We start from the raw sequence: 576,716 nt of genomic DNA on the forward strand, positions 1-576,716 counted from the left end.
TCGTCATGGACACGGTTTCCCAAAACTTCAATAAAAAAGTTTCTGATTCATGGATTTTAGTGTTTTTTGTTATTGGCAGGTTTAGATAATTACAAAGAAACTGCATACAGCAAAAATGAACCAAATCTGAGTCCTAGAAGTAGAGTTATGACGGTAGTTATCTGAAATTATCGCTTCTCTTATACGGAGTTATATGGTTTCAAAAACTTAAATTTAAAAAAATTCTGATGAATGGATTTTAGTGTTTTCTTTATTAAAAGGTTTAAAATATTCCAAAGAAACTTTTACAGAAAAAATGAAGCAAATCTGAGACCTACAAGTGGAGTTATTACAAAAATTATCTGAAATTGTCACTGATCTTGGACAAGGTTATATGGTTTTCAAAAACTTGGTCTAAAAAAGTTCTATTGAATGGATTTTTGTATTTTTTTTATTGGAAGGTTAAGAACATCCCAAAGAAAATTCTATAGCAAAAATGAACCAAATCTGAGCCTTAGAAGTGGAGTTATGACGGTAGTTATCTGAAATTTTCGCTTTTCTTGGACGGAGTTGTATGGTTTCAAAAAACTTAAATAAAAAAGATTCTAATGAATGGATTTTAGTGTTTCTTTATTAAAAGGTTAAAAACATTCCAAAGAAACTTTTATAGCAAAAATGAAGCAAATCTGAGACCTACAAGTGGAGTTATGACAAAAATTATCTGAAATTGTCGCTCGTCATGGACACGGTTTCCCAAAACTTCAATAAAAAAGTTTCTGATTCATGGATTTTAGTGTTTTTTGTTATTGGGGGGTTTAGATAATTACAAAGAAACTGCTACAGCAAAAATGAACCAAATCTGAGTCCTAGAAGTAGAGTTATGACGGTAGTTATCTGAAATTATCGCTTCTCTTATACGGAGTTATATGGTTTCAAAACACTTAAATTTAAAAAAATTCTGATGAATGGATCTTAGTGTTTCTTTATTAAAAAGTTAAAAACATTCCAAAGAAACTTTTACAGCAAAAATGACGCAAATCTGAGACCTACAAGTGGAGTTATGACAATAATTATCTGAAATTGTCGCTTCTGTTGGACAGGGTTATATTGTTTTCAAAAACTTGGTTTAAAAAAAGTTTTAATGCATGGATTTTAGTATTTTTTCTTATTGGAAGGTGAAGAACATCCCAAAGAAAATTCTGTAGTAAAAATTAACCAAATCTGAGCCTTAGAAGTGGAGTTATGACGGTAGTTATCTGAAATTATCGCTTCTCTTGGACAGAGTTGTATGGTTTCAAAAAACTTAAATAAAAAAGATTTTAATGAATGGATTTTAGTGTTTTCTTTATTAAAAGGTTTAAAATATTCCAAAGAAACTTTTACAGTAAAAATGAAGCAAATCTGAGACCTACAAGTGGAGTTATGACAAAAATTATCTGAAAATGTCGCTTCTGTAGGACTGGGTTATATGGTTTTCAAAAACCTGGTTTAACAAAATTCTAAGCCACGGATTTTAGTATTTTTTCTTATTGAAAAATGGAGAACATCTCAAAGAAACTTTTACAACAGAAATAAAGCAAATATCAGCCCTAGAAGTGGATTTATGACGGTAGTTTTCTGAAAGTATCGCTTCTCTTGGACTGGGTTACATGGTTTCCAAGAACTTAAATAAAAAAGATTCTGATGCATGGATTTTAATGATTTTTTTAATGGTACCTTAAGAACATTTTAAAGAAAAACCTGAGTGTTCATTCATGTATATCCAGGATATCTTAATGTATGGTAATAAAATGATGTTGTCTCGCTCACTTTGGGTAAACTATACGAGCAAAGTACAATTTCCAAAAGTGTCAGATTGTGATTTAAAAATGAGAATTGGATCAAAAGTACAAAATTACTTAAACCATTATAACATACTGGGCAATAAAATGGAAAATTAAGATAAACAGAGATAAGATTAAAGAACCTTTAACGTCCAAAAAAATACAAAGCCCCCAACTAAAATAGGAATATGCCCTTGGTTAAATAGCCCAAATTATCAAGTGAATTCCTTGATTGGACAAAATAGGAAATTCAAAGACATAAATAGACAAACATCTTTGACAAAAAAGAGTAAGTTACGAACAGTTAAGATAATGACTCAGGAAATCGCCGAAGCCATAGATATCACCAAGTTGAAGTCATCTACCTTGACTTTACAAAAGCTTTTGATCAGGTACATCATAATTTACTAGTAATTAAAGTAAACGGTTTCAAACTTTCTCATATTTTCAACCATATCATATCACAATCTCGTGTTAGCCTAGTGAGTATATTGATTTGTATGATGCTCCACAATTTAGCCCTTATGACGTTGTTTCCCAAGTATATAATTGCCACAAAGTCAATAAATAAAAATATTAGTTTTCTTACAATTTTTTTTTCAATATAAAACGATAAGCCTATGAAATCATTGTTATAATAAAAACAATAGATACACTGACTGTATAAATCATATCTGTGAAAAAATATTTATTCCGATTTAAAAGTTGCGCCAATATTCACACTTGAACTGGCCCTCTAGCGACGAGATTTCTTTCTAAATTAGTTCAGAACATTCGCCAGCTTCTTATGTGTGTCCAGAGATGTCACGAGGTGTGTGGCTCTAACGAAGATTATTTCCGAACAACTGATATATTTCTGGTTGTTTTCTGATTTAAAGAGGCCTTACACCTTAAAATTCTCCTGGAAAATATTAAAATTTTTTCTACAATAAATAGTATTCCCGTAAGGTTGGTAACATCTACATAAAGATTTAATGCTAGTTCTCTAAAAACTCGTAAAAGTTCAGTAAAGCAAGGCTAAAAATTTGAAAATCCCGCCTAAATTAGCGAGCTCTTGCGTGGCGCGCCATCTATCTATTTATAAAAGATGTAAGCCATTACTATATTCCAGAGAGGTAGATGTCTCTACGTGCGACAAAGTAATGCTGCCATGCATTAACCAGAAATAATGCTCTCTATTCAAGTCTTTATCTATGATTCCGACTATGACAACAAACATGAACTTTACTTGAGGCTAATTATCAGCTACGATTTTCCAGGCAGTTGATGCCTTTTTTCTGTCAATTTTAATTGTTCAACCGACGACTGTATGGTGAATGATTGACATAAGCTCAAAAAATTGTCAAAATAATAAATCAACATATTTCTCTTAATGCAACACGAGTTTGGAAGTTACCAATGTTGAATTCACCTTGATATGAGGAAACCCCATTATATAACTCTGTCCTATTTTGCAGATATGCAAGTAAACATTATAATTTAGTACAATTATACATAGATGCTATGAATTGCTTTACTCAAGCTACAGAATAAGAAAAAAATCTTGAAAATGTTGGGTTGAAAGGCGTTGTTTGACACTTCCACTTCTATTGAAAATGATCGCATTTGATGGATGAATTCCACAAAAAAATCCCGTTTGACACAGATCAACCCCGCAATAAATTCTTTCCCACAGACACAAAAGCCCGCGAAAAAGAACAAGAAAAAGAACGAACGACGAGAGTTTGCTAAAACGAAATTAAAAGTTGGAAGATGGGCGCAATATATAGGCAGACCTGTATTTAAAAATTAACCATGCCTTTAACAGGCGGCACAAAGAGACCGGGTCAAAGGCAAAGGGACTATGAAACCTACGGGTTTTTTTTTTCGTTCTCTCTCTCTTTCCATATCTAATTCTGACTCAGTCAAGTCGAGTTTACTGACCTCCTTAAAATGATCAGTTTCTTAGTAGGAGTTCTCTTAGTTTTACATGTGACCCAAAAATAGTCCTAAAAATAGCTGACTTTCTCAATGAAAAGATAAAAGGAAAGAATCAATAATATCATGCAACATTCATAAAGGGCAAAGGGTTTTTGGCAAAGGATCTCGTTTCGTGGGGGCTTTTACGGGTCATTCCGGAGATTTATCAAATGCGGGGGTAGTTTGTATTTATGTAGTACAAGGTTGTATATATTTTGTATTAAGGGAAGATTGATGTAGGTTGAAATATGGAATTTTTATATCAATGGAACAGATAGATGGGTCTAAGTTTTTCGTTCTGTGGATGAAAAACATCATTTTATGATGGTCGTCCTAAGTTAAATCTTCAAAAAAATTCATATTTTGAGCTTCTATCAATCAGTCATTATCCAGTCATAGATTGAACAAACAAAATGACCTGAAGAAGGCATCAAGTGCCTGGAAAATTAAAATTCTTTCAGAACTTGATTTAAAGGAAAAATATGAACTCGACCAGCGAAGTACAGGTAAAATATAGCCTCAAAGTAAAGTTACACTCATGTTTTTTGTAATAGTGGGAACCATAGATGAGGACCTAAATAGAATGGACTCTTTCTTGATAATGCCGTCCATGCAGAGCCATCTACCATTCGAGATCAAAGTAATGGCTCACATCTTTTACTACTAGATGGCGCGCCACGCAAGAGTTCGCTAATTTAGGCGGGATTTTCAAATATTTAGCCCCGCTTTACTACTGTTGATTATTTTGACAATTTTTTGAGGTTACATCAATCATTCATCATCCAGTCGTCGTTTGAACAATTAAAAATACCATGCAAAAGGCATCAACTGCCTGGAAAATTGTAATTCTTTTAGGACTTAATTCAGGAGTAAAATATGAAGTCGATCAACCAGATACAGGTAAAATTTAGCCTCAAAGAAAAGTTCATGTTTGTTGTCATAGTCGGAATCATAGATAAAGACTTAAATAGAGTGGATTCTTTTTTCGATGGGTTATTTTGTCGCACGTAGAGACATCTACCTCCCTGGAATAAAGTAAACGCTTACATCTTTTGTAAATAGATAGATGGCGCGCTATGCAAGAGCTCGCTAATTTAGGCGGGATTTTCAAATATTTAGCCTCGCTTTACTATCATCGATTTAATGTTTCAAAGACTTACAAAAAGAGATTTTTAATTTTAAACGAATTTGAGCAGAGCCAGTTTGCTTATATAAAGCCAATGATAGTACTTGATCTTCTTGTGTGTACTGTCTACCCTTAGGTTTTCGGTCAGAATTCACAACTTAACATTGAATAAAATCTTAATATGGTCGATACTTGAAACATATTTTTCAGGAATTTCAGAAGATGTAAACTTCTCTAAAGCAGAGAACCTCTGCTTGAATGATAGCCTACTTTTGTTAGACAAAATAATTCGGTTTTTAAATTGTACTGCTTTTCTATAAAGATCCTTGCTTTCACAGTTAAATCTTTTAATTATAAACTATGCATTTTAGAAAGAAATTTAGATATTTTTTAAAAATTTTCAACAAGAGTAATAATATTTTAAAAAAAAGGTCTTAACATGGAAGGACAACTGACAAAGAGAAAATGGGCTTTAGGGCTTAGCAAATTAGTCAGATAGTAAGTAATAAACATCATTTTAGGATTGTCCTGAGGTCAATTTTCATTAGCTAAAAAATTAGCAAGAAAATTCATATTTTGGCCATTTTTTGAGCTTCTATCAATCATTCATTATCGAGTCATAGTTTGAAGATTTAAAATGACCTGAAAAAGGCATCAACTCCCTGGAAAATTAAAATTCTTTCATGTTTGTTATTAACCATAGATAAAGACGTAAATAGAATGGACTCTTTCTTGAAAAAGCACGTCAGCATTATTTTGTCGCCATCTATCAATATGGAAGTATGGAAGTAATAGCTTACATTTTTTATTACAAGATGGCGCGCCTCGCAAGAGCTCGCTAATTTAGGCGGGATTTTTAAATATTTAGCCCTGCATTAATACCAATGATTTAATATTTAAAAACTGAAAAAAAAACACTTCATAGTGTCATTTACAAGCCTGTGAATAGCTGACCAATTATTTGATCCTTGATTGCAAACAATACCTACAAAGTTGAGTCTAATACTGTGGCATTTTCTAACGATTTTCTTTATGATCTTTACCAAATTACTTTTTTTTAGCATTCCTTACTAAATTCTAGTAAACAGCATGGATTCTTGCAGCGTAAAGAAAATTCATATTTTGAGTTTCTATCAATCATTCATTATTCATCTTTAAACTATTAAAATGACCCGAAGAAGGCATCAACTGCCTGGAAAATTAAAATTCTTTCATGTTTGTTATTAACCATAAATAGAAACGTAAATAGAATGGACTCTTCTTTGCTAACACACGACAGCATTATTTTGTCGCACCTAGAGCCATCTATCAGGTATGGGAGGAAGTAATAGCTTACACCTTTTATTACTAGATGGCGCGCCTCACGATTTAGGCGGGACTTTTAAATATTTAGCCCCTCTTTACTACCAATGATTTAGTTTTTAAAAACTAAAAAAATTCCTGAAAAAAACACTTCATAGTGTCATTTACAAGTCTGTGAATAGATGACCGATTATTTAATCCTTAATTGCAATTAATACCTTTAAAGTTGAGTTTAATACTGTGACATTTTAGATCTTTACCAAATTACTTCTTTTAGCATTACTTACTTAATACTAGTGCACAGGTTGTTTAAATTTACGTTTGGATCCTTGCAGCATAAATACATAAAAGCAATTTTTTATTAATCAAATGAAACAATAAAATATAAGTTGAAATATAGAATTTTATATCAATGGATCTTATTGATTATGATTCTTGGGTCTAAGTGAAGTTATTTCTTCTGTAGACGAAAACCCTCCTGAGTTAAATTTTCATGGTACAAAATTAGCACGAAAATTCATATTTTGAGTTTCTATCAATCATACAACGTATTTTAGATAGGTATTTTAGATATAACGATATTTTAGGTATTTTAGTCGTACTTTAAACAATTAAAATGACCTGAAGAAGGCATCAACTGCCTGTAAAATTGAAATTCTTCCAAGACTTGATTCAAAGGTATAATGTGAACCCGAACATCCAGATACAGGTGAAATATAGCCACAAAATAAGTTTCATGTTTATTGTCATAGTCGGAACCATAGAGAATAGAATGGGCTCTACATGGTTAATGTATGACAGCATTATTTTGTCGCACCTAGAGCCATCTCTCGGTCAGAAATAAAGTAATGGTTTATATCTTTTATTACTAGATGGAGCGCTACGCAAGAGCTCGGTAATTTAGGCGGGACTTTCAAATATATAGTCCTGCTTTACTACCATCGATTTAATATTTAAAAACTCACAAAATTGCTGAAAAAACACTTCATATATTAAACAAAAAAGGATTTAAACATCAAATTTAAATCCGACCGATTAAATTTGATCTTTGATCACAAACAGTAGCTACAATGTTAAGTTCATTGAGTTCATAGTAATCATTAAACTTAAGCAATTTTTTTTAAACTTCTATTGATGTAGAATTAGACTGGTGAATTTTGGCAATTAGGGATCGTAGGGTAGGGAACCTTTAAAATTTCGAAACTTAATTCAGCACAAAGTTAAGTTTCCTCAAAATAAAACGTCGCCGTTTTTCCATTAAAACATCCACAATGGAAAGTCTCCGTGCATGACGGAACGCGGAAGTACGGTCGCCATATAGCCGGAAATTCGACTGCGAATTGTTACAACTTTTTATGTCTCGTTTACGTCTGAGGGGCAATATAATGCCCTATAAAAATAATTATTAACAAGTATGTATGGCCCTTAAACTTTTAATTTTCAACAATCGCATTATCGGGTATCTGCCATATTCCGTAATAAAATTTAAAAGTTCATATCAGAATGGTAAATTGAGTTTTCGGAATGATCGAGCAGGAAAGTTCTTGAAAGTTTTTACGGGAGTTATGGGCGACTTTTAAAAGTTTAACTGCGTTATTTTAACATGTATGGGATGTTTTAAATTTGGTTTTTTGTTTAAATATACAGACAGACTGGCGCACGCAGTGGTTGAAAATACTGGTAAAAGTTTGGACAAAATTTGAAAGTTTTTGTTTGTTTTTGGGACTTTGTTGCTCACTTTTAGGGCTTTTCATAATTTTAACCATTATATTGGAAAACTCTTAAAAAATCTATATTTTGACATTTTTTTATTATAAAAGTCTTCTCAGTATAAGAAATCGTAAACCAATAATATCTGGTGCCTTTGAACTGAGGTAGAAACACAAAAATATTTGTATTAATAAATAAGCAAAAATAATTGTATTTTGATTATTTTCGGCCTGAAAGAAACATACCGAGTTTTTGCAAAAGATTAATCATTATTCCAAATTCCTGGGAAGATCTGATTCTAACAAAGGTTCTACGGATATAACATGGTATAAATAGAATATGATTCCAAACACCTAACAGAAATAATTGAAGATTCCAACTGTCTGGAAGAGATCAATCCTGATTCTAGTGCAGATTCTTCAGATATATTATGTCACCTTGATTATTTCTTCCAAGAATTTATAATCATAAATAACATTTTCCAGGCAGTTTGTTATCCTTTTTTTGTTGAATTTCGACTATATTTTTTTAAATTAGACCTTATACATACATATATTAAACCTATTTTTTCGCTGGTTAATAAAAGTAATAGCATAGAAGTTCTTTCCTTGACAAACGACATATAGTTGATAACCTCGTTTCAATTATCATGAATTTGAAATCATGAGTCTCTTTTTCAGAGACTTAAAGCGTATTCAATTATTTATTCGAGAAATTTAGAATCATAATTAATTTCTGCCAAGTAGTATGAGTTATCCTTACTTTTTTCCAGGAATTAACAGTAAGACTGCATTTTAAAGGCATTTGCTTTGGTCTGTTTCCATAAATTTGGCCCTGTGCAATCTCCCTTATAGGCAGTTGAAGTTTATTCACTAATTTCATAAACAGCTATAAACAAGTAAAAGATTGAAATTGTTTCTTTCAATCAAGACACTTTATGACACTCTATAGTAAAGAGTATCATATTTGGGAAACACATAGAAATTCCTAATAAAAGTTGAGACATGATAAAGAACGATATCCTTGCTTTAACTGTCAAGGAATTCTCCCAGGAATTTAGAGCCCTAAATAATTTCTTCCAGGCAGTGGAATTTTTTCCTATAAGAGATCAATAAATTATCAATAATGCACACGATAATCTCTGGATGAAGAATGCCATAATTCGATTTTCATAGATGCAAATTTTTACCTAGGAAGAAATATACCATAACTTCAACTACCTTGGAAGAAATAATGGAAGAGGTCAATCATGACTAGACTATGTTGTAGTCACTTTGGGTAAAATATGACACGTTTTTCGACAATAAGTCGACTATTTTCATTAAAGTCTGAAATCACTAGACACTACAAAATGCTAGAGCAAACCAGTAAACTAAGGTAAATAACAACAGGATAAAAAAAAACAGAAGGAAAAGAAGAAAAAGGAAGAAAAAAAGGAAATGAAAAAAGGCCGTAAGGATGTACCAAAATCAAAGCCCCATCTTCCAGAAAATTAAAGTTTTTTTATTTCTTCCAGAAATTTAGAGTAATGAATAATTTCTTCCAGGCAGTTGAAGTTTTGCCTGCAAAGGATTAATGCATGTCGTTCGATAAAAAATGTCAACTGTTTATTACGACTCATTAAACGTACTTCCAAAAACCAATTCACGTTATCATATCATCCGAGATCTCAGTAATCTTAATTATCAATAATCCCTATGATAACCTCGACTATCTGGAAGAAATAAGTGATGACTGCAAGTTCCTGGAAGAAATAAATGAAGACACCTACTGCCTGGAAGAGATCAATCATGACTTCAATGCAGAGTTTGAATTATCCATTGAAATGGCGAGACAGTAAAATTGCTATAGGAAGTTGAACACATAAAGGAAGGAATAGAATCTAAAAAATCAGTACAGAACACGTGAAACTGATCTTCAATAAAATTTTAGTATATTTCATATGAGATGCTTTTACGAGGAAAGCGTTGTTAGAAAAAGTGACAAAAAAGATATGACGAAAACAAGTAAAAATATTGTAGAAGAAGAAAGTCAAAGGAGGAAGAAAAAAAACAAAGGGAACAGAGGTTGTAAGGATGTACTTAAATATTCCTTTACCAAGACGTAATTGGATATACCTCATAATATTCTTATTAATACGAGGAATGGCCGTAAGAGAAACTGAAGAAGAAAAAGAAAAACACCTACAAAATACCTTAAAAAAGGAAGGAAATATACCAGATTATGAAGAGAAATTCCCGAAATTAACACTAGTCTGGAAATAGCCTTTAGAGTTGTTATTTCAGTAAGATATTTTTAGCTGGTTTTAAAAACATTCATAATACAACAAAAAAAATAAGAAGAGTTTAGAGAGGAAGAAAAATAATGTTTGGAAAAACATAAATGACATAAGAATATGAAGAATAGAGAAATTGATTTGGCTATAGATATAGAACCCCTAGCCATGCATAATTTATTATTATAGTACAATTTGATAATTCCCTGAATATCTGATATTCTGCAGTTTTAGTATAACTCTAGAATATTGTTATAAATTTCTTGCATTAAGATACGTTTACAAGAAGAGTGATATTAGTGATGTCTTGCCATTCTCTCGTAGATGTTAGAAAGGGAAACAAGGCCATAAACTAAAAGATAAAATTACAAATAGGATTAAAAAACATCAGAAAAAACATGAAAAAGTAAAGGAAGGATATGAAGAAGGAGAATAGGAAAAATAAGAGAGGCGCCTTAGAAGAATATAGAGGACGTAAATATAAAAATATTTAGACAGATACCAAGACCCTTTCCAGGAATTTACAGTTAAACTGCGTTTCTTTTACATAGTTGCAGCCCTGGTCTATTACTTCCGGAAATTGGAAGCTGTGATATCTCCCATCCAGACAGATGAAATGCTGGAAAAAGGTTAAAAGGTTCCCCAACCTCTTAAAAGAACTAAGACTATCGAATTGCTTGGAGAGTTGAAATCATATTGGCTTCTTCCAAAGAAACTATAGATAGTCATTAGACACTCTAGGGTGAAAGAGTATAGCAAGTCAAAAATCAATTATTTCTCTAGAAATGTACAAATACAAATAATTTGTTCCAGGCAGTTGAAGTTCTTCTTGTAAGAGATTAATTAGGTTTCCTAATTCCTGGAAAGATTTTTTTATGTTCCTAGAAGAATTAACCGAAAACTTCTGACGATATTTGATTTCAACACAGATATTTCATATGTATTATGCTCCGTTTTTCGAAAGAAAATATTATTATTGAATTATTAATGGTTAATTTTAATTGTCAATAATATCCGAGACAATGCAAACCTTATAAATGTGGATTACAACTGATCCACAGTTTAAGCCCTTGTCTACGTTTTCTCATAATTTGGAGTAATAATTATTTAGTTCTAGGAACTATTGGAATTGGAAGAATTACCTGGACTTTCTTACTGAAAGTTTATATATGGTTGAAGTACTTACTTCAACTCTCTTATTTATTCAGGGAAGTCGTAATGTATATCTCCTAAACAGTTGAATTTTTATTTAAGTCTTTCAGGAATAGCCTGGCTTCAACTGCCTTGATAATTCCACATTTACTACTTCCAGGCAGTTCAGTTCGTAGTATCAAGCAAAGGGAGTCACTGGCTTTTTCTTTGACTACCTCTGGGAATTTATATTAACTTTCCAGGCTATTAAAAATTCACATATTCCAGGCAGTTGATATTATAATTTAATTTTTCTTTGTTCTTAAACTTCGATTTATTCTAGTTATGGTTTACCTGGCTGAAAGTCGCAGTAGTAGGATTTTTTTTTCAGGCTTTTGATGCCTTCGTAAAGACTTTTCACCTGTTGAAACTACGAATTCAACTGTCTTGGAAAAAACTAACATGATTTCAACTTTTTGAGCGTTCTTAGATTTCTTAGGATGAGCTGGATATTTATAGTTATTTCAGTTAGTTGGGGCCTTATTTCACCTTTCTTGTAAAAATCCTCCAAATTCATGGCAGAACTAGACCACTACCAAAAAAAGAAACTCCCAGAAGGAAGACGGGAAAAATCAAACTGCTTGAAGGAAAAAAGAGTTTTTCCAGAATATGTCAGTAATCACTTTCAGTAATAACGTCTGTGCAACAATGTTTTTCGGCTATTACACTCTTTTGCCCTAAAGAGTCTAGTGTTTCCAAACTGAGGTTAATTGATTTTTTTTTCTAAGCTAATGGAAATCATGGTAATTTTTTTCGATCCAGAAGAAACCACTTCGTACTTCTAGGTAGTTAAAATCAGAATTATTCTTTTGTTTGCTGTTGGATTAAGGCTTTAAAATTTATTGGATTTTACTCCAAGTTCCTAGAAGAACTAAATGAGTGCCTCAATTGCCTGGAAGTACTAATTTTTATGATTCAAACTTTACGAAAGATGGTAAGATAGAAGGAGATCAATTGCCTCAAAGAAATGGATAAGGACTCTTAAGTTACTCGAAAATATAACGAGTGGCTTCAATTGCCTTGAAGGGGTAAGTGAGGACTTCAACTGAATGAAAGAAATAAAATATGACGTCCAAGTGTTACAAGAAAGGGAAGAGGGTTTCAAATATTTGCAAGAAATACCTCAATCGTCTAAATTCATGGAGGAAATACTAGTGGGGAACTCAAACAGTCTGAAAGTAATAAGTCATGATTTGAAGTTCCTAGATGAAATAGCTAATTGAATAACAACCAAGATTAAAATTGGTTCAAATGAACACCAGAAGTTGTCCATTTTATGCATTTAACTACGTCATATAAACTCTATGAGTTTAATGCGATTTTTTAGAAAAACGACAAAATGCATGTCAACAACAATCTCTCTTTCTGTTAGTGACACTTTTAATCACCGCCGTTCCGAAGGACAATAAACCCGGACTCCGATATTGAAGATCGATATCGGGCGACTTGTCAACTAAAATGCTCACCTATTTATTTCCTAACCCAGATCAGAGGCCGAGATAAAGGCACGAATCGAAGCTGACGACTCGACTTTTAATAGTCCCACATTTGTACCTTTTAAAACCACCACGAACGGAATGCGAAAGGATTTCTTTCGATATATATTACTATATCGTTCAGTGAAAGTTCGCTAGGCTGAAAGGGGGACCCCGAATTTAAGAAGTGTCTTTTATATAGAAACAAAAGTGCATCAACGACAATAAAGATAACCGATATCTTTTTAGAAGATAACCGGTGTCGTTTCCCTTAAAATCCGTTTAATTAGGGCTACCCAGGCAGCGTTTGGTCTTATCTACCTCGTTTAGGCAGTCTTTCTTTCGGTGTGAACCAATTACTGAGATCTCGGATGATATGATAAGGTGAATTCATTTTTGAAGGTACGTTTAATGAGTGGGAATAAGCAGTTGATATTTTTTTATTATTCAACGTTCATAAGTAATAATAATAATAATAATACGATTAAAATTAGAAAATTTAAATACAAAATACTTATTCTACTTTACGTACACGTAGAAGGAAGAAATAAACGATTAGTACCGAAGCTGCTCTATTTAGAAGCTTGTTGGTACTTGTTCTTTAGGGATATATAGCCCAATTCGGGTTTAAAGGTCAATATCGGAGAAAATATTCCATCATCACTCATAATTTATTTGTCTCTGTCCATATTCAACTATTCTTATTGCCGGTTTTATAACAACATTAAAAATAAGAACAACCACATCTTGCACAACACATAGAATAAGAAAAGACTACACTATTTAAATTCAAATACTCACAATAGCACATAGGAATCAACAAAAGAACATGGGAATTATCAAACGTTTAATAAAAGTTATCGCTCTGTTATTACAAAAATATTAAGAACAAGCAACTAGTTATTCACCAAATGATGAAATATAGCTGCATCTGTCTGTTCCAATCCATTGCCTTACATAAACTTTAAACGTTGCTGTGGACATTTTTTCCTGTATGGGTCTTGGTATAATATTATAAAGTGTCGGTGCTAAATATTTGCAATGAAGCCTATTTCTTGTGGGGTATGTGTGCGATAAAGTTTCACGAATAATTTTTTCCCTATATATATTCATACTTAAATTGAAACAGTTAAGTTTCCTCATGTCCATTATTTTTGTTTTTTTTTTATAAAGTAAATTGGTTGGAAATAGTCGATTTTTTTCAAATATAATTTTTAGCATCCATTTTTGAATGATGGGTAATTGATGTAAGTGGCAATCTCGGACACCACCCCACTCGATCATTTCATATGTCAAATAAGATTGAACCAACGAATGGTATATTATGGTAAGGTTCTTGGTAAGGTATTGTTTTAAATATTTAAAAGTTAAAACTAAACCTCTAATTTTATTGGTCAACTGCTTTAATCGTAAATCCTATTTAAGATGTTGATCTACAATAATACCCAAATAATTTGTGGACGGTGATGCAGGAATTGACAACAATTCACTAATTTCTAAAGCACCTATTTGGGGAAGATTTCTGGTGTAAGAAGTAAAACTAATATATCTTGTTTTTTGTCCATTTAATGTTAGTTTGCTTTTCTTAAACCAATCTGCTGATATCTGCTCTAATTGAAAATCATTTTCGTTCTGTTTCTTCCCACAGTTCTTATAGAAAAAAGACTATTTATATATATATATATATATAATAAATAAACATGGTCTCATTACAGTGCCTTGGGGTACTCCACATTTAGTATCTCTCATTTCGCTATAAGTGTTGTTAACTTTTGCCACTTGTTTCCTACCTGTCAAATACCTTTCGATAATTTTATTGGCTACGCCCCGAATGCCGCAACGTCTTAATTTTTTTAAAAGTATTGAGTGGTTAACCGTGTCAAATGCTTTTGTTAGGTCTACAAATATACCTAAGATTGATTTATTATTATCCAAAGACCCCGATTTATGAAGTGGTATAACAGTGCCCATTTTTACAGTCATCTGAGGAATCAAATATTTCCAGGTGTTTACAATGATTAATCTCTTCCAGGCAGTTCAACTCCTGGAAGAAATTATTTATGGCTTAAACATTCTTTGAAGAAATATTTAAACTTCAATTTTCTGAAAGAGATAGCCATGATTGCCATACATCCTTACGACTTCTTTCCTTTTTCTCTTTTGTTCCTCCTTCAGACTTTTTCTGTCTGACGTTTCTTCTTGTGCATTCTGGATTCTCCTGATTGATATACTTTGCAGGAACGCATTTCTAGGATGGTGTTAAGTCCTTTGCATTTAATTATCCTGCGTCTTTTTTGTCTTATTGGACAGTTTTTCTTAAATGTTTTGAAAAGCGGTTAGTCAAAGTTAGGTGAAAATTGTAATACCAACATTGTCGGGAATAGTTTTGAATATATTTTTTTATAGAGTGTCTACTTGTTATGTTAGTGTAAATGTATGATTTGGCTTTTTCTATTTATTTTCTTGGAAACATTTATGTTTAGGAGAAGAGTTGTCGGAAGAATTTTTATTTAGAATTGAACTTTTATTTTTCACAGTTTTTTTGTTTAGAATTTGCTCTGTTGTTGTTATTTTTTATATTTTGGGTTTAGTCATTTGGTGTACTAGTATATTTGTAGATAATTTTACAGATCTAACAGTTTAATGAAAATAGTAAATTTATTGTAACCATATCTAAACAGTGTGCGTTGAAGTAATGATTCATCTCTTCCAGGTAGTTGTAGTCTTCATTTATTTCTTCAAGGAGTTTGTAATAATGAATCTCTTTCAGGCATTCGGAGTCTTCGTTCAATTCTTTTAGGATATTAAATTATTTCCAGAAATTTGGGATTAGGATAACGACCTTGTAGGAAGAACTTCAATTTCATGAAAGAAGTTATTTATGTCTGTAAATTTCTGGTAAAAAAAATCATTGAGCACATAAAACGATGGTTTCAATCTATGTTATATGTCAACTTTCAAGCAACAGATAAGAGCTTCAACTGCCTGTAAGGGAAATATAAGAGCTCCAGATACTTGGAAGAAATAGACCAAAGCTGCAACTACCTAAAAAAAGCAGCCATCCTGGATAGACAGAAGAATAAGTCAAACTGCGTGAAAGAAAATACTTATGACTCTAAATTACTAAGAGAAATAATCGAACTTCAATTTACTGGACTAAACATACCTAATTTTAAATTTCAGATACTTGAAACCCTTGTTTCAACAAGTATTTCAACGAGTAGGTCATGTGTCAATTTCCAGTAAAAACATCTATGGTACTAAGTATTTTGATGTAAAGTCTAGTATTTCCAGGTAGTTCTAAAGAATAAACAATTTTCTTTAACTATATAGTTTATTTATCGTTGAAAAATGTCTCATATTTTATCTAAAGAATCTACGTTGGAATCATCTTCCAGATAGTTGTCTACAGGCATATAACGTATTTAAAGAAGATCTAAGTACAACTTTTGATCTTCGTTTTAAACCAATCTTGGACTTAATTATTTTACTTGAAGAAGCTATTTGCTCTTTATCATAGAAATTTAAAATTAACAGAGAAAGCTCAAGTGTAATTTATTCAGTAATTTGGAGTATTGATGTGCTCCTTCCAGGCAGTCAAAAACCCTCTTCTCTTTCTTTTATAACTCTAAAGTCATGCTTTATTTCTTTATAAATTACCACTTCGAGCCAATTGAATTGGTAATTTCTTCCAGTAATTTGGAGTCATGATTTATTTAGTCTATTGGCTTCAGAAAAGCATCAAAAGCCTGTAAAAATTGACAGTATTTAACTGTCTGGAAAGTTGAATTTACGTTAGTGTTTTTTAGAGAGTAAAACCATAACTAGAATTTATGAAACATTGAATAAGAAAAGCTGAATTATAACTGACTAGAATATGAGAATTTTTTCTAGGCAATTGAAAGCATGACTTGTCCGACCAGGAATAGGTGAAAATATAGCCTAGAAGAAAGAAAAATATTCAAAAGCCTGGAAACTTGAACTAAGTTCTCTCAGATATAGTGAAAGTTAGCCTAGAAGAGGTAGTCAACAACCTGATATGTCTGGAAATAATGCTTCGAGTACCTGGAAGAAACAATTGCTAAAATTTTTACTCCAGGCAATAATTGCAACGCTTATAAGAAGTAATGAAATTCTTTGCCTGCTGTATTTTCTTTCAAAAGCCTTCACTACCTGACCAAAGTAACTAATGACTCATATTTATTGATTTTAAGAAATTAATAGAAACAACCCTCAATGCTGAGATTTTCCAGGCATTTTGCGGGTATACCCGTATCAAATTTTCGGTAAAAGTAATTTTTTGACATCGTTTTTGAACCCAAAAATTGGCTCTTAAAATCCGACTTCTCGGCTAATACGAGAGCTACGATCTTGCAGAGAGTCTCGTTGGATTCGGAAGAACAAAACTAAGAGAACACCGTTGGAATTTTCTCAAAAGTGCCCATAGAAGCCAAGATATCGACCTCCCAAGTTTGGGATTTTTCATTTTACACCCGTATCGAATTTTTTCACCAAAAATTGTTTTTTTTTCAAAATTGAACAAACTATACCAGCGGCTTGCTCTTATCACCTACATCACGAAAACACTGGATTATAATGAGATTCGAGCAGAATTAAGGAAATGAAAACACTTTAAAAATTTGGAAAAGGTCGTTTTATGACGTCGTTTTTGAGCTCAAAAATTGGCTCTAAAAATACCATATCTCGGCTAATATGATAGCTACGACCTTGCGGATTGTCTCGTTAGATTCAGAAGGATGAAACTAAGAAAAAACCGTTAGAACTTTCCCGATAGCACCTATAGAAGCCGAGATATCGAACTTCAAAGTTTGGAATTTTTCATTTTTCCGGTATACTCCCCGTATTGATTTTTTTCACAAAAAATTTATTTGCTTCGAAATCGAACAAACTATACCAGCAGCTTGCTCTTATCACCTACATCACAAAAACGCCGGGTTATAACGGGATTCGAGCAGAACTAAGGAAATTTGAGTACTTTGAAAATTCGGAAAAATTAATTTTTTGAACTCGTTTTTGTGCCCAAAAATGGGCTCTAAAAATGCGATATCTCGGCTAATATGAGAGCTACGACCTTGCGGATGGTCTCGTTCGATTCAGAAGAATAAAACTGACACAAAACAGTTCAAATTTTCCTGATGATACCCATAGAAGCCGAGATATCGACCTCCAAAGTTTGGGATTTTTAATTTTGCGGGTAAGACGTAGACTAGGACAAGAGAAAAAAATAAATTATTCACTCAAAACGCCTTCAAACGCTCAATTTTTAAATCCGAAAAAGACAAACGATCACATAAATCCACCGCGAAAAACCCCTTTTTCGGTTTAAAAGAAGAAACAAGACGTCGCGACGGCCGTCGCACGATCCGCCACCGCCGCGACGCTCTCGCACGGCCAGTCCGCATTCCAACTTCCTGGAAGCCGGAACTGCCACGTGACGTCAGCAGTAGAGCGCGTCGCGACGTCCATGTTACGTCACGATAGAACGACGTCGACTTTAAGGCGATTCGCGCTTTAAGTTTTTTTTTTTTTAATTTTATTAAATTTGTGGTTAAATTAAAAAAAAAAATAAAGTTTTAGGTTTTAAAATAATAACGAATTTCGCAGCCGTCTTTCGGACCGTTAATTTCAAATGCGACCTCCGTAGATAAACACGTATGTACGACAAACTTGGGTAAGTCTGTAGATAAAGTTTTTGAAGCAAATTTTGATTTTTTTTTAACACCAGGTTCACCACTGTTTCCTTTATTCCAATTACGGCATAAATTATTAAGGCTCTAAAACCATCTTATTAGAATAAAAAGAGCGTCATTATCACGTTCTAATTAAAAACGTGCATTACCTAATTTACTTGGTATGTATGTATGTGTGTAGCACCTTATTTACACGGATTAAGTCAGCTCTAAGACAATTTAAAAATATAAAATATTATGCGCCTAAAAATGTTATCTTCTGTTTAACATTCCACGGTCTTAGACGTTTAAATATAATTAGAAGTTTTGTAGATGGGTACAGTTAACAGGCGTATAAAATCTGATTTTATTGTGATACCCCTGCTGGAGGATGTATACAGTTTTTAATTTTTTTTTATATTATTATGTGTTTATTAAGTTGGTTTGAATTTATTAGTCAAAAGTATGTATTAATTTTTTTTTATTGCCAAAAACACGATTATACAAGGATAAGGAGGGCCAGTACAGGGATCTCCGTAACCATGAGAGTTAGAAAGTTGGTTAAATAGGAAGAGTTTAGCGGCTTTGGATGGTCAATAATATGCCGCTTTAAAATCTAAAAAATACCGAGTAGTTCCGGAGTTTTTTCGTGAAAAAAAAAATTTTGTGTTTTAAAAAAAAAAGTTCATGATGGTGGCCCAAAGACGAAACGTCGCATCTAAAATTTAATAACGGCATAAAATCTTAAAGAGGGAAAAAAGTGGATTTAAAAAAGATGACCACTAGACTCTCGGAAATTTACAATTTATTACTCTCAACATTTTTGAAATATAGTATAGTAATATTATTAAATCAGCCCCGTATACATAACTCCATTTTAACGAATACAAATGATTTTGGTAATATAACTAAGACATTTTTCTATAATAACTTATACGGCCATTTCCTTTTATAAATGAACACATTTTTGCTATGATTCAGACCTTTAAATTGTGTGATTTTTCCCAATTTAACAGTAGACTATTGGTATATTCTTCAAATGTGTAATCCATGGATGACCACTAGACTCTCGGAAATTTACAATTTATTACTCTCAACATTTTTGAAATATAGTATAGTAATATTTTTAATTCAGCCCCGTATACATAACTCCATTTTAACGAATACAAATGATTTTAGTAATATAACTGAGACATTTTTCTATAATGACTTATACGGCCATTTCCTTTTATAAATGAACACATTTTTGCTATGATTCAGACCTTAATTGTGTGATTTTATTCAATTTAACAGTAGACTATTGGTATATTCTTCAGATGTGTAATCCATGGATGACCACTAGACTCTCGGAAATTTACAATTTATTACTCTCAACATTTTTGAAATATAGTATAGTAATATTTTTAATTCAGCCCCGTATACATAACTCCATTTTAACGAATACAAATGATTTTAGTAATATAACTAAGACATTTTTATATTATGACTTATACTGCCATTTCCTCTTATAAATGAACACATTTTTGCTATGATTCAGACCTTTAAATTGTGTGATTTTTCCCAATTTAACAGTAGACTATTGGTATATTCTTCAAATGTGTAATCCATGGATGACCACTAGACTCTCGGAAATTTATAATTTATCACTCTCAACATTTTTGAAATATAGTATAATAATATTATTAAATCAGCCCCGTATACATGACACCATTTTACCGAATACAAATGATTTCAGTAATATAACTAAGTCATTTTTTTTTATAATTCACACGGCCATTTCCTCTCATAAATAAACGTATTTTTGCTATGATTCAGACGTTAATTGTGTGATTTTTTCAATTTAACAGTAAACTATTGGTATATTATTCAAATGTGAGTGATTCACTTCAAATATTAATAAAAATAAATTGGATTTTTTTTGAAAATGCGATTTTTTTACCATTAGTTTTACCTTCCAAATAAATATATTGACACTTCCTATAGAGTTCAAACCCTACCTTTTCTTCTTCTCGCTGTATTCATTATCTAGGTGCTACACTAACCTACATCCATGGATGACCACTAAACTCTCGGCAATTTACAATCTATTACTCTCAACATATTTAAAATATAATATATTAATATTTTTAAATCAGCCCTGTATACATGACGCCATTTTAATGAATACAAATGATTTTAGTAATATAACTAAGACATTTTTATATAATGACTTACACGGCCATTTTCTCTTATAAATGAACACATTTTTGCTATGATTCAGACTTTTAAATTCTATTACTCTCAACATATTTAAAATAAAATATATTAATATTTTTAAATCAGCCCTGTATACATGACGCCATTTTAATAAATACAAATGATTTTAGTAATATAACTAAGACATTTTTATATAATGACTTACACGGCCATTTTCTCTTATAAATGAACACATTTTTGCTATGATTCAGACTTTTAAATTGTGTGATTTTTCCCAATTTAACAGTAAACTATTGGTATATTATTCATATGTGAGTGATTCACTTTATATATTAATAAAAATTAATAGGATTATTTTGAAAATGCGATTTTCTTCCGTTAGTTTACATTACCTTCCAAATTAGTATATCGAATATTACTTACCCTTTTTATAGTGTTCGAACCCTACCTTTTCTTCTCACTGTATTCATTACCTAGGTGCTAAGCTTACCTACACCCATGGATGACCCTAAACTCTCGGAAATTTACAATTTATTACTCTCAACATTTTTGAAATATAGTATATTAATATTTTCAAATCAGCCTCGTATGCCCGTGACGCCATTGTAACAAAAAAAAATTATTTTAGTAATATAACTAAGACATTTTTCTATAATGACTTACACGGCCATTTCCTCTTATAAATGAACACATTTTTGCTATGAATCAGACCTTAATTGTGTGATTTTTTCCAATTTAACAGTAAACTATTGGTATAATATTCAAATAAGAGTGATTCACTTCATATATTAATAAAAATAAACAGGATTTTTCTGATCGGGATATCTTACGAACCCAAACCGTTTAATGGCTGATAAAACTGAAAATTGAATAAAAGCTTTAAAAATGCGCTGTCATGATACATCGTAAAAAAATCCTTAACTTTATTTCATTGAGCAATTAGTTGTTTTAAAGCCGCGCATACGGTTCTCGGAAAAAAACATTTTTATTTGCTTTTGGTTAAATCTAATATAACGATTGTTTTTATCACAATATGGACGTGTATGTTTTTACTTAATTAGGTTTAATAGCGTATAATGTTTGTTTTGAAAATATTATTAAATTAAATAGGAAGATTTTGAGAAGGCAGGACAATATTATTTTATTTCCTACTTATATTATTAATAGGCAGCAAGGTATTTCGCTTAGGAGCATACGTCTGAATTGTCCTGCACGTATCCAAAATAGTTTGACAGCATCTTTTTACTTTATATTTTAAAATTCTTCCAGAAGATGTTTTGTTTTTTTTTAGGTTATTGTCTTCCTTAGGAGTTTTATATTAGCACCTCAAGTCAAACTTTTGTCTTAGATTCAGATGTTTTTTAAGGGCGCCTCATAATTTACATTGGATTTGCTTGTTTGTCAAGTAAATTGAACCTCCTTCTGTTCATTCGTTTAATGCAAGATATTACCTGGATTATTTCCAGATTTAAATTTATACGAATTACCTGGGATCTTTGTAGTTATAGTTTTATAGGACGACTTTGCCTCCATCTTATCCTACATTCCATGAGGAGAATTCCAATCGATCAATTGTTCACTTGATGGAATGTAAAATAAGATATGATTTTTTAAGTTATAGTAGACTTTTCTTTTGATAAACAGTTTGCTAGTGAAGTGGACTTTATAGAAGTTTTAGTCTTTATTCGATTAATAATAATAGAAAAAGCTCTTAAACCGACCCAAAGCAGACAAATCCGGATGGTACCACCTGCATTCTGTAATAGGAATTAATTTTGCAAATCAAACTATGGAAGTGGCATACGTAATTGCATATTAGCCTGTACCATTTTTGCATACTTAATAAGGTTTCATTACTCTCTACCTTTTTGAAATAGACTATAGCTTAATGATTAAAGCTAATATAAGTCGACGTTAGTCTGTTGTCAATCTTATGACACTTGAACATGTCCACGCACATTTATTTCTATTTTTTCATTGGAAAAATACAGTTAAGCTAATTTAAACCAAAAAAAGCAAATTTCCATTCAAAAATTATTATTCAAAGTAATATTCTATTAATATAATAAAAATAAAAAAAATCATCAAACAAAAATACTTGCAAACGAAATTTGGCTTGTGGAAAGTACTGATAATATTAATTTACTAATTACTGCTATAATCTTTTAATGATTTATGATCCCCAATCACTTGATTTAGAAAGTAAATCTAAGAAGGAATTTATAATATAAAAAATTAATAGGGTCCATACAGGATTTTGCTTGATATAGGCCACTGCTTTTACTTACAATAAAAAATGGTATGTTAAGTCTCCAGTAAATCAATTTTGTCTGTAAATGAGTGAAGTCAAATCAGTCAATCAAATCAAATCAGATTAAGAAAAATACAATTTTTTATGATTAAAACCTTAATACGTGACATTTATATTTTTTTATAAACTTTCAATGAAGCTCACTTTAATCAATAACAATAGTAAAATCTGATAAACCGACCCAAAACCAGACATACCGGGGTGGTACTACTTGCAGTCACTTGGCTTGCATAATCACCCTGTACCACTTAAGAATACTTAATAAGGTTTTACTACTCTCTACATTTTTGAAATAGACTATAGCTTATTGATTAAAGCTGATATAAGTCGATGTTGCTCTGTCAATCTTTTGACACGCTTTCCACTTATAGCTTGAACATATCCAGAAGGTCCGGGCACATTAATTTCTACTTTTCCATTAAAAAAGTCATTTAAGCCGATTTAAACCGAAAAAAAGTGAATTTTCGTTCCTCTATACTAAAAAAAGGAAAAAAGCGAGAAAGGAAAATGATGTTTAATTTCTTTTTATGGGAAAATTCTACTACTAACAGTTAATTCATATGCGATCAGCAATCTTGACGTTTGTTATGAAAGTCAGTTTCCAATTGTTGATTGATCCAGCTAATTAGTCCTATTTTCCAGAAGAAAACTCTTTTTGAGTAATAGAACTAGAAGTCTATTCCAGGCATTTGATTAACTGCACTTTACTCAATGGTTCATTGGATCAAAGGCTATTTAACCAGCTTGCCCATATTCTAGTAATAGAATGACACTTATTTCACTAATAATTTTTATATTTTATTTGGAGACTCTATTACCAGAAATTTGTATATGCCATGGGAAAATTATTGTTTTAGACATTTTTTAATTATCAAAAAATATTATTCAAAGTAGTTTTCTACTAATATAATTACTAGAAAAAAAACCAAACAAAACAAAAACAAAATTAGGTTATATTACTCTCTACTTTTTTTAAACAGAGTATAGCTTATTGATTAAAGATAATATAAATCTGTTTTTACAATAAAAGGAAACATTAACAGTTAAAAAATCAGATTTGTCAAAAAATGAGTGGGGATTTAAAAAACATAAGGAAAAATCCTGACGTACATATACTTTCCAAAATATATATTCTGCTGTTTTACTAATGTTTAATTAAATCAAATAACGAAAATACAATTTCTTATGATGATCGATATTGATCAATCTATTTACAAACGAAATTTGTCTTGTGGAAATTACTAATAATATTAATTTACTGATTACTTCTATAGTAATATTTTAATGATGTATAGTTTTAATCCTTGGACTAAGAGAGTGAATCTAAGAAGGAATTTATGATTCAAAAAGTTCTAATTAATGGCGTCCATACAGAACTTTTGCTTTATATACGCCACTGCTTTTTCATAAAATAAAAATTAAATCCCTATTTATTCTTTCTTTCAGGAGTAATAGAACTAGAGGTCTTTGTTGAGAAAGAGATAGAAACTATTCAAGGCATTTGATCCACTACACTTTACTCAATGGTTCTTTGCACCAAATGCTATTTAGCCAGCTTGTCCATATTCTAGTAATAGAATGAGACTTATTTTACTAATGAGTTTTATATTTTAATTGGAGACTCTGTCAAACCACAAATCTGTAAATGCCTTAAAAAAAATATTTTTTTATACTTTTTTTTTATCAAAAATTATTATTCAAAGTAGTTTTCTATTAATATAATTACTAGAAAAAAAAGCCAAACAAAACAAAAACAAAATTAGTTATATTACTCTCTACTTTTTTTAAACAGAGTATAGCTTATTGATTAAAGATAATATAAGTCTTTTCTTACAATAAAAGGAAGTACAGTTAAAAAATCAAATTTGTCAAAAAATTAATGAGGACTTAAGTATATATACATTTTTAAAGAAAAAAACTTGACGTCATATATTTTCCAAGAAATATATTCTGCTATTGTACTAATGTTTTTTTAAATCAGATATTGAAAAAAACAATTTTTTAGGTACCACTTTTGCATAATTAATAAAGTTTTGTTACTTTCTACATTTTTTAAATAGACTATAGCTTATTGATTAAAGCTAATATAAGTCGCCATTGCTCTGTCGCCAATCTTTCGACCTCATATCTTAAAAAATTCAAGAAGGTCTACGCACAATTATTTGCACTTGAATCAGTAAATCTAAGAAGGAATTTATAATACAAAAAATTGCAATTTAATCAATGGCTTCTATACAGGACACTGCTTTTTCTTACAAAGAATGATCTTGGATCTAAATCTAATTTGTCAAAAATTTAAAGGGGATTTAATAAAATATATGTTTTTGAAGAAAAAAACCTTGACGTCATATATTTCCCAAGAAATATATTCTGCTATTAAACTAATGTTTTTTTAAATTAGATATCGAAAAATACAACTTTTAATGATTAATATGTAATATTATGTAAAATTTTTAAATAAAGTTTGTTTTAATTTATATTAGAGTGCTCTGACTGTACGCTGCACTTTGTCGTACCAATTTCAGTGTTTATCCGATGGATAACAATAATCAGGGACCCATTGCATAATTCCAACAATTACTTTTGCATACTAAATAAGATTTCATTACTCTCTACATTTTTGAAATAGACTATATCTTATTGATTCAAACCAATATAAGTCGATGTTGTGCTGTTGTCAATCTTTTGACACGCTTATAGCTTGAACATATCCAGAAGGTCCAGGCACATTTATTTTTACTTTTCCATTAAAAAATCACTCCCTATACTGAAAAAGGAAAAAAGCGAGTAATTCAATTGGCATCGATGGCGGTGCCCGATAATAATTACCTTATCTAAGGTTTCAATTAGAACCATGATTAACAGCCTAAACCCTAATTTCTTTTCATGTGAAAATTCTACTAGTAACTGTTAATTCATATGTCTGAAAGTGAGTACCCAATTGTTGGTTGGTCTAGCTAATTAGTCCTATTTTCCAGAAGAAAACTCTTTTGGAGTAATAGAACTAGAGGTCTTTGTCGAAAATGAGATAGAAGCTATTCAAGGCATTTGATTCACGGTACTTTACTCAATGGTTCTTTGAATTAAATGTTATTTAACCAGTTTATCCATGTTCTAGTAATGGAATGAGACTTATTTTATTAATGAGTTTTATATTTTATTTGGAGATCTATTACCAGAAATCTGTATATGCCATAAGAAAATTATTTTTTTATCCATTTTTTTTTATCAAAAATTATTATTGAAAGTAGTTTTCTACTAATATAATTACTAGAAAAAAACCAAACAAAACAAAAACAAAATTAGGTTATATTACTCTCTACTTTTTTTAAATAGAGTATAGCTTATTGATTAAAGATAATATAAGTCTTTTCTTACAATAAAAGGAAGTACAGTTAAAAAATCAAATTTGTCAAAAAATTTATGAGGACTTAAGTATATATACATTCTTAAAGAAAAAAAACTTGACGTCATATATTTTCCAAGAAATATATTCTGCTATTGTACTAATGTTTTTTTTAAATCACATATGAAAAAAACAATTTTTTAGGTACCACTTTTGCATACTTAATAAGGTTTTGTTACTTTCTACATTTTTTAAATAGACTATAGCTTATTGATTAAATCCAATATAAGTCGCCATTGCTCTGTTGCCAATCTTTCGACCTCATACCATAAAAATTTCAAGAAGGTCTATGCACAATTATTTGCATTTGAATCAGTGAATCTAAGAAGGAATTTATAATACAAAAAATTGCATTTTAATCAATGGCGTCCATACAGGACACTGCTTTTTCTTACAAAAAATGATTTTGGATCCCTAGTAAAAAAATCTTATTTGTCAAAAAATGAATGGGGATTTAATAAAATACACGTTTTTGAAGAGAAAAACCTTGACGTCATATATTTCCCAAGAAATATATTCTGCTATTGTACCTACTTATGTTTTTTTAAATCAGATATCGAAAAATACACATTTTTAGATAGATATGGAAGTGGCATATATCATTGCATAATTCCAACAACCACTTTTGCATACTAAATAAAATTTCATTACTCTCAACATTTTTGAAATAGACTATAGCTTATTGATTAAATCCAATATAAGTCGATGTTGCGCTGTTGTCAGTCTTTTGACACGCTTATGGCTTGAACATATCCAGAAGGTCCAGGCACATTTATTTCTACTTTTCCATTAAAAAATCGCTCCCCTATACAAGGAAAAAAGCGAGTAATTCAATTGGCATCGATGGCGGTGCCCGATAATAATTACCTCATCTAAGGTTTCAATTAGAGCCGTGATTAACGGCCTAAACCCACGTGAGTGCGTATATACAAATCTATTTTATTCGAAAGATCTTTATCAGTGGCTTAATAGGCCTGCCAGCGAACACACACCTCTTAGGCGAGACACTTTATATAGGTATACATATTTTTCGATCTGTTATGGAAATTATTACTATTGCAAGCCTATGGACTGTCACGTATTTATTATACCACAATGGTAATAAATAAAGCATATTGGATTTTTTTTTAAATGGAAAAATGTTCATTAAACGGCAATTTTCAATGGAAAGAAGTGTTGGTGAATTCTTTAAATATTTACGGCGGTGACAGGTTGGAATTGATCGGCGCTTGAATAGTTCGGGTCGTTTTCCAGCCGAAGAATTTATATTGTATGACCTCTTATTTGGGCCTACTATAGTGTCAAAATAACTGTTACGAGGATCTAGAGGGGATATTTACAAAATTTTAATATTCAAATGATCGTTTCTCACTTTGGATCTATTGATTTTCTTTGCTTACAAATTATTTTCCTCTAATAATTATTTATAGTTTTTATTAATTATTTTCTGTTTCTCTAGGCAAATTAAGGCAATTTTGATTAGTCCACTTACTCTTCCTCTATTTTAATTTTTTTAGATATTTCTAGAACTATATCTTGTTCACATTTAGGTATTCAATGACTCTATTATATTATTATATTTCAAATACCTGACTAATGAAATTTTACATTTTTTCCAGGTAGTTGTTGATTGTTCAACTTCCTCCAGGATAATTAAATTAATTTTTAAATACTTACAGGCAATTAAAGCTAACCTCTGTTTTCTCTCAGATTTCTCCTGTAAAGGTTTATCTTCTTTTTTTGTTCTTTCATACTCCTTCATCGTCTTCTTTTACACCTTTTTCTTCACTTCTACGTATTTTTTTATCAATTTTTCATTCATTTTTCTGTTTGTTCATTTCTACTATTTTCGTTTATTGTATCCAGTCCACATTTTCTATTATTTTTTTTAAATTTAGTTAAACAAATATTTGAAGCCCCAATAACATTTAGTGTGTCATATTTTTGATTTTTATTTTTCTTTTTTAATTTATTGATACTTCGTATTTATACTGTAATATAATATTTCTTTTAGTCCCTATCTTGCCCTCTGAATTCTTATTTTAGAAATTTGAGTATAAATAAGCAGGGAAATAGAAAGGGACGGGGGGATTAAAGCACGAAATCAAAAGTAAAAGTAATTTTTTCTTACAAGAACCTAAATCACTGCAATTTTATTGTTTTGCATTCTCATATCTTTATTAGCCAGATATTTTTTTATTTATTTCAATTTTTTTTCATTAATTTTATTTTGTATTATTTTTCATATTATTTAATTTTTTTGCAACAAATTCAAATTACTTAATATTCCTTAATCTTAAACAAATTTGTAAGGAAACTTCACCATAATTACCGATAATATTCCTCATAGGAAATCTCATATTTACTTAGATGAGTATTCAAAATTTGAATGATTGCTCTGAAGTAAATTCCAATAAATGGCCTCCTAGACCACCTGATCTAACACTATTAACCAATTTTCATTATTCCTCAATTTCCTATAGTGTACATAAAAAAAACAATAAAATTACTAAAACTGGTAACTATCCAGAGTCTTATAAATAGCCATCTGGATCACCAGATCTACAATAACACGATAATTGAATTGATACCATCAGCAAATAAGTTTTATTTCATTACCAAATCATGCACAAATTGATTAAGGAGCATTTGATCTAAAGAATCATTTTGTAAGTAAATTCTAATAAATGGCGACCTAGATCACCAGATCTAACACCATTAACCAACATATACATCGCAAAAAACTCATTGCTAAATAATTTTAAGATTGTCAAGAATGGCCATCTGGACCACCAGATCTTTTGTCACAAGATAATTTTCACCAACTCCTAAAACACTTTGAATTGTGGCGATAATTCAAAATAAAATAATGAAACGTTTAACAAGACTAAACTCTTTAGTTGGACTGCAGATTGTAATAAATAGCCATCCAGATGACCAGATCTAGCACCCTCAGTCCATCAATCATCAGCAGATCAAATACAATAATCTTTATGCGTTTTAACGCTTTTGCTCTTAGTTTTGAGCGTTATGAGTAAACTTCTTTATTTATAAGTTCTGCTGTTTAGTCAACATCGATGATATCATCTAAAATGAAATGCCATTACCAATTTATGGATAAATTAGTTAAAAAGCATTTGATTTGAAGAATCACTGCATAAATAAATGCCAATAAATGGATGGCCACCTAGATCACCAGATCTAACACCATAAACCAACTTTTATCAGTAGCAGACCAAATACAATAATCTTTCTAAGTTTTTACAGATTTTCTTAATTTTTAACATTAAGAGTTAATTTCTTTATTTATAAGTTCTACTGCGTAGTTGTCATCTAAGTATAATCAATCATAAGTGAAATTTAATTACTAGAATATAGACTAACTGGTTAAAAAGCATTTGATTCAAATACCACTGAGTGAAGCTAAGTGAACTAAATGCTTTGATACTTGAATACAAAAATCTTTCATTTATGTGATCATCGGCAAATAAGTCTCATTTTATTACTTATGAAGAGCGTTTAATGTAAAGAATTACTGCGTATGCAAATTCTAATGAATGGCCACCTAGGTTACCAGATCTGACTTTATCAGAAATTTCTATTAATTTTCAATTTCTGGTAAAATATCCATCAAGACAACGGTAAAATTGTTAGCTAAGTAGCCTTTGGATGGTCATAAATGACTACTTGGATAACTACTAGATCTGCTATCTCAAGAAAATCTTCACACATTTTTAAGATTTTAAGAGTTAACAAGGCCAAATTCTGACTTGAGCAGCAGATTCTACTGCAATATAAAAATCTTCCTACGCTAGTTCTACTGGTTAGTCATCATCTATAATTATCAACAAATAAGTCTCATTTCATTACCATTTGTTGATAGACAATAGTGTAGCTAATTTAGTGAATCAGATGCTTTAAACAGCTTCTCCCTCAGTTCGAAGAAGTTGGATCAGAGAAAAATACGGAAGAAAATGTATATAAAGATTCATCAGTATCCTTATTTTATGAGACATTGAGGCTCTAAGAGGAACTGAGGAAAATCATATTTTCGACCCAACCACTCACAAGAAGAGTTTCCTCCTGAATCATATGCAGCGTTATTACACCTAAAGTAATTCGTTGGACTAATTATTATTTGGTTAATTAGTTTTAGAAGGAAACTCAAGTTTACCAATCAGATCCATCTAAATGACTCAGTATTTACTGAAAGAAGTTGTGACAAAAAAAATTTAATGGAGAACAAGCATAATAGGAAATGATTCAGAAAATAAGAATATCTGTTGCTATATGGATCAATTTAATGATTATCAAAAGGAGAGTTTGCTATGATATGCTGCATCATAGGTTACATTCCATTAACTGCTTATTAAGCCATGCCTTTCAATGAAATTATCACTAATACTTTCAGTCCAGTCATGGTCAATTTGAACCATTTCTTCAAGTTTTGAGTCAGAAGATTCATTTGTACCCTGGTTGTCTCTTATCGTACACTTTTCCTTGTAGAGTTAATTGAAGGAGGCCATAACGTTGTTCGTTCTTCATACTATGGCCTAAGTATTCCAATTTACTTAATTGTGGTAATAAATTCGCATTCCTTTGACATTCTGCGTATTACTTAATTATTTATGATTCAGGGGATTCTTAGGACCCGTCTGTAGTATCACATCTTGAATGAAATAACTGGAAGAGTTATAAGGAAACTGGAAAGAGAGTGCCGAGAGCGTCCAAGCCTCCGCTCCATATAGCAGAATTGAAAAATTATAAAACTATAGGACGAGGATCTTGGTTTTCAGAGATAGGTCAAGGCTATTGAAGACTATCAATTGACTCTGTTGGTTAATGACGAGCGTTTGCTAATGTCTAAAGATTTTGTATTTTTAATGTTTAGATCCAATCCATACTGTTTGCTACTACTACTACTACTGTATGCGAGTTATTTGGTTATAGTAAATATTTTGGATAATTCTCAGATCTTTATCATCTATGCCAATCTCTTTAGGCAGTGGTATAACTTTATGCCTAACTGTATCGAACGCCTTCTGGTAGTCCACAAAGCTTACATATATATGACAGTTGCCTGAAATGTGTCTTTCGTGTACCCAGAGCATTACGAAGCCCAAATTGTGTACGTGTTATTTGTTCTTCATATTTTTTTATACACTCTCTTGTAAATAATTTTTAGGAACGTCTTAAGCAGATGGCTCGTTTTTATTCCGTTGTCATTCATTAATTTTAAACCTTTTGATTAAATGTTATCAGATCATGTTGTTTGATTCCTCTTATAGCACCTCCTCCCTCGTCGCGTCGGTATTAATCAAACCTCTAGTTATGCAGTCTGTGCTACTTGTGTCATTGTGTCGCTCATCCCTAAATGTTTCATTCAAGCGTCGTTTCTTTTTTTTACTTCTATTATTAGGTTTCCTCGAGTATCAATTAGGCATTCAACCTGTTTAGGTTTATTGAGGCCTACCGCCTCTTTGACCTTTTGGTGGAGGTTGAATCAGTCATGTTTTTGTTATAATAGCTGTATTTCTATGCATTTGTCCGTTCCCTGGTAATTTTTTGCAGTTCTAACAGCATTTTTAACTTCTTTGACTATCTTTTTGTATATTGTTGCCATTTTTTAACCTTACGTCTTCCTTTCGTCATGCCTAATATCTCTTAACATATCCGTTTCTCTCTTTCAACTCTTGTTGGATTTTGATGCTTATTCTGAGTTAGCGTGCGTAATTTCTTGACTTCTTCTTCTGTATTACTAGTATACTTTTCAATATTTAGATGTTCTCTCACGTACTATTGTGCATTCTGATGTATGCGTTCGTGTTTTACTTGTCCTACATCACTACAGTGATAGACAATATATTGGATTTATTGATAAACTGATGGTATGAAAGATCCGGCCTAAAAGATCCCATCGAAGGTCCGATTTGGCGAAACAATTTGCAAAGCGACGTTATTACGAGAGGCCCGACACTCATTCGCTCTGGGAGTTTGTCGATGCGATGCGGATCGTATCGAAAATAAAACCTGTTGGAGTTTCCGATGCCCAATCCGTTGCTGCTCCCGCTGCAGTAGTAGTAGTAGCAGCAGCAGCAGTAGTGGCGAACGTAATAGATTGGCAGCTATTTTTCGCGATGAAATAACGACCGTTCTTTGCCGTAGGTCTGACTTTTCCGATTTCTTTCATGTTCTTTATGACGATGACAGTCGCTTTGCCTATTGAGAAATCTTAATTTATTTCGTTTAAAACATTCAACGGTCTTTGAGAAACATGAAAAATATTTCATTTCAGGCCCAAAAAAAAATCTGGTGATCTAGGTGGCCATTTGCTACCACCACGATGTGCGTTACATTTGGAATTATTTCACCGATCTCCTATAGCGATAATATCATTAAATTCTACGACAGCACCATCTCACAATTGCAAGTAATAAAAATAAATCTTTATTAATAAAATATTGCCAAGTGGAACGAGCGTGGCGCGCTTTGAAATACAGTCGGGCAATTTATCGTGGCTCATTACCGGCCTTTATGCAATTACATAGAAGGGTACCTACGGTACGTGATAAAATGCGCTGAAAGAGTCAGTCTATCGCTTTGTTGTGGTGCTGCTGGCCAAGCTCGGGGAAAAATTCGCACCTCACCTGTGTATGTGTGTGCATACGCGCATTTTGTGTGTAGGAAGTCGCCGACGAACAGTACTTTATGGCACTGGGTACTTTATGATTTTTGTATGCCTAAGAACGTACCGGGGATCAGACTGCTTGCTTCGGTCAGCGAGAATTAGATGACTAGTTTATAATGCAGATTCACGAAAACACTCTTCATAAATCATTTACCAACGGTGTTACGTTGTACTGAAGTCTTTAAGTAAATAAAACACTAGTAATTAACCAAGACACTTTAATAACTGAACAATTCTCGTTTTTAACATAATTCGTAATAACATGTGAATTCCGCCTAACGTCCCATAATAATTGACACTTGTCATTACATATAAGCGTGTATTGAGCGTACGATACTAAAGGTGAATTTACATGACTTGGTAACGGAATAATTTACTCATGACTGTAGGCCCAATATATAACAATCTGATAAAAATAAAAGTAAACTTCAATTTACTGTTCAAGACAATTTAAGCAACAGCAATAGATATATAGATATTAATAAAGGTTAATAGAGACTGTATATCTAGAATCTAAATGATACTTACAAAAGTAGTCTACTTGAGAAAAGACGGTTAATCAGTTTGCTGACATTAGTGACAAAAGAACTGCATCCATAATATGGTTTGTGAGAGGGTACATGAAAAGATGCTGATTTTCTGATCAAGCTACCATGATCTTGAAGTCTAATTTTGTGCAGTACATCCATTGGTTAAATCGTGATTTTCGACGAGTCTAAAGACCAATAAGAGGAAGTTCACTCTCAAATTCTTCATAAACTATAGGTAAAGGGGTCATCAATATACCTTAAAAACTTGTGCTGGACTTGTTTAATGATTTGTGTGAGGTTGTGAGAATGTAGTGACCTGGTGTTATACTGTAAAAGAGGTTTATGGAATTTATATTCTGAAAATTTTTGATTCATTGCTAGATAAAGACCAACATTTTTAGAGACTTGGACACAGCTGACATAACATGAGATCTTTCATACTAGTGACAATCTTCAAAGGGAGAACTTCAATGCATATAAGTAAAGAGAAGCAAATAAAACTCAGCAAATAATCCAACGAAGAATTCGGTTCGCAGTTGTTTAATTAAATTTCAATCAAAAACAAACCCAGTAACTAACTCGCTAATTAAAAAAATCCACTTTCGGTGTGATCAAATTAAAAAAATAAAATAAAAGATTATAGCTCCCAAATGGATGTCGATGATTTATTTCAAGACTGCGTTCGTATCTGATAATATAAATCAATTTTTTGCTTTCTTTTGTGCGAAAGATTCGTTGCAGTGTTTGATCAAACGCTTTTATCTTAAATTAAATCCAATTCGGAGGGTGGACCCTGTTGGCTATTTGTTTTTGGACATGTCTGATCCTTTTGGTTTTTTACATTTTGTTGCAGTGGACGTAGAAATGTATATGGAAGCAGTCCTGAATTCAAAGTGAAGTAATCAAGAGGAAAATTGAAAAAGTGATGGAAACTGTATAAGAGTTTCATCTACGGTTGAAAGGACAAAAAGGCTGAAAAGAGAAGAACAAGGTTAAGTTTGTTTTTGATGTTTTTTTTGGAAAGGGCGTAAAAAATTTCAAAGGAAAAGGAAGACTTCAAGGTTTCAGTTTTCTTCAAGAGATCGTAAATGAAAACCGAGACAAAAGAACTTCAAAAAGAAAAGGAAGAAAACTATTAAAGAAACGTCCAGAGGAACCAAAATGATTACAAGCTTATTATGAGAAGGTCAAAATAAGTTAAAATCAAGAATCATATCTCTTACCTTTAAATTTGAATATCAGTTACTGTCATAGAAAAAACCTGATCATATTGGACAGGGCCTGCAAAGAAAGAGGTTTAATTTTCTTAAATCTGGGAGTAAAAAAAAGTGGATACTGGATAAAAAAAAAACATTACATTGAATCTCAATATTCAGAAGGTCTAAAAATATTGGGATAAGTTAAGAAGCATGAATTGATGAAGATCACTCTAAAAAGTAAGACAGACTAAAACAGTCAACATGACAAATCTTTAAAAATGAAAGATGTACAAAACAGAACTGCACTAAAGAAGATTCACTATTAGACAACAAAAAGCTAGAGGCAGAATCCTAATTAAGACCTTAGAGAAAATAAAATAAAAAGAAGGGTTCATCACATGTATGCAGCGCACCCTTCGCAGCCATTGGAACTATTTGAGAAATAAATATGAATAATCGATATTGCAGGTAGTGACAATACCGACTGGGTCTTATCAAGAAAGACGCGGGATATTCGAATTTGATATAGGTGGGATATTTAAATTTAAGGCATGCAGGTATACATTCTAGCCATACATTCATAACCAATATATCTCGTAAATTATTAGAGATAAGCAAAAGGTTTTATTTAGAGAAATTATTTGGACATTAGATCAAAACGAGTTTTCAAATCTTTCCGAGTTCAATAAAAGGAAATACATAAAGTAAAACAAAATATAAAATTTAATAAATCGTCTAAAAAAGAGAAGAAAAACCTGTAAAACTGTCAGCTGATCAAGCAATTTCCAAAGTAATTTCTCGCGTAATATATGTCAATTATTTTTAATGATCCGTATACTATTTGAACCTTGAGTTTTTATTTTTTGACCAGAAATCCTGTGACTTATGCTAAAGTGTTCTCATTATTATAGGTTCGATCCAGATCAATAATTGGTCAATTTAAGTCACTATTTTTAATACCAATTAATAAGACAAAATTAGTTTCAAAATCTTTGTATTCCAAAGTCTTGTAAGCTGTCTAACTTACAATTTCTATCGAATACTGGTGTCAGTAAATTATTTACTAAAGTACACTTAGACGGATTTGTATTTTGGGTTCACGATTGGTGCATTCTACCTTCTTCGCACTTAAAAATTTAAATTATCGCTCTACAGGTCTTCCATAGCTGTGATAATAGTAAACCATCCAGATTTAAAAGGCATTTTTTTATCTTTCTCATCTTTACCAGAACAGATATGCATCTCCTATAAAGTTATCTATATTCATGCTTACAAGTTCATCTATTGGGACTATTAAAAATAGTTGGTCAATATCATCAATAAATTCTGCTCTAAGTATGGCATTTACTGGCATACTTTTAAAACTACCTTTGACCATTGCCTTAACACTTAAAGCAACGCTGTGACTTACAGTTTCGGCAACTACAGACACCTTAATTTTCTAAACGACTGCTGTTCTTATAATTTCAATAATATTTTGGAATATGTACTAACGACCGAAATCTTCTTGATTGATTTATGTGGAGGAATTTATTCATGGAAGCTAATTTAGTTCCATATTATTCCGTTTTGGTCCCATACACTACATTATACTGTGATTCCAGTTTCTTCAGTTTGGATAATGGCTTTTTTAATGAGCATTTATTCCTGCTTCCTTGTTTTATGAAGACCATTTAATATAGAGACTAAAACATGATTGCCAAGATCATTTTTTCTACCTAGTGGTGCTATGTCAACATATCCGTCTATTTTGTTATTGAATTTGTTATACACTAGTTCTTCAGAAAAAGATATTTCATTAAAAATTAACGAGCAATCGCTATCAATAGGTTTCATCTGTACTTATAAAGTCAGTTATTTGTTCATTCAGCAGTAAAAATTTGTATGATTTCGGTCCTCTTTTATAGAGGGCCAAAGCATATACTTTATCTCTTGTTGTCCATGTTGGTCGTTTTGCTTTTGGAGAAATGACGATACAGTTGGATCCATGCAATTTAACATACCTTTTCCAGCTAGTTGATAAACAGTTTTTAACGTTATTTAAAATTTCGTTTTTTGGTTTCCAGATTTTATTCTTTTGGGAATTTGAGAAAGTCTTGTTGTTCTTTGACTGAGATTGACAATGCGAGTTCCATTTATTTTTATATAGCCTCATTAATTGTATTAAAAGAGGACTCTGTTAGAGCGGGCATGTTTATGCAACTTATTATATTAATCTTCTTGCTAGGAACTTTCTTTAGACATCCAAATTTTACTAGTCTCCTTTTAAATAAACATGTGAATAATTCTAAGTCAAAATGGTTTTTACGAAGAACATGTCTTTTGACAGAAAAGGGCAAATTCAAATTTTCAACCCATTTCTTTCGTATTACCGAATCTGAAGGAACTTCATTTTTTGGAATTGAAATATAATGGACATTAGGACAATTAGGACAAAAGGCCAATTGACCAACAATAGGAAATTGTTTAATGTATTTGTATTGAGCAATTATTTTACATGTCTATACAAAGCATTGAGTTATCATTGTAAAATACAATTAATAAAAACAATAATTGTTTTTCACAATTACAGGTGATAAACCTAAAAATCTAAAATTTACATAAAAGTATATACAAACCTTTACCAAGATCTACTTTTCTGTAGATTTTTATTGAAGATTTTCTCCAATTTTTCACGGTAAACACACGACTACATTTTATAAGTTACTTATTAAATACTACGTAATTACTAAGTAAATGTAACAGACCAATTATATTATACAGAGTGACAAGTTACAACATTGGGTATGTACCGTTTTCAACTGTCAGTACAGGATTGTACTGTGCTGATTTTACTGTAATTTGTCGTTCCGATTTTATACAGCGTGCTGTTTTGCTCCAAAAAAGGAACAGTTTTCACAACCACAACATAACCTATAAAACCTAACCTATAAAACTTTCGAACAAACATATTTCCTGTGAGAAAGTAAAATACACGTGTACTTTTGTGCCTTTTACTTTCTGCAGTGCAGTATGTGCACAATTACGAGTTTTCTTAAAAATTTAAAAGGCTAAAGAGCACAAATTTGGGGTCTTAGGAAAAATTGTGTATACCTACATTACTCATGAAAAAAGTAAATTTCATACACTCGTGTGAATTTCAAAAACATCACCACTTGAGTGAAAAATATCACTTTCTTCACTAGTAATGTAATATACTATATTATCTTTTGAATTTGTACCTAGGTACCTGAAATGCATCCTAAATTGCTCTTCGGAATATAGGTTTATCACGTTTTCCAAATAATTTGGAACGCGAATACGGGCCTGTCCTTGAGCCTGTAATTGGGCAATATAAAAGTCTTCTTGGTCCAGTTCATCTTCCTCATCATCAGTTAATATTAAAAGGGAAACGGTGTTTGCCACTATCATGACTGCTAAATTATTGGGGTTCATAGCCATAGCTTTTATTTTGAACAATTTATGTTTTGAACTGACAATTTTGACATTCCCGCACTATTTTACTGTACCTACAGTAGCTTTTATCCCCAGTCAATCCAGTAAAGATTAATGACGTCATTCAGTACTGAATCAGTAAACTGAAACAAATATCGGAACGACGTCCAGTAAATTCAGTACTGACAGTTGATAACGGTACATACCCATTGACTGTGAATTACGACGATGTCAATATCAGCTGTTAGTATCAAGTCCCGGTGTCGGTGGCGCCACCCTTTTTAGCCATTTGAACTATTTACTCTGTCAAGTGCCAGTGCAAATCATTTGACTTCTCTCTTATTTTACTTTCTCTAAGATTTACCTCTATAGAATGTTGTATACATAGATATTATATATAATAAGTAAAATAGATAGGCAACTGCTTAATAGGCGGTTGGACTTTTACGCTGGTGGCGACGTACTGCGACCTGAGTGTCAACTATTCACCTGATGCGCCGAATGGCGGGCTTTTTAAAATTATTGGTATGTTTTTGCCATTTAAATATTTTTTGTTAGACTCCACATTTTTGTTGGTATAAAATATGAACAAATATCATATTTAAAACTACAAAAAACAAAAATATGAAATTTAACAAGAAAATTGGTAATAAACAAAAGCTAATGTGAAAAATGGCACTAATAAAAAATAAAATCTAAATTATCATAGAGAACTTAGATTTAATTTAATAAAATTTGAATAGACGTTTCACCGCAAAATCTTGTCAACAAATTGATTATTCTATTCCAATATATTTATTAAACAAGTACTCACACACACATAAATAGGAATATTGATAATTGGAATCTAAATAAGCTAGAAAAATTAAAAAAGTGTGTATCCAAATAGAATTTACCAATAAACTTAATCTAGATTATACATAAATAATTTAAATTTTAGGAAAAACTTACTAAACTTTTTTGAAAAACCCTGTATGAAATTAAGATAAAATGTTATATTTTTTGTAAAATTGTGTTTTGTTTATTCATATAATAATCATTCATATAATGATCATTCAATAATCATATGACATCACTTTAAAAAATTATTTCACTGTATAAAATCTTAATACCACAGATAAACCTTATGACACTTTTGTTTCATATAAAAAAAATAAATATAAAAATAATAAAAAAATAAAGATAAATCTTAAATTTATTTTTAAAGGGTTTTAGTTTTATATAATCCAATATATTTTAATTTTATTTCCTTCTCACATACAAAAGAAATAAAATTGTCATTTTTCCATTGTGAGACAATAAAATTTCAATCAATAAATAGAGTGTAATGAGGATTTAATAACTGAAATCTTAGCAGGTGTAGATACAGGGCATTTACCCTCAGAATTTTTTTGTGGTATTTGTGGTTTAACTGCAGTAATGGAGGAGGATTTAACAAAAAAATTAGCTTCTTGTTGGCGAATCCCAGAAGTTACAGTTAATGTTTCTTGATTTGTGACTTGACTTAAACAATGGCTGAATCAGGAGGCAGTTATTCTACCGTGTCCCAAGTACTTGATTCTGCAAAAGAATAAAAGAAAAAGTAGAATATTATTTCTAAATTCGAAATCAATCAATATTTAAGTCTTAGTATAGATTATATTTAACTTAATGATTTGGAAATATAAGACTTATTATTTATTATCATTTGGTAGGAATAAAGTAGGAATAGCATCACTTTTTTATAAGTGACTTTTGTCGAGTTCCAATAAAAAAGCGTTCTGGTCTGACACGATATGAACTTCTGACAGTTTTTGTTGATTTTCTTTGCAACTCAGCTCTTCCAATGCGTATTAGCCAGAGATTCAGTAGCTGGAATTGAAATAAGTTTCCCGTGCCTGGTTGTATATTATATTAAGAATGTTGTTAACTGATGTCAGTACATTAACAGAAGGTTCTAGAAGTATATATATTTGGGTAGGCTTAAATTTGTGATTTATTTGTTTTGTATTTTATTCATTAAATCACTTAGAGAACATGGACTATTTTATTGAAGGTCCAGAAGTGCGCATTTCTGATATTAAAGTTCTTTCTTCAGAGTTCATAATATGATCATTACTTCGCATTGGGATAAATTACCACCTCCCTCTACCTTAGATATTCTATAAATAGTATTGTCTGATGAAGAACTGAACTTGTTCACTTTATTAAAAAAAAATATTTCTATGCAATTACTTCTGGTTGTCTTTGAAGTGAATAAATTTATCTCTCTCTCTCCTTATACCTGTTTAGGAACAACTAAAGAGCGTGTGCGTGTATATCTAATAAGAAATTCACCGCTTTGGAGTTACCGACTTTACTTCGGAACCCGATAAGCCCCTGACAGTTCAGATACAAATTGTGGAGTAATTAAAATATTTTGATAATTTTTCGTTTTTATGGCGGACTAATTATTTTTCTAACGACGTAAGTGTCCCGATATACTTAGACGCCCGCCGGGCGCACCTTTGAATATCATATATCAGAAATTCTTTTAACTGGTTATCGTCAGGTGAAAATCGACGGACTTCGGTGGTTTATAGTTTCGAGATTTAATTTTCTCCATATCTAATGCGAGTCTTAAACTGCGGAAGAAATAACTTCTTAAAATAATTAATAACATAATGAATTTACTTAGTATAATTTCATTAGTGTACACAAAGGATTATATACGGCTGGATGGCATTGAGTTATTACTTGTTAAATCAAATATTGAAAGGTTGATGAGAGGTGTTTAGACAGCGAATATTTTTTTTTTGAATGGATCGTATAAATTGGCGCCATAATTTTTATTACTTCACGGTTATAAGAAGGATCACCGATCGATTATTATTTGTTTGGTATACATACCGACTGTACTATTTCAATATTTGTATGGCGTGCGTATTAGAGAAAATGGTCTATACAGATGAAACGTCGTATATTATAAAAATGATTTTAGGAAGGGCTACTAAAGTGTTTTAAACTGTACATACTAAACACTTATATTTCACTGCAAATACACTTATTTTACATTGTTAAAATTTGGAAATACGCGGAAAATTATAAACTAAAGACCAATTTCTCTATTATCAAATACAGCTAAAATTTTTGAAAAATACCACTTAATATCGGATGATCGATGCTTACATGACAAATATCTAAGAATCTTAATTAAAGCAACCCGATATTGTGTATCTTTATTGATCTGACCAAGGCGTTCAATACAGTTTCACATTCCTTACTTCTGGAAAAAAAAATTAAAAATTCAACCAGAAAGGGAATTATATATATATTATATAATTATATCATATTATTCTCTTCTGGTGATAAAATAATAAATTGTCAATGCATAATAGTGGATCACCATTATTTGATCGACGTATGCTCATACAACTACCTGGAAAACCTGTAAATATTATTTTAATTCAAGTATACCCCTCGCATTATTGATTTCCACTACATGAGCTTGAGGAGTGTTAAAGTGATCTTAACGAATTAACAAATTATACAAGGAAAGACGTATGTTGCCTTATAACTTGCCTGACCTTATTGCAAAGTTGGAAAGGGAAACTTGTCATGGTTGGGAGATTTGGACTGGTCCAACGAAATGACAGAAGTGACAGGCCAATAGTTCTTGAAAAAATTCATCTGAATCGATGACAAATTTACAGACAGTGTCTTTGTGTATCTGTGTACCTTTTTCCTCTTGATTTTTTTCCTGGACTATTGTGATAATTGCTGATTTGGATCGTACTCGTACATATTCGATATAATGTCAAAATGTTTGCGATCTTTACATATTCACAGCAGTCATGGAGGAATGCATTGATAATTTAAGGATATTTGATCAACATAAAAATAACTAAGTTATACCAAAATAACTAAAGTTAACTTGCAGAAATATAATAATAATAATAATAATAATAATAATTCGTTTATTAGGACCAACAATATTAACCAAAAATACAGAAATGTCAATGCAATATGTCCTAAAAGGCTCCTCAGACACCTTACAATAGAAGTGTTGTAAGGCACTGCTTAAGCCCAAACACAAATAAATTAAAACTCTTACATTTTTAAATATTTAGAATCTAAGGTAATCATTACAAAATAAGGTAGAGTAACAATATTGAAATAAACATAATTAAAAATACATGCAAAATACAAAAAAACATAATGGCCAAAGCAAACACATAATTTAAAATCATAGAACCATAAAATACTTAGAATAAGTTTAAAATGTAAAATAGAAATACAGAGATAAAAATAGAAACACAAAGCAAAAACAGCAAACAAAAACACAAGAAATCAAAAAAAAATACAATAACTCAACACGTAATTTAAAAACCGTTTTTCAAGAAATCACAGCTATTCAAGAGATCCAGTTAGACAAGCTTACCCCTATAATTCAGTTAGAGCCTATTTGTTCAACAATCAGAATTTGTTTAAGTCGTTTTTTAAAGTTCAACAGCGAAGTGTTTGAAAATGACGGTGAAAATAGGTTTATAGTTTTAGCCGCACAATATGAAAATGATGTTTTAAATATTTCTTTTCGATGTCTAGGTATGGACACTTTATCATTAAAACGCAATGGTCGATTACAAGCATCAACTCTAAATTCAAGTTTCTCAAAAAGATATCCTGGTTTTTTTGTTTTAAGAATTTTAAAGCAAAATGTATTCATGTGTAGTTTTCTACGATTGTACATGTTAAGCCATTTTGATTTACGTAAAAACGGTGAAATGTGTTCGTGTCTACGGACGCCATAAATTAAACGTAAACATGAATTTTGTACTTTTTGAATACTTCTAGATTCAAAACTATCAAGACAAGGCCCATAAATAACATCACAGTGATTGAAATGGCTTAGCACTAACGAATCACATAGCAATAATTTAATATATTTTTGTAAAAAATGACGACTAGAATAAATAAGACGGAGAGTTGAATAAGCTTTTTTCAATTTTGAAGTTATATGTTCCCGAAACCGCAAATCACTATCTATTTCCAATCCCAAACTCTTGGCATGTTTTACACAAGGTATATTCACATTGTCAATTTTAAGACTTAGGCGCTCCTGGGCAACTTTTTTTGACACTTCATTACCAAAAATAATAAAATTTCATTTGGCAGGATTAATTTTTAAATTATGATCAGCGGAGGTTTGACAAACTCTCTGAAGGTCAAGGTTTATATTCTCGTTAGCAATGTCGACTTCACGTATATTAAAAGAATAGTAGAGCTGAGTATCATCAGCGTAAAGATGGTAATTGCAAAACTGAAGACTGTCAATAAAATTACAAGTATAAATTGTATAAAGGAGAGGACCCAATATGCTTCCTTGTGGTACCCCAGCAATAACTTGAAGACAGTCAGAAAGCCTGTCCCGATACATAACCTGCTGTGATCTATTTGCAAGGTATGATCTAATAAGCCGTGCAGATGACATACTAAAACCAATGTAATGCAAAATTGCTATGAGAATATGATGATTTACCATATCAAAAGCCTTACATTGGACTATAGTAGGATTACATAGGATTAAAGCACTTGTTTTCCCGTCATCAACCGACTTAATCAGATCATCTGTAACAGCTGCCATTGCGGAGGAGCAGCCAAATCCTGGGCGAAAACCAGATTGCTTTGAAGGAATGATATCAAACTCACCAATAAATGCTCTCACTTGACCTTCAAGTACCTTTTCGAAGATCTTCGACAGGGCCGGAAGAATGCTTATAGAATGCAAATGATTAAATTCAGTTGGTTCATTAACTTTAGGTAAGGGAATTACATATGCATGCTTCCAACGCTGTGGAAAATAGCCAATTTCAAAGCAGACATTAATAATAGGCGTGATGTAAGGAATAATACGAGGGCAACAAAGCTGAATTAGGTGGGCATTTATTTGATCAGACCCAAAAGCTTTGCTTTTAATGTCATATATAATTTTAGTGACTTCTGCCTCTACTACCGGTTCAAAAGTTAATATATTTGTTATACCTTCCTTAATGTGAGTATTATAAAAGTGAACTAGATCATTATTTAACGGATGAGTAACCTATGTTGGATTAGCAAAAAACGAATTTATATTGTTTAGGTTTTCAGTTAAATGTTTAGGAATTCCATTATTATTCTTTGATCCTGTTAAATTAAGTTTCTGCAGCTCTGCACATTTTTCCTTCACAGTTGAAATCAAAAAATTATCCCTCAAATAAGCCCTCCTCTCAGCTCTTATAGCCCATGTTGTATAATTTCTCAATTCTTTGTAATAAGAAAAATGTGCTGGTAATTTTGATTTTTTATAACGTCTTAAGGCAGTGTTACGTAGGTTCTGTAGGAGTTTAATATTTTCAGTTATCCATGGCGCATAATTTTGTTTATTGCTAGTTTTAAAGGTTTTTATGGGAGCATGAATATCAAAAAGGTTTAAAATAAGAGAATTCAGATATTCTAACTTATCATCCACGTTTGGCATATATAAAATTTCATTCCAAGGACATATAGACAAATCACGACTAAAATCATTTAAATTAATATTCTTTAAAGGTCTATACTTAATAGTTCTCGACTCACATGCTTCTTTTGGAGTATTTATTTCTAAATAGGTGGCAAAATGATCAGCAATCTGAACTGTACTAACGCCAGAAGATTTAACAATTTTTGAATTACAAAATATAAGATCAATTAGAGATGCAGAGCGGTTAGTAATTCTAGTAGGTTCGTTTATAACTTGCGTTAATTCAAACACTTCTGCAATATTTTCCAGCTTTTTTGTATTATTAGAAGCCTGAAGAAAATTAATATTAAAGTCTTTTAATATAAAATTATTAATATAAATTAATATAAAATTCCGTGTTTTGAATAAAATCTTTAAAATCAGTAAAATTTGCCACTAGGGATCGAATATTTAAATGACAAATATTAAATGCCATTGATTAAAATAAGTCATTAATAGTAAAATAAATAAAAATGAATTGACATATAACAAACAGTGTTTAAAATAAAACTACTTACACAAAAACACTAATAAAATAATTTAGGACTACCTATCTAAGCCTTTCCTTGACAAGACGTAGAGTTTGTTCTTCCGGACTGCCTAGTATTTCTTGAAACTACCGTCACGGGAGATGATAATGTTTTACTCTTAATTTCAGGTCCCCTGTTCCTTTCTTTGTGCCTCTCGTTTACTACCTCTTTTGAATTTACCTCCTTTCTAGAGGTTTGTTGAGGTATTATCTTCGGTGATGCTACGTCACTTACATTCCTCCAGAAATTATAGAAGAGGTTTTCGTCTGCCTTTCAGGTGTTGCAGGAGCACTGTTGTTAGGAAATAACTGTTTTTTATTTATAAAGAAGTCAGTGAACGTTTCCCCGGTAGCTTCTTTCAGTTCAGTTATACTAAAAGTGTTTTCGTTCACTAGTAATTTATTTTTCAATATTTTTGCCTCGAAGTTCTTACTTTTGGCTATTTTGAAATATTTATAGAGGATTTTTTGATCTTGCTGCTGCTCAACTGTAAGATCGTTAGATATAGTAACACCGGTACCCTTTAGTTTGCTATGGTTTTAAAAAATTTGTTTCTTTACAGAAAATCTAAGGAATCTTATATAAAGAATAATATTCTAAGATATCTAGGTAAGAATTTTCAAATACATCTAGTAACTGAAAATTCTTACGTGCTTTTACAGATAAGTAGGATCTTTCAGACTTCAGAAGCTTTTAGCAGGAGAGTTTTCTGTAAACTGAGTAGATGATGTTTTTCTGGGATCTCTTTAACGATTGAATATGTATAACAGAAAATGGGTTCTGTTGCTCCTATTACCACCAGGATAATTCTTGTCTTAATGTTCCATATTCTCCCAATTTCTAGCAGTTCTATTTTCGCCTTTCTCATTGTTATTATAATCTGAAGGGACGAAAAGATCAGTTATGGTCTTGAGGAGTTTAATGGCCTTGAGGGATCGATCAGTTTGTATTTTTTTTTAAGTTACATCTTATAAAAAATATTTGTACTGAACATGTTAATATTATAAATAAGCAATCAAAACATACCCACAAGAAAACAGTCTAAAAATTCAAGCAAAAGCTACTTTCCGATATCCACTGACCTATTTTGTATTTGACAACCTTAAATGGTTTATTCCTAATGAAGTCATGCAACACATTGTAAACCGCAGAACCAGTATAACTAATATGCCTCTGAGTTGCAGAATTTCTGGAGAATGTCAATTTTAGATTTCGCTAGTATGCTAAGTATGCTTCTTTTGGGTAATATTACATAGGGGCAAATTAAAATCAGATTTGCTAATTCTGCCTCTGAACTCAAAATAGAGTCAGGAAAATAAGTTTCTAATTCTAAATGCTCTAATCCTCCAATACCCGCAAAGGCTCTACACGTGGACATCTCCTCAGTACAATAATGACAATATAAAGCGAAATCAAATTATCTATAATATGGTAAACTAAAGATTTCGTAGCTCAGTCAAGTCTGATCAAGAAGACATATGGGATCTGATTATAATCCTATGATAATTGATTATTGATCTCTATGACAATTAAACGCACGAGAAAAAGAATTCCAACATCACAAATGAACGTGGAGCAATTTAAATAAGATGCAAGGAAAAGGTTCTTGTAGATTCAGCTTAATGTCAACCTGCAGCAAGTAAATTGAAGCCAACTAAAAGGAGATGACACAGTGGCAACCTGGACTGGAATATCCAATATATTCAAGGAGACCTTAAATCAGAGATTAAGAAACAGAAGCAATTGGTGATTAAAACTTCTGGAGCTAATGGACAAGTGTCGGGAATGCAAACATCAAATCTCAAAGGGATATAGATGCATTAATAAAAATCAGAGAAGCAAAAGGGGACTGGATGAGGGATAGGTGTAAACTGAAAAACTTACAGCGAATACCTGATGGTTTCAACTTGCCTAAAAAAATAAATAAAATATCGGGAGCGACTGACTGATAATAACCACCAACAAGCAAAAGTGATGTCCTAGCAAAAAGTCATATAGAAAAATTACATCCGAGATTTATTTGTCGATTTATGAAAAGTGCTATCTACTAGCAATAATAAGGAACAGACAATATTTATCCAGAAGTGATCTTGGTCGGTATTCTTAAAAGCATCTGGAAGTTTTTTTAATGAGTTGGCGTTTAACTTACAGTCAGTTGGAGCATTAGGCTTGTTGTTTGTCATGCAGTTAATCAACCCTTTTTCATGAAAATGAAAATTCAGATTTTGTTCGGTACAGGTAATCCAGATACTGGAAAAAAAACAAGACTTAATTCGGTTAAGATGAAAACGAATCGTGACTTAGTTACATTTCGTTGAGGAGGTCTAAACTTTCAATTACTTCCTCAATGTCTACATACGTCAATGCACGGTTTATCAAATCACCAGTCTCCACTTTAAACATGTCGTAACATAGGTACAGTCTTTCTTGATATATGCAAGGCATTTGACAAGATGTAGCTTTATGGATTTACAGAAACTACAACTTTTCCATGTACCAATTAAAACTAGTACACTCCTTTTAACAGAACAAGAGTTTGTCAACGACCATTGATCACCCATACTTAAAAGTATCCATATACGATTCAAAAAACTCAGATCAGATCTGAGTAAATCTTAAAAAACTGGAAAGTTTAAAGTAGTAGGCAATGGTAAAGTCCAGTTATCGAAATAAAGGCAATGAGCAAGAATCAGGATTCATTTTATTAAAGAGCATTCTGCAACAGGTTCCAGCACCACCTAAACATTCCGCTATACGTACTGGCACCTTAAATATTTCACAGTTTGGCAACCTCGAGATGTTTAGTATCAACTACTTTCACAGTTAATAATTTCTTGGGATAAGGTGATAACTATTATCATTTCCGGAGGAATATAGACTAACTAGCCAATCTCTGATTCAAGAAGTTATTGTTCTTTGGCAAAAATCCTATCAGCAAGAAAATCTTTGGGGTGAGAACATTTTTTGCCAAAGGGTAGTGAAGAAAAACATTTGCAACATTAGCTAGAAAAGCACTGATTCCAGGATTCCACTCACTGACGACTGACTCCATCAAAGGCCTCATAAAGATCGCTAAAAAACCATAGCTGACTTTTTACCCATTTTCTTCTGGAAACGAGGTAATTTAACATCAAACGTGTCTTTGCCATAGTTGCTTTCTAGAGAAAGGGATTGAAGTAAAGTTTCTCCTGAGCTCTTTTTGTTCTTTATTATATTAGTTAGTTTAATAGGGGAACAAGGGCTCAGCATGTTAATATATGTGCTCAAGTGGATCAGCTCCTGAACTCTTTGATGATTATTATTAAGTTTAGAGCAGTTTTGCAAGGTCAATCCTTTTTTCTACGATTTTATAAGATTTCCATGTCCGACTTATCTAGAACAGAGGATACTCAGATGAATAGATCAGTGGAGATCAGACTACGGGCCGGCACCTTAAATATTTCTTTCTTTGGCAACCTCGACATTTATTTAAGTCAACAGGTGCCGAATCCTATAGTGGAATGTCTGAAAGGGTAAATTAGACTTTCGTAGTGAACTAAAATTTAATTTATTTATTTATTCAGGTATGAGTTAAAATATTATAATGCACGTAAAATTAACAATTTTTATATAAGCTTGAACTTCTCCCTCAATGTTTCTCTGAAGCTTCCCCTTAAGCAAACTGTACATTCAATAATTATTTAATATTTACTATCATCTACTTTCACAGTTAACAATCCTTTGCCTTGGATTCGATGATAAAGTCCGATAAATTAGGAAGTTCTTGAATGGAAATCGTAAAAGTAAGAAAATGCCTAGGGAGAGAACATTAAATGACTCAGATTTTGCCAAAGAAGATCATTTGCAAGACTAACTGGAATAGAACTGGATCCAGAACTCTACTGATTGGTTTCTATAAGAACAAACAGGCTTAGCCACGACTGACTCTATCAAAGGCCTTGTAGATATCACAAAAAACGATAGATGACTTTTCACACATTTTTTTCGTAGCAATTGAAGTAGTTTGACATCAAAGGTGTCGTTGCCATAGTTTGAGCAATTTCTATTCTTTAATATCTTAATTGGTTTAACAGGGAAGCAAAGGTTCAGAAGGTTAATGTATATGATCAAATAAATTAACTGCCTGAATACTTTGATGACTATTAAAAGGAGTAACTGATTGAAGGTGTTTGTGATTAAGGAAGGAATTCAAACTTCCAAGTCCAATTAACTAGTAATAAAAGAAATATTAGTTTCCTTGTATGTAGGAAGGTCATATTTTTAAACAATAAATTATTTATTAAAATTCTTCCAGGTTAAAGAGATTTAGCCTAGACATGTTTGAAATCTATTATTTTCAGGCATTATTGCTGAGAAAAGCTGACGTCAATTGTAATATTGCAAACATGTGCGTACAAGTAATTATTAATTTATTGTTTCTATCACAAGAAGAAAATAGGTTTTATCAGAGCATGATTTTTATGCAATAAATACTATAATCGTTAACCGATTTTACTTGAAAATAAGAAAAAAAAAGTGCCTCAAGATCCTGGAAGATTAACAAAAATTACATACACCCCTGGAACGAAAATGAATTTTCTACACCCGCAAATATGTGAAGTATACATAACATAAACGCCCGGACTATTTCGCCCAGATCAAAGATAACCAATTTACTGGAGGTGGGTACCACTTTATAAAACACTTGTAAATCACTGTAATAATACATTTTTTTTCAATTTTAGACAAATAAGAAAATTTGACGTATTATTAGACTACCTTGTAAAAATTAAAAAAAAAAAACATCTGAACAATATCACACAATCATAAAATCAAATTGCTGGTACTTACTGAAGCCGGTTTCGAATTTCATTGTTTGCCCAATCATCGATCTTGCGAAAAAAAAACGCGCATAAATTTCAGTTTTTCTATCCTGTTTAGTATTCAGAGTTGCAATATTGTTATTTGCGAAAAAAAATCTGTTTGTTCTTCGGTCGGTCGAGTGTTTGATTTTGTGTCTAAAGAGTCTCATTATATAATTTAACTTTTACTATTGGATGTTTTTGCAACTGTAGCCTCGTCAAGTGTATATCACACTATTAGGTTCGATTATTGCAACAATTTCTATAAATTTTAAAAGTAAGTTTAAAAGTAATCAAAGTTTTCAATGTCTTGTGCGCATCATTGCATAACTTTGAAAGGTTTTCCTAGTTCTTTGGTTTGTTTAAGGTGTGAACGGCAATGACTCTCTGGCAAATTTTTACGTTTTTAACTCATCTGAATTTATTACATGGTTGGATTTAAGTCCAAAGATGTTTTTCCTCCATAATTTTTAACCGAAAACATATTCAATTTAAAACGAGCGTATTTTTGTTTTTATACTCGTATGAACTGACCTCACTGACCCGACATGAAAGGCGGCCCGAACCCATTTTGACACCTCTAAATGGCACGTTTTGGTGGAATACCATAATTAAACCGCGTCAGATTTTTTTTGTTTCTTTTTTGCTTTTATTTTACGGCAGATACCTCGTTATGGACATGAAAAGAGGCCGATTTATGTTGGCACGATTCCTTTAAGGATGAAATATTAAACGTGCGTTTTATATTAAGTAGGAAACCTTGAATAGACATTTTTCTTTAATCTAATTCTTGAAGAAACTTGAATATAAAAAGATGAAGAAGCTTATCTGACGAGTTCGGTATTGGTATAAATAGTGATAAAAATAAAAATATATGGCAAATTTTTGTGATAAATATTTCATAAAAGTTGGACCAAATAGAGAGTCACAAATACATTTTTCATTAAACTGTTATTTTACCTATTCCATAATTAGTAAACACAAGAAACCCAACTGTGAATTCAACTAAATTGTTTATACAAGTTGTATTTCTTACAAATTTCAATTTCCTTGGGTATCATCAAGTAAATACGACCCTGGTAAAAGACAACCATTGGCACATATTTTTAACCATAAAATTCCAGATCAATTTAAAGAATTAACATCTATTTATAAATCTGGAACTGAAGCAGAAATTTCAAGTGTTTGCTAAATTATTTAAAACATTTAACACTAGTAGCAAATAATATTGTATTAGAGGTGATACATTACTTAAACTTACAGATTCTATTGACAATACTTAATAGCGAAATAGAAAATTTTATTGGAAGGTTTCTAGATCTTGCAAAGGCTTTTGACACGGTGTCCTATGAAAAAGTACTTGAATGAACTGTGTTGAGAGTTTCTTGCAGCTATCCTTGCACTTAGACCTCTTCTTTTAGTAATAATATAATATGTGAGCATCATAATATAATACGCTGGTGATAGAGTTTTAATTTTTGCGTCTAACTCTTACCTCCTAAAAGAAAAAGCTAAAATATAATTATCTACCATAAGAGATTGGCTTGATTCCAATGAATTATTGTTTTTACTTTGATTTTTACCCTAAATTATGTTAATCATCCTAATTTTAGTTTTCTGCAAGGAACAAACTTCTAATTCGTAAAGTTGGTGATAAGAAATTGAGAATTGAGAATTATTATTAAAACTAAAGATACAAGAATGTAGTATCCAAAATAGGTGATTACCAGGGCAATCCCGAATCCAGAGTCAGACCAAGGAAAGTTACAACTTCATCCAGAGTCTGTTGACCATGAAGAAATAATAATTTCCTTAAATACAAGAACTTCGTATTTTTAGACAATAAATTATTTACTAAAACTCTTCCAGGCAGCTTAAGGTACTTGATATTTTCAACTACCTGGCCAACAAGACAGTTTTTATCAGCGCTTGATTTTTATGCAATATTCTTTTAATTTTTACACTGGAAAATCAACAAAAAAAGTGCCTCAAAATTCTGGAAGATGAACATTATTTACCTATGTACACCCCTGGAATAAAATGAATTTTCTACACTCGCAAATATGTGAAGATTACATTACATAAACGCGCGGACTATTTCGCCCAGATCAAAGATTACCGCCGACCAGCATCCAAGAAGACTCCACTGTTGAGTTTATAGATTATAGATGGCACCTGAATAGTAAAATAAGTGACAACCAATGGTAGCCGGAATTTTTTCCAAAAGGTAAAATATTTTTACTGAATTGATACAATGTCAAAGACAATTAGTAAGTACATTTAGGGATTTAATCTGATTTTGCTGATGTTTTTAGGTAATTGGTTTATTTTTTAACTTCTTCTAGGCAGTTGAATCTATCCAGTTTCCTTACAACTATCTGGAAAAATTAATTTTATTTAATTTTTGGGAAATTAGAGACCTTTAATAGAACTTGTATCTGATTAAAAGGAATCATGTTTGTAGATAATAAATTATTTTTCTGAATTTTTCCAGGCATTTAAAGGAATTATTCGCGAGAAAACATAAAATCAATAGTCATGTCATATTGCAGATATGTCTGTATAATTATATACAGTTTGTAATATTATTATACAATATATATATTATTATACTGCAATCCACTATAATTTAATTATTACAATGAAAAATGAACAAAAAAAGTGCGCTCAAGATCCTGAAAGTTGAACAAAATTTACATACACCCCTGGACTAAAAATTAATTTTCTACACTCGCAAATATGAGAAGAATGCATTACATAAACGCCCGGACTATTTCGCCCAGATCAAAGATTACCGCCGACCAATAGCATCCAAGAAGAATCCACTGTTGAGTGGATAGATCATAGATGGCACTCGAATAGTAAAATAAGTGACAACCAACGGTAGCTAGAATTTTTTCCAAGAGCTGAAATATTCTGACTTTTTTGATACAATGCCAAAGACCTTGTTGAAGTTGAAGCTATCCAGTTTCCTTATAACTATCTGGAACAATCAATTTTATTGAATCTTTGGGAAATTAGAGACCTTTAATAGAACTTGTATCTGATTGAAAGGAACATCATAGTTTTAGATATTAAATTATTTTTGTGAATTTTTTACAGGCATTTAAAGGAATTATTCGCGAGAAAACTTAACATCAATAGTTATATTGCAGACATGTTTGTACAATTATATACAGTCTCTATTATTATTATACAGTATATATTTCTATATATTATTGTACGGTTTTCATTACAAGACTAAGATAGTTTTTATCAGAGCTTCATTCTTAAGCAATCCAGTATAATTAAATTATTACACTGGAAAATTAACAAAAAAAGTGCGCTCAAGATCCTGGAAGATAAACATTATTTACATACACCCCTGGACTAAAAATTAATTTTTTACACTCGCAAATATGTGAAGAATGCATTACATAAACGCGCGGACTATTCCGCCCAGATCAAAGATTACCGCCGACCAGCATCCAAGAAGACTCCACTGTTGAGTTTATAGATGGCACCTAAATAGGAAAATAAGTGACAACCAATAATAGCTGGAATTTTTTCCAAGAGGTGAAATATTTTGACTGAATTGATACAATGTCAAAGACAATCAGTATGTACATTTAGGGATTAAATCTGATTTTGCCGATGTTTTTAGGTAATGAGTTTAGTTTTCAACTTCTTCTAGGCAGTTGAATCTATCCAGTTTCCTTACAACTATCTGGAAAAATTAATTTTAGGGAAATTAGAGACCTTTAATAGAACTTGTAAATGATAAAAGGAACGTCATGTTTTTAGATAATAAATTATTTTTGTGAATTTTTTACAGGCATTTAAAGGAATTATTCGCGAGAAAACATTACATCAATAGTTATATTGTGGACATGTCTGTACAATTATATACTGTCTATACTATTATAATACAGTATAAATTATTATACAGTTTCCATTACAAGACTAAGATAGTTTTTATCAGAGCTTCATTATTAAGGAATCCAGTATAATTTAATTATTACACTGGAAAATGAACAAAAAAATTTCGCTCAAGATCCTGGAAGATGAACAAAATTTACATACACCCCTGGAGTAAAAATTAATTTTCTATGCTCGCAAATATGTGAAGATTACATTACATAAACGCGCGGACTATTCCGCCCAGATCAAAGATTTTCCGCCGACCAATAGCATCCAAGAAGAATCCACTGTTGAGTTGATAAATCACAGATGGCACCTGAATAGTAAAACAGTACCAAGAATTTTTTCTTTACAACCTGGAATAATCAATAATATTCATTTTTTGACAAATTAGGAAAGAAATATCAATAATTTACTTGAAGATAACCAACTTTATGTTTTTAGATAGTTAATTATTTTTGTAAAGTTCATCCATGCTTTTAAAGGAATTTGGTCCTTCCAAGTGACTGGCATTTTCAGATATTCGTTTTTAACCATGTACTGATTTTTCCAAACAGTTGGTATGAAAAGGTGGCTTCAACTACCTGAAAGCATCAATAAATGACAAAAAAATGCCTGAAAATTCTAATTTTTGACAATTTTCTGAAATATAAGGGACATTCTGTTAAGGTACTTGATATTTTTAGGTAATAAGTTTATTTTTTTACATCTTCCAGGCAATCGAAATGATTTGTTTCCAACTGCCTTGAAAAAACAATAAAATTACAGGTATTGGCCAGTTAAATTTCAAGTTCATTAGTCATCTTTCCCTGAAATGATTTTTAAGAAGCTTAATGAAATATTCCAGGCAATTAATTATTCCAGACAATTGAAGCCTTCAACTTGACCTGAAGGATCATTAAATGACTGATCAGCTGTAATATCTAGGCTATCAGAAATCAAGGATGTTGTGACGTACACCAGGAAGAGAATATGTGTCATCAGTAAACTTTAGGAGCCAATAATTGTCAAATTTATAATAGTTGAGGTTTTGAATGATGTATACGTTAAGTGTTGATATTTAAAGACATGTTGCCTATGCCTAACATAAAACAATGAATTGTGCTCAAATTCATTTTCTCAGGACGGTGTCAAAGGTTGTACCAATAATTGGGACTAAAAAAATTAGGAGATAATTCTTGAAGCCCATCCTAGATCCATTCTTATCTACGGGTATGACTTTTACAACAAGGCAATCAAGGAAAATTCCCTTTATGATACGTCAGTGAATCAATGTTATTAAGGAAACAGTTATTATTTTAAATGTGATATTTGTGTGCATTTTCGTGTTTTAATTTTGCCTCCGTGGGTTAAAGGTGCAAGTCACACCCGAACTATTTTACAACCTCCGATTCTTCGAATGGTGATTAGCAGGTGGCAAAAGTTCTTTGAACAGGTAAACTTGAGAAGTAACAATTATTGTTTCATCTATTGCACCTCGGCGATATCTCGGAATAACAGCGGTTTTAGGAGCTCGGGTCACGTAATTAGATGGAAGTGGTGTTCTTTGAAGGCCGCTATCTAATAACTTGTGTGAAAAAATGGAAATTGGACTTGCAGGTGTTAAAATGCACATTTGTGCCTTAATTTTGACTAATAACCTTTTTATGAATGTTTGTAGTAATTGTAAAAAACTAATATAGGAATATGACTCCTAGGTTGATGCCTTAAGTAGACATGAATTTATTTAACGAAATTTATGCATAAAATTATTCCTTAGCAATCGATCTCTAAAAGATTGAGTCCAAATTATAGTTATACATTGCTCATTATCAAGTTCCAGAAAGTGCAGAGGTATTTCAGAAATGAATCCTTCAGTAAAGGTTTATTTCAGATTTAAATAATTTTCTGGATATCCTGAACTAGAGATCATAATATAATAAATTAAATATTCCAAAGATTTTTCATCTAGCATGGATTATTTTTTCAGTGTTCGGACCACTGCTATAACATCCATTCGAAGTCGTGGAAAAATTGTTTTTAGTTTTACATTTCTGATTATTGAACTCCAAAATTCAGTCTCAACTTTCGGACTTAGTCAGGGCTCATTTTATTTAGGTTTTAACATTGTTAGTTTAAAATTTAATTCTGTGATGAATAAAATATCCGGCTCGAAGAATATAGAGAGAAGAGGAGATAGTAGAAGAGGCTAGTAGTAGAAGAGGCTATATTTTCCAAAAAAAAAATTAAAAATTCTTCTAGGAATTTAAATGACACTTATTCTTTAATTTACTTCTTATTAATAAAAACGTAATTGAGTGAAAGATCGGACTCGAAAGACCATCTTTTTTAGAAAATTATTAAAGCGTACTAAGTATCCGGTATTCCAAATAACTGAAAACCTATAACATCAAAAAGTAGTTCTTTTAATCCTGCCTTAGTTTGGGCTAATTTGATGCGGCTCGTAGGACCATTCCTTGAAGAATTCAGGTATATTATGATCCCAAACTTATGATTTTTTCAGTGGCTATTTGAAAGCATCTGTCATCTGTAGATTAATTCCTAAACAAGACCATCACCTATCATCATATCATATATCATAGACATCGTGTCTATATTTTTAGATATAATTTTGTCATGAATGTCTTAGACTGAAAATTAAAAAAAATTAGAATAGACTTAAACCTTCGGACTTTGAAGACTCCTTTAAAAAACAATCTAAAACGTACCTGAGTGAGAGATCCGGCTCGATGGACCAGATTTTCCAGAAAAGTGTTAAAAATTCTTCCAGGCAATTAAGTTCGTTTTTAGTATCCGTTGCTACAAAGAACTGGAAATCTCTAACGCCTTAGTGCATGCTTGGTTTAATCAACGTTTACACTTTTTTATTTATGATTCAATAATGTAATTTACAAATTTAGGTCCGTTCTGACAAAAACTCCGATTCGAAGGGCCCCATTTTTCAAAAAATTATTAAACATTCTTCTTGTAGTATTCTTAATTTAGCTCTACTTTAGTCTTATTTGATACGGCTCGTAGGACCAATCATTGAAGAATTTGTTATATTTTCTCTCTCAGTCTGACCAAATCTATTCAATGTTTTCTAACAAGAAGAGAAGAAGAGTAGTTGAGTGTATCTAGATCTTTATTTAATTTCAAACAAGATCTTTAATAGATTGCACCTCAAGTCACTTTAGGTCTATTTTTGTCATAAACTTCTTAGGCCAAAAGTTAAAAAAGACTAAAATAAATGTTTTTTGACCCTAAAATCTTAATCTCTCCGTTATAAAACCTCTGAAAAGATTTTCCATTTATCTTTTACTCGTTAGTAAAAAGTCCTCGTAGACATCACGTAAAGGGAGCGATGCAATCAAATAGGTGTAAGAGTTAAGTAATGATTGAAAAATTTAAATTTTTTTGTTTAATTTTCAGCCTCAACTTCTACACTACTTTATAGACGGCGCAATAATGTAACTTAACAATTTAGGTCTGTTTGAAGTGAAAAATCCGACTCGAAGGACCATAATTTCCAAAAGAATTATTAATAATTTGTCCAGCGTGTTCTTCTTAGTATCCGTTGCTTCACTTGTTGGAGAAAAGTTAAAATGCTTGAGCTTGTCTTCATGCAGTTCCTAAATTAAGACTTGAAATTATGCTTGGAATTAATTTTTGGATAGATACGAATATTGTGACGGATATGTGCCATGGAGAGTGATTCTTCTTCTCTTAAATTAACAGTCATCCGCAAATTAATTATATCTTAATAATATAGCGTCTAATTATTTTGAGAAAATTGGATACAACAATTGAGCAATTGTTTTTTTTCTTAGAAATAAAAAATTATAAATGAAGGGTTAATAAAATGCTTGGTTTCCAAAGCAACGGCTAAATAAATATTTTGTTGACTAGAACGTTAAAATTCAAATACCGTATATTTGAACGCGATGCTTATGCTTTACCATATATCTCTAGAATTTTGGATAAATTTAGTGGTGCGCGATACCATAATTATTCCATAATCCCAAAATGTCCTTATTTGTATCCTAAATTATGTTGGCTTAACTATTTCGAAAGTACTTGATGTTCTATCCTAGAGAGAACAAAAAATCATGAACCAGCCATAATAAACCGAAATATTTCAATTATCTCTTTCAGTGAATTATGCGGCATCGTATAACAAAACAACAAAACTCGTTAAATTGTAACCCGTAAGTGAGATTTCCTTTTACGTAAGACACGGTACTCGGCGTGGTGCGGAGTGGTGCCTCGATGGTACCACCTAATTAACCTATCACACTTGTTATTGCGTTTAATTTGTTCCTTCGATCTTACGGTTGACTGAGCAGTCAGCGCCATTGCAACAACAAAATGGCCGCGGTCTATTTACGATGGCGCCAATAAATAAAATCACCTTTTTTTAGTTTATTTGTTAGTTACCAATGGTGGGCGAGAGTTTGTGCAATGGAAATTTCATCTATCTTATTGGGTTCTTGTGTTTTATTTATTACGAGGGTGGGTATGATCATACTCGAGCAAAAACAGTATCCAAGCTTGAATTTAAATGGTGAAAATGTGATGTTAAGCATCAGTTTTTTAATATTTTCGGTATCAATTTAAAATTGGATTTTTCTATTAAGGTTTATGCAACTACGTATGAAAAGACTCACTTTTCTAGGTCTTAGGAGAAGCCAAATCTCGACTATTTTGCCAGTTTTGAAAACATATCCCTCAGCTCCTCGGTATCATCTTAAAGAAAATTGAATTTTTTAGGCATAAATTGTTCATATCTCTGACAAAAAGAAAACTACAAAATTAAACGTTGCCTCTTCTAATTAATTCATTAAATACATATATTACCACTTTTTTTCAAACCTATTTTCTTTGCATTTTGCATAGAAAAGCCGGGAAAAATATTTAAAAGTATCATTTCTATAAGAATCTATGGAAACTCTAGAATTTATATTAAATATTAAAATGAATCAGATACTATAAATTAATGTGAAAAAAAGCCCAGGAGTGAAAATGTATAGTGAAAATCACATTTTATTTTCAATTTTTATTTAAATCTTTCAGATTTCATTTAATAAATTCATAAGATACGTGTTTAAGTCCTTTTTTCAATTTTTTTTTTAAATAAAGACATTATCCCTAAAAATTGAATGCAAATATATTAAAATGTTTAAGGATCGTTTGATCTCTAAAAATAAGAAACAAATTTAAAAATTCTAACGTTATTTTATACGCATTTTAGCAGTTTTTTCAAATATATTTTTTTTAATTATAAAGTTGGGCTTGAAATTAAAAAAAAAATTGGTCATAAAAATTCAAATTTTTTGTGCAGCTTCTCCTGATAAATTTATTCGACATTTTTTACTTATTGCACAGGGCATTTATCTTATATACAGGGTGTCCCAAAAGTGATGGATCAAACTCAAACAGAGGATAGAGGGAGTTATGTTCAATCAAAATCACCCCCTATGTTGTTATGCAATTGTGAATAGTTTAAAAGTTATAGCCATCTTTATGTATTTTTTAAATTCAAGCACACTGTCAAATAAAAGCTTATAAAAAAATTATACAGTGGATTAAACAATGCGTTTTTTTGTTTGTTTTTACCTAGAAGTGATGTACCTTTCTAATAAAAAAGTTTTTTTAAATATTACTTTTCGAAAGAGCTAAAAAAAAATTCTTTTTGGACTTTTTACAACTTTAAAAATAAGTACCCTTAACTTTGACGCCATTTTTTTCTCAATAATGTAAGACATAAGAGTGACCCTGTAGCTTAAAAACTTCTACGTTTCATACAGATTCCAGCAAGGCATGACTTAAATACATTATTTTTTATTGGCTAATTAAATTTTGAGTTTTTTAAAAAAGAGGCAAAAGAGAATTTTAAGGCTAAATCAATATTTACCAATTTTTTAAAATAAATAATTGTGTTTTGTTGGGTTGGTGGATTGCAATAAGGTACAAAAAACATTAGAAAATAGTTTATTGTTTTGCATGATAGTTTTGCTTTATTTCATTTACAATAAGTGTTCAAAATGTCTGCCGCGAAATCTAATGCATAACCTACATCGGCGTATAAAATGTCTCTTAATCATTCTGAATGAACGTTCATTTTGGGTAATTAATCTAGATGCTGTAATTATTTGGTGGCGTAGCTCTTCCTCATTACGATTTTCCCTGGCGTATACCAACTCCTTAAAGTACCCCCATAGAAAAAATCAATTGGATTGAGGTCGGGGGAGCGCGGTGGCCAACGAATTGTCAACCTCCCCGTCCAATCCAACCACCAAGGTAGGCCTCATTTGAGGCTATGAGTGCAAAAACGGACTAGCCCCATTATTATTAAGTGCTAGAAAATAGGTTTAAAAAAAATACGAAAATGTAAGTGCGCAAAACCCTTTTAAAAAGACATTTTTGTGGTTCGGAATAATTGAATATTCTTGAGTCTTACTTAAATTTGCGGAATTTGTTTTAAATTTTTGGATATGGCTAATATTTGATTTTTCTATGTTGGTTAGTCCACTCTGCATTTAAAATAGAATGGGTTTTTTAATGGGTTCCTATAAGGTAAGCTATAATAAATATTACGTCAAAAACTTTATTACTCGTATTGTCACGGAAAAAAATAAAAAAAATAGAAACTTTCTTTTTTTATTAAGTAGATAGTTATTAAATAGGTAAAGTTTCTTCTTCCTCAATTGGGCCAATTACTTCACCTCCAGTTGCTTGAGCGGATGACCTCAGATTTTTATAAAAATCTTGGTATATAGGAGGGATGAATTCCATTAACTCAAGGAGATCTTTCTTTTTAGCTTCATTAATGGCATTACCATTTGGCTATAAAAGGGGCAGATCCTTAATTTCCTTGAAACAGATTTCCTTTTATTATGATCTACTGTGTTAAAATAAACCTCTACATTATTCGAATACTTATACTGAATAGTATTGGGAAAAACTTTTCAAAACCTTAACCATTGGATATTGAGCTACTCCACCTTTGTTTTTATTTTTTGTATGCCAGTCTTGAGGTATGGAATGAGGTATGGATGGAATTTCTTATCTTTTTCTATGATTCCGAAATCTTGATCGCATGGTAAATAGGAATGACCACTTACAAGGAATTTATGATCTATTTCTTCCACACTAAATAATGGAGATGCAGTAATATAGTTACCTATCAATGACATTTTTATATTACGATTCTGACTACCACATTGGTCAGAATACATAATAAGTCTTTTCGATGTAACAAAGTTTCTTATGCAATATAAAATACAAGATTCTACTTCTTGCGGCCCCCTGGAAGCAATACTTTCATGCCATACAAACATGAACAAGTTATTGGTTCCCATTTCGTGTATATTAAAGCAGTAAGTCCATAACTGCCTTTTATAGTAACAAATGCCTCTGGTAAGTACAGGTGTAGTGTTTCCACTTTTTGCCAGTTCAGTGTCTTTTCTTAGGGTGTCTCTAGCACATTGAGCCTTCCTTTGGTGAAGTTCCTTCTCAACTTCTAGTTGTTGCTTCACTTCATCGTCGGCTGCTTTGATTTTAATCTTAAATAAATCGCATTTTTTGCGAGAGTCAGTTATCGGCGGATGAAAGTGTAGGTTGAATTATTTATTAAAAGTCTCTCGAAAAACAAAATAGGACAGAGGATTCTCAACTTCATCTTTGTATAACTGGTACATTTTACAAAGGCCCAAATCTGGAGAAAAAATTTTTCTGTGGCAGCTTTTTTCCCTGCTATAATGAGATTCATAACAAGGAAATTGTTCAATAAATTTCTTAAACTCATCTTTTTTTTGCCTCGGCTGCTTTGTTATGTGGTTGATGTTTGCCCCGCTTGTCACCTGGTGGTGGTGTTCCTACAGATTTAGATTTTAAAAGTTTTACCAATTTCTCAGCAGAAACTTGAAAGACTGCTTGAAAAAAAAAACGGTTTGCAGACTTTGTGCTCTACACCCTTAGTGGGTAAATAATAAAGCCTGGTTTTTTCCTTCTTAGATTCTGGATTCTGGGTATAGGTACGTAACTTACCTACAACTTTAATCAAGGCAAACAAGTAGGCAGTTTGCAAGTCAAAGGGTTCTAAGGCATAGAAATTCTTATGCAGTTCCATTTGTCGTTCTACTGGAATTAAAACTGAACATCTAGCTTTACACGTGCATTCAAAAGGTTTTGATGGAACATTTTTTCCAGATTTGGTTATGTACTCTCGTCCAGCCCATCTTTTTTTTTTTTGTTTAAGTTTCTTTTCCATTTTCCAGGACTACGTACACGCTTTTTTGGTTTAGAAGTATGGGGTAATACCCCTGCTGGCGCTGGTTTGGCTTCATTAAAATTCGTTTCTGTACCACCTTCGTCTTCTTTCCCATGCCTATCAGATGCCTCTAAATCTTCATCCAAGGGCAAGTACTCCCACCCAGAATCTGCAAAAGGGTCCGGTTCAAAGGTTGAGACGTCTGCAAAAAAAAGAAAATAAACAAATTCTTCTTTGACAACTTAAATTTGAAATTTTTGAGCAAAGGTGGACTAAGGCACTACAACAAAATAATGTGGATTACTTATATTATTTTCTTTTAATCCCTAATACTATATTGCAAGGCATAACAGTAAAGCCAATAAGCAATAATAAACTATCTAATAAGTATCTCACGAAAACAGTTTAAATATTAATTTAAAATAAAAACATAACCTAACCTAAAAAAAAACGGGTGTTCTACTTTTATGGGTTTTTAATGCAAATGTAAAAATAAACCAAGTTACCTTCAGTTGTAATGTCGTCCTGGATATTCATACTATATAAATAGCTTGCTTACAATAACCGAAACTGAAGATAATTCACAAAAAAAGTTCACAATCGATCACAAACAACACATAAACTTATTACTTTTAGCAGCACAGTGGACTAACTGAGAATAGTCCACTTTGCTTCTTTAAACTTTTATCAATAATAAAGTTCAATAACTAGTTTAGTGCTGCCATCTCGTAACGAAAAGGAATAGGTCGTTTGGTCCACTGTGCAGTAAATAGATTTGAACTTGACGGATAATATTCTACAATAAAGTCGATTTTGAATTTTCGTGGGTTAATCCGATATTGCACTCATAGCCTCATTTAAAAACTGTCTCACCTGAAGGCTGTAATGGGCGGGCGCTCCATCGTGCTGCAGCCACATTGATTGACGAATATTTAATGGAATATCCTGAAGTAAAACAGGTAAGTTTTCTTCCAAAAATCTCCTATAGATTTCACCATTTAATCTGGCTGGTAGTTCAAACGGCCCAATTAATGAACCGTTAAGAATGCCACTCCACATGTTCACAATAAATTGATGTTGAAAGCGGTCATTTCTAACAATTCTGGGGTTATAATATTCCCAGTGGTGTAAATTGTGAATATTAAATATTACCGCCCTCTGAAAACTAGATTCGTCTGACCATAAAATTTTGTCAAAAAATTGTGGATCCTGCTTATTACGATGAAGCATTTCTCTACAAAATTCCACGCTCTTGTCATAATCACCCGGTAATAGATCTTGAACCCGTTGTACATGATAGGGATGCAACTGGTTTCTTCGTAAAATGCGGTGTACTGTTGTTCTCGGAATACCAGACCGTCTTGATATGCGGCGAACACTAGATGAAGGTTCCTCTAATGCCATTTCAATGATGTATTCTTCTGCCTCAGCATTTTCATCAGGTCTTTCTATTCTGCGAGGATTTCCAGGAATCTGCCCCTCCACGTATGCGTTATGCACTCGTTGTTCACGATCAGGAAATCGTTCACGATATTTACTTTCAGCCGCTCGAGCGTTTCCATTACAAAATCCATAAACATAATGCATTTCTGCATTCTCACGGACGGTATAAGGCATTATGTGTTCAGTTGTATAAATAATACAAAATTGTATGTACTTAGCCAGTACCTGGACAATACAACGCTACCTATTTAAAATTATTTTTAAATTTTGTTTACGACAAAAAACACGACAAATCAACATTCTTCAAAATAACTGCAGATAAATTGGTCAGTATTAGAAGACATACTTATGTATTTTTAAACATTTTTGAGACACTTTACTATCTTAATTTTATTATTTTTTCGTTAAATAATAAAGCAAAATATTGATTTAGCCATGGAATATTTTTTTTGCTTATTTCTTAAAAAAATAAAAATTTAATTAGACAATAAGAAATTTTAATAATCTATTCAAGTTGTACTTTGCTAGAATCAGTATAATTTAAAGAAGTAGTTAAGGTTCAGGGTCACTCGCATGTCTTATATTTTCTTCGCAAAAAAATGGCATCAAAGTTAAGTACTTATTTTTAAAGTTGTAAAAAGTCCAAAAAAAATGTTTTTCTAGTGCTCTTAAAAAGTAATATTTAAGAAACATATTTTTGTTGGAGAGGCACATCATTTCTAGGTACAATAAAATAAAAAAGATTGTTTAATCAACTGTATAATTTTTTTAAAAGCTTTTATTTGACAAAGGTGCTGGAATTAAAAAAATACACATATATGGCTATAACTTTTAACCTATTCACAATTGCATAACAACATAGGGGGTGATTTTGATTGTAAATTACTCCCTCTATCTCCTGTTTGAGTTTGATCCATCACTTTTGGGACACCTTGTATATAGATTCTTTGTAACTACCTGAAAAGAGTCAATTTTGTATATGTAATTTTGTAAATAAAATACTACATACAACAAAAATCTAATAAATTGTACATTTTTAAGGCATTACAAGGTGTTTTTGAAATAGTGCTTAAACCACCTCGATTTCGAACTAAAAGTTGATAAACTTGTAAAAAAAGAATATTTTTTTAATAAATTTAATGTTTAACGACGTTTCGACTTATTTTTATATCATCTTCAAAATAAGGAAATATATTTTAAAGAGTAATATGAGTTTAAAGAGTAATTAGAATTATCTAATTTTGGTATTCTATATGAAAAAGCTCATACTGATATTCTGTATGAAAATACCATCTTTATTTAGCAATATCTTATTTGCATCTTAATTAAATAAAAATAACGAACCGCAAGAAAATCTATACAATTTCTAAATTGTATAATAATTTGTATGCTTAATTTAACATGCTTTAATTTCCCTCTAAGTCAACTTTTAATTTATTTTAATAAAACAATTTGTCATAAAAAAATAGATCACCAGAGGTTACTTACCTATACGTGCTGATTTATTGCAAAATGTCAATTATCTGGCGCCTATCGATTATTTACTTTGTTTAACTTATCTATTACTTATATAGGTTAAAATAATAAGGGAATTTCATAAAAAAAAACCATACACCGCTATTTTAGGATTTCCCAGTATTATATTTAAAATTATTTTTATATTATATTAAAAAAAGAAAAAAAAAAAGAAAAACAAAACGCCTTCAAAAAGCAAAAGAACAAGAGCGTCCCGCCGCACTCTTTGATTTAATTTACGGTCTATAATTTGCCGTTGATTGGTCGATGTAAAAGGCCGTCATTAAATCCAAATTACCCGTTTTTTAAAGCCCACAAGGGTTAGAATCTTTTTTCGTAAACGTACTATTTAGCCCTGATTGATATTTTATATTATCAGTTTGATTATCAATTTTTGGACCGCCTAGGAGGTCAGACCCTGAGAACTATATATATATATACAGGGAATAGTAGTAACTGAAAAATGGATGGATAATTTAATTGATTAAAGAATCTTGGTTAAAAAACCCTATAAAATCTTCATTTGAAATGGTGAGACCTATTTTCGCGCACGACATCTCTGGAGATGCATGGAAGGTCAGCGATCTTTCGGAATCATGGTCAGTCGAGTATATAAGGAGCCATGGAATATAATTGACAGTTCTGCGCAGCGAAGTTCAAAATATTGGCGCGATTGGACATAAATAGTGGAAAATAAATATTTCTAGTAGTCATGGGTGATCGCGTTTTGTAGTTTCTAAATAAAGCAGGGAGTATTTTTGTGCAAACAATTTTTTAATTAATACTTGAACGAATGATAAAACACTACAATATATAATACGCATGCCCCTTTTACTTTTGATACGTCTAACATTTATAATGTGCCTTGGATCTAAGGATCATAATATTGAATACAAAAAGTTAAAGACTTTGTGTACAGTCTGGAACTTTATAAGTAAAGACATAATCAGTGACATTCCTTAAGGAAAAAAAATGGCGTTTTTGAACCCGAAGGCTTTTGAAAAACTTTTGAATTAAATAGGAAAAATTTAATTTAATCTATTCTAAGTTTGTATCTAATACTACAGAGCCAAATGGTTTTACCCTTCAACCCCCTCTCTCTCAGCAAAAAACGTTGCCTATCATTTAAAGCCTATTAATCTTTCTCCATTTCTTTCAGAAATATTTGAAGAAAGTATACCTAAGCGAGTCATATCTTATATTAGAACGTTACGACCGCTCTTGCTAAACTGGTCTTCTGACCAACTATATGGTAATAAAACTGCTTGATTACAGTAAGGCATTTGATACTGTCAATGGTGGAATTGACTTCTCTGTACGTCAGAGACTTTTCCTGTGATAAAAAAAGTCCAGTACCTGTAGGAGAGATTAAAAGTCGAACGTTATATACACAAAAGATAGCTAGTTTAGCAAAAAAGAGCTTCAAGATTTAGTACCTGAAGGATCTATAAATATTAAAAATTTGCTTTCAGAAATATTGCTGATACCCCACCTGATTCTTATTGGAGAACTGAAAACTTGAATAAAAATTTAAATTATAAAGACTAATACAATACAAAAAAGCATTACATAAAAGAAAATGGTTGAGTAGACTTTTTATTGAATATACCATAATAATCAAGAACTTTGAATATTATTAGGAGTTACATATATATTTAATATAAATGAACTGAGTGGAGCTGAGTAGATCTCTCTAATACGAAACACATAATGATTCGGTGAAGTACTGTAACGAATGCAGATGACTTCAGCTTTATTACAGTTTTTCGTATCAAAAGACCACATTAATCCGGATATCACTGCTTAGTGATAAATCCCAACTTCTGATTTTTGGAAAATTTGCTGCTGAGCTCTCATGTTCGCTTATCACGTTGGTAAAATCAGAATTAGGGCTGCTGAGAGAGCGTGTTATTTTAATAAATAAATAAATAAGGCCTTTATTCATACCACGCAAAGTTACAATATTAAAGAAATGAAAAATACTAGGCAAGCGAAGTCTAGTAAATGAATGCTATTCTACTCTAAGGAATAATATTTTTCATTCATTTTTAACAGAAGAAACAGAACCTTACTGACCTGTTCTTATTGAGTACTGGATTCTGCTATCAATGAAATTTAGTCTTGTACTAGAGTTATATTCAATCCAGGTACTGAAACTCGATTTTTTTTTTAAAGGAAAACTATTGTGATGACAATAATTTGCTTTAGAAACTTCAATTTTGACTTTGTCGTGTGTATTGTTTCAGTACAGCTTTGGCTATTTTTGCTTAGATACCTACGATGAAGGTGAAAAAATTTGTATTGATGTTCCTGGACTACAGCAAGGCTTTTGATCTTCTAGTGTAAGTTATTCTTCACAAAACTGAGCCATTGAAGTTAGACAGAAAAGATTTGAATAAATTTTTCCAGTTTATGACCGTGGCTCAATATTGTGACAATGAAAAATAGTAATGCTGATACATCCATGAAATCCTGAATTTATGTAGATGCTATATACCATTACTTCAAACAAAATGGACTAAAACTTAACCACAAAAAATCCGGTATAAGTTTGGATTCCTTACATCTTGGTCTTGAGATAATCTAAATGCTCTTATTAATTAGGAAAAAGTTACTAAAGTATGAAAATTTGTGCAGGTGTCTTAAGATTTAACAAAAATTATACATGTCATGGAGAAATTTATATGACAATACACCGTTGTATATAATTATGTGATATAATGAAAAATTGTCTAGACCTGACCTAGACATCATAGATCCAGGAAAGAAAACGATCTAAAACCCCCAAAGCATTAAGTTGACCCTGTCAGACCCTTTAGCAAAATCCACATAGACTGAATTAACCTGAAAGCCTGAAATTAACAAATAAAAGCAAGTTTGAATCAGTAGATCTACCCTTAATAAAGCCGAATTGTTCTGGACCAAGAAAGTCTTTTACTGACTAAGAAGTCGAGCAATTTAGGTATCTCTGAGTGATTAGAAGCTGCTTGGCAGTTAGTAGCTTCCTCCCTGGAACCAGACTTAAATATTGGTTTTAAAAAGGTCTTGTTCCAAAAAGCTGGAAAACAAGCTGTGTTTAGAGATCTGTTGAATATTGAGAGATGGGTGGGGTTAGTAAACAGATACACTGCTTAGGAAAAAATGCACGGATCCCATCAAGTTTAGCACCTCCAATGTTAAGTGAATTTTGCTTAAACCCACCGAAGTTTCAAAATTGAAAGTTGGTAACTCATGCATAAGATATTAACTGTGGAAAATCACCACCCTTCCTCTTAAGATTATTATATAACCAGAAATAACTGTTGTGTAAATGAAATAAATATGTTGTTGATGACAGGTCTTACGTAACTTCTCACATTGTTTTCTTTGATTTGAGAAATGAATATATTCAGCTTGATTTTTTTTTTTTAATTTTTTATAAGCTAGCTTTTTAATAATTAATTTACGGAGTTCGGAACTAAACCACAATGGAAACATAGACGTGCGAAACCTCTTTAATGGAATAAATGTATCAATCAACACATAAGGTATCTCATAAAACTGATCAGCCATATCCTCAACAGATCTTTCCAGAAATACGCCATACCAGTTGATAGAGGCTAAATAATTATTATTTAAAATTTAATCCCCCATTTCTGAAATCGTACAAGTATTCCTCAGATTCCAGAGACTTATTTTAATATCGATACGCTTTGCTTTCGAGAAATAAAATGGAGTTTTTGTTCACATATAATTTTCTTAAAACGCATTTTTTCTCAGACAATTACTTTCTGCAAAAAAACCCTTTTTCATTAACCTTATCCTTACCCCCCCCACCCACCCCGCACAATTTACCAGTAAGAAATTGTTTTCAAAAATCATTGTTTTCCCAAATAATACGAATGAGCAACAGCCGATTTCGTCGTTAATATCCGCTCTAATAACACAGTTTGTTTATTCAAATTTGATATAATTATATATGTGTATATTAATACATATTTAATATAAAAACAGTGCTATTAGATATGGACGAAAAATAGTGATTTTTTAAAATAATTTCTTATTGGGTGTAAATGCTTGGGGTGGGTGGGTGTTCTGTTTATTGTTTTTTAAATATATTAAATTTTTTTTTATATTTTCTAAGCAGTATCTTCTGAATAATACTATTATCAGTATGAATAATTACGCATTTAAAAAAAAATAACAATTTTCATGAACCTACCCAAAATACATTAAATCACCTTGGATAATTATAACTTTTGCTTATACGCGATGCTTTTTTTATACCACCTTAACGTTTGATCCTTTAAAAAATATGTAAAGCGTTTCACAACTATGTTGATATTCTATATCTACATAACTTAATAAGAAACACATAAACCAAGATAAGGTGTTCTTTTCGGAAAAATATTAACCAACTTTAATCTCTTAATCCCCTTTTACAATATAATCAAATAACTTAGATAGTGAATTCAGGTTTTCCAAGTTTCTTAAATACGCAGCAATTTCAATTATTTTATTGCTAGAGCCGTAAATATTTTTCGAAATTTTAATGCATAAGTTGAGCACCAGTAACAAATATTAAATTTTCAGATTAAAATCTCTTATGAATATTGTGCATTTAATCATGTATTTACGATGGTGCATCAAAGACCTTAATTGGAAAAACGATACTGATTATTCCTTTATTTTTTTTTTTTGATATTTAATACGGTCGTTTTGTGGCGAGTTTATGATTTTTTTATATTTAGACGCATTCCTGTTTTCTTATTTATTTAGGGCTTGAAACTGTTATTTACTCGTCGCTTTAATTAATCTAAACGGAAAATGCCAAACAAACGGAGATCAAGAGTGGAAAAAATTTCAAAATACTCTTTACGATACATTTTCCACGATATAAACAACATTTTAACGAGTTATTTTTCACTTGGGAGTTGCCGCATACCGGCTTTAATGAAACCAGGTATTTCGATCCGGCATGTTATTAAAACAAATCGATATGTAAACTGGAAGTTCAGTTAAATCAGTTAAACATGCTATAAAATTGCCCAAGGTATTGTATATATTATGTTAGAGGTACGTTTTGAGTTAATCGTAAATAAAACAATCGCCTCCTTATGTTAAAGGAGTAACAGATTCAAGTAGCAAAAGAAATATGAAATGAGGATATATCCAAAAAATCGAGTATAAAATATGTGTTTACTAGCAAAATAGGTGTGGTCTTCATAAGAAGTTAAGTGGCTTTTCAGAAGCAGTTATTGCTAGTGACTATATGATGTACTTTTATTGACAAAGACTTCCTTTTATAGTGATATATATTAAAATGAGTTACCACCAATCTTGAATTTGTGTTAATGTACACATGTAATGGTCTTATTTTTAAACCAAAAAATTCGTAAATATCTATAAAGACGTTATAGCAGAAACTGAGGATATTTTAGATGATAATGGCTTTACCGTGATCTTTATTACTGGAGACATTAATTTTTCAAATGATGATTTTGAGTCCAGACCAACTGGTCCAATTACTGAAGTTATTGAGTGTATTTTAAACTTTGTGGCCTTTATGAATTTTACCTTAATTTAATTTAAAGTGATAATGTTGTGAATGTAGACGATGTCGGTATACCTCTGCTTGAATATGACAAATATTACTCCGATTAAGCTAATGCGAACTATATTTTAATAAATCAATATCTGGGATACATTGATTGTGATTCCTTGGGATCTCAGATGCAAATCAAGCATTTTTATGAGGTTTTATATCAACATATTTTGTTTAGATATTTCTTAGTTGAATTGAAAAATGCTATTTTGCAAAAAAAACGGCTTACAAGAATTTTATATAGTCAAAGGGTACCTTCATTATCAGAAATCAGAAATAACTCTAAAATCTTAGCAGAAACATGTAAAGAAGATCAAATTAACCATTTAGAAAATTCCATGACTGTCTCTGAATAATTCCGAAGTTATGATTGATATCAATAACTATGACATTACTATCAAGGACATTTTTGATAAAATAGAAAAATTAAATGTAATAAATAATAAAATAATAAATAGTATTAGCGAGTGTTGCCTTTCCAGAAGAATGGAAAAAGAGTTACCCGTCTCAAAAAATGACAAATTGACAATTAACGTGCAATGTCTAAAGTATGAATTTTCTTAAAGATCTTTGAGTCATTTAGAGTCAATTATATAGAGTATGGTTATTCCAGAGCAACATGATTTGGTGTCGGGTAGATCCACAGTTACGAACTAAGTGATCCTGGAAGAATGTATATTGAATACTTTTGAGAAGCTTTACAGGTGGATGTAATTTATACTGACTTTTCCGAGGCATTCGATCGTGTTAATATAATACTTTTAACTCATAAACTAAAAAATGTTTGAATGAGTACAGATTAGTATCATGGATTGTCCAAAGATTCAAAATAATCTTAATAAATTCTTACAGTGGTGCACGCATAATGGACTTGTACTGCGTTTTTATTTAATCAACAATGATTTACTAGAACCAATATCAACTTGATCCAATCAGAAATTTGGAAACCCTACAAAAATTTTTCAATCATTTCTGGTGTTCGGATTTCTGCTTATTGACTTCTTCAGAGCAGAAAACCAACAAAAATTATTTCTGGTTGTTCCAAAAAAGGAAAGTGAGGTTGCTACTTACTGGCACATGTTTCTTCTTTTTGGCTTCTTCAAGGTAAAACAACCAGAAATGGAGACAAAAACTATGAGTTCTGCATCAAGTAGGTATTTTTTTAACGGCCCTAAACAGGTACTAGGTTTCTTCTTTAGGGCTTCTTTAAGGCAAAACAACTAGGAATCGAAAAAAAGCGATCGTTTCATTTTTTAAGAGTCCTGAAGATGATCTTTGATTACACCAAAACGTTGATCATTTTTTACACTGGACACCATCAGCATTAAAGTACAATAGCTTTTCGCCCTTGAAGAAACAAAGAAGAGTTTCAGCCTATTTCTTCATTTTGACTTCTTCAAGGCTCATTCACCCAAGAACCTGGAAAAGTCACCATAATTTTTTCATCTATTCTGGTTTCTGATTATTGACTTCTTCAAGGTGAAACAATAGATTTAAATGTAATAAATAATAAAATAAATAATAGAATAAGAGTTACACGTTTCAACAAATAGGAGGTCACAGATTGACAATTGATGTGCAATGTCTAAAGTATCAATTTTCTCAAAGATCTTTGAGTCATTTAGAGTCAATTATATAGAGTATTGTTATTCCAGAGCAACATGGTTTTGTGTCAGGTATGTCCACAGTTACGAATTAAGTGATCCTGGAAGAATGTATATTAAATACTTTTGAGAAGCTTTACAGGTGGATGTAATCTATACCGACTTTTCCAAGGCATTCGATCATGTTAATATAAAACTTTTAACTCATAAACTAAAAAATGTTTGAATGAGTACAGATTAGTATCATGGATTGTCCAAAGATTCAAAATAATCTTAATAAATTCTTACAGTGGTGCACGCATAATGGACTTGTACTGCGTTTTTATTTAATCAACAATAATTTACTAGAACCAATATCAACTTGATCCAATCAGAAATTGGGAAACCCTACAAAAATTTTTCAATCATTTCTGGTGTTCAGGTTTCTGCTTATTGACTTCTTCAGAGCAGATAACCAACAAAAATTATTTCTGGTTCTTCTAAAAAAGTAGAAAGTGAGGTTGCTACTTACTGGCACATGTTTCTTCTTTTTGGCTTCTTCAAGGTAAAACAACCAGAAATGGAGACAAAAACTATGAGTTCTGCATCAAGTAGGTATTTTTTTAACGGCCCTAAAGATGGTCTTCTGATAGACTGAAACGTTGGTAGTTTTTACATTGAATATTTTTTTGAGCGTTAAAGTACAATAAATAGCACCTTTTTTTATCCAAATATTAATAAAATTTGTCCCCTGAAGAAGCAGAAAAGAATGGTTTCTGCATCATTTCTGATTTTCGTGTTCTAAGTTCGTCGTTAATATCCAATCTAATAACATATTTTGTTCATTTAATTTTGATATCATTAGTAAGTAAATACATATGCAATATTTAATTTAGTAACACTTTTTATTTAAATTTAATATAATTTTATAATATTGACTTCTTCAAATCAAACAAGAAGAATAACAAAACATATTATCTCTGGTTGTCCCATAAAGGCAAAAAAGTAAGGTTACTACTTACTAGCACCTGTTTCTTCATTAGGGTTGCTTCAAGGCAAAACAACCAGGAATCGAAAAAAAGCGATCGTTTAATTTTTTTTAGGGCCTGAAGATGATCTTTGATTACACCAAAACGTTGATCATTTTTTACACTGGTCACCATCAACATTAAAGTACAATAGCTTCATTTGTTTCGCTCCTTGAAGAAACAGAAAAGAATTTCAGCCTGTTCTTCATTTTGACTTCTTCAAGGCACATTCACCCAAAAACCTGGAAAAGTCACCATCATTTTTTCATCGATTTTTATTGTCTTCTTCAGGTGAAACAATAGATTTAGGGAATTTATTTGTAATAAGGCATTCAAATTATTGGGGTTGATTAATGGAATTTTATCTAATTTTAATAACATCCATTGCTCAGTTGTCAGGTTAGTTTTGGAATACTCAAGCTGTGTGTGGTCACCTTTCTATAAGTGTCACCCTGATAATATAGGAAAAGTGCAAAACAGAGCATATATAACATTTAAACTTAAAATTCCATGAGTGTTTATCATGACTTTTTTAAATTATTAAACATTCTATCTATGGAGAACTGTAGACAAATTTTGGATTTGATATTTATATTTAAAATTGTAAATTTTAAGATGCATAACATTACATTATCATAACAGACAAACCTATGCAAAGAACGTGTAATTCTGGAAATAGCACCTACTTTTTTTATACCCTCAAATTTATATAGAAATAAATTTAAATAGAAATTTTGTGATGCCATTACTTGTTCCTATACTTAGTAGGTGAAGAACTGTTAATATCAATATTATTATTGATATAATGTAAAATGATAAATTCGTCAATAAGAAATTAAATGTATTCGTAATTTCCTGCTGCCGATCTTATCCGTTTGATTAAATTTTATCCTATATACAGGGTGTTTTTTTAATTTCGTGAAAAAATTAAAGAGCGCGTTGTTGCACGGTTTTCGCATAAAAAAATAAAAACTATAGATGCATCACTTAAATTTGAATAGGTTTATTAAGGACTACTTTCTTTATTCTACTAATTACTAATTTTATTTTAATTTGGGAATGAAAAACTTTTGCTTCTACATCTTTTTATTTAAAAAAAAAGCACCTCGTATATTATGACCACCATCGAACAACGATAAATCAAATAATTTTTTTCTCAAGGGTCAAACAACAGTAATCAAGGGTGTGTACGCCGATCGATAATACAAAAACCAACGTAATATCGAGATCTTAATCCAGCCGCCAATCCCCTTGATTAATCCGTTAAATCCAGATTATAAGTCCAATACGTGTGTTTTTTTTAAATACCTTAATAATTCCACGTATTGTTGCTAAATAATTATTACTTTAAAAAAATAAAACAATTCCCATATCCTTTTCATCCTACTGGCTTGAAAGGGCTTAACATCGAGATTGAAAGTCCAATATGTGCGTTTTTTTCAAAGTATTATTGCTAAATAATTATTTCTATTTAAAAAAGAAACAATTCCCATGATATAAACAAAGTCCTTTTCACACTACTGGCTCGAGAAGGCTTAACCGACTTAAGCCTTGTCAAAACAGCCAATAAACAGTATTTATAAGCGCTTAAACAAGCATTACGACCCGGTCGTTAATGATTTTTTTTTCTCTTTAACCGGCCCGAAATATGAATGAAGGGATTAACACTACCGGGCATAATTTTCGGATTTGGGTTTTGAATATTTCTAAGATTTTTCACGTTAAGAAAATTATTATCGATTTTGTACCGTTACACCGTCATGTCGCCTTTTATATATTATGAGAAGGAATATGTTCGATGTTATTGATCGTCGGGTCGTTACTGTCGAATTTTTTTTAAATTAATTATTGACTCTCTTGTGACCAATAAAATATTAAGGGATTTAAATAATTTATTATAGCATTTAGGTTTTTTTTTTGGCAAAACCAACTAGAGGCAACGTGATATTTAAGACACACTTAATTTAGTTACAAGTAAAGTGTTGGACAACTTTGAATGAAACTTGGTCACTTTTTCAAATCAACCTCACTGATCCAGAAACTTCTTTCCCTAAAGGACTTAAGGCTCTGGATAATCTATTTACAATATTAGAATCCAAAGTTAATTTTATTTTTCAGGTATGCAAGTTGAACAAGGGTCGTTCAATAAATCATTAAAAAAGTATTTACTGTTTTTGTCAATTTAATCTTCTCTCAATTCTATTAATTTTTTAAAATTTTATATGCCTTTCAAAAAGGAAAGTCAGGATCTTGTAGTGCATTTATTTACTCTAACCTTTCCATCTAAAGCAAACCATCGTCCCTCAAGCGATTTTTTAATTCGTGAACACATGAAGTCTCTGAGGGCCAAATCTGGTAAATACTGTAATCACTGGTGAATATTGTAATCACTAAAAATTCAAATCTGTAATTTAACGAACTTGAATGTAGACGTTTTTCTTTTTGATTTCCTCCCTCAAGTAATGCAATAACCAGAGATTCGAACTGGATTCAGATCTGGTGATTGAGAAGGCCACTCCTTAGAGGGATAGAATATTTAGCAAGAAAATTTTATTCGAGGCAAGATTTATGCTGCTGGTTCTTCCTGAAATATCCAAAACTCATTATCACAGTTGAAGAAAGGGGATAGATGTAATTGATTGCTCAACTGCCTGGAATAACAAAATTATGCTTCTCTTCAAGGAACCTTAAGAAAACGTGCATGTTCATCAAGTCTTTGGTAATCAGGGATTTGATTACATATTCTTGCGCAATTGCCTGGAATAACAAAATTATGTTATTCTTCAAGGCACTTGAAGACAGTATTATGTCCTTGGATATAACGCATTTGAACAAAATTATTTGATCAACATCCAAGGATGACAAAATTGTTGTTTTTCTTCAAGATAGTTGAAGAAAACATATTTTGTGGATAAAGGTCACATAAACATAATTTCTTGTCCAACTGCCTAGAATAATGAAATTACGTTTTCCAGGCGATTGAAGAAAAGACATTCCATTTAGTTCTTTAGTTTTCAGATACTAACATAATTTATTGATCAACTATCTAGGATGACTTAAAAGTGACTGAGTATATTATTACAGTATTTTCTTTTTCCAAGTTATCAACTGGATAACACCGCGTCTATTCCAAAAGAAGAAATCTCTGAAGAAACTTATGAAGAATATTCTGGAAGAGAAGGTCCTGGACTGTACCTTTTGATATGCCAGGGATCTTCCTTTTAATTCACATCACAGTGGAAGTAGTCACTTCCACTAGGCGTTTCAAACAACGTTCATCTTTTCTAAATCGACATTTATCTAATTGTAAACAACTGCAAACACAGAAGTAGATGTACCATGAAATGATATAGATTACAATAATATTAATTACAATAATAGATTAGGCACTTTGTTGTCTTTCTATTTGTCTTTAATTTCTTGCTCAACTTCCTGGAATAACGAAATTATGCTTTTCTTCAAGACAGTTGCAGAAAACATATGTTTTAATTATGTCCTCTGTTATCAGGCATTTCATAAAACTCAACATACTTATAACGAAGAATAGATGATGACTAAAGATGAAATCCAAAAATGTAGTAAACAAAAAAGTTATCAAAGATATTTAGTATAATCGTAATAAATATAATAAAGTACTTCATTTCCCTAAGAGATCTTTTAAATTTAGAACATTTATTTATAGTTCCTCCATTAAGACATCAGTATTTGGTTCAAAATAATCAAACTTATCATAGTGGATATCTGTGTTTGTTCGAATATTTTTTATGTCAATATAAACATTTAGCAGTACATTATCAACCTGCTCAATTGACTCTTTTGAAGAAACTTCGAGTTTTTGCTTTTTTCTGGAAGTTTGGTTACTTTGGTTTCTCGATTCTCCCTATATTACATACTAGAATTGATGATCTGAGTATCTGTCCTTACACCTGGTACATATTCCAATGCGTCATCTAAATTATGAAAGTATTATCAAGCTGTAGTATTAGTTGTAATATGCAAAGACCATGCAACAGAAGCTCCACAGTTTTTCTTTTAGTATCAGGGAGCTGCCTTATCATCAAGAGACCTATAATTTAAAACATATTGGAGCAAAAACTCAACATTAAATTCTCCCTGCTGATTACGTAATCAAATTTTTGCGAAAAAAAAGGAAGTACACACAACCCGAAAAATATAGTAAGAAAATAATAATAAAAATCAAAATTGGTGAATAACCGAAAAAAAAACTACACATGACATTTAAAAAAAAATAAATAAAATGGAAAATTTGCATTTTTTTGTGAAAAATACGCGAAAAAACTTGTACCAATAATTAGTAATAGATATCAAATATTATTAGTGATTAATGACAGATTTGATGAGGATAGGATTTTCTTCAATTATAATGTTTAAAATTAAATTTTGTTTCTCAATTTCTTGTACATATTCTAAGAAATGCAAAGATAAGTATCCATCCACTTAAATTATTCAGAGAATAATTGTAGACAATTTCAAAGTTGTACCTAGTCAAGAGTTATGAAAATGTTGTACAATTGCTTTTTTTTAATTTAATATTTTTTCAAAAGATTTTTTTCCAACTTCTTGTAAGTATTTTGAGAAACCCTGAAATAAGTGTCCAGTCAAGTTTTTCAAAAAATGTTTTTACAAAATTTTTAACGTGTAATAAGTCCAATTTGGGAGTTATAGACATCTTGTACAATTCTTTTTTTTTTTAATTATAATTTTTCAAATATAATCTTCTTTTCGATTTCTTGTACGTATTTTAAAAAACAACTATCCAGTTACATTGTCCAGAAAATGTTTTTAAAAATATTTTTTTTTCAGATTTTTGTACAAATTTTAAAAAAAGTTTAATAGGTATCTAGTTAAATTGTACAGAGAATATTTGTACAAAATTTAAAAATTAGACTTAACCAAGTTTGTGACTTATGAACATTTTGTTAATTTTTTTTTTAATTATAATTTTTCAAAAATATTTTTATTTATAGCTTTTTGTACATATTTTTGAAAAAGACTGAAATAATTTTTCGCATTTTCGCGCGTGTGCTATATGTTCAGACCTTAAATTTATATAACTATTGTGAACGGCTGTTAGTATGCCGAATTTACACTTGACGTCGAACTTGGCTCGCGGATTCATTATGAACGTACCTTAAGATAGATAAACGCGATGAGAAGCGTTATCGGAGCAATTGCTTTAATAAAATTTTGACTTGAATTGTATTAAAAAAACTTTTCACTTTTAAAATTTCTACTGGTCCGAACTGATTAAAGTACTTGTTTAATTAATTGGAGTTATTCATATATTAATACTCACCATCAAGTTCCCAGTAAACGGCTTAGAGAAAGACTTTATTGACATATTTGAAACATGTCTCCACGAGAGCATACGTTAAAAGACGAATATGTCCAGCCAATGAGAATCGAAGACGGGACCGAAAACCTTGAATTATTACGAGAATTATTACAAAAAATTTGATGTGATTGCTTTCTTAATTATCATCGTTAATTATTATTATATCAATTTTGCGACTATTTGAGTGCTCACAACAATCATAGTGTTTAGTGTTGACTCCGTTGCCTATAATATTCGGCTTTACGCTAATTTTGAGTGCAAAAATAAACATTTTAGTGTTTGACTTTCAACTACTATTAAATTTTCCAGTGATTTTTTTACTGTATAATTTTTTTTTAGCTGCTGCAGTATCTGTTTACGATAATAATTATGGCAACACTAAGGTAAGATATAATTTTTCTAGTACTAATCTGAATTATTATGTATTTTCTAGTTAACAAAATACAATCTGCGAAGTCTGTGAGAGGGAATTTTCAAGCAAATCGATGAGAAACAGAAATTTTAAGAAATTTCACCCAGAATTTGTTGGCCAGGAATACAAGAAACACATTACATGTCCAATGTGTACCAACAGTACCCAGGCATTTTCTTATTTTAATAGTTTAACCAATCATTTGCTTGATATTCACAATAGAAAGATTAAACAATCTTTTTTAGATTTTATAAATTTTAAATAATATCTTTCTTGGAAAGCGCAATGTAATGGGGAGATCGATTATGATTGTCAGACCCAAAATAAATTTAAGAATGGAGAAGAACATATATTATCAATTGTAACAGGAGGGGAAACTATGCATTCAAGGAACATGCCCCTCAAGGATTTTAGTTAAGCTTTTAAAGAACGGTAATAATATTGCATTAATTTTTATATTCCTAGACTAATTCATAATTTTAATCTTTTGGCGGATCAGTTGATGGGAGATTTTTAGATAAATATTTAGGACAAGTTCGCAGGTGTGACTAATAACCAAATAATTCAAGATGCTAGAAAAATTCAGAATGACACAATGGACAGGCTAAACATGCTAGCAAGAGGGGATCTGGCATATTTGGTAAGGAAATATAAAGTTCACAAGAAAAGAAATGGTTATGATATGGTAGTCACTGCTTTCAATAATTATGAATGGAATAACCAAGGGAAAAATTATGCATTTGTTTTCAAGCGAATTGGTATGTGTTTATGAATAAAAATTACAATTAATACTTATAACAAATTAGAGAGTTTTGGGTGTTTTAATAATGATGTAAATAATGAGTAAGTGCTAATGTACTGCTGACCAATTTCATAATTTTATTTCAGTTTTTCAGAATTGAAAAAATACTGCATAAAAATAATTGCATGAACAATTATTTTCATTGTCTTTCGATTGAACTACTTGTTCATTAAGCTTTATTTTTTAGGGGATTCTTAACTGGGACTGAATGATAACAATTTTGCTGTGGGCTACATGAATGGAATAGTTATTATGACTATATTTTGTCTTTGTAGGGATGTATGGAACTAAAATATGATCGTGTATTATTCAGTATTTTGTGTTCTATTTAACTATAGTCTTTAATGTTGTTGATGCAGGGTCAGTAAATACAAATTTTTAAGCAATATTGTGAATATCAATTTTAAGAAGTTTCAGATTAGGTTTTTGGCTTCTACCTATCTTTTATCTTGAGACTATTTTAGCTTATTGGGATTTTACTTATTTTATATTTAAATTTTCAAACGTACTTAAATTTGGATTGCTATATAAGTATAATATTTTTAGAGCGCCGAAAACCTAATTGAATTGCTTTAAAACGGAAATGGAATAATGAGGGACAGACACTCTGTGAAAATATTTATTTATGAAAATGCATACAGAACAGTAATTTTTTTTCTTTCATGGTACTACAAAAAAATCTCTTGAATGGAAAGTTGGGCTGTATGGGACCAGCAGAGATGGCAATGCTAGTCTAGAGATAAGCATGATGGATTAAGTTTCTTCTCTATTTCTTCGATTTTAGTTTTAAGTTTTTGATATTATACAATATAATACATTTTGACCGATCTTAATATAATATAGAGTCTATAGTATAGTTTATTATAAAATTTATTTTTAAAGTATATTTGCTAAAATTTAAAGCATTTCAGTAAGCTAGTCGGCACTAAGATATTTGATAAATATGATGGGAAATAAGAAAACTACTCAGCAAGTAAGCTGCCTCAAAATATTTATGAAATATTCACTTCTTATAGCGACTATGATGATGGCATCACCCATGGGATTTTATCAAAACAATGCCTAAACAGTTATACAAAAATTAAAATAAAAACAGATATTTTTTAGGATTATTTGTAATATATATTTTGATTTTAATTGTTAAATAAAAGTTTATATGTTATTTGTATGGTTTTTTTTTGGCAATTCATATATTTTTAGTTATTCATCGCCCAGCAGTCTTTATCATCTACCTACTTGATATTTTCTGATCCACATATTTTAATTTCCTAAGTAATGTATAGTTGGCTATTTAAATAAACTTCAAACGTTCATTGACAATTATTATATTATGAAAATTATAAATTGTAAGTACCTATCATAGGAACATGACATGTAAGAAGTTTTTTTTGACACTAAATTTTATATATATAATACCATATAAAACATCTTTAAAATAAGCTAAAATACCAAACAAACAATACAAACTTGAACAATTGAAGTGTTATCATTATAATTAATGCTATAATTTTTGGATTGTTTAATGTGTTTTTTTATATCGTACTCACTCATGCACTTGTATTTATTTACTAATTAATATAGCAGCCCCACCGTACTTGGTTCCCTATTACCCACGTTTTATCTTCAACTAAAGAACCCTAGAAATACTTAGTGTCCTGGGGATGACGGGCGTCTGTTTTTTTTTTTTTATTTCTGACTCCATTCAACAACTGTCTCTAGGATATTGCTTTCATACTTTTATCGCTATCATAATAAAATGATTTCAAAAGGTACTGCATAGATATCTATAAAAATCAAATTTGGCAACTATTTATAAATTACCTATTTCCATATTCTCAAAAATCTTGATCACGCTCTAAATATGTACAAAAAAATCATTAATTTACTAATTTATAACAGCTATAAATATTTCTTTATTGAGCGTATTTCATGCATATTGCATTTCTTTTTCCATCAAAATACGAATTTTTTTAATACATGTAAAAAAATCGTATTTTGAATTATAAAAAATTATAAAAAAATCGTATTTTGAATTTTGTAAGTACGCAAGCCAGGCCTTTGTGGTGCCGGAATGCTCTCATTGGCTGGGAATATTCGTCTTTTAACGTATGTTCACCGCGAGACCCATTAAAACTCAATCGGTTGTCCTCCGACATATAATTAGAGTTTTTCTATGATGTATACAAACAAATAGAAAAAAGAGCGGCAAAACTCTTTTACACGGTTGTATTTCTATTTCTAAGAAGTCGTTCCACTCGGCCATCTTCAGTTTTGTACCGTCGACTGTTCGGTAAACACTTTTAGAAGACCTGTGAATGTGTTTGACCAGCCACCATGAGTGTTTGCCTTCGGCATTCCTTCCTCTTTTTTTTCCTCTTTCTCTCTCATATATTTATTTATAATTTTTCTCTCAGTTTATGGTGAAAACCTCAATAATTTATCGACAATAATTAGGCGCCAATAAACTACGTGCGTAAGATCGAAATTCTCATATAATTATCGATATTAGCACGATATCCGATTTCGAGGCACGGGGTTTTCCCACACTGAAAAAGAGACGATTATTGTCAGAATTCATTAACGAAAAGGCGCTACCTTCACAAGTTAGAACGATTGACAGACGTTCTGAGAATTTTTCTTTAATTTTTTGGTTGTTGATCGTTTTAATTTGGACTCAAATTGTTACCACCCCGTACGCGTTGTGCGATATAGGGGTTTTTATTGCCCTCCTAAATGACCATTAAACGGATTATGTTCAAGAGACATAATATAAATTTTATTATGCAGGTCATTATCTGTGACATTTACGGCTTAATAATGAAGCACTAACAAGGAGCTTCGATAAGTATGAACTTATATTATTAAATTGACTGTTTTAAGACCTTATACCTGCTTCAAAAGGGTGTTAAGGGAGGTGGGTTTTTTTTTTGGCAAATTGTTACGTCATGGGGCGGATATAAAAGTCAAGGTGACCTAACTCGTTTTAGGGTACAAAGGTATACAATAAATTTACTGTTCTGTCTTAATTCAGGTTTGAGAAGTTGGCAGTTCTAGAAATTGAGAGTAGAAAAGTGACGTTTTCTTCTATTTAAAACCGCTTTATATCTTAAAAACTAATCTAAAAGCTCTACACTTGAGCGCATACTTCTGTTCAGTTTTTATAAATAAGGTGTCATTTACTAAAATTGGCTCTGTAAAAAAAATAATGAATTTAAGACAATTTATACATTTTCAGAAAGGGGATTTAACAGACTTTCGTGAAATGTGAAATTAAATAGTACAGGGTGTTACGTTTAAAATTTTTGAGAAATCGACCTTTGAAAATCATCATTTTTTTTCCTCCTATTTCAGGTAAATTTTGAAACTTGGCAACACTGTAAAAAAAAACTTTAAAAATATTGATGAAGTTCTGTGAAAACCGCACATTGTTGTCATTTTCCGTTATCGACTTATAAGCAGTTAAAATGTGTCAGGTTATAGATGGACACCCTGTTTAACACAGTACAGGCTAGAAATGGCGTTTCCGGTTTAGTTTAGTTTTCCAGTTTAGTGCAAAATAATTATTATAAACTTTAGCAACATCTTATATTAAAGTGTTTTTAAACTAAATATCAATCTTCTTCAATTGCCTGGAAGAACATAATTTTGTTATTTTGACATAATGAAAATATATGTTTACTTCAACTGCCTGTGTTACATCTTTCTCACCTATGTTACATTCAGGTTCGACAAATTACAAAGATTACAATATTTACCGTATTCATCAGATTTGGCCTCCAGTGACTTCAGGTGTTTAAGAATTTAAGGAAGATGGTTTGCTTCAAAATTTATAGAGTACAGAGAAGATTATATTGACAAAAACATTTTTTAACGATTTATTGATCAATCCCTGTACAACTTGCAAACCTGACGTTTCAGTCACCGGATCTGAATCCAATTCGAATCTTTGGTTATTGACACTATCAAAAAACACATCCACATTTGAACAGAAAAACTAACATCATGATAATGACACATGTGTACACCAAATTCACCGTAGTGACCAGATTTGACCCTCAGGGATTTTTGTGGTTTTCGGACAAAGGGGGTTTCCTTATCTGTTATCATCTTGTACCGATCATGAATAGCATGCATATTTTGTTAGAAAATAATCTGACAAACTACGCAAGGGCGGTTAATATTGATCATATAATTGAATAATTCAACTTTCCAAGATAAACTTATGCTATTTGAAAACAAAGGACCAAAATAATTTATAAATTTCACTCTGCCTTTCTTGTATATTAGTCGTCAATTAAGCGAAATACATAAAAATAAAAATTGGTATAAATCCAACTCAAATTGCTGCCACATAGATATAAACTTAAATTGAAAAAAAATTACGCACCAAATACTTCATGATACAACGCTTTAATAGGAAATATTAGGAAGACTTATAAACCTATAAAAAATGTAAAAGAAAAGGTATACCTCGTAAAAAATGCCTTCTAGAGAATACATGCTCTTAGGCTGAGATGGCGATATGGATCAAAAAGAGGCAAAAATTATAATTTTTAATTTTTTTTGATACATCCTCCTGTCATAAAATCGCAAATAATTTTTTCAGAACTATTTGCATGCATCCTCATGATGAACTTTGATTTATACCACAAAAAGAACGAGAAAACTATAAACCTTAACAATCAATCAATTAATCAGTCAATCGCCTTATTGTCAAAAAATTTTACAATTTGTAGACAAAGCTGATAACTAAGGTAAACATAAAAACAAATAAAACACACAAAAATAAAATAAAACTAGTAAAACAAATAAACAAACTTATACAAATCAATAATTGTATATGGTCAAAAGTATGAATAAATAAATAAAACACAATTAAAAATTAGAAATTAAAAAATATACGATTGCATGTGTACAATGTCGAAAATAGGAAAACCTAAGAAAGCAAAAAAGTATATATATAAAAACATACAAAAGTGTTCATTAAAAAAGTATAAAAGAAAAGTAAGATATAGATATAGCTACATAAACCAGTACATATAAAAACAATAAATCAGTCTTTGTGTGTGTGAAGTTAAAACTAAGTATTAAAAAAATCGTTTACCGAGTAAAAGGCTCTCTCTCCAGTAGGAATAATTTTAATGCCTTACGGAAAGTAAGAAAAGATGTGATAGACTTGATGTTCAATGGCAAATGATTGTGCATTTTTTTTGCTTTGTACAATATGGAGTTTTTTACCAATTCTGAATGTGGAGTAGGCAGATACAAATCATACTCCGCGTTTCTGAGAGGATAATTATGGGATGGCTTATCTGAATTTGATGAAACGTGGTTGCCGGCAAAGTTAGGATATTAAATTTTTTAAAGGAATCCTGACAACATTCTTCAATTTCTTTACTAAGCCCTAATCTGCCTTTAACTATAAAATAACTAGAAAAATTAAAGTTTTACTCCCCACGGTTTCACCTCTGCTACCACCTTTAGCTATTACCGGACCTACAAATAACCGTCGCATTGTGACCAAAAATTTATCGCTTCCCAATCATCCGCCGTATTAGCAGAAGGTAATAAAGGTCCACGCGTCCATGGTGACTTTTATCCCAAACGATAACAATGGAATTCCGGACTATTTTTCACCCAAAAGGCGATTTTTCTTTTAAATAAGGGGGGCAATATGTCATCATCAATTCCCGATTAATCCCTAACGGGTGTCAAAAGGTCGCCATGTGGTTTTTTTTTTGTTAAATAAGGACGGCTGATGGTATTTACCGGAACCCATTGGTGAATATAAAGTAGCTTAATGGTCGTACCGATGGTTTTTAACCATATAAATGCGACGGAGTAATTTACCATAGCCGGCAAATGGCGTTACTAATTATACCATTGTTCCAAGCGGTAGTTTTTCGATTGGTTTATTGACGGTGGAATCTAGTAGACAGAGTCGTTCCATTGGCCTGACAAATTAAAAAGAAAAAATGGTTGTTTTATTATCGTATAAATTGTGGTTTAATTATTGTTTATTCCTTTAGCGTGAATGGCTTGTTGCATAATAAATTACTTTAAGTATACGCCTTTAATTAATAAATATTATGTTACAGGTATGTTTCATGCTTAGGTTGGTTAATTTATTGTATTTTTATAGTTATGTATTTGAAAGATCTGATGCTACGAGGCTAAAAATGACCATTTTTAAATAGTCTTGTATTGGTAGCATCTTCGCTAAAAAAAATTGTAAAATTTTGACTTTTTTTGATCTTTTATATAATCAGACGCAATTTTTTGAAATATGTTTTCTAATAGAGAAAAAAGTAAATAGAGAAATCTGGAAAAGGTTTCTGGATGAAACCAGGATTTCTCTTCATAACCCTAGATGCAATTTTCCTGATAACATACCTATCTATCAAAACACCAATATAATTCAGGTAGAAGCTGTAGATCGATAGTTTTAACAAAGACCTCCTGCCTCTCTCTCTGTCTCTCTCACTCTTTGCTTCGACAGCATTATTGCTTTAGAGAAACATAAGATCCGGAATCAGTTTCTTAATATCCTAATTCTTTCTTAGTATTTTTAGCATAGAATCTCTTTTTCTACTACTTCGTTTCCTAGTACTATCTTTACTCCCAATAGTGGTATATTTACCTAACAACGCTCCAATTGAGTTGGTGAACTGTTGTCAAAAACTGGAGGTTCTTGAACCACTAGTTAATTCATCATTCTTGTATAATGAGTTCATGTATACAATAAACATGATCAGTAATCAACACTCTACTTTCCATAGATCCTCATTGAAAAAAAAATCAATAAAGCTTGATTTCTGGGTTACATCATTTGATAAGAAAGAGAAAGACATAGGTTTATAATAGGAACAAATCCTTTTAATTTTATTATTTGAGTTTTGCTGGTCAGTATTTTGTCCTGTGTCCATAATGGCATACATATCCATAATTATATATGCTTCATCCTAAATTATCCTAAAATTATGCATTCAACCATCATCAATTCATTACAATTCAAGGTTTTATGTTTGAAAATTGAACAAATAATAAACCCTTCAATTTCTATGACATCTATAGTATTTTTTCTCTAGCATTGTCTCAATGATCCTAAAATTAAGTTCTTACTGCGTAATTAGGGTTATTTTATGTAATAATTATTACTTTAATGCATTGCTTCATGTAACGTGAGTCTGAGTGAGTATTTTATGTTACAAAATAGGAGAAATAACGAATTTTTCATGGTGTCTAGTGCATTTCATATCTTCGTTATTACCTGAATTATTGGAAAAATTGTTTCGAATACCCTTTTTTAAATTCATTAATTATAGCCCTGAAATTTGAAAAGTTAACCAAGAAGTAATAATTCCAAGGAGAAAATGCTCCTCGCTAAATCCAAAAGGTAGAGATTTAAAAAGTTGAAAAACCTGGCTAGAGGTTGTTGTTCCAGAAAGTTTAAGGATAGAAGTAACCCTAGAAAAACAACTTCAAATACCAAGCAGAAGCTTCAATTGCCTGGAATAAAATTTTAATTAAGTCGAAACGTCTGGAATATATAAGAAATGATTTGAAATGAAGGGGATTTAGAATGAAGAAAAATTTTATCAAATAAAAAAAGGCTTAAAAATAGCTTTATGTACCTACAAAATCTCTGGATAAAATTAACGAAGTCTGGAAAATATGGAAAATTATCTCAAAAGTTCGTTGAAAGTGAAAATTATTAAAAGATTTGTCAAAAAGGGAGTGCAACTCTAAGGGTATAAAAAACACATTAGGTTTAACCATAAAAATTCGCAATTTTCCTGACATTTAAATTCTAAAAAAAATCACTTTTGCGCCCAACAGTGTGAGGTTGTTGAATAAATTGTTTCACCCTCATGCATTTTTATTTAATTCTATGGAGTCATGATCTTTATGAGTCCATAGACTATGTGTGGCGTCATCTACAAAAATTGTGAGAGAAATTTAGATTATCTGTCAGTTTCTCTATTGTCGACCAGTAAAACTAATTAAACACACAATTAAATAATATTGTTTAGTTTTCATTAAGTTACCTTTCAGTTCATTAATTATACTCCAATTTTCCTTGGGTTTATTGTGTGCTCTTACTGGCAAAGTGTCTCAAATTCCTGAAAAAGACTTATAGAGACCTGAAAATGCTTGGAAGAAGTTCAGTACTACTTAGGATATTTTTCCAGGCAATCAAACTGTCTTAAATTGCTAAAACAGAATCTCAGATTCCATTAAGTGTCTGAAAGAAATCTAGAAACACTTAGAAAACCCTTCCAGGCAGTCAAAGTGTCTTAGATTCCTGGAATAGACTCCCAAAAACCCTAAAATGCCTAAAAGAGCCTTAAGAATATTTAGAAAGTTCTTCCAGGCAGTCAAAGTGTCTCAAATTTCTCGAATAGAATCACAGATTACCTCAAGTGCCTCGAAGAGGTTAATCAGTACTTAGTACTTCCTTGGGGAAGATAAAACGACCGATTAATGTGTGGATTTTTTAAAGTAGCACTTGCATGTATGCCTTACGGTCACCGCAAGAATAAAAAATCAAAGCTCACGCGCACTGTACTCAGCTCTATCTCTATAAAGTGAGTATTAAGGGCGTTGTATATGAACAAATGGAATCTTACTAGAAGAATAGAATTTAACAAGGTAAAATTAAAAATAGTATCTCTTTTGAAAAAGTGCCGACGTTTCGACGTTTATTGACGTCTTTTTCTAGACTGAAAGAAATAGAACATTTTTTTTTAAGCACGTAACTCAATATTAATTTCAGTTAAATCTAAAACTTCCTTAAAAAATATTGCTCTGTTTCTTACTTATAGTCTTTAAAAAAGAAAGTTTTTTGGTCCTAAACCTGCGAACTCCATCTACTTACTCAGGATGCTACTTTTAGTCTATTGGAAACAGTATATTACAAATATTATAAAACACAATTTACCCCAGAAAAATAACTTGAAATGCCAAGCTAGAAACTTCAATTGCCTGAAATAAAATTTTAATTAAGTTCAAACGTCTGAAATATATTAAATAGGGGATTTAGAATGAAAAAAAATTCTGTCAAATAATAAAAAGGCTTAAAAATAGCTTTATGTACCTACAAAATCTCTTTATAAAATTAAGGAAGTCTGGAAAATATGCGACGTTACATGAAAAATTCGTTTAAGTGACCTCTAATCAATTAAAGATTAAAACATTCGTCAAAATATCTGAAAAATTTAAAAGAGGGTGCAAGTCCAAGGGTATAAAAAACACATTAGGTTCAATCATAAAAATTCATAATATTCCTGGCATTTGAATTCTAAAAAAAAAACTTTGGCGCCCAACAGTGTGAGGTTCTTGAATAAGTTGTTTGACGCTAATAAAAATAATAATGCATTTTTATTTAATTCTATGAAGCGATCTTTATAAGTCCATAGACTAATGATTTCATCTACAAAACTTGTGAAAGAAATTAAATATTGTTTAGTTTCCATCGAGTAACTTTTAAGTTCATTAATAATGCTCCAATTTTCCTTGGGCTTATTGTGTGCTCTTACCAGTAGTCAAAGGGCTTCAAATTCCTCAAAAAGGCTTATAGAGACCTGCAAATGCTTGGAAGAAGTTTAGTAAGTAACTTTAGAAGAGTAAGTTAGTACTTAGTACTTTAGAAGAAGTTTAAGAATACTTAGAACATTCTTCCCGGTAGTCAAATTGCTTCAAATTTTTCAAATACCCTCTCAGATTACCCTCCAGTGTCTGGAAGAGTTTAATGAGTACTTAGTACTTCCTTTGGGGAGACAAATTGACCGATTGAAGTATAAACTTTTAAAGTAGTACTCGACAGTGTGGCACCTAGAAGCCATAATTGAATTCGCGCTTCTTCCGTCTATTAGAAATTAATGGTAAAAGAAATTATTAATGAAAAAACAGTGCAACGAACTACATTCGAAGTATAAAAAATCAAATTTCTTGCACCCTATTTTCGTTTTAAAAAGGGACAAATTTATGACGATGTACAAGCATGAATCACAAGTTGAATTAATCTGAAGCTAAAAGTAAAGTCTTCGACTTTTCATAGTCTCTAAGACATTTTTTTCTCTATTATTGTCTCGATTATGTTAAAAGTAAGTTTTTATTGCGTAATTAGTTCTATTTCATATAATAATTATTATTTACTTATAATATATGACAAAATAGTTTTTATTATATATAAAAAATTTAATAAAGACCCAACCTAAAAATACTTCATCATATAAAAACAAAAACGTAGGAATTTAGAAACAGCCGCTTCATTATGGACTTAACGAATTAACAAGTATCTTCTAACGTATATAATAACTATGTACCTATTGACAATGAACGGCTTAATAAATGATGCGTGGAAATTTCTTCTCGTATCGTCTTTTTTTTCATTATTTTTTCGCTCAATAAGTTCGCAAATATTTATATTAAGAGGGTGTTAATTTGTCACCATTCAAAGTCCACGGATATTTTTAATTATCATTACTGATAAAAAAAACAGATTTTCTTAAGAGTGACAGCTGACACCGACCGGTGTCGTATAACTTTTTATGTAAAAACGAAAAATCCCCGAGTTGACATTAATATACAAATAATGTAAAGCAATTATCCGACAATTAAGATAAGGCATTTTGGTAATTTAAGTCAATTGCCGGATAAAGTTTGAGTTTGTTACATGGAAATGTATTTTCAATAAAAAGAAGACGGGGAAAAACACTTTAAAGAACAGATGGGCTTGAATTGTATGGTGATGAAATAGATAAGGTAATTTGCTTGAAATAGATTCATGATAATGTGCAAAATGTTACAACATTTTGCGCCACATCGTTTTCTAATTCAATATTAGTTTCCTAAGCAAATAGTTGGGTCTGTGACCATCTTCCAATTTCTTGAAATTCATCTTTTAGTCTCACTAAGGGTCTCAAGTTATCCTTTCATTACCACTGAGTATAACCTCTATACATACGCTCATTGGCCAATCTCATCAATTCATCTTATGAAATTCATTATTTCATAAAAATTATTGAAGTTTTTCTTCACGTACAGTCTTTTATATATAAATGACACAATTTCTAATCTTGGAACGAAGTCTCTTGTGCCCTATAGAACCACTTTGCAAAACTCTTTTTCCCAGAAAGGTTCTATAAAACGCTCATTTCCTATGCATTGCCAAAGGGGGGGCGGGCGAATCTTTCACGAAACCGAGGAGCCTTTTAAAAAATAATTATTTCTCCGTCTCCGGATTCTTTCTTAATTAGATTTTGAATCTATTAAAGACCGTAATGCGTCCAAAAATAGACTTTTTAGTACAATATAAGTGTGGTGACAAAGTTCATCGTTTTCACAATCGAATTCCTGAATATTGTGAAGGTGTCGTATGATAAGATTTGACGTTTTTAATTAAAATACTTTTTAGATATCGTAGACGGGAAATAACAATAAAGGTGAAAAGCGGTCTTAAATTAGAGGCGCCAAGATAGAATAATCAGAATTATGTGTGTCATCTATATGTCGGGTGAGTTTTGAAATATTCGACTTGGAAAAATTAATAAATGCTGCACTTTTTTCCCGTGGTTTATTAAACAACGTCTCATTTAAGACTGTTCGGAATTTTGCTCTTAAATATATAGTTCAGTTGACCAAAGGTTGCCCATCCAAGTTTGTTCTAAGATGTTTTCGATTCTTTGTTGATTGACTGTAATTTATTCTTTGTTTCTGCTTAAAATTTTAATTTTGGAAACATTTATTAATTCTTATTTACATTTATTCAAGGGCCCATTTTTACAGATGAATGATGTACACTATCGGACAAAAGTAGAGAAACTTTTTAAATTTGCGTTTTATTTGAATACTTCAAAACTAATGCAGTTCTACACATAATGAAAATCAACAATAATTGTTAAGACTTAATTTGTATAAAGTAAAATAAATTGTAGAAGAAAATCCTAAGATTTAATTTAATTAAACAAAATATTTATGAGACAAAAGTAGAGAAACTAAATTTTATTCCAAAAGTACAAGTTATTTCTTATTTCTATCTTAGAAAAATTAATAGTAAGTAGAGTATCCCTTATTGGCAATCACCTCGCGGCATCGATTTGGCATGGATTCCAACAGTTTCATAATGGTTTCCTCTCCAATAGAATTCCAGGAATCTTGTAAAACTTTTATAAGATCATTTTTATTACTGATCTGATGTTGCCTTACACGCCGGTCTAGTTCCTCCCAGAGGTTTTCAATCGGGTTAAGATCGGGACTTTGCGCAGGAAAGTCCATAACCCTAATATTTTCCGATAAAAACCAATCTTTGACAACCTTTGATTTATGTTTGGGGTCGTTATCTTGTAGGAATATCCAAGTCAAAGGTAAATTATCCTCAGCAAAGGGTAGCATTACATTTTGTAGGATGTCTAAATACACAAATCGATCCATGATACCCTCAATGATGTGTAATGGTCCTGTACCGAACCCAGAGAAGCAACCCCATACCATGCAGGAGCCACCACCATGCTTTACCGTAGGCTGTGTATATCTTGGATCGAATCTTTTGTCTTGTGGTCGATGTACCCATGAGATTCCATCGGACCCAAACAAATTGAACTTACTTTCATCAGTAAAAAGAACTTTTTTCCAGTCGTTGGTTGTCCAATGCAAATATTTTTGTGCAAAGTTGAGTCGGGCCTTCTGATTCTTCTTGCTAATAAACGGCTTTTTAGCGGCTCTTCTACTAAATAATCCTCCTTCCCTCAGTCGTCTTTGTATGGTCTTAGAACTAACATTAACACCAGGTAATTCACTTAAAATTTTATTTGCTGATTTGTGAGGATCAGACTGGGCAATTCTTTTTATCATCATTTCCATGTGTTTGGTTGTTTTTCTTGGGCGGCCACTTTTTTTAATGCTTTTTGTTGAATTTCGTGTTTTAAAATTAGAAATTGTCTTGCTAACAACGGACTTATGCAAATTAAGCGTTTTACTAATGTCCACTTGTCGTATACCACTCTTGTGTGCATCAACTATTTTTCTACGAAGGTCTTCAGACAAATATCTTCCGCGAGGCATGTTGATTAAAAAAACTATGCAAAACTATCAACAGAACTCACGTAAAGCGAACTAAATACTAAATTTGGACGATTGATATTTAGGTTTCTCTACTTATGTCCATCCGAAAATATTTGAATTCTTTTATTGTAAATAAACAACTGATAAGAGGCATGTAAAATGCGGTAAAAAAACGCAGTTGTTGAGAACTACAATATTTGTAGTAAATATTTAATTTAAATACATGGTTTCCGTAAATCAAAGAATTTTTAGAAGTTTCTCTACTTTTGTCCGATAGTGTAGTTCTTCGAGCATTCTCTAAAGTTCCTGTGACGATGTTGTGATTTGGTCTAATATTACGGTCATTGTAGATAACTGATAATATTTCTGAGTATCTATAAGGTAGTATCATAACTTTTAAAATGGCATATAATTCTATTGAGTCGATAACGTTTCTAATTATCTACAAAAACTCCGTTTATAAAGAGATTGTAGCTGCCTACTAGTAAATAGATATTGAACCTCTGATGAGATGACAATTTTATTAGAATTTCCGAATGCACTATATTTTATTTACCAATGCATTATTAGACAATAAATCAATACGCAGAAAAAAGCAAGTGCTCAAGCAATGTACGAAATGCCAATCTCCAATGCTGTGATTTTATATGATAATACCATAATTTACGAACCTTTATTATTAAGATAATTATTTCTAAATATATCATACATGATACCAAAAGAGATGTCTATATCACTTACTACTTGCCAAACTTGGACAAATTTAAATGATTTTATCAATATTGACTATCGGGGGTTGATTCACAATTACTTACAGTCAATTGGCAATTTTCCTATTATAGGTTCCGAATTTACGGTCATTTGGGTTGTACGTTCATTATATGGGAAATGTATCAAAATTTAACTGCTGTTTTTGTTTAAATTTAGACCAATACTACGTAATTTTACATTTGTGCGGCACTTCTTATTTTATGCTCGTTGAAAATTTTCTTTTATTCTTTTCATTAAAGGTTGGTTCTTCGTCATACTCAAGCATTTCTGTTGTCAGTATGTTCTTTCTAGGTATCATTGAGGCATATTGACAGAGCATTGGAAAAATGGATTTTTAGTGCCCGAAAATCACGAAAAATTGGTTTAAATTGCCTTTGAAAATCAATAATTTTTTAGGTCTAAAGTCATAAATTAAACTCATTATGTTTTTTTGGCCAAAATCACTTTTAGAACCTAAAAACCTGAAAAAATTAAATTAATTTGCCTGAAAAAATTCCAAACTTATTTAGATCAAAAAAATTGATTTAAACTTATTAACGGAGCATTGGAAAAATAGATTTTTAGTGCCTGAAAATTACGAAAAATTGGGGTCAATTGCCTTTGAAAATTAATAATTTTTTAGGTCTAAAGTCATAAATTAAACTCATTATGCTTTTTTAGCCAAAATCACTTTTAGAACCCAAAAACCTGAAAAAATTAAATTAATTTGCCTGAAAAAATTCCAAACTTATTTAGACCAAAAAAATTGATTTTAACCTATTGACATAATATTGAAAAAATGGATTTTTAGTGCTTGAAAATCACGAATAATTGGGGTCAATTGCCTTTAAAAATCAATAATTTTTTAGGTCTAAAGTCATAAATTAAACTCATTATGTTTTTTTGGCCAAAATCACTTTTAAAATCCAAAAACCTGAAAAAATTAATTCAATTGTCTGGACAAATTCCAAACTTATTTAGACCAAAAAAATTGATTTAAACCTATTGACATAATATTAAAAAAATGGATTCTTAGTGCTTGAAAATCACGAATAATTGGGGTCAATTGCCTTTAAAAATCAATGATTTTTTAGGTCCAAAGTCATAAATTAAACTCATTATGTTTTTTTGGCCAAAATCACTTTTAGAACCCAAAAACCTGAAAAAATTTTTTCAATTGCCTGAAAAAATTTCAAACTTATTTAGAACAAAGAAATTGATTTAAACCTATTGACAGAATATTGGAAAAATGGATTCTTAGTGCTTGAAAATCACGAATAATTGGGGTCAATTGCCTTTAAAAATCAATAATTTTTTAGGTCCAAAGTCATAAATTAAACTCATTATGTTTTTTAGGCCAAAATCACTTTTAGAACCCAAAAACCTGAAAAAATTAATTCAATTGCCTGAAAAAATTCCAAGCTAATTTAGAACAAAAAAATTGATTTAAACCTATTGACATAATATTGAAAAAATGGATTTTTAGTGCTTGAAAATCACGAATAATTGGGGTCAATTGCCTTTAAAAATCAATAATTTTTTAGGTCCAAAGTCATAAATTAAACTCATTATGTTTTTTTGGCCAAAATCACTTTTAGAACCCAAAAACCTGAAAAAATTAATTCAATTGCCTGGAAAAATTCCAAACTTATTTAGACCAAAAAAATGTATTTAAACTTATTAACGGAGCATTGGAAAAATAGATTTTTCGTGCCTGAAAATTACGAAAAATTGGGGTCAATTGCCTTTGAAAATCAATAAATTTTTAGGCCAAAAGTCATTAATTAAACTCATTATGGTTTTTTGGCCAAAATCACTTTTAGAACCCAAAAACCTGAAAAAATTTTTTCAATTGCCTGAAAAAATTTCAAACTTATTTAGAACAAAGAAATTGATTTAAACCTATTGACAGAACATTGAAAAAATTGATTTTTAGTACCTGAAAATCACGAAAAATTGGATTCAATTGCCTTTAAAAATCAATGGCTTTTTAGGTCTAAAGTCATAAATTAAACTCTGTTTTTTTGGCCAAAATCACTTTTAGAACCCACAAACCTGAAAAAATGTATTCATTTGCCTGGAAAAATTCCAAACTGATTTAGACCAAAAAAATTGATTTAAATCTATTAACAGAATATTGGAAAAATGGATTTTTAGTGCCTGAAAATCACAAAAAATTGGGGTCAATTGCCTTAAAAAATCAATAATTTTTTAGGTCTAAAGTCAAAAATTAAACTCATTATGTTTTTTTGGCCAAAATCACTTTTAGAACCCAAAAACCTGAAAAAATTAAATTCATTTGCCTGAAAAAATTCCAAACTTACTTAGACCAAAAAAATTGATTTAAACCTATTGACAGAACATTGATAAAATGGACTTTTAGTGCCTGAAAATCACGAAAAATTGAGATCAATTGCTTTTAAAAATCAATAATTTTTTAGGTCTAAAGTCATAAATTAAACTCATTATGTTTTTTTTGGCCAAAATCACTTTTAGAACCTAAAAACCTGAAAAAATTTATTCAATTGCCTGAAAAAAATCCAACATTATTAAGACCAAAAAATTGATTTAAACCTATTGACATAATATTGGAAAAACGGATTTTAGTGCCAGAAAATCACGAAAACTTGGGGTCAATTGCCTTTGAAAATCAATAATTTTTTAGGTCCAAAGTCATAAATTAAACTCATTGTGGTTTTTTAGCCAAAATCACTTTTAGAACCCAAAAACCTAAAAAAATTAATTTAATTGCCTAAAAAAATTCCAAACTTATTTAGACCAAAAAAATTGATTTAAACCTATTGACAGAACATTGGAAAAATGGATTTTTAGTGCCTAAAAATCACAAAAAATTAGGGTCAATTGCCTTTAAAAATCAACAATTTTTTAGGTCAAAAGTCATCAATTAAACTTATTATGGTTTTTTTAACCAAAATCACTTTTAAAACCCAAAAACCTGAAAAAATTAATTCAATTGCCTGGAAAATTCCAAACTTATTTAGACCAAAAAAAATTGATTTAAACATATTGACAGAACATTGGAAAAATAGATTTTTAATGTCTGAAAATCACGAACAATTAGGGTTAATTGCCTTAAAAAATCAATAATTTTTTAGGTCTAAAGTCATAAATTAAACTCATTATGTTTTTTTGGCCAAAATCACTTTTAGAACCCAAAAACCTAAAAAAATTAATTCAATTGCCTGGAAAAAAACCAAAGTTATTCATACCAAAAAAATTGACTTATTGACAAAACATTGGAAAAATGGGTTTTTAGTGTCTGAAAATCACGAAAACTTGGGGTCAATTGCCTTTGAAAGTCAATAATTTTTTAGGTCCAAAGTCATAAATTAAACTCATTATGGTTTTTTGGCCCAAAACACTTTTATAACCCAAAAACCTGAAAAAATTACAAACCTATTTAGACCAAAGAAATTGTTTAAACCTATTAACAGAACATTGAAAAAATGGATTTTTAGTGCTTGAAAATCAAGAAAAATTAGGGTCAATTGCCTATAAAAATCAATAATTTTCTATATCTAAAGTCTAGGTCAAATAATAAAAAAATTAATATTTTGACAAATTTTCAGAATAATTATCCATATCTACAAATCGTAAACGTTCTACATAAAATTATATTCGTCATCTATATAAGAATAGTTATGTAAGGAAAACTTTAGAAAAATTTAGACTGCTATGAAAAAATTGATTTTAGAAGCCAAAAAATTAAGTATTTCATTTATTTAGATTATTCATAGAATATCGTAATAAATCCACTACTAATACCTGTCATGACCATTACATACATTGTATTTTAAGGCGATTAATAAGATGTTTTAAGTCAGAAATAAAACGCCTAAATATCCCTAGTAGTCATACTCTTACGTCATTTAATTGGGCTCCAAACATTGTAGATAACTACGATATTTATCAGTTTCATTCTACAGTTAAAACACCTCTAAAAACTATCAATTTAAGATACCTAACCCCAAAAAACAACTCACTTTTCAAATTCCACAAACTTGCAAATAGGAATACTTAGAAAAACAACGCCGCTAACTTCTCAACATTTCTACCACCTGACACACATAAAAATAAAATAATTATTACTCTTTGTTTCGTTTAATTACGTCTCATCTTCTCTTCAATGAATTGTTTTAAAATACGCACCGCCATACGTTCTTGTATAACAATCGCTATAACGTGCACTTGAACGAAAAAAAAAATGTGCACATTTTGCAAAATATTCAGTTTTTTTTTCTGCGAAAACTCTAACGTTTTATGAATGATGACCAAGTCGGTTTCGTAAACCAGGTGTGGAAATGAAATAATGCGTCGTTAGATCCGGTTTTTCTTTTTTTTTTTAATTCCTTATGGTCTAGTTGTATTATTACACTCGTGATGTATGAGTAACTATTAACTCAAATCAGATCAGGTCAATATCACTTTAATCAAAGAAACTTACATATATAAAGTCTGATGTTAATTTTTAAAATTAATTAATATATTAAGTAAATGATTCTGCAAGAGGGCCTTCGATGTAGTCTTTTGTGACTTATCAAAGGCATTTGATTGTGTTTTTAGTTGAAGCCAACGTTTTCTCAATGAATTTTTGAAAAAAACCAAATTAAGATTGTTGGTTTCAGAAATGTTATTATAGAGATTAATTGAATTTTCCTTAGGCAAATTTCTTTTCCATAATTTTTTTTCAAATGTTCTGGACTTTTGTATTTCTCTCAGTTTAAAATCCTCATTTATATGGTAATTTTGTAATAATGTATTAATTTTATAATTTCTTTTCTTATGCTATAATGAACGGTCCATTACCATGTACTCAAAAGGTCTTAAAGGCAGACTGCTATTTCTTACAGTAATCAAGCTACACTATTTTTCCTTTGACATAATTTTTATATTAATTTAATTAGGCGCCTCTCCAAATCCAATTATCTAAGCGTCAAATAAATTACAGAAATCATTTAAAACGCCGAAAATCGCTTTTTCGAAAAGTATCGAATTCCACCTAAAATTAGACACAAGAAAAATTATTTCTATAGAACAAAAGTGATTAAAACCATCATAGATTTGACACGATATTGATCGATTATAAAGAAAACAAGCAATTAAATAAAGTATTTAAGGATATATTTCCCAATAAAGTGATACAGCGGAAACACTCGACTATAAGCAGAACAACCCAATTTTCGAAATTTCCAGAGTAGACTTTATTATCTAAATTACCCACGGAATGGCCCCGCGACTTTTATTCAGATTTTATGGTTGGCAAACAATACCCGGGTTATCAACGATGTAGTTATATTGTTCCAATATAAGCCTAGACGTGACATTCCTTCGTTATAGATTTACGGCAAGGTATTGCTTGTATATATGGATTTTTTTTCTGGTAATCTTATCGCGATACGGGGATAATCTGCGGGCTTTTGGTTTCGTTTACTAAACAACCAGGGTTTATGATTAAACTTAAATAATTATAAATGTCCATGAGTTAGAAAATTATTTAAAAGTAAGTAAATGGCTAAAAAAGTTGCATTGAGAATTTACCATAATGAGGTGCCATTTCGGCAGTGTTTAATGTTAATATCCTGGGTACGTAATTTTTATGTCCATACGTCCATTTTTATAAAAAATAACGTATTTAGTACGTACTTTTGAATACGTTGTTCGTACGTACATTAGTTACGTCTCGTGGACGTATGTACATGGTGGCTATTTTATTAAGGGCCTATTCCTTTACTCAGAATCTACGGGATGTGCAAAAAAAATTCTTAAAGAACTGTTTTGGTTTTAAGCAAATTTTTAAATTTTCAATTCGTAAAATTTCATTATTTTAAAATGGAATCTGTAATATATATAGTATTTTTAAAAAAATTAAAAAAAATCTATTCATTGATATATATTTTATTGGAGTGATATAATTTCAACTGTGAGAAAGACTTACGTGCATTTAATCATCTGAGAGAAAGAGTAACAACTCAGTTGCCTGGAAGAATCTATTATTTAATTCCAAGCACTTGAGGAGTACATAAGATTACATGTTCATTGCTTTGGCAAAATCAGCTCAAATTTACTCAAAGATTCACCAAACCGTTAAAAAAACTTCACTTTTTATTAGAAAATATATTTTAAGTTGATGGTACAACTGGAGAACTTTTTACAGGCTGTCAAAGATGATGGCCATAATTTTTCAGGTTTTCTGGACCTTCAGTACAAGAACGTTCATAACTTGGTCAAAAATGGTTAAAATTTCGGCAGTTTCATCAAAATTTTAAGAAAACCTCACTTTTCATTAAAAAATTTATTTTAAGCTGATGGTTTAATTGACATTATTTAATTCTCTAACAGAAAGAGTAAGAAACTCCAACTCAACTGCCTGGAAGAATTTTTAATTTTTTTAAGTGCATTTGACAATCTCATACAGAGAGAGTTCAACTTAATTTATTTGCCTGAAAGAATCTGTTTTTTTAATCTAGATAATTAGTGCATTTGGTCACATAACAAACAGAGAAAATGAGACAAAATTAAATTAAATTTCCTGGAACAATCTTTTTGTTTATTCCAGGCAGTTGAGTGCATTTAATCGTCTGAGAAAGAGATAGGTAGAGAATAAGAGAGTACTACTTAATTGCCTGAAAGAATCTATTATTTAATTCCAGGCACTTGAGTGCATTAGACTAATGTATCTCGACTTACCATAGCTATCACACAGAAGAGTATAAAACTAAAATACAATAATTAACTTAAAATGTGTGTAATAATTTTTCTACATACTTTAACTAACTTCAATAAAATATATATCGATAAATAGCTTCATTTGCTTTTTTTAAAAGTACTTGGATAGGTAGTTCTTATGAAAGTTACCTTTATTTCTCCCAAGGAAACTAAAAATGTAATAATATGTGGGGTGTTCCATTTAAAATTCCGGTGCTAAAGTCGGTGTAGCACTTTTTGAACATCCTGTATTGATGAAACTCAAATAATTTAAAAATTCGTTTAAAACGAAAACACTTCTGTTAGAAATGTTTTTTGCACATCCTGTAGATTCTGAGAAAAGGTATAAGCCCCTAATAAAATGGCCACACTCTACATACAAATGAACAAATAAATACTTACAAAATGTCTTAGCTCCTATGAATTAAAAAAAACATATAAATTTTTGTTAACACACAAATCTAAATGCCAGGAAAGAATTAATAAAAAAAAAAGTATTTTTGAAAAAAAAATATTTTCAATATTTCCATGTTTTTTTTTACTTTGATAGAAAAAGTTATCGAATTCGGTTTAATTTAGACAACTGGTGTCAAATCAAGATTCCCTCTTTCCAAAGGATTAAGCACACCCTATAAATTTAGTTAATTTACGTGTTGATTTTTGTTATAATAATATATTAAAATTATCAAGATCAGTAGCAAAAGCAACCCAGTGTTTTTGTTGGCCCCACTGACTGACAAATAAGTAATTGACAACATGAGGGAGTTGACACTGTTGACAGTGTTTAAGACAAATGACAGATGCAAGAACGAATGCCCTGCTTTCAGTCGGCTTGGCAACATTGGCGTGATGGTGTGTGTCTCTTTGTGATAAAAGGTTACACATCTGTGAATTTAGGATTTATCAAAATTCGGCTTATCATAACATTTCCTTGCAACATTTGAATTTAGTTTTACTATTCACTCAGTGATAAGAAGGATCTACTACGATCCACCCCAATTCATGGTAAGTAAGGGCATATTTATTAATTTTGGTAGTAATGAATTACTTATCTGATAATTTGCTTATTTTAAAATATAATTTTAAGGTGCACCACTACAAGCAGGGATTGGAAGCACAAAAAAAAAATTGAAGACTGTATTTTACATTAGTTACGACGAACAAATGTTTTTTTTTGCATTTTCTTAACTATAGACCCATCTCGTTACTTTCGAATATCGCAAAAATATATGAAAAATTCTTAAAGAGACGGTTAATATCTTTCTTAGCAAAATACTCTGGTCTTTCAGATAAACAGTTCGTTTAACAAACTCCAATTAACGAATTACCTGTATAACAACTTGGATAAATCAAAGCCACTACTGTGCATATTTGCTGATCTCTCAAAGGCATTCGATCCTGTTGACGACGACTTTATTCTTATGACATTAGGGGTATGGGTTATAAACCAATTAAAAGCTGTTTAAGCAATAACAAGCAACTTGTCAAAATAAATAATGTAAAAAGTACCTTAAAAAAATAACTTGCGGAGTACCTCAAGGCACTGTACCTTTATTGTGTATTCTATATGTCAACGACTTACTTGAAATGAGTACCTTGGGACAAATAATAAGCTACGCAGATGATACTGCTATTTTTTACTTTGGTGATTCATGGCAATCTGTAAAAGTTAAAGCTGAGAAAGATTTTACAAACATTGTGAATTGGCTTCAAATAAACAAACTGTATTTAAATATATCTAAAATAAAATACTTAACATTTACATCTTATGCAAGCAATTTGCCAAAAATGGAACCACTTAAAATAGACACATACATTTTAGTACCAGAAGCAGAAGTAATGAAATATTTGGGCGTAACAATAGACAGACACTTAAAATGGGGTGTACACGCATCTGAAGTAACAAATAAAATAAGAACTCTATTATTTAAATTTAAACGACTTAAAGAATTTTTGGATTTAGAACACTTGAAAACATTATATTTTACTTTAGTGCAATCACACCTAACTTAGCGGATGGGGTGGAATAAGAAACTGTCATATGCGTTCTCTTGAAGTTGGCCAAAAATTAATGATAAAAATAAACTGTTTCCTTTCAATCAGCTTTTTGCTAATACTGGCATATTTGATTTGCGGCAATTATTGCTAATGAACCTAAAGGAGGCATTGCTGATGAAAATATAATTCATTCCTATGCAATTGGAGCTCAGAATCAGAATGCATTAGTACCCCGAAGTAGAAAAAATTACAGATCTCGGAAATTGAATTATTACAAAAAAAAACACTGAACAAGACATATACAGGATATGACCCAAATCCTAAAAAAAAGAAGACTTTTAATAATAAACTCGTCAAAATATAAATTACCTGTAGCGAACTTAGTCCGGGAACAAATTGTTATTATTATTCTTTATTTTTATCTACGTTTTATTATTGCTATTATTATGTATAGGTGTAATAAGTTATCACGTACAAGTAGTATGCTACTACTTCTGTGATTATTGCCAATTAATCATTTTGTAATTTTTTTTTATTATTGTAAATAAACTGATTTTTTTATTATTATTATTATTATTATTATTATTTCCTCCCTAATACATTTAAGCACACAACAAAAGGAGTCATGTAAACATCCTAGATACGTCATATTATGTCCAGTACATGACGTAAAATGTCTTAAAAGTACGTAAATATGACCTAGAATCCTGCGGAAAGTGGACGTCCTATATACGTAGATGGGGTATCTACTGTGTACGTACATTACGTACAAAATACGTCTTTTGTAGTACGTACCTGTGCTGTTTGGGATACTTTGAAAACGCAGTTTTGTATGTTAGGAAATTTTAAAAAAAGATGAAGCAATGCTCTAAACCACGTTATTAAAAAAAATGCAAATAATAATAATAATAATAATAATAATAAAAGGCCTTTATTTTTAACTCGGCGAATCTCAGCAGAGCTGTTTGGTTAACCGAGCATACATATTACAATCGAGAATTACATAATATTAATAAACATAATTTAATAACAAAGAGAAAATAAATTTAAATAATAAATACACCAATACTTAAAAAAAAATAAAGTATTAAAAAACGAAGGTCTACACATTAATAAATTAAAGTGTAAAAGAAAAAATTACCATGTCATCGAGTACTTTCAGCAAGGCTGAAGATATACTGTATCCCTTTCTAAACCTAGATTAGCACGAAGCAACTAAATTATTTTCGTGTAAGTATTCAACAATCTGGTTATAAAGTACTCTCTCGAAAATCTTTGACAATACGGATAGTAAGCTAATGGGGCGTAATTCAGTGAATTTAATTGGATTACTGATTTTTGGTAATGGGAATACAGTAGCATTCTTCCATTGATGTGGATACGTGCAGGCTTGAATGCGTTTGTTATAAAGTTCTACTAACATGGGAATGATTACTGGATAACATAGTTTTATCATAACGAGGGAGAGCTGATCAGATCCCGAAGTATTAGAAGTAATCTGGCATAAGGCCTTATAGATATCACTATTTGAACACATACTAAATTGAAATTTACTCTCAGTACATTTTGCGGTACGATACATTTTAAGTGTTTCTTTGTTGACTTTTGACTATATTTTTTGCACTGAATCTAAAAAGAAATCGTTAATTTTTTGGGGATCCCTTAGAGAAGGAGGTAAATTAATAATTTTTTTTTGTTTTTCTATAAATGTTCGTTTCGTTTAGGTTACTAAACTGTAGTAATGTACTCAATATATTCCTTTATGAACCAATGGCGTAAAATAATTTCTCACCTCTTTATAGTTTTCCCAGTCTTGGGTACCTCTACTTTTTTTATACTTTGAAAAGAGTTTATTGCAATATTGCTTTAAAATTTTTTAAGTTTCTGTAAAGCATGGAGCGTTGTCTTTTGTGATGCGAACTGTTCTTAAAGGTGCATGGAAATTAAAAATATCTATAACTTTACTTGAGAGAATTTCAACTTTTTCATTGATATCGTTACAGTGAAATACCTCGTGCCAAGTTTGATTTAGAAGATCAGACTCAAAATTCTGTTGACCAAAGTTCTTATAATTACGATACGTTACCATTTAAGGTAAAGTTTCAGGCACCTGAATGTTAAGACTGCAGTATATAAGTTCATGATCTGATTCCTTATATGCATTTGATAGTGTATAACATGTCCGCCTACAAACTTCTTATTGGATGTTATAAAAACGTCAATTAGGCTTGCTTTATCGCCAAAATAACGCATTGGGTTTGATACAAGTTGATATAATTCAAAATTATTGAGAAAAGTATCTACCGAGTTACTAATGCTATTATGACACAACAGATCTATGTTTAAATCTCTCATAAATACTAATTCATCACAATCATGGAAGAGGAATCATGTTGGCCACTGATCCCTCTAATATATTAAGTGCTTGCAAAGCATTAAAACGCGGAGGACGATAGAAAATTTCTACCCCCAAAGTGATATTATTAATTTTAGTTGTTAGCCAACGTTGTACTCAAGTTTCTTCTTGTGAAATGTTATCCAAAACATTTACAATTAAATTGCTACGTACGTACACACCAACACCACCTCGACGGCCCTGTCTGATATAGAACCTTTATAATCTTGTTATAGAAATTATAGAACGCTTTTTTGGGTTATTTTTGCGCTAAAATAAGTCACAGTGTGTGATAATTCCGAGGATAATTCAAAGTAACATTAGGATTGTCTAAGGTCTGTCCATAATCAACAGACAGCATTTGGTCCTGTTTAGTCGTAGGCCTAACTCCTAACTAGCAACTATCGTATCATCCGCATGTTGTAAATTTTGCATCTTTTTTCCGTCAATAGAGACTCTGTCTTCTCAGTTTTCCATAGTTTTTCTAATAAACCATTCTCCATCTATGTTGAAGAGAATTGGGAAGAGTTCATAGACGATGAAATCTGTTGAGGATTTTCTTTCTATTTGTTAGTACTCTATTTTTATCGTACAGGGCTTTTAGGATATATATGAGATGTTCCGATACCCATCTTATCAGGATGCTCCATTGTACGCTGTCAGATGCTTTTCAAAGTTAAGAGAACAAAACATAGCTGGTACATTATACTCGTATGTTTTTCCTATTATTTTTCCTAGGCTCATAAGTTGATGTCACTCCGGCATTAACCCTGTTGATTCTGAAGGGACCTGAGGTAGAAGATCAGAAGTTTTTTAATAATTTCTGTATAACTCTCAAAAAACTTGTTACATTCATCTTTTGCCCCGTTTATAAGTAGAGGGATGTAGACTGATTCCGTCCATCTGTTACGTCGTTTTCCATGTTTTCAGCAGATTTGTTGCAGTCTTTAGCGACGCTGTTTTAAGATTTAGGCAATTTTTGAAGTTTCTCTTTCTGTGAGACCATCAGATTGATACAGTAGATTCTTCCCTCATAAAATATGTTAGGATAAATCAAAGTGAAAATAGGTCATAAGAAACTAAAACTTATCTCACTCCTTAGCCAACCTCGAACACAGTCGGTGTATATATATTAAACACGATATTCGCAAAACAAATAAAGACGTTGACCACCAATGAGACAAAAGAGCTTCAAAAAACTGAACTCTTGATAAGGTACGACCTGCCGGGAGACCAACTGACGGCAACCACTATTGCCGCCGACATCTCATTATTTTTTGACGGCCACCCTGCCGATTTTATAGGCCACTATGTGTATACCATCTGTCATTTCGGTTATTGCCATTAAAACGCGAGATTATTAAGATGTTTGTTTTGACTGTCATAAGTGAATTGGAGATCATTCAGTTGGGTCTTCGGGTCCAACTGCAAAGTGATAAAAAATAATTAAAAAATTTAGAAAAATATTGTTTCTACAGTATTGTCTTTCCAAGGATGTACTTGCCTCTTTCCCTAAATTTTGATGAAAATTTTCAATGCATCAACATGCATGAGGTAAAGGCTGAAACGCACTATCTAAAGAAAAATATTAATGAGATGCAACGTATCCACGATCCTGAGAGAGAAACTCATTGAAAGTGTGCACCAAATCAGATCTTAGAATTTTGGATATCTCAACTATATTTAAAGTAAAGATTAAGTATTCTTAGGATCATATTATGAAGCATCTTACATAGGACTCATCTTGGATCACTGGAATATCACTGAGAGTTCCAAGATGTCCATAACTTAGAAATAGTAATCTGTTTAAAGTGTTAAACTAGGTCTACTTTTATTTAAAAAAAAATAAGATATTACAAAGTAATAATTAAACAGGTAAATGAAAGTTGAGAAAGTTGAATTGATTGCAAACTGACCCAGACCTTCAATTTGCACTATTTGATTGCTTAATCTCGGCTGATGTCTCTTTTTATTCATGATAGAACCAGTTTCTTCAAATTTGGCTACTTTTGACCTGGACGCCTTTCGTCAAAACGTTAAGCTGTCCTTAAAAATCCTGGGGATCATAAATGAAAATAATGTCTACACGTTCAACTATGCTGTACATAGTGGTTAAAAAATGGTATAAATTGAACGGAAAGTCACTTGTTCTTAAAATAATACCAGTTACTTTTCAAGTAAATTCTATGATAATAAAATTCGAATATTTAATATCAACAATTTTGTTCGACAAAAAATTATAAGACATGTTTAGAATTCTTAAGAAACAATGCAATTAATTTAACGTAGCCATCATTTTGAACATTTAATTAAAATTAAATAAAAGAATGTTCAAAAATGTGTTTTCATTTATTGCATTCCTTGACAAATTAAGAGAAATGTTCTGAAACCTGTATCATTTCTATCGTATCATTGGAAAGCATTTTGCAAGAGCTTCAAGATGTGTATCACTCGATCCTCCTTTCTGCTTTTAGGGGTGTATCTTACCCTGTAGAAAGGGTTGTTAATAAGGGTGGGATAGTAGGCTTGTTTTTTCCCCCTTCGTTTTATAGAAACTGTTTTCAGCGTTTTTTTATTCAGTTTCTCGTGCCTATGGTTATTTTAGGTTTTAAAAATGTTTTTAGTTTCCCACTAGCTTTGTCCCTTTCTTCTCTTTACTATCCTTGTCTTGATAAAATAACCCAGCAGAAACTGCAACGTGTACAAAAGTTTCATTTTCTTACATTTGTGTATCTATAAAAACCAAGAGCCAAAATAGCTGTTAGAGAAATTAATTCCAAGAAATGCGATTCACGATAGAGATATAAGACATTAGACTCTGACATTGCCACACCATAACACAGCTCTTTTCTCATGTAGTTATACTTACATTGCCGTAACAATTTTTAATCGATTTAGACCTAATTTTTCAATTCCAATATCTCGCTTTAAAAATGATTATAACACTTTGTTCTTAGAGGAACAATTGCACAATTAGTTCTTTGTTCTTTGTGGATTTATAAATGTGTTTAATTAATTTTTGTTCTCTCAATTTGTTCTTTGGTTAATTTTTATATTACTATTACTGCTTGTTTTAAAAAATATTTGTAATTATTACTATTAGGGTTAAGAGATAAAATTAGCTTTGGCTAATCTTCGCCTTTTTGGGCAAATGTAATGTAATGTACATTTGATACCAAATAAAGACATATTTATTTATTTATTTATTTATTTATACACGGAATCAACCCCATTACAAAAAATATATATATTTCTGAAAAAGAAATAAAAGCTATACTACCTAACCACTAATTACTAATTAACAATAATTATCAGACTTAATCTTAATACCAAGGATAATTAAACCGTTTTACAAGTAGTAACAATATTCTCTCAAAATCAGAACAATTAACAATGCAAAATTAGCTAAGAAAAAACAAAATATATTATTATCAATGACAATGATCAAATGTATTTCAAATTATTAATCATATGGCAAAATTAATTCAAAAAACAAAATCCTACAAACTCTTAATAAGACTCCTAAAATGTAATAAGGAAATTCCCAAAACTTCAATTCCAGTAGAGTTTACCAGCCTCAAAATCCTTTCGACAGGCGAGTGCATAGCATAGTTGGTACGATGATAAGGCAAAGAAAACAATCGATTTGCCCTCAGATTACGGTATGGAATATTAAATGAAATCCTATTAAGTAGTTCGGGACAAATCACAAGGCCATTCAAAAGTTTATAAATAAACACCAAATCATTCTCAGTGCGTCTCTTAAGTAAACTCCGCATATTCAGCATGTTCATTGCTTCATCATAACAATAGTCATTAGGAACTGGAATGCGAAGTTTATAAAGGCAGAATCGTAGAAATTTATTTTGAACCCTCTCCAGTGCCATACAATTATTCATGTACAGAGGAGACCAAATTATTGATCCATACTTCAACAAAGAGACAACAAGTGATATGTACAACCTTTTGCAAGTTTCAACTGACAGATCCTTACAATTGCGCAAGACAAAACCAAGGACCTTAGATGCTTTAGTTATAATAGTATTTACATGGGTATTAAAATTCAATTGTTCATCAAAAAAGATACCAAGGTCCTTTACTACTTCAGTGTACCTAAGATTCACATTATCAATAGTATAGGAGGAAGTTACCCGTTTGTTTCTTTTGTAGAAACTAATGTAACTGCATTTACCCACATTCAGAGCCAAACTATTACCAACACACCATTCACACAATCTATTTAGATCATCTTGCAAGAGAACCATGTCTTGTTCTGAACTGATCACCCTATAAAACTTGAAATCATCGGCAAATAACAAAAAATTACTATTTTTAAAGCAAACCAAAATATCATTAATGAAAATATTGAACAACAGGGGAGAACAATGACCACCCTGTGGAACCCCAGAGGTCACACTGATAAGATGCGACCTAGCATCCCCAATTTGTACCTGCTGAAATCTGTCAGAAAGAAAACTTGCAAACCAGGCCACCAAACAATCTGAAAAACCAAAAAGTCTCAATTTTTCTAATAATAAGCTATGCTTGACACTGTCAAATGCCTTGGAAAAGTCTGTATATATTACATCCACTTTTTCACCCCTCTCCAAAGCACTTAACAGAGCACCCTGATACAGCAATAAGTTTGTAATAGCAGACTTGCCACGACTGAAGCCATGCTGTTCACTTAACAGAAGTTCTTTGCAATAAAAATTAATTTGGTCATAAATAAGACTGTCTAGAAAATTTGGGATGGCAGACTGTACACACACGCTCCTGTAATTGATCATTTCATTAGCAGTACCACATTTAAATATAGGCGTAATAAAACTGAGTTTCCACTCGGATGGAAGAACTGTCAAGTCTAAAGACCTACTGAATAAAATAAAGAGGGGATAAGAGAGGGCACATACACATTTTCTCAAAAAATAATTGGGTATACCATCAGGGCCAGCACTAAGTTTACCCCTTAAATCGAAAGATCTTATCAAAAATTAATCCAATAGATAATTTAGGATTTGGAATAGTCATGTTTACACCAGCCTGCCGAGAAGGTAAGACATTATTATCTCTATTATAGACAGTAGAAAAAAACCTGCAATTTGTTCACAACCTGCAAACTCCCCATCATTATAGGTCATCAAATCAGGAAGCCTATTCGTTGCTCTCCTGTTATTAAACTTATACCAAAAACTTTTGGGGTTTGTATAAAGTAACTGGTCCAAATTTGAAATAAAGTTCTGGTAACAAGTCTCCGTTAGAGTTTTCCACCTAGCTCTAAGATCTGAAAAGACTTCGTAGTCTGCAACAGTATGACTAGACTGATATTTTTTATGTGAAATTTTATTTTGCTGGATCAAGTACTTTAACTCCCCTGAAAACCAACTGGGAAAAGACGAGGTTTTGAATCTCTTAAGAGGCACAAACAAAGCTATAGCCATATTCAATATATGATAGAACTCTGAAACCGCATCATCAATATTAATTACATTCAAAACACTCATTCATCAACTCCACACAAATAACTATTAACACCCAAATAATTTGCATTTCTAAAGTCATAGAAGAACTGTACAAAATTTAAAGTTTTTTCTTTACCATTGTTAAAAGTTAACTCAAAATGATAAGGCTTATGATATACAGATTTATCAAAAACATAGTCAACAGCTTCACTCACCACTAGATCATTCCTATTTGTAAAAGTGAGATCAAGAAAGGCATTTCTATCATTTGGCACAAAATTCCTATGAAAAAAGTTAAGGTAAGAATAAAACTCCCCAAGTATTAATTCACATGAGTTAGGTGGGCATCTAACAATAGTTTCAAACTTATTATTTTCCCAAAGAGCATCCGGAACATTAAAATCACCAAAAATAATAAATCTCTATTAGATATACTGATAGTCCTAAGATATATCCTATGCACATCTTTGAGATATAAATGGATATCTACTCTATATTAGATGTAATATCTATATATTCCCTATATCCTGGATATAGAAGGACATTTGGATAACCAGACGATATTTGTTGGCTATCCTGAATATCCTATACAGATACTGGATATCCATAGCAGATATCCTGTGGACTCCTAGTCTATATACTGTGTTATCTGGGTAAAGACAGTTTAGCTTATGCAACTAACGAAGGGTTAAAATCTAATAGGAAAAAATCAATTCAAACCTTATTAAAATCAATTTTTTTATCGAAATATGTCCACGTTGCATCAAAATATTGTGGGAACTCTCAAAATAGAAATTAACCAATCCAAAAATTCCGAAATTCTCAAGAAAACCCGTCACAGATCGACATCTACACATTTTTTTATTATTATCGTGTGCCTATCAGCGGCGCCAATCACCAAAAAAAACCGATTCGCACGACAAAAAGTCGACGTTTATGATGATGATGTTGATGTCCCACACTTCGCACCGAAAAACCTAAAGCTCGACGCACACTTATCCGTTCATGTTGATCGGGTCCGTCCGAACTCGCAACATCGAAACGGCAACAAAAACCGAAAATTCGAAATTTTCATTCCACCTCTGCCGTGCGTACAATAATAGCGTAGAGTGTACGAGCGAGCGAGCGAGCGTAAGTAGTTGGAAGCAGCGTTTCGCCTCATTTCGTCGCGAGATCCCGCTTCGAAAGCGACGACGCATCAGCGGATACTTTTCGAAATAATATCGTTTGTTGAGCGAAAAATCGCGCGCGACTCAGAAAAAAAAAACGTTTTCGAAAATTCACGGCTCCGATTCTGAGGCATGTTCTACAGACGACGGTTCCGGAGACTTTTTTCTCGGTCAGAAGTGTTTTTCAGCGACGCGTACTGAGAGTTGGTTTTTATTTTTAATAATCTGAGTGGTGGTCGAGCACCCTGGAGGGTAGTTTTTGCTTTTTTTTTTCTGGAGGTGTTTTTTCTATTTAGTGTTCGTCCCGTTTAAGGAATGTGTTTAGGTGTGAGTGATGCTGTCCACGGCATTGCTCAGTGATAACGCTCTGTATGCAACCGACCTATGTGTAAGTAAGTAATTTTTTTTTTGTGCGTGACGCGTGATTTTTTTATTTCGACGGTTTTGTGTTTTTTTTTTAGTCGTAATATTTGACAAAATTTTCAAGGTTTTTATAAACAAAAATTTTTTTTTTTATTCGTGGTTTTTGAACAGAAATTTTTTAATATTTCGACCAATTTTTCAGCTATAGTTGAGCTTCAAATAATAATTTTTTCCCATATTTTCAATTTTTTTTTCTGAAAATCTACTTTTAAAAAAAATTAAACAGATATTCAAGGTTTTTTTCTGGTAATTTTTTTTTCAAGAATGTCCTGACTTTTAGCCAAAAATGACAAAAAGATCAATTTTTACCTGCAGATATAAATTTTTTCATAGTCCAAGATTTATTAAGAATAAATAAATATTATTTTAGACGAATTAAAAAAAATAATTAAGAAACAGCCAAAATAAAATTTAGGAAAAAGCGTGTTTTTTTTAAAAAAAATCCACGTGATACCACGTGTTACAGAGAATAAATAACATAGCATTTTAGATTATATTTATTAATATAATTTAAAATGTTATTTATAAGAAATACATACATATATGAAACCGACATAAAATTAAACTCACAATTTCCACCATTTTCCTCTGCTATAGTTTTCAGTTTTTTAAGAATAAGTTCAAGGTATTTTTTTTGTTCTGGTAATTTGGAGTTTTACCTTTATTTTTCTGGTACTTAATATTTATTTCAAGAATGTCCTGACTTAGCAAAAAATTAAAAAAAAGAGTTAATATTTATCGGCAGATAAGACTTTTCTTATAGTCCAAAAATTACTTATTATTATAAAATATTCAAGGTTTTTTTCTGGTAATTTTTTTTTCAAGAATGTCCTGACTTTTAGCCAAAAATGACAAAAAGATCAATTTTTACCTGCAGATATAAATTTTTTCATAGTCCAAGATTTATTAAGAATAAATAAATATTATTTTAGACGAATTAAAAAAAATAATTAAGAAACAGCCAAAATAAAATTTAGGAAAAAGCGTGTTTTTTTTAAAAAAAATCCACGTGATACCACGTGTTACAGAGAATAAATAACATAGCATTTTAGATTATATTTATTAATATAATTTAAAATGTTATTTATAAGAAATACATACATATATGAAACCGACATAAAATTAAACTCACAATTTCCACCATTTTCCTCTGCTATAGTTTTCAGTTTTTTAAGAATAAGTTCAAGGTATTTTTTTTGTTCTGGTAATTTGGAGTTTTACCTTTATTTTTCTGGTACTTAATATTTATTTCAAGAATGTCCTGACTTAGCAAAAAATTAAAAAAAAGAGTTAATATTTATCGGCAGATAAGACTTTTCTTATAGTCCAAAAATTACTTATAATATATAATTTCAGACAAATTAAAAAAAAATATTAAGAAACAACCAAAATAAAATTTGGGAAAAAGCTTGTTTCTTTTTTTAAATTCATAGTTTTCTTTAAATTTACAGGGCATTTTATTAACATATTCTAAAACGTCATTTATAAGAAATACATTATTTGAAACCGAAATAAAATTAAACTCACAATTTCCATAATTTTTCTCTGCTATAGTTTTCAATCTTTTAAGCATAAGTTCAAAGTGTTTTTTTAGTTCTGCGTAAATTAGAGTTTTTACAAAAATTATGATAAAAATAACCGATGAGTTTTTTAATTAAATTGGACTAAGAATTATTACTTATTTAAAAAACCAAAATTCAATTTGACAAAATTTTCATCGTTTTTTTCAGCTGTAGTTTAGACTCAAACATGAACGTAATTATTTAATAATTAAAAAACCAATACATTTTTTTTTATCTTTTTCATTCATATTTTTTTTAAATCAAAAATACCAAATTAATTTACGCACGAGTGCGTAAAAAACGCAAAAAAAAATTTAACAAATTAAAAATTAAATATCAAATAAACTTTTTAAATTGCGCACTTTTTACGCACTAGTGCGTGACAAGACTTTTTTAGACACTATTGCGTAAAAAGTGATTATAAACCCTGAGAAGTGTTTACTTTATGCACCGTAGTAAAAAAAAAAATATTAGCTTCCCATATGAATTTTTTGCTAGTTTAAAATATACTCAAAATAGTTTACTATTTTAGGAAATTTTTTCTTCAATTAAATAGGAAAAAAATCCAAATTATATTTAGAAAAAGTCGTACTTCTTTACTGCCATAATTTAACAGCAAATACATTTTTTCCCTAGTTGAAGACATAGTTTAATTTTACAAATATAATCATTATAATGTTATTTTAAAAAAAATATGACAAATATTTATATTGGAAAATTCATAGATTTAAACAAAAAAAGAGATTTTTGACAAATTTTAAATTAAAAATCATCTTCTTAGCTATAGTTCGTTTGCAAATATAATTTTTTTCCTTGTTTTCAATTTTTATTTATTTATTTAGCAGTTTATTTCCAACAGGCAAAGCCCAGTTACAGGAAAATCTACAATTAATGTTTTGAAAGTGTAAACAAGTATTAAATTACTATAAATTAAATAACAAAAAAAAGAAAAATAAGGAAAACTTAAATTACTATAGTAACATCATGTATATATCAAAATTAAAGGAGATGTAAATTAAAAAGGAATTACGGTAACTGTTGGTTTGTCAGAGACAAAACTAGATCCTTTATGGAGCATACAAATATGTCACAGGTTGATGATACTGAATTAAAAATTCTGCACATTTGATATACGGGATCCTGAAACCTAATGTTAGTTCTGGCGCGAACTAAAGCAAAAGTGATATTTGCTCTAGAAGCAAATCAGAAATAGAATATCGAAATAATGAAGTTGAATGAATATGAATATAATGAATATGAAGTTGTTTTTTTTTGCCTGAAAATAAGCTATTGGCTGAAAAAGTGTCTTAAAGTAGCTGATTTTGTAGTCAGTAAAGGCTTGTATAGTTTCACCGCAAATATTAATTTTTCTCTTATTTCTTACATATCAAAAACTCATTATTTAATAAAAATGATCATAAAGTCAAGGTATTCTTTTACTTCTAGTATTTTTTATTAAAAATATTTTAACACTATTTTGAATAAAGGTTTATTAAAGTTTAATCGGCTACAAAAAATATTGAAAAAAGTAAAAATTTTAATGCATTTAAAAGATTAATTAAAAATTATAAAATATATGAACTTTTATTATTCTAATTGCTTTATAATGATTATTTGTTTGTTATACGTATTTTGCCGTTGGTTTAATAAATTATTATTATTATTTTCTTTTGACAAAAATGTCCACCATTTTCTCATCAATAAATTATATACCTGCAAATATGACATTTCCCTGGTTGAATATATATTTTAAATAATAATAATAATAAATATTTATTTAGCCAATTTTGCTACAAGTAAATTACGTAATTTAAATATTTTAATAGCGTAAATTATAAATATAGGAGTAAGATGTAAAAAAATTATTTATAAACATTAGTTTTTTATAAAAAGTAAATAAACATAAAAAACCCGCAATTATTGTTAATATAAAATGATAATACGAAGACATTTATTAATAAAACAAGAGGACAAAAATTATTACATTGATTGTTTAAAATGATTTATGTTCTAAACACTAGCAAACCTGTATAAAGCATGGAATTAAACATTTGAATGTATTTACAAATAATTTTATAAATTTTATCATACTAACAAATTAAAAAAAAATTATAAAAAATTTTATAAATGTGTATTTAGAAAAAATATTTACGTAATTTATTACACAAATTACTACATTAAAATGTCCGTATTTTAATTAAATATTCATACGAAAAAGTTGCGTTTTTGGCTATTGATATTTTCTGCAGCTATATTTAGCCTAAAAATTTTAATTAAATTTTTCTTAATTGTATATCTTATCATAAACACAAGATGTTCCTTATCTCATATTATGTATTGTTGACCCTTGAAAATCGTGATTTTTGATAAAAATTACCCATAATTTCACCACTATTCCTAGTTCAAGCTATGTTCTAATTATGTAACAAATTTAATGAAAATCAGTTTATATTTTGAAACAAAAAATTGATGGAATTCAACTTTGATGTAATTCGTTTAAGATTTTTGATATTTTCGAGAATTTAAATAAAAATGACACAATTTTTCAGAAAAAGGTTTTCACGTACATTTAATACGTTTTGGCAAGAATTACCCGGAATTTCCATCATTTTTTCAGCACTAATTTTATTGCAAATATAAAATTTATCCTAGTTGAACAACGTTTACAACAAATTCCTAATTTTGAATACAAACTTCCCTAAAATCCATCGTTTTCCCAGCTACTGTTTACCTGCAAAAAATTTCCTAACTTGAACACTTAATTAAATCATTTCAGAAATTTAGGCATACATTTTAGGTTTTTTAATAAAAAGTACTATTGATTATAAGTAGTATTTTTATTTTAAGTTACAATTTTGATACGATCAAGTTTCCGGAAGTTTGATATCAGGCTCTCATTGTATTGGTTGTCCTCAATATTCTTTCCTAAAAATAAAAGAAAAATGTCAAAATTTTATATTTCCTTAATACAGTAAAAATCAGATAAATACAGAAAATAATACGCAAGAGAGTTGAAAACTTACAAATATTAATGAATTAATCAAATAATAAATTTTAATACAGAAAATGAATTCGAAGTGGTATTTTGTGATTATATTAGTCAATTGTTTAAACATGTATGTATGTAAAAATTTATAGTTGGCTAGAAACAAATAGTTTTCTTTAACAATTGATTGACCAATTTACCCATAGCATACCACTTCTAATTTAAATTTTTTAAAAATCAAAATAAAGTGACAATAAAAATACTAAAAAAATTACAGAAATATCTTCAATATAATAAACAAAATTTATGACAAATAATATGTCACCTTTTGTATAATTTCTGAAACAACTGCTACCAGAATTAGGCTTACAGTTAAACAGTAGCCGAGCAACGTTGTAGGGCAACAAATTATTAACGTTTAAAACATAAAGAGAGAAAAAAAGCACTCTATTGGCCATACAAAGTATCGGGCAGTTAGCGGGTCGGTATAGACAAAAATATTTAATTTTATTACGACGGTAAACTGTCCGGTAAAGCTGTCAAATAATTTTCGAAATATACGGCAAGATAAGTGGCTTTCTGCCTGTGAAACATGCTTAATCGTTTTTTACTAAATTCGGCATACGATGTGCCCGCTCGTATAACGTTGTTAGTTTTCGTAGGATGTATTTACAAGAATATTAAATATTCAAACGTATATATTTATTTGTTTCTGTATATGTACGTAATTTAGGTGAGAAGTTGCCTATTGATTATTGTTTTTTTAAGAATGGTATAGGAACTTACTTTTCTCCTCAATAAAACGAAATAATCTTTAAAAACTGCATCGCGTATTGACTTAGTGACTGTAGAAAATAACATGGAAATGACTGGAATACATAAAAAATGCCCCTAAAATTTATATCTTAAAAAACTGTAAATTCACTAAGACTAAAAAGAAACTCTTTTTTATTGTATGAAAAATGATGACACAATATAACAATAATTTGTTTTTAATGCCTTTGGGTAAATTAAACAAGGAGGTAAAAATATATAAATTTTTTTTAAATTAAATTATGTAAATGCAAATTAATTAACATAATTTACCCACCGAGGTACAATAACAGCATTTTATTAACACTCTCTTTTTTCTCTCCACTATACCCTAAGCAAAAAAATATACAACAAATGCAAAAAATTATAAAAATTGATACAAATTGTCAGATTTTCTGGTTGTATGCAAATAATTTTTTTAAATATTGGCAAATATATATGTACAAATACTAATACTTCTAATGTTTTTACAAATACAATGAAGAATCTTAATGATGACTTTAGATGCCTAAAAGGCGTAAGCAAATCGTGTCCAGAAGTCTGGAAAATGAAGTTAAAAAGCCCTGGAACGCATAGAAGTTACATCAAATGCCTAGAATAAAAGAAATAAATGCTCTAAAGCTTCAGATAAAAAATCAAGTATACAATTGGGTAAACTTGTAAGTAGCCAATGATTGCTATAATAAGAAGAGCTCAAGAAATAGCAAGAATGAAGAAAAATAAGATGAACTATTAAATTATAAAAAAAGAATTATTATGTTATTGCCCTTAGTTAATTTTTTGGAAATTAAAATTTATTTATTAAACAAAAAAGATTTTTTTTTAAAGTGTTTAAAATTTAATTTAATTTAACTACAAGAAAATGCTAGAAGATAAAAATTAGGAATTTTAGTAAAAAATATAAAGACACTCAAATAATTAAAATCGCTTGAATATTCGTAAAGAAGAAAAACCCAAAATTTGAAAAAAATATTTTTATCGAAGTTTTTTATAATTTCATTCTAAAATCATAAAAACAAATTACTGGAAAAATGTCAGTTATTTGAGATGAAGTTCTTTTTATTTAATCCTATTTTCTTACATTATTTTATTAGTTTTTCTCCATAAACGTAGTGTTTTTAATTAATTTATATAATTATTCAATTTTTAAAATAATAATTTTTACCTTAGTTTTGCTAAATATTATTACAAGAAAAAATTGTTAAATGTATAAAATGGGTTTGAAATTTTCTTAGAACGTTTCATTAAGCTCTAATTTTCCTAAAATTTTGTACTAGATATTTTAAATTTAATTATCATTGCTTCTTTGTTTAATTTCCCTTTTTTGCAATTTATTGTTCTAAATATTTTGTTTTCAATTTATTTCTGTTTAACTGTTTTTTTTTAAATTTTATTATATAAATAAATATTTAGGAATTTGTGGTGTTGATTCTATCTATCAATTTTTAAGAATTTTTTTTTAGAATAAAAACCCACAATCAAGCGAAATAAATATTTTTATATTAACAAAATTTAATTTAGAAATTATTTTGAGAGAAGAGGAAAACAAAAAATTCTACGAAAAGAATAAATAAAATATAGAGAAAGCAATAAATCACTTAAAAGAAAACTTTTAAATTAAATTTGGAAATCATGATTTTTGTATTAGTTTTTTTATATTTTAGTAGAAAAATTAAGGGAAATTATTCAATTATTTTTTAGCTATCATTGCCCCTTCTTTAATGTAATATATTTTTTTCAATTTGTTGATATAAATAAATTTATTTCTTAACTGAAATCATCAAGTGTATAAAATGGTATAGAAGCATTTCTAAGATTTTTTAAGAAGCCCTAATTTGCTTAAATAATTTCAGTAAATTTTTTAAATTCAATTATTTTTTAATTACCATCGCTTCTTTTTTTAATTTTCTTTTTTCCAATTTATTGCTGTAAATAATTTTTTAACCTTTATTTTTCGTGTTATATTTTTTAATTTTATTTTATTCATAAATATTTGGGAATTCTTGGTATTGATCCTAGACATCAATATTTTCAATTTTTTTTAATAATAAAAATTGACAATAAAGGAAAATAAATATTTTTAAAAAAATAACAAAATTTAATTTAAGAAACCTGTGATGACACGAGGAAAATAAAAAATTTTAAGATTGCATAATTGTCAGTTTATATTTTGAATAATATAAATTGACAAAATAAATATTTTTAAAAATCAACAAAATTCTTTACATACATACATACACTGGATTTTTTAAATTTGCCTATTTCTTAATTACCATCGCTTTTTAATTTAATTATACTTTTTTTTGTAACTTACTGTTGTAAAGAATTTATTTCTTATCCTATTTTTTAATTTTATTTTATAAATAAATACTTCGGCGTTCTTGGTACTGCTCCTGTCTCTTAACAAATTGAATTATTAAAAACTGATAATTAAGCGTAATAAATATTTTTAAAAAATATTTTTAAACGATTTGTGAGAAGATGAAAATAAGGAAGTTTGTGAAAAAAATAAGAAAAAATAAATAGAACATGCAGAGCGCAATAAATCACTTAAAAGAAAACTTTTGAATTAAATTTGCAAATTATGATTTTTGCATTAGTTTTTCTATATTTTAGTAGAAAAATTAAGGGAAATTATTTAATTATTTTTTTAGCTATCATTGCCCCTTTTTTTAATGTAATATATTTTTGTAAATAAATTTATTTCTTAACTGAAATCATCAAATGTATAAAATGTTATTGAAGCATTTCTAGGATTTTTTATCAATCCCTAATTTGCTTAAATTATTTCACCACTTTTTTTTAATTACCATCGCTTCTTTATTTAATTTTAATTGTTCCAATTTTTTGATGTAAATAATTTTGTTTTCAAATTATTTTTAACTTTTATTTTTCGTGTTATATTTTTTAATTTTATTTTATTCATGAATATTTGGGAATTCTTGGTATTGATCCTAGACATCAATATTTTCAATTTTTTTTAATAATAAAAATTGAAAATAAAGGAAAATAAATATTTTTAAAAAAATAACAAAATTTAATTTAAGAAACCTGTGATGAGACGAGGAAAATAAAGAAGTTCAGGATTGCATAATTGTCAGTTTATATTTTGAATAATATAAATACACTGGATTTTTTTAATTTAGTTATTTTTTAATTACTATCGCTTTTTTAATTCATTATAATTCTTTTTTATTTATTGTTGTAAATAATTTATTTCTTAACGTATTTTTTTAATTTTATTTTATAAATAAGTACTTCGGCGTTCTTGGTACTGCTCCTGTCTCTTAACAAATTGAATTATTAAAAACTGATAATTAAGCGTAATAAATATTTTTAAAAAATATTTTTAAACGATTTGTGAGAAGATGAAAATAAGGAAGTTTGTGAAAAAAATTAGAAAAAATAAATAGAACATGCAGAGCGCAATAAATCACCTAAAACTGAATAAGAAAAAATCGAAAATTTTGAAAATTTAAATTAAATTTGAAAAATATAATTTTCACATGGTTTTTTAAATATTTTATTAGAAAAATTAATGGAAACTGTTAAATGGGATTAAATTTTCTTTAGGATATTGCATTAGGTCCTAATTTAATACATTAAGTTATTCTAAATTTAGTCATTGTTTAATTAGCATCGCTTCTTTATTTAATGTTACTTTTTGTTCAATTTATTGTTATAAATAATTTTGTTTTCAACATAGTTCTTAACTGTTTTATATTTTGTATTTTTAAAAAATCAACAAAATCTAATGAAACATTTGGCAAAAGGAGGAAAAAGAATTTTGCGAGCAAATAAGAAAAAAAAATAAAACAAAAATTAATAAATCAAATATGTGAAATGGATTTGAAATTTACTATATTAATTACAGTGTTTTATTATAGTGGATACAAAATACCTAAAATTATCTAATAAAGCAAGAGAAAACTACAAACTGAAAATGAATAATATAAAACTTGAAACTAGGATGTTAAAAAGTGTAAAAAGCACAAAGCAAGTTAATTAAAATATAAAACACTTACATATATACAAATATAATTAAAATTTTTTAAGTTTTTCCAGTTCTTTAAGTTTATTATAAATAAAAGAAAAATTTTTGAAAATTTTAATTAAATTTGGAAAGCATGAATTCCACAATATCTTTTTTATTATATTTCAATACAAAAATTAGTATTAAAAATTGTGCCATTAAATCCCTATTTTCTTAAATTATTTCACTGGATTTAGTTATTTTTCAATTAGCTTTATTTAGTTTTTAAGCAATACAATGATAATTACTGTTTTTTTCTAATATTTTTTCATTTTGTTCTATAAATAAAAATTTAGAAATTCTTGATATTGGTTCGATCTATTAATTTTTCGACATTCTTTTAATAATAGAAATTAAACAAATTAATTATTTTAACAAAAAAAACAATAAAAATTAACTCAGTAATTTCCAGTTTTTTTGTGTTTAGGCCATTTAGTAAATTTTGATAAAAATAAATCATTTTCCTCAAAAAACATTTTTTTTCGGACATTTTTTACTTTTTTAAAAAACGCTAAAATAGGTATTTAATCAATTTAGTTAAGAAATATGTGTACACATTTTCAAAAGTATATTTTAAGTGGTTTTTAAGTTATGGCCATTTTCTGAATTTTCATTGAAACAATCAATCATCCGCATAAATTATGGTTCTTTTCTAAGATTTGTTATAGTTTTTTGCAAAACCCTAAAACAGGCGTTTAATCAATTTAAAGCAAAAAAAGAAAACAACATTCTTACACCTAAAGTGCATCAAACAATAGGTCTAATAATTAAAAAAAAAACATCCACCTTTCAGTCAGTTATCCGAGTGTGCAAACATTTCCGCTAAGCGATACGGTACAATATTGACATTCTTATGCGTTATTTGACTAGTTAACTCATCTCAACCCGGCACGAGTTCACTCACCTCAAACCTAAAAAAGAAAATAACAATTTTCCCTCGTTGTGTAAATATTTGCCCAAATTGACCCGAATCGCGAGCAACAAAAATTGCAATAGATTGATAACACAATACCATACATGCCATACGTCGTTGCCTTAACGAGATAAAACTCAGACGCGGTAGATACTAATAAGTGTAAAATATCACTGGGGTTTAGGTCGGGTCAGTGGGAAGGCCACTGTTTGGAAAATTTTAACGTCTAGGAATATTTCGCCGTAATAAACAAGGGAAAATCAAATTAATGGGTAAAAATAGCTGTCTCAGTTCTATAATTTATTCTATTAGGGCTTCAATTTAATAATCAGAAGCCCATATACTTACGAACGAAAATCCCGGATATGCAGTCTGAATTACTCGCTATATAGATTTCATTTCGGTCTGCGGTTAAAAGCTAATTCGACTTTATGCGTTTTCGGTGTTAAATTCCGAATTTGTATCACGTTGTGTTTGATTTTTTTTCTTTCAAGTGGTCATGTAACAACGTTCTACTAATCCACGAAGATTAATTGTTTTAAATATAAATTATATTATTAACATCTGCTAATAGAAATAAAAACGATAAGCGGCCGAGTCGTTTTTGTTTTATCAGCGCGACATTAATTTATATCTTTTTAATTATCCAGCCCAGTTAATTAGTGAAATTGATAGTACGTTTTATATAAAATAAATTTATCTTTATTGTGTATAATGTTCATTAAACAAAATTTGTACTTACAAGGTTTCTATCTTCATAAACATAATTTAATAGAAAAATTATTATCTGATTGACACCTTGTGATAGTTCTAGACTAACAATAAAAACGTTATTTATATCATTTTTCTGATAAAAAGTAATTGGGTCACTTTAGGAAAAAATGTCAATCACTTTCTCTGACTTTTTTTTAAAAGTTATTTTTAAATTGCGCAGTTATTATTGGTCTCAAGTGGTTTCGGGTACAAAAGCCAAAAATGGAATTACTCGTATAAAAAAGTGGGTATTTCCAAACGCTTGTACTTTATAATGAATGCAATTTATAGTGAGTTTTATACAAGTGTTTCTTTTTTATGTAATAAAATAGGATTTTGAATGTAGGTGTGTCATTTACGTAAGTATGCAAGAATAATTCGTTAAAAAAGAATTAATCTACCAGAAGGATATATGCAATATCCTAAAAATATCCCTGCAATTTAGTGTTTTTGAAGAAACAAGAAATATAATAAACGCAGTAAATAGAAATCACAGAGTATTATTTCGATTCTAGCTCATATAGATGCAGAAATATTAAGTCTGGAGTTCCAGGTCCACGCCCCAAGCCTGTACTCACCTGAAGAAATATTTAAATGGCTGTAAATCATAAATGGTTTATCCGATTTTAACAATTTTTAAAGCGTTTGCTAGACAATTTTATGCTATACTACTTTAATTTATAAATAATTATTCTAGCCTAAGTACTAAAAAAGATATGAGAGTTTTTTGGCTCAGGCCGAGTGTGGTATAAGCCTTCTAGGTAATATGACGGATATCCTTGTAGCAAATGGTCCTTAGACTTTACTATTATAATAAGTATGATAGAAACAATAATTTCCTTGTGAACAAAATTTATTTCATGACTCTAGCATATACAGATCCAGAGATATCGAGTCTGGAGTTTGAGATCGACGTCCCAAGCCTCCACCGACCTTATGAAAAATTCAAATGGCTATAACTCATCAATCTCTTATTAGATTTTAAAGATTTTTGAAGCGTTCGCTAGATAATTATACGATATATAACTTTTATTTACAAATAATTATTCTAATATAAATATTAAAAAAGATATAAGAGTTTTTTGGCTCAGGCTAAATGTCCTATAAGCCTTCTAGGTACTATGATCGATATCCTTGTAGCAAATGGTTCTAGCGCCTTCAAGGCTATTATAAGGATGATAGAGCAAATCATTTCCTTGTAAATAAACTTTATTTCATCACTCTAGCTCATATAGATCCAGAGATATCGAATCTGGAATGCCAGGTCGACGTTCCAAGCCTCCACTGACCTCAAGAAAAATTCAAATGGCTGTAACTCATCAACGGTTTACCCAATTTTGGATATTTTTAAAGCTTTCGCTAGATAATCCTGTCCAATTTATAATATGCTGTCCAATTTTTATGCAATTATTATTATTCTCGCATAAATTCTAAAAGATATGAAAGTTTCTTCGCTCAGGCCTAGTGCCTCATGAACCATCTAGGTAATATGATGGATATCCTTGCAATAAGTGTTCCTAGAGATTTCAAGGTTATGAGAAGTATGGTAGAACAAACCATTTACTTGTAAACAAATTTTAGTTCATGACTCTAGCATAAACAAATCCAGAGATATCGAGTCTGGAGTGCCAGGTCGACGTTCCAAGCCTCCCCTGACCTCAAGAAAAATTCAAATGGCTGTAACTCATCAACGGTTTACCCAATTTTGGATATTTTTAAAGCTTTTGCTTGATAATCATATGGTGTCCAATTTTTGTGCAATTACTATTATTCTAGCATAAATTCTAAAAAAGATATGAAAGTTTCTTCGCTCAGGCCGAGTACCTCTTGAACCATCTAGGTAATATGATGGATATCCTTGCAATAAGTGGTCCTAGAGATTTAAAGCTTATTAGGTGTATGGTAGAACAAATCATTTCCTTGTAAATAAACTTAATTTCATGACTCTAGCTTATATAGATCCAGAGATATCGAATCTGGAGTGCCAGGTCGAAGTTCCAAGCCTCCATTGACCTCAAGAAAAATTCAAATGGCTGTAACTCAGCAACGGTTTACCCAATTTTGGACATTTTTAAAACTTTCATTAGATAATTAAATGGTGTACAACTTTTATTTAATAATTATTATTCTAGCATCAATACTAAAGTAGATATAAGAGTTTGTTAGCTCAGGCTGAGTATCTCATGAGCTTTCTAGATAATATGATAGATAGCCTTGTAGCAAACAGTTCTAGAGCCTGGAAACTTAAGATTACTTTTTCAGGCAGTAGAAACAAGTTTTTAATTACATTTTAAGAATTTGAAAATTAATTTTTGCTTTAACTTCCTGGAAGTAGTAAGAAATTTAGTTAAATAATGTAGATCTATTTCTAGATAGTTGAACTATTCTTTAATTTCTTTCAAGAAGATGAACTCTTTTTCGATTCTTTCCAGACAATTGAAGGAATATGAATTTTTTATTGCTTTTTTCCAGACAGTTGAATAATTGAATATTTCTTAGATTTCTCGCAGGAAATTGAACTTATCTTAGATTTCTTTGACTACCTACAAGAAATCAGAGAACAATTAAATTTTATCGTACAGTTAACGTATCTAGTCTGTAAAAGTTAAATTTTTTAGACATTCATCTCGCTTTTTGAACCATTTTAGGGAATAATTTGCGGATTTTTGTTATCATCTGGCAACACTGTTTACTTTCTTTCAAAAATGCCTACGAACCACCCGGTTTTACGCGTGCAGATAGCATATCGAACCGCGATGTTGCCAAATGATTAGGTTCAACAAAAAATGGAACATTTCAGACCTTCTTCTAGACCTCACCTGTTATTGCTATTCTATGACTGCTATGGTGAGTGGAGTCTTCAATACTGTTGACAGATCAAGAGGGTCTTAGGTTAGTGAGAGTGTTGTCACGTATTTCTGTTAAATAGGAGTAAAGTTTCAATGTTTGGCAACTGTTGGGTTAATGAATATTGCTGAAGTGAAGTCACTCTATCATGGGCTATATTTTAGCAAAATTGGTGTAAAAATAAAGAAATTATGATAACATTTAACGCAGAAATTATTGAGTTGTAATAAATTTTTTTATACAATTAAAAACACTATTCTATGAGCTATAATACATACAAAGCGGGGGAAAAGCAGGAAAACTATGACAAATTTTCATTTTTATTTTGTCCAATTAATAAAAATATTACGCAAAAACTATTAGATTAACAAAAAAATTTATAAATATATTTTTTATTTAGAATTAAGTTTACTATAATATTACCTACATTTTATAGAAATCGGTAGAAAAATAAGGAAATTATTGCAAATTTTCAAATTAATATGGACTAATTTAAAAATTGCGCAAAAACTAATGGGTTAATAAAAATTTTTGTAGATACATTTTTTGTTGAGAAATAAAAGCACTTTCTTCTGAGTAATTTTTTATAAAAATTAATGAAAAAATATGAAAATTATGACGGATTTTGTTTTTGGTATTTATTGACTTTTGCGAAGATTCCCTTTACTTAAAAACCTTTTTATATCTAAATTTTTTTTGCATTTCAAGCATATTAAACCACATGATTACCAAATGGTTAAATTTTAATCATCTCGAATTTTTGTCGATAGATAGGCTTTTTGTTATTGTCTGGCAACCCTGGTTAATGTTACTCGTGCATATAGCCTATAGAACCGCGATGTTGCCAAATTATTATATTTTAAGCAAGCATTTAAGTAAAAAAAATCGAGTCAGCAATGTCCACATTTTTTACTCTAAAGGAGTAAGCACTTGTCTCTATATAAGCTTTAAAACCAGTGTAACTAATCTTAAACAATTTTTCTTCATTTTAAGCTGATAAGTAAGATTTTTGCTATTACTTGGCAACACTGAATGATTTATAGAATTTAATTTCACCTAATTTTGACCGTTTAAATAAAACCATTCAACTCGAGAATTCTTTAAAAATAAAACTTTATTAAATCAAGCAGAATAAAAACTGTTCATAATTAAAAGAACACCAATGCTTGTGCCTTCGTATGGCAACAATGGAGCAGAAATAGCATTTTATACCCATAAAGGAGTGAAATATTGATACCACAACTATTTAAGTTTATTAAATATTAAACCAGTGCTGCCAGCCCTAAGGAATTCTTTACACTTTAGGAAACGTTTCGTTGATAGATAGGATTCTTGTTTACGCCTGACAACTCTGTTAGGCGTCTTTAAAAATTGACTTATGGTGAACCAAGTCTTATTCAGACTGATTATATTGACCTAATGTGTGACTTTAGAGGTTATGTTTTGAGGAAAATTTGAAGTACAGTTCAGAAAATTCTAATGTTATGTCTAAGAAAATATTGTAAAAAATTTATAACCTAGAAGGCATAACTGCAATATGAATAATTCAAAAGTAAACGGTGTACTTACTTGAAAAATAATAAAATAGCAGTTAAAATGCTTCAAATGTGATCTTTTGCAAAATGGATTAAAAAAAAATTAATTACAAACGGTTTTTTTTTTACTATGGGAAATCGATTTTAAATCCATTGAACGGTAAAAGTAATAAATTCCTAACTGGCGCGCAAATTGATGTTTTTTTTTCTAAATCAGTTAATTCTTCTTGATTTACAGCTTTAAAAACAAATCCTATCGATTAAAAAAAAAAAAACTCTTATTGATTCTAGATTACCAAAGAACGCCCCGACATTCTATTTAATTTTAAAACTAAAAAGCAATCAAAAATTAGGTAAATTTCCAAGGAAATGATAGTCTGTTCAAACCTCGACAACATAAATTAAATGTTATCTATGAAAAAAAGGTGTTACACACAAGAAGGTTTTTATCATCTTGTCTGTACGTTTATTGTAGTCTAGATTATGTTGCGATAAACTAGATAAACATTAGCACACTTATAATATTCAACTTTTACCAGGAAAGTTCGATGGATGTTTTGCATTTAAATTAGACCCGAAGTGAAGGTAGCCGTATCGATTAGAAACCCACAACGGGGGTTGGGGGTTAAATCATTAAAAAATTCCAAACACAAACGAAATTCACGGGGCGGTTTTTTTTTTTTTTGAATTGCACCATAGGAACAACGAATTTTTATGGTAATTTTATGACTCGACGGGGTGCTCTACTATAAGGGACACGACTTAACCTTTGCTTAATTAAATGTTATCTTTTATTTTGATCTTTAGGTGAGATTTATGCCGGTTTTCTTATGCCAGTTTTAATTATGAGGCGCGGTAAAAATCTAAAATTTATTTTAATATTTTTTTTTTAATAAAAATAATAATACCCACGTGGTCCGTTTAATCCCTGATGTTGTTAGGTGAAACAATAAATGCGATAAGGCTTATCAGTATTTTGTGGCAGATTAAGTTGTAGTAAACATTCCGAATTGTTTCGGGATAAAAGTTTTAATCTGCAGGTGACAAGAGAGGTCAAGTAAATTATGAAATGAATTGCCTGAAAAGGGGTCATCGGATACGTAAGTTGTTTACAATTTTATACGTCAGTTTATTTTATACCTTTTATGTTGCCACTTAAAGGGATTTTAATTTTATTTAAGTGCATTGTGTATTTTAAATAGATTAATGATGGACAAAGTTTTATCATGTTCCTTACTAAACAAGTTGCGATTCTTGGGTTTGATGGATCATGTCAAAAAGAGAGTAAAAAAGGACTTTAATATTTAATACTTAATTTTATACTTAATGGGTATTAAATCAGGTTAATTAGCTGGATTAAAACATTCTTTTAAATACAAAGTTTACACGTTTCTTCATACAATTCTCTAAAGAAAAGTGAAGAAGATAACCAAGGTAAATTGTCGTCCTCGTTTGCTTACAACATACAATATTGGAACATATTTATAGTGGTTATATTTCACGGTATTTATGTTTACATATACACTTGTCCCCCCGTAATATATTTTGTATAATGGTATGTGCTAGGCGCCAGTCAAAGGAATTCGATTTCAAATTTTTTCCTTTTTCTTCTTCTTCTTCTTCGTCCTTCTTATCGTCGGATATCTACCGTATTGGTTTACGATGGACTTCGTAGATTACCTTTTATAGTTATATCTGTCATTGGATATTAAATTTTTACTGGTACTTGTCTTTTCGATAAGAAGCTTTGGTGTAGACTTATGTATATTCCGAAGCTTTAGTGTACTTGTCTTTTATGACGAACTATTTCTTTTATGAACATCGTGGGAATATTTGCATTTAAATTACGTTTTTTCAGTTTTTTCGATGTGGGTTTTTTTGTAAGGATCATTTTAAAATATTGATTCTTTAATATGAGTAGGATCACTGTAGACAACAAGCATATTTTAATTGTGATTTTTGAGCCTCAGATTGATAATTACAAGAAAAACTTAATTCTTTAATATAGTTATATTATCTAGACGACAAGTTTGATTTTTTTATGGTTTTTGGGATTAGATTTCTCGATAGGGTTCAAATCTCTCTAAGACGCTGATTAAAATTTCGGCATTTAAAAATTAGCATATCTAGTTTTTAAATTCGATATGATACTACACCCCAAATATTTGATAAAATTCTTCTAAAAAATCACTATTTTTCGTCCATATTATTTAATCTAATAGCGCTCTTTTTATACTAAATATTCATATATAAAATTATATCAAATTTAAATAAACAGTATAACTAAATTGATTATTGATTATATATTTTCTGCAACACCATTGTTTTTCATTAACACATCACTTACCCCCCCACCCACCCCAAACATTTGCCCAGTAAGAAATGCTTTTGAAAAATCTGGTTTTGGTCTATAATAACTAATCTAATAGCACGGTTTTTGTATTAAATATTTATCAATATACATATATATAATTATATCAAATTTAAATAAAGAAACTGTGTTATTAGATTAGATATTCAAGAAAGCAGCTGTTATTCATGCATATTATTTTGAAAAACAATGATTTTTGAAAACAATTTCTTACTGGTAAGTTGTGTGGGGTGGGTGGGGGGCTAAGAGTAAGTATAATGAAAAACGGCTTTTTTGCAGATGATAATTGCGTAATAAAAAGTAATTTTTTTATTATTATTATATTCATATATAGACAACTTTGATTTTTTTAATAATTTTTTGGGCTTAGATTGATAATCTTCAAAAAAAATCAATTCTTTGATCCTATTTCATTTAGGTATAGACGTCAAGTCTCAATTTGCATTATTCAACTACTTCTATTTTAATAGACGTTTGCGTTGAAACTCCTTAAATTATGAAAACGCAAAACCTTTAAATACGCGAAACATATAAGGTTAAATTATAGGAACCTCAAGAACATAGAAATGGCAGGGTTCTCTTCTCTTACTTCTGTTGGAAGTAATAATTAATAACAACTTTTTGATATATATTGAATTTCTTTTTTTTCTGCTTTCGACTTCTTGGTTCCACTGGAAATTCACTAAAAAATTTCCATATTAGAAACTGGTCCTGACATCTTATGAAATGTTAAAATTATTCAATTCTTTAGTCCAGGCAGTGCTGCAAATTATTTTCAATAACCAGATTGTTGTTATCGTTCTTTAACTTTAGGTTATGATACTGAATCATCTGAATCTTCTCCTTTTTCTTCCTATTTATATTCGTGATTTTCTTTTTCTTCTTCTTCATTATCTTTTTCTTATTCACAGTAATTATTTTAAATATCACTTTTATTCCAGGTAATTGATCAGAAGTTTTCTTCTTCTATTTCTGTCAAAAATATATTTCAATACCAACGTTTTGAGAACGTTAAAAACCCAAATTGCAGGTCGCACTTTTAATGCCTTTAGAATTTCCTCTTGTGTTTCTTTCTGTTTTTCCTCTTCTACTTCTTCTTCTTCTACCTCTGCTTCTTCTTTTTTTTTTCTTTTCCAGTAATCATTTTAAAATCGTCTTGATTCTGAGATACAGGGTGTAAAAATTTTTCATTTTGCTAGGAGACTAAGCAATTTAGGTCATCTGTTTATAGGAACTTTTGTTCTTATTTTGACCTACAAAATGTCGTTTTTAAAGCACAAATTATAAAATTTTTTTTTTAACAATCGATTTCTCGGTTATGAATGAAAAAACTTGTTAAATAAAAATGGCCTAAAAAATTACAAATTTTTGTTCTGCCAAATAATAAAAATATTCATTGCATTTTAATAAAAAATAAAGTTTTTTATAATCACATTTTTTATCATCGCAATTGCTTTCCTCCAAAATACAGTGTGTTTAAGTTAGCAAAATGTAAAACGTGAAGACCCTGTATCTCAGAAACAAGACAATTTAAGACAAAATTTTATTCTTATAAAAGTTCTTATTTTCTTGCGTTCTATATACTTAGTGTTAAAAGAAAAACCTCAACTTAAAAAACACCCTGTATATTCACAAAAGACCCGAACATAAGTTTTTAAATCTTATCATATTGCCAAGGAACAGACCCTTGAGGAGAAATAAAGTAATTTGCAATATAATCTCTAACTGTATACCCTTCATTGTTGCTCCTTAGTCCAAGAGCAGGAATATCTTCCAATGGACATTCATAAAAGGTGTCTTCAAAATTTAGTCCATCAAGTTTTCTCACATAATTGTGTAAAATACAGCATGATTTGTAATGGAGTCGCTAAATTCAACTTGGGTATCTAGAGGCCTGTGGAGTATACGCCACTTGTTGGCTAAAATTCCAAATGTACATTTTATCATTCTACGTGCCCTCGAAAGTCTATAATTAAAGATTCGTTGTTTTACGGTTAAATTTCTGCTTGGATATGGCCTCAAAACGAATTTTGAGAGAGCAAAAGCTTCATCTCCCACGAGCACAAACGGCATAGCTTTTCCATTTTCATCATTAGGAAGATTTTTTTCATTCGGAATATTTAATTCCTTCTTGTCAAGCAAATGCGAAAATGCCGATTGTTTAAATATGTTGGAATCACTTGTCGATCCATAAGATCCTACTTCAACATATATAAAATTATAATTGGAATCTGCAATGCCTAGAAGAACAGTAGAAAAGAAAGATTTATAGTTAAAAAATTCGGACCCAGATTTATCAGGTCTTTTTATTCTAATATGTTTCCCGTCTACTGCTCCGATGCAATTGGGAAATTGTGTTTTCTCATTAAACTCATTGGAAACTCTTATCCAGTCATCATGATCCGGTTTTGGCATATAGAGTGGCGCCAAACATTCCCAAAGTTTCTCACATGTGTCTTTTACAATTTTTCGTATCGTTGTAATTCCAAGTAAATATTCATAATGTAGTGCTGCAAATCTATTTCCCGTTGCTAAATACCTAAAAAAAAATAGTCTAATATACATCATGTTTTATACATCATATCATATACATAATGTTTTTTTAGGTAACGAGTTACAAAAAAGATGGAAAAATCTTAGGACATGTTTTAAAAGAGAGTACGATGCTCAAAAGAATATTGCCTCTGGTTCTGGGGCTAAAAAGAGAAGGAAATATCTTTACTTTGAGCAGCTTTTATTTCTGCGGGATTCTATAGAAAGCAGAATTAGTTACAACAGTCTCGAACAAGGTACTGATGATGTGGAAGATAACACAGAAACCAGAGAGAAAGAATCAGAAGCTAGTGAAGCTACGCAACTTCGTACTGGTGCCAAGACTGACCATTCTAGAAAGAAAATTTACCAAAAGAAAACTCATCAGAAAACATATGAGGAATCTCTGCTTTAGATTTTGAGGGAAAAAAAGGATACAGAGAATGAAATTGACGAAGATAAATATTTTCTTTTGTCTCTACTCCCTTCATTAAAAAAATTTAATGAAGACCAAAAATTTATTGCACGAACGGAAATCCTGAATGTGATAAGACGCGTTCGTATGTCGGGAAGCGGCCAAAATCAAGTTCCCCATGAAGCAAATGCTTTGCACCACCAAAATACTGCCAAAAGTCTTGCTGTAAATATTCCTTCAACTAGTGCAGAAGGATCACATTATGGAGATGATAGAAATAGTTCTTTGCACTCGCCAACATATTCCTACCACCAAGAAGGTTATAACAATGTTATACAAAGCAGCAATCGCAATCCAAGCTATACTGCAGCACAATATATTTCAGACTTTTCCGCAGGATAGGTACAGGTTTATGCAAATACGTCCCAACAGCAAATTGATGATGAGTCAGAAATGTCGTCTCTGCTTGAATTACATTAAATGCTTATAATACTAATATATTTCTTCGTAATAAATATTTTTCGATAAAATGAGTTTTTTTCTTGCCTTAGAGTTACGGCCAATCTTTCCTGTGGCGGCACAGCCATTCGTAATTGTGTATTCTGGTATGAAATATGAGGACCTATCAACACCAGAAGCTCATCAAAGCTTCGTATACTCATACGGAAATAATTAAAACATTTATTTGGATGTTCCCTCAAAGTGCACAACAATTTATAAAATTGCCCATCTAGAAGTCTTTTACTTATCAGAGGATGGACCCAAAATTTTCGCTTTCCTTTTTGACGACGTTTTTTTAAAATCAAAGCACAAACGCACGCTGTTTCTAGGAAATCCATTTCGACTGAGGTTGCGGAGCAACTATTCAGTCATCATTGGGCGTTATAAATAGATTTGCAATAATTTTTAGTGACTAAACTATTTAATCGCCGAGATTAAAAAGTTGCCAGTGTGCGGTAGGCCTTAGTGTACTTGTCTTTTATGACGAACTATTTCTTTTATGAACATCCTGGGAATATTTGCATTTAAATGACGTTTTTTCGATGTGGGTTTTTTCGTAAGGATCATTTTAAAATTTTTGATTCTTTAATATGAGTAGGATCACTATAGAAAACAAGCATATTTTAATTGTGATTTTTGAGCCTGAGATGGATAATTACGCAAAAAACTTAATTCTTTAATATAGTTATAGTATCTAGAGGACAAGTTTGATTTTGTTATGGTTTTTGGGATTAGATTTCTCTATAGGGTACAAATCTCTCCAAGATGTTAACTAAAATTTCGGCATTTAAAAATTAACATATCTAGTTTTTAAACTTGGTTACTACACCCCAAATATTTGATAAAATTCTTCTGAAAAATCAATGTTTTTCGTCCATATTTTCCTATCTAATAACACTATTTTTATACTAAATATTTATATATAAAATTATATCAAATTTAAATAAACAGTATAACTAAATTTATTATTGAATATATATTTTCTGCAACACCATTGTTTTCCATCAACACCCCTTACCCCCCCACCCACCCCAAACATTTGCCCAGTAAGAAATTCTTTTGAAAAATCTGGTTTTGGTCTATAATAACCAATCTAATAGCACGGTTTTTGTATTAAATATTTATCAATATACATATATGTAATTATATCAAATTTAAATAAGGAAACTGTGTTATTAGATTAGTTATTCAAGAAAGCAGCTGTTATTCATGCATATTATTTTGCAAAACAGTGATTTTATAAAACAATTTCTTACTGGTAAGTTGTGTGGGGTGGGTGGGGGGCTAAGAGTAAGTATAATGAAAAACGGCTTTTTTGCAGATGATAATTGCGTAAGAAAAAATTATTTTTTTATTATTGTTATATTCATATATAGACAACTTTGATTTTTTTTTTGTGATTTTTTGGGCTCAGATTGATAATCTTCAAAAAAAATCAATTCTTTGATCCTATTTCACTTGGGTATAGACATCAAGTCTCAATTTGCATTATTCTACCCCTTCTATTTTAATAGACGTTTGCGTTAAAACTTCTTAGATTGAACTCCTTAAATTACGACAACGCAAAACCTTTAAATACGCGAAACATATAAGGTTAAATTATAGGAACCTCAAGAACATAGAAATGGAAATATTTCAATTAAATTATTTCCATTCATAATCAAGGCACATTACAAAGGATGTTTTAAAACAGAAATCAGGCCGATCTGAGACCTAGAAGTGAAATAATGGCCTAAATAACCTCAAACTATCTTTCTTCCTAGAATTGATTCTCAAAAGATTAAATATCAAAAATTCTTGCATTGCATGGATTCTCACTATCTTATCAATGGAACCTAAGGAACATTTAAGTAACTTTTTGAAACAAAAATCAAGTCTATCTAAGCACCAGAAATGGAGTAATGGCCAAGTTACCTCAGACTATCCTTCCTCTTAGACATGATATTCAAAAACTTAGATAAAAGTGGTTCCGAAACGTGAATTTTTTCCACAGGAGCTAAGGCACATTCCAGAGTATCTTCCTAAATAAAAATCAGGTCGATCTGATTTATAGAAGTGAAATTATTGTCCTCAAACCCAAAGGTAACTCAAACTATCTTCTGACTTCTTGGAATTGATTTTCAAAAAATGAGATGAAAATGGTTCTAATGCATGGATTTTCATAAATTTTTCAATAGAGGCTAAAGAAGAGTCCAAAGAATCCTTTAAAATAAATATTTGGCTGACATGATCACTAAAAATAAAGTAATGACCTACGTTTTTGAGACTGTCTTTCCTTCTAGACTTGAGCTCAAAAAACTCAAATAAAAATGGTTTCTATGCACACACTTCCGTGATTTTTCAGTAGTAGCTACAAAATATTTTCAGTAATCTTTTAAAGCAAAAATTAGGGTGATCGCATTATTAGAAGTGAAATTATGGCCCAAGTTACCTCTGATTGTCTTTCCTTCTTGGCATGGTTTCCAACAACTTAGATAAAAATTGGTCCAATGCACGGATTTTCATCAATTTTTACCGTGAGTATAAGACAAATCAATTCTTTGTTTTTGCCTTTGAATCTAGAAAATAAGCATGGTTTTTGAGCCTTGATTGTTCACATATAGATGAAAAGCATCACTTTATTAAGACTTCTGGATTAAAGTATTATGTAAAAAATCATTTTATTCTACAACATCCGATTTCTCAATAGGGTCTGATTTTCTATTCATGACTTGATAATGTTCATTATAGATGACAATATGATTTGATTATGGTTTTGAGAGTTGATAATGATAATCCTAAAAAAAATCAATTCTTTGGTTTTATTTTTATATATACATATACGATAAGCATCATTTTATTATGATGTTCCATTCTTTTTTTTAAATATTTTAAGCATCTAATTTTTCAATTAAAAGGTCTGAATGTTAATTCTTTTATCTAATTATAATCACTATAAACGACATGCATAATTTTATTAAGATTTTTTAAGTCGAAGGTTGCTATTATCTGAAAAAATCAATTATTTGATATATGGAAAGCATGATTTTATATTCTGAGATTGATAATTGTATAAACAAATTTTTATAGCGTCTGATAATCCAATATTGTCTAACTCATTTTACGACCTTTATTTATAAATATAATCAATATAAGCAACAAGTATGCTTCAATAATAACTTTGAGTCTAAGATTGAAAATCAATTCTTCAATATAGTTGCATACATATATATATAGACGACAAGTACAAGTTGATTGTGATTTTTGATCCTAAGATTAACAATCTCAATAAAAAAATCAATTCTTTGTTTTTGTTTTAATCACATATCGACAAAATCAAGATTAATATGTGAACAAAATCAGTCATAATTCGATTATGATTTTTCAATTTAAGATTAATTTTCAATTTGATTTGCTCAATATAAACACAACATTCGATTTTTCAATGATTATCAAAATCATTTTAAAAGATTGATTATGATCACTATAGAAAAGCATAATTTCATCGACTATGTTACGGTAGACAACAAGCATGCTTTTGTAATTCATAAGGTTAAGAAAAAATCAATTCTTTTAATTTTCTTTCGTATTTTACGAGATCTGCTTTTTCAATAGGGCTAAAGAGATGATACTATAAAAAGACACACTTCAAAAAATTCTTATCTGTTTATCAAGGAAATCAATAAATACAAACCCTACTTTGAAATTTTAATTATTTTGAAGACAATAATAAAGCCTAAGTTCTTCATTAGTACATTAACCAATATTTCTCTGGATATAATATGGCATTTGTGCAATTATATAATGCTGGAGTTGCTCTGGTGACTCAGATTACGTTTTAAAAACCACACAAAAAAAGTCAAGAGGTGTTAGGTCCGGAGATCTAGGCGGCTATTTAATAGATTCTTTTTTTTCTAATCGACTGGTTAGGATAATGATGATCCAACAGTTTTTTTGGAATTATAGTAGGCGTTCTTTCGAAGATAAATTTCACTCTGATATTCATCCGATTTTCTAATAACTAAAGACTACTGCTCAGTACATATCTGACTTAGAGATATGACTTATTTATTTAGAACGTAGAGAAAAAGCTAGAAATCTAATTGTAGTTTGAAGTTCTAAAATAAAGCAACAAGAATTGATAATGTTGAAATCATGTGTCAAAGAAATCAATAAATACAAACCCTATTTTGAAATTTTTATTATTATTTAATCAAATATTGAAACCGATTTCCGTTATTTTGAAGACAATAATAAAGCCAACTTTCATATTCTTCATTAGTACATTAATAAATATTTCTCTGGATATAACACGGCATTCGTGCAATTATATAATGCTGGAGTTACTCTGGTAACCCAGATTACGTTTTAAAAACCACAGAAAAAAAAGTCAAGAGGTGTTAAGTCCGGAGATCTAGGCGGCTATTTAATAGATCCTCTTTTTCAAATCGACTGGTTAGGATAATAATGATCCAACCATCCTGTTGGAATTGTAGTAAGAGTTCTTTTATGATTATTTTTTTATATGAATTTCTCTCTGATGTCCCTCTGATTTTCTAAGAACTAAAGACTACTGCTCAGTACATATCTGACTTAGAGAAATGATTTATGTATTTAGAACGTAGAGGCAAAGCTAGAAATCTAGTTGTCGTTGAAGTTCCAAAATAAAGCAACAATAATTGATAATGTTGGAATCATGTATCAAAGAAATCAATAAATACCATATTACGTGCAATTCGTGCAACTAAATAATGCTGGAGTTACTCTGGTGACCCAGATTACGTTTTAAAAACCACACAAAAAAAGTCAAAAGGTGTTAGGTCCGGAGATCTAGATGGCCATTCAATGAGACCTCTTCTTCTAATCGACTGGTTAGGATAACGATCATCCAACCATCCTGTTGGAATTGTAATAAGAGTTCTTTTGAAGATAAATTTCTCTTTGATTTTCTAAGAACTAAAGACTACTGCTCAGTACATATCTGACTTAAGAAATGACTTATGTATTTAGAACGTAGACAAAAAGCTAGAAATCTAGTTATAATTGAAGTTATTAAGCAACAATAATCGATAATGTGGGACTTGTATGTCAAGCGATGAATTTGTCACTGTTGAAACTAATGTGAATAAAAATATTAGATTGTATGAAGGTGGGACTGGTTCAATAGTCGTAAATTAAAAACTTGGAAAGAATTAGTAGAAAAGCAAGCAAAGAGTAGGAGGATTGAAGGAAATTATAACTGAAAAGTGTAGAAGATCTGAATTATTTTGAAATGTTGACTTTTTATTGATTACGATGATTGTTTACGCCAACCATAACTTGGTTGCAATTTTTGAAAAAAAAACTCTTTATAAAAAAATTAATTCTTTGATATAATTCAACTCATATACGAGCATAATTTTATTCAGATTCTTACTTCCTAGATTGACATTCAAGTGGAAAAGTCCATTTTTATAGTGTTTGCAATTTTTACTGCTGATTTTTGATAGTAATTATATCTAAACCTAAAATACTCACACCGATTTTTCATAGGTTTTCTCTGAATAACCATTCTTAAAATTGGCTCATTTTCAGCATCTATTCAGATACAGTAGCTACACTGTGGTCCTAGAAATAAGAAAAAACCAGTTAGTTTTTTTATTTTACGTGCCTAGAATTGTATTTAAGATGTGATCATTCTATGGCGTAAAAATTTATCCCTTTACTTGATTAGCTGATACACCTTCGGTAAAATAAAACCGACCATCCAGACGTAACGCACAAATCGAAATGATCCGTAAAATAATTAAGTATGGCCACACTTTGTGTCGAACAATACACCAGAGACCAGTTAATGAAAATGCAAACGCACTTATACGCCTTTGTGCTACTTTGATTTATGCCCCTCTATGCTAAGAAATATGCCAGTTTTACTGTTTATGCTTTTCCGTATCAAATATTGGTTTTTGTTCGGTTAAGAGCCGTGCAAACTTTACGTTTATTCCATCTCCATCAGTGGCGTTTCACTATTAAAAAAAAAAGCCCATATGTAAATGAACCGAAGACATGTGCTACGAATCTATTGTTGCTACCTCCACCCCCCTTTAAATCCCAACCCTTTCGAAGATTTAAAAGGGGTGCCGACAATAATTGGCTTGTATCATCTACTATGGCTCTAGCAAACTGAGTCTCAATTCTATTTTTTTTTTTAACACAAACTAATTTTTAATACAAACACAAGCGATTCGTTAAGAGAAAAAGAGAGAAGTGGAATTAGACACGGATTTCCACACCGCGTAAGAGATATATGGTTATGTTGGGGTGCGCAGCGTGGCGCCTGTTCAAAATTCGGTTCAAATTGATCTCCGAAACATAATATCGAAATGGTAGTCCATTTATCCGCGGTGTAAATGAAAAATTTCCGTGTTAAAAGCCTACAAATCTCGGCCCACAATTTGTCCGTTTGATGGGCCTTATTTATCGGTTAATAAAAAGTTTAGTTAAGGCCGTGCGAACGGGGAGTAAAAGCCAAGTTTTACGCTATAACAATCATGAATTTTAGCATTTTTACTGATAATTCCTTGATTTTTTAGAAATTATTTAACGCCGCAAGGATAGAAGTTTGTAAGAAAAAATAATTAATCTACTAACAATTATGTAGTTATCTTACAATTATTTCTAAATAATTGCAATTTTATTCAGTTTTTTAGAGACAAGTGGGAACCCTCTCAAGAGATTTGAAATTATTTCAAGAGAAATTATAAGACTAGCCAAGTTAAAATTACGTAAAGGCATAACTTAAATGCATAAGGTGCACCTTTTCTTATTTTATAAACACACTTAAGTTTATGAAGCGAGTTTTTATTAAGTTTGGAAGGGGTCTATCCAAGAAATGCTTTTATGCAAAAAACACCTATGTAGTGAAATTTAATTTGTTTTTTAGAAACCCTTTGAAGTTATTAGGACTTTATGAACATATTGTCAACTTGTGCTTATTTCAAAGGAATTTTATAGGCATCACACTTCACCATTGCAAGAAATTCTGTAAAATAGACCCAATATGATCCATCACAACAATCTATCAAATCAATTTACAATACTGTAATTTTCAATTATTTTAGGTGAAATCAAGTACAAATCAAAAAATTCTAATTAAAATTCATTCTTGTTGTAAATATTATTTTTTTTAGTTTAATAGCTCGTTAAATATGTGTTGCGTAGATCCTATATGTTGCGTAGATCCAGTGCTGCGTAGATCCTATACGAAATATTAATCGTTTTAAGGTCCTATGATAGTAGGTTTAGAAGAAATGAATAGTTTGTATTAATTTGAAATGGGAATTAGGTGGAAATACTGATTTTATTCACTTCCTTAGTTATAAGTTGGAACCCTGTCAAAAAAATTTAAAAAAAAATTATAAGATTAGCTAAGTTAAAAGTACGTAAAGGCATAACTTAAATGGATATGGTGTGCCTTTTCTTATTTTATGCCCACATTTAAATGTATAATGTGAGCTTTTGTTAAATTTAGAAGAATTACTTGCAATGATTTTGTGCTTTAGAATTATCTTAAAAAATCTTTGTTACAATATTGAATTTGTAAATTTAATGTTTTTTATAAAAAATTGAACAATTGAAAATTGAGCATTTTTATGGAAGAAAAAATATAAAAAATAAAACATGCTAAGAATAATGTTAAGCGAAACATTTAATAGTAAAAAGCTCTTTGAATTTTGTGAAGATTTATGCTTATACAGCCATGTAAAAAAAAATATGAACGAATCAAGAAGAATTGCCAATTCTACTATTTTAAGAAATAAATAAATAATTAGTCAAGCTATGCACAAATTGCATACTAAAAAAGATGGTTAATAAAGTCCTGAAAGATGGCTGAAACAAACATTTTTACAAATTTGTGAAAAAATTGAAAAAAAGAATGGTGATATAAATTATAAAGAGTAAACATTATTACTCTTAATGGCTAATAATTATCCTAATTTTTCTTAAACTAGTTTTCAACTGCAAAGAATATTCTTCTAATTATTTTCCTTTTTATTTGACAAGAAGATTCTGATCCGTTGTCAAGGTATTGAACTTATAGTTGAGAGGTCACTTTAAGGGGCAAACATTAATTTTGTCAGAACTATTATTATAAAATTATTTATAATTAATTAAAATTTAAAAAGACATTTTAAATAAAAACAAGCAAGTAAATTCGATAGAGCAAATAATTTAATTTATAATTATTAATTGTATATTTTTCAAGTCCAGGCGATGCGATAATTATTAATTTTACAGAAAATTAAAATATTAAGTGATTTAAATAAAAAAAAAAATTGTTTAGAAGATAATGCGTTAAAAACAACATTTTGACAAGTTAATTTAGTTAAATATTCAACAATCAACTTTTTTAAGTCAAACATTTTACAAGGCAAAGTAATTAAATGGTTAATATTACATGAAGATTAAAATTGAAAGAAAAAATAATTAAGGATATAACAATTAATTTTACAGAAAAAAAGTTATTGGTTAAAATTTGAAAAAAAAAAATTATATTTGAAAAAAAATTGTCAAAGAACTTATGTATTTAAGATTTAGGAAAAAAACTGAATTAAATTTAAAAAAAATAACATTTTAAAAAGTTATTTTAAAAAATGTGATTAAAACTCTTTTGAGCAATTAAATAATTGAAATTTTTGAAAATTCAAGAGAGTACAGAAAATTAAAATGAATAAGTAGATTATTAATTTTGTAATAATATTTAATACTTATTAACACAATCTGAAAAGTTCTGTGTTCTTATTGAGTTCAATATGATATTGAAAAATGTGATAAGTTTATACAATTAAAAGCTGATAATTAATTAACAAGTTTGATGACAAAATTTAATACTTAATTCAATTGCTTAAAATAAATAAGAAGATTTTTTTTCAAATAATTGAATGACTAAAAACTTTTCAAGCAATTATTTAATTAAAATTTGAATAGACTTGGAAAAATTGAAAAGCGCATCCATAAAATTTAAATTAATTATTTATTAAAATTAGTATTTTTGATAGCACAATATAAGAACAAATATTTTAAAAAAAAATTGAAAAAGGTCTTTAAGTATGCACCGTCTGTTCTTTATTTAAAATTAATTAATTATTTATAATTTTACTCACTCTAATAATTTTGGAAAAATTAATTAGTGGGTTTATTCCCCTGAAATTGAAAAAAATAATTAAATGGTTTCTAAGTATTTAAGTTTAAATAACGAAATGACAAATTTAAAATAAAATAAAAAAAAATTAATAAGTTAAGATTCAATAATAAATTTTCAAAAAAATTCCTCTGAAGTTAGAAAAAATTATTTGATAAACTTAAAAAAAAATCTTTGTAGAAAACCAAGTGCAAAATTTTGCTGAAAAATTTAAAAAAATAATTGAATATTTAAAAAAAGTTCATTCCTTTGAATTAAAACTGAAATTGACAAAAATTACTTCAATTCCTTCAGTTATGCCTTACTTAAGAAGAAATTTTTAGAAAAGACCTTTAAGCTTGACAAAATTAATTAGAGAAATAATTACTAATTTTATAGGAAAAATAAATTAACTATATTTGAAAAAACAGCATCTAGAGTTAAGTTCTAAGTTATTTAATTACATAAAACCTTTCTAAATAATTGGAATTTTAAATAATCTTGGGGAATTTAAAAGTAGATATATAAAATTAATTAGTCAGTAATTGTAACAAGTTTGGTAAAAAAATATTAATTAAATTTTTTAGCAAATTATCTTAGTAAGCATAATCAGGCAAGCTATTTTAATATACCAATATACTTATATAAGTCAGATTAATTTTGTCAATTAAATTAAAATATCACTTAAACTAAAATTAATTAATTAAGGTTTACTAAAATTGATAAATTCGTAGGCAAGTTAATTAAATGGAATATTTTGCGAATTTTGAATATTTTAAGTCCAAGCAAGCAAATAATGAATTTTAGTGAAAGATTTATTAAAATTTTTTAAAAAAGTTTTTCTTCAAAAACTAAAATTAAATAACAAAATGTTCTTTATCTATTAAAGTCTTCATTATATGGGTTTAAGTACGTGTGATTAATGGAATTTATTAAAAATAAAAAATAAGGAAGTCGATTACACGAAAATTAAAAGAAAAAGTAATTAAAACCTTTTAGTGTAAGTAATTAAGTGACTGTTTTAGAGACAATAGAAATTATATTTAAAAATATTAAAATACTATTGTTACTGTACAGGTATTTATAATTAATTCAAATTAAAAAATAAATTTTAAGAACAACTTTTTAAGCAAGAATGTTCAAGCAAACAAATAATTTGTTTGATAAATAAATGAATAAAATAAAGAAACAAGAAACTTGTCAATTTAAATAAAAAAAATATATATAAATATAATCTTTTTTAGTCTAGAAAAATATTTTTAGTATAGAAGTTCAGATAATTAAATCAATAATTTTAAAGTAATTACTTAATTAAAATTAAAAAAAAAATTAAAATTTTCTTTAGCATTGAGAAAATAAAAAAAAGGTTAAAAATTGAATTAAATTAATTTATTAAATTCCAAAACGTTAATTTCTTTTAAATAAAAAAATATTTAGGAGCCTTTTTTCAAATGACTAATTTCATTTAGCAGCAAGTCCAAGTAAGAAAATGAGTAATTTATGACAAAAAAAAGATCCATAAAATTAATTGATATACAAATATAAAATTTAAAAAAAAAAATAAAAATTTCAAATTAAAATCCTTTAAAAACAGCGATACTCCAACTGAGAGAATAAGAGTCACACAAAAATTCCACAACCGCCGTAAAACATTCCAATAAACCGCAATTATTTATTTTTATGGTTGTTTAAATAATTCTCAACATAAATGCACATATCCACCTACACAATGTATTCACTAAAAACCCATTAAAAAAAAAAAAGCACATTTTGATTATGACTATAAATATTACCGGCGAGGAATGCGAAATTATGCAATAACTTTTTTCTCAATAGACCACCACACAATACCGCTAAATTTACACCCAAAACACCAAAAAAAATAAAGTGGTTTGTCACACGGTTAAAATTCCGACAATTCAAGGCGCCAAGTTGTTAAGATTTTTATTACCTTTATCAGTGGCATTTTACCTGTATCTCGCTCCTAAGAGCTCTTTTACCTTAAAACGTTGTATACTAAGCAGAACAAGATTATCTTTATAAAAAAACAAAATTAAAAAAAAAGGGTTTTTTCGTGAGACCCATTTCTTTTGAACGTGTTTATGTGTGTGTGGTACTTCAATATCCAATCGCTCCTTGATTACGCCCATACCGTTAATTGTGAAACAATAGGAATAACAACTATTAAACTCCTTGGGATGAATATGCATCAGTAAATAAATAAGATGATAATTTTACGCAGAAAAATTCGATGTGGAAATATGATGATCAGTGGGTGTCCGTTTAATTATTTTTTTTGTCTCTGGGGGTATTGTTTCTTTAATAATTTTGTAGGTGGTCTAGACGTGTTAAGTAGTCTCAATTGGAATTCAATAGGTTTATTTGTCAACCTTGCAGGAATTACTGTTGGGTTATTTATGTCAACCTGAAATAATTAATTCACAGAACATAATAGGTTTGTTCTTCTTAAGCTTATATTAGTTTCACCTAACAATTTCTTAACAATTGACATAGAACTCAATGCTTAGATTTTATATTGCCAGATTGACCTAAAGAGGTTATTCTTTATTTCAATTCTTTATTTTCTAACTTATACTGGATAAAGAAAATTGCAGATGACTTCAGTTAAATGATTATCCTTCGTTAAGAAGCTCTTTTACGTCCTTCATCATCATTGTTCATCAATGTACGCAATAGTTTATAGAGATGCAATGCTTTGCCCTTTTAGTCGTTAGTATCAAGAATCAAGAATATCCTGATTCCCAAGAATCTAACTTCAAATTCTAGTTGTTATATTTAGATGACGATTATAATACGTTATCATCAATTTGTTTAACAAAAAGCTTCTGTTTTAGCACAAATAGAAGAAGAGTAGTTAGACGATTAAGCAAAAGAAGCCTCTTCTATAAAACTACTTCTCATAATTCTAAAAATATACTCGACTACTTATAATTAAATATAACTAAAAACGGTCGAGGGAACAACGTGCTGAAAACCCAAGATAACTCGTCGAGTGCAAGCCGACTGTCAAAATTGTAAAGAAAGAATCGGAGAATCGGCGCTTTTGGCCAAATGGCCCTTTATTCAATAAACTATTTTGAAACTAATCCTTTGAATGCAAGTCGCTTTGGATGGACGTGATCCTTTTAAAGTTCCTTTTGATCCCATTCAGTTATTAACACTGAATCGTTGACGGTAAAGCGATTAAGGGGGACAATATTTTGAATGAAAGACACAAAAGGTTCAGCTGGAAATACGTATATTATACGAATTTGACCACTAGTGGGTCAGTTTTGGCTTTGAATTAGGGATTGTTTGAAAGTGAGGAAATTTAAAATTTTTCTTTGCTTTAGACCATTTCTATTCTTAAGCAGATTTAGCTGGTGTTGTCTGCCACCAAAAAAAAAACGTCAATAAGCAACTGAGGAAGACATAAAAGCCTTTTGAGAAATAAATTACTTATTTTACAGCCAAGTTTTTGCAAGAAGTCAATTACGGAATGTTTTAATAATGTCCTTGGTGCAACGGCGGTAAAAAGTCCTTTGATGTTTGGTCCTTCACGTGAGAGAACATGTAATACAAATTTGAGCACCAATAGATGAGTCTTGGCTCTAAATTAAACGATCATGATACCTAAAAACAAACTAAATTTAATTTTTTCTTTACTTGAGACATTCTCGATTCTTAAGCAGATATTATGAAATTGTCTTAGGAGCAACTAGGGAGGACATAAAAGACCTCTGAGAAATAAGTAACTTATTTAACAATTAATTTTTCTTCAAGGAAGTCATTTATGAAATGTCTTGTACATATCCTTGCTGTAGTGGCGGTAAAAGTTTCTTTGATGTTTGGTCATTAAAGCGAGAGTATGTAATAAATAATTTGAGCACCAATGAGTCAGTTGTGGTTTTGAATTAAAGAATCATAACGTCTAAAAATGAGAGGAACTTTATGTTTTCTTTACTTCAGATAATTTTGATATTCCTATCCTCTTCTCATTCTCAGACTGAGATAGGGATAAATAAATGAGAATTCGACTTTTTTACTTTTTCGTTTGTATCGCCTGGAAATAGTGTTTTTATCTTTTAATTTGTCAAATTTTACCAGAAAAACATCACTTTATTCCCATCCTTTTTTAATTCTCAGACTGAGATAGGGATATATAAATGAGAACTCGACTTTTCCACCTTTTCCTATATCATCGATTTATTTTCTTAATAGTGTTTGGATCGCCTGGAAAAAGTGTTTTTGTCTTTTAATTTGTCAAACTATACCCGAAAAACATTACTTTATTCTCATCCTCTTCTAATTCTCATACTGAGATAGGGATAAATAAATGAGAATTCGACTTTTTCACCATTTCCTATATCATTGATTTATTTTCTTAATAGTATTTGCATTGCATGGAAATAGTGTTTATATCTTTTAACTGGTCAAATTATACCCGAAAAACATCACTTTATTTCCATCCTCTTCTAATCCTCAGATTGAGATAGGGATATATAAATGAAAACTCGACTTTTCCAGCTTTTCTTATATCATCGATTTATTTCTTAATAGTGTTTGGATCGCCTGAAAATAGTATTTTAATCTTGTAATTTGTCAAATTATACTCGAAATAGAATTACAGAAAATTATAGCAAAACGTCAATAATCAACTAATAAAAGCCCTGTGAAAAATAAATTATCTATTTTAGAGTCAAATTTTCGCAAGAAGTCAATTACTAAATGTCTTAATAATATCTTTGGTGCAACGGCGGTAAAAGTTCCTTTGATGTTTGGTCGTTGACGCGTCGAGTCGTTTTTCATTTCCTACACTCCGCGTCATAAAGTTGATATTGTTTTCGCAACTTCGACTTTCTTCACCGTCTCCTCTCTCTCTCTCTCTCTCTCTCCATTCTACTAAAATCCATGGAGAAAAAGAAACTAATTAAATTTTGGTAAAACACCCGAAGGCCGAAGCGCCTCTATCCACCATAAACTAAAAGAAATATGGTCCAATTTAACCATCAAGTTTTTACCGAATGCCACCGTGATTTATAGAAATGGAAAGGCGGCCACCCAGCGCTGCCGGTTGTAACTCAATTCCAGGTAAATTGTTTCAAACTTTTGGTGTGCCTTAATTCTTTTGGACGCCGACACCGGGTAATCCTTCGGATTTTAGCACTTTACCTTCACGTCTTCGCCGACAGACGAAGAATGGGATCACCCCAACAAAAAAAAAAACAACCAGATGATGACGGTGGGTTCAAACTTTGACGCTTTAATTGGATAATGGGTTAATTTAGGTTATTGAATTTATGATCCTCCTTATACTTAAGAAATAGAAGAAGCTTCCTTTGGTAATGTTTGTATTAAAATATATGCTCACTGATAGAAGTGTAAGTAGATATTCATTGTTTCCTCATCAATATTCATCTCGTAATTTCATAAAGAGACGCCAGATGTACTGACTAAAAAAAAAAACAGTTGGCGTTCTCGTTCGGTATATCTGGTTTCTTCTGTTTTATTAATTCGTTTGTTTAGAACAAATGAATCCGTTTACGCCTTTTTAATTCAATTGTTCAGCGGTTCGTCAAGTCGGCACCGAGGTGGTTACTTGTTCGCTGAAACGTCTATTTGCATAATTGGTTGGTTACTTTGCCTATAAATAGTTGCCTGCTTAATACTAATTTAGCATGAGGATTAATAGAGTTTAATTATGTTTTTCATTAGAGGTACAGTAAAAGTTGCTACGATTTAAATATAGAATGAATTTCATAAAAAGAAGGTTCAGGTACTCAAGTACAGGTAAGTTATGTAGGAAAAATTAATGAAAGTTATTATTTTTTGAAAAGGACCTAGTAGTCTATTTCGCTTTCAAGTTTAATAGAGGATTGTAAGAAAATGATGATTATCTTATATAGTAATTGAGGAGTGTTGGAGCAACACCGAATAAATCCACCAAACATGATTTTGAGAAAAACCCGAATTTTTAAAAACGCAAAAAGTGTTATCTTTTCCTTTTTTTTTGGTAGAACATATTATTGGAGACGTCGTTAATAATACATTCTACTTAAATACAATTTTTAATAATTATTATTTTTTGAAATATAACAAAACCAAAAATGGATTTATTCGGTTTTGCTCAAAAGTATTGGATTTATTTGATTTTGTCCAAAATTTTATTACCAAGCAGCAATAAAAACATTGTTTTAAACAAGAGAGCTTTATTTCTTAAAATATTCAATCCAATATATTAATAAAAAATAAAAGAAAAAATAAAAACAACAAAAAAAATTCTTTAAACAACACAGTCATTAACTAAAACCTAAATATGGAGTGCGTATTCTTCCTCCAAGCAGTTGCAATCATTGCTAATATTATCCTCTTCCTGAGAAATTTTCTCATTATTTTCACCTTCGTCTTTACACAGCAGTTTTTTGTATCATTCAATTTTTTCTTCACTTGCCCACTCTTTTCCAAATTGTTTTTCCATCAGTTATTTTACACTTTGATTTTTTTTTAAGGAATGGTATTGCACAGCGGGACCTCTGACAACGAAAAGTTCTTTAAATTCTTTCCTCTTTTATAGAGATATCTTTTAACTTCTGATTGGGCTTCGAATCGGTAGTGTTGGAAGCATGTGAAAACTATGTCCTCTTACAGGGTAGGTAATGATAATTTCAATAATATTATCAGGAGGGTCCTTTAAGAGCCAAAACATTAACATATGAATGATGTGGGAATTTTTGTTTTGGCCCCCACATCCATCGCAGAACAATCTTATCTGAGTTATGCCAGTCAGGTCCAAAGCTGTTAGGTAGTCCAACAACGCAGATCCAATTTCGGTAGCACCTCTCCCAGATTGATCTTCCGTCCATATATAAAAAGTAGAATTTTTTGAGTTCATGGAAACACAGCAGAATGAATACATACTTATTTGGTGTGAATAAAATGCATCAGAAATAGGAATGCGCGCTAGCGGCTGCACCTGTTGTAAATCAAAGCAAAATGTCAAAGAATTTTCTGGCTCTTCTTTACAATGGGTATAAAAAGCTTGGCTTCTTTTCTTATGAACTCTATATTCAGTCATATACTCTACTTTACACTGATTTTTAGCCTGTTCATTATAAATTTGGCGTAATTTTTTTACACTGAGATTGTCCGGTAAATAAATCCTTCTAGATTTGCTTCGATTATAATGACTTTCAGTAGCTCTTAATTTTCCGATAAACTCTTGAACTTTATCCCGTTTATCCCGAAAATTACGCGAAACTGCGGCAAACGGCGCGCCGGGACAAGACTAATCAGATGAGCACTACTGACTACTACTAAAACTATACTGTTTTATCCCGTTAACACAAAAAATACAGCCGTAAAAGGTCATTACCTTTTTTTATTCTAAGTTATACAACCTTGGTGCCATCTCTTATTACGTTAATTAAATTTTCTGGATTTATTCGGTTTTGCTCGCATCAGATAGTTTATAAAGTGTAATTTAACAAAGTCAATTGAAATCCGTCGCTAACTCATTTTTCATAAAAAGTGGATTTATTCGGTTTTGCTCCAACACTCCTCAATTGAAGCTACAAAATCTAAGTTGCAACTGCAAGGAAGAAAATATAATTTTAAAATAAATTAAGGTAAAAAAGTGCAAAAGTAACGGCGAGTTCTACTAAAAAAACCAAAACAAAAACATCCAAAAATTTAATTTAATTTTTTTTAATTTTAATTTTATTATTCGTAATACTACACATAGTGTTTTTACAAGTCGGTAATATATAAAATGCAATTTCATGATTTAAAACTTAATTATTAACTAAAATTAATAAATAAAAATTATATACGCACAAATACAGTAAGATTCTAAAATTTATATATAATTAAAGTCTACGGACACTCAATTTAAAAATACTTATAATAGACACACAATATTTATAAAACTTATTAAAATTGTTATTTAGGTACTTTCAAATGAATAAAAAGACTTTTTTAATAAATAGTTTTTAATTTTTTTAATAAAAGCTTGTTCATTAAGTTCCCTAACCTGCAATGGTAACACATTATATAAACAAATCCCATGATAAACAGTTCCTCTGCGGGTTCTCCTAAGCCTGCGATGGTAGATAATTTTTTATAAAAGTCAAACATTGTAAGATGAATACACATGGAAAAGTGACGATGCCAAGTCCAGAATAACAGTGTCGACAACAGTCACGGCGCCCCAAACCAGTCATAGCCCTTATGCACCTGCGCTGTAAACCAGATATCTTCTCCCCATGAGTAGAGTGGCCTCAGTTCAGCACAGCATATGACATAACGGAGCTAAAGTAACCATGATAAGCCAACAACAAAACTTCCCTTGATACAGAGCTGATGGATAGATTTCTTATTAGAAATGCTATTTGTGATAACTTAGATGCCAGCTGAATAATGTGGTTTTCCCAAGTGAGACCAGAGTCAAGAAGTACACCCAAGAACTTTACAGATTCATCCTGTGGCAGATCTATTTGAGATTAAGATGCTGTGTTTTTAAAGCATTAGGGTTTAGTTTGTTTGCTTGAAACCATTCCCTCATTTTACTCTCTATTTCCTCTGTACTGGCGATTTTCTGTTTTGCCGGGTGATGATGCTGGAGTAGAGTAGTGTCATCAGCAAACAGGATCAACTTATGCTCATGTGCCCGGTCTGTAAAATAAGGCAAGTCATTTACATAAATAAGAAATAAGAGTGGGCCTAGAACGGATCTTTGTGGTACTCCATGATGTAATGGCTGACAAAGGCAATGCTCTCTGAATGAAAGTTGTAGTAACAGAGCTTGCTTAATAAAATTTCATAAGATACACAGTCAAAGGCCTTTGTCAGGTCAAAGAATGAAGCATAGGTGTCGAAACCCATTTCCAGACTCCTTGGTGAAAAATCCACCAAACTCTCAATAGCCAATGCAGTTGACCTGTTACTCCTGAAACCAAACTGACCCTGCATAAGGAGATTTTTATTTTCAAAATGTTGGTACATTTGATCCTTCATGAGTGATTCCAGAATCTTCGAGAAAATTGGCAACAGTGATATTGGGCGATAGTTGGACACATCATCAACTGAACCTTTGTTTTTATACATTGGTATCACTTAAGCCACACACTTATAGGATGTAGGAAAAATGTTTTCTTTTATTTGTCAATGGATAAATGATAATATTTTTAATTGTTTTAATGAGCTTAACGTTAAAATCAAAATAGTCTTTGCTCTTTTTATTTTTAAGAAAGTTTATTTTATCTCTAACCACATTGAAAGTCACCTCATAAAATTTAAAAGAGTCAGTGGTGAATCTACCAGGAGTTAAAAATGTGGAAAAATTGTTTGTGGGTGTAGGTAATTCTGAGACTATACTTTCTGCAATGTTAACAAAAAAGGTATTAAAAGTTTGAGCAGTTCGATTTTTTTAACTAATTAAACTCCACATTGCTGCCTGCTTATTTTCCGAGCTCTTAATAAAATTGTCATTTGCAGTTTTTTTGGCTTTGCACAGCTCTCCCCGATAGGACTTTTTATACTGAGTTAACTCTTGCTTAGAAACCATAGTAGGGTGCTGTAAATGAGTACTATGTAGTGCAGCTCGTAACCTTTCCCTCTTGTTCCTGAGATGTTCACTAAACCATGAAGGTTTGTTTTCTTTAGGGCCCGATTTAAAGATTTTAGATTTAATAGGGAAACTTTCCTCCATAGCATTACCTATTAAACCCATGAAGGTTTCACATCTGCTGTTTATATCTTGGTTGGTATTGAGAATGGAGTTAAAGTTAATTGATTCGACAGCATTGTAGTCTTAGAAAGTCTTAATTTGTTCTTAGACATTCGATAGTAAAAAAATGAAATTTTGGAAACATGAAATTTTGTCATTTATTCGATACGTGTAACACAGATTCTTTGAACACAAAGATTTGTGTGTCATCTGCAAAAGATTGAATCTGGCATTTTACAATATCAAACAAATCAGAGAATGTTCCTTTCCTAGAACACTAATTGAAATTTAATACAGACCGAACTAGAAAACAAAAATGCAATTTGTAGCAAAACGTTACCAAAGAAATAACAGCGTATTTCAGATTTCTTATTTATGTACTAATTAAGTGTTTTCTAGTATGTAGATCTCTAATGAACTGGTTTTGTTTATGTTGTCCACTTCAGTCTCTTCTAATACTTCTATCCCTTCACTCTCTTCCTCTGGCACCCTTGATTCACAGTCTTTATTCTTATTGTTATAATTCTTTGACTGTCCTTTAACTCTTTTTGATGGTCTCGTAATATCTTTTAGTTGCTTGATAAATATATAATAAGATTGGAAAACAAATTCAAGTGATGATGCTTGAAATCTCTAATTCTCTGAAGAGACTTTTTTGCCATTGAACGATCAAGAAATTTTAGTGCCTCAATTTTCTGACTTATCAAAAGCATTTAACCGTGTAAATATGTATTTGCTCAAATATTCTTTAATTTTATCTGGATAATACGAGTACCCTGGATTTTATACAGAGATTTAGTGTTTTAGTTACACGCTTTAAATTGCGAGGTATTTTAGGGGTCGTAAGTATTTTGAGAGTTTCACATTATTACATTTCCAATTATTGATGTACAAGGTAATTGAGGTAATTTTAAAATAAGTGCAATTAATATATAAATTGCGGTAAAGACAAAGAAAGTAAAGGCATATTTTGTCCATATGCATCTATGCAGAACTGATCTTGTACTTAAGTAACAAGGAGAATCATAGTGAAATATTGCTTTTTAAATGTGATGAAGTAAAAAAATACAATTTTAAAATTCTTCAGTGCGTAATGAAAAAGTAAATTGCGGTACAGGCTAAAAAAGTAGAAAAATTCGATTTTAAGAATGAAGAGTAAAATTAGTAGGAACTTTAGACCAGTTTTATTATATATTTGCTAATTTCAGTGTAAAATGAATTTTCTTCAAGTAAGAGCTGAAATTTTAAGCTCAAGAACTAAGGATAATCATTGAAACCTATTAGGTGATTTTTGAAAGAAGAAAATGCGAAGAAATAATATACTTTTATTTAATTAAATATTATTTAAAATTTTAAAATTGGTCATAGGACCTAAAAATGTAATAGCAAATGTCCTATTTAAAAAACGCAACATTTATGGCAAAATTTTTGGTTTTGATGCAGTTGCTTTTTTATAAAATCGTCGAATTTTCCAAGTTAAAATACATGATAATATACAGAGTGGTCCAGTTTAAACGTCACTGATTTTGAAACGTGATAGAAAATTTAAAAGGAAATAGACTTTCATTATAAAAATTTTCTCAGAAATGTTTAATAATAAAGATACAGGGTGTTAAAGTGAAGAATAATTATTTGTTTATTTATCATAACTTTTAAACTACCAGCTTAATTTTAATTAAATTTCGCATGCAGGTTATTCTAGTGAATTGTCAATATCTGATAAAATAATTTTTTTTTAAAAATTGTCAGTGGCGTAACATATGGAGAGACTTGGTCCTTTTTTCAAGTTCTCTTACCTGGTCAAATAAAATCTACTTATGGAGCAAAGAATTGGCAATTAATTCAAGTAGGGTGATATATAAAATGTAATAAGGCGTATAATAATATAATACAAGAAATAGTAACATGTAACATAAGATATACATGTATATATAATATGCTAATTTTCAGTGGAATGTTCGGAGATTATATTTTAAAATTCCGTTTTTAGTTTTATTCTTTCTTTTTCCGCAACATACATATGTATATTTTTTGATAGCCTAGACCGATGCACGCATCTTAGGGTTATCTTTTGGAGTATTTTTTTGCCTCGTCTGTCCTCTCTTCTTGCGCTCGTCGGTTGTCACACTGCCATGCCGCTGCCTGTCTTAAAACCTTAGGTTAATTAATTGTATCTTAATAATCTAATCTTACTTTGCATTCCTATATAAAAATGTTATTTTTATTTTTGTAAAATTATTTTTGTAAATTGTAAAGGGCTTTTTCATCCCTTCTTTGCTTGTGCTTACTAGGGAAAACGGTTTTATAATCGAGAGAATAGTCCTATTTGTCAATGTTATTTTTTTTTTGTAATTTTTATTGACCTATAAACCTGTAAATTTTGACAAATAAACCATTTTGATTTGATTGATTTGATTTTGATTTGATTTTTTGCCTCAAATCTGCGAGGCAATAAAATATTTTTTTATTAGAAGTCAACTGTTACATTCTTCATTTAATTTGGAAAAAAAAGTTACTCCTGCAAAATTATGATTTAAGGCACTGTTTTTAAACTATCTTAATTTAATGGTTCAGAAATACCTGCTAAAATGTTGCGAAAATTTATAGAAAAAAAGGAAATCGAGCCTGGATTCGTAAAATAGTTAAATATAAAATCGTAAGTTACCTTAAGTCATTATTTCATTTTTTATTCTAATCAGTTCCTAATTTCTAAAATTCAGAATTCTCTCAATTTAGACAGTAGAGCACGAATTCATGAGATTTGGAGCATTTAGAAAAAATTATCTTAAATTCACGAATTTATTCCGAGCAGTTAATAATAAATTCATAATTTTCATAGTAGTCAAACGTTCATGATTTTAATACATTTAGAGAAAATAACCATAAATCTATGATTTTCTTATTCCAGATAGTTAAGCAAAAACTCATGGTTTTTGAAAAAATGACCATGAATTTTAAAATTTATTCCAGATAATTAATTAAAAATTTCATTATCTTATTTCTGTTTGGACACCGGTATTCCATTCATAATTTTATTAATCCAGGCATATAAGCACGAATTCATGATGTTTAATGAATTTAACAGATCATTTTTCAAGTTACCTTAAGTCATTATTTCATTTGACAGGTTTAATTTAAGATTCAAGCCTAATTTTCTTTTTTTTTTTGCAGCAAACTGGCGTTTCTATACAATTAAACTAAGATATTTTAAAAACAGTGCCTTAAATCAAAATTTTGCAAGAGTAACTTTTTTTCCAAATTAAATGGAGAATCTAACAGTTGACTTCTTATAAAAAAATATTTTATCGCCTCGCAGATTTGAAGCAAAAAAGCACGAAGTCCCTCCGTATGTTACGCCACTAACAATTTTTAAAAAAATTAGGTTCATCAGTAATTGACTTGCGAAATTGAATTAAAATTGACCTGGTAGTTTAAGAGTTATGATAACTAAACAAATAATTATTCTTATATAAATATATGTTGTTTTTTCCCTTAATTTCGAACACACGGAACCTAGATTTTTTTTTTAACTTTCATGGCTAATTTCTTATGAAAATTTTCGACTGAATAATTTTTTTATCGGAAGAACATCTATTTCGCTTTTCTCAAATCTCTAGATCTCTTCATTGCAGCATTTTGTACTTTAAAAAAAATATTTTTTTTATAGGTACTGGAAATGGTATGAAATAAAAGAGTATAGAAATTAAACCCAAATTTAATAATTAAATTCCCTTTTTTATTCCTATCACTTGATCTTTTAATAAATTTAAGGAAAATATTACGGATTTCCATAGTGCCTAAGCAAGCAATGAAAATATAAAATTTTCGACTTTTTTTCACCTCTAAATAATAAACGATCAACAAATATATTAATTTTGCATTTTTCATATCAACACACTTTATTTAAGAACCGTAAACAATCTTTAGAATTTAAGGCACAAAGTGTCCATATCTCTAGAATCAAGAAGGCTTGATAACTAAAAGTTTTTCAAATAAATATATTTTTATGCGCCTATTTTAACATTTAAATAGTGCAGAAATTTGGCTATATTTATTCCATATATTTAGTCCAGCATTTTTCAAAAATATCCTGATCCAGAAACATCCAGACCTTTAAATCCACCAAAAAAAAACACCAATGTGACACAATCCATTACAACAGAGTTATAAAAAAAAAAATAAACAAGAAATAAATTCAAATCAGCCGCTCAATATGTTGTTATTCAAATTAAGTTTTTTTATTGTCTTTAATTAACAATTTGTAAACGAGCGGCACGAGATAAATTATAAAACATTATGCAAAATGCCCGAATAGCTTTCTAGTTAGGTGTCTATCGGATAAAAATGAGACACCTTAAAAGTTACATGGAAATTATTAAAAAAAAAATAATAACCTGAGGGTATAATATGAATATTAAGGCAGTTTGAACATATAAGTAATCATAAACCTGCAAAATAAAAAAAACAGCTTGCTCTCATTTCGCACTGATGATAACCAAAAGAAATCATCAATAGGGCACGTTGTGTTGCTACATTGTTGCTACATTATGATTGCGTAGCAAAAATACGCGTATGACCGACTGGCAGTTCTCAATATGCGTTTGTTGAACCTTTAGGTCTGAAGTATATGCATATACAGAATGGTGAAAAAAATTTAATTAAAACCTCACTTTTATGATACTCGTAAAGAGTCAACGTCCACACTACGAGCGAAAATTAATAAACAAATAGCCGATATCCAAAGAAAAATGGCACTTTTATCTCACTGAAAATAACGTCCGACTGGGGGGTTAAGGACACGTTAAATGTGTTAATCGAAGCCAAGTGATACGTTAAAATTGACGATACTCCACGCTAAACGGTTTTTAGGTTTAATAAAGATAAAAAATATATATTGTTAAATTTGTTATTTAAAGTTTTTTTTTTGCGCTCATTTGTTGTCCTCCGGTCTTTTCAACTTAGTTCTTGGTAATTTTATTTGAGAACTAAGAGATAAATTTTTTTTTAATATTTATTCAAATTCCAAGGCTATTTTCTTCATTTTTACCATAAATTGGAATAGTTGCTGAAATAGGTATCTAAAGATTTTGCTGGAAGGATTTGTATTCCTAATGTGAAATCTGTACCTTTTTTGTTTTTAGAAACTCAAGCTATTCTATCTCTAGAATGTCAAAATTTATTCCAATTTTTTTTGTAATAATCTTTTTCAAACTCCAAGGCTTATCTGTTGTTAAATTCATCGGAAAAAATAACGATAGACTATTTATTTTGTTGCTTTGTTGGAAAACTTTGTAATCACTTTTTTTAATAATTTTTGTCATATTCCGTTACAAATTTCTTCACTTTTTATTTATTTTTTTTATGCTGAAATAAATTGTTTAAGGAATTTATCCAAGAATTTATTCCAAAAAGTTAATCATAAATTCATGATTTTCTTATTCCAGGCAGTTGAGCATAAATTCATGAAAAATGACCATCAATTCCAAACAATTTATCATAAATTCATAAATTTCTTATTCCAGGCAATGAAGCATTAATTAATTATGTATTTTGAGAAATTAATCAGGAATTCATAAATTTATTCCAAACAAATGTTTTTACTTTTTTTATTTCTGCTCAGATAGTTGGACATAAATTCATGACTTAAGTGTTTAGAACAGATGACTATAAATTGATAATCATAAATTCATAATTTTCGTAATCAAGACAGTAGAGCATGAATTAATGATTTTTGATGCATATAAAGAAAATGATCATAAATTCGCGAATTTATTCCACTTATGCTCAGATAGTTGAAAATAAATTAATGATTTAAGCATTTAGAGCAGATGAGTGATAATTAATATTATCTTGATAAATGAATGAAAGCATAAATTGATCATTTTTTATTCTAATCAGTTCATAATTTCTAAAATTCAGAATTCCCTCTGTCCAGGCAGTAGAGCCCGAATTCATGAATTTTGGTTCATTTAGAGAAAATGATCATAAATTCACGAATTTATTCCGAGCAGTTAATAATAAATTCATAATTTTCATAGTAGTCAAGCGTTCATAATTTTGATACATTTAGAGAAAATAACCATAAATCTATGATTTTCCTATTCCAGATAGTTAAGCAAAAAATCATGGTTTTTGGAAAAATGACCATGAGTTTAAAAATTTATTCCAAATAATTGATTAAAAATTTCGTTTTCTTATTTCTGCTTGGACACCTGTATTCTATTAATAATATTCTTAATCCAGGCATTGAAGCACGAATTCATGATGTTTAATGAATTTAAGGAAAATGATCATGAATTCACCAATTTATTTCAAGGAGTTAATAATAAAGTCCTAACTAATATTCTTAGTTTAGGCATTTAAAAATTAATTTTTTTTTTTGATTAATTGCATTTACGGAGAACGACCATAAATTTATATTTTCGGATACATTTTGAAAAAATGACCATAAATTAATAAATTTAATCCAAACAGGTGATCATGAATCTAGTTTCCTATTTGTGACAGAGATATGGATTCATAATTTTCTTATTCCAGGCAGTTGCACATAAATTTATAAGTTCAACTGCCTGGAATAAATATGATATAAATAATATAAATGTATATAAATAAATAAATATATTATAAATTTATAAAATGACCATACATTTATTTTTGTTTCAATGAATTGATCATAAATAGTTCTCTTATTTTTGCTCAGACAGTTGATCATAAATTCATAATTTTCTTATTTCAAGCAGCTAAGCATAAATTCACAAATTGACTACAAACGATTGGTAATAAATTTATATTTCTTGTATTTTAGATGTTCGAGCAAAAATTCATGATTTTTTTAGTTCAGGCAGTCAAGCATAAATTCGTGGTTTTCAATATATTTAGCAAAAATGACCACAAATTCATAAATTTATGACTTCTGGCAAGTGTTTAAAGCAGAGGAGATAAAAAATTCATAATTTTCTTATTCCAGGCAGTTGAGCATAAAGTTATGAAAAATGTCCATGATTTTACAAATTTAATCTAAAAAATTGATCATAAATTCATAATTTTTTTATTCCAGGCAGTCAAGCATAAATTCACGGAAAATTACCATAAATTCGCAAATTTATTAGAAAAATTTGATTAGAAACTCACAATTTTCTTATTCCCGGCATTTGAGCATAAATTCGTTAAAAATTAACACGATTTCACAAATTTATTCCAAACAATTGATCATAAATTCATGATTTTTGATACATTTAAAAAAATTACTATGGATTCATAAATTCATTCCAAACATACATATAAATAATTCGTATTTTAGATATTCGAGCAAAAATGCATGATTTTTTTAGTCCAGGCAGTCAAGCATAAATTCGTGGTTTTGAATATATTTAGCAAAAATTACCACAAATTCATAAATTTATGACTTCAGAATATAAATTTATGGCAAGCGTTTAAAGCACATGAGATAAAAATTTATAATTTTCTTATTTGAGGCAGTTGAGCATAAAGTTATGAAAAATGTCCATGATTTTACAAATTTATTCTAAAAAATTGATAATAAAATCATAATTTTTTATTCCAGACAGTCAAGCATAAATTCACGGAAGACCATAAATTCGCAAAATTATTAGAAAAACTTAATTAAAAAGTCACAATTTTCGTATTCCCGGAATTTGAGCATAAATTCATTAAAAATTAACACGATTTCACAAATTTATTCCAAACAATTGATCATAAACTCAGGATTTTTGATACATTTAGGAAAAATTACTATGGAATCATAAGTTTATTCCAAACACACAGATAAATAATTCGTATTTTAGATATTCGAGTAAAAATTCATGATTTTTGTAGTCCAGGCAGTCAAGCATAAATTGGTGGTTTTGAATATATTTAGCAAAAATTACCACAAATTCATAAATTTATGACTTCAGAATATAAATTTATGGCAAGCGTTTAAAGCACATGAGATAAAAAATTCATAATTTTCTTATTCCAGGCAGTTGAGCATAAAGTTATAAAAAATGTCCATGATTTTACAAATTTAATCTAAAAAATTGATCATAAATTCATAATTTTTTTATTCCAGGCAGTCAAGCATAAATTCACGGATATGACCATAAATTCGCAAATTTATTAGAAAAACTTGATTAAAAACTCACAATTCTCTTATTCCCGGCATTTGAGCATAAATTCATTAAAAAATAAAACGATTTCACAAATTTATTCCAAACCATTAATCATAAATTTAGTTTTGTAGTTCTGCGACCATAAATTTATAATTTATATTGTATTTAGAAAATGTGACTATGAATTAACAATTTTATTTTAAGCAGTTATTCATAAATTCATAATTTCAGACAATTGAGCATAAATTTATGATTTTTTCATAAATCCAAAAATTTGTTCAACAGCTGATCCTACATTTAGTTTTCTTATTTCTGCACACAGTCAAATATAAATTCATGAATTAAGCATTTAGACCATCTGACTATAAATTCATCATATTTTTAGTCCAATCAATTAGTCATAAATTCATAATTTTCTCAGTCCAAACAGCGATTCATGAATTCATGATTTCTAATGCATTTAAAAAAAATGATCATGAATTCACGACATTATTCTAAGTAATTGATAATAAATGCATAATTTTCTTATTTCAAGCAGTTGAGTATGAGTATTTTCCCTCGGGAAAATAATTGATTTCTTCAGTAATTGTTTTGTAAATCTCACCAGTAATAAAAGCCTTAAAATAAATGTAAAAAATAGCCTGAAATACCAGTCAAATCCTTTAAATGTCACTTACATAAAACTACATACATAAACATCATCCTCTCTCTCTGTGGCGCCACTTTAACATACATCTTTCAAACATTCGAGAAGCGTTTTATTAGTTAGCATATTAGACAAAAATAATGAGAGACACTTAAACGTATCGCGGAAAAGTAAAAGTGAAAATGGTGGGTGCAGTATTAAGAAGAAGAAGAAAAATGTCAACCAAAGTGCTAAATATGCACGAAAACTGGTAGATGTGTAGATGCGATCTCCGTAGATATCCGCACTTTGTAGTAATAAGTTCTACAGGCAGATGACGACGAGAGCCACACAAGAAGGACACTTAACGATCGCCGTTAAATAGACAAGTGCTTTTTAAATTCCTTTTAATGAAGTCTTCGTGTATCGATGCCAATTAACAAGGTTTTTTTTTCGATCGTGGAGGGATACCAAAGAAGCTAAAATACTTCGCTTTTTAAGAGGATTCTGTGATTATGAAGAAAATATTCTTCGAGTAGATAGTGTGGACGTTTAAAGAACATGCTTGGGAATGTCAATGTTTATGATATTTGTGTTGGTATAGAGAAAATTGTTCTGAATATGATGCTTTTTGTTCCATGAACACTCTTTGGAATGTTCTTCTTTTTATTTCATAATAGTATGCCTACTAGTTTTGGATATTTCGAGCTTTGAAGTCAGTGGTCACCTTGAAAATCAAAAATTTCCTATAGACCTTACTACACAAAAATGCTGATGATTTTATAATTTTTATCGAAAATAGTTTGAAATTCAAGAAAATTAAAAATGAATACTCTTTGGAATATTCTACTTTTTATTTTACGATAATATTCCCAGTAGTTTCGGATATTTCGAACTTTGAAGTCAGTGGTCACCTTAAAAATTAAAAATTTTCTATAGACCTTACTACACAAAAATGCTGATGATTTTATAATTTTTATCGAAAATGGTTTGAAATTTAAGAAAATTAGGAATGAATATTCTCTGAAATATTCCACTTTTTATTTTACGATAATGTACCCAGTAGTTTCGGATATTTCGAACTTTGAAGTCAGTTTGAAAATTAAAAATTTCCTATAGAGCTTACTACACAAAAATGCTGATGATTTTATAATTTTTATCGAGAATGGTCTGAAATTCAAGAAAATTAAGAATGAATACTCTTTGGAATATTCCACTTTTTATTTTACGATAATATTCCCAGTAGTTTCGGATATTTCGAACTTTGAAGTCAGTGGTCACCTTAAAAATTAAAAATTTTCTATAGACCTTACTACACAAAAATGCTGATGATTTTATAATTTTTATCGAAAATGGTTTGAAATTTAAGAAAATTAGGAATGAATATTCTCTGAAATATTCCACTTTTTATTTTACGATAATGTACCCAGTAGTTTCGGATATTTCGAACTTTGAAGTCAGTTTGAAAATTAAAAATTTCCTATAGAGCTTACTACACAAAAATGCTGATGATTTTATAATTTTTATCGAGAATGGTCTGAAATTCAAGAAAATTAAGAATGAATACTCTTTGGAATATTCCACTTTTTATTTTACGATAATATTCCCAGTAGTTTCGGATATTTCGAACTTTGAAGTCAGTGGTCACCTTAAAAATTAAAAATTTTCTATAGACCTTACTACACAAAAATGCTGATGATTTTATAATTTTTATCGAAAATGGTTTGAAATTTAAGAAAATTAGGAATGAATATTCTCTGAAATATTCCACTTTTTATTTTACGATAATGTACCCAGTAGTTTCGGATATTTCGAACTTTGAAGTCAGTTTGAAAATTAAAAATTTCCTATAGAGCTTACTACACAAAAATGCTGATGATTTTATAATTTTTATCGAGAATGGTCTGAAATTCAAGAAAATTAAGAATGAATACTCTTTGGAATATTCCACTTTTTATTTTACGATAATATTCCCAGTAGTTTCGGATATTTCGAACTTTGAAGTCAGTGGTCACCTTGAAAATCAAAAACTTTCTATAGACCTTACTACACAAAAATGCTGATGATTTTATAATTTTTATCGAAAATGGCTTAAAATTCAAGAAAATTAGGAACGAATACTCTTTGGAATATTCCAATTTTTATTTTACGATAATATTCCCAGTAGTTTCGGATACTTCAAACTTTGAAGTCAGTAGTCACCTTGAAAATCAAAAATTTCTTAGAGACATTTTTATAGTCACTGTTGAGGTAAATCTGTTGACAATCCTTAAAAAAAAGTAGAATTTATGAAACCAAATTTACGGAATTCATTGCTGTGATAAGTATTGTATTATATTCGAGCTAAAATAGAGCCAAAGAAGTGTTTTTCATTATAGGCTCAGTTAAATATAAATCAATATTTTCCTTAAAATTTTAAACAAAAAATTACAAGTCGAACGATAAAATTAATAAACAAACATAAACAAATCAATCTTTTTCCTAAAAATCACAAAAACAGTGATTCAGCTTCCCAGCTGTTTTAATTAAAAAAAAAGCACTCTCACACCTCATGACTCATCCGCAAACAATTTCAATGAAAACCCATTTAGCTTTTCAGGTAATTAGTTTTAAGTACCATCGAACCGTGAATAATATCAGAGATTTCTGGAATCCGTGACTCTATAAAGTCCCTTAATAACTGTTTATATGATTGCACTTAAAAGGCGCATCGTGTGTGTGCGCGTTTTATCACATAAAATTCACATTCACTGAGTCAATACTACAACACACTTCCTCCTTTACCTTCGTGATGGTGATTTATTTAGGCGAAATTATTTATGGTCACCTGACTATGGTCCCGACTTAGGTCCGTTAGATTTCACGGAACCGGGGTGAAAAAGAACCGGCGGGTGGTACTTTACCTTTTTGTCGTCGTCCATTGTCCAGGCGTGATTCCTTCTAGTCAGCCTTGTCGGTGTAAATTGTGTAAAAATACTTTTTTCTGTATTTTTTTTTGTAATTGTCCAGGTAGATTATTAGGGGTTAAGAGAAAGTGTGAAATAAAAAGTTTCACTCTGGTACGTCTCGCTTAATCCCAGGCCGGACCCAGGATTACTATTTACCATAAATCGGCAATATTTAACTCCAGTTAAAGTCAATTAACTAGTTATCTAAGCGGCGATCTTTAATTGGCGAAGACTAAACACCGCTTATCGGGAAACATAAACCTAATGAAAATATGAAGTGGAATAACTACCGTTCGACACGAGATGGACATTTTGCAGAACGATTTGCAGATTGGACGAGGAGAGGTACCATAAAATATGTTCGTTTATTCTCAGTTCAGAATCTAGAAAAACTACTGGAAGTATTAATAGAAGAATATTCCAACTCTATAGACAACGTATTTTCTTTAAGGTGATCACTGAGTTAAAAAATGGAAATATTTAAAACTATACCAGAGACCGGAGTCTATTAAATATATAAGAAATATATCCGAATTCTATAAATATTCGATCCTTTTAATTTTTTAAAAATTTCTTTTTAATTTTTGCTCTTTCATAATTGTATTTGTTTTGATTCTTTATAAGATAATATAAAGTTTAACAAACACACAGTACACTCGCTTTGGAATATTAAATCATTTAGCAGCAGTGAATTTAATAGAAAAAATGCGCATTTTTTTTGAATATCTCTTAGTAGTGATTTTCAAGGCCTATAATAAATATAAAAACAATTTTTTTCTTAGTAGTGATTTTAAAAATACATCAAAGTGAAAAAGAAAAATTGGTTTGCCTTTAATTTTTAATTTATTTTATAATAGTAATATGTGTCGTATTAATATATATTTTTTTTAAATATTTATATTAAGTATTTGACGAAAAAAAAAAAAGAAAATTAAACGGTAAATAGTTAATTATTTTATCACAGAACAATAGTTGTATATGGAATTAGTCATAAATATTCAAATATTGCATTAAATATTTTTTTATTTAAATTTTGAAAAATAAACCTGCAGAAACCCTAGAGAAACCTAAGAAAATTAATTAAGAAACTGATGCAAAAATTTCTACTATTTTCATGAATATTCTCTATTAATTTAAGGTCTCAAAAACATCAAAAAACTCATTTTTATTTTTTTTTAATTATCTCTAATTCTCTTCCATTCAAACAACAAAAAAAACCGCCAAATAAAAACCCATTTTCGATTATGCGAACTTGCGTCAATCGGTGTCGCTTTATTAACATTTTGATTACTTCTATTATTTTATTATTATTCTTTTTTCAACCGTATATAAATGACCCAAAAACGACTTTTTCATCAATAACATTTTAGCGGCATCTGACAAGGCCAGAACCACTCAAAAACGAAACCATTAGCACATGGTTATCTAATTAAAAAGACTCCGCAAGTGTATTAATTAAATCGGGAACAATACGCGCCTAATTGGGTGCTAATGAAAATAATTTATGAAAAAAAATTTTGTTTATTTATTGGAGTTTTAAAATTGATTCCAAAATATTTGTTTTTCTGATTACGTTAGCGATTTTGGTAAAACGTGTTGTAGAATAGAGTATAAAAAAATCGCATGAAATAATAACTATAAAAACACTTGAACATTATTTATCTGTTAAAAATAGGAAGATATTTTAGTTATTTCTGGGATATCACAACAATGTCGCATGAATTCGAATTAAAAAAAATATATTTTGCAAATCGATGAAATAAAAAGATAGTCTTATAAAAACTTGTAAGTTTTATAGATATTGTAATTTTATAGTTGTATTCTATTTTATTTATTTATTATTTTTGTCAATTTTTATTGGCTATAAATTAAGTAAAAAAGAAATTTTTATTTTTTATAATATAAAAAAAAACATTTTGATGTTTTAAAATTAATATTCAGTTACATGCTTTAAAAGAAAATTGTTCTGTTTCTTAACCACAGCCTTGAAAAAGACGTAAATAAACGTTGGCACCTTATCCAATAAAAAAAACAAAAAAAAGGAAGTTTTTGACTTCTTAGTCCGAAACCTGCTAACTCCATCTACGCTACTTTTAGTCAATATGTTAAACTCTTCCTGGCAGTTCTCAAAAATGTGGTTTTTTTATTAATTTCTTAAATAATCTTAGATCAACAGAATAGCTCTGATTTCTTGAAAGAGATTGTTTCATTCTTGTTTAGTAATTATTCTATTTTACCTCCGTTTACCATTTATATGAAAAAAAAAATTCTGGTGGAGTTACTGCTTGCTGTATACATACTTTCTAAGATAATATATTAAACGTATTTTGTATTATTTGAATGGAACAGCTAAAAAAGCCTTATACATCACAATAGTAACAAGAGGACCAAAGACTCACATACATTTTTTCTATAATTTAAAATATGTCGATTATTTTTAGGAAAAAATTGAGTTTTCTTGACAAAGTCTTACGAAATCTTGGGTCTCTGTCCAATATAACTTCAAGATTTTTGGCACTCTGTTGATGTTGTCCTTTATTAAATTATATTAAATATTATATTAATTGATTTTAAATTATATTACTTAATTAATTTTATTTATTTTATTAAATTATATTACTTAACAAAATTATATTACTTAATTATTATACCCGTATATTAAATTGATTTTAATTTCTAAATTAGATTAAATAGGACTTTGATGAGTTCAACTTTGATGCATGACTTGCCGATAATTTGCTTAGTACATCTAGAAACTGATCAATCAAATAATTGTATCAGAGAATTTATTAACATAAAAAATTATTTTAAGCTTGTTAAAAAGAAATGATTTGATCAGTTGACACACTTTAAAGAACAACCCTAAAATGTAAGATTTAGAACAGGAAGAATATTCCAAGATCTCAAAGTGCCAGATGCTTGGAATAGCCAAGAAGATTTAGACTTTTAAGATTACCCAGATTTACAATATTCTAGAAAAATCTTAAGAATACTTGCTCGACTATTCTAGGCTCTCAAGACGACTCAGATTCCTGGAACAGATTTTAAAGGTATCATAAGAACTTGGAAGAATATTACAAGCTCTCAAAGTCAGATTCAGATTCAAAGGCCAAAATTTCATAATTTGTCAAATGACCAATTAACTGGCTAAGGTATAGGACAACTTGGAACTTGATTCCAGGCTCTCAAAGCGAAATTGAAAAATGTATCTGGAATATTTCAGTCAGTGAGTACACAGTGACACAATTATTAGCAGTAATCTTAAGCACAGTATCCGATAAAACCATAAAAAAACTTGGAAGTGGTTTAAGGGTCCTTAGAGGTTTATTCTAGTCTATCCAAACGACTCAGATTGCTGGCATAGTATTTACCTTTCTGGAAGGAATCCCCGCTTGCATTAGATAGCATTCCAGGCAACCAAGTCAACGTTTTTCTGGAAACTAGTTTTCTCTTCTTTTATTTATTTGGAGGTTCTTTAGGGCTCAGATTCCTAGTATACCATTATTTGTATACATACAAAAAGAGCTTGAGGCCTTTGGTGAAATAGCACGGGTATTCGTAAAGATATGGCAAAATTATACTGGGAAGACATTGGACTATAAAATCCAAAGTTTCACAATTTATTAGATAGGAGAGTATGGAAAGCCTGGCAGTTAATTCCAGATTATTAAACAAATAAAGAGACCAGGAAATCCTTTGTATTGGCCTAAAAGAATAAATTCCTGGATGATTATCAAATATTTGAAATAGAGGTGTGTCATCTATAAAAGTTACTTATTCTAGAATTATTTTTTTCTCCAAGTATGAATTGGGGAGATCTAATATGGTCCAGTTTATATACAAGTTGTTTCATAATTAAAGGGAAAAACTTGAAGGGGTTGTAGAGGTCCTCAAAATAAACAAGTCTACGCCATAAATCCCTCTCTGAAAATGATTAGATTTTGAGATAGAGGGTGATCAAATTTTAGGAAAAAATGTTATTCTTAACATTGGAAAAAATTCACTTTCTGCTATCGAATTCCACATTAAAAGCAATTATTTTTTTTTTAATTATAATAAATACCGTAAATATTATCAAACGGGTGGTGACTGAAAATTTAAATTATAGCGAGAAATAAATTTCGATTTTTTTATGCGAAAACGATACGTCGGAGAAAACAACGCCAAGAGACAAAATTTACTTTAAATTAAATGAGGATTTGAAAAATAATTTTTTGTTTGTCGAAAAAACAGTGGCGTACCATTTTTTTTTAAGAATTCACTAGGTTCTAGCCCGCACGAACGCCATTGCTAAAATAAAAAAATTAAGTATTAAAAAATAGCACTAATTTTTAAGAAATTATCTACAGAAATGTCAAATCTAATGGGTTTTGGATAGGAGCTTATCGCACAAACTTGCTTGTTTTGAGGCCCTCTACAACCCCTTTAAGTTTGTCCACTGATTACGAAAAACCCTGTATAAAGTGACTGATGAGTATCTTATCAAAGACATGTTTGAAATCAAGAAGGATTACGTAAGTGGAATAATGTGTGTATTCAGGAAAACTTGCCTAGTAATTCTAAGCAAATACTATTTCCATAAATTGATACGCGTGGAATCTGATCTGATATATAAAAATAATTTTCTATTGCCAACCATATTTATCAAAAGAAGTCAGAGTTGCTAATAATGTAACAGATATTATGACACGTTTCCATCATATCCCGAAGTAGTTATGACATTCTGACGTTAACGAAGTTAGCATCTTTGTTTAAAGATTATTCCTATTTAAAACCTGGCTATAGTAACAAGCATGTTAACATTCCTGGTATTGATGAAAGTCAAAATACACTTTATTGTCCAAAAAACACAGGTTCTATATTGACAAAACTATTAAATTAAATTCTTAAAACTTATTATAATAAAATAATACAAAAAATCTGTAATTAAAATAAAAAACTAGTAAATAATAAAATAATAATTAGTGGTAAAATAGAAAACAAGTCATACAAAAATTAATTAAGTATACTTAAGACAACAAAAAAGTACAGCAAATGATACTAAAATAACAATAAAAATACAAATTATGGGAAACAATTTAATAATCTGGCTTAAAAAAATTGTAGAAATGTTAAAATTATTTGTATTGAGAGTTTTCTTACATCAAACATACAGTATCCTGACAAATAGGGAATAAGGTGAGGAACTGGTTATCATAGTCACTTTTACTGATCTTAAGCCATAAATAATTATAAATGCTCAGTATGAAACTGAAGCCTAAATAACATATTTGCCATAATAAGATCAATGCTCAATCATATATTTTCAATACTATCAAGTATAAACCATTAGTTTTAGATACATTAAATCATAAATGATTATAATCACCATTTTTTAGTGATAAAAAGATGTTGGTCAATTAAATTCCTAAGAGTGTTTTAGTCTGAATTATACTGGAGAAATATAGTGTCACAGCAAGAAAAAAAAACATTGACTGCTCTTAATGATCAACTCATTAAAATAGATTAAGGAAAGGAAAAAGCCAAGATTTTACACAAAGAACGCAGTATATGAGCCTGTACTCAGAAACAATTCTGTTCTAATCCTGTCTTAAAGATTGGCCTGATTTTATTTTATTGATTGTTTTATATTTGATAGGTAACACTAGTTGTTCTTTTTTTGAAATAAAATATAAAGATTTCTGACAAATATTTTTTTCTTTTCGTTTTAAGACATGCAAGGTATACCAATTTTTCTTTGTAAACTGATGAGGGTAGAAAATCCTTTAGGTAGCGTGCATAAGTGCGGCCAAAAATTTTCTATAGGGTGCAAATCAGGTGATCGGGATGGCCATTCCAATACTTCAATTTTTTCAAATGGCAACAAGTTTCTGGCCAATATGTATATTGTAACTGTTAGCTTTTCTTAACTTTAAACACCTTTTGTTTTTATATTGGACACCCAAAAAATTCAAAATTTTGTTTACTTACAGATAGTCTCATTCAAGCTCTTTATCACGTTGTCTTGTTAAATAATAAGGAATTCTTAATTTTCAGTAAAATGTGGCTTATGTATGTACCTTGTTGCCCCCAAGCTCCTCAATTAATAATTTATTTCAAAAGTGCATAATTGAATTTTAAATGAATATGATATTCGTGTTTCTTCCGATGTATCTTCTTTTTTCCAAGCATTCTTATACCAGAAATTCTAAAATATCTGAAAGATTTTCTGAAAAGTAAAGATTCCGTTTCCACGAGAAATAATTAAAAGATTCCACGAGAAATAATTAAATTGACAAAACTTTGTTGATTGTTGACTTTTGAACTCAATGCAGAAAAAAGACATTTCAATACTACTCACGGATTTTACACAAAAATTAAACCCTTACAAAGTATACTTATAGTTAGCTGTATTGCCAATACTTCATAAATTCCCGAAATTCTTCAAATATTACACTATGCAAATGAAAACAACTTAATTTAGGGATTTTCTCGCACGGGATCGCGTGACCACGTCCCAAGATCGTTTTTCATAAGGCTTTAAGGGGCCAATAAAATAATAATATGAACAGTAAACCCCGTGGCGAGCTCAGCGCCTATACTTTGCACGTTATTTACACAAACTCTCGCACGCAATCTGAAGCTGTTTAAATTTAATCAACCACTTTTTCATTATTTTTTTTTCGTATTTTGACAGCCACGTTTTTGGATGCCGCTTTTTGCCGGTGAATTATCGATTTTGTTAGTTCGGCCTTTTAATTGGAAATTCGTCAGGCACAGTCGAGTTTTAGGCAAATAAACCTATTTATATGGAAATATAAGTCCACGGGGATGCGATCGGCTTTAGTGTGTGAATATAGTCAAAAATTAATATAGTAGTAAATGTAGGGGTGTACCGAAGGTGTCAAATGTAAAATCCTACCGTCAATTTTATTTGAGGAATCAATATGTCACATTATGTGTATGTTTAAATGTTTACTGTCACTGAAATAGAATGCCAGGAAAAAGTAACCTTTGATAACATTTTAGATGTCATTAAAGGCCAACACATAAGAAAATTATGTTGGAGATGTGGGGTCAAGTAAAAAACAAGCCGTTTAAAGCAACTATTTTAACTTGTGTTAGTGTATACTTAAAAGTGTCTTAAAAACCTTTATTATAGCAAAACTCCTGAACTCCGATTTGCATAAAAATAGGAGGGCACCAAGTAATACAAAATCTAGAAAAAATCAGGATTCCATTTAAATTTTATTTTTATTTATGATATAGATTTTAAATTTATATATATTTAAAAGTATTAAAAGAAAAAATTACATTATATAATAATATAAGAACTCATTCACCATAAAACATCAGAAATAATTAAAATGAAATAACTAATATTAAACTTTAAAAAATATTATTAGTTCTCAGGTACGCTTGTTTTTTAAGATTAAATTTATTTTTTATTACATGAAAAAGATAAAAATTAGTAGTATTACATAATTTCTTACAGATTATGCTCATTTCCTTAGATTTTAAAAATATCCGGCCTGACGCAAATAGAAGGCCGGTCACGCGGAGCGGTAACTTTATGGATATTTTCACACAAACTTTAGCATATATTAGGCACGGACTCATTACAGTCCAAGGAAAAGGTCAAACCAGCCAGTAGTTCTACAGTCCAAAATATTGGTCCAAGTCTTAATTGAGCGAATTAGATTTCCCATTCTTTCAATTTTCGAGTTATCTTGAAAAAAATTGATGCAGAATTGCTTGTGTTGTCTTGAGTATCAATTGAAGGTTCTGCAAGTATTGATCAGCTCAATGTCTTTTATTGAAACAATAGTGAGATGAAATATCAAAAAAACCCATTTCACGTGATGTATGTGAGCTCGGTTACCCATTGATCTCTTAGGACCTAAAACTCAAGAAGCTTTTATAGATCAAGGGATCTGGTAAATGCTTGAAACCAATGTTGGACCAGTATCTGTAATAATGGATGCTGTTCTGTTAAAAAAAACGAATGAAGAATTGACTGTTCTGTCAGCGGATCTCCATTAAAAAGATAATTTTTTTGCCAAAATTATGTCAGGAAGATACATAGAAGATATCAAGTAAATCCCTTACATTCCTTGTCAAGCTCATCGAACAAATACTATTAGTAATAAATATTATATTAAAAGAATAGATGTTATTGTAGAGTCATTACTCTTGAATTTGAGAAGAGCATTTGACACGGTTAATAGGGACATACTATTAGATAAATTAAAACTAATGGGTCCTAATAATTAAGGTAAAAGTTCCAAGGTAAAAATCCCTTTAACAATACCGGAGATTTAAACAATTTTTATTTTTTCTGGAGCAATTTAACAATTAAAAAAAATTAAACAATCGCTGCAAGAAAAACATCCTTATAATCCCTCGTTTTTTGAGTAACTGCTACTTTAATTGAAAACTCGAATTTTAGTGAAAAAATTTGAGAAAAATTAGAATTATCTTTTTTTTTCAAGTTTTCCAGGCTTAAGGCAATTAGGATAAAAATATGTTTAACTCCCTATATCTGAGCATTCCCTACCCTAATTTCCTGGATTTTTTAAAAATTGGCAATAAGAACATTTTGGAAAGTCTAAGTTGAAGTAGTTCATGGCTTCTTCCAGGTAGTTGAGGCCCTTTTTTTGTACAATTCAAGTTATTCAAGGCTTTTCCAATTAATTGAGACAAAAATTGATTCATACAGGTAATAATAATATATTCATACCTATAATTTGGTATTTTAGTAGCCCAGTTTAATTATTTCGAGTTTTGTAAGGCTTAAATAAAATCCATGCTGCTTAGGTCTTGTTAGTCATTGCTAACGTTTGGGCCTATATTAGGCCTTCTTCAGGGCGAACAGAAAAAATCACGTCTTCTCATTAGACATAAAGTCAAAATATTATTCATCTAATCTTGATGGTTGCACACCAGTATATTCTCAAAAACTAGACACTAAATGCAATCTTCAAGAGATATTCTATTATACTAGTTTATACTGTGTAAAGAAAAGCCTCGATTTTTCTGTTTGTCCTAAAGAAGGCCTAATATAGGCCGAAACGTTAGCAATAAATAAAAAGATTTAAACAGAATGGATTTTATTTAAGCCTTAAAAAACTCAAAATAATTAAACTGGGTTACTAAAATACCATATTAAATCTAGCAAATTACAGGTTACTGTACGATTATATTATTATTACCTGCATGAATCAATTTTTGTATAAATTAATTGCAAAAGCCTTGAATAACTTGAATTTTACAGAAAAATGCCTCAACTGCCTGGAAGAAAACATGAACTGCTACTTCAACTTAGACTTTCCAAAATGTTTTCATTGAATTTTTTTAAAAAATGCAGGAAATTAAGGTAAGGAATGCTCAGGTATAGGGAGTTAAAATTTTTTTCAATCCTAATTGCATTAAGCCTGGAAAACTTGAAAAAAAAGTTAAACTAAATTTTTTTATAATTTTTTTACTAAAAATCGAGTTTATTTTTATATTTAATTTTAATTATATTTATAATTAAAGTAAAAACAGGGGATTATACGGGTTTTTTTTGCGATGATTGTTTAATTTTTTCTTTAATTGTTAAATTGCTATAGAAAAAATAAAAGAATTGTCTGGAAAACCCATAGAGCTGCCTAAAAAAAAGAGGAGTTACTACAATTAAAATAAAAATCCAGTTTCCAGGCAGTTAAAATAAAATTGTTTAAATCTCCAGTATTAATAAAAGGATTTTTAACCTGGGAACTTTTAAAAATTAAAAAACTCCAAGTCAGGGTCTCATTAGACATATGTATATAAAATTTCTTAAAAAGCTACACGTAAGTAGTAAAAAAACCTAGACATACCCCTACACAGATCACATTACAACTAACAACAAATCTAAAGCTAGGTTAGGTTAATAGTATTCACCTTAAATAGAAATAAACAAATAAAAAATAAAAAAGATACAGGAACCTTAGGATTCACAGGAGCGCGTTTAACCCATAGGCCTACCAAGTCACACGACAAACCATGAAAATAATTCTAATTACATTAATATTTTATTTTACCAATAAAAATTTAAAAGAAAAACACTTAAATTTTAACAGAAAGGTTGTTATAGACGAGATGAGGTTCAAACGTAAAAATGTCATTAATACACACAACGACGGGCCTTTTCTTAGCTTTAGTAATTTCCGTTTTTTCTAACATGTCCATTTTTTGCCTTTTGAGCATTCGTGTAAAACATCTGCTCCCTGTGTTAAAGAAAAACCATGTGAGGAGGCCAATAAATGATTTGCAAACGCCGATTTAGTTTCGATAATGTCAGTATGCCTGTAGTTGTCCACCAACACCGTGTCTTCTTTAATTCTGGTGGAAATTTTACGCCCCGATTGCCCTATGTAAATGGCATTACAGTCATTACATTTTAAAGAATATACCCCTGATTTTGAAAAGAAATCAGCCTTATCTATCAGCCTAATTTATTTGGTAACCTAACCTAGCTTTAGATTTGTTGTTAGTTGTAATGTGATCTGTGTAGGTGTATGTCTAGGTAAAAAGTTCCATAGCATATTTTTTAAGCGTTCTTTTTATACTATTTTTATTTACTTTTAGGCCTGATGAGGCTCCGATAGGAGCGAAACACGTGTAGCTTTTTAAGATATTTAAATTTTTTTTTGGTTTTTGAGGAAAAAATGGATGATATGTTACAACTTGGAACTTTTGCCTTAATTATTCATTTTTTTTAAATAGTTCAATTTCTTGGAAAAATTATAATACATTATCTCTTGGACCCATTAGTTTTAATTTATCTAATAGTATATCCCTATTAACCGCGTCAAATGCTCTTCTCAAATCGAAGAATAGCGACTCTACAGTAACATCTATTCTTTTAATAAAATATTTACTGCTTAGTTATTTGCTAATGTCATTAATTTGTGCTCTTTTGACAAAAGTATTCGTTCATTGATAAGAAATGTAAGGGATTTACCGGGTAGTTTCTATGTATTTTCCTGACATGATTTTGGCAATAAAATTATCGAAAAATTATCTCTTTAATTGAGATCCGCAGACTAAACAGTCAATTTTTCTTTCGTTTTTTCCATTGTTACAGATACAGATGCATCATTAGTTTCAAGCATTTACCAGATCACTTGATCTATAAAAACTTCTTGAGTTTTAAGCTCCTAAGAGATCAATGGGTAAACGAGCTCACATACATCACGTGAAATGGGTTTTTTTGATGTTTTATCTCACCATTGTTTTAATAAAAGACATTGAGCTGAAACAAGATGAACCATTTGTTTAAAATGCTCATCGCTCAATACTTGCAGAACCTTCAATACTCGAAAATTGAAAGAATGTGAAATCTAATTCCCTTAATCAGGACTTGCAACTTAGACCAATATTTTGGACTATCCGAAGTATTCAAGCTTCCTTTTCTTAGTCAATCCAGAATATCCCAAAATCAGAAGATTCCAATTTTATCAAGGTGGCTTCTGTTGTGGTCTACTCCATCTAAGAAAACAAAGAATTTAAGCTCCATTTGGTTTTTGCTTCTGAACCACTTTTTCATTTTATTAATTAGTATTTTTTTATTTCAATTGACTGATATCGTATTTTGTGTTGACTATGGCTTTAAGGTGTGTATATTCCTCTACTTGTTCTATATTTTAGATGCTTAATGTCAATTGCAATTGTGTTCTACTGATGATAAGCATGCATTAAGTTCTAGACCATATTCTTGACTTGCCTCATGCTTTGCATGAGTCTTTGAAGCTCGTTAAGATAATAACTGTATCATCAGCATATCTAATGTTACCGATTTTTGACTTCGGTCAATTTGATACCCTCTGAAACTGCTTTCAGTGCTCTTTGAAGATTTGTTTAAAGCATATATTAAACTGCCGTAATTTTTTTTAATATTTATATTTTCACTGTGTAAATTATCTTTGTTTTAGCATTAGAGACTAATTATTATGAATATGCATCTTCGTGAGCATTTCTATGAGTTTATTAAGTTTGACGCTATCAAAGGCCTTAAAGAAGTCAATAAATCACAAATTCAAATATTACAAGATGAACTGTTTTTGGAATACATTAAAATATCATCAAAGTTCAACGACAAAAACGAGACCAAATTAAGACACTTTATAGAAAGTTCAGTCATGCTATCTTGGATCTTTTATCCTTGAGGTAGTTTTACCATGCACAACATCTGCATCCTTTTTAAACACTCTAAACCAACTATCACCCTCCTTGTCACCATTCGAATCCAATGTATAAATTGCACCCATATCACCTAAACCATTGGGCACGCTATCAAATTCCCTTCAGTTTTTTTTTGTCACGTAAGTATCCCAAAGTCTTCTCATTGCCTTACAGTTGCGTGCCGCTAATCATACAAGTAAATCTAACTAAATGCGGCAACAAGGCAATAAAATAAAATCTCGATTACAATGCGAGACATGTGTTGAGCGCAAAATGATCGCGATCGTTCTTAATAGGCGCCTATCCTGTCACCTAATAACATTATATCCGATGCGTGTTATGGGTCCCGACACTTTTATCTTTTTGACGGGTGAGAACGTCTACCGGGACCGATCAAGAAAAAAAGTGAAAATTCTGTAAGTCGAAAATTCGATAGTATAGGTTCTGTTCACTGATCCTTGTAGCAGTGTTTATGTTGAAGAAAATGATGATAAGGCAGAAGAAGAGGAATGAGAACAAGAATTGGAAATATGGAAGTTGCCTTCTGTAGGAATGAGTGTGCTTCAGGCAGTTATGCATCATCAAGTGCAACAGTTTTAAAGTCTTGATTGATATTTGACCAAAAACTAAGTAGCAACAATTTACGGAATCAACCAGAACTGATCAAGAAGAAATATGAAAAGTCTGTAGGTTCCGTTGATTTCTTAATGTGTATTTTGAAAAAGATGATGAAGCGGAAGGAGAAGAACGATTGGAATTATAGAAGTTTCGTCAACTAGAGATGAATAGGTTCTTCGAAAATAAGCATTCCTGAAAATAAATATTCTATTATTCAAAAATTAATTAATTTATAAAATAAATATAGTATATAAAATATTTAATAAAATAAAACTTTATATCGCAATAAACCACTTGAAGTATTAGTACTATCATTAAATATCTAGCATAAAAAACAGATAACAGGTAACATCAATAAAATCAAACAAAACAAGGACAACAATGGTTTAAAACAGAGTAACTACAATAGAAAAGAAGATACACTTTAAGGAAAGTCAGGATGTAAAATTATATTGAACCTAAGCAGATTTTAAAATTCGTTGAAGTCTGTCTGAGCACTATAGTAGACGGAACATTCAAATTAAGCTGACACAACAACTCACGAGACATTGTATTACATTGTTAAGAATCTTGTATGCTGTGACAATATCCAACTTTTCAATGTTCAGCAATCTATACATTTCATTGTAATTATTATCAATACAAGGAATATTAAGCTTGTAAGCAATGTCTAGACCAACTTTTTCTAGATACATTATATGTTTAGCATAATAAGGTGACCCTATAGATGAATTCGACTCAAGTTGACTTCCAATGAAAAATACAGAAGTTTGATGGAATAATTACTGCTGAAATCATGTATTAATAAAACTCTTAATAAGACCCAACATTTTGTAAGCCTTATTACACAGGTTTTCAATATTTTTTGAAAAAGTTAGTCTGCAATCAAAATACCTTCTTAATAAGTGAACTCATTAGATGGTACTGATGGAATGGTGGACTAAAACTCCTGGTAAATTGAATCTATTTGCATATTAAGTGCATCAGTTTTAAAGTCTATTGATATTTGGCCAAAAGCCAAGTAACAACTGACAAAATTCTTTAAGTTGATTCTAAATAAGGCGAAAAAACCGAAAGTCTCGGTCTTAAAACAAATACAATAAAGTGAATCTTTAGAGCGGTTACATGTTTCGTCTAAAGAATGAAGTATCATCAGACCTGAACGATGGAAGACCACTAGTACACAACACTCTACCAAAGAACTAAAGAACACATCAATGTTGTCCTATTGGTCTTTTATGGTTCAGGCCCGATGATGCATAATTCTTAAAGCAAAACGCGTTACTGGTTTTGATCATTGACTTTATTATATGAATTTGGAGACGAAGACTTCGTGTTTTTAGCCTTGTTTAATCAGTAATAATAATCCTTTTCGTTTTTTTTCAAGAAGAAGGCTTTTTATGAAGTACTTTTAAGTTTTATTTAAGTATTGCTAAACTTCTTCCAAGCATCTGAACGCACCGAGCAACTTATTCCTGGCACTTGAACGTAAAAAAAGGAAAATAGAGTTGATTCCAGGAATCTGAGCCACAAGTGTCATTAAAGTATTCTTAGGTTCCTTCCAAGCACCTGCAGGTAAACTGAGAATCTAAGACACTTTGACTACATGTAAGATACTCTGAAATACTCATAAATTTATACCAGATGTTTGAAAGTACTCTGAGACTCTACTGTGGGAATCTGAGCCACTTAGTTTGTCTGCAAGTATTATTTAAATATTCTAAGTAAACACTTAAGGGTAAACCGAGAATCTGCGGAACTTTGACTGCCTGTAAGAGGCTCCAAAATACTCATAAATTTATACCAGGCGTTTGAAAGTATTCTAAGACTCTACTGTAGGAATCTGAGCTACTTAATTTGTCTGCAAGTATTATTCAAATATTCTAAGTAAACACTTAAAGGTAAACCGAGAATCTGCGGAACTTTAACTGCCTGTAAGAGGCTCCAAAATACTCGTAAATTTATTCCAGGCACTTGAAAGTAATCTGAGAGTGTATTCTAGGAGCCTGAGCCACTAAGACTGTCTACAAGTCTCATTTACGCATTCTTAAGTTCCTTTTAAGTACCTGAGGGGAAACTGAGAATCTGAGGCACTTTGACTACCTGTAAGATACTCTGAAATACTCATAAATTTATACCAGACGTTTGAAAGTACTCTGAGACTCTACTGTAGGAATCTGAGCTACTTAGTTTGTCTGCAAGTGTCATTAAAATATTTCTAAGTTTAATTCAAACACTTAAAGGTAAACCGAGAATCTGCGGAACTTTGCCTATAAGAGGCTCCAAAATACTCAAAAATTTATTCCAGGCACTTAAAAGTAATCTGAGAGTGTATTCTAGAAGCCTGAGCCACTAAAACTGCCTACAAGTCTCATTTAGGCATTCTTAAGTTCCTTTTAAGTACCTGAAGGAAAACTGAGAATCTAAGGCACTTTGACTACCTGTAAGATACTCTGAAATACTTATAAGTTTATTCCAGGCACTTGAAAGTACTCTGAGACTTTACTGTGGAATCTGAGCTACTTAGTCAAGTCTGCAAGTATTATTTAAGTATTCTTAGGAAACACTGCAAAACTGCGGAACTTTGACTGTCTATAAGAGGCTCTTAAATGCTCATAAATTTATTCCGGGCAGTTGAAAGTAATCTGAGAGTGTATTCTAGGAGTCTGAGCTACTAAGACTGCCTAAAGTAAAACTGAAAGTAAACTAAGAGTACCAGGCACTTGTAAAAGACCACTTAATACTCAAAATTTTATTCCAGATATTTGAGAGTAATTTGAGAGCCTGTTTGAGGAATCGGAGCTAATTAGACTGCTTGCAAGTGTTATTTTACTATTCATAACTTTCTCTTAAGGACCTGAAGGTAAACTGAGAATCTGAGACATTTTGACTGCCTGCAAGAGGCTTTTAAATACTCAGAAATTTATTCCAGGCACTTGAAAGTAATCTGAGACTAAATTTTCGCAATCTGGACTCCTACTTAGACTGTCTGCAAGTGTCATTTTAGTATTTCTTCAAAGTTTCTTTTAAGCCCTAGAAGGTAAACTAATAATCTCAGACACTTTGAATGCCTCTAAGAGGCTCTTAAATACTCATAAGTTTATTCCAGGCACTTGAAAGTAATCTGAGAGTGTATTTTAGGAATCTGAACCCTTCACACTATCTACAAGTGTCATGTACGTATTACTAAACTTCTTCCAAGCATCTGAGAGTAAACTTACTATATAAGGCTCTTAAAAAAGGCTTCCTAATGCTATAAAATTTATTCTACACACTTGAAAGTAAATAGAGAGTCTATTGTAGGAATTCGAGATACTTAGACTACCTGCATGTATCATTTAAGTATTTTTTTAAGTCTATTCAAAACATCTGAAGGTAAACTGAGAATCTGAAGAATTTCGAGTGCCTCTAACTTTTAATTATTCATAAACTTATTAAAGACACTTTAAAGTAATCTGATAGTCTCCTCTAGTAAACTGAGCTACTTAGACTGCCTATAAGTGTCATTTAAGTATTCTTAAAATTCATCCAAACAATTGAACGTTGGCTGAGAATCTATTTTAAGAATCTGAGACCCTTTGACTACCTGTACAAGACCTCTAAGTATCAATAAGGTTATTCCAGGTACTTAAATAGTGAGTCTATTCCCGATATCCTAATTAGATTGTAATAGTCTAGAAGAAAGAAGAGCAAAAAGTCAAGAATAAGTAAATATAGAGGTTGTTTAATCTAAATATAAATTTGATCTTTTAAATATGTTAAAGTCTCATCAAGGCTCCAGTCATTGAAGTTCCTTTGAAGGTCTGACTTTTGACAACAATTTAGGCATCTATCAAGACCAGAACGCACAGATCATTTTATCCTGTTTTTTTTTTTTGAATAAGAAGACTTTAAGTACCTGCAAGTGTTTTTTGAGTATTCTAAAGCTTGTTCCAAGCACTTGATGGTAAACTGATAATCTGAGGCATTTTATCTGCCTATAAGAGTCTCTTACATCTTCATGAATTTATTCCAGGCACTTGAAAATAGTTTCAAATAGAAAAAACAGTCTATTAAATAGGACATCTTTTACTTCCTTGTCTGAATTTCAGATGACTCCACTTTCTATGCTACGTATAGAGCTTATTAAAAAAAAATGTTGGAAAAAGTTCATTGTTAATATTATCGAATGCCTTAGAACAATCAAAGCAGCCAATTTTGTTCCTTGTTCAAAATGTCCTCTAATTTTCTTATCTATTATCTTCTTCACAAGTATTAAGAGACATGACTGGTGCATTTTTTGCTGACTGATGTTGTAGCTTTGCTATTTTTGAATCTGTTAAGTAAAAAAGTACTCTTAGATAACTTGGTACATAACTCCACTTTTAGTATCCATATCCGCTTAATTTTTATCTTAAAAATTTCCTTGGAATCTTTTCCGGTTTATTTCAACAGAATCCAGAAAATCTATCTACTAAAATTTTTTTATCTAGCTTTTTGGATGCCATGTCTAGTTTTTACGTAAGCAGACCATTACTTCTGGGTATCAGATATCTTCCAGGCAGTTGAATAAGGGTCTTTTACCTTTTTTTTTTGTCTGATAGTTAAATGTGAGAGTATTTAACTTAATGTCTTAATTAAATTAAGAAATTCTTCCAGGTAGTTGACTGAAAGCCTGGTCAAGGTTCTTTTGCCTATTAGATGGTTAAATACATTGCTTTTGACTATTTATGAATTTATTCCAGGCGCTTGACAGTAAAACAATCTGATCTCTTAAGACTACCTGCAAGTGCAATTTAAGCATTCTTAACCTTCTTTCTGAAGACAACTGAGAATCTGTTCCAAGAAACCGAGTTATATTGACTTCCTGTAAGAATCTTTTAAGTATTCAATTGATTTAATTGCAATAGCTTCAAAGTTCCCACTTAAGTTCACTGTTATGATTTGACCAAGAACCAATATCCAATAAAGTGTGACATTCTAAATTATATGACATACGTAATGCCTTAATTTAACCCTACTATACTTTGACGTTTTCAACTTAAATCCCCTTAAAAACTAATAAAATTGATTTTATTGATCGCTCCTGGTACATGACACAAAGGAAGCAAGGAATTAACAAAACCATCACAAAGTGCTGAGCCGTTTAACTAATTTATAGTGACAGATCGCGGCATTATTTATTTTTATTTTTCTTTTATTTAACGTGGGAGCCGATTTGTTTTGAAAATGGTCCGTGGGTTTTGTTTTTTTTTTTTTGGCATTTGTCTCGTGCTGCATTGATTGATTTATTCGATTCGGATGATTGAATAAAGGATATTGTTCGAGCTGTTATTTTATAATGTTTTAATTTATATATAGTTTTTGAGTTATAGTTTAAAATGTGTCTTTTCATAAAAAAAAAAATGGATTCGAGGTCGATTTTCTGAAAAACTGGGCAATAAATGAACAAAAACTAAAGAACGTTTTTGACAGAGAATCTTCCATTATACAGTTTTTGGTAATTACACTTTTCTCCATTAATCCATTATTTTTTGAGTTATTCTTCAAAATGTCTGGTTGGAAAATAAAAATAAAATTCGAGGTCGATTTTTTCAAAAACTGGGCAATAAATGAAAAAAAAACTATAGAACATTTTTGATAGAAAATTTTCCATTCTACCATTTTACTAATTACACTTTTCTCCATTAATCCAGTAGTTTTTGAGTTATACTTCAAAATGTGTTTTTTCAGAAAAAAAAATGGATTCGAGGTCGATTTTCTGAAAAACTGGGCAATAAATGAACAAAAACTATAGAACATTTTTGATAGAAAATTTTCCATTCTACCATTTTACTAATTACACTTTTCTCCATTAATCCAGTAGTTTTTGAGTTATACTTCAAAATGTGTCTTTTCAGAAAAAAAAAATGGATTCGAGGTCGATTTTCTGAAAAACTGGGCAATAAATGAACAAAAACTAAAGAACATTTTTGACAAAGAATCCTGCATTATACAATTTTGATAATTACACTTTCATCCATAAATCCATTATTTTTTTAATTATTCTTCAAAATGTCTGGTTAGAAAATAAAAATAGGATTCGAGGTCGATTTTTCCAACAACTAGGTAAGAAGTCAGAAAAAATTAAAATACCTTTTGATAGAAAATTTTTTAGTCTACAGTTTTGGTAATTACACTTTTCGCCATTTATCCAGTAGTTTTTGAGTTATACTTCAAAATGTGTCTTTTCATTAAAAAGAAAAATAGATTCGAGGTCGATTTTTTAAAAACTGGGCAATAAATGAAAAAAAACTATAGAACATTTTTGAAAGAAAATTTTCCATTCTACAATTTTACTAATGACACTTTTCTCTATTAATCCAGTAGTTTTTGAGTTATACCTCAAAATGTGTCTTTTTAGTAAAAAAAATTGATTCGAGGTCAATTATTTATTTATTTTGTTAAAAGGTAGTTTCATTATTATTAAAGTTGGTATTTCTCTTGTGTCTAGCATTTTTTGTAAGGAGTCGTTATTGGTGAGACTTCTACTGGATGGGTGGGTAGCAATATTTGTTGTAACTTTTTTGCTGTTAAAGTTATCAAAATGAACTAAACATGATTCGAATAGAAACTAGTCAGAGTTTATTTGATGTTTCTATAGATTTTTTGAGAAATTATTACTTTTGCAGATAATCCGTAAATTTGGACCAGACAGTTTCCTTTTTCATTGTTTCCGAGCAGCTTTGACTATAACTCTTTTACTATTAAAGCTAGAAACATGATTTAAACGGCATTGGTTGACCACAGATTAAGGGTTTATTTTATGTTTAAATAAATTTTTTAAGAAATTATTAGTTCCGTAGATATTCTTGGAAATTAGGCCCGACGATTGCGTTTTTGATTGTTACTCAACAAAATTTACTATAACTTGTTTTTTGTTATAGCTAGAATGACAATTTAAACAGCAAACGCTAACGACGGATTAAGGGTTTGTTTTTGATATCGTTAATTTTTTTGAGAAATTATTAGTTTTTCAGATATTTGAGGAAATTAGATCCGACACTTGCATTTTTCCTTGTTACTTAACAAAATCTACTATAACTTATTTCCCTTAATAACTACAAAGATAATTTAAACGTAAATGGCTAACAAAGATCAAGGCTTTATTTCATGTTTTGGTAATTTTTTGAAAAATCACCTTATATTACTAGGTGTACTAGATTTCACTTTTTTTTTTAATAAAAAATCTGCAAACACTAATATGGAGGATTCTTAAGAATTTACTACAAGCCAAATGTCTGGGGGATATTAACAAAATAATCCAAGAGAATGAAACTATGAGATGAAAAATTACTTAAGTTGAAAATGATTTTTGGTTTTTTCCACAGTCCGTTTTTTAGGTGGTTTTTCATATTAAGGCAATTGTTCGGATTTTTCAAGTATTTTAAACTCATTTTTCATTTTATTTAGACAATTGAAGCTAGTTTAAAGGTTATTTTAGGCCTGTGAAATCGTTTTATATATATTTCATGCTCATATAATAAACCTTTAAAACACATATTCATTTTAAGCATTAGGAATGTTTTTTTAAATATTTTTTTTAGACATTATAGAATCGGTTATAACAATAAAACTTACAATAAAAGGTCCAATCAAATTTCCATAAAAACCCACACACGAAGCGAAAGAGAATAATTTAGGTACTAAAAACCCGAAAAGACAAAATTCCTAAACAAATCTACAAGAGATTTTATGCGGTACACGATTCTTTTACAACGGACTCGAGCGTAGTATGTTAAACGCCAAAATCCGATACCGCTCATGTAAATTTTGTATCCTTTTATCGCGGGCTTTTTTGTTTAATTTATCACCTGTTTCGATTCGGGGTTTCTTCATTTCAGATTTATGTGAATAATTTTGCCGAAAATTTTTTTTTTGGACTTTTGATGCAAAAAATCCCTTAAAAGTTTTGAATTTTTATACGAACTTTTTAAAGGATTAAAGAAGAATTTTCAAAAGTTGTTTCCACTACTCTTCGTTTATTTTTGGTCGATGCATGTCTAAAGGTTTCTTAAAAAATCATTAAAAAGCGAAACTGCCTTTTATATCACGTTTCTAACTATAATAGCAAAAAAGTTATAGCGCATCTAAGTTGTAGAGATTATGTGATATAAAAGATATAACGAATATCTATGCAACAAATAGTTTTCTAATAAATTTATAGGAACTTTAGAAAAAGTGTTATTTCTCTATATAACAATCTTCGAATCACCCACCTAGCTATAATAGCAAGGAAAATATATTAAATTTTGCCAGGCACTCACTCATTCGTCAAAATGGGGTAAAAGTGCACTTTTTTAGTTTCTACCGCATTTCACTCCTCACTCATGTCTTAAATCATTATAAAAAATTACATTTCTTACTTCGTTAATCCGTTTACAAACGACAAGTGTAATTTCATAGCAATCATGAATGATCCCAGGTCAAAAAAGAGGGTTAAAGTCCACTTTTTGATTTTCTACGGCATTTCACTCTTCATTGATGTATTGAATCATTTAAAAAAAATACTTTTCTTACTTTATTAATCCATTTACAAATGACAAGCATATTTTCCTAGGGGTCGTCAATGGATCTTGGGACTGAGATAAAGATTCATGTCAAAAAGATTGGTAAAAGTCCACTTTTTGACTTTCTACCGCTATTCACTCTTTACTGATGTATTGAATCATTTAAAAAAATTATTTTTTTTACTTCGTTGATCCGTTTAAAAAAGACAAGTGTAATTTCATAGCAATCATCAATGATTCCTGAATCAAGGATAAAGATTTAGGTCAAAAAAAGGGTAAAAGTCTACTTTTTGAGTTTCTACCGCATTTCACTCTTTACTAATATCTTGAACCATTTTTAAAAGTTTCTTTCCATACTTAAATAACTCGTTTACAAACGACAAGTATACGTTTATAGTGGTCGTCAATGATTCTGAGGTCTGAGATAATGATTCATGTCAAAAAAGAGGGTAAAAGTCAATTTTTTGAATTTCTACCGCATTTCACTCTTCATTTATGTATTGAATCATTTAAAAAAATTACTTTTTATACTTGAATAACTCGTTTACAAACGACCATTATAGGTTTATAGCGAACGTATTGATTCTAGGATCTAAGACAAAGATTCATGACAAAAAAGAGGGTAAAGGTCTACTTTTTGAATTTCTACCGCATTTCACTCTTCATTGATGTATTGAATCATTTAAACAAATTACTTCTCTTACTTTATTAATCCGTTTACAAATGACAAGCATAATTTCATAGAGGTCGTCAATGGATTCTAGGACTGAGATGAAAATTCATGTCAAAAAAAGAGGGTAAAAGTACATTTTTGAGTTTCTACCGAATTTCACTCTTCACTAATGCCTTAAATCATTTAAATAAAATAGTTTTCTAACTTCAATAATCTCTTTACAAGCACCAAGTATAATTGCATGGTGATCGTTAATGATTCCTGGATATGAGATAAAGATTCATGTTAAAAAAGAGGATAAAACTCAACTTTTTGACATTCTACCCTATCACTTCTCACTGGAGGTCTGGTGGGAAAAATGGAAAGAAAGATAGAAAGAAAATGTGCTATATTACGTAAGAATAATCTTGGGTACAAGCATCCTACAAGCTAAAAAAAAAAACAAAACAAAAATACAATTTAAAAAATTGACAAAACAATGAACAAAATTAAACACAAGAAGACCAAACTTTTTGAAAATACTTGAATTAAAGATAACTAAATAAAACAATCAATTACTAAATAAAAGTAAACTTGTTGACAAAACTAGAGAAGAAAAAAGGAAAAAAAAACTTTTCAACATGTCCAAGGTTAAAACCTATCATTAAAAAAGTCATCTAACTTATAATATGCCTTAGCCAATAAAAGCGTCTTTAATTCTCTTTTAAATTTCTTAACATCCGATATACATATGTCTAACACATAGAGGAACATGATTGTAAATTTTTTTACTTGTGTAAATTGATGAGTTTTTGGTAAGGGAAGACGTAGGAATAGGTAGGGGAACATCATTTACACGACGAGTCAAATGGCCAGTGTCAAAGGGTAGTTTGGGAATTTTGTGAATAAGAGCAGCTGTTTCTAAGATAAAGAGTGAAAAAAAAAATAGGATTTTTTCAGAAATGAAGAGGGGTTTGCAAGAATCTTTTAACTTAGCAGAACACAGGTATCTAACTGCTTTTTTTTGAATAACAAAGACAATGTTAAGTAGCCCCATTGGTTAAACCCCAAAAAGGCAAGCCATACCGAATATGAGATTCAATAAGTACACTGAACGTGCAACCACCCCTCCCAGCTCTTGTTTTGCCATTTTTACTGCAAAACATCCAGAAGATAATTTCCCAGTTAAAATTTAAATATGATCTTTAAACCGAAGGCGACCATCAATGGTAATTCCTAGGAACTTGCAGCACTCTTTATTCTGCAAGAGGGAATTTTCGTCAAACATCGGACCCTGAATATCGCACTTAAACCCCATAATAGACGTCTTTTTTACATTAAACACGAGCCTGTTGGAAGCACACCACCCTGATAAAATCTGAAGGTCTTCAAGCATACAAGTCTTAATATAATCAGAATTTTTATGGCTCCATAGTATGGTGGTATCATCAGCAAACTAAACCACCTTGCCCTGCAGTTTCAATGAACTCAAGTCATCCACATACAGTAAAAATAACAGTGGTCCCAACACTGAACTCTGGGGAACGCCGCATTTTAGGGATCTAGAAGCAGACAAACGCCCAGACACTGTAACCTTCTGAGTACGATTTGATAGATAGGACTCAAGCCATCGCAACGCTACGCCCCTAAAACCATATTTATCGAGCTTAGACAACAGTATTCCATGATCCACACAGTCAAATGCTTTGGATAGATCACAAAACACTGCCGCCGATGACTCTCCAGAATTCAAGGACACATAGACGCTTTCCAAAAAGCTAAAAACAGCATCATGAGTCTCTTTACCGGCTTGAAATCCAAACTGATTTGCAGACAAAATGCCATTATGATGTAAAAGGGACAAAATTATGCTTTTTGCAAATTTTTCAACTATCTTAGAGAGGGTAGACAAAATAGAAATGGGACGAAAATTACAAGGTTGATCCCAATCTCCTCCCTTATGAAGAGGGATAACCACTGCCTCTTTTAAACATGAAGGAAAAATGCCAATATGTAAAGAATTGTTTATGGCAGAAACTGAAGCATTTAAGGCTGAATCAGGCAAAAAGAGTAACAACCTCGAAGATATCCCATCAGCTCCAGATGATTTATGGTTTTTTAGGCGTTTGATTTCATTTTTTACTTCGGTAAGATCGACAGGATGAAAGAAAAATGAATGCTCAACCGACACTTGTTGAAGATAGTGTAAGGGATCAATGTTACTACGAATGCCCTTGAGCAAGATATTAGGTATATCACAATAATAGTCGTTTAAAATGTCAGGTCTTAACTCCGGTTCAGATACTTTTCTATGGCAATGTCTAAAATCATTAATAATCGACCAACACTCTTTTTGCCTATTTGATGGCATATTTAAGCGATCCCTATAATAATTAGATTTTGCTGCTTTAATTGTCTTTCTGTACAGACTACGGTATTTCTGATGATATACAAAGATATTTTCATTTGTGGTATATTTGCATAATTTAGTCAAAAAACGGAGGTTTTTAGGTGAAATTCTAAGGCCTCTTGTAACCCATGGTTTTCGTTTTTTAGTTTTAAGCCTCATTTTAGGGAAGCACTGATTGATCTTATCAAACAGAACTTGAAAAAATAAAGTAAGTGGGTCAGAAGCCGTTTCAAGTGCATTCCAAATTACCGAAGCTGTAGCAGCAGAAAAAGCATTGAAATTTCTCCTGCTGAAAATTCTTCACATATAATTGGATGAAGATAATACAGTATTATATGGCATTTTAGCAAGAATAGCTTCATGGTCGGATACCAGATGGGAGTACTGTGCATAAAACGTCATCAAAATTTGTACAGAAATAGTCAATTGTAGTTGCAGATGAAGAAGTTATTCGTGTGGGAGAAAGAACGTGCATTTTCAAGTCGTAAGAATTTAAAATACTTAAAAGAGAAGTACGTGGCAAGGTTTCCTCAATGTAGTTGATATTAAAGTCACCAGCCAATCTAACCTTAGAGTGTAGGGACAACTAGGATAAAAGAGAATCAAGTTTGTCCAAAAACATAGCAATATCTCCTGTAGGTGACCTATAAACACAAAGAATATATAAATTAAAACGCTTACAAAAAGAAAGAGAGAATTCAAAAACATTCTCTAACAGAAGATTATCATACTTATCAATATAATATAATGGAAACTCTAAGAAGTCGTAATACTGGAACTACCTGGAAAAAAAATTCTTTTCCTGAATTTTTTTGGTAAGTTAGGAGGATATTCTGGAACTAGAATAGTTCTTCTAGGCAGTTGACATAATTTCCTAAATTTCCAGATTTTTGGAGTCAGTTAACATCTGGTATGAAAAATTATTGTAAAAAGTGAGAAAAATCTTCCACTGCATATAAGTAATAAATTATACCTTATTTTCAAATTGTTTAGTGAGTCATGAGCATCATTCTTCCATGCAGTTGACATAGTTTATTTTTCACTTTTCATTACCTCCCTAAAACATGCTTCAAGAGTAATGTGGTTCTTTTACAAACGTTATTTTTTTGACGTATTTAGGCCAAAGACGTAAGAACCAAGAGAGCATCATTTCATAAAATTTTAAAATGCGTATAGATGCTCAAAACAAATAAAAAAATATTTCAGGACCTAATACAACTACTTGAAAAAAATTCAAACTAGCATCGATTACTTAGAAAAAAAGATAAGTTTTTCGAGAGTCTTAAGCGTATCCAAAAAACACTTTAATTTATTCAAAAAATGCTTTCAATTGCAAACTGTTTGAAAATATTGTCATGTAGGTTCTGATTGGAGAGCGCCTTTATATAAGTTTCTAATACCCACATATCTTTTTGTACAGTGTGAGAATCACCCTGGAGAATGTCTGAAGAATATTAAAATATCGGTGTGGCAACAGGGCTTCGCACCAACTTTCATCCAAGACATTATTAATTCGCACCGAAAGTCGCGGTACTCTCGTATCGATCAGCGTAGAGTCTGGAAGTCGCGACGGTTCTTTTTTTCTCCGGATCTGTTTTCCACGATGGCGGCGTCTACTACTTGTGATCCTACTTGCGAATTTCGCGTGGAATTCAGTGGAAGAGTCAACATTATCAATAAGCGTTCGACTTTTGTGCCGCGAGTGTCAAAAATATCATGAAAATTTCCATAAAGTTGCCAGTTAAATTTCGTCTTAAATCCAGGTAAATTCGTGCAGGTTTTTTTTTATCTTATTAAAATGCCAGCCTTATTAGGTACTAATTTTAGAAATTTAAATAAAGATAAGAATGGAATTTCACTTAACACTATTTCAAGTGGAATATTTGGAGTGTATTCAACCAGTTTTAAGCTTATAAGTATATTTGAAATCTGGTTTCTCTTATGTTTATTATATAAGCAAGAAAATTATGCCACTCATAGAAAACCCGAATATTTCTGTAGAATAAGTTAAACTCTCTCTTATTAGTGTTTTAGGTCTAATGATTTTTAATCAAATATAAGTTTATTTCAAGTTATTAAGCAAAAACCCTTAGTGTCATGCAGCAAGAGTCTGCTGACGTGAACTAGAATTTAAATGATGAGAACTCATGAATGGTTGATTGCATAAAAATAATTTGAATAGAATTTTATAGATCTCATTAATTCTATAATTTTGGTCAATATGATCATGATAGTAGGTCAATTGTGAAAGAAGATATAAGCAATTTTCCTATCTTAACCTTCTTCAATAAGATATTTAGCCTAAAATCTAACATATCTCCAATAGTATTGAATTTAGAGAAAAACAGTAACTAGTAACATTCAAGAGAAAATGATTATCAATGAAAAGATGTTTGTTTGATGTTTCTAGCATTTGCAGATTAGAAGTTATCAATCAAAAACCTCCAGTGTAACGCAGCAAGAACTTGCTGACGTAAAGCAAAATTTAAATGATGATATCTCATTAAAAATTCATTCCATTAAAATAATTTTAATATAATCTCGTAGATAATTACTCATCCTTTAACTTTGTTTATAATACTTATGGCAGTATTTCGATTATCCAAGAAGATAGATGCAATCTTCATATCCTAGCCTCTTTGGATATGACATTCCTTCTAATATCTGCTATATCTTTAAAAATACGGGATTTAGAAGTCAGGTAGTCATTATTAATATTAAAGAGCAAATCATTATTAATCAAACGTTGTTTATTTCATAACTCTAGCATGAGTAGATAAGAAGTTATCAACCAGAAACCTCCAGTGTAACGCAGCAAGAGCTTGCTGACGTGGCGCAAAATTTAAATGATAAAATCTCATTAATGGTTCATTTTATAAAAATAATTTTAATATAATGTGGTAGATAATCACCTATTCTTTAACTTTATTTATAATACTTATAGTAGTTAATAGACTATCTAAGAAGATAGAAGCAATCTTCATATCCTAGCCTCCTTGGATATGACATTCCTTCTAATATCTACTATATCTTTAAAAATACGGGATTTAGAAGTCAAGTAGTCATGATCAATATTTAAGAATAAATCATTATTAATCAAACGGAGTTTATTCCATAACTCTAGCAAGATTAGATGAAAAGTTATCAGCCAAAAACCAGCAGTGTCATGCAGCAAGAGCTTGCTGACGTGGCGCAAAATTCAAATGATGATATCTCATGAACGGTGGATTTTATAAAAATAATTTTGATAGAATGTGGTAGATAATCATTTATTCTTCAATTTTGTTTATAACACATATAACAGTATATCGACTATCAAAGAAGATAGAAGCAGTTTTTATATCCTAGCCTCCTTGAACAGAACATTCCCTCTAATATGTGACATATCTTCAAAAGTATGAGATGTAGAAGTCCAGTAGTCATTAGCATTATTTAAGAATAAATCATTGTTAATCAAACAGAGTTTATTTTATAACTTTAGCATGAGCAGATGAAAAGTTATCAACCAGGAACCCCCAGTGTAACGCAACAAGAGCTTGCTGACGTGGCGCAAAATTCAAATGATGATATCTCCTGAGCGGTGGGCTGTATAAAAATAATTTTGATAGAATGTGGTAGATAATCATTTATTCTTCAATTTTGTTTATAATACATATGACAGTATATCGACTATCAAAGAAGATAGAAGCAGTTTTTATATCCTAGCCTCCTTGAACAGGACATTCCCTCTAATATCTGACATATCTTCAAAAGTATGAGATAAAGAAGTCCAGTAGTTATTATTATTATTTAAGAATAAGCCATTGTTAATCAAACAGAGTTTATTCCATAACTCTAGCATGAGCAGATGAAAAGTTATCAACCAGTAACCCCCAGTGTAACGCAACAAGAGCTTGCTGACGTGGCGCAAAATTCAAATGATGATATCTCATGAACGGTGGATTGTATAAAAATAATTTTGATAGAATGTGGTAAATAATCATTTATTCTTCAATTTTGTTTATAACACATATGACAGTATATTGACTATCAATGAAGATAGAAGCAGTTTTTATATCCTAGCCTCCTTGAACAGGACATTCCCTCTAATATCTGACATATCTTCAAAAGTATGAGATAAAGAAGTCCAGTAGTTATTATTATTATTTAAGAATAAGCCATTGTTAATCAAACAGAGTTTATTCCATAACTCTAGCATGAGCAGATGAAAAGTTATCAACCAGTAACCCCCAGTGTAACGCAACAAGAGCTTGCTGACGTGGCGCAAAATTCAAATGATGATATCTCATGAACGGTGGATTGTATAAAAATAATTTTGATAGAATGTGGTAAATAATCATTTATTCTTCAATTTTGTTTATAACACATATGACAGTATATTGACTATCAATGAAGATAGAAGCAGTTTTTATATCCTAGCCTCCTTGAATAGGACATTCCCTCTAATATCTGACATATCTTCAGAAGTATGGGATGTAGAAGTCTAGTAATCATAATCAATATTTAAGAATAACTCATTGTTAATCAAACAGACTTTATTCCATAACTCTAGCATAAGCAGATCTAAAGTTATCAACCAAAAACCAGCACTGTAATGCAGCAAGAGCTTGCTGACGTAAAGCAAAATTTAAATGATGATATCTCATAAACTGTTAATTCTATAAAAATAATTTTAATAGAATGTGGTAGATAATCATTTATTCTTCAATATTGTTTATAATACATATGACAGTGTATCGACTATCAAAGAAGATAGAAGCAGTTTTTATATCCTAGCCTCCTTGAACAGGACATTCCCTCTAATATCTGACATATCTTCAAAAGTATGAGATGTAGAAGTCCAGTAGTCATTATCATTATTTAAGAATAAGCCATTGTTAATCAAACAGAGTTTATTCCATAACTCTAGCATGAGCAGATGAAAAGTTATCAACCAGTAACCCCCAGTGTAACGCAACAAGAGCTTGCTGACGTGGCGCAAAATTCAAATGATGATATCTCATGAACGGTGGATTGTATAAAAATAATTTTGATAGAATGTGGTAAATAATCATTTATTCTTCAATTTTGTTTATAACACATATGACAGTATATTGACTATCAATGAAGATAGAAGCAGTTTTTATATCCTAGCCTCCTTGAATAGGACATTCCCTCTAATATCTGACATATCTTCAGAAGTATGGGATGTAGAAGTCTAGTAATCATAATCAATATTTAAGAATAACTCATTGTTAATCAAACAGACTTTATTCCATAACTCTAGCATAAGCAGATCTAAAGTTATCAACCAAAAACCAGCACTGTAATGCAGCAAGAGCTTGCTGACGTAAAGCAAAATTTAAATGATGATATCTCATAAACTGTTAATTCTATAAAAATAATTTTAATAGAATGTGGTAGATAATCATTTATTCTTCAATATTGTTTATAATACATATGACAGTGTATCGACTATCAAAGAAGATAGAAGCAGTTTTTATATCCTAGCCTCCTTGAACAGGACATTCCCTCTAATATCTGACATATCTTCAAAAGTATGAGATGTAGAAGTCCAGTAGTCATTATCATTATTTAAGAATAAGCCATTGTTAATCAAACAGAGTTTATTCCATAACTCTAGCATGAGCAGATGAAAAGTTATCAACCAGGAACCCCCAGTGTAACGCAACAAGAGCTTGCTGACGTGGCGCAAAATTCAAATGATGATATCTCATGAACGGTGGATTGTATAAAAATAATTTTGATAGAATGTGGTAAATAATCATTTATTCTTCAATTTTGTTTATAACACATATGACAGTATATCGACTATCAATGAAGATAGAAGCAGTTTTTATATCCTAGCCTCCTTGAACAGGACATTCCCTCTAATATCTGACATATCTTCAAAAGTATGAGATAAAGAAGTCCAGTAGTTATTATTATTATTTAAGAATAAGCCATTGTTAATCAAACAGAGTTTATTCCATAACTCTAGCATGAGCAGATGAAAAGTTATCAACCAGTAACCCCCAGTGTAACGCAACAAGAGCTTGCTGACGTGGCGCAAAATTCAAATGATGATATCTCATGAACGGTGGATTGTATAAAAATAATTTTGATAGAATGTGGTAAATAATCATTTATTCTTCAATTTTGTTTATAACACATATGACAGTATATTGACTATCAATGAAGATAGAAGCAGTTTTTATATCCTAGCCTCCTTGAACAGGACATTCCCTCTAATATCTGACATATCTTCAAAAGTATGAGATGTAGAAGTCCAGTAGTCATTATCATTATTTAAGAATAAATCATTGGTAATCAAACAGAGTTTATTCCATAACTCTAGCATGAGTAGATAAGAAGTTATGAACCAGAAACCCCCCAGTGTAACGCAGTAAGAGCTTGCTGACTTGGCGCAAAATTTAAATGATGATATCTCATGAACGGTTTATTCTATAAAAATAATTTTGATAGAGTGTGGTAGCTAACGACCTATTTTTCAACTTTGTTCATAATACTTATGACAGTATATCGACTATCAAAGAAGATAGAAGCAATTTTCCTATCCTAACCTCTTTGAATGAGACATTTAGCTTATAATCGAACATATCTTTAATAGTATTGAACTTAGGGTACAATAGTAATTACTAGCATTTAAAGGTAAATTATTTTCAACCAAACTAATTTTATTTAATGATTCTAGTTTTAGTAGAGTAGATGCAATCAACGAAAAACCCCAAGTGCCATGTCTGAAGAACGGTAGATTCTATAAAAATTAAATTTATGAATCGTAGGTAATTATGTGATCTTCAACTTTGATTATATTGGTCATGATACCGATATTACCTTAACTATCAAAGAGCTTATGGGCAATTTTTGTGTCTTACTCCATTTGTAGGTATTTATATAATCTTGAGACGATGATAAGAAAACGATTAAAAGAAACAAAATAAAATACTCACTATATCTTAGTAGAAGTGATTTTGGATGAATCGAGATAGCAAGGAGTCTGTACTTTAAGAGTTTGGTTTTAATAGTAAAAACTAAACCAAATTTCATCAAATAGAAATCGAAAAAGGCATCTAGACCATAGATTGGACCTCGAATATTACGAAAACAAAATTCTTTATTAAAGTAATTAATGGAAAGTTTAAAGATTTAAGATTACAAACCTAGAAGCTGAGCTATTATGAAATAGACGATTTGCACAAACTACCAGAACCTACAGGGAAAAAGATATATGCGAGTTTTGATTTTATTTGTAGAAATAAGTGTTTTTAAGCTGCTACATCTAGAAACAGCTTTGCCATGGAATAAACAATATAGATTCAGACTTAGTTCTTTGAATTGATGAAAAACCTAGAAGAAGATCTGCATAGTCTGCCTTGAATAAAAAAAGTTACTTTTTGCTTGTATACCTAGAATAAGATATATCGAACGTATATGCAAATTTTATTACAACCTACTTACATTTACATGGATTTCAGGAAAAAAGAATCATCGTCATGACTTACATTGGAATTTTCAAAGTGTCGAAACTCACTATATATAATGTACAAGAATATGTGCTTTAACCTTATAAGGAGTGGTGGTGGTGGTAATCCGATAAAATGTTTATATATTAATAATTTTCATATAAAATCAGCCGGATTTCTTAATTTTCTATTTAAAGTGTCACAGTGATAATGCCTAATAAGTACAACCGGTGAGTGACAAAAAAATTCATCTATGTACATACCGTTTTTATTTGAATGTCGAGATATCCGGTATTGCACTCGTGGTTGTTATTGTTGTTAATGTCTGAAACCTAAACAAACAAATTTATTATAAATTGATTGAGTTGATGTTATTGATTATTAAATAAATAAATAAATAATAAATTTTTTTTTGTTTCAGAAAATTAAAGCTACCAGTAAAGGCCTTTCAAGCATTCCTACTTATTATGGTAAGTACCCGGGTTTACTACCCAAATTAAAAAAAAAATAATTAAATATTCTACGAACGAGTATTATTATATGCTGAAACCCGCCTCTTGACATGGTGAAATTAAAACGATAATCGGCAATTAGTTTTTAATAAAGCGATTATATTTTGTATTAAAATTTTTTTAATTGGTATCGGTGCATTCAGGTAGGAAGAGAAAAAAGTCAAGGAAAACCAAGAATTTTGCGGGTGGCATTTTTTTTGGTTAATATACAAAGTGGTATAGTTAAGTCCTCCTTATAGATAAATGATTTCTATAATTCGCATATTCTGAATAAAAAGTCGAGGTTTAGCCTATTCTGAGACATGTATCCTGGACGCAGTTTAAAATTAGGCAAATAATTATTATGAAATGAGTGTTTTCGTACGTAATCATATAAACCACAATAGAAAAACACAATTTTAGAATGAGACCAAGGATACTACAGAACTGAGACAAGGATATGTCCGAAAGACTGCTTAAAAAGTCGAGATTTTGCCTCGTCTGAGACCTATATCTTGAATGCAGTTTAAAAATAAGCAAAGAATTATTATAAAATGAGTGTTTTCGTACGTAATTATATAAACCACAATAGAAAAACACAATTTTAAAACGAGATCGAGGATACTACAGAACTGAGACAAGGATATGTCCGAAAATCCGCTTAAAAATTCGAGATTTTGCCTCTTCTGAGACGTATATCCTAGACGCATATTGAAAATATCCAAAGAATTATTATAAACTGAGTGTTTTCATCTTTAATTGGTTAAACCACAATAGAAAAACGCAAATTTAGAATGATACCGAGGATATTACAGAACTGAGACAAGGATTTGTCCAAAAAACTGGTAATTAAGACCACTTGTGAATTCTGATAAAGCAAATTTGTTTTTTTTTTTAATGAGGAAAACTTAGTTTTCAACTCATCACTTAGTCTTCGCCTTTAATTTTTTAATTTGAAGCCATTTGCTATTGATACCAGGCAGTTGACAATTTCCAATTTTTTCCAAAAGAGTTAAAATAATTTTTTAACTTTTCCAGGCAGTTGAATCTAGTTTTAATTTGTTTAACTTAATTTACTGTTCAATCAACTTTATGTCATTCTTTTTATTACCACTTCTCGCCTTCTTTCTCATTTTTTTCTTCATCTTCTTCTTTTTCCGATAGTCTTTACTGTTCTTCTTTCTTCTCACTACTTATCGTTTTTCTCCTTCTGTCCATGCCTTCCTGTATCCTCTTTATTCCAATTAACTATTTCCGACATTTTCAAGAAAACTTATTTAATTCTATTAGATTACCAGATTATAAAGATATAAGTGCATTGAAGTTGGATAATCTTAACGAAGCTGCAAGAAACCAAGTGAACCTTAAAATATAACATTGACCACACGTTATAGTCGAACTATTGATGATGAACCAATTTATGTTAAATCATAAAGATTTCCTCATATTGACAAAAACAAAGACAAAGAAAAGATCAGAATTATATCAAATGATGAAATAATCCAGGACAGTGTTAGTCTATGATTCACTACAATCTAATTATTTCCAAAGAAACCTAATTAGGTGGAGAGTAGTTCTGTATGATCGAAAATTAATTAATAAAACAGTTTGAAGTCGATTTTTATTACCAAACATTTATATGATCTTTTGTATCAATTGCGCAAATAACAATATTGTTCAAATTTGAGGGTTTGCACAAAATTAAAATGACAACATGAAACACTTTTCTTTTTCTTTACTTATGTATGCCTTCCATTTTCTTTCCTTATTTATTTTTATTCCCCTGTTGATAAACGGATTAACTGCACTTAGATTAACCTAATATATTTTGGGAATCCAATATTTATAATTTTTCCTTAATCGGATCATCAAATATTGCACGGCTACATACCAAGTGTAATGTAAGCAAACTCGAGTGCCTCACCTCCTCTTACTATTATTCAGCCATCACAAAAATCATTTTATTTATAGGTGTTTATGATTGATTGATAAACAATTAATGTGATTTTTTACGTCTAGTATTTGAATTGTTTTTCAATAAAATATTTTGCAATTATCAACAATGACTCCTTAATTTATCCAGGTCGATGTTCATTTTTGAGTGTTGTTCGTGTAATTTCAGGTGATTTGTCAACAGTGCAGCCTCATCAACGGCCAACTAAGATGTTTCGGGCCCGTATGGAAAACCAACGTATTTAATATCGACAATGGCTTAGTCTACGTCAACAAAGTCAGCAAGCAAATATTCATCAATAAAAGTAAGTGGAAAAATTATCACTAAAAGTAAATGATAAATTTTAATTTAGGATATAATTTGATTGTTCCAGGTGATTCGAGCGACTCGTTTCTGTACAAAATCTCCACCCCATTGAACGCGAAAAAACGCGGATTTCATCCGAAATTCCATCGGAATCCCCTTAGGGCCGAGGAAAGTCATGCTTTTTACCTATTTGATCCGCACACGAGGACCTTTATTTGTTGGAAGAACGTGAACGGTACCATGAGTGCTATGGTGAGTACATTTCTTACCTATATATTTACAATGTCTAGTAATGCCCTTCTAGTAACGTTTCGATAAGTTAAATAAAAAGTGCGATGATAAAGTATTTTAGCAGGATTAAACGTGACAGGATCGACCAGAAACGGTAATAAAACAGCTATAATTGAAAAGTCGCAGGAAAAAAAAATAATTAGAAGCAAAATTCCAATAAACCCTTGACAAACTACGGTAGAAATATGAATGTCACAAAGAGAATCAATATAATTTCTGAGGAAATTTGCTATTTGAAATCATACTTAGGTTTGAATAAATGCCTTATTATAACTTGTCCACAGACCACTTAATTATAAGACACTTATAATAAGAGAAATACCTAGAGCCTATTTACGTGATCTTTAAGGTGAAATTGTTGAATTTGTGAAAACGAACTTGGATATTACTGTATCTTAAATCGATATTACGGTATCGATAAATTCATGTCCATTTATGTACGCTATAGGGTAAACTGTGATTGGCCACTGAAGAACCATTTAAATATTTAGGTTTATAGAAATATTTTTTTATTCTAAATTATTGATACTTTTCAACTAATTAAATAAGATTAATATTAGGGACAAAATTGTATCTAAAGGTTAAATTTATAGTGATTGTTCAGTCCATTTCAGGACGATACCACTGGTTCGTATAAGTAAATAAACGAAAAGAGAATAACCTCCTAGATTTTAAACAAACAGGAGGCTTAACATTAATCAACTAATTTATTTTTAAAAAAATAACAGGTTTAAAGGTAGCTCTATTTATTTTTCCCGCATTTCCATTATCTTTATATTTCTGCATCGGCAAATTTGGCGTGAATTCACATTTTTTTGATTGATTCTCTTTATACAATAAATATGATATGTTCTATTACAAATTTTACTATATATAGTTAGAGTTATATTGTTTATACAAATAAAACATAATTTTCCAACTGCAGATTTCTTGTAACAAAATTCATTAAATTAAAAAAGTTGATGGTCACTTTTACTGTCGCCAAATACCTTTCTGACAACCTGTTCCTTATGCGTGTCTTCCTTTAAGTATATATGGTCCTGGATCAGTAAAATTGCACTGGAAGAATCTAAATTCATTTGAAAATTTTCTTTATTTTTATCTCAATTTTAACAACATTTTTTATCTATGAAATTTTGATTCATTTCTATCAAAATTTTTATGTTTTGTTTATTTTTTCTTTTGTATTTCCCATTTTCTTTTTTCAGATGCTTTTCAAGGCTTTTGACCTTATCCAAGCTTACAATTTTCCCTTGTCTTTTAATTTGTTGACCCTTTCGAATAATTGCTTAATACATTAAATCTTTTTTTTTGCAAATTCCATTATGTTCTTGATCATATGAATAAACCATAAACAATTTAAATAAATACTACTAGGTATTTGAAATAATATTTAAGGACTATCAGGCTTGTCTTGCAATTTCTAATTCTGTTTAATTTTCATTGCATTTTACGCTTACGGATTCGTTCAGTTTGTAATTCAGGCGATTGAAATAATTAGTTATTTTATTCTAGGCATTTGGGGTTATTTTTACTGTCCTGTCCAGGAATTTAAAGCATTTTTCATATTTTCCACGTATAAATTTGCTTATATTCCAGGATATAAAAGTCAATCCCATAAATTTTAAAGAAATGCCAAATGGTTGAACCGCTGTTTTACTACCGCTGATTTCTTGTAACTTTAAATTTATTGAAGAGATGTTGGCATATTTTTTATTTCAGGCTTTGGGAACTGTTTTTCATATGCCTTCCACGTTATAAAAAATGATTAGTTATTTTATCTTTTAGCATTAAAGCTTCTTTTTGATTATATTCCTTTGGTTTGATTATAGGTATTTTGACAGCATTTTTTTATGTCTTTGTCCAGAAAAATCAAGCATTTTTCATATTTTTCACGTATAAATTTGCTTATATTCCAGGATATAAAAGTCAGCCATAAAAATTTTAAGGACATTTCAAGTATTTGAAATATTGTTTTAATACTGTTGGTTTCTTGTAATTTTTAATTTTATTTTAGGCATTTCAGCTTATTTTTAATTTTATTCCTTTGTTTTGATTAGAGATATTTTGGCATCATTCTTGATGTTTTTGTCAAAGAATTTTAAATTGTTTTTATATTTTTTCTACATATATAAAAAATGTACATATATTCTAAAATTTAAAGTCATATACAGAAATTGTAAAGAAAATTCCACTTATTAAAGATGCTATTTATTTTATTGTTATTTTGGTCCAGGAATTTGACGCATTGTTCTATTTTTCATGCACAAAAATTACTTTTACTTATACTTTACATTTTACAAATAATTAAACAAATTCCCGATAATTGAAATAATGTGTTAGGACTTCCAGACATTTTGACGTCATTTTTAAATTCTTTATTGAGGATCTTAAACGGTTTCTTACTGTTTTCTACATATACATATAAAATGCTATAATAGAATTTTGCAGAAATTTCAGCTATTTGAAGAAAATTCTGAATTTCATTCCAGGTTTATGAAGATATTTCCAAAAATGTTCAACTAAATTCTAGATATTTGAAATGATTTTACGCATTTGCGGTTATTTTCAGTTTTATTCCAGGCATCATCTTTCACGTGTTTGTCCAGGAATTTTAAGTTTATTTTACAATTTCTGTATAAATAAACTTAAATATACATAAAATTTTAGTTTTTTAAGGAAATTATCAATTATTTTAGGTTTTTAATTTTATTTTAATGTTATTTTCAAAAATTTTAAGAAAATTCGTAAAGATCCAGAGGTAAAAAGGCTTTTTGTAATTTAAAATTTTATTCCAAGGCATTTTAATTTAATTCATTTGCATTCCTACAACGTCCTATGGAACACATTCTAAATTTAACTTTTGACCTAATATTAGGATTCAGAATACACTCATGACATTCTGAGCAAGAATGAGCAGTTCATACCCAATTCAGCACACTTCTTTTTCAACTGTTAAAAACCCAAGTTTTTAGGTGCTGAATGAAATTTTGATTTTTTCCTGTCAGCATTTTTTTTTAAATTTTCTTTCGAAATTGTTTTGCCTTTTGTTTTGCCAACTTTCTTTTTTCAGTTGCTTTTCAAACGCTTTTGAGCTTATCCAAGCTTATAATTTTCCCTCTTTTTTTCTTTTGTTGACCCACTATTTAATAAATTAAATCCTTTTTGTTTGCGAATTCCAGATGTTCTTGATCATAATTATGAATAAACCATAGACAATTTAAATAAATACCAGGTATTTGAAATAATATTTGAGGACTATCAGGCTTCTCTTGCAATTTCTAATTCTGTTTAATTTTCATTGCATTTTACGCTTACGGAATCGTTTAGTTTGTAATTCAGGCGATTAAAATAATTAGTTATTTTATTCCAGGAATTTGGCGTCTTTGTCCTAGAATTTTAAATTTTTTCTACGTTTAATTTTGCTTACATTCCAGGATATAAAAGTCAATTCCATATATTTTAAATAAATTTCAGATGTTTAACACCCTATTTTAATACTCCTGGTTTCTTGTAATTTTTAATTTTATTCCAGGCATGTTGACGTAATTTTTATTCCAGGCTTTTCAAAGCGTTTTTTATAAGCTTGCTTTCAACGTTATAAAAATAATTAATTATTTTATTTTAGGCATTTGAGCTTTTTTCTAATTTTTTTTCTTTTAATTTATAGGTATTTTGGCAAAATTTTTGATGTGTTTGTCCAAGAATTTCAAATTGTTTTTAAATTTTTTCCACGTAAAATTTGAAGTCATATGCAAAAATTGTAAAGAAAATTCCACCTATTAAAGATGTTATTTATTTTGTTGTTATTTTTATTATTTGGAACCAGGAATTTGACGTATTGTTCTATTTTTCATGCACAAAAATTACTTTTACTTATACCTTACATTTTACAAATAATTCAACAAATTCCAAGTAGTTGAAATAATGTGTTAAGACTTCCAGATATTTGAACTTTTTTGTTATTTTATTCCAAGAATTTCAGTTCATTTTCAATTTTATGCCAGACATTTTGACGTAATTTTTAAATTCTTCGTTCAGAATTTTAAACGGTTTCTTACTGTTTTCTACATATATATAAAATTCTATTAAAGGATTTTGCAGAATCATTCCAAGATATTTCCAAAAATGTTAAATATATTCCAGATATTTGAAATAGTTCCACGCATTTACGGTTATTTTTAGTTTTATTCCAGGCAACATCTTTCATGTGTTTGTCCAGGAATTTTAAGTTTTTTTTACATTTTCTGTATAAATAAACTTAAATATAAATAAAATTTTGTTTTTTAAGGAAATTATAAATTTTATTTCATTATGAGGTCATTTTCATTTCATTCTAAGCTTTTGAAACCCTTTCGTATATCTTCTACGCAGTCGGAATAATTAGTTATTTTATTCCAAGCATTTTGGCCTCTTTTTAGATATTTTATTCAGGAATTTCAAGCGCTTTTTATGGTTTTGAGATATATAAATAAAAAATAATTATTTTTTCCAGAAATTCTAGGAATTTGAAAATTTAGTATAAACGCTTTTTGTAATTTGAAATTTTATTCCAGACATTTAGACGTCGTTTTAAATTAATTCATTTGCATTCCTACAACGTCCTATTGAACACATTCCAGATTTAAACTCTGACTTAACAGTAGGATTCAGAATACACTCATGACATTCTGAGCTAGAATGAGTTCAGCACACTTCTTTTTTAACGGTTAAAAACCCATTTTTTTTAGGTGCTGAATCTAATGGCAGAATGTCAGGCTTTAGGTTAGTTTCAAGTATATTTACTTCAAAAGTGTTGGAGTTTCATTTATGTCTTTAACTATCACATCTTCTGTGAATTCTGTACATTCAAATAATGTATTTTGATAAAATAGTTTGTCTATCGGTCAAGTGTATCCATGTTTGCTGAATTTTCGTCTGGTGTTTTGGAGTTGCTGCTATGCCAATCACTTGCATATAGTAGAATATGTAGTTTATTCTATATAAATTAAACATTCATAAGGTAATAAAAACATGTAAAGTTTACTAGTATGCGGCTGATACGCAACTATATTACTGGTTTATTTTTTTTTTAAATGATGCTAGTAGGTCGCTACATTTATAAATACAGATATATAACTTTTAGAAAATTTAAGAATTATTTCCTTACGGCATTTCTCTCAATCAAATTATAAAAAATCAAAGTGTTGTTGGGGTAGGTGACGTGTCCTTAGACATAAAGGAAAATGTACGAAATGAAAGGAAAATGTCGGTTTTATCTATTTTTGACAGTAAATTGCAATTTGACTAGCACGTATCTGATTGTATCCAGAGAGCTTATCTTAGATTTCAATACAGAAAACGATCCATCATATTGCAAACCCATTACCAATAGTTATTGAGAAAATGAGGAAAAACTTCTAAGAGGCTTTTTTCAATTTACTGGAAAACTGTTGGACTTAAAAATTATTTTTCTATTGCATTTAATGCGCATTAGAATTCCAAACCAATTTTGTATTAATAATTTTTTTCCAACCAATAGTTTTGCAGAAAAAAAATAAAAGAACAAAATTATGAAAATGTTCCCAGGCGGTTTTTTTTGGTAAAATTAGGCGTAACTTTTTTTTGCTAAATTTTCAAAAAATGTTTTATAAAACTTTTTTAAAGCTTTTTAAATAATCTTTATTAAATTATAGAAAAAAAGTAATTTTCTTAAAAAAAATTTTTAAAATTTTCCACCGAAAAATTTGTAAAGAATTTTCAAAGAATCCTCCATAACTTCGTTATTTTGAGGTTTACGACTAAGTATGATTTTATAAGATTTGTTCTATATTTGACTAGGATTGCAATACTTAAAGAAAATTTTCTATATTACCAATAGTTTTTAAGAAAATAGGAAAATAAATTTAAGAGATTTCATCCAATTTTCTGGAAAGCTATTGGACTTAAAGATTGCTTTTCTATTTCATCAGATGCGCATTTTCAATTCAAAACTTTTGTTTTAGCAATTTTTTTTCATAACCAATAGTTTTCCAGAAACAAAATAAAAACCAAAATTATGAACATTTTTGCCATGGATTTTTTGAGAAAGACTTTTTTTGGCAAAATTAAGAATAATTTTTTTCTGGTAAATTTTTTAAAGAGTTTTTTAGGGTTTCTTTAAAACTTTTTACACAATTTTTATCAAATTAAAAAAAAATTAACAATATTTAACAAAAATATTTTTTTCAAATTTTTCCCTCGAAAAATTTTCTAATTTTTCAAAAATCCTCCATAACCTATTTATTATATTTATGGTTTACGACCAAATATTATTCTATATGATTTGTTCTATTTTTGATAATGATTCTAGTACTAAAATAAAATGTCCCTTATTCCTATTAGTTTTAGAGAAAATCAGGAAAAACTGTTTAGAGGTTTTCCTCAAATTGGAATTTTTGGCCTCTTTGCCTGGGAATTCTGGCAATTTTCTGGCATTTAGATCCAAGGAATTGAGCTAGACACCATGGAATTTCTATGAAAATTTTCTCCCAAAAATCGAGTCTACACACTCACCTTGACGATCACCTCTCAACATTAAAACCCTCAAACCACTTGGAACTTTGAGCACTAACAGCTTAAGTGCTCTATATACTTTTTAAAGAAGATCCGTATACAGAACAAGAAAGACAATCGATGCTTCGTATTAAATATACTACCATCTTCTTTCCTATTAAACATTGGCCCTGTCACTAACCGGATCTAGCTACTCTTGAACTTTCTTTACAAACGGCTATAAAATAGACCGAACTTAATATTATATTATCGAGTTTGGAAACAAAAAGATTTTGTACATTTTTTGAAAAAAAATCTTTAGTTAACGTAAATTTGACGGCTAAAATATGTCAAGTGTAAACTCAGTAAAAACATAGCAATTTACAATTTTAGTCTGCGCGTTTCAACGACTACTTGGATATGGTTGACTTGAAATGTGAAAAAAGTATTCATTATATCTATTAAGGTACACTATGGATATCTAAGGTTAAGTAGTAAAAGTTCCCTCTTTGCACAATAGTAGAATTAGACTTAGGTTACACAATAATTAACTCCATCTCGACTTCTTAATCTCTTTATTATAATTTTATTGCAGACATACGAGGAAATCAACCGGAATAACCGTTGGCACCTCTGCAAATTCTCCGATCACATCCCAGAAGACGAACGTTACAAGAACACGTACGTGAACCTCCAATTGGCCGGACATCCGGGTACCACAATGCGTTTCGACCGTAAAGGTCGAATAATACCCCACAAGCGGATACAAAAATGCCTGAAGAAGAACCGACACTTGGGCAGACATTCGAAACGTTGCTTCGGCAGTAACATTTTCTTACTGTACCACGAGAACAGCCACGAGGATTGCTGTAGTGAGGCTTATAAAGCGCTTTGTAAGGGTAAGACGCAACACATGCCCGAGCTAAGGGATAAGTGTCAGTTGGCGAGGAGTTGCGAGAGGAACCCGTGAGGGTGAGGGGGAGGGGATTTTCTTTTTTATAGCGCTTATTAGAAAATCAGGTTGCGCTTGCGTGGGTAGCGTTTGGCGAGGAGGTTTTTGGTTTGTTTGTTCTTGAGGGATGATGAGGTTTTGTAATGTTGAGCAAGATCAAGATAGCACAAAGCATTGGAGTGCGCTACTACAATCAAGTTTACGTGCAAAAATCTGGAGATTTTTTATAGCTCCTTAAATAATATTTGACTAAAATACCAGAAATTATGCATTTTATCTTATTTTAATTGTCACACCATATATATTGTTTAATACATTTTCAGTTTGTACCTACGTAAAGATTCAAGAAAATTAAGGGGTCACATGGTGGTATTCTTTGTATAAGTAGTGCGTTTTCCAAAAATTACGTAAAAACTTTTAATTTCATTAACAAACTCTATAATATAGTACATACATCAAAAGTATACATTATGATTGATACAGTTAGAACACAATAGACACTAAGTGTCTGTGTGTCCCTAAGATTTAGGAATAAGGTTATACCCATATTCAGATAATGCCAGAAAATAAATAGTTCACTGTTTTTTACCCAACTCAAAATGGCTTTTTTTATTCTGTGATAAGGTTTTACTTTGAGGCATTACAAATGGTTCAAAATATTTTGCCGCTCATTATTTCTGGCATCAAATATGTAACGAGTAATCGCTGATATAACGGTATACACCCGACATCTAGATTATAAAAGAATTTTTTTATGAATTAGGTATTACAAAATGATATACTTAATGCTTTTTTAATCATTTTATTTATTAAATGATGTAAACTGAGCACTTTTTAAAATTAAATAACAAAAAATTAAATAATAAAACAAATAGTGGGGATCTAGCTCTAATTTAGTTAACAAAACTAGACGGCAATAAAAAACAAAACCAAACAAATTAATCAGAGACTAATTGAATAAATTAATCTAAACTATAAAAGCTATAAACACCTCAGATTTTTTAAAAATCCACTTAGACCCATTACAACAAGTATTTCCAAAAATGCCTGTACTTCTTATATGGTCAGATGTAAATTTATTCAAATAATTGTTCCAAAAAATTTTGAGTCACCATGACTTGACAACGGATTTTCAGACTAAACCTAAAATAAAATTATAACCCTTATAACTAGTAAAATAAATAGGATATATTAATATACCGGGATTATGGGGCCGTTTTCCTCTAAAAAAATAAAACTTGTATATCTTGTAGGTGGTGTAGAGAAAATTCCTCAATATCTTCTTCTACTCCTAGATCATCGTCGTCACTATCTAAGGATCACAATGTCTTTTGTAAAGAATGTGGGTAATTAGAGTCAGAGTCATTGTCAGAAAAATCAACAGGATGATTCAGTTTCGCTCTTTTCCTCGTTAACTTTGGTATGTGATTTATCCAAATCAATCAATGTCACCAATATCTGAATTTTTGGTTTGCTCTCCTCGGTTATTTTGGCCAATTACTCTTCTTCAATTAAATGCTTTTGCTACTATATTTTTATGTTCTCAAAACATTTAAGTATGTTACTTACTAATTTATTTTAATTTACTCTGTAACATACAAATACTCTAATAAATACTGAACACTTTGTATAACATACATAGGACACCCTATTTACTACATTTAGTATACCAGCCTGTATAACAGTCAATTACTAAATAAATTCAGCATTATATATTAGGCATTTTCAGCAAAATGCTTTTTTATAATTAACTCATTTATTTAAGTCAATAATTACGTTCTAAAACTGTCATCTAATTTAGACTGATTATCAATTATTTCACAATAAACTTACGAATGAAACATTCAATACTAAAATTAAGTTAATCAGCAGACACTTCTAAATAATAATTACCACTAAAAGTAACCAAAAACACAAATTTTACTCACTTTATAAGTCACTGATATGATATATATACAGTGTGTCCCAGAATGAGCGAATTTATGCGTAAAAATTTGCCTTGATACGAGCACTTTTTAAATTGTATGAGTAGGTAAAGTAGTATTTCTAGGCAAGATATAAAAAAAGTTTATAAGAAAAAGTTGTTTAGAATGTAAAATTAGGCCCGATTACTGAATTTCATAACCAGAGGCCTACTTTAACTTTTACGTTTAAATTATTTATTATTTTTTATTAAATATTTATTCTCACTTTTTTAAAAGTTTAAAAATTATTGCCCAAATTGTTTATTCCGAGCCATTACCAAATGACAGGGAATTACCAAAATAAAGCATTAGAGATGCTTGTAATTTAATTTCTAAAATTAGAAATTCTTTTAAAATGTTTAGGAAAGATATTGAAAAATTTGTCGATAATGGAGGTAGCTACATTGAATAAATTTAGAATAAGTATAAAATAAATTTTCTTGTTAAATTAGACGTACTAATTACAAACATATTTTTTGAGGATAACTTGTAACTTTTAGATCAGTGATTTAACTATTAGATAAATAAATTAGTAGCTTTCCTCCAATATTTAAATATGAATAAAAAAATTAATTGGTACACAAAACGTAAAAATCAAAGAATGCCTATTGTTATGAAATTCGGTATTCGGGCATAATTTTGCATTCCAAACAACTTTTTCTTATAAACTTTTATTATATCTTGCTTAGAAATATACTACTTTAAAAAAGTTCGATTTTTAAAAAATAAAAATATGCTAAAGTTTATTTTTTAATCAAGCAGGGCTGGATGCCAAACGGTCAAATTTCAACTACAAAATCTTTTGTCATTTTTACGTATGAATTCGCTCATCCTGGGACACACTGTATATCATACCACAATATGACGTACGTCTGCTCTCTTTGACTGATAGAGGTTTGATGAAACACTGAACGAGTGTTGCCAACTTGGGCAAAATAGTACAAGTTTTCACAAAACAATTGTACATTTTTCATTGGATATAAATACTGTTAATTAATTTTTACGCAAAGACGTCGAAAATAAAACAAGTTTTATTTTGCAATCGGTGTCTTCCCTCTTGTTTTCAGCTAAACTTAAACGTCATCGAGTGAGTCGACTAAGTCGCAGTTTCGCTAAGCATATATCTGTCTCTGTTTATCGCATAAGAATAGAACGAGATAATTATGACCAGTATTGATATATATATACACTGGTGGCCAAAAGTAGATTGACAACTACTTATTTTTCAAATATGTTTATATCACGGTTTAGGAAATGATAAATTAGGTGGGACAGTACCTGACTAAAAAACAACGGAGCCTTTTTGTAATGTTTCATTATATTTAAACTATTTATTCGTAATACCCAATTTTATTTAAAAAAAAATTAAAAAACTAAACAATTTTCAAGTGGCCAAAATTAAATTGACAAATTCAAAGCTTACTAAAATAAAAATAAGTATAGAAAATTCAAAGGGTTTTATTCAATAATGCGTTGCATAGCCTCTATTTCTTCTCACTTCCACCAACCTTTTGGGCATTGACCTAATTAAATTGTCAATATAGGACGTGTCAGTGGATATCCAGCATGCCTTCAAAGCTTCAAAAAATTCTTGTTTATTTTTGAAATTTTTACATCGGATGTGACGACCAATGTAATCCCAAATGTTCTCGATCGCATTTAGGTCCGGTGACTGTGACGGCCATTTCATAATATTAATTTTTTCTTGGGTCAACCGTGTTTTTGCTCGTTATCATGTTGTGTGTTTCGGATCGTTATCATGTTGAAGCGTAAGGTACCATAACATCCTGCAGTATATCTTTATACATGACACGATCCATCGTGCCTTCTATCAAGTGTAGTGGACCCATCCCATAGCCCGAAAAACACCCCCACACTATCACGGAACCACCTCCATGCTTGACTGTGGGCACCGTATATTTGGGATCATACCTTTGGTTCACAGGACGCCTAACATATCTTTTGCCATCCGAATTAATCAAATTGAACTTTGATTCATCACTAAAAATAACCTTTTTCCATTGGGAGACTGTCCAGTGACTATGTTCTCGAGCAAAGCTCAATCGCGCCCGTACGTTTTTTAAACTTAGCAGTGGTTTCTTTGCAGGGCGTCTTGTTTTTAAATCACTATATTGAAGTCTCCTTCTAATGATACGACAACTAACTAAACGCACATCTTCTTCTTCCAAATGCAGCTTGATTTCTTTTGGAGTTGCGAATGGGTTAAGTTTTGCTTTTTTCAAAATTAATTTGTCAACACGACTAGTGATCTTGTTTGGTCGGCTAGTTTTTTTTAGAGGAACAACACTTCCACAAAGATTAAAATTTTTTATTATTTGACTTACTGTTGCCCTCAAAACAGAAAATTTTCGAGCAATATCTGCCTGTTTAACCCCTTTCCAGTAATCGTCGATTATTCGCATCTTAATATTGATCGATAAAGTTATACCACGTGGCATTGTGGATATTTTGCGAAACTAATAGTAAGGAAAGTCAAATCAACAGAAACCAGAGACTGAATAAATATGTTGTTTGTCAATCCAATTGTGGCCACCTAGGAGTCAAACAAAATTATTGGAATTTGATAAAAAAAGTATTGAGAAAAAGTGCAAGCAATAAAAATCTATGGAATTTGTTTCTTCAAACTATGTTGTTTACATTCCTGAACACTAATAAGCTCAACCGGTTTTTCCTTTGCTTCAGATAAAATATATCCATAAAAATGGAATTTGTTAATCTACTTTTGGCCACCAGTGTATATAAAATAAATGGTTTGCATCAATATTCTTTCGCTTTTAGGGTTGTTATTAATTTTTGGATGTACCGAAGCTTTGATGCTGATATCATACATTTTTAAATATTTTTGCGCTTGTACTAAAATAGTATTTTTGGCGTACCGCTGGCAACACTGCATTCAACGGTGTAACTGACTTATCACGTGATTCTATTTTTGTTTCGAAATAACGACTAAAAGTTTGAAATGACACGTATATACCAACGACCGTTAAAAGTTTACTGCCTGGACGAATATTTTGATTACTTCCAGGAAGTTGAGTGAATTCAATTAATTCACGGTGAATATATAAAATTGTCGCCTATTTTTTCAAATAAACGTCATTGTCTCCGAATTATTTTCCCAAGTTACTGACAAGGGACCATTTTCATTTATATTCTTCGACCACAGAAAGTTTTGACCATGTTATCTGCATCTGGCAACCTTTTTTGGCTCCATTATTTTAAATGTATACATTTCCTTGTGTCTGCTAAAAGATGTTGAGAAGGATAATTTAACTACAAAATGGTTGTTGAGATGGATAATTAACTAACAAAAGACGTCGAAAATAAAACAAGTTTTATTTTGCAATCGGTGTCTTCCCTCTTGTTTTCAGCGTTGCTAAACTAAAACGTCATCGAGTGAGTCGCGACTTCGCTAAGCATATATCTGTCTTTGTTTATCGCATAAGAATAGAACGAGAACGAGATAGTTATGATCAGTATTAATGTATGTCTAATATGGTTTGCATGATTATTCTTTCGCTTTCGGGGTTGTTATTAATTTTTGGATGTATCTACCCAAGCTTTGATGCTGATATTTTTGCGCATGTACTAAAATAGTATTTTTGACGTTCTATTATAATAATACGATTGGCAACACTGTACTCAACGGTGTATTTGACTAATCGCGTTATTCTATATTTATTTCGAAATAACGACTAAAAGTTTGAAATGACACGTATATATCAGCGACCGTTAAAAGTTTACTGCCTGGACGAATATTTTTATTCGTCCAGGAAGTTGAATGAATTCAATCAATTCACGGTGACTATGTATATAAATTGCCGGATATTTTTCCAAATAAACGTCATTGTATCCTTATCATTTTCCCAAGTTACCGACAAGGGACCATTTTCATTAATATTCTTGGACCACAGAAAGTTTTGACCATGTTATCTGCATCTGACAACCTTTTTTGGCTCCATTATTTTAAATTTATACATTTTCCTGTGTCTATTGAGAACTAGTTTTATTAGAGCTATTTATCTCATATTTCTGACTTCATAATTAAATCATATTTTTTTTATTTATGATTTTTTGTGTTTTTATTGGAAAGACCTGATTACATTTTCAAAAGAAAAAAAAAACAAACAAATTTCCACTGCATGTTAAAACCTTTAATTTGCTCGACGCGTTTCGGCTATTGCCATTGTCAAGAGCAGCCTTGCCAATATCTAAAAAAATAATAAAATAAGATATAAAAATAAAATATAACAAAGGACAAAACTTACGTCACTCGCATCACATTACAGGAGACAATAGAGGCACTGATTAAATTTATTTTAGAAAGAAAACAAATAAAAATACTGTTAACATTATTTATCTTAGAAATCAGGAGACCCTAATCTTGTTATTCTAATGCCTTTTATGGTCTGTTTAGTCTCATATAGTCTAGTGAGAGGTTGGTAGGTTTTAAAAGAAGGTTTAAATTTGCAAATGAAGCTAAACCTTTAAAATGAAATTCTTTAGTACCTTCAAAATTACTGCCTAGCATATCCTATCTGGTTTGGATAATACAGCAACCACAACTCATAGTTAAACTGATGTAGTGAGATATACAGTTCTAAGATGCTGTGTCAATCTTAGTCAAGTATTTGAGTCAATATATAAAAAAAACTTTCTTAAAGATCAAGCATCTGATAACAAGTAAATTTTAACATGTTTCTAAAGCTTGCCTAAAGCTCAAATATAGGGTACCTATTACCTAAAAATTTTGATTCAGACGAATCATTATTCTCGGTGACAAAACGAACCAATAGACTTAACCTCGTTGAACTATTTATCTAAATAATAAATTTTATAGTCCTCGCTCTAGAGACTCTAAAAAATATACAAGTTTTAAATTGACTCCTTAAATTTCTTGAAATTTTAGGTAAAATTCATTATAGAACGTCCCAGTTAAAATAACAAAATTACATCCATTTACTATATAATAAAAAAATCGGAACATAGTAAAACCTCTCATCCTATACATATATAGTGTCCAAATTATACTCGCTTATTGGTGTTACGCTTATTATATAAAACATATACATAATATAGTCCAATAAAAATCAAAAACCTTTTCGCCAGAATAACAAATATAATTAAAGTAGCGTCAGTATTCTAATGTTTAAGTAATAAAGCATGTCCGGTTTTTAAGCTTTTTCCAGCCGTCTCTTTAATGCCATATTATAGTAAAATATTACCCACTAAGTATTCCATTGGAAGTAGCTTAAAAAACGGCCTTCGAATGTATATGATTGTACAAAACTACTTATACTAAAAAACACATTGCATTTTATACCATAAAACTTAATTTATTTTTTATTATGATTTTTTTTTGTAATTTTTACCTTTTAAGTTTTCGCTTTTATACCTTTAGGTTTGTATGTTCTAGTATTCGCGGTTCTTCTTCGGGCCTATCGGTATAATTCGAATGTTTCTATTCCTTTTGACCTCCGTGAGGTGGCTTTTATACATAATATCCGGAACATTTTTCTTGTATATTTATTATTTATTTTTGTAAATATTTCCTCGGACTGTCGTTTAAAACGACTTTTTACGCGCAGTGTTTTTTTTTGCCATAAACCGGAATTTACACTTACAAGGAAAAACTTTAAAACTTTATTCTAAATGACAGTGTTTATATACCGGGTGTACACGAAACACCTGCGCATCGAGAACAGGGTTTTTGTGTACATTGGGCAGCTCCATGTTTTAATGGAAGAATAATAAACGGGGTATTTAAATATTGCCATATACAGAAAGGGACGTAACTGTGTTATCTTAATTGGCACACCCTATATATCATATTCGATAACTCGTAAATCCTTTTACTGAAGTAGTGCCCTACTTCCCATCCAATATGTTATAATATAAAGGGACTGTTATATAAAATAACAAATTTAGGCCCCCCTGTATGTGGCTAAAGCTCTGTATTCGAAATAATTGTGTACCAAATAGATTTCTTAGGTTAGAATGTTAAGGACACAATGCACTAATAAAACGACTTCGTTTAATATGTCGCGCATATTAAAGTGAATGTTAGTACGTCTCGTGCCTAATTCCTTAACGTTTCTTATTTTTTAAAAAATGTCAAAAAAATTTAAAAAGAAAACGGGGCTCCGCCATTTTGTTTGTTTGTCTAATTTTCGATCCCAAAAAACCGTGTAACAATAATTTAAGTAATATATTATACGATATGTAATTTTTTCTGTAAGTAAATGTCACGGCCTCGCTCATATTGTATGTAATAGTTATTGTAATTCGATGTAAGATCTGCTATAGAGATGTGTCCTTATATTATTTACATTCCAACTTGTCGCATATTATATTATATATTATATATATATATATATAAATACAAAATAAATTTACTGAACAATGATGGTGATGATGATAATGTCTGTTTGCAATAAAAAGAGTCAGTAACTGAGCTTGTGTTTTATTTTACTCAACACTTTTTCTCATGGATAGTGACTTTCTAATCAATGTCATAAGTGCAAAAAATAATTTTATATGTGCATAAATAAAATAATTATTAGAAAAATGTATTTATTCGCCTATACATTTAGGCTAAAATAAATAATCTACACAGTATAGGGCTAACAGAAGACTAGATTTGCCTTAAAAGTAGATCATATAAATCATATAATTGTGGCTACATCACAAAATGGCCAATAATGGCGAAAATTTAAATTTTCCAAGCTTTTGGTCTTTAAAAGGTGAGTACAGACAAGAAACTATTTGAAATCTGCATAAATAAATTTATTACAGGAAAAATATATTCAATTGTTTACCTACTAATAGTGGAAAGTCGAAAATTCACACGAATTGTACGAACACTTTAAATTATTTAATTTTAAATTTTAAATCTTTTCAAAAATTTCAAAATTTTCAAGGCTTTTGAGTTTCTAAGAAAATTTGGAAAATTAAGTATTTCAGGTGAAAAATATTTACTTGGGAATTACTTGAAATTTTCACAATATTTAATGTTGTGGAAACACAACCCATTTCTCCCAAATTATTAAGCTTATCTCTTAATCCTCTTTCTCGTTGATTTCTTTGTATTGTTATTGAAATAATTGTCACGCTCGCTACCGGCCCCTCCCCGAAAAATCTAAAAATAGATCATAAGCACGGAAAAGATGCAGTTGCCCGCCACTCGCTCTTCGGGTGTAATAAAAAGATCTCGGTCCCTTGTCCCAGTGACACTTTTTTCTTATTCTCTCGTTTCGCGGCTAAAAGCCAAAACTCTCGGCAATAGAGTAAATACTCCTAATAAAAGCAACAAAATACTCGTAAATTTCTCGTTCTCGCTTAATCTCGAAGCTAAGTCTGTTAAATAAGTTAGTTAGTAATTACTGTATTGTGTGCACTGTGCAGTAATATAAACTATTAGATTATAAGCAATTCAACGCTCTTTTTATTCTTCCATTGAACCAGCGCAATCCCAGTAATGTTTACTCTCAAACATTTGGTCCTTCGAGCCGGATAATATGGAAGAAAATTGTTGCAATTGCTTATAATTTCTGAATCTGTCTTGTGTTGTTCCCGAGAAGCAACGTTTTGACTCGCCGCTGTGCTAGGCAAATGAGTATGAAGTACAATAATTACTGTTGGATGTATGAAGCCCTGGTTATGTTATGGTTGCTGCCCTTCGACATTCCATTTAACTTATGGGTATGGCTCTAGCTCCTGTTGTTTGTAGAAGACAGATAAGTATATACAAACTTTCTGAACTGGTGAGTGTTTTTCACTAATATCTATTTAAACAAAAACAATAAATAAAATACTTTTGGTAGTGACTAAAGTGTTTGTGCTCGTTTTATTTTATTCTCGTTGACTGTTAAGTAAATTAAAGTTATCTCAATTTTGGTCTGGCTCTCTACCAGGACCGTATTAACAAATTTGTTAAAAAAGTAATATTTTTATTTTTTGACGTAACTCATACATAAATGCATGTACATATTTAGCTTTAGTGGATATTATATAGTATACATTTAGCATATAGAAATTTAGACTAAAATTGTGTAGTTTCCTGGGGGTATTCCCTCTCTTATAATTATAGGTCTAGCTCTCGGTTATAGGTCTATGTAAATAATTTTAGTAAGTTTGTTATATTTTAACACAAAATGTCTCTTGAAAAGTTAAAAACTGAGCGCAAAAACAGCAAATCTGGTCTAACGAGAGCCATAAATTGGTTAAGTAATAATCAAGATACAATCACTGATATTAGTCAAGTTCAAATTCGTCAAGAAGGTTTAAAAAAACATTTTGATAGATATAATGTGGCTCAAGACCAAATTGAGGGTTTTCCTCAGGCTTCTTCTACCGAGGAAGATGCTGATAAGGAAAATAGGCTAGAAACTGAAAATAAATTCTATGATACTCTTGCTCAATATGAAAATTGTATTAAAAAATTGTCTGTTTCAACTCTACAAAATGTAAACTTACCCCAGGATACCTCACATAGAATTGCAGGTGTAAAATTACCCGATATTACCATAGCGCCCTTTAATGGTAACGCTGCCCAGTGGCACTCTTTCTATGAACTGTTTGACTCTTTAATTATTCGAAATGTTAATTTATCTAATGTACAGCGCTTTTTCTATTTAAAATCTTTCTTAAGAGGGGAAGCTTTAAAGTTAGTAGACTCATTGCAAGTAACTAATGAAAATTTTACTACCGCTATTGACATTTTAAAAAGTAGGTATGAGAATTTAAATTGTATTGTTAATGCTCACTTTAGTTCTCTCTTAGATGCTCCTAGCCTTTTTAAATGTAACTCAAAAAATCTTAGAGAATTTTTAATGAACTGTAAAACAAATTTAGAGTCATTAAAAAATTTAAAGCTAACAGAATCCCAGGCATATGAATGTTTGTTAATTTATATACTTCAAAAGAAAATAGATTATGGTACACGTAGACTGTTCGAGCAAGAGCGAGACATTGCAATGTTGCCGAACCTTGATGAATTTTTTGAATTTTTGGATAAAAGGTGTGTCATTTTGGAAAATTTATCAAGCTCTGAAAGTCATAGCAATAGAAGGCAGGATAAGGTTTCTCTTTTTGTGAATAAGCAACAACATTCTCAAATAAATACTTTCTTATGTCCCTTTTGCAATAACAATGGTCATCGAATTTATTCTTGCCAAAAGTTTATACACTTACCCCATTCTGAAAAAATAAAATTTGTTGACTTGAAAAAACTTTGTCCAAACTGCCTCGGAACAAAACATTCAATAAATGATTGCAGTTCTACCCACAAATGTGCTGAGTGTAATAAAAAACATCACACAATTTTACACAATCAATACTCACCTCGACAGAATAGTCAAACCAATAATAATTATCCACCCCGACTCCAACATCATAATAATTCTCGAAACAATGTATCTCGTATGCAAAATGAAAGACCTCTCAATGAACAAACAGTTCAACCCTCTTTTGATAATCAGGTACCCTGTAGCTCAAGTTTCTCTGCCCTTTCCACAAAGAATACACAAATTCTCCTAGCCACCGCGCAAGTGACTTTGTACAATAAATATAATGTGCCTATCCAGGCCAAAATATTACTGGACAATGGATCTCAGAATTCATTTATCACCTCTCGTTTAGTAAACCAACTTGGATTCAAACCCTATAATCAAACATTACACATATCTGGAATTTCGCAAAACAGTACTATATCAAGCAAAATGATAGATATTGTTCTTTACTCTAATGTAAGTCAAGATAAATATTTTAAGGTATCTTGTGCAGTATTAGATAAAATAACCCATCAACTTCCCCAAGTTTCGATCCAGGTTGATAAGTTAAAAATACCTAGTGATATTTTTGAAAAACTCGCAGACCCTGGATTTTTCACTCCATCTGATATAGACATACTGGTTGGTGCTGACGTTTATTATTCTCTCTTGTCCAGGGGTATTTTTGAGTTAGGTACTAATTATCCTACTCTACTGAACACGCACTTAGGTTGGATAGTAGCCGGTAATGTACCACTACACTGTTCAGCGCTTCATTTACGTTCAGAGTTACAACTCTCACGTTGTAACTTTTCTCAAGAAATCCATTCTCCTTCAAACTTAGATTTAGACAACAGTCTGTGTAAATTTTGGAATACTGAAAAAATTTTTGAAGATATTCCCCTTGCACCTGAAGATGAACAAGCAGAAGAAATATTTGTTTTAAAGACCCAAGTACTAAAAAGTGGCTCCTATCAAGTTGATATTCCCCTCAAGTCGCCAGTTGAGCATCTTAAGTTGGGTGACTCATACACTATTGCCGAAAAACGATTTTTCCTTCTTGAAAAGCGGTTTCAAAAGGACCCTTCTTTGTTTTCTCGTTATAAGCAATTTATAGATGAATATGTCTCTCTTGGACATGCGCAATACATCCCTCTCACTCTCATTACTCCAAAATCTGAAAACAAATATTTTATTCCTCATTTATGTGTCATTCGTGAGTCTAGCGCGACCACGAAGCTTCGAGTCGTCTTTGACGCTTCCTCTAAGAGTTCAACAGGATATTCTTTGAATGACGTAACACTCAAAGGTTTTACAGTTCAGCCTGAACTGTATGACATCTTATGCCGTTTCAGAACCTTTAGATATGTCTTAACCACTGACATTGAAAAAATGTACCGTCAGGTGTCAATAAACCCTGAACACAGATTTCTACAAAATATTTTATGGAGAGATAACCCCAAAAATCCATTAAGTTGCATAGAGCTCTCAACGGTAACTTATGGAACCAATTTTGCACCTTTTGTTTGCACTCGCGTGTTAAATGAAATTGCTCAAATCAATTCACAAAAGTTTCCCTTAGCCTCTGAAGCAATTATGACGCAATGTTTCATGGACGACGTTTTGGCCGGTTGTGACAAGTACTGTGAATTGCAGACCCTTTATGACGAACTCACTGAAATGCTTAAAATATCTGGTTTTAATTTGCACAAATGGTGCTCAAATTCACAGAAATTTTTGAGTCAGGTCTCTGAAAAAGTTACTCACGAGTACAACATGAACTTTGATGATACTCCTAATAAAGTATTAGGTTTGAAATGGTATCCAGTTGAGGATGTACTTTGTATCTCTACGCCCCAAGTCCCTCAGACAGATCTCTTAACAAAAAGAATGGTTTTATCGACTATTGCCCAATGTTTTGATCCATTGGGTCTAGTAAATCCTGTTATTGTCCAAGGAAAAATTTTGATGCAAATTCTTTGGTGTAAAAAGTTGCATTGGGACACAATTATCACAGATGAAACTATCATATCAAAATGGAATGATTTTATTAAACACATATCTCTTCTTCAAGGTTTAAAAATTTCTCGGAATTTATTTCTCAATAAAACTATCAAAAATGTTGAATACCACGGTTTTGCAGATGCCAGCTTAGCTGCTTATGGAGCATGCATATACCTTCGCGTTATTTACTCAGACAACACGGTCACATGTAATTTGATTTCATCCAAATCAAAGGTTGCTCCGATTAAGAGTATTTCACTTCCTAAACTTGAATTGTGTGGCATCGTTCTATTAGCTAAGCTTACTCAGAGAATAGTAAAGAGTTTTGAGAAGAATCTTAAATCAAAAATTACCTCTATAAATCTATGGTCTGACTCGCAAATAGCTCTCGCTTGGTGTAAAAGTCACCCTAGTAGGTGGACTGTGTTTGTAGCTCATCGAGTATCCCTAGTTCAGGATCTTACTTCTGATTGTGTGTGGCGATACATTAAATCGTCCGAGAATCCAGCAGATATGTTATCTAGAGGACTATTTTCTCAAGACATTTTAAAATCTGGATTTTGGTTTCACGGGCCAAAGTTCTTAAATTCGATGGATTTAAATTTGAAAGCCTTTGATACTCCCTCCAAAGAAACTAATCTTCCAGAAGAACGAAAGGTTAATTTACACGTAGTAGAAACCTTTTCGTCTCGACAAAGTGAATTCTGGCATGATTTGTTTTTAAAGTTTTCTAGTTTTTCTAGGCTTCAACGAGTAATCGCATACATTTTGCGTTTTATTCATAACTCCAAAAATAAATTAAGTAGATCTGATGGCGCTCTGACAGTCACAGAACTTAGTTCAGTTCTTCAACTAATAGTTCAGATACTTCAAAAAAAATATTTTTCTAAAGAAATCTGTGAGCTTAAAAGTAATAAGCCTCTCTCTAACAAGAACTTAATTTCCCTAAAACCCTTTGTGGACACTTTTGGCATTCTAAGAGTTGGTGGTAGGTTGGATTATGCTGAAGTCTCTTACGATCAAAAACATCCAATCCTTCTTCCAGCAAACGATTATGTCGTCTCTCTCATGCTCTCACGTGAACATAAACGTTTAGGTCACGCTGGGCCGCAAAACGTACTCTCAAATTTCAGACTTAGATTCTGGCCCTTAAATGGCTTGCGCCAAATTAAACGCTTAATTAGGAATTGCACAGTCTGTTTTCGATTCAATGCCCAGACAAATCAGCAAATTATGGCTAGTCTCCCAAAAGAAAGAATAACAATTTCACGACCATTTCAAAAAGTTGGTGTAGATTTTGGTGGTCCTTTTTTTCTCAAATCCTCAAGGCTTCGAAAAGCCAATGTTATTAAAGGTTACATTGCTCTATTCGTGTGTATGTCCACAAAAGCCGTTCATCTTGAGATAGTCTCGAGTTTATCTACTGAAGCCTTTCTAATGACATTTAAACGATTTATTTCTCGAAGAGGCAATCCCACAGTTGTGTTCAGTGATAATGCAACAAATTTTGCAGGCGCAAGAAATCAATTAAGAGAACTGTACGAGTTTTTCCGAATTGACAAACAGTATGATGCTTTGAAAACGTTTCTAACTCAAAACGAAACCGAATGGAGGTTTATTCCCCCTCGATCTCCTCACTGGGGAGGTATCTGGGAGTCCGCAATTAAAAGCACAAAGTATCATCTATACCGAATTATGAAGAATTCTCAGTTTACGTTTGAAGAGTTTAGTACTATTCTTTGCCAGATAGAGGCTATTTTAAATTCTCGGCCGCTTTGCTCTATGTCTAACGATCCCTCTGACTTCTCCTCATTGACCCCTGGTCATTTTTTAATAGGTACGTCCCTAACGGCCTATCCTGAAAAGGACTTAAAGAAAATTCCCGAAAATAGACTCTCTTTTTGGCAGAGATGTTCACAGATCCAACAAATTTTTTGGAAACGATGGACTGTAGAGTACCTAAATCGTCTCCAAAATCGACCAAAATGGTTTCGGTCATCCAAAAATCTCGAAGTTAATGATTTGGTCCTCCTCAAAGAGGATGGAACTCCCCCTCTTAAATGGCCTCTAGCTAGAGTGACTGAGGTTATGAAGGGTGCAGATGGAAGAGTCAGGGTGGTTAAACTCAAAACTACTGACGGATATTATACCAGACCTATCACAAAGGTCTGTCCGCTACCCCAAGAAAACGTTCAAGTTTCTCTTACTGAATCTGATAAATAATAAATCTCTAAATTTTTATTCTTGCTCTCATTATTCTATTGGTCCTTCGAGTTAATGTTACTTTTTATAGTAAATCTCTTAATTCTCTTTTTGCTTTGTTTGAAGCTAACAGCTTCAACTCGGGGGCAGAATGTTGTGGAAACACAACCCATTTCTCCCAAATTATTAAGCTTATCTCTTAATCCTCTTTCTCGTTGATTTCTTTGTATTGTTATTGAAATAATTGTCACGCTCGCTACCGGCCCCTCCCCGAAAAATCTAAAAATAGATCATAAGCACGGAAAAGATGCAGTTGCCCGCCACTCGCTCTTCGGGTGTAATAAAAAGATCTCGGTCCCTTGTCCCAGTGACACTTTTTTCTTATTCTCTCGTTTCGCGGCTAAAAGCCAAAACTCTCGGCAATAGAGTAAATACTCCTAATAAAAGCAACAAAATACTCGTAAATTTCTCGTTCTCGCTTAATCTCGAAGCTAAGTCTGTTAAATAAGTTAGTTAGTAATTACTGTATTGTGTGCACTGTGCAGTAATATAAACTATTAGATTATAAGCAATTCAACGCTCTTTTTATTCTTCCATTGAACCAGCGCAATCCCAGTAATGTTTACTCTCAAACATTTAATTTGGCCAATTAGGCTTTTACATATTAAAATTTAAGGTAAACTGTAGAATAGCAGCATTGCTAGACGCTTTCAAGGCTTCTTAAACCTTTAAAAACATTGGAAAATAATTTTTTTTAAATTAAAATTCTTGGAGTTTATTTAAATTTCATGAAATTTCCAAATTGTTTTATTTTAAAATAAATAAATAAATTAAACATTTACTGCTTAAATTTCAAAGCTTCGAAATGTTTGTTTTTCAAAATATGAAATTCTTTCTTGAGTAAATATTTTGAAAATTAAGAATTTTTGCTAAGCTAAAACTAGGCTCTAAGTCAACCTAATTTTAATGATTTTTTTCTTTTTTTCAACCAAAAACATATTTTCAAGTTAATTTCATTATTCCAGGCAGTTGAGCTAGAAGCTTTCGTTAACTGCCTGGAATTTATTTCGGTTTATTTAAAAATTAAAACGCCTATAATTTTAAAGGTAAATTGCAAGAAAACTAGGCTTTAAAGTAACCAAATTTTAAGGATTTTTCCTTTTTTTCAAGCAAAAACATATTTTCAAGTTAATTTCATTATTCCAGGCAGTTGAGCTAGAAACTTTCGTTAACTGACTGGAATTTATTTCGCTTTATTTAAAAATTAAAGCGCCTATAATTTTAAAGACAAATTGCAAGAAAACTAGGCTTTAAAGTAACCAAATTTTAAGGATTTCTCCTTTTTTTCAAGCAAAACAATATCTTCAAGTTAATTTCATTATTCCAGGCAGTTGAGCTAGAAACTTTCGTTAACTGCCTGGAATTTATTTCGCTTTATTTAAAAATTAAAATGCCTATAATTTTAAAGGCAAATTGCAAGAAAACTAGGCTTTAAAGTAACCTAATTTTAAGGATTTTTTTTTTTTTTTAAGCCAAAAATATATTTTCTAGTTATTTTCATTATTCCAGGCAGTTGAGCTGGAAACTTTCGTCAACTGCCTGGAATTTATTTCGGTTTATTTAAAAATTAAAAAACCTTCAACTATGAAAGACGATTGCGAGAAAACTAGGCTCTAAGTCAACCTACTTGTAATGATTTTTTCCTTTTTTTCAACCAAAAACATTTTTTCAAGTTAATTTCATTATTTCAGGCAGTTGAGCTAGAAACTTTCGTTAAATGCCTGAAATTTATTTCGGTTTATTTAAAAATTAAAACGTCTATAATTTTGAGGGCAAATTGCAAGAAAACTAGGCTTTAAAGTAACCTGATTTTAAGGATTTTTCCTTTTTTCAACCAAAAATAAATTTTTAAGTTAATTTCATTATTCTAGGGAGTTGTTTATTTAATTTTGTAAAAAGGATAATTAGATTTAGGGATAAGGATAATTAGATTATATAATTAGATTTAAGGCTCTTATATTTCGAAACATCAAAATTTTACCTCTTATAAAATTTCAAAGTTAAACGATTTTTAATTTTTTTAAATAAACAAGAATTTGTTTTAGGCATTTGAGGCCAGACCCTGGCTCAACTGCCTAGAGTAATGAAATTAAGTTAAAAATATGTTTTTGGTTGAAAGAAAGATAAATCTTTAAAATTAGGTCGATTTAGAGCTTAGTTTTCTCGTAGTCGTCTCTTAACGTTGACGATATCTTAATTTTTTTAAACAAACAGGAATTTATTTTAGGCAACTAAGGCAAGACCCTGGTTTATTTCATTAACAAATATATATTCAACCTAGTTTCGTTATTTCAAGCAATTGGCCCGGGGACTTGCCTTAACTGCCTGCAATTTATTTCGCTTTATTTAAAAATTAAAACGCCTTTAATTTTAAAGGCAAATTGCAAGAAAACTAGGCTCTAAAATAACCTAATTTTAAAGATTTTTCTTTTTTTTTCAACCAAAAACATATTTTTAACTTAATTTCATTATTCCAGGCAGTTGAGCCAGGGTCTGGCCTCAACTGCCTAGAATGGATTCTTGTTTATTTAAAAAATTAAAAAATCGTCAACTTTAAAATTTTATAAAAGGTAAGATTTTGATATTTTGAAAAAAGCCTAAAATCTAAATCCTTCTAACAAAATTAAATGCTGCAAAAATTTCATCAAATTCCAATGTACTTTCCAAATTTTTTGCCCAAAAATTCTTAATTTTCAAAATATGAAATTCTCTCTTGAGTAAATATTTTGAAAATTAAAAATTTTTGGGCGAAAAATTTAGAAAGTACATTGGAATTTGATAAGGCAGTTGAGGCCAGACCCTGACTCAACTGCCTGGAATAATGCAATTAAGTTAAAAATATGTTTTTGGTTGAAAAAAAGGAAAAATCTCTAAGATTAGGTCGATTTAGAGCCTTATTTTCTTAAATTCCAGGTAGTTGACGAAAGTCCCTAGCTCAACTGCCTGGAATCATAAAATTAACTTAAAAATATGTTTTTAGTTAAAAAAAAGGAAAAATCCCTAAAATTAGATTACTTTAAAGCCTGATTTTCGTGCAATTTGCCTTTAAAATTAAAGGCGTTTTAACTTTTAAATAAAGCGAAATAAATTTTAGGCAGTTAACAAAAGTTCCTAGCTCAATTGCCTGGAATAATGAAGTTAACTTGAAAATATGTTTTTGATTGAAAAAAAGGAAAAAATCATTAAAATTAGGTTGACTTAGAGCCTAGTTTTCTCGCAATCGTCTTCCATAGTTAAAGGATTTTTAATTTTTAAATAAACCGAAATAAATTCCAAGCAGTTAAGGGAAGTTTCCAGTTCAACTGCCTGGAATAATAAAATTGACTTAAAAATATGTTTTTAGTTAAAAAAAAGGAAATAGGCTTTAAAGTAACCTTAAAATTAGGTTACTTTAAACCGTAGTTTTCTTGCAATTTGCCTTCAAAATTAAAGGCGTTTTAATTTTTAAATAAATCGAAATAAATTCCAGGCAGTTAACGAAAGTTCCTAGCTCAACTGCCTGGAATAATGAAATTAACTTGAAAATATGTTTTTGGTTGAAAAAAAAAATCCTTAAAATTAGGTTGATTTAGAGCCTATTTTTCTGCAATCGACTTTTAAAGGTGAAGATTTTTTAAATTTTTAAATAAACCGAAATACATTCTAGGCAGTTAATGGAAATTCCTGGTTCAACTGCCTGGAATAATAAAGTCAACTTGAAAATATATTTTTGTTTAAAAAAATTAAAAATCCTTAAAATTTGGTTAACTTAGAGCCTAGTTTTCTCGCAATCGTCTTCTAAAGTTGAAGATTTTTGAATTTTTAAATAAACCGAAATACATGAGTGATGAATTTCCGTCAACTGCCTGGAATAATGAAATTAAGTTGAAAATATGGTTTTGGTTGAAAAAAAGAAAAAATCCCTGAAATTAGGTTGATTTAGAATAAGCTGATTTTAAATCTAGAATTTCATGAAATGTTTGCAATATTTAATTTTGAAAAATCGTTTACATTTTAGACTCTTATATTTTGAAATATCAAAATCTTACTTCTTTCTTTTTTTTGAGATTATTTGGAGAATACCAATTTTTTTAAAAACATTTAACGTCGTTTGATTTTCTGAAAATCTTTAAAATTTCTGTAATTACTTTAGGTAAAAGCCTAAAAATTCGCTCGATTTTCTTTGATTCGCAATTTCAAAATACTCACATAAAAATAAATATTTAAATTTTAGGCTCTAAAATTAAAAATTCCAAAATATTCATATTTTTCTTCTGAGATTTTAGAAGTGCGTTTGAATTTATTGAAAATTTCTATTTAATTTTGATAAAAGGCTTTAAATTTAAGGTTTTCAAAATTTTAATTTTTAAAATTTGGTTTTATTTTAAGTGCTTCAGCTGTTTTGGTAACAACATTTATCTTGAGAACTTTTGAAAATTCTTTAAAAGATTTCAAATCAGAAGTTCATCAACTTTTATATTTGAAAACTTTAAAATAATATCAAAATTGTTTATGTGGACACAAAACTAACCATATCTCATGGTGGAAAATGATTCAAGAGTTTAAAGGCACAAACACATATTAATTTTAATTTAGGTATTTGGCCTAACTGCCTAAAATTTATTTAGAACATAACAAACTTTCAACTTCGGAAGCTGTTTGTTAGAAAACTACGCTCTAAATTATCATAATTCCAAAAATTTTTTTATTTTCTCAACTTAAAATCTTATTTTGCGACCAAATTAAATGTTGATCCAGGAATTTCTTTCAACTGCCTGGAATATATTTCGATTTATTGAAAAATTAAAAAGCCTTCAACTTTGGAGGAACATTGTGAGAAAACTGGGCTCTATATCAACCTAATTTCAAGGATTTTCCCTTTTTTTCATCCAAAAACATATTTTCCACTTAATTTCATCTTTCTAGGCAGCTAAGCCAGGGTTTTACCTCAACTGCCTGGAATTTATTTCGGCTTAATTATAAATAAAAAAAGCCTTTAATCTTGGAGGAAAATTGCCAGAAAATTAGGCTTTAGATCAACCCAATTTCAAGGACATTTGCTTTCCTTCAACCAAAAACATATTTTCAACTGAATTTCATTATTCTAGGCAGTTGAGCCGGGGTCTTGCCTTAACTACCTAAAAAAAAATTCTTGTTTATTTAAAAAATTTAAATATATTCAACTTTGACAGACCACTGCAAGAAAACGAGGCTCTAAATCGACCTAATTTTAAGGATTTTTCCTTTTTATTTAACCAAAAACGTATTTTTTTATTCTAGGCAGTTGATGCATAATTTTATTTAAAATATATAAAATATAAAACATTTACAAGCAACTTCCCCGAACTGTAAAATAAATTTTAACTTAAAAGTTAATTAAAAATTGAATAAATATTCCAGGCAGTTGAGTTTTTCTTCAATCTTAATTATAATACCTCAACTGCCGTTAATAAATTCATTAATATATTCTAGACAGTTAAAGCATAATTTTAATGAAAATGCTTAAAATTATAAAACTCTTCGAGCAACTACCTGAAATTCTAAACTAAATTTTTAACTTGAGCTTTAAATAAGTTAGTTAATGTAATTAAAATGCCGGAACTGTCAGAAATTGTAAACTAACTTTTAATATAAACGTTAATTAAAAATTGATTAATTATTCTAGGTATTCTAAAAAATTGACTTTTAAATAAGAGAGACATTTGTTATTTCAAGGGAGCTATGACGAATTATAAAAAAACATAAACTTGCGTTAATTTTTAATACTAATTTTGCGATACTAAAATGCTTAAAATTATAAAACTCTTCGAGCAACTACCTGAAATTCTAAGCTAAATTTTTAACTTGAGCTTTAAATAAGTTAGTTAATTTAATTAAAATGCCTGAACTGTCTGAAATTGTAAACTAACTTTTAACATAAACGTTAATTAAACATTTATTAATTATTCTAGGCAGTTGATGCATAATTTTATTTAAAATATCTAAAACATTTACAAGCAACTGCCCCGAACTGTAAAATAAATTTGAACTTAAAAGTTAATTAAAAATTAAATAAATATTCCAGGCACTTGAGTTTTTCTTTAATATTAATTATAATGCCTCAACTGCCGTTAATAAATTCATTAATATATTCGAGACAGTTAAAACATAATTTTAATTAAAATGCTTAAATGCAAAAACTTAATTTCATGAGTCCAGGCAATTGAGCCAGGAATTTCCCTCAACTGCCTGGAATGTATTTCAGTTTATTTAAAAATTTAAAAAAACCTTTAACTATGAAAGACGGTTGCGAGAAAACTAGGCTCTAAATCAACCTAATTTTAAGGATTTTTTCTTTTTTTTCAACCATTCAACCAAGACATATTTTTAACATAAATTTAATTATTCCAAGCAGTTGAGCCAAGGTTTTCCCTTAAATGCCTGGAAATTATTTCGATTTATTTAAAAACTAAAAAACCTTCAACTTAAGAAGACGATTGCGAGAAAACTAGGCTTTAAATCGACCTAATTTCAAGGTTTTCCTATCTATCAACTAAAAACATATTTTCAACTTAATGTCAATATTCCAGGCAGTTGAGCCAGGATCTTACCTCAATTGCCTGGAATAAATTTAAGTTTAATTAAAAAATGCAAAATTCTTCAACTTTGGGAGACTATTATTATTCCAGGCAGTTAAGCTAGTCTTGCCTTAAATGCCTGGAATAAATAGCTGTTTATTTAAAAAAAATAAAAAACTTAAAAATGTAAAAAAATGGTGGGCATCATTTGCAGCATGGCGCCAAATTTTCAAATTAAAATTTAAATAGCCAAAAGTGGGGATAGCCGACCAGTACTTTAAAAAATATTTCTTCATAGCATACATAGCTTGTTCTATGTCTGCCAAGGGTTAGTTAGTAACAAACAGAACTTTCTTAGAGTAATTTTAATCCCTAAAAAGACTCTTTAATTCTTTATTCCTTCTTTTAGGTTCTGAAACAAAATACATATCTTAATTGCAATTACAGCTTCGTTTTTCTACCCCGAAAAAAGGAAAAAAATCTCTCGATTTACCCCAAACTAGTCATCCCCCCATTCATTCGTCATATTTCCCCGAGTGATTTCGAAGTTTTTATCCGGTTCCTGTCTGCGCAATTCAACCACCCACTTGAACCGAAAAATTTATAGCGACTTTTCGGGCAATTTCATCCCCCAGCTTTATTATCTTCAAAACGATATAGACCACCGTGCTTTTGACTGACCCCTAATCGTCTTAATTATTTTTAATTGAGACGAAAGTTACTCGTTAGGGTGGTAAATAACTGTACTTTCTCAGGACAGTTTTCGCCCTTATTTCTATTTCTCTCTAAAGCTAATAATAAACTTCTTAAGAGACAGAAAGAGAGAGAGAGAGAGAGAGAATCGTAATTGCGGTCCTCATCGTTGGAACTTATCAAAACTAGTTGTCAAAGGTTGTTAATAAGTTTTGAAAACATCCCGTATATTAGGCACACAAGAGAACAGGTTCCTGGGTAGTTTGAGTCCACTACAGAGCCACAATCTATTACTTGAAGTGTCCTTTAGGCCTGGGCTTTATCTTAGTACAGGGGGGCGGTACCACGTATAAAAAGTTTCTTTTTTTTTGGGAATAAGACGTTGGAATTAAATGAGTTTTGAAAATGTATTAATTTTTTACGCAATTGTTTATGATTCTTTATGGTGAGATGGATGAGGTTTTGAATAAAAAAATATTTATTTTTCTTTTTATCTTTATCGGGGTTTTATTGCGTCTATAGGAACTTGAAGTGATTTTAAATTAATTTGATTGAATTGCTGCAGACCGAAGAAGGAGGCTAAGGCATTTGGTCCATGGATATAAAAATGTGGACACTGATTTTTAATAAATTACGTAAGTTATTTGCTATTTATCGAGATTGCCAGGTAACTTTGAATTCCAATTTCTCTGGAAATGCTCTGTAAAGTTTCCTGATTAGCTCCAGTCAGACTAGGAATTTGAGGTATATGACAACCTTTTACCCCTCTATGGAAATTCTAATCAAATTATTGGTTTTTATTAAGCTATAACAGAAGACCCAGGAGTACTCAGATTTATTTAAAAAAAACGACTTTTTAAGTAATTTTTATTAGACTACATAAGGCACTTGTTATTTATGGCCATTTCCAGCTAGCTTTGTATTCAAATTTCTATGGAAATGCTTTTTAGAGTTCTCTGATTGGCTTGTTATAACTGAGCTTAATCGATGATCGCTAGGTCCTTTAAAAAATACTGTTCTAACGATCTTTAATAAATAACATAAGACACTTTTTATCGTCATTTCCATATAATTTTGTATTCCAATTTCTCTGGAAAGGCTGTTTAGAGTTCTCTGATTAGCTTTAGTCAGACTAGAAATTTCAGGTATATAACAAACCTCTCTTACTCCATGGAAATTCTCATTAAAAAACTGGTTTTCACTGAACTATAACAGAAAACTCTGGTGTATAAATTATAATTCTCAGATCCATCAAAAAACAACTTTTCAAGTGATTTTTATTAGACTATATAAGGCGCTTGTTATCTATGGCCATTTCCATGTAACTTTGTATTCAAATTTCTATGGAGATGCTATGGAGAGTTCTCTGATTGGCCCCAGTTAGACTAGGAATTTGAGATACGGGACAGTTCTTTTTAACTCCTTAGAAGTTCTGGGTTAATTAGTTTTCACTTATTATTTATCGTTATTTCCATATAAGTTTGTTATCCAATTTCTCTGGAAATGCTTTTTAGAGTATCCTAATTAGTTCTATGAAGACTAGGAATTTAAGGTTCATGACAATCTTTTCGTATTCCCTAAGAATTCCAGTTTAATTACTAGTTTTCACGGAGTTATAACTGAAGACCTTGAAGCCTAATCTATGATCGTCAGGTTGATTAAAAAGTCACTTTTCAAGCGACCTTTAGTGAATTCACGAAGACACTTATTATTTATCGTGATTTCCATATAATTTTGTATTCCAATTTCTCTGGAAAGGCTCTGGAAATTAGCTTTAGTCAGACTAAAAATTTGAGGTACAGAATAAACTTCTCCTTCTCCTTTTAAATTCTCATTGAATCACTAGTTTTCATTGAGCTATGACACAAGATCCTAAGACCTTGAGACGTTATGATGACTGGCTTTATCGAAGATCTTTTGATCTTTTAAACATGTAGATCATAAACTTGGAAACTTACTGGTGGAGGCCATTTTAACAAGACTCTCCTGGAAGATTTGCGTGGTTTACCATGATGACTTTATTGTAATAAGAGATTCGTTTAGAGTATCACATGAAAAATCTAAAATAAGTGTTACTGAGGGGCTAGTAGGTTCTGGATTTTCTGGATTATTAAGGTGAGATCGAAGAGTCATGTGTTTCAAACGGCTGAGCGGTATCTAGAACACGTCTTTTCCAGTCAAGGAGTTGCGGTTAACAAGACTCAAGAAGAATATTAATGAATGAATGGCCAGTTCTTCTTCTTCTTTTTTTCTTCTTCTTCTTCTTCTTGTTCTTCTTCTTCTTCTTCTTGGGATTATGCTCTTACCATTGAAGCTATGTGTAGAAACTTGTCAACATCGTAAGACCATTGAACAGGCATTGACAGACAGAAAGAGAATAAAAATTTCAATGATCTCAAATTATCAGGAAAATTTGAAAAAAATAATATTTCACTTTGCTTTAATTATAATCGTTTTATTTCGAGTGTGTTTTTGCGAGAAAGAATTGTTTAAAGAGAGAAAAAGATTAATAAATTGAAGTTGAATTCGAACAACACTACTACTGCTATTACTTCTTTTACTACTACTACTGTAGTGTCCCAATGATAATTTTCTAAAGGTCGAAATAAACGTCGATATATTGTTAGAGAAGCTATCAAACAATTTTCTCCCCTTACTGATCCTTTTATTATTAAATATTAACTATGAAGATTTGTTGAAAAAATTATTTAAGTTTGTATAGGCATTTAAAGCCATTTTATCTATATTTCACTTAACTAATTTGGCGTTTTATATTTTTTAAACGCTAAAGTAGAACCTAAACTGCCGAGAAGTTAGGAAACATTTTTCTTGTAATTCAGTTTCTATGGTTCATCAGGCCTACTATAAAATAGGCCGAAAAATATAGGCCTATCGTTGCAGCAATTTATCTAATTAGTTAAAATACATAATGTATTTAAACCATCAAATTTCAATTTTCTGAAAATGTGAAAATAATTCTTACAATAAACGTGATATTATCACATTTTTTTAATGATTTATTACTTTGTTGAACACTTAAATATAGGGCCTTATCTATATATATCTATATAGAGCCTTATAGTTGAAAAAATTAAAAAATATATAGGGGTTCCTAGAAAAGCTCCTGGTCTTAAAAAGCTCATTTTCATGAAAACCAATAAACGTAGATGACTAAAACAAATTGTAAATAATTAGGAAAATATTGGGCTACAAATTTTATTAAAGATGAAATTTGATTCCAATGACAGTTTTCCAGTTATAAGAGATTTTCTGCTGACTTGCCTAGTTAAAAAGTGAATAAAATATGTAGGGGTTTCTAGAGAAGCTGCTGGTCCTAGAAACCTTATTTTGATAAAATACATTAAAACCCATACAGACAATGCAAAATTACTTTCTTAAAATCATTTTTAGAAAAGATAAAGTGTTTCCAAAATACCTACTTTACAGTGAAAGAAATGTTCTTTTATATACGAAAACCCTGAAATAGGTGTACATGTTAGTCATTCTTAATCTACCAGGTTTAATGTTACGAATTAAGGAAAGTTACGAATATTTAAGTCTTGTTATGAGTTTGAGCAAATAGTGCACACTAATAATATCTAATTTTAATATTTATCCAGTTACTTTTTATTGTTAAACTCTTAGTATTATGGTTATTATGCCCCATACATAAATTTGGTTTTCCAGGTACCTAATATAATTACAATAGTAAACATAAAAATTTTTATCTAATATCAACATGTATATAACAATTTAATTTTAGTAATATATGACTATGAGTATATATAGAGGAATGAAATAAATTGTAGATAATTATGAAAATATTTAGCTGCCAATTTTATTAAAGATTAAATTCTTTTCTAAGGAGAGTTTTTCAATAATAGAAGATTTTTGCTGCCTAGTCTAGTTGAAAAGTAAATAAAATATGTAGGGGTTCCTAGAGAAGCTTTTGGCCGTAATGAGTTCATTTTCATAAAAACCAATAAACGTAGATCAGTGAAACAAATTGTAAATGATTGGAAAAATATTAGGCTGCAAATTTTATAATAGATGAAATTTTTTCCAAAGAGAGTTTTTCAGTTATATACGATTTGCTGCTACCTGGTCTAGTTGAAAATAAATAAAATTTGTTTAAAGTTATTGTTAAATTAAAAAAGTTTAAAAGGGTTTCCTAAAGAAGCTCCTGATCCTAAAAAACTCGTTTTCATAAAAGCCAATTAATTAAGATGAGTAAAACAAACTGTAAATGATTAGGAAAATAAATTTTAAAAGGTGTATTAAATATATAGGGGTTTGTAGAAAATCTTCTGGTCATAAAAAGCATATTTTCATAAAAACTAGTAATCCTAGATAATTAAAACAAAGTGTAGATCATTAGGAAAATGTTGAGGTTCCAATTTTATTAAGAATTGTTTTATTTCCAAAAAGAGTTTTCCAGTAAGAGTTTCTACTGCCTTATGTTGTTAAACTTAAATAAAATAGGTAGGGGTTCATAGAGAAGTTATTGGTTCTAGAAAGTTAAATTTCATAAAAACTGATAAATATAGAGGAATGAAAGCAATTTTAGATAATTAAAAAATGATTTAGCTACACATTTTATTAAAGATTAAAATTTTTTCCAAGGAGAGTTTTCCAATTATAGGAGATTGTCTGCTGACGGCTATCTAGTTTGAATCAAATATGTAGGGGTTCCTAGAGAAGCTTTTGGCCGTAATAGGTTCATTTTCATAAAAACCAATAAACTTAGATCAGTAAAACAAATTGTAAATGATTGAAAAAATATTGGGATGCAAATTTTATAATAGATGACATTTTTTTCCAATAAGAATTTTTCAGTTATATACGATTTGCTGCTACCTTGTCTAGTTGAAACTAAATAAAATTTGTAGGGTTTTCTAGAGAAGCTCGTGATCCTAAAAAACTCGTTTTCATAAAAGCCCAATAATTAAGATGAGTAAAACAAACTGCAAATGATTAGGAAAATAACTTTAAAAAAGTGTATTAAATATATAGGGGTTCGTAGAAAATCTCGTGGTCCTAAAAAGCACATTTGCATAAAAACTAGTTATCCTAGATAATTAAAACAAAGTGTAAATGTTTAAGAGAACGTTGAGCTTTCAATCTTATTAAAATTTTTTTTTTCCAAGAAGAGTTTTCCAGTAATAGTTTCTACTGCCTTATGTAGTTAAACTTAAATGAAATAGGTAGCGGTTCATAAAGAAGTTATTGGTTCTAGAAAGTTTAAGTTCATAAAAACTGATAAATATAGAGGAATGAAAGCAATTGTAGATCATTAAGAAATGATTTAGCTACACATTTTATTAAAGATTAAATCTTTTTCCAAGGAGAGTTTTCCAATTATAGGAGATTGTCTGCTGACGGCTATCTAGTTTGAATCAAATATGTAGGGGTTCCTAGAGAAGCTTTTGGCCGTAATAGGTTCATATTCATAAAAACCAATAAACGTAGATCAGCGAAACAAATTTTAAATGATTGGAAAAATATTGGGCTGCAAATTTTATAATAGATGACATTTTTTCCAATAAGAGTTTTTTAGTTATATACGATTTGCTGCTACCTGGTCTAGTTAAAAATAAATAAACTTTGTAGGGTTTTCTAGAGAGGCTCGTGATCCTAAAAAACTCGTTTTCATAAAAGCCAAATAATTAAGATGAGTAAAACAAACTGCAAATGATTAGAAAAATAAATTTTAAAAAGTGTATTAAATATATAGGGGTTCGTAGAAAATCTCGTGGTCCTAAAAAGCACGTTTGCATAAAAACTAGTTATCCTAGATAATTAAAACAAAGTGTAAATGTTTAAGAGAATGTTGAGCTTTCAATATAATTAAGATTTTTTTTTCCAAGAAGAGTTTTCCACTTATAAAATAGTTTCTGCTGCCTTATCTAGTTAAAATTAAAAAAATAGGTAGGGGTTCATAGAGAAGCTGCTGGTCCTGCAAAACTCAATTAATTAATCTTATTAAAGATGATTTTTTTTAAAGAGAGTATTTTTCCGCTGCTTTGTTTAGTTGAAAATGTTAAAATATTCCTACCTGGAGGTTCCTAGAGAAACTCCAGGTCTTAAAAAGCTAAGTTTTATGAAAATTAATTAACTTACATAAGTAAAACAAGCTGTAGATTAAGAAAATATTCAATTACAAATTTTATTGAAGATCATTTTTTATTCCATAAAGAGTTTTCGAACCATTAAAGATTTTCTGCTGCCTTGCTTAGTAGAAAAGTAAATAAAATATGTAGGGGTTTCTAGTCTTAAATATATCGTTTTCTTGAATAAAATTATTGGGTATTAAGCTTGTATTTTTATTATTATATCTAAATTAAATTCTTTCTTTCGACCTGTAACGGCTTGCATCATTTTGAAACTAAATTTTTCTATATCAAGGAACGCACTACACCATTCGTGCATAATATATAGTATAGAAATGCAGTTATACTTCAAATTGGGTTGTTTTTTAAAATCGTGCTGACCAATCATCAAGAGCAATTTATTATCTTACTTATTAAAAAAATACACTAATAATGCTTCTTAAATTATGGAATTTTCAAAAAAAAAAATATTTTTTTATATTAAAGACAAAATGGTTAAGTGTTACCGCCCATGGCGCTCAAAGACACTTAACCGCTTAAGAAACAACACGAGAAAAATAATAAAAGAGCGCCAAGGTGCTGGCTGCTGCTGCGTCGAGGCGAATGGTAGGAGCAGCAGGAGCGGGAGAAGAGAGAAAAAACTCGAAATGGGTTGAAAATATTCAAATTAATTTGTTGTAAATCGACATGCGGAGTGGTTGGTCGGTGGGGACCACCCATAGTACCCATCGGCACAAGCGCCTACTTGTTGTCGAAAACGGCTCGAAATTATATAGTAATAACTGCTGGCGGTTTTCAGCGCCTCCGTAACAATTGCTTACGAGATTTATGTTTACCGTATTAAGTTAGTTATTATAGAAAAAAGAAATCCTTGTTTGGATTTTTAATCAAACAACCCAAGCAACACACGAGATAAACGTTCATTTTTGGTTTAAACTAGATGTACATTTTCGGTTAAACCTCAACTATAAATATCGGACAAAATGTCCGCGTGATATACGTTGAGGAATTTAGTATTATTCACATTTAACAAGAAGATTTATTACATGTTAATAAATAATATGTAAATTTTTTTTTAAACTTGTTGATTTATTTTACAGGAACTTAATTTCCACTTACAACTGCTGCAATGTTCATAGCGATATGCCTTGCTTTGGAGAAATAAAATAGGGTTTTTTTTTCACGGTCTATTTGAAGACCTTAAGGTTATTTGAGATAGAAAAACTATAGATTTTTTTATCGCCTATAATTTTCTGCAAAAAAATAAAATTTCATTAACTCTACCCTTATCCCCCCACCCACCCCACAGAACTTACCAGTATGAAATTATCTGCAAAAATCTGTGTTTTTCCAAAATAATATGCATGAATAACAGCTGGTTTCGTCGTTAATATCTAATCCAATAACACAGTTTGTTTATTTAAATTTGTTTTAATTATATATATGTATATTAATAAAAATAACATATTTTAAATGTAACTAAGAATATTCGAAAGCTATTACGAACATTTTATATCTTAAGGCAAATTTTATGCAAAAAATTATTAATATCCGTATATAAATCTTTGATGGAGTCAGTTATCAGATATAGTATTGTTGTATGGGAAGGTCTGCATGAAAACTCTTCAAATTTTTTAAAGGTAGTGCAGAACTATATTTTAAAAGTTGTGTTTGAAAAAAATAAGCTCTACTCAACAAATCTGTTATACTCCAGCGACATTTTTGATGTTCGATTAATCTATGGTATTAGAGGTATGCTGCTTTATTAAAAAAAATTACGAAAAAAATAACTATGTAATGCATTGTTATAATACCAGAAATTGCGTAAACAAATACTTTACTCAAAAAATTAACGCAAATTTGAACAAGAGATCGTTAAACTATCTTATAGTTTAGTTAATTTAATTCCAAATAACATCAAGAGTGTTTATAGGTTCAAAACATTTAAAAAATTATATAACAACTTTATTTTCGAAAATAGAACAAAACTTAAAGAACTCCTTATCTAGGTTAGATTTTTGTGACAGTGAATTAATATTTTTGTTTATTGTGGATCTTTATTTTTCTAATGGTTAGGGTATACTTTAATTTTTTTTTCCGTAAAAACAGTTAGGAGCACATGCAGATCTTCGGTTATCTAGGTGCATAATTTTGTATGTCTATGTTATGCATTAAATTTATGTATGTGGATATATGAAGTAAAATAAAATAAAATAAATAAATTATTTAATACAAAAACAGTGCTATTAGATTGGATATTATGGACGGAAAACGGTGATTTTTCAAAAGAATTTCTTACTGAGAAAATGTTTGGGGTGGGTGGGGGGGTAAGGGTTTTGTTGATAAAAAACAATGTTTTTGCAAAAAATATTTATTTAATATCTAATTTAATAACATGGTTTATTTAAATTTAATATATGTTTATGTATAATTATCTACTGTAAAAGCAGCATTATTAGATTGGATAATTTGGACGAAAAACAGTGATTTTTCAAAAATATTTAATCAAATATTTGAGGTGTAATAATTGAGTTTACATAGCGATGCACCTTGCTTTCGAAAAATAAAATAAGGTTTTTTTATGTTTTACTCGAAAACCTTAAGGTTATGTGAGAAAAGTATAGATATAAAAAATATAGATTTTTTTTATTATCTATAATTATTTTTAAAAGAATTTTTTTCTCCGGCAATTATTTTCTGCAAAAAAGCCGTTTTTCATTATCCATAACCTTAGCCCCCCACCCACCCCCCACAACTTACCAGTATGAAATTGGCTGCAAAAATCAGTGTTTTCCAAAATAATAGGCATGATTAACAGTTGGTTTCGTCGATAATATTTAATCCAATAACATAGTTTGTTTATTTAAATTTGTTTTAATTATATGTATATATATTAATAAATATTTAATACAAAAACAGTGCTATTAAATTAAATATTATGAACGGAAAACGGTGATTTTTCAAAAGAATTTCTTACTGAAAAAATGTTTGGGGTGGGTGGGGGGGTAAGGTTTCTGTTGTCGGAAAACAATGTTTCTGTAGAAAATATTTATTCAATATCTAATTTAATAACACTGTTTACTTAAATTTAATATATTTGTATATATAATTATTTATTATAAAAGCAGCATGATTAAATTGAATAATTTAGACGAAAAACAGTGATTTATTAGAAAAATTTCAACAAATATTTAAGGTTTAATCATCGAGTTATTATTCGAAAACCTTAAGGTTATATAAGAAAAGTATAGATACAAAAACTATTGATATTTTTATTACCTATATATATTATAAAAACCATTTCTTTCTCCGGCAATTATTTTCTGCAAAAAAGCCGTTTTTCATTACACTTACCCTTAGCCCCCCACCCACCCCACAGAACATACCAGTAAGAAATTGTCTGCAAAAATCTGAGTTTCCAAAATAATACGCATGAATAACAGCTGATTCGTTGTTATTATCCAATCTAATAACATAATTTGCTTATTTAAATTTGATATAATTATATATATGTATATTAATAAATATTTAATACAAAAAGAGTACTATTAGATTGGATATTATGGACGAAAAACGATGATTTTCCTAAAAAAATTCGTACTGGGTAAATGTTTGGGGTGGGTGGGGGGGTTAAGGGTTGCATTGATGAAAAAATATAATATAATATCGTTTATCTAGCATAATAGCTACATACAAAAAACTGGTATCAAAAAAGTATATAAAATATACAAACTACAAAATACAAACTACAAAGTACAAAAACCTTGAAAAGCACGAAAAACTAAACATTAAAAGTGATAAAATCTAACCTAGATTAAAATGATAAAGATAGGAAAGCTTAAAATTGTAAATACAATTCCAAGATTAAAATTAATTGCTAATATAAAATATGAAAAAAGATAAAATTGTGAGCTTAAAATGAAAGTTAAAATTTTACATATATAATGTCTACAAAATATTATAACACTGACAAAGACAAGAACAAAATAAATTTCACAATATTTATTCAAAATAAATCCTCTCAGATGCCGCTTGAACTGGTTCAAATTAGCACAACTTTTGACGTCATTAGGTATCTTATTAAACTCAATTAAGCCCTTGAATAAAACATCGACATCTATCTACCAGAATAGAATCTGTACGATTTTTTGTATTTTATTCATGTACATTTGCGAATACTCTTAATTTTTGACAAATATATTCGGGTAGTAGACGTGTCTTTATTTTAAAAATAAACAAGTACACATTAAACATAATTCTTTGTTTTACAGATAACATATTTAGGACATTTAGCATAGACTCAACAGGAGCATAACGTTCACATTTCAATACTAATCTCATAGTTCTGTTTTGTGTAATTTCTAGTTGGTCCACTTTATACTGAGCAGTACTGTACAATGTTTTTGCAGAAAATATTTATTCAATATCTAATTTAATAACACTGTTTATTTAAATTTCATATATTTGTATATATAATTATTTAGCGTTATTAAGTTGTATATATTAGACCAAAAACACTAATTTTTTAAAAGAATTTCATCAATTATTTGAGGTGTATTAATCGAGTTTAAAAACTAGGTATGTAAGTCCCCTGTAAATTTTTTTAAATGCCGAAATTTGTTTCCTTATGTAAATAGAGTCGTATATAATATAGGTATAATCTGCAATTTAACAAATATACCTTGACCATATACGGTTGATGAATAAAGCAATCGTTTTAATTTAAAAATCGTATTTTTGAACCGAGATAATGAAATGTTGTCTGGAACCAAAAAAAACAACTGACTTAATTATCTTAAAAAAAATGAATTTTCACTTATATTAACGATGAAAAATGGTATAAATACTGCAATTTTCAAAGCCATAACCCTTGCTTTCGAGAAATAAAATAGGGTTTTTTCACGTTTTACTCGAAAACCTTAAGGTTATGTGAGAAAAGTATAGATACAAAAACTATAGATTTTTTTATTATCTATAATTATTATAAAAAGCATTTTTTTCTCCGGAAATTATTTTCTACAAAAAAAGCCGTTTTTCATTGCCCTTACCCTTAGCCCCCCACCCATCCCACACAACTTACCAGTGAGAAATTGTCTCCAAAAATCTGTGTTTTTCAAAATAATAGGCATGAATAACAGCTGGTTTCGTCGGTAATATTTAATCTAATAACACAGTTTGTATATTTGAATTTGATATAATTAGATATATGTATATTAATAAATATTTAATACAAAAACAGTGCTATTAGATTGGATAATATGGGCGAAAAACGGTGATTTTTCAAAAGAATTTCTTACTAGGAAAATGTTTGGGGTGGGTGGGGGGGGGGTAAGGGTTGATGAAAAACAATGTTTTTGCAAAACATATTTATTCAATATCTAAAATAAAAACACTGTTTACTTAAATTTAATATATTTGTATATATAATTACTTATTATAAAAGCAGCGTTATTAAATTGAATAATTTCGACGAAAAACAGTGATTTTTTAGAAGAATTTCATCAAATATTTAAGGTGTAATAATCGAGTTTACGTAGCGATGCGCCTTGCTTTCGATAAATAAAATAGGGTTTTTTTCACGTTTTATTCGAAAACCTTAAGGTTATTTGAGCAAAGTATAGATACAAAAACTATAGATAATTTTATTAACTATATATATTATAAAAGGTATTTTTTTCTCCGGTAATTATTTTCTGCAAAAAAGCCGTTTTTCATTACACTTACCCTTAGCCCCCCACCCACCCCACAGAACTTATCAGTAAGAAATTGTCTCCAAAAATCATTGATTTCCAATATAATACGCATGAATAACAGCTGGTTTCGTCGTTAATATTTAATCTAATAACACAGCTTGTATATTTAAATTTGATATAATTATATATATGTATATTTAAAAATATTTAACACAAAAACAGCCCTATTAGATTCGATAATATGGACGAAAAACAGTGATTTTTCAGATGAATTTCAGCAAATACTTGAGGTATGCGTATCGAATCGAAAAAATTCCTTTGACGCTATACCAAAGTAGCTAGTAACAATTAAATACAGAAAAATATATCTAATACATTTACAATTCATACATTTACATTCAATTACAATTTGTAAATAAGAAAAATGAAAAATAAATCTTCTAGCTCAATATGCATGTTACTAATTATCTAATAAATGGAATTCGAAATATAAGTTATATCGGGTGATAGCGCATTAATGATATCGGAAATATTATGAGAGAATGATTTTTTTAAATAATAAGAGAAATATAAAAAAGTTAATTTTACTTACGCTAAAACAACCTTATAATTTAATTTAAAAACACAGCAAAGCAAAAATCTATAACTCTTTGGCTATAGAGTGCCAAACAGCTACTACTGCTTCAAACAACTCGTCTCCATTTTAAAATTTTTCGGGATGCTTACTACGAAGGTTTTTATCAAATAAATCTTCTATCAGGAATTAAGGTCAGGACTCTATGCTGGCCATTTAAGAACAGTAAAGTTGATTTTATACGTATGCTTTGTATCATTGTCGTGTTGAAAATGGCGTGGAATATTTCTAGATTATTATACGGGTCCATAATTTCGTCAATATTGACATCATCAGAGAAGCGATCCCAAACTTGTACATTTCCACCTCCACGAATAACGGAGCCCAAAGTATAATTTGGGTCAAACCTTTTATTAGTGAATAAATAGTCATATTTGCAGTGGACTCATAGGCTAAGGTAAACTAAAAAATTCAAAGTCTTCCTCCACTTTTTACGCAGCAGTGTCCATTATCGGGGCCTGAATATACCAAGGCTTGAACTTATGTTAATAAAACGCTCTTATATATTTATTTTTTATATTTTATTGTTGCCAAAGATGAAAATTGTCTTTTTAAAAGTAATAACTCGAAGCGTATTTACAGGCTATGATTCATTTTAAATTAACCAAATATTATTTATTGCACCTAATAAGCCAATATATACTAAGGACTTCTTTCTAAGAGATTCTCTACTTTTACTCCTTATAAAATAAAGATAATTTTTTTGTGGCAGGAATTTTAACATACCAAAGATGTTTTTGCATTCCTTTGAACTTACATAAAAAATGTGAGGATTCATTTAGGGGCAATAGTCAATCAGTCTGACTTTTTATTTAATAAATAAGATATATGTTTCTCCACTTTGCTTTGCTACTGTACATAACCAGTAAAAAAAATATTTTGCTTATTAACTTATATTTATATATACAGTGATCATTAAGCTATAGAATGGATTAAAATTCTTCAAGTGTATACATTATGAAAGCAGTAAATTATAACGTAAATTCTGATGATACTGAATGGCAAAAATCTCTATGCGGTTCAAATACCGTTTTTTGGCGCTTATTAAAATTAAAACTTCACTGCATCCACTCTGTTTAATTGACAATAAACTGAAACTAATATGTCGCTTTCTATTAACGTGGTCAGCTTTTAAGAAAAGGGATTCGGTTACGTTTGTTTTGTTTTCCACCAACATGTCGATATCGATACTTTAACGCGTGGGACTTGTGAACAAAAAAAAAACTCTTTGTTTGTCTATACGTTCTTGACCATTTATTTACATAATTTTTTATGCGGCTGCGATCATCATATAACAATTTATTATACCATAATGACGCGCGCGATTTAAATACGGAGGCGTAATAATAATAATAATGTTAATACTATTATTATTTTCATGAATTTCTTGAATCGTAATAAAAGTTTTATTGCACCAGGGGCAAACAGTGACGAAGAAAAATTCCATCGAACGTATTTGTCAGGAAGTTGATTTTTAAGTGTCTTCGTCCTACTTTTGTTCGATGGTCTTCCTTAAACGTCAGTTGATGAATGAAAATTCTCTCTTGATTTCATGACCGACCGGATGCGAGTTTTTCTTAAGTGGACTTACGTGCGATTGATGATTTTATTTACTTATTACTTAAATTCATTGTTCAAGTGCTTGTACTGAATAATTATGGAATAATTTACATTCATACGTTGTTTTTACAATTAATTTAATAAGTCATGAAATCTGTCTTCTTCCAACCAAACCTTGTTGAATAAATAATAATTCAAAAAACATTCTAATCACACCAATAAATCAAATGTGAGCATTGAAAAACAATCATTGAAGTCATTGCTATAATAAATGTTATGTGGCATATTATAGGAAAAAAACATTTTTTTCACTGGTTATACTGGCTAATGGAGGTTTAAGATCACTGCATAGATGAATATTATATAGCAAATTATTATAACAGCTAATAAAAGTGAAAAAATGGTTATCTAAGTCAAGGAAGTCGATAAGGGACGATTTCTCTGGTTATATATCGATGAATCTATAAGAGGACTACTTAGGTTTGTCATTAATTAATTTAATAATATTTTGTTTCTTTTGGATATTTATTTTTTTTTTACCTTAATTTATATTTCTTTTCACTGACAGCAATTTGACATTAGGACGAAGTTTGACAGCTTTGACAATCAGATTTTGTGTTTACACGTAAAAAGCTATTGTTTACACTGTTAAATATTAATTTAGTTGATTGTTAAAAGAATAATATAAAAAAAAATTATTGATTATATCGATTTATAAGAGATTTTATTTTGGTTATAAAGCGATACACTTCTAAAGGTAAGGTGCCAAAATAAATAACTTACTTTTAATGGTTATACCGATCGATAGAAGCTTTTCTCAATGTTTTTAAAAAAAGTTAAAAAAAATTAAATACTAAAGTAAGAAGAACAATATGAAAATTAGACAAGAAAATTCAGAAAGTATAACAGGTAAGAGAGAGACTCATAATAAAAGGTTAAAAAAATTATCGTAAAACGACGCTTCTGGTATGGTTGTATCTGCTGTTTATGTAAGAATTATTTCCTAAAATTTTTTATATTAGTTTATAGTTATTTTAGTTCAATTAAAGAAAAATTATTTTTTTTATTTTGCAATTTCTAAAAAAAGTATGAACTTTATTTTTGGGGTTTAAGTCCAATGCACTAATATGCCATTTTAAAAATTAATAATTATTGATGGTAATTGATGGTATTTATTGGTGGGTTAATTTGTAGTCAATCATGGGTTAATTTCAAAAAGCCAAAATATAAAATACTAGTTAAAGAGATGAATCCTCTAATTAAGGTACTTATGTTTCATATACAGTGGGCATTTGGGTACCCACGTTGGCAATTTCTCTTTCTCCAAGGCAGCAGCGCTATTCTGTGATCTGCACAATGCTTTTGATTGTGTGGATCATAAACTACTGCTTGACTATTAGGACGTTAAAGGCGTGGCTTAAATATTAACAAATTTTCCTGTGTGTCTTTCCTGTTTTACCAAAATGATAACCTCTGCATTCTCGGTACAGGGTGTCCCAAATTCGAGGGTGACCATTGGGATCTCGGAAACCGTAAGAGTTACGAGGTCGATTAAATGGAGAGAAAGTTGCGCAATTTGGAGCTTAATAAAATGACGTTTAAAAAATTTTAAAATTCTGGATACTTCCGGAGATATCCAAAAAAACCCGAAATTTGTCAAAATCATTTTTACCTTCTACCGACTTTATTTAGTTTATTTAAAGAGGCATCGGAAAACTAAAAAGCGTTTTTTATTGCCACTTTTTATGTGCTACAACATGACGCAAAAAAAAAATTAATCCGACGTTTCGTTTTTTTTTTTCAATCATCATCAACTTAATTTTTTCTTATGGGCACCATATTGGATTTTCTCATTTTTAAAAAGTATTTTTAATTGCCTGTAAAATGAGGTATCGCACTTGCATGTCCGATTACTTCTTCTAGTACTTCCCATAAGAACTCCATGAGCGCAAGGGAGATATATAACTACTAACCTAATATTTTGATTTTTTTAAATTTATATAATAGACCATGACAAAATGACATTAGCCGGTTAAACGTAATAATAAACTTAAAAGAGTTTTATGAGTCAAAATGTGCATAATTTAATGTGATATGAGGTACAATCTTATATCTATTATTATGTATTATTATTATTATTATAATTATTATTTATATCTATTATTATTACAGTTAAACATTTATGTTTAATTAATTAAATTCTTTTAAATATCTGAGATCGAGTTGGTATAATCGATATTACTACTTACTCATTAAATAGGGTTTTATAAGGAAAAATGTGCATAATTTAATGTGATATGAGGCACGTCTTTCTCTCTTGCACTCAGGGAGTTCTTATGGGAAGTACTCGAAGGAGTAATCGGACATGCAAGTGCGATACCTCATTTTAAAGGCAAATAAAAATACTCTTTAAAAATGAGAAAATCCAATATGGCGTCCATAAGAAAAAATAAAGTTGATGATGATCGAAAAAAAACGAAACGTCAGATTAATATTTTTTTTACGTTATGTTGTAGGACATAAAAAGTAGCAATAAAAACCTCATTTTAGTTGTCCGATATCTCTTTAAATAAAGTCGGTAGAAGGTACGAACGATTTTAACAAATTTCGTTTTTTTTTTGGATATCTCCGGAAGAATTTTAAATTTTTTAAACGTCTTTTAATTAAGCTCCAAGTTGCGCAACTTTGCCTCCATTTAACCGACCCCGTAACTCTTACGGTTTCCGAGATCCCAGTGGTCACCCTCGAATTTGGGACACCCTGTACATGCAGTTGATGAAGAAATTCTTCTGAAATATTTAGGATCTTCCTGGACTTAGATTTCCTGTTTTATCTGCAGTGTAGAAGTGACGGAAATATTGTACTAATTCCGGGCAATTGATAGGGTCGAGACATTTCTCTTAAGCCTAGAAAGTCTTAAATAAAACATATCAATAAAAGAATGAGAAAGAACTACTCCTTTTAGTGCACCTATTGGAAATAGGAAAATGAACCCAGTATAAAGTTGATAGATTTTAATAAATTTGTGCCCCATACAAAGTCCTGGAGGAATACCTGTTACAAGTTGCTGATGTCAGGTATGTTTGTGTATCAAGATCTATACAATAATAAATATATGGTGGACTCTATGGATGGACGATAAATACAAGAAGCCCAATAGCAGATTCTGCATAATTTATTTCTGTACAACAAATGCTTCTTTTTTGCCTTTTTTCTTGATTTAGAAGAAGAAGAGCCTTTTTACTGCAATATTTGCAAACTTTTTTAAAAATATTTTAAATCCTATTTCTTACATGACTAGCTTGGACACACATACTAAAAGCGTCCTTTTACGACCATTTTTTTATCGTTTTAATTATTGCCTCTCTATAATTTGTTAATCTTTCTGATTTTTTTTCTTTAATTTTTATATTGTTTCCTTACGTCACCATTTTATTTTTTTTATTTCTTTTAGGAAGCTTAGAAAATTAACTGCATTTTAATCTAATACAGCTTTACGTTCGAGAGTGTTGCTAACTGAAACCGAGCATTTAGTGGAGGACGTCAAAACGCTCGTCAGATTTTACGTGGCATGAAAGAAAATAGTGTTTATTTCTTGGTCAACATCTTCTTTTCACCTCAGGATTAAAAAATATTCTAAAAACTAATTCTGGCATGACTGGCACACGCAAAAGTGCCAAAAGCGTCGCTGTACGATCATTTTTTTAACATTTTATTATGGATTTCTTCCCTAACTATAATACTATCTAAATTTTCTTGTTTAATTTTTGTATTGTTTCCTTACTTTATCATTTAATTTTTCTTAATTCTTTACGTTGCATAAGAAAATATAGTAATAAGAAGTATAATGCCTTGAAAGAATGAAACTTTATTGGGACGTAATACCAACGTTGGCTTGAAAAGACTGATTACCATGCAGCTAAGGTGGTTTCTTCTAAAGCCTATCATAACTTTTTTTTACTATAAGCCAATAATTGCATCTACATTTTACCAATGGCTGTATGATAATTGATTGTGAAAAATATCCTCGGAATAACATTGCTTCCCAACAATTTTTTGACCGGAATTTTTTTAACAAATTCTACATGTTGTACAAGAAGTAGAAATCATAAAACACCCCGCGACCATTCAATCCCGAGAAGCGTAATAATTACGACCGACAATTAACCGACGCACTCGCCAATATTGTTGTTTTAATACCTTTTACGAAGGACCGGAGCCGGCTTAAGAGCCTCCTCAGTGATTTTGCAATTAAGGAAGCTTTTATGATTTTCGTAAATTCACAATAGGACTCAATAAAATAAACAATGCGTAATAAATTACGCGGCTCTGTTGCACTTCGGCGATGGTTTTTTTTGCCGTACAGGGTGTCCCAAAGAACGGAGAATTAAATTTAAATGAAGAAGAAGAAAGAAATTTTAAGACCTTGTAGATTGAGATTTAAAAAAGGCCTTTTTTAATAGCTGGATTAAGTCAGTAGAAGATGCCTTTAATTAATCACATTTGTTCGATACAACCGGTAAAAAAATTGAGCTTTGACTTATCGATTTAATTTATTCACGAGTGCAAACATTCAGCGTTCTATAACTACAAAAAATCATTTATCGTATTCATAGACTGGTATACTAGACATATTTCGCATATTTTCTTTTATATTAAAGACTTGTTAATCTACACAATAATTTTAGACCTCTATCGACAGGGCTTTTTAAAAAAAATAGAAAAATAAAATGATAAAGTAACGAAACAATGTAAAAATTAAACAAGAAAATTTAGGAAGATTAACGGGTTACAAAGAAACGATTAATAAAACGCTGAGAACATAGTCGTAAGGGGACGCTTTTGGTACATTTGTCCAAACTGTTCACGTAAGAACTAGAGTTGTGGTGATATAAATAATACTTGATCTTTTTAACTTAAAACAAGTTGTCTCTGATTCCACATGAATTAATAGAATTATGTTTAATTGATATTATATGTGTTAATATGTAAGTAAATTAGGTGCTTCTGATATGCTCAATTTGTGTACTCAGTAACTAATATTCATTTTTCTAAAAAAGATAATAAAGCCCTAATCGATACTAATCTATGACAATTTAAAAAAAAACTTGATAAGAGGCTTTTTCAGCTAGATGTATATTATAAGTTACGACTCTTACGATGATAAAATGACTTTCTTAAATAATATTCTTAACAAATAGGCTCCCTAAAACATTCAATTATTAATCTAATTAAGAAAAAGTGCAAGCCTTATATTACCGATACAATAAAGCAATTAAAATAAGAAAATGTAATTTTAATACTACGTCAATAAATTATTTGCCTTGATTCAATTTTTGGTGATTAAATTACTATATGTCTTATGCAACGTTATATTAGGTCAAAATGCAGCTAATTTCATCAAATTTTTAAAAGAAATAAGAATAATAAAATAAAAAAACAATATAAAAATTAAAGAAGAAAAATTAGAAAGGTTCACAAATTACGGAGAAACACTTGATAAAACGTTAAAAAAATGGCCATAAAGTGTCGCTTTTGGTACGTAAGTCCAAGATGCTCATGTGAGAATGAGTGTTTCAAATATTTTCAGGAAAATTTTTAAATTTTGAGGTGAAAAGAAATCGTAGTCCAGGTGTATGTATTTTAATGAAAGCTGTGCCTGTAAAACAAAAATTGTATGATGCTTACTTTTTTTATTGTTCACTTTCAATTTTATGTTGTCAAGGAGTCTGACGCTCGCCTTGACATGCTTCACTTAACGTTTGGTTAATTAGTCACTCTACTATGCAATGTTATACCGAATAGAAAGGCAGCTTATTTGTCAAGTGTTTTTAAAAAAATAAGAAAAATAAAATAATGAAGACAGAAAATAATAGAAAAATTAAAGAAGAAAAATTATAAAGGTCAACAAAATAAAGAAAAGTAATTAACAAAACAATGAAAAAATGGTCGTAAAGGGACGCTTTTGGTACGTGTGTTTAAGTTGCTTATGTAAGAATTAGTGCTTAAAATATTTTTGAGCAAGTATCCAAATCTGAAGGTGAAAAGAAGACGTAGACCAATAGAGAAGATTCGTGATGAAATAGAAGTACTAGGAATAATTTATGCTATATCTACTATTAGGCTTCTTGGATTTATTCTGTGAGACCACCATACGATACTATAGAAATTGGTATTCTAACAGGTACTCAAATTTTAAGTTGATTATCACTTTATATGGGGCACAAATTTTCTTTCATGCATCAACTCTATGAGCCCTAGGATTCATTTGCCAACAGGTAGACTAACAGGGGTAGTTATTGTTAATTCTTCAATTGCTATTGTTCTTCACGATACCTACTATCTCTAAGCTCATATTTACTATCTTCGTTCTATGGGTGTTGTTTTTGCTATTCTAATAAGAATTACCCATCGATTTATCCTATTTACAGGGTTACTTTTATTACACCATAAGTTCTTAAACCCTTTACAATATTCATTGAAGTAAATTACATATTTTTCCCCTAGCACTTTCTAACTTAAACATGCCCTGATGCTCAGATTAAATAAAATTTAACCTTTCAAGTGAAAGCCTTTTCCTTAATAAAACAACTAATAAACCTCCACGATCATACACTAATAATTTTTATTTAATTTTTAAGGAATACATCATAAGTATATAATATAAGTCGAAGTATATAACAGCTGTTACTGGAAAATATTTTTTTTTGTTTTGCCTTAACATCTTCATTCAAGGCTTAGGAATTAAAAAAGCCTTACTATGCAACGTAGTATTAGACCGAAAGAGAGCCAGTTTATTAACATTTCTTAAAAAAAAAAAGAAAAATAAAACGATAAAGTAGGAAAACAATACAAAAATTAAAGAAGAAAAATTAGAAAGATGTACAAACTGCAGGGAGATACTAAATAAAACGTTAAAAACATTATCGTAAAACGACACTTTAGGTACGTTTGTCTATGGTATTTATGTAAGGATAAGTATTTAGAATATTTTTACAAAAGTTCCCAAATCTTAAAGTAAAAAGAAGAATTAGACCAAGAAATGGACGTTATAACAAAAGCTGTGAATAAAATAATTTGCGTTTAAACGGGGCTAATTCACTTTTTATAGTCATAGAACAACCTTCTTATACAGAAACAATAAATAAAGCCTTAAGGAAATGATCCTAAAGCAACGCTTTTAGTACATTTGTCCAAGCTTGTCATGTAATAATTAGCATTTAAAATAGTTTTAAGAAAGTTTCCAAATATTGAGGTAAAAGGAAGATGTGGATCAGAACCACATACTGTCGCAAAAGCTATAGCTGCAAAAAATGATACGTGATTAGACGCGATTTGCTCGACGTTTACTTTTGATTTTACAACATTCAAGTGAGTGACGTGTATCTTGCAGTAATAAAAAATGATAAAGTAAGAAAACAGCAAAATAAAATGATAAAGTAAGAAAACAATATAAAAATTAAACAAGAAAATTCAGGAAGATTAACAAGTAACAAAAAAATAATTAATAAAACATTGAAAAAATTATCGTTAAACGACGCCTTTGGTATGTTTGTTTCTAGAGTTCTTGTATGAACCAGATTTAAATTTTTTTTTAAGAAAGTTTCCAAATTTTCAAGTTAAAAATAAAAAAAACTTTTCAAAGGAGACTTAAAATCTATGTTAAGATTTGGAACAAAAATCCATCAAATGGGAAGAAAATCAAGATCAAAAAAATCGCAATAAAAATAAATAATATAGCGGAATTGGATTAAACTAAACTAAGAAAAATTAAACGTTTACGTTCATTTTTACAACGTTCAGGTGACTGACGTGTATCTTGCAGCAAATTTTCTAAAAGGAATTTAGAAAAATTAAATAATAAAGTAATAAAACAATATGAAAATTAAACAAGAAAATTCAGAAAGATTAACAAGTTACAGAAAAATAATTAATAAAACATTTACAAAATTATCGTAAAGCGACGCTTTTGGTACGTTTGTTTCTAGAGTTCTTGTATGAACCAGTTTTAAATTTTTTTTTAAGAAAGTTTCCAAATTCTCAAGGTGAAAATAAGACATGCTAATCAAACAAGACTTAAAATGTATGTTAAGACTAAGAACAAAAATCCATCAATTGGGATTTTCGAGCTTGATTTTAGATTAAAGTTTACTGACGCATACAGAAGAAGAAAATAGATAAAAAAAAAACAATAAAAATAAATAATATAGCGCAACCGGATTTAATTAAATTAAGAAAAATTAAAGGCTTACTTTAAATTTTACAACGTTCAGGTGACTGACGTGTATCTTGCAGTAAATTTTCTAAAAGGAAATAAGAAAAATTAAATAATAAAGTAAGAAAACAATATAAAAATTAAACTAGAAAATTTAGAAAGATTAACAAGTAACAGAAAAATTATTAATAAAACATTGAAAAAATGATCGTAAAACAACGCTTTTGGTATGTTTATTTCTATGATTCTTGTAAGAACTAGTTTTTAATTTTTTTAAATGAAATTTTTAGATTTTTATGGTAAAAACAAAACGTAAAATCTATGGTAAGACCAAAAATAATAATCTATCAAGCAGAACTTTTAAGATTGATTTTAAGGGAAGTTCACTGAAGAATACAGAAGGAGAAAACCAACATCAAAAAAATCGCGATAAAAATAAATAATATAGCGCAACCGGATTAAATTAAATTAAGAAAAATTAAACGTTTACTTTCATTTTAACAACGTTCAGGTCACTGACATGTAGCTTGCAGCAAATTTTCTAAAAGGAATTAAGAAAAATTAAATGATAAAGTAAGAAACCAATATAAAAATGAAACAAGTAAATTTAGAAAGATTAACAAGTAACAGAAAAATAATTAATAAAACATTGAAAAATTATCGTAAAACGACGCTTTTGGTATGTTTATTTCTATGATTCTTGTCAGAACTAGTTTTTAATTTTTTTAAAGAAATTTTTTAGATTTTTAATGGTAAAAACAAAACGTAAAATTTATGGTAAGACCAAAAATAACAATCCATCAAGTGGGTTTTTAAGATTGATTTTAAGGAAAATTTACTGACGAATACAGAAGGAGAAAACCAACATCAAAAAAATCGCAATAAAAATAAATAATATGGCGCAACCGGATTGAGGTTATCGTACAAAGAACATTTCTCGATGATCATTTATAACCATTATGGGAACCCTTGAAAAATTGGTCGTAAAGTGGCGCCAGCGTGTGCCTATTATTTCGTCATATATTAAAGTTCGCGGTCTCGCGGTTCCGCCCACTACGTTTACTTATTTTATAATAATTGTTATTTCTTCAGATGCGGCTTATGTACGTACAGACCGAAGATCCCTTCGCGTGTGAACCACAGTTTTAGCAGCTTTTAATTTATTTTTTCTTTTTTATGTTTTTTTTACGACCTCTTGCCGTTTTTACGCCCGTTCTTCAATTTTTAATGGCGTACTAATCGGTTTGGATAATTTTTTTCTTACAGGGCGAGTAAAAAGTTTTTCAGTAAAAATCATATTAGAGTTTAAAGTACTTGATCCAATGTTCGTGTCATCTGCAAAAGAGATTTAATTTTCCAGGAGCCAATCACCATTATTTTAAACTTTGTGCAGCTAAGTTACTTTTGATTTATTTTAGTTGTTTAAAGGTTACTTTATTATTATTCAGCTGTCTCACTTTGCATTTCTTTTTAGAATTCCTTTCACTATTCCTTTGCTTAAGCTCAATTTTGGTTATTTTATTTAGGTGGGACACTATTTTTGAGTATAAATTCCAGGCATTTGTAAATTTTTCCGTCTTTTTCCAGGCAGTTCAAGTAATTTTTAACTAGCTAAATTTACTTTCTTCCACCTATTAGAACCAAATTATTGGTATTGTCTGAAAAAATGGTGATTTCAGTTAGATCCGATGTTCTTTGGACTTGGATCTTACAGGTATGAAGGGGAACGATAGAAAAACTCCGTTTATTCATGTATTTTATATTAAAACGTTAGCTTTTGCTATAGTACATCAAAAGCGTCACTTTACGATGTATTTTTTTAACGTTTTAATATTTTTTTTTTGTAATTTGTTATTCTTTCTAATTTTTCTTCCTTAATTTTGATATTGTTTTTATACTTTATCATTTTAGTTTTCCTTTAAAAAAAAAACAGCAAATAAGCTGCATTTATCTTTTATTATAACATTGGATAGAACAGTCATTCTAATAACCAAGCATTGAGTGACAAACTTTAAGGCAAATGTCAGATGTTAATAGAAATAAATGTGAACAACTGAAAAAGTGAACAAACCCCGTCAATATACGTATGTTGTTTTACAGCCACAGCTTTTAGTTTAATACATCCACCTTTACGGTCTTCACCTTAAGATTTTAAAGGTTGATTAAAAATAATTTAATTACTAATTATTACTGGAAAAAAATTGGACAACAAACATAACTTAAAGCGTTGCTTTACGACAATTTTTTAACGTTTTAATAATTGTTTCTTTCTAACTTGTGAATCTTTCTAATTTTTCTACTTTAATTTTGATATTGTTTCCATATTTTATTATTTTATTTTTCTTATTTCTTACAAAAAAATGCAAATAGGCTGCATTTATATTTTATTACAACATTGGATATGATAGTAATATACGTATCTTGTTTTACAGCCACAGGTTTTAGTTTAATACATCCACCTTTACGGTTTTCTTCAACTTAAGGATTTAAAGGTTGATTAAAAATAATTTAATTACTAGTTATTACTAGAAAAAATTGGACAACAAACATTACTAAAAGCGTCGCTTTACGACAATTTTTTAACGTTTTAATAATTGTTTCTTTCTAACTTGTGAATCTTTCTAATTTTTCTTCTTTAATTTTGATATTGTTTCCATATTTTATTATTTTATTTTTCTTATTTCTTGCAACAAAAAATGCAAATAGGCTGCATTTATATTTTATTACAACATTGGATATGATAGTAATATACGGGTCTTGTTTTACAGCCACAGGTTTTAGTTTAATACATCCACCTTTACGGTTTTCTTCACCTTAAGATTTCAAAGGTTGATTAAAAATAATTTAATTACTAATTATTACTAGAAAAAAATTAGACAACAAACAGTACTAAAAGCGTCGCTTTACGATAATTTTTTAATGTTTTAATAATTGTTTCTTTGTAACTTGTGAATCTTTCTAATTTTTCTTCTTTAATTTTGATATTGTTTTCATATATTATTATTTTATTTTTCTTATTTCTTACAAAAAAAAATGCAAATAAGCTGCATTTAAATTTTATTACAACATTGGATAGAACAGTAATTTAATAACCAAACATTGAGTGACGAACTCAAGGCCAACGTCAGATGTTAATGGGGTTAAATGTGAACAATAGAAAAAGTGAACAAACCCGGTTTATCTACGTATCTTGTCTTATAGCCACAGATTTTATTATAATACATCCATTTGGTTTAGGCCTTTTTTCACCTTAAAATTTAAAAGGTTTACTAACGAGAATTTAAGTACTAATTCTTACTAGAAAAAATTTTACAAACATATTAAAAGCGTCACTTTACGACAATTTTTAAACGTTTTATTAGTTGGTACTTCGTAACTTGTGAATCTTTCTAATTTTCTTACTTAGTTTTCAAATTGTTTGTTATTTTTTGTATTTTTTAAAAAAATAGCAAATAAGCTACTTTTCTATTTTATTACAACGTCATAACTTTAATAATTAAACAGTTAGTGACAAACATCAAGGCGAACATAAGACGCTAAAGGGATAAATGTGAACAATAGAAAATATGAAAAAACTTCGTTTATTTACCTATTTTGTCATACAGCCATAGCTTTTATTATAATAAATTCATTTGGTTAAAAGCGTCGCTTTACGACAATTTTTTAATGTTTTATTAGTTATTCCTTCGTAACTTGTAAGCCTTTCTCATTTTTTTGGTTAATTTTCATATTGTATCCATACTTTATCATGTTTTTTTTTATTTCTTTACAAAAAAATAAATAGCAAATAAGCTGCATTTCTTCTATAGTACAACATTGCATAGGAAAATCAGTTATTTACAGAAGGGTAAATGCAGAACACTAAAGCAAACCTTAATCGCTAATAAGGATGAAGGTTGATAATAGAAAGCCTTTCATCACATATCTTGTCTTACAACCACAGCTTTTGCTGTTTTAGCACTACATTTTTTTTTTAGTCTAAAACTTGGAAACTTAAATATATTTTATTCCAACATTTTCTTACACGAACGTACTTTACCTTAGACAAACGTACCAAAAGCGTCTCTTTACGACCATTTTTTCAAGGTTTTATTAATTGTTTCTTCGTTGTTTGTCAAGCTTTCTAATTTTTCTTCTTTAATTTTCATATTATTTTCTTACTCTAATATTTTATTTTTCTTATTTTCTTTAAAAAGCTTAGAAAATGAACTGTATTTTGATTTAATACAACTTTAGATTAGAGACTTTTCTAATAACTGAAGCTAAACATTGAATGGAAGACGTCAAGAGGCACCATCGATTTGACCTTGTAAGAAGGAAGATTGTTCTATTGCTATAAAATTTAAACAAATCCTATTTAATTATGTATAGGTACAATATATCCTTGTGTCTCTCACATATAGTATTTGTCATACGTTTTGTTCCACTCATTGTACCGAAAGAATAACGAAGGGTAAGTCAAGTATCTATTTATTATAAAGCTCTTGATTTTCTTCAAGCAACCAAATAGAAAATCAGTTTCTAACAATAGTGACCCGAGTTTTATGATAAAAACAAACGACAAGAAGAAAAAAAACAGTCGCTTTCTCATCTACGAAACCGAACGGAAGATCTTATCGTTTTTAACGGGCTGAAGAGCATAGGTTGTACCTCCTTTTGTTTACTCTTCTTGTGCATCTCCTCTGGCATGTTTGCTTAGCGCTTGATTACAACAGATTTTTATTTACTTAACGGCACAACTCCTTTTCGGTTATTTGAATTCGTTCGCTTTTATAATTTTTTACACGACACCACGTTTAGTACCGGTTAAATCTTTCATTTCGATGCCAAATTCAAGAGATTTTTTGGGACAATCGTATGCGGAGACATGCATCAGATTTTGAAGTATTTGCAACATAATTTGGCAAATTTGTTGACTAATATCTATATATAAGTTCTCTTAGGCATACATTAGTACAAGGAATGTATTTAAATTAAAGCATAATTTAAAGGGATATGATTCCCAAATTATCTTTGTAAATTTTAGTGTATCAACATGCATACATTTACAACCAAATATTGAACTTTTGTGCTCTCCATCGCCTTTAATAGATCTGAAACCGATTTTACGACTAACCCCCAAAACATCCACCCTTGATGTAAAATAAAAGCACCTGAGACACCTGAAGGTAAAGAACAAACAAATTTTAGGAAGTAGCAAACAAGTCGGGTCACACAGGATGGTTCTAAGCAAACAAGGCAACACCTTGGGTACTACCTTACTTGGAACGTCTTTTTTTTAGTTCGACCCTAATATTATCGTTTTTTTTTTGTAAGTAAAATTTGGTTTAAAAACTCAGTTTTGGAGATGAATAATGTCGTTTTAATTAATTTTGGTATATTTACACGGATTCAGCATATATTTAGTTTTTTCGTTAAAGTTCCTGTCCAATCTAAATTAATTTTTCATAAAAAAAATTTTAAAAATTAAATACAAAAAATATTAAAGATTTTTTTGTGTCACTTGGAATTCAATGATTTGTTTTTATTGTATCAAATGTGCAGTAATTTTTTTTTAATAGAAAATGTAATTTTTGAATTATTTTTAGACTCTTGAGTACAAATCAAGGCAAAACTAGCGAATTTGTTCAAACTAGAAGAATTCTTATGTCAATAATTTAAAAAGTTTAAAAATTTTTTAAAGTTTTATTTATTCCAAAAAAACTGACTTAATTACAATTTTTTTTTGTGAACGTTTTGTTGGGCACCAAAAAGTTGCTCAATACATGACAAGGCTTATTAAGAGTAATAAATTAATTTAATTATATTTCATAAAACATGAATTATGTTATAGAATTTCGTAATAAAAATATTTGCTAGAAAAATTCAAATATATTTCGTTTTTAAAGTAAAAATATATTAATTATAATAAGCTTTATTACAATTGTGGGATTATTTCATTTGAATTATTTTATACTTATGAAAAATATTAACTATTAAAAGACCATTGCTTTGAAAATCAACAAAAACTTAATTGTGTTTTGCACAACCATGCAATACACGATGGTTAAATAAACGTTTATTTTTGGGTGAACTTCAACTATAAATATCGGTATATTTTTGCAAATTAATAAATTTGCATATAATTACAAACAATTTCTTAAGGCATTTTTTCAAATAAATAATAAATGTGTCCTTCCTTAAAAGTTTGTAATGGTAGTAGCTAATTGCAACACGTAGAAAAAAATGTTTTTTTTTTTAATTGTAAATTTGCTTTTAAATTTTCTTAAAGTATTTTTTTGTCATTAAATTTGCCAAAAGAGATTATTATTACTTTTAAAAATTTGGGTTCTTTGAAATTTTTTTATTTCAGACCCATTTTGTTGGGCACCAAAAAAGCTACAAGATAAAACAAGACAGGAATACTACCGTCAAAATATTGAGCTAAGGAGATTATTTTCATATATTAAAAAAAAATACGTTTTATTTGCAATTTTTTGAAATTTAAAAATTGCGACAAACGTGAAATTTTTTAATTTTAAAATTATTTTTTTTCATCATTTTACGCTAACATGTGAATACTTTCTGACAGATTTTTAGCACTCTTGAATACATTTGATTTAAATCAAGTAATAACCGAGCCTACAAGATGGAATATATCTAACAATACAAGTACCCTACTTGATGTTATTATTATAAATAAACATTTCCCAATTAATGAAGTCGGTTCGTTGTCTTTGCCACAAACCATTAGTGATCACAACTTCTGTCTTGAGTTTCCTAAAAGTAAAGAGGGACATTTTAAAATTAAATGTAGGAATTATTAATATTATTTTATTTGAGCATGACGCTTAAAGACTTTAATTGGGATAGTATCTACTACCTAAATTCCGTTAACGATAAACTTGTGGCTTTTAACAACAATATACTTTTTTTAGTTAACAAACATGCGCCAATTAGGACTAAAACCATTAAAAATAAATCATTTACTCCCTGGATAACTGATAATATTAAATTGTTTATGAGGCTCCGAGATAAAGCACTGCAAAAATATAAAAAAAAAACAAAACTGAGTTAAATTTAAACTATTATAGGCAATTGTGAAACTATACAAAGCATGCTATTCAGCGGGAAAAAATATCATATTTTAACACAATTTCTACAAAAAAAAAATCGTGATTTTTGGAAAAATGCTAATAAAGTACATCTAACTAAATCAAAGAATACCGATTTGCCTTGTAATTTTAGTAATCCAGAAGCCCTAAATAATTATTTTTCTCAATGCGTTAACCAAATTAACAATAATACATATATCACAAACCAAATTAAATTTTTATAATGAAAATAAATGGGATAATAGTAATCAAGAATTAAATTTAAGTCTTCTTGATGAAGAAAGCGTTAACAGTATAATTAAAACCATAAAATCAAATGCTATGCTGACGGACTTTGTATAAATGATATCAAGCTTTGCCTATCTTTTTGTAAAAAACCACTCCTAAACATTTTAAATACTTGCATTCTTACAAATGTATATCCCGATATCTGGAAAAAAGCACTTATAAGACCCATTGCAAAAATCTCTAATCCAAGAGAACTAAAAGACATAAGGCCTATAAGTATTTTATCAGTAGTTTTTTAAATTCTAGAAAAGCATATTCACCAACAACTTTATAATTTTGTTAACTCATTTGGTAAACTTCCAGATACGCAATCGGGATTTAGGAGAAATTATAGTACAACTACTAGTCTGGTGAGAATGTTAGATAATATAAGACTTAACGAAGAACATAAACAAAGTACTTGCATGGCGGTGCTTCATTTTAGCAAAGCGTTTGATACAATAAATCACGCAATGCTCCTTGCAAAGTTAGGATATTTTGGTTGTTCCGAATCCACGGTTTCTGTTTTTGTTCGGTGTTGTTAAAAACCAACAATGGAAGTTTGGAGCACTCAAGGTATCTTGAGTGCTATCCAGTTCATCAGGGCTCCATATTGGGACCTCTTTTATTTTCGATTTATGTTGCGGATATGCATAACTGCATTGAACATTGTAAATTACAATAATATGCTGATGATTCTCAGATATACGTGCTATTAAATTTTTTAAATTTTAATATTTCTGAGCAAAAAATTAAATCGGATATACTAAACATAATTAATTATTCCAATGAGCATAACTTAAAAATTAACCTTGCTAAATCTAACATCATTTTATATGGCTGTAATTCAGGAATTCTGAGACACTTATATAAAAGTATAAATAATGAGATTAATGGAGAAAAAATTCCAGTTGTCAATGAAGTGAAAATATTAGGATTGACTTTAGATTCTAACCTTTGTTTTGAGACACACATAAAGAACAAATTAAACATAGGCTATATGCGTCTCAGAAATCTGTACAGATTTAAAAATGTCTTAAAAAGTAAAACCAAATATTATCTCTGCAATAGCCTTATTCTTTCCTTACTCGACTACGGTGATATTGTATATTCTAATTCTATAACATCTGAGCTTTTTAGATCCATACAAAAACTGCAAAATAGCTGTGTAAGATTTTCTTATGGCGCTGCCTATCGGGAGCATATAACACCTTATTTAAACATAAATTCTATTTTAAATATGGAAAGGAGAAGAAAATTACACATATATGCCTTTATATATAAAACAATAAAGTTGGGTCAACCCCCTTATTTAAATAAGTTATTTACTACTCTCTCGCATTCACACAATACTCGTAATGCTGGAAGTTTTAGAATACCTCAACATAGAACAAGTAACTTCTTCTACAAGTCATTTTCGGTTGTCGGAGTTACAATGTGGAATAACTTGCCAAATAATATTAAAGGTTAAGCAAATTCTTCTTGACTCCCAACGAGATGCCTAGTAGTATGTTTAACATAAACTGCAAAATCAACTAAGACCAAAGATAAGCTGTGTTAAGTTCTCTTTTGTCTGTTCTTGTTGCCTTCCGTCGCATGCCAGCTAAATTGCTTTGCCATTTTAGTTTCTGCCGTTTTTCGTTTTAGTTTTGTTCTTTTTTAGGTTAATTAGGAATTTTTTTTGGTGTTTATTTATAATCTTTTTAGTTTCAATATGATGGTTTGAAATGTCATTTTCTTGTTAAGGCCTGTTTCACGCAATTACGCTATCGGTTTTTTATAATCGCCAAGCAGTTCTTTTTACCAAAAATTGTCAAATTTTATTTTCTCATGTAATTATATTTATAACTATTTTTTTGGTAATAAACTTTTTTGACTTTTGACTTTTAATCACGCACATCTCAAGCAACGCCTCATATATTATTATCGTTAAATATACAATATATATTCACCGATTTCTTAGTCAATTTTTGATTTTTGTATTTATATCACCCCTATATGTTTAAGGTATATTTATTAAACTGTAGAATATACGTATATCATACACGATTCTGTTTACAAAAGGGAGAAAATTTCAGTATTTAACAGAATTAACACGGGATTTACATATTATTTAGTTTTTAAACTCGATTACTACACCTGAAATATTTAATAATTTTTTTTGAAAAATCACTGTTTTTGGTCCATATTATCCAGTAGTAACGCTGTTTTTATAATAAATAGTTATATATAAAATTATATAAAATTGAAATAAACAGTGTTAATAAATTAAATATTGGATATTTACTGCAAAAACATTATTTTTCATTAACATAACCTTTACCCCCCCACCCACCCCAAACATTTGCCCAGTAAGAAATTCTTTAGAAAAATCACCGTCTTTCATCCAGAATGTTCAATCTAATAGCACTGTTTTTGTATTAAATATTTATTAATATCCATTGACATAATTATATCAAATTTAAATAAACAAACTGTGTTATTAGATTGGATGTTAACAACAAAGCCACTTATTATTCATGCGTATTATTTTGAAAAACAATGATTTTTGAAAACAATTTCTTACTGGTAATTTGTGTGGGGTGGGTGGGGGGCTAAGGGTAGGATTAATGAAAAACAGTTTTTTTTTTCAGAAAATATTTGCCTGAGAAAAAAATGCTTTTTAAGAAAAATATAAGTGATAAAAAAATCTATAGTTTTTGTATCAAACTTTTCTCACATACCAAGAATACAAATTTTCTCAAAACTAAACAGGGTTTTAAAAAATATTTAAGAAAAATGCAGTGGTGTACTTTTTTTTATTAAATAATATTTACCCTGATGCAAAAAACACATTTTCAAATTAAAAAAAAATCTATTGGTAGTAAAGTTATTTAAAAAAAAAATCTCATTCCATAAAATGCATTTTATAAACCTCTTTAAATAGTATAGTAAAACTCCTCTAATTCGAACTTCTTTATCTCGAAATATTCCCTAATTCGAATATTTTATACTACCAAAAAAGGTATCATCAAGTTTATATGATATTTTATCTCTATAAGTCGAATTTTTCTATAAGTCGAAATAACGTTTAACGCATTGCCGATGGCTAACTCGAATTTTGCGGGGAAGTACAGACATTTTTCTAGGAAAAAATCTGTTTGTTACATGGATTTGCTATTGCATCATTTTTCTTTTTATTAGTTCAAACGGAAAAAGGCTCTCATCGCGACGTGGCGGTTTTGTGGTTACAGTTTTTTGGTGCGAATTAAGACAATTTGTTTTTATTAAAAATAATTATGGCTAAGAGAAATTTAAAGTGCTTACCATTGTGTGAGAAATTGAAATTAATTGCTTAAGTGGAAAAAGGTGAAAAGAAAAAGAAGGATATTGCCGAACAGTTTGGGATACCACCCAATACTCTGTCAACGATCCTAAAAAACAAGGATAGACTTTTAGAAAAAAAGATGATTACGCTTCAAACTGTAAGAGGAGAAGGCTTACACCTTGTGTGAATAAAGATATTAATGAAGCAATGATAATGATGAAGTGGGTTACTACGGCACGAAATAAAAATCTCCCTCTATCTGGAACTCTTATAAGAGAAAAAGCTAAGGAGTTTGCAACTGCTTTAGGGCGGGACGATTTTGCAGCTAGCATAGGATGGTTAGATAAGTTTAAAACTAGGCATAACATCGCTCAATGTGGCGAAAGTGCTTCTGCAGATTTGGCGTCTTGTGAAGAATGGCAAAAGAATGTATTGCCCACTCTGATCGGTCAATATGATAAGGATCACATTTTTAATGCTGATGAAACAGGAGTTTTCTTTAAATGTTTACCCAACAAAACACTAGCATTTAAAGGACAAAAATGCCATGGTGGCAAAAACAGCAAGGAACGAATTACAGTTATGGTTGGAAGTAATATGAGTGGGACTGAAAAGCTTAGGTTGCTAATCATTGGTAAGTCAAAGAATCCACGTTGTTTTAAGGGCATTAAATCATTTGCAGTGGACTATGAGTTTAATAAAAAAGTATGGATGACAAGTGAGATTTATGAAAAATGGCTATTAAAGCTTGATAAGAAATTTGCAGCCCAAAGAAGAAAAGTTTTACTATTCGTTGATAATTGTCCTGCACATCCCAAGTCTGTTGAATCTAAGTTAAAAAATATTAAACTTGAATATTTTCCGCTTAACCTTATAGGAAGCGGATTGTTATGAAAGTTTTAGCCCATATGGAAGTGGCAACTCCTACAACTGTGACGTTACTTGACACAATTCAAGATCTTAATAAAACGTGGACTCTGGACGTAAAAGAACAAACCATTGCTAATTGCTTTAGAAAAGCAGGATTTGTTAAAGATAAAGTTCAACAAGATGCTGATAACTGGGACGAGGATGACCTTGTTCCATTATCTGAATTAAAAACCCTGTGGACCTCATACAGAAGGGCTATAAACATGAGTGATGTTTCATTTGAAGACTATGTGACGATTGATGATAATGTACAAACAACAGGTTTTCCAACTGATGAAGAGATCCTAGAAAGCGTAATAGAAAATCTTGTTGCAAATAAAAAAGGTAGGCTAGTCTAGATTATGCCTTTTTAGATTGTAAGAATTGTTTTGTATTGTTTCAGACCCTGAAGAAAATGAAGATGATGGCCAAAGCGAAGGTGAGACTGTTCCGACACCTACAATTGACGAGACGATTTCTGCTATTGAAAAGATGAGATGTTTTATTTTATCCAGAGAAAATATTCCATATGAAATACACAATACTTTAAATTTATTATAAGATTTTATAGATAAGGAAATATAGACCAATTTCACACAAAAAAAATAACTGACTTCTTTAAAAAAAAATTATAAACATATTGATGTGCATACATATTATGTACACATACAACATACAAAATTTTAGTTTTATACAAAAAAAATACTTTTTTTGGTACTAATAAACAATAACCCCTTAATTAGGCGTTTTTTTCTGTAAGTCGATTTTTCCATAAGTCGAATTTTTTGGTCTGTCCCTTGAAGATTCGTGTTAGAGAAGTTTCACTTATACCTAAACTCTTAACTTTTATAAAATAATAATTGTATTATATTAACATGTAACAAACCTTCTTCTTAAACGCGAATAAAACATAAACAAAATATTAAATTCCTAAACGTATATCACGCGGACATTTTATCCGATATTTATAGTTGAAGTTCAATCGAAAATGTACATCTGAATGAAACCAAAAATAAACATTTATTTAACTATCGTGTGTTGCTTAAGATATAAGTTCATTTTTTTAATACCCCGTGAAGAAACCAAAATTTCCAACAAAATGCTTAAAAAAAAATTACCCTACACTTTTAAATATTCGACGTTTTTCCTCGATCATCTGTACACACACACACACACGATAAAACAAATATTAGTAAAAGAAGAACCTCGACCGCGACCAAATATGGAAATTGGAAATTAGAAATCCGGGGTTTACACCGTTTTACGTTAAAAAAAAAAAATTGATTAATTAACACAGAGATGTGTTTGATAAATCGGTCCCCCATTAGACACGTACACGGATTTTTATCTGATCTTAAATCATTTACATCTCTTAAAGAGATTTTACTGTCCGATAAGCCTTAATTTAGATCTTTTACGTTTAAAACCGATTGATCAAAATATGGTTTATTCCTATATGACAACGTTTATTTTGTAATAAGTATTATGTAAGCTTAAAAAGTACTTTTTCTTTAAAAAAAAAACAAATGATGTCAATTAAGTTAATGATGTCATATTTTCAAGGTATTTCAAAACTATATCATCTACTTTTGACCGGTCCAAAGTATTACTTTGATGATACTTCAGCTAACGAGAGTCAGGAGCTTATCTGATGCCAGACTCCTACGTGATATTGACGAAAAATGCATGGGAAATGGGACAATTATTTTTTTTTCTATATTAGAGTTTATACAGGGAGATTTCAGTTGTGTGTCCACCCTATAAAGCGGTTTTATGTCCGAAAGTCGCCCTGTAACATTCCATGAATGAGACGCGTTAAATGTTAAAGTAAACAAGGATCGCGCATAATTCTTATATATAGGCAAAGGTGCATACTGAAGGAGAAGTCACGTTAATTGGTTTTAATTTTTTTCTTTCGGACAGATGCGCTCTTTGCCCTAAAAATTTTCACCTTTTTTGGTACAGCGTTACGTGTCACCAGAGAGGATTTTTCAATTAAGTTGTTCGGTATTTAACTGTAGTTTGATGTGCATCCATTTTGCCATTTTTTTACTTGATTTATTGGAAATTGAGATTCTAGATTAATGGCTTTTAGGGTTATAAAATGTCAGAAGGTCAGTGGTTTAAAAAGTATAAAAAAAAATAAAGTCATCAGGGGCCTGTTAGTGCAGTCAATCAGACATCAAAGAAGGTCGGTATTGAGTTAATTTTGTCTGTCAAAAAAGGGAAGTTGTGAACTTGATTTTCTGGATAAACTGTCAGTTCTACAGAAAAGTGTATGAAGGAAAATATGCAGATAATTAAATTCTTTTCAATTAAGCTTAAAAAAAATTAATTATAACAAGTTGATTAGTACAAGCAATCGGGTATCAAAAATGGCCTGTATGACGTTAATTTTGTCTTTCAAAAAGGGGATTTTGGGGAATTTTTGAAATCGATTTTTCTGGACAAACTGTTCTACAAACGCTATAGACTCCTTAATGTAATAGATAAAAATGGAGATAATTTTCAAAACTTCTTAAAATAGATAAGAAAAATAAAATGCAAAAGTAAGGAAACAATATAAAAATTAAAGAAGAAAAAATTAGAAAGGTTAACAACTAACAGGGAAACAATTATTAAAATGTTAAAAAAATGGTCGTAGAGCGACGCTTTTAGTAAATTTATCCAAACTGCTTATGTAAGCATTAGTAGTTCAAATATTTTAAGGAAAATTTCCAAGAAAACCTAAATGAGATTTTGGGACATTTTTGAAATGGATTTTCTGTATAAACTATCACTTCTTCTGAAAAATCTATGAAGCAAAAGATACAGATATTTAAATTCTTTACAATTTACCTTTTGTATTAAAAAAAAATCTAAATTATCACAAGTCTATTAGTACAGGCAATCGAGTGTTAAATATGGTCTGTATGACATTAATTTTGACTTTCAAAAAGGAGATTTTGGGGAATTTTTAAAATCGATTTTTCTGGAAAAAATGTTCTACAAACGCTATAGCCTCCCTAATGTAATAGCTAAAAATGGAGGTAATTTTCTAAGCTTCTTAAAAGAAACATAAAATACTAAAGTAAAAAAATAATACAAAAATTAAAGAAGACAAATTAGAAAGGTTAACAACTAACAGGGAAACAATTAATAAAATATTGAAAAAATGGTCGTAGAGCGACGCTTTTAGTAAATTTATCCAACCAGCTTATGTTACAATTGGTATTTAAAATATTTTTCCCAGGAAACGTAGATGAGACTTTTTTTCTTTATAAACTGTCAGTTCTACAGAAAAATCTATGAAGCAAAAGATGCAGATAATTAAATTTTTTACAATTCACCTTTTGTATTAAAAAAACTAAATTATCAAAGTATCAGAAAAAGCCAGTATAAGGTTAATTTGTCTGTCAAAAAAGGAGATTTTGGAGAATATTAGAAATTGAATTCGGGCATAATGAGTGGGACAAAGCTGGACTTATGACAAGCCTTATATATGAGAGACAGAAAAGTATATCTTTTATGACTTTTTTAAATAAATTTTGTTTTTTAAGAGATCCTTAAATAAGTCGAAGAGAATAAAAAATTAATTTGAAAGTCCAAGAAACATTTACGGAAGAACTGTGCTGTTCAGAGAAGAATCGCTAATTAGAATATTTTTGAATTTCCAAATTCTGAGCTAAAAAGAAGATGGGCCAATAAATAAATATAGCAAAGCAATATTGCTAGATACGCTATAGCAAAAGTTATGGCAAGATAATAGATAAAAAAATTCTATTTGAACATTTTTTCTATTAATTAAAGAATATTCTTTCTTCCAAAGTCAAATCTGATGTGTACCTTGATGTTCTCCACTCATTACATTTTAATTATTAAAAGACTCTCTAATGTAATGAATGAAAATGCAAGTAGTTTTCCAAACTTCCTAAAAGAAATAAGAAAAATAAAATGCTAAAGTAAGGAAACAATATAAAAATTAAACAAGAAAAATTAGAAACGTTAACAGCTAACAGAGAAACAATTAATAAAACGTTAAAAAATTATCGTAGAACGACGCTTTTAGTAAATTTATTCAACCTGTGTATGTAGCTATTAGTATTTAAAATATTTTTAGGAAATTATTATTTATTACCTTTTGCATTAGTATCAAAAAAAGCCAGTATTATGCAAATTTGTCTGTCAAAAAAAGAGAACATTAGAAATTCATTATATATATCAATATATATATACCATATATAATGAGTGGGACAAAGATGACAAGCCTTGTATGTGAGAGACAGAAAATATTTACATATACAAAACAGGGTATATTTTTTATGATTTTCTCAAATAAATTTTGTTTCTTAAGAGATGTTTAAGTATTGCTGTATTGCTAGATACGCTATAGCAAAAGCTGTAGCAAGATAGTAGATAAAAAAAATGCAATTTGAAAATTTTTTTTTGTAATTAAACAATCTCTAATGTAATAAATGAAAATGGAGGTAATTTTCTCAGCTTCTTAAAAGAAATAAGAAAAATAAAATGCAAAAGTAAGAAAACAATATAAAAATTAACCAAGACAAATGAGAAAGGTTAACAACTAGGAGAAAAACAATTAATAAAACGTTGAAAAAATGGTCGTAGAGCGACGCTTTTAGTAAATTTATTCAACCTGTTTATGTAGCTATTAGTATTTAAGATATTTTTAGGAAATTTTCCAAAAAAATGCATATGAGATTTTGGGGAATTTTTGAAATTGATTTTCTGTATAAACTGTCAGTTCTACAGAAAAATAAATGAAACAAAGGATGCAGAGAATTAAATTATTTACAATAAACAATTTAGGAGCAAATCTGTGTAATTAATAGAGAAAATTAAAGGGCGCGAAACTCACTAAATTCTTTTTTTTGTGTAATTATTTCACTCAATTGCCGTGAATTGGAATAGAATTGACAGGCTATTACTGTTAAGTTCAGCGCCATCTAGCTTTTGCAAGTGTTCCTAAAGAGAGCATGAGGCTTTTTCATGCTTTTTGTTTAAAAAAAAAGGTATAATAAAAAAAAATACAATTAAAAAAAAAAGTGCAAAAAACGTAGTTTCAATGGCTTTGACACCCTCTAACTTTCTCCCTGTTGGCTCTACGACTGTATCGATAATTGGAGAAAATTTAATTATCCTCAATTTTTATTCCATAAATTTTTTCTGTACGAGTTATAGTTTTGCCAGTATTTTTTTGTAAACAACCCGTAGGTGTTAACTACCACAATGAAAAATTCAGCACTTTTACCAGAGACAACCATATAAATGTAATCGCTGTCTCCCTCTAACGTCATAACGCCTAGCCAACGTAAACCAGGTAGATCGATAATACAGAAAACTTTCAAGTGATTCCCGCGCTTTATTTACTGCCATCTAGTAAGCGATGGTTGTAAGTAATGCCTAGGAAATTGTAATTTTGCTGCGTTAGTTTACGCGATAGTCTTTAGGTGACGCTAGATTAGATATTTTTCAAAATATTGATTTTGAATGTGAGTTTTTTCGTGAAGGAACAAAAATATGGTCCATATACGTGAATTTTTCGTTTTCATTTTAAATTGCATATTGATCTTACTAAAAAAACCCAAACAGGGTGAATTTTTATAAACTGTCTTTTGACTAATGGAAATTTTTCTTATTTTAAAAATACCAAAGATTTAATACAAATACCTATGTTAATTTTAAACAAAGAAGAAACAAATAAAAATCCTTAATGCAAATAGAATTCGGCAAAAATGGTTTAAACGTAAAAGAATATGCCAAGTTTTAAACATCTTGACTGGTCATATTATCATAAAAACAACATCTAATAAAAAAATTTATTTCCATTTCTAAAGGTACTAGAGTAGTTAGAAAATATATTAAATGAAAAACCCGTAAGATTTCTGTACTTCCTTTACATTGAATCTATTGATAAACATAGCATAATTTCTTGAGGAAAGGATAACATGTTACAAAATGGTGTTTTCTTCAAAGTTGCAACTTAATCTTTAGAGATTAGGGCATTATGACCGCATATGCGGTATATGCCTTATACATTTAATTTTTTTCTGTATAAACACTCATCTTATTCAAATCAGAAACAGAGCGTCATTATAACATAAGGACATTAAACTTTATACATCCACTTCATGAACTTTCACTAACAGAAAAATGTCCACAAATTTAAATTATGTCAATTAGAGACTGAGTTAAGTTCACAATAGTTGAAATTGAAAAAAGTCGTCCATTTTCTCAAAGACCTAGATTCAATAATCTATTGTAAAAACTTCCTGGAAAAATAGGACAATGTTCCTGTAAATTTATTTCTTTATTACTGGCCATGCTACGTAAATTTCCTTATTTACGTAAATGGCTTTTAATTTTTCTGAATTATGTAAAATTCGGATTTAAATACCATGAGATATGTAATTTTACGTAAACTTTACCTACTATAATAGAATTACGCAAAATAATCTAATTCTAATAAAATTACGCAAAAACTACGATAATATCGTAAAAATACAACCAAACTACAAAAATTTGTAATTTTACGACAGATTTGTTGTAAATATACCAACGAATAGTAATCAAAAGACGCGAAAAAAGATGTGGTGACGTGTTGCTGTCCCATACAAACGCGGAATTCGAGCCAATCGACAGGTTGGAACAATAAGATGTCCAGAGTACTCCAGAGGTTTTTTCGCAGGGGATTTAGTAGGTGCTTACTGTTACCATCAAAAGGTGAAATTCGGTGGCTGCTGATGGTGGTGATTACGTGAATGTAATAATATATTGTATTTTTGTTTTGCTGGGTAAGTAAATATTGGTATTTAATTATGTACAAATGTAGATAAAGAGTTTTGTAACAATTCAACCTTCACTGAAGCTTTCGAGTTGTGTTTTTCTCTCTACTATATTTTTGGTGTAAAATTCCCCACACCAATTAGCACTAGCTTTGAACTAATTCAACAATACATCCTCAATGATCATCCGGACATGGGAACCAAATCGCGAAAGGCTACTTCGTCAAAAAAAAATAAATGGGGTTAATAAAACATTTGGCTGCAATTTCGGAAACTGCCAAAAAAGCAAACCTTTAATTGACCTGAAAACCCTAAAATTGTACTGAAAACTTTAGTTCTTTGACTATATTCATCACGATATAGGCACATATTATGCATACTGTACTTGTATACATTTAAATTAAAATGTATGTCATAGAGTTTCTTTTTTAGTTTTTTTTTAATTCTCTCAGAATTTTGATCTCACTTTAATTACTTAGGTGAATATACCATAGAGTTTTTTAATAAATGTTTAAATTCTCTTGTAGGACTGTTATATATCTTTTTTTAAGAGAATTTTTATTTTGTGATAAACTCAGGTATTTTTTCTAGCTATGATAGATATAACTATCAGTAGATAAGTTTAGGTTATCTTATTTGTTTGCTGTTTAACTGTTTTGTTTTGTAAGGTAAGGTTTTTTAGTATTCATATTTATAAACCTTGTTGTATTTATTATACGTTTTAATATACATAAGTTCCTATTTAATATGACGTTTTATAAAATTTGTTTAAAAAAATGCTTAAACTTACTTTGAGGTGCTTACTACTATACTTACTTACTATCACTTATTCAAAATTTTCTAAAAGCCTAATAATTATTTGTTTGCTTTAATTTTATAGTAAACTGTCATCAATTTTGCGAAAAATGTATAGTAAAAAAATATTTAATCAGTAAAACTTTACAAGTACAGGGTTGTATTTTTAAAACAAATTTGCGATATGTAAAGTAAATTTTCTTCTTTTTTTATAAAGATTTTACATTGTTTTCACAAATAAATTACCGCAAATTTATAGTAAAAAAGCATTTAATTAGTAAAACATTACAACTTATAAAATTATAATTTTACAATAAATTTACGATATTCTTACAATATCTGCTGTAAATTTCCTAGTTTTTTTGTCGAGTTTTTACAACATTAATTCAAGAATTTTACACTAAACAACTATCGTGAAATTAAATATAACCAGTAAATCCATTTTTACATGAATGGCGTAAAATTACAAGTATGAGTAAAATCATCACAATTTTTACTGGCATCATATAACCAATAATATTTGTTGTAAAATCACATAACTCGTTTTTACAGTATAGGGAAGGGAACTATACAAAGTCTCGATCTCAAAAAAATATTTATTAATTCTAACAGTAGGTTATACGTGTTTCGCTCATATTAAGAGCATACCAACTTATTTTAATTCAAATACAATTAAAAGAAAATTTAAATAAAAGACCAATTATGTCATTACATCATCATCATAGACGATCATTCAACTATTTTTAAGTTACAAGAGGAGATTTCTCCAGAATTTAGTTTGGTATATCGGTTGGTTCGTCAATACTATGAAAATAAGCACCTACCATTGGCCAGGAAAAAGGGGTTTGGTAAATTTTTGGTACATAATGACATTTGGTCTGTAAAAAAATACACTGTGGTCCGGAACACGGTATATGATTTGAAGAACTAAAATGTGTAATTATTTACCAAAATTTGAAGATTGATATTGTCAGAGCAAACGATGTAAGTACCGAATCAAATTCTATAGCGAAATCGACTAATGTGTTATTAGTTTTCAGGCATTTCCCTTACCTTACTTTCCTATTTAAAATTTAAATTTTAATATCTATTTTTCGACTTATAATGTGAAATAGCTGTCAAAATTTTTGAGAAATATTTTTTACAAATATGAATAAATAAATATTTAAAAGTTAAAATAGGAAAATTCCGTTTTGTTCTATTATTAATGACATTACCGCTATACAGCATACAAAAAATATTAAATGCCTGCCTGATGTTTGACATCTTGTAACTTAAAAATAGAATGAAAGTATAGCGCATGTGATACAGCAAAATTCTTGGAATATATCCCAAAATGTAATCACATACAGGGTGTTCCAATTAAAATAAGAAAGTTGGTATTGGCCACGGTAAGATGACACACCCTGTATAAGAAGTTTTAATTGAAAAAAAAAGCCTAGCAAAAAATAAAAATCGACGTGTCCGTGCGTTTCTTTTTTTGAGTCCATATGTTACATGAATTTGTTCCAACCTTAAAGGGTTTTTTTTGTGAGATTTAGCTTGTAAGTAGGTACCTATATTAACATATTTGATATTATATGGGGCCCCAAAATGTATATAGACTATGTCAAAGTTCTTGGCTACTTCAAGAGTTTTAAGAGTTTATGTTTTTGTTTGTATATTGAAGAGTTTAAGTTTCAAATATACTTGTTATTTTCCTTTTTTTTTGAAAACTTACCATGTAGTTTTGTTATGTTCCTACTGAGTTTATTGAATTTCCATTGAGTTTTGAAAAAATAAATCCTTTGAATTTTTTTAAATTGCCACTTTAGTCTTTTATTTAATTTATCTAAAATACTAAACAAAAAACTGTAGCTAGTAAAAAATACAATTATTTTAATGTAATTTTACCAGAGCATTTTTTACATTTTATATTTTTTACATTTACATTTTACATTACCAAAAATTTGAAAAATTAAATTGTAATTTTACAAAAAATATGTATTTCTTAGTCACAAAGATTAAGTAAATTCATAATTAAAAGGGAAATCTAAATAACAAATATTTTGTGAATAATTATTGATTACAAATATTTTGCGATTTTACAACAAATATAATGGTCACACTAAAAGCAGTAGATTTATTGTAAATTCACAAAATATTTTTTTCAGTGGCATCATTAGACCTTAAAAATCGACTACAAACAGTACATGCTTTACGGTCATATTATACACACACACACAAACACAGCATGTACTGTTTGTAGTCGATTTTTAAGGTCTGATGATGTTCTTAATATAAGCAAAACACGTGTAACCTACTGTTTAGAATTAATAGATTAGATACTTTTGAGACCGAGACTTTGTGTAGTTCCCTTTAGATTATTTACAACACTTAAAATTCATACACCCATAACTATATCCACACACTAATTAAATATGAGTTACCGTGTCAGTATACATGCATATTGAATTTTTCACGTATAAAACAACGATCTATCAAATGGCTTTTGAATCTTGCTATTTCAAATTGTAAATCCATGTAGTTTGAGTTTGAAACTTAGTATATGTTTTAGGTGCTCACGTTTTTTTTATGCTATAGTCTTGTTACATATCTGCAATGGTATTTATTACTGCTTTTATGTGGATAGATTAAAAAGTTTAAAGGTTCTTTTTTTTTAAAGGTTTTGAGAGCTATTTTCTTAGTATAAAATTACTAAGTATTAAAAAATGTAGTCTATTGTTTAAATTATTGTCTAAGTTGCTCTGTTGACATGTTTCTATTATAATAATAATCCATTTTTGCATGGTGTTTAATTTACATATATACATAAAATACACACAAATACATACAGGCCAAAACTCAAAAATTAAAAAAAAAATTATACTAAAATAAAAAGAATTAATATTAAAAATCGCAAATGAAACAGACGTAACAGAGTAAAACATTTAAGGTTTCCCTTACTGATCAACTGTTAAACAAAAAAAAATTAGATAAAACTCACCTTAAATCATCCTTAAATCCCATAAAAAGCTTCCCGACCTTATCCAATAAATTCAAACAATCAAACAAAATACATAAATAAAAATCAAATGTTCTGTCACGTGTTTTTACACCGTAAGACGCGATCCGTCGCTGTATAGAGCGAAAGAATTTCGCGGATGACTAAACCCCCGCATATCAAAACGTTCTAATATGATTCGGAAAACGAAAAATCCGAAATACTCGTCGCTTAATTTTTCGCAATTAGATCACCTCTATTTATTGCGTTTATCAGGCGTTAAAATAATTAGATGGGCGTGATGCACGCGCGAATACTCACGTTTGCTGTTATACTTGCGAAATTCACTTTTTTATTCTCGTTCTTTATCTCTCTCTCTCTCTTTTAGCCCGTATGGGTATTTGAATTTTGATTAATTTCTGTTTTAAAATTATTAAAAGATTAGAAATAAGCGGTTTTTAATCGGTGTCTGTATAGGCTTAAGGTGTTTAGATTGAGAGCTTTTTAAAAATCTGATTTGATTGATTACTTAAGTCCATAAAGTAGATATAAATTTATGAAAAAAAAATGATTTCCTTTAGTAGCTATTGCAATAATAAGCGACATAGGAGCTCTATATTTTAGTGCTTTTTAACTATCTAAATATCTGATGTTTACGTACACAGCAGTATAAATAATTGTCACCCACTTTCTTAACTCTAGTCAGAAATGAACTGCATCCATTGTTTTGTTTTGTGAGTAATATCCAAGGAGATGTAGTTAAAAAACTTATAAAAAAATTAAACATTTATTTAAAATTAATTACAAGGTATTTTAATCTTTACTAAAATTCTTTAGACCTTGCGGTTTAATTTAAACCCTAATTAATTTTTCTTTTTGGGATTTTTGCAATGTAAAAAAATATGTTTAAAATAATTATAATTTATGGACAAATTTCATATATTAACAAATATTTCAGTTTTCTGAATTCTTCCAATATGGATTTTTGCATAGTAACAAAAAAAAGCTTTTATACAAATTGCCCTTATTATTAAAAAATTTTCATATTTAACATTTTTTCCTTTCTAGTGATATTACAAGGATAAATTAAAAAGAAAATTATTTTAAGGCAATTTGACGTATTTTTTTCACGAACTTATTATAAACGTCATTACAGGCAGTTTTAGTTTTTTTTTTTTAATAACTATCAGGCAGTTAAAAAAAATGATAATTTTTTAATTCCCTTCACATGAATTTAGCTGTCTCTATCAAAATTTTATTTTTTTAAATTATTTCAAAAAGACAAAAAACCCCTTAAAAGCCACAATAGTCCGCCAAAACACCAGATCCGTACTAAAATGCTAATGCGCCTAATAAAATGTGCAAATCTTATTCATAAACTTATACGTTTCAAATTATTTACTCGTCAGGATCGAATTTCGCGCATATGGGGTTTTTTTTTTCTCGGTTTAAATCGAAAGGGTCGTTCCGCGACCCCAAAATAGCCCCGATGGCTCCCCCACCAGACAAAAACTCAATTACTAGCTCATTCGCCTTGTCAACTTGATTAAAAGTAGCGATAACGTTATGAGAGTAAAGAGATTTAGCAACTTCACTTCCCGTTAAATTTTATATAGTATCATTTTTATTAAACAGTCATTAAAAATCAAGTATAACAACAGCAGCCCTTTTTAAGCTATTCAAGTTCTATACATCAATCTATTCGTGCTCGGAATTATCTAACGAACGAATACCGTTAACGCGTGAATACAATGCCAAGACTCTCTATTATAAACATATAGTCAGCTAAAAAGCTGAAATTTGATACGGCTCATCTGGGGGATGATGCGCATTTGTCAGAAAACGTCATAAGTGACAAGTAGTGACGTAATAAGGGTGGCTTATCTGATTTTACTGAATCGGGTGAATATTTTAAAGTGTCTGCAAGTAGTAGTAGTAGATCTTAGTCAAGACCGTCAAGTGTATCGAAATATAGAAATTTTGTTTATAATTGCTTGTAACCGCGGTCTGAAAGGTTTTTATTTTCCGAATATAATGATTATTTGCATTTTATCTATTTCTGTTCAATATTTAATGTGAGTTCCAAATTTAGGTTATGTAAAGATTTTAATAGATGAGACGACTCTTATTTGAGGATAAAATATAATAAAAATAGACATACAGAGAAGCATTTAAGACAGAGATCAAACAAAGATAATTCAATTTCAAATTCAAATTCAAATTCAAAATTGTTTATTTTGCCAAAAGTAAAAAAATACATGTATCATTTAGTTACACATAATATATACAGTTGACAAAAAAGGACCAATTCACGATTACAAAACCGGTAACAGTGACCGCTGAGCGGACGCCTGCGAAAGGAGCCTTAACCTAATAAATAGCTACTATAATAAATACAAAAAATAAATTAAAAAAAAATAGTACATATAAAGTATGCAAATAGAAATAAATAAAAAACTACTTAATAAAATAATTCCCAAAAAAAAACAAAAGACAAATTAAAAATAAGAGTTCTGAAGAGAATGGGAGCGCGCAGAAGGAAAACGAGTTTTGATGACAGTTTTTGATTTTAGGGATAAGTCAGGGCGTGGCAGAATATTAGAAACAATACGAAATAAAAAAATCAAAAATCAAAAAAAAAAATCTCAACATCGAAATTATTATAATATTGATCTTATTTAAGTACTTAAATTTATTTATGTGACTTTTAAAACTTATAACCTAGTCTGTTCTTCCAATAGGATCTTATTTATTGAATTTTTAAAAAACAAAAATTTTGAATTCTTAAGGACTTGTGTCAAGCTATTCCACATTTTAACAGCAGTGTATGCAAAGCTTTTTTCATAGCATGAAGTTCTATGGTGGGGTACAATATAGCTTTGGTCATTGGCGGTACGCTGTAGCCCTAAAGTAGTTTTTGGAAGCAGTTTAAATTTTTCTAAAAGGTAGGGGGGTTTGCCCGTACTTATTACTCTGTGTATGAAACAGTAAAAATGTTGTTTTCGTCTGTCGGCCATATTTAAAATTTTAAATTCATTTAGATAGGGCGTAATCTGCTCTCTATAAGATATATTATATGATAACCTCATACACCAGTTTTGCATCTTTTGAATGGACCTTTTAGTTACCAATGATAGCGAGTCACCATAGACAACATCACAATAGTCAAACAGGGACAGAACCAGAGAATTACATAAAAAATATTTTTGTTTTTGAGGTAGATACTTTTTAATATAATTAATATTTTTAAGTCTTAAATATGCGGTGGAAAGTTTACTATTTATGTGTTGCTAAAAAGATAGGTCTGTGTCAAAAATAACCCCCAAATTTTTTGCATTTTGAACGACTGGTATAGTATTATTATTTAAAGATACCTGAAATATTTGTTCAATTTGTTCACGAAGTTGTTTATCTTTGTTTATTATAAGAATCTTAGATTTATTTGCGTTTAATTTTAAATTATGGTTCTTTGAATATAAGAATAATTGGTCTAAGTCATTAGTAAGTTTTTCTTTAGCTCTATCACATTACTCTTCACTACAGGTATGGTAAGTTGGGTGTCATCGGCAAATTGATTGAATTTACAAAATTTAACACTCCTGTACATATCTGCTACATAAATGGCAAATAACAGAGGAGAAAGGACGGATCCTTGAGGTACTCCCTTTTTGACAAGTTTGAGATCCGACTTTATTATTGTAGAGTCTTTTTTTGTACTTACGTAACTATACCTAAAGGTTAAAATATTTTGTAACAAATTTAGTGCATCTGTAGAGAATCCATAATACTTTAATTTTGCTAATAACAGTTCAAGATGTACCGTATCGAAAGCTTTACTAATATCTAAAAGTGTCATGCAAGTACTATTTGTTTGTTCTTGATTTTCTCTTATATCATTGAGGATATTAGTTAATGCTAATGTTGTGCTAAAATTCTTTCTAAAACCAGATTGCCAAGTTGGGACTATATTTTGCTGTTCTATGAATGACTCAATTTGTGAGTAGATATGCTTTTCAAATATTTTTGACATAGCAGAAAGTGTACTAATTGGTCTTATATCTTTAAGGGTTTTTGGATCGTTAGTTTTAGGTAGTGGTAAAATTTTTGCAGTTTTCCAGATTGTTGGATAAGTTGAAGTTAATATGCAAGAATTAATAACATTTACAATAGCATTCGCACAAAAGGGTAGACACAATTTTATATCCCTTATTGATAAAAGGTCCTCGCCAACAGCATTAGATTTTATTTTAGAAATAATTTTAAACAAATTTTCATGGGTAATTAATTTGAATTTTAAATTAATATGAGTAATTAGTTTGTTGTTTTTATAAAAGTCAATGAGATGATTTGGTACTGTATTAGGCTCATTATCTGTTTCTAAAAAAAAATCATGTATATGAGTGGCGTTATTAAGAGTTTCCGGAATGTCTATTTGATTATTTTTAGATGTAAGATGAAGTTTTTTTGCTGTACTCCAAAAAGCCCTTCCATTACTCTTCGCAAAAGTATTAAAAAATGAAATTTTTTCCCTAGCAATTGCATGTTTTGTGAAGTTTCGAAGCTGTCTGTAATACTGTAAATGTTGATCTAATTTTGTTCTTAAAAATTTTCTGTGGGCATTATCTCTTAATTTTATTAACTTTTTAACATTATCTGTTATCCAGGGTAAGTAACACTTTTCAACAATTTTTTTAGTTTTTAAGGAAGCATGTTCATTTATTATTTGTATTAAAGTGGAATTTAAAATGGAAACTTCTTCATTTACATCGTTAGCCCTATACAATCGATCCCAAGATATTAACTTCCCTTGGTTTAAAAATGTGTCAATGTTAATGCTATTGTAATCTCTAAAAGTAATAGTTTCGATACTTTGAAAAATAGCCAGGGATCCAGATTTTGTACAATTAATATTTTGACCTGTGATTATAAAATCAATGAGGCTATGTGTCTGATGTGTAAAGTCAAATCTAGTAGGTTCCTGAATGTGCTGAGTACATTGAAATATTTGTAATAACTGCCTAAGCTTGTTGGGGTAGGTAGAGTTACTTAAGAGGTTTATATTAAAGTCACCCACTATAATAATATTGTCATAGTTGACAGATAAGTTACCTAACATATCCTCAAATTGATCAAGAAATAAAGAATTGCTCACTGTGGGTGCTTTATAAATATTGATAAAAATATGGTTTTTGTTTTTAATTATAAATTTTATAGCTATATATTCAAATAAAACTTGATTTAGATCAACTAGCGCAAAACTTATGTTTTTATTAATATACAGTGCTACCCCGCCTCCCCTTTGAGCCCTATCTTGCCTAACAAATCTGTATCCAGGAATATTATACAAGTTATTAGGTATACCTGGATTTAACCATGTTTTAGTTAAACCCAGTATATCAAATTTATATTCTGACATATAATTTTGGAACTCGTCAAATCCTGTATTTATCGATCTCACATTAAGATGATCCACCAAAAAACCCTGCAAGTCTGTAAGATAGTTATCATTTGACACATAATTATATACATTTTCTCGATGTTGAGCAGACAAGTGATCAGCCATATTCCCAAACATACCACCACATTTTCCCTGACTCTCTATTATGCTTAGTTAGCCCCAATTTTGCGCGCTCCATACCCCTAGAGAAAAAAATAACAAAAAAAATATTTTTGAAAAAATTCCCAAAATAACAAAAAAACTCTAAAAACAAAAAAAAACATGATTTGTAAACATTTAGAATTAATTGAAATAAGTAAAACAAAAAACTCAACATATTATGTAAGTATGTATGTGTTTTTATTGACAACCGCCCAATTTAATATATTTAAAGTTTACATAAGTACCAACACCATAATGTACAAACATGTATAACACAGTCCAAATTAATAATTTAAAATATCTAGGGTATACATACTCTCATTAATAAAGTCTTAATCAAATTAATATATATGTATATTAAAGCAATAAGGATTTTTTCAGGAAAAATAATAATTATATAAGATAATTTAATAAGAAATTATTTAATTTAATAAGAATTATTTAATAAGATAATTTAATAAGAAATGCCAAAAGATAGAAGTTTTGCAAAGCAGATGAGTGCAATTTACATACAAAGGAAAGTAAACGACGCTAGCTCAAAAAAAAATATGGGAAAAGTCGTAATTGATGTAGTGTATTGAGAAGATATTAAATTAACTTGAAAGAAGTTCACAGAAGTGACAGACTCCAGACCTGATATCTTAAGAGAAGAAGTTAAAGATTTAAGGATTATCCGAAACCTTAATTGGGATCAGGGGTAGTATTAAAATTAGTATAAAAGATCAGTAACAAAGTAAACGTTCCTTGACGAATTAAACAAGATGCTTTCTGTAAGCTTATATACATAATCTCTACTCAATTTTGTTTATTTTGCTACACAAGTTTCTGAAGAGCGAGGTACACGCAGTGTATGCTGATTTCTTAAAAGCTTTTGATCGTGTAAATAATGCTCATTTATTAAATAAAATATTTCAGTTTGGCTTTAGTGGATTCTTACACAATTTGTTTGAAAGATACTAACTTAACTAATAGTAAGTAAATGTAAGGGTATGCAATTAAAACTCTAATGAGATGTCAGTTATATTCCCTAATAGTCCCACTTAAGGTCTCTCCATTTTACTCTATATTAATGACATTGCTAGTTATTTAAAATCTTCATATATTTCTATTGTTTACTGATGACCTCAAGTTCTATCGCAAAGCTTTAAATCTTAGTGACTGCCCTAAAGTGCAGCGTGATCTCGACCGGTTTGTCGCATAGTATAAAATTAACTGTATAGACCTAAATATTGAGAAATATCATTCTATGATTAATAGTCGAAGTGTTATTGAAGAAACCCCTTTGGAAGTTAACACTAATGTGAAGAATCTAGTTATTACATTAGACTCCTAGAATAAAAAATCAATTTTCTTCTATGTTATGTCACAAGTTTTTGAGGAATATTGCTTTTAAGACTCATATTCCTATAGGTATAGCTTATTAAGAATTCGATAGCGAACTTGATCGAATTGGAAAACTTGAATGACGCAAATTCACATTTTTCTAATATTAATTACCAATTACCATCGATACAGGGCTTCAGTCACAAAATACCGTCATAAAAATTTTAGGAAAACTTAAGTCAAAAGCAATTGGTCCTGATAATTTAAACTTTACGCTTATATTGCTCTGTTGTCCATTTATAATACCGCATATTACTCATTTGATAAATTCATGCATTACATCAAATATATTTCCGATCAGTTAAAAACTAGCTAATATACTTCCATTGCCCAAAGTAAAAAGTCTAGCCTCAATTTGACATTTATGACAGATAAAAGATGAGCTAACAATATTTCATATTACTCTTAACCTAAGTCTACCTAAGGCCTATATCATAAATTTGTGAGATTAGTGGTGTTCGATGTGTCAGTTTTTTAAGGTTATACTTTTCCCTATTAAATATGTTTTATGAATCGACCTTTGTGCTTTCAAATTGCTTATTTAAATAATTCATAGATGGACTTTCCCACGCCCCAATCCAAATATACCAGCACCAACAAACATACTCCCTGGTTGTATGTCATTCAATACGTATGAAGAGCACTTAAAAATACAAACTTAAATCGGATTTGTATCACGCCGATTGCGTAATTAGATTTGGGATAATCTCACCCTCCGAAAAAGGGTGGGTTTATTTAAATCTGAACGAGCACTCAGATTGAAAAAAAACAGTTTTATTTACCTTTAGTGTCTTTTAAAGTGAATGAATGTTATTAGACAAAAAAATGCGTAAGAACTGAAAAGTCTTAAATATTTTAAAGCGGATGATGTAAAGATTAAAGTGTCATAAAACTCCCCCAAATTGCTTTTCCACTAAGTAGCCAATACGAATTAGTAAGAGAGATAACGACACGTGCCGAGTCACGTGTCTCGGCAATCGACGGAAACACTCGAAGGGTTCTTCGATTACTGTCATGTCACGTCAGATTTTTTTTGTGTCATTTTAACGTGAGATCATCCCTTCACTTGTAATCTGGGTGTGCGCCCATTCGAGTGGTTTTATATTAAATTGGATTAGAACTATTATTAGATGTTGTTTGTTTTCTACTTATGGGAAAATGCACTGTTTAATATTTTATCTGTCATAGTTGTCAGAATTATGTTGATTCCTTAATCATGCTCATCAGTTGTATCCAGTTGTTTGTTGTATTCGTGAGTGAAGAGGTTAGTGTTTGACACAATCTCAATTAGAAAGAGATACAAATTTAAAAAAATGCTTGTATTGTAAATATTAGGAAAGTACAAGGTTACTTAGTTTAATATGTCTTCTATTGTCTCCCTTTAATTATCTCCTATTCCCTTGATACTTCCTCTTCGCTCCTTGTTAATTATCAACTGAATAGATTTGACTTTAACAATTTTCCCACATAATGCTTTTAAATTGTCCCTAATTGCACCACAACTTATATCGTTTGAAAATCGCCTGTCAACTGTCAACAACAAGAAATTTGTACATAACCTAAATGATCGTAAAAGCGCTTAAAAAATTAAGGTAATTGTTTAATGTTAGTGCCTGTAATATAGGTATCTATTAATCAACTAGGAATCTCGATAAGAAATTGAAAGAAAAATACCCTGAGTTTGCTTCTGCGGTCAAAGCTCACCGTAACATAAAATTACGACAACGCTCCCTCTGACGTTATACTAAAATATACCATCTGTCACTTTGGACTGTATATTGAACAGGGCCTTAAGTAGCCCTTTTTCCGCACTGCCCAGCCCCTTGCCTCCCTGCCACCCCGGGGGTATATATATAGGCCTAATGGTGTAATGCTACTGCTTGTTACAAGTCAGTCAGTGTCAGTTTCAATTTGGAATAATAGGGGATGGTATTAATATAAAAAAAAGGGATCGATTGATTTTTTTGGGGCTAAATTTGGACAAATGCATTCAATTGTATAAGACAAAATAGGCCTTATGTATTGTCTTTATTTTTTGACGTTGACATTTGCTGCAAGGTTCTTGAGAAGTCAGTGTCAGTTTCAATTTGGAATAATGGGGGATGGTATTAATAAAAAAAAAAGGGATCGATTGATTTTTTTGGGGCTAAATTTGGACAAATGCATTCAATTGTATAAGACAAAATAGGCTTTATGTATTGTCTTTATTTTTTGACGTTGACGTTTGCTGCAAGGTTCTTGAGACCTACCAAATATTTAATAAGCTTTTTTCGTAAATGTTTGAAAATAAAGTGTATTAGGAAGAACAGGGTCGTTAATTGCAAAATCTCTAAATCTAAATATTTATAAAAGTACAGTAACGAAAATAATACAAGAAAATTATGGTCGAGGTGATGTACGGAATGGACCTTAGTCCGGGACCTTGTAAGACTACTTCTCGACTAGGCAAAACTGTTTTAAGGATCTCTAAGCTTGATCATAGACAACTTACAAGTGAAATCTCAGAATAATTAAATTACTTCTTAAGGAAAATAGGAAACTGTTCTGTCGAGTAATGAAGTCAATTTTCACTGTTTGGATCTGATGGTAGGAAATACGTAACAAATGTAAAGTACCAATTTCCTATTGTCAAAATGGACTGCTTTCAAGACAAAGGAATACTAGATATTGTTATGGATTTTTCAACTGGACAATGATCTGGAACATTATTCCAAGGTAGTAAAATACTGGTTTCACCAGAAAATATAACTGTAATTGAATGGCCATCTCAATCCCCAGATTTAAATCTCATTAAATATTGGATTTTTTTCAAAAAATTTATTGACTCTATGCCCAGAAAATGCCAGGAAGTCTTAGGCACTAAGGGATATTCTACAACATACTAGAAAAAAATTATTATTATCTTTATAACTTCTGTTTTATCAAATAATAAAAGTGTAACACCATATTTATTTCCAACCTTTATTTCAATAAACATTATTTTATTTAACAAATAAAACTCATATTCCAAATATGTGTAGGTCGCAATAAATAGGAAGAAACCAAATATACATATATAATCATCTCGATAGAATGACCGGCAGGAGAACTAGCGACATCTCAGGGCAAACGTAGAAACTTCGCACTCGCCGCTAGGAGGCCACCTGAAGTCTGAATATTGGCGCGAATTTTAAATTGTAATAAATACAGTGTAAAAAAATTAAACATGTGTTATGCGGTCCTAAATAAGGTAAGTTATTCTATCTGGTGAATAGTAGTATATTGAGAAATCATTAATTTTATTATAATTGTATGCACTTTTTTTGATTTTATACGAGAACAATTGTTGCTGAATTATATGGAAAAAATTAACCGTATACATTAATTACGTTTATTAACTCTTTTTATACTCGAAAGTAGTCAGGACAATTTAAACTACAAGAGGATATAAATAATAATTCAACTTGGTGGTAAAATGGTTACGTCTCTATTTTTCCATAAAGATGTTACGGTCAAATTTAAACAATCTTTAGAATTAACAAGAAAGTATAGTTGTGAAACTTCTACTCTTCAGCATTTTGTTTTAGAATTTTTTATTTACTGTATTATTGTCCTCTTCTTCGTCGTCGCTTAAATGATCATCTTCGCCATGTTCGTTTTCATTTCAGCCTTCTGCAAACTGGATTATAGCCATTTCATCAAGACTATGGTCCAGAAATACAATCCAGTACTATTCTTTCAAAAGAGTGTGAAAGTTCATGAACTAAAGATCCTCCAAGACTCATTAGCAAATTCAGTTGCTACTAAAAGAGCACTGGATTACATGAAAAGAAGATGATGATCTGTCAAGGAAGATTTTTTATTTACCTGAATGGCACCATGAAGATCAAACTTCTTAGTCACCACTTTAATTTGTTTAAATTGACAAAAATATATAAAAAATATTTTTCTGCATACGTTTTAGATAAGAATCCCTCATTGAGATTTTGGACTTTAGACTGAGTTCTCACCTAAAAAAACCTATTTTCTTATTATTTAAATTTATTCCTTTTTCAGTACTTGTCAATGTTCTCTCATTCACAAGCAACAACATGAAAAGTATTCTCTTACGATCATTGTTTAATGTTTTATTAAGCGTTTTCATCCTAGTTTGCTATTGTTTCTTGATTTTCTTATTTAATTTTTTTCTTGATGTTTATTATTATAATTTTTTTCTGACATATTATTTTTTGCTATTTTTTAAGAGTAATTGGTAAATATGATTTCCACTTTACAGGATCCAATTGATGGAGAAAAGGTTTTCTGCAAGATGACTGGCCGCAACAGTTGAGAATTATAGAAAGACTAGGAAGTACATAATTAATACCATGAGGCGTGGACTATTATTAGTTCACTCTAATAGTTAATAGGATTATAATCACTTTAATAAATATTCACACCAATAAATATTCTAAAGGTATATTTCAGTTATATTTTTGGTACATCTATTTCCCTTGACTAAATTGACATCGAGGGTCTGGAATTTAAAAAAAATACGTATTTTCCTATTATTGTTATTTTTTTATATATCGAATTTTTTACTATATAATTTTATTAAAAAAAACGGTTACTTATAAGATTTTATTTGTTTATATTCTGAATACGAAAAATTGAATTGTAAATGTAAAAGAGCTTAATTATGAATTTATTTATTTGTTTTGATACATAGGTATTAAAAAACACAAATTTTACCTAAAAATTAAGGTACTTTTTTTAAGTTAAATTAAGCAAAAGAAAAACGTGATATTCTTAAAATGTCCTTAATATCCATTATAAATTATAATTATATTCCTTCAATATGGGTTAAAAAACTTTCTGTGTTGCTGACCTAGAGGATTTTTTAAATTTTCGTATTACTGGAAGAGGGTTTCTTTTTTTTTTGGTAAATTTCTTTATCATTAATTGGTCTTTTTAAAAGTAGGTACAGATTATTTACTATATTATATTGTTTACCACAAATATTCTTAGCTTGACATCTCAAGGACTTATAGTCACTCTCTTCAATCAAAACTGGATTAATTAATGTCTCTTAACTCTGCATATTTGTTATATTAAAATAAAGGTAGTAGCGACTAATTTTTATTTCAAGTAAAACAATTGTCCAACCAAATTTTTCAAAATCACACTATAAATCTACATTATCAGTTATTGTCTTTAATATAACACTTACGATAACATGTTTCGCCTCAAGGGCATCATCAGACCAACAAAACATTCAAAAGGCGTAATTAATTGGCTTCAAGTGCCTGGAATAAGATTTAAAATTACTTTTTGAACAAAAAAATTATTTATTCCAGGCATCATGATTCCTAAACATTTCTTTCCTATAAAGTAGAATTCAAACGCCAATTGCCTGGAATAAGGAAATTATTTATTCCAGGCATACTCTTGCCATTAAAACATGATTTCTGGATGTTTCTTCCTCATAAATAGGAATTCAAGCCTCAATTGCCTGGAATAAAAAAATAATTGATTCTATGACTATTGTTGCCTTTAGAACATGATTTCTGGCCATTATATTTAATTGGTCAATAAATTTTTATATAGTGAAAAAAAAGGCAAATTTTGTGTTTCGTCTAGTCTGATGATGCCCTTAAGGCGAAACATGTCATGTTAAATATTACTTTTTCACTGATACTTTCATTTTTTTTTAACTTAACTTGAAATAAAAATCAGTAACTCTGAGAAACTTGGATAATTTTTGTGCCACACAAATTTGTCCTATAGGACTTATTCATATAGTAAAATCAATTTAAGAGAATTTGTTTTAGGAATCCTTGCAGTTAGGCCAAAATAACTATTTCGGGTATTTTTAGTATACATAGGACTGTCTTATTTAGTAATAATTGGTATCTACCTGATGCAATTATCAATTCAGTTAGTAACTGTATACAGATGCATCATTTGTATCATTAATATTGATGTCAGGTGTCAGAAGTTTATGGACAAACTTACTCATGCAATTATGTCATTAAAAAGAGCATTGTATAATTACAGGGAGAAAATCGTAGAGAGGTTTAATGATCATTTATAATTGACGATAAAAAATTATATATTAACAATTAATGATTGTTTATATTATATTGTGTTGATATGTAATTTTATAGAATATTTAAGATGTATGCATTGTTTTACGTCTATTTTATCCACAATAATTGTATTTTATTGTTTCTTTTTTTTCTGTAAGTTGCATAAACACTTTAGTGTACTGATAGCAATAAATAAATATTCTGAAGGTATATTTCTGTTATATTTTTAGTATACCTATTTCCCTTGACTAAATTGACATCGAGGGTCTGAAATAATAAAAAATAACGTGTCGACATTTTCCTAATATTATAATTTTTTTATATAAAATTTATAAAAACAAAACCGTTGGCTTGTAAAATTTTATTTATTTATATTCTGAATATTAAAATATCAAGACATAATTGAAGTACGAAAACTTAAATTTTAAATGTATAAATTATGAACTTATTTAATTTTCAATTTTTTATTTGTTTTGATACATATGTATTAAAAAAATATATATTTTGCCTAAAAATTAAGATCCTTTTTTTAAGATAAATTAAATTAAAAAAAAGCATGATATTCTTAAAATCTCCTTAATATTCATTATAAATTATAATTACATTCCTTCAATATGAGTTAAAAAAAGAATTACCTTGCCTCATAAAAATCATTTATTTTACATTTTTGACCTAACAAACATACAATAAAAACAAAATAAATAAATATCCTCACTTTCTGTGTTGCTGACCTAGAGGATTTTTTAAATTTTCGTATTACTGGAAGAGAGTTTCTTTTTTTGGTAAATTTCTTTATCATTAATTGGCTAAAAAATGCCCTTTTATAAAGAAGGTACAGATTATTTACTATATTATATTGTTTACCACAAATATTCTTAGCTTGACATCTCAAGCACTTATAGTCACTCTCTTCTATCAAAACTGTATTAATTAATGTCTCCCAACTCTGCATATTTGTTATATTAAAATAAAAGTAATAGCGACTAATTTTTATTTCGAGTAGAACAATTGTCCAACCAAATCTTCCAGGTCAAAATCACACTATAAATCTACATTATCAGTTATTGTCTTTAATATAACACTTACGATAACATGTTTCGCCTCAAGGGCATCATCAGACCAACACAACATTCAAAAGGCGTAATTAATTGGCTTCAAGTGCCTGGAATAAGATTTAAAATTACTTTTTGAACAAAAAAATTATTTATTCCAGGCATCATGATTCCTAAACATTTCTTTCCTATAAAGTAGAATTCAAACGCCAATTGCCTGGAATAAGGAAATTATTTATTCCAGGCATACCCTTGCCATTAGAACATGATTTTTGGATGTTTCTTCTTTGTAAATTAGAATTCAACCCTCATTAAAAAAATAAATGATTCTATGACTATTGTTGCCCTTAGAACATGATTTTTGGCCATTATATTTAATTGGTCAATAAATTTTTATATAGTCAAAAAAAAGGCAAATTTTGTGTTTCGTCTAGTCTGATGATGCCCTTAAGGCGAAACATGTCATGTTAAATATTACTTAAAGACATTAACTGATACTAACCTAATTTTTTTTTTGTAACTTAATTTGGAATAAATATCAGTAACTTTGAACACCTTGAATGATTTTTTTTTTAATTTCTTTGAAGTCATGTCACACAAATTAAGATATCAGTTACTTTGCTAAAAAATAAGTCATGTACCGATAGGACTTTTTCATATAGTAAAATTAATTTAAGTCAATTTGTTTAAGGAATTCTTGCAGTTTCGGGTATTTTTAGTATACATAGGACTTTCTTCTTTAGTAAAAATTGGTATCTACCTGATGCTATTATCAACTCAGTAACTGTATACAGATGCATCAGCTGTGAGGTCAAGAAAGATGCTAAAAGGTCCATTTATAGACCAGGAGAGCCTTTTCAGACTCTATAGTTATATTAAGGGGGTTAACTGGGATTTTGTCAGTGTCTGCTATTAATATTGATGTCACTTACTTATGTAGTTATGTTATTAAAAAGAGCATTGTATAATTACAGGGAGAAAATCGTAGAGAGGTTTAATGATCATTTATAATTGACGATAAAAAATTATATATTAACAATTAATGATTGTTTATATTATATTGTGTTGATATATAATTTTATAGAATATTTCAGATGTATGCATTGTTTTACGTCTATTTTATCTACAAGGATTGTATTTTAATGTTTTTTTTTTTCTGTAGCAATACTGATAGCAATAAATATAATAAATAAATATTCTGAAGGTATATTTCTGTTATATTTTTGCTATATCTATTTCCGTTGAATAAATTGACATCGAGGGTCTGGAATATTAAAAAAATACGTGTTGACATTTTCCTAATATTATAATTTTTTTATATAAAATTTTATAAAAACAAAACCGTTGGCTTGTAAAATTTTATTTATTTATATTCTGAATATTAAAAATATCAAGACATAATTGAAGCACGAAAAATTTTATTTTAAATGTATAAATTATGAACTTATTTAATTTTCAATTTTTTATTTGCTTTAATACACATGTATTAAAAAAAATATATTTTGCCTAAAAATTAAGATGCTTTTTTTCAATGAAATTAAACAAAAGAAAAACGTGATATTCTTAAAATGTCCTTAATATCCATTAAAAATTATAGTTATATTCCTTCAATATGGGTTAAAAAAAGAAACACCTTGCCTCATAAAAATCATTTATTTTACATTTTTGACCAAACAAACATACGATAACAACAAAATAAATAAATAAAAAAATATTTATACAAAGTAACTAAAATATGAAGAAAAATAACAACAAAAAAACACAAACTTATATAGGTTTATTAGAATTACATATATACAATAGTCGCATTTAAATTTTACCGATAAGAGATATGACAAAAATATGATAAATAGAATATTATTTAATATTGTAATTATATGTGCTTTTAGATAATTTTTTTTTCGTATACCTTGTGGAGAAAAAAAATTATTATTTTTTTAAAACCGTTTCTACACGTATGATATGATACCTTTACAAAATATGTTTAAAACTTATCGTTGTTTAAAACCTTAACGTCTACTTATACCCCTTTATAATACAACTTTTATACACCTTTTTATACAAAGCTTACATCTAAGTTTAGAATCCCAGCTTTAAGCGATATGTATACTTTTTAATTTTGTATTTAAATATTTGAATTTCGTTTTTTATTTAGATATGTCTAAAGGTTTGTGCATACAAGATTTTTAGGTATATTCATAAAATGCAAGCTCAAGATGCTTCCAATAATCGATTATACAAGGTGAATAATAGGTCACCCGGTATAATCAGATTTAATAGTCGTCAGTATAATATCATCACAGATTGATAGTGTCTACTTACTTTACAAAATTTAAATTAATACAAGGTTTCTCAATAGGATATGGGTCATCAAGAGCTTCGTTGTTTTATATAAAATGACTTGTCTATTTTTAGAATCTAGGGAAAAGTCTGAGAAAGTCACACGCCATATTTTGGTTTAATAGTTTTTCAGATATAAGCACTTGAAATTGTTGATTTTTAGGTTATGTATATAACTAACGCGAGGATTTTAATTTTTCATCTTTATCTTTCACAAACCATCTTCCAAATTTGTTGGGAAATCAGAAATTTTCAATTACTCATATCTCCCAACCGTTCAAATAAAGTTCAATTACTAAAATTATAAAAATTCACTTCGTCAATACCTTCATTATGCTCTAAAAAAACCCGAACTATATTGAGACACCTTGCGACCTATATACAGAGGGGGTTTCATTTACTACAGATTTCCACCTCAATTTTTCTTGATATTGAATCAATTTATTGAGCTTCATCGGAGCCGAATCAATAATAAACGACCTAACCCCAAAAATCAAACGAAGTTATATACAGAATGGTCCAAAAACCAGTTATCGAATTGCACATGAAAAAATTAAAAAAGAGAAAAAATCCTAAAGCGCAAATGCAGCGGCGTACGTTGACAGTTCGGGTTATTTCGTGGGTCCGACGAGGGCGGCCGAACCATACGACTGGGCGGTACAGGTGGGTAGGGCAAAAGGGTTCATCGGGGCAAATGGTGATGAGACTAAAGACATTCCTAAAAAGAAGAATTCCCGGTTAAATTAAAAAAAATAGAGCTTTTAGGGGTGAAAAACTAACGTTTAAAGGGTTTTATTTATTACTGAACAGCCAAATGGTGCCACCCCGTAACCGATTGATGATGAAATAGGGCGGGTGCGGGGGGATAATGGGGAGGACTCTCGCCCCCCTTTAGTACGGGTGCAAAAGCCGACTTTTCCTTGTCGTTTGTGCTTTTCGTGTAATAGGTTTCCGCAGTGCACGCTAAAAAAGCAAAAAAAAAGGAAAATAATAAAAATTGCAGTTTTTTTTTTAATAAAGCATGCAAGTATTAAATCACAAGACAGTTTTACCACTAGCCCTCCATTTTATTCTAGACGCGTGTTTCACTCTTTAGAATTAGAATCTTAAGCCAAACTTGACTTTTCAATTCTTCCATATTTCACATGACCTGCATGTTTTTTAAATTGTACATTAATTATTGTACTTCTTGTTTGTGCTATATACTGTTTGTCAAAATCGTTATAGTTAATCGTGTTAAATCAATAAAGTGTTTTATAAAGAGGAATATAAATGCTGAAACACTACAGACAGTTGGTTTTATTATGGGAAAATTCTTGTGGTGTCAATTGAGTACAATTTCCCAATAACTTTTAATTTGATTAATTTGTTGCCTTAATGAAAAATGTGTAAATAAAGCAGAAGCTATAGAATAAAAAGTAACTCTTCTAGATTCTCCATGATCGGCAACTGTCTTAAATTAAATTACTACTTCAAGATCTAATACTGCTTAATAAGCTTAAGAATTATAACTAAATTCTTTGCAAAATATGTGAAGACAGACAGAATAAAATGGAAAATTAGCATTTTTTATGAATTTTGAAAAATGTAAATGTGAAACGAAAAAAAAATTATAAAAATTGTTAAAAAGTCATGGAAAACTTGTACCAATAATTAGTAAAGATACTGTCTAGAGTATTGACAACATCTACATTTAGGTATCGAATATAATTAGTGATTAATAATAGGTTTGATGAGGATAGGATTTTCTGAAATTATAATTTTTAAAATAAAATTTTGTTTCTCAATTTCTTCTACATATTCTAAGAAATGCTAAGATAGGTATCTAGTTAAATTATCCAGAGAATAATTGTACATAATTTCAAAGTTGTACCTAGTCAAGAGTTATCAACATTTTGTACAAATGCTCTTTTTTTATTTAATATTTTTTTTAAAGATTTTTCAACTTCTTGTACATATTTTGAGAAACGCTGAAATAAGTGTCCAGTTTCAAGTTTTTAAAAAAATATTTTTACAAAATTTTTAAGTTGTAATATGTCTAATTTGGGAGTTATAGACATCTTGTACCATTCTTTTTTTTTTAATTATTATTTTTCGAAAATAATCTTTTTCTCGACTTCTTGCATATATTTTGAGAAACAACTATTCAGGTACATTGTCCAGAAAATATTTGTACAAAGTTTTAAAGTTGTACTTAGTCAAAGTTATAAGTTATGAACATTGTGTACAATTATTTTTATTTTAATAAATATTGTTCAGAATGTTTTTTTTTTCAACTTCTTGCTTATATTTTGAGAAATGCTAAAATATGTGTCCAGTCAAATTGTCTAGGAAAAATTTGTGCAAAATTTTAAGGTTGTACTTAGTTAAATTTGTGAGTGATGAATATTTTGTTAAATTTTTCACGTCAAATATAATGTTTTTAAAAATATATTTTTTTCCAGCTTCTTGTACAAATTTTATAAAAAGCTGAAATACTGAAATAGTTTTTCAGTCAAATTGTCCAGAGAATCTTTGTACAAAATTTTAAAATTGTACTTAGACAAGTTTGTCAGTTATACATTTTTTACGTCAATTATAACTTTTTTTAAATATTTTTTTTCCAGCTTTTTGTACATATTATAAGAAAAGGCAAAATAGGTGTCCAGTTAAATTGTACAGAGGATATTTGTACAAAATTTCAAAATTAGACTTTACCAAGTTTGTGAGTTATGAACATTTTGTATATTTTTTTTTGATTATAATTTTTCAACACTATTTTTGTTTATAGTTTTTTGTATTTTAAAAAATACTAAAACAGTTTTTTAGTCAAATTGCTCAAAGAATCTTTGTACAAAACTTCAAAGTTGTACTTAGTCAAGTTTGTGATTTATGATTTTTTTTGTTAAATTTTTTACGCCAATTATAATTTTTTTTTATTTTTTTTTTCGGCTTTTTGTACTAATTTTAAGAAAAGTAGAAATAGGTATCCAGTGATATTGTACAGAGAATATTTGTACAAAATTTCAAATGTGGACTTAGTCAAAATTGTAAGTTATGAACATTTTGTTAAATTTTTTGTGTTAATTATAATTTTTTTTAATTTTTTTTTCTAGCTTATTGTATGCATTAAAAAAAAATCGAAATAGTTGTCCAGTAAAATTGTACAGAGAATATTTGTACAAAATATCAAAATTAGACTTTACCAAGTTTGTGAGTTATGACCATTTTAATGAATTGTTTTTTCAACTATAATTGTTCAAAAATATTTTTGTTTATAATTTTTAGTACGTATTTTGAAAAATACTAAAACAAATTATAAAAATACTAAAACTGTCCAGAGAAACTTTGTACAAAATTTCAAAGTTGTACTTAGTCAAGCTTGTGAGTTATGAACATTTTGTTAAATTTTTTAAGTCAATAATAATTTTTTTTAAAATAAATTTTTTTCCACCTATTTAGCAGTATATTTTCAAAAAAGGCGAAATAGGTGTTCCGGTTAAATTGTACAGAGAATATTTGTACAAAATTTCAAAATTGGACTTGACTAAGTTTGTGAGTTACGAAGATTTTGTTTATTTTTTTTTCAATTATAATTGTTCATGTTTATAATTTTTTGTACATTTTTTGAAAAATACTGAAATAGTTCTTTAGTCAAACTGTCCAGAGAAACTTTTGTACAAAATTTCAAAGTTGTACTTAGTCAAGTTTGTGAACTATGATTTTTTTGTTAAATTTTTTACGCCAATTATAATTTTTTTTAAAATATATTTTTTTCTAGCTTTTTGTACTAATTTTAAGAAAAGCCGAAATAGGTGTCCAGTGAAATTGTAAAGAGAATATTTGTACAAAATTTCAAAATTAGACTTAACCAAGCTTGTGAGTTATGACCATTTTGTTGAATTTTTTTTCAAATATAATTTTCCAAAAATATTTTTGTACATATTTTGAAAAATACTAAAAGTTCTTCAGTCAAATTGTTCAGAGAATCTTTGTACAAAATTTCAAAGTTGTACTTATTTTGTCAAATTTTTTACGTCAATTATATTTTTTTTTTAAATATATTTTTTTCCAGCTTTTTGTACTAATTTTAAGAAAAGTCGAAATAGGTGTCGAGTGAAATTATACAGAGAATATTTGTACAAAATTTCAAAATTGGACTTAATCAAGTTTTTGAGTTTTGAACATTTTCCTAAATTATTTTTTTTAACTAATAATTCTCAAAATTTTAATTTTTCCTCTACTTTTTGTAAATAATTTAAAAAACGCTTAAATACGTGTCCACTTAAATTGTCCAGAGAATATTTACAAAAAATATCGTAGCTATTCCTAGTCAAGTTTTTGAGTTACAAACATTATGTACAATTGTTTTTTCAAAGTAATATTTTTCCAAAATATTTTTTTTCTCAACTATTTGTCCTTATTTTAAAAAACGCTGATATAGGTGTTCAGTCAAAGTATCCAGAGAATATTTGTACAAAATCTCAAACTTGTAACAAAACAAGTTTTGAGTTATGAACACTTTTTAGAAATTGTAATTTTTTTTCAATTACAGTATTTTATGATTTACAGAGGCTCTCAATGTTAAGACTTTTTCTGTTTCTGATATTTATGAACGATTTTGCAAGTTATAAATATTAAATGACTGACGATTCTAATAATGGAAAACATCATTAACCATGATCTATCTTTTAGTACGTAAGTATATGACTTTTAAAAGTGCTTTTTCTACAGGATATGTAGACAATTACTAACTAATAAATACCACAGAAAGTACAGTTTTAAGTATACATATTGACAACAAACTTCATTTTGAAAGACACATTAATATCCTAAACAAAAAATTATCACCAAATTATTTTGCCTTAAAAGTAATTGTATACTCATGCACAACTAATGTAGGGCAACTTATTGACACCAACTTTTTAATCGTATACCCACAGAGATAAAGATAATATTTTATCCCTATTTAGATGTAGAGTAAAAGGCTTGGTCTTGTCAAACTGTTATTAAAGTGTTGAAAAATTATTTGATGACTATACTATTTAAATGTATTTGTTTTCTTTCTCGTACCTTTGCTTGTGTTTTCCTATTTATATATTAATATTTACGTTGTCCTTGTTTTATTTTACCAATTAATAGTAGTGTTTCTTTTTAATTAGTATTTTTGTTTTGTGTATATTCTGTCATATGAATGTATATGCACGATTTACACATTTACAACCTAGCATGGTAAGTTGAATATTATAATTTTATCTTACATGATCATTAATTTATTCTTATACATTTCAATTTTCTTCATGTGTTTTGAGTGCGTTGTGTACGTATAATCGGCTACACACCTTATTTTTTTAGTACGAGCACTTGTTTGTTATAAGACCTATTTTAATTTTAATTTATACAAAGCTTTTTCATTATGATTTTTGTATCTTTAGATAATGAAAGAATTTGAATTTGAATTTAGTGTAGCTGATGTTTAAACTTGTAAATAGTTTTGGTTAAGTTTAAATTTTTTCCTAAAGATCATAACACTATTAGCGAGACACGTGTCGAGAATGATTTGCGGTAAAACTGTTTTAAGACCATGCAACTATTGCTACAAAAAAGCATAAGATTTTTGGAAGAATTCGTTAATTTTGTCATAGTGAATCCTGGGTTATATATTATTATAAAGTGATATATTTTATATAGCAAAGTTTAACAACCCTGAGAGGACTTTAAGAAAAAAAACTTAAAAAACAAAAAACACAACCTTCTCTCTTCTCCCTGCCTTTTACCCCATATGTTTATGCGCCTCTTCTGGTGTCAGATTTTTAATAGGAGGGTGCGCAATTCTCCCATATGGCACACTGGTAATGGCCCTCTTCTATATATAATATATTATATTTTACAAGGGATGATATAATGATAAAGGGTCGAAGTATCGATGCCCATTGTCGTGTGGTAATGAAAAGGTACTTTCAGAGATCGTGATTGAGATAGGAATATGTTATATTCGGGTGTTAATGGTGTCAGTAAAGTGGAATCAGTAGAATAAGGATTTTTGTAGAAATGAGTAATTTTTCAATTTAACGTGAAATTTTAAGTACTTTAAGAGGTTACGTGCAAGGATTCAATGGGATAGCTAAGGAGATTGCCGATTCCTATAGTACAGGTAATTTGGCTCAAAAAAACTTAAGTTCAAAGAGACCTCTAATTACTCTCGTCACTTTTTTAGACACTTTAGAATATTTAAAAAGAATTATATAGCGCAAAATGCTTTTTCAATGATCTCTTTGGAATATATTGCTGCTATTATTATCACTTTTCAAGATAGAGACCGCTGGCACCCTCAGCATACAGTGAGACTGACTCTACTAAAAGATTTCTTTTATAACTTCTATCCTCTAAACTATTCGGTCAAATCTTGCAATGTGACGATTTTCTATATGAAAGAAAAACCATGCAAGCAAAGCAATATTAGAAAAAAAAAATAAAACACATACGTGGTGCCCCATTGAATATTCCTCCCGAAGGACTGCCTGGTAACATGTTACTGCCCATGGTACTGGTGGGGGTAGTAGCACCGTAATTGGTCATTTGACTGCCTCCTCCACCACCTCCACCCACGTACGACCCTCCTGAGGAGTGGGGTGTAGATGCGTTACTGCAGTAGCCCCCACCCCTCGGACTTACGCTGCTACTTTGCGCACGTCCGTACTCATCTAGAAGAAAAACCCTATAGGTAAAAATTGGGTGTCAGTAACGTAAATAGCATTAACAATAATAATTATATTAAACAATCTGTATTTGATGTTTATGGGGCAGTGTTCAACTTATCAAAGATGCTAGAGTATATAAAGGAACAATAAAAAAAAGGGCGTCGCGTCGTTTACAAAATAGAGAGCGTTAAAATAATTAAAAAAAAATTTTTTTTTCTCTATATTAAAAGCGCATGGGTACGCCACTGTCTTTTAAAAAAAAAAATTTTTTTTGTTCGAAATACTTTATTAATTTTCAACAAAAAAAGAGTCCTTGAATTTGCCTGGATCGTTTATCGAAAATTTGTCCAAAGTTGCGTATATACACTGTTCCATAGCGCCCCAGACAAAGAAGTCTAGAGATGTTAAATCAGGTGATCTTGCTGGCCGCGGGACGGGACCACTTCTACCAATACATCTGTTGTTTTAGGAGAGCCCCGCCAGCACTTAAAATCGCTTTTTTTTTTAAATAAAGGAAATTGTAAAACGCTCTCTAAACTTTCAACGATAAAGTGAAATTAAACTCTCATCCTTAAATATCTTGCGAATCATTGGATAAGCACTTTGACACTTTAATTAAAATTTTAAGAATAGTTAATCTATTATTAAATCTAGTTGATTAAAATAATAAAATATCATAAGATAATATCACTAGTTTTCTAAAAAAAATATTTAAATTGCGGTTTTTTTATATTTAGTTCCTAGGTTATGAGGAATAATGCCCGTTAAAAAATAAAAGTCATAAAATTACAATTTGGTTTTAGAACTACAATTTATTCACAAATTTAGAAATTATTCAAAATACAAAATTTATCTAAAAATTATTCGATTTTTTCTTGTAGGTAATCCTTTTAAATATTATTCAAATTAATTCATATAAATATTTGCAATGAAAATAAATAAAATTATAACGAAATTCAGCAAAAAAAATTCCCCAAGTAAAAAGGCCTTTACTATTTAAATATTTAATTTAAAGTGACGTTTCTACCCTTAAGTTCATCCTTAGGAATATTACTACTTTGTCGTGAAATAATTATGAAAATATTTCCAGTGGTTCCCATGGTATGAACAAAACTGTCCTTGGACCTTGGATGACAAAATCGTCATCAACTCAAAAAGTTTTTAAGGTATTTAAAATGTTCGCCTATTAAATTATTTCGAAATAAATGCCCTTTTTTGTATTTAATCTTTTTAATAATATGCCTATTATATTATAGAAATATTTGCAATAAAAGTTGAAAATTGGTAAAAAATTAGCAAAAAAAAGTGGTGGTGATCAAAAGTGTTCAAACTATTGAAATTTTTTTAATCAAAGTGGCATTTCTATTCTCAAAATAATTCTTAAGGATTACACTATTTTGTTGGTTAAAAATGTTGAAAATATTTTTAGTAGTTCCCAAGTTATGACCAAAAATTACTGTTAAAAAATGAAATTTATAACATTACAATTTGATGGTTCTTGAACCCTAGACGACGTTAACTCAAAAAGTTTTTGGAATACAAACAATTTTTATATATGAAATTGTTTTATAAAAATATTTACACTCTTTTTGTGTAATTCTTTTAAAAATGTTGTATAATTTTTATTTTATTTTTTTGTTCTAAAGTATTGCATAAACTTTATTTTTTCACGCAAAAACGATGTTTTGGAGTAGAAAAATTCAAGGCCTTTTTTTTTGAAAATAAAAAAAATATTTCGAAAAAAGATTTTTTTTTCAAAAAATAGTGCCTTACTCTTTTTTTTTTTTTGTTTAAACACGCATGTGCTGCAAGTTCTTTCCTGGAGAAGTCAAATTATCTGTTCTAAAAATAATCTCACTATCTATTATTTAAAACCTAAAAGTTTAATTAAAATCGCTCAAAGTGTTTTAAATACAAAGAAAAAATTTTAAAAACATTCTGTATTTTAAAAACGTACGAGACGTACTGGCATTTTTGCCTAGCTGAACAAGAACACCCTGTATTTAAAATACTATAAATAAAGAAATTTAACTTGGTGGCGAGGTAAGCTATACTTATATATCAAGGTACTCCTCAAGGTACCAAATCATCTACTGAAGATGAAGAAAAAATACAAAATTACAAATGCAAAGGAATTAAACCAATTAACCAAGAAAAAAGTTTAAATTTAAAAAATATATGCATTAATAGTACGGGACTGCGGTACTATATACCCAATAAAACGAATTTGCTATCTAAGGGTTATCAAAACAATTATTTTAAAAGAATACAATAAGGGAGAACAGCAGGTCCTTCTGAGAGCTAAGAAGATCTCAGTCTTAAGGTGGTTCCAATATTTTCAATGTAATGCTTCTTAGTGACACTAAGACTGATTCTAGTTTTCCTATAGCTGAGCTCTTTGCTAAGCATTTGTCTTTTGTAGATAACCCAAATGATTTTTCATTCCTCATTGAGGCTGTAATAAGTCCTAATGATGGTGAAACTGTACTTTCAAAAGTTGATTTAGGTAAACGTAGAGGTCCTGATCAAATCAATTGCTTGTCTTGATGCTTTAACGCTTCTTCAGGAGTTTTATAGAGTTATTACATTTAACTTAACATATTCCAATGAGGAGTGCGGTGTTATGCTCAGTTATTCTTTTAGACTCGTTGACTACTTAAAGCAAATTTATTTATTGTTAAAAGAGCAATCAGCGTTGAAATTAGAACCAAAAATTACACAATCAAATCATAGAAATAAATTAACCCGAGAACTCCAAAAATTCTCATCAAATATTTTTTTCATAATTTTTACTTGAATTACTACCGTCAATGATCTTACCGATAACTAACACTGTAACCAGTTTCCGATAATCCAATAAAATTTAAATTTCCCCAATCAATAGCTTCATGATCGCACATTGAAATGAGAAAAATTAATACATATATTCTTAAGAATTAAAGAAAAAATAAAAACTTTAATTGTAGAGGTTTTTTTTTAATTGCTTATTTTTAAAAAATTATTTATTGAACTAAATATGTATATTTGCCTTAAATTAATGGATATCTATAATTCCAGACAAGAGAAGCCAATCATCCTAACTATTTTTTTTTCAATAATATTAATATTAACTCCTTTAAGTGGAAAGATGAAAAATAATCATGTATATATCTTGTGGTTATTACAAACTATTAAAGATTTATGAAGAAAAAAAGTAGAAATTTCGAAAGGAACTACAACCCGAACCTTCCGTCCACTGACCGTTTCCAGTATCCTGTACACTAACAGCCAACTGTCCTGTGTACGCGTTAAAAGACGTGGACATCCCGTTGTTTCCCATCGTTGGTGACCTTGGACCCGTTAGGGATAACTGGTTATTCCTTGGCATCGAATATAATGCTTCTGCCAAATCTGCTGCTCTTTTCAGGATAATTTCCTACAAAAAAAAAAAAAAAACTGAAGGTATCCAAAACGCAGCTTAGGGGATAATTAAACTTACTTTGGGAAGCTTTTCTGGATCGCCTGGATGCCTGGGGATCAACTTTTGGAGCCTTTGGAAACCGTAGTCGATGGTCGGTTCATTTAAGGCTGTTAATAATAATAAAAGTAAAGCTTGGTTATTTAAAAGTTTTTGGTAGGTTTAATAAAGGTTCTTTAAACGTCCAGTTGGGGTATCCAATAGATTCGTTAAAGTTTCTCAATTTTTAATTATCTAATTAAACACGTAATTTTATAGGGAGAAAATAATTTTACACTTCTGCGATTATTATTATTTAAGAAAATATTGACCTATTTCGAGATAGGTAATCTAACACACATGCGGCCCAATGTCTAACATTTTCAGAAATCCACAATTCTACTACAATAATTTTAACCTAAATGTCTAGTAGTAAATTACTTAATTATTTATTCCAGGCAGTTGATCTACAAGTGCTTGCAATTAAAGGAAAAATGATCTTTAACTCTCTGGACAAAAAAAAACTAATTAATTAATTAATGATTCAATGCAGCTAAAGCACAATTTTAATTAAGGGGCCTGAAATTTAATTCTACAACTCAACTTCCTGAAATTGTCAAATAATTTAACTTAAGCGTTAAAAAATTAGTAATTAATTAATTATTCCAGGCAGTTGAAAGACAATTTTAATTTGAATGCCTTACATTTTAATGAATTGAATGCCTTAATATACCCCAAATGGCAATTAAACATTAAATAATTAATAATTCCGAACAGTTGATATATGATCTTAATTTAAATGTCCACAATCCACAACTGCCTGGAATTGGACAATAATTTAATTTAAACGTTAATTAAAAATAAATTAATTAATAATTCCAGGTAGTTGAGGCACGATTTTATTTAAAAAGGCAAACAATTTTAAAACATTTATAAATACAAATTTTAAATTAAATAAAAATCTTTAAAAAAATAAATAAATTATTTTAGAACTCTTTAAATAATTCATAAACTCGAAAATTATCGGTTCTTCTATCAATCATAACAATTTTCACTTAAATACTGGATAATCAATGTTCTGATAACTCTAATCAATAATGCAATGAAAGTAAAATGATTATTTCATAATTTTGCAGCTGATTATCCAATTGTTAAGCCAATAAATTGTTATTTTAGTATAAAGGTTAAGGATATATAATATCATTCATTCATTCAGTCAGTAACAATTATTTTATTGATTTCTAGAAACTGAAACTAGAAAATCAGTAAATTGATTATTATTTCATCAATCGTCAGCGTATAAGGTCCTTTCTAATTTATAAAAATTGTTAGTTTTACTGGTGATAGTTGACTATGTATAAAGTAATTATTTTATTAATAGGTGGATTCTCCACTCTTTATACAAATATAACAATTGTTATGTTTATTCTAGAGTTAGCAATATTTAATAATCAGATTATTTTTCTATTAATTCCTAATGTATAGATGCCTCACTAAATCATAAAAATTGTAAGAAAGACTTTGGTTGTTCCATTACTCTGCATACAATTATAACAATTGAAAAATGTTCTTTAAGTCAAAACAATTGTCGAGTTAACATTGGGTAATTAGTAGGTTGATAATGCCAACCTATAAATCAATTAAAGTAAAATTATTATTTCGTAATTTTAGCACTTAATCAATTAGTTTAAAAACTGAAGTTTTAAAAAATCCACAACTCAGCTTCCTGGAATTGTAACATAATTTAACTTAAGCGTTAAAAAATTATTAATTAATGATTCATTCGAGGCAGTTAAAGAATAATTTTAATTTAAGTGCTTGAAATTTTTTTAAATTCACAACTGCCTGGAATTTTAAAATAATTTAATAAGAGCCTTAATTAACAACTAATTAATTAATAATTCTAGGTAGTTGAGGCACGATTTTAATTAAAAAGGCAAATAATTTTAAAAAATATACGATTCTACAACTATAAACAAAAATTAAAATTTAAAAAAAAAATTATTTTACCTCAAATAAATCATAAATTTGAAAATTATCAGTTCCTTCTTAATCTTAACAATTTTTACGTTAATACTGGATAATCAATGAGCTGATGATCCCAATCAATAATGTTATGAAAGTGAAATGATTATTTCATAATTTTGAGGTTGTTTACCCATTTGTTAAGCCAATAAATAGTTATATTAGTCCAAAGGTTAGGAATATATCATTCATTCATTCAGTCAATAAGAACTACTTTATTGATTTCTAGTAACTGAAACTAGAAAATCAGTAAAATGATTATTATTTCATCAATCTTCGGCGTATAAGTCAAGTGTTTCTAAATCAATATAATTGTTATGTTAATCCTAGGGTTAACAATATTTAAGTCAAATAAAATGATTATTTCATTAATTGCCAATGTATAGATGCCTCGATAAGTCATAAAAATTACAAACTACGAATAAAGTAATTATTATATTAATTGGTGAATTTTTCACTTGTAATTAATTATCTAATTATAATAATATTTAATTAATTGCTTATTAGTTCCATTTCTAAAGCAAAATTATTGTTAGATTCATCGGTAATATAGGAAAACAACTTATTTGTCAAACACAAAAATTGTTATGTTAACAATAAATAATCAACAGAATTATGATTTTAATCAATAAAAAAAATTAAATTGAATATGTCATCAATTGCCAGCGTATAAGTGCTTTTTTAAATCATTACAATTGTTACGTTAATACTAGATAATAAATATGATGGTTAATTCAAGAAATCGATAATAATAGATAATAGAATAAATATTTTATAATTTCACAGTTGACTATTTAATTATTAGTACAATTGTTTAGTATATTTCTAAATCAAAACAATTGTTAGGTTCGTTTGTATTTGATGACTGTTAACCAATAAGAGTAAGATGATTAATTTATCACTTGCGAGTCTAAAGGTGCATTTCTGCAGCCTACATTACTCAATTCCTATATTCAACCTGACTTAACATTAATGCTGCCTTGCCAGATCTTCACTAATGTCTTTTTATTTTACTTTTTTTATTACATAAGGTCTAATTTGATAATTCTATTTTAGAATAACATTGTGCTTATCATATGTCCACAAATCCAACCAAACATCAAAGGAATTTAACCATTTTATTATAAGAAAATCTTACTTTATACACTGTATATCAGATCTAATCCAACCTTTTTCAAATTGTATCTGGCTTATCCAAGTCCAAGCTATCACCATATGCGACACTTTAATTAATTAATTATAATAATATTTTTTTTATACGAGAACTCTTGGTATTTCCTCTTGTGCTTATCAGATCATATCCAAGTCTTTTAGTTAGTAAATTTCGTAAATATATTGCCACGTTGTGCCTCGATTGAATCCTGAAGAGTGGGGGTGAGTCCAATGACAGATGACCTAAAATAGAGTTGTGCGCATAAAAGAGGATAGACATGAGACAGTTTTTGACAACTTTGACAGTTTGGTCACCACATTATTTTTCTATTGAATTCGAAGAAGTGACTTCGATGATAGTTTTTTTGCACGTTAAGACGAATGTCGTTCATCTGATATCTCTTTCCTCGTTTAACAAATTTGACAACTAAGTTCTGTGCATAGAAGAGAATAAACATTTGACAGTTTTGACAAATTAGTGATAAGTGTGACAGTAATAAGTTTGACAGTTTCGAATCACAGTTTTGTTCTCACTTTCTACTTCTAGTGAATCCTAAGAAGTGATTTCAATTTCAGTTTTATTGAACGTTTAGATGTATGTCATTCACAAAGAATTTACTCTTAAGTCTAAAAATTCTAATTTTTAATATATTTTCTTAAATACTCTTAATCCAATTAGTTTTTTAAGTTACATACATAAGGCTTCTCAGGTATCTTATACATTAAATCAAATTTATTCTTTTATAATTTAATAATCGAGTAATTTTCGATAAAGGTTTTAAAACAATTTTTTTTTTGTATTTTATTTTAACTGATTTTTTAATAAGATAAGAAAATTCATGAAAAATATCGAGCACAGAATCGTAATTTATTGAAAATTTTAGATGTTGGGCGCCAAAGTTTTCATTCTACCGACTGCGCCAGAAATTTGATAAAAGCTGCAATTTCAGAGTTTAATGTCGTCAAATTCTTAATATTATTTGTTTATATATATATATAATTATTTCTTCTAAATCTATAAGGGAATAAAGTTCTCTTTTTAAACCACTCTCGAGATTAATATTTAAGGATTTTTAAGATTGAGTGCTAGATATAGGTCAAAAAATTGTATAGAATAATAATTTTTTCCTGTTTATTTTTTTGGACAGATCCATGTCTCAATTACAGTTAATATCATTTGAAAATTAAGTTTTTCTTACGTGGCTTCTATGTTTATATACAAAAACTTTCATTTTAATAAAATTATTTCTAGTCATATTACGGAATGAGAGCCAGATATGTCAAACATTTTTTTTTAAACCATAAACATTAAGTCTATATGGACGTTTCATAAACGATTTTCTTACGTTTACTAATGACGGTCCACACCTTTTTACCCTTGGGACGTTTATAGAACCTTTTAAACATTATAAACACTTACAAACATAAACGAATCTTCCGGGTGCCCCTTTACAAAACTGTTTCGATTTATACGAAAGCGTCACCTCTACCACCCCCGGTATATGCCTGGGAGGTGTCTGGACTCTGATAGCATGAGGCGTTATAAGCTAAAAATTCAATTATAAAATACCTACTCAACTTTAAGGATAAAGAGCAGCTTAGTACCTCACTCCAGACCAGCATGGTACCAAAAACCACTTGTAGACCATCAAAGAAATTATCGCCGACAATGATGACTGTTGATCCACCCGCCGTCCAACCCTCGCTGGGACTAATGGCTTTTATACAAGGGGTGGCCACTGGTAGAGGAGGATACAGTCCGGGAAACTGACCTGGAAAATAAGAAATTAAACTTTCAAGGGAGGGGAAACTGGAGAAAATTAAGACACAACAGATAAACTAGCGTGAAGTGAGACATTAGCAGGCAGAAACGTTTGTTCGTCGAGTTGAGACTAATATAGGAGCGGCGAAAAGAGAAATCAGGGCGAGAAGAAACGTAAAATCAGGGGCGTACATTGATAAGGGTTGTTCTGTAAGAATCATGAGTTTGAAGTATGCAAATTTATTAATTATACTAGGACTTTGAAAGAAGTCATATTTATTAAAGGTGTCATGAAAGAAATATCGGTTCAGGTTTTCGTTATATTTTTAAAGGATAAAAGTCTGAATGCCCGCCACTGTTCGGCAATAAAAGCCCGCCAGAACTAGGAAGAGAAAGTGAGAAACAAAAAGAACCGAAAAAAAAGGACGAGATTAAGTTCCGTCGCTTCCGAAGCTGAAACTGGTGCTCCAGCCAGTTCCGCATTCCCGTTCCGCCCTTCACTGGACCGGATCGTCGAAACCTTCCTGCGAAATCGCGACGGTAATTTCAAAAACTTTCGGGTCTTACAAATTGTAGAACAGTCAGATCGGGGCAAATTCACTCGGGGAGCTAATTGCGTTTATTTCGGGCCGTAGAAGGGGATAAAAATTTGAATATTTATGAAATAGTGACAGTAAAAATTCGAGTAATTTTTATTTTAATTAGTCATTGATCTCTTTCTTTAAAAAATCCTTAAGCATCTCCGGGTGAACTTATTTAGATAACTAACATTTTCCATTTCTGTTGCATTTTTCTTTGAATACTCCTTCATCTTCTTTCTCTTTTTTTTTCTTTTGCTGTTTTTTTGCTTTCTGTTCTTCTTTATCCCTTCTCAAGGGTTTTTCTAATAACGACAATTTTTTTCAGCGGCAACGCTGCGTGTTTTTTTTGCATTTTGTCATCTGCGTTTTTTGTTGTAAACTCAACCCAAAAATAATAAAAATTATATTGTGCTGTTATATGATTTGAGATATACAAGTGCCCAAGATAAAGATAGGTATATCTCCGAAACTACTCGGAATTTTAAAATTTTCTAAACGGCATATTGTTAGGCTTGAAAATACGCAACTTTTCTCCAATTTAACCATATTTGTCTCTCTTTTATTTTCCAAGATCTCCATGATAAACATCCTTATCCTGGACACACTGTATTTTGTGTAGAAAAACAATAAAACACAGCAAATACGTTTATCCTGTGAATTCCTTTTTCTATACCATCGTTTCATTTTTTAAATAGTGTTTGGATTGCTTGGAAATATGGTTGCTTGGAATGCTTTGGAAGTGTTTTTCACCCGTAATGTGTCTAATTATATCCGAAAAACATGATTCTATTTTCATCCTCTTCTAATATTTAGACTCAGATTGGGATATTTAACTGAGAATTCGATTTTTTCACCTATTTTCTATATCATAGTTTCATTTTCTAAATAGTGTTTGTGTCGCCTGCAAATAATGTTTTTCCACTATAATGTATCTAACTAAACCCGAAAAACATAATTTTATTTCCATCCTCTTCTAATTTTTTGACTGAGATAGGAACACATAAATGAGAATTAAATTTATCCACCTATTCTCTATATCATCGTTTCATTTTTTAAATAGTGTTCGTATTGCCTGGAAATAGTGTTTTTCTTCCATAATGTGTCCAACTAAACTCAATAAATTTAATTTTCTTCTTATCCTTTTCTAACTTTTAGACCAAGAATAGGATATATAAATGAGAATTCGATTTTCCTACCTATTTTAAATATCAACGTTTCATTTTCTAAATAGTGTGTGGATCGCCTGGAAGTAGTGTTCTTTCTTCGTCATGTATTTAATAATACCCAACAAACATCATTATTATTATTCTTATCCTCTTCTAATTTTTAGACTGAGATAGGCATACACTACTTCTAATAAAAAATTATTTAACTGGTAGAAAACAGAAAGTGAAAATTAACAATCTGTATAGCGAGTATGCCACCATTACAACGGGGGTGCTCCAGGGAATTAGGCCCTTTATATTTTCGACTTTATATGCTGATGACAGAGCTCCGTTATTTCCAGCTTTCAGCAACAATTGGAGGCAGTTTTGACCTTCTCTAAATTATATGAAAAGCCATAGAATTTCATAATTTTTACTAAGAAATAGAATGAAAAATCCTGGAAATAGATCAGGATAACTCAGTTAGATACATTATAGGGCATGAATGTGAAAGAAGGAGAATAAAATTGATTATATAATTAATAGCAACACTAAAGATACTTGTTAGACGAAATTGGTGTCAGAAGATCTTAAAGAAAATTGATAGGGGAATTAAATATATGAGAACATTTAGAGAAGAAATTAAAAGAAATATCAATGGAGACAATAGAAGTGAAGACCAGCAATAAAAGTAAAAACAAGATGAAATAATGGTAACTGATAAAATACGAAGAGACTCACGTCCTAGAGTAGATAAAAAACGTTAAATCAGAAGATGATCATAAAGACAGAAAGTAAAAAATTACTTTGAGTCTTTCGTCTCTTCTTCTTCAGATAATGAACTCAGATACAGATCAAATCAGATCATTTTCCATTGTCCCTTGCAGTAAAAAACTGATAATAAATTTTACAAAAAATTATTTACTCAAAACACATTCAACAAAAGTAATTAATAATAATTAATTATCTTCTTTCAGGCTTCAGGAGTGATGGGTCCAAAATATTAGAGATATAAGAAGTTGCAAAATATCATAAGAACAGCATATGAATCAGGCTAATGTTTCCAAACGGATATTACAATTGAATTTGTTTAAATTTAGATCTTATAAGGAAAAAAATAAATGTAGGTTTTATTTAGAATATTTTCGATCCAGCTTTCTAGACTTGATTTTTATTACCTTGAAAACATCACAAATTTTTATTGATTTATGGCGCATACTACTTTGGTTCCGAGAGAGGTCTATATGTCCGACTCGAAGGACCGTAAAGAAATTCCGAAAGTTTCTACTGCAGTAAAAACTCGTTCAATCTGTAGGTATCTTTGTGATCAAGAAAATTATCCGTTAATTGAGAAACATTCCCAAAAAGCGACAGTTTCACATTTCAAAATTATTAAAAAAAAAAAAAAATCAAATTAAAGACATCTTTTCTATTAATACGAGATTTATCTAATTATTAGATTTGTGCGTCGTTAGCGTGAACAGTCAATAATCATTTCGTATTCAGTGTAAGTCATCTCTTATATACATAAAAAAAGTTTATTTGTTTAGAAGTATATAAGCAGTAGTTAATTCGGAAAATTAGGTAATATTTTCCCGGTCCTTCGAACCGGATTATAGCTCTTAGTTTCAAAATATTACAAGATCAGCATATGAATCAGGCTGAAGTTTCCAAATGGATATTACAATTGAATTTGTTCAAATTTAGATCTTATAAGGAAAAAAATAGATGTATATTTTATTTGGCATATTTCTGATCCAGATTTCCAGTTTTTATAGGGAATTTACTGTAGATTGATGTTTTGTCTGTGATGAATCGTAAATTCTTATTAACTTTCATAATTTGTGGCATAGATATTCTGGGTTCTTCCTCCAGAATATTAAAACTCTTACTAGTATTTTCATTTTTTTCCATTACCTTAAAGAAAACACAAATTTTTATTAATTTATGGCGGATATTACTTTGGTTCCAAGAGAGGTTTATAAGTCCGACTCAAAGGACCGTAAAAAAAAATTCCGAAAGTTTCTCCTGCACTAAAAACTCGTTCAATCTATATGTATCTTTGTGATCAAGAAAATTATCCGCTAATTGAGAAACATTCCTAAAAGTCGACAGTTTCAAAATTATTTTGATAAAAAAAAATTAAATTAATGAAAGTTTATTTGTTTAGATGTATATAAGCATTAGTTAATTCGGAAAATTAGGTAATATTTTCCTGGTCCTTCGAACCGGATTATGGCTCTTAGTTTCAAAATATTATAAGATCAGCATATGTATTAGGCTGAAGTTTCCAAATAGATATTACAATTCTGTAGGCCGGAGGTATACAACACTATGTCACGATATAATAAGTTGTGGTAATTAACAAAACAATAAAAAAATTATACATTATTAGAGGTAGAATAGCACTTGATATTTTAATTATATTCCTTTTTATTATCATTGATGCTTTTATTGAATACATACATCTAAGATAAAAAATATTTAAAAAAAAATATTACTAGGATTTTGATAGACATGGTTTTATATGCCTCTAAAAAAAAATATGAAGTAAGAAAGGAGTTAACACCATAATGTTGAATGTTGTGAAAAGTAAGTGATAAAATTCACAAATTAGCAAAGAAAAAAGCTGTTAAATTGTAACTTATTTTTTATTAAGTCATTAGTTATAAAAAAATAATACATTAAGTATTTCTTAGTCACATTCATCACTCTCAGGGTAATCATGATTACTGCTGCCATGTCTCAGGTTTGTATAAAAATCGTGACAATAGGAACTTGTATATGGCAGTAGTCTTTAATTAAGTTTATCTGATAGAGTAATGTTTGGACTCCTTACATATCTCTTCAGGTTGACCATTTTAAAATTTCCATCAAATTCTGTTTTAAAATACAACATTCCAATCTCTTTCTGTCTTACCTGTAGTTGAACAGCATTTGAAATTAGTACAGGCTGTTTTTCACTGTCGACTTTTCGACAAATAAATGGAGATGTTTTCGGATTTTCGTATAGCTCCTTAAAGTTTAGGAAGTCTTGTATTTCCATGTTATGTACAACATACTTACTATGAACTTGCCTTATAAATTGTTGCCAATCCCAAGGAGTCATAATTTCTAAGCGTGTTAAGTGTTTCCTTTTTCTTTCAATCAAAGCGTGGACGGTATCTGCTTCCATTTGTGTATGGCCTTTTAAGAAAAAATTTTGATTTATAACCTTGAGTTGAGGGAATTTGACTAAAATCCAGAACAGAGCAGCAATAATTGCCATATTTTTATTTTGTCCGTAACAGTTATCTGACCAAATAGTCAGTTCTTCAATATTATTGTCCTTAATATTAAAAGATACCCACTTAATCAAAACTGATGCAATCTCATTTCTCCCTCGACCAGCTTTGCTTTCATCCCACATCATATTGTGAGCTTGTCCCGTCGTTGCGTCATAAATAGTAAAATTTAAGGTCCAAAGCTTTCTTTTATAAAAGCTGGTACCACAGGTTAATAGTGGCGTCGGTAGGCACTTTTGTAAATCAACGGTTAAAACTTTAAGTGTTGGGTTATTTCTTGAGATTTCGATATCCTCATGTTTAAGCCCATATCGGGTAGTTGATTCTTTTTGATGATTATCAAACTGTATTTTCAAAATATCTTTAAAGTCTGATGTTGTGGACTTGATTTTTGCAACGAATTGGTCGCAAGTATCACACGTATCTACTTCTGGTGCCTTAAATGACAAATTAAAATCTTTATTGAAAATATCATAGTAGACCCATTTCTTTGCAACTAGTCCCTTTTCAAGACCTTTATCCTCACACCATTCCAAATAGTTCTTATACAATTTTTCTATGTTCAGGTCAGGGCCTAAATATAACCTAACCTAACACCAAGTGGACTTGACGTTGTTTACTCCGAAGTAAAATATGCACTTCTGGATATTAAGTTTGAGGCACACAACATTATTTCTTTTGGTGTTCTTTACCTCGTATAAAAAAGTCACATGGTGTTAAAAGTTTCTATGGAATTGGGTTAATATAAAAAATAAACGATAGTGTCTTATGCCTCTAAATAAAGTACAAAAAATGCCATAAAACTATGTGCTTAACTCAATTATGGCCAAAATTGGACATAGTGTTGTATACCTCCGGCCTACAGAACTGAATTTGTTCAAATTTAGATCTTATAAGGAAAAAATAAATGTATATTTTATTTGGAATATTTTCAATCCAGCTTTCTAGACTTGATTTTTATTACCTTAGAGACATCACAAATTTTTATTAATTTATAGCGGATACTTTGGTCCCGAGACAAACCTATAAATCGGACAATCAAAATTATTTTGATAAAAAAATAGAATTAAAGAAATCTTAGGATTCTATCGGTTCAAAAAGTTAGTCGAAATTAAGACGTAACTTTTTTAAGACAGCGTTTTTTCTTTTTAATTTGGACTTGGCTTAAAACATCTTTAAACGTAAGAGTGACAGGTCCTTCGAACCGGAATAAAAGCAACTGATTGATAGATATTTAATTGGTAAATATTCTTGAGCTGGTCGAAAGTGCAGATTCACACCTTTTAAGAGCCACGATACTAACGTTTATTTTCCAATTATTTATAATCCAAAAAAAATCGCGTTTATTGTTATGTCACTTCTTATATCTTATTATATTGTTGTCTCACTTCATAATTTACATAAATGCATTCTGGTTTTTCAAAGATGGTCCATGATAGTTCAGTTGAATACTGCCTAAGTCAAAATGGTTAAACAAAGACAAAAAAATTACTACAAGCCAAAAACAGCAGAGATAGACAATACTAAAGAGACCAGTTGGATAAAATGGGGTTCAGAAGGTTCAAAATTGATACAAGAATAAAATTCATGCAAATAGTGATAACGTAAAAATTAAAGAAGAATATAAAGGAGCTGAACTTAATGTTCTAGATTAGGAGAGTGAACGTAAAGAAAGAATATCGAGTGCTCTGAGTCTCTTGATAATTTTTTTGGGTTCTATTGGTATTTAATGCTTTGCCTAGTTTTTCATGTTAAAAATACTTGCTTCATATGTTTGTGTTTCAGCAGATTCCTCGTTTAAAAAAAACCGAAGTAGCAAGAAAACAAGAGAAAAGAAAATGGTCGAGAGAGAAAATTCACCCTAGTCAGCGATTGTGAGAGAGTCTCCAACTCCCGATAACTTTATGCATACAAATAGGCTTGATATTTTTTAAAAGGATCTCGCGTTTGTATATAAACGAAGGACTATTTTGGGTTATTGTTACCTTAGGGCACTACTTTTGTATTAGGCCATAAAATCCCTAATCGATTTAAGAAAAAATTATGCTCACCTTCTGTTGGATCCAGTCTTTTCGCTCTTCTACCGTGTTTCGAGTTGTTGTGCACAAACATGTTATCTGATATCGCCAATAATGGACCATCCACTGCCACTTGGGTCGAAATTATTACCTGGAAAAAAATATTAATTTAGACTCTAATGTATGCATGTATTATTTGTATTAAGTGTATTATTATCTCAGTTTTTTTATCAGCGAGTCATGGCAAAATTCGTGTGTTAGGAGTCATTGTAGACTTTAACGAGTATGCAATTTTTTACAGCAATCGTGAGTCTTTTGCCAGTGATGGTAACGTAGGTTTTATTGCAATAAAAAATAAATAATCAAAAGTATTTGTTTTTCATAAAATATCTTAATAATGGAAAAACTTATTTTCACCATTCTAAAATTAATTTATACAGTTGTTTTTGTTAAGTTATTAATCACATATGTAACTGTCTACTAACTGTCTGTGAATGTCTAAAATGATCTAAACAAGCTTAGAGAATTCTGTGCAAATATATATATACAGGGTGTTCATTTGAAAACTTCTTACCACTGTTAAAAAAACGCCGAAATACGTTAAAAGGTTTGTCAAGGGGAACAACTTTCTAACCTAAAATTACTTCACCCCCTTTCACCTCTGCCCTCAGGGTCATCCCCTTAAAGGTTTTAAATGGCAAGGGGTATCGAGTAATAGCTTGTTTAAAAGGTCTTTCGAAGTCTTTTATTTTGACGTTTGATTGGGCCATTATTTATTAACGGAAATTTAAATTGAGACATTTATTTGGATATGTTGGAAAATACCATCAATCCGCTCGGCAATGGCTAGACGACGAGTCTCCAGATAAATGGATAGGGCGAAGGGGGCCTATAGAATGGCCTGCTAGATCTCCTGATATAACTTTGAGGTCATAAGTGAGAAACGTTAAACGTCAAAATTGCTCAAAAAAAGGTATAAGAACGACTATACTTATCCTTTTGAGTAATTTCTTTATTTATAATCTTATTGAATCAGTTTTGTTTTCTTGGATTTTGTCTGTTTCATTTTTGTATATTTTTGTTTTAGTTTATATAAAACTGTAATTTTTAAAGAAAGTTATTTATTGCAATATTAACGTTTTTCTTACTATATATAAGGGGCCACTTTTCGTTCATTAAATTGCTTGTTTTGTACTAGGACACATTTTTCGAAAGTGTAAATATATTTAAATAGACTTTAAAATTAATACAAATAAAGTTAAAACTCGGTCAATGGTGCCTCGAGCTGAATATTATCCCAGTTCATCCATGGCTAATCCTTAAAAGTCAAGGTTACTACTAAAAAATGTATAAATCTCGCCGCCCATGTTTTTCCTCTTACCTTACCCTCCCACCGCTTACCCGAAATATGACTTCGTCCGATCGTCCGAGGTGCATTTCAAGACGAAAAGCTTACCGGAGGGACGCACGCGCTCCCTAGGGATCCGGTGGCTCCCGTACGCGTTCCCATGGGGACGACACGATGGGGAAAGTCACGTGGATGAGGGTTAGAAGGGGGACGAAGGGGCTGGTGGAGGGTGACACGCTCTACGGTCGGCACACGCCGTTCGATACGGGCGGCCATCGAACAAGGGTGGAATTCGGGGGTGGGCACGAGGGGGGAACAAGAGGTCTACGTATAGTAGTTGAAGATTATGTATATATGGGGGGAAAGAACGATGATGATGTTGCTACTGCTGCTGCTGCTGCTAGGAGAGGGTGGGTAAAAGATTTATTTATTCAAAAAGCATTTGAATTGAATTTTGATCTTGAACAGTTTTAATAATATTTTTATTAACCGGTATATACAGTCTTTTCTTTAATGTCCCTCTCCCCCTCTTTATTTTTTGAAAGGGGCATTTCAACATATTGAAACTTGAGGTAATGTAATTGATAAATTACGTGAAGGATTGTCTTGTGGCACATTATTTTGGAGTTCCTGACGAGTACTTTGTAATGGTCAATTTTTGATTCACTTCTTTAAAATGATCAATTCTTGTTCATTGGCAAAAAAAATCGAAGCGATTTTTAGTTACGGTGCGACGCGTAACATTCACGAAACCGAAAGGATTTTCAGTGATCGTTTCCCAAATTGTCCTATTTGTATAAAATATTTACGGGAACTCGTATCTAAATTTACAACTGCTGGTAGTGTAAACAACAAAAAGTCCCCAGGAAGAAAAGCAAGTTCAAATAATTGGTGAGATGATAGTTTATCTCCAACAATCAACTTCCTCTATCGTGAATGAACATGAGGTTTGTCCTTCTACTGTATGGAGGCTTTTGAAAAGAAATATGTATCATCCGTACAAAATCCAAATGGTACACCAATTAACTGACCCTGATCAAAGAACACAATTCTTCGAAGCTATGACGGAAACTATTGAACGGCTTCCTACCTATCTCCATAATATTTGTTTTAGTGATGAATGTACATTTTTTCTCAACGGTAATATTCATAGACAAAATTGTCGTTATTGGAGTGACACTAATCCTCACGTCTTCCAGGGAACTCATACTCAATATCCAGAAAAAATAAATGTTTGAGATATTGAGAAATCATATTTTGAGGCCTCTATTAATTGAACAAAATTTAACACCGTTTTTAACTGTATTTGGATATACTGAAAAATACTATTGACCCTCTAATCACCGAAATTGTCGAAAAAAAGTTCGGAACTATTTAAATAACAATTTCCCCGGTCGGTGGATTGGCCGTCGAGGACTTGTGGAAAGGCCAGCTCGCTCGCCAGATTTGACAACACTAGACTTTTTTTATCGGGCTATTTGAAGCAAAAGGTGTACGAAACTGAAACTGTTTCAGTATTGGATTTACTATAGACAATAACGAATATTTGTAAAAATATCGATGTTAGTGTATTTGAAAATGTTTGGTGTGGAATTTCGGACCGACCGTTCTTGGGTCAAGAAGTTCAAGGCACCCATTTCCAGCATCTTCTCAATTGAACTCAATGTATTGATTCGATATATCAAGTTAAATGTTAATGTATTCAGGTAAATATTAAATGTACCATTATTTTGTAGTAAGTAAAGATATCGAATTTATATTCTTCGATATCTTTACTTAGATTTGAGCTTCAAAATGATGTGCCACAAGACCATCCTTTCCATTAAATTTTTTTTTCCAAGATGGCGCCTAGCAGCCAACTTGAAATTTCAATTTTGCTTTAAAACATGGTATTCATTCATCAATTGCATTACCTTAAGTCTCAATATTTTGAATTGATCTGTTTAAAAAATAAAGAGAGGGGGAGACATTAAAGAAAAGCACTGTATAGCTGCGAATCATCGGCATATTATTGTATTATAGTATGCTTTACAGATTTATACATGTCGGCCATAAAAATTGAAAAAAGCAAAGGAGATAAGTCCGAACCCTGTGGTACGTCGCAGGAAACTCGTTAATATTCAGAGAAAGTTTTTGTTCAATTCTCTGGAAATTTCAACCCGACCAAAACGATTTTCCAAGTAGTTTTGGAAAAAAGCAATGGCTTTACCGGACAACCCAAAATATTTTATTATAGTCGATTTTTTGGTTCAGATTTTAGCAGTTTTTTTTGCAATCAGTGCTCCGTTTGACCTTTGCATTTGAAGGACATAGTTCGATAGATTTTCAAAAGAGCGAAGGCCATTCTTCTATTTGGCGTAAGATCATGTGTCCAATGAGTTTTGTGGATCGGAATTTCGATCTGTCGAAGATTTTGAATTTGGCAATAATAAATACCATTGACTTACATCAAGTATACCCCGTTTTCAGTTTTTCTTACTTTTTCTTAGATTCCTTTGTCAAAAAAAAAAAACCCCGATATCAATAATAATGACGTAACATAAAACAAAAGCCATAGATAATGGAGAGCTATAATATCTGTCGCCGTAACAGGAAAAAGTCCGGGGGCCGTTTGTTATACTCCGATGCCCGAAGACGCATCGGAAATCCCCGGATCCAATTTTCCGCAGGCCATTTTCCGAAAATCCGGAAAAGCGCGCGGCCATTCATATCGCGAGGCGATTCTCCTCGAGTTTTACAAGAACGGGCTAAATATTGAATTTATGGGGTCGTATGGCGCGAGATTCGCCCTCTTTTGGACAATGAGAGAGAGCATCGTCTGTAATACGATGCGAGAAATAATATATTAGATCTTCTGCGAGTTTGTTCATTCGTTCTTTTTTCTTGAGATAAATTGTATAAGAGAAATCACTGAGAACATTCCTTTATACGAATAATTTATTAAAAATCGCATGTTTTACAAAAATTCCAACATTACTTTACCAATATATAGAACACCAATATATTTTTTTTAGTTTTTACCTCAATTCACGTTTCAGGGACATTCTGGATTGCCCTCAAATGATAATTCATTAACGTATCTAGATATTTAACACATGAAATTTAATATTTTAAGGCAATTGTTCATAATTTCGGGATTTTCGGATAAAATATTTGGTACAGACTTGTTAGAAAGTTGATAATATTTGGAAATACTTCAATTGTCTTACGGTAAAAGTACTTATGTAAGATAAATCGAAAAATGTCAACATTTCAAATATTCAATTTTTTAATCAAAGTTCGAAAGTCGAATGCTGTCTGAATTTGTTAAATATTGATAAACTCGGAGCACAGTAAGACCAAGCCGTCATTAATCTACTTTGACCGGTCATCTAGCTTTAAGAAGCATATTTATCAAGTTAATTACAATATCACTATTACAAATACACCAAGCAACCAAGTCCCAAAAAAAGTAATTAATGCTACTGTACAACGTGTCGCATTTTGGACACTTAGGTAGCGGGGTATGTATGTACTATTCTGTTTAGAAAAGGAAGAAAATATCGGCATTTAATAAATTTAACACGGGATTTACTTATCTAGTTTTAAAACTCAATTACTACACCTCAAATATTTGATGAAATTCTTCTGAAAAATTTCTGTTTTTCATCCATATTATTAAATTTAATAACGCTGTTTTTATAGTAAATATTTATATATAAAATTATATTAAATTTAAATAAACAGTGTTAATAAATAAAATATTGCATATATATTTTATGCAACAACAGTGTTTTATATCAACAGAACCCTGGACCCCCCACCCACCCCAAACATTTATCCAGTAAGAATTTCTTTTGTATAATCACTGTTTTTAGTCCATTACATCCAATCTAATAGTATTGTTTTTGTATTAAATATTTATTAATATACATATATATAATTATATCAAATTTAAATAAAGAAACTGTTATTTTTTTGGATATTAACGACGAAACCAGCTGTTATGCATGAGTATTATTTTGGAAAACAATGTTTTTCTTAAACAATTTCTTGCTGACAAGTTGTGTGGGGTGGGTGGGGGGCTAAGGGTAAGATTAAAGAAAAATGTTTTTTTTGCAGAAAATAATTTCCTAAAAAAAACATGCTTTATTATAGGTAATAAAAAAATCTATAGTTTTTGTATCTTTACTTTTCTCACATAACCCTGGGGTTTTTAAAAAATTAATTTTTTCTGAAGTAAAACATGTAGAACATACATTCATAAAAAAAAATTCTAACTTTTTGTTAGAATAAAGTTTGTCGATAGTTGGAATTCCTGGTTAAAACTTAAGGGCAAAGAAATTATACTACTTTTCTATAACTAAATATTCAACACTTTGTCGATAGTAAGTATATATCATACAATATACCATACTTTAATGAAAATGTTTAGTTAACTATCGTCTGTTGCTTGTGATATATTTATAAGATATAAAGACTTTAATTTTTTATTTTTTTACCACTTCAAGAATATATGGTTTTAGTAGTATATACTTTTTTCATAAACACGCAAATAAATGATAATTTTTTAAAATTAAGTAAGTAGTGGCCATGCCTATTGTCAATAACGAGAAACAAAAATTAAATCGATTTTTTTGCTTCTTTTTAAGAACCAGTTTATTTTCGTTCTTTTAGTATTTTTATTTAACTTATATTTATTAAGTTCCTTGAATAATGACAGCCTATAAAAATTATGAAAAATATGATACGCTAGTATATTTTATAAATAAATAAATAAATAAATAAATAAGTCTTATTTCCAACGGTCACCCACTTACAGGAGTGCAGAAAAAAAAATACAAATCAAAACAATAATAACAGAATAAAATTTAAATGCAAAAAAAACAAAGTAGTAAAGTAAAACAGTTAAAACTAATTTAAAGAATAAACAAAAAGAAAAGAAAAATAAAAAAAAAAGATTTCAACAAACCTTTATGCCACACTTCTAAATAACAAACAGCATTAGACAGGTACTTACAGGTTGTAATACTAGGTTATTGATTGAGTAGCCTCAGCACAGAAGATAGCGTATCAACAAATAGATCTATGTTGTAGTTACAAAGCGTATTAAACAAATTACATATGTAAAAAATCGGAGCTCTCTTGAAAATATTATTTAATGCTCTGTTGCAATAAAAAGTGCGAGAATTTCTGGAGTTTATCCTTGGGACAATGTACCAAATCTGATTTAGGAGTGAAATGCAGTCTATTTTGTTGTTTACTAGCTTATATAAGAAAGTTATAGCCGTTGTCACACGACGATCGAGTAAGGTTTTCATATTGAACCGTCCAAGCATGACAAAATGTCATGTGCATCTGGCTGGATAAACGCCATCTTCCCTATAGTGCAAATACTTTATAAACCTGCGTTGTATATATTCAACGTTTTTGATTTCAGTTTCATATATTGGATGCCATATAAGTGACGCATACTCGAGTCTTGAGCGTACAAAAGATTGATATAATAATAGTACCACGCTGGTATCGTTAAAATTACGACAATTTCTAATAATAAACCCCAAAGACCTGGATGATGATAGTACAATATTCTGAATGTGGCTTTTAAAGTCAAAATTTTCATCAAACGTTACACCCAAATCCTTGATTTCATGGCATCTTGTTAAAGGAAGATTCTGTATATGGTAATCATATTGTATAGAAGTTTTATTTCTACAATAGGAAACAAGAAAACATTTTGATACATTAAGAAAAAGTCTGTCATTCTGACACCAGCTATTAATACTATTTAATACTTCTTGAAGATGTTGGCAGTCGGCTAAACAGTTAATTTTAGTGTAAATTTTCAGATTGTCGGCAAAAAGCAATTTATAACAAGAGATGATTGATGCGAGATCGTTAATAAACAATATGAACAACAAAGGACCCAAATTTGCTCCCTGGGGAACTCCAGATTTCACTATATATCGAGAAGAACCAAAGCCGTCGATCTCGACAAACTGCCTACGCCCATTGAGATACGAGGAAAGAAAACTTAACAGACCTGTGGAACAGCCCAGATAATCCAGTTTTTTTAATAAAATTCTGAGATCTACCTGATCAAACGCCTTCTGAAAGTCCATGTAAAGGACATCTACCTGACCTCTAGCATTAAGCGCCTGACACACATATTCAGAAAGACAGCTCAGGTTTGTGACACATGATCTCTGCTCCACAAACCCGTGCTGATCGATAGAGATGAAAGATTTAACTTGATTGTACAGTTGTTTATGAATACAAATTTCAAAAAGCTTGGAAAAATTGCATAAAATAGATATAGGTCTATAATTTCGAAGCTCCGACTTATCGCCCTTTTTAAAGATTGGTATAACTCGCGCTATCTTCCAGCAAAAAGGAAATATACCTGTGCGTATGCAGAGGTTAAAAATGTAAGTCAATGGTTTCGCCAATGCCGCAATACAGTCTTTCACTATGAAGCTCGGAATAAAGTCTGTACCGCAAGTTGACTTGTTTTTAAGTTTTTTGGAGGCTTCAATAATATTAGACTCATTTAAATAATTTAAAGTTACATCACTTTGACAATGTTTTAGTGTAGATGAAGTAAAGTTGTTAGCGTCAGACTCAATGTAAACACTCTGAAAAAAATTGTATAATATTTTTCAGAGTGTTTATAGTAAAAAAAAAATTTTATACAAAATAACGAAAATTTTGAAGAAATAAATCTGAACTCATGTGAGCTATTCTATGCGACTATGAAAATCTGCAATATCATCACAAGGCGTTGCTTGTTAGATAACTAGAAAAAAAGGAAAAGGTGTTTTGGAATATATAGAAACAACCCCTTCATCATCACGTAGAAAAATTGGTGTATCAAAAACTGATCAGTGGATCTTAAAGAAATATATAATCATCCATAGAAATATCATACAATGCAACTATATGAAACTGTTTTGCCAGTATTATTGTCAAACGAATGCTTTTTTTATGTGCGGGCATTTTGAATTATTACAAGACCAAGAACTGGCATGCAGGATTTACTAACTCTAGGATTTAATAACTCTTGTCTCTTAAGGACTTTTCTTGACAATAACTTGCCTAAAAAATGGATAGGTACCAAAAAACAAATATACAAAATAAATATACAATATACAAAATGAGTATTTTAACCATGATACGATGGCAGAACTGAGAGAGGCAATTCATTTAGCCTCTCAAAATCTGCGAAGAAGAAAATGCTGATAAATGGAACCATTTAAAGAATTATAAGTTTAATTTATAACTGAAAATTGGTAAATATTAAACAATAATTAGCTACACCACTGTGTTCTACTGAAAAAATCTATAAGAGCATTATTTTACCTTTCCAAAAACATAAAGGATAACGGAGTTATGAAAGGGCTCCCAACAATATTAAAAGTGTACAAATAAAAATTAGATCAAAATAGCAGCAGCACAAATAAGTGTAGTCTACTACTCAATCGACATCTCTACTCTCCTCTATTAATATGACTTTTCAACAAAAAAACAAAAAAAATGCTAACTTCGTGGCGGTACATTCCCGTGACATCCCCGCTTAAACCCATAAGTGATAATTAAAATTTACTAACAGTAAGACGTAAGCCGGTTTTCCGGCTTAATGAATTTCCGCTCGGGACCTAAATTAACTGCAGAAAACCCTCCTCCGGTAAGCTCCTCTTCGTCTTACCCCTCGCACGCCGCCCCTGGCGCTCTTACCGTGTTGCCACCACGTAGCTATCCGTCGTGCTGTGCGACAAACAGGAAAAGTAGTCAGCTACACAGTTTAGGCAATTAGTGCTGAACGGTGTGACGATCAGGGACTCTGTTTCTTACCGTAGGAAGTGGAAAAACTGTTGAAAAATTTGGGGTTTTTTGAGGGACGTTGTCTGGAGAATTGAAGGCTTATTTTAGTGTAAGAAGATTGTATCTCTCTATAAGAAGTTCTCCCAAGCAACACATCATATATTATTATTTTGTAAAAATTTTTTTTGTAAATTTTTGTTTTTGGTATATTTAATAAACTGTCGAATATACGTACATCATATACGATTCTGTTTAAAAAAGGTAGAAAATTTCAGCCCAGACATTTCGCCAGTAAGAAATTCTTTTGAAAAATCACCGATTTTTGTCCTTAATATCCAATCTAATGACACTGTTTTTGTATTAAATATTTATTAATTTGCATATATATAATTATATCAAATTTAAATAAACAAACTGTGTTATTTAATTAGATATTAACAAAGAAACCAGCTGTTATTCATGCGTATTATTAAGGAAAACAATGATTTTTTAAAACATTTTTTTACTGGTACGCAGTGTGGGGTGGGTGGGGGGCTAAGGGTAGGATTAAGGAAAAATGTTTTTTTTTTTAGAAAATATATGCCTAAAAGAAAACTGCTTTTTAAAAAAATTATAGGTGATAAAAAAATCTATGGTTTTTGTTTTATTACTTTTCTCATATAACCTTTTCGAGTAAAACTTGGAAAACCCATACTTTATTTCTCGAAAGCAAGACGTATGAAAAAAGCAGTAGCTGTGCTATTATTTTTATTGCAAATAAGTGAAAATTCAGTTTTTTTAAGACAAATCATTAAATTTTGAACAAATCTCAGTTCCTTTTAGTCCTAGACAACTTCTCATTATCTAGGTTCAAAAATACAGTTTTTGAATTAAAACTATTAGATATATTTATCAACTTTATATGGTCAAGGTATATTTATTACACTATAAAATATACATATATCTTATACGATTATGTTTAAAAAAATCACTGTTTTTCGTCTATATACGCTATTTTTATACTTAATATTTATATATAAAATATTCTCAAATTAGATAAACATTGTTACTAAATTAAATGTTCAATGCAAAAATATTGTTTTTCAACAACCCAACCCTTACCCCCCCACCCACCCCAAACATTTCGCCAGTAAGAAATTCTTATGAAAAATCACCGTTTTTTGTCCATAATATCCAATCTAATAGCATTGTTTTGAAATTAAATATTTTTTATCATTATATCAAATTTAAATAAACAAACTGTGTTATTAGATTAGATATTAACAAAGAAACCAGCTGTTATTCATGCGTATTATTTTGGAAAACAATGATTTTTTAAAACAATTTCTTACTGGTAAGTAGTGTGGGGTGGGTGGAGGGCTAAGGGTAGGATTAATGAAAAATGTTTTTTTTTGAGACAATCATTGCCTAAAAGAAAACTGTTTCTTAAAAAAATTATACGTGATAAAAATCTATAGTTTTTGTATTCATACTTTTCTCATATAACCTTAATGTTTTCGAGTAAAAACCATACTTTATCTCTCAAATGCAAGACGTATAAAAAAGGCATTAGCTGTGCTATTTTTTTATCGCAAATAAGTAAAAATTAAGTTTTTCTAAGACAAATCATTAAATTTTGGACAAATTTGAGTTCCTTTTAGTCCTAGACAACTTTTCATTATCTGGGTTCAAAAATACAGTTTTTGAGTTAAAACTAATGATATATTTATCAACCTTATATGGTTAAGGTATATTTATTACACTATAAAATATACATATATCATATACGATTCTGTTTGAAAAAATCACTGTTTTTCGTCCATATACGCTATTTTTATACTAAATATTTATATATTAAGCATTCTTAAATTAAATAAACATTGTTACTAAATTAAATATTCAATGCAAAAACATTGTTTTTTATCAACCCAACCCTTACCCCCCCACCCACCCCAAACATTTGCCCAGTAAGAAATTCTTTTGAAAAATCATTGTTTTTCGTCCATAATATCCAATGTAATAGCACTGTTTTTGTGTTAAATATTTATTAATTTGCATATATATAATTATATCAAATTTAAATAAATAAACTGTGTTATTAGATTAGATATTAACAAAGAAATCAGCTGTTATTCATGCGTATTATTTTGGAAAACAATGATTTTTTAATACAATTTCTTACTGGTAAGTAGTGTGGAGTATGTGGGGGGCTAAGGGTAGGATTAAAGAAAAATGTTTTTTTATTGCAGAAAATAATTGCCTAAAAGAAAAGTGCTTTTTAAGAAATTTATAGGTAATAAAAAAATCTATAGTTTTTGTATTCATACTTTTCTCATATAACCTTAAGGTTTTCGAGTAAAACGTGAAAAAATCCTATTTTATTTATAAAAAGCAAGGCTTATCCCTAAAAATTTTAGAAGTTCAATCAAAACTATGCATTTGGTATAAACCAAAATAAACGTTAATTCAACTAGCGTGTGATCCTGGATGGGATATTAATAAGAACTAATAAGAGCATGTCTTTTCTTTGGTGAGTGCACTTTTACACTTTATAATCATGCTAATCGACAAAATTTTCAAAATTGGTTTAAAAAAAGCCTCACTGGATGAGAGGACAATATACCCAACAGCCTAAAAAGTCAATGTTTGGACAGGAATTATTGGAGACCATATCATAGGTTCTTTGTTCATTGTTGGCAATTTGAATGGTGATAATTATTTAACGCAGCTTCAAGATAATGTCGTGCCAACTTTGACAAATTTAATATCCTGATTCCATGGGTTCCATCTAACATCACATGTCCGCCAGTACCTCAATCTAATATTTCCAAATCGGAGGATAGGGAGACGAGGACCGATGATAGGGCCGGCACGATCTCCTGATCTGACATCATCAGACTTTTCTTATAGGGATACTTCAATATCAAGCCCCTTGATTTAGCTGACTCAAAGAGATGAAGGAGAAGTTTTTTTTTTAAGATTAGGATGTTACCAGGACGTTCGTTGTATTGTACATCTACTACATTGATATAAATGTTTTTTTATTGTTGTTCAATTAAAAGATAAACAGTATTACTTGTTAGTTTGTAAGTGTGTTGCAACTAGTATATGTAACTTAATAATTTTGTTTGTTTTTAATTAACACTTAATATCTCCAAAACAGTTGACAATTGGTATCGGACATTATACATGAAATAATATGTCAAATATGAAAATTGAGTAATATTCAGAATGTTTAAAAAAATACATTTAAAAAAGGAAAGTTGATATTGGACACTGACAAACCTTGCATAAGGTAAAAATACCAATTGCAATATTTATTTATTGTGGATTTTTTTCATTCCATTTGGATGATACGTACTGTATATTAATGATACTGCTTGAGGGCCTAAAATAAGTAAAATTGTATTATTCCTGGATGACTAAATTTTATATGTAATTAGGAAAAATATGTATTAAATATAAAATAATAAATTGTCAATTTTATTATAACAAACAACGAACTTACTAACCTGTTTAACTGGCCCTGTGATAATAAATTAAGCGTAAATACAAAAAAGTCAACATTTTGTATATTTAGTAAAAAATCAAAAGTAAACCGAGAATATATGGATAATATACGTAATTTTATTAAAAATCAGCAATAATTTATCAGTGCATGCAACATAAGCATTTTGCACTCTCAGATTTACAATTTTGCTGTTTAATTTAACCCAATACAAATAAAATCAATTATAAATAATTCAAAATAGAGCTATGAGACTGATTTTAAGAGACAATTTTTATAAATTATCCTTGAGATAATCAATATCCTATAAAATCTATTATAACTGACCTGAGTTTACTATATATAAATCAAAGAATTATGTTTAATTGAAATATTGTTGATTGACCATAAACTCATTTAAATTATCTTAATTTTAAACAACTTTTACAAAGTGCACTTAACAAAACGAAATTAAAACAAAAAAAATTAAAGATATAAAAGAGGTACAATTAAAATGATAAAACTTTACAAAAAGAAAATCAAATATACTAAATTTTTCAAAAATTTGGACACGTTAGGAAAGTTCTAGTCAAAGAAATGAAAAAAATTAATTTGTGAAAAAATATTCGGTTTTTTGAATGAACATTTCTTAAAAAACTAAAAGTTAAAATTGAAAAAATTCCAAAATTATTTCCGAAAATATTTTATTTCTTTTGAAAAAATGTTTGAAAAATTTAAAACGATTTAAAGGTATAAGATTTTCTTACGTTGTTATTGTTCTTCTAATAGTGAAAAAAAAACGCAAAATTTCAAAATTTTTGGAAAAAATATTCGATTTTTTGATAGAAAATATTTTGAAATAATAAAAAATCTTGAGGTTGTCTAAAGGAATGAACAATTTATTTTAATTTAAAATTTTATAGCTTTTACTAGTTTCAATAATTTTAATCTTAATTATACTATTAATCCAACTTACATATATTTGTATTTGTATTTTTCATAAGTTTTTATATGTAGTTTTAGTGAAGTAATTCTTGTTTTAGCTTACGTTTTTCTTTTTGTTCTAGTAATTTGTAAATCTAACCACTTTGTTATACCTAATAATAAATTACACATTTTTTTTTTTATTACATGTAGTTTCTACGATAAATAAATGCTTTATCCCTATTATTGTCTGAAAGTAAGTGAATAAAAACTGAATCGGAATAATTTAAAATTGATGAATAAATATTTAGTTTTTATTGAAAATTTTCATAAATTTTAAAACTAAAAATAAAAAGTGACTTACCACGAGGGTAATAGACAAAATTCGTAAAATTATAAATCCTATGTAAAATATTCAATTTTTAATAAAAATTATATATTCGATTTTTTTAGAAAATAAGTTTTATAGTGGAAAAAATTCGGAACATTTCAATGTTTTTCTAATTAAAAGTTTTTATTGTATCAAGTTTCCAGTTTTTTGGAAAATTTGCTTAAAAAACTAAAAAAGAAAACTGTTAATTAGTAAGGATAATACAATGGAAAAAATTTGTAAAATGCTTAGTTTATAAAAAAATTCCTTTTTTTCCTAACTCTTAAGAAGAAAGGTCAAAACAACACATTTTGACTCAACATTTTTTAACTATAATAAAAGGCTGTGGGGTCAAAATATCATTTTGAATTCTAGTGGATCATTTATACCGGTTTATGCATCAAAAGACCATTTTTTAATATTTGTCCATGATTTCTGGATTTCAGATTTAAAAACCAAAAGACCTTTTTTCACTTTTGAAACATCTTGCAATATTATTTTTTTCATTACATTAATCTTTCACTAACTCATAAGCAACCCATAAGCATAATTTTCTATAAAACCTTTAGTGTTAATTACCTTAAATACCACCCCAGAGGTCAACAACAGTTCAAAAACATCAAAACACAATTACTTTACGTTAAATTCACCCAAAACAGGTAAAAAATCACGTTTCCTTCAACACCCAACAGATCATAGACTTTAAATCGATTAAAAACAATATTTTATAAACAAATTCGGCCTTTGTTTATTGCTTATATATAAATCGTAAATCGTCGCGTAAAACCGTTACGGCTTATTTAGTATTGTCCGTGTAAGTAGCCATGGCAAATTGTGCGATCTTCTGTGAGGTTACCTTATTATTATTATTTGTAAGTCTTAATTTTTTTGCATAGAAAAGTTTTAAAATTGTTCAATCAATATTCTCTAGATAATCCCATACGCAACAAGTAACACCGGCAATCGTGGATCATCAAAACTCCATCAAAAATCCAGCATTGCCAACTGGCTCCTAAAAGAACTAGGAACCCATCCAGAACATCACAATTCAACCGAAGAGAGCCACTATAATTCCGATAGGTGCCTAAAAGTATGTCTTAAGGATGTGACATTTATTAAGGAATTCACCGGTTCGGGAGAAAAGAAGAGTTGGAGGGAATATTTGGTGGAGTTTGTGCTTCCATGTGACAAAGGTGAGTTATTAGTTTTGACTTTCACCTATAAAATTAAGTTAATAGATTCTGACAATTGATCAACAAATGGAGATGATATATGCGTACTGATATAAATAAACACTTTCAGATAATGCTCTAAAGCAGAATACACCCATTAGAACATATTCAGTGATCGCCAAAGGAAATACCGCTATGACCCTGGATTTTGAAGTGATTCTGGAAACACCTGACTACACCATAAGCAAATATGAAGAAATGGAGTGTAGGAATGGCACGCTGGTGTCAAAATCTTACCAAAACTGGACCAAACAGGGTGGAGAAGCTGTTATAGTAAAATTAAGAGATTATGAAACGACTGAGGAGGAGGAGCAGAAAGAAAATGAGCCAACTTTGCGGAGTCTTCCAATGTACAATAATCCTTTGGAAGGATTTGAGTCTCTTCCTGATAGGTTAGTTTTAAATAATTTTAAGTTCAATAGTTTGTCAGTATGTTTTTAGGTTTGAAAAACATGTTGATGCTACCACAATAAACCCACCTGTAGATGTTGAAACAACAACCGATATACCCACAACAACCATGAAAGACAAGGAAGGAGATGGTAAGGATCAATTTGTGGAACTCCAGCCTAATAGATCCTCTGGTAAGAGTTTCTTTTTTTTAAAATTCTTTAATTGATATTTGATTTGACTACTTCTTATTTCTAACTCTCCTTTAGAGTAAAATATTAATTTTTCTTTATTTGTGCAGATGAACGTCCCAATGCTTCCAACTGGTTTCAATCAAATGAAAATGCCACTAACGCATCAACTGCTGCTTTTAATCCTTGTTCTCCTGTTTTAGTTCAACTTTTGGCAGGTGAGGTTTGAAATTTTTTTATAGGAATTGAAAAATGTTTATTTCAGTGTTATTTTTAGGTAACGGACTGTTGCCAGGTCTTTGTAACCTGCGCAAAGGTGAGCAAATCGTTCTACGAGGAGACATTGTGATATCCAAACGGTACAAGGATGGAAATTCAACAAAAGACAGGGTGGAGCCGTTGTTTGTGATACGTGAAAATACTGAAATTGAAAATCCTAATTAGGACGAGTTGAGCAATTGTATTTAAATTGTTTGTCACAGTTTTTATAATTTAATATAATTTTTTATACAAAATAAAAAAGTTTTTTTATGTTAGAAAATGCTTATTCTCTTAATCATTACAATATTTTTGAAGTCAATTCTGAATCATGATATTTTATTTAACAATTTGTGACTTCTAAAGCCTTTAAAAATCCTAGTAATTATTACTTATAATTGATGAGCCTTCACCATTTTAATTAAAATATTTATTTTGGGCCAACAGAGCCAATCAAGATCATAACAATTTTTTAATTAGTTCTTTATTAATAAATTTTTATATCAATAAATTAAATATTAATATTATTACTGTTATATTTAAAGCATTTAGCATTCATTAAAGTCTAAACAAATTTGTATTTAAAATTTTTGGTTTCGAAATTATAATTAATAATAGATTTAAAGCATTCTGAGCCTAACAAAATTATAAATTTCCATTAGCTACATTTCTTATAATTTATTTAGTATTTATTAATAACTATTAATTTTTATATAAAAGTTTCTATTTTTAACATAATATTTTAACAGTCCTTATAATTAATACATTGAAAATGAACCCTCAGCAATATCACGAATTTAAAGATTATTTTTTAATACAAATCGTGCCTGAATCATAACAATTTTTTCTTTAAATCAGTTCTATAATCACAAATTTTGTGATCACAAGTCTTATGAAGAACCTTACATGTCACATTAATTTAATATCATTAACAAACCTTTAATATTATTAAAATGATTAATAGTAAAAGTTTTTAAATAAATCATACTGAGCCTATCAAAATCACTACAATATTTTAATTAATTCTTAAATTAACGAATGCGTAGAATTAGTAAAGGAAGCATTCAGAGTCCATAAAAGTGTCAAGGTTTAACAATTTTTTTTACTGAAGATTTTTAATTGTCAAATAATTATTAATGAATAATTACAATAAAATGATAACTTGAAGCATTTAGAACCTATAAAGGCAGTATAATACCTAAATAATTTTGGTAACAAATTACCATTTATAAACCTTCAAATCAACAAGTACGCTAATCTTATAAGAGCACATTAAAATCATAACAATTTTTAAGTAATGAACTTTAAAATTAATACATTGATTAATAGAGGCATTCAGAATCTATAAAGTTATCAAGGCCTAACAATTTTTTTTATTGTTTAGTAATAAAGAATAATTGCTGTCGGTTAATGAGCTCTTTTAATTAATTTGTTAAATAATAAATAATAAACATTGATTGATAAAAATAAAGTGGCTATTTAAAGCAGCATACCGAGCCTGTACCAACTTATAAAAAATTTAACAATCTTTGTAATACTGCTAATTTGCTAAACAATTACGATTAATAAAATTATTATTTAAAGCATACTGAGCCAACTAGAGCCTATCAAAGTCAAAACAATTTTTTAATTAGTTGATAATTAATGCACTTTTAAAATCAATAAATTAAATATTTAAAACATTTTAAATTCATAAAAGCTTATAAGGTGTAATCTGTGTTTTAAGAATTTATTAAAGAGGCCCTAGCAATGGTTTCTTGGATTAAAACAATTTATGATATTTTTTTTTAATTAGGTATAAAGCTGATAAAGCCCTAGCAATTTTTTTATTATTGCTAATTCAAACAAATTTATGCCCATGCAAGTATATTTCAGTTTGAACAGTTGTTTCATGACTTATTGATTAATAAACCTTTAAAATTAATGAAAAAAATATGTAAAGGATGCACAAAATCTTAATTTTTTTTCAGCATATAACATTATATTTAAATTCTAACAATTTTTATGGCAACTTAAGATTATCGAACGTTTAAGTCAATAACATTCTTTTTTAAAGCATACTGAGCCTATCACAACCTATAAAATTTAAAACAATTTTTTCATTAATTATTTATCAATGAACTTTTAGGTTTTATAAATTAATTATTCAAAGTATTCCAATAAAGCGTATAAAATTTTAACTAGTTTTTTATTTTCTATTGAAGATTCTTAGTTAACAATTAATTAACAAATAACATTTTATTACAATAAAATAATTATTTAAAGCATATAGAGCCCATAGGAGAGTCTTAAAATCTTAACAATTTTTGTATTATTGCTGACTGATAAAAATTTACGACGAATAAAATGATTATTTAAAGCATACTGATATATTATATCTTGGTAAAATGTTTGCAATCTCAGTAGCTTTCTTTATATTATGAGAATTAGGGGTGAGTTAAAATATATTTTTTTTATCCCATATCTCAATTTATTTAAAAGAAAATTGGGTTCCGAGTAGTTAGCTTTTTGTATAGTTGTTAAATTATTTGAATTATAATTTGAAATACCTATTAAATAATGATACGTTATAGCAGTGTGGACTCTAAAGGGTTGGTACCATTTAAAACAATTTTGTTTATCTATAAATATGTCATATAGTTGGCTACTTCAGTTTACGTGTTAAGCTTAAATTAGTATCGCCTATAAAACATATAAGTCATATTCTTGTGTCAATAACGTTATTTATTTTAAAAAACAACTTCTGAAAATAAATCAAAATCCTAACAATTTTGGTATTAAATTGTAATAGATGAACCGGTAAATAAGTTAAATAATTATTAAAGGCCTAATGACTTTACAGGTATCATAAAAAATTTTTTATTAATTCTCGATTATAGTACTTTATCGAGGAAAAAACTATTAAAAAAAGGATTTAGAGTTGCTTAAACCTTGACAATCGATTTTTAATTTAAAACATCAATTTCATTTTATAAAATTAGGTATGTGGACTAACAATATTGTTTTAAAAGCTTTAAAAAAATTAAAAATCTGCTTTATTAGGAAATTTTTATGCAAAGATCTGTTTTTCCCTCAAACAATTTTAATTACAATATAATGAGCTAACTTTAGCTTTATTTTTTAAGAGTATTTTATGTACAGCTTGTGCAATGTTGCGGCTTAAAAATTAAAAATAATAGATCTAAGAAGTTATTATATCGTTTTTTTAACAAACAAATTATTGCTAAATGATTTTCTGTACTTGCTTACCTGAAATCGTCTCATATCCCTAGGATTCCCCGCATTCTTCAAACAATTCTGGTTACACTTGAGGAAGAACTTTAAGAAAAACCTGTAAAAAAAAACAAAAATTCAATAATCAACCCCTAATTTTTCACACCCTCAAATATAATAAAAAATGAGCAACGAACTAATAAACGTCGAATGGAAATTTAACAAAAAAAAAAAAAAAAAAAAAAAAAAACCATCGCCCGTTATGTATCGAATTTGTTCCGCTTTTAAAGCGGTGGTGAAGTGGTGGGAGGAGGAACGTCGTTCGAAATCGACGCGATGAATTATAACTGTATTATCCCGGAAAATGTCATGAATTTTTTTTTTTTTTTTAATCGAATGCGCTAATCACTGGCACCGGCCCGAAAGTTTACAAGAGCAAAAATTGATTGGCGATTCTATACGGTTTTGACTCTTTTTTTCAATTTTTTTTTTATGGGGGGGTTGAAATGGATCTATTTATTATGGGAGTTTTAGCGAGAGATTTAAAAAAGTGTTATTTTTAATTAGAGCCATCAATAATGTCACTGCTTACACGTTTTTCTTTACTCAATTACAGTTAAGGCACTAGGAATAAATATATAATAAATTTTAATGGAAGACAGACGAGAAAAAATTATTTATAAACATGATCAAGAAAAGAAAAAGAAATATTAATTGATCCACAACCCAGCTTAAATAATATATTTGGAAAACTCGTTTTCGCAATCGATTTGAATATAAAACATTAAATTTCAAAAGATTTTGACGTTATTGCATTAAAAAAAACATCTTAAAATTTTACTAAATGATTTTTTATTTAATTATAACACAAATTCTTTTTTAGTTTACAATTTAATTATTATTTCAGACTAGTATGTATCTTTGAATTAAAAAAAGTCTAAATATCTGAATACAGTCTTAGTGATTAGAGATAGCAATAAAAATACGTCATATAAGATGATGATTTCTTATGTTTTTTAATTTATTTTTTTTATTAAAAATTATATATATTTTAACATATTTAGTCATAAAATCAAATATTGTTTCCTTTTTATTACCACCTTTATTAGTATATATAATGGCAGAATAATCAATTAAACATAAATTATACATTATTGGTATAGTATATGAGCTAACCCACATTTAAACAATTTTGTATTAATTTCTAATTGATAGATATAATAAAAAATATAAAAATATGATTGTTCAAAGCATACCGCATTCATAAGAGCTTATCGTAATATTAACATTTTTGATACTATTTCCAGTTTTAAGGGTCAATAAAATTATTATGTCCTATAAAATCTTGAAAAAATTTCCTACTAATTCTTAATTAATAAACTGATTATATAAAGCATACAGAGCCCATAAAACTTAAGAAAATCATAGCAGTTTGTTAGTTCTTAAGTGATAAACCTTTTCAATTAAATAAAATGATTATTTATAGTATACAAAGCACATAAATGCGTAAGAAAATTTTAGTAATTTTCTTATAAATTCTAAATAAATAAATCTTTAAATTAATACACTGATTATTAAGGCAAATAGATTAATAAAAACCTATTCAATAATATATTAGCAATTTTTGCGTGAGGTCTTGAATGATAGAATTTTAGATTTAGTAAAATTATTTAAAGCATACAGAGCTTATAAGAGCCTAATTAATAAGATCTTGACAATTTTAATTAATTGATAATTAATAAAATTATTAGTCATAGTATGCAGAGCCTAATACATGAAATTTTAGCAATTGCTGTAATAATTCTTAATTGATAAACCTTTAGAATTAATAAAATGATTCTTTAAAACGTACAGAACCTCTAACACCCTATTAAATAAGATTTTAGCAATTTTTTTATTAATTTTTGACTTGTGAATGTTTATAATCAATAAAGTAATTTTTTTAAATCTATAAGAGCTCCTGTTAATCAAAAAATGTTTACTTAAAATATACTTGGCTCATAGGAGTTTAGGAAAATCTTATCAATTTTGATTATATTTTTTTTGACTGAGGAACCTTAACAGTTAATAAGATTCATGTCTAAAGCATACAGAACCTATGAGAACTCATCAACATCTTAACAATTTTTCTATTCTTGATTTAATTTACACTTTTAATAAGAATAATTAACTATATAAAGTATAAAGAGCCTATAAGAGTTTATTAAAATCTTAGCAATCTTTCCATTAATTCTTGATTCATGAAACTTTATAATCAATAAAATATTTATTTAAAACATACAGTGTCTAAAAGAGCTTCCCAACTTCTTAAAAATTTTTATTTGTATGACCAAATAGTGTACCTTTAAATTAATAAAATAATTATTTAAAATATATAAGAGTTCACAAGATCTTAACAATTTTTATAATTTTGAACGAATCATAAGGTTTTAAATCAATAAAATGATCATTTAAACCATGCAAAACCTTATTAAAATGTAACAATTTTTAAATTATTACCAGATTGCAGAACTTTTAAATTAAATAATTGATAATTTAACCCTTAAGAAGCCTATAAGAATTTATCAAGGCCTAAAAATTTGTTCTATTTTTCATTAAATAGTGAAACTTTTAATCAAATAAATGATTATTTAAAGCGTACAAACCGTATAAGAGCTTATCAAGATTTTAACAATTTTTGTATATTTGACCAAATAATGAACCTTTAAATTAATAAATTGTTTACTTAAAATATACTTTCCTTCTAAGAGCATATGTAAATCTTAGCAATTTTTTGTATTTTTAATGAAATAGTAAACCTTTATAAGCAATACAATATTTATGTAGAACATACAAAGCATATAGGCACTGATCAAAATCTTAGCAATTTTTTTGTTAAATTTTGACTTATGAACTTTTATATTCAATTTGAAAGTAATCGTCCATTTTTTCCTTAAAAAATATGATTATTACGAAAAAAACTACAAGTTTGGTGAAAAGTCTAGAACTTTGAAAAATTTTAGACTTCTTAAAGTTGCTGCTTTAAGAATGTAATTTTTAGAAGCTGTTGTTTGGGTACTTCTTCTTTTTATCTTATATACTATTTTAATTTAAGTAATTGTAGTATTTTCTAGTTTTTATTTAGGTCTGATGATGCCCTTAGGATTGAAACACGTGTAACCTATTTTTAATTTAAATATAGGTTCGAGACTTTTGACCAAACTTGTAGTGTTTGTTTTTAGTAAATTTTTAAATCAATAAAATAATTATTTAAGGCATAAAGAGCCTATCGAAACTTATGAGAATGTTAACAATTATTATATTATACCCAAATTGAAAAACTTAAAACAATAATTAAAATTAATTTACCCAATCAACTCTATCAACAATAAACAAATCTAAAATTAAAACATAATTAAAGTTTTAAACACAATCGACCGCAATAAACCCTAATCAAAATCACGATAATATATATCATATAGATTATGGTTTTGGGCCACCAATTTACGTTAAAAACAATTATTTTTACCATTATACCGTTAAAACCTAAACTTGATATACTGAACGAAAACTCCTAATTAGCCAATTTGTTTTTTGGTATCAGTCGGAGTGACTGGTTGTGTGTGTGTATGTGTGCACGTATTTATTTTGCCCATTTTCCGGTGAAAAAAAAACCCTCTGTTGACGCAGGCAAACGGTTCCGTTTATTTGACCCGATTTACGAAATTATTTATGAATACCCTTTTCAATTTGCAACAAAAACCGCGAATTTTTGAGTCGATTTTGGCCGAGCCTACTTAGAAAAGACAATCAGGGTTTTAAAGTGTGAAAAAGGAGCTTAATCTTTTAGTGGCCTTAAAATTACACTTGATTTAATAATGAAAAAAAATAAAGCAATTTTTTTCTTATTGTCCTATTAATCAGCGTGTAATTTTCCAGTAATTTCCTTCGATACTAAACAAATAACCACTTCATAAATCTGCCATTTCGCGGTACAGTCGGTTTTTCAGCGGTACATGTCGCGGGATTCCGTCGTCGCTAATCGCCCCGCATTTTCTTGTCAATTCTTGATTTATCGTCGATGTTTGTTTCGATTTTTTTTTATTAAAACATAAAATTAACGCCAGAGCGGCTCGATAAAAGAAGTGTTTGAAGAAAAAATCGTTTTATGGCAATTAAAAAAAATTACTTTGACTTTAGAGATTGATTGAGACGTTTAAATGGTATTTCTTTTATTGGGTTGAGAGAATTATATAAAAAAAATTTTACTGAATAGCATGATCCTATTTCAAAATAGGGTGATGAATATCCTAAGTTTCTACGACATTTAAACCACAAATAAACTATTTAAAAGTGCGGTTCAAATGTCGATATTTTGCAATTTTAAAAGATATTGTTATATTTTATTTATAAATTATCGTCTAATTGCTAAGAATTATAATGGAATTTTGAATCATAAAATTTTTACTAAATTTACTTTTTTAGATCCATTTGACGAATATAAGAAAGAAAATAGACCTTCACACTACGTACACTTTAGTACACAATCAGCACATTCACTTTCTGGAAGAAACAATGAATGACGTTAACTGAAAAACCTCTAATACCCTATTTAATACCCTACTTAAAAAATCATTAAATACTCAGAATTATGCAAACATAAATTTATTAAGTTTAATATGGTTAGTTTTATTTTCACTACTATATACAAACCACCTTCTTCGAATGTTCTAATTTTTAAGATACATTTGAGGACATCTTGAACATTACTATACTTTTTTATGTTTATCGCCACATTTTGTTGAATATATTAACCTTTTAAGTCAAAAAATTGAAAACTTGAAACTTATGCACTAGTTTCGAGTTATGATCGTTATTTCTTTTACGCACGTTTTAGGATATAATCAGATAAACCACCTACAAAAATTGTATATTTCAGAGATTATAGTAATGGTATTGACGATGCGTTTGAGAGGGATCATCTTGCATTATATTGGGAATTCATTAACCACAATGATAATGTAAATGTTAAATTAAATATGTTTATTAGTTACATCATGTTTTTAATTAATAAGAATAATTCTTTAAAGCAAAGAATAGAAAAACCGTTTACACCGTAGATCACGTCTAACATTAAATTACTCATGAATTTTGGTAACAAGATCTACCGGAAATTGTTACAACATTAAACGAATGTCAAAATACAACAGTATACAGAACTTCGAATTTTTATAAAGCATGCTATATTTCGTGAAAAAATTGCGTACTTCAATTAATCAGCAAAGAATTTTGGAAAAATGCCCGTTAATTAAGTTTAACTAAAGGTACTAGTAATAGCTGTGATATTTTTTTAAATTTCAGAATGTTTTCATAATAAATAATTATTTTATTAACTCTCGTTCTAGAGCATATAGTATTTCAAGAAAAAGGGAAAAGTTCTATATACGAAATAGATACGAGTCATTTATCTTCGAGTTGAAGTTCACTTAAATTGAGTTTAAATAAATATTTGAAATTGCCACGAGAGTGAATATACTAAAGAAACAATATCCAAACTTACCGAAAAAAGCTTTTATACTTACTTCCAAAAATATCTAATGCAAAAGAACATGCAGATGTTAGTTTAGAAAGAACTTTAGTACTAGTACATGCCTGGTCAACCTGGTAAATGACGTAAGATTTAACCAAAAAAAGAAAGCCTGGATTTGTTTATTGGATTTCAGCAAAGCATTTGACACTTCTTCTCTTTATTGTCAAATTGCACTATTATGGTTTTTCTGAAGATGCTGTGAATTCTTATAAAATCATATTTAGTTGGACCTATTCAGTGTGTGTTTCTTAATAACGCAGTAATACCTGAACCAGTAACCACTGAGGTCCCGCAAGGATCGATCTAAAGGTTATGGTTTCCCCTTTATAATCCAAATTGATATTTGCATAGCATACTGGTCAGATTTAACTTTGACTAATAAGTAGACAGATCACAGATCAACAGTTGATCACAATGACGTAAAGAATTAAAATAAAATAGTGCAGCTCATCCTTATATCAAGCTGTTTTGCAATAAAATTTATAGGATATGGTTGCCCCAGTATTCCAGTTTCACACTTGTATGGGATACTTGTCAGTGTTTAACTTTAGATTGACAAATGACAGATGAAAGGTCACAGATGACTTGACAAGTGACAGATCTAGAAGTGACAACAATGGAATAAAATACTGGTTTTGGTTGCCCCTTGTATTCCAGTTTGAGCCTTGCATAGCATACTTGTTACTGTTTAACTTTAGATTAATAAGTGACAGATGAAATATCGTAGATGATTTGATAAGTGATAAATCTAAAACTGACAACTATGGCATTAAAAACTGAAATAGCAAAGTGCTTTATAAGAGTATGTTTTCAAATATAACTTATAGGTTATGTTAGAATTTATAAAACCAAAAAAACCACCTTATTTATATCAACTATTAAGCAAATTTTTAAAATTGGTTTAGTTTTATTCGAAGCGAAGTCTTTATCTCTTTTTATTAAACATATGCTGTTATAAGAACAAAGTACTTACTGATGATTCTTTCCTTTTTATTTTTTAAATATTGTTTTTCTAATTGATTCTTTTCACTTTGCTTAATTTAAAAAATCTAATGCACCCTACTAATCTATGTAAATTAAAGAGAATAATTAGTATTAAATTTGGGCTGCTCTACATTATTATGTAGTTATGTAATTCTACAGAGTCATCGATATTTGTTATTTTAAGATGTGTAGATGGTACAAATTGGGATGAATAAAAAAAATTGATTTAATACACGCTTAAAATAAGAACTTTAAATAAATTTGAGACATATTTCCATTACTGCATAATATAAAATTTCCAAAATAACCTAATTCTAAAAATCTCCCTGTATAGGGTCACTACATCAATATTAAACCATAGGAGCCCCATATGCCCTCGCTATCAAAATCTACTTTACGATCGTCATAAATACGCCAAATTAACATACCGTGCGTTCGTCCATTTAATGGCTAATACGGTGTTAATTTATTCCACTTTAACACGGAATTTGACGAGTCTAAATAATAAATTGGCATACGGTATTGCGTGCGGTCTGCGCGGGGCTGATAAATGTCACCCTATGGACCCGATATTTGACTTTTACCGGTTAAATAAATATGTTTGGAAACAGTTATTTCGGACTTTATGCTATAATATTTAAAAATGTTATTACACTGAATTTCAACATAGCCACCTTTAAGAGGATTCAATCAAATTTTGCAGTTGAAAAAAACTGATTTTTTGTCCAGTTGAATTCTTCTCTTCTGGATAATTAATTACTAACAAATGGTGCTTTGCCTATATACTCTTTTCTTTACACCATCCTAAAGTTATCGAGTGTTACACCCAATTAAAACGAGCCTCACGAGTTGTTAAATTACCTGTAAACAAACCGGCAAAGACGATCGGTGGTCCCCAAACGTTGTCCTGGAAATCGCAATTCGACGCCCTTTATAAACCCGCAGGATAAGCCAAACATTAACAGCAGGACAACGGGGGGTACGCTAAATAAATACGTAAGTAGCAGGATATTCGCCCTATAGCTCCCTTGTCCCTGGCCTATTATTTTATTATGTTCTTCTGCCGTGGATGGAATTTAGTGGGGGTCCTCCTCCCTATACATATATGTCCTTAGGCCATAGTCGGATGCCTTATGGTGCAGTTTTGATGATTCCCGGTTTTAAGAGCGGGTGACATGTTGGCAGGATAAAGTGGGTTTTGCTAAGGGTCTTTGGGGTATTTATAGACCGGTTTTAAAGATGCATGTTTTGTAAACGGATTTTAGGTTAAAGTGTTGCAAAAGTACCATCCATATTTTAAATAATTGACGATAAAATTATTATTGAATTTTTTTTATATGTGGTACAAAAATATGCATTAAGACGTTTCTGGTATATTCTCAAATGAATTTGGGTCCTTGTATTGTTCCAATTATTCTTGTAATTTTTCCCTAATTATCTGATATTTTTAAAACCTTTTTATTTGAGTATATTGTACAAAAATGTGTGATTTTTAAATGAATGTTTTATGTTTAACTTATTCAAAGATCTTTTATAATTTTTCTATTTTATATATTAAAGTGTTATTTTTTCAATTTAAAATTTACAAAAAAATGTATAAATTCTAAACTTTACTGTTAAATTTCTAAATTAATTAAAAGTTTTGATGAGAATTTTCATGTACTAATTAAAAAAAATAGTTTTATTAGTTATATTTTTTTTTCAATGAGTTTTAATAAATGTTTATTGAACTTAATAAAGAAATTACAACGATATTATTACAAAAATTATAAATGGGTTTTTTTTTTAATTTGTCATAAGTCGACATTATTAAACTACTTTTGTGTAATGTAATTTACTAAAATGAAATGCAATATAACAATCATATTTATAGTTACTAAAGTGGCTTACTTTAGTTTTTTCTTAATGTAGAATTTAATTGCAAATTACTTAGTTAAGTATTTAAATTAAAAAACTTTTCACCAAAATAACAATAATTTATTAAACAAAAAAAAAATAAGCTGACAATTACTTTTGAAAATCGTTGCCCTTTATTTAATTTTTTTTAATTTGTATATAATATTATTATTTAAAAAAATTATATTTTTTTTATATTTTAATTAAATTTAATAATAGAGTCATTAATTAAATAAAGATAGCACTGGAATTTATTTATTGCCTTAGATTTGTTGCTCTTAAGAGGCTTTTAAGAGTTTTTCTTTAATATGGAAAGGAAAAATCTGACATTATAAAATTTGGAAATTTCCTTTTTATTTAAAATAACAATATTATATATTATTATGAAAATGTAAATACGTTAATTATTCTCCTAGTTTTTGTACAATATTATTAGTATTCTGTAGTTAAAATTGATTTAAATAGGTACTCCAGGCTTCTTTGCCGTCGAATTTTGGTGGCTTTACTTTCATCATTGTTTGCATTCCAGGATCGGGATGAAGAGGAGTCCGTTTTACTTTCATCGCTAGTTCTTGGATCTTTTTTTGTACTTGCCCCAATTCTGCTTTTACCGTTGCTTCAAAGTTAGTCATTAATTGTTTCAGATTCTTCGCCAGATCTTCTTTAAGTTGTAAAACTCGTTCCTCTTGTTTTCTGTCTCGTTCCTCCTGCTCCTTTTTAAGATTATCTTTTAAATTAATTAAGTCATCTTTCATGGTTCGAATCAGCTCTTCATTTTCTTTCTTTAGGTCATATTTCATGGTCCTTATTAGGCCTTCATTTTCCTTCTTCAGGTCAGATTTAATTGTCTTTAGTAAATCTTTCTGTTTCTTATCTCGCTCTTCTTGTTTTTCCTTCTGTTTACGGTCTCGTTCTTCTTGTTCTACTTTTTGCTCGTCAAACTTCTTTAATAGCAGCTCCATCAATTTCTCGGTCTCCATCTTGGCCTGACTTCTTGTTAAAGGCATCCACTAAAATGAGCTTTCAAATATCCTTTACTGCTGACACCAATTGTAACGAAATTCGGGAACACACTGTCGTTTAATTGTTTCCAAAGTAAAAACTGACTAAACAATTAAAACTACAGTCAAGGCGAGTTAGGTTAGTGTTTTTGACGTTGACAATAAAAGTGTGTTCCCGAATTTCGTTACAATATAATTATTAGGATAATGAAAAACTATATAATTTCCTAAGATAAGTATTAAAATAACATTTTAAAGTTTAATAATCTTAATATATTAATTTTAAATTTGTATTTTATTTAATAATATAAAATGACACTTGTATTGCTTAGGCATGTGATTTTAACGAACAAAAGTGTGTTATTGCATTAGGTATATACAAATTAGAGTTGTTATTATATATATTTTTATTTTTCTTTATTTTTGAGTAATTTATTGATTTTTGTATGTCAGCTTAATAAAGGTTATTATTATAAAGTATTCATATATATATTTTAATTTGTAGTGGGTACACATTACTAAATAACTTTAAATTCTTCATTAAAATTAAATTATTATTTTTTAGTTCAGAATTTATTACATCACTAACAAGTGTACCTAGTCAAAAATTTCCAAATAAAAAAAAATATTTACAAAAAATATTAATTAAAAAACAAAACAAAAACTCGATTATACTTTGAAATTTTACCATTTTTTTATATTCGGGATTTTTAAAGGGTTTTGCAAAGTTTAATTTAAATAATTAAGGCAAGAAGTCTACAACTTATAATTTTAGAATCTTAAAAAAAAAGTGTATATTTTTAGTTAAATTTGATAAAAGAAGAATAAAAATACAATAAGGAACGTTTTTACGTTTCTTATTTTAAATTTAATTAATTACAGAAAGATTAAAAAATTATATAATTCCAAACATAATATAAAAAGTGATTATTTTTTTAATTTATTCTTAGTTTTAAATAACTAATTTTTTTGAAGTTTTATTAATTAAATAAGTGAAAAACTAGGGCTTTTTAAAACTATTTATATTAATATGTTCTTTTTTATTTAATGTGTGTACACATTATTAAAAAAACTGTACATTTTTTATTAAATTTAAATTCACTATTAATATGATATTTATAATTTGTGTAGTTAACACGATTTAGTTTTTCTTTTTAAATTTGAATTTATTTGAATATAGTTTGGAATAAAAAATATATTACCAAAAAATAAAAAAATGTTTTTTTTTTAATTTGAAGTAAGAACAATATATTTTTTTTTTTAATTTAAATAAGAAATTTTGTGTCAAATACTTAATTTCTTTTAAAGTTTAAACTAAGTATAAAAATAAATAAAAAATATATACTACATCTATAAAGAAATGAGGCAATTTTAGTTTATTAATTTAAAAAAAAAATGCATATTTTAATATTTAAATATAAATTAATTTAACTAGAAGGTAGAACACATTATAAAAAAAAATTAATTTGACGTATTATAATTAAATTAAATATAATGTTTATAGCTTTTGTATTTAACCCACTTAAGTTTTCTTAATTTAAAATCTATTAGAAATGCCTTAATAAAATTAATTAAAATCTTTGGAATAAAAAGAACAATTTTAAGAAATATTTAAAAATAATCAAAGAATTAGACCTAATACTTTAATTAATTTATTGTAATTAAGACTTCTTTCAGATAAAATAAGAAATTTTTTTAAATTAAATTAATAACAATAATATAAAAAAAAATACATTCCATTTAGAATGGAATTTCTTAATTTCAAAATTAATTTAAAATTTAAACAATTTATTATTAACTTAAGAAATTTTGATTTTAATTTTAAATATAAATGTGTAGCTTCTTTTCCAAATATGGGACTTTATAAGGATTTTAAAAAAAATTTAATTGTAATTAATTAGATAAAACACTAATTAAAATGCATATATTTTTCAACATTTATAAAAAAATCATTATCAAAAAAAAAAAAAAAATTTTAAATCCAATAAATTAAATTATTAAAATTAAATCAAATTTTTCAATATTATATTTTCATTAAGAAAAAATATATATAAATAAGTTTAGAATAAACACATCTCATTAAAAATTCAAGGTACTCTAAAGAATCTTAATATTTTAGAAAAAACTAGGAACTAATCCAAGAAGATTAAACTTTTAAAGAAATGGAAGAGATTACTGAGTATACTATTGACAAACATAAAATAATTTTTATATATTTTTTTTAAATTTAAACAAAGGATACATTATTAAATAATCTTATAAAATAAACAACTTTAAAAAATTTTTATACAAATAGATTAAATAAAAATAAAAATATTTTCTTACGGTTCCTATGAAAAATAATAACAAATTCAGATTAAATAGATTCCACTAAAATCTGAAGGTACCATAAAGGATCATATTCCTCCAGAAAGTATATTCCAAGAAGATTAAACTTTAAAAAAAATTCAAGCGATCTTATAAATATTCCTTAAATTCCTCTAATTCAAAAACTTTAAAAGTAAAAATAAATTTTAAATTATATCACGTCAACTCCACTTTATAACCTTTAAAAAACAAACTTTCCTTTAAAATATGGAAATCGACGTAGTTAACCGGGAAACTCGCGCCACTTCGTCAGTTGTTATCGGGTGAAAGTTAACTGACATAAAGCGCTTAAAACCGCGGAAAACATCCCCCCGGGGACCGAAACTCATATTCGTAAGACCCCGCTCATGGTGTTGTTTTCTTTTCAGTTTCACCATCTTCAGGTAAATAACCTGCGGGGGGTATATGCGACTTTATGTTTACCATGTATTTAGGAACGCAAAGAGATATATATATTTAGAAAGTTATTTTTAATAATACACAGTAGGAACTACAATAAGGCAATAAAGCTCTACCCTCAAGGGCTTTAGGAAATAATTTTCTTACACGCCACATATATATATATATATAGTGGTGGAGTTTAGTCAGCATGTCAAATCAGCATTTCACGGCGGTCTAAATGCAAACATCTAAATGCAAGAGGGGTCTCGAAACCACCGGTATTAGTCGGTGTTTAAATGCTTATGAAGGACAAAGGTTCAAAGGCTCCAGCTTTGGGGTCTTAATGGTGAGTTTTCGCCCTCCTTTTAGGGACAAGAGGATTTGTACTAATGGGTTTACTATATATGTATAAGGATCTTAAGTATTGGGCATTTGGTCATAAATTAACTAAGGTGAAATTTTAATTCCCATAAGAGCGAATAAAGCAGGAGCACGTACATATCAGCTACAGGTAATCTCAATATTTTTTTTGACTATTTTGGAGGAGTTGCTACATACTATATAAGTATCAATTAAAAGCTTAATTTGAAGTCTGAGTCAAGAATCCTCACTACTCAACTGCCTTGACTAAAATTTATTTTTATTCAAGACAGTTGAGTAGTCATAGCATTTGATTAGTCCAGGCAATTGAGCCAGAAATTGTTATTTATTGTCAAGCAATTTATTGACATTTTACTGGTTTATTTCGATTTAGGTAGCATATTCCTGTATTTATTTAATTTATGTCCAACATTTTTTCAATTTAGACATCTGAGCCAAGGATACTCATCACTTACCTCCCTCGATTAATGTATATTTGTATATAAAGCAGTTGAGCAGTTTTAGCATTTGATTAGTCCAGGCAGTTGAGCCAGAAATTTATTTTTAATAACAGGCAATTTACTAATAAATTAAAGCCAATTGTAGTTATATTTCAGGCGGCATACGTATTACTTAATTTATTTAATTTTAGTCCAATATTTTTTAAATTTTAAGCGTCTGTGCCAAGAATCCTCTTTACTCAACTGCCTTGACTAAAATTTATTTTTATTCAAGACAGTTGAGTAGTCATAGCTTTTGATTATTGCAGGCAATTGAGCCAGAAATTGTCATCCAATGTCAAGCAATTTATTGACATTTTACTGAATTATTTCGATTTAGGTAGAATATTCCTGTATTTATTTAATTTTTGTCCAATATTTTTTCAATTTAGGCATCCGAGTCAAGGATCCTTATTACTTAACTGCCTCGATTAATGTGTATTTGTATATAAATCAGTTAAGCAGTTTTAGCATTTGATTAGTCCAGGCAGTTGAGCCAGAAATTCATTTTTAATAACAGGCAATTTACTGATAACTTAAAGCCAATTGTAGTTATATTTTAGGCGGCATACATATTACTCAATTTATTTAATTTTAGTACAATATTTTTTAAATTTTAGGCATCTGTGTCAAGAAACCTCTTTACTCAACTGCCTTGACTAAAATTTATTTTTATTTAAGACAGTTGAGTAGTCTCATCATTTGATTAGTCCAGGCAGTTGAGCTAGAAATTGCCATCTAATGTCAAGCAATTTATTGATATTTTATTGAGCTGTTCTGATTTTTTAAAACATGTAATTTACTGATAAATTAAAGCCAGTACTAGTTATATTTCAGGCGGCATACGTATTACTTAATTTATTTAATTTTAGTCCAATATTGTTTAAATTTTAAGCACCTGTGTCAAGAATCCTCTTTACTCAACTGCCTGGACTAAAATTTATTTTTATTTAAGACAGTTGAGGAGTCATAGCATTTGATTAGTCCAGGCAGTTGACCCAGAAATTCATTTTTAATATCAGGCAATTTATTGATAAATGAAAGCCAATTGTAGTTATATTTCAGGCAGTATACACATTACTCACTTTATTTAATTTTAGTCTAATATTTTTAAAAAGAGCTGCTACACACTACATAAGTGTTAATTAAAAGCTAAATTTATAAATAAAGAAACCTAAGAAGTCCGAACATTTGTTTTAGGGGAAATACCTAAAATTAAATCTAATCTGATCCTACATTTGAAATTAACAAGCAATTATGTTATTCTCCAAGTAATTATTTAACTGTATTAGGTTAAGCTTTTGTGGATTTTTCTCAGACTATTTAAAATCCAAATTCTTATTTTTTTTTTAAATTGTTCTTTGTTTTAAATATTTTTAATTTCTACTAATACACGGTACAACAAACTAAGAGTGTTTTACCTAAACCCTTATCAAACTACCAATTATTCTATATTATATGTTCTGTGATAATACCAGTGCACAATAAGTTGTTATTAATAGCTTTGACTAAGTTGTTTTTCTTACTTTTTTCATCAAATTGTTTATATGATGATTCCACTTAAGAAAATGGTCAATTTCTACCCTAAGGTATTTCATAGAGTTTGCCTCCTAAATATTTATGGGTCCTTGAATTTCAATTGTTTGAAAATTGCAATTTCGCTTTGAAGTAAATGTCAAATTTTGTTTTTTTTTTGGAATTTACAGTTAAGAACTTTATAGTAAATATTATTTTTAATCATTTTCAGCCAACCTCTCTAGCCCTTGCCACGAATCACCTTGATACATGATAACTGTGTCATCTGCAAATGCTGAACCGGTACCTACATCGTTCATTTTCGGAAGACACTAATGAATGATCAAAAATCTGGACTCTCATATTAAAGTAATGCTATATTTGGTTTTACTTAATAAAAATTAAAAAAAATAAGGATAATTTAATAATTATATGTTTAGAAGTAAATAATTTTTTTACATATATAAATTTATTAAAACTAAATTATAAATTCAACAAAGTAGCTTACATTTTATTAAATTATTTAAATCCTTGAATAAATGTCACCAGAAGTGTCTTTGACTATTTTAAACAACTTTTTAAAATATTTATTGCTTAAAAAGAGAGTTTTTTTAATTGTTTTAGGACAAAAAAATCTATTTATCCAATACATTTAAGTTTTAATAATTTTCAAATGTATAATTCTATGATGAGACAATTCAAAACAAAGCAAGTCAAAAAAAACGCTACTACACTTTGAATTAATTACATAATATATTTAATGGACGTAAGACTTAATAAATTATGTTTTTATCTAAATATAAGACATTCTAGATTTAAGGAGCGTAAAACATAGTAACTAAATTATAATATTTGTATATGGAGAGCTTATTCTAGTTAAAAAAAATTTAATTCTTAAATAATTTAGACCTAAAGGAAGCAAACAAATTAATTAGGTATTTTAATTATACAATTTCGGCCAAAAATATAAGATGATTTAGAAAAATTACTTTAATTTTAGTAAAATTTATTTAAATTAATTTTTTTATATTTTCAAATTTAATTAAGAAAAAAAAGTATTTATAACTGCAATTAAGAAACATATTTACTTGTATTTAATATCTCAGATTTTAACAAATTTTAGGTGTTTTATTAGGATTTTATCCTTCGTTCAAATTAAAAAAAAAACAATAAAATACGATGATTTTAATTTATACAAATTTTTAGGTTATCTCTTGGATGAAACTTATAAAATTATTATGAAAAAAGGAGGAAATTTCAGTTTTCTAGGGCCTTTTTTTAATTAAATCTTGTGAAAAACATTGAAATATCGTTTATTATAATAATTAGTTTTGAAGAAAATCAGAAAAATATTCAAAGAAAAAAATTTTGAAAATTTAAATTGACTTAGAAACCCCTAGAGTAACAGAAATTTGATTTTTTTGGCCAATATTTCAAGTTTAAAAAAATCTATTAAACTAAAAATTGAAATTTGAAATTAATTTAAATTAGTTAATATTTTTTTCCAGAATTTTTACTATAAATAGTAAACATTTATTAGTTTAGGCAGTTAAGCCATAAATCCACTTCAAATTTTAGAGAATTTAGTAATATTTTAGGCATTTGGTGATTTTCAGTTTAATATTCCCTTATCTTTAGACAAGCTAGGCAGTCCAAGTCCAGACTGCTCTATATAAGGCAGTTAAGTAGTCATGGCATTTGATTAGTCCAGGCAGTTGAGCCAGAAATTCAATTTTAATAACAGGCAATTTATTGATAAAGTAAAGCCAATTGTAGTTATATTTTAGGCGGCATACATATTACTCAATTTATTTAATTTTAGTCTAATATTTTTTAAATTTTAGGTATCTGAGTCAAGAATCCTCTTTACTCAACTGCCTTGACTAAAATTTATTTTTATTTAAGACAGTTAAGTAGTCATAGCATTTGATTAGTCCAGACAGTTGAGGCAGAAAATCAATTTTAATATCAGGAAATTTACTCATAATTTAATGCCAATAGTTGTTTTGTTTCAGGCAGTATGTATCTAAATTTAAGTAATTTCATTCCAATATTTCTTTAATTTTAGGAATCTAAGCTACGAATCCGTATCACGCAAGTACCTCGACTAAAATTAATTTTTATTTAGGATAGTTGAGCAGTTGCATTTGATTAGTACAAGCGGTTAAGCGACAAATCAGGCAATTTCCTGATAATTTAAAGCAAATTATTATTTAGTTTCAGACAGTATATTCTTGCATTTATTTAATTTTATTCCTATATTTTTTCAATTCTAGGCCAAAAATCTGATCCAAAAATCCTTATCAATCAACTGCCTTAAATAAAGTTTATTTTTATATAAATCAGTTTAGTTCATAATCAAGTTATAATTTTGATTCAGAAATATTTTTGTTTTTATTTTTCTTTACATTCTTCGTTAAAATCCTTTTGAAATTTTAAATTTAAAAAAAAAAAAAAAATATATACGTGGAAAATATACACCTCTTAAATTAAGACTAAATTGCTTAAGTTTTAATTACCATTGATTTAAATTTTATATTTATAAAATAATTCTTATAGGTTTTTGTATTTTAAATTTTTTGCAAAGAATCATCCAAAGATTTGTAGATCGAACCACCGGATCAGTGCCAAAAAGTTAATTATTCTGAGGATTTCTGTCTTATTTTGACTTTTTTCCTAAACTTCTGGAACTTTCCTTTCCAATTTTTTTAAAACTATTATTTTGTGATTTTATTTGATATTCAAATTTCCACCCGTTTTCTTTTAAAAAACTATAAGGCATCCTTGTGCTTCTAAAAAAATGTATAAATATTTTTTTAAATTTTAAAAATTACTAAGTTATGTTAAAAAAACTGATACTAAAAAACTACATTATATCCTTAGAACTCTAAACTTTATTTCTCAACAATGTTACTATAATTGGCAATCTACTTTAAGAAAAGTCATTCAGTCGATTGAACCAATAGAACTGTAATGAATTTTAATTTTTTTTTGCAGAAATCGTTTCTGTAATTCGCATTTTATTAATTTGCACTAACAGTTTTAGGCGGCGCAGTCGGTTGGATCATCCATGGGAACTTTGGCGCCCAACATTGTGTGGCATTATGAAGTTCTCCTAAAATACATTCCTGTATGATCCATTTTTCTTATATATTTGACTTCCTCTTCATTCAGCAAAGCAATAGGTCTTCAAATTCTCCGTAAAATCGGGACAATTATTATAACATATACTTAATAATATTTGATAAAAAACATACTTTTTAGGCAAACCTGGCCTAATGGCTGGACATTAAATATAGAAAGTTATTATAATATTTTTTTTTCAAATAAGAAATTAATTTGAATTGCCCATTTAAATTACGACTTTCTAGCAAAACCTTAATTCTATACACTTGCGATTTTTTGGGTACGCTTAAGTGACCAAAAAAATAAAAAAATACATTACAGTCAAATTACGGATCAGTACCACAAAAGCACATTTTTTCTTCCACAATTTGCCTTGACATTTTGCCGATTTTACGCGATATTTTCCCAGTTTTCCTCCCCTTTCCCCTCTCGAAAAAAAAAACTTAATGAAATATCGTCCTGTCCTGTCCCGTTCAATATGATAATAATTGCTGGGGGTCCCGAATGAGTTATAGGTCCGATGATGCTATGAGAAATGTTCGCACGTTGTCCAGTTTAATCTCGCTGAAATACGTGATGTTTCCTGTTTATTATTATTACAGCTGGAGAGCACGTTTACGTACATATTTCTTTCGTAGTATTTTGTTATAAATTAAAATGTGAAATTATATTAAGGAACGTTTAATTCGACGTTGCAACCTAGAAAACCTATAAGGAAATATGTATGTTGCAGGGGAAATAATAATTATAAAATATAGCAACAAAACTTGTGATAAATATATTTTTAGCAATGCCAAAAGTTCGATCACGACTCACGATTTTGTTGCCATATAATGCACAAAATAGAAGAACTTGTATAAGTTTAGTTCTAACTCTGAGTACAAGTACTTTTTTACGACGAGTTTATTTAAAAAACTCATGAAAACAGTTGATAAGAATCTCTAACTCAATTCGGGAAAGCATGTCGAGCCCTTATTAAGATTAAGCCGTTATCAGCAAAACCAAAAAAAAGAAAAACAAACAAAACCACTTTTTTTTAGCGAGAAAACGAAAAAAGGTATATGTATATACGCAACGGGAACAAAACGCGAGGGTCGGTAAATAAGCGGGGGTGCCTGTGTTGTACAAACAATAGACACCGTTGTTCTGACCTTATCTGCCCTTTTATGGAATTTAGGCCCAGGATAAAATGGGCTTTTGCCTACCTCCCTTGCCCCCCTACCCCTTCATTCTGCCATTCTTTGCTGATGTTGTAATATGCCCTTTACGTAAAACGAGCTAATAAACCTTCTCATGTAGCAAAGGATTACTTCTAGCGGAATTGAATGTTTTAACTGTTCCTAGTCTCTATCATCAGTTTATTTCTCCTTAGAACCTTAGCGCATTTAAACTAAAAAAAAATTAATTGGTTTGAAGAATTTTGTAATTTGTGCATCGTGTACTTTTAAATTATGCATCTAATTTGTTCTTTACTTTTATTTTTGTTTTGCTGATATTAAGTGATCATCTGAAGGTCTTCTATAGTTTCTGCAGTTGCAACCGTATCGTCGGCATATATTAAGTTGTTTATTTGGATGCCATTTATTTTAATGCCTATATCTTAATTTCAAAGTATTTATTTATAATGTCTTCTGAGTTCCGATATAAGTCCAGTGATTTTTTATTCTTTATTGTTTTTATAGCGTATAGCAATTATTCTTTAATTATTTCTGGTTCTTTGTTGCCTTGTATGCTATCTATATATTATGTTCTTGTCTTTTATCATTGAACAATTTTCTTGTAGATCATATTTAATTTATTAGTAATCAAAGGTGCGTCGTGTATCATTAAATTATGCATCAAACCTTTTTGCTTTAATTTATGAACAATTTTAATTTGTATGTAAAATATTTAAAGAACTAATGAAAATGTAATTTACAAAGCTCCTAAATAATTAAGTGATTCTGTAATAATACAAATAAGTGAAAGTATTTTTTAAAATGTGCATCTTTATGCATTTATTTGATTTTTTTTTTAATTATAATAAATTATCAGTAAAATAGTAAAATCATTCAAAAGATTCAGATTAAAGATAAACGTTAATTTTAATATTGCTGAAATTTCAAGCAATAGAATTATTAGTGTTTTTAAGCTTATCGCACTTATATTATTTTAAATACACCAAAATTTAAATAATGAGTAGGACAAAAGAAAGAATAATATTATATGATATATACAATGCTATATTCTAAAAAAAAGAAAGACAAATATACATAAAAAAAAGGAAAAAGTAAACATTAAAGTTTAACACAATTTTATAATAACAAATTAAAAATGTTAGCAAGATGCTATTTTGGGTCACATAGAACAACAAATAACTTCTCTATTACTATTTTGCAAATTTGACTCGAATTGCTAATGAAAATATAATTAAAGTTCAAAGACAAAAAGATTTTAAACATATGTACGTCACATACAATTAAGTTATGCATTTAAGTAACATTTTCCGATTCAAAAACGACTAATTCACATTAGAATTTGCGGGTGCTGGTGAGGGTAATTTAAAAGAATTAAATTTATTGCTTTAAGGCTTCATATTTATCCGAACGATAAAAAACATCCATAAATTAACACAATGATTAACAATTCCAAACCGCTTGGAGTTAAGGGCCTTACCATCGTCTTGGCGTAAGGGGGCGGATGTGAACGCGCCTTAAATTATGCACGCGTCTTGATACGGTCTTTATTAATTGATGACAAGTCGGCAACAGTGCCCGATGCATAATGCATTAACTTTAAGACGTGGCGCAGTCGGTAGGACCCTTAAGACGATCCCCTCCTTCGGGAGGCGATTCCACAACTGAAAAACCGAAAATTATTATTAAGGGAATCTTTTAGGTGAATTTTTACAAAATCTGTATGGAGCACCACATCATATTCAACCCTATATTGTAACTGCATTATGGAAATGCGAACCGGCAAACCGAATTAACCGTGGCATCAGATAATCATGCGTAGGCAAATTGGCACCAGCCAAATAAATGAACTGGACATGGGGAACGTTGGTGCGGCCGGTTTAAAGTAACGACCCCAACGTTAACGCGATTTGAGATCGTTATCATGAAATTTCCAAAATTCGTCGGTCATTATACGATCCAATGGGTGCCATCTATCATTCGATATATGCGAGAAAACTAAACGATTTCTGTTGATAAATGTCGTTTTTTTTTGTGATGTTTATTTTACTTCTCTAATTATTTATAAAATCATGAAATGAGATAAATTTACTTAAAAATTTTTGATTTGAATGCGTAAAAAATTAACAGTACATTACAGTAACAAGATAAATAGTACCATCGATTATGGAGATTTTACAAGCGAAGTGGATTGCAACTATACAATTTAATTTTATTATGTATATTCGATTCATTTTATATATAAAGCGTATACAATTAGTATTCCCGTCTTCATAGTGATTATATTTTTGAAGTATAAATAAAGCTACATTTTAAAATTGTAACTTAAACAAGTTGTTTACAAAAGGCAGCAGAAATTCACGTTTTTTAAGGCTAATAATTTTATATATTATTCGATTTTCAGATTCTTCGTAAAATTTTAAGAAATTTGAGATAGATAGATTGAAAGATATTCATGACAAACTTTATTCAAGTAGTTTTTGAATTAGAGACAGATAAAAAAAAATTTTTTTCAACTTTAAGAGCCATAACTCATTGTCTTAGGATCAAATGATTTTTTACACTCCTATCTCAACTTTTATTAATTAAAAGAAAATGCTACAATTAATTGTCTTTTTTTCCCTTGAAATTTTACGGTAAACTAAGCTAAAAATATATGTCATGAAATAGACCTTAATAATTTTAAAAATGAATGTAAAAATCATTTTATTCTAGGAGGATATATTAATTATGGATATATAGCTTCTTAAAGTTGAGAAAATTCAACTGTCTCTACTTCAAAAACTACTGGATTAAAATATATTATGTAATACATTAAATTGCCTAAAATTTAACTCAGAATCAGATAATTAATGATTATATAGGACTGTTATGTACCATTCAGAAAAACATTAAATTCTTCTGCCACGCCTTATGTGAGTACCCTGTCTATGTCAAAATAATTAAAAAAAATAGCTTTATGCACCTCTTGTATAAAATTATTTTTTTTGATTCAAAAATACATGGAGAAATAGGGTACTAAATGTACAGGTAGCATATTCTTGCAAAATAAATGTACATTGTTATTTAATTCAAAAATTTCATTAATTCGTTGTAATTGATCAGACCTTGGATTTTCTTAAGTAGAATTATTTATAAGGATATATCATTTTATTGCAATAACCCTTGAGATTTATTTTATAAATTAAAAATTTAAATCAATGGTAATTAAAGTTTAAGTTGTAGATTCTAAATAAAAATATTTTGTTTTTCTTTCTTTGAAAGGATTTTAATAAAGAATATAAAGAAAAATAAAAACTAAAATATTTCCGAATTATATTAATCATGTAAATCATGTAAACATATGGTTCATCTGCATGGACTACTGGACCTGAAACTGAACTGATTTATATAAAAATAAACTTTATTCAAGGCAGTTGATTGATGAGGATTTTTGTGTTAGGTATCTAGAATTGAAGAGAAATTGGACTAAAATTGAATGCCATAATCTATTGCCTGAAATAAAACAACAATTGGTTGTAAATTATTAGTAAATTGTCTGATATTAAAAGTGTTCTGTTGCAAAATTTCTGTTGCAAATGCCTGGACTAATAAAATTATATGACTACTCAACTGCTATAGATAAAAAAAATTATTTAGACGAGGTACTTGCGTAATACGGATTCTGAGCTTAGATGCCTAAAATTTAAGAAACATTGGAATAAATATAAATTGATCTAGAAATATTCTGCCTGAAATTAAATAACAATTGGCATTAAATTTTGAGTAAATTGACTGATATTAAAAATGAATTTGTGGCTCAACTGCCTGAACTAATCAAATGTTATGACTACTTAACTGTCTTGAATAAAAATAAATTTTAGTCCAGGCAGTTGAGTGAAGAGGACTTTAATTCTACACACTGTTGGGCGCCAAAATTCCCATGCATAATCCTTCCGACTGCACCGCCAAAAATTAATATTATTAGAAAATGCTAACTACAGGTTAAGGATTTTCATGTGAGATCAGTTGGAAATCAAAGTTCTACCAACTGTGTCGAAAATTTAAAAAATATAAAAAAATCCAGTAAAACCAAAAATAAATAGGAGGCAATTAAATTGTATTGCCTCTTAAATAAGCAAATTTTAAAAATTTTACGTCAACAAATAAAAAAAAATTAATAGATTTTTCGACTCTATAAATAAGGTTCTTGCCCTGTAACATCCACTCCCCTGTATGCACCAATCTCGAGTCCCTTATCAAAGATAATAAGAAATATTCTGCCTGAAGTTAAATAACAATTGGCATTAAATTTTGAGTAAATTGACTGATATTAAAAATGAATTTCTGGCTCAACTGCCTGGACTAATCAAATGCTAAAACTGCTCAACTGCTTTATATACAAATATACTTTAATCGAGGCAGTTGAGTGATGAGGATTCTTGGCTCAGATACCTCAATTAAAAAAATATTGGACAAAAATTAAATAAATACAGGAATATGCTGCCTAAAACGAAATAGCCCAATAAAATATTAATAAATTGCTTAAAATTATATGGCAATTTTTGGCTCAATTGCCTGGACTAATCAAATGTTATGACTACTTAACTGTCTTGAATAAAAATAAATTTTAGTCCAGACAGTTGAGTGGACAGGACTTTAATTCTACACACTGTTGGGCGCCAAAATTTCCATTCATGATCCTACCGACTGCACCGCCAAAAATTAATATTATTAGAAAATGCTAACTACAGGTTAAAGATTTTCATGTGAGATCAGTTAGAAATCAAAGTCCTACCAACTGTGTCGAAAATTTAAAAAATATGGAAAAATCCAGTAAAACCAGAAATAAATAAGAGGCAATTAAATTGTATACAAATAAGCAAATTTTACGTCAACAAATAAAAAAAATTTAATAGATTTTTCGACCCTATAAATAAGGCTCTTGCCCTGTAACATCCACTCCCCTGTATGCACCGAGTCACTTATCCAAGATAATAAGAAATATTCTGCCTGAAATTAAATAACAATTGGCATTAAATTTTAGGTAAATTGCTTGGTCTTAAAAATGAATTTCTGGCTCAACTGCCTGGACTAATCAAATGCTAAAACTGCTCAATTGCTTTATATACAAATATAATTTAATCGAAGCAGTTGAGTGATGAGGATTCTTGGCTCAAATGCCTAAATTAAAAAAATACAGGAATATAAAGCCTAAAACGAAATAGCCCAATAAAATATCAATAAATTGCTTGACACTAGATGGCAATTTCTGGCTCATTTGCCTGGAATAATCAAATGTTATGACTACTTAACTGTCTTGAATACAAATAAATTCTAGTCCAGGCAGTTGAGTGAAGAGGACTTTAATTCTACACACTGTTGGGCGCCAAAATTCCCATGCATAATCCTACCGACTGCACCGCCAAAAATGAATTAGAAAATGCTAACTACAGGTTAAAGATTTTCATGTTATATCCCAAATTCTAACACAGTTGGGAATCAATGTCCTACCAACTGCGTCGAAAAAAATATGGAAAAATCCAGTTAAACCAGAAATAAATAAGAAACAATTAAATTGTATACAAACAAGCAAATTTTGAAAATGTTACGTCAACCAATAAAAAAAATTTAATAGATTTTTCGACCCTATAAATAAGGCTCTTGTCCTGTAACATCCACTCCCCTGTATGCACCAATCTCGAGTCCCTTATCCAAGATAATAAAATATAAATCCCAACTAAAGGACACTTTTGTATTACGGAGGGTGATAGGAGAACACGTCCGAGCGATGTCATTAGATACCCCTTTTTCTAACAGGGGGGCGGACAAAAGTGTATTGATATGTCGCCTGCTCAATTGACTGATAATAATTTCCCGTACGAGTGTTCTTTATCAGATTAGGGATCCACGTATGCTCTATTAGGTTTTACTAAGAGATCACGTTCGAATTCCACTTCCCAGTAATTAGTAATTTAATACGGATATCATCCGATGCATTAAAAGCAATTATCTGTTTGTCACTTTCGTAACCAACTGGCCCGCTGTTTATGTTATGACCACTTTTAACTGAACGTTTACACGTAATTTTACAATAATTTTTATCGTGAACGGTCATGTGCTCCGATCCAGGCCCTCCAGATCGGTTTACTAAGGTCGTAACTTTCAAACGGATTGGACAGTTATGCATATTGTTATCTCAAGTGTGGGCTTAATAATTACGATTAGGTTTTAGTGAAAGGCACATTTATTAGGTTTTAATTATGCCCTATTGTTTAGCTTAATATGAGATTTGCTTTTGTGATATTAGAGTGGGATAAGAAAACGTTTTTTAGTTGCCTTATAAAGATTAATATTAAACAAAAAAAAAGTAGTATAGTGGGATATTTGAAAATGCCTTAATAAATACAATTTTACATCTTAAAGAGCCTTATTTATAAAAAATGGGCCAATATTATCTTCCAAATGTTGGGATTCCAGATTCTTAGTGAGATATTTTTAGTTTGAAATAAAAGACTTATTTTACCGTTTTTCGAATAATATATATATGTAAAATAGATTTTGAAAGTGGGTGGAATTTTTTCCAAAAAAAACAACTTAAAAAAATACCTATTACTCAAAAAGCGTGTAAGATACTTGAAAGTATGCACAAAGATGCATTGACTAAAATTATTGAATACGTAGTAAGGGTTTTTTTTACAAAATTGGTATTTTTCCCGAAAAAAATGTCAAAAACTCAAAAAACAAGAAAAATATTTTTTTGACAATTTCTATACAGATTCTCGGGATAAATTGACTAGACACCAGTCTCAATGTTTTTCAAAAATTTACAAGATATTGACAAAAATTGATTTTTAAAAAAACTGTAATTTTTCCCCAAAAAACAACAATAAAAATATTTCCATATCCGTTTTTCAAAAAATATACTGTAATTGTTTCTTGTAATTTATCATTTTTTATGCAATTTCCTAATTGTTTTTTTTAGCAAACTTGAAGATGACGCCAATTATGCTAATGTCATCTAATTTTTTCGCTTTTTCTATTTTACAGTTTTTTTAGTCTCGATATATTAAAAAATGCAAGTTTTAATTTTTGTATTAAATATATTACAGCACCTCTTAATATTATTATCATCACATATTTCTTGGCAGGATTTAAATTTCACTTTATTTTTAATTTTCTCAATATTCACATTTTTTATTTCGTGCCTCTTTTCTTCCTATAACATACATATTATATATCTGTAATATTTGCTTTAATAACAACTGTGATAATGTTAGATCAATTATCTCTCATAATTTTCACAATTGCATGATCTATACAACTTTTCAAATTTATCTACGTTTATTAAAGAATGATATCCACGTTCACTTATAATATTAAAATATCCAGCTCTAGCATTGGACAACATATTAACATAGCTATTCTTTATACTCAATCAAAATAGGTTATGTGAGAAAGGTACCGATACAGAAATTATAGATTTTTTTATCATCAGTAATTTTCCTTAAAAGCATTTTTCTCTGAAGCAATTATTTTCTGAAAAACACACCGTTTTTTATTAAACTTACCCTTACCCCCCCACCCACCCCACACAGCTTACCAGTAAGAAATTACTTTCAAAAATTATGTTTTTCAAAATAATACGCATGAATAACAGCTGGTTTCGTCATTAATTTTTAATCTAATAACACAGCTTGTTTATTTAAATTTGACGCTATTATATAGCGATAAATATTTAATTCTAAAACAGTGCTATTAGATTGGATTATATGGACGAAAAACGGTGATTTTTCAAAAGAAATTCTTACTGGGCAAATGTTTGGGGTGGGTGGGGGGGTAAGGGTTGATTTGATGGAAAACAATGTTTTTGCAGAAAATGTATATTCAATATTTAAGTTAATAACACTATTTATTTATAATTGATATAATTTTATATTTAAATATTTAGTGCTAAAGCAGCGTTATTAGTTTGGATTATATAGACGTTACACACTGTTGGGCGCCAAAGTTGCCATGGATTAACCTACTGACTGCGCCGTCAAGAATTAGTATTACTTTAATTAAATAAAATGCCAATTACTGAAAGGAATTCTGTAGAAAATTTAAAAAATCCGACATAGTTAGGCCCTTAGTCCGACCAATTATGTCACCAAAAACTAAATGTATTGTAAATTAAACAAATTTTAAATACAGAAACGGTTTTTGTGAAGAATCTTTCAATTTTTTGTTTTTCAAGTAAACTATTGACCCTTTTTTGGACGAAATTGTTGTTTAAAGAGGTTATATAACTTTCTGTAAACTAACGTTTAAATTAATTTAGAATATCTAATAATAGAATAGAATATTTAAGAATAGAACCTTTTTTTTTGCATTTATTTATAAAGTACAATTATTTTCACAATATTCAGTATTTCGTCTTAGAAAAACATAAGAAAATCAGGAAATTTTTAAAGAAAAGTAAAAAAGAACTTTTAAAAAAATATATAATTCAAAATCCTTTACTTGGATTTAAATATTAGTGAGAGAATTACATCGTCATCTTAATTAGAGGATCAAAAGCAGGAACGAAAAACTCTCAAAATCTACAACATCTATATAATTTAAATAACGCTTACATATGTTTCACCCAGTTAGGGCATCATCAGACCTTAAAAAATTATTAATTTAAAATAAAATTACAATAAAATTTTTTAAGGTCTGATAATGCCCTAACCGGGTGAAACATGTAACCGTTATTTAAATTATATAGATGCTGTAGATTTTGAGAGTTTTTCGTTCCTGCTTTTGATATTATACCAGCACCTTAGAGAGAAAATGGATGACTTTTTTAATTTTTAATTAGAGGACACATCTCAACTTGAAACTATGGTAATCGATCAGAATGCTGACATATAATATGACATATCACATATGGATTATGAAGTAGGAGTCCTAAATATTAATAATGACATTTTTAAAAACATAGAGGTCAGTATGAACTTAGAATGTCTCTTATGTCTTTCGTTTCTTACAGGCACTCCTGGAATAAGAATTCCAATATTTTCAGCTTTCAATGCACTGATTTGAGCTATTTTTTGAAAAAAGTATAAAAAATCTTTAGAGTAGTTAAAAAAATCAATAATATTTAAATTCTGTCTCCGAGAACCTAAAATAAAATATTTGTTTAATTAAAACAGCCAAACATTTTTTTATTTCTTACAGGCACACCTGGAATAAAAATTCCAATATTTTCACCTTTAGTGCATCGATTTGAGCTATTTTTTTGAAAAAAGTATAAAAAATCTTTGGAGTAGTTAAAAAAATTAATAATATTTAAATTTTGTCTACGAGACCCTAAGACATTTATTTATCAGAAACAGCCAAAAATTTTTTGTTTCTTACAGGCACCCCTGGAATCAGAACTCAAATAACTTAATTTTTAGTGCAGCCAATTTATTCGTTTCTTGAAAAAAGCTCTTCAGACCAGCCCACGAGTTAATAATTTCTAAATTTTGACTACGACAACCCAAGATGCTTATTTGTCAATAACAGACGATGTCTGATCTTTCTTACGAGGATAATAAACTATAATATAAATCAGCCACTTTAATAAAAAAATTCTAAGTATGATTAGTTCAGATCTCCAAGATTGATAAAATTATTAAAAAGGTAAAAAATATCCGATCAGAAATAGCTGTCCTTTAAACTTTACACCTATAAAAACGCCATCTATTAAGTGTTGCTAACCTAATAAAACCATTATCAACATTTTAAGTGGATTCTTTATAAAATATATCACTTTAGAGAATAAATTAGTGTGTCATCAATAAATAGATTTATTCAGTGAGGCCATTTTTATGTATATCACTTACTTAGGTTTATTTCCGCCATGTTGGTTATTACGAATTACAATAAATGCGGAAGAATTAATGAAGAAACCGGTTAGTGAAGAGGGAAAATTTGTTGATATTAAACTGACGGCAAGAGTGCTCTATTACTAGACACAGGACGTTCCGCTTATAAAAATACCGTAATATTTAATTCGAAACAGAAAATAAACTTACTAAAGGACTTTACAAATATTCTTTAAGAAGAAAAGAAAATTCGATGATAAATATTAGAATTTAAGTGATACATTGATGAATAACTAGGCAACGTTGCATTTTAGGACTTAATAGTCTTAAGATTAAAAAGACTCTCATTGATTAAAAAATAAATGCAGGTGGTTCCATTAAAAAAAAAATTAAATTATATTTCACGCTTTTTTGGGACAACCTGTATCAATCAAAAGTATTTTCTAAATTGAATTTTACTAAAACAGTGACGTAATACCCAAGAAAATAAGTAAGTGGGTATGAATTCGTCACAACAATATAGATTTTACCTAAAGACTTTTGATGTTACACACTGTTGGGCGCCAAAATGCCCATGAATGATCCTACCGACTGCGCTGCCAAAAACCAAATTAACAAATTACTAATTACAGGAACGGTTTTTGTAGAAGGTCGTGAAAACTCAACACAGTTGGCATACAATTTTTTGGATTTGAAGTGAACTATTGACCCTAAACACACCTAGGGACTCTCTAATATCTCAAAGCTTTGAACTAACCGAGGTGCAAAGACAAATAAAGGGCCAGACGTAAGCCCTCCGGCTATAACATAAAGGGACAATATAACCAGCTTATAGAGCACATATAGCCAATGGCAACTTAACTTATTGACGTAGCGAGGCTACAATATACGAATACCCATAATGCAACAAAAAAAAGACGATGTTGTCCAAAAACAAGACGGTATATTATAATCTTAAGAAAACCGAGCGAAGTGATCGTGCCAGTTCGTCAAAGATCGTTCCCCAACGGTATTGACGAGTGGCCCACGAGGGGATACAGAGTCAATACCAACCCCTGGGGATCAGTCGGGGTTCCCCAGGGAACATGGCCGCCAAAAGGGAGCGAAGACGTGGATAAAAGATGCGATTTTGTGTGGATCGGGGTGAGAGAGAGATGCGAAGAAGGGAATTGGGATGTCGGGGGTGGACTAGCTAGGGGGGGGGAGAAGGACAACTACGCCGGCCGTCTCGACGGTCGTTCAGATGCCATCAGAAAAATGTTGCCGGTACGAATAAAGTTTTTTTAATTCATAAATTCCTCGGAAAGTTTAATTAGGAAATTTAGAAGATTCTAACCTCGCCTGACCGATAGCACTTAACTTAGGGCAACAAGTTAATACCGAGGAGTTTTTTTTATTGAAAACTCGCGTGCCGTCGTATCTATACTGGAGCCCGCTCGACTCTTAACCCGACAAATTGGCCCTTAAGTCTAATTTTCGTAATCGAAAGGGCCGTTTGACATGGAACCCCCCGCCCCTGATCGATTACATTCTCATTTTTATTGTATTACGTAACATCGGATGTAAGCAGGCAATTTTACAGTCGAATGCGTTCAGCCGGTTCGAATAAATGTTCTTTTTTGCCGCAAAAGAACTTCAAAAACCGACCCCCAATGCGCCTAAAACAAAAACATCTTTTTAATGCGGTATAATCCCGAGGGAATACCACCCAAGGGGACTATAGACGCTTCAATTAGCCCGGGGTTTACTTTGACTTTTGGTATTGTTTTCCTGTAAATATGCCCGGCGGGAGGTTATCGATTTGGTTATGTATAGTCGGAAGTAAGAAACAAAACCGGAAATAAACATTCAGCAAGAAATTATTTCAATATTTCATCTTGGCAAGAAGCCAAATTAGGAGTTTTTCACAAAGTTATGCATAACTTAAACAGGCATGGGTGTCATTTCTTTATCTAATAGTTTCACCTTATGAATTTGAGCGCCAGGTCTAATGAGTCACGAAATTATGTTATTGTGGCATATTCTGAGTTGGAGATATACAGGATGTTACCTAAAAAAATGGTGATCCTTAAGGGTGTTATTCCTTGTGATTTTAATATGTTCGATTAGTCTCAGGTTTTTAATGCATTTAAAGTTTTATTGTTTTCCTGAATAAAGCAGAAGCCATTTCAATAAATAAAATATGTGCAATACAAAAATCTGTACTAAGAAAAAGCTTTTGATGTTACACACTATTGGGCGCCTTAGGGGAGTTAAGTTCCCATAGGGGATCTTACCGACTGCGCGACAAAAAACTAATATTAATTTAAATTAATAAAATGCCAATTACAGGAACGGTTTTTATTAAAAATCTTAAAAATTCAACATAGTTTAGCCCTAAGATCATACTACATTTACATCACCTTAAATAAATAAAAGAGATTAATAAAGTGGCCTATACAGGAATCTGTTTTAAAAAAAGTTGTTGGAGTTAAAGACTGTTGGGCACCAAGGTTCCCATGGGTGATACCACCGACCGACAGAATATTTCTGGATTATGTAATCCTAACATAATTTAAAGACAAAAGTCAAAATTATGCATAACTTAAATGGGCATGGGTCACATTTCTTTATATAATAGTTTCACTCTATTGGTTTGAGCACCAGGTCTTATGAGCCACGAATATTTGTTATGGTAGCATATTCTAAGTTGGAAATATATAGGGGGTTATTAAATAGGATAATGATCCTTAAAAAACATAAGTTTGACTTAATTTTTAAGCTACAGGGTGTTCTAATATCCTAATTCTAGAATCTAAAAAAAAACAATTATTCGTCATAACTTTATTAACTTATTAAATTTGTTTATCAAATTTAGCACACACTCTCTCAGCAGCCGTACTTTGATGTAGAAGTTTTTTTTAACTTTTACCAGTGGCGTCCGTACAGGAACGTAAGCTAAAGATTTCTGAAAAATATTATGTACGGCACTGTTATTTTGTATATCAAAAACTATTTAAATAATCCTTATTCATTTTAGGCCAAATTTAATTTGTTTTCGTTCTACGTGCGATTACTGCGGAAGAAAAATAATATTTATTTTATAAAGATATAAACATATACTATTAAACCATTTAAGTAAAAGACCAATACGTAAACAAAAATTTAAATACATTTTTAACATTTTAATATTCGGTAGTTTTTTAACACTTTGTAGCTCAAAAATGAAGAAGTTTAGCACATTATTAAAAATTTTCTTCTTAAATTATAATTAACATCTAATTGTGTAATATCCTATATCGAATATATTAAGAATATATTTATGCTTATTGGCCTTAATTTTTAATGAGAAAGTAAGTAAGTAATTAATTTATTCCTAGTGAAGGATTAATAAATAACTGAGATAGTTCTAATTGGTTTTTTTAAATCCTTAATATACTTCGTAAATTCATATATAATATATTGCAATTTGTTTCGTTCAAATATCGCATTTAGTTGAAAAGATACTAAATTTTGAGTGTAATAACTAAATCATTCCTCATCATTGAATTGATGCTGAGTAACCTGGAAACATCGTCTAATGTAAACCAGGAAATAATTAAAAGCTGAAAATATGAATTCAAAAATTAAAGACAGAAGACTGACTTCTATGTCAGTTACGCATAGCTATAGTTTAAGTTATGCATAACTTAAATGGACGTGGGTGTCATTTCTTTATAAAATAGTTTTACTTTATATCCCTTGGTACTACAAAACGGAAGTACAAACGGCTTGTACCTCATTTAGAGATGACATTTTGGACCAAGATAATAGTGGGCTAAAGGGTGATTTTTTAAAAATTGCAAAAAAAAATCAACAAATTACAGTACATTTTTCGAAAAATGCTGAATCCGTTTAGTTGAAAAATATTTACCTAATACTTTAGGTGTTTGACGCTCATGGCTTTTTAGTTATGCTTCTTTTTTTGGGACGAAATCTACTCACTTAAAAAATCCACTTTTTCTTAAATTCTTGTGATTTTTTTTTGCAAAACCCTAAAATAGATATTTAATAATTTGAGCTAAAGAATATTTACAAAATTTGAAGTATCTAAGTTCCCAGGCTACACACAAAAATTAAATTAATGTTTATTTTTTGTTTATATATAGAATTTAATAATATGTTTACGTTATAATGAAAAATTGTTTTAAACCAAAAAAACAGATATTTCTTTAAAACTTAAGAACGTATCTTAAAAAAAACTGAATTTTCAGCTATTTGCTATAAAAAATGGCACAACTACTGCAATTTTCATAGCGGCCTTGCTTTGGAGAAATAAAATAGAGTTTCTTCACGTTTTACACGAAAACCTTAAGGTTATGTGAAAAAAGTGTAAATACAAAACTGTAGATTTTTTTATCAGCTATAATTTTCTTCAAAAGTATTTTTTCTCAGGCAATTATTTTTTGCAAAAAAAACGTTTTTTATTATCCTTACCCTTACCCCCCCCCACCCACCCCACACAGCTTACCAGTAAGAAACAATTTTTAAAAGTCATTGTTTTCCGAGATATTATGTATGAATAAAAGCTGGTTGCGTCGTTAATATCTAATCTAATACCACAGTTTGTTTTTTTGAATTTAATATAATTATATATTTGTATATTAATAAATATTAATTATAAAACAGTGCAATTGAATTGGGTATAATGGACGAAAAATGGTGATTTTTCAGAAGAATTTCTTACTGAGCAAATGTTTGGGGTGGGTGGGGGGGGGCAAAGGGTGTGTACATTTAATAAAATAATATTCCAAGAAAATATCGCGGTACAAGACACTTTTCCTTTAAAAAAATCCTAAAATTGAAAAGTGTACTCAGAAATGCAATTTTTTATTTTGTTTTGATGCCTCGTCCTCACTTAACTCACTTCCTAACTAAGGAGACACCAGAGTAACCTTAACATCTATAATTTACTTCCTCACTTTCAATCCTTTAACTATTATTTAGCCTTTATTTAGTTTTTTTTCTCCACCACCGATCCTCAGATGAGTTTTACTCAGAAGAAGAATTTGTTCGCTTCTTGGTACTCAATTTCCAGTAAAATATTTTTCCTATTTTCTTACATTTATTTTTAAAGCTCCTCTAGGTTTAAAGTTATTTTTTCCTGGTCTGCTGTACCACTACTCAGAGACCATATTTTTGTTTTAAAAATGTTTTAAGAGTCCTTGGATGACTTCTGAGCAGAGCGAGTCTTCTGAGTCTAAAATAAATCAGGCAATTTATCACAATAATTCAGTCTCTCGGCACTCCTGTTTTTCCAGATAAACCTGGCTACAAGAAAGTCATTTAGTGATTATGATAGATGATGTTGAATTTTTAATTTACGATGCACTCTATAAAAATTATCTTAATCAATATCCAGTGATCCACTGTCGCTTTTTCTAATGTCCAAAGAACAACTTTTGGAAATAACATCTCCTGATACGGTGGTATATTGGTAGATCATTTTTCAGATTCTTTTGCAAATTTAAACTAATTTTAGACACATGATATTTGCAATCATTTTTGTCAATATTCGAATAATGAATCTCTTGTGAACTATGTTCATTGGCATCCATAAACTCCATCTCTGTACCACTAGATGACGTGAAGACAAACAATCAAAACCATAACAAACTACAATAGCAGGACAAATATTCCAATACCGAATATACATAAAACCAGTTACGGTCTCCCGGTCTATAGCGTCCATCCGATTGTTCTTTACAGGCCCCGAACAAATTACCAATATTGGAGTTTAATTTGATTTTTAGTCCAGTCAGGGCGCATTAAAAGAATTGGGATGATACATTCGATACATACACGGGATATGGGGAGCGGGTGCCGTGTAATCCCGCAATCCGACCGGGCGTATTTTCGATTTTAGAGACCACCTGGGACTGTTAGGAGAGAGTCGTGAGGAGCAGTGGGTGATGGCGTGCTAGCTTTTGTCGTAGGTCAACTTGAATCGTAATTTAGTTTCGAAAAAAATATTTTTTTTTTATTTCTATTATGTGAGAAATGTAGCAGTAATATACTTCAGTAGAACTTTTTGTACTGTGTGTCCAGAAATATTTCATGGATATATTACCAAATGTTTCATTTAAATATTTGCTATAGTTAAGAAGATTATGGATTTTTAGTATTGGAATTCGAGAACGTAGCAGTGTCTTCGTCGACAACGAAATGCTATACAAGACTCTTACACGACTTTCGCTCCCTTTTTCGTAATTTTCCTTCTGTACAACGTTTCTGGTTATACGATAAGGATAAGGATGCCAACAAAATTAAATGGTTCATTATTTTCTTAGTTTTACATGATGCAAAGTTTAATTTAAACATATACAACAGAATTTTATAAGCCTCTGTTGATTTATCATTCTATTATTTATAAATTACAATTACAGGTTATATCCATATACTTTATCTAGTTTCGGGGAAAATATAATTTTTTTACTTGAAAAATACTTGATTCCTGTCTAGTCAACTAATTAATTCTCTAAGGATAATTGAGAAACTATTGTATTCATGTCTCTAAACTAAGTGTACAGTTTCTAAATAAATATCTTTTTAATAAACTGCCACTGATTTTATTTTAATATCTCTTACAGTTAGGAAGATAATTGATTTTTACTATTGAAATTCGAGAACGTAGCTACAAATTCTTGGAGAACGAAATGCTATACAAGACTTTCGTTCCTTTTTTCGCAATTTTCCTTCTGTACAACGTTTCTGGTTATACAATAAAAGTAAGGGTCTTAAAAAAGAAAGCAAATGGTTCATTTTTTTTCTTAGTTTTACATGATACAACGTTTAATTTAAATGAGAATAGCTAATTGATTTTCAAAAACCTTTATCGAATAATTGTTATACTGTTGAAAATTTGCAGGCTTTATTCACGTTCTTTAGGTAGTTTTGAAGGTTAATTAATAATAATAACTAATTCATTCTTGATGCGTCAATTGACGGCTACTGAAGAGAATAACTTAAAAATGATTCCCTGAATACATTGCCATTAATTGCATTTAAGTACCTTTTAAAGTTAGGAAAATAATTAATTTTTAAATATTGGATTCGAGAACGTAGCTGCGACTTCGTGAAAAACGAAACTCTCTTTTGCTGTCTTTTTCAAAATTCTCCTTCTGTACAACGTTGCTGGTTATACGAGTTGCTTACATATTTTAAAAATTGGCCAAGAAAAGTAATCTTAACCAACGTCCTATTATGAATTAAGAAATGTTATTATTTTGCTTTAAATGTATGAAATATGTATATATATATTTTTTTTACTTTATGAGATATTGTGAGGATAATGGAAGGTTTGTGATCCAGGAATATAAAAGATGTTTTCCAGGCCAAAGAATACCAAGTCACTAACTTAAAAGAAAATTTATTCAAAAGAAAACAGTCAGTTTCCCTTTAGTGATATTTGCATTGAGAGAGGCACTCTAAATAAAGAACCTTTGGAAAAAAAACGTTTTAAGCATAGTTCGTAAAAATCCTAGTAAATAAAAATAAATATTAGAAGAACAGGTACTCATTAAAGATTGCTAAATTGTACATAATATGTTGTGTGTGCTTCACAAAGAAAATTTATAACCGTATCCTATCCAACAGGTACAGAATTTACAAGAGAGTCTAAACAAAGTTTTTAAAGTTTTTTAGTTTTTAAAAAGTAAAGTTTTTGTACAAAGGTACAAAATCAAGTACCTCTAAATTGTTCAGTAAAGAAGCTTAATCAATTATTTATCAGTTAATTACGACTGTTTAAAGCTCCCTCCGTGCTAAAACAGCTGATTTAAACTATAGTAATGAAAAAGGATTCATTTTGCTGAAATTTTAAAACCGTTCAATCCTCGGTTTGACCTAAATCATTTGTTCAAAAATACTCTAACATAAGATCGTTCAGTTTTCCATTCAAAAAATGTCGACCAATGAAAACCACACTTATTTTGATTTTTTTTACAATAGACACCTAAACTTCTTAATTAATAATTATTTTATTGTAATTGTTATGTAAGCCTATCTATCATAAATATTTAAATACGGCAGACGGTAAAATCCGTTGATCTTATAGCGCCATCTCTCTGATGGTTTAACGATTACCGACCGTTCAGTCCTCGGTCCGCCCCAAAACGATCCAGTTGAATCAAGAACAGTTAGTACTACGTCCAACATTGTATTTAAAAATGTGTGAAAAACTGGCAGGTAACTGCCTAAAAAGTGCATTGTTATAATTTCCTGGAAACATTTTTTTTATTAAAATATTAAACTAGCATTGAAGTAGTGAAGTTTTTAATTAATGGTTAAGTAAACCTATTAAAATTATTAAAATATACCAGTCAGTAATAGCTTTTGATGTTATGAGGACAGTACAGAGATAAGAAATCGTTTAGTTTTCCGTTCTCCCGATTTGTATGGTACAAAACCACGTATCCAATGGAAAACAGGCATCAATTAATTGACTGCATTGATATTTATTGTTGTCAAATTAGCATTAACATATTTGTCTTATATTTATCAGACTAGAAAAATTTCAATTTTTTTTAATGAAAATAAAAAAAAAAGCGAGAACTTATTTTTGGTAAATTATTTTGAGAAATAATAAAATTAAGTCCAAAAAAATTAAAACAAAAAAAGAATTTTTAATTGCAAGCTTTATAAAATTAGATCTATTTAATATATTGTAAACACCACTTAACCACGTAACTATTTACACTGGATCCTCTTATATACCTCCTATAGTTAATAATAATGGATATATAGAACTGGATTCGAGAACGTAGCTATAACTTCGTTGAGAACAATTAATTGCTATACAAGACTTATATAAATTTTATCATACAATCATTTGTCACATTTTCAGACGCATTATAAATTTGAGGTAAGAAAAGGAACTTAGCTCTATCTTACCCAAAAACTTTTTTTTTATGTTTTCTCTTCTATAGAGCACATACATTAATAAGGATTAAATTTAATGATGAAAGAATTGGGCAATAAAAATATTGTCTAATGATACGGATCTTAGTGCTTAAGGACAAATCTTGAAATGTGTGCAAAAGCTGAAAAAGTGGCTAGATTACATTAATTATGTACAGTATGATGAATTAATAGAATTACCCGACCAAACACATTATACATGAATAGAACTGTCATAGACTAAACATCTGTCAATGTTATCAAAAAATTTCAATTACAGATACAGCAAGATATGTAGGGTTCTCCTATGATTCTTACCTTAGGTGGGATCCACATAATCAATATATTATTTCAAAAATTAGGAAATTATATCAAATAAGATATTGTTTACCAAGCTATAATATTTGAACAATTTATCCAACGAAATATAATAATTTTTTTATATATATGTTTAATTACTTAAATCAAGGTTATTTCGATCTTAATTATTTATCAAGTTATCGAAGCCAGACTGTAAAAAAATAGGGACGCTACTCCAGTCACACTGAAATAAGGTGATCCTTTTGTTTTCGACGCACACCCTCAGTGACTATGTAATGAGTAAATAAAATAGAAACAAAATAAGAAGAGACACAATTTAACGTGAAAGGAAAAAAAGGACTCGACTTACCCTAGTAATAAATGAAGTAAAGGATGCTAATATAAGGAACACCCCAATCAGCTTTCATTAGATCGACAAAGACGATTCAATAATTGCCGTAGTACTACTGCTTTCCGGTATCGCGCACCTGTTCCGTATTTTAAGTTTTTGGCGGATGACCTCGGTCAAATAGCTTACTCCTCTCGCCCCGAGGGGTCCATAAGGTAAAGTAGGATAAAAGAGCAAGGCTTTATGGAAGGAACATTGGAGTAAGAAAGTAAGGAAAGGTCGAGTTTAAATATTAAGAAATTACCAAGAAACGCGTGTGTTATACCGGTTGAACTTTTATATGCAAAATCAATGTTAATAAACCAAAGTAAACAAAGTATTACCGAACTAATTATTAAATATCGTAAACTTTAAAGAAAACTTATGTTAACCAAAAATAAGTAAAATTAGAAAAAAGTAACAAAAGGAGAGAGAACGAAACAATAGGGAAGCTAGTGTTCTTATTTTAAACCAACACTCTTATTTGCAATCTGCTACTACTGAATGGAAAATATAAAATAAATACAATTTGGTCAGAGAGATTAGCTTAAAAATACACAGAACATTATACTACACAGTACCTAAAATTCACAATATAATTCCTTTAAACTTCAGAACTTTCATATACAATAAAATTAAAAATTTGTGATCTACTTGGATTTTGAAGTCAAGAATACATAGTTGGCAAGTAAGGATACTAAAGATAACGCGCAATTATTTGACCTTAGTAAATAACATTTATCTTTCTTTTGTTGGAACAATATAAGAAAAATTACATATGTAGCTAAAACAAGACATATTTAAAAAAACACATTATGTGTTAGTATATTATACTTTGACTGATAGAAATAAATATTTTTAATTGTTTCTTTGTTTTTATTAGAGGTCTAACGAAAAAACCCGATTTTTCTTATTTTGACTCGATCTCCCGGTCTAAAACCGTGTCCAATTTGCTTTTTATATCGCAACAGACCGCGCGACACGTGACGGTCGCGTGTTCCTGTTTTGTTTTTCAGTCGGAGTGCCACGATTATCGAGTTACAGATCGGTCGACATGTCACCTGTCAAAAATCGAGCGAAACTCCTCCTGTTACGCCACTATAAATGTTAGTTTTTCGATACGATCCTGTTGGATCTTTTATTATTTATATGGGAAATGATTTATTAAATTAGCCCTTTTTTTTAGAAGGGCATTTTAAGCGTTTTAACATCGTGCGACTAGTGTGTTCTCTCTGCAACAGAAGGGAAAGTATTAGAGAAGTAGATTTTTTATCTTAGATGTTTCGTCACTTCTTGAAAGACCAAATAAATATAAGAATAAAATTCAGGTCGCCATTGATGTCAAAATTTTCCTAAAAGACATCCTGAGCTTTGTGACCATATATTTTAGAATCTAACAAAACCTTGAGTAAATAATATTAAAAAAATTATAAGTGACTGGTGTCATAGAGTATCCAAGTACCTGAAAGAAAATAGCTTAGAGAAGATTTCATTAGATCACAATTATATTACAGAACAATTTAGAATTATCAATCAAATGCCATTTGAAATGGTGGATTAAAAACAATGAAAAGGAAATTTTAAGGGAAGATTTTGTTTCTCAAAATGTATTAAGGAAAAGATCAATGCAGAAATTACCAAAAATGACTTCAGGACTTCTGGGCTCTATTTTACCAAAATCAACTTGATTACTCCAAATTGTCACATATTTTATGTATTTTTTCAAGGATTTTAAATAATTTCAGGTATTCAGACCTTTTATGTATTTGAGGCGTTTGATGAGATTTTGTTCATTTTCCAGGCATTAGAGATATTTCTTTATGTCATACAGATTTGTGGAGTAATTTTTTTTGTTATTCCAGGACGTAAACTCATATTTTTTTCTAAGGTACCTACTTGAAATTATTCCTGGGGCTTTATCTATATATTAATATATGTGCTCGATGTAAAAATTTTACGTAATTTTATGTCTTGCAGACATTAGAAATAGCCTTTCATGTTTTTCCTAAATTAATTTTTGATTTTATTCTAGTATTTTAATGGCATTATTTATATTTTTTCCAGAATCCTCTATCCCAATATCTGATCTTAATTTTATCTATTTTTTTTGATATCTTTCAGACATTTTAAATATTTTTTCTTTCGTATTCCAGGAATATGAAATCTTTGAGACAAATTTTTCTTTTATTTAGAATTTGCAATAAATTTTCCTGGATTTTAAAGCTTTTTGAAATATTTTTTTTTAGATATCGTCCTAGAAATTTTACGTAATTTGCCATAATTATCTTCCAAGGATTTAAAATAATTCCTCATGTTACTCCATGCATTTGAAATAATTTTTCACGTTGTTCTAAAAATGTATATTATTTTTTAATTTAAATCTCTTTACTCCAATGATAAAGAAAAAAGTTACAAAAAATTATTAGTACTTAAAGATTTCGTCCAGGCACTTAAAGTACCTCCAACGCCTGTAAGAGAATATCCCTTTAAGTGCCTAAATTATTATTTCAGGCACCTAAAGTGTGTTAAATGTTTAAAATAAAGCTCATAAATTACATTGGGATCTCTCTAAATATTTTTATGTTTTTAAAGGAGGCTTAAAAGTATTTCAAAGGTTTTTTATAGGCGCTTAAGGTAATTCATGTGCCTGGACGAGGCTTTCCAGGAAGGTAAAATAATTTTTAATGTAATATAACTTATTTAAAATATACTTTTAAGAGCCTACGTTATTATTCCAGGCACCTAAAGTAACTTAAATTTTTGACATAAAGCTCAGAAATTTCCTTAGGATCTCTCTAAGTATAGATAATTTTCTGGAAGAGGCTTAATAGTACTTTAAAGTGCTTAAAGTATTGCAAATGCCTGGAAGAGACTTCAAAAGTAAATACTTACAAGTACTAAAGTGTAATTTTTCCAAGCATTTCACGATATAAAAACTATATTTTTTCACGGCTTTTAGATATGTAGAATATTTAAATTGTATAATAATTTATATATTCAATTTTTATATACTACTACTATAGATTTGGAATAGTTTATACAAAAATATTCCAGAAATGTTTCCTTCTTTTCAAACTATTGTAATATATTTTTATATTCGTTAAACTAGAATAATATTTTTAGGTTTTTGGAATCAATCATTTACATTTACAAAGGAATTTTTTATTTTATTCCAGCATATTAATTAAAAATTACTGTAGAAAATACTAAAGACCAATTAAATGAAAAAAAAAACAAACAACATTGCTTTTTTTAAGTGAAATTTAAAAGAGATTGGAGAAAGAAGTATTAAGAGAATTAAAGGAATATAATGGTCAGTATAATAAAAAAATTATAAAATAATGTAAAATTATTTAAACTTTTAGACTAAAATTAAAGAAAAAAATAAGGGGCTATTGCAAAAGTTAATAGGCTTAATATGGCGCTTCTCTTGACGCAGATATGGTAAAAGAAATTGATTTATTCAATATGGACATAGATATTCATGATTAACTCCAATGATGAACAAAACATTATGAAGATTTCTTCCAGGCACTCAAAGTGCCTTTAATGCCTATAAAAGAATATACTTTTAAGAGCCTACGTTATTATTACAGGCACCTAAAGTGACTTAGATGTTTGAAATAAAGCTCAGAAATTTCCTTAGGATCTCTCTAAGTATATATAATTTTCTGGAAGAGGCTTAATAGTACTTTAAAGTGCTTAAAGTACTGCAAATGCCTGTAAGAGACTTAGGAAGTAAATACTTAAAGAATTATTACAAGTACTAAAGTATAATTTTTCCAAACACTTCACGATACCAAAACTATATTTTTTCACGGCTTTTGGATATGTAGAATATATAGATTGTATAATAATTTATATAAAAATATTCCAAAAATTATTCCTTTTTTTCAAACTATCGTAATATTTTTTATAAATGTTAAATTTTATAAATAATATATTCGTTAAATTAAATTAATATTTTCAGGTTTTTAGAATCAATCAGTTTTATGTCATGTAGATTTACAAAGGAATTTTTCATTTTATTCCAGGATTTTAATTAAAAGTTACTGTAGAAAATACTAAAACGCTATTAATTAAAAAAATTAACAACATAGTGAAATTTAAAAGAGATTGGAGAAAGATGTATTAGGAGAATCAAAGGTCATATAATGGTCAGTAAAATAAAAAAATATAAAATAATGAAAAATTATTTAAATTTTAGTCAAAACTTAAAGAAAAAATTAAGGATCTAATGCAAAAGTTGATGGGCCTAATATGGCGCTTCTCTCGACGCAAATATAGTAAAAATAATTTAATTATTTATTATGGACATAGGTAATGATGATTTCTCCTGATTTTAACTACAGAGTTTTTGCATATCAAATAATGGTGCGACGTAAACCTTCTTTCTCTCAATGCCCTGAAGACTAAAGTTTATTTATAAAAATCGTACCAACTTAACTGTTCAATTGTCAAATATGATATATACCCATTCCTATATCCAGTGTAATAAAAAAATTATTAGTTTTTAAAGGGCTTAAAATCTATTACCACCTTCCATTTGTCACAATATAATCACCATTACTGGGCATACTTAGGACTAACTTAAAAAGATTGCTTACTAACAACCCTTGTTATAGCCTGAATAAGTTTTACACTTCGTTTTTTCATTGTATAGTAATTTTTATTATAGTTTGGTTGTAATGTTTTAATTGCCTGTTATTTTATAAAATTTACCTAATTTTTCATAGTGTAATTCTTATTCACTTTCCTATTCTAAATAATTATGGATGTGCATAGCACTTAATTTCTCTTTGCTTCATTAACATTTTGTATGCCCAAGTTCAACAAGATAGAAATCTAATAAGTAACTAATGCTACAAATATGAGTACTTGGTTTGAAATATTGATGAATCAAGAACAGAGAAGAAAAAAAGTTAAAATTCCGTTATTTACTATTAAAAATTCTTCCTACTTCTTCGAAGAAATCTTTGTTCTAACCAGAGAAAACAGAAGAAAAATTAATGAGAGCAACGATATTATTTTCTAGGTAGAAAAAGCAGACAAAATCTTAGAAAAAAGAACAGAACAAACTCTACATAATAATTCCCTAACAAAACCAAATTTTTCAAACCAACTTACGTTGAACCAATCGTGACATTCTGGAACGTAGTCCCCCCAAAAAACCGTATCGCATGGCGAAGTCCATTGCAATTCTTGTTCGTTCAGTGTGTGCTTTGCTGATAGCAGAACGAGGGGGGAAAAAGGGGGTCGGCCGATCGGTGGGCCCACCAAGGGGGCAAAGGCGAGCGGAGGGTAAAAACTGGGGGATACAAAATGGCGTCCCTGGGGAGAGGGTGGGATAGACCGACTAGAAGGGGAGAGAGACCGACGAGCGTCTTATACGCGTTTAGGGTTGTGTGCGAAGGATCGTTGTGTATTTTTATTTTGTGCGTAAAAGTTTTTGCCGGAGTCGGTTTATTCAGCACCGAAATGAAGAGGGTTTCTTCGAGTTGGTTTTCAGATTTTTGCCCTATGAGGTGTATGTACCATTTAGCGGACACATAGGCTTTATATTATTTTAAAAATTAATGATTATATGTAATACTTTATTATTCATTAAACGACCTAAATTAAATATTTGTTTTGTTTTATTTAACTAAGCTAAAAAAAATCAAAGCAATGTCAATTTTTTGAAAGTGTCCGTAGGTTTTTTACGAACCTGGTAAATATTTTCGGATATTTTGCATTTTTTTTTGTACGTTAAATTAATAAATATTTCTCCTAGAACTCTATTAAATTGGTTAAAATAAAGAAGATAAAGATGGAAGCGCAATGAAAGTAAAAACAGAGCAAGAACGAAAAAGTAAATATAGAGTGGACGGAAATCAAAAGCAGGAAAAATATAGAGTGCTACAGATACTCTGGTGCTGTAAATATTCCTCAAAGTAAGGTTATATATTCACCAAAAAATATGACTTTCCAAAAATAGCTAAAAGGGTTTTTTCAATTATAATTCAGCTATTTTTCATATATTCCAGGCTATTAGAGTAATGATCAACAAATTTCTTGGGTAATTTTTTAGTTAATAATTTTTCACTTTTTTGACGCGTTTCAAGTAATTTTTCATTTTATTTCAAATAACCAATGTCAATTTTCCGGCATTGTTTTAAATTTTCAATAATTTTACACGTTTTTTGATTGGCATTTGATTGAGATATTATTTATTTTATTCCAGGTTGATTTGTCGGCGTTTTCCAAAGATTACAAAGATATTTGGACATCCTTAGAAAACGTTAAGTCATCTTTTGCATTTCATGGCATTTAATATAATTTTTTACGTCTTTTAGGTACATACTCGACGTCGTTTTGTTGGCCATCCAGGAACCTCATTTTCCATATTATGCAGACTTTTGATATTATTTTTTCAGTATTTTAGCCATTTAGGATAATTTTTCACCTCTTCCAGACATTTGTTATTTCATTTTAGGTATTTAACGTCAGTTTTTATGTCCAGGCTTTTTAAATAATTATTTATATCTTCCAGGAAAATGCAGATTCCTTGTCATTTTATTCCACGCATATTAATCCTTATGCTTTTTTTTGACAGCAGTATCTCTTTATATGTCAACTTTACTGAAATTAAATGCTTTTCTCATTTTGTGAAATTTTTGACTCGTTTTAAGAAAAAAAATAATAATCTTAACTTTAAAAAAAATATTTCTCTAAAAAAATCTGTGGATCAAATCAATCAATCAATCAAATATGCTTTATTGTCAAAAAATTAAAAAATTTTGTAGACAAAACTATACATAAAAAGCAAAACACAGAAATATATAAATCAAAATACAAGTACTAAATAAATATATACAAAACTGGGTACAAAAGACATAAATGTACCTGGTCAAATTTCCTATACTTAATGTAAAAAAAAAAAATAGTAACAAGTAGAAATAAGCGATTTATTTAAGGAAAAAGAAAAATTGGGTTAACTATCTGTAAAATCACTATTTTGGCTGATAGTACTTGAAAATTCAACTGACACTATCGCTTGAAAAAATAAAAATATGCACGTTAATAAATAACCACTAAGAGACCAAGAATGTTGTTAATAAACTATGAATAAAATAAATTTATCCAAATACTTCTTTCTATCAATTTTTTAATAATCTTTCAGGAATTTGAAGTAATTTCCCCTAAGAATCTTAGATAGTTTGCCCTTTGTTTTAGGCATTTGAATGCTTTAATTTTTCATTTTATTTTAGGGATTCAACGTCAATTTCGAGGCATTTTACATTATTTTTCACGTTTTTAGACATTTTATTCAGGTCATATTTTATTTTATTCCAGGCACTCGCGGTCAATTTATTGATGTTTTTTAATGATTATGAATAAATCTTCATATCTCCAGGAATTTTTAGACATATTTATATATAATGTAATTTTTCAGGTTCATTTGAGCTATTTATTTATTCATATCATTGAACGTTAATTTTTATGTCCAGGCATTTCAAAGAATTAATTACATCCTTCAAAAATTTGAGAATATCTTAGAATTTATTTAAGGCACTTAACATCACTCTAATCATCTTTCAGGAATCTGACATAATTTACTTTAAGAATCTAAAATAATTTTTCACTATTTTTAGGCATTTGAATTATTAAACACTAATTTCAAGACCTTTTAAATAATTTTTTGGTTTTTCAGGAATTTAATTTTATTCCAGGGATTCGATATCGGTTCGTCGACGTTTTTTAGGGATTACAAGTAACATTTTATTGGACTTGGAATATCTTATCGCATTTAGGATAATCTTCTAGATTTTTCAGGCAATTAAAGTCATTGTACATTTTATTTTACGTATTTAACGCCAATTTTTAGAAAATAATTTTTCACGTTTTTCAGGCATTTTATTGAAGTCATTTTTCATTAGTCACTAGACATAAATTCATTGATGTTTCTAAAGATTACAAATAAATCTTTCAGATGTTAGACAAATATTTCCACGTTTTCCAGGCATTTAAAATAATTTTTCATTTAATTTTAGATATTAAACGTCGATTTACAAAAAAATTTTCTATGTTTTTCAGGCAACTGATTAATGTCATTTTTTATTTTATTCTAGGTGCTCGAGGTCAACTTGTTGAAGTTTTTCAATGATTATGAATAAATCTTCATATCTCCAGGAATTGTTAGACATATTTTGTATTTTAGTTATTTAATGTAATTTTTTACGTTTATTTCAGCTATTTATTCATTCATATCATTCAACGTTCATTTTTATGTGCAGGTATTTCAAAGAATTGATTAGGTATATCTTTTAGAAACTTGAAGATTTCTTACAATTTATTTTAAACATCAGTTTCCAATCATCTTTCAGGAATCTGACGTAATTTCCTTTAAGAATCTAAAATAATTTTTCACGATTTTTAGGCATTTGAAGATTTTTTAAATTTTATTTCATGTATTCAACACCAATTTTAAGGCATTTTAAATAATTTTTTCGTTCTTCAGGAAGTTGATTTTATTCCAGGCATTTGATATCGTGGATGTTTTTTCGGGATTACAAGTAAATTTTTAGATCTTTCAGGAATTTTAAGATTTTTTTTTTGTATTTTATTTAATACTTGACGGCATTTTGTTGAACTTAATATAAAAATATCTTATTACATGTAGCATATTATTCCAGATTTTTCAGGCATTTTACTGAAGTCATTTTTCACTTTATTCCAGTCAGTTAGACGTAAATTTCCTGATGTTTTCCAAAGATTATAAATAAATCTTTCAGATGTTTGAAAACGTGTTCGTTTTTTAGGCATTTGAAATGATTTTTCATTTTATTTTAGGTACTAAACGTCGATTTACAGACATTTTAATAATTTTCCATATTTTTCAGGCAACTGATTAATGGCATTTTTTAATTTTATTCTAGGTACTCGACCTGATTCGAAGAATATAAATACGTTTTTTTATCTTCCAGAAACCTAAAGTTATTTTTTGTATTTCAATCATTTAACATACTTTTCCGTTTTTCAAGTAATTTTATTTTAGTTATTCGATAACTTCCAGGCATTTTGAATAATTTTTTACGTTTTTCAAACATTTTATTAAATTTAATTTTTTTTTAGCTTTCCAACGTCAATTTCCAGGCATTTTAAATAATTTTCCACATTTTTAAGGTCATTTTTTATTTTAATCCAGGCACTCGATGTTGATTGTTCAACGTTTTCTAAAGATTACAAATAAAACTCCCAAAAATTTGTAGTAATTTTTTGTATTTCAATTATTTACCATAACTGTCCATGTTTTTCAGGCATTGCTCATGTTATTATAGGTAATCAACGTCATTTTTGCAAGCATCTTAAGTCACATTTGATTGAGGCTATTTTTGATTTTAGTCCAGGCACTGAACGTTGATTTGTCAACATTTTCCAATCACTAGTACATTCAGGAATTCAAGTTCTTTATTCTATTTCAATCACAATAACATAATTCGTCACAGTTGCATTTGAAGTCATTCTTCAATTCATTTTAGGTATTCGACGTAAATTTTAAGGCATCATAAATGATTGTTTTTCAGACATTTCACTAAGATAATTTTTTATTTTATTCCAGGCACTCGATATTGATTTGTCGATTTCTTTCAAAGATAACAAGCAAATGTTCCAGTAATTTTAATTTTTCTTTTGTATTTAGGCATTTAACAAATGTTCCACTTTTTTTAGGCATTTAAAATTATTTTTTATTTTATAGTTTTCAATGTTAATTTTAAAGAATTTTTCATATTTTTCAAACCTTTGATTTATGTCATATTATTCCAGACACTGGTCGTTGATTTGTGGCAGCTTTTAAAAAAACACAAATAAATTTTCATATCTTTTAGGAAATTCAAGTTAATATATTCCATTTATGTAATATAACTTTCTCCACGTTTTTCAGGCATTTGATTAAAGTCATTTTCCATCTTATTCCATTCAACGTTGATTTGCCGACGTTTTCCAAAGATTATATTTAAATTAACCAGGAATTTTTGTTGTAGTTTTGTTAAGCATTATATATTTTTTTTATACGTGTTAAAGTCATTTTTCATATCAGTTTAAAGATTCAACGTCAATTATAAGGCATCATAAATAATTGTCCATGTTTTTACAGATATTTTGATTAACGTAAATTTTTGAATAAACGTAATTTTATTTTAGACACTCGACGTCAATTTGTCGACGTTTTCCAAAAGAATTTTAAGTGATTTTGTAGGTATTCAGGCCTATAACATAATTTTTTACGTTATTTTATTGGACTTGGTTGGGTCTTCCAGAAATTAGAAATAACTTTGCAAATTTCAAAAAAGAAAATTGAAGATTTTTTTGACAAATAAAATTTCATAACCATTAAGCCATCTTTTGCATTTTTGGCATTTAAAATTACTTTTTTACGTCTTTTAGCTAATTGACGTCATTCTGTTGAACTTCCAGATCAATCAAAGTAATTCTCTACTTCATGCAGACTTTTGATACAATTTATTAGGTCTTCCAGAAATTTAGGACAATTTTTTATCTCTATCGGACATTTATTAATCTATCCCACGTGTTTGCCATCAATTTGCATGTCCATGATTTCCAGATAATATCTCAAAAAACACTGACAACAAAATTATGAAATAAATAGCATAAAACTAATCGAAAATAGCTCAATGTACTTTATTTGGAGCAAACGAGCAAACGTCCTACTAAAACTCATATCTCATAAACCACCTAAGATAAAATTCTAAAATTAAATTCGTTTAATTAAAGGAAAGTTGGTCTAAAAATGTTGCTTACGACATAAGTAAATTCGACTAAAAGTTTTCGGGCTCAAATTAATTTGACTTTTCAAGAAGCAAATGACCCTAGCTGACCTATTCCCATTTAAATGAAATATCTCAAAAACTACTGAAAATACAAACATGTATTAGAGTGGTTTTAATTAAACGAAAATTGTTCTAAAAACTTTATTTTGGACGTAAGTAAATTCGATTACCAGTTTTAAAGTTATTCAGTTCCTAAGCTGATGAGCAGACGCTTCCTGCCAAAGTTACTCCCACCAAAAGTCAAATATCTCAAAAACCACTAAAAATAGAATTATGAAATAAAATGAATTTAATTAACGAGGAATAGACTTAAAAATGTTTGTTAAGTCGCAAGTAAATTCGACACTAGAAGTTTTAGGGTTATTCGGCCTTAAATTCAATTGACCCTCTAAGAAACAACCGAGCGTAGTCCCACTAAATGTCGAATAACTCAAAAACCACTAAAATTAAAACTAAAAAATAAAGTGCGTTTAATTACTAGAGAATGACTCTAAAAATGTTGTTTAAGATGTGAGTAAATCGGACTAGAAACTTTAAAGTTATTCGCACAACAAGCTCAGTTGACTCTTTAAAGAGCAAAAATCAAATAAATACTCTTCAAAAATCATCCGACCATCGAAGATTAAATTATGAGATTAAGTGCATTTAATTACTAAAAAACGATTCAAGTGATTTTATTTCCACTTTAATTTTTAAACATATTCCAGGCATTTGAAATAATTCCTTATTTCATTCCAGATATTTAATGCCAGTTTCAAGGAATTTTAACAAGCTTGATTTTCGGGGTTGTTGGATCATTTCCTTGAGTCTTTGGACTTGTAAGGTCATTTCTCATGAACTTCATATAACCATAGTAATTTTCCATTGTATCCTAGGCCTGCAAAGTTATTTTTATGTATTTAAAGGGAAAATTGAATCCAGGAGATGCGACAGAAGCCTTGAATTTTTTTTTAATTAAAAAATGGAAAAAACTAAATTAGAGAAAAAGAAAACAATACAAAAATAACATCTTCATCTTTGGCCGCATGTACTTTATTTGAATTTTTAATTTAAGCTTATGAAATCCTGATTTGAAAAGTGACAAATTCTTATTCTAAAGTCACTATCTAAAAGACCAAATTTTTTTTTCATAAATAATCCAGACCACTTTGCATCTATTCAAATGGCTCCCATACATCTCGTTCATAATTCACCGTGTTCACACATCTGTTGTTTTGACAAAACCGCAATAATATTGACAGCCGTAAATGCGTTGACAACCGAAGCGTCTTAATGCCTCTTATCCCTTAGGGAACGTGTCGTCCTTAATGGCCAATAATTACCTCCTAATTCTCTCACTAAAAGTTTTACCGTCCTTCCGGTTGAGCGACAAATTTCGACGAAACGTCGAATATTTCAGATTTATTTATTTGGGGTTTAAAAATTGAGAGCAAAAACGTGATCTGAAATTTCGTTAATTTCTCTAGGCAATCTACATAAGTGAAAGTCAATTACCGAGTGTGTTTTCGACCCTCCGCACTTAAAAAAAAGAAGGCCTGCACGGTTAATCGTCTATAACAAACAACCCTCTATAGCATATGTTGTTGCTTAAAACACGGAGAAAATGCATTAAATTGAGAAAATTGATTAGTTTAATGCGTTTAGATGGAGCATTGCGATGCTAGTCACGAACTGAATTTGCTCGGGCCTTTCTTTGCCATCGGGCGTACGTACGACTTATTTGCAAATTAATCGCACTTTTGAAACGCTATTAATCAGTTAATGTATTAAGGGTCTTTATGGGAATTTGTAATGGGCGGGAGACATTTTTTTTTCGATAAAATCACTTACCGATCTATTATCACAGGATCCGAGGGGGTTTCGTTACGGTTTCCGCAGCTTTTTTTGTCGCAGCATCGACTGAAAAACAGAAGAAAGTAATTTTTATCTAAAAATGCATTGAACATACGATTTTTATAAGCAAACTTAAGCTGCATTATCTAGTTTTCAAGTAGGGGTATTTTGAATGGCAATTTTGAGGTCAAAAGTGTATAATTGGAAATTTTTAATGGGCTATAATTTCCATACACTTTTTCTATTAAAGCCAGTTAAAGCATTTGAAGAAATAATACAAATTTTGTATTTATAAAGGACTGGTAAAATGTAAACTTACAAAGTTTGAACGGTTGTTCTAGGATAACTAGGGGTTCATTAATTTTAATTCCAATAAATATTGCTTATTTTGATTCCTAATTGATTTTTAAATTAAGTAATTGCAATTTTGATACTCGGAACATAGCGCTAGAGATACTAAAAAAATTTAATTATTAAGGAGTATGTTCTTGGAAAACTTGGAAAATTAAAAATTTCAAGATTTAAAAAACATCTATAATAAAAAAAATCATTTTTTTCGAAGGTTATTATAAAACTATCCAAATAAATTAAATCTTGTCTAATTTTTTCTGAAATTCACATTTTAAGTGCTTATTTTTAAACTCAAGATTTGTTTAGAAAAATCTAAAGATATTCAAAATTTAAAACTTTAACAGGCGATTGTAGAAAAACTAAAGGTTCTTGAAAGTTTTGGAAGTTGACACGACAATAAATTTTTCCAATGAACATGTTAGTGTAAGAATAAAATAAAATTAAAAAAAAAATAAAAATGCTGAATATCCAGGAAAATGACAAATCTGAAATTGTAGAAAAACTAGCGCTTTCTTACGGTAGTACTAGTAAAAATACAAAATTATGGAAAACAATTATGATAAAGTAGTAATGAATTCTTTAAGGTTACCAGATTTCTGATTTTTTAAATATACAAATAAATAATTTGTGGCAAATTCAAAATGCTCAAAATGCGGTGTCAGAAAAATTAGGATTTCTAAATTTTAAAGAATGATTGTAGGACAACTGGGGGTTCATTAAATGTTTTGTTGAATATTTTTTTTACCCATAGAGTTACACAGGAAATCAAGATTAGGAGATGCTTGTAAAAGTCATTTAAAATTTAAATCAATTTGAGCTTTTCACATATGTAAAAGCTTTTGTGGTAAAAGGGCTGGGAAATTTCAAAGGAAAAATAGGAAAAATGCAAAGATTCATTTTAAATAAACACGTCTATTCAGATCTCTTAAAACAGTTACAAAAATGAAATAAAATGTTGAAAAATTCTAATTGCAATCTAAGGTGCCAAAAAAAATTTAAATTTAAAAATATTATTGTAAAAAGCGACTGTAAAAAAACTAGAAATTCTTTATACGTTTATTTAATATAAAAATAAAAAAAAATTAAAATTAGCAAAAGTGAAATTTTGAATTTCAGTTATAAGAAGACTAAGGGTTCATTCATTCTAATTCTAATAAATATCTCATATTTTTAGGGCAAAAAATTAAATTAAATTTTGGAAAATTGTGGTATGTTATACTGGGTGTCCAGGAACCCTACCAACAAATTTTATATTTATGGTAAATATTTTTTAATAAAAAAAAAATACGACACTGCATGTTTCTGAAACGAATTTTATTTTTTAAATCCCTATTTAGTTTTGTCAAATCAAATTTGTATTTTAAATTTTTTTTTATCTGTATATCTTACTTGGTATAATTATTGTGTTTAATACACCTTAATGCATTTGCTATTTTTTCTAGATTTTTTTGTGTATGATATTCTATTATTACATTACTTATTATAAGATATACATATATTTGTATGAAAAGTATATCAGCGATTTTTCAAAAGAATTTCTTACTGGGAAAAAGTTTAGGTGGGTGGGGAGGTAAGGGAATGATGAAAAACAATGTTTTTGCAGAAAGTAAACATGCAATATTTAATATAATAGCACTGTTTATTTAAATTTGATATAAGTATATATATAAATATTTAGTATAAAAATAGCGTTATTGGATTGGATAATATGGACGAAAAACAGTTATTTTTCAGAAGTGTAGTAATCGCGTTTGAAACCCACATATATAAATCCCAGGTCAGTTTTCTTAAATACCGAATTTTTTTTTCTTTCCTAACCAGAATAGTATATTATAAACGTATATTTTACAGTTTAATAAACATGCCTTGACCATATACGGTTGATAAATATACCAAAACCAAAAATTTACTAAAAAAACGTTGAGTAAATTTATATTTAATGCTATTAATATATGATGTATTCTTTGGGTTATTTTATTATAAGATTCTGAATTTTTGAACTTAAAAATAGAATAAATTTGGGTATTATAAACAAAATAAGATATTCTGAATTTATTTTATTTTTGAAAGCCGGTCGTCATAGGCTTACTAAATTTTTTTGTGCTTTTAGGTAGAATCTGGAAAATCAACAAATTTAAATTCGACTGTGACATGATCAAGAATTTATAGGCATTTAGAATTTAAATAAAATAAAGTTTCATTCAGATTCCTCATTTTTAAAAGCGACTTTTGAGGTCAAAAATGAATAGATTTTCGGAAATTCTAATTGCTGGAGGTTTGTGAAAAATTAATAACCCAACCCAACCCAACCCAACCCAACCCAACCCTAAATATTAAGAGCGATTGTACAAGAAAATAGCGATCCTTTATACATTTATTGGACAGTCTCATCTTTTTCTACGTCTGATAGTACCTACAAAATCAATGATTAAAAATGTTGAAAAATGAGTCTCATAACAAAAATAACATGAGTGTCAACTCAAATTTCTCAATTTTCTTCTTACAGAAAAAATGTATGGCATACGTTTAAAAATTATTTGCGTCACATTCGAGATCTTCCAGACATCATCCAGAATACCTAGAACTAACCGCAATAATAATTCTTTGGTAGTTTTTTAGAATCTATATCTTAAGGCATTTGTAGGAATACTAGAGGTTGAAATTTAAAATCAAAGAGACTATAGACTTTGAAATCATCTTGGTGTAAAAATTATATAAAATTAAAATGCTGGATGTGCCAGAAAATTGACAAATCTAAAATTTTGAAGCGTAGAAAAACTAGGGGTTCATTGATTCTAATTCTAATAAATATCTCTCATATTTTCAATCTTAACTGATTTTAAAATTAATTAAAATTTTGAATGTCAAACCAGTTAAGTCAATAAAGTTAAGATTAATCAGATTAAATATTAAACAGAAAAATTAAAAGTCTTTTTAAAGGCAACTATAGAAAAACCAAAAATTTGTTCTTTAAAAGTTGGAAAATTTAAAAATCAAATCTTTGACATTTTGGAAAGACAGATATAACAAAAAATTTAAAAAAGAATGAAATAAGAAGAAATCACTATAATAAGATAAAGAGTAATTTTTCAAAACCAAAATTTATTTTCGAAAATAGGAAATTTCAGAAAAATAAAAAATTTAAAAGGCGACTGTAGGAAAACATTTTGAATTAAATTAAATTTCAAAAAAAAAAATGCTTGACGCATCAGAAAAATGAGAAATCTAGAATTTTGAAGGGTAGTTATAGGAAAACCATGGATTCAATTATTTTTACTATTGAAATTTAAATTTTAAAAACGGAAAGTTTGGAGGTCAAACTTTGAAATTCCGAAGAGACCAAAATGCTAAACGAAGAACCATTTTTGTTTCTTGAAAAACTGGATAATTTTTAAAAAATTAAAAACTGACATTGACACAATAATGAATTTTTGCCAAACCAGAATTTGAGTCAATTTTATTGTTTCAAGTTCCACATATTTGAGGTAAAAATCAAAAGAAATTAAAAAAAAAACTGCTAGATATAGTAAATAAGACTGTAGGCTATTTTTCACGGATTTCAAGTTATCGCATTTTAAATGGCAATTTTAGGGTCAAAAGAGTGAAAATTGGAATTTCTTAATTGCCTGTAATTACCACAAACCACAGTCTAACAACAATGTTGAAATCTATATACTTTACACCAACCTTTCATATTAAAAGCAGGTGAGCCATTACTGGAAAAATCATTTTAAAAATTAATACAAATTTTTTATTCATAAAAGATTGGAAAAATGCAAACATAAAATGTTTAAAAGGTTGTTGCAGAAGAACTAGGAGTTTAATTCATCCTAATGCCAATAAATATTGCCTATTTTTTTCCTAATTTATTTTGAAATTGAATAGTTGAAATTTTAATACTCAGAACAAAATTCAAGGGATACTTAATTATTATGATATAGAATATGATCTTGGAAAACTTGGAAAAAAGGCATTTTTTGTGGTCAAAGTTGAATGAACTTTTGGAAAACTCTGATTATTGGAGGTTCCAGAGAAATTAATAATCCTAAATTTTACGGGCGATTGTAAAAGAAAACAGAGATCCTTTATACATTTATTGAACAGTGTTAGCTTTTTTTACGTCCGAAATTACCTGCAAAATTACTAAATAAAATTTTGAAAAATTAGTATAACTTCATGAAGAATTCTTTCCAGCAATCGTTTGGACTACTAACAGATTTAAATCCCTTTAATTGTCCATTATGCATTTTTATAGGAAAATTTAAAGGTCAACAAAGTTGAAAAAACTCAAATTTCTTAATTTTCTTCTTACAGAGAAAATGTATGTAAAGATATTTTTAATTTTAAAAATTTGAAAGGCAAAGGGTTTTACGCCTCAAGAATGCCTAATTTTGATTGTGTCACATTCGAGATCTTTCAGACATCATCCAGAATACCTAGAACTAATCGTAATAATAATTTTCTGCTAGTTTCTCAGAATCTGTATCTTAAAAAACCAAAATTTCCGACTTCTCAACTCACATATGACCCAATTAAAACATCCCAATCTTGTCTAAAATTTTGCATTTTTGAGCCACTAAGCCTCATTTTAAAAAACAATAAATAATCAAGTATACTTGCTTTATAAAATTCGTATATATATACTAACACAAGAAAGGGATATAAAAACAACATAAAGCAACCCCCCCTTAAGATATTTAAGGGCTGGTAAATTGGACCGGAGGGTGTTCAGGGCCGAAGCTAGCAAAGGGACTTATTGGAATAAATATTTAACAAGAAAAAGGACTTGAAGTAGCTTCGCGTAACCTCATGCAGATCCTGTAACTTTGAAGGTTATTTTTAATTTAACAAATAAGTGAATTAAGATGACTTACCTGCACATGATCTCGTGAGTGAGTAGCACCCTGCACATTTCCGGATTTTTGTCTTGTCCCTCATAAATGATCGCCTGAAAAATGAACAATTATTTAATTTACTATTATAGCGTTGTAAATTGTTTGTGTCTACTACTATTACGGTTAATTATCGGTATGTCCGGCATGTCCATTTCGTTAATTAAAAAAAAAATAGGAGGGAGATACGATCTGGCTTGGACATGCAAAGATGCATGCATGTCTTTTCCATTAATTTTCTACTACTTGAAATAATTATTAGACATGATAGAACGTGTTGAGTTGTTTGTATTTTTTTTCGGTTGGATGTTTTACATGCAAGGGACTAATTATATCTAAGTTTAACATAATAGGTTTCAAGTCTGTATAGGTGTCTAAAGACGCATAAACATTGAACCTGTGACATAACAGATTTGTGCAATTATTAAATACAATATCACATTATAATATAAGAATATTATTATTACAATATGCACCGAGAATATATAAATAGAAGCCGAGAAATCGACCTCTAAAATTCGAATTTTAAGTAAGAGGTATTAAATTGATATAAATTAAACCAGATTGCTTCCAAATAATTTAGCTAATATTAAATTTTAGGCATTTTATAATTAATTAAAAACAAAGTACTAAAAAAAAATAAGATCAATTGTCTGTTTAATTTTACAAGGAAAATACTAAATTTGACTGCCATTAACGGTCACGCCGACCGTCCAATTAAAATTAAAACTTAAAATTAATTCGGTGAAAATAAACATTAAACATATTGAATATTCAATAATTTATTCTGATGGTTCATATTTACGAAATAAATTCAAATAATATATATTATCTGCTCTATAAACAGTAATAAACTCGTACGGAGAGTTTTGGAAAAATGTCATTTTATTGTTCAATCAACAATAATTTTTAATAATTTGTATGGAATTAATTTAGTAAAAATCCATTCAGAAATTGCATGAAAAAAAATGTTTGTTAAACTGAAATTAAATGTTTCTGAGGAATAAACGTGTTTAATAAAATATTAAACGGCACACGCAAAAACTCCCTTAATAATAAATTATTTAACACTACATGGCACAGTTTTGTCATTTAAATGCATAATTAATATAATTATTATTATAAAGCCTATGACAGTGCGCTTTAAAAAGTCACACAAGGGCTTCATTTGGATATTATGAAAATTATTTGCCATTAAAATTATAATATTCAATTGTCGGTTATTGCAAAATAGGGAATTTATTTATTTTAGTTTTTTATTCTCCCAGGTATAATTTAAATTATCACATTTTTGGTTTACACTAGATGTATGTTTTTGGTCAGACAATTATTTTCTGCAAAAAAGCCATTTTTCATTAACCCTACCCTTACCCCCCCACCCACCCCACACAACTTACCAGTAAGAAATTGTTTTCAAAAATCATTGTTTTTGAAAATAATACGCATGAATAACAGCTGGTTTCATCATTAATATCTAATCTAATAACAGTTTTTTTATTTAAATTTGATATAATTATTTTTATGTATATTAGTAGATATTTAATACAAAAACAGTGCTATTAGATTGGATATTATGGACGAAAAATAGTGATTTTTCAAAAAAATTTCTTGCTGGGCAAATGTTTGGGGTGGGTGGGGGGGTAAGGGTTTTGTTGATCAAAAACAAAGTTTTTGCAAAAAATATATATTCAATATTTAATTTATTAACACTATTTATTTAAATTTGATATAATTTTATATATAAATATTTAGTATAAAAACAGCATTATTAGATTGGATAATATGGACGAGAAACAGTGATTTTTCATAAAAATTTCCTCAAAAATTCGAGGTGTAAAAACTAAATATATAAATCCCGTGTCCATTTTTTTCAATACCGAATTTTTTTCATTTTGTAAAAAAAATCGTATATAATATACATATATTCTACAATTCAATAAATATACCTTGACCTTATACGGTTGATAAATATACCATAAATTTACTAAAAAATTGTTAAATGAATATATATTTAATGATAATAATATAGGATGTGTTGCTTGGGTAATGTGAATTGTTTTTTGTGAGCTCAGTTTATATGCTTGCGTAATTTTTTTGTTGAATATATGACAAAAAAACGACGTTTCGATCCGTATGAGATGAACCTCAGGACTTTAAAAGATACAAATAAAATCTTGAATTTTATCATATTTATAATGGTGACATTTTCGTGCAGAATAAGAGTAATAATTGTTTCTTAATTAAAAGTGAGTTTAATTTTAATATTTTGCATTAAATTAATTCTTTAGAGGAATTGATTATTAGGGTGTAAATAACTACTAAAAAAAATTAAAAGAAAAGAAATCTTTAGACTTTTTTTAAAGATTTAACTTACATATATCGTAAATCATCTTTGTTAACAATATTAATTGTAAAATTATGATCAGTACCAAGATCTGTAGAATTTTTATAGTCTATAGTTTTATAATCATTTTGAACCATCTACCTTGCACAATTATTGTAAGACAATTGTTTTTTCAATAGTAAATTTTGTTATCATTATTTTATAGCATGAAACATTACAACATTAGTAGATATATCAGGTGTCTTTAATACTGTGCATCATGTACTATTAAATTATGCATATAAATTATCATTTTAATTAATTTACGTTGTTTATTGCACTATATGTCACAATAATATATTTCTATGTTCTTTAATGAAAATGAAATCTTTGATGTCTGAAAAAACTGCTTTGGTAATTTGATGCATCCAAACTTCACGTGAATTTACAGAACAAATTAAATACCATATAAACGACTTAATAATAGTGCAGCATGCACTATTAGATTATGCATTAAACCTAATATTAATGTAGAATTATGGTTTTCTTTAAATAATATTTAGAACAATCATCATAGTATAAAAATATCAAGTATCATATTTTTATGCTCTCCTATGAAATCTGGGGTTAATACAAATAGAAAACAAATATTCCTTCACTGTTTTGGAAGTTGACACATTCAAACCTTACTCGAATAGCCATTTAAATATTATTAATAAGAATATATCATATAATATATAAAAAAAAACAATTAAATAAACAAACAAACCAAATTTATATTTGAACATAGACGCATCGTGTTCTATTAAGTTATGCATCTAATTTATTATTTATATTTAAATATGTTCTGTTTTATATAATTCATTGAACCTCATCTAACTGCAAATAAATTTATGTATTACTGCTTTGAAAATTTAACACGTCCAAAGTTGGCTCGAACAGTTAGTAAAAAAATAAATTATAAAGCTGCTATTAAGCTAAATATAACCATTATAATTTAACTTAAACGAATTTAATGAAATACGCATAACGTACTACTAAATCATGCATTTTACCCGTTTGATGCTTCCAAACTTTACAAAATTCAATGAGTTTATGATGTTTAAAAAAACGCGCATCGTCTACTATTAAATTATGAATTATTTAGTTTAAATTATGTTTTCTCTTTACATAATTTATTTAGCTTTATATGGCAACTAAGGAATTTAGAACTGCGAAAATAAAAGGAAAATTCTTTTTTACTGCTTGGGAAGTTTGGCGCAAAAATTTAAAAAAAAAAATAAAAATTTCGAAAAACAAGTAACTTTAAAAAAATTATAGTTATATTTAGTTTATTAGTAATATAAGTTACTAATAAATTAAATATATCTGTAATAATAATATCTATTTACAATTTATTAAAATGTATACGGTGTAATGTTAAATTATGCATTCAAGGTTTGAATAATTCCAAATTTTTTAAAACTTTTTAAAAAAATAAATTTATTTATTATTATATTAAAAAAAAAAACGTGATTTATGTACTATAAGATTATGCATCAAATTGATTATTTAAAAAAAATATTTTTTTTTCTGACATAATTTATTAGGCTTCCTATAATGACCAAGAAATTTAGGCCTACGAAAATTGAAAACAAAAATTTAACTTGTACGTAAAAAAACAAATTAAAAGAAGCATACCGTAGTTAAAAATACGCGAATCCTGTACTATTAAATTATGCATCCAATTCATTATATGCCTCATATTAATTATATGCCTGTTATAAAAGAATTTCAGAAAATGTTGATCGTGTGCTATTAAATTATGCCTTTATTTAATTTTTTTTGCTTAATCTTAATTAGAATTTGCACATAAACTATTTAAGGTCCTCAGATTAAAGGAAATATTTATTTGTTTTTATTTTTCCTTTACTGCCTCGGAACTAACAGGTCCAAATTTTACTCTTTGATTTGTATATCTTTTACATCGAAACTTATATCTAACAAAACATATAAAGAAGCCTAAGCTAATGATCTTTTTGAGGTTTTTTCATGGGTATTTTACCCCATATGCCTAGAATCCCTCAACAAAAGACCAGTCCGAGGGTAAGTAAAAACAACACATGTTGCTCCTTGCTCACATCCGTTCAATAATCCCTCAGAAAATCCGGAGCAAAACAGAGGGATGCTTCTTCTACATATTCAATTAAACAAAAATCTATCAACTGTTCTAAAGCTAAGTAGCCATAATCCCATTCTTGACTCGGGGTGCGTCAGGGGTCCAAATCCTCGGGATAAAAAGAGATTTGTCCCATGTTAAGGGGTAATTATATTTTTGGTTTTTGGGAGGCTTATATCTACATGCCAAAATATTTCGTAATTTTAAGTAATATGGTGAATTTCTTTGATAAAACTTTTCTTATCTCACACGCATATAAAAACCGCATTTTTAAGGGTCCCAAGACAACGACGACGTAATCAACTTCACTTTCTTATAAGAGACCCCCCTTGACATCAGAAGATATCACTTGGGGTCCTGTGGGGCCGCTCATCTTCCAGGAAATCGTTGGTCTCCTTAAGGGACCTCTGGAGGTAAATCGAGTCCTCCGCGGGGTATTTTTCAACACCCCGAAGAATTGTTTTCGGTAATCCCATGGGAATTCTCATCGTATTTTTTTAAGAACCTAACTATTTGGTAGTTTTATAACTATTTTCATTTTAGAGTTATAGGCCTCGGAAAATTACCGGATAACTTTTGAACCAATTTAGCTAGAAAGGTAATTTAAACAATTGTTAATAGTCCGCATAATTTCCTTTAAAAAAGTGTAAATCAACTGTTTTCTAGCTATTACAGCTTTGGAGCTGTAGCTGGGAGAAATTTGGGTGACGTCACTTGGATCTTGGGACGGCAGGCTGGGAAGTTTAATGCATAACTTTTGAACGGTTTTAGGTAAAATAATAAATTAAAAAAATTCTTATAGAGTAATAAATTTATCATAAAAAAGTCCCATACAACTATTTTGTAGCTGATACAGCTTTTGAGTTATAATCCCTAGAATTTTAAGTGACGTCATTTGGGTCTTGGGACGGCAGACTGGGAAGTTTTTTGCATAATTTTTAAACGCTTCTAGGTAAAATAATGAATTTTAAATTATCTTATACAATAGAAAATTTGTCATAAAAAAATTTTATACAACTATTTTGTAACTAATAGAGCTTTTAAGTCATAGCCCTCGGAAATTAGGGTAACATCACTAGAGTCTTGAGACGATACCCTCGACAATTTGACGAATAACTTTTGAAGCAATTTAGCTAAAAAATTATTTGAAGAGCTCTTAATGAATAAAGCAATTTTCTTTAAAAAACTACTATACAGCTATTTTGTATCTAATACAACTTCTGAGTTCTGGCCCTCAGAAATTTGGGTGACGTCACTTGGGTCTTGAGACGGCTGGCTAGACATTTTAATAATTATCTTCTTAACGGTTTTAAATAAAAATGTGAATTAAAGACCTTTTAATAATACAGGTAATTTTCCTTAAAAAAGTCTCATACAACTATTTTATAAAAATGTTAACTTTTGAGTTATAGACCTCGGAAATTTCGCTGAGGTCACACGGCTTCTAGGACTAAAGCCTCAATAAGGCCCTCAATCAAAAGTACTAATAACTTTTGAATCAATTTAGCTAGAAAGTTGTTTTAAACATCTATGAATAGCGCATTTAATTTCCAGTAAAATAATTTAGGAAATAACATCCAAATTTATACAAGCAAAGAAAAACGGGTAGTTTTAATTATACCTGGGACAAATAAACACTATGAAAAGATCCGTTCCGGAAACGGTTGCCGTGGCATAAAAGCGCGAAGGGAAAATTAACTTTACAAGCATGATTGGATAAAATTAAATTTAAGAAGTTAAGCGCGGCAAAGTTCTCCCCTTTTGCAGGCGTCGCGACGCCACGCCACGCCGACGCTGCTAAATTTAGTAAATTTTCACGCGGAACAGATTCGGTTTTGGGGGGGTGTAATTTTTAACGACCTACCGACAAATCGGTACGCGGTGCTTTATTTATGGTGGTTTTCTCGGGTTAGTTTTAATTATTTAAAAGTAGTAAATTTTTAATTTTAAAAAGTTTCTTTTAATCTATTTTAAAACTGTATTTAGCCGAAAAATTGAATATTTTAACGTATTCATTTATTGTTTGTTTTTTATATAGTTATTGAAATGAATTAGGTACTCAAAAAATAAATATATTTTTTTAAAAAGTTCGATATAAGGCAAGAAATAACTTTTATCATTTACTTTATTAAATTACTGTTATTTAAATTATTTATATAATTCCAGAATGATTTTTTAAAAAGAAAAATTCCCTGCAAAATAATGCCAAAGCATAATTTAATTATATACGATTTGTATTTTCCTATATAGTAAAGCAGGTCGGAGAATTATTTTCTTAGTCAATATTTTCAATTTTCTTTATTAATTTCAAATAATTCTTTAGCAAAGTAAAAAAGTCACTTAAAAGCAACAGAAATGCATAACTTAAATGTACATGATTTGCATTCATCTTATTTGTGGAATTAATCCTGATAACGTAAATTGCTTGTATATATGCAGAATATATATTTTTATATAGGATATTCAAAGTTTTCAGAAAGAGAATCTTTCATGACACTTTAAAGGCAAAAAACATTGTTACAATTTTTTCATTCGATAAAGTATTTTTTATTAAGAAGCAATTTATCGAAAAATTTATAATAGAGATTAGAATATTACTGGATTTAAGCTGACAGGAGAAAGAAATTGCTTTTTACTATAAGGGTGCTGAAATTAAGAAAATTATAACTAGAAGGTAAATCTAAAGGAATATCAGCCGTTTATATAATAAATCACAACTAAGATAATCGAACTCTTATTGCAGAAGTGTATTTTAATTTTTTCAGTTGTTATGTATTTTTATTGTTAAAATCTTGGATGCCTAAAAGCTACAACTAAATGTGGTGCAAATGATCGAAAAAGTTTAAAACCATTTAAACAACTCAAAATTCAGATTATTTCAATCCAATATTTAATTAATTTTATAATACTGTTAACAAAAAAAAGGCCTTAAGCAACCATATCAATGCATAATTTAATTGTACACGAATTTCATTTTCTTAATAATATATTTTTATTAATTTGGTCAAAAATTACTATGCTACGTAAAAAAAAATAAAAAAAGTAAAAGTAAAAATACTAAGAAGCGATTTATGAGCAGAGTATCCGTAGAATTTACTTTATTATTGGTATTAATAATATTTATTTAATTTTGGAAAGATTTTTTCAAAAGAATCCCTTAGAACTATTAAGGATAAAGCATAATTTATTTATACTCGATTTGCATTTTCTTATATAATAGTGTAGGTAAGAAAATTATTTTCTTAATTTATAGTCTTAGTATTTTGACGATATTAAAAATAAATGTAATATTGCTTCAATACATTTATTTTTAAAATTTTTAATATTTTCAAGCAATTTATAAGTAAAGTAAAAGAATCACATAAAAGCAATGACAATGCATAATATATTAGTATATTATTTGCATTTTGTTTGTGAGGTTAATCTTGCGTTGTAATTTAATTATTAAAAATAATTTTAATTTGTCAGACTAGAATACAGCTTTCTCATTCCTAATACTTGCATATCATTAAAATCTAGAAAAAAGCGTCGTTTTAAACTATACTCAAATTAAAATTCAGATTTTAATAGAATATTTTACTTAAGAATACCTACTGTTAAATTAACAAAAATAAGAAATTACATGTAAATAAGGAGAAAATTAAAACAAACATATTTTTAATTTTATAATGCAAAAATCAAAAATGTACTTCACTAAACTAATGTCACTTTAAATATTCACCTAATTTTCAAAATATAATTCTCTATAAGTAATGCCAAAGCATAATTTAATTATTGCATTTTTCTATGTATTAAAATATGTAAGAGAACTATTCTTTTTATCTATAGTCTACGAGTGTCTTAATAATACAAAAAATTAATGAAATTTTGTTTAATAGCCCTAATTTTAATTTTTTCATTTGTTTAAAATGATTTATTAGCAAAATCAAGGAAGCATTTACAAGCAATGAAAATGCATAATTTAATTGTACATGATTTGCATTTTCTTTATTCTCTTGTTTCATGAACTTAAAAGGTTTTCGATTACTAAGAATTTTAAAATATTTTTTAGTATTTAATAAATATTTTAAATTTTTAAAAAGAAATTCTTAAAGCAAAAAATATATTAAAAAAAAAATGGTTTACATTTCTTTATCCTATTTTTTACTTCTTACTTCGTTTATTCATACCTAGAATATTTAAGTCTGCTTAACATTGCTTTAATTGTTCCCTCAAATACAAAATTCATGTTTATTAGGTTCAAATCTTTAAAAAATTAATTTATTTATAAAGTTTATTACTACAGACATTGATTTTAATTTTTTTAGATCCTAATCCATATATAAGTGTATTTATATCTTTAAGTGTTATTTTGCAAAAACAAACCTGTATGCAGGAAGTAAATGTTTAAAAATTGTAAAAATAAGCCAAAACTCAAAAATAAAATTACTTTAATATATATAATTCAAAATATTGGTAATAAAAAGAATTTTGAAGCAGCACTAACTATGCATAATTTAATTGTACCTTAATTGCATTCCCTTTATGATTTTTTTTAACAAAAAATAAGTATGTAAATAAAACAATTATACAGTGCTTTTTTTTGAAGTCCCCCCCCCCCATTTATTTTTTGAACGGGTCAAAAAAAATTTTTGAAACTTGGCATAAGTAAATTGGTCTATAGATACATGGACAATTTTTAAATCCAAAATTCAAAAATTATAAATTATTTGTATATTATTATAAAAAACGGTAATAAAATCGCAACAGTGTATTTTTTTGGCTGTTACTTTTAGACAGGTCAAAACGGAGTCCACCGAGTCAATGTAATAAATATTAATAGTACTCAATAAAACCTTTTAAATGAGGTAACACAAGATTTCTATTTAACGCATTTATTCAAGATGGCGCTTATGTGTTATTTTGACATTTAGATCTGTCGTTTTTATGTCAAAATAAAATAGTGACGCATTTATTTTCGTACACTGATTTTTACCTATTCAAAAATCATAAAAATGTAAAACGTTAAAATAAAAAAAAAATCTTTTTTATTAGGCCGCCATTTTGAAACTAGTTAAAATATGGGTCTAATATTTTAGGGTTATAAAGTACTCATTGAGACCTTTAAAATGAGGTACCACGCGACCCCCCCTTTCTATTTAAAATTTTTTCTCAAGATGTCGCCCAGCCACCATCTTGGAATTTACAACTACCTAGTTTACAGTGAAAAATAGTATCTATAGACCAATTTACTTATGCCAAGTTTCAAAAATTTTTTTTGACCCGTTCAAAAAATAAATGGGGGGGGGGGACTTCAAAGAAAAGCACTGGATATAAAAATAAATAAAGTACATGATAGTGAGGAAAAAATTTAACAAAAATATTATTTTTAAATTTGTTTTGAGAGAATATTGAATAGCGGTATAAAAAAGAGACAAATGCTCATAAAATTAAATTAATTGTCATTTGAAATATTTATTTAATATGAGAATAACATTCAAAGAAGAATCTTTTCATATAGGGCAAATGCATAATTTAATTATAAATGATTTTTGTTATAGTACATTATAAAGTAAGTATGAGAATTATTATTTTTGTTTATATTTTTTGTAATGTTAGTGACTTCATAATGTTGAAAATAACTGAAAATTAGTTTTTGCAACCGTATTTAAAAAAAAACACTTAAAAGCAATGAAAATGCATAATTTAATTGTATACGAATTGCATTTTACTATTATTATTAAATTTTTAACAAAATTCCTATGTAAAAAATATAAAAGTAAGTACATGTATTTAAGGAAAATTTTTAATGTTTTTTTGCTTTGTTCATTAGAAGGTTAGACTAAAAAAAAAATTATTTATTAATAAACTCTGTTATTCCAGGAGCATCTTTTAATTTTGTTAGGCAAATTAATGTATACTTCAGGTTTTGTTGCTCAAAATTAAAAAAAAAAAACGTTTTCAATCCTAAAGTATACATGCTACTTATGATTAAAAAATATAAAAATAATAAAATAACTCAAAATTCAGTCTTCTTCAGTAGAATATTTATTTAATAACTGTTAATAAAATATTCTCTAAGCAGCAATACCAGTGCATAACTTAAATGTATATAAATTACTTTCTTTTATGATGTTTTTTAATCCTTTAAAAAAAATTATGTAGAAAAATAAATAAAATACACGTAAGTAAGGAAACACTTAGGAAAACATTATATAGCGATATAGAGCATGGAAAGATTTAAATAATTTACTTTGCTAGAATATTGTCACTTTATTTCATAAAAAAATACAGCAGGCATAAATTATATTAAACAATTTTATTGTAGACAAATTACATTTTTTAATTTTTTTTTTATATTTTATAAGAAAAACCTGTGAAAAACTATTAAAAAATTCAATTATTTTTAGAAAGCAAATTTTTTTAATATTTGTTGTTTTGCAGTAGCTCTAGTACTATGGCTGTCATAATTAGTTAATTCTGTTCTATGTTCTCATAATTTTTTTTTAATGGGAAAGTTTATAAGGAAAAAAATATATTTTTCACCGATTTCATAGTCAAATGTTTTTTACAAACTTACTTTTTTTTGCAAAAGAAATACAAATCGAGTACATTAAAATTATGCATTGAAATATTAACTAAACTCTCTTGCCCTAAAATTAAGCGTTGATTTCATGATTTTTTTGCTACATATTAACATGTATTCCGGCCTGTAAAACAAACTTAGTATTCTCGACAAAAAGGCATATTAAAGCCAGAGAGAGAGAGAGAGAGAGATACGGTAAAAACATTTTAAGGGCAATACTCGCCCTCCGTTGTACTGGCTCCACCGTGAAGATATGAGCCTAATTATGGCATAAATTTGCAAAAATTAAGCGTAATACAGCACGCAAGTAGATTAGCCGAAATAAAATTATTTTAGGTAATTATTATTTTTAATTTAATTTGGGCGAACGTTACGGAGATAAGGGAATGACAGCATTATATTATAGAATATATAAGAGATTTTTTATGAATAAATGGGTATCGTGCCTAATTAAGTTATGCATACAAAATAAATAAACGATGTGCTCGTACCCATTTTGCTTGCCCGTTATTTTATAAATAAATTAAACTGTAAAAAGTGTATTAAAATCGCATAAATATTTAAATAGACTTGCGTCAATAAACAAGTAAAAATTACACTCATAAAAATGCAAATGGACATACACACCTCGATATGGTCGTCAAAAATATCCATTTTTTAACAACAATAAAAATTACTTAAATAAATATAAAATATAGGTGAAAGGGGGCAAAATCGATCGGTACGTTCACAATCTCTCGTTTTTCTGGATTGAGCCCGTGTTGAAACCCTTAATGTCCCTAATTTTGTTAGTGCTTGCTTTCCAGTTCCTCTCCCGGTTTTTCCTGGAAGTAATTCTATTAACTGCGAATAGGGTTTTTTTTCGATTTAACACGACAAAAGAAAGATTTCGCCTCAGATATACCAAAACAACTATTAATTAATTAAAACAAAAAAAAAAAACAGATTATTCCTTATCGTATATAGTAGCGAAACGGTTACGAGGACGTTGTTCAAAGTGACGCAGCAGAGGCGTAGCGAATTCTCTCGCTATCTCTTGCTCGCTTATTTAAATTAGTTTGTTCGGGCCCTTCGTGCATATTCATAAAAGTATATCGATGCCATTTGTGAAGAACGGAGGTGATGTTTATTTAGGGCCTACGAGAGCATAGAGAGCTCGAATAATAGAGTCAATATTTTAAGGAATTGTTCAATCAAATGAACTTATTATAATAAAATTCTTACTGGTGATTATCATAAAAGATTGATCAAAATGAACCATTTATTTGTGTTTTATTGAAGATTTTTATTTCATAAAATCATTTATTGTTTGATCATCTAGGAATTAAAGCTTTTTTTTAAATTTGTCAGGGAATAGTCAGAGATTAATTTTTTCCACTTTTTTAGATGGATTTAAAATATGTTTCTAGTTTCTCTAGAATTAATTATTTTTCCCATATAAAACACAGACAACAATGCAATTTCTTAACATGTTTTAAACTGATGAGATAGAAGACGGTCGAATTTTTTACCCGTTTTGAGTTCAGTCAAGTTTTTAAATCACTAGTGTGATTAATATATTTTTTACTTATAATTCAAAATCAGTGACCTTAAAAATCACTGTTGAGATTTAGCTTCTACCACGTTTTAAAATAAATGTTGTTTTCCATATTAAACATTAAAAAAAATTGATCTTGCAGGTCCTAAATCGATGAATATCGACAGTTAATTTCACTGTAGTTTTTCCAGAAATTAAAATTATTTTCCAGGCAGTTGAGTTAATATTTACCATGTAGTTCTTTGCCAGAATTAAAAAATATTTTCCAGGTAGTTGGATTGAATTAAACAAACTACCTGTAAGAAACTCCTCATGAGTTTTGTTTAGTTGAACTGGAGTCTTCACTACCTTTAAGGTTTTTCAAAAGAATTGATGATGTTCTTCCAGGCAGTTGGGTGAGACTATTAGAGGCACTGAGGAGTCTCCAAGTGCCTGGAAGTACTACAATATTTCCATTATTCACATTAAAAAATCCAGTTGATTTTAGTGTCAACTAGTGTGATCAATATATTTTTTACTTATAATTCAAAATCAGTGACCTTAAAAATCACTGTTGAGATTTAGCTTTTACCGCGTTTAAAAATAAATGTTTTTTTTCCATATTAAACATAGAAAAAAAATTGATTTCACAGGTCTTAAATCGACGAATATCGACAGTTAATTTCACTATAGTTTGTCCAGAAATTAAAATTATTTTCCAGGCAGTTGAATTAATATTTACCATGTAGTTCTTTTGCAGGATTAAAAAATCTTTTCCAGGTAGTTGGCTTGGATTAAATAAACTACCTGTAAGAAACTCCACATGAGTTTTGTTTAGTTGAAATGGAGTCTTCACTACCTTTAAGGTTTTTCAAAAGAATTGATTATGTTCTTCCAGGCAGTTGGGTGAGACAAATAGAGGCACTGAAGAGTCTCCAAGTGCCTGGAAGTACTAAAATATTTCCATAATTCACATTAAAAATCCAGTTGATTTTAGTGGCAACTAGTGTGATCAATATATTTTTTACTTATAATTCAAAATCAGTGACCTTAAAAATCACTGTTGAGATTTAGCTTTTACCGCGTTTAAAAATAAATGTTTTTTTCCATATTAAACATAGAAAAAAAATTGATTTCACAGGTCTTAAATCGACGAATATCGACAGTTAATTTCACTATAGTTTGTCCAGAAATTAAAATTATTTTCCAGGCAGTTGAATTAATATTTACCATGTAGTTCTTTTGCAGGATTAAAAACTATTTTTCAGGTAGTTGCCTTGGATTAAATAAACTACCTGTAAGAAACTCCACATGAGTTTTGTTTAGTTGAAATGGAGTCTTCGCTACATTTAAGGTTTTTCAAAAAGAATTGATGCTGTTCTTTCAGGCAGTTGGGTGAGACAATTAGAGCCACTGTGGAGTCTCCAAGTGCCTGGAAGTACTAAAATATTTCCGTTATTTACAATAAAAAATCCAGTTGATTTTAGTGTCAACTAGTGTGATCAGTATATTTTCTTCTTCTAATTCAAATTCAGTGACCTTAAAAATCACTGTTGAGATTTAGCTTTTACCACGTATAAAAATAAATATTTTTTTCCATATTAAGCAAAGAAAAAAAATTGATCTCACAGGTCTTAAATCGACAAATATCGACAGCTAATTTTACTATAGTTTGTCCAGAAATTAAAATTATTTTTCAGGCAGTTGAACTAATATTTACCATGTAGTTCTTTTCCAGGATTAAAAACTCTTTTCCAGGTAGTTGGCTTGAAATAAATACACTACCTGTAAGTAACTCCTCATGAGTTATGTTTAGTTGAACTGGAGTCTTCACTACCTTTAAGGTTTTTCAAAAGAATTGATTATGTTCTTCCAGGCAGTTAGGTGAGACAATTAGAGGCACTGAGGAGTCTCCAAGAGCCTGGAAGTACTACAATATTTTCATTATTCATATAAAAAATCCAGTTCGTTTGATTGCAGTTTTTCCTAATTTTTCTGGGCAGTTCTATATGAAGAAACTCAACAAATTTCAATGCGCTTCTGTCAATAGTTTCTCCAAAAATTTATATTTTCCAGGCAGTTGAGTTGCGTTAAGGTCCTTTTAAGGATGTAGTGTTTTTCCAGGCAAATTTGTTTTCAATTAAAATAATTTTTCTAATAGTTGGAATGGGTTAAAGTAATTAATAGAGAGTTCTTTGAATCTTCTTTTACAATATTGAAAAAACTCTTCTAGGCAATGGTTCAATTAAATTGAAATACCCAGGAAATTCAACTATTCATGGTCACTTGGAAATATGGGTAACAGAGAAATAGGTCTGTAATTAAACAGTAGAATTGGTTTACCCTTTTTAACAGCCGCAGTTTTATGATATTAAGAAAAACCTTCTTCTGCTACACAAGCTGTGTCAGACTTATTATTAGATTTTTTATTTTTTTGATGAAGGTTTGATCACAGTAAGATCAAATGAGTACTAACCTTTTCTATTCCTAAGGAGATTGATAATATCTCTTCTAACTTATTATTATTTTGTAAAAGTTAACCGTATGGTGTATTGTATACTATTTAAAGACGTTTATAAAATGTAAATGAGATTTTTTTTAAATAACTTCACTACCAATGTAGAAATATATATATTTTTTTTAATTTGCAGATATGTTTTAGGCAACAGAAGGCATTTTTTAATGTATAATTTTTTATCAGTGGCGTCCATAAAGGATTTATTGTAAATACTATTTATTAAAAAAATATATATTTTTTAAATCTTTGTTTAGTTTTGAGCAAATTTGAATTTTTGAGTCTTGCTTATTTGTGTCACATTTTTTTCACCTTAAGGTTATGTGAGAAAAGTATAGATTTTTTTATCACCCACAATTTTCTTGAAAATCATTTTTTCTCAGGCAATTATTTTTGCAAAAAAAAAAACGATTTTCATTAACCCTACCCTTACACCCCCCACCCACCCCACACAATTTACAAGTAAGAAATTGTTTTCAAAAATCATTGTTTTCCAAAATAATACGTATGAATAACAGCTGGTTGAGTCGTTAATATCTAATCTAATAATACAGCTTGTTTATTTAATTTTTACATAATTATATATATGTATACTAATAAATATTTAATACAAAAACAGTGCTATTAGATTGGTTGTTATGGACGAAAAACGGTGATTTTTCAGAAGAATTTCTTACTAGGTAAATGTTTGGGGTGGGTGGGGGGGGGTAAGGGTCGTTTTGATGAAAAACAAAGTTTTTACAGAGAATTTATATTATTTTGACATAATTTTATATATACATATTAAGTATAAAACAGCGTTATCCGCCAATGTTCTTTTTAAAATCAATGCTGTCATAAGCATTTTATTATTTTTATGACACGGATTGTTGTTTTTTTCTAAGTAAAAAAATTAAACAAAAATACAAAGAATATTTAAGGCGTCATTAACAATAAAGTATTTGGTATCTTCTTAAGTGCCAGAAATTTGACTATACGAGTTATATAATTTTCATATTATTTAGGGATTTAAAGCCTGTTTGGGTTTGTTCTTTTATTGCTAGTTTTAGTAAAATCGGTATAATTTTTTTATTTGAAAATTAAGGTTTGTTTATTTTATTTTAAATTTAATTGCTGCTGCAGTCTATACAAAAAAATCTTTATTCTTGTGACAAACTCATAATTATTTACTTCTTTTATTGGGTATTACATCACTATTTCAGTAAAACAATTAAAAAAAATAACTCATCAATCCCATACACTCAATAATTTAAGAGTTTTTCTAATGAACAACCACTTTTTACTACTTTTACCATTTATTTCTGGTTTTTCTGATAAAATTAGATGAATAGCTAAGAAAATTAATTTAAAAATTATTTTTAAATCACAAAAATAAAATTGCAATACCTATTAACAAAAATCTAATGAAAACGAATTAAATAAAAATGTCATACATAAAATTCCTTGTACTTGTAAATTTCATATACCTAGGTTAAACCTGTAGATTATTACCAAAAAGAATTAATGAACATAAATTTTACATAAAACACATTGATTATTAAAAATTACATAATATGCATTTGACAATAGCCATAGAATAAACTGGACTGCTTTTAGCAAAGGAACCAAGTGCATCTATATTGTTAAATGAAGATAAAGGCATAGCTACTTGTTTGGTTGATTTTAATAATACATGGATTCCTTTGCTAAGGAAAGAGGTAAAACAGGAAATTGTTCAAATTAATATTTGGAAATATAACTTATTTATGTACCTTCTGATTAAATTTTATTAGGATCACACCCTTTAAATTTAAAAAAAGTAATTTTTTTTCTTTTATTACCTTTTGAAAAAAAATTATCAAAGTCAAATAAACGTTAAATGAAAATTAAAGAATAGTTTATAAACTTTGACAGCGGAGAACAAAAAAAATTTTAAATATTTAATTTTAATTATTTTTATATAATTTACCTTCATAACGGTAGTAGATTTTAGCCACCGAAACGTTGACTAAAGTTAGCTCTTTTTATTAAATAAATAAGTTTTTTGTTTTTTTATTAATATCTAGGAGGTTCAATTCTTAAACTCGGAGTTCGATATATAAAACGTCAGCTTCTGGGTATATAAAAAGCTCTATTATATTTTAAGTAAATTATTGTATTTAAGCTTTAAAGACCGGATTAAATATAATGAAAGGGTTCGTTATAGATTGTTAAGTTTTTTTAAATACGTCTATTTTCTTCTCCTTTTCAATAATTGTTCCTATGAAATTTTTATTAAAATAGTGACGTAATATCCAATAAAATCAGTGCATAATTATAGTTTATTCGACAAACATTGTTTGCAAATATGTCACTTTCTTGATCTGCATGATTTTTGTTGTAAATCACCAAAAATACGTACTTAAAATAACAAAAAATGATAACTATATTTCGATCCAATTACCGAAATACAGTTAATCCCTACTACGGAAAAAAAGCCATTTGGACTCCCTATGTAAGTGGTATAGGCCCTAGAAATATGACGGACTCGATTATCGCGTCACGTGCCATGACACGTGACCGACAAAGGAAGGAAACTGTAGCGCCCACCGTTTCCTTATCGTAAAACGATTGGATCCGATCGGCAAACACTGTTTTGTATGGGAAGTGATTTACATGATCATTAGCCCGACGTAGATCCTGAAATATGGTCAGTGGGAAGGGCGTATTGAGGGATCCGAGATATCGAGAGGAATATTATCATAACGACGTTGCATTTAATTTTTTTTTAATAAGTTAGGTGCTCTTTAAAAATACAAGGAATATGATTTACCTATGGGCTTTTAGACGTCTAGGGCAGGCTGGATACTGCTAAGTATTGTCTATACAATATAAAACATACTGTGAACAAAACCATAAAAACAACCATGCTTTCTTGATCAAAGTCAAATGTTTCATTGAATATGTAGTAAGTATTATTTATAAAAGTTTGTGCTTAAAAAAATAACAGGTTAGATCAAACGAGTCAATTTTTAAAGGATATAAGAAATGTCGTGTCCAAAAAGATTTCTAAATGAAACTTTGTTGTAAAGGTACTAGGAATTTCTAAAGTTTGTAATACATACAAAGAAAATGTGTGTTTTTCTATAAATAAGTATATACCCACAAATAAACGAAAAAAAATCTCAGAAGTTGCCCTCATTGGCCACTTGTTACTGATTTTTTTTTGCTGTTACTACACAAAAGCTTAATTATTAATTATAAAGCGAATGATAAATGGCAATTGAATATTTAGCCTGATATCTTTCATTACAAACACAAAATATTAGACGGTAATGTTTTGTGTTTGTTCGGGATGTAGTTTCACAATTTGGGAGAAAGTCATAGTTATTAGGTTCATAGAGTTTAAGATATTTTAATCTAAATTTTATTTTATTAATTAGTATTTATATTAATTTTATTTACTAATTTTTTTTTTAATTTTTAATAATATTTAATATATTTTATTTATTGATCACTCATGTAAAATTTGGCGACTTTTTTTTGGCGAGTTTTCTGAATTTATTTTTGCAGTTTTGATTTAAAGCGTTTTTCTCCAATTACACTTTGAATATCATTAAGCGGTAAATTTTTTGTTGGATATATACCATCAATACAATATAATATATAATCAATACTAATGTACAATCGATTTATATACATCGATCGACGTTTTGATTTCTATGAGATCATACTTAAGACTATACATCGTAGGACATCTACATTAATAATGATAATAATTGTAAATTCATATAATAGAAAGTATAAAAATGTATGAGATGGTCCAGAGTTTTCAATTTTTTACCATCTAACTTAGGAGATAAATTGAGAAATAGAAAAAATATTTTGGGTAGTTAAACTACCATTGTTATAAAAATCAAGAACGTTAATTACTTTTTAAACCTCTTTTTACTCATTACTGGAGCATACTTAAAGAAATTCACACGAATTGTTTTATATTCACTTAATAAATTGTTATAGTTTTCCTTTCAGGCAGTTGAAGCATTATCCATGAAGAACTCATCTATGCAGCTCAAATTTTATTCATACTTTATTTCATAACTGAGAGCTCCTTTTGTCTTTTGTTTAATAAATTGTTGCAGTTATTTTATATAAGTAATTAAAGCGTTGTCATGCTCCACTGCATTAAATTTTAAAAAATCTTCTAGGCAGTTGAAGATCAAGTGTACATCAATGTGTATAATGCAATGCAGATTGTATGCATAACTTAAATGCATATGACTTTCATTTTCTTTTTTTTTTGATAGAGTATCTGATATTAGAAAAATATATTCCATTTAGTTGAACCATCAATATAAAAGTTAATCAACTTCTCTTTTTATTAATTAGGATAGTATACTTAAAGAAATGCAGATACTAAACGCACATAACTCTATTTTTTTATTTTTTTAAATTAAATCAATCAAGCACTTAAAATATTATCTATCCAATTGCATTTATCAGTTATTACGTATATCGCCATAAAATGACAAAAATGCCAGATAAATAATAGAATTAATTGCAAAGAAAATTTGATTGTATTTTATTTTTAGAAATGTTCATTAGTAAATTTTGTATATATGATTGTCTTATGTCGAATAATTTGGTTTCCTTAAATAATAAATCAGTTGAAACCAATTTCTTTTTTTCAAATATTATAAGCCATTTTTGTATGATGTTTAGTGGTTTAATATGAGAATCTCTAACTCTTTCCCAGCTAGTTATTCCGTAAGTAAGTTATGATTATATTAACGAATAGTAGATTATCATCAATTAATTTAATATCCAAATAAGTCTTTAGGTAATTAAATTTCTATACCAGACCTCTGGACATTTGAATTACGTATTTAATGTAAATAATTCATTTAAGATTTTGATCTACAATAATTCCTAAATATTTAATGGTTTGTGTTTCCGGAATTGAGATTTTTTGATTAACAAATAATGGTCCCATTCCAGGAAGCTTATCATTATAAAATGTAAAACTAATATATTTTGTTTTTTTATATTAAGTGAATTAAGCAAAAACCGTACATTAAGTGAAAATATATATAAAATTTTTTTAAGCTGTGTATTTTAAATCTTGCCACGTCTTTGCCGTATACAAAATTGCAGTGTCATTACAATAACTTACAATCTCCTTACTGGAATTTATTTTGAAAAGACTATTAACGTATATTATAAAAAATAGAAAGAATAAGTAGTAAAGTTGTGTATTATCCGCATATAAATGCAAAATTCAAGACAAAGATAAAACTTAGATAATAATATGTATATTGTAAAAAGAAGAGTGCCAAAAATGCTTACTTCAGACACATCTGTATTTAATTTGTCTAATGTATGATAATTTAGTTTTAACAATAACTTGCTGCCTACTTTATTGAAATATGAATAATTTAACAGCACGATTTGAGAATCCACTAAAATGTAAAACTAATCGCGATATTGCATGGTTTAAAGGATCAAAAGCCTGTAAGTATCCTAGTAAAATGAGAACACTTAGCTTACTTTTATCCTATAAAATCATCATAGTAACATAAGCCGTAGCCCAACTATGGCCCTTTTGTAAAACTTGAGTGATTTGCATGTAAGAGATTGCATTCATCATTTATATAATCATACTGGTAATGTCGGTAAAATATATATTATAAAACTAATAGATCTTAAATCGGTAACTTCTAGAGAAGTCTTCATTTTAGTTTTTAGGTGCACAAAACATGTTTCCATATTTCTGGAAAACAAGAATAATTTAAACAGATGGTATGATATGTAGACAACAAAATTTATGTTATTTGATATTATAGACTGTTTAATTTGAATTATATCGAGTTTTTTATTTTATAATTTACATTTTTGTTTCGATTAGGTATAGAAATTTAGAAAAATTATTTTGGAATAAAAACAGCATTTACCGTAGAAACAATTGTTTTATCAATAGTGCTTAGGTTTGTCAAATAAGTTTTTTCCGTCCATATAAGAAAATTAGTGTAATTTCGTGGTTGTTTATAGTAATGGTAATGTTCATTGTTCTTAGATATTTTAAAGTTTCTGTAGTTTAATTTGCCATCTATCCCATTAATATCGTAAGCATCCAAGAGAAACTTTTTAAATCATGATTAAAATAGGTCCAATTAATAAAAATGTGAGAAAAGTATAGATTTTTTTATCAGGAATAGTTTTCTTAAAAAGTAAATGTTTTTCAGGCAATTATTTTTTGCAAAAAAAACATTTTTTATTAGCCCTACCCTTACCCCCCCCCACCCACCCCACACAACTTACCAGTAAGAAATTGTTTTCAAAAATCATGGTTTTTCAAAATAATACGAGTGAATAACAGCTGGTTTCGTCATTAACATCTAATCTAATAATAGATGGATTATTTTAAATTTGATGTAATTATATATATTTATATTAATAAATATTTAATACAAAAACTTTGCTGTAAGATTGGATGTTATGGATGAAAAAGGGTGATTTTTCAAAAGAATTTCTTACTCTGCAAATGTATGGGGTGAGTGGGAGGATAAGGGTTGTGTTGAGGAAAAACAATGTTCCTGCAAAACATATATATTCAGTATTTAATTTATTAACAGTATATTTAAATTTATTATATTTTCTTATATAAATATTTAGTATAAAAACAGCGTTATTAGATTAGATAATATGGACGAAAAACAATGACTTTTCAAAAAAAAATTATCAATATTTGAGGTGTAGTAGTCGAGTTTAAAAACTAATTATGAAAATCTCGTATCAATTTTTTTAAATGCCGAAATTTTCTCTCTTTTGTGAACAGAATCGTATATAATATATATTATACAGTTTAATAAATATACCTTGACCATACACGGTTAATAAATATACCAAAATGAGCAATATGATCTGTTTCTTGGACCATTATTTAATACTATTATTGTCATTTAATTGTGTAATAAAATAAAAATGTTCTTCCAGACACTTTTCTTTTTCATGTCAAATTTTAAGATCTTTTATAAGATAATGTGAACTTTTACTAAGAGTTGTTAGTAAGTCTTTTTTATTATTTCCCAAGTACTAATTCCCAATAATATAAAATTTGTTACTTTAATTTATTCTTTATTCTTGATTCTGATTTTCTACGTTTTTCTTAATTATGCTTTACATTAAAAATATATAAGTCCTCGTTAGTTATTTTGTTGGTATCTTGTTTTTCTTACGGTAGGCTGTTTAATGTTGTTTAGTGAGAAAATCGTAAATAATTCTGCCTAAATTTTGCACTATTTACTACTAAACACACACTTTTAAAAGAGCTAATTTACTGTGACCATGTGGACCATGAACTCCAGGAATTATAGAAAAATTATAAACAATACAACGAAAATATTAATAATGAAAAACCTTAATTACCATATGTCTGAAAATACCATTATTTATATAACCTAAACATTCTCATAATACTCCAGAAATCTTTAAGGAACATAAAGGGATATACATATACAGGGTACCCCGACAATTTAACAAAATGGGTATTTATTATCAAAACTTCTCACCGGATTACGTCAAAAAAGTGTTAGACAGTAAACTCGTTAAATTCACATTAAAAAGTAAAATTTCATATCGGGGTTTAAAAGTTACGAGGGAGGCAATGCTAATCTAAACTATCCCCCGGGAAATATTCCCTTGCCCGAGTACGTATTACTTCGCAGCCCGGATTGACGGATACACCGTTTTACAATTTATGAAAGCGACTTTTTTGGTTTTTTTTTTGTTTATATAGAAATTATTAATTTTTTTGGTTCTTACCTGTTTTGTAACGGAATCGATCAGCCTTACGTAGATGTCTTGTTCCTGTCGCACTCCTGCAATAGAAAAATATTTATTTAACCATATAAGCGAAAATCATAAAGACTATTTTCATCTCTTGGAGGTAATGTTTAAACTGGTCTTATAAAAGTTATGCTATAGGGTCGTAAAAGCTAGAGCGGATCATATAAAATGTACCCGTTCCAGACAGTTTTGGAAAGCTTCTATGAGAAGTAGCTTTATAGGCTTGAAGTTCTTTCAAAATAAAGAACTGCCTTATTTAGTTGTTTTATTAAATTACATCATTTAAGGGTACTCATAAGTTATTTGATAAAATTTTTTAGCTAAATAGCGCAAGTTCTGTGGTAATTCAGTCTAGATTTGTAAAAATTCAGGAATTATTTGATTAATTCATTAACCAATATTTTGGGTCAATTTGAATATTTTCATCGTAGGTTTTTGGAAGTGCTAAGATGTTTATATGTGTGATTGATGTGCTATATATTTAATAATTATATGGCATTCATGGAGAATTAGGTTATATTTTGAGTTACAATTTTTCGGTTGAAATTCTCTTTATAATGAATTATTTTATTCATTTGGTATTTTTGTCATTTTATAGACAATGTTTCAACTGCTTACCTGATATAACATATTAACAAAAAATAAAAAAATTGAATTATGTGCATTTAATATCTGCATTTCTTTAAGTAAGCTTTTCTAATTAATAAAAGGAGAGTTCGTTAACTACTTAATTTTTATGATGATAATTGATTCAATTGAATGAAATATTTTTTTGTTATTCCATATAGTTAAGTACGACAATTTTTTAATCAACTGGAATATTTTATCAAAAACAGGAGTCATATGCATTTAAGTTATCCATATAATCTGCATTTCATTAGGTACGCTTACGTTTTTAGCAAAAAAGGCGTTAATCAACTATTTTTTTTTCTTTTACTGCAATTGAGAATAACAATGCTTTAATTCCCTAAATTAAATAACTGTAACGATTTAATGATAAAAAAAAACAAAGGAAGTCTGATATTATTTTAAAAAATATAAATAAAATTTAACTGCATGGCTAAATATTGTTTTTATTTTAGGTAATTGATTACGATATTCATATCCTAAGTTAGATGGTTAAAAATTAAAAAGAGTCTAAGAGTCTAATATTCTTATGAATCTATCATATTCAAACACTTTTTTTGTTCTTTGACATTTCAAGAACAAATTTTGACAAGTTTTTTTCTTAGGGGTTAATTGGAATAAATTTCAAATTATTCCAAATATTTTAAATAAATTTCTTCCTGAAATTTGAACCATTTCTTGAAAGCAACTCAGGCCATATTTTGTATTTTCCAGATTATTTAAGTTTATTCTCAATTATTTCTCGCTTTAATTTTATTCAAGTAATCTTCAATTGCATCCAAACTTGATATTATTTTAAGCTTTCTTCATATTATTTTAGGCAGTTTTTTTCGGTTGGTTAAAATAATTTTTTATCCTTGGACTTTTTAAGTAATTTCTTAGCTATTTCAGGTACCTGTAGTAATTTTCCATTTTATTCTAAACTTTTTAAAGTAATTTTGCAAATTTCTACTCTTAGCCATTTTTCTTGTTAAGATTTAACAACTGGCTCAATAATGCCAAAAACAAAAGCAGCAAAATAAAAACAAAAAAACTTGAGAAAGAAGAGGATGAGAAGTACATTAATATTTTTTACTTTTTAGCAAAAATAGGCATCCTACTACTTAATGTTCAAGTGCCTAAAAGATTTTTTTTATTGCAGGCAGTTGAGCACAACAACCCTTAAGCTGCTTAGTAAATAATTGTATTACTTTATATTAGGGACAAATTAAAAAGTAGGAGACATATCCATTTACGTTATGCATAAAATCTTTCTTTAATCATGTCTGAATATGATAAAGGCGTTCGTCTAAATTAGTGGCTGTTGATTGAAAGAAACCAGGCTGATTAGAAAAAATAAGTTATATGTTTGATTTGTTAAAACAGGTTGCAATTACTTTAGAATAGTTGATCAAAATGAAGAGTGGGAAATAGTTATTCACCATATTTCTATCTCCTGACTTAAAGACAGGGCAAGTTTAGGAAAATTGTTTGTGTATAGTGACAAATTGAAAAGAATACACAGAGGTTCAATGAAAGGAGAAGCGCAAATTTTAAACTTATGTACGTTAGACGATTGGATTTTTTTACAGTAAATGGTGTTTTTGCTGACTTAATCAAGTTATTATAATCATCAGGAGTGTAGGTATATCCTGTCATGCTTTCCAAAAACTCGTTTAAATACTACCAACATCTCGATCAAGCCAAGAAAGAATGTCTAGGTTCACAAAATTAGTGATAAATCCTTTTGGGACGTCTAGTTTCTTATAGTACAAGCAGAAATCGGACTATATGGTTAAGGTTCTGTTTGTAATAACAGGTCTCTGTAATATCAGATCTCTGTAACATCATTGTCAATATAATCACTTAGCAAAGAAGACATCTCTAGGGGCCCTTGTTTGTCTCATACGGCTACTGCTAGTCGCCTTGCAATGTCATTTGGATCTTGCACTCTATATTTTACATTTTCTTTTAAGTCTCGGTATTTTTTCAAAAAATGGTCTTAACTAATTTTTACATTTAAATTTACATCTAGATAGAGGTATTTGCCCCTTAAGCCTTTTGTACCTCTGTCTTGTGACAAGTAACGTATTTGGGGGCTGAATTCGAAAGTGTGAGTGAGCATCTAAGCTTATAAAAGTGTGTTTACATACAAAAAAACGGACCGATTTGTTTACGATTAAATACAAAAAAAAAGTTGCGATATCTCTTTTCTGTCTTCTTTTCCATTAATCCCTGAAGGAAGGCGTCTTGTTTATTTGTAGATGCAATTTTTACATTATTATCCTGCATTCATCATCACTTATTACATTACATACTTACATATACACATTTTATAAATACTATATATGTCTAGCAATTTTTCTGTGGCTTACTTTTCATCACTTTTCATTTCTAGATTTTTTTCTTTTGCGACCAATATTGCCATGAGCATCTTCAGGGCACCTCTTATCAGAAGACATTTTGATAAATGATGCAATACACCTTTTCTAAGCAAAATACTAATAATTTAGCAGACACGATTTAGGGAAAGAAAATGTCGATGCATATTATATGAGTTTTCTCACACCGTTCGATCAAACTTTTTCATGATCTGTTTTTAGACTCAGTTGATAGGAACCCAAATTTAAAGGCGATTGGCTATCTTACCTAAAAATGACACCTTTTGGACTTATACGGTTTTTCATCTCACCGATCCAATTAAAAATGTAGATTTTGCCATTTCAGGTAATAAGATTACTAACCAGCAACATCCCTAGACCGTCAAGTAGAATGGTATTTCAGTTTTGCGATAATACAAATGCTGGTAAGTTAAATATGTATATGTGTTATTAACACTAAATAAATTGTACAACTAAGCTATTCCCAAAAAACTATGCCGTGAATAAAGAGTAACGATGCAATCAGGGAGAAGAGGAAAGAGTGTACTTTAGCTATTAATTTTTTTATTATTTTTTTGACAAATTATAAATAATTTTTTTCTCTATTTCAAGGTGTCTTTAGCCAATACGACTTTGGAACCAAAGGCAACCTGAAATGCTACGGCCAAAAACGACCTCCAAAGTACCACTTGAACAACACGATGACCCCGATCGCATTTTTTGTTGGACCAGGAGTGTACGGATCCATCATTTTTCACCCGTTTATTGTTTGAATTCTTTTTTATTTTTAGAATGTCTGCGAGGCGGTGAAACAAATAGGAAATCCCGTTTTAGTTTACTACATCCCTTTCGATCAGTACAGCCCTATACGGACTTTATTTTGGGACACAACAGTTTGGAATTGGTGTATAAACCCACCTATGAACTGATACGTGATATTGATGCCGGGAATTTTACTAAGGATGTTAAATGTTAGCTTTTTTTAATGTGGTTTTAATAAAGCATATTTAGTCAATTCTAAGGGTTTTATTTAATCTTGTGTTGACCAGAAAATTAATACAAGCTTGAATCGTTATTGACGTCAATAATTTCGAATAGCATCAACAACTTATATGGTAAAGTACTGTTGGAAAACATCTATATACAGAGTGTCTTATTTATCAGATAGGTCCTTATAGACGTAAAATGGATCAAAAAGAAGAATTGTTAATCCAGGTTATTGAAGATCTAGAAGTAATCGTAATGCTGAAAGAGCTGTGATAAGTAAATTATCAGTACTAAGGATTTTTTATCGCAAACATCTTTATTCATATCATTTCACGCCTATGAAAACTCTGTTCGATGCAGATCTCTTATTTATAAATAATATTGTATTTACGGATGAAGTGGCTTTTAGTCGACACGGATTTATTAATTTTAGAAACACGTATTCATCGGATTTTGTAAATCCGTACCCCATTACTGACAGATCCTTTTAGCACGAATTTGTAATTAATTAAAATGTCGAACGATTTTTTTTTTGAGGAGTTACCTACAAATCTAAACGAAGAATTATATTAACTAGATACGACGAAAAGTCCATCTTAACCAAATTAACCCGTTAGATTTTTAGACGTTAAAGAATAAAGGTAATGTTTCATTAAGAAAAAATTAAAAAATGGTAGTCATATACATTTAAATTATGCATATTACTTGAAAAAAGAACTGTTTAAAACAAGTTATTAAGAAAAAACTTACAATTTATTGAAGAAAAATTAAAAAGAGAGTCGTATATATTGAAGATCTGCGTTTCTTTAAGTATGCTCTGGTATTTAATAAAAAGAGGATTGATATGAATGATAATTCAACTACCTGGAATATTTATTTTTCAACAGCCTAAAAGAATAACTGTAATGTTTCATTAAGAAAAAATTAAAAAATGGTAGTCATATACATTAAAGTTATGCATAAAATCTTTCTTTAATTATGTCTGAATATGATAAAGGCGCTCGTCGACTAATTGATACTCAATTGAAAACTCAACATTTTATTTTTATTTTAGGCAGTTAATCACAACAATGTTTATTACTTAAAAAAATAACTGTTTAAAAGAATTTATTAAAGAAAAATTAAAAAGAGAGTCGTATACATTCAAGATCTGCGTTTCTTTAATTAGTATGCTCTGGTATTTAATAAAAAGAGGATTGATATGAATGATAATTCAACTGCCTGGAATATTTATTTTCCAACAGCCTGAAAGAATAACTGTAATGTTTCATTAAGAAAAAATTAAAAAATTGTAGTCATATACATTAAAGTTATGCATAAAATCTTTCTTTAATTATGTCTGAATATGATAAAGGCGCTCGTCGACTAATTGATACTCAATTGAAAACTCAACATTTTATATTTACTTTAGGCAATTAATCACAACAATGTTTATTACTTAAAAAAATAACTATTTGAAAGAATTTATTAAAGAAAAATTACAATTTATTAAAGAAAAATTAAAAAGAGGGTCTTATACATTGAAGATCTGCGTTTCTTTAATTAGTATGCTCTGGTAGTTAATAAAAACAGGATTGATATGAATGATAATTCAACTGCCTGGAATATTTATTTTCCAACAGCCTAAAAGAATAACTGTAATGTTTCATTAAGGAAAAATTAAAAAATGGTAGTCATATACAATAAAGTTATGCATAAAATCTTTCTTTAATTATGTCTGAATATGATAAAGGCGCTCGTCGACTAATTGATACTCAATTGAAAACTCAACATTTTATTTTTATTTTAGGCAGTTAATCACAACAATGTTTATTACTTGAAAAAATAACTGTTTAAAAGAATTTATTAAGAAAAAATTGCAATTTACTAAAGAGAAATTAAAAAGAGAGTCGTATACATTGAAGATCTGCATTTCTTTAAGTATGCTGTAGTAGTTAATAAAAAGAGGGTTGATATGAATGATAATTCAACTGCCTGGAATATTTATTTCCCAACAGCCTGAAAAAATAACTGTAAGGTTTCATTAAGGAAAAATTAAAAAATGGTAGTCATATACATTAAAGTTATGCATAAAATCTTTCTTTAATTATGTCTGAATATGATAAAGGCGCTCGTCGACTAATTGATACTCAACGGAAAACTCAACATTTTATTTTTATTTTAGGCAGTTAATCACAATAATGTTTATTACTTCAAAAAATAACTGTTTAAAAGAATTTATTAAGAAAAAAATACAATTTATTAAAGAAAAATTAAAAAGAGGGTCTTATACATTGAAGATCTGCGTTTCTTTAATTAGTATGCTCTGGTACTTAATAAAAAGAGGATTGATATGAATGATAATTCAACTGCCTGGAATATTTATTTTCCAACAGCCTAAGAGAATAACTGTAATGTTTCATTAAGAAAAAATTAAAAAATGGTAGTCATATACATTTAAGTTATGCATAAAACCTGCATTTTTTTAATTTTAATATTTGCCTTTTTAGCAGAATAAGGCATTCGTCAACAAGTTGACGCTCAACTGCCTGGAAGAAGTTTCTTATTTATTGATTTAGTTGCCTTGACTAATAATTTATTACTACTCTAAAATTACTTCAAATGCCTAGAAAACGTACAAAATAGTTACTCAGTTCCTAGAACAAAACCTAAAATAAACTCCAATTTTAAATTTTCTAACTCTAAAAGCCTATGAATATATATTTATTATTACAATTTTAAATTCTATGGTCAATTCTAAGTGTTTAAATAAGGCTACTATATGTTTATCTTAAACAAATTAATAAATAAATAGCTCTCTACAATTCACAAATTTACTAACATTTACTGCTGGGTACCCCATTGAAAAATCAGTTAAAATCCGCCGTGATTTTTTTTTTCACATTAAGTCCGTATTCGGTGCGGACCCATAGCGAACCATTAACAGGTCTCTGCCCACTAAAATTCCGCCGCGATTGACTCGCTTGCGAAATCCAATTAAGCCCGAAAGTGACCGGGTAAATTCCCATTTGGGATTCAAGGGGCGTCTGATTTAACTTCTTGTGCGTTTCCTTATACGCCACCGCGACTCTAAGTGTAAATAAGGCCTCGTTTTTTGTTTTTTTTTCTTTCTTTTTTTTTGTTTTTGTTGGTTTTGGGGCCGCCGCGGCTTTTACAACGCAACCAGTTGATATGGTATTGACGAGCTCGTTTGCCGACAGTCACTAACTGTTTGAATTGTAAATTGTCAGCGGTTTTAATGCATCGTGATCGCCGATGTTTGAATGGTACTTGAGGAATATTCAGGGAATGTCTCTGGGATGTTTGGTGTTTACTTCCAGAAAGTGGGACGCCATATTTTACCAAAAAAAATTTATTTACAATTCAAAACTTTGATTTTCAATTAAACTTATATTAATAAAATTATATTTTTATTCTTCCAAGCATATCAAATAATTTTATGTCAGGACTTATAAATATATAAAAAAATTTAACTTTATTTTTATTTTTGTACCAGGAATTGGGAGTATTTTGTTCATGTTTAAAGTAAATAATTTTTTCTTGCAATTTCTAGTACTATAGCAGCTAATAATTTGCAACAGTTCTTCTTCCAGGCAGTTGAAGCATTATGTCAATGAATAAATTTAAAACACCTAAGAAAGTCTAAGCATATAAAAAGTATATCAACGAAACAAAAAGGCTGCTTCAAATACTAGAAAGAACGTTAAAATAGCTTTAAAATTAATAACCAGTACATAGTACCGTAAGCTTTGTACATAACTTAAATGCATCCAACTCATATTTTTTTAAGTTTGCTAATAAAAAAAAATCAGGTAGTTCAAATTTTATTCACAACTTAAATGCATACTTCTTTCATTTTTATATTCCTCCTTAATAAATTGTTAAGGTTATTTTTTATAGCAGGTGAAGCATTATCGGGATCAACTGTCTTGAACAAAAAGTAAACTTGAGGCAAATAAGGCGTTACTCTAGATAATTATTAAAAATGCAACGAACAGAATTGTGATTTCTTTTCACTAAGTGTTTAAAAGTTTAGAGTAAAATTTAACTTTTTTTACCTCTGTATGATAAGTCATTTGGAAGTGTTTGTAAAATACGCGATTATAAGAATGGAATTCTGAATTTAGTACTCTATTATAATAACTGTATTAGAAAAAATATAAAGTTTTTTCAGATTCTTAAAAATTGATTAGTTGTAATAATAAATAACCCAATATACAGGAAGAGAAATCAAGATGATCCGGGCAACTATATATCTTTGGTCCGGTTAATTTTGCGGGCAAGTGTAGTTATCCGCCTGGAATAGAATGATAATTTTGTCCGATAAATAAAAGATTGTAGTGTTCAACTGCCTGCAATAAAAAAAAATATTCCAGGCAGTTGAACATCAACAATAATGCAGAGTATATATACGAATTATGCCGAGGATACTCATTATTTTAATTTTTGTTAATGAGTTCTTTAGTTATAGCTTTATCAGGGATTAAAGGCAAAATTCTTTTAAGCAGCTCAATATTTTAAACGTCGTGTAGTCGACGAATATTTCCTTTTTTTTTACCAAGCCAATCCTAATTAAAGAAATGCGGATTTCGTGCATAATTGAAATGCATACTATTCTTTTTTTTATGTACTAATAAATTGTTTTATTACAAGCATTATCAAAATCAACTGCCTGGAATAAAAACTATTTTTTTTCGACAAACCGCTTCTTGTTAATTGTCAGTTAAATCGTTAAATTGAACTACTTTTCCAGGCAGTCGAAACATTGTACTCAATTATATGGATAAAAAAAATATTTCCAAGTAGTTCATGTTTTATTCACAACTTAAGTGCATAAGATTCTAATTTTTTGTTATAATTGATTTGAATTATTGAGATCGTTGTGCTGAACTACTTGGAATAAAAACATTTTTCAAAACTGTATAATCTGTGTATTTATATTTAATAGCTTTTTGTGTATTTTGAATTGAAGTTATTTTTTTTGTTTGCCAGCAGTCACTTACTATTGCAAATAAATTCTGAATTATAAAAAATTGAAATTTGTTTTTGATTTTATTTTAGGAATTAGAAGTTGATTTCTATATTTTCTAGATGATTTAAGTAAATATAATTTTTTTCTGCGATTTCTTGTTCCATACCAGATGAAGTTTAAAAAGTTGATGAATTCCTTTTTTTCAAGAACGAAAACTTAATTAAAGTTACGTTTTTTTGGCCCAATTATGCTAATTTTTCAATTTATTCCAGGCATTTGACGTAACTTCTTAAGTCTTCCAGGCATCTTAAATCATTTCTTATTAAAGCCTTAAGGGTATTTTTGAGGCATTTGCAATGAGCCTTTAGATCATTAAAAAAAAATCGCTTATTTTCGGCATATCACTTATATTTGTAAAGCATTTCAAATAAATTAATATTTAATTTTAGTTCGTTTAAGTCACTCTTGACCCCAACTATATGAGAAATAACAAAAATTAAAGAAACTTCATCAGAAATTGGTCCAAAAAAAAAACGCGAAAAATATATGGAAAACCTCTTTAATTGCCTGGAAACATTAAAATATTATTCCAGAAATTTGAAAAAATTTAAAACAGGTGAAAATTGACCCGAATAAAATTAGAAATAATCGATTTAATGTTCTTTTAGATTATCATTTTTTTTGGATTTTCTTGAATTTACAAATTTTTAAATACTTAAAAAAGCCTTTAATTAATAAATTACGATTTTATGCATAACTTAAATGTGTACGACTCTTGTTTTTTTATTATTACTTAACAAATTGTTACAGTTATTTTATTAGATATTTGAGTTCTTATCAAATAAAATAAAGGATCTTTTAGGCACTTCAACATCAAGTAGTCCCAAAAATCCATCTTTTTGTCACGAACTTCTTAAGTCTTCCAGGCATCTTAAATCATTTCTTATTAAAGCCTTAAGGGTATTTTTGAGGCATTTGCAATGAGTGTTGTATAATAAATATTCAAGGCGTTTAACGTCGTCTATTATGATTTCTTTGCAGTTAAAGTAATTTTCTTAAGCCTATCGGGCATTGGAAGGAATTTCTCATGCCTTTAGATCAATAAAAAAAATCGCTTATTTTCGGCATATCACTTATATTTGTAAAGCATTTCAGACAAATTAATATTTAATTTTAGTTCGTTTAAGTCACTCTTGACCCCAACTATATGAGAAATAACAAAAATTAAAGAAACTTCATCAGAAATTGGTCCAAAAAAAACGCGAAAAACATATGGAAAACCTCTTTAATTGCCTAGAAATATGGCTCTACTTAATTAGAAAAATTAAAAAATTGTTCCAGGAATTTGAAGTACTTAAAAAATCACTTTAATTGCCTGGAAAAACTCTTTCAGTGTCTGGAAAAATGACACCAATTATCTGGAAAAATTAAAAAATTATTCCAGGAATTTGAAAAAATTTGAAAAAGGTAAACATTGACTTGAATAAAATTACAAATAGTCGATTAAGCCTTTAATTAATAATTTAATTAATAAATTACGATTTTATGCATAACTTAAATGTGTACGACTCTTGTTTTTGTATTATTACTTAACAAAGTGTTACAGGGATTTTATTAGACATTTGAGGTATTATCAAATAAAATAAAGGATCTTTTAGGCACTTCAACATCAAGTAGTCCCAAAAATTCATCTTTTTCTTAAACAGACGAACTTAATATACAAGGTGTTTAAATATCGGCAAAACATAGTAAAACTACGTATTTTCCGAATAATTTAAAAACGGAAAATCCTCTAGCTTTTTTGAAAAACAAAATCAATTTAGGTATGAGCTGTCAAAGTTGTTAAATTGTTATCGACTTGACAAGCACACGGAACTTGGCTTGTTTTTTCAACTCAGTACCACCTAAACTATGAAAAATATTGGTACACCCTATACATACCCCAATAACCTCGATTACTTCCCTTGCATATTTATCAGATTTTTCAAAATTTTAAGCATTTATTGAACTACAATTTTATTACAGACTTCTCCTGCCTATCCTCGTCATATATCAACCCTCTTTCCTCACCCTTTCTCTTTCTTATCCTTACTACTCCAGAATTTCGTGACATCATTGACCAAAAGAATACTCAAATTTTCTCTAAACGCCTAAATCATATATTAAGGCATTATGATTTATTCCTTGCATTATTATCCTCTTTTAAACCCTTTTTTTCCATTTACACTTTCATCATACAATTTTGATTTTTGAAAAAAACGCTTCAGGACTTTTCGTCTTTAAATGAGCTGTAGAATACCTTGGTATACTCCGTCGATTTGTATATAAACCCTGTATATAAATGTAAATTTTATGCATAATTTAAAAGGCGTACAGATTTTAGTTTTTTTTTTATTTTTTCATAATAAATTGTTACAGTCATTTTATAGGCATGGAATACAAAAATCTTAAAGAGAGTTAAATAATAATTAGTCGATACATGCCTGTTTTTGTTAAAAACGCAAACGATATTAAAAAAAAAAGCAGAGCTCAATGCATAACTTAAATGCCTATGAAAGTCATTTTCTTTAGTTAATTGTTAGCTAGGTAACTAAAGCCTTATTGTGATTAATATATTTTTTTATGTGTATGTGTTTTTATATTTTTTGTTCTTATTTGTATTATATATTGTATTTTTTGGTTATTTTCTGGTATGTATTTTCACTACCTTTGTCTATAAAATTTGTAAAAATTTGTTTTACAGTAAAGTAACTTAATATTAGTAGTATTAAAATATTGTTATACTTAACTGCAAATGCAAACATTATTCTAAGCAGTTAAACATTAATTAGTCTACTATTTTTTTGGTAAGGACGCAAACATGATTAAACAAATGCAAAATTAAATTTTTTTGAAGGTAAGTAAAATATTGAATTCTTCTAACCTAATAAGCAAATTTCTTTTAAGGAGTTAAATAATTTAATTTAGTATTTGTTGTACAAATATTTATAGGATGTAAATATGTGTATTGGTATTTTATGTTTTTTTGTGTACTTTATATTGCATTTCTTGTTTTTAGCTTTATCTATAAAATTCCCAAACAGTTTTTTTTAAAAAGAGCAATTTTAGTATTATTATTAAAATATTGTTGTGATCAACGAATAAAAAAATTCTTTCAGGCAATTAAACAACTTTAATAAAAGCCTTTTTCGCTATAAACGCAAACGTAATTAAAGACATGCATAGTTTGAGCATAACTTAAATACCTTTAATTTCATTTTTTTTAACCTCCTTAACTAATTCTTATAATTAATCTTCCAGGCACTTAAAGCCTTATCATACTCAACTGCCTGGAACAAAAACAAAATTTTCAAAGCACTTTTATCATCATTATTATAATAGTCGCAGAATTCCTCCTTTCCTTTAATAACGCAAACCTAATTACAAAACGCATTTTATGCATAACTTAACTGCATATGACTCCTGTTTTTTTATTTATTAATAAATCGAGACCATTACTTGTCCAGACAATTGAAGTACGGTCGTGATCAACTGCCTGAAATAAAAAATAATTTCTTCCAGGTATTTACAGAAAAAATACTTTTTTTGCAAGAAAGCAAACACGAATTATGAAACGCAAATTAAATTGTTTGGTGGTAAGTTAGATACAAAATTTTTCACCAATTTCTTTATAACTTCTATATGCTATGGAAAAAAAACAAGAAACAAAAATACCTTTGATAATAACAACCATCCAGGGGTAAAACATAGAAGGAAATTAAGCAAAAGCGTCAGTTTAACATTCACCGAACGTTTGCTACGTACTGGTTACGTACTTCCTTATACGTCGGCGTACAAATAGCGACGACAAAGTGTAAAAGGCGTTTTTCTGGCTCGACTCGGCGTAACGGCGAGCCGTCAATAGAAATAATTGACAATTGATAAACCATTCAGTTTAAAATAATTAATTAATTGCCGAGTCGAGAGCGACCGACCGACCGGTTCGACTATATGTGAGCTGGATTTCATTACCGAGACGTTACGTAAACGAATATAAAACTCTAACAGGTGCGGATTCGATATTTTATAAAATTGTGCAGCTGAAAGACGATTAATTTCTTAACCAAAACAGTCCCGATGCCAAATTAATCCGTAAGACAGGACCAGGTCGTTGCGGTATCTGGAAATAATTTGCGGTGCGGAATTCCTCAGATAAGCGGTCCAGAAGACGGACTTGACTGCAGAACTCCTCGGACAGCTACTGAGAGTTTAAACACCCCCTTAGGGTGAATTATGGCTTTTGTGGTTAAGGAACGGGGCTGTTTAAGTTTTTTTTTTTTTAATAAATGTAAGTCCTGTTCTGTGTTTTTTATCGAGTAAGTCAGAAAAGGAAGTTGGGGCTTAAAGCGGCGAACCGCACGCGTTTTCCAGGTTTGTCTCTGTCTATTTTAGGCGTAAAATATGGCATAGATTTTATCTGTAATAAGAATTTCTTACTTATTGGAAAATAGTAAGAAACATATATCATCGTCTCATTTTTTTAATAGGGCCTAGATTATCTCGAAATAGTCTATTTCTTTTGTAATGTGTCTAATTATATCCGAAAAACATTATTTTATTTTCATCCTCTTTTAATTTTCAGATTGAAATAAGGATATATAAATGAGAATTCGATTTTACAAATGAAAAAACACAAAAATTTCAAAAACATTTCAAAATATTAAGCTTTTTACTAACAAAACAGAAATTTTAAATCTCATTAATGATTATTTTTTTAATACAGGTCAAGAAATGGCAAACAAAATAAATCCTCAACTATTATTTATTTCTAAAATCAGTCAATGAAACTGAAGTAATTTTACATATAACATCTTTAAAAAAGAACTGTTTTCTTATCCTTAATCCTTCACCCATATCACTAACGCTGATTTCTAAACCTGGAATTATACCCAATCAGTATATTCTATTCATAGGTCAGGCTCTAAGTCACTAATAGACATTTATAGACCAATAGGTTTACTGAAAAATATTGAGAAAATTGTCGAAGGAATAACTTGTAAGTTACTTGGAAAAAATAAAATACTCTCTAATTAACAATATAGATTCGGGAAAAAAGTGCCTTGTGGTTTTCCTTGATATATCCAAAGCATTTGACACTGCCTCCCCTAGTACGTTATTTAAAATCTTAGAAAACTATGTTGTTAGAGGCGATTTAATAGAGTTATTTATAATAGTTATAGTTAGTCATAATAGATTTTAATAAACGAAAGTGAAAAATGACCAATATGAGGTGTCAAGGTCTATGTGAACCTTTTTTCAGCTTGGAAACGGAGGGTGATAATATATCTTTTGCAGATGACACTACTTTGGTTTTTACTAACTTGCTATCTGAATATATATATATATAATGTATAATAAAAAAATCATATGACTTACCGTTTGCAAAAAGGAGCTGAAGCCTGTACTGTATACCATTATTAGTTTTTTGACCGTCTGCCTCCTGTAAATAAAAAAAAATATATATATTACAGAAACACTAAGAACCCTATTATTATTGTGATTTTTTATTATAAAATTCCCAATCCGCCCACGTCGCATAAACTATCCCGTAGTCAACCCCCGAAAAATCGTATAACTCACAAAATCATCCCTTAGAAAAGCCGGGAAAACGACGGAGGTTCGGCGAACAAACGGGAATTAACAACAAAGAGTGAATAAATTCAGGAGACCGTTTATCAGCCCGCGGGCTAAATACCCCCCCAGTATCGATAACACCGTAACGCGGGTTTTACCGTTGAGATTTATTAAGACACATCGTAGTTTTCCCGTAATAGGTGGCGTTACCGTTCTATGAACTGCAATAATTGAGCGAATAAGTTTTATAGATATAGAGTCCCGAATACAGGGAAAGATTATGCATGTACCACCCTGTAAATCAAATAAATTTAAAATAGTTTAATTAGCATTTAAATATAGGTATAGCTTCACCCCTCATACTTATTTTGAAGGTATCTATAACTTTTCTGAGAGTCAGGTACCTTATATATTTTAGGCAATCCTCTATATAAGCAACATAAATTAAAAGGTTTACTTTGAAAGAAATTTGAGTATTCTAGATCTGTATTCTCTATTACTGAAATATAGTGGGATCAGACTTAAGAAATGTAATAATTTTTTTTTTAAACTTAGCTATTAGTAATCCATTATCTATATTATTAACGGCATTACTAAAGTTCAGAAGGGTTTATCACCCTGGTTAATTTTTTAATGTAATTTTTGGCTCTGATATCATTATTAGATACCCAGAAAACTTGTGGTAGTGTTAAATGATGTTTGGAAACCTGATTGACAGCCTAAGATAATTTTCAGGTGATATAAAAAATATGACGTTCTAAAATTATTAAGACCTCTGGTAAATTACTGATAGATTTAATAACTCTAATTTCTTGATAAGGTGGCACTTTGGGTCCGTTAGCTTTCCTACATTCTTTGGGAAACTATTTTGTAAAATACAATAATTATTAATATAAGTCAATATAGAACAACTAATAATATTTACATGGTTTCAGGTTTTAATACATACTTCATCAATTCCTGCCGCATTATTCCATAATTTTTATATTATGTAGAGCTCTCTCTTAATTTAGTAATTTATTGGTAAGTTCTTTAAAAATTTTTTTAGTAATAAGGTAGAAATTGCTGATGTTAATTTTTTAAATGCCAAAAAAATATGAATATTTTCATTAATTAAGTAATCAGACACGAAGCTGCTTTGTTATGCCAATTAATTACAAAAATCATATTTTCCATTAAATATTCATATGCCTGGCGATTCTATTCGATAATGGAATATTTAGATGATAATTGGAAGAAGGGTTTATGTTACGTATCCTTTGACGTCCCTAGAAGTATTTCCTATAAAGTTTAATCTTAAACGATCTTTAAGCATAAATTTGTTACAATGACTATCGTATCCATTAAAGTTATGCCAACTAATAAGAAAGACTATAATATTTACGTGTATCATCAAATTTCTATTAATAAAAAAGGCTATTTTAGGTGTCTTTCTAGATCACTAAATTTAATAGCTCTAACTTATGTTGGTTTACAATTTTATTAGGAAACATTAACCAAAATACCCGGATATATATATTAAAATTATGCCAATAATTAACCAAAATTAGCAATTTCATGAATGTGAACTTCAGTAAATTTGAGTAGAAAAAAATTATTTTTTAACACTGAAAATTCAAATTATATTATAAAATTTTATATTATATTTCTCAACGTTTGAAATTTCAAAAAAACAAGTGCTCGAACTATGAACTGGAGTTAGCTTAGTAGGAAGTACTTAAAATATAATTGCAGGTAGTTAAAGAATAAATTTACCGGACTCAGATTGTACAAGTCTTTTGTTTGATGCCATAATGGCAGAAGAACAATACAATAACGGTTAAAAATTATTATTTTTAACCGATTTTCTTAAGCATTAAAATATTTAAGTATATTATTAAATTGGAAGAAGATTTTTTTGTGAGAATTACCCTCTCTGACCCTAGACCTAATGCACCTAAATTATGGATAATTTAACCATCTAGTGGCAAAAAATTAATTAAATGACTATCGTATCCATTAAAGTTATGCCAATTATAAACTAAAATTAATATTATTAAGAGATTTTTTAAAAATAAAATATATTCCTAGTTCGTTGAAGTTTTATTAATAAATTAAAAAAAAAGGTTGTTTTAGGCGACTTAATATATCATATAAAATTTGACAATATAACCGCTGTATCTATTTTAATGAATGAAGAACGTATTCCTTTCCTTTTTTTAATTAATCCCTATTTTTTTCTACATTTAAAGCAATTTCTAGCCCAATAATTGCGCAACATACTTATAACAGATCTTCTAATTTTAAGTGAACTGAACAAAAATCGTTATGACTTAGAGATAAGAGGGAGAAAAAATAATTCAATATATAAAAAAGCAAAAGTCGAGATACATATAAATAATTTAAAAACGATCAGTAAAAGGAAAAAAATAAACAAGAGCAATGACAAGAAGTTTTATATCTAATTTTGTGGGCTTTTTGCTTTGTCATTTCTGTTCTTTAGTGCCTTTATCTTAATTTTCTTATTTTTTTTTATTTTTTCATTTTTATTTAATACAAAAATGAAATGGTTTTAATACCCATTTTGCTCATTAATTGTAAAGACAGCAGATTTTGCAGTTTTTTTAAATTATTTAATTTCTATTAAAAAACATTTTCATAGTTGTTTTATCATTAAATTTAACCACTTTTTACCATTGTTTTATTTCCTTTTCTATTTTACTTAATATTATATTCCTAATTTATTTCCGTATATATTTTTTATATTTATTCATGTTTCTCAAAAATATGCCACTTAAAAATGATGAAGAAAAAAAGGAATTATAGAAAAATAATAAATAGTATAACTGCATTTGTTGATAAGAATTTTAAAAAACAATATAAAAATGAGCCAAACAACAAATTATGAAGCCATAATTAACGTATTTATTTAATTTAAATAATGATCTATTAAATAAAAGATTTAGGAGCTGTTATCTCTCTTTTTTGCCTTAAAATTAATACCGAATTTCTTCTTATTTTCCTATAATTAGGTTCTTATTTTGTGTGTTAAGTTATGCTAAGAATGAGATATTATTTAAAATATTTAAACCATTGTTTAGTTAATAGGAATAAGAATGAAGAAAAAAAACCTATAATAAACCAAAATTTATTTCTTCATTTCTTAATTATAATTTATTCTAAAAGAATAATTAAAAAAGTATGAATAATTAGCTTTTTGGGTAATCGCTTTATTCAAAGTACAAAATCTACGAAACTAGTAAGAGTATCTTCAATAAAAAATGAGCAAAATATTCTCTAAAGTTGTGTTAAATGCTGTTTTTAGCTTAAAATAGTCCAAGCTAATTTTAGAAAGAAGGACTTTTTAGGCAGTGAGTCTCGATGACCTAAAACGCCCAATATTCTTTAAAAATGTTATGTAAAATGTTCGTTTTATGTAGTTTAAAGTAGTTCAATCAATAATTTTGAAAACACTGGACTCTTTACCCAGTGTAGTCCAAGGGAGACATTTGACCATGAAGGTGACAACTTCGTTCAAAGCTTTGTATGTAAAAGAATAAACAATCAAATAAAAAAAATATTTTTTATTAAAAATTATCCGATTTTGATCGACTTGCTAATTTTTTCTTCTCTTCAATTTTTTTAATATAGTTTTCTTTTCCCAAAGATTTTTGTTTTTAAGCTCTAACCCCAATTATTGAAAATAGTATATTTTTAATTTTCTTTCTGCATTAGTAAATCAGTACTGATAGTACTGTTTATTTGGAAAGAATATTTGTCTAAAATATCAATTTTTGTCCCTTACTATTGGTGTAAGCAAAACAACTTAAAGGTTAATTCTTCCATATACCTGTTTCACCTGTTTGTCTCTTTTCTATCATTAGGTATTTGTTGTTTTGCCTATTTTTTTTTAATTTGTGCTTAATAATTTATTCGATATTTCATCTTATATATCAACATTGATTTTACTTTTTTATATTCGCATAATTAAAACTTCAATTCTTCTATTTTTCCTATAACTGTAAACACCTTTCAAAATGTCTCACTAAATCTAAACCCCAAAACTCAACTTAATATACCCATAAATTACCGTAACTTATTTAACTTTTATTTTACCTACACTTTTAAAATAACACCGTGTACCTAAACCTAAATTCGTACCGTTTCTCCACCCCATATACATTAAAACCTTCGAGGGTTGATTAAAATACGACGGGAGGGGAGCCTCTTATCGCGATCCATCATCAACTCTCCATGTTCTCCATTATCTAAACACGATGGCAAACTCGAAAATTAATCTAAAAAAACTCCGTTTACCTAAACGCGATACTTTATTACTAGGTAATGTCGTTTTAGGTGGGTATAATAAATGGAAACGATCATCGATTTGTAATGTAGACGTTGCTTTTTTATAATATATTGTATATTAAAAGAGCTTTCCGAAAAGAAAATTGCCTGGAATTAGTTTGATTTTTGTTAATAATTAGCATAACTTTAATGGATACGAAATTCGTATCTAAATACGTATTTGAACCTGAGAAGTTAGTTTCTTAGCTACTTTGACTTTCTGGAATAATATTTAGGAGAATTTAAGTATATATATTTATTTTTTGGAATTAACCATCTTATTCTAGGAACCTTATTCCACACATTAAAAAATCTATATTCATTAAATTATGGTTTATTACTGCTTTGGTCCCTCTTTTAATTTTTACTAAAATTAGGTTAAATAAGTATTATAAGATAAACAGGCTGATTTTAAATTATAAATATGATAAATATTGCCCAATTCTTTGTATTACTTAAACACACAAATTAATTAATCAAATTACAAGAGAATAAAAAAATAAAGAACTAACTTAAAGACAAAAATCTATGTTCGGTTTTTATATTACTTAATAACTTTGTTTTTTACCTAATTAGGCTATTTTTTATTTAGTAGATCAATGTTTAATTAATACGTTAATTGTTGCACTTTCTTAGCTTTTTTTATAGTTTTTCTGTTTTGTTTTTCTATTTTTTGTTTCCAATCAATATGGTTAAATTATATATATTTTTCATATTTTTATATTTCCTCCCTCTTAAGGGCTTCAGACGACACGTTTTTCACTTATATAAACCAGAAATGTATATAAAATTAAAATATATTCAGAACTAAACATAAAAATTATTGAAAGGCAGAAAAAGCTAACTAAGCAAAAAAATCAAGGTTCAAAATTGTAAGCTATAAAGATTAATTATGCAAAAAAATAAATGAAATAATTTAACAAAAACTTCAGAATCTGTTGTTTTGTCACTTGGTGGACAAAATGTGTATTAACATAATTTTGTTTTCAATATTATAATAGACCTAATTTTCTTCTGCATATTTTATTTTTTGTATTTTAATTATTGCTGTTTTTTACTCAATAGACAAATAATTAAAAAATATTTTCAAAAAAAAAGGGTTAAAAATAAACGAGGAACGCAGTTTTTCCAATCTTCAGTATTCTAACATAATGTAAAAAAATAAATTTATTTACACAAAATCAAATAAGAACACAATAGAGCATAAAATACTAAAAAAAAATTTCTAATTTTCAGGTTTTATAATTTGTTTTTTGTTTTCACTTTTTATCTCTGTCATTTTTTTGCTTTTATTTCTCATTTTTTTTTAAATGATTTTCAGTAACACGTTTCCTACTTCTTTGAATAAAAAATATGAATATAAAAATGAAACAAATAAGCAAAAAATTTAAAGTCAAAGGTTAAAAATTACAAAGTTTTTTGTTTTTTTATTTTATGGAAAAATTTGTGGTAAGTCCCTGGTTTACTTAAAATAAACTTAGTTTTTCTTTTGCATTTATTTTTTTAATTATTGCTTATTTGCATTTAATAAATTAAAAACATGTAAGAAGATATTCACAAAAAATGAAAAACAATAAAAAATCCCACTTTTCGAATTTTAAGTATTTTGACTTCACCCAAAAATAGGCCAATTACCAAATAAAAATTTAAAACTTAAAATTTATTTAAAATAAAGAAAAAAAAATAAATTAAGGAAAAGTCCAAAAATTAAATACAAGAAGTTAGGATGAAAAATTCTTCTTCCACTTCTTTAAAATGTTTTTCTCTTTTCTTTCCTTTTCTTCTTGTTAAATTTTATTATTAAACAATAGATTTTGGCTTATCATAGGTTATTTTTCTACTTGTAATAGTTTATAATAATTTTCTAATAATGTTTAATATATTCAGTTAAAATAGTAAAATAAGAAAAACTAACAAATTTTAAATTATGTGCAGAAAAATCCTGGCCTAATAACCTGGCCTAAAAACACACAAAATATTTTTTTAAAAAACTGAGAAAAATTATAGAATTTAAGATGAGGCTTCTCCAGTTTTTGTAATTATTCTAATATATTCTTTAATTTTTTTAATGCACCAATGCTTAAAATAAGTAAGTAAATAATATTTTAATTTCTTTTTCTTATATTTTTCCCTTTTTACCTTTTATTTTTGTTGTGTTTTTATTTTTATTGATTTTTGAGGAAACTGTTAGTTTTTGTATTTAACTATATATGCCGAATAAATAATACAATGATAACAAACTATATAAAATAATTTTTTTTTAATAAACAAAATAGTTTAAAAAAAAGCTGCAAAATCGTTTTTTTTTCAATATAGAAACAAAATATGTAGAAAAAATATTTAATTTTTAATTTAATTTTTTTTTAGTTTTCTTGTTCATTTGATTGTTCTTAATTTTTATTTTTTTTATCTAAATAACCTTTTTCGGTTCAATATATTAAAATTAGGTAAAAACTATTTGCAGATAAGGAAGAGACAAACGAAAATAGCAGAGTATTAATTTACACTATTCTGTTTACACAAAAAAATTATTACAAAATAAGATTTAAAAAAAAATCAAAAAATTATTAGAGACAAATAAGATTAAATAAAAGAGATCAATTAAAAAGGGCGAAAACAAAATACAATTAAAAAGCTCGTTATTCCAATTCTTTTATATTTCTTTCCTTTTTTGATCTCTTGTTAATTATTTCCTTTGTTTTTCTGTTTCGTTTTTGGGATTAAATATAGCTTCTGTCATAATTGTTTTATTTTTATTATTTTTCCTTTTTTGTGATCTCTCCTTTTTTTTAATAATAAATTATTTTTAAAGTAGTATAAGAATGATAAAAAAATGCATTTTTAACACATTTGTGGCTTATTTGAATAAAAAGGTTTGAAAATTGTTATTATAATTGAAGAAAACTCAATAAAAAAATAAACTAAAATATAGAGGTACAAAACAAAAAATATTAATTTTTAAAAGTTGAAAAAAAATTAAAAAAAGATCGAATCCAAACTGAAAGATCAGATAAATTTTTGTCTTTATTTATGGACATAATTCCGCAAGTTCTTGCATAAAATCGCAAATTTTAAACGTTCTTTACCTACCAAATAACAAACTGGAAACCATTTATTAATTAATCCGTATGCTACGGAAATCTTCCCCATAACGTATACCAGCCAAAGAGAAGCGAGCGAGAAGGACTCGAAACAAAACATAGCGGGGAAAGTAATTACGTTTCACGCCCGGCATTTATCATAAAGGGCCATTTTAAACGTTAGAATATTTATATTTCAAAAAAGGGGGAAAGTGAAACGTGTCAAAATTAGCGTTTATTGGTATTTTTATAGAATTTCATAAAACTGCTTACCTGGTCCTTTTCTATAAACCCTATGAAGGCGGTTCTTTCGATTTCAATAGGCTGTCCCGCCCTATCGTATAGGGCGATCACAAAATGAAAGAAATTCGACTTTCTTAGGTTGGAGGGTGGTTGTTTTTCGAAATGTGCCCTGCCAACTGTAGACCTGAAACGTTCAAAGAAAAAAAAACAATTAAAGTAAAGGCTTAAAAGTCATAAGTAATTTTTTTTATCATATTGGCTTACAGCTAGCCTAGTATTAAAATAATTCTTTTGAATGTAATGAATAATTTTCTTGCTTATATTGTTGATTAAATTTATTGGCTCACTTAATCTTAAAAGTTCATTAAAAACCTTTGAAATGAGTCTTATAACTGCATTTCCAGAAATGTTTGTATTCCAAGTTTTCTGGAAAAGGCGTTTAAGGTTCCTTAATTTCTTTCATTTAGACCAAAAACTTTTTACTTCTTATAACTCTGTTAACCTATCTAAGCCCCTTGATGGATCAATGGATCATATCCCTTAAAACCTGTTACAATTGAATGAATTTATTTCATATATGGAGCAATAATGAGGCACCTTAATCAACTAATTAGTAATCATAGAACCCATAATTTTTTTACATAGACACATTTAGTGCTTATTCATTAGGTAGCTATTTATAACTTAAAAAATTATTAGACATTTATAAATACAATGATCAATCTCCTTATTTAGAGTGTTGGTTGGCTCACTTAATTTAAAAAAAATCATAAAAAACCTTTGCAAAGGTTTCTATTAGCTACATTTCCAGGCAATGCTGTATTTAATGGTTCAATTATTTGTAACTTAAGGAGTAATAATAACACTCAAACTTAATCATAGGTACATCTCTTTGAGTATTGGTTGAATATATTGGTTTACCCAATATTAAAAACTCATATAAAAAAACAGTTTCCAGGCATTTTTGTAATCCAAATTCTCTGGAAAAGCCATTTATATTTCTCTGATCACTTTTGTTAAGACCATAATTTCCTCTTCTTCTTGTAATCTTTTAACCTATCTAAGCTACTTGACGAATGATGTTCCTAAGGAGTTATAACATTCCAGAATTTAAATTAATTTATTGTAAGAATAACCCTATAAAAGGCCAATTAATTACTAATGATCAAACCCATAATTTTTTACATAGCCACATTTAGTGCTTATTTATTAGTTAGCAATTTATAACTTTAAAAGTTATAATAAGACGTTTATAAATACAATGATCTATCTCCTCATTTAGAGTGTTGGCTGAATTTATTGGATCACTTAATTTAAAAAAATCATAAAAAAATTGCCAAAAAAAAAAAACCCCAAAGGTTTTTATTAGCTACATTTCCAGGCAATTCTGCATTCCAAATTCTCTGGAAAAGGCATTTAAATATCTCCTATTACTCTTGTTTAAACTATAAATGTCCTTTTTCTTCAAATCTTTTAACCCATCTAACCCTCTAGACAAATCAATGATCATATTTTCAAGAAGTTCGATTAAATTCAGAATGGTAGTCAATACTTTGAATTCATTAATTTTATATAAATAGCCATAACTGACCACATCATATAATTATTCATCATCAGACCAATATTTTTTTTTTGTCATAAACCCGTTAAGTGTTTATTCAATGGTTAATTATTTAGAACTTAAGAAGTAATAATAAAACTCAAACTAAATCATAGGTACATCTCTTTGAGTGTTGGTTGAATATATTAGCTCACCTCATCCTAAAAACTTATACAAAACTTTTGAAATGTTTTTGTTGGCTATATTTCCAGACATTTTTGAACTCCAACTTTTCTGGAAAAGCCGTTTAAACTTCTCTGATAATTCTTATTTAGACCATAATTTCCTCTTCTTCTTGTAACCTTTAAACCCATCTAAGCCACTTGATGTGTGCCTAAACAGTTATAACTTAATCCAGAATTTAAATTAATTTACTCTAAAAATAACCCTATAAAAAGCCATAACGGGGCACCTTAATCAATTAATTAATAATCGTCAAACCCATCGTTTTTTTTTTACATAAACCCATTTAGTGCTTATTCATTAGTTAAAGGCGCATATTTGTTGATTGCTTGATTTCATGAGATAACCAGGCAATTACTGGAAAAAACCGTCAACCGCGTTCCATGGCGGAATTAACAATTAATATTATTTTCAAGGAGTGCCACCCTACCGTTCATGCCTCGCACTAATTTAGTAATGGTCTTTTTATGCTTATTTATGCATATTTATGATGGTTATTATGGCAAATTTAGTGTCCATTCAGAGACAATTACTACCGTAAGATCAATACCGAGAGTGCACCTCACCAACATTTGCCTCTGGCCACAGCGAAACTGTAAATCCCCTCCCAGTTTGGGACCCCGGGGCCCTTAATAGGGATTAAAATGTCACCGGGGGTATTAAGGGTCAGCCAAAGGACAATAGAAAGGACAATACTCGTCAGAATGGTAACCCTTTACTACCCGACAAGTCCATATGGCTAAACGATAACATTTAATTGTAGCCGGTGATTTTATCGCGAATCTAGAAATTCTAAAGGGGCATTGTTGCTCATTTTATTGTCGCATATGGTGGTGATGGTAGCGAGTGTGTGGTGTAAACGAGGTGTTGATTAAGTAGGAAATTGGATTATTGTTATGGAAATGCATGGACATTTTGTTTATTTATGGAATATTTGATGTCTTTAAGCTCTGGTGACTCAGGGATAAAAATTAAGTTTTATACTCTTATACAGGCATAACACCCTTAATAGATATCCTATATGTCACATTTTTTCATTCATTACTTTAACGGGAAAAAGTTCCTAAATATGTATGGTCTGAAATGCTTGGTTTTCAAGATACAGCATGTCAAAGATTTATTATTGTTGTTTTCTGAATAATTTCCTAAAGAATGCCGATTTCCCAAGGAAAATTGATACCTTAGGGTATTCTAACATAAGATGAATTTGTCCTTAATTTAGCGCTATTTACGTGTCTTTTATGACTTTCAAGGGCTCATTTTTTAGTCAAAGAAATACAATTTCTAATCATTTTTACGCGAAAAAGGTCCCCTATTAAATGTCGCTAGGAGCAACCGTTTTTGAAATATTTAAGTTTGAAGAAATTCATGAATGTGTTTAAAAAAACGAAAAAATTCGAAAAATTTTTTATTTGCAATAAACAGACGAACAGTAATAAATGATTTTTTTTTTTAATTTCAGGCAGTTAGACTGTCTTATTTGCCCAGAATTCCAGGATGTTTATTTTCGAATTCTAGGACGTGTTCCAGGTTTAATTGCCTGAAATTCTAAATTTATTATTTTTTAATGTAATTCCAGCCAGTTGAGGTAATTCCCGGTCGTGGTCCCCACTGCTTGGAAATCTTGATTAATTTTTTTTTTAATTTTATTTTTTAATTCCAGGCAATTGAGCCAGCCGAACTGTCTCAGTTGCATGAAATTCCAGGATTTTCTTTTAAGTCCAGGCTTTTGGGGTTATTCCAGGATGTGAGTTCAACTGCTTGAAATTTTAAATTTATGATTTTTTTTTATATGTAATTCCAGGTAGTTGAAGTAATTCCCAATCGTGGTCCCCACTGCCTGGAAATCTTAATAAATTTTTTTTTAACTTTTTTTATTACCAGACAGTTGACGTAATTCCTGGTCGTGGTCCTTACTGCCTGAAATTCTTGACTGCTTATTTTTGTAAATTTTATTCTTTAATTCCAGGCATTTGAACCAGCCAAACTGTCGCAATTGCCTGAAATCGCAGGTTTTTTTTTTAAATTCCAGTTATTCACGGATGTAAATTCAACTGCCTAAAATTCCAAATCTATCACTTATTTTATTTATAATTCTAGGCAATTTAGGTAGCTTCCGGACATAGGCCTAACTGCCTGGAATTCTTGATCCATTATTTTTTGACTCGTGCCAACCGAACTGTTTGCCTGAAATTCCAGATTTTTTTTTATTTCAGGCTTTTAAGGTAATTCCGGGATGTGGGTTCAATTGTCTAAAATTCTAAATACATGATTTTTTTTAATATGTAATTCCAGGTAGTTGAAGTAATTCCCAGTCGTGGTCCCTACTGCCTGGAATTCTTGATTGCTTATTTTTGTAAATTAAATTCGTTAATTCCAGGCAGTTGAACTAGCCGAACTATCTTAATTGCCTAAGATCGCAGTTTTTTTTTAAATTTCAAGCATTTGAGATTATGCCAGGATTTGAGTTTAACTGCCTGAATTTCTAAATCCACGATTTTTTTTATCTGTAATTCCAGGCAGTTGATCTATTATTTTTAAAATGTTATTCTTTAATTCTAGGCAGTTGAACCAGCCGAACTGTGTCAATTGCCTAAAATCGCAGTTCTTTTTCAAATTCCAGGCATTTGAGGTTATACCAGGATTTGGGTTTAACTACCTGAATTTCTAAATCCATGATTTTTTTATATGTAATTCCAGGTGGTTGAGGTAATTCCTGGACATGCTAAAACTGCCTGGAATTCTTAATCCATTATTTTTATAAATTTTATTCTTTAATTCCAGGCAGCTGAACTGTCTCAATTGCTTGAAATCGCAGGTTTTTGCAAACTGAAAAAAAAATCGCAACTGTCTAAAATTCTAAATTCATGATTTTTTAATATGTAATTCCAGATAGTTGAAGTAATTCCCGGACGTGGTCCCAACTGCCTGGAATTCTTGTTCTATTATTTTAGTCAATTTTATTCTTTTATATCAGGCAGTTGAACCAGCCAAACTCTCTCAATTGCCAAAAATCGCAGGATTTTTTAAATTCCAAGCATTTGAAGGTATTCCGGGATGTAGGTTCAACTGCCTGAAATTCCAAATCCATGAATTTTTTTTATTTGTAGTTCCAGGCAGTTGAGGTAATTTCCGGACGTGGTCCCAAACTGCCTGGAATTCTTGATATATTATTTTTTATACTTTATTCATTATTTTTTAAACTTAATTCGAGACCATTGAGCCAACTAAATTGTCTCAGTTTCACGAAATTTCAGAATTTTATCCATATTTTTTTTTCTATATGTTGCGTTTATTTTAGCCAAAAAATAGAAATTTTTGTCAAACCATAAAACTGACCAATAGGACGTGAAACGAACATTTTCTATCGAAATTTTTGTCATAATTTTAGCATATTTTGTGTTTTTTTTACCCTTATTTTATTGAAACCTTATACTTAAATTAATTAATTTTTTTGATAAATAATTTCAAAATATACGTGAGAAAAAGCAAATATAAGTAGCTATATTTTGGCTACATTTTTAGGAACTATTATAAGCAACAAAAACATTGCTTAAAACAATATTAGATTAAACGGTCTATGTATTGGTAAATAGGCCCACAATGTTGGGTGCCAAAAATTTGCTCTTTTTTAATTAAATAAATTTTTTTACACTGTCTTTTGAGAAATATTTTTAGATCTAAACATTTTTTTAAGAAACTAAAAAGAAACAAAATATTAATAAAAAAAAACACAAAAATTATTTTAAGTTAATTAGGAATGACTTTAAATTAATTAGGGAAAATTAAACGCCAATATATAAAAGTAATAGTGAAAATAGATGTAGAACATTTATCGTTATTTTAAAAGACGTAAGTAAAAAATAATAATTTTAAATACAAAAGGCAAATATGAGTACCCTTAGTTTGGCTATATTTGAAAGACATAGTTTGGCAACAAGAACATTGTTTAAAAGAATTTTAAATTAAACGGTCTAAATTAAAAAGTCCCACAATGTTGGGCGCCAAAAATGTGTTTTTCCTTATAAATTATAGTTCATTGTTTATTAAATACATATCGTTAAACTGTCTTTGAAGGAATAAAAATCAAATAAAAACATTGTTTAAAACAATTTTCAATTAAACGGTCTAAATTAAAAAGTCCCACAATGTTGGGCGCCAAAAATGTGTTTTTCCTTATAAATTATAGTTCATTGTTTATTAAATACATATCTTTAAACTGTCTTTGAAGGAATAAAAATCTAAGGTAAACAAGTAGATACAAAAAATAATTGCGTTTCTGGAACGGAAGCATCAAAATTTATTAAATATAATATAAGAAACATGAAAACCTCAAATTAATTAGCAAAAATCAAATAACATGCAAGTATTTAATAATAATTACAAAAATATAGCTAAGATAAATTATCCTCATTTTAAAAGGCATGCTCAATTTTAGAGGCAAAAACCTAATATGAGTAGCCACAATTTGGCTATGTTTTTTAGACCTATTATTAGCAACAAATCTAAAAAAGCACTTAAAGAACCGAGTCGTAAGGTTCGTCGTAAGATATACGTTGGATATACGTCTAAAACGTTGATAAACCCCTTGGGTGCCTAATAAAAAAAGATTTATTATTAGAACCTATTTTCTATCAGTTTTTTCCTTATATAGTAATCTTTCCAACAAACGCCCGATTGGGACCGTAGAAAAAACCCCGAAAAAACCTAAACCACATCAGCCCTAAATGGGGCGAAATTCGCTAATAATCTCGGCAAGGGTGGGTACGGTAGTAGGTCCTCGCGTTGACCTTTTTTGCCGCCGAAAAGCGCAAAACGCACCGTCAGTCCTGTTCAGAGGAGGGGGGAGAGGGGTGAATTACGCCCTTAGCCGGGGTAATTTATGCCCCTTCGGTAATTTATACGAGGTCGTTAATGAAGGTGGTAAATGTTCGACTGAGTTTGTTCCTATTAATTTTGTTAGTGCCGCGGAAAGGGCTCCTGTCTGGAAAAAAAAAGGTACGAGCGAGAGAAAATTAGGGAAAGGCGAATTTTTTGGATTTTACTTTACTGCATAAAGGTTACACGAGTTACTCGGATAGCTGTACAGTGCTACGAAGTTATCTGTGGATATTTTCATCTTTAAATTCTGCAAGCTGTAATGTTTAAGAAAGACGTACTTTGGAAGTTGATTCTATAAACTTTTACTTCTCAATGAAATGTAGACAAGAAAAACGACAAAAATACGCCTAAATACTACTCACCCGTTTTGATCAGTGACTCCACCCTGCATCCAACCCCTGGCCAACGGTTCCTCTTTTAAACTGGGCCCACGGGGTTGATGGTGGTGTAACCCGGTACCCGGATCCTGATGATGGTGTAACCCGAACATGAGTCCAGCCCCCGTTCGGGTCGGGGTGGCCCCTGGGGGGTAAAGTTTGCGACCCCAGGCCGCCGCCGCGTCCAGCTCCAAGCTGAGGGTGGGCCACGGGGATGGGGTGGGCACCCCCGGGGTGGTCGACTCGTCTGACCTCGTGGTTGGGCCGTCTGTAAAATACCCTTCGGGTAAGGGTTCGATATGTATTGGTTATGTATTTTTTTTAGTATAAATTCAGTCTTTTTAATATACAGAATCAACTATTTATGTCTATGGGGCTGATCCATTATCGGGAAAGTCAAAATAGATATCAAGCAATTATTTAGTATAAGTAGCTTTTTAGCTTAGAGCGTATAACTGACGAAGTCTATTACTCACGAATTTTACCATTTAATTGATTCATATTTTATTACTTAGTTAATAGTTTCATACTGATCAACGTTAATTATATTGTAATCTTATATATTAAGTTTACAATTTAAGTTAGATTAAGTTTTTCCAACATTAAATAAAAAAAGTTAAAAATGCCTGCTTCTTGATCTATTATTCTTATTTTTTTTTAATTTTTCGTAGCTATTCCCTGATCTGACCAATAAAAATTTTAAATGTATTTTTTTGTACATCCGAAAAAAATTGATGTACAATTATTTTAATACAGATGTAGTAAAATAACAAAAAAATTAAAATTTTAAATTTTCTATAAATATATTATTTATTAATTAAGATTCACTAGTAAATAAACAAACATGGTTGAGAAATACACTTTAAAAATGACTAATTTGAAAAATATATTTAAAAGGTAAAAAATATAATTAGTAAAAATAACATTAATGGTGTCTAAACAAATTAAGCAAAAATACAAATAAAAATTTGACATTACTTATGACAGTGTTAGTTCGTGTTTTTTTTTGTGATAATGGTAGTATTGCTTCAATTATTTCAAAAAATATAATAATTATTTTATATATTTATTTGGGAATCCTTACATTAAAAAAAGTAAAATTCCTTAAAATATATAAAAAATACAAATGGCAATTTTATCGTAACGTTTTTATCATCCTTTTCCTATAGAATAAAAATTATATAGATTTTAAAAATCGAAAAATACGTATATTTTTAACACGTTTGTTACTGCATATATCTAATTATTAATACGAAAATTTGCTCATTTATTTTTTCTTGGCAACGATTATATAAGAAATTATAAGAAAAAATTAAGTATTTTTTTAATCCTTGGTCAGTGGCATTTATTTAAAAAGAATCTGCTTCAAATTCATATAGCTATTTATATAACAAAAAATATAGCTTCTTCATTGTTTATTAAATTAGTTATAACAAAAAAGTGTTAACTTAAATAGATTTAAAACTTTATAGTTTTTTACAACTGAATAAAAAAATTATTATTTTCTCACATGTTGGGCGCCAATTTTTCTTCAAGTTATTTTTCTTTTAAGTTAGTTCCTCATTACCAATTAACATGAAAAATAAAAACTTTAATACTTTCGTAGTTCAAATACATTTTAATAATTTATTTTAAATTTATAACGTTAAAAAAATTTTTTTTCGTCTCGTATATTAAATACCGATTTTTGTTTATTAGCTGTTAATACAATAAATTATTTTTTATCATTAATTTTCTATAAATACCCATCAATACACTATTTATTTATTGATTAATTAAATAACCTATGTATTGGTAAATGACCCCACAGTGTTGGGCGCATCTATGGAGCAATATTTTCATAACCAACCGTTTTCTTTTTAATATTATTAAAGCACTAAATTATATTTTTCTAATTAAATAAAAGAAACAAAAAATATTAACTTTTATAAAATAGTAATTTTTTTCTAAATATAAATTTATTATTTTTTTTATTAAAAAAAAAACAAAATGTAAAATGAAAAGCAGCTTCAAACAATAAAGAAAATTAAATATTTAGAGATTTGTTTATTGTTTAAATGATGTATTAATATAAATTGAATTTAATTTTTTAGGCAGTGGTATTCCTGTTGGGCGCCAATTTTTCTTTAAATTAATATTTAAACGAAATAAAAATTTCGATAATTCTTTTCTAAAAAATATTTTTAATTTACTTTTTTAATTTCTTTAAAACTTTTAGAATTTTTTTATATCTCACATATTGGGTATCATTTTTCTTTCATTGGCAGGTTACACAATAAAATATCTTTAGTTAAATTATTTTTTATTATTAGTTTACTATGAATACTGCATTAATTTACTATCAATTTATTGCTCAAAATAAGAATATTAAGTTAAGTAGTCTATGTATTGGTCAATAACCCCACAATGTTGGGCGCCAACATATATATCTTTTTTTCTTTATTTTATATAATTTTTAACTAAATACATTTTTTTAAACTATCTTATGGATGGATATTAATTAAACGTTTTTTTTTAAATTTAAAAATAATAAAAATATTTTTTAAATTTAAAAAATTACAGAATATTGTAATTTTTTAAACATAAAAATATTAATAGTTAAAAGATATATCGTTAAGCGTATATTCCATAAATTATTAAAAAAAAAATTGCAATTTTTATAGATTTTATTTGTATTTGCTTCTATTTCCAAATTTAAAGTATGCAAAATTGAAATATATGTTTTCACAAACCGAAAATGCTAAAACACTTTTTTATGCAGATTTAATTAATTAAAACAAATGTGCAAAACTCAAAATAAAATTAAAATTAAAAAATGTTCTTATTAATAATGTCTATATATATTTTTCTTAAGACTTCTTTATACAATATACTAAAAATGGTTGCTTTAAAAATGTATATAAATTCAAAAAATAAATTAAGAAAATAATATTAATTTTTTTCTATATTTTTTTAATTTTAAGTATATAAAAAAAATATATTAAAAATAAAACAAATAAAAAGAATTTTTTTCTGAATGATGTTCATATGGAACAAAAAATTTATAAATAAATTATAAAAAATATAAACTCTTCCAATACGTTGGTTATCTATTTTAGGACAGGACAAACTACTCATACATTTTTTCTTGACATATCTTTTATAAAAAAAATTAAAAATTAATTAAATTTTTTTTTTGTAAATTGTTTGCTAGTGCCGTTTTTTTTTTAATTTTATTTATAACAAATGTCTTCTCTCTTTAGATAGATTTTTAATAATTTCCATAAAAAATTAAGTTTCTAAAATTAGAAAATAATTTTTTAGAAATGTATTTATTATTTTAAATTATGTTATATGTATATGAAACAAACCATAATTTTTAGGCAGTTAAAAAAAAATCTTTGCTCCACATTAATTCCTCATTACCAATTAATCCAAACATTTTTATTATACAAAATCATTTTAATTAATTTTTTTAGTTTCTTTTAATGGTTAAAAAAAGTTTCTTTTGCCTCATATATTAAGTGCAATTTTTTCGTCATTGGCAGACGACATAATAAAATAATTTTAGTTAAATTATTTTTATTGCCATTATTTTACTATAAATTCATTACTCAAAATAATGTCAAGTTAAACGGTCTATTTATTGGTAAATATTCACACAATGTTGGGCGCCAAAAATAATATTTTTTTCGTTGAATAAATTTAATTAAAATTAATTAAACGTTTTTTTTTTAATGTTAGAATAATTAAAAAAAATATTTTTTCCAATATGGTCGTAAGCGTGGCAGCCCTAAATTATATTAAATATAAAAATATTAATAAAAACAAGGGTCGAAATAGGATGTAATAAATAATTTTATGTGCAACAAATTGTTTTTGTTCTCTTGAGAATTTGCCTTAATTTACTTTAAATAATTATTTGCTTTCTTTTTTGAGATTAGGTTATTAGAATTCTCCATATAATATCTTAGCATATAATTTAATTGAAAATAAGTGTTTTTAAGTTTAAAAGCTTATCAGCAAATTATTTAGCCCTTCTTCCAAAAATACCAAATTTTTTCTAAAACTACGGCTGTTTTTTTACTCTAAAATCACTTACCCACAAATCCAAACCGAAAACTCTTCAAATCAGCACCAACAATCAATCCCAGGCAAAAAATCAAATTAAAAAAAAAATAGTTCGACGCAGAGTCACCCCCGAAAAACCTGACGACCCTTGACCTTCGACACTACGACGAAACGAAACAAAAAACACCGTCCGAGAGACTCCGGAGTAACAAAAAAAAATAATGAAAATAATCACACGTCGCGCTTTTCCCTTCCTGCCTCACTCCTAACGGAGTAAACTGACACTCGCTACTCAACGCACCGCGATCTCCCACAGAGTACTCCAGATTGTGTCAACTTGTCCCGGTAGACTAAAGATTTGTTCCCTCGCGAACCCAAATCGGCACTGGCAGACCTCAAGTCGTTCTCACCCGACTGTCTCTTCCCTAGGGAGGAGTTCGCTCCCGAACTCACTATTCGAACTCCACCTTCGTTATTTCACTCGTACCAATGGTAAAAGCTCGCGCCAAAGTACACGATCCAATCGCGGACGAGAAACGTTCTCTTTGGGCGGAGCGAACGTGCTGGGAAGGGGGATCGAGGTGTTTTCCGGTGCGGGGGTGGAAGGAGCTAAGGGAGGGTAGTTGAAGCTTGTGGCGCCCACTGGGGTGGAAATTCGGGAATGAAAATGGAGAGCAGGTCTCTTGTTTTCGAGCTGTAGCTGGGGATGGATGTGAGCTGTGTTAGTGGCGACGCGTAGCTGTGCTGCAGCTAAGTTTTGAAGGTTTTTTTCCGGATTATTGGGAAATGTATAGGGTGAGGCAAGAGGAGTGGTGAATTAGGGATGTTTTTTTAAGAAAAAATACTTTAATAACGATAAAACAGACATAAACAGTACAGGAAGCATATATTGTATAGAAAACAATGAAATATGTTTCTCAAAAGTTTCTTTTTTTTTTACTGACAGGTTTTGTGTATATTATATGTTCTTTTGCCCAACGACTGTTCTTTAAGCACCTATTTGCACAAATAAAATATTTCTTATAAAAAAATACTAAAAACTATGTTTACATCTCCTATTTATATACCAATATATATATATATAAACATAGAAAAATTATTTTTGTCCCACATGTTAGGCGCCAATTTTTCTTTAAGTTATTTTCCTTTTTAAAATAGTTCCTCATTACCATTTAGCATAAAAGACAAAAACTTTGATATTTTCGTAATAAAAATACATCTTAATTATTTATTTAAAATTTATTACGTTAAAGAAGTTTTTCTCATATATTGACGAACATTTTTTTATAATTAATTTGCTATAAATTCCCACTAATACACTATTAATTCATTGATTAATTAAATAATCTATGTATTGGCAAATAACCCCACAGTGTTGGGCGCCAATAATAACTCTTTTTGTTGCTTATTAAAATCAATTTCTAATCTAATGTCAATCGTCTTTGGAGCAATATTTTCATAATCAAACATTGTTTTTTTTTATTAATGTTAAAATAATAAAATATATATATTTTTTAAATAAATAAAAGAAACAAATAATATAAACGTTCATAAAACTATAATTTTCTTAAAAAATAAATTTAATATTTTTTGTTAAAAAAAATTTAAAATGAGAAGCAGCTTCAAACAATAAAGAAAATTAAATATTTATTAAATTGTATTAAATTTTTTAGGCAGTGGCATTCCTAGGGGCTTAAAATTGTATTTAAAAACAATAATTTTCCTCCATGTTGGGCACCAATATTTTTTTAAATGCGACGATATTTGCTTTCTAAAAAACATTTTTAATTTATTTTTAAATTTTTTAAAACTTTTGACTTTTTTTTTAATTCACATATTGGGTATCACTTTTTTTCATTAGCAGGTTACACAATAAAATATCTTTAGTTAAATTATTTTTTTAGAAATACCGCATTAATTTACTATCAATTTATTGCTCAAAATAATATAAGTTAAATAGTCTATGTATTGGTCTATTAAATAGCCCCACAATGTTGGGCGCCAACATAATTACCTTTTTTTCATTATTTTATATAAATTTTAACGAAATACATCTTTTAAACTGTCTTATGGATGGATATTAATTAAAGGTTTTTTTTTTAAATTCAAACAGACTAAAACTTTTAAATTAAAAAAATTACAAAATATTGGAAATTTTTTAAACATGAAATTAAACATTTATAGTTAAACGATATATCGTTAAGGGCGGATTCCTTAAATTATCTAAAAAAAATAATTTTCCTATTTTTCATATGTTTTATCTGTATTTGCATTTATTTCCAATTTTAAAGTATGCAAAATTGTAATATAATTTTCTCTGCTAAAATTATCCCTGTAAAAAACTAAATATTAATTTAATTTTGTTTGACTCAAAAATAGTTAATTTTTATTTTAATGTAATAATCTAATCTAACCTGATCTCCAATTTATGATTTATTATAAAGAAATTATTTACCAAAATTTATTATCTACAGTAGCAACAGTGGAAGCCAAAGTTTCTTTGACCCACATGTTGGGCGCCCATGTTCCTTCAATAACATTTTTTGTTTATTATTTTTTTATATGTCAGTTATAAATCTCGTAAGATATGTAGCAATATAAAAAAACTAACATATTCTTTTCCTTATTTTTTATTTTCTTTAATAAAGTATTAACTTATAAAATAGTTTAACTAAATAACTAAGGAATTAGAAAATTGCACTGTCTACCAACGTGAAAATTAACATCTGAAATTTGTCTTAGTTTTCAATTAAAAAATAATAATCAGGTTTTATAACAACTCACCGATGAATCACCGACAACATAAAATTATTAAAAGTCAAAATGTGTTTTTTTTTTTTAAATTTTGACTTTCAAGATTATAACGTTTAAAAAATGTGTAAATATTATAAGTTTTAATTTAAAATATTTTAAATAATAGTTTTTTGGTATTTGACTCTTACACGAATATTCGCAAATTTGTTAATTTAATATTTTGATATTAAATTAATAACAACAAATACACCTGTAAGTAGTCAAATCTAGAAAGAGAATATGTAAATTTAAATTATTTTTTATCGGAAACATTCGTGTCGCAAGATTCTTTTAATTATTTTTTACTATTATTATTTTATAACAATCCCAAATCTAATTTACAAAAATACGTAAAAAAAATAAAAAATCAAAATGTGATTTTTTCATTAATTTTTTAACCTTAAATATTGAGGTGCAAAATTAAAATTTAATAACTTTTAATTAATTTATTATGTTTTTAATTTAATTGTTCGTAATAAAATATCAAGTAAATATCTAGCATTATTATATTAAATTATTTAAAGCGAATACAATTTCACTTTTAAAAATTAATTTTATTAATTTTCATATCCAAAAATAACGAGTTAGCACGCACCATAGTTAGTGCGTGTACATACAACAATTATAAATTTGAAATGGGTTAGCTTGAGAGTACATAGGCCTTATTTCATTTCTGTATTAGGCAAATAAATTTTTAAAAATTATATTTTTTTAATAAAATCTAAATAGGAGCAATATTAATAAGATTTGCCTGATTTTTGGTTCAAAACCTGAATATAATTTTTTTAAACTATATTTTCCTCTGGTTTTTTAAATAGTGAAAAAATTAAATTCAAAATAACTATAATAATGTACCATGACACACGAATTGTTTAAAGTGTATCATTGCATCAGTTGTATTAATATTATTGTTATTGTTTTCCTTATTTTTATTAATTTTTGGATAGTTTATTAGTATTTTTCTATGTAGCTATTTATACCTAAAAATAAAATAAACTATAAACGAACAGCACAATTTTATTAAAATCATAATTTATCAAGGAAAAGTGCTATAGAAGAAACGGTGGTAACCAAAGTAGCTTTAACCCCACATGTTGGGCACCCATATTACAATTATTAAGTTATTCTCTTAATTATTATTCATTATTGATATTTTATAATAATCTCTTTATTATGTCACTAACGAAACCTAAAAATTATATAAAATTAACAAAAATCAAAATGCGATTTTTCTTTTATTTTTGCCTCCAAAAATTAAAATTTTATGACGCAATTAGGTCTTATAGCTAATATACATTTACATAATATTATATATTATTTTTCTCTTTTTATTAGGTTTTTTTAATTAACAACGATTTTGGAAGCAAATGGATACAACTATTAATTTTTCTTACAATTTTTTAGTAAACAGCTTAAGCTTTGTATTATTTAAAATATAAATTGTTTTTTTTTTATTTATACTCTATTTAAAGAGTTACTTCTTTAATTTAATGCTTACGTAAAGAAGTTTGATTTATCGGGGATGCATAGCTTCTGACCCCCATTTTTTTTCATCCCTTATATTTTCCGATATATCTATAAGTGTCCCGGTAAATCCACCGATGTATAATTAGCACAAAAGCGTATAATTGTTGCGTGAGGACATTCCGACCGCCAATAATAGATGGTCGGTTTATTTCACAGTCCCTTGGAAGCCATTTGTCCACTCTTGCGGCCTAAACGCACTAATTTCGCTTCAAAGAACCGCTTTCGTTTGCTTAATTGGATTTCAAATGCACTTTTATTTGTTTTAATTTGTTTTTAAGCCTAAACTGATGGATAAAAGGGGCGAAGTTAAGAGTGAGAGAGTCGTCATGTGTGTAAAGTACTTTTATTAATCAAGTTACAAGATCTTTGTACCTTGGAAGTAGATAGTTATTTTAAGGAAAGGAGCTTAAGTAGCATTAAAGAAATCAGAGTCGTCTGCGGATATTTCCAAGCAATTAAAGCCATTAGTTTCGGAAATATTATACGTGCCCCTAGTTTTCTTATAAAAAGTGGAGTTTACTCATAAAGATCTCCAGAAAAATCTGTTTTAATTTTTTTTTTAAATTGCAAATTTATGGACAGCATTAAATAAATAGGAATTTTAAAATCGTAAGAATACCGCACTTCTAGTTTTTATATAAGTATTAAGGCTTGAATTATGAAACATTTTACATTTTTACCCAGAAAAGGTATTTTTTATTATGCTTAAAAAATTGCTGCTATTTTAGGGTGGGTTTTCCTTGCCCTATGACAAATATGTTGACATAATGATGAATGCACTCCTAGTTTTCTCATAAAAAGCGCAAAATTCCAAACTTTTACCAAAAATGCCCAAACGAATCTAAGTCTATTGTAGATTTCTAAATTACTTGTATTGATTTGCCTTTACTCTATGAAAACAAAAACATTAAACAAGTTCCAATTTTCTTAAAATCTGTCTAAAAATTAAACAAAAAATATTTAAACTTTTCAAAACTTTTTGGACAAATTTCCTTGCCTTACACATACACAAATGTTGAAATTATAAAATACTATAAACTTGCACCAAATACTGCTGTATAAAGGCAAAAATACTAGACGAACCTCTAGTTTTCTCTCAATCATTGTGAAATTTCCATCCAATATCCAATAAAATGAATGAATATTTCACATCTTTTTGGAGGACAAATAAGAATCTTATCAAAAAGAAATCTGTGTACTTTTATGATGCACCCTGTATGGCAAAAAAACTCTCTGTAATTCGAAAAGTCTGCCTCGTCTTTCCAGATTGTCTGTCCTAATAACAGTGAAACGATAACCGTTCTGTTGATGGTGTGCTAAAAACGGTTTTGTGGACAATACGGGCGTTATCAGGCAGCAACGACGGCCCTTTTGGGATATTATAGAGTTTTAATGTGGTTACGTATGAAATTCACTCAGAAACTTTTGAATATTTTCGGTTTTTACTTGACTGTTATAAGTCACAGCAAAAGAATGCCAAGAAACAAGGGTCATGTTTACGAAATTGATATTTAAAGATTTTTTTAAATTAGAAATTTCAAGGATTTTATAGAGTATTTTAGGTAAACTACATTAGGGGGACTTAATAAATAAAATTAAATTTAAAAGAAATAGAAGTAAAAAAAGTGGAAATGACATAACTTTGGCGCCCAACGCGTGGGTCAAAAAGCACTTATATATAATATAGATTTATATTTATATTTTTTTATAGATTGTACTCCTCTTTACTTTTCCATTACTGCCCGAATCATCTTAACATTTTTTTGTAGCAAGATTTTAAGACCGACAAAATAAAAATTGAAAAAACGAAATAAGTTCAATGAAGAATAGAAATAGTTTCAAATAAAGAATTCACTTAGAAACTTTAAAAACTTTTAGATACTTTTGGTTTTTACTTGATTGTTATAAGCCCCAGCAAAAGAATGCCAAGGAACAGGCGTCATGTTTAGGAAGTTATTATTTAAAGATTGTCTTAAATTAGAAATACAGAGGATTTTAGAGAGTATTTTAGGTAAACTAGATTAGAAGAACTTAATGAATAAAATTGAGTTTAAAAGAAATAGAAGTAAAAAAAGTGGAAATGACATAACGTTGGCGCCCAACGCGTGAGTCAAAAAGCACTTATATATAATATAGATTTATATTTATTTTTTTTATAGATTGTACTCCTCTTTACTCTTCCATTATTGCCCGAATCATCTTAACATTTTTTGTAACAAGATTTTGAGACCAACAAAATAAAAATTGAAAAAACAAAATAAGTTCAATGAAAATAAAAATAGTTTTAATTGAAGAATTTACTCAAAAACTGTAAAAACTTAACTTTTAAAAAATGGAATTTAAAAGAAACAGGAGTTCAAAAGGTAGAAATGACATAACGTTGGCGCCCAACACGCGGGTCAAAAATCACTTTTATATAATACAGATTCACTATTTATATTTTTTACTATTGAAATAAACAAAAAATACAAAATGTGTAACTAACTCAATAAAAAACCAGAAACTCCGAGAAAAAGAAATGATTTGTCCGGTAAATTACCTCTCATCTCAACCTCCGGCAAATAAATAACCCCATCTCAGTAGCAGTAAAGTTCTTCCTGTCGGATATCTTATTTCAGTTATTTTTGGCGGGGGGGATGATATCGGGGGCGACCCCACGCGTGTGCAGGGGTTGATTCCCTCAGGAGACCGACACCAGTTTCCTACTGTTAACAATTCAGTAGTTTTACTTCTTGCTGTCGGGATAAAGTGTAATAAAGTCCGATGTCTATGTCGTTTTTCGTTTGCTCTACTCATCTTTTAAGCCCTATCGAAACCCTTTTGGGAACTTTTTTTAATAATATCTTTTAACTTAACTAAGAAAAATGGGAAAAACGGGAAAAAATGGGAATTAACGAGCTACCCTCGTAATTCCCGTTGAATAAATTTTAACGAGAGGGGGTTAATTTTTGGTCAAATCGTCCTATTATCAGTTTTAACTGGTACCGCATTTTGTAATTATTTTAGAGGGCCTAATTAATAATTAATTGGCACTTTGCGCTATTTAATAGTCGAATAAAACCGAAAGCTTTTAGAGGAAAATGATGTTTTAAAACCCTCCGAGGGCTCCCCGAGAACATTTTTATACAAAATACCGGACCATTCGACCCTAATATGACTTGTCAATCAGTCAGATTTAAATAGTGAATTATCGACAAAAGGGCGGACATATTTACGAGTCTTGTAAATTCTAAAAATTCACGGTGAATTAACGTTTTTGGGTCCCTGGGGGAATTGACTATCGAATGGCCGAGTGCTTATTACTAATAAACACCGGCCTGTTTTGTGGGTTACGCCTCTCAGGCTTTTTTTGATTTATGTTTACAGAACCATGGGATTTTTATGGTGCCAATAGGGTTCCGGCTACTGAATGACTATAGATTATTTGTCATTATCGATAGCAGGGGTGCTTCTTAGAACATAGATTGGGGTGTATGTTTCAATGTTTAGAAGCTATTTTTTTTAGATGTTTATTTAAAGTAATGAGACTGAGAAGTATTGAATGGCCTTCATCTGTGCACATTTAACATCGTTGAATTTTTTAGGGAACAACTTGAAAATTAAAATATTTTCCACCCAGCCAACATTACTGGATTATGAAGATGCAACAGCGGATAATTTATGGATGTTATCAAATTACCTCACAAATCCGAAAAAATGTTAAATAGAATTTTTATTACTGTATGGAGGTCCAGAGTCATTATTTGTAGTATTTAATTTGGAAGAATCGTGAAATTCTTGGCTTAACTGTTCTTATTTAGAATTCATTAAAAATAGAATTATATATTATGTACATATGAATTTTGATGATTTAAGCAGATACGAGAAATAGAAAAGTAAGAAAAAATTATATTTTATTTTTCCGAAAACTAATTAAGAAAATTATGAAATTTTGGATTTTTTTTTTAATTTTTATCATATTGACTTATTATTTTTAGGAGTAAAAAATCATATTTTGATATTTAATTATTTTTCATCTTTTTTGAAACTTATGAATATATTATATAATATAGTAACATTATATTTATTTAATTAAAAATAATTAATAGAAAAATTTAATTGAAGAAATATTGGCGCCCAACATGTGGGAGCAAAACAAGTTTGGCTGCCACTATTTCTCCTATAGTACTTTTTGAGACCTTTGAAAATTAAAACAAAAGTAATAATTAATAAATAAACATAAAAGTAATATAATACATAAAAATTAACTCTCCTTGGGATTCAAAAATAAATTAAAATAATATATAATTCGCTACAGAGACATTTTTAGAAAATTATGTAAAATAGAGTTTTCAGTATATTTTTTTAATATTATTTTATGAAAGTAGGTGCAAAAAGAACGATAACTTAGTAAAAAAATATCAAACATTTAATAAATTATACAATAAAAACCTTCTAGGAAAAAGGAACAATTTTAGCAAACTTGCCTTAAATAAATAAAATTTGTTTTTTTTTTATGGATCCGTGTTTGTTGTGATTCTGGCTCATTCTATGTGTTTTGTTATTTAAGGTTTTGCCTGCAATTAACATCGTGCTTAGTGCTTGATATTTTACTTGTTATAATACAGTGTAGGATAAGAACAAAAAAAGAAGTCAAAAATCAAATGCAGCTAAGAATCTATGGATATCGAATGTTTTATGCGAATAGAAATATGTTCGGCTGAAATTGAAGCAGACCTCTCCGCCTTTGGATCCTTCTTCTCTTCAGAAAGACTCCTACGGCTCCAGAAAATTAGAGAAGGCCAAACTAATTATTTTTCTCCAATTAGGTCAAAAATTTTTTAAATAAAACGATGCGAATAGAGGATCAAGCACCCTCTAAAAAAATGGACGTTAACAAGCTTAATATATTCCTCATTAGCATTCAGTCCTTAAGACATAAAACAGACGAATTACATCTTTTATTGGCAGAGCTAAACTTTCCACATATTGTTGCCATAACAGAACATTGGTTAAAGACTGATGAGCCTGTATTTATTAAAAACTATACCACTTTAGCTATATATAATAGAAGTAATTTATCTCATGGAGGTATTATGATAATGTCCACTAACTACGATTTTTCCGCGGTCACAAAATTTAATAATTTATTATCTGAAAAAGTATTCGAATTTTCCATCGTCTATCATAATACCTTTGACCTTTATATAGTTTGTATTTACAAAACACCTGACGCGGACGTGCAAATTTTCTGCCAAAAATTATTAAGCTTGCTAGAATCCCTGCCCTTAATAAGCAAATTAATTTTATGTGGCGATCTTAATATTAACTTCTCCAGTGTGTGTGTGCTGCTAAGGAATCCCTTCAGTCCATATTTGATTCATTTGGGATGGTTGTGCATATTGACTCCCCAACCAGAATAACCAAAACTAGCTCTAGTATCATTGACTACGTCGATCCGGAACTCGTTGATTCAACTGTCTTTAACTCAGGTTTTTCCGATCATGAAGTAGTGTTAACTAAATTTTCTCTAAATCACAAATATAAAAGAGTCCCGCGTAAAATGTGTCGTATCTTTGGGGAAAAAAAAATCCCAAATTTCAAAAATCTATGTCTAAGAACGGACTGGGAGTTCGATTTATAAAGTCACTGTCTGATTGGGCATCCAACTCATTTCCTCTTAGACCCATCAAAATTAAACAAAAAAAACCATGGTCTACTAAAGGCTTGTCTTCTAAAAGTGTCAATCAGTGTGTTCTTTCACGATTACGTAAGGTTGTATAAAAAAATTTACCATAAAACAATAAAGGCAGCCAAGGACCTCTATTACAATAAAAGGATTTCTAATTCTGGAAATGTTGGTAAGGAGACTTGGTCTATTGTTAATGAATTAAGGGATAAGGCTTCTCCATCTATCACAATCCCCACTTGACCGGATAACTTAGACAACTACTTTATAAATGTAGTAAAAAATCTCATGAATACCGTAACTCCTTCCCACGATCCTCTCTCATATCTCGCTAATGAGAGTTTACATAATTTCTTACTTACATCCATAGCATTAGAAGAACTACGCAGCAGAATAAAAGACATTAAAAACAAATCTTCATCTGGGGCTGATGGTCTAACGCTTTATATCACTTTAAACCATCTTACCAACTCGATTAATATGCCTCTTCAAATTGGAATCTTTCTAAGCTGCCTTAAGATGGCAATTATTATTCCTTTAAATAAAGGGGGCGAGAAGGATCAATGTTCGCCCAATTGCACTTCTCCCAACACTATCGAAGATTATTGAAAGACTGGTAAAGAAACGACTTTTATTCTTTTTGCTTAAATATAAAATTATAACCCCGCATCAGTTCGGATTCTTGAGTAACAAGTGCACCAATGACACTATGTTGTCCCTCTTTAATAATATATACTCCAGCCTAAACAGCCATCTTTCTACAGCAACAATTTTCTGTGATTTTTCTAAAGCTTTCGAGTGTGTAAACCATAATATCCTAATTAATAAATTGCAGCACTATGAAATTAGAGGAACACCTCTCGAGTGGTTCATGTCATACCTGAACAACAGGAATCAGTTTGTTAGGGTTGATTCGATGACGTCTTCGTGCAAGCCAATAGAATGCGGGGTACCTCAGGGCTCAGTTCTAGGCCCTATTTTGTTTCTTCTAATTATAAATGATATTGCTAATCTGGACATAAATGGTAAAATTTGTCTCTTTGCGGACGATACTAGTTTTTCTTGGAGCAACTAAAATATGATGGCTCTTCGTAGAACCATATCTCGTGACCTAGTCACCATTAAATCGTGGTGTGATTCAAACGTCTCAAAAAATAAAGTATTATCATTTGGCGGTGCTTTGCAACCTTTTGTAATTAATAACAACAGAATGGATGTCGTCAATTCCGTAAAGTTCTTGGGACTGATGGTAGACAACTCTTTAAAATGGGATATCCACGTCGATTCCTTATCCAAAAAATTAAGTTCTGCATGTTTTGCTCTGAGATCAGTATCCAGGGAGGTAAGTTTGGCAACGGCTATAACAGTTTATTATGCTCTGTTTGAGTCGCACCTCCGATATGCCCTTTGTTGCCAATTTGAACGCATATTTAAGCTACAAAAGAGAGCTATACGCTATTCATTAGGACTAAATTACAGAACTCACTGCCAGAAATATTTAAAAAAATTTAAAATACTAACTCTCCCTTCCTTATTTATATTTGAATACGGCCTGCCTAATCCGCAAGCACTTATCAGATATGTCAGAAAGGCCATCTCACAATTATCCTCTTAGAAACGCAGAGTACGATCTTTATCTACCAACCCCATGATCAGAACTAGTTAAACGATCAATTCTTTACAATGCAAAAAAAATGCACAATCATCTCCCGTTTGAAATCAAATCAATAACAACTTTTACCCAATTTCGAAAAAGCTCTGAAATCATACTTGCTGCAGAGAGCCTATACACAGTAAACAACTTTTTTTAATAATTAATGTTATGTAATTTTAAGCACGCGCTTCCTAAACACTGGTTAATTTGTTTATGTTGTTATGATAATTTACATAAATAATATTCGTATATTATGTAAACAAATTAGTAGTTTGCTAATAATGTTTTTGTTAACAGGTGCCTGCTTTTTTTGCCGACTTTGTATACAAGTGAATGTATATATATATTTTATAGATTTTAAGGAAATGTGACATCAGACAATTTATAAAATTGTTAAGTTTTTTGTATGTTTTGTTGTATTTGTTATTTTTACATATTTGTATTTTTTGTTTTTTCTTTGTATATATTTTGTTTGTATGATTTATTTAAATAATAGCTTTGTCGATAAAATTTTAAATTTTATGCTCATTTATACGCAAATGATACACAGACAATTTGTCGCTTCTTCCGAACGAAATAAGACATTTACTTGAAATAGACACACAATTGCCATCTTATTCATTTTGTACAATTTTTTGTTTTAGGAAACCTACTGGGCGATCCTTCGTAAGGTCAAGAATCTCATTTTCTCAATACTGGAAGTTAAAATTGAAAAACGGTTTTTACTAGTTTCTTTGGATGTTATTTGGCTACTTTTTTTATAACAAAAAATTCATATCATTCCATTAGATTTTTTAGGCGAAAAAGGATTCAACTAAATTGACTATATTTTAGTCGATTACAGTTGCCCATGAAATTTTGTTTTCAGCGGTACCAAATTTGTTAAAATTGGTAAAACCTTTAAAAAGTTAAGCAGGTTGTTGCACAAATAATTAAATACTCAACTCCATCTTTTTTTCTAAAATAATTTATTTGTTTTTTATCAGAATGATAGATAATCTTAGTTAAGTTATTATGAGAAATTTAAAGAAAATGTAATTTTAAATTTTAAGATGGCATTTAAGCCCTTTGCTGGTCATTTTTAGAAATTTAAAAATATTTTTCGGCAATTCTTCATAATCAATTTACCCTATAATTTTTTTTACCCCTAAGTCATACGACGAACGTTTCTCGAGGTATAGCCGAGGAACATCTTAGTCACTTTATTTTTATTTTTAAATCACTCGATATATGGAATGTTTAAGTGTATTAGATTAAATATAAATTAAAATATTTTTGTAATGTTTCGCTTTATTTGTCATAAATAAACATTGTTTTTATTATTTTAAACACTGAAATTTTGCGCTCTTTTTGAATCACCCTTCATACACTTTTATAAAAGGTAAAAACACGAAATCTACAGCATCACAAATACATTTAATAAAATTACGAAGGTTACATGTTTCGCTCGACTAGAGCATCATCAGACCTAAACACTAATTAAAATTATGTAACCCCAAAAAAGGAAAATTCAACAAAAACTTACCATAACATACACCGACATATAAGTAAACAAAGCTTACAATAAAGTGGCACTATCTATGTATAAAGAACTTAACTAAACAATCAAATCTCTTTATACATTTTAGAAATCTAACCATCATTTAAGAGTCTAGAACTACTTAAGGTTATTAAAAACTAGGTGGCTATCAAAATCAAACCTTTCATTAACACAGAACAGATCTGGGCTTTTAAAAGCTTTAATAATTTCCATTGTCTCCAACAAGTCTAGTTTTTTACTTTTGTTGCATTGATGAAGTATTTTTATATTTTGGCTGTCAGGAAAATTATGTTTGGAGTCGAGGAGGTGATTAGCAAAAGCCGATCTGGTCACTGTGATATCGGTATTTTTAAATTTATTATATTGGGCCTTGTGTTCACTAATCCTAGTAGAAATCTTCCTACCAGACAGGCCGACGTACACTGCAGGGCACTCTTTACTCCCGTAGAAGATAGCGGGGGTAGTTTATCTTTAGTTTTAATAAGATGTCTTTTTAATGTATTGTTGGTTTTAAAAGCTGTGGTTATGCCAAAGGAAGAAAAAAAGCGGGATAGTTGTGACGAAATTGGTCCAAAATAAGTAAACGACCTAAAAGTTTTGATATAGTTTGTTTGTTGTCTGATAAAATTAAATGATAATTTATACTTGTTCACATACTGAAAATATATTTTATATATAGGTTTAAAAGGGAAAAAGTTACTGACTGCTAGTTATTTAATTGTAAGGAATTCTTTTTTAAAAGCTTCACGAGAAAGTGGGATGTTAAAAAGTCTGTAAAATAAAGAACGGAAAGCAGCAAATTTAAGTGAAGACGGTGATGTTGAATGTTGAATTATATTGTATAATAATATCTGTTGTTGCTTTTTTACGAAATATTTCAAAGGATATGTTATTTCTTTCCCTCTTAAGTAATAAATCTAAGAAGGGTAAGGTGTTGTTCTGTTCCCGTTCGATTGTGAACTCAATTTTAGAGTGAAGAGAGTTGACAAAATTATGGAAATTTGTAAGATCTACCTCACTTCCATTCCAAATCAAACATATATCATCCACATACCGTTTATAAAAGATGATGTTATTTTTAAAATTACTGCTCATTATTTTGATTTCTAGGTTACTAAGAAATACTTCACTAAGAAATGACGATAAACAAGAGCCCATTGCTAGTCCCTCTTTTTGTTTAAAAACACGGTTGTTAAATTGAAAAAAATTTTGATCTAACATAGTAGAAAGGAGCAAAAGTAGATTTTCCACCAAGAGTGAACCAAGTTTCCCCCTGAGAAGATCTTTGACTAAGACCAGACAATCAGCGGGTGAAATGCTTGGAAATAAGTTTTTCACGTCTAGCGATATAAGCTGGGCTGTATCTGGAATGTGAACATTCTGAATGCTTTTGGCAAAATTCACTGACTTTGTTACAGAATATGGCGCTTTGAAGTTTGAGACATTTCTAAGAACGTTATTAAGCCAAGATAATAACTGGTAACAAGGGGAGTCAATAAAGGAAACTACAGGTCTAATTGGCATGCTAGTTTTATGGACTTTTGGCAACCCATATAATAGAGATGTTTTAGGGTTCATGGGATATATTTTTTGTTTTGTGGAATTAAAATATTCTACTAAAGGTTACCAAGGTCATGTTTAAGACTTTTTTTAATTTATTAATTTATTAAAGAATGAACCCGTCGGATCTCTGTCGACCTTTTCAAAGTTTTCTATGTTTAGAAAATCCATTACTTTATTTATGTAATCGTCTCTTTTTAAGGCAAGTAAGCATGATCCCTTATGGGCTTTTGTGAAAACTATATCGTTGTCCCTCATTTTCTTTTTTATAGATCTTAATATTTTATTGTTGTTTTGATTTATTCTCTGTTTATTGTTAAGGAAACAATTTTGATTTAAAAAGGAAATTATTCTTGCTCTTAAAATGTTCTTATTTGATATATCCGTTGACTGTAGAGCATTTTCAGCCTCTACAGCCAATGTTTCCCTAACACATCGGTCGGTTCTAGTAGGAAGATTAAATTTTAAATTGTTGTTAAGAAATTTTGATTCGACTTCAGAAAAAGAAACACCACTAATTCTATCATATGTCTATCGTGAAAAACACGACTAAAATTACTTTTCCGATATTCGTGGAAATCATTGAGTCTAAGAGAAGTTATATATTTGTTTTTAAGATTACTAAGTTTCTTGTGTAATCTATTAAAAGTAGTAAAGCCGAAAGTTGTTACTTCATCTCTGAATTTACAATCCAAATAAATAAATTCCGCATAATATAATACATTGTTAAGTTTGAAAAATAAAAACTTTAATTTTACATTGACGTTGTTCAACCATGATTTTCTAGCCAGGTCTATGGCTTTTCTACCTGCATGAGTCCTTGTTTTGCATCGCAAAGAAACGAAATTTGGCGTAAGGTGAAAAAGCAAGCATTGTTGAATAAACCATATCTTCAGTAGGTAATTCTTCCTTGAGATAAGGTTTTTCTGGTAGAGGCGGATGAGTGAAGCTTGATTAGCATTATTTAACTCGAAAAATTCATCCATCATCCCATCCCACCCTTCATATGGTGGAAAATTAAGAAATCATATAGGTTAATAGAAATAATAAATATTCCTAAGGAATTAAAACCTTAATTAAATATAGTTTAAAATATTTTTATAATGTTCCGCATTATTTGTCGGAAATAAACATTATTTTTATTATTGGAAACACTGAAATCTTGCGCTCTTTTTGAACCACCCTTCATCCAGTGGGAAATTAAGAAATAATATAGGTTAATAGAAATAATATATATTCCTAAGGAATTAAAATCTAAATTGAATATAAGAAAACTTTTTAATAATTTCTCAAAAATATAAAAATTATTTGAATCACATCAGAAAAATATGAAAAAAAATTTAATTAAAAAAAATATACAAAACAAAAAATTAAAAGACAAATTGCAAAGTTAGCTTCTAATCATAAAAACCAAAAGAAAAATCAAGTTTTTTCAAATTTTGATTGAAACAAAAAAAAACCCTTAAACGAAAAAAATCCATCCATCTGAAAATTTCGGAAATTCACCTTTTCCAGACCCTTTCACGCGTTATAAATCCGAATTAGTAGATCGAGATTTTCCGAGCGACCGAGGACGATGGCGCGGCGTGGACCGGAGGGTTTTTCTCGCGATTTTTCCGCCGCCGGACGAATTATAGCGCTTGTCACGGCTGTTCATTTGTAGATGGAGTTTTTCCTCCCGCGGGAAAAGCCCAATCACGAGCCGAGAAAATTGCTTAGCTGCTCCTCAACTCACACTACTATGACGCACTCTACGGAGGCGACGCAAGTCTGACGTGAAGAGAAACTTCTCGCAGTTTATTATAGACAAATGATTTTTTTTTAAATTTAAAATTTAATATGATATAATTTTGTTGATTAATATATCTAAATAAAAGCGAAAAACATGTAAACTAGTTATAGGTTGAAGAAGTTTTTTGTCACTTCTATCGCATTTAATATCTCTATTACTGCTATAACATTGTATTTCGCCTAAATTTTTTTACGAGATTCCTATAAACATAAAATGAGAAAGGGGAAATGAAAGAATAAATAAACAAAAATTTACTATATTAAGCTATCTGTTGTTTTATTTACTTTTTTTTATGTGAAATGTAGCTTATTTGTTGTAAGTTTCTTTTGTATATTAAAATATTTTAATTGTACCACCATTACTTTCTAAAAAAAACTTATTTTTAATTTTTTTTTATTACAACTTTTGTTGCTGTAATTTGCTTTAATTAATACCTCAATAAACCACCCAGTCTCTATTCTACATTATCCGAGTATAATGCAGCTGCATATCTTCTATAAAGATGGTTTTCTGTCCACTCCCTTTCTAGGTTCTTAAAATAATCTTTATTTTGTTTTTCAGGTGCCATATTCTCTGCGAGGCTTAGAAGAGAAAATCCTGTCAGGATCTTTTAATTCTAAAATCTTTTTTGTGCTTTATGTCAAAAAAAAAACTTTACAAATTACTGGAACTGTTCAGGTATAGTAAAGAAAATAAAAATACGAAAAATAAGGTTTTTAAAAGACTGCCAGTTTGCTATGTGTAGAAGTAATTACTTAATATTCTAGGACCTTAAGGCATTCAGTAGGAGCTTTCAAACGATGTATCGCATGACCCCTCTTTCTGTTTAATTTAATTTTCCAAAATGGCGTTTCGCCGCCATTTTGAAGTTTTGCAAAATGAGCTAGTGACTAAGAAATAGTATTTGGGTTGCTAATGATGTGTGCCAAATTTAAAATTTTTATCTAAATGCATTTAAAAAAAAAGAGGGGAAGAACAATTAAGAGTCGCACTGTATATGGTGGAAGTAGTACCACTGAAATGGACGAGAAAATTACAGTTAAGGATTCTTTATACCTTGTATATGAATTTTTTTTTCTAGGATCATCCGCCTTGTTTGTCTTATCATGGCTCTATAACTAATTTATTATTAGATATTCCTAATAATAATTCCTATTTCTTCTGTCATAATAACTTGATTATGTACAAAATACATACCCAAAATTATTTTTTATTTTTCTTTTATCTCTATACTGTCTCTAACCTATTAAACCACATAGATTATTAAAAATACTTAAAAAAAGAGACACTCAATCTTCCTCAAAATAATGGTTATTTGAGTTTATTTGTCTTTATATATATTTTTAGTATCATTGCCTTTTTAAGATAATGGTTTCTATGAAACCGATATTTTTTAGTTTATCATCCAGTTGAAGAAACGTGGCATTCGGTGACGTCTTTATTAAAAAATGTTGAAATACGTCCTACTGTAGTAGCAGCATTAATATAAGATTAGTAATAGACTGACTAGCATTTAATTTCCAACAAACCAAATGATTATAATATTTTAAAAATTTATAAAAAAAAAAACCAAATTTCTTACATTTTATGTATTACATTTTTACTAAATTCATTTTCATTGAGAGATTTTAATTACTATTTATTATTAACTTATTCCAGGCATTTAAAGTAATTTTGTAATTTGTTCCAGGCATTTGGAGTCATTTTGCAGTATATGTCTGGACATTAAAGTCTATATTGAATTTGGAGTAATTTTGTAATTAATTCCAGGCCGTTGAAGTAATTATTACAATTATTCCAGACATTTGAAGAAATTTTAGAATTTTTTCTAGGCAATTTAAAGTATTATTGAATTTATTCCTGACTGTTCATAATGTTTACCAAAAATGATTGGTATAATGGAATGTTCGCTAATTTTATGGATTAGATGGTTGTTATGATGAAGATGTTTATCATCTAAAATTAGATATTCAATCAATATCTGACATTTTGGCACTATTCTAGTTGCTCGCTTTATTATTTGGTTAATTTTAATCTCAAGCAACACATCATATGTTATTTTCGTTAAATAGATATTTATTCAACACTTTTTTTAGTCAATTTTTTGTTTTGGTTTATTTATTAACCGTATATGGTCAAGGTATATTCAGTAAGCTGTCATATACTATTCTGTCTACAAAAGGGAGAAAATTAAAAAAAATTGACTCGGGATTTACATATCTAGCTTTTAGACTCGATTACTACACTTCAAATATTTGATGAAATTTTTCTGAAAAATCACTGTTTTTCGTCCATATTATCCAATTTAATAACGCTGTTTTTTCTGTAAATAAACAGCGTTAATAAATTAAATATTAAATATATATTTTCTGCAAAAACATTGTTTTTTGTTAACACAACCCTTACCCCCCCACCCACCCCAAATATTTGCCCAGTAAGAAATTATTTTGAAAAATCACCGTTTTATGTCCATAATATCCGATCTAATAGCACTATTTTTGTATGAAATATTTATTTATATACTTTTATATAATTATTTAAAATTTAAGTAAACAAACTGTGTTATTTGACTGGATATTAATGACGAAACCAGCTGTTATTCATGCATATTATTTTAGAAAATAATGATTTTGGCAAAAAATTTCTACTGATAAGTTGTGTGAGGTGGGTGGGGGGGTAAGGGTAGGGTTAATTAAAACGTTTTTTTTTTGCAGAAAATAATTGCCAGAAAAAAAAATGGTTTTTAAGGAAATTATAGGTCAACTAATTTTTATATTTATACTTTTCTCACTAAAATCATTAAATTATTCAAACTCGTAATCTTCAAAAATGTCTATAAATTATGCGTCTTCATTTTGGGGTGAGTATTACAATTCTGAGCACAAATATTTAATGACACCCATAAATAGCTCAATCGACAACAAGCAAACATAAACTTCTTTAGATATTACAGTCTTAATCTTATATTTAATATCACCTTTAATCGAACCCATAACCCTTTATGTTCTACTGTTATTGTACCAACATAATTTTAACTTGTAACCATTAATGATCAGCTGGCATGGTTTAATTTCAGATGTTACATGCGTCTTAATAATAAGGTTAATTATTTGCTAATAAGACAACGTTATCTTTGTTGTACAGATAACTCTGGCAAATAAAGTAAAAAGTACTTGTGTTAAGTACAATATCTAAGTCTAGTTGCTATTTATTTTATGTACTTTTTTCCATTAATTATTTTATAGGAACCTCACCTATTAATGCCCCAATAAACATGATTAATAGTAAGACTAATACCCTATTCTTAATATAACACAACGACTCTATCTATCATCAACTTCAAACATAATTAATAATATTTTATTAACAATTTTATTTCTTCGTACAATTTTAATTTTTTTTATCTGAGGTTTTGTCAATAGTAGGGGAGAGTGGTATATAATGAAACACTGCCATTAACTCATTTAAATTTGCCGCCACAATTTCACTAGGGCTGTCGCGAACGATCCATACAGTATTGCGTCAGCCACCATTAGTTAGTTCTCGTAAGCCGACCAATAAAGATTTTACGGAGCGTTTTCTGTTTTCTTGTGCATAAATATTGAAAAGAGGATCGAACATAGTAAGGTATGTTACTTTTGAATAAATAGATTTAGTTTTTATTAATATGTCATTTTACTTCTTGTGATGTATAAGTTTTAACCTATAAATATGGGGGGCAAAATTTTTTAGGCTTCGCATTACACAATGATACAGCAGTACACAATGATACGTGTTTCATTGTGTATCATTATGATCATTCTATACTGTCGTTTTTTTTATTGCAGGTATACCATGGTAAGAAAGAAGAAAGAATGAACAAGAGCCAAATTTACAAGCGAACAAATGACGGCAGCCGTCCAAGAGGTGAAAAGAAATGGAACTTCACTTCGCGTTGCTGCAGAGATGTTTGACATAAACTTTAGCACATTAAGGCGATATGTGATGAAAGAGAAAAATGATCCTAAAGCCAAATTATGCTGTTCGATTAGTATTTACCTCAGAGCAGGAAAAGATTATGTGTGATTACATTAAGACCTGCAGCAAAATGGCATACGGATTAAATACCCTAAAAGTTAGACAATTTGCGCACGAAACGGCTGCTAAAAACAATATTACTATGCCAGAATCTTGGAAAACTAATAAGTGCGCAAGCAAAGATTGGTTACGGGCTTCTATAAGGATAAATCTATCCTTAAACATTAGAAGGCCCGAGGCTTGCTCTCTATCGAGGCTTACTTCTTTTGCGAAACCTAATATTGAACGATTTTTTTTACATTTAGAGCAAATATATAAAAAACACCCATCAGTTGTTCAAGATATCCGAATATATAATTTAGATAAAACGGCTACAACAACCGTCTTATACTTATACAAAGTATACTTATAGTACGAAAGAAAATCCATGTGTAATAATATATGATAATCACGAAACACATGTCTTTGGAGATAGCAGAAAAAGCAGAATCGAATGGCATAATCATTTTAACCCTACCTCCACACACAAGCAACAAGATGTAGCCTTCAGATAAGTCAGTATTTTTTTATTCAAAAAATTTTCACAAAAAAACAGTGCAATTGATTCGTGGCTTCTTAACCATCCTAGAGTTCCTATGACATTATACCAAATTGCAGAATGTGTATAGCTCACTCAAAATCTATGACTCCTGATACCTAATACAGGAATCTACCCGTTTAACAAAAATATTTTTATGGAAGCTGATTTTCTTTTATCCTCGGTTACTGACGGACAAAAAGATTATTTAGAAACCGACGATCCACAAAAAGGAATGGTGGTACTACCATTATTAATGATATATCGTCAACAAGCATTACAGCAACCTCCAGTGCTGATTTATCTAGTGCAATGAAAATTAGGGAATGTGGACTAGATGAGGAAAACTCAACGTTTGAAATAGCGTCGACATTAGAGAGTTCCTTTACTACGCCATTTAAGCTTCGAGGATTCCCAAAGGCTGCGTCCAGGAAAAATTCAAATCGAACACGGAAATCGAAGAAAAGTGTTATTTTAACCAGCACGCCGGAAATGAAAGAGCTTTCTTACAAAAACAAAATCCCAAATATTAAGAGAGTGACAAAAGTAAAGCGAAATATAACGAAAGTTTTAGACAAGAAAGAGTATAAAAATGACGTACAAAGTAAAAAGAAAAAGACAAGTGGGAGTGAATCAGAAACGGAATCTGAAAGTTCAGAGTTACAGTTAGCGGACTCTTCGAATGATGAATTAACCTTAGCTGATCTCCAATATCATATGATGGAGGAACAGAAAGATGACACGATTACTGCAATTACCGAAACAACTGCAATTTTAGAAGACCCATTTGTATTAGTGAAATTTGAAAATAGCATCCACTATGTCGATAAAATTTTGGAAGTCATAAATTCTAATGACTTTAAAATTTCATATTTAAGAAGAAGTGCTAAGGTGTCCAATTCATGTTCCTGATATTCATACGGGACTGAAATCGGATTTCGTTATGTTATTAGCGAAACCTATAAATACAAAGAACAAAAGGCTTTCTTCTTATTATAAATTTGAATTAGAGTTTAACATAATGATTATACGCTGATATAAATGTAAAAACATAAAGATTTTTTGTATTAATATATTTATTCCAATGTGTTTCATTGTAAACTACCTTCTGTTTCAAACTGTACCACTAGCGGTACACATTGATACAAATTCAGAAATACATATTTTTAAAAATTTCTATGTAATTAATTGTGTTTTTTTATTCAGTAACTGTTAAATTTTATAGGAATATTTATACGCATAACGACATCTTAAATGCAGATTGTTGAAACGTTAAAATCGCACACTAGAGTGGATTTACTAAAAATTGTGTCATTGTGCACCACTCTCCCCTATTCTGATTTTCACCAGAATCTCATTATCTGTAATATTATACTTTGATTCAATAATACCAATTACTCTAATTCTGTGTTTCAAGGTTTTAGTATCCAATACTGTAATTCTCACCCATTTTATAAAATCTAAGAGTGAATAACAGTAAGAGTGTTATAGAATGACTCTATTACGTTCATGGTGGGTAGTTGTGTACTTGATTGTTGTTTACACCTTTTCAGTCTAGTAATCTCCACTTTAAGATCTTGATTTTTCTTCAAGTAAAGGTATGTTTTTTGGTTTAATCTTTTAGTTTTTTTTTATTAAAAATCTCATAGTAGCATTGACTTTAGTCACAAAATAGGAATCTTTAACATCATCCATATTATCTCGTCCAGCTATAACATTCAAAGAAAAAAAATCCTTACACTAAAACAATTAGAACGGAACAAACATTTATTTTACTTTTTATAAACACGACTTTAGCAATCAATGTTAACCTTGCTACGAAACTACGATGAGTACCAAAGTAACACTTTGACTGATTTCAAAAAAGGTGCTAAGTTCAAACTCCAAAACCAATGGTCCATGCTTCACAAATCAATCAATATCCAAGAAGGCATAAGCCCATTACAAGACACCCTGTATATAACAAACGCGTGCAAAAACAATTTTCCATCATAAAACTGCATCGGACCCCAAATAAAGAGCCCTTATCCGAGGGCTTTTTTTGCCTCCCTATCTGCAGTATAGGCAGGGTGCGGGCGAAAACCTGCTTCTCCACTTGTCTCATCAATTATTCAAGGACGCATCTGTCAGACATTTGATACAAAAACTTATTTAGGAGCCGCGTCGCGGGGAGGCGTAACGGGAAAAAATTACGTAATTAATCCCCGATTGTTTGTTTGCCTGATCGACTTTAAGGAGCAAAAAACAGGTTTCATAATAGAAAACGTCGAGTAAGAGTAAATATTGCGACGTTTTACGATTGATTCGAACCTTTTTTTTCTTGGAAAAATTTTTAAAAAAATTGGGTTTGAGAGACAATAGTTTGTTCGAAAATCGGGGTCAGATAAATAAAGTATTTTATATAAATAGTTGGATTCTGGCTATAAGGCGAATAGTTGTATTTTAAGTTACGATGTTCAATATAAACTTTATAGGGGTTTTATTAGTTGTTTTGTGGGGTCACCTAAGTGCATTTGACCAGAATAATCTGATACTAGAATGGAAGGCTTTTAAGGTAAATTTTCCTCAAAAATAAATTAATTTTTATTCTACTAAAGCCTCTTATAGGCCCTGCATAATATATCCTATATTTCTGAGCAACACGAGCAACACAGGCAAAACATTTTTAAAGAAAATCTCCGAAAAGTACATCAGCATAATATCCTATATGAAAGAGGACTAAGGAGGTACCGTTTAGGAGTCACTCCTTTTTCAGATTTAACGAATGCAGAATATAAGTCCATATTGACCTATAGAAGCAAAACTAGACAGTCTAGAGGACTATTTCAGATGCCGCCAAATGAATCTTTTATAGCAACCTCCATTGATTGGAGAAAGAGGGGTGCTGTTACCAGAATCAAAAATCAAGGTCTATGTGGGTCATGTTGGGCTTTTTCAGCTGTAAGTATCTATTTCATTATGTTCTGAGGTCTAGAAAGTTCAATTTATTCATTAATTTAATTACACGTAATACTACTATTCTGAGAGAGAATGTAGTACTAGAGAACTTTTTAATTTTCTCGTTATTTCAGTTTTTGTAACGTAGCTATAGTTTTCTAGAAACTTCTGCTGCTTTTACATCAAGGTATGTAAAACTACTCTTCTAAAATGGAAGATAAGAATTACAATAATTGTCAATTATCTTATTACTTTAGCATCTTGTAACGTAGCTTCAGTCCTCCTCAGGTTAAATTGAATAATCCTTATTAAGAACCTCTGCTGTATCTACGTCATTACATGTAAAACTGCTCTTTTAAGATAGAATATCGGACTTTTGAATAGTTTCATCCTTCAGCATTTTATTGAGATATTGACAAGTCTATCCAGGCAGTCTGTTTTCTAAGTAAAAAAAACTAAATTTGTTAGTAGGGTGACCTTAAAAGGTGCCTAGTTTCCCAACGAAAGTGGTTGAGATAGAAGCTTCAAACCTGGACAGTAGGGAGCACCTAAGTGTGTGTCCCGTGCCTGGGACATCAAGAATTTCCAAAAGTTTTTAACTAATTTTTAACATATGGGCAGGTTTGTCCAGACTGTTTTCGTTAAAATTATTAAAATTTTAAGAAGGATAACCTTATAGCGTTTTCTCATTTTTTAAAGAAACTAGCTGAGCTAGAGCCTTTAATCCTAGACAAGGGTGTGCTCTCAAGTGTCGTGTTCATAAGACATTTCTACAGGATTTTTGATAGGTTGTTGAGATATAGACAGGTTTATCTAAGCAGTCTATGTTTTATCTGAAAAAATTATTAATTGTTTACTGGGGTGGCCTTGAAAACTTTCCTAGTTTAACAACAAAATTAGTTGAGTTAGAATCATTAAACCTAAACAGCAGGGTGCGCTCAAGTGCCCTGTGTATGAGACACAAAATTTTTTTAGAAAATTTTTGATTTATTTTTGCGATATTTACAGGTTTCCTTAGACAGTTTCCATTACAATTAATAAAATTAACAGTAGGGTGACCTTAGAACGTTTCCTAGTTTCTCAACAAAACTAGCTGAGCTAGAGTGTTTAAACCTGTACAAGAATGTGCGCTCTAGTGTCCTGTACATGGTACACAAAGAATTTTTAAAAGATTTTTAATTATTTTCTAAGATATAAATTGGTTTGTCTAGGTAGTCCGTGTTTTACTTTAAAAAAAATAACAAATTGATCAGTAGGGTAGCCTTGAAACGTTTCCCAGTTTTCCATAAAAATCTAGCTAAGTTAAAGTTTTAAAACCTAGACAGTAGGATGCACTTAAATGTCGTGTATACCAAAACAAAAATTTCCAAAAAATTTTTGAGATATGCGCAGGTGTGTTCTGACTGTTTTCGTTAAAATTATGAGTAGGGTTACCTTACAACGTTTCTTTGTTTCCCGATAAAACTAGATGAGCTGGAATTATTCATGGTGTCCTGTGTATGGGATACAAAAAATTTTTAAAAGATTTTTTATTAGTTTTTAGGATATGGATATTTTTGTCTAGGCAGGCTATGTTTCGATTGAAAAAATTATTAATTGGTCAATAGGGTTCCCTTAAAATGTTTCTTTATTTTTCAACAAAACTAGCTGAGCTACAATCACTAAATACACTGGATAGTAAGATGCGCTCAAGTATCCTCGCTCAAATTTCCCAAATATTTTTAATTAGTGTTGGATATATGGGCAGGTTTGTCCAAACAGTTCTTATTAAAATTAATAAAATTATGAGTAGAGTGACCTAACCTTTCCCTAGCTTTACAGCGAAACTGACGGAGGTAGAAATTTTAAAGTTGGACAAAGTTGGGCGCTCAAGTATTCTATGTATAGGACATAACAAACTTCCAGAAAATTTTAAGTATTTTTTGAGATATAAATAGGTTTTTCCAGACCGTTTTTGGTAAAATTAATAGGATTTTAAGTAGAGTAACCTTAAAACGTTTCGCAGCTTTTCAACAAAACTGGGTAATCTAAAGTATTTAAATCTGGATAAGGGTGTGCCCTTAAGTGTCCTGTGTATGAGACATAAAGAAATATTTTTAAAAGATTTTGATTAGTTTTTAATGGACAAATGTGTTTTAATTGAAAAAATTATAAACGTTTCCTAATTTCTCAATGAAACTAGTAGAGCTAGAGTCTTCAAGACTAGAGAGTAGAGAATGCTTAGTTGTCCTGTATACACAGAATTTTTAAAAGACTTTTAATTAGTTTCTAGGATATGGATAGTTTTGTCTAGGCACGCTATGTTTCGACTGAAAAAATCATAAATTGATCATCGGGTTAGCTTTAAAACATTTCTTAGTTTCTCGACAAAACTAGATGAGTTACAATCATTAGACTTGGACAGGAGTGTGCGTTTAAGTGTCCTGTAGACCAGACATGAAAAATTTCCAAAAGATTCTTGATTAGTTTTGAATATATTGACAATTTAGTCAAGACAGTTTTCACTAAAATTACTAAAATTATAAGTAGAGTGACCTTCATACGTTTCCTAGTTTTTCAACGAAACTAGCTGAGGTAGAGTTATTAAACCTGGACAAAGTTGGGCGCTCAAGTGTCCTGTGTATAAAAAAGAAAGAGTTTCCAACAGTTTTTGATTAGTTTTTGAAATATGGACAGGTTTGTCCATACCGTTTTCGTTAAAATTATTAAAATTATAAGTAGGATGACTTTACAACATTTCATAGCGTTCTAACGAAACTGGATGAGCTAGAATTGTCAAACTCGGACAAGGATGTGAGCTCACACATCCTGTGCACGAGACATAAAGAATTTTAAAAAGATTTTAATTCTGTTTTGAAGTATAGACAACTTTGTCTACGTTCTAAGTGAAAAAATAGCAAATTGATCATTGGAAAAGCCTGGAAACATTTCCTAGCTTCCTAAGAAAGCTAGATGAGCTAGAGTCTTTAAGCTCACATAGTAGAGTGCGCTTAAGTGTCCTATGTATGAAACACAAAAAATTTCTTAAAGATTTTTAAGTTTTAAAGATATAGGCAGGTTTGTTCTCAATTCCACACTTTTACGGTAATTTTTTTTATGATATTCTTTCGGGCATTTGTAGTCAATTTTTTATGGTTAAAACTCCAAAGAGCAACTGCCTAATTAAGCTTTAGAATCTCAAGAACTACTTAAAAATTAATGAACTGCCTTGGGTTGAGAAAATAATGCTTTTAGAATGTTACTAAGAATGCGATGCAATCCAGGCAACTATTTCCAAGTTTCCCAAGTCTAACTCTGGTTGATACGTGAAGAGGCAACTGCCCAATTAAACTCCAATAACTCCAAAACTAATAAACTTAAGAAATTTAAATTAACTGCACTGGGTTGAAAAAATATTATTCTTGAAATGTTAATAAGGGTGCAACTCAGTCCAGGCAAGTATTTTCAAGTTTTTCTAGTCTAACTTTGTTTGTCCAGACTGTTTCTGTTAAAATTAATAGTATTCTGAGTAAGATGACCTTAAAACGATTTCTAGCTTCGTTATTCCTAGTTACATAAAAAATGAAGATACAAAAGTTTCTAATTTTTTTATTGCCATTAAACAAAAAAACGCTTTTTCATTAAAACTACCCTTACACCCCCCACCCACCCCACACAGCTTACCAGTAAGCAATTCTTCTGCAAAGTCATTGTTTTTCAGAACCTATACAAAAATGAATATACAAAAAAATAATTACAAATAATAAAAAAAAATATTTAATTATAAAAATGATTTTTTTTTACAAGTTGTTAAAATTTTTAAAAATTACTGCCTAAAATACGTCTTAGAATGCATTAAACACTACTGCACTAAACAATTGACCATTTCGTATACACCAGAAAATTGAAGGACATTAATATACACATAGAATGAATGAGTTTAAATAGGATAGTGTGTACCTAATGTTTTCTTCTACGATAAATTGGTGAAGGCACCGGGAGGTGCACCGTTCAGTCCTCCCTTCGACCCAATTAAATTATTATACGAAAATTACCATTTTAAGTATTAGTTTTATACTCTTTTCGACCTGCAAAAAAAAATGAATTTTCACCAGTGGCGTTCATAAGAGGTTTATCGTAAAAAATGTTTTAATAAAAAAAGAGTATACCAGTGCATTTTTCTAAAATAAATTTGCTTTTTTAAATTCTTGTTGAGTTTTAAGCAAATTTGTAAAGTACAGTATCTTGCAACGTAGCGGTTAACGTTCGGTCATTCAGAAGAAATTTGACTTTAAGTTTTACTCTTTCTACGTCATCATACCTATGACTCTTTATCTAGAAAAGAAAACCATATGATTCTTTACCAATCTCATTATTTTAGCACATATCTTCCATGGACACACTATTAGACAACCAAATTCTTGATTTTCTACTATTTTTTTTCTTCTTTCTGTGTATGCTTTGCACTTTATCTTTAGGCTTATTTTCTTCTTTTTCTTCTTTTTTCTCCTTTCTCTTTCTCTTTCTAGATAGGTTGTGTCGAGAGCCATTACTTCCTCAAACACAACCAACTAGTGCCTTTAAGTGAACAACAGTTGATCGACTGTGCGACCGATCAATATGGCGCTGAGGGATGTAACGGGGGTGAACTTGACTCTGGATTTAAATACATTAGGTACACATCTATTTAATCGTTTAATGAATTTTTATATAATACTTTCTAGGGATCATGGAGTTGAGTCAAGTGCTGACTACCCTTACAAGATGACTCAAGACACTTGTCGGGCCAATGAGGCTTTACCGAATATCACAAAAATTCTTGGTCTAATTGATATTGAAAAGAATAACGAGGAAGCTTTGAAGGCCGCTGTAGCATTAGTTGGTACGTCATTAGCTTCAAAAAGTGTAATTTTTTTTAATTAAATCTGGTTTTTTAGGTCCAATTTCGGTTGCTTTTGACGCATCAGAGCCGGATCTACAGTTTTACAAAGGAGGAATTTACGAGAGTAAATCTTGCAGCCAAACTGAACCCAATCACGCGGTTCTCTTGGTGGGATACGGATCTGAACAAGGGGTGGATTATTGGATAGTGAAAAATTCTTGGGGAATCCACTTTGGTGACCAAGGTTACCTCTATATAAGACGCGGGGTAAATCAGTGCTGTATCGCTTGTGAAGCTAGTTATCCTATTTTATAAAAAAAAAAATGCCCACCCACATTTTCCGAACGTAATCCAAATTGAATAAGTTCGTTCGAATGTACCCACCCTTCTCAGTTGATCTAATGTCAATAGTACAATTCAATTATTTCTACTGTAGTAAACTACCCCGATCGAATTGTACGCAATAAACCATAAGGTCACCACCCTTACGTATGTACATGCGTACGTTTGTCACGCACCCTGTACAAATAACAGAAAAATAATTGTAATGGTAATAGGAAAAGAACAGGGGGGCTTGAGATGCCCATTTGTAAATTTAAAAATTATTTTTTAGGGAAGAAACAATTTTTAGTAGTCTTAAGTATCTTTTATAATCGAGTAGTATATAGACAATGTACAGCAAGTCCATTTAAGTTATGCATGTTTATACTTAATGAAATAAACTTTCTATATTAAAACAGTGTTTTTCAACAACGAAAAAATTACGCACAAAAGCACACTAATAAGTAACATGTGTACTGAATAATACAACAGCACTTACCAAACTGATATGTGCGTAATATGCATTATATTATATTGGGGTGGTGTAAACAATAAGATGTAATCAATATTTTATAACAACTGTTCATTTAATATTGATGGACCTGAACGTAATTGAGATGGACCCTTGATCGTGAGACCCCTCACCTATATTCATGTTAAATGAATGAGAGATTGATATGGTCAGAGGCCATCTGACCTTATGACGAAGGACTTTGTGAAATTATAATTCCAAATAATTTGGTTGAGGAATTTGTCAAATTAAAATTTTACTTAAAAGTGAAATTGTGATATAATTTATTATCTATAGCCAAAAAAGTCCTATTATTAAGAAAAGAGGCTTAACACGAAAGATTTGGAAAGGCTTATTTAAAATTTATTATTTGCTTAAAAAGAACCTCATCAGGGACTTGTTCTTATTAAAGTTTTACTTAAAAATAATTTTCCCCTATTATTGGAATACAAAACAGTATGTCGTGTTCATTTATGTTATGAATTTGTACCGATATTTTGCGGTCAAAAACGCCTCATTTTTAAGAAAACTGTAGTAATATTTACTTTAAACCTCTCATTTTGGTTTATTAATTTAACTCCCCAAGGAGCTAATATAATAAACCATTTACTAAAAAAAATTTGACGTTTTGACTACAATTCCAAAAAATAAACATCATATTCTTTTAAGCTATGTATTTTTATATTTAAATTGTGTTTTACAGCTAAAAATGTTCAATTTTGAAGAACAGTAGCTTAAGCAGAAAAATTTAGAAAGATTTATTTTAGAATTTTTATTTTCTCCAAAGATTCTTGTCAAGAAGGTGTTCTAATTACAAGTTTACTCAAAAATAGTTTTCTCTTGTATTTGGATACAATTTAGAAAAATTTGCGTCATGTCCATTTACGTTGGGCATTTTTATGTTCAAAATTTTATAGGCAAAAAATATTGTATCATAGGACCAATTTAAGAACAAAACTAAGTACATTTTTCATTTTCGTAAATATTCTTGTCTTCCATTTATTGGGCTATGAATTAAAAAAAATATATGTCGTGTCCATTTAAGTTATGCATTCCTGTATTTAAAATTACATTTTCTTTGATACCTGCAGTAAATAATGCCACATTTTTGAGAACAGTTAAAAAAAATTAGTAGTATTTATTTTGAACTGAAAAATAAATTTTCCTTTCATTTGACTACAATTTAAAAAATGTATATCATATCAAGTGATGCATTTTAATATTTAAAACTCTATTCTCTTTAATATTTTTATGTAAAAATACCTAATGGTTAAAATTAAGGGGCGTTGGTCGAAAGAATTAGTAAGATTTATTTAAATTTTTTTAATTTCTCCGAATATTTTCGTCAATCAGTTGTTTTAATAACAGGTTTACTTAGAAATAGTCTTAATATTTATTGGATCATAAATTAAAAAATGTGCATCGAATCCATTTAACTTATGCATTTTTATATATAAATTATATTTTATGCCTGGATACTTACAGCGAAAAATGCCAAAAAAAATTGAAAAAATTCCTATAAAGGATTTAGTAAAATTTATTTTGAATTCCTTATTTTCCCCAAATATTTTGGTCAAATAACACTTTAAATAAAAAATATTTTTTTACTTTTAACGGGTTACAAAAATAAGAAATGTATGTCATGTCTATTTAACTTATGCATTTTTATTTTCGTTTAGATGTATACAGATATTTATTCAGATTTATCTTAAATTTTTAATTTTTCCCGAATATTTTCGTCCAGGAGTATTTTTCTCCTTATATTAAGCTATAAATTTAAAAAAATGTATGTTCGTAAATGTATGTAAGTCTATTTAAGTTATGCATTTCAATATTTAAAAAATTGCATTTTTATTGATATTTACGGTCAAAAATGTCGTATTTTTGATGAAAGTTACGTAAGAAAAAATTTATTTTAAACTTATATAATATTCTAATTTTCCTTAGAAATTCCGATCAAGAAATAAATTTAAGAGAACATTCACTTAAAAATAAATTTCACTCTTAATGCACTAGAATTAAAAAAAAAAAGTGTAGTGTCTTCATATGTTATGCATTTTTTATATTTAAAATTGTATTTGCTTGTATATTTAAACCATATTTATAAGTAAAAAAAGACTTACAAATAAAAATTTTGAAAAATTTAATTCAAATCTCTCATTTGTTCTATATATTCTCACCAAGGAGTTGTTCTACATACAGTGTTACTTAAAAATAGTTACTCCTTTTATTCAGCTATGAATTTAAAAAATGTATGACATATCCATTTAAGTTATGCATTTCAATATTTAAAAAATTTAATTTTCATTGATATTTACAGTCAAAAATGTCGTATTTTTAATGAAAGGTACTTAAAAAAAAATGCGTTTTAAACTTATTACAATAATCTCATTTTCCTTAGAAATTCTGATCAAGGACTTAATTTAAGAGAACACTCACTTAAAAATAAATTTCACTTTTAATTAAAAAAAAAGATGTGTAGTGTCTATTTATGTTATGCATCTTTTTTATTTAAAATTGTATTTGCTTGTACATTTAACCCAAATTTAAATAAAAAGACCTTACAACGAAGGATTTAGTAGAATTTAATTCAAATCTCTCATTTGTTCAATATATTTCCACCAAGGAATTGTTCTACATACAGTGTTACTCAAAAATAGTTTACTCTTTTATTGAGATTCAAATAAAAAATATATGTCGTCTCCATTTAACTTATGCATTTTTATATTTAAAATAGTATCTTATGCCTGGATATTTACAGCAAAAAATACCAAATTTTTAAAAAAATTGCCTTAGAATTAAGGATTTATTAAAAGTTCCTTATTTTCTTCTCCAAATCATTTCTTCAAGAACTTGTTCTAATTACAGTTTAATCCAAAAATATTTTTTCTGCTTTTAATGAGCTACAAAAATAAAAAAACCCATTTCGTGTCCATTTAAATTATGCAGATTTACATTTAGAGTTGTATTTTCCTGAATATTTACGGCAAAAGAAACCCAGTTTTTGAACAAATGCCTAACCACCAACAATTTAGTAAGATTTTTTTAAATTCTTTTTAAGAGTTGTTTAAATTACAGTTTAATTTAAAAAAATTTTTTTTTTACTTTTAATGGGCTACAAAAAATTAAAAAATTATATCGTATCCATTAATTTTTATATTTCAAATTGTATTTTCGTTTAGATTTATACGGATATTTTCATCCAGGAGTTGTTCTAATTTCAGTTTTATTCAATAATATTTTTCTTCTTATATTAAGCTATAAATTTAAAAAAATGTATACCATATCCATTTAAGTTATGCATTTCAATTTTTAAAAAATTGCATTTTCATTGATATTTGCGGTCACAAATGTCGTATTTTTAATGAAAGGTACTTAAGAAAAAATGCATTTTAAACTTATTACATTAATCTCATTTTCCTTAGAAATTCTGATCATGGACTTAATTTAAGAGAACATTCACTTAAAAATAAATTTCACTTTTAATGCACTGGAATTAAAAAAAAAAGATGTGTAGTGTCTATTTATGTTATGCATCTTTTTTATTTAAAATTATATTTGCTAGTACATTTAAACCAAATTTGAAGAAAAAGGCCTTACAACGAAGGATTTAGTACAATTTAATTCAAATCTATCATTTGTTCAATATATTCTCACCAAGGAGTTGTTCTATATTTAGTGTTACTCAAAAACAGTTCATTCCTTTTATTGAGCTACAAATAAAAAAATGTATGTCACCTCCGTTTAAGTTATGCATTTTTATATTTAAAATTCAATTTTCCTTTATATTTACAGCCAAAAAGGCATGATTCTAGAGAAGTGACGTATGACCAGGGTAAGTTTCAAAAGAAGAGATTTCTTAAAAGAAGAAATACTTCAAAAAAATCAAATTCTAGAAAGAATCGATTTCAAAATAATAAAAATTACATTTTCTGAGGCATCCAAGATCTGTATAATTAAGTGTTTTTGAGGAGCCATCAACAGTTTTCAATTTTTTGAAAAAAGGGGATATTCCAGGAACTCGAAATTCGAATATTAAAACAGGATACGACAATATAAACTTAACTCCTTTCAGGTTAAATGACTTCTTAAGGAACCTGTATCTATTGTCCAGTTACTACCAGATTTCGACTGGTCAAAACAAGGTATTTTTAGTAAGGAGGTCTTAACTAAAGGTATTTAAATGAGAAGAAAAAGTTAAGGATAAGTAAAAAAAAATTGACCCTTCGAGTACTTGGTATCCAGAAGGGAAGCTCTATGAAGAGATTATTCCAAAAAATTTTTAATGACTACTAATTATTGTTGTCCCTTTCTGAGGTGGGTCCGTTTTACAAAATTAAAAAAAAAACATTTTTTTTCAATTACATGCTTTTTTAGTTTTCATGGTCTACAACGTAAATTTAAATAAATTTGTGATGTAAAATGACTGCTATACTTTATTGAATGCTCCTGGCATTTAACACTAGAAAGCGACGTCCTTCCTTCAGTGTGACTACTTATGAATAAATAAAAATACAATTAGTAGGATTTATTTCAAACATCTCATTTTCCGTAAATATTCTAACCAAAGAGTTTCATTAATTACAGATCTACTTACAAATAATTTTCCAATTTTATTGCACTAAAACATAAGAAATTTATAGCGTATCCATTTAAGTTATGCATCTCTATATTAAAAAAAAACATTTTCCAAGCTATTCACACTTAAGAATGTCCAATTTTTGTTTTCATTTATCTAAAAATATACATCATACAGTTGTGCACTCTAACAAATGAAATTTCCTCAATGATTTTAATACCAAATAAGTGTAAATCTAAGGGATATATTAGGATTAACCCCTATTTATAATATAACTTGGGCAAACTTAATCAGCGAGCTTGTGTCCACCGAGACCAACGTCAAAATCTTGAGCTGCCAGGCCGCAAGACGTCTCGGAGGTTTGGATTTAATTAATACATTAAAGTTGTAAGCCCAGTTGTGTGATTGACTGTCGGATATAATCAGTAGCGTACATAGGAAACGAATTATTATTGTCAATTTCTACACTGACGATTTTTATGAGCCTGAAAGGAGAGTTCTATTGAGATGTAAAAGTTTGTTGCAAATTTTTATTTTTATACAACAATTGTTAAAGACTTTTTGAACTCATTAGTGGCATTATTTGAGTATAAAATAATAAACGTGCATCGTACTCATTTAAGTTATGCATTTTAATATTTTAAATAATTTATCCGGAGACATAGGAGAACCCAAAAAGTAGAAAAAGGTTCCAGGAGCGTACCTGCATGAAAACATTCTAGCAAATTGAAAACTACTATTTTCTTAGGAGCTCTATTAAAAAATTCAAGTTTTCAATTACTTTTAAATGAAGTTAGAACAACTGGAAAATTAAAGTGTGCGCCCCTGAAAGTTAAACCCAGACCTAAGTTAAGAAACTCTCGCAGTTAGTTTGTCCGAATGCAATCCGAACTTTGACTAAATTATTAGCTCGAGTCGGCAATTCCGGGTTGACCGGAGTTAATGGACACAGATACCTCGGTTAACCGGAAGCACAGATATATCAAACAGAAGCTGGTTTGATTCATAATTGGATTTTAGAGTTTCAGGGTTAGGTCGGCCCAATCTAAGTTCATTAAAGCCTAAGAGTATTTCGTTAATTATTGATAGACTTTGGGATGCGCCGCTTTTAAACTTTGTTCTGTGCTATAAAAGCAAACGGCTATAAATATATAAAATTTACTTATATAATAAATTGAATGCATGTGTATATATATATATTATATAGATATATAAACGTGATGGATCGAGTAAACAGCCAAGGGATTTGGTAAACCTCAACAGGATCCCGCACTCGCCCACCTGATTATCCGGAGATCCTGCAGGAATTTAAAGTTTCGCTTACACTGTTTTGTTGCCGAATATATTTCGACATTTTCAGTTTTAGTTTGGCGATACCGGGGAAGGTAAATACGTATGAAATAATATACTCGTAAATGTAAAATATCTGTAGAATAAATAGATATCATTTATATTTGTTTAGCTCCGACTAAATTAGGAGAAAACGTTTGAAACATTAGCAATAATGCTTTTTTCAGTAAAAAAATGATTTTTTTCGATATCAAATACCAGCGTCTTATTCTCAGCCTATATATCCGGTTTATTATGGGATATAAGCAGATTTAAGGGAATGCGAGCACTTTGAGTCATCTTTCAGACATTTGAAGGCATTACTTGTGTTAACTAAATTCTTTATATAACCCATTGTTTTTAATATGCTCTCTTTGTTTAATATTCTAATATTCAATTCCATGTATATAATCATATTACCTTCTGTAATTATGCTTTTTTTTGTATTGGTGGCTAATAAACGTATTATTATTATTATTATTATCTTATTGAGCTTTAGACTTTTTAGTTCTAGGCTGTCTAAAGTCCCTGCTATTCGGATGATCTAAGTGCCTGGGATAATCCTTTAAATACTCAAATGTTAGGGCTAATTTATTTGAGTAAAAAACTCAACTCTTAACTATCTAAAGTAATTTAAGTGTCTATCCCTGGCATTCGAATGATTCAAGTGCCTGGGATAATCTCTTAAAAGAAAATTTTTAACGATTTTTTCGAGTACCAAAATAGGCTCTACAAGTGCAAAATCAAAACCCATAAAAGAGCTACGATCTTTCAGATATTCTCACGTTAACTAAGGAAAAACCGTTGAAATTTTCACATATGTTAGTCAAACAAGAATATACTGCCAGGAAAAAGTGAGTATCTATCGATAATGTACTCCAGCCGTCACCTGTTCACATCAGTGCTGTAGAGCAAATATCTCAGATGCCCCTGATGAATATTCCCAATTTTAAAATAACACAAGACATGTTAGAACCAATATAGCCATGGTAAGCAATAACAAGTGTTTGTCTTGATAGATTTTTAATAAGAAAAGTTTTACCACGTATTAAGATAACTAGAGGTTCGTAGTTAAAATTAAAAAAAAATCTTAGGCAGGGTTGGGTTGTGTAGAAGTGTTTGAATTAATGTGTTACTTAAAAAATTTTAAAATTTGCTATTTTTGGCGAATTTTTTCATTTACCTAAAAATGTGCAAATCACAGAAACAATAAGTCATACGGCTTTTTAAATGATCTGAAATATTGAGGGTTAAGGAGTTTTTTGTTCTTATTGTGGTGTTAGTTTTTAACAAATAACCCTAAAGTTAATTTTTTTTTATTTTTACAGAAAAAAGTTTTTTTTTCGATTTTTTCTTGCGGTTGATTTACGCTATTTTTACAAAAATACCTCTCCTGGAATATTTCCGTTTATGGATTATTAACGGAGCTATAGGAGGTAAGCTTTTCTGGATGATCATATTTCACCACATAGAACCCAAAATACCGGGCATCGATGAAATTTAATGATTGGTGCATTAGATTTCCCATAATCGCCTTCTAAAACTTCAACAATTATAAAAGTATCCATAATTTATTCGATTTATGGATACGTACCAAAGGCATGAAAATATTTCACTAAAACAATCGGTTTTAAGTTCAGTTTTTTTTTCAATTGTTATGTACATGGGATATTATATAATAATAATATTTATGACAAACAATATTTAGAAAATGAAATGATATAGAAAATAAGAGTGGAAAAATCAAATTGTCATTTATATATCCCTATCAAAATATATGGTCTAAAAATTAGAAGAAAATGGAAATAAAATGATTTTTTTTGGGTATAATTAGACACATTATGTAAGAAAAGCACTGTTTTCAGGCGATACAAACACTATTTAAAAAATGACACGATGATATTAATAATAGGTGAAAAAATCGAATGCCCATTTATATATCCCTATCTGAGTCTAAGAATTAGAAGAGAATGATAATAAAATGATATTTTTGGGTATAATTAGATACATTACTAAAGAAAAGCACTACTTCCAGGCGATCCAAACACTATTTAGAAAATAAAACGATGATATATAAAATAGGTGAAAAAATCGAATTCTCATTCATATATCCTTATCTGAGTATAAGAATTAGAAGAGAATGATAATAAAATGATATTTTTTGGATATAATTGGATACATTAGTGGAGAAAAACACTATTTCCAGGTGATCCAAACACTATTTAGAAAATGAAACGATGATATAGAAAATAGGGAAAAAAAATCGAATTCTCATTAATATATCCCTATCTGAGTCTAAGAATTAGAAGAGAATGATAATAAAATGATATTTTTCGGGTATAATTAGATACATTATTAAAGAGAAGCACTACCTCCAGGCGATCCAAACCCGATTTAGAAAATGAAACGATGATATAGAAAATAGGTGAAAAAATCGAATTCTCATTTATATATCCCTATCTGAGTCTCAGAATTAGAAGAATGATGATAAAATGATGTTTTTCGAGTATAACTAGATACATTACTGAAGAAAAATACAATTTCCAGGCGATCAAAACACTACTTAGAAAATGAAACGATGATATAGAAAATAGGTGAAAAAATCGAATTCTCATTTATATATCCCTATCTGAGTCTAAGAATTAGAAAAAAATGATAATAAAATGATGTTTTTCGGGTATAACTAGCTATATTACTAAAGAAAAATACTATTTCTAGGAGATCCAAACACTATTTAGAAAATGAAACGATGATATAGAAAATAGGTGAAAAAATCGAATTCTCATTTATAAATCCCTATTTGAGTCTAAGAATTAGAAAAGAATGATGATAAAATGATATTTTTCGAATATAACTAGATACATTACTGAAGAAAAACACTATTTCCAAGCGATCCAAACACTATTTAGAAAATGAAACGATGATATAGAAAATAGGTAAAAAAATCGAATTCTCATTTATATATCCCTATCTGACTCTAAGAATTAGAAGAGAATGATGATAAAATGATGTTTTTCGGGTATAACTAGATACATTACTGAAGAAAAACACTATTTCCAGGCGATCCAAATACTACTTAGAAAATGAAACGATGATATATAAAATAGGTGAAAAAATCGAATTCTCATTTATATATCCCTATCTGAGTCTAAGAATTAGAAGGGAATGATGATAAAATAATGTTTTTCGGGTATAACTAGATACATTACTGAAGAAAAACACTATTTCCAAGCGATCCAAACACTATTTGGAAAATGAAACGATGATGAATTCTCATTTATATATAGATAGATTTCAATCAAAGGTACATCTCCATCTTTAACGATAAATAATTTTACTTTGGAAAAGTTTTCACCATAATTTTATTAAATTTATTTAAGTAATTGCTTTATCAACTTCTATATACCCTAAAGTTTTTTAAAAATTACCTATAAAGGATTATAAATTTAAAACAGATTTTTAGTAGGAAATTTTTTAATAATTTTTTCTTAATTGCCGTCTGAAATTGCTGAAATAGGAGTGCCTGTATCGATTTCCATACAGATTAATTTATTTTTTACCTTTATATTTATTATTAAAGGTTTTTTATGCTCATGATTATTATTGAGCAAATTTAGCTCCCTTACAAACATTATTTTCACAAGAAAGTTGACTCTCAAACTTATTATGTTTTACAAGTCGATTGTCGCATTTATTTCCGCATCTACAGACACTAGAGATATGTCGCTTTTTACCCCAAGAATTGCAGGTCGTGTCTGTAAAAAAATAGGAATGGCTGTTGTGGTTGGTTTTTTCTTTTTTTTTTGGCAGCATTTACTTCCTCCAGCTTCCACCTTTTTGGATGGCTTATTATTTCTTTTGTATGTGTTATTGATGTGACCTGACTTCGATACATACTGTAGATTTCCATCTGGTACTACGAGTCCAGAATTTATTTTCGCGGCTTCAATGATAATTGCGATTTCGTAGGCTGTTTTAAATATCTTAATCTAATTATAAGTTCAGTTTTCATCATTCTAGACAGTGGAAGTGAAATTTTCCAGGCAATTAATGACTACTTTTTTTACTATTTCAAGGTAGGTTTACTTATTAAATAGTTTTAATTAATTTCAGACAATTAACAGCCATTCTCTAACTATTGTCTGATAAGTTTAGGTAATACTTGGAAGACAAAGTAAATTCATAATAATTCCAGGCAGTTGAAATAAATTTTCTAATAATTCCAGACACTTGATCAGTTGAAGGCCTTCTTCACTTTTCTACTGACTATTATGCCATGGTTTTAATCGAAGTGATACTTCTTTATTGAGCATAGTAACAAGTAAACGACATTCGCATTTTTACTATACACTGCCTCTCTAAAGATTTGGGTGGCTTTTAATAAAACAAAAAAAACACAAGTTTCGTCTCGTGCCACCGTCGTCGGCTGTCTTATACCAATTTCCTTCATACCTTATTTTCTCTCGGTTTTATTTCACGTTGTGCCGACAATCGTCCGATGTAACACTCGCCGTGGGAATTGCACACACGTAAATGGTTATTGCTCGCAGTTCTGTTGTTGTATTTGTATTGACTTTGGGCGTAATGCCGCCACCACGTTATATTGCCAATAAACGGTCTTGCGGAATAACCCGTCTTTGCTGTTACGATGGCAGTTAAGGTGCTGCGAAATTGTCGTTTTCTTTTGCTCGTATTGGCTTGCTATCTTTTGAAACCGGTAGAATTCTGGTGAGGTGGAAATTTAAAAAAAAATACAATTTTAGGTCACCTCAAGCCTAAGAAAGAGAAAAGTTGTAAGTGGTAGAAAACCGAATAACTTCAATAATCCAAGAATCTTTAATATAGAAAAAAAATTCGGTAAAAACGTACCGGAAAAATCTGAAATCTCAAACTTCAAAGGCCGATATCTCGGATTCTATACGCAAAGTGGGGACCTGCCTCTATTTTAGTAGTGCCCCCACTAACTTTTATTATTATCACATTACTACGAGTTCCTATAAATTTTAGAACTTTACCAGATTTAGATTTTTACCATACATTGTCTATAAACCCCTATTTCTTTTTCTAGAAACCTCTAGTTATTCCACAAATAATTTTATTTGAGTGTATACATCCAAATCTTTTTAGAATTACAGAACTTATTGTTCCAGAACAGTTTAACTTAAATTTCATCAAACCCGGTATTTTTGTGTTCTATGTGATGAGGTATCCGAGGTATATTAGATCCGATGAAACAAATTTTTTTTTGATTATGAATTTTTATGCTTGGGTGCTCCAAAATTAAAAAAAAAACTCACGTTTGGAAGCCGATTATAGAAAAAGTAGCGCTGTAATCACCAAATTTCAAGGAGTTTTTTCATATCGTAAGACTTGTGATTCCCTTAAAACTATCCAGAGAAATCTATCTCTAATATTTCCAGAGATATCAAATTATCAAACATTTTTATAATTTTTAGCATAAAATACGATTTGCTATAAGCCCCTAGTTATTTTAATATTACTCCTAGTTATTTTTACTATTATCGGATTTCTACGAACCCCTATAAATTTTAGCATGATCCCATAGTTATTTTACCAGATTCTTATATCTGTGTTCGGTATCTGTATCTTTGTAATTTTTATCATCGATAGACGACAAACCCCTATTATTTTTCTAAGAACCTCTAGTTATTTCACAACATATTTTATTTGTTAATTGTATTATATGTTAAAGTTTAACGTAAATTTTATCAAAGCTCGGTGTTTCGGTATTCTATGTGGTGAGATACAAACAAATTTTTTTGGGTTAAGAATTTTTGTATTTGGGCTACTTAAAAATTTCAAAAATAACTCACCTTTAGAAGCCGACTATGGAAAAAGTAATGCTTCAATTCTCAAAATGCCAAGCACTATTTTATATACTAAATCTTGTGAATCCATTAAGACTATCTAGAGGAGCGTATCTCTTCTGGTTCCAGAGATATCAAAATATTTTTATAATATACAAAAAACTCCTTAATACTCAATATTTCAACAGGTTTTTTTATATGTTAAATCTTCTAAACCCAATACCATTATCTAAAAGGTTATATGACCTATTGTCTCTGTGGTTTGAATAGTTTTAGACCATTGAAAAAAAATCATATAATTCTTACACTTCTACTCTGACCCTTTGTATATCCGCGTAAGAAAATTTTTACTACGAACCTCTAGTTATTTTAATAGATACTCCTACTTTTATTGTTAAATAACGACGTACCTGCAATATTTTAATGATTTTTTATCGTTAGTTTTCACGAACGCCTAGTTATTTTATTTGATGATAGTCTTTGTTGTACATTCGTCTAATCTAGTGGTATACCTTTTTCATGTGATGTCTATCTAGGATATGTCCAATGTTATTTTAAATTATCGATAGATACTTACTTTTTCCTGGCAGTATATTCCTGTATGGCTAACATATGTAAAGTGAAACGTGATTCTTTTTTAATTCATGTTAAGAGAACTAGAATCACTGTTAATAGCAACAACCTGATACCAACTTTTAACAAACTCCTCAAATTTTTTATCAACATAAAATCTTCATTTACATAAATCCTATTAACGTCCTAACAAGATAAATCCCCTCATGTTTTGCTATGAGCCCCGAGGTATCTTCGTAGTACTCCTAGTTACTTTAACTATTATCACATTACTACGAACCCCTATAAATTTTAGAATGATCCCATAGTTATTTTACCAGATTTTTATATCTGGGTTTGTAATCTGTATCTTTGTAGCATTTATCATCCATAGACGATAAATCTGAATTTTTTTCTAGGAACCTCTAGCTATAATACAAAATATTTTATTTTAGTTATTTTGTCATATCACTTTTGTGTACATATAAACAGTTCTGAATTTTTTAAAGTTCAGCCTAAATTTCATCCGATCCAAATTCAAAGACCGATACCGGTATTTCGGTATTCGATGTGATGAAATACAGGTGTTACTATCTACGAAAAAAACTCACCCTTGGAAGCCGATTAGAGAATTCAAGGATTTTTTAAATTATGTGAATCCATTAACGCTGTCCAGGTGAACATATGTCTAATAGTTCTAAAGATACCAGAACATTTGCGTATATATATATAAATTAGAGCGTAGAAAAATACTTTACGTACTAATCCGAAAGAAAATTTTTTTTTAAAGAAAAATTTAATAAATTATAAATTATTGTGTCAAATAAACTTCAATCAACGTACTAGTGCGTAAAAAGTAATTTGTTTTCACCTTTATCCAGTTATTTCGCCCAAGAAAATTTTTAGTACGAACCTCTAGTTATTTTAATAGGCACTCCTACTTTTGTCGTTCAGTTCAGTAATGAGGTAACTGCAGCATTTTAATGCTTTTTTAAATGTTTTTATTGTTTAATGTTCACGAATTAATTTTACTATGAAGGTGTAGTTATTTTAATACATGCTCCTATTTATTTTTTTTATGATTTCTAAATTTATATTCACTCTGCGACGTATTTTTGTCGTCCAATTAATTCAAATCCGCTTATTTTAATACGAACGCCTAGTTATTTTATTTTATTATTAAAATCATGTAAATTCTACGATGATTTAATAGTTATTGTAATAACAAAAATGCTTTATTGTCAAAAAGTTTTACAATTTATAGACAAAGCCTAAGTTAAAATAAAATAATACAGAACATACAAAAATACACATCGAGAGAAAACAAACATACCCTACTTTACACAATTTAACAAAATTGTATGGGTCAAAATACAAAGAAAATAAATAAATAAAAAAGAATAATTTAAAATAAGGCTAAAAGGTAAACAAGTCAAGAGTATATAGCAACACAAGTGCGTGGAATAAGAATTTAAAAAAAAATTATTTTCATTTTCTGCTTAATTAAAAAATATGTGGGAAATGTTCATTTTAGTATGAATAAACAAGTCGGTTACTGCATTTGTATATTCATCTAATCTGGTGAACTTTTGATTAGAAATTTATTTTTTTAGTACTACTCCTGGTTATTTTTACTATTAACGGATTACTACAAACCCCTATAAATTTTAGAACGATCCCATAGTTATTTTAACAGATTCTGATATCTTTGTGATTTTTGTCATCCATAGACAATAAACTCCTATTTTCTTTTTCTATGAACCTCTAGTTATTCTACAAAATATTTTATTTTCATTATTTTGTCATGGCACTTCTATATACATATGAGCACCTATGTCTTGAAATTCTTAAAGTTTTGCTTAAATTAATTTAAAAGTTTGGTATTTTGATGTTGTATATGGTGAGGTACAACCGTTAGTACCAATGAAAAAAAATTTTTAACTAATAATTTGCATGTCTGAGGTACACAAAAATTTAAAAAAAAATCTGAACTTTAGAAGCCAATTATAGGAAAACTAATGCATTAATCTTCAAAATTCCTATGATTTTTTCATAAAATCAACCCTCTGCCTCGAAAAAGACCATATAGAAGATTGTACTTCTTATAGGGTCCAAGATATAATAATTTTGAGGCTTATGTAAGCTAGGATCTCTAATTTTCTATACAGAACTGCAATCTTTACCTTAAAAAACCCATATCCTAGCAAAAAACACCCATTTTCTGACCTCAAACAAAAGAATATATCCAGATATTTATCCTCCGGAATACAAATTTGCCCTGAGTCATCCCCAAGGGTTGAAAATCACTGGTGTATACCTCAGGGATTCCTCGGCAAACCCTTAGAATTATTTTTACCCTACACCATTTTTTTTTAATTATCAGGGAGTCAAGAAACGATCCGAAATCCGAGGGAGCAACACAATGTACATCATCGAGGGTTTTAGTGAATACTAATCAAAGTTTTATTTTTAACAATCAATTAAAATTTACCTTGATAATTGTATACGCTCAAGTGACCTCACCCAATATGACGTGTCAAACAATAACCGGCACTAAATGACATATTGCCCAGGGGTGTCGCCATGTATTCGAAATCCCACTAATTGTTCAGATTGTCCAATTTCCACTGGGACCATATTCCAGTGTTACCACCGTACAGAGAACATCATAGGTATTATTGAGGGTGAAAAACCGAAAGAAATCAATGTTCGGTTAAATAATAATAAACAAGTAAGGCAATACGCGGGTCCTTTTCCCGACATAAATTTGTTAAAAAAGATGCCGACGTTAAGTGCTCTAAGGGCCGATTACGTGTAAGGGCGTACGGGGGATCCCTTATTAGGTTCATCTTTCAATTAGGTAAAATGATTGAGAGCTCCAGAGTCTAGTTACCACTCGCATATATGGCTATATATTATATTAAATCGTGATCGATGGGTTTTATATGGTTGCTTTTTTTAAAGAAAAAAAATTTTTTTTTATGTTATAATTTGGGGAAATCTAAAGCATTTTGAAAATTTTATTAGCTTTTCCAGATTCTCTGCTATAAAATTTTGGGTCCAAATTTGCTTGGAAAAATTGAAAATTTTGATATTTTTATGGAATCATTTACAAAAACATTAATTATAAAAATTACATAAAAATATTGGAATTCTAATGATTACAAGTGTCCCTGTAATAGACTTTATCATTTGTCGCTTATATAGCAGTAAATATCTTGGGTTCTAATTTCTAGGACTTTGCAGCTATTGATTTTCGAAAAACCTGAATGGATTTTAATGCTTTTATAAAGAAAGTAATAAAATCCAGGCAATAGCAGTCAAAATATTAAAATTTATATTAAAGTGTGATATTATTAGAGTGCCCGTAAGAAACACATTATTTCTCTCTTCTGGAACAAGCAATACCTTCGGTTGTACTGGATAAAAAGAAGCAATGTTTGCCAGTTGTAATTTTTCAAATTCCTTGAAAGTATATTTAGTTTCTTCTTAAAAATTTCATTAAAATTTAAGGTCCAAAAAACTTGTCAAAAAAAATTATTTTCTTTTTAATTTGGAAGTTAATTGCGGAAAAACTAGTGCCTTAATTCTTAAGTTTTCATTAGTTTTTCCACACCCTCAACTGTCCAAATTCAATAAAAGCATCCAGAAGATCGAACCTCTTATAGATTTCGACATATTGAAGCAAATTTAGGATAACAAATGTCTAAAGGCACTTAAATGATGAAAAACCTCCAAATTTGAAAAACGATTGTGCAAAAAGCAATGCCTCATTTTTTTAAACTTTCATCGTTTTTTTCATACCCTCAGAGTACCTGTTATAAAAATTCTACTTAAATCATACCACTCATTCCTGAAAGCTTTTAAAATCAAACAAATAACACCCGCATTTTAAAAAATCTTTAAAAGACAACCTTAACTAAATATGACAAAGTATAACGTAAAAAACATAAAATTTCAACAAAAATACTCCCAAAACGGGAACGGAAAAAAAACCAAGCAACACAACTCCACATCCAGGAATGGTCCTCCTTGCGGTTGCCCTGTCCGATTCCTATGGGATAAGAAGCGGGAGGAGGTGTAGTTTCCAGACTCCTAAAAAGGCGGGTCCTGGCCACGGACCAACCCCGCATCCAGTCTCCAAGAGGCAAAGTAACATTTTATAAATGCATATATTTTGTAATTGTCTATTTATATTTAATTATTTGCCAGGTTCGGTTGCAGTAAATAGGAGTTTGAGTGGTCCGCGGTCCGGATTCGGCTTTCGATAAGTTTCCAGAGAATAGATTCGGTTTGTAGGGATAATGGAGCGTTGCCTTGGGAAAATATTTGGTTATGTTACAGATATTCGTCAATAAAATTATATTTTAATGGCATTAATTTGAACGATCTGGGAAGTTGTCGAGATTAATTAGGGGTCCATATATATGGCTTGAAGTCGCAAAGTTCTACTCAGAAAATGCTTTTTTGGTGAAAAATTACTATGTCTAATTTAGGAGGAAGATTGTGGAAAAACTGATTTATTTTAATCCTTAAAATTTCAACGGTTTTTTCGTAATATAAAGCTTCTGAATTTAGGGAGACTATTTAAAGGTTATATCACTTATTTAGAATTCTTTTTTATTGAAAACTTTTATTCAAATTTGTCGCCCGAAAGAAAGTCTTTACTACGAACCCCTAGCTATTTTTATAGATACTCCTACTTTTATTCGAACTTAATGATTTTTTATCCTTTAATTTTCACGAAAGCCTATTTATTATATTATGAAAATGTAGCTATTTAAACAAATACCCCTATTTATTTTTTTTGGTAATTCTTGAATTAACGGTTACTTTGCGACGTATTTTTAACGCCAAACTGTTACAAATATGAATCTTTGATACAAACCCCTAGTTATTTTATTATACCATCAAAATCATCCTATAAATTCTACAACGATTTAATAGTTCTAGTAGACACTTTTAATTTTTTATCGACATGGAACCTCTATTAACATTAATTATTTTAATTATTAATTTAAATATTAAGAACCCTTAGTTATTTTAGTAGTACTCCTAGTTATTTTCACTATTGTACACAATTATGTATTCCTATAAATTTTAAAACAATTTGTATCATCCAGAGATGATAAACCCCTATTTTTTTTTTCTAAGAACCACTAGTTATGTTACTACATATTTTATTTGTTTTAGGATAATCATATTGAAATGATTCTTTATCTTTTATTGTCAAAGCACTTCTATATACAAGGTGTTCGAAAAATCCGCGTGTGAATTTCAGGGGCAGATTTCTGATTCCTGAAATTTTGAGATACAGGGTGTTAAAAGAAATGTTTTCCTTCAATTTTTTTACACCCTGAAGTCAATTCTTAAAATTGTTTATTGTTTTCTAAAAAGCAGCACAAGATTTCTAGGGAATAAATTCTAGTCTAAAAATATTAAATATTAGTCAATGCATTTATATTTAAATGGCATAAATCTGTATGATATGGCGAGTTTTTCAGTTCAATTTAGATTATTATAGTGCCTGGAATTTCAGGATATTTTTCAACTTCAGGTATTTGAGATATACATTAAATATAAATATATTATACTAACCATACAAATATTATTAAAGAAATTTAGCTGAATCCACATTTTTTTTATGCTCCTGCTTTACCCACTCTGTCTCCTCTATCAATTTTATATAAAACAATTATCCTTATATATTAATTATTGCATTCGAAATATTTGAGTTTAACCGAGTTTCAAAAACTCCAATAGTGTCATAATTACCCTAAATAACAACACCCTTAATATCAGCAAAAGTGACCTTGCATTTAAAAAACTGTATACGTAGGTCTAGGTTTACCCACTCTGTCTCCTCTGTCAATTTTATATATATAAATTATCCTTGTATATCAATGATTGCATTCAAAATATTTGGGTTTAGTTACCAAGTTTCAGAAACTCCAATAATATCATAATTACCCTAAATAACAACACCCCTAAAATCAGCAAAAGCGACCATGCATTCAAAAAACTTTATACGTAGGTCTAGGTTTGGATTAAAATAAAAAAAATTAATTTGCACTTATTACACAAATAAAAAAATCATTTATTTAGAATAATAATAACTACATTTAAAAACTGGTATTAAAGAAGATTATAAAGACGTAAAGACGTATAAAAATTATAGACACAATATTACAAAAACACTGACGAAGACAAGAATAAAATAAATAGACACCACTAGATAACTTGTTAAACTCAATTAAGCCCTTGAGTAAGACGGGGTTAAGTTGAGAGATTGTTAAGCATTTGACTGATTCAACATCTATCTACGATTATTTCTTTCTTTCTTTGTACGATCTGTAAGATTTTCTTCTCTTAATATGTGACAAATATATACAGAAGGTTTTTATTTTAAAAATAAATAAGCACATTAATTAACATAGTTCTCTGTTTTATGGATAACATATTTAGGACATTTAAGATGGACGCAATAGAATTTTTTTGCAAACACGCAAAATTTAGATATGATTGTATTTAAATCTAATTTATTTATATAGAGTCATTCCAATAAAATGCAAAGATTACCGTTCATGTCTGCCTGTATCTTATGTAAATTTTTTCCTACTATAAACAACATAATGTCATCTACAAATAAATTTATTTTACATTTTTTTTGCATGTACCATATCCTTCATATAAAGAAAAAACAATAACGGATCTAAGACTGTTCCCTAAGAAACACAATATATAGACATTAAGAATTTATGACATACCGTTTTTATATTTTACTTGTTGAACCCTGTTAAACAAAAAGCAGTCTAAAACACTAATTCCTAACTGTTTCAACTTATTAATCAAAATATCCCTGCCTATAGTTTCAAAGGCTCTTTTGAAATCTAGGAATATCGCCACAACCATTTCACTACAATCAATTGCCCTGAGAAAATCATCACTCGAACTAACAATACCTGACTCACCTTGATTTATTTTCCTAGCAATTTAATAATAAACATCCAGGGACTCCTATATATTTAACGACAAACCTCTAGTTATTTTAATACGTATTTCTACTGTTATTATTGGGCGTGCTCGTAATACTCAATGATTTTTTAAATTATTGTTATTATTTTCATGAAACCCTATTTATTTTATTAGGAAGGTGTAGTTATTTTAGCATATACCCCGAATTCATAAAATATGTCTGCCATCCAACTATTACAAACCTCTAGTTATTTAATTTTAACATTAAAATCCTATAAATTCTATGACGATTCCTTTAATTTTTTTACTGGCATGGGCCAGCAAATATCCAGGAACCCCTACATATTTTACTACAAACCTCTAGTTATTTTAATAAATAGTCCAATTTACATACTTACTTGTCCTTTTTAAATAGTTTATACATAAAACCCAATTATTCTTATATCAAACTAACTCCCTTAACTGCTTTCCGATATTCAACGCGGAATTTCCAAAGAGAAGTTTGGGAAAAAGTTGTATTTTAAGTTGTTTGACTTAAATAAAAATTTATATATATGAATTACAAAAAACCATATCATGTATTTTTCTAGCAATTATTTTCGATAAGTTATACTTATTATTATTATATTACTTAATAAACAAAATATTGTAAAATAACAAGAAAAACCACCTACATTCGTAATTTTTTATATATTAATTGTTTCATTTTCATGAACGCCTATTTATTTTATTAGGAAGGTGTAGCTATTTTAGAATACGCTCCGATTTCTTAATTTTTTTAATAATTCCTCAATTTTAGTTCGAATCACAACGTATTTCTACTATTCAATTATTACAAATTTCTGGTTATTTAATTTGATCATTAAAATCTCGTATAATCAATTCATTCTTAGTGCTAAAATCAAAAGACTCCTTCTTTACATACAATTCTCGCAACTTTTTATAAATGTTTTATGTTGGAAACAGCTGATTCAAGAATGATGTCAGTACTAAAAGATATATGTATCACATCTAAGAGATCATCAACAATATATGCAACATCACATAGAAACTGTTTCGATATTCCACTCTCAACACCTCTTATAATTTTTTAAACTTTTAAGAATGGAAGGATTGGAAATTTCCAAATTAACTGGGTGTGGTATATTTTAGATAATACTAACAATATATTATTTAAATTTATATGCAATTTTTGCTTCTTGCTTTACTATTTCCACCTCAAAAATTATTTCGTCTGAGATCGTTTGAGTCTTTCCTAGTAAAAGACGTTTAAAGTTATTCTATAGTTCTTTTGGGTTATTTCTATATGCATCAAAGTGTATGAACAAGCAATAGAGTGAAAGAAAAAAATTATATATCATATAAACTCTAAGCAGTTAAAAATGTCTAACTACATTTCAAGCCGACAACTTTAGAAGAAAACAGACAGCACAAACTTACCCCCGGACCATATTTTTCAATTTATCAAAAACTTCGAAAAGGCATTCAAAAGCCGCACACATTTTATTTTCTTCGCTAACTTGCCAAACGAAATGATGGATTCGTCCCCGGGGACCTTGGTCACAACATTTCGATGACAAATGTTTACCCGAGATGTCGAAACTTTTGCTTTTTGGGACTTTGGGGGCGACTTTTTAGCGAGAAATTACCCACAATCGAATTTGACTACTGTTCGTGGAACTTTTGGCGACGTGACGTCCAGTCACATCCGAAGGAGAAATTTTATTTTTGTTTCGACCCTACGTCACTCCCAAGGGAATTAGTGACGTCTTTGACAAGTTTCTTAAAATGTTTCATATTTCGAAAATTAAGTAGCAAAACTTGTTTTAATAAAAAACGGGTCTAACCCCTTGATCTCCTCCTCCCAACCCATTGATCCCTCCCGGAAACTTTTAGGGACATAATCACGTCTACTTGGAAATTCACGTTTGTCCTCTCGGCTACTTGGCAATTCTTCGCGTCCCCCCGGTGTCCCTATTATGTGCCATCTCTCCCGCGGGACAGACACCGAAACGTATTCAAACTGCAATTAAAAATTAAAACTCAATTCTTTCCGGGAACCAGTCCGCCACTACCTTTTCCTTCTCTCGACTTCGCATTTGACTTTCTAATTGCGCAAGTAACTTAATCGCCCTTTCTAACTTTTCCAAGTTCTCTTTGGAAATTTCGCGTTGAATATTTGAAAGCAGTTAAGAAAGTTAGTTTGATATAGTAGTACAATGATTTTATATATAACACTACTTAAAAAGGATAAAGCAATAATGTAAATTGGACTATTTATTAGAATAACTAGAGGTTTGTAGTAAAATATGTAGAGGATCGTGGATATTTGTTGATTCCGTGTCATTAAAAAACTGAGGGATCGTCGTAAAATTTATAGGATTTTAATAATAAAATTAAATAATTAGAAGTTTGTAATTGGACGGCAGAAATATATCGTGAAATTAACATAAATTCAGGAATTAATAAAAGTCGGGGTTTATGTTAAAATAGGTACACCTTCCTAATAAAATAAATAGGCGATCATGAAAATGATACAAAACAAAAATTAAAAAAAACATTGAGTTGTACGAGTACGTTATCCCTAATAATAACCGTAGGAGTACCTATTAAAATAACTAGAGGTTTGTAGTTAAATATATAGGGGTTCGTGGATATTTGTTGGTCCATGCCAGTAAAAAATTTAAGGAATCGTCGTAGAATTTATAGGATTTTAATGATAAAATTAAATAACTAGAGATTTATAGTAATTGGACTGCAGAAAACTGTCGTTAAATAAACATAAATTCAGGAATTAATAAGAAAATTAATAAATCGGGTTATATGCTAAAATAACTGCACCTTCAAAATAAAATAAATAGGCGTTCATGAAAATGATAACAAAGGTTTTAAAAAAATTGAGTATTATGAGTACGTCATTCACTAATAATAACAGTAGAAGCACCTATTAAAATAACTAAACGTTTGTATCAAAATATAGAGTTTTAATTAATCAGACAACAAATATCCGTCGTAGAGTGAATATAAATTTAAGAATTACAAAAAATAGGGGTAGATCTTAAAATAACTATACTTTCATAATAAAGTTAATAGGCGTTCGTGAAAATGGAATGATTAGTATATAAAAAAAATTAATAAAATCCCGCAGTTACGCCATTCCCTAGCAATAAATGTAGGAGTACTTATTAAAATAACTAGAGGTTTGTAGTAAAATATATAGGAGTTTGTGAACATTTGTTGATAAATAATTAGGAGAACACGTAAATTACGGGGTGATTGATGGAAAACAATTCCTCATTGAAAATATATAAACAAATCTTTATCAATATTCGTACCTTTTAAAATACAGGAAACTAAGCCAAAAAAAAAATTCGAATGCCATGTCGGTGGTTTTTCTTGATATTTTACAGTGTTATATTTATTAAGTACTAAAATGTCAAATTATGCCTAATATTAAGTACAACTTATTGAAACTAATTGTTGAAAGAATACACGAAATATATTTTTTTTGCAATTCTTCTACATTTATATGTTTTAATATGTTATAGTCAAACAACTCAAAATACAACTTTTTCCCAAACTTCCCTGAAAATTCCGGGTTGAATATTGGAAAGCTGTTAAGAAAGTTAGTTTGACATAGTAATAATTGGGTTTTATGTATAAACTATTTAAAAGGGATAAGTATATAAATTGGACTATTTATTAGAATAACTAGAGGTTTGTAGTAAAATATGTAGGGGTTCCTGGATATTTGTTTGTTTGGTCCATGCCAGTAAAAAAATATAAAGGAATCGTCATAGAATTTATAGGATTTTAATGATAAAATTAAATAACTAGAAGTTTATAATAATTAGACTGCAGAAATATGTCGTGAAATGTGAACATAAATTCGGAAAATAATAAAAGTCGAGGTTTATGCTAAAATAACTATACCTTCCTAATAAACTAAATGGGCATTCGTGAAAATGATAATAATAATAACAAATAATAACAGTAGAAGTACTTATTAAAAGAACTAGAGGTTTGTAGTAAATATATAGGGGTACGTGGATATTTGTTGGTCAATGTCAGTAAAAAAATTTAAGGAATCATCGTAGAATTTATAGGATCTTAATGATAAAATTAAATAACTAGAGGTTTATAGTAATTGGACTGCAGAAAACTGCCGTTAAATAAACATAAATGTGTAGTAACATAATAAGTACACAATAATGCACATAAAAAGTACATATTAAATAGAGATTATCTACCAAAATAATTACAAGATCCTAAATACAGGGTGTTTGCTAAAAAATTATTCTTCAGAAGAACTATGTACACAAGTTTCTAGAAAAATTGGTCTTAAAATGCATGTAGTTTTCATGCATACAAAATTTTCAATGCCTTTTAGACGCTTCTCTTGATATTTTTTAGTGTCATTTTTAGTAATAGGATGCTAATTTATGGGTATAATTATAAATTATAAGGTACATTGACGTCTTAGAAGACAATATGTTTTTTTTTTCAATTTTATATTTTTAGTCAAAGAACTTAAAATGTCAACGACTGAGCATTAGTATCAAAATATATTTCAATTAATTGGACGACAAAAATTCAACGTAAAGTGAATATAAATTTAAGAAAAAAAAATAGTGGTAGTTAAAATAACTACACCTTCATAATAAAGTAAATAGGCGTTTGTGAAAATGGAGCGATTGGTATATAAAAAAAAAATCAATAAGATCCCGCAGTTACGTTATTCCGTAGTAATAAAAATAGAAGCACCTATTAAAATAACTAGAGGTTTGTAGAAAAATATATAGGGGTTCGTGGACATGTGTTAATACATAGTTAAGAGAACACGTAAATGGGAATATCTGTCCAAATTAATGCAAGATTCTAGTAAAATACAGAGTAATTGATAGATTGACAGCCATTCATCTTTAAAATAATATAAAGAAGTTTTTATAAACATTGGTCCTAAAATTCATAGCTTTTAAAATATAGGAAGTGAAACCTAAATAAAAATATTTTCGAATGCTCTATAGATGATTTTCTAGACTTTTAACAATGTTATTTAATGTAATATTAATGCTATTTGATGCTGATTTCTAGAAAAAAAATTAATACTAAGAAATTGCGAATAATACTAAAAAATTAGATTCTGGGTGATTAACATTTCTTTTTCAGACCCTTAATTTTAAAATATTTAATCAAGCCCTTGAATTTTGACGTTTATTTCTTGAACACCCTGTATATATAAGTGCTATGACAATAAAAGACAAAAAATTATAATAATGATTAATAATAATAATGCGATTAAAATAAAATAATAAAAAAAGTAACTGGAGGTTCGTAGAAAAGAAATAGGAGTTTATTTTATATTAATTTATTATATATTAGTATGCACACAAAAATTTCAATATACTGTAATAGATGCCCTATGCAAAATAAAAATACATTTTTATTTTTTTGTAACAAGATTTTTTTTAAATTATTCATTAACAATAGAAGAAATTTCCATCACGTGTTTAAATGCAGGCCACAATCCAGATACTTAAACTATTATTCAGCGACAACTTTCAGATTTTCTTAATTTTCAAAATACTCAATTTGAAAAAGCCGTTTTCTCCACAACCGATGACAATAAATAAATAAAATACTCGAGCAATAATAAATTAATATTTAATAAATTAAAATAATAATACCCATTGATATTGAAAAATATCATGATTTAAAGTAACTTTGTACTGATTTAGTTAGTTATAAGATCCAAATATCATGCAAAATATTTAACATTAAAATGTTCCAAATTAGTACTCGATGAACTTAATGAGACTGGTATTGATGATGGTTAAAAACTAGTATAGTTACTTAGTGTGAATTATAAAAAAAATTTGTTAGAAGAAAAAGAATGCCGTTGTTATATTTTGAGATTTTTTTTATTTTATACTTAGGAATATTTAAAGTTTTTTGAAAATTTTTGTTTGTTATTTTAATATTTTTATTTCTCCAGCTTTTTTTTATATTATTATACATGCTTTTTTATAAATATATGTAAAATTGGTTACCTAATTGCCCTACAATTTTTATCATTGAAGCGAATCAATCTGTTGGTTAGAAATTTGAAGTTATCAAGAGTTTAATAGAACTGTGGAAAAAAGTACTCCAAGAGGGGTCTGTGGCTTATCTCTACCTCAAAAAATCGGTATTGTTCAATAAAATAATAATAGAAAACCGTATTTTCAAATTATTCAGCGCATAATGCGATTTCTCAGTGAATACATCCTTTAAAAAGACAAAAAAGAACCCTTCACCCTTCATGATAAATATACTCGAGAGAACCAGAAGAATAGGTAAAACACCGCAATAAATCCTTTAAATTTGCCCGCGGCCTTCCAAAGAAGCTGTCCGTAGTGAAGAGCCATAAGTTAAGGGTAAAAGTCAGCTGGCAGAAACAAAGAATACGAAATTTTCGAGTTTGGGACCCTCTAGGGGAGGCCGGGGGGGTGCTCCTGGGGGACTTTTCTCAACCACCCACTTGATCGATGGTCGCTTCATGTTTTATGGTTAAAATAACCGAGCAGGCATTTGTATAAAAAGCCTAAACTATTTTTGTAGGTGCAATAATTCATAGAGTCAACAACAAGTCATTGATCAAGCAACCAAAACTAGTGTTTGACATTCCTCTCGTATGATTTACTCGCCCCCAGTCAGATGGCACCTAAAATTAAAAACGAACGATCTCGATTGCACAAAAATAAAAGGGTAAACTGTTCGATAAATCACCTGTCAAAGTGGCATATAGCGTTTGGGGATTAATTGCAGTCGGAGCAAGGTGTCCATATGGCATACGCAGTCACGCCTGGATGCAGACCCATTGATGGGGTGGTGGATTCTTTTGTGAGGGTTGTTTGTTGATGCGACACGGTGCGGTTGCTCTTCAAGAAGGTTTTTTGGATAAGGGATGAGATTTATGAATGTAGAGGAGTTTAATGAGGTGTGAGGATTACGAAGTTGCTCAAAAGTTCGATTATACAGTGTTTCTTGATTGAAAATTTCCTTTTTTATTTAAATAATAGTCTCCTATTTACTTTAAGATTAACAAGCCGATTTTTTTTAATAAAACATTAAAAATATCTTTTGAACTTACTCAACATTGTAATTTTTTATGTCTTTCTTATGTCGATATATTGAATTTTCAAATCAGGTTAGGAATCGATATATGCCATTTCAGATTTATTTAAGTTAGCCGACATTTTCTCAAATATATCAACTTTCTAAGGATACTACTTAAATACAAAATTTTGGTTTTTTAAATGAAACTATTAAAATTAGTTATGTTTGAATATTAGCGATCACACTGGTCCAAATAATTAAGTAATTTTTTATATTTCTAAATAAATCTTACCAATTAATTTTTTCCCCAAATCTTGGTATATTTTTTTTAAGGGACTTATATTTGATACCTAAAAAAACCCTCGAATGCAAATGTTTTTATTAAAATTCTCCAAAAAAATCGTGTGTTTAAGGTTAGTTTTACCCACCGTATAGAAATAATTTATCAAAAAAAAAAAAAAACGAAATTTATTAAAGGAAATTTGGGATTAAGATTTATTTTTTTTAAATCCAAATTTTTGCATTAACCTTTTTAAAAATTGGTTTCTATTTTATAGATTTACTTAATTTAAAGACAAAATGGCCCAAAAATTTTTTAGATTGGTCTTAAGGGAATTTTAAATTTGTTGATTTTTGTCTGAAAAGAACTAATAATTAAAGTTTATTTTACATATTATTTTATATTAAATTTTTGCACTTAAATTAAATGAAAAATTTTTAGAGGAAAATATTTTTTTTATATAAATCAGTTCCTATAAGAGATTTTTTTAAAATTTTCTCCTACTTTATTTAAATTTTCTTCCTTACTATTTTTTTTAATCAGAAAGTCGATTCTACAAACACATTCTTGATTATAGGTTCAAGGGAATTATAGAAAATGTTTACAAATTTCCAAAACAAGGATCATTTTACAAACATGTTAGATAAATAACTATTTGTGTGATTTTTTTTTTGAAAAATTAATAGTTTAATTTGGTATGTAAAAAAAGCACTGAATACAATTATTTATTATAATATAAATCGCATTGTTATTTTGAGTAAATGGTCATTCAATATTTTCTTCCGCTGTATTGGATTAGGTTTTTGAAAAAAATGGTTTTACTCCTAACTATAGAAATACGTTTTTCTTTGTCGCTTATTTTATTGTTTTAGTTTTAAATAAATTTTAAATTAAACACTGTATTTTAAACCTCATGAGGCATACAGTTTGTTTTTTAATAATAACTTAAATAGATGTAAATAGAAAATAAAATTTAGATAATTGATTCTTGATCGAATTAAATTTTTTTTTTACTAATAAAATAAAAAGATAAATTAAAAAAAAATTAAAACATCTTTAACATTGCTTTATATTCCTAAATTAAATGCCAAAAAAATATTAATTATAAGAAAATTGAGTTTTCTCAAAGGTTTTTTAGATTTTCTCTCTTCTTCTGAAGAAATTCACTTTACTTTAAAAAAATTTCCTTATTTAATTATTTACTGTAAAAAAAATTACAAAAGCGGTTTTTACGGAAAATTTTAGAAAAAATTTATTATATCGATCGATTTATACAACTCTTGATTTATTTAACGCTATTTCTTTGACAGTTGCATATCTAACTGAAAAAAAGGAATAAAACTATTGAAAATTAGTAATCTTTTTAAGAAATGTCAGTTTTTCCTTAAAAGATTTAGATTTTTCACATAACTGCTCTCCTGTGCTTCTCAATGAAAAAAAACTTAAAAACGTTTTAATACTTTATTCTTTATTAAAGGCATACAAGGTGTTTTGGTCAAAGACACCCTTAAACCAAAATTTCTTATTACTAAAAAATCTTCAGATAACTATATATTTTTCTCATAATGACATTAACACAGGGTGTCTTGTTAAAATCTCCCTTGGTCATATATTTTTTAAATCCAAAGACAGATCTTAGAGCTAAGCCATTTAAGATAACTATAAATTCATTCAACAAAGCTTCTTCTTACGAAATTAATTTAAAAATGTATTAACGGTTTTCCTTTAAAGTTGTTAGCCTTATCAATGCGTTTCTTTAATATATTTATTATTTCACTACTTTATTTAGTTTTTTGTTTTCTTTTTTAGCTGCTTTTGTATATATTAATAAAAGTACATGAGAACGCCAGTTTTCCTTAAAGTTTTTTTAATTTTTCAATGTGTTTTTTTATTCAACCTCTGTCTTCTACTACTAACTAAAAAAACTCCATTAACATTACACTTAATTTTTTCCTATAAAGAGGACATAGAGTGCTTAGTTCAAGATGCTCTAAAGCCTAATTTTTTATGAATAGAAAATTAACCCTAATAAAGATTTAATATTTTCCTCTAAAGGGTTTTTTTTTATTTCTTGTTTTAGTAACAAATATTTGCATTGGTAATAAATGTGAAATTTTTAGAGGAAAACTATTTTTTTTAAATAAATAAGTTTCTATGCATGATAATTTTTTTTTTGATTTTCTTCCACTGTATTTTAAGTTTCATGAGGCATATAGTTTGTTTTTTAATCATATCTTAAATAGATATGAATAGAAAATAAAATATAGGTAATCGATTTTTGATCGAATTAAAATTTAAATTTTTCTTTAATAATAAAACAAAATGATGAATTAAAAAAAAAATTAAAACAGAAAACTAAAACATCTTCAACATTGTTTTATATTCCTAAATTAAATGCCAAAAAATTATTAATTATAAGAAAATTGAGTTTTCTCAAAGGTTTTTTAGATTTTCTTTCATTATGTGACAAATTTAATGTTAGCAAAAGTTGCATACTATCTAAAGGAATCCGCTTTACTTTAAAAAAAATCATTATTTTATAATTTACTGTAAAAAAAAATTACAAAAGCGGTTTTTACGGAAAATTTTAGAAAAAATTTATTATATCCATCGATTTATATAACTCTTGATTTATTTAACGCTATTTCTTTGACAGTTGCATATCTAACTGAAAAAAAGGAAGAAAACTATTGAAAATTAGTAAACTTATTAAAAAATGTCAGTTTTTCCTTAAAATATTTAGAATTTTCGTTTAGATTTTGCACATAACTGCTCTCCTGTACTTCTCAATGAAAAAAAACTCGAAAACGTTTCAATACTTTATTCTTTATTAAAGACATACAAGGTGTTTGGGCCAGAGATACCCTTAAATTAAAATTTCTTACAAATAAAAAAAAATACCTGAATAACTATCCGGTATTTTTCTCATAATGACATTAATACAGGGTGTCTTGTTAAAATCTTTCTTGGACATATATTTTTAAATCCATCCAAGGTAACTAATTCTTTCAACAAAGCTTCTTTTTATGAAATTTATTTAAAAATTTATTAACGGTTTTCCTTTAAAGTTATTAGCCTTATTGATGCGTTTCTTTAATATATTTATTATTTCATTACTTTATTTAGTTTTTTCTTTTCTTTTTTAGCTGCTTTTGTATATAATAATAAAAGTACATGAAATTGCCAGTTTTCCTTAAAAATTTTCAATTTTTCAATGTGCTTTTTTAATATAACCCCTGTCTTCTACTACTTACAAAATAAACTCTAATAACAATATATATATATTTTTTTCTATAAAAAGAGCACAAAGTACTTAGTCAAAGATGCTCTTAGGCCTAATTTTTTTATAAACAGAAAATTACCTTATGAATAATGATTTAATTTTCCTATAAAGGGTGTCCAGTCAAAGAGTTCCTTAAACGTAAATTTTTCAATTAAAGGGCAGATCTTAGATCTAAGCTATCCAAGATTATCAAATAAAAAATGAAAAATATTTTAACAAAATTGATTCTGGTTTTATTCAGGCCCCGTTTGCAACTTATTAGTTTCCACTTAAAATATATATGAATTTAATAAAAGATTTTCGGGATTTGCTCCCATCATATACGTAATTCGATTTTGCAAAAAAGGCATGTTTCTTAACGGGTTTGCTCCACTTTATCTAAAAATTTTTGGCTAATTTTATTAAGTGATATTTATTTATTATATTTTTGAAATAAAAATTACAAAGTTTTAAAAGATTTACTAAAAACTATTTTTTTTTGATTAATTAGAAACATATATTTAGTTAATATAAATAAAAATAATTTAGAAAAATGGTTTTTTCAACTTTAAGGGATTTTTGGATTTGAAACTTTTTGTTAAATTTTTGCACTTAAACTAAATGTAAAATATTAAGAGGAAATAATTTTTTTATATAAATAAATAAATAGAAGAGATTTTTCCTAATTTTCTTCCACCGTGTTTAATTTCTCATGATTCCTATAGGTTTTTTTTAATCATAGTTTAAATTTGCCTATTTATCTTAATATTGACAAAAGCATTCAAAAACTTGATTCTATAAACATGTTAATGGCAACTAAAATTCTATTTTATATATTGATAATAAAAAAATATATATAAAGTATGAAAAATATAAAAAATTGCATTATATTCCCAAACTAAATACCAAAAGTTGTCCAGGTAATAATAATAATAATATTAAGTCTTTTATTTGCCACTATTTACATGATACTATTTAACATCTTAAACTATATCTATTTACAAAAATGGCAAAAAGAAGGTTAAAAAACAATTTTAAAAAGATACAGGTTCAACCCTCTATGTAAAGTAAATTACAAAACTCAAAAAGAAAAAAAACATACATATACATATTTACAAAATAATGCCATATTATCTATATTACTCATAACACAATCCTATACTATTCCACACACACGCCATACACATATATGTATATTGACATTACTAGTGTAATAACAACTACTATAGCAACACAATAACGCTCAGTGCCAAATGAATGCAATAAAAATTTAACAGGGAAGCATTCTATTCTTGTAAAAATGTATTAAAAATAAAGTGCGAATTTCTTAAAGGGTTTCCAGTTTTTCTTCCATATTATGGAAAATTTGTTTTATGTAAAAAATGCTAAATAAATCGCAAAACCTGAGGAGCTTCACTTTAATTAAAGGTTTTTTGGTTATTTCATAATTGGTGTACAAAAATACAAAAACTTTTTCCCCCGAGTATATATGTTTTTAAATTACTGAGTTTGTACAAAAAATGATGCAAAAAATTTATTATAATTATTGATTTATATGATTTTTTATTTATTTAATGCTATTTTCCTGCCAGTATTGACACAAAAATAAAAAAAAACTAATGAGTATTTGTTCGTTTTAAAAAAAATATATATTTTTTTAGGTCTGTTAAAAATGAAATTAAATTAAAAATTTTTTAACAAAATTGGCACCATTTTTGAATTTATTAATTTACGGTTAAAACAAATGTGAATTTTATTGACATGTTTTCTATACTTTTTCCCGTTACATGTAAAAATTTGATTTTTGCAAAAAAAAATTACAAAAGCTCAAATCTAAGTAATTATTCCATTTTTATCCTTCAAAATTACTGGATTTATACGTAAAATTATTGGAAAGATAAAATCATAATTATCAATTTATATTATTTTTTATTGCGTTAATGCTATTGTTTTGTAAATAGAAGAATTCATTGATATATTTGAACATCTTCCAACAAAACTGGAATTTCTCGCAATACTTCCGGTTAATCAATTTTTTAAGAAAGTAAAATTCATAAGGAATTATATTATACAAATCTCTATATATTGCCAGTATGTAAAATTGCTTTAGTAGTCATATCAAGACATTTTAAAAATATGGTTCTCATATTTACCACCAATTTTATCTCGATACAATATTTAATGTCATGAATATCCTTAAAAAATCCACAACAATTTCAGACACGTTCTAAAAGCATAGAGCATGTTTTTATGCCCTTTTTTGCACTCATAATAAACACTTTGACCACACATGGCCCCATTTTCAAGCCCCATCCTTTATCTATAAAAAAAAACTAGAGCATACGTTCAAAACCTAGTATCCAAACAGTATCGAGACCATTTTGCAGCACCGGTTATTGATACTATAGGCAATCTGGCCACATTTTTACCACTCGCCCACCCTCCTCCGGCCCTTTATAAACATCTGTGACGGGATTTTTTAAGAGATGGCCCAATAAGTTATCGTGACAATGGGCCTAATCAATGCTTGTCTCGCAGATTTCTCTTGGGGTGCACCGAATTTCGCCCTAGTACAACTAACACAGGCCGAAATCTGGGACTTCTAATGTGACGTTTAAATGTGGAAAAAATTCAGGACTTGATACTTGTTTGGCTTGTCTCAAAAATTGTAAAGATTTATTGGAATTGTAAGGTTTAGAGGGAAGAGAGAAAAGGGATTAAGAGTATTGGATTCTGGCCTGGATGTGGATATAAAACGTGTACTTCAGCAGGCACTCTGGCAGGCACTTAGTTACGTCGGTTTGGACAAGCGACGTCCTCGGTGTGAATAATTAGAACGATAATGGTCGAATAAAAAGAGCTCAGCAAACAGAACAGATGATGGAAAAAGGCTTTTTAATGAAATAAGTGCCTTAGGAGGAGTATTTAAACATCATATTAAAGGCAAAAAAGGAGATTTTTACTCTTTATTCCTTAAAAAAAAATTAAAACACTGGTTATTTCTCTCTCTCCTAACCAACTCGTTAATCTATAGCGACTAAACGGCAAACGGGCGAGTGTCCTGTCGGAAAACAAGTGTCCTAAATCACCCTGACGAGCGTCATACAAAACGACACAATCGTCGAAAATAACGCAACCTGTTAAAAACAGTTAGGACATTTATGAATGGACCTGCCCTATAGTCGGTTTCGTCATTAAATTTGCGACTAAAAAGGGCGTACGTTATTAGAGAGCGGTTGCGTCAATGTGACGATATTATTTCACTGTACACTGTACTAGTAAACAATAATGCGTAACAGTAGAAAAAGTGAATCTTAATAGGATAACACGTCAAAGTAAATTGATTTTGGAGAGAATATTAGTCGTAGATTTAAGTTATTTGGATTGAATTGGATAAATCAGTCATTTTTAGATTAGTCTCTAATATTTTCTTGGGCATAACCACCTTTTTCAGTCAAGGTCTTCACATGCTAAAATCAACCATTTCTTAAAGAAGTTTGATGGTAAAAGAAGGATTATTTATTATTTTGTTATTTCTATAGAGACTATTCTCTGAAAAGTTTTCAGAGATTTTTTATCAAGTAGATATATTTTTATAATTCTTATGTCGTGTTTTTTTTATTGAGAAATTACTAACTATAAACTTAATACAATAATACAAATTTTAAAAAATCAACCTATTATTAATTCAAATTTCCCGCTTAAACTGGCTGTCTTAGATTTAAACCTAAATTCCTTTATTACATATTTATATTTTGGGACATCAAGTTTGACAGTTTAAAGCTAATGAGTGAGACTAAGATGGACAAAACTACGAAAATTGAGAGTTTACACGTCAAAACTAGCTTTACGTAGAGGACTATTTATGGTACAAAAATTTTAAATCTATATGTCTAAATAGTCCGAAGACCTTTGTTTTATAGGGATCATCTTCCTGAAAAATTCAAGCTACTTGATGTTTTTTTTTTGTGAAAATACTTACTGCTCCTTACATTATTATTTATTTTTTTAATAAGTTTATCAATGAGTGCGATAGAGGTGGAAATATTTTATAGTCATACATCTATTTCTCTAGATCATAGGTCCTTTTTTCCAAAAAATTGATTTAATAACGATTATACAAAATTTCAAAGAAGAAAACAATTTAAAGCAAAAATTCATTCAAGAATCAAAGGAGCAACAATGATTTTAAAAGCCATTCAACAGCTTTCAATAACTCGACATACACACCTGCAAAATCACCATTTCCACTTACACCAAAATAAAGTTATCGTTTAACGGACTTGAACGCTCTCTATTTAAAAAAAAAACTACATAGGGGCTGCTAATGAGGGCGCATTCACATGCAAAAGCGTGCCCAATGCGTTTAGCGTTATAGTTAAAGCAGATGACTCCTGGTCTTTGCTCGTTAACGCTATAATGGACTCCATAAAATGCTTTCTGTTAGTTTCGTATAAAAATCAAAAATGCTAAGGTTAATCAAATTTCCAGGGGGTAAAAGTAACGATCCCGCAGGCAGAGGGCCCAATAAACAGTAAACTTTGTAAAGACAAATTCATGATCTTACGACCCCTTAAGCTATAAAAAGTAAATCCGGTAATACGTATACACCCTTCGCGTTAATAAAATTCACCCCCGTTGTCTTGAGGAGAACGCCCCCCCCCAGTAAGGTTTATGGTGTGTTGCATAGTTTGGTTTATAACGTTTGATATTTTTGAGAGATTTTTTTTTGGGGAAAATTTAAAGGTTTTTTAGGAAAATTTGTTTTTTTATAATTGCCTGAAATTAAGTAAATAAGCTTAAAAAATCATTTTTTGGGTCTGATGAATATTAAAATTTGGTAATTTTCTTGATTTATACCACATTTTTTGTTTGCTATGGTAATTTATATTTATTATATTTAAAGTGGCAACTTCTGTGCTTCCTTGACATTAAAATCCATATTGCTTCTTATAAAACAATCCGTTGGTATCAAGGAGATTTACTTATCCTTCTTTTAAACATTTTTCGAATATTTCACCAAAATTATTTATCACTGATATGGGCCTGTATTTATTTGATATCTTGCTTATTTTCAGGCTTAAAAACCGGTGTTACGATTGATGTTTTTTAATAAGATGGAATATTGAAATGGGTAAACGATAAATAATTATGTGTGTTAGAGACTTAAGGATGCGAATTTGTATATTTTTGATAAGAACAGATGATGATGAATCCTGACCTAGATGAGGACATGGTTCTTAATGTATCAATATGTGTATTAATTTTATTTTAATTTAGTGTGTTAAAAATATAGAGTTGTTGTTATGTATTTTATAAGAAAATTGTTAAAAACTTCAGATAGGTTTTTTTATAAATTGACCTTTATAAGGTTTCACATTTTCTTTAAGATAATTTTTACAAGTAGATATTTAAAATATTTGATCTGAGCCTTTTGTATGATTTTATTTATTGAATTTTTATATTTTTTAAAAATATCCAGATTTTCTAGTGAAAGAATCATTTAGCATTTCTAATTGATACAATGATGCCCTAGGATTCTGATTTTCTTATTATACATCACTTAGGCTTATATGTGATAGAAAATTGTATAGGCTTCATCAATGTTAGTTCTTTTTTTCTGTACATTTTCAATGACTATTCCTAATGGATACGCCTATTAAATGATGTTTAGTCAAAGAACATCTTAAGATAAATGTCTTGATATTTTCTTAATTTAATTACGTACTTTATTTGAATATATTGTCTATACAAATAAAAAAGTTAGCATACTCTCTAGTTGGTGAACTAATACAACTTACGAGCTCATATTAAGTAGTCCATGTATTAAATATCAATATTTAAATCTCCTGCTGTATCATTTAATTTTAGTTCCAAGAGAATTTTTTTGAGGTCACTAGTGATCGTTAATTTCCGATTACACCAAATCAACAATAAATTCTTTAGCTATTTCAATTGTTCATCTCAATATATTAATTTCTGTATAGTTAATTATTTTGCAATCTGTGTTTAAATATTTATGAGGAAATATGACCACTCTATCTTTCGTAAATTTTGAGCCAGTATAAAAGGTATCAAAATAAGGAATTGTAAATCTTGATAAATTTTAGGTTAATTCAATGTGGGTATATTAAAAGTTCATTAAATGCAAAGGATATTAAATATTCGATTGTTTGTAAATAGATTACTTAATTTACTATAATTATTAAATATTTCTATCTTGAAACTATCACTTCTCCCTATTAAATTCTATGAAGTAAGACTATGTTGACCTTAACTTAATTTGCAGATTTAAACTTAATCAAAACTAAAACGTAAAATCGTAGCTACTAAATAAATAATGTTAAATCAGCAAATCATAGAAACTCAATATCTATAAATAATTAAATACAAAAATTTAATTTACGGAGGTCTATAACTAAAGAATGATAAAATACAGAAAAGGTAATAAAATTTAAATTAATAAAGTAGTAAATGGACGATGATACCAATGGTTACAAGGACTATTTGATAACAATTTACCAAAACAAGTATGACAAATAGCAAATAGGAAACATAGCTTACACTCATTTAGTAAGAAAATAAATTATTCATTATTACTGCCATTTCAATTTTCCGTTATTAATTTTAGCGGAAAGTTTTGAAATAATCGTAAATAATTTTAATTTCTTGTCTTTTTTTCGCTATACGTACATCGCTGCATTTAAGTATTTTCACTACTTTAAGTACTTTTTACATTAATATTTCTTGTATAAATTTTACCACAATAAGTATAAACTTGAATATGCTTAAAAAATAAGAATAGTCTTATTTACTTTACCTTTACCAAACGTGTCATAATGGTGTTGTAGGAGATGCGACACGTCCACGAAACTGTAAACAAAACCAGAACCATACCATTTCTATATTTTCGTTTTGTTTTCTGTGTTTTCATGTTTTTAAAACACTGTTTTGTATTTTTATAATTATCTTTTGAAAACCCAATAGGGCATATTGATGTGTTGGAGAAGGATTTCAAACATTTTGGTCATTGCCATTAGTTGTTCCTGTGATTTTGTGTTCTGTGATTATTTTAATAAACATTTATTTAATAATTTTTGTATTTTATTTAAACCTAATTTACATTTTATTAAATTTGTTTAAACACTTTTAAAGTTACACTACAGTGTTGGAAAAATGAATATACACTACCAACATTTTTTCGATGCAAAAGATGTGTAAAACATAATTTTTTATAGTGCTTTAAAAGGATATTTTACTATAAGATGACCAGCTATTAGGTACTACTAAATAAATATATTTTAAAAATAAACATTTAATTAAAAAAATGTGTTTTTGTTTGCTAAATGATAACTTATCAATTTTGCTTAACAATAGAGTTTGACTAAAATCAAAATATGTACATTATAAAATTACGTGAAAGTTAACTCCTAGGACTTATTGTAAAATCCATGTTTTCCTACTTTCAGCTCGACACTCCCAAGGCCTGTTATTCCAATTATTGGAACACCAATTTTCAATGAGGTACATCTAAATATGGTTTCTTGTGCTCTCTTCATCACAATATGTCCATGTCTGAAACAAAAAGAAAAGTTTTTAAATAATTATGCCATAGTATGAAGTTTGTGGAATGACTATTAGCTCAGTTGAAGATAAGCTAATAATTGTTCGACTACAGTCTATTCATTTAAAAGAGGCAGAGCAAGAGTACAAAACTACCCAGTATTTATATTTTATATTTTATAGATAGTACAAGAGTGACAAATATTGATAATTGTGATGAGTTAATTAATTTTTATGATCAGAATGCATTACCAACCTTAAATAAGTTTTCTTTTCATCCCACTGATTATAATACTATTTCTGCAATTATATTACGTATTAAGTCTAAAGCATTCGGGGTGGATAATCTTAATATTACGTTAATTCAACTATGCTGTCCTTTTATTATACCATTTATTTTACATATTGTTAACGAGTGTATTAATAAAAACTACTTTCCCAAATGCTGGAAAGAAGCATTTGTGTTGCCATTGCCGAAAGTGCATAATCCAACAGATTTTAGTCAATTTAGGTCTATCAGTATTTTACCTACGTTTTCAAAAATTCTCGAACGCATTCTAGACTCTCAAATTCGTAGTTTTCTTGATAATAATGATATTTTACCACCTAAGCAATCTGGATTTAGAACAAATTATAGTTGTACTTCGGCTATGGCGGACGTTATTGATGACGTAATTCGGGCTAGGGATGAGGGTAAGATTTCTGCTCTGGTGTTGTTGGATTATACTAAAGCTTTTGATTTCGTTAGCCACTCAATTTTAAAGTCTTTGTTTCATTATATTGGCTTTTCTGATGCTGCTATTAATTTAATTGCCTCTTATTTAAATAATAGGATTCAACGTGTTAAAATAGATAACGACATCTCTGATCCTTTGGAAGTTGAAAGTGGTGTGCCTCAGGGTAGTATTTTAGGACCCTTGTTTTTTATCATTTACACGTCTAGACTTTTTGTAGGCCTTTTATTTGCGTAAATTTATTGCTAGATTTTGTAAACTTGTATTTTTTTGTTTCTTCTATGCAAATAAAAAATATTTATTATTATTATTATTATTATTATTATTATTATTATTATTATTATTATTATTATTATTATTATTATTATTATTATTATTATTATTATTATTATTATTTATGCTTATAACGCATTACTGAAAGCAAATTAAGTGAGTCGACGAAAGGGCATCTTATCATGGTACACAATATGTACATATAGGTAAAATAATGTTACTTATTCTCGTTACTAGAAGCATTAAACTATGGGATATTTTAACAAAATGCGCTGTCAATGTCCACTAAACTTATTAAAAGCGTAATTAAAAGTCCAGAGTGAAAACCATCTTCACTTAGCTTATTATTTATATATTAGGTTTATTATTAGGGTCTCAGTTTATTTGATTTTATTGTCTAATTAATTACTACTTACAAAACACTTCTTTTCTCACACAAATTTAGACTGTCAGACTGTTTTTTTTATGTTTTTGTTTTGGTTTTGATATTTCAATCATTTGTGTCAAGTAAGTCAACTGTCAAAAATTTCAAAATCATTACGTGGTTTGTCACTACTCGATTACGCCCTGACCAATCGCGTGGCAATATTGATTCCTGGTTCTGTAACGCTGAGGCAAATACAATACGCAACCTGTACGTAGTTACTTGTACATACGTTGCAAAATAGCAATGATTTGCCCATTAGTTACTTTACCATACGATATGATAAGTTGTATATAATTTAGTCACTCGTACTTGTACTTGGTAATATAGCTGAAATTTAGAAATTTTAGTATGTGTTGTAAAATGAAATTTGGGATTTTATAAGTGATGTTTACTTTTGTATTAATATACTGAAAAACCGGCAATGAATAAAACACAAAACTCGAAATATCTCAAAAACTATTAATGTTAAAAGAATTCTAATTATTATGGTTTTTAATACATGAAAATCATAATCATCCAGGTGACTCTAAACATGATTTTTGGGTCGGACCTTCATGGAAATAGTTAATTATTGCTCTTATCCCCCTGTGTAATTCACAAGAATTTAGTTTATATGTCATTTAATAGACTGATAATGAAGTTTTTTTCCATAATTTTCTTTTTTTCGAAATAAGTAGTATTTAGCGTAAAAATTGCGAAAAACCCAAAACGCCAGAACTCGATAAAAAAAACTCTCTCCAAGTATCTCATTTCTCCTGTAATACTGAGTCGTTTTGCCGGAGAACTTTTTTTATCTAAATTATAGTTTAGCCTCTCAAGTCACTCTAAGTCACTTATATAGGGTATTATAACTCACTCTATAAATGGATCTGGCTCAAAAATTATACAGCTCTTAGGCCTCCTATAACCCTTACGGCCTAAAAATTTCAAGTCGTTTAGAAGATTTGACTTTAAGTTCTCATGAACGGAAGAAATTTGACCGATTTTTTTTACGAATTTTTAATTTTAAAGCAGTAGCGATCCTTCCAACATACTGAGAGGTGACATGCCAAATTTCATTATTTCAATATTCATACAGCAAAAGATATAAATTTTTATTTCCCAAAAAAACATGCTTTTTCGAGCTCTAGGTGATGGGCTTATATACAGGGTGATTTAAAATTGAGTGCAAAGATTTCAAGGGCGTATTTACCAGCCAAAAATAAGAAGTTTTTTTTGTAAAAACGTTTGTCCTTACTTGTTTCGTTTTCTAGATACAGAGTGTAAAAGATTTTTTTTATTGCTATCTGTTGCTTAGGCTAAGTTAAATTTTGAAAATAAATTAAAAAATTCTCAATAATCGATGCGAATTTATTATTTGTCTTAATAGAGCCAGGCACAGATTTTGATTTTTTTTCCTGGAAACAAAGCTAGGTACGAGTAAGGCTCAGGAGGCAAGAAAGTTACATTATTGACCACTTAATCTAAAAAAAAAATTTTAATTGTCAAAAAAGCGGTGGCGTACCATAATTTTACCTATAAGTATGAAGTAGGTAGCCTCCTGAAACGCCACTGGAATTAGTAAATTTATTTTATTCCCAAAAGAAATTCCCAAAGGAGGGCCTTTATGATGACAAATAAGCCTACCAAATTTTATTTAAATCGGCTTTTGAATAATTGTTAAAAAATCAATTTTATTAAATAACTTTTACACTCTGTATCTAGAAAACGAAGCAAGTTAGGACATATGTTTATATGAAACAAAGTTCTTATTTTTGGCTGATAAATACGCCCTTGAAACCTTTGCACTCAATTTTGAATCACCCTGTATACTCGCTAACCCTCTTAATATATAAATATTATATTTCAGCTATGGTACAGCTGCGGTGTATGATTAATCCATTTAGTTACAAGCATCCAATCCATTAAAAAAAATTAAAAACTCTTAAACAATGACTCCTGAAACAATAGGAGCGTCATCTTCCTCGTCATATTTCTCGCCACCTGTTCCGGGAACGTCCATCGACAACCGAAGAAAGAGGGTATCAAAGGCGCGCCACGTAGTCCCCGCATCCCGATTTCCGTTGCCGCGATCCGGATCCCGAGGGAAATCCGGGAGAGACCGACCGCGGAAGGCTCGATTGTCAAACACCCTCCTCGAAAGAATATCATCGCCGGTGAATAATCTGAAAGGAGGCGATACAACTACTGGGCGATCAATTGTTAAAATAAATAATGGAGTAAGAGGGACAGAAAAAAGGGGTCTTTTTACACAAAAAATGATCTTTAATTTTGAGAATAGACTCGTAGGAGTGCTCTAAATATGTTCTTTGGAAATACATTGGAATATTAGGGTGTCCTACAGGATTAACATGCAAAGGAAACAAACATTTAGACTCTTATCTCAAAATTGCCCAATTATTAGCATTTTATTAGTACTCTCTAAAATTCTTGAAAATATTGTAGCTGAAGAAGTCAGTTTTTTTATAGGAATTTTTTGAAGAACAACACTACTTCAGGTATCTGATGATATTTTTAGGGCTTAGAGTGCAAACTTATGTAATTTCCTTATTCTTTTGAATTTTAGTAAAGCGTTGGATACAATAGAAAATTAACTCTTGTAAAATAAATTAAAATATTATGGTCTTGAGGATACGCCTCTACGATTCTTATAAAGTTATTAATTTAATAATTAATTTATTAATAAAAAACCAACAGTGTAAACCGTGCCATATAATGCGATAATTTTAATGTTATTGTATTTTTCAAGAAGTGCCAGGGCTTTAAGGAATTCTTATGGTTCTTACACCTGGATTCTTGAGATTCTAATTTAAGTTTTTTTAAAATAATTTTTTTTGGTTTCAATTCTTGGAAATTGAAATTTTTGGAAAATTTACTTTTTTAAAATTAAAAAAGGAAATTAAATTCTAAATGATTTTTATTTTTTATGATTCTTTCATATTTTCATTACTAACGGAGATATGCTGCATAAATGATGTTTAGAGCTGGATTCCTGGGATTCCAATTTAGGTCTTTGAGGGTCTTTGGGGTAAATTTTTGGAAAAATAGAAAAATGTTGATTACACTTTTCAATAGAAAATTAAATAATTTTTATTTTTCACGATTTTTTTTAAATTTTCATTAATAACGAAGATCCCGCTTCATACATGGTTCTTATAGTCGGATTCCTGGTATTTTAGTTTAAGTTTTTTTGAAATATTTTTATATTTTTAATATTAACGGAGATATTGCTGTATAAATTCCTGGAATTTTAATTTTAGTTAAGTAGAAGAAAGTAATTTTTTTATTTTAATTTAAAAAAAAAATTTAATACACTTTTTTATAGGAAATTGAATTCGAGGGATATTGCTACATAAATTGTCCTTGAAACCCAGTAAACGAGACTGGATACAAATCGTGTCAAACAATGAGTTTTGCACTGATAAGGAATAAAATTAGACCAAGGAAAGATTCTGCAGCAATATTCCGTGACTTATTAAAAGACTTTCTAGAAATTATTATTTTTATCAAAACTATAGTGTAAAACATATTTGAAAAACTAATTTCGAACATAATTTTATTGTAAGTACTGTAATATTATTTATATGCCTTGTTTAACTCAGTATGATCATTAATCTGCAGAAAAATCTAATTGCATGTTTGAATTTTACTTATAATGTGAAAAAGTTTGATCATAGATCACCGTATCAAAAAGAATTCAGCTAGCTATATAAGAGAAAGGCACTAGTTACATATTTTATGTTTTTTAAGTCAGACAGTCTATTTGCCACAGTACCTATACCGAAAACTCATTTTTTACCTCCATATTTCCCAATACAAATATAATTTTGGAAATAGGAAAAACATCTTCCAGGCAGTTGAATTTTATTCCAAAAAAATTAATTTCAAAATGCGACTTCGATAAATTGGAAAGTTGTGGAAAAATAGACGTTTTCTTTGAAGCAGTTGAACTATTTAACTCTTGTTCAGGCAGTTGAATTTTATTTTAAATAATTTCGATAAATTAAAAGAAAGAGAGCTAACGGTCAAGAATTCAGACACTTGGAAAAAAACTACCTTCTCAAAAAATTGCTGGAAAATGAACAAATATTTAACCAGAAAAACGGAAAATATCTATAGTGTTGTCCCAAAAGACAAGTTCATTAATAAAAGATAGAAAATGGTCGAATCCTTTCATGTTTTGCCTCATCAGGGTCATAAAATAAATCATCGTGACGTCACTCTGAGGAATATAAGACGATCAAGGGGGCTACTACGATTATGATAATTGGTTATAAAAATTACGCCGTCAAATAATTGGCGGCTAAATTGTTTTATGTTGTGCAACGAATATAATGTTTGTTTTATTACAAGATCATAATAAATAAAACCTCTAAATAGAAAAAACAATTAATCTTAAAAGCTTGCTTTTTCCAAATTTTACCATTAAGTAACTGAAGCTTGTAGACAGCACGCTGAACCTCGGTGTTGCCGAATGATTGGCGGGTAAATTGTTTGATGTTTTTCAATGTATAATACTTGTATTGCAAGAAGTTAATATATTAAGTAATAAAACATTAAAAAATTTTAATCTGCAATGTTGGTGATCAATTAGCGGATAAATTTAAGTCACTTGACTTGAATTCAAAGAACCTTTAAATGTTTTTAGAGAGCATATCGCACTGAGGTATTGGTACTTAAAAAAGTACTGAACCAGATTTTTTTTTATTACGTATAGAAGCCAAAAATAAATTTAAAGAAAAAAGTAAGCTTGTAGAGAGCACATAAAACCGATTTTTTTTATTGTAAAACTTTAATTAATTAATTTAATTAAAAAGTACCTACTTATAAAAAATTATTAAAAAATTAAACATTTTAGTTGCAGATATTTTAATTTAAATTTCGAGTATTTTATTGATTTATATAAAAACTAAAATATCAAATTCACCTTCAAATAGTCATAAAATATTAATTCTTTATTAAAAACCAAAATAAAAATAAATAAAACAATTTATTAAATAATTTTATTACTAAGTTTAATTATTTTATTTATTTATTGTGGTAATTTTTTTTTTTTAAACCTGAGCAATCCTGGGGAATTTCTGAAAAGTTGCTAGTAGAGACAAATGAGGATGGTGATTCCGATTATCGAATTTGCTTAAAAAATGGCTGAAAAATTAAAAAATCCTTCAACTGCCTTTAAGAAAATATCCAATCATCTAGAAGACAGAACAGATACTCTTGGATTTAACTTTTAAGAAGAAAAATGTAGGTTTTGGAAAATGAATTTCATATCCTGAAAGACCTGTTTTGTTTGAAAAATAAATAGAAAAATTAAAAATATCGGCTAGACAATTGAATTTTATTTCTTAATCACTTAGACAAATTAAACGCAATACAAATAACGTTCCCAAATTCAGATGCCTTTTTTCTTTAATTCTTTGTACATTAAGTTATTAGCAGAAGACATTTTGAAGACTTTAAAAAAAAATTAAAGAATGGTTTTACTAGAGAATAGTCATGAAGATGTTGAACATTGGTGCCGATAGTATGAGCAATGTTCATTAAGTATCTGGCTGCAGTGTGTTCCTGACACAAAAATTTAAGAGTATTTGAATTGACGTTACAATATATACTTCCCTAAGCGAATAACTCGCTTTATAAGCGACAATAATTACCGCAATTAAACAAGCAAGAGTTCCCTAAAATCCAAACAGTTCCAGTTAAATTCCTATTAACCTGGAAGGCAAATCCAGACCGTCGGATAACGTGATTAAGCCTTAAGTTATTAAGGATGTCATCTGCCCGTCTACCGCTTAATTAACTCGATCTTAACTGCCAGCCAGGTGAAATTTTAATTAATTTATACACAAGGATGATGTCGCTTGAATTATTTACATCCCATTCCCGTCGTTTCTCTGATGGCTGGTAATGGCGTTTTCGGTTATTACTTCTTGCCATATTATATATATGTATGTACGTGGATTTCTTTGTCCATTAATCATTTGTTTGTCCGATATCTGTGTAAGGATTTCTTTGGGGATTTGCCTCCTGGATCCGGTGACAGACGTATACCCAATTGATTGGAAAAATATTTAAATAACTTGGTTACAAAGCGGTTTTTCATGATAATATTTCGATCCTTAGAATAGTTTTTTTAATTTAAATATTAGTAATGGAAAAAAAGGTGACTTTTCAAAATAACAGTTAATAATTACGTGTCCGTATAACGTCCGAAATGAAAAAAGAAAATCTGCGGTATAGCGAACTTTTTCAACGGGACAATTCCCGCAATCCCAACTCAATTTGATTTCGTAGCGCGTAATCCTTCGGGATTTCCATCCAGTTCTAAGCCGGTGAGTGCGGGTCACTTGCGGTCGCTCTGGCATCAAGTAAAAGTCAATATTCATCCTCTTGGAAACCTTATTAACGTATATGTGGGTACATGTATACGATAGAAGCCACGGAAATTATATCTCTTTAGTGAGTAGGTTTACTCCGTATGACTTATGTAATAATTTCCCCTTTTATATGGTAAACATACTGTGTAGTAAACAGGAAAGGAAGAAAAATGCGAAAACATCTACATAACACGGCATTACGGAGACTCGAAAAGATGTGCCTCTCATTTGTTATTCCTAGACACACTTTCCCGGTGCAAATTTTCCCTTTTTCTTGATTTTCCAACAATGTACTCTGTCTTCTTTATGTACGGCAGGCACAATAACAGGTACGGAACTTTGCGTTGCGTAATGTTGTACAGACAGATATAGAGGGAGAGTTTTCAACACAAAAATTATCATGTATTGATTGTAATTTCCTAATATTTTGGTCAATTTATAAAAGCTTCAGAGGACAACGATCAATTAAAATAAAAATTATTAAAAAACTATAACGTTAATTCTAAAATTGAATATAAAGATAAGAGAAGTCGATTAAATAAAATTATGACCACTCAAAAAAAATATTATAAAGAAGAAATTAATGGAAACAAAAATTATATGAAGAAAATATTAAAATTAGAAAAGCCGCACCTAAAAACAATAATGAAGTGAATTTTTAAGACGACTAGGCAATTATTATTTCTTGTAATAATTATATCGGTAGTGTTGGGAAAATAGCAAAAAATATACAGATATAATAATACAGAGCAGAAGCAGTCAATCTGTGTTCTTATTTATTGGTTTATATAAAAACGACCCAATATATTTACTAACATATTTTTCAAAAGTTTAAAAGGCGGACTCTACTGAACCTTTTGTTTCTAATATTATCTTAGCAGAACATCAATATGTGTTTTTATCAAGGGGTAGTTCACTGATTAAGTCTCTTATAAAAAGTTACTTGCAAAACGTCAAGTTATTAAGGTTAATAAAATTCTAAGTAAAGAAACATTTACTTAAATAAGGGTAACACAAGGGAAAGTAATTATCCCTATTTTCGTATCACATGTTCTTCAGATAGTAGAAAAATTGATATAATTTCAGTTTCAAATACCTGGAATTAAAAAATTAATATTTTTGTTCCAGGCAGTTGAACATTAAATAGGCCCTCAATTACCTGGAATGCGATAAAGTTGAAAACAAAAAACTGCCTTATTTTATGTAATCGTTACAAAAGTTGGCTTTAGCCTTAATTTTTATTTTTTTTTGTGTAGTATATCGTAATTTCAGTCTCAACTGCCTGGAATTGATAAATCAATATTTGTCTTCCAGGCAGTTGAATGTAAAGTTGGTCTTCAACTACTTGAAATTCGTTGAAGTTGAAGAAGACAGACTGCCTTATTTTATGTAATCGTTGGCTGCAAAATTTTTATTATTGTTATATTCTTCATATAGTACAAAAATTGACATAATTTTAGTGTTAACTGCCTGAAATTAAAAAATCTATATTTGTCTTCCTAGTAATTCAACATAGAATTGATCTTCTTTATGCAGTACAAAACTTGTCGTAATTTTAGTCTCAACTAGCTAAAATTAAAAAATTTAAATTTTTCTTCCAGTAGATTGAACATAAAATTAACTAACTGGAATGAGTAAGTTAATGTTTTTCTTTTAGGCAGTTTAAAAAGGAAAACTCCCCAATTGAATTTAATCTTGGAAACACTGACTTTTGTCCTATTTTCTATTTCTTTTTAAATAGATATGTTCTTCATATAGCAGGAAAGTCACAGAATATTTAAGTCTCAACTACCTAGAGTTTAATTTGAATCTGTTTTATATTTTTATTTAAGCTCTCACCTTAAAACTGAAATTATTAATGGCAGAGTAATCTCATACATCGATGACAGAGCATTAATGTTTAATAGAAAAAATTGGGGTCACATAAAGTAATTTGCTCTAAAGTTTCAATAGTGCATAGATGAATATAAAAAAAAACTTATATTGCAATTATTCATATAAGGACAAATAGGCCAACATTTTCAGGTTTTTTAATTGACAATGGTAAATAAATAAGGGAAACCTTTCAAACAAGATATCTAGCTGTATATGTTGATAAAAATCTAAAAAGCTAATATAAAATAAATACTAAAATAAAAACTTAAAAAACAAATAAAACAATTCTATATAACAAGAACAATTTCAATTTAAATGAACTCATTATTGTCTATAAATTACTAACATAATCCCTTTTATACTGGTACTATGGAATTTTGGTATAAAGAGGTCTATATAGTAATGTTTTACACAAACTAAATGTTGTTTATTAATATTTTTTAATTTACAACTTAAATTTTAACCTACCCGGAAAGCAATGATCCTAGAAAAAATCAAATCTTATGCCTGGAAAAAGTTATTCCAGAGACATTTTCAATGTATATAAACCTGCAAATATTTTAAAAGGATCCATAACCATGTAGATAATTTGAAAAATTTCTAAAACCTTAAAGTCTATAAATCACAAGAGAAAGAACTGTCTAGAAATTAAAAAATTACATTACAATATCAGTATTTTTTCTCTAATTTCCAAAATCAATTTATAATTTTCAAAATCACCTATATACACTAGATAGACCTGAATAACGATATAAGTACTGAAAAATTCATTCTAACCACCAGGGAATTGTGATATATGTATGGACCAGAATTGCAATGGAAATTTTTGTTCACGGTATTGCTTTACCATAATGGCTTTTAATTTAAGCCCATTAGGGAGTATTTTTGCTAAAATATTAATCGTGGTATTACACTGTCTAATAATTACCAAATCATATATCTCTTTCTATCGCTCTTTCTCTGGTTTATTTTTAATCAAATAAAACTTAACTTTTAATTATTATCACAGATAGTTGATGTGAATCCAAATTTTAATATCAGAATGATTATTTTACGTCCTGAAACTGATTATATTAAAACTAAATGTGGCGATTTTGCTTGGAATGATATATGAGGAATCAACTTAAAGATGTGCCCATATCCTTGGGTATTTATTCTAAGGAACTTTTATAAGACCCAAGATTCTCTTAGATTTTGTCTTATTATTAATAAAATTTGTTTAGAATTTTGAAAATTTGACCCAAAAAATTAACTTTTTTAAATTAAATTTTAAATACCTTACATAGTGTTTGCTTTTCAAAGAAATTGCTAATGATTTTTTTGATTAAGCATGTAATGGAGTATCTATTCCAAACAATTAACAATTAAAATTTTTTCATGTTTTGATTTTTTTCCTTGAAGAAAATAAATTATTTAAAAAACGAAAACTTTTGAATAACCCGCTCAATGCTTCTTTAAGAAAAAAATTGCTTAAAAGTTTTACAACTAGGCTTATAATGGAGTATCTATTCGACAAATTAAAAGTTTGAATATTCTATTAGGGATTCAGAAAACGGAATATTTTTAATTAAAAAATTTTCTGCAAATAGGAACAATTTTTCTTCACACGTGGATACTTAATGAGACTCCAAAGAACTTTTAAAAAAACAAAAAGGTATTGACTTTTTTTGAATAAAATGCAGTTTAAAAAATTTGACCTAAAAAAATTATTCTAAAAGGAAAGACCATAAATAACTTACATAGCATTTGTTCATCGGAAAAATTGATAAAATGCTTTTCGATTAGGCTTGTAATAAAGTATTAATTCCAAAAATAAAAATTTTTAATCTTCCATTGAGAATCCAGAAAATCGGATATTTTTATTTAAAATGTTTTCTGGAGTTTCTTTATTTCTATAGAAAATGGGTGCCAATTTAGTGTGTTCCTTAATTTTCTCCACTTTGAACTTTTGCTTTCATTTTATTACTATTTTTAAAAAGGTAAAAGAGTTAATTGGACCGGTGATCATATTTGTATAGAATATTTTTATGAATACAACACTTATTACATCATAAAAATATTCTTATTTGTTTTTAAGATATTCGACTTTGAAGTGAGTGGACATTTAAAAAGAGCAGTCATCGTCTTCAGATATGACTGTATAAAAGTAGTAAAAATATTTTATTTTTTTGAGGGATTAAAGTTAAGCTTGCAGCTTATAAAAAATCAACTCATCTGCCTGGAAAAAATTAAAAATTATTCTAGAGAGAAATCAACTACCTAGAAGAAAAATAAAAAATTAACTCACCTACCTAGTAAAACCACATCAACGGGCTAAAAAAAATTAAAGAAATATAACCGAGTGAAAAAATACATATTTATTTAAATATAAATTTCTGTGACTAATAAAACTTTATTGTCTTTAACATTTCGTCCTATATTTTAGTGATATATCCTTAATAAGCTTCTTATCTAAGCAGCCCACTATTTTTTAGGAAAAAATATCCGTTTTCAACACCTTACACTCTCAAACAACAAAAGTGTGAATAGAAATGGAGACCTGATCCCGAAGGGGATGAAAAAAACATTTCTATTTCCACGTCGCGTGTCGAGTGACGAAACAGGCTTGAAAAATTCGACTTGCAAAGTGCTTTTTGTGTATGTGTCGGTAAAACGAAATAAGATTTAGATACTAAAAGAATATGTTTGACATTTTTCGTTTGATGCATAATATTAATGGATATGACAGTGGTTTTCTTAAAAACCTCCCTTAAATCGTTGCTGACAAAATTGAAATTCATTTAATACGATCAACCGGGGGGCAAAATAAACAAAAGCGGTAGTGGAAAGAGAAATGGAAAAAAAGCAAAGGAAAGAGGCGGAAATTATTGACGGTTCCGTGCCCAATTCTGCCATAATGTTACATTAAAAGAACAAGAATGGCAGAGAAGCGTCGGCCGGAAAAGCGAGCTCCGGAAGAGAATCATGACACTCAGGAGGATCAGATATAAAGGCGGCGGAGGCTACGAAAACGACCGGATGGAACGAACTCCCTATGTTTATTTAAGCAGTTAGATTTAGAGAAAATTTACTATTTTATTTCAATTTGGTGTGTTGAACGTGCTGTTTAGAGGTCTTATAAAAGGTTTTATTCGTCTAACTCCGTTTTTTTTTTAAAGACCTGTAGAAACCTGTTTAATTTTCTTATGGCGATTAAAAGTAAACGAGTTGAATGGTACTTAAGATACTAAAAAAAATTATTTTAATGCATAGCTTACGATTCGCTGGTTGAAAAAATTTAAATCCTTCTTAAAATAGTTAAGATACTGTGACGAAATTCGAGAACACACTTTTATTGACAACGTCAAAGGCACTAACCTAAATCGCCTTGAGTGTCGTTTAATTATTTCCAAGGTAACAATTAAGTAAATTAAATAATTAAAACTGAATGAAATGTCACGATGCGCCTCTTTTTTTAAGTCCAACAGTTTCGAATTATTTAGAATTTCTTCCTTAATTTTGCCAAAAGAGACTAATAAAATTTAGGAGAATACTGGCAGTCAAAGCAAGAAAGCAAGTATACAAATTCTAAAAAATCTTAAATACAAAAATTGACAATAATATAACCTAAATTGGGGCCCTCAAACAGGATAAATCGCATAGACACCATGGTGAAAATGTTAAACCAGACGTAAGTAGAACCCTAAATAGACTTTACGAATTAACTATTAACTACAAAATATGAATAAAATAGTACAAAAACAAGAAGAATAATTTACGTATTTAGATTTTCATAATAATATATTAAATTTTAAACCTTTTGAATTTAAAAGTTAAAACGACTCATTAGTTATGTTTTTTATTGAGTATTTAATTATTGTCAAATCATTTCTTAGAATAATATAACAAATATCGAAAGTTGCAATATGTTTTACTAACCGTTATGCATAACTTAAATATATACTAGTCTCAGATTTTAAATAGCATCATTAGAGACATATTTAATATAAAGCCACAGGTAGAATCAAATTTTAAATCAAAATACGTAAAATTTATATTTTCTATTGATTGTATCTAAAAACCATTAAATTAAACGTGCGTTTATTACACCAAGAAATTCAAATTGTAACATTTTTAGTAACAGTTGTAATACTGATGCATAACTTAAATGGATACGACTCACAATGGGATATTTCATAAATCTGATTAGTATAAATTATAAAAATAATTTTCGCTAAAAAAACTATTAATAATTGCCTATAGGCCTCGATAAAAACATTCATTTTTCACTATTTAAAATTGCCGTATCAGAGCATTGAAGATAAGGAATAACAATAATCTATTTTTATTACTGAAAATAAACGTATTGATATGGTACATTTCTTTGAAAACGTATATTTTTATGGTTAATATTTGTAACTTTAGCCTTTAACCCAGAAGAAAAAATCTTCTTTTATAATAAAAATAAGTCTACCAACATGGTAACCAATTTTTGCCTAAGAATTCAATGCAAAACCCAACATTTTAATATCAATAATTCTCAATACAAAATCATTAATTTTTTTAAAAAACGAAAATAACCTTACCTTCGACATGATATCTAAATTAAGCTAACTAAAAAATTCAAAGCAGTACTCACAGATTTTATATTCGTACACACGCCAAGAGAAAATGTACAAATTAAAACCGTTTTAAAATTCATGAAGTTTATTAGATTTAAAAGGCTTTAAAAAAATTTTCGCAATAAAATTACTAATTCAAATTAACTAAAATTTAACGCCAAAGGTAAGTTTTCTATTCAATTGCCCGATTGTTATTAACTTAATTAGTAGTCGACTATAACAAGTCTAAATATTTTTATTAAAACTTCTAATATCGATGCATAACTTAAATGGATACGACTTTGGGGTTCTAAAAATTCTAATTTAAACCTATTTAAAATTTTCAAAATATATTAGATTTCAAAGCCTTCAAGATTCATTTTAGATTAAAAAAAATTATTTCATTGGAAAAAATAGCTAGAATTTAACTCTACACGTAGGTTTACTAATAAGTAATTATTTGAATGGGTTCTTTAAACAACGTTGTAAGCATCAAAATATTCAATACTTGGAAAAATCCATTTTATTAAAAAAATATTGCTTTTCTATTTTTTTTTTGTTTAATTACGTGAAACTATAAAGTAAAATTTGATAAACAACTAAAAAACTTTAAAATTCCTTATTTCTAGTAAGGCTTGTATAGAAAGCAACAAGTTCTGAAGAAATGTTATGACACAATATGTTCTCTAAATCTTTCGTTTTATTTTTTTTACTGAAAGGCTACCAGTATATGCGTTAGTAAACGAAGCTACTCTAAGAGGAGCAAGATGGTATCCTGAACGTCTTTTTTCTTTTTTTGACTATGAGTTTCTATAGTTATTAATATAACTATAGACATAGTTGCTATTTTTTTTAACTCTTCTATCAGTGCAAGTGAAAGACTGACTAACACTACGATTAAGAGATCAGGTGCTAATTAAGACTGCAATTGCTAGTACCCGCAGGCAACAGTTTGTAAGCAAGATATGCCCTCATATGCATTTGGTTTTAAATTTTTAATAATTTTAACACATATTCATCTCATCACATTTGTATAAATAATTTGTCTTAATCCGATAAGTTTCAGGATATTGTTAACGAGAAAGTGGCCACAAAATATCGAGGCTAGGTACTATCATTAGTCTACTATAATGAAAAAGTTGGAATATTCATATTAAAACTGATGCATAATTTAAATGGATTCGACTATCATGTCTGTTTGGTCTTCTTCCACTTTTATGGTGGTTATATTCGAAACAGTGTTTGGCGCAGAATCCGCAAAATTATTATCATCTATATTTCTCTTTTTCCTACATATTAAAAAATATTTTTCCTCAATAGAATTGTTTTAATTAGGTTTCCTAACTTAAAATTTATTTTATTTTTTTTTCAAAAGCAAATCTTATTTGAGCAAAAAATGGCGAACATAGTTAAGTGCTTATGGCTAGAGAGAACTCAAATTATGAATTTATCATAATTGATTTTGGAGTAAATAAAAGTATTAATAAATATACGAACGAATCTATGACATACATAATTGAGTAACGAATTATTTCTTTCAATGAGTAATAAGTAAATATTAAATTAAATATTTGTCAAGAAATACTCATTGAAATATTTTAAGACTTGTAATATTGATGCATAATTTAAGTGGGCACGACTCAAATTTAAAATCTACTTAAAATGTATTAAATTTTAAAGACTTTAAGTCATATTTATTTCTAAAAAAACTTTTAATTAAAATAACTGGAATATATATACAAAGTAAGTTTTTTTTGAGTAACTGATTATTATTAACATAAATAGTCATCTACTATATCAAGAAAGAAATAATTTAAATGACTTGTAATCAGAATGTTAAAAATATTTGGCATTAAAATATTGCTTAGAAGTAAAATAACCAGAATTAAACTGCAAAGGTAAGTTAAAAATTGAGTATTAATTATTATTTACTAAGCAGGTAGTCTGCTATAAAAAAAGTTAGAATTTTTTTATTAGAACTTGTTAAATCAAAAAAAATGCAAGGAATCTTCAATTATTAAATAATTAAAGACCATTTAAATTAATTAAAATATAATTAAATTTTAAACAGCTTAAGACATATTTAACATAAAATAAAAATGACTATTAAAAAAGCGACAACAAAGCCGGCGAGTGTTTTGAATTTAATTGGTCTAATAAAATAACATTTAATTTTAACCTGTCCTAGATACTATAGATTATATATTTATTTTGGTCGCGTTTTTGTTTAAACTAATTGCATATTATTTTTAGGAAATATTTTCCTTTTTATTTTCTAAGAATATTCCCATTACTTTTCAAGATATTGTACTTCAAAGTAAGTGGTTATGTTAAGAAGCACAGTGTTTTTAGACATAGTATATTAATGAAAATAAATAAGTTTTATGATTTAAAAAGTTCTCTCCTATCAGTCAAATTAACAAAAAATTCGGTAACAATTGTTTAACTTTTCTATTAATTATTTAAATAAATTTTAATTATTTGTTAGTGAGATACAAATTGGATTTTTTTAAACTGAAACTCAATGTGTACAACACTAAAGATTTTAAATTAACAAAGGCAACTTAGGGTAATTAAAAAATCGATTAAAAAACATATTTAATATTAAACAAAAATGACCAACATTTAGGTGAAAATTTAGATGTTTAATAGTGCAATTATTAAATTAATTATTAGTTTTTTAAAGCAAAAGTGGCAAATTAAAATATTTTTAATAAAATTTGAAATATTAATGCATAACTTAAGTGGATACGATTTTCATGTTCTAAAAAATGAAAACTTACTTAAAATGCTTAAAATATATTATATTTCAAAGGCTGCAAGGCATATTATAAATTAAGAAATGTAGTTAAAGATAAAATAACTAGAATTTAACACACCGGTAAGTTTTCCATTAACTAACTAATTATTACTAGAAAAATTAAGCTGGATCTCAAAATCAACTTTTCTGCGGTCCCTAAAATTACCGATTTTATAAGAAGGAGCACAAAAGACTTAAAAATCTTTATTCCAATAACTATATTTAACTAATTAAGCAGAGTCACCACAAGTATCTAAGGTACATTGCTTTGAAGAGAAACATTCCACTTTCTATAATTTAGCATGAGTTTAAATCTGGTCTAAAACTTAAATAAAATTAAGATAAAACGAAATAAAAATTAAAATTAGTAAATTTGATGCATAAATTAAACGGATATGACACTCATTTACTAAAAATCCGAGCTCTTGTTAAAACATTTTGAAATAATATACTTTTTACATCTTAAGAACAAGATTACAACTGGAAAATTCCTTGCTACAACTGAACCAGTCTTAATCCGTTTGAAACGACTTCTCCCCGAACAGAAAAAAAAACAAAATAAGAAAAATTTCACCAGTTTTCCCCGTTTTCTCGCTGTTTACATACACATACCTCGTGTAAAATTTATTCAACTTACCTCTGGCTGTTCTTTAATTCAACAGCGACCGGCAAAATGTACGAAAGGAAATTTAAAAACGCCCGAACAACTGTAGCAACACGTCGCCGTAACTGATAATACATTTCCGGTAAATGGATCCTCTGAAGGCGCTTCTCTGTTCCGGTAAATGAAACTCGAAAACGCGAAGTTTTCTTTTATAAATATGTTAAATATTTATAAGAGTATTTACGCCGGTTATAACCTGTGGAACTTAGTTTTTTTTTGAATCATAGTTTTCGGTTATACTGCAAGGGCATTTTGCAACATATAGTTTGGACTAGGGCAGAGTGCGAGCATGGCGGGGGTGTAAACCCCATTAAAAATGCACCTATGGGGATTATGGGACGCCGCCCCATCGATATACCTAATGTTACTACGCTCTCCGTATTCTAAATCTATTTTAGGGGACCTCGATAGAATGTTTGAGCTACGTACTTGAATTTCTTGTTGAAATTTCGTGTTATTTATCATTTTTTGGATTAATTCAATAATTTTTTTTGTCTAAGAAATGATTTTGGAGTTTCTTTTGGCAAGAAAATCACCATTTCTCAGCTCTCATATGCCATATCTCAGCCTCTCAGTCTGAGATATGGCAAACAATTGTACCAAAATTCTAAGTATAATTTAATATAATTTTAATTCAGGTAGTTATAGTACTGAGTTTCTTCTATATTTATCCTTTAATTGTTCAATAATTAGTCTCATATAGCCCATAACAACACACATATTCCTTAGAAGCACCTAGGTATACAGACATCTGTGAGTGCTAAAAACAGAAAACTAAAGATTATGACATACATACATAGACTTAATTGAAAATAGGTTTAGATTATTTTTCCATAATATTTATGAAAGTGGTCTTTTTCCTGGGATTACCTCAGATTTAATTAGAACATCTTCAAATTTTTTCATATAGTACTAATATATACGAGTATATAATTTATTTCTTTTCTTAAATCAGTTTATATTTTTGATCTCTTTAATTTTCCTTGATAAAATGTAAAAGTACCAAATTAATTAGTAAGTTGGTCAGGTAACTTCTAGGCTTATCATTCCTTATTTTTTAAAGCGATTTTTGGATTATAACCCACCTCATACTAATAATTTTCTGTATTTTTTAAAAATTTAATACATCTTAAAAAAAAATTACGTAGTAGATTCCCATTTAGAGATTTATCAATTACTAGCCCCAGGTATTTAGTTTATCAAACTTTAATACTTTTGCAATACGATGTTACCCTAGTAACATGAAATTATTAAATAAATACTGAAATTGAATATTTTAAAAACATTTTAGGAACATTGGTGTCAAATAAATAAATAAATATATTCTTTTAAATAGAACTTATATTTGAAAATAGATTACCATACTTTAAACATGTATAATTAAAGGAATATGTATTTGGTATTTTGATTTGTGATTTTTTTTTTAATTCTGGCGTTCAAAGAACAAATATTATTAATAATATTATATGTAATTGGAATCATTTTTATAATAATTTTTTAAAAGTTAAACTTTTTTTAGCTATCTGCTAGCAAAAAGTTAAAGATGTGAAAAGTTCAAGATTTAACTCTCATCTGCCTTCATTATTAATTTACTAACTACTGATTTACTATGCAAGGATTTATCTAATTCAATGTTTTTACTATTTATTTATAAACTCTATATTCTGATGTAATTAATTATTAAAAGCCAGGTCTAAGAAAAATAAAAAATGGGACTTAACATTCTTTATTTTTAGTGTTTTTGCACTTAAATATTTATTGCTTTTTAACTGTATGATGTTAAGCTGTTTAAGCAGCTAATCAATTAATAGTTTAAATATCTTAAAAATATTTATTTTAATGATTTGTAAGGTTAGGTCTCTATATTTTTATAAATTTTTTAAGATTTCTGTTGTTGATTTTTTATAGATTTTTAAGATTAATGTTTATGTTAAATTGTATTTAAAGTATTTGTTTTGGTATTCTCTTCGGTCTAATGACACTTTCAAATCTTTTAAGAAGAAATATTAAATCATGATATTTGCTGCATGTTTGTTTCTTTTCTCCCTTTATATATAAATGATCTCAATTTAAACTAAATAACGTTTAATTCTTTTCTTTTGCTTTGCATGGTATTTTTTTATTTTATTGCTAAAAAATTACGACGTGAATTTATCTTTAATAAAAGAACAGGAAATTGAGTCTCTATATTGGTCAATGCAACCAGGGTGCCAATATATATATATATATTAAAACCTCCTTTGTTAGACCTTAAACTAAAGATCTCACTGAGTAATAAATGAGACAACTTTCTTTGAAGATGAATTATACCTACTACTAAAAAAGACCTTTAATTTAAGTTATGATAAACGAGAATGTTTCTAATACCTTGACAAAAAATATGGTGGTTCTAGTTTTTCAGCTTCTCTGACAGTGCCTTCAAACCACAAATTTTTGATAGTTGTATTTTGTGAGATATTCACATTGACACTTTTTAGATTGACATGCTGTATAAATAGCCAGGAATGCCTATAATATATATTAGTGTTTGGGACTCTCTGGGTCCCTAGAATATTAAGTACCATGAGGCGTGATAACAAATAATACGTATCCTAAGTAGAAACCCGTAAAAAAATAATTTTTCTTTTATTTTTAATTCTCATAAATCTGGGGTAATTGGAGTCGAAGCTCATTTTATATATCAGGCAGCTTCAACTACTTTAGAGCTCCAAAGTGATTAAAAATCTTATTATATAGGGATAAATTAGACCACACTCAAAAAAAATTTCCGTATCCTCAAATATTTTCTGGAAAAAAAATTGGTCTATTAACAAAAATAAAAAAAATAATTTCCTTACAAAACAATTTTTTTTTTGATTTCAGGCACACAAACTGATAATAATCTGTTTCAAGAAAATCATTTGTTTTTGCACTCTGTGAAACTCTAAAATTATAAAATATCCTTCTCCGAATCCCGGAACATAGTCGGATGCAATCATTGATGTATCAGTAGTCAGGCAGTCGTAACGTAAGCAGTATTAAGAATGGATACCCGGTCCATTATTAAGCGTTGGCGTTTGTACACACAGATTTCGGTTTGGTGTTAAATAAAATGTTTATCCGCACCAGACCAGGGAACCTTGTTCGGCTGTCGGAGGATGAATCCGGCGATTTTCACTTATTTATGCCCAAGGGCGTCCGGTTCGCACCTATACCTCCCCCTGAGGGTTTATCTGTTAAAGTGTCATTACCGCACCACTAATTTTGTGAAAAGGCTTAAATTAGGATTAATAGTTTTTATTTATTTCTTAGAACCCACAATATTCCTTAATGATAATGATTCAATATTCAATAATTTTATTGTTAACATTGAAAAGTTGTAACATACCCTTAAAGGTAAGTTTACTTAAATAGCAAGCAAAACAATAAATACTCTACTGTATCTAGAAACTATAGACTAATTAAAAAATTGTGCTAATGTATATAGAATCAACAAGGCAAACAAGAAGATAAAAAAAATCTCAACAGAAAATCAGCGATAATAAGAAAGACACACACTCGTAAAAGTTTTTGCACAAAACAGTACAGTAAATAGGTTTTCAACATTATACATTTTACAATTTTATTTTCTTTGATTTTAATATTGTGAGTGAATATTCATATTTTCATTAAATTCTTTATTTAGTAGTATAAAAATGAAAACACCATATATAGTTACATTTTTTATGCCCTATTTAAAAGCACATTCAAATACAATCAAATCAAAAATTACCACTGTGTTACCTCTTATTACATTGCATTTGGCTAAAGGATATCGATAACATAGTGGAGATTTTCTGTATTATGTCCTAATATAGTTTTTTTTTTGTATAGTGCAATAAAATACAAAATATGGCAGTTTTAAAAAAAATATTAATGTGAACTTGAACACAAATGTTATATAGTTGCCGTTGACGGTTTCAATTGAAAACAAAAAGGTTTTTGCCGATAAACGAAAAACGAAAGGTTGTGGTTTTTATCGCATTTCATGGTCCAGGCATACCTTGAATCATTTTGACATTTCATTTTTCTGAAGTAGTTGAACCCATTAAAGACGTGAAGTACCATTTCATTGTGATTGTCAAGGATTCATGGGTCTCAGATGGGTTTAAATGTCAAAAAAAGGATGAAAAAAAAAATCATATACGTTTGTTGAAGTAGTTTGTAGGATGTCTGGAAGTGTCCCAAATCAAGCAACGACAACCTTTAAGGCATTGACAAAATTGGCTTAAACTACCTTGAAGAAATAAAATACCTCTTCCAAGTTTTGATAAATCTGTTAAATAGTTTCATTCCACTCTTCCTTTTTTCAAAAAATTAGAAGATGTCCATAACTATTCCTGCAAATATGGTATCTTTGCAGGGTACCATGCAGGTTTACCAAGTTTTTACAGATACTCGCTTGTGCAGTTGAGAATTTTGCTTATGCTAAAATTCAAGACTGTATCAATCTGTCGAAAAAGTTTGTAAACCCGCTATTGTGGAAAGTGATTTAATTTGACTGTATGCGCATTTCGTTCCTATATTATCTACATCAGCTCTTTCTAGGTCCTCAATTTATTTCTTTAATAAGACAATTATTTCTCCTTGTGTTTATGTTTTTGGTAGTAGGGTATGATGCTCAATAGTTCAATAATAGATTATATAATAATAGAATACAATGTTCTATAATAGATTTACATGTATTTAAACCAGTCTTTCAAAGTCTATCTGCGCGTGCAATCAGTTCAAATCAACAAGGGATTTAAAACTAATCCCGAAGAATCCCAATCCAGGTAATATTTCACCGGACCGAAATAGAAAAGTCATAAATACAATTTTTCCTTTAGCAGAAAAATTCGCGATGCATCGGCCGTATGGTGGTCAAACTCCGGTTGGCCGGTTCCCGTGGGAATCCAGCCCGGGCAAAAGCATTTGGACAACTTGGGAATAAGCTCGAAAGTTGGCCCCGTAATATTTTTCCATAAATCATTTGTTTTGTGGACGGGTGGGGACCGCCACGTAGATGGATTATCATCTATTTGTTATTTTTCCCGGAAAGAATACCGAAGTGTTGTTTTCATAAGTCTGAAAATGCCCTTTTTTTTTAAATAAGCATAAAGAAAAACGTTAATCGAAAAGGAGTCTCTGAGAGTGGCCAATAAGGAAGTGCGTGCCCGAACTGTGAAATTCGGCCCCAGGGTGTTATCCTGGATAAGGCGAGAGGCATTTCCGAAACCCAATCGGTGATTTTCCAGTCGTTTTCAGCTGCCCAATTGCTACATCACTTCATTTAAAACGTTATTTGATTCCGGGAGCGAGACGTGGTTGAAATAGCGCATTTTGTGGCGGCATAAAATGGTGTTTATTTGGACACAATTTTTTATTTTTTCTCTGAAATGCTTCCTATACTTTAAAAAAGGAAGAAAGACAATTCAAATTTTTAATGTTTAAGTAACTTTTCCGTACTTATTTGGACCGGAGCTACATGTCATATTGCTGGCCTATGACCTTTACGATCAAAGATCTAGACTGCAGATCAACAAAATTTATCCGTATAACATTTTAATTTATAACTAGGGTAAGTAATGACAAAGCCTATGTTCTGTACTAAGGACCAATAAGGCTAATGAAAAATATAAATTAAAAAATGTATGCTTGTTTTTTATTTTTGTTGGATATAGGTCAAAAAAACTACTTTAGATGATCAATTGTAAGCAAACAAAATCATTAAACCAATTTTATCACATTAAATAAATTTAATTATTTTGAAAGTTTATTATAAAACTTAACCAAAATTCAAAAAAAAACTAACTTTCCATACAATCTCTAAACCTTCCAAATTTTAAAACCAAAAGGTCACAATAGATAATATTAAGAGAAACTATCAAATTGAAAAATTTGTATATACACTTACATACAATTTATACAATTATACAATTTACAGTAGATCGTCCTCATCAATAATAATGCCTGTAAAATCATAATTAATATAAGAAATTTGTAGATCCTTCCGTGCTCAGGAGCTTTTTTTTTGATTATCGGAAACTGATATTACAGTTATGATTATTGTCGAGGACGATCTACAATTTATATGAGTGTATATTATATAAGGATTCAAAACTCACACATTATTTAAAAAAATATTTATCAAAATTATCTGGCATAGCTTAGGTTGATTAAATTATTACACACCTTTTGTTTAAAATAAATTGATACATTTGTCTTTTAAATAAAGAGAAACTTTGAATTTTTCTTAAATGTTTGGCAACCATTTAAATATCTTCTGAGCAAAAGGCAGTAGAATTTAAACTACTTCTTATAATTTTTTATTTGTCCAAAATTTCCTTTTTTTTCAAACGACTATTTGACGGATTAGGTTTTCTTTTACTATATATCAATTTTATGCACCATTTTTGTATTTTATTAAGATTTTTTAGATGATGCGATTGTACAAGAGAGAGCTAAAGTAGATCTAGATGTTTTTAATCCAAAAAATCTTATAAAAAATTAAACTTTGATGAAAGGCCTCTTATTGTATTTCTAGTATTTTAAGTCTATTTATATATGTCTATTAATACCAACACCTAGACATTTAATATAAGCTCACTCTAGAATTTTTTCGCTATTACGAAGAACCTTAAATGAACCGATATTAGATAATTGATTTTTCAAAATTCAATGTTTATTGATTTGAAAGCAGAATTGTAATTATTCAAGTTAATCCATAGCACTGTAGAAAATTCCTAGAGTATTTAATTTTAATACTTGTAAATCCTAATAAACCCAGGGCCTGATCAGGGCTTGTCAATTTACATAAATTATTTTTTATTTATACATCATATTTCTCCAGTTTGCCTATAAGAATATCATAAGACTGTATCAAAGGCCTTGCAAAAGTTAACAAAGATGCAAAGATTATATTTGTTTGAATTAAAAGTTATTTGCGTTAAGTTAATTATTAAATCCTAAGTTGACTTTCCACCCTTAAAGCCAAACTACTTCTCAGTAAGAGCATTAAATGTATTGAAAAAGTGAAAAATTTTTTTTAATAGGTACTTTTTCAAATAATGTTAATTTATAATTTGGTGTTTTTCTATTTTGCATATTAAATTTATTACTTGTCTCTGATTTGTTCACAACTAGTTTGCCTTGTTCATTAATCTCTGTTTTAGTTTTTTGACAACCATTGAGTCTACTACCTTACAAAATTCAGCTGCCAAATTTCTATTTGATTCTATTTGCTTTTGAATTTTTGATGTTTACTTTTTAAACTTTTTTAGATATTTTATCTAATTTTTAACACTATATTAATTAGTTTTTAAGTCTGCAGTTTCAAGGAATTGACTATATAATCCATGTTTCTCTTTTATTAAGTTTATAAGGCCCTTGATTATCCATTTCTTTTTGTTCTTGCCGTTAAAGTTTTTAGTTGTTATTCAATTTTTATGTACTACGTTAACTATCCTCTGAACAAACAAGGAAATAAGTTTGCGCCCTTGGTATTGTATTTATTTATATAATAAACGAAATTTCAGGCAACAAGAAAATTTTGGTATTTTTAAGGACAATCAGGATCACTAAATAATATTGTACAACTGTGTCATTCCAGAATGACATGGCACAACATCTTAAATGTTGGCGGGAATTTTCCGAAACAGCATTCTGCCGAGTATATAAGGAGCTGCATCGCGGCTAGTTATCTGTTCAGTGAAGTAGAGTTCGAAATATTGGCGCGAGATTTAAATAGTTGTGAATAAATAGAATAAAAATAAAAATCTCTAGCAATGGTATGTGATTGTATTTTTATAGTGAAGTGTGTAAATAAATTAGTTGAGCATTGGCAATTATTTTAATTCATACCTAACGAATCGGAAAAACGCTGCAATATTATATTAATGTCCCCAACTACTATGTGGAAACTACTTTTATTTTTGATAGTTTAATGATCATGTAAGCTCTCATTAAAATTATTTTCAGTTGGTGACTTATAAATAGCTGTAAGATTTTTAGTTTCTTGTTATTTATAATTATTTTTCTCGTTCAACTCGTTCATGTCTACAAGAGACACAATTGTATAATGGTGTGGATTAAATGCAAAATAAATAGTATAAACAATCTTAATTTCCCAGCTTAAAAGATATCCTTACTTTGTTTTCTTCTTACTTTGTTTCTTAAAAGTGTCTCTATAAATATAAGACAAGATTTTTTTCTTATGCGTCTGATATTGCAATGAATAATTTTTACGTACTATTTAATTCCGCAAGAATATTGGCTAGGAAAGTTGTTAGAAGGACATTTTATCAACCTAATTATTTTAAATATGTGAATCCATACTTTACAATTTTTATTGCATTAAAACTTGCACCAAAAAAATGTAATAATATCATTTTTTAAGAAGTTTAAACAAAAACATTGTTGCAACAACTGAAAAAAAAAAGGTTGTTGTCAAAACCTAGGTTAAAATCAATTTTGAATCGTAAAGCATTTCCTTAACAAGTATCCTTCTTATTCGATTTTTTTGTTTTAAAAAGCCCAAAATTTCATCTTGTAGTATCTTGCAAGCATAGAACAATGAGGTCGTTTACTTTATAAGCATGTGTTGAGTGCGTTATTCACAAATAACATAAGACTATTTTATCCTGATTTTTCACTAAAAGATATCCAGGTATGCTTACAATCGTTGCTTGCCTGTAGACCTGCATTCCTGGACGCTCTCCTCAAACGTGTGCCATAAAAATATCAGCAATTTATGACTCCATAAAAAAAAATTAAGTTAACAGTCAATTTTTCCTAATTCTTTTTTCCCTAAAGATGTTCATATCCCCGGATGGATCCTAAGAAAAAACAAAACTAATAACTTTTTCAAATTTTTACCGCGGGTCATAAAAAGTTTCCGCGTGGCCCCTCTGGGAGCCCCAAACGCAAAAAGGACCTAAGTGAAAAAAGAAACAATAAACACAGTTTCTTATGTTTAACGGGATTGCCTTATTAATTAATGCATTCAAAGGGCCCTTAAGGGATCGATGAAGTCGCAGGGTGTTTTAAAATTAATGCCCTTATTTGTCACTCCCTAAGCGCGAGCCCTACCGTTGTGTTGCGTTTTTTTTCTTTCTACAGAGGCGTCACCATACAGTCAGTTCAATTTTTAAATATATCATTCATTAATTCTCTTTATTAAAGTGCTTATTTTCAGTTTTTTTTACTTAGTTGCCCTAAGCTGTCTCACCCTGGTCAAGAATACATAAATGAATTTCCAGTTTTATTTTAAAGGTTTTTTAGGGAACGCCCCTGGCGAATTCTTAATCAGAAGGGAGGATATGCACTTATTCAGTCCAATACGTATGCTTTAATTGTAAGCCATTTTAAAGCATAATTAGATTGGGGATGAATAAAGCCCCAGCCACTTAGGCTGCAAATTAAATGGGGCAAATTGTGCATTTTAAATACGTTGATTCTAAATAAGGTATATAAGGATAATAAATAAATGTCAAAGATGGTTGCTAATTGGTGAAAAAATTTATAAAATCGCCGCTGCAAATTTTAACCGTTCAGCCATTTGCAAAACCATATATGCCTATAATATGAATCCGGATCAACCTAATATAGTATCAACCAATATAATAGTGTCCTATCCAGGATATTTTTATTAAGGGAAAATTACCCCATCGGCTCGTAAAACATTATAAGGTTCATCGGGGATGGCACGAACGAACTTCGAGTATGCAATAAAAAAGCCGATGGAAGTCCCAGCAGCTTTTAAATATTTGAAAAGTTTGAATGAGACGCCAAATATGCTATATAGGAGATACCTACGTTCGAAAACTTTGAATGGGTCAGCAATATCATGAAGGTTTCGAAGTTATTCCAGAATTTATTTAAAATTTTGACTTTCTACACGGTGAGTTTTTTAAAGTGTTACAATGCGATGTGTCAAAAACGGCTGCAAAATTTTTTTTGACATTTTGGTGACATTTCAAGTATACCGGGGGGCACTTTTTGTGATATTTTTGACATTTGTCCCTTCACCTCCCTAAGAGGGGGGGAGGGTCACTTCCTTATTTTAAATGGAATGACGTGTTTGGAATGGAATGGAAAGTCTGTGTACAAAAAATTTTTAAAATTGCTCTGCTGGTTACGGAATTATGATCAAAAATGTTTTGATTAAATTTAAAAATAATTCGAATATTTTACCATAATAACAGCCGGTTGCCATGAAAATCCTACTGTTTATTTTACTAGTATGGAGACTGGAGACCAGAAGTCGTATGACTGGTAGTCTAAAAAGTAAATGACGAAATCGGATTAAAACGCAAACAGATGAAAATAAGGCAGTTGCTGTATTAGGAGCAGTAGCTATTGATCCTCAAATCAGTACCAGGCGGCTTGCTTTAGATGCTGGAATTAGTCAATCATCAATTATAACAATTCTGCACCGGTACAAGTTTCATCCTTACCACATTACACTTCATCAAGAGCTTTACGGACATAATTTTGAGAATCGCATTAATTTTTGCACTTGGATTTCAACAAAAATGCGTGAAAATAACCATTTTTTGAGAAACGTTATTTTTTCTGATGAGGCTTCTTTTAATAATTGCAAGCAGGTAAGATTTAACTAATTTAAATTAGAACATATTCAAGTTTTGGTTGTTTGTTTTTCTAAAAGGTAAACAGGCACAACATGCATTACTGGGCAGCAAATAATCCTCACTGGATGAGAACTGTACCAAATCAACATCCCTGGTCTGTGAACGTATGGTGTGGTATTTTCGAGGATAGAGTTATTGGTCCGCATTTTTTCCAAGGTCATTTAAATGGACAGGTCTACACAGATTTTTTAAGAAATCAGTTACCTCGTCTACTAAACCGTCCTGGTTTCAGCAGGACGGAGCTCCACCCCATTATGCCATACAGGCCCGTACTTATTTAAATGAGATTTTTGAAAACAGGTGGATTGGGCGAGGTGGTCCTGTCAACTGGCCTGCTCGTTCGCCAGATTTGACCCCCCTTGACTTTTTTTTATGGGGATTTATAAAAGACAAAGTAATGGCTAGTGCACCTACAACTCCAGAGGATATGAAGAACAGGATTCGTGTTGCTTGTTCATTAGTGACACCAGCAATGTTACAGCGGGTACGAAACTCATGTCAAGAAAGGATAAGAAAGTGTTTGGAAGTCGAAGGCGGTCACTTCGAACAGCTCCTTAGGCATAAAGCATAGACGATAAATAGTTAAAAAGTAGGAAATAATTTGTTTTTATTGTAGTAGAATATTCGAATTATTTTTAAATTTAATCAAAACATTTTTGATCATAATTCCGTAACCAGCAAAGCAATTTTAAAAATTTTTTGTAAACAGACTTCATATTTTATGTAGATTCGTATTTAAGAATAAAAAACACGTCATTCCATTTAAAATAAGGAAGTGACCCTCCCCCCCTCTTATGGGGGTGAAGGGACAAATGTCAAAAATATCACAAAAAGTGCCCCCCGATATACTTGAAATGTCACCAAAATGTCAAAAAAAAATTTGCAGCCGTTTTTGACATATCGCATTGTAACACTTTAAAAAACTCACCCTGTAGAAGGAAGTTCTTAATTTTTTAAGCTTTGAAGGTAAATAAGATAAATATCAAAATATTCTTAGGCATTGACTGATTAAATCATTTGTACAATTAGTGCCACTTTCGTTGAATTATTATGAAAATTATAGCATAATCAAATTTGACATGAATAGCACTTTCTTAATAAAATAAAAATTAGGCCAATAATACATTATTTTTTTAATCTAGTTGTAAAAAGTGATTTTGTAGTACATGGAATAATTCAGATCGTCTAAGCAGGACAAGGATGAAGATCTTTAAAACAGTTGTTAAATTCGAAATTGAGAGACACAGTTAATTTTCTTAAATTCGATTCAAAGTTAGTCATGGAAATTGGGTTTCAATGGCTGGTTTAAGTTAGACAAGGCTTAAGGTCATGGAGATTTTAAAAAATAGCTGAAGATACAGAATTAGCGATCATAGAATATGCGTATTGTGATAAATTCTTTAGCAAATATCTACAAAAAATTGTGTGGGTCCCTCACAGCAAAGGAAAGTTAGAAAAATTAAACCATTTTAAAAACTTTAAAAACAGTCGTACTTTCGGGTTTCAAAAGTTTCCTTACCTCGCTCCTTCGCCAGTTTTATAATATAAATGACTGTAACTTTCTTACCGTTTAAATGATTTTAAAAATTTCTTCAGTAGCATAAAGAGCAAGTTAAATGTTTTTTTTAAGGAAGTCGTTTTAAATTTGTCTTACACGTTAAAACCTTCATAACTCTTACAACAATTTCGTCATTTGTAAATTACACTCAACCTATTTTATTGTTACTTGGAATTAAAAGGAATTATTTCTATAGGTCTAAGAACGAAAGATATTGGGGGTTATAAAATTCGATAGACTGGCTCCTTCAAGACTTCTAAATCTAAACTTCTGTAACTTAATTAAGAAAAAGTCAATGATGATTTATTTAAATATAATTCAAAAATCTCGCAGTATCAAAAAGTTTAACATATATTTTTAATATGGAGCAAAAACAAAACGAAAAACAAAAGACTATACGAATTTGTGAGGTAAAAAAATGGCCCAGATTTTTCACCATTTTAAGCCCTTTGAAATATATGTGCAAATTGGATTGAATTGTGCATATTATAGCAAAAGAAACTGTTTTCAAATGGTAAAAAACAGCCATGCTATTGCGTTATAAAAATTCCCTAGAATATGAACTACTATTATTTTTTACCCGAAAAAGCAATTTTTCAAATTTCTTTGGCAGCGTTAAGAACAGGTTAAGTACTTTTTAAAAATAATTCGTTTCAAGTTTTTTTTTTTTTTTGTTAAAGTCTTATTAAGTACTAAGACTCACGTCATTTGTAACTCTAGTTGTATTACTATTTGGCGCCGAATGGAAACGTTTGCATAGGTTTCAAAATAGGGAAGATATTATGAATTTTAAAATTCAATTGCCTGGCTCCTTCACCAGTTCTAAGATCTAAAATTTGTAACCTAATTAAGAAAAAACTTTCATATCATCAAAATCATATGGAACAAAATCAAAGGGCCTTATAAATATGCGAGTTTATAAAAATTGCCTGGATCCTTCACCATATTACCGTGCTCTCTGGTTTTAAAAATACTCTTGCCAAGCTCCTTCGCCAGTTTTAGAATGTAAACTGATATGCCATTTTGAACCTTTTAAGAATTTCAAAAGTTTTTTCGAGTATATAAAAAAAGTTAAATATTTTTAAAGGAATTAGTTTAATATTTTGGAAATGTCTCTTATACGTTTAAGCGTTAATAGATCTTACAGCACTTTAATTTTTTTAGGCTTTATTCCACCTATATTATTGCTATATGACCAGCTCTAAGAGTACAAAAAAATTTTTGAGTTTTAGAATTCGGTTGCCTAGCTCCTTTAACAATTAAAAATTATAATTTTTTAAAAATTTCATAGCATCAACAAGTTCAACGTAGGAGCATAGCATATATAACTAATAATTTAATCAAAACTAATAATCTCTTTACATGATTTTAAACTGATAAATCTCTCCTTTGAATTGACTACCGTATCCTGGAACGTAGCCTTCTCCCTTAATCTCCATTTTTGTTTTTTTTTTCGTGTAGAATTTTATCGAGAGCCGGAAGTCGTCACATCCGGTGTTTATGGTCAAACGGAGGCTATATCAATAAGACCGGATATAGACGGGGTCCCGTTCTGATTCCGGCGTTTTTATTGGTTCCGGAGCGTCCGGAATTTCCCAGGGAAATCATGCCGGAAAGCAAATATTTTTTTTTGTTCCGCTTTCCAAGGTAAAAATAAAAATTAAAACTTTACTGGTCGTCAATGACGTTTTATAGGCACTTTTGTTCTTAGGTGCAGTCGCTGTAGGATGTACGCCCTCCCCCCTTTATAAAGTCCAAAATAAATCCGGAACATTTCTTGCATGGGTAGTCGTATTTATACGTTTGTTTGCACACGCGGTATTGTACGTTATAATAGATTTCTTTACGGTTGAGGTCACTTTAATCTGTTCCTCAATCGAAAACGCAAACAGACCTAAACAAACACTTGACATGGACGCGGGCACGAATGATTTTTATTTTATCGTATGTACGGTATGATTGCACCCTGAATCCTTTTTTAAAATCTACTTCAGGCGTAAAAATTGCATGTAAACATAATAATGTTCTATAAAATTAAATATATGTAATTCCTATTTTCTCTCGATAATACAATCATCAATCAGTATAAAAGAATTACAGAAAGATATCTTAGGTTTCATATAGTTGGAAAAAATTTTAGTTTAATGACCCTTGTAATCCAGGTTTTTTATTATTTTTTTAAATTTTCTTATAAATCACGAGATGTCCAAATTGCTACAACTAAAAGTCATGTAAATAAAAAAACATGAAGTCTCATAAGGCCTTATCGAGCGTCAAACCAAAAAGTCCTTTAGTGTCTTTATTAGCGGCATCGAACACCTGCCCAGTACAAATTCTTCTGCGTTTTTTTACAAAAGGTAATTCGCCGTATACCGCCGGACAAAACCATAACTCCTAATTTGTAAAATTACCAACGACCACCATTGACGACTTTTTTTTTGGATGTCGGTCAACGAGCCGAAATCAGTAAGGATATGGAATGGTATCGGTAAGAAAACCGATAAATGTACTGTTATTGCTTTACTAAAGATAATTTAAAGAATATTGCAACGTAACTTTTTTTCCTAAAAATAATTTAAGTAAGGAATTTTATATTTTTGGTAATTTTATCTAAGGAAGCTATCTAATATCCCTAAAAGTTTCATGCATGTACTGCTCTTTAGTCAAAAATTATTTATTTCCTTAAAAGCCGCTCTTTAAACATAAAGCATTATTTAAATGGCTGCGATTGTTACTTATTGGTTTTTTAGGATAACTTTTATTTATCCCAAAAGTTTTACAATTTTAGGTTCAATTAGTCGTGAGAAATTTTAGTGAAATTGAATTTTCAAAGCATAATTTTTATGGGCGTAGTACCAAGACATGAGTACTAATAATTTATTTCATTAACATTTTTATTTATTTTTCTATTTGGTTTTATGATTTTTTTTTAATTTTGACATTATATAACTGCAAATTTTTTTTATATAGAGAAAAAATTATTCTATTATATTTAAAAAAATGCATTTTTTATATAAATATAAATTCCTAAAAAACTACATAAAATATTACTATTTAGAATAGTTTGTTCCTGTTATTGAATAGAAAATATATTATATAAGAAACCTTGATTACAAAAAATTATAAATAAAAATTTGTATGTTCCTATCACAAAAATAAATTCTAATTTCTGTCTCTCTTCAACTAGTCATTTACGTTCATTTTGAACTCATGAATGCCTAGAAGCCTAGAAGAAACAAAGAAAGAAACCTAGAAAGTGTTGTCGAGAAACATAAGTCTGAGATTGAGTCTTCTACAGATTCATGAGTTATAAATGAATGAAAAAACTGGTTTAAGAGAGATGAACATTAGAAGGCATATCTGTGATAGGATTGTGTACATTCTCATTTAATTATGTTTTTATTTAAGGTTTCTTATAAAATACGTTTTCAGATCAATAAGAATAACAAACTATTTTAAAAAGTAATATTTTATGTAATTTCCTAGAAATTTTTATATAAAAAATTACATATATTTTTTTAGATCTGGCTAAGAAATTTTTTTTCTCGATAAAAAAGTGTGCAGTTTTATAGTAACAAAATAAAAAAAATCATAAAACCATGTAAAAAAATATAAAAATAATTAAAAATTATGTCGACTTATGTTATGCTATAATAATAATTTACCTTAACTAATATAATAACCAAAATTTTCCAGAAATTTTTATATATAACGGTTGGTCATATACAATTAAATTATGCATATACAAGTTTTAAAAAATTAATAAAAATCTTAAAAATTTTATTTTTTTTTTAAATCTGTGTACGCCAAATTTTGGGACTAATTCTCCATCTCAATCCCATAAATAGCAGCCTCTATAAAAAAAACTGGCAGTGTCCAGTACCAAAACCAAAAAAGTTTATAAAACCAAATAGAAAAAAATATAACAATAATATTAAAATAGATAATTGAGAGTCATGTCCATTTATGTTATGCATTGAGATCAATTAACTTTGAGTCTTTGCAATCAAATAACATAAAATTTATGAGACCTACAAATATGAAACTCTCAGTAATAAAAGGAAATAAGGCCAAATATAATTCTAATAATAATATATCTTCTATAACATAAACGTTCTTATTAGAATAATTTGCAAATAAGAAAAATAAACATCATGTCTATTTATGTTATAATTTGACAGTAATTTACTTTGACTATTTCTAATTAAATAACATTAAATTTATGAGAGCTAAAAATAGTATGAAACTTTTAGTTATAATACAAAATATTTTTAAATATAATTCTAAATAATATAAACAAAGTAAGCTTCGAAATTAATTTACCTTCACTTTTTGTAATTAAATAACGTTAAGCTTAGAAGGCCTGCAAAAATAAAACTTCCAGTCACAATAAAAAATATTTTCAAATATAATTCTAAATAATATAAATATTCTAATTAGAATAATTTGTAAATAAGAAAAATTACAGTCTATCCATTAATGTTATGCTTTGAGATAAATTAATCGTGACTATCTGTTATCAATAAACATTAAATTTATGAAAATTTGAAATTTTCTAATTAAAATAGTTTGCAAAATAAAAAAAATAACAGTAATGTTCTTTTATGTAATGCTTACGTAATCTTCATTAACTATTTTATTAGAAATTTTTATTCCAAACGGATGATAAAATCCAATTAAATTATGCATGTGAAAGTTAATACATTTTCAAAGAATATTTCAATTTGCACTTTTGCTAAAATCTTTATAGGACCATTTTCTGGCCAATACAAAAACTGGAAAATTGCGTTTATGTAATTTCAAATTATGCTTTATAAACTTGAACGCCTCGCTAAAAAATTAATTGAAATCATGTTCTGCATTATAATTAAGTTACTTTGGTTGACATGACCTCCGAATCTTTCTTAAAAACTACTTTTTCGACTAAAATTATCAATTTTTTAAAGATTTGCATCGAGTAGCTTTAATACATATATAGAGGGTTGCAAGGAGAGTTATTATAGCTCAGCATGCATCGAAAGTCCCTCTGGACAAATTACGATTAGGCTGCACTTGTCCATTCGAAATGTACACGTAAACCAATTGCGCCCCGTTATTTACGACCTTAGAATCCCGCTGCCAGGAAGATTATTTATTTGACTCTTAGGGCAACAGATAATTTATGATATGATATTTTATTTGAACGAGTAACGATAATTGAAGCTAGGAACTATAGGAGTAAATTGTACATTATGTTTTTGAATATAAAAGCTAAACTATATTAAAGGCCTGTAAGTGTCCCTTTTAAAACAGGTTTCGCCTTTTAAAATTGGGAAAAGCAGACACCCATCTAAGCCCTCACCATAAAGGTGTCACATATAAAACAAATATCCCGAGTTGTCCCTTAAAGTTGGCCGTATGCAAAATGGAGGAAGTATGTTCGGTGTCTCCGGCAAGTGACAAATTGTCACCAGGTGACCTTTTGGGGCCAAGACCGCATCGGCCCCTCTGGACCGTAGCTTCGGAGACCCACGTTTTAATAAACGCGGTCGTGTGAGCCCGATTTTAACTCATGAAGACCCACTAGATATTTAATGTGAATATTTAATTAAGTAGAGAGTAGTTTTTAAGGACGATCAGATGAAAATAATAAATAAAAGCTGTTTTTTTTTTGTTTGAATATAGCTTAACATATTGCTTGTTAAAGTTAAAAGTTTTATATTCGTAGGTTTAACCAATCAAGCCATACTTTAGCCAGTTACCATAGAATGGTAAAGGCATTTCTGTTTGATGAAGCATAATTTAAATGAACGTGATTGTTATTTTACTATCAAATCAATTAAGATATATTAAACTGTAGTTTACATTATATTATTTATAAGTACAGGTAACCGATTTTAGTAATAATTAAAAGATTATGGTATGTGCGTAAGGTGGTATAAGTACACAATTAAAAAAATTAAAATAATAGTTCAAAATGTTTATAGTTAGTTAAAATATACATTTTAGCAAGGAAAACATTGTAATATTTATTTTATTTGACAGTATAGAATTGTAAATGTTTGATATACATTTGTGTTCCTATTTGGATTTAATAAATGTTTATTAGTTTAAGATTTAGTTTTATGAAAATAGTTAATGTGAGTTTTTATACAGATTCAGAGAGACACATTCAGTGTATCTTTACAGTGTATAAAAAAAATCTAAGGTTAAGAATTTCAGTATACAATATTGTGTATAGTATCTTTCTTTTTTTATACATAATTTTGCGTAATTTGAAGTGAATAAACTTAGCCTTTGTATAAGTTTCTACTAAAACTTTGTATAAGCAAATTAAATTATTTTTTTTAAGTATTTCTCTCAGTGTGTCAAATTTTTAGTCAGTTTTGATATAGGTGGACCCTATTTTAAAGATTGATCTATTATAATATCAAGATATTTCATAATGCTCATTTAAATCACTGGATTTTTATTCAGCCTGTTTTATTATTATTTAACACTAAAAAAACCATTTGCATAGCTCTAAGAACACAACAGATATTAGGGTTTTTAAACTTAGGGTTGCCTGGCTCCTTTATTAATTTAAATATATAAACTTCCGTCACTCAATTGAGAAAAATAATTTAAATGTAATTAAAAATACTCATAGTAATAAAACCTTTAACATCTTTTTTTATTATAGAGTGAAAACAAAGGGCCCGATAAATTTGTGAATTAAAAAAATATGCCTGAATCCTCCGCCATTTTGCAGTGAAGCATCGGCCATGCAATCGGATTTTAAGAAGCTCCTTTTCTAGCTCCTTCGCCAATTTTAGAATAACAACTGCTATAAGTTTCTAACTGATTGAGCAATTATTTCAGAATTTTTTTCGATATTATAAAAAGACAGTTAAGTACCTTTAAATGGGAATAAGTTGGATATTATGAAAGGTTTTTTCTATAGGTTGATCTTTGGGTAGCATTAGTATTATTAAAATTGACACAACTTTGATAAATTCAAAAAAATTTTTTTTTAGTTTAGGTTTGTTTGTACTAATAAAATAAATACTTAAGCATTAATAAGGCTTTAATATTTATTTTATTTAAGAGTAGTTGAGGAATTTATTATTATATTTTTATTTTATTTACGTTTAACAACAAGGTTCATTACATGTTTATATTGTATAATTATTATTTCATAAAAGTTAAACATTTAAGTATGATATATTGTATACTATTTAAAGACGTTTGTAAAATGCGTTGAATGGAATAAGTTTTTTTTTTTAAATAACTTTACTATAAATGAAGATATTTGTTTAATTTGCAGATGTGTTTTATGTCTCAGGAAGCATCAAATAAAATAGAGATTTCACGTTTTACTGGAAAACTTTACGGTGATGTGAGAAAAGTACAGTTATAAAAACTATAGATTTTTTTATATTCTCTATTTTCTTAAAACGCATTTTTTTCTTATGCAATTATTTTCGGCAAAAAAAAACGTTTTTTATTAACCCTACCCTTAACCCCCCACTCACTCTACACAAGTTACCAGTAAGAATTTTTTTTAAAAAATCATTGTTTTCCAAAATAAGACGCATGAATAACAGCTGGTTTCATCGTTATTATTCAATTTAGTAACACAGTTTGTTTATTTAAATTTGATCTAATTGTTTAAATGTATATTATTAAATATTTAACACAAAAAGTGCTATTAGACTGGATATCATGGACGAAAAACAGTGATTTTTCAAAAGAATTTTATACTGGCCAAATGTTTGGGGTAGGTGGGGGATAAGGGTTATGTTGATGAAAAACATGTTTTTGCGGGGAAAAAAATTAGCAAAAAATATTATATGATAACATTGACTTATAATAAACGATAATATTATATGATATGTTGCTTAAGTTGTCGCTACTGTCGTTTAATAATATAATACTTGGAATGCTTTTAGTGTTTGATATATTTTTACCAGTTTTCTGTACTATTTGTCTAAACGACATTTGATTCCATTTAAAGTGTCTTTTATTTAATTGTGTGTGAGAGAGGTAACTTCAAATCAAGTTAACCTGGAATATATTTTGCAGTATTCTATATTACATCCATCACAACAAAATATGTTAATATGTTGTCTTTTTGCCTCATAAATATGTTAATCTCAATGCATAACATACATGAACACGACTAATTATTTATTTAAGTAAAATCTGTATTGTTGTGACGAATTCATAATGAGTTACTTATTATATTGAGTATTACGTCACTTATAGTAAAAATCAATTTAGAAATTTTTATCTCACACGCTCAACAATTATTGAAAAGAAGAAGAAAATAGACCTATTCACGTATTTAAAAGAAATATGAACTTAAATCTGTAACGATACCGTTCGATATACTTAATTTAATTTAAGTTCAATAAGTTTTAAATACAATAATTTACTTGAGGTATAATAGATTTTTTTTTTTTTTTTATATACCTAGGAGCTGAGGTTCAATCTATTATTCTCTGAGCTCGTTTCTTCTTTTCAATATCCTACCTAACTTTGTTATGAATAATATAATTAAAAAACGATAAAAAACAACAAGAAGACCTACTTTTTTTTAAAAATACCTAATTTGAACCAACGTTTCGGTAGTTATATCTACTACCGTTATCAAGGTAATTAAAGTAAAATTAAATTAAATTAAAAATAAAATATACTTATCTTTCAAACTTTCAGTAATCCAGTCTCATCAAAATTTCTTCCTAATTCGAAAGTACTTTATATACTTTTTTATATGATTTGACGGTTTATTAATAGTTTGACAAAACTGATAATAGATATAACTACCGAAACGTTGGTTCAAATTAGGTATTTTTAAAAAAAGTAGGTCTTCTTGTTGTTTTTTATCGTTTTTTAATTATAATATTCATAACAAAGTTAGGTAGGATATTGAAAAGAAATAACGAGCTCAGAGATTAATAGATTGAACCTCAGCTCCTAGGTATATAAAAAAAAATCTATTATACCTCAAGTAAATTATTGTATTTAAAACTTATTGAACTTAAATTAAATTAAGTATATTGAACGGTATCGTTACAGATTTAAGTTCATATTTCTTTTAAATACGTGAATAAGTCTATTTTCTTCTTCTTTTCAATAATTGTTGAGCGTGTGAGATAAAAATTTCTAAATTGATTTTTACTATAAGTGACGTAATACCCAATATAATAAGTAACTCATTAATTATTTATTTATTTTAACTTGTTTGCGTTAATGTTTTTTTTTAATTTTATTTTGTCATGTCCTAATTTTGAAAAATCTCTTTATAGATATATGAATAAAATATGGCTTCAATTTAAAAAACACAGTTAATGATGATTTAAAAAAGTTGAAACACTGTAAATATTGTCTCGTTCTTTTTGTTTATGGTCTCGTTCCTCTTATGCTACTCTCTACTCGTCAACTTTTTGAATACCAGTTCCATATTTTTTTATCTCTATCTTGATCTAACTTTTATTTACATAAACAAACTATATAGAACCCTAAATAAACTTAACTAATCAACTGAACTAGAAAAATTAAAGAAACACAGTATACAATATCTGAGGATATATACATATATACTTCTAACCAATATAATGACTTTTCACCTAAAATCCATACAATATCGAAGGGAAAAACGTAATTGTGCAGGCGGCAAGGGGGCCCCAAAAGGGGTACACACGAGTCTGTTTTCGAATGATGGGGGATGAAGCGGAGCCCCATGGGGGCCGTTAACGGTGCCCGGGCCTCGTCTTTTCCACACGGAAACTTAAATTGGATACTGGTCACTTTCTATAATTCATACTCTAGATCATAATTTGCAGGTTTCGGGGGGCGAATAAGGCAGTGGGGAAAAATTCGATAATTTTTTTTTCGTCGGTTCGTTTTTAATGGGGATGTAAGGTGAAAAAGCTGGTTAGGATCGTACTTACTTTATCGATGTTAATTTTTACCCATTTTATGGTTTAAAATGGTCTTAAATTAAAGGAAGTTGATGTCTAATTATATATAGTGTATTTTTGAACCTAGATAATGAATAAATAGTTATATAGAAAATAGTTATAACCAAAAACAAGTTGAAAAATTTTTAAAACTTAATGACTTATCTTTAAAAAAACTGAATTTCCACTTATTTGCGATAAAAAATGGCACAACTACTGCAATTTTTTTAACGATACTCCTATTGTTTTTGAGAAGTAAAATAGAGTTTTTCCACGTTTTAATCGAAAACCTTAAGGTTTTGTGTAAAAAGTATAGATATAAAAACTATACATTTTTTATTATCTATAATTTTCTTAAAAAGCATTTTTTGTGAGGTAATTATTTTCTGCAAAAAAAAATGTTTTTTATTAGCCCTATCGTCATAATTTATATATATTATATATTTAAGTTTGATATAATTATATATAAGTAAATTAAAAAATATTTAATATAAAAACAAGTGCTATTAGATTGGATTATATGGACAAAAACGGTGATTTTTCAAAAGAATTCCTTACTGGTCAAATATTGGGGTGCGTGGTTGGGGGTAAGGGTTTTTTGATGAAAAACAATGTTCTTGCAGAAAATATAAATTAAATATTTAATTTATTGTCATTATTTATTTAAATTTGATATAATTTTATATATAAATATTTAGAATAAAAACGGTGTAATTAGATTGGATATTAAGGACGAAAAACGATGATTTTTCAAAAAAATTACTTACTGATCAAATGTTTGGGGTGGGTGGGGGGGCAAGGGATATTGTCGATAAAAAACAGTGTTTTTTGTAGAAAATATATATTAAATATTTAATTTAATGTCATTATTTATTTAAATTTTATATAATTTTATATATAAATATTTATCATAAAAACAGCCTTATTAGATTGGATATTATGGACGAAAAACGATGATTTTTCAAAAGAATTTCTTACTGGTTAAATGTTGGGGTGGGTGGGTGGGGGTAAGGGTTTGTTGATGAAAAACAATGTTCTTGCAGAAAAAATAAATTAAATATTTAATTTATTGTCATTATTTTTTTAAATTTGATATAATTTAATATATAAATATTTAACATAAAAACAGCGTTATTAGATTTGATATTATGGACGAAAAACGATGATTTTTCAAAAGAATTTCTTACTGGTTAAATGTTGGGGTGGGTGGGTGAGGGTAAGGGTTTGTTGATGAAAAACAATGTTCTTGCAGAAAGTATAAATTAAATATTTAATTTATTGTCATTATTTATTTAAATTTGATATAATTTAATATATAAATATTTAGAATAAAAACAGTGTAATTAGATTGGATATTATGGACGAAAAACGATGATTTTTCAAAAGAATTTCTTACTGATCAAATGTTTGGGGAGGGGGGGGCAAGGGATATTGTCGATAAAAAACAGTGTTTTTTGTAGAAAATATATATGAAATATTTAATTTAATGTCATTATTTATTTAAATTTTATATAATTTTATATATAAATATTTGTCATAAAAACAGCCTTATTAGATTGGATATTATGGACGAAAAACAATGATTCTTCAAAAGAATTTCTTACTGGTTAAATGTTGGGGTGGATGGGTGGGTGTAAGGGTTTGTTGATGAAAAATAATGTTCTTGCAGAAAATATAAATTAAATATTTAATTTATTGTCATTGTTTATTTAAATTTCATATAATTTTATATACTAAATATTTATTGTATAAATATTTAGCCTAGGAACAGCGTTATTATATTGGATAATATGAACGAAAAACGATGATTTTTCAGAGGAATATCATCAAATATTTGAGGTGTAGTAATTGAGTTTAAAAGCTAAATATGTAAATCCCGTGTCAATTTTGTAAATGCTGAAATTTTCTTTCTTTTATAAACAGAATCGTAAATGGTATACGCATATTCTACAGTTTAATAAATATAAATTTAAAAAAAAATTACTAAAAAATCGTTAAATAAATATAAATTTAACAATAATAATATATGATATGTTGCTTGAAGTGATATAAATTGCATTAGAAATATTACATGTTTTACACCCTTTTAGACATCATTAACCAACTCACAGCCAAGATTCAAGAATAATCGTAATAAATGTTGTACGTATAATAATGTAAAAATGCTGTACTTTGCTAAGTGTTCTTTATAGTGCAAAATAAATTTATACAAGCCATCAAGCAAACTCTGATAACCTATCAAATCAATCTGAGCTTTTGAATTTAGATCTCTACTTATTATTGGTCGGACGACAATGCCTATGCTATTTGTTTTCTTAGATTTTTCCGCACAACGTTCGCACTGTTCTATAAACTCTTTTATCATACTCATGGGTATATTAAAATAATGTTCAGCAACGTAAGTTTTTTTTCACCTTTATCTCCGTAAGCTGTATGTAAATCTCGAATTACATTCCACGCATTCATTTTTAGTAGTCATTATTTTATTATCTTTAATTCCACAAACTTTTGTTACCCCAGCTAAATTCGCTAATTTAAAGGAACTTTTGATATGATAGAACTGTCGAGTTTTATTCGCTGCTTCGTTATTGCCTATTTTTTGTAACGTTTTTATTACACTTTTTTCATATTCCTCATTCCATAGCACACTAGATTTTTGAGTTTTATCCATTTTAAAACTTTTAACATTAAAAAAATAGTATATTATTGAGTTGGCTAAAAAAAACTAATTATCAATATTATTGAACAACAAACATAACCTTAAATTTGTGATACTCGCGTTTAGTTTTGATGGTTGCCAATTTCACCTATTCGGCAAATATATATGTGCCGAGAATTCACGTATTAAGACAGAGTTTTGCCTATTACAAGAAATCGGCAATTACACAAATTCGGCATAACATATACTTGTATAAGTGTATAGTAGGAAAAATTTGATGTATCGACCTAAATCCAATAATCGTAAAAGAAACAATAATTTAGAGTAGCTTAGGGATCGCATCGAACGACATTTACTTGAACATCCTGTATAGTCAAACATACATAAGCTAAATCTCATTTTCCGCAGATTTACCGTTCAGGAAACTCAAAAACGGGCCGTCCACACACACATATACACACCATTTTCGGTGACTAATAAATATACATATAAATTAGAAGGGCCTGCTTAGGGACGAAGGACGCCTCTACCTTTTCATATGAATGTTAAAATAAGTTTTAAATTGTCAGGCTCGGTGGAGGCGGTCTCTGGAGGAGCAAACCGAATTGCTGGGGCGAGAAATTCGTATATATATTTTTTAATTTAATCCTTACGACTTACTAGTAATATTGTTCATATAGTAATAATAATAATAAAAATAATACAGTGTATACGAGAAAAAACAGAATTTCATGGAACAAAAGGCAATTTCAGCTTTAATTTTTTTACACGAAGAAACGACTGTTGAAGCCTTGAATTAACAAGATTTTATGCATAACAGTATATATGTTAGTATATATAATATACATATATAATAATATAGTGTATACGAGAAAAAACAAAATTTCATGGAACAAGAGGCAATTTCAGCTTTCATTTTTTTACACGAAGAAAGGACTATTGAAGCCTTGAATTAACAAGATTAACAATTAACAATTAACGTGGTGCTTTATTAAGTTATGCACAATTCTGGTGTTCAATAAGGGTACCAAGTAAGTATTTTAAAATAACGAGAAAAAATAAGCCAACAAAAAAAAGCTCTCAAGGCATGACACGACGGCAAAAGAAAATGTTATTCAATAAGATGTAAATTCGAGGGTGTCAAAGGAAAACGGAAACTTTGCCACCGCCTTTGAGGCTTTGCAAATCAATTTTTCGAACGCCCCTGGGGGTTCGGGCGGGTGTAAAATTCTGTTTACTCAAACACCGAAAGTTTTTTTTTCGTGGCAAAATTCCCTTTTATATGACGAGCCATCGATTGTTTAATTTTATGTTTAGTGAAAAGAATTTTGCCTGGGATCTTTTCAATATAGGATATGAGGGTCTTAGATGAACATGATTTTTTATAATAAAAATGGTCAATCTATTGCTGCCAGTATATATTTTTAAGCAATTAAGAGAGGATACATGATAGATCGTGATGTTGCACCCCGACAAACTATACTATAATAAAAGATTTTATCGAGGCTAATTAGACTAATTTTATTAAAATACTAGGCAAAATGTTTCTTAATACATAAAATTTTAAGATTGATTTTCATATTTTGGTAGTGAAATAATTAATATGTATGTCCTATTTCAGAAATCTATCCAAGTAGACATAGACGAATTATAGTTATAAATTTATTATTTAACAAGCTGGATAACTTGGACAGTTCTGAATGGATTGATTTGAACCCTTAATGAAGTGAATAGCAAAACATGTTCTTATTTCATCAAAATATATCTCATTCATTTAAATACCTTTTGTAGTTTTTAATATAATTGAATTGAAATGGACTTAGAACACTCAGAGATAAAAAAATCATTTGTCAGTCAACTTGTTATTATGATGGATAAGTTGGAAAGTTCTAAATGGGTTGACTTGAGTCCTTAATAAAATTATTCTCATTTTCAAAATTAAAAAAAAAAAGTTGAAAAGAAAATCAACATTGTATTTTTCACATCAGTTTTTCCGAAAAAATTGTGTATATTTTTCTGTCTTGGTCTTCTGTTTTCTGGCATACTTTATTTAACGGTTATGTCAAGTTGGAATTTTTATTCAAAAATTGACGTTTTTAAGAGTAAATTATACGATTCTTTTGGATTTTTTATTAGACTTGCAAAATTCCTTTATAAATTCTGAATTTTTTTTTTCATGAAAACCTTTTTATTTGTTTAAATTTTTTATGGAAAATGGATTTTTTTGTTTCCTACTCAATATACAACAAAAAAAATATTTCGATTCATTTTATAGACTTATTTTCGACAATTCTTTTCATATTTAAAATGAAAAAAAATATAAAAATTTATTTTTAAAACAAAAACCTTATATAAAATATTCCATAAGAATATATAAAATGGTATTTTTTAAATAAATAAATAACTGAATAATATCTTTATTTAGCAAAAAGCTACATTCAATAAAAACATAAATGAAAAATAAAGTAAAAGTATTAGTTGGCCATAACTGTATTAGGATACTCTCACTTATTAAAAACACAGTTAATTGTTTGTACACAGTAAGAGCTGCAAGGTGGCCATAATATCTCCTACATCATCTAAATCAATAACAATATCATCTGTGCGGCTTTTTTTCCTAGCGCGCTCTATCTTGTATGCACCATCACTAAATGCAGAGGGATCACACGATTCACATTTCCATGTCGATTTTCTCAAATGAAAACCGCGCATGTCAACATTAACACACTTTCCATGATAATACTTAGCACACCTGGTACATTGTATTATCGACTTAATGTCATCAAATACTAAATTACATTTAGCACAATTACTTCCTGGATCACCGTCATCCGTAGTACTTCCTCCAGCCATTATTACATTAGTTAATCACAATTTCAAAATCACCCCGTATATGAAATAAATATAAGTTAATTCAGACAAATACTGTTTACAATAGAAAACCCGTTAATGGAAACACTATAATGTTCACGTACGTGCACTATATTTATGTTATACTTATTACACAAATTAGAGAAATAAAAATTGAATTTTACTGATTTATGGCAACCGTAATTCTAAAATAAGTCAATACTTAGCTTGAAAGATGCAAAATTTTAAAAGACTTCTTTTGATATAAATTATTAATCAAAAACTGTACTTTAACCCTTTGAAACACGCGAAAAACTATGGATCGCCTATCATACGTGTTAACTGCTTGGACTATTACGAACGATGATGTTTGGATTTGGATTTGATTTAAACATTTTTTGGAAGAACTGTGACTTTTGATAAGAGCTTATGTATTATTAATTTGTATTTCTGGTATGTCATATTTGGAAAATTTTTAAATTTTCAAAAAAATTTCATTTTCATGGAAATTATTCTTTTGAATTTTTCAAGGAAAATAATTTTTTTTATATTTTTATTTAACTTTATTTAATATTTCTAACTCATGTCAATATTTAGTAAAAAAAAACTTAAAAACTTGTTTTTTTTGGAGAATAAAATTTTTTTCCTCAGATTTTCCATTAAAAATTAGGATTTTTGATGTTTTCTCAAGTCAAATCTCGATAATATTTATATTTTTTTCAAAAATTTCGGTTTATTGTAAATGATACTTTTTCCTTGGATGTTCTGTAGTAAATGGTGATTTTTTACTTTAATTTTAAGGAAATTATTCTTTTGAATTTTTTAAGAAAAATAAATATTTTTACATTTTTATAACTTTATTTAATATCTCTGACTCATGTCAATATTTAATCAAAGTCAAACTTAAAAACTTTTTTTTTTCGGGAATCAAATTTTTTTCCTTAGATTTTGCATTGGAAATTAGGATTTTTGATGTTTTTCTTACTAAACAATTAAAGAAAAATAAATGTTCTACTTAATTTTATAGATTCAAACATCTCAACCATATCAGTTAAATTCTATATAAAATAAATAATTTTCAGACGTTTTTTCGAAAAAAATTGATTTTTAGTGAAAGCTTCTGAATTCATTATTTTTTCTAAAAAAATCGTTTTTTCTATCTTAATTCACTGGTTCTCTGGCATTATTTAGTTAAAAAAACTGAAGTCAAATCTCGAGAATATTTATATTTAATTTAAAAATTTTGGTTTAATGTAAATAATGCTTTTTGCTTTGAAGTTCTATAGAAAATGGAGATTTTTTACTCTTTTTTTCTATGTATCTAAAAGAAAATTACTATTAAAACCTAATTTTATAAATTTGCTGTTTTTTTGAAAATCAGTTCTTTTAAAGCATTCATTCTTCAGCTATTTTTTGGAAAAAATTGAATTTTGATAAAAGCTAATGTAACCTCTAAATTTTTTGTTCTATCTTAATCCACTTCATTTAGCTTATTTTAATATTATATCGAGAAAATTGAAATTTGTAAATAAAAAATTATTTAAAAATTTACGTTTTAACGAAATTGATACATTTCTCTTCGATGTCTTCAGGACATGATGATCCTTTACGTTTTTATTTTCTTTTAGTCAAAAATCAATAGAAATTCCCTTTTTTAGAATAAAAATCAAAATTTCTTGTTGTTTAAATTAAATTTTTACTATTCCTTATAACTTTTTTAATAAATTATTTACTTTTCAAAAAAATATATGTATCCCTCAAGGTAAATGTTTTTTCCTGCTTTATGACTTACAATATTTAGTAAATCTGTAAGGGTTAAGTTGGTTAAGGAGTCAATTAAAATTCAAGCCTTCCAATTTTTCAAAATTTTCTTTTATTATCAACGTTTCGGCCTATATGAGGCTTTCTTCAGGGCACGACAAAATTTAAAAAAAAAACATTTATAGACAAGTTAATACATTAAAAAGACACTTTGATACACTGTTAATACATTAAAAAGATTGTTTTTAATGTACTTTTATTATCAATACTTGTTTTTGACCACTGTATACCATAACGTTTTAACTTGTCTATAAATGATTTTTACTATGTTTTTTTTTTATTTATAGCGTCCTGAAGAAAGCCTATAATAGACCGAAACGTTGGCAATTAAAGAAAAAAAAATTTAAAGAGCTTCTATTTTAATTGATCCCTTATCCAACTTAACCCTCAAAAATTAACAAACTCAAATTGGGTTACTAAAACAACAAACAAAATTCAATATCTAATCAAAGAATATTGAAACTGTAATTCGAAAAATTTCCATTTCTATAAAAACTATACTATTTCTTAGATTTTCACTTGAGAGGTATAAGTTATGACATTTTAATGCTCAATATATTGCCAAAAAAAAGATTATTTAATTTTTCTGTTTAGTCAAGTATACTTTAAGCCAAAAGAGAAAAAAAGTGCTTTTCTGGAAATGAAAATTGAAATTTCCTAATTTTTTAAGAAAACTCAATAAGTGTTTCACGTTATTTTACCATAAAACATCAGTTTTTTATATTTTCAGCACTGCAACTTGTAATTTTTAAAAAAAATCAAGAATCCGTTAGTTTTTGCACTCAAAACATTAAACAAAATCACTTTTTAGAAAATCTAAATCTAATATATTTAAAGAATAATCTGCGATAGATCTTTGTAGATTTTACATTTGTTGTAGATCTTTGTAGATGATTGTACTAAGTAGGTCTTTTAAAGGGCTTAAATATCAAATTTTAAGAGATTTAAATTTTGTTTTAAAAAGATCAACGTCAAAGCAACTTAACAAAAAAACATATTTTTTTCTATCAACATGTTTCAAGTGCTCTTTATTAATGCATTATCTAAGGATATGATTAATTATATTCAAACGAAATTACTTGAGAAATGAGAACTTTTTTTGCAAAATGATTCAAAACAAAAATAAACAATTTGAAGGCATTTTCCAGTGAAAACAAAAGACAATTTCCGAACCTCGTTGTCGATTGTCATCAAACTTATAAAGGGTCAAATATATGCCCTATAAGGGACGCACCCCCGTACTCTGGTGTCAAAGTAATTAGTGTTTCCCAAAAGGTGCGGCACCCACACACACACACACTACTAAGGAAAAAATATCGTTTTTAATTAATAAAGAGAGCGGGAATGTCTTTTCCTTATCGACACGTAATATCGCACTTGGGTAAACATCGTTGTCGAAAATTTACGTGCATGACGTGAAATTAATGTTTTTCGGTGTCGTTTACATTAACTCCTGTCAACCCCCTTCTCTCCTCTTATACGCTAATTAAATGTATACACTATACAGTTATATATAAAAAAAAAACGTCAATCATATCACATAAAGTTATGCGTAAAAACTAACAATCGTGTTTTAATCATATTGTCGAAATAAAATTACGATTCCGAGGGAGTGAAAGGTCGCGAGGGAAATACCGTCGCTCGGCTCACGTACAGTTCAAGATGGAGAATTAAGAAAATCTTGACGTTTGTCAGAAGCTGCAATTCTCGGGACGAATTATACATTCCGGACGTGTAGACAATTCGTACTCGAGCGGGAAATATGAAACTCGCACTCCCCCGGATTCGACCTGTCTGCTCGAGACGTCCTTCTTTCGGGCTCTTTTGGGAATTTGTAATCGCATAGGTAATCATTCTCTTTTATAACCCAGATATAGAAAAATCGTAGTTTTTATTTAAGGATACCTTAAAATCACTAATGTATTAGTGATTTTATTTTATTTTATTTACGCCATTTAACAGAAATACATCCAATTACTGAATGGGAACAAAAATACATTTACAATCAATAATAATAAGGAAATGCTTAAAAAGAAATACAATGAGAAAAGTAAAGAAAAAAAAAACAAAGTTTTACTAATAATAGTGTACTTTTTTGATATATGCTATGCTACAGTTAAATAAGTCACATTGACCCTGACCAGAACCGTTGATTGAATATTTGGGAATATTTATATTAACCCAAATATTCAATCAACGCCAGAACTATATGTGTTACAGGCTCTGCGTAGTGGAGAAAATTTGTTAATGTTAGTCCTTGGTCTAGGTAGGTAAAATAATTGTGAGTTTCTGGCTGATATGCGAGGTATATGAAAGTTCAGTTCTTGTAATAATTCTGGCAAGTCGATTAAGTTGTTCACTAATTTATATAGAAACTGCAAATCAGCAGATTTTCTCCTATCTTCTAAAGAATGAAAGAAAAATCTTTCCAGTAACCGTGTATGTGGAAAACCGATTTCTGGGTACACTCCATCGCATTTATAGCAAAGAAATTTTAAAAATGTTCTCTGTATACCTTCAATCTCATTTATATGGTTTTGGTAATAGGGGGACCAAACTTGAGAAGCATACTCAAGTATGGATCTGACATATGAGAAGAATAAGATTTTTAGGCTAAGGATATAATTAAAATTATGAGAGTTACGTATTACAAAACCTAGCATTCTGTAGCTACGTTTGACAATATCTGTAATATGTGGCTGAAAAGAAAGAGAGCTATCAAATGTTACACCTAAGTCATTCAAAACTGTTGATCTAGGGACTGTGAAATTGTCTATGGTATAGTCATAAATAATTATTTTTTTCTTTAAACCGAAAAAAAGAATATTACATTTAGCAGCATTTAGAGGCAGGTTAATATTTGTACACCATGCATTAAGTTTGTTTAAGTCACTTTGAAGTAAAATAAAGTCCAAAATGCTGTTAATTCTATAAAAAACTTTTTTATCGTCCGCGTATAATAAACTATTTACAGAAAGTTCATCAGATATTTTATTAATAAATGAGTTGAAAAAAAGCGGTCCCAAAATTGGTCCCAACAATCTTTGCCGAGCTTCGACCATAGCATTCTACGTACTGGGGGCGGTCACTCAAGTAGGATCTAAAAAGATTCGTTAGGCCGGAAGAAAATCCATAAATTCGATCGAAGTTGTTAACGAGAATGCCATGGTCGAGTCGGTCAAAGGCCTTAGAAAAGTCCGTATATATGACGTCGACTTGAGAGTTGTTATTTATTGATTCAGTTATAAATTCAGTAAGAGAAACTAGATTTGTTGTGGTAGACCTGCCCTTCATAAAACCGTGTTGTCTACTGTCAATCAGATGTTTCATTGATGGATATAAAGCAGTATGCAGAACACGTTCAAAACATTCATGTTATTAATTATTAATTTAATGACTTTAAGGTAATGACAAGCTATTTCGTAAAGTCTACTAGTAATTTGCTCTTCAAATATTGCAGTTTTTGTATAGACATACTCGGTTGCCCATAAAATTTTTTATATCGATGTTATGTAGGAAAATCGCGTGATATTTAACGCTATATAACATCTCAAGATAGTGATTAGTAGTCGCGGTTAATCCTGTGAAAAGTGCATCGGAGCCTTCCAAGTAAAAACAAAGCTTATCTATATTATAACGTACCAAATATCATTTTAATTGTTCTCGGTGTTATGAATAGCCATGAGCGACAGGGTGTGAAAATTTTGTAAAAAAAACGTTGTTGAATATGTCCATTGCGAGCATTGCAACTCCGCTTTCCATCCGAGCTGTGCCAAAGTTTCTAACGTTACAAAACCCATAGATCACAAAAAGGAAATTATTAGTTGTTGCCAGTCATCAAGTAATACAACTTACAGTAAGGATATAATAAAACAAAGTGCTGATATGGTTGAAAGGAAACTTAGAGCAGTAATGAAGGAGCTTCTATCTGAATTCCTTATTCCTTTTAAAAGAGCCATCGAACAGGAGATGGCTAAAATTAAAAAATCAGTACAATGTATCTCATAAAGCTTCGATGAACAAAAAGTCTAAATAAAAAATATGCCTGACGAATTCAAATGTATGAAGCAGGAAAACATGACTTTAAAGCAGAAGGTCGAGTCTCTTGAAGCGATATTGTATTTCCAGGAAAAGAGAGAAAAGGAAAACAACGTGATTATTACTGGGGTTTCACAACAAGAGGAAACAAATACTAAAAAGATAGTTACACAAACCCTGAGCTCTATTAATATGGAACTGCCCGCCGATAGTGTAATAGAAAGTCATCGTTTAGGAAAAAATGTAAACGCTCCTGTTATGATGCGACTAAACGATCGGAATACTAAAATTAAAATCATGAAGAGAAGCAGAGAACTAAGGGGAATCAGTCCAAGCAGCTGCAACCTCCAAGGTCAATCCGAATTTTTTTTTAATGAAGACCTAACATTACAAAAACAAACGCTATTTGAAGGGGCTAGAGAACTAAAGAAAAATAAAAATCTCCACTCAGCATACACTTTAACGGCAAGATCTATATCGAGAAAAAAAGTACTGATAGACCCATTTGGATAAGACAGATTTACAGCGAATTTAAAATTGCATAGGTGCTTCAACACTTTGTTTAGTCAAATACCTTGGTATGTTTCAGAGCTTTTCCAAAGTGAATCTGAATTGTTGGATGAATTAAATGACCAAAGTGATTATGTAGGTCAGATTTTAGATTTTAGTCATTTATGGAGGGAATTAAATGAAAACTTAAAACTACTAAATATTTTACAACATAATTTTGATGAAATTTTTTTGACCTTTCATATTGTGATATATTGGTTTTTACAGAAACTTTTAATATTGAGAATATCATTTGCTATCATATTCTTGGTTACAACCTATTTTACAATGAAGGCAGTTATAATAAAAATGATGGTGTTGTAGTAAGCACAAGGTCTAATATTGACGTTACTTTTTTAACACATAAATTGCTAACTTCTGGAGCAACCCTCAGCCGATTTGTTTCTTCCATTGATCGTATTACTTTTGGTCTTACTACGGTTTATAAACCGCCTCCAATTTCAAAAAATTCTTTTATTGATGATTTAGATTCATCACTAAATTCTTTTGGGTTACAACAATTTATTGGTATTCCAACTAGGGTGACAAATGAGACCGAAACTTGCATTGACCTTTTTTTGCAAAATTTAAAAGTGACCTATCGTCTAAATCATTTATCATAAATACACACATAACAGATCACTATCCTATCATGCTACAAATTGACTCGCAAGTGAGGCAAATGCAAAACTCACAAAAAAATACGTAGCATAATAGATTATGATAAATTTCTTAATTTAATCAAAAACGAATTTTGGGTTTGGATGTAGGCTTAGCAACTCACAAATTCACAACAAAGTTTATACACATTCTAAACTCATGTAAAATTGAAAGATCTAATAAACATAAGGCAAAAGAATGGATATCCACGGTGCTAATAATTGCTATTCGTAAGAGGGACAAACTAAAAAAGAAATTGGCTAAAAACTTTAGTGCACTTCTAAAAAATGAGTATAAGCAGGTTAGAAATTACGTGAACGACTCTAATAAAAAAAATCAAATTTGAATATTGTAAGTAAAATATGTACATAAAAAAAACAAGTTATAAATGCACTTATACCTAAATAACATGGAAAAATCGTTGGAATTGTGATAATTGAGAGTTTGACTTTCCCGCAAAGGTTGTAAATTTTTAAAATAAACAAGAATTTATTACAGGCAGTTAAAGTCAGGACCTGAATCAACTGCCTGGGATAATAAAAAGGAAGGAATGATGGAATATATAAAATAAGCTAAAAAGAAGACAAAGGCAAGAAAACAAGTCAAAAATAATTACAATTATGTACGTAAAAAAAACAAGTTATAAATGAACTTACACCTATAATAACATGGAAAAATCGTTGGAATTGTGATAATTAAGAGCTTCATTTTTCCTCAAAGGTTGTAATTTTTTTTAAATAAACATGAATTTATTCCAGGCAGTTAAGGTCCAGCCCTGGATCAACTGCCTGGAATAGTAAAAAGGAAATAATGATCAAATATATAAAATACGCTAAAAAGAAGACAAAGGCAAGAAAACAAGTCAAAAATAATTACAAATACTTATGTACGTAAAAAAAACAAGTTATAAATGAACTTATACCTATAATAACATAGAAAAAATCATTGGAATTGTAATAATTGGGATATTTACTAGTTTCATTATCAAAGAGATTTAGATGGTCACTAATTTTCACTGAACAGATATCATTGACGTGTAAAAGGAACAACAGGACTGACACTCGAGGAACACCACAATTAACAATTGAACACCCTCTGAAATACTCTGACCTCTGTTAGACAGATTTCTAACACCATATATTTCAAGCTTTCGAAATAGTATTTCATGACTGATAGAGTCAGAAGCTTTCTTCGAGTCATAAAACACCGCTCCAGAAACCTCAACCTGACTGAGAGCAACATATAGATGCTCTAGAAAAGAAAAGAAAGCATCAGTAGTAATATTCTTCCCTCTAAAAGCACATTGGTTTGAGTTTAATATGTTATGTTTACTCAAGAATCCAAGGCAGTTTAACTAGCCTTTATATGATCTTAGAAAGAGTTGGAAAGAGGTGATTGATAAAACAGAACAAAATAAATTATTGTAAAATATAAAAAAAGTTTGGAAAACGTGGACTTTTTTAAAACACAATTCAAATTTTCTTATTCTCTGTTTTAAATCCTTTAGAAAAAGAATCCGCTCGGCGCAATTACTTGAAGAATATGTTCTATGAATATTCTTAGAATATAAACTTAAAGAGGCAATTAAGTGGTCAAAAAAGATATTCGAAAAAAATGTGTTTAATGTGCTTTCGAAACTCACATTTTACTGTGCTGAAAATCTAAGAAGCTGGTGCTTTATAAAGGAATAACGTAGAATGCTTAATGAGTTTTATTGGCGAATAAAGATATTTTGATACGGAAACGTACTATTTTTTATTTTTGACTTAAAATTCACATGAACAGTGATGAAAACTGAAATTTGAATAATATTTTTTTTCGTTACTTCCTTAGTATGAAAATGTCAGAAAATTGAGAAGAGAGTAATGATTTCTGTAAAAATGAAATTTTTAAAATTTTCTATTTTAATTTTGAACTACACTTTTGAGTTTCTTTGTGATTTATTTTTAATGAAAATTTCAAAGATCCATAAATTTTTTCAAAATTTCAAATTTTTATAAAGAATTTATCGATTATAGTAAAAACCTAATTTAGAAAATAAGGATTTTAATTTTCACTCCAAAAAGGCGATTTTTCATTAAAACTTTTAACTAAAAAAGCACGAAAACCTAAAAGCTCTTTATTTCCCATAAAAATCCAAGAAAATCATAGCAGTTACATTAAAACGTAAATTTTTAAATAAAAACGATCTGCGAATCATAGTTTTTTCGACTTATATTAAAATAAGCCGGACATAATGAAATATTAAGGAAAAAAAGATTTTTTTTGAAAACAATTAAAGGATCCATAAGCTTTTATCAAAATTCAAATTTTATTCAAAAAACGTCTTACACATGAACATTTTACATAGAACCAATGTGATATATTTTTAACGCTCGAAGTTTTCTTGCAGGTTTTTGAAAGCGCCATTCTTAAGTTTCTATAAGATTGTTTTAAGGTGATTTCTTCGCTTATTCGCAAAAATGGTCGTTACATCTAAATTTGGAATTTTAACATTTTTCTTCCAGGTTGATTTGGGTTATCCTGGAACTCCTAATAAAAGAGTTATCGCTGGTATATTTTCGGACAAATTTTTAAAGTTTGGCGTTCCAGATAATATCTAAATACGTTGCAATTCTTATAAAATTTAAATATTTATCTTGCTCAAAGTAAAGGGGTTTCTTGACGTTCCTGGACAAAAAGCCTTCTATTTCTGGTCCTAAAATTATTAATTTCTTCTACGAAGATGCTGATTTAGAAGTGAGTTTTGTAGAATTTGTCTACATTCTAAAATTCGCTTGTTTCCAGGTGAATCCTTGGCTTTACTAAATGCACGAGTACATTTTTCTAGATCTGGAATTTTAACATTTCTCTTCCAGGTTCTTGGAGCTGTGATTGCGGAAGCCCTAGAAGTTTTAAGTAATTAAATAGTCCCCATCAAATTTCTCTTTTCAGCTAATTATTTTCTTACTTAAAAAAATCAGCGATATCCCTTTACTGGCTTTCCTTTTGAGAAAATGTCGGCATTATCTCTAAATTCATTTTACAAATATTCAATTTTTCTACATAAGATATTTCACTTGCTCGAAAGGGGTTTTCTAGGCCTTTCTAGACACGAGAGTCTCTAAGTCTAAATTTAGTTATTAGAATTAGAAGATTAAGAAATTGTAGATAATTATGGATAAGAAGCATAGAAGGAAATTTCTGGAAGAGCCGATTTTAAGATTGTCTTTTTTTTTTTAACTTGTAACAATTTCTGAACCCATTTGAGTTCTAATACAATTTAAATATTTCTTTTGTTCTAAGATGGTTTCTTGACAATTTTAAAATATAATTAAATATTTAGTGCTAATAACAAACATTCTAGGGATGTTAATATTCCTCTTGTGTTCGGTAATTTAAATGTTAAACCAATTAAAATTCACAAGGCGTTTGCACATATATAAAAACCTCCATCTTTTTCAAATCAACAAACGGGAAAATTTGAGAAAATATCCAAATTGGTAATAAATAAAATTTATTTTTGTCACACAACGAGACGGGAATACGGTGAATTTCGCGATGATATATCCCTCTCCGAAGACTGCTTAATTAACTTAGGCAACGTCCCAGGCAGTAACAAAATAAAAAAAAAAAAACGGGAAATCTCCCTTGCGAAATTAAAAAGTCCGGGTTCGAAATGAAACCGGCGGGTTTTTCGTCGGATTTCGACTTCTTTTCCGCAAATAATAATACGCAGTTTTCGCATACAATATCGGAACATAACCGTAAAAAAATTCACCTTTTTTGAGTTTATTTAAATTTATAATAAAATGGCGAATGCGCTTCTAAACAGGTTCACTGTATACTCTATTTAAGAACGCCTCTGGTTTTGTGAGCTTAATGTTTGTTGTGCCATCAATATATTTTTCGAATTTTATTTATACTAAATGTTACCCAATGTACATGCCGTGATTTATTGAGATTTGTTATCCTGTTGAGTTTCCAAATTAATGTCAAAATGGTGCAGGCGCCTCAGAAAATTTCGAAAATTAATTATTAAATAATCTCTCTATAATTCCACTTACAAACGTCACTGATCTCTTCTCTGACTGTCTTCACGATCAATAAAATTAATCACTCGATCATTGGTTCGCGTTTTCGCAATTAATGACCAAATGGCGAACGTGGTCCTTAGAAAGTATTCAAGTATGGAATTTTACCGGTATTTATTGAGATTATACTCACTACAGTACTGGTTTCAACCGACTGTTTACAATTACTGATAAGATCGTAAATACCTGAAAATCACTAGTCTTTTGTCAACTAGTTTATAAAGATTAACTAGAGATTAACTAATTGACAAAAGACTAGTGAGTTTCAGGTATTCATGATCTTCATCAGTAATTGTAAATAGTCGGTTGAAACCAGTACTGTAGTTTAAAATCTCAATAAATGCCGGTAAAATTTCATACTTGGACACTTTCTATGGAGCACATTCACCATTTTGTCATTAATTGCGAAAACGCGAACTAATGATCGAGTGATTAATTGTCATTATGTCATCATAGTTGCGTATAAATAAGGTCTTGCGTTCTGAAGTTTTAAGACATTAATGATAACATCGTGAATTCATTTATTATTTTATGTTGTTTGTTGATCCGACATTTTTAAGTATTTCGCAATCGTCTCCCTATAAAATGATTTTATTAATTGTGCATAGAATAAGTAATAATGTCTAAAGAAGGAGATGACACCTCCTGTCTATTTAATGTTGAATTCAATTCATCTATGGGAATTATTATTTTTTTAATAAATTAAAGAAGTGTGCCATTATTATGTAATAATATGGAGCTTTCTTTATTGATGTCGAAATACCTGGAATAAATCGAATAATTCGCTTCTATATACCAGGCAGTTGAAGGAAGAACAAACGTCCTTTTCGAATAATTGACCTATTTCAAATTTGATATATATATGTATTTATACTATTAATTACTCTTACTATTTGTACTATTAATCAGCTCTAAAATTACGATATCTCGGCTAATATAAAAGGTACGATCTCGCGGATGGTCTCGTTGGATTCAGAAGATCCATCAAAAATCGATTTTCTTCGAATTCGAAAGTAACTATGTCAACATCTTTATTCATATCGCCTACATCACGAAAATATCGGGTGATAACGGAATTTCAGCGTTTTTCTAAAATCGTACAAGATTTTAAAAAAAAACTTTTTTTTTCAATATTAATTTTTTTTCTCTAGTTACACGACAGAATGTCCATAAATATTATGTGAAATTTGCCGGCGTTTTCTTCAATTTATTAAATTACAGTAGAGATAGGCTTAAAGGATCTTACGATGATATTCTCACTCGCTTGTAATACGACGTATTAATTTATTTATAATAGTAAAACTCCCTGAGCTATTTTATTGTTAAATGTGCATTTAAGAGGCAAAGTTCTTTAGTGTCTGTGTATACTAAAGTGAACTCCTTGATTTTGCCTTTTTTGTTATCCGTCAATGTAAAAAGTAATTTGATTTAACTAATTACAGGTTTCGTAAAGGTCTAGTTTGCAATAGTAACTCAACCTGTATGTACCTACCCAAGTACTTGGCAGGTCATCTAGCTATAAGGTCTGATGATACTTTATTAGCGAAACATGTTACCTGATTAATAGATATAAAATGATATTTTGAGATCGAGACTTAGAGTTTTCATTTTTTTTCTCTAGTTACGTAGGTCTCTTTGAGATAATGGACGAGTTTTCTCAATCAGGATATATTAGGTTTTAATAGGGTTAGTTTTAATACTACTAGCTGAATTGTTCTGAAAATCGCATGTAAAATTATGGGCAAAGGATTAAAGTATGTGTAATTTGACCGGGAACAATATTCCGATGGTAGAGTAGTCAATTTTCAAGAGGATTTTTTTTCCAAAAGAAAAAAACAAAAAAAGAAATTTTATGCATCGTAATCGTACCCAGAATTATACGCCTCACCCAATTAAATTTTTCTTAAAACTCCACTTAAAATTATAGGAAAAATAGGGTTTTTAGATTAGACACACAGGTTATTAGATGTCAGGAAAAGTTTCTATGTAATTTTATCATAATAAGTAAATATTTTACAGTAATATATATTTTGAGAAAAGTTACGAAGCTAGACTTTTAACACGGGTTTTCGGACTTAGATGTATAAGAAATATATTTCAATATATCTTAGGAGAGCTAAAATATCGTCTTTTTTGCTGGTTTTTCGGACATATCCCTATCTCAGTTCTTTAGTATCTTCGGTATCATTCTAAAATTGTGTTTTTCTATTGTCGTTTATCCAATCAATTACAATGACGCTCATTTTATAATAATTCTTTACTTATTTTTAAACTGCGACCGGGATATAGGTCTTGTGAGAGGCAAAATCTCGACTTTTTCGGACATATCCCCCATATATAATAGTAATTCCAGTATTTACTTATTTCACAACCCTGAGTACACATTTATTCCTAATCTACAGTGCTGCCCTTAATATTTCAATTGAGGTAATTATTTCGAAGTAAAAGTAGGCAAAATTATTTTTCTTTCTTGGTTTTAGAGCGAGAACATGGCGTCAAGTATTTTTTAAAGGTAACTGGGATTCTTACTCTTTCAGAGTAATTAAAACAATGCAAATGATTTGCATAAGGGCACAAAAGCCCTTAGTCATGACGATTGGACCCATTGCGGATGTGAAAGTTACGTCGCCGTTTCAGGTAAATTTATAAAGGTCTGTCCAAATACAATTTTAAAGTTTATGTTTAGGTGGAGCCAAGTATATAAATTATATATAAAAACAATGAAGCTCCTATCAATGCGTGTTTAATAATGTATTTGAACCTTTTAGAATACTAGCACAAACAACATATATTGTAATTAGTATTAAATTCTTCTTAGGAAACCACACAGGGAAAAGTAGAAACGATTTTTCAAAATATCTTCGGTATTATTCTAAAACTGTGTTTTTCTATTGTAATATCATTCTAAAATTTTATTTTTCTATTGTGGTTTATCCAATCACGTACGAAAACACTCATTTTATAATAATTCTTTGCTTATTGTTAAACTGCATCCATGCAGCATCTAATAGTTCATTTTCCTCGTGAGGAATTTGTTGATATGATATATGCCCTTGGGGCTGCTGAGAAAAATAGCCATTTGGCATCTAGAATTTATGCGCAACTTTATCCTGAAAGGAGACATCCCCAAGCACAAGTGTTTCAAAACTAGAAGAAATATTTGAGAGAACAGGAAGTGTAATTTATAAAAAACATGAACGGGTGAAGCCAGTTACAAATGAGGAAAACAGGATGGCAGTAGCTTTAAGTGTCGTTGAAGATCCTCATAAAAGCGTTAGGCAGCTTGCTAAAGAATTACCCTTTAGTGCAACATCAATATCTCGCATGCTTCGAAAAATTCCATCCTTACCATATTCAATTGTTGCAGGAATTACTTCCGCAGGATTATGAAAGAAGAATGGCTTTCTGTCAGTGGGCGCAAAATAAGATTCATCAGGCCTGAATTTTTTAATTTTGTGCTTTTTTCGGATGAAGCTACATTCCATAATAATGGCAGTGTTAATAAACATAATTTTCATTATTACGACATCAGCAATCCATTCTTCACCCGAGAAATTCATCATCAACATAGATGGTCGCTTAATGTTTGAGCAGGAATAATAGGACATTATGTTATTGGACCGCACTTTTTTAATGGACATCTTACAGGTAAAATGTATTTAAAAACTTTTACAGAACTATTTTAATGTCCTTCTACAAACGTTGCCTGACCATGTTCGAGATAGGATTTGGTTTCAGCATGACGGCGCTCCAGCTTATTATAGCCATGCTGTTACAATTTGTTAAATGAGTATTTTGATGACCGGTTGATAGAAAGAGGTGGGCCCGCAAGGTCCCCAGATTTGACCAAACTGGATTTTTTCTTGTGGGGATATGTGAAGAAAAAAACCTATCAAACAACTCCTACCACCAAGTGAAAATATGAAAAATAAAATTCGGGAGATTTTTCAAACCATCACGTCAATTATGTTGGAAAAGGTTAATGACTCATTTTCAAAAAGGGTAGACGCTTGCGTACAAAATTTAGGAGGTCATATTGAACATAATATATAATAATTGTAATTGATCTTTAAAATTTAAAATTAGTGTAACGATGAAAATTTATGCAAAAATACGTAAGTACCTAGTATGTAAGTACCTACCTAGTATGTAATTTAATTTTGCTGTTTTTTTTAGGAGTTTAGGTGAATAATTGTGTTGGTTAATTTTTCAAGTAGTATGTAATAATAATAATAATAATAATAATAATAATAATAATAATAATAATAATAAAATTAATAATAATAATAATAATAATAATAATAATAATAATAATAATAATAATAATTGTAGGAAAAGTAATAATTCTAATTCTTCAATAATTTTTTCTAAGCAATCTTGATCAAAACTTAAAGAATACCCGTTTTATGCATAGTATTTTACAAGAAAGTCAAAATATCTCAAAAAGTACTTGGTTTAGTTATCGGACATTTTAAATAAAAAATGAAGGTATTTGAGGGACAAACTTAATTAGATAAAAATATACAGAATGTTCCATTTGAAAAATTTGAGATATTGCGTATTTAATTTCAGCAAGTTTGAAAGTTCTTTAAAAACACCCTGTATTAAAAAATTACAAATTATCATAGTCAGCCTAGAGGAGGTACCCTAGACTAACTGTGGTACAAGTTTCATAGGCGCAGATTAAATTTTAAGTTAATTATGATTTTTTAAACGAACCCGCTAAAAGGCAAAAAATAACATAAAAAAAATTAATTACGTTGCAACGCCGCACGGAAATTTTAAAAACATTATACCAAAGTAAAGTACTCTTTTTGCCTCACATTTTAGTACCATAATATACAGGGCGTACCATTTTAAAAAAATCATATTTTATAGTAACTTTTTTGTGACACACCCAGTATACATAAAAATATTTTTAGTTCGTAGGTTTTTGTCAAACCTACAACTTTGCTGTAGAACTTTTTGCTCTACCTCGTATAGTTAAGGCGCTATCTTAGCCGTACACCTTGTTGGCACACCCTGTATAATAAATTAATCCTATCGAACTGAAAAAAGCTGTACTTCCTTAATCCAATACTTGTCTACTTATATTATATACCTACGTATTTAATGCAAAAACTCCAAATTGTCGTCATAGGGGACGCCGTTAATTATGAGATACAAGTCCGGTCTGCGACATCTCTCTCCCTTTTCCTCCTCCCCCATTCCCTTCAGGATTCCTCCGGGATCATGAGACGTCCGCGTCGCGACGTATCTCGGTCGTATTAACGACGCGTTTATACATGAACGAAACGGACGCCTTTTCGACCCTTAAAAGGGTTTTCGCGTCATTTTCGTGGGTAAATCGTTCCGACCGAAGCCCTTAACCACGGACGCCACATTAAGATTATTATTATTATTATTATTATATCGCGATAATTAAATATATTCACCCCTTTTTTATAACCCGAAAATAAAAATTAACATTCCGGGAAAAAAAGAGGAATTATTCCTTTTAAATTAATGATCGGAGTACCCCGGTTTGTCATCGCTATGCCCCTTCGAACGTTAGGGAAAGGGGTGAAGGTTTCACGGTTTGATAAGAAAATTAGATAAACAGTTTTTATACCTCATAAATTTTCGGGGTTTTTTATCGGTTTGGGGGGTAGGTTAGACATACGACCCCTCCGTGAATGTCAAGATGGAACATTTCAGAGATGTTTCTTTTGGTAATGTATTGGTCATACTGTTGTCACAATTAATTTTCAAACAAAATGCGTTTATATATAGAGGAAAGTGCAAATCTTGAAGAATGTTTCCTAAATTTGCTAGGTCCCAATACTCCAGGCTTCAAAACTTTTCAATACTACTATACAGTGCTTTCATTTCAAAACGATCCACCCTTAATAACTTCCTTTAAAAAAAAAAGAATAAAAAAAAAACTCGTCAAATTAGATATACAGAGGGACGTTTAATTATGCATTTACTGAAGATTGACAGAACTTCCTCCTCACCTCCAGCTAACCTCACTTTAATATGTCAAATGGGAACCTCCATCGTGTGATACATCATAGTAAGCAGCGTAAAATTCTTTATTCAACGGTACCAAAAAAAAATGCAATCGGTAAATGTGTAAGCAAATAGTTAGCGAAAATGTCTAGAAATAATGAATATTTTATTTACGCCAAACTTTGGTATGTCAAATGGCTACCCCATGGTGTGATACATTCTTTTAAAGGGCATTCATTATGCTATCAATGGTTGTAAAATAAAATAAAATTGATTGAGCAAGAAGCAATTAAAGTGTACATCGGTTGAATGAAAAATTTGACGTGTTTTTTTTTTTTTTTTTTTTTTTTTTTTTTTTTTTAAGAAAGTTATTAAGGGTGGATCGTTTTGAAATGAAAGCACTGTATATATATATATATATAGACTTCACTTCAGTCTTCTAAAAAGGTTCTAGCAGAAATTTAATCTGCCCAAGCAACTGGTTACATAAACGTTTATTTTTGGTAAAATTTTTGTAAGAACTTCAACTATAAATATCGGATCGATTTGAACCTAGATAGTGAAAATTTAATTACAATCATAAAAAAATTAAATTGTGCCAAAACTTAATGACTTATCTTTAAAAAAATGAATTTCAACTTGTTTGCGACAAAAAATGGCACAACTATTGCAATTTTGCGATATGGCTTGCTTTTAAAAAATAAAATAGGGTTTTTTCACGTCTTACTAGAAAACCTTAAGGTTTTGGGAGAAAAGTATAGATACAAAAACTATAGATGTTTTTATCACCTATCATTTTTTCAAGAGCCATTTTTCTTTCCCCGCAAATTAGGCCGTATTTTCTCAGATCCAAATTTTCTAAATTTTAAGCACCTGTGTCTTACAACTGACTGGAATGTTCACTCTTCTGATGTTGATTCAGAATTCTCTAGATTTATAAAAACGCTATCTAACCTGTCTCAGAAATCCTTTCCTTGAAGGCCTCTCAAACTGAAAAAACATAAACCTTGGTCTACCCAAGGCTTACGTAACATTCGTTCATTATTAATTCATTCGTTCAATCTTGGAAAATTCTCGGACAGCGCTTTCTTTCATGACTATGTAAGACTGTATAAAAATTTTTATCAAAGGACTCTAAAAGCGGCAAAAGACATTTACCAGACTGGCAAAGTCTGGTACTGTCGCTAAAGAATCATGGTCGATTGTTAATAATTTGAGAAATAAACCTTCTAAGTCCAATACTATCTCTACCTCTCCTGAGAACCTCAACAATTATTTTGTAAATGTAGCGAAGAATCTAATGAGTACCATAGCTCCTACCCACGATCTACTTTCTTATCTTTCTAGTGCAGATGAGAATTTACATAATTTTTTCTTTACGCCAACGATTAGGGAAATCAAAAATAAGAGCTCTTTTGGAACCGATGAACTCACGTTGAACATGTTTCTAAACCTGCCAGAGTGTAGATTAAGCCATCTTATAATTTTAATCAACCTGTCTTTTCAAAAAGGAGTTTTTTCCAACTGCCTTAAGAAGGCAATGATTTTTCTAAAGCTTTTGATTGCGTAAACCATCATATCTTAATAAAAAAGTTGCAACACTACGGGCTTAGAGGTATGCCCGTTTAAGTCATATCTCAATAACAGGAGTCAGTTTGTGAAGATTGATACCACGATGTCTTCTTGCAAGCCAATAGAATGTGGAGTGCCTCAAGGTTCAGTGCTTGGCCCTATTTTGTTTCTCATATTTATCAATGATATAGCTACTACGGATGATACTAGTTTTACCTGGAGTAATCCGGATATTGCCGAACTTCATAAAATCATATCAAGTGACTTAACTTCTATCAAAGCATGGTGCGACTCTAATCTTCTTTGCCATAACATCTCCAAAACTAAATTTTTGTCCTATAAAAATAATTTGCAATTTTTTGTACTGGATAACGCAAACATTGGCGAAACCGACTCAGTGAAATTTTTGGGGCTTACTGTTGACAAGTCGTTAAAATGGGACATGCACATTAACCCTTTAACAAGAAAATTAACCTCCGCTTGTTTTGCGCTTAGATCAATTTCCAAGGAGCTTAGCCTCTCAACCTCTATAACAGTGTATTTTTCTCTCTTTGAATCACAACTTCGTTAAGCCGTTCCTTTTTGAGGTGTGTGTAGTGTCACTCAATTTGACAAAATTTTCAGACTTCAAAAGAGAGCTTTGCGTTATACACTTAGACTTAGTTATAGAGCTCATTGCCAGGATTTCTTTAAAAAATGTAATATCCTAACTTTGCTGTCACTACTTATATATGAGTCCGTTTGTCTAATTCGCAAGCACGTTTCATCAAATTCAGATAGGCCATCCCATAATTATTATCCTCTCAGAAACGCGGAGTATGATTTATATCTGCCTACTCCACATTCAGAATTGGTAAAAAACTCTATATTGTACAAAGCTAAAAAAATGCACAATCATTTGCCATTGAACATCAAGTACATCACATCTTTTCCTACTTTCCGTAAGGCATTAAAATGATTCCTATTGGAGAGAGTCTTTTACTCGTTAAACGATTTTTTTAATACTTAATTTTAACTTCACACACACAGACTGATTTATTGTTTTTATATGTACTGTTTTATGTAGCTATATATACAGGGTGTTTCACTTTTTTGTAGCAGGACTTTAACAGTATTTAGAAAAATTAATTTTAAGGTAGGTTTCTCATATAAATATTGATCGTCAAACTTTTTGTTTCTGAGATACAGGGCGTCAGAGTTTCCCAAAAAAAAAAGTTTTTATTTTTTAATTTAAACGTCTAATAAATCGCAACATAGAACAATACCACAAATACTTATAACTTATTTATAACAAACAACAGATTACAAGAACACAACAAACAATTAACAAATTTAAAGAAGATGTTCGAAATGTGAACCATTTTCTGCAATACATAATTCACATCGACGAATAACCGAACGTGAAATGTTATTTATATTAATTTATTTTAATACCTTTTTTTACCGAGTGTTAAGACGGGATCATAGACGTCCTTATCATTTGCAGCCTGTTCAGGGATTACAACCAGGAGATGAAGAACAAAGAACTGCATTTTGTCGTTAGATTCTTAATGCAGCTAATAATACTCCAAGTTTTTTAAATAGCGTGTTGTGGAGCGACGAGTCGTGCTTCACTCGGCGTGGAGTGGTCAATTTCCATAATCAGCACATTTGGGCGCATGAAAATCCACATGGAATTCGACCAAGAAACTTCCAGCATGAATTTAGTGTTAATGTCTGGATTGGTATTTATGACAATCGACTTTTTGGACCGTATTTTTTCCCACCACGGGTAAATGCTGCAGCCTTCTTGGAATTTTTAGAACGGGAGCATGCGAATATGTGGGAAGATATGCCTTTAAATTTAAGGAGACGGAGTTGGTTCCAGCTTGACGGTTGTCCTGCGCATTATGGGAGAATTGTGCGAAACTGGTTGGATACCGATTATCCAGAAAGATGGAGGGCCAGTAGCGTGGCCTGCACGATCCCCAGACTTAAACCCCTTAGACTTTTCAGTATGGGGATTTTTAAAAGAAAGAGTGTATGCGACACCTGTTCCAACAA

General features: G+C 29.2%; 4 protein-coding genes and 2 long non-coding RNA genes across 12 annotated transcripts; 3 read left to right on the plus strand and 3 right to left on the minus strand.

The window, feature by feature from the left end:
• Positions 1-18,431: 18,431 nt before the first annotated feature.
• Positions 18,432-214,635, plus strand: LOC126733755 (uncharacterized). Of its 3 annotated transcripts, none has more exons than XM_050437149.1 (5): positions 18,432-18,532; positions 196,114-196,162; positions 198,306-198,441; positions 198,511-198,695; positions 205,843-214,635. In XM_050437149.1, the coding sequence occupies exons 1-5, from the start codon at positions 18,516-18,518 to the stop codon at positions 206,215-206,217; spliced, it is 762 nt and encodes a 253-aa protein (XP_050293106.1). In that variant the 5' UTR covers positions 18,432-18,515; the 3' UTR covers positions 206,218-214,635. The 3 variants fall into 3 exon arrangements, with proteins under 3 accessions (XP_050293106.1, XP_050293107.1, XP_050293105.1); XM_050437150.1 differs by lacking the exon at positions 18,432-18,532 and adding an exon at positions 111,361-111,993; XM_050437148.1 differs by lacking the exon at positions 18,432-18,532 and adding an exon at positions 111,361-111,989.
• On the minus strand, positions 39,473-67,494 carry LOC126733758 (uncharacterized). The gene is made up of 2 exons (XR_007659855.1): positions 67,348-67,494; positions 39,473-39,855 (listed from the first exon to the last, which is right to left on the minus strand). It is a non-coding gene; the product is annotated as an uncharacterized LOC126733758 (long non-coding RNA).
• On the minus strand, positions 115,826-273,571 carry LOC126733757 (uncharacterized). 2 transcript variants are annotated; one of them, XR_007659854.1, is made up of 4 exons: positions 273,301-273,571; positions 195,956-196,024; positions 138,782-138,871; positions 115,826-116,511 (listed from the first exon to the last, which is right to left on the minus strand). It is a non-coding gene; the product is annotated as an uncharacterized LOC126733757 (long non-coding RNA). The 2 variants fall into 2 exon arrangements; XR_007659853.1 differs by lacking the exon at positions 138,782-138,871 and having other exon boundaries at positions 115,827-116,511; positions 273,301-273,565.
• A 15,615-nt stretch (positions 273,572-289,186) lies between these two features.
• On the minus strand, positions 289,187-443,738 carry LOC126734437 (transcription factor collier). Of its 4 annotated transcripts, none has more exons than XM_050438077.1 (16): positions 443,405-443,738; positions 439,309-439,591; positions 432,313-432,466; positions 424,436-424,499; positions 410,051-410,106; positions 387,177-387,250; positions 381,949-382,017; positions 331,030-331,111; positions 311,835-311,952; positions 304,617-304,783; positions 304,432-304,558; positions 299,877-299,965; positions 299,639-299,813; positions 296,183-296,401; positions 290,499-290,681; positions 289,187-290,436 (listed from the first exon to the last, which is right to left on the minus strand). In XM_050438077.1, the coding sequence occupies exons 2-15, from the start codon at positions 439,434-439,436 to the stop codon at positions 290,518-290,520; spliced, it is 1,686 nt and encodes a 561-aa protein (XP_050294034.1). In that variant the 5' UTR covers positions 439,437-439,591; positions 443,405-443,738; the 3' UTR covers positions 289,187-290,436; positions 290,499-290,517. The 4 variants fall into 4 exon arrangements, with proteins under 4 accessions (XP_050294034.1, XP_050294033.1, XP_050294035.1 ...); XM_050438076.1 differs by having other exon boundaries at positions 439,309-439,603; XM_050438078.1 differs by lacking the exon at positions 290,499-290,681 and having other exon boundaries at positions 439,309-439,603.
• Positions 443,739-466,891: 23,153 nt separating this feature from the next.
• Positions 466,892-473,036, plus strand: LOC126734508 (procathepsin L-like). Its single transcript, XM_050438168.1, has 5 exons — positions 466,892-467,055; positions 467,109-467,441; positions 471,947-472,092; positions 472,142-472,299; positions 472,355-473,036. Exons 1-5 carry the CDS (start codon positions 466,954-466,956, stop codon positions 472,612-472,614), a joined length of 999 nt encoding a protein of 332 aa, XP_050294125.1. The 5' UTR covers positions 466,892-466,953; the 3' UTR covers positions 472,615-473,036.
• An 88,831-nt stretch (positions 473,037-561,867) lies between these two features.
• On the plus strand, positions 561,868-562,341 carry LOC126734210 (uncharacterized). The gene has a single exon (XM_050437746.1). The coding sequence runs from the start codon at positions 561,868-561,870 to the stop codon at positions 562,339-562,341; it is 474 nt and encodes a 157-aa protein (XP_050293703.1).
• The last annotated feature ends 14,375 nt before the right edge of the window (positions 562,342-576,716 follow it).

Source organism: Anthonomus grandis, chromosome 3, assembly GCF_022605725.1.
Source record: "Anthonomus grandis grandis chromosome 3, icAntGran1.3, whole genome shotgun sequence".
NCBI classification, from domain to species: Eukaryota; Metazoa; Arthropoda; class Insecta; order Coleoptera; family Curculionidae; genus Anthonomus; species Anthonomus grandis.

Excerpts from the sequence above, each read along its gene's own strand:
- LOC126733755 (XM_050437149.1), top strand. Across the intron at positions 196,163-198,305 it reads AAGCATTCCTACTTATTATG|GTGATTTGTCAACAGTGCAG; the intron begins GTAAGTACCCGG and ends GTGTAATTTCAG. Across the intron at positions 198,442-198,510 it reads GCAAATATTCATCAATAAAA|GTGATTCGAGCGACTCGTTT; the intron begins GTAAGTGGAAAA and ends TGATTGTTCCAG.
- LOC126734437 (XM_050438077.1), bottom strand. The coding sequence starts at position 439,436 with ATGTTCGGGTTACACCATCATCAGGATCCGGGTACCGGGTTACACCAC. Across the intron at positions 304,784-311,834 it reads AAGACTGGATCCAACAGAAG|GTCAGTTTCCCGGACTGTAT; the intron begins GTGAGCATAATT and ends CTTATTTTCCAG. Across the intron at positions 299,814-299,876 it reads ATCCAGAAAAGCTTCCCAAA|GAAATTATCCTGAAAAGAGC; the intron begins GTAAGTTTAATT and ends TTTTTTTTGTAG.
- LOC126734210 (XM_050437746.1), top strand. The coding sequence starts at position 561,868 with ATGACTTTAAAGCAGAAGGTCGAGTCTCTTGAAGCGATATTGTATTTC.
- LOC126734508 (XM_050438168.1), top strand. The coding sequence starts at position 466,954 with ATGTTCAATATAAACTTTATAGGGGTTTTATTAGTTGTTTTGTGGGGT. Across the intron at positions 467,056-467,108 it reads TAGAATGGAAGGCTTTTAAG|GCCCTGCATAATATATCCTA; the intron begins GTAAATTTTCCT and ends AGCCTCTTATAG. Across the intron at positions 472,093-472,141 it reads TCTGGATTTAAATACATTAG|GGATCATGGAGTTGAGTCAA; the intron begins GTACACATCTAT and ends AATACTTTCTAG.